At 48.4% G+C, this 507,457-nt stretch overlaps 8 protein-coding genes and 3 long non-coding RNA genes across 24 annotated transcripts; 5 read left to right on the forward strand and 6 right to left on the reverse strand.

Annotated features, from left to right (window-relative positions):
* The first annotated feature begins 5,997 nt into the window (after positions 1-5,997).
* Positions 5,998-45,018, forward strand: PCBD1 (pterin-4 alpha-carbinolamine dehydratase 1). Of its 3 annotated transcripts, XR_004040791.2 has the most exons (5): positions 5,998-6,106; positions 8,618-8,749; positions 9,283-9,363; positions 39,730-39,888; positions 40,161-45,018. XR_004040791.2 is itself a non-coding variant. In XM_030862514.3 (4 exons), the coding sequence occupies exons 1-4, from the start codon at positions 6,104-6,106 to the stop codon at positions 39,781-39,783; spliced, it is 270 nt and encodes an 89-aa protein (XP_030718374.1). In that variant the 5' UTR covers positions 5,998-6,103; the 3' UTR covers positions 39,784-45,018. The 3 variants fall into 3 exon arrangements, 2 of the variants coding, with proteins under 2 accessions (XP_030718374.1, XP_069899937.1); XM_030862514.3 differs by having other exon boundaries at positions 39,730-45,018; XM_070043836.1 differs by lacking the exons at positions 39,730-39,888; positions 40,161-45,018 and adding an exon at positions 10,135-10,704.
* SGPL1 (sphingosine-1-phosphate lyase 1) lies at positions 37,531-98,799 on the reverse strand. 4 transcript variants are annotated; one of them, XM_060286037.2, is made up of 16 exons: positions 98,738-98,799; positions 98,261-98,346; positions 90,884-90,945; positions 69,726-69,891; positions 65,342-65,409; positions 62,312-62,459; positions 59,864-59,940; positions 58,326-58,454; positions 48,916-49,004; positions 46,868-46,973; positions 45,486-45,584; positions 44,702-44,851; positions 44,061-44,299; positions 42,571-42,717; positions 41,529-41,649; positions 37,531-41,022 (listed from the first exon to the last, which is right to left on the reverse strand). In XM_060286037.2, exons 3-16 carry the CDS (start codon positions 90,908-90,910, stop codon positions 40,882-40,884), a joined length of 1,707 nt encoding a protein of 568 aa, XP_060142020.1. In that variant the 5' UTR covers positions 90,911-90,945; positions 98,261-98,346; positions 98,738-98,799; the 3' UTR covers positions 37,531-40,881. The 4 variants fall into 4 exon arrangements, with proteins under 4 accessions (XP_060142020.1, XP_030718370.1, XP_060142022.1 ...); XM_030862510.2 differs by lacking the exons at positions 98,261-98,346; positions 98,738-98,799 and adding an exon at positions 91,795-91,958; XM_060286039.1 differs by lacking the exons at positions 98,261-98,346; positions 98,738-98,799 and adding an exon at positions 91,757-91,775.
* Positions 98,800-107,661: 8,862 nt separating this feature from the next.
* On the reverse strand, positions 107,662-126,207 carry LOC115856341 (uncharacterized). Its single transcript, XR_009559263.1, has 3 exons — positions 125,836-126,207; positions 124,141-124,198; positions 107,662-107,782 (listed from the first exon to the last, which is right to left on the reverse strand). It is a non-coding gene; the product is annotated as an uncharacterized lncRNA (long non-coding RNA).
* Positions 109,744-121,679, forward strand: TBATA (thymus, brain and testes associated). The gene is made up of 10 exons (XM_060286041.1): positions 109,744-109,943; positions 111,202-111,434; positions 113,337-113,492; positions 114,378-114,457; positions 115,621-115,794; positions 117,746-117,827; positions 118,626-118,770; positions 120,360-120,412; positions 121,178-121,220; positions 121,463-121,679. The coding sequence occupies exons 1-10, from the start codon at positions 109,744-109,746 to the stop codon at positions 121,677-121,679; spliced, it is 1,383 nt and encodes a 460-aa protein (XP_060142024.1).
* An 11,421-nt stretch (positions 126,208-137,628) lies between the features above and the next one.
* On the reverse strand, positions 137,629-144,423 carry LOC132593603 (uncharacterized). The gene is made up of 3 exons (XR_009559262.1): positions 144,047-144,423; positions 142,426-142,488; positions 137,629-137,828 (listed from the first exon to the last, which is right to left on the reverse strand). It is a non-coding gene; the product is annotated as an uncharacterized lncRNA (long non-coding RNA).
* A 6,223-nt stretch (positions 144,424-150,646) lies between these two features.
* On the reverse strand, positions 150,647-297,976 carry ADAMTS14 (ADAM metallopeptidase with thrombospondin type 1 motif 14). Of its 2 annotated transcripts, XM_060286031.1 has the most exons (27): positions 297,925-297,976; positions 263,895-264,042; positions 263,716-263,817; positions 262,669-262,704; positions 260,039-260,156; positions 243,761-243,889; positions 238,926-239,368; positions 216,236-216,392; positions 210,483-210,673; positions 181,064-181,147; positions 180,229-180,376; positions 178,142-178,247; positions 176,281-176,424; positions 175,497-175,629; positions 173,999-174,112; positions 171,530-171,678; positions 169,394-169,569; positions 167,006-167,139; positions 166,519-166,642; positions 165,464-165,544; positions 161,869-162,032; positions 158,872-159,040; positions 158,291-158,423; positions 156,235-156,442; positions 153,294-153,423; positions 153,075-153,185; positions 150,647-151,399 (listed from the first exon to the last, which is right to left on the reverse strand). In XM_060286031.1, exons 4-27 carry the CDS (start codon positions 262,699-262,701, stop codon positions 150,906-150,908), a joined length of 3,873 nt encoding a protein of 1,290 aa, XP_060142014.1. In that variant the 5' UTR covers positions 262,702-262,704; positions 263,716-263,817; positions 263,895-264,042; positions 297,925-297,976; the 3' UTR covers positions 150,647-150,905. The 2 variants fall into 2 exon arrangements, with proteins under 2 accessions (XP_060142014.1, XP_030718366.1); XM_030862506.2 differs by lacking the exons at positions 243,761-243,889; positions 260,039-260,156; positions 262,669-262,704; ... (1 more) ...; positions 263,895-264,042; positions 297,925-297,976 and adding an exon at positions 241,066-241,201.
* Positions 280,201-282,812, forward strand: PRF1 (perforin 1). Its single transcript, XM_030862502.2, has 2 exons — positions 280,201-280,739; positions 281,684-282,812. The coding sequence occupies exons 1-2, from the start codon at positions 280,201-280,203 to the stop codon at positions 282,810-282,812; spliced, it is 1,668 nt and encodes a 555-aa protein (XP_030718362.1).
* Positions 297,977-303,263: 5,287 nt separating the features above from the next.
* PALD1 (phosphatase domain containing paladin 1) lies at positions 303,264-402,329 on the reverse strand. 7 transcript variants are annotated; one of them, XM_060286034.2, is made up of 21 exons: positions 401,783-402,066; positions 364,086-364,299; positions 360,975-361,077; positions 359,479-359,658; positions 358,226-358,390; positions 357,236-357,396; positions 356,963-357,038; positions 356,190-356,341; positions 355,722-355,821; positions 355,401-355,505; positions 353,383-353,478; positions 352,816-352,944; positions 352,201-352,317; positions 351,965-352,120; positions 351,470-351,652; positions 350,220-350,360; positions 349,914-349,985; positions 339,978-340,118; positions 323,247-323,402; positions 312,671-312,816; positions 303,264-304,524 (listed from the first exon to the last, which is right to left on the reverse strand). In XM_060286034.2, exons 2-20 carry the CDS (start codon positions 364,268-364,270, stop codon positions 312,691-312,693), a joined length of 2,544 nt encoding a protein of 847 aa, XP_060142017.1. In that variant the 5' UTR covers positions 364,271-364,299; positions 401,783-402,066; the 3' UTR covers positions 303,264-304,524; positions 312,671-312,690. The 7 variants fall into 7 exon arrangements, with proteins under 7 accessions (XP_060142017.1, XP_030718357.1, XP_030718356.1 ...); XM_030862497.2 differs by lacking the exon at positions 303,264-304,524 and adding an exon at positions 311,449-311,579; XM_030862496.3 differs by lacking the exons at positions 303,264-304,524; positions 312,671-312,816; positions 401,783-402,066 and adding exons at positions 319,484-321,271; positions 402,192-402,329.
* Positions 402,330-433,866: 31,537 nt separating this feature from the next.
* NODAL (nodal growth differentiation factor) lies at positions 433,867-440,645 on the forward strand. Its single transcript, XM_030862492.2, has 3 exons — positions 433,867-434,062; positions 437,951-438,648; positions 440,493-440,645. The coding sequence occupies exons 1-3, from the start codon at positions 433,867-433,869 to the stop codon at positions 440,643-440,645; spliced, it is 1,047 nt and encodes a 348-aa protein (XP_030718352.2).
* A 2,852-nt stretch (positions 440,646-443,497) lies between these two features.
* On the reverse strand, positions 443,498-467,625 carry EIF4EBP2 (eukaryotic translation initiation factor 4E binding protein 2). 2 transcript variants are annotated; one of them, XM_030862491.3, is made up of 4 exons: positions 467,153-467,625; positions 451,820-452,005; positions 450,190-450,264; positions 443,498-443,833 (listed from the first exon to the last, which is right to left on the reverse strand). In XM_030862491.3, exons 1-3 carry the CDS (start codon positions 467,295-467,297, stop codon positions 450,233-450,235), a joined length of 363 nt encoding a protein of 120 aa, XP_030718351.1. In that variant the 5' UTR covers positions 467,298-467,625; the 3' UTR covers positions 443,498-443,833; positions 450,190-450,232. The 2 variants fall into 2 exon arrangements, with proteins under 2 accessions (XP_030718351.1, XP_069899923.1); XM_070043822.1 differs by lacking the exon at positions 443,498-443,833 and having other exon boundaries at positions 443,874-450,264; positions 467,153-467,622.
* Positions 467,626-468,964: 1,339 nt separating this feature from the next.
* Positions 468,965-471,477, forward strand: LOC138842359 (uncharacterized). Its single transcript, XR_011376772.1, has 3 exons — positions 468,965-469,125; positions 469,895-469,952; positions 470,928-471,477. It is a non-coding gene; the product is annotated as an uncharacterized lncRNA (long non-coding RNA).
* The last annotated feature ends 35,980 nt before the right edge of the window (positions 471,478-507,457 follow it).

Consider the following 507,457-nt stretch of genomic DNA (forward strand, 5'->3'; position numbering starts at 1 on the left):
AAAAAAAAAAAAAAGAAGAAGAAATGTAATGGGAAAACTATCCCATGCACAATGGCTAACCCAGACTATAAAATTCCTAAGAATAAACTTAATGAGAAATGTCTAGGTCCTATATGAGAAACACAATAAAACTTTACTGAAGGACATAAAGAAGGCCTGAATAAATGGAGTGATATATCATGCTCCAGGATGGGAAGACTCAGTAATACAAAGATGTCAATTCTTCCCAAATTAAATCTATAAGTTCAGTGCATTCCCAATCAGAATCCTAAAGGGATTTTTATAGAACCTGACCAGCTGATTTTAAAGCTCATCTGAAAGAGTAAACATGCAAGAATAGCCAAGAACATTTTGAAAAAGAAGAAAAATGAGATGAGACTTGACCTACGAGATATCAAAACATGCTATAAAGCTAGAGTAATTAAAACAGGGTGGAGGGCTTCCCTGGTGGTGCAGCGGTTGAGAGTCCGCCTGCCGATGCAGGGGACATGGGTTCGTGCCCCGGTCCGGGAAGATCCCACATGCCGCGGAGTGGCTGGGCCCGTGAGCCATGGCCGCTGGGCCTGCGCGTCCGGAGCCTGTGCTCCGCAACGGGAGAGGCCACAACGGTGAGAGGCCCGCGAACGGCAAAAAAAAAAAACAAAAAAAAAAACCAGGGTGGAGTGATGGATCAAAGGAACAGAACAAACAATCCAAGAACCAAGCCACAGGGATTATGGGAATTTAGCATAATACAAAAGTAGCAGTCAGATTAGTGGGGAAAAGATGGACTAGTTAATGTATTTTTAAAATAGTATGGGATGGTTGTTTATCTGCTTGAGAAATAAAGTAATAAGTTCTTATTATTTCACATGATGCCCAAAAGTGAATTCCAGAGAGATTAATAATCTAAACACTTTTTACTGACTGTCAAAGCATTAGAAGGCAGTAGAGACAAATATTTGTTCATCTTGGGTTGAAAAATGTCCTTTCTAAGCAAGGCCCGAAACTCGGAAACCATAAAGGAAAAATCAGGAGGATTCACCTAAAAATTAAACATTTTTCTACATCACTGAGAAGAAAAGCAAGTGGGATTCAGAGAAAATAATTACATATGTTATAAGTGATGGGTTATCATCTTACGACTCAACAAGAAAAGGACAACCTTGAATGAAGAAAAATCAAAGGAGGCAGCAGGCAGGTTAATGGAGAGGAAGGAAAGCCAAGAACATGTGCAGTAGTGAACAGGATATCACTTAGGGCTTTGGGCCTGATCCCGCTGGGGACCCCTGAGAGACTGGCATGCACAGAATGGTTCCACCAAGGGGTGAGTGAGTACGTGGATATTTACTCACTGAGCCCGGCTCCCACTGGTTGAGAGGAGAGTATCAACACCTCTCACTTGCAGAACAGAGTGCCATCTTGGGCAGAGAATGTCCTCAGGTAGAGGGAGGCAGAAAGGCATCGGTGGGAAGAGAAACTGTATGCAGGTGACCTCCAGCATGCAGTTGGGAGGACACAGGTAGCAATGCCAGGCACTTGTCATCGAGTATCTCATTTAACCGTTACAAAAGCCCTACAAGGTGGCTATCACCCTCATCCCCATTTTACCGTTGGGGAAACTGAGGTTCCAAATGGTTAGGCATATTGCTCAAGATCCCATAATCAGTCAAATGGAGGAGGCTGACCTCAGCACAGACACTGCCCTAGTTCCCATGGTTGCCTCTGTGTGGTGCCCTGAGCGGGTGCAGAAGGGGATGAGAAAGGTGGCTTTTTTTTTTTTTTTTTTTTTTTTTTTGCGTTACGCGGGCCTCTCACTGTTGTGGCCTCTCCCGTTGCAGAGCACAGGCTCCGGACATGCAGGCTCAGCAGCCATGGCTCACGGGCCCAGCTGCTCCGCGGCATGTGGGATCTTCCCGGACCGGGGCACGAACCCATGTCCCCTGCATCGGCAGGCAGACTCTCAACCACTGCGCCACCAGGGAAGCCCGAGAAGGGTGGCTTTTATCTTCCTCTTTATGCCCAACCATATTATTCTCGTTCTTATTGTTGTTGTTTTTTACTATTAGCATGTTTTCTTTCTAAAAAAGTTTTTTTGTTTGTTTTTGTTTTTTACTTTTGAGATCCTTAGCCTAGGAACTGGCAACAAAATGAGTTCTACATTAATGTTAGCGCCTCCAAATTGTCATTTTAGATAGTTGAATATGGTGTATGTGTTGTTCGGTAGCCATCTCAGCTACCAAAAACCAATACACAACATGGATTTGGGAACCATCTGTTGTGAGAGTATTATGTACAGAGCAGAGTGCCAGACACTGTAGGAGATTCAGAGATGCCAATTTTCATCTTTCAGGAGCAAAGGAAAGGAAGAACAGGAAGTATTGAGGAAAGAGGCCAAATAAATGATGGTCAGGAGCTGGGTGGGTTCCTCAGGGAAGGCCCCCTGGCAGGGGTGGGTTTATGGGGAAGCAGATAAAACCTGAGCCTCATGGCCCTTCTTTTGAAGGGCCAACATGGTCACATGGTTTTGCAAAATTTGCAAAATTTAGATATTTTAAGCGCAATAGATTAAGCCCCTTGTCTTTTGTCACTCCAACTTTCCCTATGTCACACCCCTCATGTTGGGTTGTGTTAAACATTGGGCATGTTTGGGGATCATACTAAGGGCAAGTTGTATTGGGGATAGAGTTATTTTGGGTTTAGATGGATACATGAATGAATGATTCTAAGTTACATCCATGTCTAGTTATTGCTAGCTGTTCTGGTTATAAGAATTCCTTCCAGAAATATCCCCAACTCCTGCTGTGCCGAGTCATCCAGCGTTGTGTGGTGACATAGAGGTGCAGGGCCAGAAGTTGTGATGGGAATGCATCCCACAGCCCCTGGCAGAGAAGCATGTGGTTAACGGAGGAGCTGGGTGGGTTCTGCACACAAGGCTCGATGTGTACAGAAACAGCATCTAATGTGTGGGAATTTCTTCCTATCATCAGATGTGCAATATTTGTAAGCAGATGATTTCTTTTTTTTTTTTTAACTTTCAGTGTGGCTTCTGTCACCTAGCATGCTTTTCAGATTCATGCATATTGTTGCAGGGGTCAGCAGTCATTCATTTGTATTGCTGAGTAGTATTCCAGTTCATGAATGGACCACATTTGTTTATTCATTTCTCTGTTGATGGACATTTGGATTATTTCCAAATACAGCTGTTATACACATTTGCATATGGGATTTTTTTCCCCGTGGACCTGTTTTCATTTCTCTTGGGGTGGGATTGCTGATTCATAAGGTAAGTGTATGTTTAACTTCACAAGGAATTGCCAAGTTGTTTTCCAAAGGGCTGAACCGTTTTGCATGTCCACCAGCAACGCATGAGAGTTCCAGTGACCTCACATCTTCATCCACACACATGGTATTATCAGGTGGCATTTTTTCCTAGTCCTTCTAAGAGGTGTGTAGTGGGATCTCATTGTAGTACCAGTTGGCATTTCCCTAACGATCCCACAGGAAGAAGGCGTCTCTCCACATACTTTCCACATTCTTGCCCTTATCCCAGTGGTACGCTACTAGTGCTAGGTTCATGGTAGGGGGCTGGAAGTGGGCTCTCTGTGGCCCTGGGTCCTGGAGCTTTCTCAGTGTTCCTGCCCATCCCCGCCCTCCCTCGGCCCCATGGCAGCCAGACTGCCTTATATCTGTGGCTGGACTTGTGTGCAAGTTTCCTGCTTCTCCCCAGAGGTAGCCGACCTCCAGTTGTATTGGTATAGGATCCCAGGCCCAGAACTGTTTCCTGCCCCTACCCCAGGGCAGAGGGATTTTCTTTTTTCCTCTGAGTGTTTGTATGGATATATGCTTTCATATATATCCATATATATATGGAAATGAAGCCACAATGCATATTTATCTGGGTTCTGGGAGAGACAGGATTTGTTGGCCCTCTCCTAGCAATTTACAGCTTTTGCTCCTTTAAGACAAGGGTCTGGAGAGGACTTCAAGTTTGGCCCTTTTCTCACAGCAGCAGCCAATCCCCTGCTTGGCTGGGGGGGAGGGAGGGGGAAGGGGGGTTTGCTCCCATCTTTTGCCCTTCCTCCACTCTTTCTCCTGAGCTCTCAGTGGAGGTCCATAAATAAAGGCTGTTCGTGTGTGCAAACTCTCCCCGTGGTGTCTCGGGGCCCCAGCTATTCCAGACTGTATGCCAGCACACACCTGGCTTCCAACAATGTGTTAACATTGCAGCTGATTTCTTCTCACCCACTTTTATGGAGGCTGTGTGTCTTCCCCCTCCCCTCCCCGCCCCACGCCTGGCAGGCACGCCTGGCACAGGTGCATCCTGCCTCCCATGGAATTCAGACTACTTGGTTGCCCTGTGACCTCAGCTCCCCGGCCAGCTGAAGAAAAGTGATGATTGTATATTATCTCCAGGCTTTTCTCGTTGCTACTGTGGAACACTCTTTCCAGCTGTCTACACCGTAGCAGAGCCCAAATCCTCCTTTCTGTCTTTGAAAACTCTCATCTGCCCTCTACCCACCAGCGTTGCCAAGCTAATGCATAAGTCTTATTATACCAAAATATAAGATTTCTGCCAACAAACGACATCATACAAGAAGTTAGTGTACAGATGGCTGAACGGGAGGAGATATTTGCAATATCTAAAACTGACAAGCAATTAAAGTTGAGATATATAGAGTTCCGAAAACCAACTTTAAAAAAGCACTGTAAATTCTAAAAAGTAAAACTAAAAACCATAAAATATAGAAGAAAACATAGGAGAAAAATCTTTGTGACCTTGGGTTAGGCAAAGATTTCTTAGTTACAACATCAAAATACCAATTCATAAAAGAAACTTTTGATAAGTTGGATTTCATCAAAATTAAGAACATTCGCTCTTTGAAAGACATTGTGAGAAAGCAAACAAAATATTTGCAAATCATATATCTGATAAAGTGCTTGTATCCAAAATGAAGAACTCTGAAAACCCAGTAAGAAAACAAAAAACTCAATTTTTTTTTTTTAAACGGGCAGGAAATTTGAACAGGCAATTCACCAAAGACTGACCATTGGCAAATAAGCACATGAAAAGGTATTTAATATCATTAGTCATTTAGGAAACTCAAAACCACAGTGAGATACCACTGCGCACCAATTAGACTGGCTAAAATTAAAAAGACTGACATAGCAAGTATTCGTGCAGCTGGGGGGGGTGCGGTGCAAGGGAACTGGAAGTCTCATACACTGCTGGTGGGGATGTAAGATGGTCTGACCGCTTTCAGAAGCAGTTTGGCAGATTTCTAACAAGTTATAAGTATATACTTGCCATATGGCCTAGCCATTCCACTCCTAGGTATTCACGCAAGACAAGTGAAAACATATATCCATACAAACACTTGTATGCCAAAGTTCACAGCAGCTTTATTTGTAATAGTCAGAAACTGGAAACAACCCAAACGTCCAACAAATTGTAGCATATCCATTACAATATAATACTATAAAATAACGTCTACTTAGCCATAAAAAGGAAGAAACTATTGATATGTGCAACGACATGGGCAATCCTGCTGAGTGAAAGAAGGCAGATATAAAAAGAGTATAATTTGTATGATTTGCATTTACATAGCATTCTAGAAAATGCAACCTAATCTATAGTGAGGAAGCAGGTCAACAGTTGTCTTGAGTTGGGAGGACGCAACTTAAGGGTTATGGCTATGTTCTTGATCTTTATCGTAGCGATGGTTGCACAGATGCATACATGTCAAAACGCATCAAACTGTACACTTTAAACATGTGCAGTTTACTGTGTGGGTCAATTTCTCAATAAGGTGTTTTTAAAAAAGAAAAAGTAATCTTGCGCCCAGGGTCACACAGCTGGTAAGTAGCAGAGCGCGATGCAATTGGAGTCCGCGTTTGGAGCCTGGGTCCTTAATCCCCGAGCTCCCTGCAACGTCGGCACGGAGGAAAATGCTGGAAGGCAGCCCCAGCTGTTGTTAATGATTACCAGTGGGCGGCCCCTTCCCGGCTGAGCTCCAGCCCCGGGGCGGCCCAAGCGCCGCCCCGCGCGACGGCTTCCCAGTGCGCCGGGCGTCTCGCTCGTCTGCTCCGCCGCCACGAGCTGCTGCCCGCGTCCGCGCCCGGCATGGTGAGCGAGTGGGGGGAGATCACCCATAGGGGCGACCGGGTTAGGAGGGGGCGCGCGGGAGGGGCGGAGGAGAGCCAGGGGCCGCGCTGGGTCCCCGCCCAGGCCAGAGGACGGCGCCGGGAGGTATGGGGCGGGGGGTTCCTCCGAGGCCTTCGCAGAGCAGCCGCGCGCCCGGCTGGGAGAGTCGGGGTCTCTGTCCCACCCCCGCCCCCGAGTGGTGCCCCCTGGGAAACTGAAGCCGGGAGAGGGGCGGTGATAGGTCCGGGTTACAGCTAGGCGGGAGCCCCCCGCCAGAGCCCGCGCGGGCCCTCAGTGCCGCGGGTGGGGTTTAGAGACCTTTCTGGGCGGGGGTGGGGAGGGGCGGCATAGTGAGCCCAGGGCATAGTTTCCCTCGGTGGCGAGGTTCTGTCCTGTATTGGGGCGACTGAATTTGCGTGTCCCTCTGTCTGCCTGTTTACTGCCCTTCTCGCTTGCTCTTCTGCTAAGCCCTCTGTGCTGTCCCCCGACCTCAGAGCCGGCCCCTGGCTCCTAGTTTGAGGCCTCTGCCCAGCAATGGGGACCTGGCTGCTCAGGGTCACCCGCCCTCCAGGCTGAGCTTTCCCAGGAGTCTCAGGCCCTGTGCTCAGCTAGGGAGGTGAAGGTGAGCCTGCGGAGAAGCTTCTAGACCCAGGAAGCTTTACTAAACAGCAGAGTGTTGGGCCTCAAAGCGTTCGGAGCAGTCGGGACTGCAGTGCCACCTGGGAGAGCACCTTGAAGGCTACGGGTCAGATGCAGGGGAGGTGGTGGGTGAGCTGATTGTGAGGTACACTGAGGCCCAAAGCCGCAGGGCGTGGGTAATCAGTAACCCCTCTGCACACTCCCAGAGGCCCAGGCTGAGTCCAGGCCTGACCTGTGATTTACTAAGCAAACACCACCCCTGCCCCGTCTCTGATCCCAGATTTCACAGGGACTTGTCAGTTCAGCCCCAGGCTGTGAAATGTAGGGGATTCCAGAAGACTCTAAAAAGGAGCCTCCTAGGAGCCCGCTAGTACCTACGCACTCCTTTCAGAGCCAGAGAACTAAATGGTGGGTTCTGATGCCTTGGCTGCCATGTGGTCACCCGGTTGCCTGGATACACGGACCAGGCTTACCAGCCACTGAGACAGGGTCAGCTGTCTGGGGGTTGGGCGTTGATGCAGATCTCGACTGCCCTCACTGGCCTTCCAGAGCCCAGTAGAGGAGACAGAGCCAGCCAGATTGGTCCAGAGAGAAACCACACTTTCACAAGGGAGAAAACGGTTATCAGAGCCCTGAAATGTTTTTCCAGTTCTGCCCCAAACCTGAAGGCCTGTCATAAGCTTACTTGCCCCAGCAAGTCTCTTTTTAAAAATGCAGATGATATTCCCTTAATAACAATGGAGTTTATTAAAGTGTCTCCTGGCTCCTCTGGCTGATTCCTTAAGTGGAAGTTCTTGGGCCTTTATACCCATCAGGCCAGGGGAGATGAGTGCCCCAAGGCCACCTGGCTTCCAGTTTGCAGGCTGCCTCATAAAAGCTAAATTAACCTCCCTTGCATTCTCTTCCCAGACCTAACTGATTTAATTTTAACTTTCCTGCCTTGGGTAGTTCTACTTCAGGGGCCTAAATTCTGGGATCCCTTAAGCTCCTCCACCTGGATCTTCTTAGAGGCTGGAACTGACCTTTGCTTTCTTCTGTTCTCCAAGAGAGGGTTCCACTCACGGCCTGAATTAACGCCAGTTTGGGCTGCCTCGAGGGCATTTTGCACAATAGGAAAATAGGCCGAGGCAGTGGCTTTGCCATTTGCCCTTGGCCAAGTTACTTCTGCTTTGGGGACTGAGCTTTGCGGCTCCAGCTTCCCAAGCTGACAGAATAGAAAAGAAGGTGGAAAACTGAGAAACGTAGGCCTGGCAGCTGGGAACCAGAGGCTGCCTGGGAGCGTGGTGGGATACCCACTAGGAGGTAGTGCCAGTGGTTGTTGACCGCGGTGTGGCTAGGGATCGCCTGGACCATGCTTTAAGTGCTGGTTCCTTTGCCCAGCCCCAGGGATGCAGACGCATGGACCCACCTTGAGAAGGATTCCTGTGCTTTTGCTGACTGAGGGTGGGGGGTGAAGGAAGAGAGGTCATTTCCCCTCTCTAGGCCGCAGTTTCCTCTTCAATACACAGCAAGAGTGGGCTTGATTTACCTTTGCTCCCCCGTGAACAGAAGAGACATAGGTTTCTACGGAGGGGTGCCCTCTGTAAGGCTTTGGGGGCAGGGGTGGGGAAGGAGTGTTTCTCTGCCCCAGCGATTTGCATTACACCTCAGGACTCTCTGTTGCCTAAGAACCTATCAGTGCACCAGACAGAGCCCCTCCTCCCAGTCTGTTGATTTAGACCAGCTGCCCTTTGACTGCGCCACCAGAACTGCCAGTGGAGGCTGGCTAAATTTCCCCAAAGGTCCAGAGCCCTCTCTGTTGTCCTGTGAAAAAAAAACGAATGTCCTTGGTCTTCTGTGTTTTCCCTCTCCTAGGCTGGCAAAGCGCACAGGCTAAGTGCTGAGGAGAGGGACCAGCTGCTGCCAAACCTGCGGGCCGTGGGGTGGAACGAGCTGGAAGGCCGGGATGCCATCTTCAAGCAGTTCCACTTCAAAGACTTCAATCGGGTATGACGTCAGGTGGGACAGAGCGTCCTGAGACTGGGGCTGATGGGGTCACGCTCCAGAACGTGCTCCTTCCCTTAAAGTTCTGTTAGCCAGGATTGTCAGATGCTCCGCTAATCCCTTTTACTTGGAACGTGTTCTCCTTGGGGATTGGAGAGGGCGGAGATGGGTCTTGGGCTCTCCACACCTGGAACTTTTCGAAACGATCCTTAGAGAAGACAGTTCAAGTGGGAAGCGGATGCACATTTGAAGACATTTTAGTAGATAACCAAAAGATTGGCGAAGACTCAGAAGCTCTCTGGGGTTTCCACCTTGTTGGTGGTCCTGGTAACAAGACTTCCTACTGCAGAAGGACCACCTCAAACTGCAGCCTCAGAACCAGTGGCAGGGTGCTAGGCGGAATGCTGAAAGCTGGAAGGATCACCTTGTAGGGAGTGAGGCAGTCCTCCTGCATCTGGGCCTTACGCTGGCCATAAAAGGGGGCCCAGCAGTCCTCTCCTTCAGGACACTAACCTGGGTCTCACTTCATTAAACAGGCTTTTGGCTTCATGACAAGAGTGGCTCTTCAGGCTGAGAAATTGGACCACCATCCTGAATGGTTTAACGTGTACAACAAGGTGAGTGATACGTGCCTAGAACTCCACCTCATTCTGAAGGCCACTTCCTTGGACTTGCCTGTGGGCTCTCCTCACCCATAGGTCGACTGTCCGCTCCTGTTCCTTTCATCTCCTTCCTAGGATTGACATAAACACCCCTAGAAAATATTCAGTTTACTACAGATTAAAGAAAAGCAACTTGAAACACTAGTGAGACAACATGTGGGTTAAGGAGACATTAAGAAGGCAAATCCTAGAGAAGGAAAGGCTGTGGGGACCAGGCATATTCACTGTTAATAACTCTAAAGGGCTGACATTTTCTGGAGATATGGAAGAATGAAAAGGCAATAAACTTGAACTAAGAATACCCATGCACACCAAGGAGATCAGCCTGTCCGCTGAATGAATGGAAACAGTCATTAAATGCCTGTCGTGAACCAAGAGCTATGCTGGACTCTTTCTAAAGGCATTAAGGCTGGAAGTGATGTTCTGTAAATGGACCGACCGTGTTGAGGAGTTGGTTTGGGGTCTTGTCTCTGGCCTTGAGGTTGCTCTTGATATCTGGATCTTTCTTTTTTTATCCTATGCTGTGGTTACCAGTGTTTATGGAGGTGTAATAGAAGACAGTTTTGCACTGATGTTAGAGACTCGTCAGGAAGGCAGCCCCCAGGAGAGGGGTTAGTGTCTGGTTACACTTCTTGGTGTGGCTGAGCCCGGGAGCTGGTGACTCTCTCCTGCTCTTAGGTGCAGTCGGTGGAATCAGCTGGCCCCGAATCTCTGGTTTTGTTTCAGGTCCACATCACCCTGAGCACTCATGAGTGTGCGGGCCTTTCAGAACGGGACATAAACCTGGCCAGCTTCATCGAGCAAGTAGCAGTGTCCATGACGTAGACCCTGCCCTTCCTCTCTGAGTTCTTCAGGGGAAAGGGGGGGACTGAACTGGGGATCCAGAGAGGGAACTGGGGAGCCCTGAGACGTTGGTGCAGTCAGAAGGGCCAAGTTGACCCCGCTGCTTCCATTTAGGGGCAAGTCCTTGCCTTGGAAGGAGAGGCCAACATCACGGCCAAGACGAGGGACTTAGACCGTTTTTCCCCACACCACTCTCGTCCTCCTTGGGGCCCTGTGACATGTGCATTGATTTGAATAAGTTCTTCTCTTTCTTTACAACTTCCCAGCAACAGTAATGACTTTCTTTCCTGGCTGCGTCTTGTTCTCTGATTCATTTCCCAAGAAGCTGTGAGAGAAGCTGTGTTTAACATAAACAAAGTCTTATCTTAAAACCAGTAACTAAAGCCGTCCTCATCCTGTGTGACAGAAACCCATGTGCTTTTATGCCTCAAATAAAAACACTATTTCACTTGGCCTCAGGCTCTAGAATCTTCTTTTCCACAAGTCAATCCAAATCGGAGTCAACAGGCATCTCAGTCACCTACTCTGTGCAAGACAGAGTTCAGGCCACTTGGGGGAAAGGGGACCAGAGCACCCTACCTTTTAAGCTCCTTATTGCCTCAGGGAAATAACTAGAAAAATAGTTAACTATTACTAGGCAGCATGAATGAAGTTAACGCCAGATGCAAAGATAAGAAATTGAGTTAACGAACACAAAGTGATTCACAAGGGTGAATGAGAAGGCTTCATTTCAGCTCTGCCTCCAAGACCTGAGTAGGATTCTGGAGGCAGAGGTGACTGAGGGAGCATCTTGAAAAGATAAAGGTTAGCCGGACATCTATATGCATGGTGGGACCTACGACTAGATCTTCTTCCCAGCCTGCAGGATCCAACACATGGAGATCTCTCTCTTATTTATTTATTTTTTACTTGAAGCATAGTTCATTTGCCAATTTGCCATACTGTGTAAATGTCAGGTGTAGATCAAAGTGATTTGGTTACATATATGTGTATGAGTACATATGTATACACACACACATATATACAGTATAGATATCTTTTTTATACTTCTCCATTAAAGGTTATTACAAAATGTTGAAGATAGTTCACTGTGCTGTACATACATCCCTGTTGTTTATGTATTTTATATATGGTAGTGTGTATCTGTTAATCACATACTCCTAATTTATCCCTACCCCACTTTACCCTTTGGTAACGATAAGTATGTTTTCTATTACTGTAAGTGTTTCTGTTTTCTAATAAGTTCATTTGTACTATTTTTTATATTCCATATGTGATTGATATCATGATATTTGTATCTGTCTGATTTCAAGTAGCAAAATAATCTCTAAGTCCATCCATGATGCTGCAAATGGCATTATTTAATTCTTTTTTATGGCTGAGTAATATTCCATTGTGTGTGTGTGTGTGTGTGTGTGTGTGTGTGTGTGTGTGTATCACATCTTCCTTATGCATACAGCTATCAATGGACATAAAGATTCCTTACAAGTTTTGGCTATTGTAAATAGTACTGCTTAAATATTGGGGTGCATGTATATTTTCAAATTAGAGTTTTCTCCAGCTATATGGCCAGGAGTGGGATTGCTGGATCATATGGTAACTCTATGTTTAGTTTTTTACGGCACCTCCATACTCTTCTCCATAGTGCCTGCACCAGTTTATGTGCCCACCAAGAGGGTAGGAGGGTTCCTTTTTCTCCACATCCCCTCCTGCATTTATTATTTGTAGCCTTTTTGATGATGGCTGCTCTGCCTGATTGTGAGGTGGCAGCTCACTTGAGTTTTGACTTGCATTTCTCGAGTAATTAGTGATGTTGGCCATCTGTTCATGTGCCTATTGCCATGCGTATGTCTCCTTTGGAGAAGTGTCTGTTGAGGTCTTCTGCCCATTTTTAAAATTGGGTTATTTGTGGTTTTGGTATTGAGTGGTATGAGCTGTTGGTATATTTTGGAAATGAAGCCCTTGTCGGTCACCCCGTTGCAGATATTTTCTCCCAGTTCGTAGGTTGTCTTTTGGTTTTGATTATGGTTCCCTTTGCTGTGCAAAAGATGAGAAGTTTGATGAGGTCCTATTTGTGTAGTTTTGCTTTTGTTTCCATTGCCTTGGGAGGCCGACCTTAGAAAACATTTCTAGGATTTATGCTAGAGTATGTTTTACCTAAGGTTCTCTCCTAGGTGTTTGGTGGTGTCATGTCTTGCATTTAAGTTGTTAAGCCATTTTGAGTGTATGTTTGTGTGTGGAATGAGGGAGTGTTCCAACTTCACTGGTTTACGTGAGGCTGTCCAGCTTTCCCAATACCACTTGCTGAAGGGACTGTCTTTTCTCCATTGTATATTTTCGCCTCCTTTGTCAAAGACTAATCGACTGTAGGTGTGTGAGTGTATCTCTGGCTCTCTGTATTTTGTTCGCTTTATCCCTATGGCTGTGTTTGTGGAGTACTATGCTGTTTTGGTTACTGTAACTTTGTAGCGTTGTCTGAAGTCTGGGCGGGTTACGGCCGCAGCTTTGTTCTTTTTCCTCAGGAGCGCTTTGGTAATTCTCGGGCTTTTATGGTTCCATGTACATTTAGGATTATTTGTTCGAGTTCTGTGAGAAATGTCCTGGGTAGTGTGGTAGGGATCGCATGAAATCTGCAGTTTGCTTTGGGTAGTGTGGCCATTTAAATGATGCTAGTTCTTCCGCTCCAGGAGTATGGGATAGCTGTGCACTTCTCTGAATCATCTTCAGTGGCCTTTGTCAGTGTGTTGCAGTTGTCAGCATATAAGTCTCTCACCTCCTTGGTCAGGTTTATTCCTCTGTATTTTATTTTTCGATACGATTTTAAATGGGATTGTTTTGTTTACTTTCCCTTTCTGATACTTCATTGTTAGTGTGAAGAAATGTAACAGATTTCCATGTCAGTCTTGCATCGTGCTACCTTGCTGAATTTGTTTATCATTGCTCGTAGTTTTTGTGTGGAGTCTTTACGGTTTTCTGTGTATAGTATCAGGTCATCTGCATACCAAGAGAATTGTACCTCTTTCCTTCCAATTTGGATACCTTTTATATCTTTTTCTTGTCTGAGTGTTGTGGTGAGGACTTGCAATACCATGTTGAATAAAAGCAGTGAGAGTGGGCATCCTTGACTTGTTCCAGATTTTAGTGGGAAGACCGTCAGCTTGTCCTCATTGAGTATTATGTTGGCTGTGGGTTGGTCATGAATAGCTTTTATTATGTTGAGTTGTGTTCCCTCCATACCCGCTCCGGTAAGAGTTTTTAGGATGAATGTATGTGGAATTTTATGAAATGCTTTTCCTGCATCGATGGCGATGATTGTGTGGTTTTTGTCTTTTCTTTGGTTGATGTGCTGTGTTGCACTGGTTGATTTGTGTATGTTGAACCCTCCTTGTGAGCCTGGAATGAATCCAACTTGATCGTGGTGTATGAGCTATTTTTGTTTGTTTGTTTGTTTTTTTGATTGAAGTATGGTTAATTTACAATGTTGTGTTAGTTTCTGGTGTACAGCCAAGTGATTCAGTTAAACATTTATGTATCTCCATTCCTTGTCGAACTTTTTCCATTATCGTTCCTTATAAGATATTGAATAGAGTTCCCTGTGCTATACAGGAGGACCTTGTTGTTTATCTGTTTTATATATAGTAGTCTGTATCTGCTAATCCCAAACTCATAATTTATCCCTCCTCCGCCCTTTGCCCTGCAGGAACCATGAGTTTGTGTTCTATGTGTGTGAGTCTGTTTCTGGTTTGCAAATAAGTTCATCTGTGTCATATTTCACATTCCACGTATAAGTGGTACCATATGATATTTGTCTTTGTGTGATATCGTATGATCATCTCTTCTGCAAATGGCATAATTTCTTTTTTATGGCTGAGTAGTATTTCATTATGCATATATAGATATACATACACACATCTCTTTATACATATGTCTATATATATAGCACATCTTTATGAATTCATCTGTTGATGGACATGTAGATAGCTTCCATGTCTTGGCTATTGTAAATAGTGCTTCCGTGAACATTGGGGTGTATGTATCTTTTTGATTTAGAGTTTTCTCCAGCTATATGCCCAGGAGTGGTTTTGTTGGATCATATGGTAACTCTATTTTTAGTTTTTTTAAATTACTTTTTATTGGAGTATAGTTGATTTACAATGTTGTGTTAGTTTCTACTGGACAGCAAAATGCATCACTATACATATACATATATGTGTACACACACACACACACTCACTCACATCTATTTTGGATTTTGTTCCCCTTTAGGTCACCACAGTGCAATGAGTAGATTTTGCTGTGCTATACAGTAGGTTCTCATTAGTTATCTTTTATACGGAGTAGCAGTAGTGTATATATGTCAATCTCGATCTCCCGATTCATCCCACTCCCCCTTTCCCCCTTGGTATCCTTACATTTGAACTCTACCTCTTTGTCTCTGTTTCTGGTTTGCAAATACGATCATCTGTACCATCTTCCTAGATTCCACATATATTCGTCAATGTACGATATGTGTTTTTCTCTTTCTGCATTTCTTCAGTCTGTATGACAATCTCTAGGTCCATCCACATCTCTACAAATGACCCAGTTTCATTCCTTTTATGGCTGAGTAATATTCCATTGTATATATGTACCACATCTTCTTTATCCATTCTTCTGCTGATGGACATTTAGGTTGCCACCATGTCCTGGCTATTGTAAATAGTGCTGCAGTGAACATTGGGGTCCATGTGTCTTTTTGAATTATACTTTTCTCTGGGTGTGTGCCCAGTAGTGGGATTGCTGGGTCATATGGTAGTTCTATCTTTAGTTTTTTAAGGAACCCACATACTGTTCTCCACAGTGGCTGTATCAATTTACATTCCCACCAATAGTGCAAGAGGGTTCCCTTTTCTCCACACCCTTTCCTCATTTGTTTGTAGATTTTTTTGATGACGGCCATTCTGACCAATGTGAGGTGATAACTCATTGTAGTTTTGATTTGCATTTTTCTCATAATTAGTGATGAGCATGTTTTCATGTGTTTGTTGCCCATCTGTATGTCGTCTTTGGAGAAATGTCTATTTAGGTCTTCTGCCCATTTTTGCATTGGGTTGTTTGTTATTTTGATATTGAGCTGCATGAGCTGTTTTTATATTTTGGAGATTAATCCTTTGTCAGTTGCTTCATTTGCAAATATTTTCTCCCATTCTGAGGGTTGTCTTTTCATCTTGTTTATGGTTTCCTTTGCTGTGCAAATGCTTTTAAATTTAATTAGATCCCATTTGTTTACTTTTGTTTTTATCTTCATTACTCTAGGAGGTGGGTCAAAAAAGATCTTGCTGCAATTTATATCAAGGAGTGTTCTGCTGGTTTTGTTTTTTTTTTTGCGGTACGTAGGCCTCTCACTGTTGTGGCCTCTCCCGTTGCCTGTGCTCCGGACGCGCAGGCTCAGTGGCTATGGCTCACGGGCCTAGTTGCTCCACGGCATGTGGGATCTTCCCAGACCAGGCCACAAACCCGTGTCCCCGGCATCGGCAGGCGGACTCTCAACCACTGCACCACCAGGGAAGCCCCCGCCTGTTTTTTTGTTTTTTTTTTAAATTAATTAATTAATTAATTAATTTTTGGCTGTGTTGGGTCTTCGTTTCTGTGCAAGGGCTTTCTCTGGTTGCGGCAAGCAGGGGGCACGCTTCATCGTAGTGTGCAGGCCTCTCACTATCGCGGCCTCTCTTGTTGAGGAGCACAGGCCCCAGACATGCAGGCACAGTAGTTGTGGCTCATGGGCCTAGTTGCTCTGCAGCATGTGGGATCCTCCCAGACCAAGGCTCGAACCCATGTCCCCTGCATTGGCAGGCAGATGCTCAACCACTGCACCACCAGGGAAGCCCCCGCCTGTTTTTTCCTCTAAGAGTTTTATAGTGTCTGGCCTTACAGTTAGGTCTTTAATCCATTTTGAGTTTATATTTGTGTATGGTGTTAGGGAGTGTTCTAATTTCATTCTTTTACATGTAGCTGTCCAGTTTTCCCAGAACCACTTATTGAAGAGGTTGTCCTTTCTCCATTGTATATTCTTGCCTCCTTTGTTGTAGATTAATTGACCATAAGTGTGTAATTAATTGACATTAATTGATTGTTTCTGGGCTTTCTATCCTGTTCCATTGATTTGTATTACTGTTTTTGTACCATCCCATACTGTCCTGATTACTGTAGCTTTGTAGTATAGTCTGAAGTCAGTCTGAAATCAGTCAGTGTAGCCTGATTCCTCCAGCTCCTTTATTCTTTCTCAAGATTACTTTGGCTATTCGGGGTCTTTTGTATTTCCATACAAATTGTAAAATTTTTTGTTCTAGTGAAAAATGCCAGTGGTAGTTTGATAGGGATTGCATTGAATCTGTAGATTGCTTTGGGTAGTACAGTCATTTTCACAATGTTGATTCTTCCAATCCAAAAACATGGTGTATCTCTCCATCTGTTTGTGTCATCTTTGGTTTCTTTCATCAGTATTTTATAGTTTTCTGCATACAGGTCTTTCACCTCCTTAGGTAGATTTATTCCTAGGTATTTTATTCTTTCTGATGCAGTGGTTAATGGGGTTGTTTCTTGAATTTCTGATTTTTCATTGTTAGTGTATAGGAACCTAACAGATTCCCGTGTATTAATTTTGTATCCTGCAACTTTACTAATTTCATTGATTAGCTCTAATAGTTTTCTGGTAGCATCTTTAGGATTTTCTATGTTTACTATCATGCCATCTGATTGATTTGCATATGTTGTACCATCCTTCTGAGCCTGGGATGAATCCACCTTTAACTTGGTCTATGGTCTTTCTAATGTGTTGTTGGATTTGTTTTGCTAATATTCTGTTGAGAATTTTTACATGTATATTCATTAGACATATTGGCCTATAATTTTCTTTTTGCTAGTGTCTTTGTCTTTTTTTAATATCATGGTGATGGTCACTTCACCAAATGATTTTGGGAGTGTTATGTCCTCTTCAGTCTTTTGTAAGAGTTTCAGAAGGATTCGTGTAAGTTCTTTGTATGTTTGGTGTACTTTCCCAGTGAAGACATCTTGTATTGCTCTTTTGTTCACAGTAAGCTTTTTTTATTAGATATTAATTTCACTTCTGGTGGTCAGTGTGTTTAAATTATATATTTCTTACTGATTGAATTGTGGTGGACAGTAATTTTCTACGAACTTTTCCATTTCTTCTAGGTTGTGCAGTTTGTTGGGATATAATTGTTCACAGTATTGTGTTATGGTTGTTTGTATTTCTGCAGTTACCGGTTATTATATCTCCTCTTTTTTTTTTAACATCTTTATTGGAGTAAAATTGCTTTACAATGGTATGTTTCTGCATTATAAAAAAGTGAATCAGCTATACATATATATATATGTATATATCTCCCCATATCTCCTCCCTCTTGGGTCTCCCTCCCACCCTCCCTATGCCACCCCTCTAGGTGGACACAAAGCACCAAACTGATCTCCCTGTGCTATGCGGCTACTTGCCCACTAGCTATCTTTTTACATTTGGTAGTGTATGTAAGTCCATGCCACTCTCTCACTTCGTCCCAGCTAACCCTTCCCCTTCCCCGTGTCCTCAAGTCCATTCTCTATGTCTGCATCTTTATTCCTGTCCTGCCCCTAGGTTCTTCAGAACGTTTTTTTTTTTGGATTCCATATATATGTGTTAGCATACAGTATTTGTTTTTCTCTTTCTAACTTCACTCTGTATGACAGACTCTAGGTCCATCCGCCTCACTACAAATAACTCAATTTCGTTTCTTTTTATGGCTGAGTAATATTCCATTGTATATATGTGCCACATCTTCTTTATCCATTCATCTGTCAGTGGACACCTAGGTTGCTTCCATGTCCTGGCTATTGTAAATAGAGCTGCAGTGAACATTGTGGTACATGACTCTCTTTGAATTATGGTTTTCTCAGGGTATATGCCCAGTAGTGGGATTGCTGGGTCGTATGGTAGTTCTATTTGTAGTTTTTTAAGGAACCTCCATACTGTTCTCCATAGTGGCTGTATCAGTTTACATTCACACCAACAGTGCAAGAGGGTTCCCTTTTCTCCACGCCCTCTCCAGCATTTATTGTTTTTAGATTTTTTGATGCTGGCCATTCTGACTGGTGTGAGGTGATACCTCACTGTAGTTTTGATTTGCATTTCTCTAATGATTAGTGATGTTGAGCATCCTTTCATGCGTTTGTTGGCAATCTGTATATCTTCTTTGGAGAAATATCTGTTTACGTCTTCTGCCCATTTTTGGAGTGGGTTGTTTGTTTTTTTGATATTGAGCTGCATGAGCTGCTTGTAAATTTTGGAGATTTATCCTTTGTCAGTTGCTTCATTTGCAAATATTTTCTCCCATTCTGAGGGTTGTCTTTTCGTCTTGTTTATGGTTACCTTTCCTGTGCAATAGCTTTGAAGTTTCATTAGGTCCCATTTGTTTATTTTAGTTTTTATTTCCATTTCTGTAGGAGGTGGGTCAAAAAGGATCTTGCTGTGATTTATGTCATAGAATATTCTGCCTATGTATTCTGCTAAGAGTTTTATAGTGTCTGGCTTTACATTTAGGTCTTTAATCCATTTTGAGTTTATTTTTTATTTTTTTTTATATTTCAGATTCTTTTATTTTTTACAAATTAATTTTACATCTCTCACTGAACAATCATCTTAAACTTAATTTTTTTTCTTAGTCTCTTATATGCTTTATTTTTTCTATTTTTTTTTAACATCTTTATTGGGGTATAATTGCTTTACAATGGTGTGTTAGTTTCTGCTTTATAACAAAGTGAATCAGTTATACATATACATATGTTCCCATATCTCTTCCCTCTTGCGTCTCCCTCCCTCCCACCCTCCCTATCCCACCCCTCCAGGCTGTCACAAAGCACCGAGCCAATATCCCTGTGCCATGCGGCTGCTTCCCACTAGCTATCTACCTTACTACGTTTGTTAGTGTGTATATGTCCATGACTCTCTCTCACCCTGTCACAGCTCACCCTTCCCCCTCCCCATAACCTCAAGTCCGTTCTCTAGGAGGTCTGCGTCTTTATTCCTGCCTTACCCCTAGGTTCTTCATGACATTTTTTTTCTTAAATTCCATATATATGTGTTAGCATACGGTATTTGTCTTTTTCTTTCTGACTTACTTCACTCTGTATAACAGACTCTAGGTCTATCCACCTCATTACAAATAGCTCAGTTTCCTTTCTTTTTATGGCTGAGTAATATTCCATTGTATATATGTGCCACATCTTCTTTATCCGTTCATCCGATGATGCGCACTTAGGTTGTTTCCATCTCCGGGCTATTGTAAATAGAGCTGCAATGAACATTTTGGTACACGACTCTTTTTGAATTTCGGTTTTCTCAGGGTATATGCCCAGTAGTGGGATTGCTGGGTCATATGGTAGTTCTATTTGTAGCTTTTTAAGGGACCTCCATACTGTTCTCCATAGTGGCTGAACCAATTCACATTCCCACCAGCAGTGCAAGAGTGTTCCCTTTTCTCCACACCCTCTCCAGCATTTATTGTTTCTAGATTTTTTGATGATAGCCATTCTGACTGGCGTGAGATGATATCTCATTGTAGTTTTGATTTGCATTTCTCTAATGATTAATGATGTTGAGCATTCTTTCATGTGTTTGTTGGCAGTCTGTATATCTTCTTTGGAGAAATGTCTATTTAGGTCTTCTGCCCATTTTTGGATTGGGTTGTTTGTTTTTTTGTTATTGAGCTGCATGAGCTGCTTGTAAATTTTGGAGATTAATCCTTTGTCAGTTGCTTCATTTGCAAATATTTTCTCCCATTCTGAGGGTTGTCTTTTCGTCTTGTTTATGGTTACCTTTCCTGTGCAATAGCTTTGAAGTTTCATTAGGTCCCATTTGTTTATTTTAGTTTTTATTTCCATTTCTGTAGGAGGTGGGTCAAAAAGGATCTTGCTGTGATTTATGTCATAGAATATTCTGCCTATGTATTCTGCTAAGAGTTTTATAGTGTCTGGCTTTACATTTAGGTCTTTAATCCATTTTGAGTTTATTTTTATTTTTTATTTTTTTTCATATTTCAGATTCTTTTATTTTTTACAAATTAATTTTACATCTCTCACTGAACAATCATCTTAAACTTAATTTTTTTTCTTAGTCTCTTATATGCTTTATTTTTTTTTATTTTTTTTAACATCTTTATTGGGGTATAATTGCTTTACAATGGTGTGTTAGTTTCTGCTTTATAACAAAGTGAATCAGTTATACATATACATATGTTCCCATATCTCTTCCCTCTTGCGTCTCCCTCCCTCCCACCCTCCCTATCCCACCCCTCCAGGCTGTCACAAAGCACCGAGCCAATATCCCTGTGCCATGCGGCTGCTTCCCACTAGCTATCTACCTTACTACGTTTGTTAGTGTGTATATGTCCATGACTCTCTCTCACCCTGTCGCAGCTCACCCTTCCCCCTCCCCATAACCTCAAGTCCGTTCTCTAGGAGGTCTGCGTCTTTATTCCTGCCTTACCCCTAGGTTCTTCATGACATTTTTTTTCTTAAATTCCATATATATGTGTTAGCATACGGTATTTGTCTTTTTCTTTCTGACTTACTTCACTCTGTATAACAGACTCTAGGTCTATCCACCTCATTACAAATAGCTCAGTTTCCTTTCTTTTTATGGCTGAGTAATATTCCATTGTATATATGTGCCACATCTTCTTTATCCGTTCATCCGATGATGCGCACTTAGGTTGTTTCCATCTCCGGGCTATTGTAAATAGAGCTGCAATGAACATTTTGGTACACGACTCTTTTTGAATTTCGGTTTTCTCAGGGTATATGCCCAGTAGTGGGATTGCTGGGTCATATGGTAGTTCTATTTGTAGCTTTTTAAGGGACCTCCATACTGTTCTCCATAGTGGCTGAACCAATTCACATTCCCACCAGCAGTGCAAGAGTGTTCCCTTTTCTCCACACCCTCTCCAGCATTTATTGTTTCTAGATTTTTTGATGATGGCCATTCTGACTGGCGTGAGATGATATCTCATTGTAGTTTTGATTTGCATTTCTCTAATGATTAATGATGTTGAGCATTCTTTCATGTGTTTGTTGGCAGTCTGTATATCTTCTTTGGAGAAATGTCTATTTAGGTCTTCTGCCCATTTTTGGATTGAGTTGTTTGTTTTTTTGTTATTGAGCTGCATAAGCTGCTTGTAAATTTTGGAGATTAATCCTTTGTCAGTTGCTTCATTTGCAAATATTTTCTCCCATTCTGAGGGTTGTCTTTTGGTCTTGTTTATGGTTTCCTTTGCTGTGCAAAAGCTTTGAAGTTTCATTAGGTCCCATTTGTTTATTTTTGGGTTTATTTCCATTACTCTAGGAGGTGGGTCAGAAAGGATCTTGCTGTGATTTATGTCATAGAGTGTTCTGCCTATGTTTTCCTCTAAGAGTTTGATAGTGTCTGGCCTTATATTTAGGTCTTTAATCCATTTTGAGCTTATTTTTGTGTATGGTGTTAGGGAGTGATCTAATCTCATACTTTTACATGTACCTGTCCAGTTTTCCCAGCACCACTTATTGAAGAGGCTGTCCTTTCTCCACTGTACATTCCTGCCACCTTTATCAAAGATAAGATGTCCATATGTGCATGGGTTTATCTCTGGGCTTTCTATCCTGTTCCATTGATCTGTCTTTCTGTTTTTGTGCCAGTACCATACTGTCTTGATTACTGTAGCTTTGTAGTATAGTCTGAAGTCAGGGAGCCTGATTCCTCCAGTTCCTTTTTTCGTTCTCAAGATTGCTTTGGCTATTTGGGATCTTTTGTGTTTCCATACAAATTGCAAAATTTTTTGTTCTAGTTCTGTGAAAAATGCCAGTGGTAGTTTGATAGGGATTGCATTGAATCTATAGATTGCTTTGGGTAGTAGAGTCATTTTCACAATGTTGATTCTTCCAATCCAAGAACATGGTATATCTCTCCATCTATTTGTATCATATTTAATTTCTTTCATCAGTGTCTTATAATTTTCTGCATACAGGTCTTTTGTCTCCTTAGGTAGGTTTATTCCTAGATATTTTATTCTTTTTGTTGCAATGGTAAATGGGAGTGTTTTCTTGATTTCACTTTCAGATTTTTCATCATTAGTATATAGGAATGCCAGAGATTTCTGTGCATTAATTTTGTATCCTGCCACTTTACCAAATTCATTGATTAGCTCTAGTAGTTTTCTGGTAGCATCTTTAGGATTCTCTATGTATAGGATCATGTCATCTGCAAACAGTGACAGCTTTACTTCTTCTTTTCCGATTTGGATTCCTTTTATTTCCTTTTCTTCTCTGATTGCTGTGGCTAAAACTTCCAAAACTATGTTGAATAAGAGTGGTGAGAGTGGGCAACCTTGTCTTGTTCCTGATCTTAGTGGAAATGTTTTCAGTTTTTCACCATTGAGGATGATGTTCGCTGTGGGCTTGTCATATATGGCCTTTATTATGTTGAGGAAAGTTCCCTCTATGCCTACTTTCTGCAGGGTTTTTATCATAAATGGGTGTTGAATTTTGTCAAAAGCTTTCTCTGCATCTATTGAGATGATCATATGGTTTTTCTCCTTCAATTTGTTAATATGGTGTATCACATTGATTGATTTGAGTATATTGAAGAATCCTTGCATTCCTGGGATAAACCCCACTTGATTATGGTGTATGATCCTTTTAATGTGCTGTTGGATTCTGTTTGCTAGTATTTTGTTGAGGATTTTTGCATCTATGTTCATCAGTGATATTGGCCTGTAGTTTTCTTTCTTTGTGACATCCTTGTCTGGTTTTGGTATCAAGGTGATGGTGGCCTCGTAGAAGGAGTTTGGGAGTGTTCATCCCTCTGCTATATTTTGGAAGAGTTTGAGAAGGATAGGTTTTAGCTCTTCTCTAAATGTTTGATAGAATTCTCCTGTGAAGCCATCTGGTCCCGGGCTTTTCTTTGTTGGAAGATTTTTAATCACAGTTTCAATTTCAGTGCTTGTGATTGGTCTGTTCATATTTTCTATTTCTTCCTGGTTCAGTCTCAGAAGGTTGTGCATTTCTAAGAATTTGTCCATTTCTTCCAGGTTGTCCATTTTATTGGCATAGAGTTGCTTGTAGTAATCTCTCATGATCTCTTTTATTTCTGCAGTGTCAGTTGTTACCTCTCCTTTTTCATTTCTAATTCTATTGATTTGAGTCTTCTCCCTTTTTTTCTTGATGAGTCTGGCTAGTGGTTTATCTATTTTGTTTATCTTCTCAAAGAACCAGCTTTTAGTTTTATTGATCTTTGCTATTGTTTCCTTCATTTCTTTTTCATTTATTTCTGATCTGATTTTTATGATTTCTTTCCTTCTGCCAGCTTTGGGGTTTTTTTGTTCTTCTTTCTCTAATTGCTTTAGGTGCAAGGTTAGGTTGCTTATTCGAGATGTTTCCTGCTTCTTAAGGTGGGCTTGTATTGCTATAAACTTCCCCCTTAGAACTGCTTTTGCTGCATCCCACAAGTTTTGGGTCGTTGTGTCTCCATTGTCATTTGTTTCTAGGTATTTTTTGATTTCCTCTTTGATTTCTTCAGTGATCACTTCATTATTAAGTAGTGTATTGTTTAGCCTCCATGTGTTTGTATTTTTTACAGATCTTTTCCTGTAATTGATATCTAGTCTCATGGCGTTGTGGTCAGAAAAGATACTTGATACAATTTCAATTTTCTTAAATTTACCAAGGCTTGATTTGTGACCCAAGATGTGATCTATCCTGGAGAATGTTCCATGAGCACTTGAGAAAAATGTGTATTCTGTTGTTTTTGGATGGAGTGTCCTATAAATATCAATTAAGTCCATCTTATTTAATGTATCATTTAAAGCTTGTGTTTCCTTATTTATTTTCATTTTGGATGATCTGTCCATGGGTGAAAGTGGGGTGTTAAAGTCCCCTACTATGAATGTGTTACTGTCGATTTCCCCTTTTATGGCTGTTAGCATTTGCCTTATGTATTGAGGTGCTCCTATGTTGGGTGCATAAATATTTACAAGTGTTATATCTTCTTCTTGGATTGATCCCTTGATCATTATGTAGTGTCCTTCTTTATCTCTTTTAATAGTCCTTATTTTAAAGTCTATTTTGTCTGATATGAGAATTGCTACTCCAGCTTTCTTTTGGTTTCCATTTGCATGGAATATCTTTTTCCATCCCCTTACTTTCAGTCTGTATGTGTCTCTAGGTCTGAAGTGGGTCTCTTGTAGACAGCATATATAAGGGTCTTGTTTTTGTATCCATTCAGCTAATCTGTGTCTTTTGGTGGGAGCATTTAGTCCATTTACATTTAAGGTAATTATCGATATGTATGTTCCTATTCCCATTTTCTAAATTGTTTTGTATTCGTTATTATAGGTCTTTTCCTTCTCTTGTGTTTCTTGCCTAGAGAAGATCCTTTAGCATTTGTTGTAAAGCTGGTTTGGTGGTGCTGAACTCTCTCAGCTTTTGCTTGTCTGTAAAGGTTTTAATTTCTCCATCAAATCTGAATGAGATCCTTGCTGGGTAGAGTAATCTTGGTTGCAGGTTTTTCTCCTTCAACACTTTCAATATGTCCTGCCACTCCCTTCTGGCTTGCAGAGTTTCTGCTGAAAGATCAGCTGTTAACCTTATGGGGATTCCCTTATGTGTTATTTGTTGTTTTTCCCTTGCTGCTTTTAATATGCTTTCTTTGTATTTAATTTTTGACAGTTTGATTAATATGTGTCTTGGCGTATTTCTCCTTGGATTTATCCTGTATGGGACTCTCTGTGCTTCCTGGACTTGATTAACTATTTCCTTTCCCATATTAGGGAAGTTTTCAACTATAATCTCTTCAAATATTTTCTCAGTCCCTTTCTTTTTCTCTTCTTCTTCTGGAACCCCTATAATTCGAATGTTGGTGCGTTTAATGTTGTCCCAGAGGTCTCTGAGACTGTCCTCAGTTCTTTTCATTCTTTTTTCTTTATTCTGCTCTGCAGTAGTTATTTCCACTATTTTATCTTCCAGGTCACTTATCCGTTCTTCTGCCTCAGTTATTCTGCTATTGATCCCATCTAGAGTACTTTTAATTTCATTTATTGTGTTGTTCATCGTTGCTTGTTTCATCTTTAGTTCTTCTAGGTCCTTGTTAACTGATTCTTGCATTTTGTCCATTCTATTGTCCATTCTATCTCCAAGATTTCGGATCAACCTTACTATCATTATTCTGAATTCTTTTTCAGGTAGACTGCCTATTTCCTCTTCATTTGTTAGGTCTGGTGCATTTTTATCTTGCTCCTTTGTCTGCTGTGTGTTTTTCTGTCTTCTCATTTTGCTTATCTTACTGTGTTTGGGGTCTCCTTTTTGCAGGCTGCAGGTTCCTAGTTCCTGCTATTTTTGATGTCTGTCTCCAGTGGCTAAGGTTGGTTCAGTGGGTTGTGTAGGCTTTCTGGTGGAGGGGACTAGTGCCTGTGTTGTGGTGGATGAGGCTGGATCTTGTCTCTCTAGTGGGCAGGTTCACGTCTGGTGGTGTGTTTTGGGGTGTCTGTGGCCTTATTATGATTTTAGGCAGCCTCTCTGCTAATGGGTGGGGTTGTGTTCCTGTATTGCTAGTTGTTTGGCATAGGTTGTCCAGCACTGTGGCTTGCTGGTCGTTGAGTGAAGCTGGGTGCTGGTGTTAAGATGGAGGTCTCTGGGAGATTTTTGCCGTTTGATATTATGTGGAACTGGGAGGTCTCTTGTTGACCAGTGTCCTGAAGTTGGCTCTCCTACCTCAGTGGCAGAGCCCTGACTCCTGGCTGGAGCACCAAGAGCTTTTCATCCACACGGCTCAGAATAAAAGGGAGAAAAAGTAGAGGGAATTAGTAGAAGTATGAGGAAAGAAAGAAGGAAAGGAGGGAAGGAAGGAAGGAAGGAAGAAAGAAGCAAAGAAGGAAAGAAGGCAAGAAGGAAAGAAAGGAGGGAGGGAGGGAGGGAGGAAGGAAGGAAGGAGGAAAAGAAGGAAAAAAGACAGAAAGAAAGAAGATACAGTAAAAATAAAATAAATATAATAAAGTTATTGAATTTAAAAATTCTTATTTAGAAAAAAAAAAGAAGGGACGGATAGAACCTTAGGACAAATGTTGGAAGCAAAGCTATACAGACAAAATCTTACACAGAAGCATACACATACACCCTCACTAAAAGAGGTAAATGGGGAAAAATCATAAATCTTGCTGTCAGAGACCACCTCCTCAATTTGGGATGATTCGTTGTCTAAAGGAGGGAAGGAAGGAAGGAAAGAAAGAAAGAACGAAAGTAAAGTATAATAACGTTATTAAAATTAAAATTGATTATTAAAAAAATTTTTTAAAAAAACCATGGACAGATAGAACCCTAGGACAAATGGTGGAAGCAAGAATATACAGACAAGATCTCACACAGAAGCATACACATACACATTCACAAAAAGAGGAAAAGGGGAAAAAATCGTAGATCTTGCTCCTAAAGTCCACTTCCTTAATTTGGGATGATTGGTTGTCTATTCAGGTATTCCACAGATGCAGGCACATCAAGTTGATTGTGGAGCTTTTAATCCGCTGCTTCTGAGGCTGCTGGGAGAGATTTCCCTTTCTCCTCTTTGTTCTCACAGCTCCCAGGGGCTCAGCTTTGGATTTGGCCCTGCCACTGCGTGTAGGTCGCTGGAGGGCGTCTGTTTTTTGCTCAGACAGGGCGGGGTTAAAAGAGCCGCTGATTCGGGGGCTCTGGCGCTGATTCGGGGGCTCTGGCGCACTCAGGCCGGCGGGGAGGGAGGGGCACGGAGTGCGGGGCGGGCCTGCGGCGGCAAAGGCCGGCGTGACTTTGCACCAGCCTGAGGCGCGCCGTGCGTTCTCCGGGGGAAGTTGTCCCTGGATCCCGGGACCTTGGCAGTGGCGGGCTGCACAGGCTCTGCGGAAGAGGGGTGTGGAGAGTGACCTGTGCTCGCACACAGGCCCCTCGGTGGCGGCAGCAGCAGCCTTATCGTCTCCCGCCCGTCTCTGGGGTCCGCGCTTTTAGCCGCGGCTCGCGCCCGTCTCGGGTCCACGCTTTTAGCCGCGGCTCGCGCCCGTCTCTGGGGTCCACGCTTTTAGCCGCGGCTCGCGCCCGTCTCTGGGGTTCGCGCTTTTAGCCGCGGCTCGCGCCCGTCTCCGGAGTTCCCTCAAGCAGCGTTCTTAAACCCCTCTCCTCACGCACCAGGAAACAAAGAGGGAAGAAAAAGTCTCTTGCCTCTTCGGCAGGTGCAGACTTTTCCCCGGACTCCCTCCCGGCTAGCCGTGGTGCACTAACCCCTTCAGGCTATGTTCAAGCCGCCAACCCCAGTCCTCTCCCTGCGCTCCGTCCGAAACCGAAACCCGAGCCTCAGAGCCTCAGCTCGCAGCCCCGCCCGCCCCGGCGGGTGAGCAGACAAGCCTCTCGGGCTGGTGAGTGCCGGTCGGCACCGATCCTCTGTGCGGGAATCTCCCCGCTTTGCCCTCCGCACCCGTTGCTGTGCTCTCCTCCGCGGCTCCGAAGCTCCCCCCTCCGCCCCCCCGCAGTCTCCGCCCGCGAAGGGGCTTCCTAGTGTGTGGAAACTTTTCCTCCTTCACAGCTCCCTCCCACTGGTGCAGGTGCCGTCCCTATTCTTTTGTCTCTGTTTTTCCTTTTTTTCTTTTGCCCTACCCAGGTACGTGGGGAGTTTCTTGCCTTTTGGGAGGTCTGAGGTCTTCTGCCAGCGTTCAGTAGGTGTTCTGTAGGAGTTGTTCCACGTGTAGATGTATTTCTGGTGTATCTGTGGGGAGGAAGGTGACCTCCACGTCTTACTCTTCTGCCATCTTCAAGGTCCCCCCTTGAGTTTATTTTTTTGTATGGTGTTAGGGAGTGTTCTAATTTCATTCTTTTATATGTAGCAGTCCAGTTTTCCCAGCATCACTTAATGATGAGGCTCTCTTTTCTCCATTGTATATTCTTGCCTCCTTTATCAAAGATAAGGTTGACCATATATGTGTGGGTTTATCTCTGGGCTTTCTATCCTGTTCCATTAATTGGTATTTCTGTTTTTGTGCCAGTACCATACTGTCTTGCTTACTGTAGCTTTGTAGTAGAGTCTGAAGTCGGTGAGCCTGATTCCTCCAGCTCTGTTATTTCATTCTCAGGATTGCTTTGGCTATTCGGGGTCTTTATGTTTCCATACAACTTGTGAAAGTTTTTGTTCTAGTTCTGTGAAAAATGCTGCTGGTAGTTTGATAGGGATTGCATTGAATCTGTAGATTGCTTTGGGTAGTAGAGTCATTTTCACAATGGTGATACTTCCAGTCCAAGAACATGGTATGTCTCTCCATCTGTTTCTATCATCTTTAATTTCTTTCATCAGTGTGTTATAGTTTTCTGCATACAGGTCTTTTGTCTCCTTAGGTTTATTCCTAGGTATTTTATCCTTTTTGTTGCAATGGTAAATGGGAGTGTTTCCTTAATTTCTCTTTCAGATTTTTCATCATTAGTGTATAGGAATGCAAGAGATTTCTGTGCATTAATTTTATATCCTGCAACTTTACAACTTCATTGATTAGTTCTAGTAGTTTTCTGGTAGCATCTTTAGGATTCTCTGTGTATAGTATCATGTCATCTGCAAACAGTGACAGCTTTACTTCTTCTTTTCCGATTTGGATTCTTTTTATTTCTTTTTCTTCTCTGCTTATTGTGGCTAAAACTTCCAAAACTATGTTGAATAGCAGCAGTGGGAGTGGACAGCCTTGTCTTGTTCCTGATCTTAGTGGAAATGAATTCAGTTTTTCACCATTGAGAATGATGTTGGCCGTGGGTTTGTCATATATGGCCTTTATTATGTTGAGGCAAGTTATCTCTTTGCCTACTTTCTGGAGGGTTTTTTTCATAAATGGGTGTTGAATTTTGTTGAAAGCTTTCTCTGCATCTATTGAGATGATCATATGGTTTTTCTCCTTCAATTTGTTAATATGGTGTATCACATTGATTGATTTGAGTATATTGAAGAATCCTTGCATCTCTGGGATAAATCCCACTTGATCATGGTGTATGATCCTTTTAATGTGTTGTTGGATTCTGTGTGCTAGTATTTTGTTGCCAATTTTTGCATCTCTGTTCATCAGTGATATTGGTCTGTAATTTTCTTTTTTTGTAGTATTTTTGTCTGGTTTGGTATCAGGGTGATGGTGGCCTCATAGAATGAGTTTGGGAATGTTCCTTCCTCTACAGTTTTTTGGAAGTTTGAGAAGGATGGGTGTTAGCTCTTCCCTAAATGTTTGATAGAATTCATCTGTGAAGCCATCTGGTCCTGGACTTTTCTTTGTTGGAAGATTTTTTTTTAATTAATTTATTTATGGCTGCATTGGGTCTTCGTTGCTGTGCGCAGGCTTCTCATTGAGGTGGCTTCTGTTGCGGAGCACGGGCTCTAGGCACGCGGGCTTCAGTAGCTGTGGCTCGAAGGCTCTAGGGCACAGGCTTAGTAGTTGTGGCACACGGAGTTAGTTGCTCCGTGTCATGTGGGATCTTCCCGGTCCAGGGCTCAAACCCATGTCTTCCGCATTGGCAGGCAGATTCTTAACCACTGCGCCACCAGGGAAGCCCTGTTAGAAGATTTTTAATCACAGTCTCAATTTCAGTGCTTGTGATTGGTCTGTTTATATTTTCTTTCTTCCTGGTTCAGTTCGGAAGGTTGCACTTTTCTAAGAATTTGTCCATTTCTTCCAGGTTGTCCATTTTATTGGCATATAGTTGCTTGTAGTAATCTCTCCTGATCCTTTGTATTTTTTCAGTGTCAGTTGTTACTTCTCCTTTTTCATTTCTAATTCTGTTGATTTGAGTCTTCTCCCTTTTTTTCTTGATGAGTCTGGCTAATGGTTTATCAATTGTATCTTCTCAAAGAACCAGCTTTTAGTTTTAATGATCTTTACTATTGTTTCCCTCATTTCTTTTTCATTTATTTCTGATCTGATCTTTATGATTTCTTTCCTTCTGCTGACTTTGGGTTTGTTTGTTCTTCTTTCTCTAGTTCCTTTATGTGTAAGTTTAGATTATTTGAGATTTTTCTTGTTTCTTGAGGTAGGCTTGTATAGGTATAAACTTTCCTCTTAGAACTGCTTTGCTGCATCCCATAGGTTTTGGATCATCGTGTTTTCATTGTCATTTGTCTCTAGGTATTTTTTGATTTCCTCTTTGATTTCTTCAGTGATCTCCTGGTTATTTAGTAACATATTGTTTAGCCTCCATGTGTTTATGTTTTTTACGTTTTTGCCCTGTAATTGATTTCTAATCTCATAGCATTGTGGTCAGAAAAGATGCTTGATACGATTTCAGTTTTCTTAAATTTACTGAGGCTTGATTTGTGACCCAAGATGTGATCTATCCTGGAGAATGTTCTGTGCATGCTTGAGAAGAAAGTGTAATCTGTTGTTTTTGGATGGAATGTCCTATAAATATCAATTAAGTCCATCTTGTTTAATGTATCGTTTAAAGCTTGTGTTTCCTTATTTATTTTCATTTTGGATGATCTGTCCATTGGTGAAAGTGGGGAGTTAAAGTCCCCTACTATGATTGTTTTACTGTTGATTTCCCCTTTTATGGCTGTTAGCATTTGCCTTATGTATTGAGGTGCTCCTATGTTGGGTGCATAAATATTTACAAGTGTTATATCTTCTTGGATAGATCCCTTGATCATTATGTAGTGTCCTTCTTTGTCTCTTGTAATAGTCTTTATTTTAAAGTCTATTTTGTCTGATATGAGAATTGCTACTCCAGCTTTCTTTTGATTTCCATTTGCATGGAATATCTTTTCCATCTCCTCACTTTCAGTCTGTATGTGTCCCTAGGTCTGAAGTTGGGTCTCTTCTAGACAGCATATATATGGGTCTTGTTTTTGTATCCATTCAGTCAGTCTGTGTCTTTTGGTTGGAGCATTTAATCCATTTACATCTAAGGCAGTTATTGATATGTTCCTATTACCATTTTCTTAATTGTTTTGGGTTTGTTATCGTAGGTCTTTTCCTTCTCTTGTGTTTCCTGCCTAGAGGAGTTCCTTTAGCATTTGTTGTAAAGCTGGTTTGGTGGTGCTGAATTCTCTTAGCTTTTGCTTGTCTGTAAAGCTTTTAATTTCTCTGTCGAATCTGAATGAGATCCGTGCTGGATAGCATAATCTTGGTTGTAGGTTTTTCCCTTTCATCACTTTAAATATGTCCTGCCTCTCCCTTCTGGCTTGCAGAGTTTCTGCTGAAAGATCAGCTGTTAACCTTATGGGGATGCCCTTGTATGTTATTTGTTGTTTTTCCCTTGCTGTTTTTAATATTTTTTTCTTTGTATTTAATTTTTGTTAGTTTGATTAATATGTATCTTGGCGTGTTTCTCCTTGGATTTATCCTGTATGGGACTCTCTGTGCTTCCTGGACTTGATTGACTATTCCCTTTCCCATATTAGGGACGTTTTCAACTATAATTGCTTCAAATATTTTCTCAGTCCCTTTCTTTTTCTCTTATTCTTCTGAGATCCCTGTAATTCGAATGTTGGTGTGTTCAGTTTTGTCCTAGAGGTCTCTAAGACTGGCCTCAATTCTTTTCATTCTTTTTTCTTTATTCTGCTCTGCAGTAGTTATTTCCACCATTTTATCTTCCAGGTCACTTATCCGTTCTTCTGCCTCAGTTATTGCTATTGATTCCTTCTAGAGAATTTTTAATTTCATTTATTGTGTTGTTCATCAGTGTTTGTTTGCTCTTTAGTTCTTCTAGGTCCTTGTTAAACATTTCTTGTATTGTCTTCATTCTATTTCCAAGATTTTGGATCATCTTTACTATCATTACTCAGAGTTCTTATTCAGGTACACTGCCTATTTCCTCTTCGTTTGTTTGGTCCGGTGGGTTTTTAGTTTGCTTCTTCATCTGCTGTGTGTTTCTCTGTCTTCTCATTTTGCTTAACTTACTGTGTTTGGGGTTTCCTTTTCACAGGCTGCAGGTTCATAGTTCTCGTTGTTTTTGGTGTCTGCCCCCAGTGCCTAAGGTTGGTTCAGTGGGTTGTGTAGGCTTCCTGGTGGAGAGGACTAGTTCCTGTGTTCTGGTGGATGAGGCTGGATCTTGTCTTTCTGGTGGGCAGGACCATGTCAGTGGTGTGTTTTGGGGTGTCTGTGACCTTATTATGATTTTAGGCAGCCTCTCTTGTAATGGGTGGGGTTGTGTTCCTGTCTCGCTAGTTGTTTGGCATAGGCTGTCCAACACTGTAGCTTGCTGGTTGTTGAGTGGAGCTGGGTCTTAGCGTTGAGATGGAGATCTCTGGGAGAGCTTTTGCTGTTTGATGTTATGTGGAGCCGGGAGGGCTCTGGTGGACCAATATCCTGAACTCGGCTCTCCCACCTCAGAGGCACAGGCCTGACACCCGGCTGGAGCACCAAGACCCTGTCAGCCACACGGCTGGTTTCAGTTCTGGTTAGAATTTGACAATCATGATGATGTTCAGTGATTTTTTTTTTGGCTGTGTTGGGTCTTGGTTGCTGTGCATGGGCTTTCTCCGGTTGCGGCAAGCAGGGGCTACTCTTCGTTGTGATGCAGTGGCTTCTCTTGTTGCGGAGCACAGGCTCTAGGTGCATAGGCTTCAGTAGTTGTGGCACGTGAGCTCTAGAGCGCAGGCTCAGTGGTTGTGGCACACGGGCTTAGTTGCTCTGCGGCATGTGGGATCTTGCCGGGCCAGGGCTTGAACCCGTGTCCCCTGCATTGGCAGGTGGATTCTTAACCACTGCGCCACCAGGGAAGCCCCTCGGTGATTTTTTTTTGTTTAGTTTCCAAAACTCCTGAATCAATTTCCAGGTTCTCTGCATTCAGTCAACACTGATGCCCAGAGAGAGACCATCTCCTTTCAGTGGATGAGCATTCTTTTATTCGTAACCTATTTCCTGTTTCCTAAAAGAGAAATTTCCATTTCACCCTAGCCCTTGTGCATCACAGTGCACTGACTGGTGATAACAGCACGTGCAGCAAAGGAGACAAAACAATTCAGAAGTTTGTTTCTCCTTCTCTTCCATTTCTTATTTTTTTAACTCAGGTCCTCTTTCTTTTCTTCTTGGTGTTCCTGGCCAGAGGTTTGTCCATTATGTTTTACTCTTTCAAAAAACCAACTCTTGCTCTTGGTTTTTTTGAATTTTTACATTTTTCTTCATCTCTATTTTATTTTCTCTCTGATCTTTATTATTACATTTCTTATGTTACCTTTAGGTTTTGTGTATTCTTTTTCTGATTTTCTTAGGTGGTAGGTTAGGTTGTTTATTTGAGATTTTTCTTATTTTTTAGGAAGACTGGTATGGCTCTATACTTCCCTCTTAGGACTGCTTTTGCTTCGTCCCAGAGATTTGGTATGGTTAGATTTTCATTGTTGTTCGTCTCATGGTTTTTAAAAATTTCCTCTTTTATGTCATTGTTCACCCATTGGTTTTTTAGTAGCATGTTGTATGGTCTCCATATAAGTCTTTTCTTTTCCTTTCTCTCTCTGGTTGATTTCTAGTTTCATGCCATTGTGGTTAGAAAAGATACTTCAAATTTCTATCTTAAATTTGTTTAGGCTTGTTTTGTGAGACAGTATGTGGCCTGTTCTAGAAAATGTTCTATGTGCACTTGAATGTGTATTCTAGTTTTTTGGATGTAATATGCTGAAAATATCTATTAAGTTTAACTGTTCTACTGTGTCATTTAGGATCTCTTTTCCCTTATCAATTTTCTATCTAGAAGATCTCTTTATTAATGTCAGTGGGCTGTTAAAATCTCCCACTATTATTATATTCCCATCAGTTTCTCCCTTTATGTCTCTTAACATTTGTTTTATGTATTTAAGTGCTCCTATAATAGGTGCATATATGTTAATGAGTGTAATATCCTCTTCTTGTATTGATACCTTTATTATATAGTGTTTTTCTTTGTTTCTTTATGGCCTTGGCTTTAAAGTCTATTTTGTCTGATATGAATATTGCTACCCCCTGCTTTATTGTCATTTCCATTTGCAAGAAATATTGTTTTTGATTACCTCACTTTCAATCTATGTGTGTCCTTCACCCTAAAGTGGGTCTGTTACAGCCAGCATATTGTAGACTCTTGTTTTATTATCCAGTCTGCCAGTCTGTGTGTTTTGATTGGAGCATTTAGTCCATTGCCATTTAAGGTAATTATGGAAAGATATTTTTTATTGCCATTTTAAATCTTGTTTTCTTATTGATTTTGTATTTCTTTCTTTTTTTTCCTTTTGTGATTTGATGGTTTTCTTTTGTATTATGCTTTTTGTTCTCTTCGTTTTTTGTGAATATGTTTTTGTTTTGTGATTACCCTGTTTTCAAGTACGTTTACCCATTACTGTATCTACTTGCTTTAGACTGGTAGCCATATAGGCTCAAGCATAGTCTAAGAAGAAAAATCTACATTGTCTTACTTTCTTCCCCCACATTTTATGACTCTGATGTCCTCTTTTACATCTCATTTATACTTTTGCTGTTCAATGTGGCTATCATCACTTTCAGAAAAATTTTTTTGATTATTTTTCCTCAATCTCTGTACTGGTTTATTTAAGTGACTTTTTTTTCCAATTGTGTGATTTTTCTCTTTCCTATAGATTCTTCTTTTCTATTTAGAGAATACCTTTCAATATTTCTTTTAGGATAGATTTTAGTATTACTGTATTCTTTTAGTTTTTTCTTCTCTGAGAAATTCTCCTTCTATTCTAAATGATAATCTTGCTGGTTAGAGTATCCTAGGTGGCAGGTTTTTCCATTTCAGGACTTTGAATATATCTTGCCACTCCCTTCTGGCCTGCAGTGTTTCTGTATTGCGGTCAGCTCATAGTCTTATGGTGGTTCACTTGTAATTAATTCCTTGTTTTTTCCTTGCTGTCCTTAGAATCCTCCGTTTATTTTTCACTTTTGCCATTCTAATTATAATGTGTCTTGGTGTAGTTCTCTTCAGGTTCATCTTGTTTTGGACCCTCTGTGCTTCCTATACCTGGATATGTTTCCTTCTTTAGGTTTGGGAAATTTTCAGCTATAATTTCTTCGAATACATTTTTGATCCCCTTTTTCTTCTTCTACTGGGATTCCTATTGTGCGTAGATCGACATGCTTTATATTATCCCATAGATCTCATATATTGCTTTTTCTTGTCTTTCTGTCTGCTGTTCTGATTGGGTGATTTCCATTACTCTATCTTCCAGATCACTTATTCATTCTTCTGCATTATTTAGTTTGCTATTTATTGCCTTTAGGTTGGCTTTCATCTTGGCAAGTGAGTTTTATAATTTTAATTGTCTCCCCTTTATAGTTTCTAGGTCCTTTTTACAGTGATTTGTATTTGTTGATAGCCTTTCTTAATTCTTTCTGTATCTTTACCACCTCCTTCTTGAACTGGGGGTCTGGTAGTCTGTAGAGGTCTGTTTCATTATTTGCTCTTTCAGGGGATTTTCTTATTTTAATTGGGAGTAGTTCCTCTGCCTTTTCATTTCACTTAAATTTCCTGACTCTATGGATTTAAGACAAAGTTATATACTGTGGTCTTGAAGGGCTGTTTTTCTGTGGGAGCATCCCTGTGTGGCCTGATATTTTTGGTGCGAGGACTTTTTAGTGTGGACGCCTGCCATGTCTGTCTTCAGGTTGTGCTGGATGTTATAGGAGGTACGATAGGTGTTGTGGTGACCAGAGCCTGCACTGGATGTTCAGCAGGGCCTCCTCTTTGCTCTGTGGTTGTCACAGCCCTCTTTGGGGTGGGTCTGCTCCCCAGTTGTTGGAGAAGAAGCCCCAGATCCATTTCTGAGCTGTGGTGTGAGGTAGGCAGGACTGGAGCACTCCCGCTGAGAGAGGAGCCACTGAGTATTCTTCCACCGGAGCTGTCCACTAGGAAATGCACTCTGTGGTGTTGCCTGTCACCTGTTGTGCGGGCTCACAAAGTACCCTGTTGTTGGCACTGCCCTCGGCCCCGAGTCAGCCATGGGAATGCAGGCAGTCTCCCCGGTGTACCTCAGGTGCTGTGCTCACAAAGCCACTAGCACAGATCCGCCAAAGTCAGGCATGGGGACCGCTGTAGTTGCACACCTGGACCCGCCGTGGGAGCTAAGGAGTCATCTCAGGCCCTGACCATGCATCTGCATGCACGGGGCCCACAAAGCCTGCAGCTACTAATGCCGGACCCGCCATAGCTACAGGAGCACCAGTAATCTGCTCAGGTGTCCCACAGGCAATGAAGGTACAAAGCTGCCTGCAGCACATAAATCCACTGAAGTCACACGCCTCAGATTTCAGCCCTGCCTGTGCACATGGGCAACCCGCCAGCACTCGCAGGCCCCCAGAGCTGTAGGGGGGGAGCCGTGCCCACTGTAAGCCCCGAGAACGAGGCTGCTATGGCGAGTCCCCCCACTCCCTTGGTGTGCACGTTAATAACGGGGCTTCTGTGACCAACCCATACTCTGTCCTGCACACACGCCTGGTTGCAGCCTGGACCACACTCCAGCCCCTTTGGGCTATCTCTGTGCAGCCAACCCGTCCTCTCCCTGGGTCTATCTGCTGAAGCCCAAGTTTCAGCACCCAGCCCCACGTGCTCCAGCAGATGGGCATCTGGGCTGCGGAGTGCAACGAGGTGGCCGGGACTGTCTGTGCTGGTCTCTCTCTGTTCTGCCTGCTGCAAGCTGGCTGGCTGCACTCTCCTCTGAGCTGCTGAAGCTCCCTGTCCCGGCTGATCTCCCAGCTGGTGAAGGGGGTTCCTGGGGTGAGGAGACCTTTCCTCTTTCACAGCTCCCTCCAAGGGGTGCAGGTCCCATCCTGATTCGTTTTTTTTTTTTTCTTTCATCCTACCCAGTTATATGGTGATCTTTCTTGAAGCTTTGGTTGTATGAGATCTTCTGCCAGCCTCCTGTAGGTATTCTGTGAGAATTGTTCCACATGTACATGTATTTTTGATGTATTTATGGGAGGAGGTGAGCTCCATGTCCTTTTATATTCTGCCATCTTGATCTCTGTCTGATACCTTTTTTAGTAACAAGTTCTCAGTAAAGCTTAATGTTGAACCAACAAGGTTCAGACAGTGGTTCCCCCATCTGCTTCACTTCTGACATAAATTCTTCTAAATGTGCTTTGACCTAATGACTGGATCAGGGGACAAGCCACTAGACATGGCAGTATGGACTGTTATGTCACCTTTCTGCCTCTGCTTACTCATGGATCAAAGACTGAAAAGTGCCAACCTGGAGGGCACTACAGTTATATGAAGCACCTTGATGTGGTACAAAGACACAAGGAACACTTTTTGGAAATAAACATGTTTATTCTAAAATTAATGCAAATAATTGAAATTATAGCGGAGGATGTTAAGGAGCTATTATGGACCAAAGAAAACACAAGAAAAAGTAAGGCAATTACAACTCCAGCTCAAGAAAAGGCTCTCAAACACATGCCTTCTGCTTACAGGCTATAGCTGGTGGCTACCAAGTTAGGCCTCTGTCCTTACTTCTGTCACTCCTGGGTCTAGCTAAAAGCAGCTTGTTGCTGTCAAGTCCCACAGAGAAGGCAAAGGGGCCCACAGCTGTGAGCATCAGGACACCACTTCTTGGGTGGACCACGCCTCCTCACCAAACATATCCTGGCCCCTTTTTCTCTAGGCTTTACCCCAAAGCAAGTAGGGGCTCAGGGAACCAAGTCCTTTGGCAGAAACCATATGGCAAAGGCGGTATTCCTTGGCTTGATTCTGGCAGTGTGAATGGGCTGACAGCCAGAATGAAAAGCTGGGTTACCTGAAGGACAGAACTTCAGAGCCTGAATAACCCTTCAGAAAGACTTCTCACTTCCTATTCATAATGGGACAAGAGGCCCAGTGGTTACGTGTGCAGATATCTGAGGAGTTCCATCAGCTCCCAAACCAGATGCAGGGCTTGAAATCAGTGTCCTTTGGTGAAATGGATCCACACTGCCCAGCTGGGTGGAGACCACCCCTGATGGCTCAATCCATCAGTAAGATGTAAGCAGGTGTGGATGAGGGAGGTGACTGAAAACTTACGAGAAGGCCCTGGCCCTGAGGAACTGAAGATGTGAGTTCCAGACCTTTAAACAGGTGTGGCCACCACTCCTGGTGGAGCTACCAGGAAGGTGCTTGGAACTGAGCAGAACTGCTGCTCGTCCATGTCTGAACTGGTTCTGGTGTCAGTGGTCACACACAACCATTTTGACACAAAGGGGCGCTTCTCACCAGCCGCTGCCACCCCAGTAGGTGTCTTCCCTGTGTGCCTAAATAGACAAACAAATATAGTCATCCACAATGATTAAAACTGGGGACATTTTATTAACTGCTTCTTAAGAGATTACTGCTGCAATTAGGAAGGGAGCCTTGAGATGGAAAAGGGGGAGGTTAAAGACTGAAAAGATCTAAAAGAGGCCAGTACCGTTTTCCAGGTATAAAACTGGTCATGTTAAAAGTGACACGGCAGTATATTCATGCGACTACTTAATTCTAACCCAGAAAAGAGTAGTTTTTGCAGAGGCCGATGTGACACCTGCTAGCAACAAGACATCATCAAGACATTCCACCCACCACTGCCAGACTGTTACTCGTGCACAGGTGTACAGAATAGAAAGCCCACAAGTGTTGGGTCAGACTAATGCTCGTGACCATAACCTAAAGTGGCAACAAGCAATGTCACAGCACAGAGGAAGGTCCTGGGAGACACCGGAAGCAACAGCATACTCTGCAGGACATGTGCTTCTCCATTTTAGCAGCTGACAAACCACAGTGGTGCCTGCCGGGTGGTCCTGGGCCCCTGGACTTCCTCTATCCAACCTGCACACACTGGAGATCCAGGGACGGTTCATGCACAGTCTCTCTCTCAGGAGGTGCCCAGCAGTTCAGCCACCAGGGGGAACGTGACTCTCACGTCCGAAGGATCTGAGCCTCTAAGAGAAACATAACCCAACCATCCTTGGAACCCACAGAAGACAGGATGAAAGACATCACACCAGCCTTGCAACGACATGGCCAGCTGGTCACAGTTAGTGTGGAGGAAGTACAGAGCTAAAGAACACTTCAGACAACCGTGCCAAGGAGCCGGCGGGAAGTCCGGGCGTCGTGGCTCTCCCAGCCGGCGTTCCCAGCGAAGAAGGCTAGAGGAGTTCAGCCTGAAGAGGCTGAATATTCAGGAGTCCCTGAGAGGGGTAGGGGACAAAGGAAAGTTCCTCCTGACTTACCCCTACCCAGGTGAAAGCCTCAAGGACCGATCCAGTTGCCCTCGGCCCGGGTCAGGAGTAGCCCGGCCCCGCTGAGGAAGAAGGCACGTGGGGTGTCAGCATGAGAGCAGGACTGCGGCTCAGCCTAGATCAGGGCCCCGCACGGGAGGCGGAGCGTGGGGAGCGGGCGCAGGGTTGGGTCCTGTCCCTGCGCCACCCTGAGCAACTAGTGTGACGAAGGAATCCCAGGCCCTGGGCCACAACTGACACTTGCCATCATGTCTTCCTATTCCAGAAAGTTTACCTCATCCTAGCCAGGGCCGAGGAGCTTGCAGTACCTGAGGCTTAACTGCTGTCGTACCTTTGGGAGCTGAATAAAGGGGGAAGAGGCAGGAAGAACACAGAATGCAGAGAGATTTTCCCTGCCTTGGGGGCTCTCTCACGCCCACCTCGGGTAAGTCGAGGCAATTTGTGAAGGTGCTTTGAGCTGTCCTTCAGGCAAGCAAACATGCTTGACGGCTTAGAGCGGCAGGGAGGGGAGGACTGCTGCCCACTCTGGTGACACATTTGAATTTGGGTGCCCATCCCAGCCCAATCCTCAGGAAAGTACAGAAAAGGGCCCAGCAGAGAGTTAAGGTGTGCCCCAACGCTGCCAGTTCAGGGAGGCAGCCCCAGAAGGCCCTAGATTCTCTGAAACCGCATTCTTTTCCTCGTCCATGGAAACAGGAACAAACCAGTGGGAGCATAATTTCCAACAACAGTCTTCAAAGATGACGACAACCAAGTATCAAGTGGGAACTGCAGGCACCACTGAGGACCAGCGACTGCTCCAGACCCTGCCGTGGTGGACTGAGCAGACCTGCTGGACCGCGCCGGCCCCGCATAGCAAGAACGATGGCTGGTCAACCTGTGTCCTCAGGAGACAACACAAGCTGCAATAGAAGGGACCCTGAGACAGCTAACCACTCACAGAGGAGGACTGGAAAAGCCTCCTGCTTAGAGCAGACCTTACCCCCACTGAAGGAAACATCGGTTATGGAACACTTCCCGTCTGACTAGCCCACCTGCCTGAGGTAACAAAGGAAACCTTTTCCTATCTCGTAAACTGTAGCCCACCTTCCCTAAGGAGTCAGGACAGGTCAGAGCTGCCACACCGTGATTAAGTGAAGCTGAAAGCAAGAGAGGTTAGAGAAGGAAATGGTTAAAACAATTCCCAGGGTAACATTTAGAACAAGGGCAAAATAATGACGTCACGGAATCCTTTAGCGTCTTCACGTTAAAAACCACAAAGGGATGGGAACAAGAATCCTGAGGGTCAGTCTGTCTCATGGTCTGCCGTGTTGTGCTCTACGGAGCAAAGACCAGATGTTGAAACCACGTGGCCCGTCCCACACCCCGAGAACCTTCTGAAGGCCAGATGCACCTCGGGGCCACGGAGGATCCCAGCTCAGCGGGGTTTTGGAGAACCATTCATCTGGCTGCCCTGAGTTACAGTGTCTGTGCTGAAAAGGCTGTCCAAGAAGACGGAGGACAATTCTGCCACCAGGTTCCTGTCGACTGTAGCCTGGGCCATGCCGTAGATCGCACCCTACAAACCCAGTCAAAGAGTGTCATTAGAGACGAGGGGTCCGGAGCAGCCCGCGCTGCGGTCGTGCACTCCTCCTCCCACATGCCCGCCTCCCCAGCCCAGGCACGATGCGAGCAGAAAGGCATAGGATGTTTTTCACAGGCATTTGCCAGCCTGCCGTTCTGCCTAAAGAACTGTCCTACAGGATTTGGTGTAGAAAATTCCGGAGGAAACAGGCTTATTGCCTTTCCTGTGTCAAAATTTTCTTTTTAAATGGACACTACCACCACCTGTCTTTGTACAGCACTTTCAAATTTACAAGGTGCTTACTATATCTAGCATACCTCGATTGAGACTAAAACAAACCCTGGGAATGGGTGAGCAGAGATCATCAGTTCTGACTAATAAGGAAAGAGGTTTGTGGATAAGGGACAGAGGCAGGAACAGACTGGAGATCATCTGATTCTTTCAAGCCCACCAACACCACCTGAACTTCCACAGGAAGAAGAAACCCCAAGTGTCCCTACCATTCCTGTGGTCTTTGCTTTCGGATTCTTCATGATTTGAGTGACGGATTCCCGGATGTCCTTTAGGAACTGTGTCGCTACTTGCTTACGGGTGTGTACCAGTGTGATGCAGAAATGAATGCTATGGGAGAAGAAAGACAAAGTGAGATGAATCCTGGAATAAGACGGGGGGAAAGTTCTGAAATCAGGCAGCCCCCAGTACAGGAATTTATTGATTGCTTCTTCATGTTGCTCGTGACAAGTGTAGTCAAAGTGCTCCCAGCTGTGGGCATCAGGGCTCTCAAATACACGGGCTGTCAAGAGGGCTTCATGCCCTCAGCGTGACCAAGAACCACCCTGACAAGATGAATACAGCTGGCTGTCCTGTCCTCCCCCTCCACTGCTGTTCCTTCAACCATGTGACAACCCACAGGACGCTTTTATCTTAGGTGGTGAACCCTCATGGGCTAGGGCCATATGGCTGGGGTCTCGACGGTCTTCAGGGCAGAGAAGAGACTGCCCCTGGAGGGAGACTGGGGTGCAGCGGGATTGTGAAGAGGAAAAAACGGAATCCAGATGGGACTGGCAGGGGCACAGACACATGACAGGATCGGGGGTGTGGAGGACACTAGGAGACCTACTCTGTTGAAGCAGAGTGTTTGTTTAAAGGCATCCTGGAAGATGAGGTTAGAAATGCCTATGGAAGGCGACAGCAGCAGGCCTGAATGACTACAGGCCCTGGATTAGAGGCCCTCCGTTACTCAGGTCATGAGAGCACCTGCGGATGGGACAGAACAGAGCCCAAAAAGAGAGCAACTGTGTGTGGGGCGGTGGGAGACGATCTCATGACCGACCGCTCGTCTCAAGGCTGCCACCTAATTTGCCAGACGTTAAAGCTAACAGTCTTGTTCTTGATGTCGAATAACTCCAAATGGCAAGAGACATCCTGAGATACTCCAGCTGCCACTAAAGTGCTGGGCTCTAGCGGCCACTCTCTATCCCCCAGGTCATCTTGCTGCCCAAGTCCTTCAGCCATGGAGCAAAGGAAAGTCTTCAAGCTCACCTGGGTGGGAACTGCAACTGGTTCAAGCTCCAGCCCTTGGCATTCATCAGGTTGAATAGTCGGTAGATGTCAAAATCATGGGAGCCCAGAGCAATGACTGACAATTGAGGATTCCCAAAAACAAAGATGCCTTTGATATTTTCCAGCCTTAAAAGGAACAGAAAGGAAATTCAGGCACGTACATTCTTCTGGTCATCTCATGTCTCCATTATAACAAATCTAACCTTTGGGGGCTTAAGTTTTCTCATAAGGTGGCTAGACTGAGATCAGTGGTTCCTAAATATTAAAAATATTTTAAGGCTCAAACCCCACTAGATCCAATGAATCAAGACTGTTGGCTCTTAACCTGTCTGCCCAACCCCCGAATTATGATATGCCCCCCAGGGGTATCTGAGGGATAAACAATGTACTTTTTTGTAAATCCTGGAAAAATAATCCATCTCTCTTTAAAAAAGTCATCCATGTAGGGCTTCCCTGGTGGTTCAGTGGTTAAGAATCCGCCTGCCAATGCAGGGGACACGGGTTCGAGCCCTGGTCCAGGAAGATCCCACATGCTGTGGAGCAGCTAAGCCCACGTGCCACAACTACTGAGCCTGCACTCTAGAGCCCACGAGCCACAACTCCTGAAGCCTGCACACCTAGAGCCCGTGCTCCACAACAAGACAAGCCACTGCAATGAGAAGCCCATGCACCACAACCAAGAGTAGCCCCCACTCACTGCAACTAAAGAAAGCCCGCATGCAGCAACAAAATAAAAAAATAAAAAGTCATCCATGTAATCCCTAAAGCAAGAAATGGTACAGCACTTCTCAGCAGACGGGTGTATCAGGACCATATGCAGGCCTTTTTCAAGTGAGCTGTGCCTACTGGCTGCTTTCATTCACCCTCAAGAGCGTGAAGAGGCCTCCCCAATCCTGGTGACACACGGAGAGCCAGGCAGGTGACACACGAAGAGGTGTGTTAGACAAAGCACACAAGCTGGTTCTAGCCTTAACCCCGGATTTCACCACCCCTTCCGCCCTCCCCCTCTCCAGTTCTTCTCTTACTCCAGCGATCCTCCAAGTGTGACTCAGACCAGCAGCATTAGTGTCCACTGGGAACTTTCAGAAACGCCAATCTTCAGACTCCCGTTCCAGACCTACTGCGTCAGAATTCTAGGAGTGGGCCCCGGCAATCTGCGTCTTAACAAGCCCTCCATGTGACTGATGAGGATTCAACCTCACGTTCTGAGAAGCACTGGCTTAACCATTAAGATGTACACCAGCACCTGGTAAGAGCTGCCAGTTGTCAGGGAGACAACACGGCCCACGGATGAAGCCCGGGTGTGGCCTCCAAGTCCCAGCACGCAAGGGAGCTTATCTCCCCAGGCCAACACCACACTCCGGGCCTGCAGACGGGCTGCAGCCACGGCACTGGGCCTAGCAGCTGCCTTGAGCCTACAGCAGACAAAGCAAGCAACACGGCGGAGCCCCCCAACCTTCCAGACATACTCTGACTTGAGGAAGCGAGTGGTTTTGATGATCTGCTTGGTAGCTTCAACGTAGCCGCTCTCACCGAAGTACATCAGGGCGGCCCAACAGGCTGCACTGATGCCACCAGGCCGTGAGCCCGCAATGGTTGGGGAAGCATAGATGCCGCCCTGCCAATCTGTGTCAACGAAGAACTGATAGTGCCTGTACTTCTTGTCAGAGTATAACACCACCGAAGAGCCCTTGGGAGCGTAGCCGTACTGAGGGGGAGAAGCAGACAGGTGAGTGTACAGTTCCATGCGGCAGACCTGCCCCAGAACTCTCTTCATGCAGATTCCCCCTGTCTGTCAGTTTCCCTCTGTTCCCACTCACATTAAGATTTCCAACTTATTTATTAAAAAGTATAAGAAACTTCAGGGGGGTTCATGGGGTTTAAATTCTCTATTTTAGGAATGAGGAATCTGAGGCCCAGGAAAAGCAACGTCTTGTCCAGTTAATCGGTTTGCTTCCTATCTCTCACGTAGCATAGAGTTTTCCTTATTTAAGACAGTACCCCAGGAAGGTATGTCAGGATGGAAGCAAAGATAAATTTATTTTATTAGTAGTAGTCAAAATAATCAGCTGTCTACTTTGATTAACATGTGGTCTCGTCCCTCACTCACCTTATGAGTATCAGCTGAAATGCTGGTCACACCTTTCACCCGGAAATCAAATGGGTGCTCCAGTGGGTATCCGGCTTTCTCCATAAAGACGATGAGGAAGCCCCCCAGACAAGCGTCCACGTGAAGAGGTATTTTGTATTTGACAGCCAGCTAGTTCCATAAACCAAAGACCATAGACAATATCAGTTATAGCTCTACAACGAAAACTTTGCAAGACACGGGTGGAATGGTGGGGTACAGGCCCAAGGCATTATGTACTGTCTTCCGTGTATTAAAACCTGGCTATTTTTGACATTTTTAATAAAGCTTGTCTTTCAAATGTAGTTAGCCTTCAAAATAATTCATCTGAATGTGGTTTCTATTTTATATTGAAATACGTGGGGCCTCAAACTCACCTGCAAAAGCCAGCAAGAAATGAGACGCACTCTGCCTTAGGCTGGGGGCGGGGAAGGAGGGGGGTGCTCTGGGGCAGCACGGTGGGCTCTGACAGGCAAGCCCTAAATGCAGATTATTTCCTGATCTGAATCAAAACGTCAGGACTGCTTCAGAATGTCCAGTTTAAACAAAGCCTTCCTCCCCGTGTTATCCCTCCCCCATAGCAGAAGCTAGTCATTTCAGAGGCTTCGGCAGAGCTGTGCAGCTTATCACAGGGCGGACGAGAGCTGTTCATCACCACTGGGCTAGAATCTAAACTCGAAATCGCTTCTTTCTGCCAAGTACTGCACCATTAGATGCTACTTTAAAATCTCAGCCTGCCTGCCTAGTCGTCCATTCTCACACATACCTTGGCCACCTCAGGGACAGGATCTATCACACCGTGAGGAAACTGGGGGGCAGAACACACGAGCATGGCAGTGTTCCTGGAGATGGCTCTTCGCATGGCCTGGGGGTTGAAAGTTGAAAGGAAAGTGAGAAGCCACATCACAATTCCTCCTCTCTTCTGCCGCCAGGAGCAATCTAGGCTACCAGCCTCGAGTTCCAGTTCCACTAGCACCCCTGCTTCACCTCTCCAACCTGGAAGAACACCACCGCCCTGCTGTGCTGGCTGGATACAAACATTTGGGGGGAACAGTCTGAGAGCACAATACAAAAACAGCAGAATCACTGTGAGGGTAAAAAAGAATATTCGGCTAAGAGGCAAAAGAGCCAAATGTGAGTCCTCGCCCCGCCTATTAGCAGTGAAGCCTTGAGGAAACTACGTAACCAGCCAGTGTGTTTCCTTGGCTGCAATAACACTAACAGCTTCTACGACCTCCCCAGGTTGTCATGAGGCTCAAATGCGATTCTGATAACACTGAAAACTACAGTTCTTCTGTGTAAATGCAAGGCATAAAAGTAATTACTAAAAATAAGCCAGACACAGAAGGACAAATACTGCATGATCTCACTTATATGAGGAATCTAAAACAAACTCATAGACGCAAAGAGCAGAACTGTGGTTGCCAGGAGCTGGAGGATGAGGGCAACAGGGAGATGTTAGTCAAGGAGTACCAAGTTCCAGTTCCGCAAGATGAGTAAGTTCTGGAGCTCTAATGTAGAGCCAGGTGACTATGCTGAACAATACTGCACTGTATAGCTGAAATCTGCTGAGAGATCTGCAGGGTGGTCTTAAGTATTCTAACCATGAAAAAAGAAAATGGTAACTACGTGAGGTGATGGAGATGTTAAATAGCTTGACTGTGGTGATTATTTCACAATGTATACATGTATCAAAACACCAAGTTGTATACCTTATACACAATTTTTACTTATCAATTAGTTAATACCTCAATTAAGGTGGGGGGAATAATGCTACTGCTAATAAATTGTACAGTTTACTTCTGAAAAAAAATTACTATTATAATGGCAATGGTACTAATTCAGGCCAATCGAAAATGACAGTGAGAGTCTTAGGGCAAGTTAGTCCTGGCTCATTTTACAGACAGAAGAGAAAGTGATGGTGCTGAAGCAAAACCCAGGTCCTTAAAGTCTCAAGTTAGTCTCATCTTCCTATTCGAGTTCATGAAGAGACTGGAGCTGCAGCGACTCACCACTGCCAGTGGCAGTTTTTGCAACTCTGGCTACTACAATCAAAGGCATTTTGAGCCTATCTGTGTGTGACACTGGAAAAAGCACTTCCTGCTTCTTGCAGCCCAAGACAGACAACAGCCCTTCAGAGGAACTCACCTGAACATCCACCTCCATCATTTTGTTCAGTGGAACCCGTTTAATCTTCATCCCAAAATAGTTGGCTGCTTTGTCAAATGCAGCATGGGCACTCTGGGGGGCTACACTAAAGGACAGGGAAGAAGAAAACAGTGAAATTCAAATCAAAACAGGGTTCAAGAGATAACATGGTTAGCAGCTAATCTAAATCACCAGGAAGAAACTTCTGATTATCTTTAGTCCAGTTTTCAAAACTGTTTATATTGTTTTATTTTTCTTTTTAAGCACAGACAAAAAGAGGTCACCTGATTTTCTAGAGAAACCTTCTCCCTCCTTCTTCCTGCTACCAAACCATTTTGGTAGCAGGAAGAACTTGGAAATAATGCCACATGGAGGGACCCCAAGCATCAATCAGGCTGACGGGGAATCTGGATCAGATCAATATGCGGTCGAATCCTCAGGTGGCTGCCTGCCCAGAGACGGGTACCTCAGTAAGGGGCAAGCTTCCTGACACAACACATGTTCAAGCACGAAACATAAGACTTCTCAGCAGGGATACTAAAGCAGCAGTCAGGCGTCAGATCAGTGCTCTTCATCTCTGGAAGACCATGATCCTATGAAAAACTACAATCCCCATTTTTCCTACATATTTGGGAGCAGCATTTCAAACAGTATTGAAAAAGGAAACCAAGTCATTTGCTTTCAGACTTCCCTCAATCACTTCTCTCTTACAATTAATCTGTTCCCTTTAAGGCAGAAAAATCGCTATCACTGAACAAGTACCAAGCATCAAAGATTCATGCATGGAGAGAGATGGCAGCCTGACCTACTCTCTTAGGCTAGGTATGAATCACAGCATGAGATCATGTACAACAAAACCCTTAGTCACTGACACTTGTGGAAAAAAATTAACCCGAAAGATGTGGTATAAACACACTGTACAAGGAGGGAAACTAGAGAAAAAAAATGCAACCAAATATCAAAATTATGTCCATGGGGTGGCAATATGGGTACATCTCAAGAAGATTTTTAAAAATTTTCCTCCCAGAACACAGCTGTCAGGCTGAAATTTTCTTAGGGAGCACCCCGAGGCAGCCTATTATATTTAAGTAACTTTTACTGAACTAAGTAGAGAGCTTTCCTTAGGCACGAGATAAACTTATAGCATCACAGAATTCAAAGATGTAGTCCTATAACTCTGTCAACTTTTAGAAAAAGGATCTCTTGCAGTATACACCATGTATAAATCTGGGTGGTTGGGAAAGGGAATGACCTTCAATATTAACTAGCAGATCCACTTAGGATTTTGCTGAATGTGAAGGATAATGGTCAAGGGCACAGGATGGGAGAGAAGAGGACTGGAATTACCAGAGGAAGACAAGAATCAGAAAACAGATTATCAGGCTGTTTCACACAGCAGTATTCCACACAGACAAACCTAACAGGGGAAAAAACCCAGCCACACATACAGTCAAACCCTCCGTATCCGTGAGTTCAGCCACCCAAGGAAGGAAAATATTCAGGGGGAAAAGAGTTCCAAAAAGCAAAACTTGTATTTGCTGCATACCAGCAACCATTTATATAGCATTTACACATTAAGTATTCTAAGTAATCTAGAGATGATTTAAAACCATATGGAGGGGCTTCCCTGGTGGCGCAGTGGTTAAGAATCCGCCTGCCAATGCAGGGGACACAGGTTTGAGCCCTGGTCCAGGAAGATCCCACATGCCGCAGAGCAACTAAGCCTGTGCGCCACAACTACTGAGCCTGCGCGCTAGAGCCCGTGCTCCGCAACAAGAGAAGCCACCACAATGAGAAGCCCGTGCACCGCAATGAAGAGTAGACCCCGGCTCACCGCAGCTAGAGAAAGCCTGCGTGCAGCAACAAAGACCCAATGCAGCCAAAAATAAATAAATTAAAAAAAAAACACAAACCACTATATGGAGGATATGCATAGGCCATATGCAAATACTATACCACTCTATATAAGGGACCTGAGTATCGAGGATTTGGTATCCATGGGGGTCCTAGAACCAATCCTCCATGGATACCAAGGGAAATGTACATACATTTCTGGAGTTTTGATCCCATTCTCGAAGGCCAGTTCCCGATAAGCTTTACAGGCCATCAGAATACTTTCTGTCCCCCCGGAGGTCACCTGTAATAAAAAAGAGAGGCCATCTGTGGAAGGGAGCTGGGATAGCTATCAGCATGCACTTCCTGCCTTGGACTTGAGGGTATCTGATGCAGAAACAGGTGAGCTCTGCATGCTGCAGAGGAAATGCTTCTGTCCACCAGAAGGAAAATTTGACTTTATTGGCTAAGCCCAGTCTTGGTTCAGGAGAAGAATAAAAACTACTAAATGATGAGAAGCTCCACACTGTGCGAACAAATGTACATCTGCCCAGATCCCATCTGCGCACAATCTGCCTACATTTCTGTTGTTCGTCCAGTTGCAGATAGCATAGGGCATTTTACCCCATCCAAAAGCATCAGGATTGCTGACTTTGATTTAAATTTTAATGCCCATTGAAGAGTGTGAAACTGTGAAGTTACAGCTCTAGTCAGCTATGCAATACATTAGAAGACCAAAAAGAGACACTCAGATATTCCAAAGTAAACTTGTGGTTTTGACAAGTTTGAAACACAGAAAAAAGCAGAAGCCTCTACTTAGAAGTTTGTTAACTTATCTGAAATTTTTAAAAAACATCCTAATGTTTTTAGAGTGAAGAAAAATGTTCTCCTGAAGCTACTAGGCCTAGCACCTCTGATACAGGTGAATTTCTTTACCAGAGTTGATACAAAAATACTCAGAGGTCATTTCATTCATCTTGTCTTCCTCACTGGACTACAAAACTCATGAAGGTGGGGACTGTTCTGTTCATGACAATATTCCTGACACCTAGCTAGTAGCTGACACCTACCAGACCCTCCGTTAACATTTCTTAACGCCTGATTTGACTCTCAGTAAACCATGACCAATACAGGTATGTCATACCCATCTGGCTATCCTTTGATAACATCTAAGAATGAAATAATTTCAAAACAAACAGGAAAAAAAAAAAAAAGCCATAGCACTGAGCTAGGTGGATATTTCCTTAGATTTATCATCTCCAAAGATTCATATAATCTTAGAAAGCTTTTCCATTTTACAGGTAAGAAAACTGAGCCCCCAAACTGAGAGACTAAGTGATTCATCCAGTGTCATCCATCTTTTGATAAAAAGTAAAACTTTCTATATTTTCATATTTAGTGTAACTTAACATGAGATGAAATGAGAGCAGGCGATGACTGAAATTTCCTAAAGTAATATCCACATATAAGACAAAAATACCACAGGATACAAAATCCCAGTGGAGGGACTTCCCTGGTGGCAGTGGTTAAGAGCCCACCTGCCAGTGCAGGGGACATGGGTTCGAGCCCTGCTCCGGGAAGATCCCACGTGCTGCAGAGCAGCTAAGCCTGTGCGCCACAACTACTGAGCCTGCACTCTAGAGCCCGTGAGCCACGACTACTGAAGCCTGTGCTCTAGAGCCCGTGAGCCACGACTACTGAAGCCTGCGCTCTAGGGCCCGTGAGCCACAACTACTGAAGCCCACGCGTCTAGAGCCCGTGCTCCGCAACGAGAAGCCACCGCAACGAGAAGCCCGCGCGCTGCAACAAAGAGTAGCCCCCGCTTGCCACAGCTAGAGAAAGCCCGCGCACAGCAACAAAGACCCAACGAAGACAAAAATAAAAATTAAAAATCCCAGTAGTCAGGAATTATATGGAAGATTAGCTGAGCAGAGTCAGTCATTTTGTAACTGAGGAAGCCTTCAGGAAACGTGACCGTCATCCACACAGTAAGTCACTGCACTCAGGCACAGGACACTTGTTTGTAGGCCTCTGCATTTCTCTGCTTACAGTTGAGGTCAGCGCTGCAAATCGTGGCATGTCCTGTGGTCCAGCATAAAACCTCAGAACATCATATGAGGAGCCAAGCCAGTTGTGAAGGAAGTCGAGAAAGGATCAAGTCCTCGGCGCACTCATCTCTCACTAAGGTCCAGTAATGACCTAAGCAGAAATATTTCCAAACCCCTAGTCACTCACTCACTTCACATGTCCTATTTTCAGTCCAATAACTAATCCAATCAACATCATTATCTGTTAGGCAAACACCAGTGTACTTTGGACTGTAAAAGCAGGAACACCTAAATTTTACTTCCAATTTTTATTTCTGATCCCTAAATTCTGTGTTCAAATATGCTGCTACTCTCCCATTTCCCTCTACCCCTGGCACCACCCCTCCAAAAATGGAAATCTAATTCTGAAGTAAGAAGACAGAGGCCTCAATAACTACTTATTACGTTAGTCAACATCTTTCAACATTTTTAAAACCTCTCCCTCTAATATATGACATCTAACTCAGCAACAAGAGAACAGAAAAATTTGGAAATTTTTCTTTCAGATACTCTTTGGACCTGATGGCATTTGCGCAAGCCAAGGCTGTTTCCCATGGCAACACTTTCTTTCAGTAAATAAAGTCACCTCTCACCCGTTCTAACTGGGGCAAATGAAGCTAATAAAAGGACAGTTTAAGGCTGAAGAAGAAAGAATGAGAAGAGCTTAATACCTTAGTTGGGAACAGGCTAAAGACTGCCCAGCCAGTTGGCCGTGTCTTCTTGTTTCCCACCTCTGAACTCTGAACTGTCTTCACCAGAGGTGGCTCATCAAGAGAGAGACAGAGAGAAAGACAGAGACGAAAGAGAGAAACAGAGAAACTCACATAATCCCAGAGGTAATTAGTTCTCTTATAAAAGTCTAAGTATCAGAAGAGACTGCGGATCTTAGACTCTGTCTTTCCTTCTCCTGACCCCTGACACAGCACTAAAAAGGGTCCTAATGGGAGAGGCATGGTTAAACTGTAGCAATGCAACCCCCCCACCCAGAGTTGGATTTCTGGATTAAGATGGAAGACTGAAACTACTTCACAGATTTTCTCTCCCCCAGTATGTGCAAGAATAAAGGAAAAAAGCATTAAAACCCTGCAGTAACAACAACCAAACAAAGAAAGAGGGAATCTAACACAATAAACTTCAAATACTGATGATGAGAAAAAGAAACAAGTTTCTAAAGCACAGCAAAGAGTAAAACCCAGTTCTTCATCCCTCCTCCAAGACATGGAAATTGTCCGGGTAAGTCAGCAAAACCCTGAGAATTCTCATTAACACCCCCAAACCTTCAGAGAAGCAAATGGAGGCGGATTCTTTATTGTCAGATGAGTGGGTGGTAGACATAGCGGCTGGGGAGAAACAAGCAGCCTGGGGAGAGAGGACACCAGGACTGACACTTTAAAAGTGAAGACTCCAGGGATACAGGATGAGCTAAAGAAATAAAGCCCAAAGAGTATTATTCTCTTCCAGCTAGGCAGAGTGAACTCTGGTAGGTAACTTTTAACAAAATCTCAGAAGAGGCCTAGATATTCTAATACAGGTGGAACAAAGCTTCACCCAAGCCTTGCCTCTCAGACAAGAAATGACCCATCATGCATCAGAACAAACAGAATGTCTAGAGACAATCACTGAAGCACGAGCCAAGATGAAAGAAATGGCATGGTAACTATGCAAACATATAAAAAGAAAAAAAGGTAGCCTGCAAAGTAAAGGCCAACTCAGAAGGAAATTCCTCCTGTTTCTCACTGTAGGACAATATCATAAGAACATGAATTCAAGAAAAAAGCTGAAAGACTGGCCACTGAAACAACAGAATGAGACCACAGACCTGAAAAAACCCCCAAAGTACCAAGTAGCATGATTCCAGAATTACTGAATACATTAGGAACAGCAAGAAACGGACTAAACACGGCTGAGAGTAAAAATATTGACTTAGAGGAAAGGTTTAAGGTAAATTTAGTGAACCCAGATAAGAAAGAGATTGAAAGCTCAGTGCTGCTCTACCTTTGCAGAACTGCGTCCACCTGGCTGGTCATAGATAACCAAAAGGCGTGCAGAGAGGAAGGACGGGCACGGGTGGAAATCTGTGAAATCATATTCTCTAAGAAAAGCGGAGAATCCTAGGAAAACTGTGGTGAAGAGAAGATTCAGGGGGAAAGAGGCTTTCAAGTATACAAAGGTCTCCCACATGGAAAAAAACAATCATGGAACTTCGATTTCCAGCAATCTACATTATATACCTTGGGCAACCGTCCTAACTAGAACAACTAAAAAAGCTTGATAAAACATTAAAAAATATTTTTACATCCACCACTGAGTTAACATAAAGGAACACACTGAACCCCCAAACAAAGCAAAATCAAGAATCCTACAAGATAAGTGAATGTCAAAGCTGGTTTTAACTTTGAAGGTTACTGCCAACTCCTAGATCTAGACCTCAAACTCCCACTTTGACAAATAAACAGGAAATAAATGTAGGGCCTGCTCAAGATAAGGAATCTAAGAGGCGATGGCTGAAAACAGAGCCTTCACCCACACTCTTAGAGGTACAAGAAATAAACCCCGCTGGTACAGAAGAGAACAGCAAGAAAAATTACTTTTCTCAACCCAGATGCTCAGGGTAAAGAAAAATAAGGATCTCTCCAGAATGTATGCCAAGACAGCTTTTATTCCAGTTTGTGGTCTGAGTTCAGACTACTTCCATAGTACAAAACTGTGAGCTGAAAATCAGACTTAAATTGGTTCCAGTGTGGCAGCACTTCACAGCAAATCCCCAGTAACTGGCAGGAGTAAATACAAAAATACAAATCTTCTCTGGAAGAACTTAACTTCAATCTAGGCCTCAAAGTTAAATTTCCAAGAAAATGAGTGACTCACAGAAAAAAAAAAAAAACACACAAATATAAGGATACAAGACAGCATAAGTGAAACCAGCAGAAAAAGACAGGTAAGACTCATGAATAATGGAATTATCAGACACAGACTATAAAATAATTATGTGTAATATATTTAAATAAACAAAGCATAAGACAAGGAAAGGGACTACAAAGAACAACCAAGCAAATTAAAAAAAGAACCAAACAGAATTCTCAAGAATGAAAAACACAGTAAATGAAATTTAAAAACCCAATGGAAGAACTAAAGAGTGGATTATACACAGCTAAAGGGGGAATTAATAAAACCCCTGCATGTATCACCCAGCTCCAACAATTCTCAACTCATAGCCCATCTTTCTTCTAACCGCAACTGCCCCAGCCATTGTTGCTATTGAGAATATCAGTCGTTCTAAAAGTTAAACCTTTACAGGTTATCTACGTCTTCTGGCTGCTTTTAAATACCAACTAGAGGTGTGTTAGCCTTTCTCACTCTATCATTCATGTCTCTTAACTTTCTATTTGTCTCTCCAGGTTTTATTCTGGTTAATTTTTAAAACTGTCTTATCCCATAAATTTGACTTAGGAACCATGTAAATATTTTACATGGCTATAAATGAACTAGGGCTCCTTGAATAAATGGCTGATTCTGGGTCTGGAGCAGGAAATGTAAAAGGTAAACCTGGAATATCTCATCAAATAAAAATATTTTGTCCAGGGCTTCCCTGGTGGCGCAGTGGTTGAGAGTCCGCCTGCCGATGCAGGGGACACGGGTTTGTGCCCCGGTCTGGGAGGATCCCACGTGCCGCGGAGCGGCTGGGCCCGTGAGCCATGGCCACTGGGCCTGCACGTCCGGAGCCTGTGCTCCGCAGCAGGAGAGGCCACAGCAAGGAGAGGCCCGTGTACCACAAAAAAAAAAAAAAATTGTCCCAAAAAAAAGAAGGAAAGAAAGGAAGTTTGCAAAGACTACTTGAATCATGCAAAAAGACCCAGGAGCCAAAATTAAGAAGTTCCCACTGGCCAAAAATGGAGTAATTTGAGTATCATTCTGAGTGACAGCTACAACAGACTGACACACACACACTATTCTATGATTCATCCACCCCACTGTTGATAAGCATTTGAATTATTTCCAGTTTTTAGCTACCATGAACAATGTTGCTATGAATATACATCTATCCTGATACACACATGTACGTTTTTCTAGAATATATCCCAAGTAGTGGCATATCAGGGTCATAAGATACAGGTACCTTCAACTTCACTGGATAAGGCCAAAGTGTTTTTGTGCTTGTTTAAACTGTGGTCTCTTAAAAAGTTCACAGAGCCTGTCATACAGAGTGAAGTCAGAAAGAGAAAAAGAAATATCATATATTAACGCATATATGTGGAATCTAGAAAAATGGTACAGATGAACCTATTTTCAGGGCAGGAATAGAGATGCATATGTAGAGAACGGACATGTAGACACAGAGGGGGATGGGGAGGGTGGGACGAATTGGGAGGTTAGGATTGATATATATACACTACCACGCGTAAAACAGACGGCTGGTGGGAACCTGCTGCATAGCACAGGGAGCTGAGCTCGGTGCTCTGTGATGACCTAGATGGGTGGGATTCGGCAGGGTGGGGGGGTGGAAGGGAGGTCCAAGAGGGAGGGGATATAGGTATACATATAGCTGATCCACTTCGTTGTACAGCAGAAACTAACACAACACTGTAAAGCAACTATACTCCATTAAAAAAAAAAGTAAACTGAGCAACTGATCTTCAGAAGAAATTATTTAAAAAAATATTTAGTGAGGCTTAAAAAAAAAAAGTTCATAAAGAGTCTAATGGCACAGAAGAATACCCACGTACTGTACGTATACTGGCATCTCCCCTCTACATCATCCCATTCAGCTAAATGCCATAAGGGAACCCACTGCTAGATTATGGCTGGTTTGTAACAGTTTTGGAACTTTTGGGGGGAAAATGAATGCCAGGAATACCAGTTTTGTTAGCTACTGAGTATTTGAACATGTTGATTTTTCATGGTGCCAACTTAAAAGTAAATGGAGAGATATACCATGTTCTTGGATTGGAAGAATCAACATTGTGAAAATGACTATACTACCCAAAGCAATCTACAGATTCAATGCAATCCCTATCAAACTACCACTGGCATTTTTCACAGAACTAGAATAAAAAATTTCACAATTTGTATGGAAACACAAAAGACCCCAAATAGCCAAAGCAATCTTGAGAAAGAAAAACGGAGCTGGAGGAATCAGGCTCCCTGACTTCAGACTATACTACAAAGCTACAGTAATCAAGACAGTATGGTACTGGCACAAAAACAGAAAGATAGATCAGTGGAACAGGATAGAAAGCCCAGAGATAAACCCACGCACATATGGTCACCTTATCTTTGATAAAGGAGGCAGGAATGTACAGTGGAGAAAGGACAGCCTCTTCAATACGTGGTGCTGGGAAAACTGGACAGGTACATGTAAAAGTATGAGATTAGATCACTCCCTAACACCATACACAAAAATAAACTCAAAATGGATTAAAGACCTAAATGTAAGGCCAGAAACTATCAAACTCTTAGAGGAAAACATAGGCAGAACACTCTATGACATAAATCACAGCAAGATCCTTTTTGACCCACCTCCTAGAGAAATGGAAATAAAAACAAAAATAAACAAATGGGCCCTAATGAAACTTCAAAGCTTTTGCACAGCAAAGGAAACCATAAACAAGACCAAAAGACAACCCTCAGAATGGGAGAAAATATTTGCAACTGAAGCAACTAACAAAGGATTAATTTCCAAAATTTACAAGCAGCTCATGCAGCTCAATAACAAAAAACAAACAACCCAATCCAAAAATGGGCAGAAGACCCAAATAGACATTTCTCCAAAGAAGATATACAGACTGCCAACAAACACATGAAAGAATGCTCAACATCATTAATCATTAGAGAAATGCAAATCAAAACTACAATGAGATATCATCTCACACCGGTCAGAATGGCCATCATCAAAAAATCTAGAAACAATAAATGCTGGAGAGGGTGTGGAGAAAAGGGAACACTCTTGCACTGCTGGTGGGAATGTGAATTGGTACAGCCACTATGGAGAACAGTATGGAGGTTCCTTAAAAAACTACAAATAAAAATAAAAAAATAAAAAAAAAAAACTACAAATAGAACTACCATATGACCCAGCAATCCCACTACTGGGCATATACCCTGAGAAAACCATAATTCAAAAAGAGTCATGTACCAAAATGTTCATTGCAGCTCTATTTACAATAGCCCGGAGATGGAAACAACCTAAGTGCGCATCATCGGATGAACGGATAAAGAAGATGTGGCACATATATACAATGGAATATTACTCAGCCATAAAAAGAAAGGAAACTGAGCTATTTGTAATGAGGTGGATAGACCTAGAGTCTGTCATACAGAGTGAAGTAAGTCAGAAAGAGAAAGACAAATACCGTATGCTAACACATATATATGGAATTTAAGAAAAAAAATGTCATGAAGAACCTAGGGGTAAGACAGGAATAAAGACACAAATCTACTAGAGAACGGACTTGAGGATATGGGGAGGGGGAAGGGTGAGCTGTGACAAAGCTAAACGTAAGGTAGATAGCTAGTGAGAAGCAGCTGCATAGCACAGGGAGATCAGCTTGGTGCTCTGTGACCGCCTGGAGGGGTGGGATAGGGAGGGTGGGAGGGAGGGAGAAGCAAGAGGGAAGAGATATGGGAACATATGTATATGTATAACTGATTCACTTTGTTATAAAGCAGAAACTAACACACCATTGTAAAGCAATTAATACCCCAATAAAGATGTTAAAAAAAAAAAGTAAAACCTAATGCTGCTTATTGGGAAAAAACAAAAAAGTATAAAATGTTCTCGTCTTGGGATGGGCCCTTCAAAATTAAATTTGCAGACTTTCTCATGATTACAAAAGTATTTGGTATGATAGGATTAGCACCCCTAGGTTACCATTACAGCACTCTGGGTTAAATCTACCTATCCTGATAAGATGAAATTTACTTTTTTCTAGAGAAGGCAAGATCAGTTTGTGGTACCAAACCTCAACAGAAGTTTATCAATCACAGTTTAGGAAAACTAACAAACATCTACTGGAAAGAACAGTTGAAAGAAGGAATCCTCATGTGCATCTTTAAATACAATGACACCCTCTTCCTTTATTCCTAAACCAACTGAGATTCAATTTATAGCAAAATAATAAACATCCAGCTCAAGCAAAACAAGTATATCAAAAAACTATGGGATGGTTTGAAAAAATTATATAGATAAGTGGGTAGGTAGGTAGGTGGGTGGAAGAAAGGGAGGGAGAGAAAGAGGAGAGAGCAGATATGACAAAATATTTATATTTAGTGAATCTAGGATGTTCTTTAAACTATTCTGACAACTTAATGTAAGTTTAAAGTTTTTCAAAATAAAAGACTGAAGAGAAAAAATATCTAGAAGATATTTACCAAAATGTTGACACTCCATGAATTACAAAATCATAACGTTTAAAAATCGCTGTTAACCTCGATCTTCCTACAATAATCATGTATTACTTGTGTAATAAAATGTTTTGAATAAACTCTTCCATTTTAAGCTAAAAAAATCAGATTATAGGATGCCACCTGCATATACTTACACATCCACAGGAATCTGGTCCCCCATTGAATAGGGAACAAGCCATCCTCACAATCTCTGCTTCTATCTTACGTAGTCCTGGGAAGATATCTGGATGCAGCGGATTACTCCATGCAAAATCTCCATAAGCCTGCAGAGAAATGCAAGCAGATGTGAAGACGATTACATTGTATAAAAAAAAAGAATCATGCAACAAACAAAAGTTTCTAGGTATCAGACACAACACTAGAAACTGGAAAAATGGTAAGATATGTTCCCCAATCTAAAGAAGATCAAAATATACTGGGGGAGACAGGCAGGCATAAAAATTATTTTACAGTGTGGTAAGAGAGGAAGTATAAATGCGGTTAAAAGCACAGACTAAAACACCAAACAGCCCCAGTTTGAAATCTTAGCTTTACCTGTCACTTCTAGCTGTGTATTCTTAGGTCAGACAACCTCTCTGAGGCTCAATTTCCTCATATGCTAAAGGGGATAATCATAGTACCTACCTGATGGGGTTCTAGCCATAAGTAAATAAGGTAACGCATGCGAAGCACTTTAACTATTTTAAGTGCGATACCAGATGTACATACGTACATGAGGGTTAGGGGCCTTAAAGAGGGAATAGCGAACATCCTGAGTGGTCTGGAGGTTATCTGTTCAGTGGAACCTTGAGACATGAATAGGAACTCATCACTCAGAACAGGAGGGAAAGGAAAACAACATAGGAGCAAGGTGTACTCAGTAAAGAGAAAAGGCAGTGGTTAGTATTCATGAGGGAAAATAACAGGAATGGCTGAAAAAAATAGGTGGGAGCTGGCTCACGAAGGGACTTGTATTTTCTGCTGCATGGGCAGCCTGACTTTTGTCCTGTAGATAATGGGAAGACACTGAAAGATTCTTAAGCGTAGAAGTAAGGTCAGGGTATTCTGTCAAGATACAGCTGAGCAAAACCTATAATATTTAGTAAGGTATGCACAGTTTCATAGTTACAATAATCAAACACAAAGACCTTAGAGACCAGCAGTCCAATGCCAATTTTATACGACAAAGTGGGGCTTAAAAAATAAATCTGATTAGAAGTGGAAGAAGCTAAAGGCAATTTTAAAGGCAACGAAAAGTGAGAATTATTTGAATTATAATTGAGACCACTGCTCATTCTCAGATCATGTGATTTGAGACTCATGCAGTACCGGAAATTATGACCCAGTGTCCATCCCTTGTCTCTTCTGATCCAACAAAATATACCTTGTCATTAATAATGTCAAATGATGGACTACCTTCCCTAGTATCTGCCTCCTACACAGGGCGTCTGTGAAGCCTGGAAACACAAGTCACATTTTACTTTTTTACAGATTGAAGATGTCTTTGATTAATATTATGCATATTCGCCTATGTCTGGGTAAAGAGACACTTTCTAAACCTCTTTAGTTTTATTTTAACAATAAACTTTCATTAAGTAATTTTTTTTTAATTACAAAAATAAGGAGGAAAAAAATGCGGTAATCTAAAGTGGCAGGGCCACACACTCCCTGCAAGTACGGGGCACTCGCTCACCTTCACAAGGAGTTCAGTGAGCTCCTTCTCCCCACTGTACACCGCTCCGGAGGCCTTCCCTTCTTGCCACAAGACATCTACAGAGAAAGGGAAGACCACTGGATCAGTAAGCACGAGCCTTTGGGAAGACAGGTTCTAATAAAGAAGAAATAGGAAGAAACTCCTCTGCGTACAAAAGAAAAAACAAGTTGGAGTGGAAACCCAAAGGTGTTCTTACATAAAATCAAGAAAAAGAACTCCAATAAAGAGCTATCACAGCAAAATAAAGATGAAAGGTCAACAATTACCATCAACAACAGTGTGAAAAAGGTATTAACAGCATCTAGGTGCAGTGAAGACAGTCCAATAATAATGTCACCATCCCCAGCTGCCTTCCAGCAGCAGAACAATTTCCCTTTATCTGTACTCCTTTTCTGTTCTCTGTATGGCTCAGCTTGACCTGTTTTGGCAGTGGCTTCCTTCTTCTCCCCCTTCCTAGCCAGTCAAAGGAAGTGTGGGAACTGCTATGAGCAGAGTTAGCAGAAAAGAGTAAGGCGAAGGTGCAGAATTTCCGTAAACTATCTATCACCAGAGCTGGAGCCAGGGAACTGAATCCCTGACTAGACAAATCGTGGTGAGATATGAACCACTGGCATCCTGTCCTCAGGGACCCCTCCTTCAGACAAGCCTGGAAACCCATACAGAATTAGCCACCTGCTTCCAGCAACCTCTGCTGCAGCACTCAGCATCAGGAACACAGCCATCACTGGGAGAAGGCTCAGAGGACAGGTTCCTGACCAGAATGTAAGGTCCGACTTTCCACTTCCTGTCTGAGGTGCCCCCCCCACCAGAGACACTCTACAATACCAACAAATCTGTTCATGTGGGTGTCTCAGGTCCTTTTAGGACAACATGGCTGTGCCCTATTGAAAATGGGTAGTGAGAATTACAGAAGCACCCTAACTGAAAACTGTTGCCATGGGCTCTACAAAGCCAAGATCTGCAGTTCCAATGAGAGCAGAAGACTGAGTAGTGAATATCCCGAAAAACCCCTCATTCTCACGTGATCTGCCAGCTTGTGGCCAGTCTGACCTTCCCTCTTTCTTTAGAGGACACTGGTCTGTGCCATGTATGTCTTCAGACCAGAGGTCACCAGCATTTCAATAGCAGGATATATGGTTTTATTTCCTGTTATTTTACTGAGGCTACAGAGGATGGCAATGGACAGTGACTTAAAAATGGAAGGGAAGGAAATATGGGGCAGCTAACCAGCCCTCATAATCATAGAAATCTTTAATACACAGGCCTCAGAGAATGCTAATCCTTGCTTTATATCATATATAAATCCTGCACTGTATCGAGTTTTGTACCATCTGATGTCAAAAATTCAACAGATTTCAATTAGAAATTTAAAAATGTAATATGGTATCCTGGACTAGATCCTAGAACAGGAAAAAGGACATTATAGAAAAACTGGTGAAACAGGAAGACAATCTGTAGTTTAGTTAATAGCACTGTACCGATGTTAATTTTTTAGTTTTGACAAATGTACCATGGTTATCTTAGATGTTAACATCAGGAGAAGCTGGGTAAGGGGTATGTGGGAAATCTCTCTATTATCTTTGCAAATTTTCTATAAATCTAAAATTATGCCAAACTAAAAAGCCTATTTTTAAAAGGTATTTGTAATATGATCTTAATTTGTAACAAACATGTTTGTGTTAATAATAGTTAACACTTATCGAGCACTTATTATAAGCCAGGTATTATATATTTACATGCATAATCTCATTTAATCTCTACAATTATCCTTTCAGATAAGTATCATCGTTATTATCCTCATTGTAGAGAGACAGAAACAGAGGCAGAGAGAAGTTAAGTAACCAACCCAAGGCCATATTTTAAGTGGCTGAACCAGATGTGAATCCAGGCTGAGTGAATCCGGGCTGTACTCTTAAACATTAAGCTACTTATTAGTTCTTTTATCCTTCCCACACGTGCTCATGCATATATGTACGTGTGTGTGCTTATTACACAAGACACTATTAACATTCTGAGATGATACATGTATATCATCTGTGTTTCTTTTGAGGATGAAATTATACTGACTTGTTATTTTCTTCTGTGCCTCTTTACAGATTTCACAATTTCTATAATGAATCTGTATTTCATTTTATTAGATACTTTCTCTTTCCAAAAAACAAATCGGTCTATTTTATTCCGGCTTAGAAAAGAAAATGGAACCAAGTTCCACCATCTCCGAGATTTGTCTGCTTTATGGGTGAAGGATGAATCTATATAAATACAGTTTTTAAAATCCGAAATTCAGCCTTTGAGACAGGGAGTGGGCCCTCCTGAATATAGAAGCACCCGGGATGAACTCTTCTTAACCTCTGCCAACATCAAATGATGACCAAATAAGCAGCCACATTAAGGAAGCAGGGAGCATATGTTTGCTGAGAATCGTACCCATAGAGCTGTATTCTTTGAGCTTCTCCAGAACTGCAGCCGGGCTCATTCCTTGAGAGGGCAGGGCTTTCACGTAATCTTTGTCCACTTTCAGGAATGACATATTCTTGCTAATATCTTCCTTGGTCTTGTTCAACTTATCTTGGATCTCCAAAGATAAGAAAGATAAAGTTAACAGGGAGCTAGAAGAATACAGCGCGGAGAGTAGAAGAACAAGTTACAACACCAAACCAACTGCTCAACGCTGGGCACTGCACAAGTGCTTCAGAATAAGGATGGTATTTTTTCTTAAAAAGGTGTGGTGACATTTTGACCATTCAGCTATTTTCTGGCCTGGGCAATAGCCTCTAAGAAGTCTGAAAAGTCAGCTTTCTCTCTGAAGGTCAAAGAGACACTCAACTCCCTACTCCACCCCCACCCTTTTCCTCTGCCACGACGACCTCACCAAGTCAGCACTTCTCTGAGGGCAGTATTTGGACCTTGTTCGACCCTTGGCAGCAGCTACAGTGTGTGCACCAAAGAAACTAAGGTAGAACCATGAACAGTAGCCAGAAAACAGGCCAAGCAGCAGTAAAACAGATTCTGGTGCTTGAGCAAAGGATGAGCTCCTTCACCAAGGCACGCCCAGAGCACACCAGGCATCTGGAGGCCCTACACAAATCCCCACACACAAGCCCGAGACATGCTGGGAAGAGCCAGGGAGGCTGCCACCTGTCTCCTCAGGTTGACAGCTTTGCACTGCTTGACTCTTAAGTGCTAGGAGGAGCTGAAGTCCTTTCTGCTACATCACTTATCAGCTATGGTTATTTCGTTTCCATCCTCATCAGACATTTTCTTTCATTCATGCACTTACTTAATAAATATTTGTTGAACTACTACTGTGGGCCAGAGATACACAGTGAACAAAACAAACTTAGGCCGGGAATGGGGTGTGTGTGTGTGTCCTGTTCTCCTGAGCTTATTTTTAGCATCACAGTCAGAAACTAAAAGTCAGGTAATGAAAAGTGCCATGGATGATTAGAACCCAAGAGGGTCTTCTCAGACGTGGCCCTCAACGGAACCACAGGGAAAGCCTCTCCTTTAAAACACGTCTGCAAAGTCTAACACGCAGACATTGGCAGGAAGCAGGGTCCACACTCCTGGGCAATGCCAGGGCATGTGATGGACATGAAGGTATTTTTTAAGTTGTAAATAAAGAATTATGCTGCATAAATGTAACCAGAACTATGAAAGCTGAGCTTCCATGCACAGATGCTGCTGCTGTAATGAAGCAGACAGAAATGATAGAGAGGCAGGTCAGAAAGCACAGCAAACACATCCTCACCCCAATTCTTGCCTCAGAACCTCCACTGCATTTTAATTTCTTCACAGCATTTATTTCCAAGTGAAATTCTTATGTATTTGTTTACTCACTCATTTTCTGTCTTTCCTTAGTACTGAAATATAGATTCTATGGAGGAAGGACTTGGCCTTGTTCACCACTGTGTCCCCAGCACCCAGAATAGTACCTGACCCTGAGCAGGTGCTCAATGAATGACAGAGGGACACACACACTCACTCAAAACAAGTAACTTTTGTCTCTGTGCCTCAAAATCTGCATCTAAAAATTGAAAGGTGATTATACAGTTTCTAAGTACCTTCCAATTCTGTTATCATATACATGTAATGGGTTCTGGAACCCCAGCGTTTATTTGTCTCAAAATCTGAAACTGAAGGAGAAAAATGTGATGAATAAAGGCAGAAAAAATACAGGGAATAATATGGGGAAAAGCTATTATCCTTTGTGATCAGTTCATCCTTTCTATCTTCCCTCTCCCCTACCCTTCATTTTCTAAGGACTAAAGTAGATTTAATTTTAGGACTTAATATGATTAGAGGTCAAATAAAAGCCCTCATGCTCCTTCTCCACCCCAGTTATTCCTTCCACTTCCCCACAGGAAATGAACCTGAAAATACAAAGTCCTGGGAGACTTAGCACAGGGGTCTGAACGGACTTCATTCAAAGGCTAAAAGATAACTGCCATCTTTCCTGGTTTGGCCAGGAAAGGGGAAAAGGAACTGAGAGCCAAAAGTGAAAGAAAGCTTGCAGCAAAGCTGAGGGGCAGGGCAGGGAAGCAAGGAAGATGAAGCCATCAAGGATCATGTGCGTTCCTTACAGCCCGCAGTGGGGCCTGCCCTATTTATGTTCACCTGTGATAAAGAATCTGCAGGAAGGGCACAGACGTGAGTGTCTTATCCTGAGCGTGGAGGAGGATCGAGAGGATCCAGTGAAGGGAATGTACTAGACTACAGACATGAACAAAGAGCAAGAGAATGGCTCTGCTCTAAGTTTCTAAACCTGGGATCAGCAAACTACAGGCCAAATCAAACTATAGGCTGAATTTGGCCTGTGCCTGTTTTTGTAAAGAGAATCTCACTGGAACACAGCCAAGCTCATTCCTCTACCCATCGTACTATCACTGCTTTCCCTCTGCAAGGGCAGGGGTGAGGAGCTGTGGCAGACATGGCAGGGCCTGCAACGTCTAAAATGCTTCATACCTAGCCCTTTACAGGAAATGTTTGCCAACCCTGATCTAAACCATGTAAGCACTCAATCCCTGACAAGTATCTAAATTCAGCCAAATGTTGCTCCAAAGCTTCATGTCACTTCTGTCAGGTTGTCGAATTTCAAATTTCTCCTGAATAGCATCTTTCTCCTTCAGTCAGATACATTGGAGAAAGGGCTGGGTCAGCCTTCTCATTCTTGGCACTTCTGCTATTTTGAGTCAGCCAGTCCTCTGCTGTGGAGGCTGACCTGTGCACTGGAGGGTGTTCAGCAGCGTCCCTGGCCCCTATCCACTAGATGCCGACAGCACCCACCTCCTCTTGTGATGTCCAAAAATGTCTCCAGACATTGTCGATGTTTCTTGGAGGTGGGGGACAAAACTCACCCAGCCCCCTTGAACTTCTAGTTTCAGTGACTATACAGGAAGAGGTCTGATGACCATGGGGGTAGGAGGCGGTAGGGAAAATCTACAGGATTCTGCTTACCTTACGACCAATAATAGGCATCTTCCGGATAAGCTTAAAACATCTCTTTTTAAACCTTGACCATAAACCTAAAAGAAACAAATGGTTCTATTATCCAAATAAATTTCCACATATTATATGACCTGACAGTCATAATGTATGAACTATTCAACATGTCCTCTGCAATCTCACCTGCCCTCAGATGGCAAAGGTAGTTTCTTTCCTTTTTTAAAAAACCTTTTAATTTTTGAATAAGTAATACATTTACATGGTTCAAAAATAAAAAAATAAACACACACACTCTCTCATCTATCCCCCAGACCCTCATCCTACCCCCAGGTTAATATTACTACTAGTTTCTAGATACTCTTCTAGAATTTCTTTATGCATATACAAGTAAGAATAGAGGTATGTTCTTATTTGTCTCTTTTACACAAAAGGTAGCATACTCCAGCACTGTACTAGACCTTGTTCTTCTACTTAGCAATATTCTCTTAAAGACCTGTGCTTCCTCATTCATTTTTATACCTGTAGAGTATTCCATTAGATGGATGTTTATTTAACCTGCCCTTTCCTGATGGAAACTTAGGTTGTTTCTAATATTTGCTATCACAAACCATGCTGAAATAGCTAACCTTGTAACACACGCCGTACGTGTACGTGACAGTATACCTACAGGATAAATTCCCAGAAAGAGAATTGCTGGGTCAAGTATATTGCAGAGCTCCTTACCTTCCCAAGGTTTCCGGATGCCCAACATTTCTCTCCCCTCCCTCAAAACAAATGCCCAACCCGTGCTTTTCTTCAGGATCTATGCTCCAGTCTCTCATCCAACACACATCCCAACAACATTTTCTGGACCTAAAAAGGCCTTCAAATATCACGGACACCAACCAGACTCCATTCTGTTGGGCAGCACACAGGACAAATGTGGAATTCTGACCCTATCAATTACAATAGTTATAAATACGTGGCATCTAAATAGACAGTCGTGCCTTTTAATGAATCCACTTCAGTGTATCTCAACTGACTGACAACAAGATTCTGAGGTTGGCAAAGAAGGCACTACCTACTATCCAAGGGCAGCTAAGGATCAAAGCATTAACTTGCTCAAGGCCACAGATCAGATCAGTGATGGGGCGGGGATTTAACTGAAGTCTTTGTTTTTCTAGTCCTAGATTCCCAGGCCCCTACACTGCTTCAGATGCACAACAGGAATTTTCAGTTAACCCAAGTGAGTTTCTAAGGAATCTACACGTAGGCTTTCTGCAAAGATACAAGGCATGAACTGAATGAACTTCACTGCTTTCCTAGGAGATCTGGGAAATCCAATTTCCTTGGCCAGAAGGTGCTTTCAACAGCCAAAGAATGTGTCTGTACCTTTTTTGGGTATTTATTATATGATGCCTTGCATCTTTACTAGTTGTTTTTGCTTAGGTTGCATCCCTAAGTGCCTAGCACTGAGGTCAACACTCTGTAAATGTCTGGGACAAAACCCACTATCTAAGACACAGACTGACTAAGACAAAGGGACTGAAACCACTGTTACTTTTTGTTTAAATTTTGGAGTATCTCCTTTCAGTCCTGAGATCTTACTGTATGTACAATGTCATACCCTCTTCTCATTTACAGCATTTTCTACATTATTAAAAATTCTTCTTAAACGTATTTTTCAGTGTTACCACAGTAGTCCATCAAATGAGCATAACTTAGTGTTGGATAGTTAAGCTGCTTGTTATTTGATTATTTCTAACAATGTTAAAGCTGTAAAGATTCAGAACCACTTCCTTATTTAACAGATGAAGTAATTAATTAATGAGGTAGAAAGAGGTCTAGAAATCAGCAAGCTGAGTCAGGTGTCCAAAAGTACATTGATGTGACCACAGGTGGAGGAGAAAAGAGTAAACGAATTTTGTGGAAGCTGTGAGATAATATGGTACAGGGTAAAAAGAACAGAATACAGACCAGAGATGGAGAAATTGAGAATGAAAAGATTATGTGGTCAAGACCTAAAAAGATAATCTCAAAAGCAAAATTTCCCAGAGGTACAGGAAAAAAAGGTAACGAGAATGTTTTAAGGTAATACAATAAGAAATGCCAGTGTAAGAACGACAATGCTTGGCTCTTTACAGTTTACAAATTCCTTTCACACCACTTATGCCACTCGATCCTCCCATCACTCTTTGAGACTGGGTAAAGCAGTATTATTATGCTCATTTTACTGTGAGGAAACAGGCCACCAGGCTTAAGGGTGTTGCCCAAGGTGCCATGGCTAGCAACCTCCTCCTACCACAGAACTCAGATTTCTGTTGATGAACTGCAGACAGTCCCACAGTTTAAGTCAACATGAGTTAGTAAGGATGGAGCAGGATTAAAGGAGAGATCACACCTTAGAGGGCTCCAGCCCTGCCCCGTCCCACCCTCCTGCCGCCTCCATTTCTTATCTACCTGTGTCTGTCCTGTGTTCCGCAATTACCCTCCCCCCTCAGAAGGGTACCCGGAATTTGAAGATCAGCAAAATTTATCACTAAACGGACCTTAGACTCCTCTAAGGCAATATACTAAAAGTGACTGGATGTTCAGTAATACGTGGAATACTTCTACATGAGCAAGGTGCTGAAGAAATCGGCAGTTCTATCAAAATTACCTCCGATCTCTGGCGGGAAGACATTTCTATCTGTGTCTAAAATTCAAGTTGGAAGTTACAAAATAAAAAATGTGTTGTTTGTGTATATGTATTAAAGCAATATGAAATTGCCAATATTCAACAACATAAACCTCAAGGTCTCTGGCCTTAGTTTGGATTTACAAATGCACCATCTTAAAAGGAAAGGTGCACAGAATGGTGGCTGCCAGAAGCCGGGGAGAGGGAGTCGTGGGAAGTTTGTGTTTAATGGGTACGGAGCTTACAATGATGAGAGAGTTCTAGAGAAGGATGGTGGCGATGGCTGCACAACAATGTGAATGTACTTAACGTCACTGAACTGTCCACTTAAAAATGGGTAAAATGATCAATTTTATGTTATGTATATTCTATCACAATAAAAAAAAGAGAAGTCCATTTACTGCTACTCCTTAGAGGCCTCTGGAATCGGACAGGACGGTGGGCAGCACTGAATCAAATGCTTCCCAGGAAAGGAATAAGCCTGAGCAGAAGAGACAGGGGTTGCGTCCGTTTCCAAACCATGGAGCAAACGAAGCACAAGGGTTAGTCTGTCTAATTTGTCAGAGTTTATGAGAAAATCTTGCACGGACTAGGAGCAGAAATTGAGGACAGGGTTTTTAAAGCTGGAGTGAGCTAAACTTCAGACAGGGCAGTCACGTCTCATTTCCATTTTAACTAAGTGCAATGTTGACTCCGCCATAACCCGGCAATGTTACTAGAACAGCTGGATGGCTGTCTGCATGGTAAAGAGAGGAAACAGAATCTGGCCTCTAAGTTGACTTTTCTGGGGGAAGAGGAAGAAAAGCAGAACCAGTATTCTGTTAAAGAGCCCCTTCAAACAGATGTTATCGGGGAAGCAAATAGTTATGGAAATTTTAAACAAAAGAGAAATGGCAAGCAACTCTCATCAATGTTATTAACTCAGATACCCTACTAAGGGTGAGGAAGGGGTGCAGGGTAGTGTACAGAGCACCCACCACCTCTCCTACCATTTACTTACAAAACACAGCCTGCAGGGGAAAAGAATTTGTAAGGAGGTACCACACAACCAGGCGGTCGGGAGGTTGGGAGGGGTGCAGGGAGTGTGGGCAGGATATGAGGAAGGATGGAGGATGTTCAAACTGATCACTAATAGACTTCTCATCTTCCACACTCCCTGAGAAGCAGCCTCCTCTTCCCATGTCAGTCTGGCTCCCAGAGTCACTACCCAGGAAGCTCAAAGTGTACTGTCCCCTTACAGCAGAGGTTCAACTCCAAGAGGACACGGACCCTGTATTACTTGTATAGATCCCTAGAGCCTGGCAGTGCCTGACACACAGCAGACATTCCAATGGTCACTGCATGAGTGCTGTTCCAATGTCACATCATCTTTATTGAAACAATGGCCTAAAATGAAAGCAATAAACTCATGCTTGGGGAACTCCAGGTGACACAATTATGTTCTAGGCAAGAAGCTGAAAGTGAAGAGAGTTTAAGCCATACTCTGTGGATCCTTACCAGGACTAATCTCTCAGGGGTTTTAATGTAAACTGCAAATCCAGAAAAAATCAATGTAACAGTTACAGTTACACAAGTCCTATTAAAATTTTACCAGTCAGAAGGCAATGTCCTTTCTATTTAAACAGATTTTAAAAATCACAACCAAACCAACCAGACAAGAAATTAGTACAGTCCCTCAGCCATCAGTTCCAAAGCTAGTGTAACTCCACTGTATCTTTACAGGGGGCACAGTATACTTACTCTCTGGCTGGAAGATAAACTCGTATACCCAGACTACCAGCAGAGTCCACACGACACTCCATGCAATTAGCTGCCAGGGCTCATACTTGCTGCAATGCCCGTTTACATAATTCTTGGCCTTTGTGGAATACACTTCCAAAATCTCGAGGTAGGGCTCAAAGGCCTTCTAGAAATACAAAAGAAAAAAGAAATATTACATTCAAAGAGAGAAAGGAAGTCTATTCTTAGTTTGCTCTTCAACTCATTTTTCAAGGGCAAGGCCACTCATGATCTGGCCCTACCCCAGCAATAATCTTATCATCCTGCTTCTGCGCTAGGAACTCCAGTGCACACTGCCCCTTAACAGACAAGTGGACTTTGACAGCGTTTTTGATCTTCTATCTGTAAAATAAAAGGTTAATTGGACTTCCCTGGTGGTGCAGTGGTTAAGAATCCACCTGCCAATGCAGGGGACACAGGTTCGAGCCCTGGTCCGGGAAGATACCACATGCCATGGAGCAACTAAGCCCATGCGCCACAACTACTGAGCCTGTGTTCTAGAGCCCGCGAGCCACAACTACTGAGCCCATGCACCACAACTACTTAGCCTGCACTCTAGAGCCCAGGAGCCACAACTACTGAGCCCGCATGCCACAACTACTGAAGCCTGCGCACCTAGAGCCCATGCTCGACAAGAGAAGCCACCGCAATGAGAAGCCCACGCACCGCAATGAAGAGTAGCCCCAGCTCACCACAACTAGAGAAAGCCCGCACACAGCAACGAAGACCCAACGCAGCCAAAAATAAATAAAATAAATAAATAAAAGGTTAAGCTAGATCATCATTTCAGCTCTAAAGTTTCTAGATGACTGCAGTATTCACTGTCCCACTCAACTAATCTTCTCAATATGTCTTTCTCTTCTCTACTTGAATCTTTCCCCACCTCTAACACAAAAGGCAGCAGACTGTTTCCGTAAAAGGCCAGATAGTAAGTATTTTAGGTGCTGCAGGCCGAAAGTCTCTGTCACAACTACTCAACTCTGCTGCTGTAGCACAAACACAGTCACAAAATAGTGGGTAAAGAAATGAACGTGGCTGTGTTCCAACAAAATTTAATTACAGATGCTAAAATTTGAATTTCATGTAATTTCACATATCACAAAATATTCTTTTTATAAAAACAATTTCAAGTTAAAATATCATTTTAGCTCATGGGCTATACAAAAACAGGCAGCAGGCCAGATCTGGCCCGTAGGCCATAGCCTGCCAATCTCTGCTCTAAGGCCCTATTTGACAAAAACTCTTATAGCCAGGAACCATATCTTATCACTATGTGTATCCCTCACAATACATAGCACAAGCAAGAAAAAATCCTCTCCCCTGAAGTTACCAGAATACCCAACTCATGAGAATTAATCTCCCCCATTAAATTCTCGTCAAACATTCATTTGTGCCTCTACACAGAGCTGATCACAATGTGCCTTGCAGTCTACTCATCTGTTTCTCATCTCCTTTACAACATGATTAGGTCCCTGAAGACTGACCGGATCCCAGTCATATTCACAAGCCACCGAGTGCCCTGTACAAAATGAGTTCATCTTCAGTCTGCCATTCACTCACTTATTCAACATTTATGAAGCTTCTCCAGTGTTTAAGGCATTCAGCTGGGGGGAACATTAAGGTATATATGCTAAGTTCTTGCCCTTACTGAGCTTACAATCTAATGAGAGAGGTTCATACATACACATGCAGACACACATGGGCACACACATATATAAACAAGTAACTGGAACTCTTCAGGATAAACACTATAAAAAGGTTGTAAATGAAGTGCTAAGAGAGACCACTAAGGAAGGCCTATCTAACTCTACCTGAGGGGAGATAAGGAAGATATGACAGAGGATAAAATCTAACAATGATCAAAAAAAATTCTCTAGGCAGAAAAATTAAAAGAAAAAAAAGTCATACCAGGAAGACAGAATAATAGCTGCAAATGCATAAAAAGAGTCTGAGAATGGCAAAAAGGTCTGTGTAGTAAGAGCACAGGCTACATGAGGGCAGAGACCATATCTGTCTTCTCCAGCACTAAATCCTCAACATATAGCATGGTGCCTGGCAAACAATCTGTACTGAATAAAAGCTTGGAGAGTGGCTTGACAGTGACCAAGTAAATGAGTGAACACATCAAGTTACAAGAGAACTGAGGCTGGGAGAAATACACTAGGTCCAGATTTTAAATGGTCTTGGGAAAAAAAACGCATAGAGATTGGAAGTATAAATTGATAGGTACTTTTTGTAAAGTGCTTTGTCAGTATCTATTAACATTTTAAATGTATATTCATTTTTACCCAGAAATTCTTTTTGATATCTATATAATTGCACCTATGTACATGTTCAAGGACTTTCACTTCAGTATTCTTTGTAACAGCAAAAGAAAAAATATAAATGACTGTCCATTGATAAATGGTTAAATAAACTATAATATATACATTTTATGTACCCATACTATGCAGTATTAAAAAGAAGACAGATTTATGGACTTCCCTGGTGACGCAGTGGTTAAGAATCCGCCTGCCAGTGCAGGGGACACGGGTTCGAACCCTGGTCTGGGAAGATCCCACATGCCGCAGAGCAACTAAGCCCGTGCGCCACAACTACTGAGCCTGCGCTCTAGAGCCCGTGAGCCACGACTACTGAAGCCCGCACACCTAGAGCCCATGCTCCACAACAAGAGAAGCCACCGCAGTGAGAAGCCTGTGCACCACAACAAAGAGTAGCCCCCGTTCGCCCCAACTAGAGAAAGCTCGTGCGCAGCAACGAAGACCCAATGCAGCCAAAAATAAAAAATATATACATAAATAAATAAATTTATATATTTTAAAAAAGACAGATTTAAATGAACCACATGGAAAAATTACCAGAACACGATGTTGAGTTAAAAAAAAAAAAGAAGAAGAAAGCAAATAGCAGAACAACAAAAACAAAATGAAAGGTATGGGTATTAATCAGGAGAGCAATTTTTTTTTTTTTTAAGATAACTTCATGGGAAAGGAATAGAAGGAGGACAGAAATTCGAGACAAAAATTTTAGTTAAGAGGACTGTTGAAATAGTCCAGGGGAGGGGCTTCCCTGGTGGTGCCGCAGTTAAGAATCCGCCTGCCAATGCAGGGGACCTGGGTTCTAGCCCTGGTCCGGGGAGATCCCACATGCCGCGGAGCAGCTAAGCCCGTGCGCCTGTGCCACAACTACTGAAGCCCGCGCACCTAGAGCTTGTGCTCCGCAACAAGAGAAGCCACTACAATAAGAAGCCCATGCACCACAACAAAGAGTAGCCCCCGCTCACCGCAACTAGACAAAGCCCGTGCACAGCAACAAAGACCCAATACAGCCAAAAATAATAAATAAATTAAATTAATTAATTAATTTTAAAAAATGTCCAGGGGAGAAATAAACTGGGTTTCACCTTAAGCAGTATGGTATCTGGGCCAAAACATGGTATGGATTTGAACAACATTTTTAGAACAGTGTTTGATAACTTATTAGATATAGAAAGTATGGAGTGGGAAAAATACAGATAATTCCAGATTTTCAAGTTTGAGAGACTGGCTTAGTGGTGACAGCATTAACCATGGCAGACTAGAAGAGGAAGGGAAGCTGAAGATGGTAGAGGAGATTCTGAGAACAAGATAATGCCGTAGGTTTATGTTCCTGTTGGATATCTACATGCAATGTTCGAGGAGCAGCATGAAAGCTCAGAAGGAGGACGGGTGCTCAACTAATGTTTGTTGAAAGCATTTATACACTTAGCAATTAGGATGCAGTATAAGGTAATTAGCATTAGACAAGTACTGGGTTCCCAGAGGGCTATCCATGGAAACACAGTTTATCTGCAACCCCCTCATAGTTCTTGGTGGCCATTCCCTAGAGCCCACTGTTGCTATCAACAATCTCAATCCTGCACAGCAGTGGCAGTGCTGGTCGAGACCAGAGAAAGACCAGAGGAGTCTACCATCATTGAAGGTATGTCATAATTTCAACTATTATAGAGAATCTTCTAGTGTTAAAGCTGTGATCAAACCAAATGGTTGAATGGTGTGTATGAATGGGATGACGGAAGAACAATCATACAGATCAGCTTTTCCTCTGGTGATTCTAGTTCCTGGTTCACCCAGAAAATAGAGGTTACCAATTGCAAAAGATGACTGTAGATATTATCACAGCACTGACTAAACAAACGAGTAACACAACTAGTATTAGGGAAAGAGCAAAGAATCAGCACATGCAAACTACTTCCATTTTTAAAAAGCCTATTACGATATGAAGGCATTCCTTGCTAACATTTACAAAATTATATTCAGCAAAAGTATATTTTCTTTGTAATTGCTATGAGAAGATAATGGGAGTCCTTGAATATATCTCCTTAAGAGGAGATATAGAGAAACACCTCTCAAGGAGATCTATTTCTATATTCTCTTACTCCAGTGACAGAATGATACTGTACTTGGAGGGGTCCTAGCAAGCTTTTTGAATGGGCAACCAGTGGGTCACAGAAATTGTATCTCCTGGCCTCATTCCAAGGTTCTTCTAGGTTACTACAAACAACCTAGGCTCAGTCCCAACAAAGAAGCACCTCACAACACTGACAACTCGCTGCACTATAGGGCTCTGTGGGGTAACGTGTGCTATCTCCTTGGAAAAAAAGGATGAGGCAGTTCCTTGGGGCCTTGCAACCAGCAGCAACCCCAGGCTGGGTTCTGATGCAATAGTCCAGCCCTGGGGAAGTATACAATCTAAATGTTGAAGAGAACTTTAGAGATCAAGCCCACATTTTCATTTTACAGAGGCCCCGAAGCAGCACGGCGTACCTCACTCAGCTCATGCAGACGGGCTTGTGTCAGAGTGGAGAGTAGGAACCCACGCCTCCTGCCAGTATTTAGTACTCTTTCAATTCTTCATTCTCAGTGTTACAGGCAGAGGATCACTAAACACATTACAATCCAGTGCTATCCCAAGAATTTTCTTTCCACAATTTATGCTCCTGGCAGAATATACCTTGGATATATGGTAACATACAACAAACCAAAATTGTACTGCTAGGTCATGACTACAGAAAAAACATCTAGACAGAGATGGCACGAGAACTTAATATAATTACAATTACTATTTCCCACCGCATCTTTCTTCTTATAGAAATATATTTTGTCTATATACACTTGCATATTTATTTATAATTACAATACTTAGGCTTCTGTCTATTTCAACTTAATCTCTACATTGTGTCTCTGGAAATACAAGAACCATAAGTGGTCATCTATGAAGGCCACTAGCTTATTGTGCAACTCCAGGCAAATTATTTCACCCACCTGTGCCTTCATTTCTTTATCTAGAAGGGACACAGAATATTCACAAAATAAAGTGTCTGTGTACATGTGTGTCTGTGGGTATGTGTGGGTGTTTGTGGCTGTTTATCTCCAATATTTGCTTAATAGAAAAGTAGTTTTGGTAAAACTTCCACAAAAAAAAGCATTCTTTCCTTCACACTTCTATAAAATTGGAAATGTATTCCCCTAGAGGAAAAAAACAAAATACTTTGCCCAATGAATGTATATAAAATGATAGTAAGAATACCATAAATCTTTTAAAAGTATAATATTAAAGGAAAAAATATCAACTTTAGTGTGAAGATTTAAAATATTAACTACTTTGAAGAAGCTACTGTCAAATAAGGATGAATAAAGTAACCAGACTTTCTCTTTTTATTCATCCCACTTCAATCTAAAGATTTAGGTTTTAGCAGATACCTAAAAGACATCAAAATAGTACTCAATAATCCTAATCATTACTAGACAAAAGGCAGCTGCTGGAATGTATGGGAGCTTGGTAGCCTACTATTCTCATACTGAACCCTCTCACCCCCCAAATCACTTCAAGGGAGCAAGACACTTTCGTGAACATGATAGTAGCAGTCTACAAATTTGGTAAATTTGGGGCCTGCCACTTTTTTTTTTAAGCATATGGTTTGGGCTTTTTTGGCTGTGTTGGGTCTTCATTGCTGCACGTGGGCTTTCTCTAGTTGTGGAGAACGGGGGGCTACTCTTTGTTGTGGTGCACGGGCTCCTCACTGTGGTGGCTTCTCTTGGTGCGGAGCACGGGCTCTAGGCACACGGGCTTCAGTAGTTGTGGCTCACGGGCTCTAGAGTGCAGACTCCATATTGTGGCACATGGGCTTAGTTGCTCCGCGGCATGTGGGATCTTCCTGGACCAGGGCTCCAACCCGTGTCCCCTGCATTGGCAGGTGGATTCTCAACCACTGCGCCACCGGGGAAGTCCCAGGGCATGTCACTTTTTAGACCAAAGAGTTTCAAACTTTTCCAATACAGTCCCACAAAAATGTATTTTACAACACAAACTAGCACGCACAGCAACAGAAAGATATAAAACCAAAACAAAGATTTCCAAAATAATACTTAACACCTTATTACTTGTAATACACTTACATTTCTTTTCTATTTCTTCCTTCTTTTTTCAAAGGCTTGGCCCACTAAATTGATTCTGCATCCCTCTAAATGGATCATGACCTTCAGTTTTAAAACCAGTGTGTTACAGTGGTTTCACTCCTGGCTTCCTTAAATTTAGAATGCGGTTCTGTAATGCAGTGAAGGGAGTTAACACTAAGGTTATTTTCCACTCAACGCAATCTCAGTGCTTTTTATACTTAGGATTTATTCTCTTAACATTTTTGTGAGGCCAGGATTATGACGTGATGGAGTGACTCAGTCCAGGAAACTCAGAATTCTCCAATCACAAGATACTTTCCTATCAGTACTAGCCACGGTTCTCCCCAATGATAATAAACTCTTTCAGTCCTTAAATCACTTCAAGAGAACAAGATTCTGTAAGCAGACTTCCCATAATGGCACTATCCACACCCCCATTCCCCCGAAAAAAACTTCTTTGAGAACTATTACTGTACTTAACCAACTGTCAATTAGGCAGTGATAATTTTCCCCCATTAAATGTCCTTAATTACCAACTTATACCAGAAGAAACATTCTAAAAATGATTATCACTGAAAGAAGACATTTCCAGACCCACACTGGATGGTGCTTCTTTCCTTAATAATAACAATCCCTTCACCATGATTTAATGGGGGCGAACCAGTAGAACGCATCAAAATCAGCCAAGGAGCTTTCTCCAGAACACTCCACCCCAGAGGTTTAGTAAGTACAGAGTGGAGCCCAGAAATATATATTTTGGAAAACTTCCCCCAGGTGATTGTGACAGACATCCTTGCTTGGTTAAGAACCCTTTCTCTACACCACAACATGGCCCCTACTCTCCCCATCACCTTCTTTGATAAAAGAATTACCCAATAATTGAGTTAACATATTACTAGACGGGGGTAAAAAGACATCCACCAAGTTTTACTGTAAGTGTTAAAGTTGGGGCCCAGCCACATCAATCCACAGATCAATGCATTACTCATGGCTAATATTTATTCTTTGGCCAGATACTAAAGAAAATCAAAATCTTCCACTCTGCAATGCTACAGAGAAAAAAAGGATTTTGTTTTCCTCTTCCTTCCACTTTCTTCACCTCTAATACGAGTGCACAATTCAACACTCAAAAGAGTTTTTCCAGAAGAGTCAGAAATCTGAGCTTTAAAGCAGGAATGGGCTGTTGAGGAAAAGAAAAACCTGTTTTACCCAGTTCATCCACGCCTGAATGTCTTCAAATCAAATGGTACTCTAGTGACTAAGACTCAGGTAAGGGAGTGAAGTTAAAATACAGAAGAAAGCCTAAAAGTTAAGTATTTATTCTTACTCTACTTCTGCTCTAAAAATGGGAAAAAAATGAACTGAATCTGATTCTCTTTCATAGTACATTCTGCAGAACTTCAAAGTGCAAAGCAAACAGGTAAGAAAACACTATTGTCTTTAGAGCCTCAAAAGGCATTAAAGTTTATCAGCAAAAACAGATCACAAGCTCAAAGGGAAAACTCCCTTGGGTCATTAAAGAAGTAAGAATTGTGCAATAAACCAAACAGTCATTCCAACCAACCAACGGTGACTGTGTGATATAGAAATGTTTAAAGGGACCGAGTCATCATTTCTTAGGAGGTAAAGAGCAAACCATATACTTCCGCCAAAATTCTACTATGTAAGTCAAAAGATCCAGTATCTGAGAAGCTCATCTCAAAAAGCGTAACTGTCCAGATTTCCCTTCCAGCCATGCCTCGAGTCAAGTATACATGCTCAGTACTAGTTCACAAGCACTTACAAAGTCTAATTGCTCTACACTTAACACTGGAGTATTTGGGCAAAGCACCCCGTCACTGAGACACAATCTTGGCCTCAGAAAGGAGAGACAGCCATGCAATGTTCTCCAGTCATTAGGAGTGAACTCACAGAAAATCCAAGCTCCTGGGTTCATAAAAGTGGGCAGCCCCGAAGACTGCCAAATGGTTGCTGAGAACTTTTTATTCATTTACTTATGGTCAGGACCATAAGTCTGTCTTCAAGTGAAGACAGATGCTGATTCTGTCAACTAACAACTCTGAGCACCTCTCTTCTGATGTCTATCAAGAAAGGCACTACAGGGAGCTTAACCTAGCAGAGAAGACTGAAATGCATAAAACTAAGCTGAACAAGCAGAGGAACAGGCTGAGGGATGTAGAGGTAAGGGCAATCATGGGTTTTCTTGGTAAATACATTCTCAGCCTGAGGGAAGTAGGGAAGATGTGGGGGAAAAGTACTCTGCAAACGTGAACATGTCATGTTGCCAAATTTGCTATGAACTCCCAGAGTCTCTTAAAGTCAGTAGCTAAATGACTTACTGTACACGTGCACAGAAGTTACCTTTCAAAGTAAAAGAGGTTCATTATCCTCTGAAGACTGGAAATGAGAACCCCCTGGAGAATAAGCAAGGTCTAGTGGAAATAATCCTACGTTCTTCACACACAAAGGAGAAGTCTTGACTTCCCTGAGCATACCACAACTGGGGAAGAAGTTGTCTAGGCTTCTCCCTTCCTGTACTTCTTTTACTAATAGGATTATCTAGCTACCTTTGTCAGAGTTAAGATAGCTAGACTTTTTTTTTCTAGAAAAGCTAGACTTTTCTAAACTAGTTATAGAAATCCCCTCCCTTCAATAGTCATGCTGATATTAGAGATGAGAAATACTGAATATATGCCCAAAAGTGTAACCTAAGTTAAGATGCAAAGCCTACTTCTCTGGAGATTTCTAACAAATAATCCTGTTCAAAAGAATAAACCAGAGACCTATCCCTGGGTCTCCGACTGATACTCAATGGATACAAACATTTTTCTAAATCTAGTCACAAAGGAGATGCTTTTTAAAACTGAAGTAAAACTCTAAATTTAAAATCAACACTTGGAAGACTTTCAGACTTTTTGGATAATCTGTTGAAAGTGCAGGAAAAAATGTGTGTTTCCAGTGGAAAATCATACATTGTCTAGGACATCCCTCTGATTCTGATTATATAGCAGTTATTTTACAAGTCTGCAAGTTGTAGATAACTGATAGCAATGCAAACTGATCTTAATCTATAAACATATAAAGTCTGCCATGTCCAGTAAAGGTTCAAATGACCTCCCTCTCCACTATGGAAGAAACTAGTTTTGCCTCCATTTGCATACTTATTTTAATATTCCTGATCTATAAATGTATCTGTTCTTTGGACTTCTCCTTTGAACACTGTAAGTAAAATAAAGTGTGTATTCATTTCCTAACTGTATGAGTGTCATGATTTTACCTTTTTTGGGAAATTATCTTTTAACAAAAGCTAAATGTTCTCAGTCCCCTAACCTCCCCCACCAAAAAATGCCTGGGAATATAAAATCTTGCAAATAATTACAAAGGGTTCAGGACATCCTGAAGGCCAGTCATATATGGGATCCATATTCCTCAGATTAATAATGCCTTCCCTAAAATGAATCATAGAAGTAGCCTTAATATGACAAACTATCCTATTATATATAAAGCTATTATATCCTATTATATATATTATCCTATTATATATATAGCAATTATATCCTATTATATATATCCTATTATATATAAAGCAAACAACATTTTTGAGAACAAAATAGAAACACTGGATATATCCATCACTTACAATTCTTCAGGAAAAGCCTCATGAGTATAATAAAAAGGAATGAAGTTCTGATCCATGCTACAACATAGATGAACCTTGAAAACATCATGCTAAGAGAAAAAAGTCAATTATAAAACACCACGTAGTATTTATATGGTTCTTTTATAGGAAATGTTCTGAATAAGGAAATCTATAGACGAAAAGTAGTTTGCTGGTTGCCTAGGAGTAGGAGACGGGGAGGAAGTGACTACTAATGAGTAAGGGGTTTCTTCTGAAAATGTTCTAAATTGTAGCGACAGCTGTACAACTCTGTGAATACACTAAAAACCACTGGATTGTATACTTTGAAGAAAAAAAAGCATTATGACTCAGCAATTCCATTTATGCTCACCAAATGTTCTCTTAGCTAAGACCAACCACCTAAGATTGTTTGGATTCAAAGACTTCCTTTAAAAAAGTCTTTCTGGAAAAAAAGTTTCCATATGGCCAAAGATAGCAGAAACTTTGCAATTCCAGAAACAGAGATTAAAGCTTTGGACTCCAAATGAAAGCAACCCTAAGTATCTTAAAAATAATGTAGAAGTTTGTAGAGTAATTATGGGTAAACTAGACAAAAAGGGTCATTATTGTCCAGAGGCATAGTTTTTAAGAATCTATAAACAAAATTACTAACTGCTAAAATGACGAAACTTTTTCAAAACACTTTTTGTGTTTTTTTCATGAACACATACTCCAGCCACTACCCAGGATATCTGAAAAGGACCGACACCTCTGAGTATTGTCCTGAACTGACACCTCATCACGACTCCTGTGAGTTCTTTGAGAGTCGTGTTAATAGTGTTTTACAGGCCACTGTGGTGTCCTAGAAAGTCTGGATAGTGTCAAAGGCTTCTACTCTAGTTTTAGCTCTCACTTAGAAACTGTGTGACCTTTGGCACTTATTGAACCTCTGTGCAACTGGATTTCGCTCATCTGCAAACAAAACTAGATGCCATTGTTATAGTTCAACAAAAAAAATCACAAGAAAAAAACAATTCACAGGGTTGTTGTGAATATTAAATGCAGCAAGGTAATGAGCAAATGACTGCAGGTAATAAACACTTCACAAATTATTTGATGAATCTGAATTCTCTGATAAACATTTTCCTTTCCTTTTCAATTAGCAGCAAGGAAAAGTGACCTTTGCAATGTTCCAGGCAAAGCCACAAAGGTAGAGCTGCGAGAGGCTTTAAGTAGTTTGATTTCCATGCCTATGCTGTATTTTACTACAGATGATGGTAATAAATGCAGGTAAATAGTGAGCTGCTCCTCAATTTTGTAAGACAGATGTTAAACCAACTCAGCTTTCCACAATCTAATTCAATCAGAAGGTTGCAAGTGTCCCCTTACCTACTAACAGAACAGGATTAAACCGGTTACCTACTTATGTTTACAGATCATAAACCTGATTTCAGTCATCCAGATAGACTATTGTTGATTGCTGCAGGCATGACTCATGCGAAAGCATCTGAAACCTTAAGCTTATCAAAAAGGGCTGGGTAATATAGTCTAATCCTAGGCTTTCTTCCACCCTGGCTGCAATACAGCTCAACAAGGAGCAAGTCCACCATGGCATTCTCATATTTGTCCTCAATTCCTCCCCATCAGAATTTGAAACAATTATCAATTTCCCTCAACTGTCTCAAAGACTCAGCACCATTAAGACTGGAACTCAAGGCAGGATTAATGTATTCCTTTTTAGCCTCATCTACCAAAATGCAGTTCAAAGGAGTGAACTCAAATGCCTCTCAGGAAAAGTCTCCAAAAAGAAGGTCTTCCCACTACTGAGCACAAGGCGTAAATATACCACAACTACTTAGGTTCCAAAGAGTTCCAAAGGATTATGTTTTCAGCCTTGGAATTAACTGCTACAAACGGTGTTTTACAAATCTAAACTCTGCTCTTAACAGAGCCCTTTTAATACTCAAAAAGAACCAAGGTTTTTTTTTCCATCAAATGGTTATTAATAGTTATAGACTAGGTAAACGAGAATGCAAAGAAAAGGGCATTTCACATTTTAGAAGTACCTACACTACTTCAGGAAAGAGTTCTTAAAGCTCCCTCCACTGTGCAGGTAACAAAATGTTAAAACTTGTTGCCCAAAGCTAAATCCAAAAGTTATATACTAAGAAAACCCTATAGGAGTATAAACTGGTACAACCACTTTAGAAACCTGTTTGGCAGTATACCTCATGACCCAACAATTGTATTTACGTTTACTAAAAGACATGTTCAAGAATGTAGCAATGTCATTCATAACAGCCAAAAACTAGAAACATAAATGTTCATCAACTACAGAATGAATAAATTTTGATATTTTATATACCATAAAACTACACAGCAATAATTCTTAAAAATATTGCTACATCAGACCATGGCTGAAACTCACAGATACAATCAACATTCAGAACAAAAGACATTCACAAAAGAAAATATATTGTATGCTTCCATTTATATAAAACTGAAAAATAAGCAAAACTACAGTGAGAAGAATGACAGCCTTTGGTGGGTATCAACTGGGAGGGATATGAGGAGCTTTCTGGGATGCTGGACATTTTTCACATCTTGATCTGGGCAGAGAGTACGTGTATCCATATACAAATATTCATTGGCCTGTACAATTAAGATTTGTGCCCTTTACTGTACACAAATTATCCCTCCAAAAAGAAAATTCCACACTTTTTTTTAAAATTTAAAAGTGCTTTGTTCACGTCGTAGGATAACAGGACATGTAAATAACAATGTGCCAGGAGAAAAGGCTAGGACGAGTGCTCTGCAGTTTCTGCCTGTACAACAGGCAAGTCATTCATTCATCAAACACTTATAGTTTGCCTATCTCATGACAAAAAGCTCATATAGCTATGTTATATTAAGTCAAAAAGCATTATTAGATAAAAATCACAACTCACTAGATAAGATGTAACAATTTTAGATCTGGATGCACCTAGTAATAAAATATCAAGTTATGTACAATAAAATCTAATAGAACTACAAGAAGAAATAATGGAAACAGTCCAAATATCCATCATCAGTGGAATGGCTAAATAAATTGTAGTAATCATATAATGAAATGCTATATAACAATGAAAATGAATGAACTAAACTATAAACTACATGCAACAACATGGATGAATCTCGCAAATACTGGGCAATATAGGAAAATCACCAAAAATACATATAAATCGTTCACTGCAATCCCTATCAAATTACCAATGGTATATTTTTCACAGAACTAGGACAAAAAATTTTAAATTTGTATGGAAACACAAAAGACCCCAAATATCCAAAACAACCTTGAGAAAGAAGAATGGAGCTGGAGGAATCACACTCCCTGACTTCAGACTATACTACAAAGCTACAGTAATCAAAACAGTATGGTGCCGGCACAAAAACAGACATACAGATCAATGGAACAGGATAGAAAGCCCAGAAATAAACCCACACACTTATGGTCAATCTACAACAAAGAAGGGAAGAATATACAACGGAGAAAAAATAGTCTCTTCAACACATGATGCTGGGAAAACTGGACAGCCACATGTAAAAAATTGAGATTAGAACATTCTTTAACACCATATATAAAAACAAACTCTAAAAGGATTAAAGACCTAAATGTAAGACCGGATACTATAAAACTCCTAGAGGAAAACATAGGCAGAACACTTTCTGACATAAATCGCAGCATTATTTTTTTTGGACCTCTCTCCTAGAGAAATGGAAATAAAAACAAAAATAAACAAATGGGACCTAATTAAACTTAAAAGCTTTTGCACAGCAAAGGAAACATAAAATGAAAAGACAGCCTATGGACTGGGAGAAAATATCTGCAAACAATGCTACCGACAAGGGATTAATTTCCAAAATACACAAACAGCTCATGCAGCTTAATATCAGAGAAAGAACCAACCCAATTAAAAAATGGCAGAAGACCTAAACAGACATTTCTCCAAAAAAGACACACAGATGGCCAACAGACACATGAAAAGATGCTCAATATCACTAATTATTAAAGAGATGAAAATCAAAACTACAATGAGGTATCAGCTCTCACCAGTCAGAATGGCCATCATTAAAAAGTCTACAAATAGGGGCTTCCCTGGTGGCACAGTGGTTGAGAGTCCGCCTGCCAATGCAGGGGACACGGGTTCGTGCCCCGGTCCGGGAAGATCCCACATGCCGCTGAGTGGCTGGGCCCGTGAGCCACGGCCGCTGAGCCTGTGCGTCCGGAGGCTGTGCTCCGCAGCGGGAGAGGCCACAACAGTGAGAGGCCCATGTACAGCAAAAGAAAAAAAAAAGTCTACAAATAATAAATGCTGGAGAGAGTGTAGAGAAAAGGGAACCCTCCTACACTACTGGTGGGAATGTAAACTGGTGCAGCCACTATGGAGAAGAGTATAGAAGTTCCTTAAAAAACTAAAAATAGAGTTACCATATGATCCTGCCATCCCACTTCTGGGCATACATCCCTAGAAAATTCTAATTCAAAAAGATACATGCACCCCAATGTTCACAGCAGCACTATTTACAACAGCCAAGACATGGAAGCAACCTAGCTATCCAGCAACAGATGAATGGATAAAGAAGATGTGGTACATATATACAATGGAATACTACTCAACCATAAAAAAGAATGCAATAATGCCATTTGCAGCAACATGGAGGCACCCAGAGATGATCACATTAAGTGAAGTAAGGAAAAGACAAATATCATATGAAATCACTTATAAGTGGAATCTAAAAAAATCATACAAATGAACTTATCTACAAAACAGAAATAGACTCACAGACATAGAGAACAAACTAACAGTTACCAAAGGGGATAGTGGAGGGGCAGGAGGGGGGATAAATTTGGAGTTTGGGATTAACATATACACACTACTATATATAAAATAAACAACAAGGCCCTACTATATAGCACTATATTTATTATCTTGTAATAACCGATAATGGACAAGAATCTGAAAAAGAATATAGATAGACACATATATATCTATATATATAACCAAATCACTTTGCTCTACACCAGAAACAAACACAACATTGTAAATTAACTATACTTCAATTTTTTTTAAAGGTTAAAAAAATACATATAAATCCATTTGTATCAAGTTGAAAACAAACAAAATTAAAATTCAGGATGTAGAACTAGGTGGTAACACAATTTTTTTTCTTAAACAGCAAGGGAATAACTATCCCCAAAATCAGGATAGTAGAGTGATATCAGTAGAGAAAAGGGAAGGAGATGTAACCAGGGTGGGGCACATGGGGTTGGTGGTGAACGCTCTATTTCTTAACCTGGGTGGTAGATATATTATTGTTTTCTTCATTGTTATTCTTTAAAATGAGGATATGTGCTTTATACACTCTTCTGTATGTACAATAAATTAAGAATGCAGGCAAGCTCTTTTCCTTCCCATTTCCTCTTCCCGCTGAATGAAACGTGAACCTGACAGCTCAAGCTCAAAGCAGTTATCCTGACCTGGAGAGGATGCACTGAGCAGTGGAACCTCCTCAAAGACCTAGGAATGGCAGTATCAGCACCAACTGTTGACTCTGGATTTCTCTTACTTTAGAAAAATTTCTTTCTACTTTTTAGAAATCTCTATTTCTGTAGATTTTTCTCTTATATTCAGCCAAACCTAATCCTGATACATTCAGTGATTTGGACAAATAAAAACTTTCTAACATTTAAAGCTGTCCAACAATGGAAAGGACTCCCTGAGAAACTATACCGCGCCCACTCCTGGCCAGGCATTGTGGAAGGAATTCCCACATGGGAAGGGAAGTGGCACTGCAAGATTTCTAAAGGCCCTTCTGGCAATTAAGATTCTAAGGCTACTACGGGAACAAACTAGCTCTGAAGCTGTGGCAACTCTGCCTCTGAACCTATCCTTCTGTTATCAGCAAGAACATTCCTTTTCTATAACGTTCCATGACCTACATTCTTCAAGACTGCTCCAACACTATCTTCTCACTTGTACATTTCAAAACTAACTTGACCTTGACTTCAGTATACTCCTCTACCGAACCTTCCTCAACTCTGTTATGTGCTTCATGGGGCTGTCCTATAAATTAAATCACCCAGGTTCCTGTAACCTCTGGTTTCCAGTTGGGTTTGACCAATGAAAAGCTCCAGTAGACCAGAGGGTGGGAAAAGAAAACACGTGAGGTGTTTATTCCCCTTGATTCCCTTGCTGCTAGGCCACTGGTTGGAAGTGGTTGCATTCCCAGAGGTTACCTTCTCTTTCCGCTAAGCTCTCTCAAGTTCCAGAAATTACTCCCTCTCTTGCTGCGTCAGGCCTAAGGGCGCTAATTGCTCTTAGCCCTGAAGTGTTTCACCAACCCCTGTTGGTGTTCCTTAACTCTGGGCAATCACACTGCTGGACTGCACCAGGAGATAACTGACAGACCCAACAAACTACTTTCAGCCTGCACTGTTCCGTCATCCCTGATGGCTCCCATCTCCCCTTACCCCCTAGCATTGTTTTTCTCTCAGTAATTGCATTCTGTATGCTTCCACATATGGACTGATTCACTACAAATCAGTTCCCTATGGAAAAGTCTTAATCCCAGGCTGATTCCCATTTCTGCCACCAATGCGTACAAACTACATGTAATACTAGATTGGGCAATGCCTAATTAAGAGGTAAATGTTACTAAAACTTCCTGACACACAGACTGCAAAGCCAAGCCAAAGACTGGGATTTGGGGTTTATCTATTTATAACTTTCCTTTCCTTTAGACCAAAAGCTGGAGAAATTATCATACTTGTTATTATATTTTGCTTTATTTACAAGAATGGAACAAGGCCAAAAACAGTGCTCATCCTACAATGGCCACTCAAATTGTCAACAAAAATTGAAATGTCCTACCAGTTCCAATGAATCCTCCCTTTCTTACAGACAAGCCTACAAGTAAGACACCAGATTCAAATAATAGAAATGAGCTTTTAGTGTCAATCTTTCAGTTTATTGGTTAAATCCCATTTGAGAGTCATAAAGAAAGCATGCCTGAAAAAGATTCAAGGGTCAAAGATAAAGCTCTAATATCTGGAAAGATGTGATTTTTGCACCTGAAAAACAAAACTGAGACAGGCTTACCGTTTTCAAATCAACAGTGCTGCAGAAATGTTGCAAAAGACAGCACTTCTTAGGACTTCTACTGTGCTTCAGAATATCATGCTGCACACTCTCCAATATATATTCCAAAGTAGCAGAGCTTGATCCATGGGCAAAACAACCCAAGTATCACTGTAACAGACCCATTAAACTCTAAGAAAAGACCTACTGCCCCATCCACATGAATGCCAGGGCTGCACAGATACTGTTACTTATGTTAAGGAACCTAGAGCAGGGTTTCTCAACCTGGGCGCTTCTGACATTTCGGGCCAGGTAATTCTAGGTTGTGAGGGACTACACTGCAGAGTAGGGCAATCAGTTGCATCTCTGACCTCTAGCACTCCTCCAGTATGACAATCAAAAGTATCTCTACACACTGCCAAACGTCCGGGGAATGGGGGTTGGGGCAAAAACTGCCCCTGGCTGAGAACCTCGACCCTAGATCAACTTTTATCACTCACACCCCACCCAGCACTACCACAGTGCATACGGTAACTCTGAGTCATCCATCTGGATAGTCTATGGGAGTAGACTTAGCTTCATAAAGTACCTTTTTTTTTTTGTTAAAGCTAGGAGTATTTGGCAACTCGCAAAGCGATACAGACCCCTAGCACTAGGAAGGAGGAGAAGATGATGAAAAGAATGGTTGCTAAAGTGGAGAAAGACTGCTAAAAAATTTCCAGACTTGAATTCCCTCTGAAAGCATCACAATTCTCAGATGAATGAATACACTCACTCACTTTATTCTCTCTGAGACGTTACGTGGAAATATCACAGTCCGTGGCATAAATGAACAAATGGAAATAGGCAGGCAAAACCCTTTAATCAAATGAGGACAAAGCACTGAGGGCTGACAGCCCAAGAACCTTTGTCTGGAATCCAAAGTTTGTCATATATGGACTCCAGTCCATCTTCAAGTTTTATTGCCATAGCATACTGTCCACAAAAGTGGCTTTCTACCCTATCAGACCCAACGTCCCCTTCTGTAACAAATACTTTGTAATGCTCTTTATTCTGAAATGAAATTCAAAGATTATAACATTATACCCATAGACATAACTTTTAAAATTTCAATATAGCGCCCCAACTGCAATGTAAGGGAAGAAAAACAAGAAGATTTGTATAATAAAACGTATGTTCCGACAAGACGAGACTGCAAGACAAAAGCATCCCCACCACTCTTCCGAAGTGTCCCCTAGAGGGCAGAGCTATCCCACTCCTGCTCCACACAAACCTGCTCTCAGCAGTCACACAGTTCAGCAACCTCCATCCCTTTCGATGAATATGACACAGAGGCAGCATCACAAATAGGTAAGAAAGAGGGCTTTGGGGCTTCCCTGGTGACGCAGTGGTTAAGAATCTGCCTGCTAATGCAGGGGACACGGGTTCGAGCCCTGGTCCGGGAAGATCCCACATGCCACGGAGCAACTAAGCCCGTGTGCCACAACTACTGAGCCTGCGCTCTACAGCCCATGAGCCACAACTACTGAGCCCACGAGCCACAACTACTCAGCCCGTGTGCCACAACTACTGAGGCCCACGCGCCTAGAGCCCGTGCTCTGCAACAAGAGAAGCCACTACAATGAGAAGCCCGCGCACTGCAACGAAGAGTAGCCCCCGCTCGCTGCAACCAGAGAAAGCCCACGCGCAGCAACGAAGACCCAACGCAGCCAAAAAAAAAAAAAAAGAGGGCTTTGAAGTCAAACCAGCTGTGGCTAAAACACAGCTCCGCCACTTCACTGCTATGGTACCCTCTAAGCCTAGTTTCTCACCTATAAAAAGAGAATGCCAGCATATTTTTCAGAGTTTTTGGGAAAATTAAATGAGCATGTAGAATATCTATTTCTGCACCCAACACATAATATGTGCTCAATAAATGTTAGCTATCAGACCTAAAGTATTATTCCTGAATCCACCTCATATTATGTCTTAGCTTATGCCATCTTACTCTCCCAGGAGAAAGTATGGATGACTGGATATTCATTTAGCAGAGATAGTCTAAAAAGGATTCAGGTACAATATAAGAAAGAAGTTGCATCATATGACTTGTAAGGTTGTTTCTAATTCTGAGATTCTACCATATGCTGCCCTACACTGAAGTTATCTTCTATTAACTGGGGTCCTTTTTTCCCAGTTAGAGGACCAAGAACATGTCTAATGCATCATACTGTACAAAGCAGCTACGGAGAAACACCTTGAACTCAGATCATGACAGTTTAGGGTCCCCCTTGAAAGCCCAGCCCTGGTCATTGGTTCTTTACCATTTAGCACAGGACAGTCAAAGAAAGAAGGACAACTTTTCCAGAGAGAGCACCTCAAGCAACATGTACAGTGTCTTCAGAGAGTGATGATTCAAGGGCCAGCTGTTATCTATATGAATTTATTCCTTACACCAAGGAGCAAAGCAACACCCCTAAACATCTAGATTTTCAAACAAGGAAGTGAAAACTAGTGGTGACAGCTAGAGAAATACTTCAAACTGATTCCAGAGTTAATATTCTGAATAAAAGCACTCACTGCTCAGGCTGTTAAAGGGAGCCCACAGGCCCAAGAAGTAATAAGCACATGGCTGGGCATGCAGTTATATCCTACTGACATACAGGAATCTTAATTTACATACACATACTGCTTCATAAAACAGAAGACAGAAGTTGCCAATTATTGCAAATCATTCTGCAAGGTGCTAACAGTGGTTATTTCTGAGTAGTGGAACTATCAGGGGTCGCTTCCTTTTGCTTATTAATAGTTTCCAATTCTTCTAACACATTGCTCTCGTAATGAGAATTCAAAATTCCACAACACAATTTATTATCTACTGACAATCCATGAAATCTGGGGCAAAAAAAACTATTTTAGGTGAACTCTTCATCTGAACCTGTGGATAAACCAAGTATTGATCTATGTCTCTAAAAATCATCTTTGTTCCCCACCTCAAACCAGAACCAATCACAACTTTGTTGCCCTCTTAATCTCTCCTGCAGACCTTACAGGTTTTGACACTACAGGACATCAGCACTGGATATTAAAAAAAACCTCACTATTAGTTTTCACCAATTTCCCAGTGACAGCTACCAACTACCAACTGTAAAGAGAGGGAAAGGAAATGTTTTAAATCAATGTGTTTTTTGCACAAAAAGATATCAGATTCAAAGAAGTAACTTATTCAAAACTAAACGCAGACACTTCTACATCGCTATTTGAAAACCACGGGCTCCTCACAGTAACAAGCCTCTATGAAAAAAATAAAAATCAATAAAGAGCCTCCATGGAATCATGAATGTCCCAAGAATAAAACGTCATTTTGGTAAACACTCATTTGGCAATTGTATTTTCCCTGCTCAGGGAAAAAACAGCACAGAAAGATCTCAAGAGAAGAGGGGAAAAAAACAGCCTTTACCAAAACAGGCATACTCCTCAGCACAGCAGAAGAAAGTAAATTCAAACCAGCTCAATTCAGCAATTAAGCAATTCACCATATACGAAGCACCATGACAGGTGTTTATCATCTCTAAACAAATAAGACAAGATATCTGCCTTCCAGGGAATCAAAACTCTAGTCTGGGAAACAAACACTTATAAACTAATATACGGCAGATCCAGACAAAATTTAATAGAAGTTTGAAAACTGTTCTGGTAGTATAAGAAAGGAGAGATTAAAATCAACTGCAAGAATTTTGAAAATGATTCTTCATATTCATTATATATATATATATATATACACACATACACTTAAATCAGTCACTTATCCATCTTAATCACTGAACCCAAAATAAAAGGTGGCAGAAACTCTCAGCTACCAAAAGCAAGCATCAGAGGTGAAATCTACACACTCATCCTTCGGACTAAAAATAAAACGTAAACGACAAGTGACTTACAACAAGGAGAATAGATGCAAAAAGGACTCACCAACATCAGAAGGTCCGTACTCGGCATCTTCCTCTTCCAGGCGTCCTTTCAGTGCCTCCCCTCTGCAAAAGGGAATCACGTTTGTTTACTTCTAACGCTTTAAACGCTCCCGTCGGCCCGCCGAGATTCGCCAGAGCTGCAGAGAAAGGGTTCTATCCCTCCTTTAAGAGCTCAGATTTCACTCCTAGCTTTCACACTCCACCCCAGCACCCCAAACCAGCGAATCAGAATCCTGCTGGCACTCTGCTTCCCTCCCACAGCTGCCCAAACGCTTCCAGAGCCACCCTCCCACAAAGCAATCCCCCCCAGGTAGCTACCGGGGGAAACGCCCAGCCTGCAGTGGACCAGGGCCTGAAGGCCCGGAGCCCCGCCCATTCAAACTAACCCGGCCAAGGAGCGGACGCTACAGGCAGTCCAGTCCCAGGGTCCAGCCTCCGGTGGACTCCCTTTAGAAACAGGTAGGCCTCGTTCTTGACTTCATCCCTCCCTCCCCACAACCCTCTCCTCGCCTGCGAAGGACCAGCAAACCTGCCCACCCCAAGACCACTCCTACCCCGCCAGCGAGTGGAGTTTCGGACCCCGCTCCTTCTCGGCCCTGGCGCCCTCCCCCACCCACTCGCGAACCCTGCACTCACTCAGACCTCAGGTGGTCGGCGCCCCTTCCCTCAGCCCGAACCCGAGCCCGCCCCAAGCTGCTAGCCCCTCGGTCCGGCCTGGCCCTTCCTCCTCTCCTCACCCCTCCGCAACAGGACCCCTCCTCAACAGGACCCCCCGCAGTCCAGACACTCCTCCCTCTCCCCGGCCAGGACCCGCCTCCCATTCAGTCCCGACTCTCCCCTATCCCAAGCCGAAGCCCTCCTCCCCAGCCCGGACCCTCCTCCTTCCTCCGGGTTCGCCGCGGCCCCGTCCACCTCCTCAGCCGGGAGCAGCTTCTGCGCTCCTTCCCTCGGACACTGTCTCGCCGGCCCTGCTCCTCTTCACCGCGAAACCGACTCGCGGGCCGCTGGGCGAAAGCTCCCCAGGCGGCGTCTACTGCTACCGCTGCTGCCGCCGCCGCCGCCGCCGAGATTAGAGATCCGGCCGCCGGTGGCCCCGCCCCTCCCCGCCCCGTCCGGAAACGGCTCCCACGGTGCCCGCCCCCTTCCCCAGCCCTGGCGTGCGCGGCTCCGCCGCCGGTCACGCGCACGCCCCGGCCTGGGCGGCAGGCCCACTGTCCCCTCCGGGCCCCACGGCGCGTGCGCGCCGCCTGCTGGCCTGGCGGGGGCGGCGCCTGGGCCTTCCGAGAAGGTGGAAGGCGCCCGCCCCAGAGGGTACCCAGCTTCTTCAGTCTCCGATTTTAAAAACCAACTTGCTGGTCACTTTTGACCACTTGGAGCCCCTGAGAGAGTCAGCCTGCAGAGCACTGTGCAAACTGATCCATAACAACGACTCAAGATGGGTCTCCAGAGAGGCCTTTGCGATTTTGAGTGACTCAGAGATTTGCTCCTTGTCTCCTTCCTGGAGACTTCCATCGAGGTCAACGATGCCTGAAGAAAAGCGACAGGAAAACGCCCTTATTGGAAATATTATCCCCATCCTCCCCTCTCCCCACAAAAATGGATAACAGTGACTATAGTTGTTGGGCAAAAATGCTACCAATACTACTTTATTTTCGTGAGCAATGATGGGAGTCATCTGATATTCAAGTGAGAGCACCCACCAGGATCACAGAGGTCACCCTTCATTTCCAGAAGAACTAACTCTTAAGTCAGTTTCATGACTTGCCCATGTTGTCGTGGCACTAATTCAGCAGAAGCAGAAGACAGTGTAGTTACTTGTAACTGATCGGTGATCTGCATACAGTATTTTTTTCCAACAAATTATTTAAATGACACCTACATGGCATCTTGAAATCTTAATAAAAATGACACTTATGAGTGTACCCAATTCCATCCCTTTGCAAAATGTCATGACACTAATTTGGGGTGTCATCACTACCATCGTTACCCTCATCTAGTGCTCTTAGGATGGAAGTCCTTGTTATCACATGTGCCCTTCTCTGCACAGCCCCTTTAGCACTTCCCAGCCAGAATGGTCAAGACTATGAAAGAGTCAAACAGGTTATCTCTGGGCTTCATTGCCCTCAGCCCTACCCATCAGAAGTCCCAGACATGTCTACTATCCAGAGCTCCTGAACCAGGCACTAACACCCCCATACCCTTAGTCCTCTTGCTGTTCCCCAGCAGACATGCATCCTCAGTGTTGAAGGGTCAGAAAATGTCCTGGGCTTCCTGCCAATGCCTACTCATCAAGAGTAAATTTGGGATTCCAGCTATGTCCTCCCCAGCCCTCATCCCCAACCCCTCTGCTTTACTTCTTCTCAGATCCTAGGATCTGCTCTCCCTAGCCTCCTCAACTGCCACCTCTCATCCTTTAATCTAGAATTTCTGTGGAGCTGACTGAAGGGCAAGGTCCACGTCTGACTGCTCCCTAAACCTGTTACAACTTCTCTGCTCCTCACACTGCACAGTAGGGGGTGTGTTCATCCTTCCCAGATGAATAAATTCAACCATATTGTCTAACCTTTATTGTTATGGACTGAAGGTTTCCCCCTCCCAAATTCATAGGTTGAAGCCCTAACCCCCAATGTGATGGCAGGGCCTCTGGAAGGCAGTTAGGTTTCAATGAGGTAATGAGGGTGGAGCCCTGTAATAGGATTCATGTCCTTGCAAGAAGACCAGGCAGAGCATGCTCCCTCTCTCTCTCCCCCTCCCTCCCTCTCTCTCTCCTCTCTCCTCTCTCTCCTCTCTCTCTCTCTCTCTTTCTCTCCCTCTCTCTCTCTCTCTCTCTCTCCTCTCTCTGTCTCTCTCTCCTGTCTCTCTCCTCTCTCTCTCTCTCTCCTCTCTCTCTCTCTCCCTCTCCTCTCTCTCTTCTCTCTCTCTTCTCTCTCTCTCTCTTGCTCTCTCTCTCCTCTCTCTTCTCTCTCTCTCTCCCCTCTCTCTCTCTCTCTCCCCTCTCTCTCTCTCTCTCTCCTCTCTCTCTCTCTTCTCTCTCTCTCTCTCTCTCTCTCTCTTCTCTCCTCTCTCCTCTCTCCTCTCTCCTCTCTCTCTCTCTCTCCATACACAAAGAAGAGGTCATGCAGGCACACAGTGAAATGGTAGCCATTTGCAAGCCAGGAAGAGGACCTCACCAAAACCCAAATTTGCCAGCACCTTGACCTTGGACTTCCCAGCCTGCAGAACTGTGATAAATAAATGTCTATGGCCACTCAGTATGTGGTATTATGCTATAGTAGCCTAAGCTAAGATACTTACTTTGCCAAGACCTATGCTAAGGCAACTTTACATCCAAGGCCATATTTATGTCCTAACTTGCCCAGATCAGGTGACTCTCATCATCTCTCAACTTGTCAACAAGGACATTAAGGCCCAGAGAAGGTAAATGGTCATCCCAAAGACACACAGGAGAATGGAGTAGCGTTTGGATGGGAAGTGAAGTCTTCAGATTTTGTAGGAAGGACCTAAGATATGTTTGTTAATGAATTGGAATCAAAGAACGTTAGAGCTAGAGGGGCCTTCAACTATTTGCAGTTCAACCCCATAATACATGCATGAAGAAACAAAGGCGGGGAAAGGAACATGACTCCTGGCAGTTCCTGGCGGAGCCCAAGGGCCCTGGATGAGGGTGTGTGCGGGGAGGGGGACAGGGGCCGAGACTTCTGGCACACTGTTGCTGTCCCCACACTCCCTCTGACTGCAGCTTAACATCAGGGATGACAAGAGAAGCATCAAGTAGAAAACGACCAGAGGTAAAAGATGCATGAGCATTAAGAAAGAAAACTTCAGCCTTCACAGGGGGAATCACAAAATGGAGCAAAGTCCCCATTGACTATCGGACTCACATGTCCTAGCGCTCTATTGGTGAGCCCTTGGGAGAAAGCAAGAGAGCAGAGAGCAAAGGGGATATAAATGAGAGAGAATTACAGTTCAGAGAGAAAAGAGATGTGCCAAAGCAGGAGTGATGGCCAAGGAGGGGACAAACGTCCACCTCTTTCCCCTCTCCCCCCAGATGCTTGCACAGTAGGGGCTTCAGAAGTTCTACAAAGGAGGGGCTCAGAGGGCTGGTGGGAGGCAGAGGTGGGGTGCTGGGGCTCCTATACTCGCAGCGTGGTCTCCCAGTGAGCGGCCCTGGCATCACCTGGGAGATGATTAGAAATGCAGTTTCCTGGAGCCCCACTCCAGACCTACCAAATCTCGATCTACATTTTAACAAGATCCGCAGGTGAGATATATGTGCAATAAAACTTGAGAAGCAATTCCCTCAACACCCTGCTTGCAGAGAAAGCACGGTGTTCTTTTTAAGATTGTGCATTTGTTTGGGACGGTTTAAAGGAGGTTGATGAAATGTATGAGGGTGAAGAGGAGAACAAATGCTCCCCAAATTGGTCTTTAGCACCATCATGGTGCCTTCCAGGATAAAAAAAAAAAAGATTGGGAGGGATTAGAAAGGCCTATGGGGGACGAGGGAGAACTGAAATACCTGCTGATGACAGAGGGCTGGGGATGGCAGGGGGCAGAATGTGGAGGAAGACAGTCTGGACTTTTTTCCCCATGTGGCTTCTTTGAAAGTAATCCACGCTGGCAAATCTGGTTCTGCTTACAATGGCAGCTAGCCATGGCCAAGTCAGTGACACCCCTCCCTCTAGACACAAGCACACAGTCCCTGCTCTAAAAAGCATGAACATGCTATCATGCCTCCATTCCTGACCCTGACGCCGCCACCCCCAACCCACCCAACTGGGACTTTCTATGGAAGCTCAGCTTAGGACAGGGCTGCGGGAAGATCTCAGGGCAGCTGCAGCTTCTAAACCACCCCTGGGAAGGAATGGCCCACAGGAAAGCCCCCTGCAGGACATCTGGTCATGGAGCCTAAAACGCCCTGCCCAAGGAGGGACAGGAAACCACCCAACAGCAGCAGGCTGGGATGATCATGACAGAACCGGCCACTGGGGAAAAGGGTGCTAAGAGCCGCCCAGGGCAGGGAGCATGTGCCCAGAGGTTGCCACACTGGGATAAAGAGCAAGGTGCGGTGGATCACTGAGCTACATGTCCCAGGTGCCAATTCAGCCAAAAGTCAGAGTGGCCAGGCCAGATCCTGAGAAACAAGTTACTTCCCAAGGAAGCCCACCTTTCCTGAGGAAGCCCCCTGTTGCTAACCAGGCTACACAATCACTCCTAGCAAAGCATCAAAACCAGAGAGTGACTGCTTATCAAAAACCAAATAAATACAAACTTCCTTGGGCAGAAGGAAACCAGCTGGGCCTGCGATGACAGAACATCTTTGAAGGCAGACGAGCCTCTACCCAGAGATCACTGTGTGGGCTCAGGTGAGTGGGTTTAACTGAGCCTGGGCTTCCTTGGTTGAAAAACAAAGGTTAATAGCATCTACCCTGGGACTGTGAGGGCGGGTGGGCATGTGTACCCAGCACAGGGCCCGATCCACAGTAGGCACTCAAGAACTATTAGTGTAACCTCCTCCACCATCTGCATGATGGAGTTCAGGTAAGATGCCAATCTAGGCTCTGTGACCAGCTAAAGCAAGCCCAGCTCTCTCTCATCTCATTGCTCTAGGTCTGGCTCAATCCCCATCAGGACCTGATCCTGACAGTTGATTAGCCTTTCCAACGTGCCCCTTGCCCCATTGAGTGCACCCTAGGCCTTTTCAAGGCTTACCCAAGAGCTACAGATCTATCATATTCCTGCAGATTTTTGGTGTTTGTAGATCAGTAAGACCCAAACCAACTAAACCCAACACCCCTTGTTTATGGGAGTTACAAAATATACGTCGTAAACAGGGGTGAGTACCTACCTACATAGCAATATAGTGTCCTAACTTTAAAACTGAAAGCCATCAGAAAAAAATCCTACGTGAAGTTAGCAGATGCGTGAACTTATGATGGATACGTATGCATTGAAGAGAAGATAATATTTAATATTGTTGTCATTTTTTTCCTTTATATTTGCCATTTTGAAATAAGGCTAAATTAGTATTTTTATACAACTACACACAATTGTTCTGAATGGGAAAGCTACAAATGCAGTCCAGTACAGAGGTGTTGTCTTGTTGACTCTAGTGCTATGTGAGCAGCATTACCATGGGTGATGTGATTTTCCAAAATGATGGATTAAGAGTTGATAAAGTTCCAAACAAAATGAAGGATAACCTACCTGCAACTTTCAACAGGGTAGATGTGCTCCGGGAAGAGTGTACGATAAAACCATGTTTTTAAAGAAATCCACTTTTTCTTGTATGAAAGTGAAACTGAGGTCTTGGCGCATGTGACTATGAACTGGTTTTTCTCCTACATGATTGTTCTGGCAGGATGTTAAAAAAAAAAAATCTGTAGGACTCAGGACAGTTCTTCATTGTGAGGGACTGCCTTCGCAATGTCTGCATTATAAGACATCTAGCATCCATCACCATTACCAAATGACAGCAGAACGACCCCCATCACTGTGACAACCAAAACTTTTTAAAATTTTGGGATTCCCCCTAGGGAGCCAAACTGTCCCACTGAGGACTGAAAACAGGAATGCACGCTAACACAAGCCTCATGTTAATATCTACAGCTGAATATCTGTCAAGTTAGGAGGGACTCAAGCGTCATCCGGCCCATCCTTCCCTTCTAGCAGGCACATCAGAACCTCCAAGGAGCTTTTCCAAATCCCCATGTCAGGGCTTTCCTACATTCCCTGGTGAATGAAGGGTGGGGCCCAAACATCTGTATTTTGAACATCCCCAGATAAAAGTTGCTAAATTCTATCCATTCTCATCAATTTCTATGCCTTGGTCCCACAGCTAGTGGAAACTGAACCTAGAATTCTGCTCTAGAAGCCCAGGCCCATAAAACATGATGATACTTATAGGTTCTCGTGCTGGCTTTGAGATTCACATGCTGTGTGGCTTTGGATTCACCCTTTACCCTCTCTGGGTCTCAATTTCCTGAGCTCAGAATTGGATAGAGAGGGGAAGCTGCTCTCCAACTCTTTCAGTTTAGAATTCTCTATGCCCTACTTGGCTTGCACTTCCCAGAAGCCTCTGTTTAGAAACTCTACCTCTCTGTGCTCAGGGTCCCAGGAGGGGCCCTTGATCACAGAGTTATTTGGTTGGAGAGGGTGTCTTCCCTGGTCCTGCGCTGAGGATGCGTGGTGTGGCCAGAATGCCCTGGGAGGCCAGTGCCTTCTCCCTCTCCCTCCCCTTCAGTGTTGACACAGATGGGATGCAATGAAGAGTAATATAAGTCCTGTGTAAACAGAGGACCAGGGGGCCAATTAGTAACCTTGACCCATGGTTACTCCTTGCCTGGCCCTGCAGAACCGGTTTCCAGGACTGACTCACTCAGAGGAGCTGGGCTTCGGGCAGCTGGGCGGGCAGCAGCTATATCCGGAGCTCAGGGTCAGGGTAGAAGGAGAGGGCGTCCATCTCTGCAAGCAGATGGAAAAGATTTTATGTCTTACAAAAGTAAAGAAATTTTCCCCAGTTTTTGTTTTGTTTTGTTTTTGTTTTTTTTAAACTAAGGGCAGTTGTTCTCCATGCTCCATGCTCGGGGGAATGGACCGAGGCGGAGGGATCAAGGACAGCGTGAGCTGAGAGGGCAGGCTGAGCAGCAGTTAACCAGGCAGAGAGATGCAGGAAGAGTGTTCCAGCTGAGGAAACTGTATATGCCGAGGCCCAGAGGTGGGCTCAGGAAGGCCAGCGAGCCTGGCAAGAGTTAGGGGGAGGGGAGGGAGAGGCAGGTCAGTAGGGACAGATGTGTGGTGCAGGTGTACAAATGCACATGCCTTCAGGGGCCCAAGCAGGTAATGGGAGAGTTACCATTTGGGAATGTAGACCTCAGGCTCGTTCATTCATCCATTCAACTATTTAATGTTAGGTTGCAGCATCCTGGGTGGGGGAATGAATCACTGAGCAAAACAAAGATCTCTGCGTCATGCAACTTACATTCTAGTGGAAGGAGACAGACAAATAAACAGAATAACTAACTATATGGCAAGTTGGAAGGTGCCAAGGGCTATGGAAAAAGACGCAAAGCCCAGTATGGGAAATAGAAAGTGTGGGGCATAGAGCAGGATGTCATGGGTGCCACAGTTTTAAGTAGAATGGCAGGCAAACGCAACATGTGATGACTCTTCATCCTTAGTTAGCAACAGGAAACAGCAAGCCAGCATAATTTCTGGACAAAAAGAGCACAAAAATATTGTAGGACCATGTTGTGTTCTTGTTGCAATTTGCATAATCTGTCTTGTGACCATGATGTAACTTGCTGAATCAACCCCTCTTTGTTAATTCCATCTTTCTCTCCCAAGAGAGAGAAAAGAAATTCATAGTTGCATAGTGATTGTCAAGTGATCTAAAAGGTCATAAAGAAGAATATGACTAAGGAACTCCCAGAACTTTGGGCAACTTACTCAATTGTTTTGAAGTTTTGTTTTTTCATCAGAATATACTATATGTACAGACCAGTCCACAAATCAAAGAGTAGAGCTTGATGAATACTCATGGCGTGAACATCAGTGTTCAGCACCCCTATCATGAAACAGAGTATGGCCAATTCAATTGTTTTTAAACAAATGCAACTGAGAACTAGATGGAGATGGTAAGTGTCCTGAGACCTCAGGGCCCTGTAGGATATAGTATTTCTAACTTTATCGAAAGAGCAGTAAGCAACCATTGAGGTCCTTTTAATCAAGGAGCTGACCGTATCACATTTGTTTTTTAAAACAATTCCTCCGCATAGTATAGAGAATGGCCGGAAGTCCAAATGGCAGACTAGGTACAGGCTTTTGCTTTCATCTCAGCAAAGAGTGAAGACAGTTGGCTCTAGGATAGAACAAGGGCGTGAGCTTAGAAGATGGACTCTTGGAAAGTGAGATAAACAGAGTAAAAGGAGCTTCCCAGAACTACAGTCCACCCTGTGCCCTGACCAGCAGCCTGCCATGTATGACCAAGCTAGCAGCCCCAGGGGAAAAGTCACATTCATAGCTCAAGACAAACTAACCCATGTCTAGTGGGCTATATCTTTAACCTGTTAGAGCAGGATTGAGGTACCTCTCCCTTAACCACGGGATTCTTTCTGACCTGATCATTTCCCACAAAACAGAGTTGGTTGTAGCAGTAACCAATAGAGTGGTTACATTCATGCTGAGGCTACTTCTATCTACCCTAGTGTTGCGGGCTGAATTATGTCCCCCAACAATTCATATGTTGAAGTCCTAACTCTCAGTACAGTACCTCAGAATGGGACATTCTTTGGAAGAGGGGTCATTGCAGATGTAATTAGTCAAGATGAGGTCACACTAGAGTGAGGTGGGCCCCTAATCCAATATAACTGGTGTCCTTTAAAAAGGGCAGATGTAGACACGTACATGCACACAGAGAGAATGCCACGCGGAGATAAAGGCAGAGATGGGAACTATGCTTTTACAAGTCAAAGAACACCAAGGACTGCTAGCAAACCACCAGACTGGGGCAGAGGCATCGGGCAGGTTCTGTCTCACGGCCCTTAGAAGGAACCGGTCCTGCGACACCCTGATCTCAGATTTCTAGTCTTCAGAACAGTGAGACAATAAACGTCTGCTGTTCAAGCTACCCTGTTTATGGTCCTCTGTTACAGCAGTCCTAGCAAATTAATACACCTAGATTCTCAAACTAGCCCCACACTTCGATAGGTTGACAAAGGAGGAATGGGAAGGGCAGGGTGACACGACCACTCCTAGTTGCCTTACATTCCCTCTGAGCGTCCAACTGTTGGAGCAGCGACTGGGGTCGGGAAGCCTCCAGAAGCCCTGGGGTCCACCGCTGACTGGCTACATGGTGGGCAAAAGCAGCCTGAAGCTCGTCCTTGTGGATGTGCTTGAGGGGCCTGCTACACTCAGTTTTGGGGTGCAAAGAAACACCTGCCGCTTAGGGACAGGTATTGCAGGGGGCACTGCAAAGGAATCCACCCATTCAGACATTTCAAATACCCACTCTTACTATCCACTTCTCATGTAATTCATGTACTCCAAATGTTTAAACCATTTCCACTGGCTGCCCAGTCAAACATCTAACTCAACACTGCCTTGTTATTGCATCATCTTAGACTCAATTAAAAACTCGTTTTGGTCAAATATCCTTACCAGTCCCTCCAATATACAAATCATTTCAGTCCTTTAAAGCAAGTCGTTTATCGCTATAGGCCTGCTTCTGATCCTGGCTACATCCCCCCCGGGGAAGTCTTACAAAGTCTCTGGTTGACAGCAAAAGGTCCTGAGGGGATTGCTCAATGTTGTCTCTGGAAACAACCTCACAGCTATAAAAACAAGTCAAAACCAAGCCTTAGTGGCAGAGAATCAGTTACAGAAAATACATGAACCAGGGTCAGCAGAGATTGCCCGGGCCACACCCCAGGCTGTTTGGAAAGCACTTACCTGATGTCTTCCATAAATGACAATCCGTAGCAATAACCATCTACCAATGGATGTACGGATCTGCCTGTGAACTAGATCATATCTGGAGAGGATGCCCTCCAAGGGAAGGTACCACACAAGGCCCAGTTAATTGAATGTTCTTCTTGAACTTGGTCCACAAGGCCCCTTATGATCAGCCCCTGCCTCTCTCTACCTTCATCTCCCCCATCTCTACCTCACCCTCAGACTTTATACCCCAGGCATCGTTAGAGTAGCTATGTAATTAATCATCCAGTCTGGGACACTTTTGAGACTGAGGACGTAACTAATAAGTTTTCTGGGACTGCAGGCATAATAACCTGGGCTGTGTCGCGCCATCTGGGATTTCTGGTTTCCCTAGTCATGTGGAATTACTTAGAGTCGCATAACGTGCCATGGGCTCTTACAGAGTTGTCATCACAAAGAGGGCCGAGGCCTGATTTATGTGACCATAAGAATGAATCAAGAATATTGACTGGAAGCTTCACGGAGATATATTTTAGTTCAGTATTAAGAAGAACTTTCTAGCCAACAGGACTACACAGAAAATGAACAGGCAACCTTGGGCAGTAGAGAGCTCCCTGTCACTAGAGCTGTTTTGTTGACAAATACTAGCATACAGTGGGTAGGACTTCTGAGGCGAGGACTCAGGCATGTAAGGGGTGAATACGAAGAATAACTACCTTAGACTCTGTTTCATCTATTCATTCATTCAATGAATATTTATTGGGCATGAGGCATTGCACCAGGAGTTTGATGAATTAGTACAAAACAAATATACCCATGTAACCACCATGCAGAACAAGGCCCTATGCTTGGTGATAAACAAGATAGATGTGGCCTCTAACCTCTTGGAGCTGACCGGCTTGCAGAAGAGATACATGAGATTGTAAGAATTATTGGGTATTCAAAGAGAGTATGAGGGGAGAACTTGGGATGGGAGTCAAAGAAGGGACATGTAAGTCGAAAAGGGATGAATGTAGGAAACTTGTCTGGTTCCATGATCTTGGATCTTTCTGGAGAGCTCAGACTTATTCTCTCTTCTCTGATGCCTGCTCTTCCACGTTGGGTAACCTTCCTGAGTGCTGACTTAGACCAGTCTATAGCTGCCAGCTCCAGAGCTGTGAGTCCTGTTCAGATGACACGTTACCAGGTAACTGACCATTCTAGGGGAGACAGGAGAGGTGGAGGAGCCATGTGGGGTCGTTAGTCACGCCTCTTTCTTTCCTCCTTTATTCTCTAAAAGATCATCAGAAGGCTAGTCACACAGACTTCAGGACAACAGAGGCACAGGCAATGCCATGGCAGGTAAACCCCAAGAGTCTGGCAGAGACTCAACTTTCAGAGCAGCCAGCTCTCATCAAAGCACCCAGTGATACTGGCCACAATCCAAAATCTCATGTATGAAGCAGAAGAGACAACAGGTGAGATAAAGGGCATGTGATCACAGGATTTTCTCCTGTACATTGATGGGAAATAATACCAGGATAATACAGCATATAAATAAGTAATAGGGATGTATGGTACAACATGATAAATATAATACACGCTGCTGAATGTTATATATGAAAATTGTTAAGAAAGTAAATCCTAAGGGTTCTCATCACAAGGAAAAAATATGTTTTTTCTATTTCTTGTATTTTGTATCTATATGAGATGATGGATGTTCACTAAACTTATTGTGATAATCATTTCATGATGTATGTATATCAAATCATTATGTTGTACACCTTAAACTTGTACTGTGCTGTATGTCAATCATATCTCAAAAAAACTGGTAGGAAAAATAATCAGTTAAAAAAAGACAAAATCCCATCAAAAATTTTTGTAGATGCAGATAAATTATTCTAAAATTTGTATGGAAAGGCAAAGGAACTAGAAGAGTAAGGACAACCTTAAAAAATAAAGCTGGAAATCTGCAATATTGTGAATTAGCATAAGAAATATGTATCCATTTAGTCTTCGTCTTCATTCCTAGCTCCTAAAACCCTTGGAATTTCCTAAGTGATGAGACAGCTAAAGGTGTCTTTTGTTATTCATAACTGGCTCTTTCAGTCACACACCTGACTTTCTGTTACTGAGGTAATATTTGGTTGCCAGGGGAACCTTTCAGCCCTAACCCCCTGACCTGGGGCTGGTGGTGGACTCAATCGCCAATGGTCAATGATTTAATCAATCACCCTTACCTACTGAAGCCTCCATAAAACCCCAGAAGGATGGTGTTTGAAGAGCTTCCAGGTTGGTGAGAGGTCCACATGTTGGGAGTGGCACACCCCAGTTCCAAAGGGACAGATGCTCCTGTACACGGGATCTTGCCCTAGGTACCTCTCCATCTGGCTGTTCATCTGTATCCTTTATAATAACCCTTTACAATAAACTGTAAACATAGGTAAATATTTACCTGAGCTTTGTGAGCCATTGTAGCAAACTTTCAAACCTGAGGAGGGGATCGTGAGAACCCTAATTTAACACTGGTCAGTCAGAAATACAGATGACACAAAGCGAGAGAGAGGCATAGACATATATACACTACCAAACGTAAGGTAGATAGCTAGTGCGAAGCAGCCGCCTAGCACAGGGATATCAGCTCGGTGCTTTGTGACCGCCTGGAGGGGTGGGATAGGGAGGGTGGGAGGAAGGGAGACGGAAGAGGGAAGAGGTGTGGGAACATATGTATATGAATAACTGATTCACTCTATAAAGCAGAAACTAACACACCATTGTAAAGCAATTATACCCCAATAAAGATGTAAAAAAAAAAAAAATACAGATGACAACTTGGACTTGCGACTGGTGTTGTTACCAACAAGGGCTCATGTGCCTGCGGCCACAGAAAGCCAAATTCTGACAGCAGGTGTTGGCAGCAAAGTAAGGGTTTTATTGCATCACGCCCAGCAAGGGAGTGGGAGACAGGTCTCATGTCCACTCCATTTGGTCTTTGAGTGAGGGATGTTTTGAAGGGTAAGAACGAAGAGGCTGGGATTAATCATCATCAGGTGACATTTCTGTGACATTCAGGTTCCGGGGCTCAGGATGTCAGTGGTTTTGGATTCTCTGGCCAGGTGGTCCATGGTTCAAGGGCCTGTTATCTCACCTTGCCCTGGAGAAACAATCTGGGTTTGTTCGTTAATGATGATATCTATAGTAGCAACCTGAGTACATTAACGATGTTATCATGTTATCAACAACAGCAATTTTAGTCATCTGACCCTGGTCGATGAGTGTTCAGTTAGCACAGGATTGAGGTCAGAGGGAACAAGAAAGGGAATAAAGTTTTGGATTGAGAGATTAATCATCAACTCAGTAAGGGAACTTAGTTTTAGCGGGACACTCAGTTTCAGTGTCTGAAATGGGGGCAGCCTGTGGGACTGGGCCCTTAACCTGTGGGGTCTGATGCTGTCTTCAGGCAGACAATGTCAGAATTAAGTTAAACTTGTAGGACACCCAGTTGGTTCCTGCTGAAATGGGGAAATGCTCAGTGTGGGACAAACCCCATACATCTGGTGTCAGAAGTATTGAGAATGGAGGAAAAAAACAGTTTTCTCCAATGAAGTTTTATACCGCTAGATATCAAGATGTATTTAAAACTACAGTTACTAAGAGAGTGTAGTATTGGCAGAATGCTAGACCCATAGTGCGCTTGAAAAGAACGAGTCCAGAGACAGACCCACACGTATATGGACACTTGAATTTTGATAAAGGTGATACCAGAGAGAAGCAAGTCAAAGACAGTGTTTTTAAAAATGGTGCTGGTCAAAGAGAGATTTGTAGGGGAAAAAATATGGCTCTTGACGCCTATCTTACACCTTACACAAAAACCAATTCCAGGCTGATCATAGCTCTAAATGTGAAAAGTAAGATAGTAAACTTTCTAGAAAATAATATGAAAAATATCTTCATAACTTTGGGTAGGCAAAGATCTCTTAAGCAGGACACAAACACCATTCATCACTAAGGACAAAATTCATCAACTGGGCTAAGTTAAAATTAGAAATTTCTCTCCATCAAAAGACTGCATTTTGGGGCTTCCCTGGTGGCGCAGTGGTTGAGAGTCCGCCTGCCGATGCAGGGGACGCGGGTTCGTGCCCCGGTCCGGGAGGATCCCGCATGCCGCGGAGCGGCTGGGCCCGTGAGCCATGGCCGCTGAGCCTGCGCGTCCGGAGCCTGTGCTCCGCAACGGAAGAGGCCACGACAGTGAGAGGCCCGCGTACCGCAAAACAAAAAAAAGGATTAGCACAGTGCCTGGCACATAAGAAGTATTCCATAAAATTTTATAGTGCTTCTCTTATAACTGACGCATCCCAGCAGGAGGACTGTACTTCAAACCATTTACAGGCAGACAGAATCTCTCTCCTCTTTTTGATGCTCCGTAAAGAGCAGTCAGAAGGGTCTCCTCTCAATTCTCTCATAAACCTTATAAACCAGCGTTGAGGGCATTCCATACGGTACCCCCTTCAATCCCAAAGCGGCAAGGTACACGGAGGCCCGGTGTTCAGTTTTAAACAACACAGTGGGAGGGGTAAGAGGTACAAGGGGAGGATGAGTGGGTTTTATTCTCGGCTGAGTCAGGTCACATTGTGGGAAATCCCCCAGGTGAGCTGAAAGCAGCACAGCGGGGCTGGCAGGAGGGGAGAAAGCTCTCTCTCCTTTCAAATCCAGTCTTATTTGTCATAGTAGCCATCAGGATTCCCAGAAGCATGCAAGAGCGGGGCTTTCAGAATGGTTTCAAAGGGGTCACCTCATTCCTGCAGAGACAAGCCCAGGAGAGCCAGAGCCTGAAGGGAGAACATTCTGACCCGTGTGGATGGAAAAGCACTGGAGGCGAGGCCAAGCTCAGAGGGCCCCCCTGAATGGGGCACTGCAGTGCTTTGTGTCCCCACCCCTCAGTGGGGAGGGGCAGAACTTTTGAAGAACTTGGGTTTGCCTCTAGCTATCCTCCTTCCTGCTCTTCCTCCCCAGCAGAGGACACAGAGTCTAGAAGCCTCGGGCCACTGATATGAAGCCAGGGGTGCCGAGAAGGAAGACCCTCGACTAGGCCCACCCCCACCCGTTCGGAGGCCCAGCAGCCTCACTCCTAGGACGGCACCAAGCATCGTCTGCAAACCCTTGCATTGTTTACAGACTCTGTGGACACCCCTCACAGCCTCTGATCTCACGTCAGCCCTGTGCACAAAGGATTATCCTGGTCCCCTGTTTCAGCGGTCCAAGTTGAGCCTCAAAGACACAAAGTAAACTACCCATGGCAGTTCTCAGGCTCAGGACTCATCCCATCCCCCTCCATCTCCCCTCCACCAAGATACCAATTACAGATCATCTATACTTCAATTAAAAAAAAAAAGATACCAATCACAGTGATGATTATTACCACTTTTGAGTATCTCTTGTGCACCAGGCATATGACTAGGTGCTTCGCTTCTATTAGTTTGTTTGTCCTTCAGAACAACCTGAGAAGTAGGTGAGGGTACCCCATTGTATTGGCTCAGAGAAGGTAATAACATAAGTTATCATACTTGGTGTCAAGCACTATTCTAAACACCTTCCTGTGCATTACGTCATGCAATCTCAAAGCTCCCGCGAGAATAAGTGCAAGTATCATCTCCGTTTCAGAGACAGAGGAACTGAGGCTCGGAGACATCAGGCGAATTGTCTGAGGCCTCATAGCTAGGAAGTAGAGCTGGAATCGGAACCAAGTATTCTTACCACTGTTCCACACCTCTGGCAGTACAGACAACTTACTCAAGGTGGCACGTCTAGGGAGTGTCAGACTCCCACGGAAACCCCTGCCGGACTGAAAGCCCAGGGTCCTCCCACCCAGCTAACCTGCCTAGAGTAGGGCTGCAGGGACGCTTTGGATCCTGTTGGCGGCCTCCTCCTCTCCATCTAAGAGACAGCTCTCTGCCAATCAATCCCCAGAAATAGGACGCATGGAGACAGACCCCCTCCGTGGTGGCAGACAGCCCGGTCAGGCTGACAGAGCTGGCACCCAGCCCAACCGAACTCTTTTGCCAGGTTTTCTCTCTCTGCCTGATGCTCGCTGGCTGAAACCAGCCCCTGATTCTCATTTTCTCCCTTGGTCCCCATTGAAAGCGCTGAATGGGAGATAGAAAGGGAGCTTGGAGGGAGGGCAAGCAGGTCCTCGAGCGAGCCTTCCTGACCCTCCAGGAAGGGTAAGAGGAGCTGGATGGGGGTGAGGAGAGGGGTGCCGGGCTTCTGGAGTTGTGGGGCAGAGGTAACCTAGCAACCACTGGCTCATGCAGTCACAAAGCGACAGGCTTACCCACAGAACTGACGAGCCTTTCCATTGACGTGTCCTTTTGCTCTTTCCTGCTGGGGCAGCAAGGGCTACTCACCCACATGCTATAGCGGCCACTTTTCTCCGTGAGTCCAGGGATCTCCACAGGGCAGGAAATGGGCACTCCAGACAGCCCAGGGCCTGGGGGAGGACCCAGAGGGGCCAAGAGGGGAAAAGGGAAGTTCTGTCTCTGCATTGGTGTCATCAGGCCTCTTGTGCCTGGCCAGCTGGGGGCCCAGGGAGAGAGGGAAGGAAGGTCAGGGTCAGATTCAGTGGGGCCCCGGCCTGGCTTGCTCTGGAAAAGGCAGGCCTGGCCCGCTAGAGGCTCTGTTGACCTCTTCACAGCAGCTGTGGGCTATGACCCATTACTGGCTTATAAAATCAATTTAATAGTTTGCATCTAACACTGACAAAATGAAAACAAAAAATAGGATGAAACTATCAGTATGCATCATATATAACAAGGGTAAGAACTGCTTCAGTTTCACACACACACACAAATGCATGCACACTTGTGTGCGTGAATTGGGTTATGATGTAAAAATGAGTTTCTTACTATGGTCACAGTCAAAAGTATTTAAAAGTCTCTGCTCTATCGAGTCTTTTTCCTGTAGGCAGGTGGGTATGGGGCATCCCAATGCCCTGTCCTCAACCCTGCAGCATCTAAGTGCTCTCGAGCCTAGCCCCCATCATTAAGGATGTCCAAACTGCCTTCGAAGGAAGCCGTGCCAACTGGTTTTCTCTGTAGGCAAAGACCAGGAGACTTTGAGTCAGGATGCCTGGCTCCTTGCTGTTTGATCTCCAAGTCTCTCCTCTTACCCGATCTCAGGCAGTGCTGTCTGCTCCCCTCCACCCTAACCTGATGGAAGCCTGGCCCTGGGCGATCTCTGGGGTCCCTTGCAGATTCTATGACTCAGATGGTTAATTCTCAGAATGCACTGATTTCCTGCTTCAACCCCATCCTTGGCACCTGCAACCCCAGCACTATATGTACAGATCCATAGATTTAGATTAATCACAATTCTTGGCTTTAACACCTATTATCTTTCATTCATGTCATCACCAGTAAATGCACTTCTCAAACCAAGAACTAGAATACCACCATCAACACATCATATTTGCTCCTCTCCTCCCCGCCTCTTCCCACCTGCCCCCAGAAATAGCCTCTATCTGAATTTTGTGTTTAGCGTTCATTGCTTTTTTTTCTTGTTTTATCATGTTTATGATAATTTTCCTTGCTTCTTGTTTCTTTCTTTCTTTCTTTCTTTTTAAATTTTGGTTGTGCCGGCTCTTTGTTGCAGCAGGCAGGCTCCTTAGTTTTAGCTCTCCGGCTCCTTAGTTGCAGCACGTGTACTCTTTAGTTGAGGCCAGTGGGCTCCTTAGTTGCGGTTCACTGGCTCCTTAGTTTTGGCATGCATTCTCTTAGTTGCGGCATGTATGTGGGATCTAGTTCCCTGAACAGGGGTCGAACCTGCGTCCCCTGCATTGGAAGGTGGATTCTTAACCACTGCGCCACCAGGGAAGTCCTCTAATTTTGCTTGCTTTTGAACTTTATCTTTATTATTATTTATTTATTTATTATTTTTTTGCGGTACGCGGGCCTCTCACTGCCACGGCCTCTCCCGCTGCGGAGCGCAGGCTCAGCGGCCATGGCTCATGGGCCCAGCCACTCCGCAGCATGGAGGATCACTCCAGGATCCTCCCGGACCGGGGCACGAACCTGTGTCCCCTGCATCGGCAGGCGGACTCTCAACCACTGTGCCACCAGGGAAGCCCTGAACTTTATCTTTAAAAAGCATCTCAGGCCATATGGTCTCCTGCAAACTTGCTTTCCTGGACTTAGCATCACATTTGTAAGATTCATCTATGTTGCTGCGTGTAGCTGTGGTTCGTTCATTGTCGTTGCAATATAACGTTCAATCGTCTGAATGGACCACAGCATATTTATCTATTCTTCTGCCACTGGACATTTAGATTGTCACCAGGTTCTTGCTAATTTGAACAATGTTGGTTTGAATATTCTTACACATAGCCCCCTTTGCACGTCTGCAAGAGTTTCTCTGGGGTATATTTCTGGGAGAGGAACTGCTGGGTGATACGGCATGCAAATGTTCAATTTTATAAGATATTGCCAATTTTTTCCCCTAGAGTCTGTTCCGGTTTACACTCCTACTACCAGTCAACGAGAGTTCCTGTTATCCATCTTCAACACTAGTATTAAATTCGCCGGTCCTTACTCTGTTAGAGGCCCTACAATGGCTACGGAAGTGAGGACCCAATTGGCGGAGCACCCACTGACGAGGTAAGGTCCCAAATGCCTTCCCTGCTGACCAAGGAGGTGGAGGGGGCCGGGGTGGTCGGAAGACAAAGGAACTCAGCAAACTGAGGGTCCAAGTGGAGATCACCTTCCACTGCCATCAGCCAGGCCCCCAGTGGGTTCTCAGGCCTGAGTTAGCAAATCACAAGCAGGGCCCCTCCTGGGTAGGGACAGAGTCACAGGCAGGGGGCAGGAGCACAGAAATTCCAGGGGTTTTCAGGGGCTGACTTCTTCTGTTAGTTGGGGGTAGGGGAGGCCAGCTAACAGCGACTTTCAGAGAAGGTTTGCTTTATTTCTTTAAGTCCCAGACCCCTTAGAGGCGAATGGAGGACGGAAGAGGAAACTCAGGGGCCTGGTCAGCGAGATCCGCAGAGATTCCTGGGGCAAAACGCCTTGCTTAGCATATCCAGAGTCCATCTATACACCTCCAGAGGGATTCCCTTCAGCCAGGACCACCGGAAGGGAAAGCAGACAGTGAGCAGGCAGGTGGTCCCACCAGGCCCCTGGCGGACAGCAGCCCACCTTTGGATCCTCGCTGGACCTACTCCATCGCCTCCTCCGGGGGCAGAAGCACAGCGTCCTCAGGAGCGGGAAGGGGTGTGGGTGGAAGACAGAGAACCTGAGACGCTTGTCTCCAGCGAAGCGAAGCAAGAGCTTGAGGCTTCCCTGCAGCGACGCAGCCCTGACAGCCGCCCTGTCACCTCTGCATCTCCCGGGAGGGGCCCCCACGGGACAAGGACTCACTGGCCTAGTCTGGCCTTGGCGCCAGCTTTGGCCCCTGGACGCTGAGTCTGGGCCAAAACTGCCCCCGAGGGCAAGGGGGGAGGGTGACAGCCTATAGCTGGCTTCTCTTGGGCTGCCAGCAGTTTGGCTTGGGGAGAGGCCCATGCTAGGGTCAGCCCCCTGGCCCTGGAGGTGTATATAATGTACCTTTGCTCCAGTCCAGGTATTTGGATGAGTAGGTGGGTCTATGGCTTCTCTTTCTGGCTTTAGAAATGGTTTCTGAGAGAAAACTGGGGTCCTGGCTCCCTGCTCAGGCATCTTAGGAAGACAGAAGGGTCCCTGGGGCCGGATGGCATGGCTGGGAAAGGAGCCTGGGGGAGGCTCAGCTTTGGTGTCACGGGGGTGGCGGTGAAATCCCGGAAACCAGACTTCAGAGCATCTCAGGAATGGATTCTAATAAGCTCGGGTGGGCACCGCTGCCGGGGGGCTCCATTTGCTTCTCCCTGATCCTCTCCTTCAGGCCAAGGACTGAGCCAAAACCCGAGAAGTCAGGGTGCTGGCCAAGGAGCCACGCGGACGGCGGGCCACAGAAAGAACTGAGGATCCCAGGGATTGTGGATTTCAGGCTGATCCGAGAGGAACTGAGGACCTCCAAGCCCCAAACGCCCGGTGCCCACCGCTTCGGCCACCTCAGCCATCACTCCTTCTTCTCCCGGCACCACCCCCATCCCCAGCACGTGACCCACATCCAAGGTAGGGCTGGGGCCGGCCAGAGCCTGGCCGGAGGTGGGGACAGGGGAGGACGTGCTGGAAAGGGAGGACCTGAGGCAGGGGCAGGGTGCGGGGGTCCAAGGGCAGACTGCCTAGCCCCACAGGATTTACGTCATTGCCAATTCTCCCATTTTACAAATCAGAGAAAGGGATGAACGTTCTGCTGCAGAGCTGCACTCTCTGGTCTAACTCAGGCCATTTCAGCCACTCAGCTATCCATCCACCAAATATCTAATGAGTGTGAACTATGGGTCAAGCAGTGTTTTAGGTCCTGGGGTTATGAGAGTGAGCGAGACAGACAGTGCCTGCCCTCACGGAGCCAACTCTTTGGTGGGAAAGAATAGGAAATAGATAAGGTGTCAGATGTGGTAAGTGCCAAGGCTATACAAGGAGGCCTGACCAACAGCATGACATTTGAGCAAAGGATAAAGGAAGACAGGGCATGACCCGTGTGGATCTCAGGGGGAAGAGTGTCCCAGGCAGAGGGAACAGCAAGGACAGAGGCCCTGAGGCAAGAGCATCCTGGCTCTGTTGGAGAAACAGCAAGGAAGTCAGTGTGGCTGGAGCAGAGTCAGGAGGGGAGAGAAAGGAGATGCATCAAAGAGGCAGCTGGGCCCACAACGCGTGGGCCTTGGAGCTCACCATGGTCACCCTTAAGCCATCTCGGTGAGTCAGGTGGGAGCCACTGGAAGGTTGAGAGCAAAGAGGTAGCAGAAGGGATCTACTGGCTTTTGAATGGATGGTGGCTTGGACCGGGGAGATAGCAGTGGAGGAGTTAGTGTCCCCGCTCTAGAGATATACAGAAGGTAAGGCCAACGGGATTTGCTGGTAGATTCAAAACAGAGTACGAGACGGGAGAGGAGGCAGCCCGATTCCCAGGTGTTTGGCCTGAGTAACTGGAAAACTGGAGTTGCACTGGCTGAGACAGGGAAGCCCACAGAAGGGGCCAGTGGAGGGTGGGGAGGGTCAGGGGTTCGGTCTGGGGCGTGGGAGATGCACCATGGGCGATGCCTCTTAGAAGTCCGAGAGGAGGTATCGAGTAGGCAGTCAGGTCCATTTGGGGCAGAGGTGCCAACGTGAGAGCCGCTCAGATGGGGGTGGTATTTATGGGATCATCAGGGGACCATGTAGATGCAGGGGAGGAGAACCTGGCATGAGCCTGGGGACCCCAAGGCTAAGGGGTTGAGGAGATGAAGAGGAAGCAGTAGCCGAGGGGCTGGTGAGCCAGGAGGACCCAGGAGAGTGAGGGGTTCTGGCACCAAAGGAAAGTGTTCGGGAAGACAGAGTGAGCACCCACGGTAAGTCCTGACCAGGCTGTTCCCCAAAGCTGAACTAATGATGCTATAGCATCACACAAACCTTAGACTGGAGGGTCCTCACGTGTAACTGTCTCTTACCGCCTCCAGGCTGCCACGCACTCAGCCCTGGAAGCCTGACAGATGGCATGACGTTTTATCCAGAGGGTCTCGCTCCCTGTGATTTGAGCCCAGGCCCCTCTCGTCACAAACTGTGGCTTAATGCCCCCGTCCCCACATCCTCTTCTTTAAGCTGCCTGCCTCTGTGCTCACACCTGCACTTCACTGCCCTGTCGTAGAACACCGAAAGGACCCCAGGACTAGGGTCTCAGGAAGCCCGGGTTCCTGTCTTACCTCTGCCTGACTCACTGCGTGATCCCGAGCACATCCTTTCGCTGCCATTCTAGGTGTCCCCAGGGGTAAGGTCGCAGTGGTTACAAAGGCCCTCCCAGCTCTCGCCATCTCTGGGCTTGTGGTTACTGGAGGAAGTGGGCCAAGTGCAGCCCCTGCTCACCAGCCTCCTCCCAGCCCCCCGGAGTTCTTGGGGTCCACTCAGGCCCCCCTTCTCACAGCCTCTAACCCTTCACAGATCTCACCGGGAAGCCTGTCTGTGTTGTCAGGGACGAGTTCTCTCTGGCCGCCTCACGTCAAGCCACACTCTTACCCCGCTCTCTGATCGGGATGCCCACCATCTCGGTCCCCATTGGAGACCCGCAGTCCAATCGGGATCCCTGGCTTGCTTCTGGTGGGTACTTGGGCCACAGCCCCTCTACCTTGGGGTTATACGTGTGCCTGGCTTGGGTGGGTGCCTGAGAAGGAAAGGGCCATTGCTCTTAGGTCAGTGGGGTCTGGTGGGGAACCCCAGTGTTTTCCTTATTTCCTCAGGCAGCTGCATTTGCATTACTCCCCAGCCCCAGGTCCTCAGAAATGCACCCCTGCTTGGCTTTGATGTGTCTGAGGAGTCATAACAAGCAGATGTGGGCAACAGTCATGTGACTTACAGCTCTAGCCAGGAACAGGATTGGAAATACTGTATTTCATAACTTGTGTGCTCAGGCACCAGCCAATCAGAACAGCCGGCCATAGACAGTGCGTTGGGGGGCGGAGGGGGAGGGCAGCATTTCAGAGGCCTCTGCGCTGCCACGCCTTTCCCTTTCCCTTAAGGGCGGGGAGGACCCTGGGGAAGGGGCAGAGGGGCTTGGAAGGCTTGCTGCAGTGCTCGTCACCAACCTCGCCAGGAGTCACTCAGTATTTTAGTAACTGCCACAGCATGTCGACTGAATCTCTGTCCTGGCTTTGGGCTCCTAAAAGAGGCAAAGCTAGACTAAATCACAAACATCTTGGTACATGTAGCCAAATGTTCTCCAGCATCTCCCAGTAAAGCCACAGGCTAGGACACCAGTATCAGTAGCCACCATACCCACCAACCCACCAGTGGTGTGATTCCTACTCCTTCCCTCAAGGGCACCACCTCCCCGGTGAAGCTACCCTTCCCGTTAAGATGCAGGGCAGGAAGACGGGGAGGAGAGGAGGCTCTTCCACCTACAGTCCTCCCCACACCCAGTGTACAGGGAGGGCAAGGAGGAGAGCCCCAGGTACCAGTTGGCCGGATCTCGTCCCCTCCTTCCAGAGGCCTGGAAGAAGGAGTTGAAAGACCTGGCTTCCCGGGTGGCCATCTTCACCGAGGAGAACGCGCTGAAGAGCAAGGAGGTGGGTGCAGAACAAAGCAGCTGCCTGAGAAGAGACGAAATGGACTCACTCCTCTGTAACTAAATCCCTCCCACGTGGCTTCCAGCAGATCAGTGTAGCGCGAGCCTTCCTGAGAGGCGCTACTGTTGGCACGGGGGAAGGGGCCCATGAATTCAACCCAAGGGAGAGGGTCCCAGTGAGGGTTCAGAGGACAGAACGTACCAGGTGGAGAAATCCAAGAAGGGCTCATAGTTTAGAAGCGGATGGAGAGAGACGTGCCTAGTGGAAGCACACAGCATAAAGGCTCACAAGCTGGAAAATGCAGGGCCTCTTTAGAGACCAGAGGGCTGAGGAACAGGGCACAAGTGGGCAGCAGTGAGGGAGAAGGTGGGAGAAGGGCTGACTTTGGACGTAGGCAAGATCAGCTTGTTTCTCATTTCTGAACTTCGTTTCGTGTCTAATCTGAGAAGGGGTGGAAAATCCCTGAAGCATTACAGACAGAATGGGGGTGGCCTCCTGGGTGCTATTTGCTGATAAACCAATAAGGACAAGCGGGAGGCAGCTTGAAGGTGGTTGAAATTGGTCCTAGGACAGGCCCGGAACTTTGTGGCCGAGTCTGGTCCCGCCCTTGTCTTGCGCAACAGAGTTCCCGTCCCTGCTCTGCAGCTAACTCACTGTGACACTCAGGGCAACTCAGCTAAGCTGTCTGGGTCTCAGTTTTCTTATCTTTAAAATGGGGAGAAGGATACTACCAGTCTTAACTGGAGTTCCAGGGCAGGAGGTCCTAGGCCTTGTGCCCACAGGCCTGGCTCAGGAAGGTTTCCCAGGGCAAAGAAAGGATGGCAAGCTGTGGGGGACAGTATCCTACACCAAGGCAGGATACTGTTTTCAAATCTCTGATGGGCTGGGGGGAGGGGCATGGGGAGGGCCTACCCAAGAAGAAGTACAAGGACCACCCGAGAACCATGGCGGGGAGCCAACATTCAATGAAATTCCAGCAGGAAGAGCAATAGCTATAATGGAAGGGCCACCCCACTGGCAAGAGGGGTCTAGGACAGGGTCGGGTTGGCCTGGGTGATATCCTGGGTCCCCGGCCTCCTCCTCTTCTTTTCCCCCTTGTCCCCTCTGCTTTCTCCTCTTTCTCCCTCTCTGCCAAGAGTCTCTGGCTGCTTTTTTCCCAGCAGAAGGAGGAGCCTCAGCGGGAGAATGGGGCAAAGTACTCAGCAGAGACTGGTAGGCTCATCCCTGCTTCCTCCCGGGCCACGGCCCGCCGCCACTCCCGCCAGGGCGTACGAAACCACTCTCCGAGCACAGGTGGAGGAGACCAGACCTTCATCCTACAGGATCAGGAGTTGCTGGTGAGGTGCTGGGAAGGTTGGGGGCTGTGGACCCTACAGAGGCCCTAGTCTGAGGGCAGAGAACATGGTGGTACCTGCTCCCAGGCTCACAGGGATCCAACTAGGACCCTTGCAAACTGCTTTCAAGCCTGGCTTCTCCCAGGGAGCCTTGCACCTGAGACCACAAGGTTCAAAAACCCCAGACCTGGGAGTCAGGAGCCTGGATTCCAATCCCCAGCTGCCTCTAGCTTTCTGTCTGAGCCTTTCCCTCTCTAAGTCCTTTTCCCTCTCGGGACCTTAGTTCCATGATTTAGCCAAACTGGGAGCACGGACACGTTGTCACACGGTCTGGTCCAGCTGTGGCACCTGACGTGTTAGCGAAGGGAGCCACGGCGGTGGAATGAGAAGCCTGGAGGTGGAGGCCCTGCCTGGCGTGTCCTCACCACGCCCAGCCTGCTGCCCCCCCGCAGCCTGCAAGGCTGGTCGCAGCCACCTCCCCACACCCTGGAGCCGTCTGGTCTGTGCTGCAGCGAAGCATAAAGCCCCCTCCTCCGTGTTCGAGTGTCCCATGGGGGCCTGAGAGGCACGCAGGAGTCGTGCTGGCGGGCGAGGCAGTGAGCGTCTCTGTTCAAAGGCGCACCCGTTCTCCAGGAGAGGCCAGACTATGACAGCATCCTGACACCTGCCCTGTGACCAGTGCTTTAAAGCACGCAGTCGCCTTGGAGCCCTAAGACAGTTCAGGGAACAGAGAGAGCAGACAGGACCCCATTCCACAGACGGGGAGGCTGAGACCCTGCCGGGTGACAGCCCACGGCGCAGGTCCCCGGAGAGGGCGCAGCATAGCAGGGGCTAGAACACAGTGCTCTCTCCACCATAGGGCGGCCTCACCTTCCCTGGAAGTAGGTTCTCGGGTCCTGTGGGGAGGGGGCACAGGGCAGGTAAGTTGGATGCGGAGAATGGAGAGGGACCCCGGGCAGATGGGGGCGGGGGTCACCTCAGGGGGCAGGTACCCGGGGGTGAGGGTGGGCAGCCTAGCAGTCGCAGGCCTGGGGAGAGGCCCGGCCCAGTTCCCGCTCTGCTAGGGATGAGGCAGACCTGCTGGGCACTGACAGCACACCTCGGGTCCTGGGGAGACTGACCACCAAGCGCTGAGGGAACCCCACTTTCCTAGGACCCCGGGGGCTCCGCCTCCCCCCGTGGGCCCCAGCTCCACACAGGCACAGCCGCCAGCAGCAGCCTGGCCCAGGAAGCCCCCATCACCCTTCCAAGACAGAGCTGGATCTCTTGCCGCTGATCCCTGACTGGAGGACGCCGCAGGGAAAGGGCCCTGAAGTAGCCAAGATGCTAGAGGCTGAGAAGGCGGCTGGGAGTGAAGAGCACAGGGCTCTGGGCGGGAAGGAGCCCCCGGCCGAGCAGGGCACAGAACCAGCTGACTTCGACCCTCAGGCCGCCCACAGGGATCACCCCACCTCTTTGCTAACATCTCCAATCTCTGAACTTGGGAACTTCAGGGAGGGGAGGCCCATGGGGTCCCTGAAATCCCCACACCAAGGACCCAAGCATTTGGGAGTTGGTGCATCTCTGAGGAGCTGACGGGCCAGCCCTGACCTTGCCTTCCCCGTGAGGGACTTTGAGGTACAACCAGCCCAAGTAGGGCTCAGGGACGAGGGGTCCAGGTGCCTGATTCTGAGGCTTTGTTCTGCCACAACAGCTCTGCGAGGTGTCCTCCTCTCTCGAGGCCTCAGACGCCTCATCTGCCCAGTAGGGAGGTTAAGAATCTTCCTCCAGGGCTGTAGGCAGAGAAAGCTTTCTACAAAGTGTAAAGTCCCGTGCGGAGGGGAGGCAGGGACCATCGTGGGGACCCGTCTAGCCAAGCAAGGGCTCTGGGAGACCACCTTGCGGGGGAGGCAGCTGTGCAGCCAGCTACATGCTGTCCAGCCACGCCGACCCAGGCCTGTCGTCCTGCCCACAGATCCTGGAGCTGCTTTCTCAAATCCTGCAAACAGACTCCTTGAATACTATCCGGTTCTGGCTACTCTACGCGCCCCCCAAGGGTGAGGACACAGTCCCGGGCCTAGAACCTCGTCTGAGTGGAGACCGCTGAGGGCTGTGTCCACTGTTTCTGCAGGACTCAGGTGTCACTCGGTTCCCACCCCAGGGCCTTACACGGGGGCCTCTCCTCCTTTTTGGAGCCCCAAACTAATCTCTTCCAGCTAGACAACGTCACTGCTCCCTCCTCCACATTCCTCAGCAGGGTTTCCACGACCCTGCTCCTTAGAGGGGACCCCCTCCTCCACACTGACCGCAGGCCTCGGCCCCTGGGAGGGAGACACTCAAAGACCATACTTAGCAGACACGGCCTTTAATCCACCACTGTGGGAAATGCACACGCACAGAGATGCAAATACACGTACATAAGAGCACACACACGTGCACATGGACACGTAAACGGACGTACACATACTCACTGGGGCGGTAGGTGGAGGGTGTATCTAAGTGGGCGGGTGAGGAGTGATGAGAGCCAGAGAGCTGATTGGACGGGAGAGTGGAGGGGGGGGGAGGGCGGGTCCCCAGCCGGCTTCCCAGGGGGCCAGGGGCCGAGGTGGCAGGTGAACCAAGAACCAGGGACACTCGAGAGAGGTGTGGAAGGCCGAGGCACGCTGCACACACAGGGGCCAGAGAAGTGTGGCCTTCCCCACGGGCCCCCGAGGACAGAATGTGAGATGGTTAGAGAGCCGTCTGGACCCACTGGGCAGAAGAGCTGGAGGGCCCGCTCCCTGACGTTCCCACCTAGTGGCAGGATGGGGGCTGAGGTCTTGCCCCTGAGGATTCTCCCCCGCTTGTGCTTACAGAGAAAGACAGGGCACTAGGCCTCCTGCAGACAGCAGTGGCTCAGCTCCTTCCCCAGGCCCTAGTCTCCATCCCATCAGAGAAACTCCTGAACCAGCTCCAGGAAATTCAAGAACCACTTCAAGAGAGGCAACAGCTACCCTACAGGTGGGCTTCGCACCCCTCAGCTGCCCCTCTCCTCCGTAACATTCAGCCACCTGTCCTCCCAGGTGAGGCCAGTGGAGGCCAGAGGAGGGAGCCCGGCGCTGGCCAGAGCCTGGGCTGCCTAAGCCTGTCCTGGAGGAAGAGGCCCATGCTCTCCCCCGGACCTCCCCCTGTTCTACCTATGCGGCTTGAAAGCTTACTCTACCAGACCAGACTCCAGGGGCCAGCCGTGGGGATGCTAAGGGGGTGACCTGTGTCACTTATAGCAAGACAGGGCCAGGTAAGCCACATCTAGCTCTCCAGGAGCTCTTGGTCTTTGGGAAGACACAACAAGCAGAGAAGGAACGGTGACACAAGGCAGGCAGAAGTACCTTTATGCGGGTATTAAGTCCTCTGCATGGCTGGAGAGAAGGATTAATGATGAGCTGGGGAAAGGGAAGATGAGGGAAGTCCGCACACAGCAGGGGAGTGGGGCCTGAGTGTCAGCCATGGGACCAGCAATCCTGAGTGCCCACTATGTTTGCCTGACACCGCTGGGTGTTTCACACGTTTCTAGTCCATACAGCCACCCACGGAGGCAGTATTACCTCCATTTTACAGATGAGAAAACTGAGGCTCAGGAACAGTTGAATGACAGCCCCAAATCACGCAGCTGGGCAGCAGAAAAGCTGGGGTTCAGACTTAGGCTTATCTGACTTCCAAGCCCAGCAGCGCTCAGACCCACCAGGGAGCTTATTGAAAAGGCAGATGAGATTGTCACACAGCAGGGTGGGGGTGAACGCGGAGATGTGTATTTCCAACAGTCCCCTAAGTATGTCTGATAGCGCCTGGGGACACTGCTGGGATGGATAGGATTTGAACAAGCAAATGAGAGGGTGGGGAAAGTCAGGAGTGGAAGTCAGAAATGGGAAGCGTTAGGGAATGTTAAATTTGGGAGTGGCTGGAGCGCGGGTGGGTGGATTGGTGAGAAGGGGGTGGCATGCTGTGCTGGCTTGGATGTGCTGAAGGTGTGGGTGCTTGCTCTGGCCCTGGACTTGGTTTTCTTTTCCACTTTGAGACCAGGGGTGGCACAGTGGTAAGGCAGCTTCACTGTGACCTTAGGCAAGCCACCTCCCATCTGTGAGCCTCTGTTTCACCTTCTCAAAACACCCTCTCCTGGAATCATAGGGAGGAAAAATTACATCGGGTGCATCAAAAGGCTTGCTGAGTGCAAAGCCAATACAAGATATGAATGTTATCCATGCTCATCAGTAATTCATCAGGGAAGCAGGGTTTCTGTCTTCTCCACTCCCACAGGAAGGCTTCCCGTCTGCAGGGAAGCAGTAAGCCAGGGGAGGGCAGGTGCAGTGGCCTCCCTACGGCTCCTTACAGAAGGGCCTTGGTTCCCTGTGGCCACAGCGGGCGATGGAGTCACAGTTGTTGGGGTCCTGCTTGGGGTGGGGCCATCCCTGCACAGACACCTGCTGGCTCTCAGGAGGGGTGGGTCTTGCCTCTCCCTGGGGCACCTTCCCCACCTCCCTGCCCACCCTGCCACTCGGCTGGCTGCACGGCTCCAGCCTGACCTTCCCAGCCTCTCCTTGTGTTGGTTTTAGCCAATCCCTGAAGAAGACAAAGACGCCACCTCTATCAAAAAGCGAAAAACCAGGTAAGACCAGGTAAGCAGGTCACTGGGGGCTCAGAGAGGCCCACCATGGCTAGATTCCTCAGGGGATACAAGGACCCCCTGGAGATGGAGCCCTGCCCAAAGAAGCGGCTCATTTCATCCATCCATCCATCCATCCACTCATTCGTTCAGCAGATCCTTAATCAGTACCTAAGCGCTAGCTTCTGGGATCACTGGGGGAGAATCTGGAGACGAGTTCCTGCTGCCGTGGAGCTTCATCCTAGGGAAGGAGTGCAGACCACAAAGACACCTGAGGCAGATGGGTGCCCTACGGAAAATGACAGGGCGATGGCAGAATCAGGAGGACTGGCAGGGTGGGGAGAGGGCCCCTTGAGCCGAAAGGCAGGAAGGATCCAGCCCTCTCTGGGTCAAGGGAGAGCCCGCGAGCAGGGCTTCCACCTGCCAGGTGTGTTGGTGAACGAGCAGGCAGGCCAGGGTGGCCGGAGCCTTGTGGGTTGGGGACAGTGGTAAGACATGAGATAGATGGACAGAGCCGGCCTGTGGGAAAGGCCAGGCATGTGGTCTCATAAAGAGAGCATGGGGTTCACTGGAGGGTTACCAGCAGGGTGTGGTGGGACCCCTCTGGCTGCTGTGTAGAGAATGGACTGTGGGGTCCCAGAGGGGATGAGGGAGACCAGGGAGGAGGGGGTACCTTAGACCAGAGCGGGGGTGGGGGGGAGGGGAAGGAAGGTTGGAGGGGAGAGGAGAGGACAGGTATTCTCGATGTACACTGTTCTCCCCCACTAGACTGTAAAGGGTCCTGTGTGCCGGGCAGCGTGTCTGACACAGAGTAGGTACTGCTCAGACATCTGTGACCTGGATGTAGAAGAGGTCGGTGAGGCTGGGGGAAGGGAGCCAACCCCTCCCAGGTTGCCAGGAGAGCCCAAGCAGAAGCCTGGCCTGACCCAGGCACACACATATCCACCAGGGCCTGGTGGGGAGAAGGGGTCTCTCCAGATCTCCTGGGCAGCTCCCAGGTAGGGACCTGGCCCCTCACGCTCTCCTGCCTGCTGTGTTCCACGCCCCCCCCAGAGAACCCTGGGAAAGCACAACTTCTTCGCGTGCACTCCAGCCAGAACCCAGAAGAGAAGGCGGCAAAGCCAAAGGTAGAGTGTTGAGGAGTTCGCACCACTTTGCCCACCTTGCTCAAGAAGAGCCCCTGAGTTCAAAGATTCGGCCTGCACCTCCTCAACAGCAGTACCGGTTTTCCTATCACATGGAGCCTATTAAAATACTGTCTTCCCCTTAAGAGGACAGTTCCGCTCTCCTACCAGGAGGTCTGTGCTTGGGTAGTTTGCTCCAGGAGGGGGGATGAGCTGTACCAAACCATCCCGACTCCCTTGGAGAAAGCCTCCCCACGTGGGGCTTCCCTGGTTCTGTTAGGTTCCAGAGAACTGAAGGGCAGGTGGTAGATGGGGCTCTGCTCATCCTTGAGCCAAGTCTCCCAGGGTTCTGGGTAGATAAGAGCAGAGGGTGGGAACTCACAGGCCGCTTTCCAACACTGACCCATACCAATTATCGAGCCCCTACCAGGCACTGAGGCAGATACTAGCTAACTCATATAGAACACTATATGAATTGTTGTACATATTTTATATACGGTACTATGTTTGATGTTCCCCAAAGCTCTATGAGGTAGAGAATCACTCCCATTCTATAGATGAATAAACTGAGTGAGGCTGAGAAAGGTGAATTAGCTTGTCCAAGGCCACACAGTAAGTGACAACCAGGATCCAAATGCAACATGTCTGGATCTAGAATCCCTGCTCCCATCTGCTGTATTCTGCTGCCTTACGAACAGCAACCCTCACCAAAAGTTGTGGTCACATTCCTGAAGAGCATATGGTTAGGAAAATGGCGGCTGGCAAGACCAAGAAGGAAAGGGACATTATATAAATGTGACCCAGATGCAACTGGGGTGTCTCTATCCTTTAAGATATAGAGAAGACGGCTTTGACCCTCTGGGAAGTCCAATGTCTTCCTTGAGATTTCTGCAAATTGCTTGGGATGGGGTGGGGAGGTCGGCATTGAGTATTTACAATTTCATCATCACCTATGGCTCTGAGCTCCTACTTCTACTGACTTAGTTCAGTCCACGGATTGTGGCTCCACTCTCTACTTCCAGCACTGCCCCCATTCCCCCACGTCAGTTCATATGACCCCTTTCACACAAAACTTGTGCACGGAAGGCTTCAATCAAGATCAGGGGCTGGGGCTTCCCTGGTGGCGCAGTGGTTGAGAGTCCGCCTGCTGATGCAGGGGACACGGGTTCGTGCCCTGGTCCGGGAAGATCCCACATGCCGCGGAGCAACTAAGCTCGTGTGCCACAACTACTGAGCCTGTGCTCTAGAGCCCGTGAGCCACAACTACTGAGCCCACGTGCTGCAGCTACTGAAGCCCACGCGCCTAGAGCCCATGCTCCGCAACAAGAGAAGCCACTGCAATGAGAAGCCCGCGCACCGCAACGAAGAGTAGCCCCCACTCGCCGCAACTAGAGAAAGCCCGTGCACAGCAACGAAGACCCAACACAGCCAAAAATAAATAAATAAATAAAATTTATAAAAACAAAAACAACAACCATGCCCTGGGAATTCCCTGGCTGTCCAGTGGTTAGGGCTCCACGCTTCCACTGCAGGGGCACAGGTTAGATCCCTGGTCAGGGAACTAGGACCCCGCATGCCGCGTGGTGCGGTCAAAAAACCCAAAAAACCAAACCAAAACAAAAACCTATGCCCCTTGCCATCTCACTGAATTTCCCCTGCCCTGTCCTCAACCCTGCCACCAGTTTGCCCCCAGAAAGCCCACACTATTTTAATTTTTTCCTTGTAAAATATACATAACACAAAATTAACCATTTAAACCACTTTGAAATGTACACATCAGTGTCATTAACTACATGAACATTGTTTGCAACTATTACCACCACGCACCTCCAGAACTCTCTTCATTTTGCAAAGCTGAAACTCTGAAAACCATTCATAATTTCCCATTCCCCCCCTTCCCAGTCCCTGGCATTCCACTTTCTGTCTCTGAATCTGACAACTCTAGGTCCACCATATTAGTGGAATCATACAGTCGTACACATTATCCTTCTGTATCTGGCTTACGTCGCTTAGCGTGATGTCCTCAAGGCTCATCCATGTTGTAGCATGGCTCAGAATATCCTCGCACATTTACTTTTTTAATCGATGCAGCAGTTCAGCTCCTCCAGCCTCTGTTCCCAAACCCTCCAGCTCCACCTTGCCGTCTAACCTCATTTAGGGGCTGAGCTGAACAGGAGGACTGTTCATGGAATAGGGTCCTTGCCCCTGGGCAGCTGTGGTTACAAGAGTATATCGCTACTCCATTATGAATAACTTTTTGAAATCCAGACAGTGAAAAATTCTAAAAGCTATCTGTTTCCAAAATATACCATACTTCTTGGCACAAAAGCCCTGGGTCCTTAGGTAATCCTTCTACCCCTCCTCTAATTTTTCAGGAAAAATTGTCATGAGATTAATATCTGCCCCTGCAGATTCTCATACTTTCTTACTCCCTGGAGCGTACCTCTCTTTTAAGTTCCTTAGCCCATCCTTCAAATCTATTTATTTTGCTTTCTCCATCTCGTGTTTCCTTTTGCAACTCGCTGCAAAATGCTTGTGTCACTGCCTGGCTTTTGCACCCATTGTCACTGCATTGAAAGACAAGATGTTTCAGGCCTGGCTTCTTACCTGTGTATTTTGCGGGTAGATTGTGAACAGATGAGATCTTTCTCAGCAGCTCTGCAGTCTGTTAGGAGAAAGATAAGGGGACTGAGTTGAATCATGTGCACATAGAAACACTGTGGAAATAAACATGTGCTATGCAAATGGGAATGGGAAACTACCATATTGCAAAAACACAGATGGCTAACCTATGGTTGCATGGGATGATCTGACCTCATTCAATGCTCACAGCCACCCGTAAAGTAGGTCTTATAGGTGGAAAACCCAAGGCTCAGAGCAGAAGCAACATCAAAATTTACACAGCCCATAAGCAGTGGATTCAAACTCAAGGCTGTGGGCTCCTCTGTCAGTGCCCTTTACTTTCTGCCAGCTGCCATCTTGCAGGATCACCCCAAGTCCCACTTGTCTCCAGACAGAGAAGTGGACCCTTCTCTCACTTCCAGCCACTTCACCCTCTCTTCCTTCTGCTTCCTCTTCTTCCGTCCCTTAGGTATGGAGTTCGGCAGGGTTTGCTGTGACTCCTTGGCCCTCTTTGAAGTCCTCCAACAGGCCTGCATCCTTTCTCCATGTTTTAAGGGAGTCACTGCTGAACCCCAGGGGGACAGCCAGCTGGGAGAATTGGAAGGTTCCAGACATCTCACAAAGCACTGGCCAGAGTCATCACTGGCCTTCCTGGAAATGCAAGTGGTGTCTGGCCTGCCTTCCTCGTCACCTGCACAGGGCCATCTTGACCTCAGGGCCATCTTGACCTCAGATCCTGTGCAGGTTGGAGGCCAGGCTGGTTACTGGGCTGTGGCCTGTAAGCTCTGCTTGGCTTTGCAGAGTTTCTGTGCCCTGCTTAGCAGCACTCCCTGTCTGGGCCCCCTTTTGGGCAACAAGGTGACTTCTGCTGGGTGTCAGGACCCCATGACTACTCCTGAGTCACTTCTAAATTTTCCTTGGCTCAGGCCCTGGAATTTCTCTTCTCACTCCCCTCTGTTTCTCTGCCTGCCTGAAGCATGAGGACAGATTTTCCCTTCCAACCTTCTCTCCTATGGCTCTAGGTCCTCCTTGGGATCCAGTCTCCTTAGTCACTGTGAAAGCCATTGTTGGGTTTGCCCAGATGCCCCCCACCCCCTTCCAGGTGGGCCTGAAACTTAGCTCCGTCCAACCAGAGTGCCCCATTCCTGGGCACAGTGACTGGTTCAAGGATTGGATAAGCACGTGACCCAAACCAGGCCAACCAGAGTCCACCCTTGGGATTGTTTTGTTGGCTGGGAAGGAATGTTGGCTTTTGAGATGATGCCATCATCGGTCATCATTGCTCCAAGAGACAAAGCTGTGGATTCAGTCACACCTGATGGTCCTGATTCTTCCCCATTATATGAGACAATAAAATTATTTCTTAATCGAAGTGTTGATTTTTATGCACTTTTAACATAAACCTGACTATTTTAACCATTGTTAAGCATATAGTTCAGTGATATTAAATACATGCATATTGTTGGGGTACCATCACCACCATCCATCCATAGAACCCTTTTCACCTTGCAGAACTGAAACTCTATACCCATCAAACCATAACTCCCCATTCCCTCCTGCCCCCAGCCCCTGGCAACCACCCTTCTACTTTCTGTCTCTATGGATCTGACTGTTCTAGGTACGTCATATAAGTAGAATCATACAATATTTGTCATTTTGTGACTAGCTTACTTCACTTACCATAGAGTCCTCAAGATTCACCCATGTTGTAGCACGTGCCAGAATTTTCTTCCTTTTTTAGGCTGAATAATATTCCCTTGTATGTATATCCTCCATTTTGTTTATCCGTTCATCCATCGGGGAACATTTGGGCTGTTTTGCTTTTTGGCTATTGTGGATAATGCTGCTAGGAAATTGAGTGTACAGAAGAAGTTGATTTTTATGTTACATGTGACCAAAGGGATCCTGGATAATCTAAGGTCACACAGCTAGTAAGCAGAGGCCCCAGAACTAGCATACAGGCTCATCAGACTCCAGAGCCACTGACAAGAGCCCTTGGTTCCCAAACTTGAACCATTCTCATACCCCCGTCATGAACATGTTACAACTGTTCACCACCTGTACTATATTCCTTCATATTTCTTTAAATTTACCTTTTTACTTTTTTTCACTTAACTATAGTTTTGACCTCAGCGATAATATCCCTGGCATCATGGTTTGGAGGTGTTATTTATAAAAGTTTCTCATACACACAAAAATAAATAGAAATAGAAATGTTTAAAATGATAATGTTCCTCCGTGTGCCCCTTAAGTTCCACTTGTACCACCAGAGTACACTTTCCACACCTCGGGAAACGTTGACTAGAACAGATAGCAGTTGGAAGATGAGAGAACCACGCTTGGGAACCGTGGCTAAAGGACACACGCGGGGGTCAGCTTCTCCATGCCCAGTTTGCTGGCTCAACAGTCACCCCACTGACCGCCCTCCACTTGATGGGTGAGATGAGAATAGGCTGGAGACCCCTTTTCAGCAAAGGCAGGGGAAGGTGGTACCCTCCCTCCTGGAGCCTTAGGAGCTCACTGTTGGGACATCCCTCAGACGCTCCCAAGCCCCCTTCCCAGCCCATGGCAAACCCTCATTGTAGCACCCATGACATGGCGTCCAACTTCAGGTTGGACAAGGACAGTAACAGAGATCCCACCACCTTTCCTGACTGCTCACACCTTAGTTCTGTCCCCAGAGCCACAGAGATCAGGTCTTTCCTTCTTCCTCTGGCTTTCTAATTTTGCCCTTGTCAGAACTCTTTTAGGTCTCAAACCACGCCTCCTTTCAAATATTTATACCTTAAAAAAAAATTATTTTTGGTCTGATTGCATTAGCTAATACTTCCAGAGAATAATGTTAATTAATAACTATGATAGTGGGCATTTTAATAGTATTTAATGGGAATGCCTTTCATTTTTCACCATTGAGCATGAGTTGACTTTGTTTACATATCAAATATATATAAACTGAAATATTCACATATTCGTAAAGTTAGGTCAAGAAGTATCCTTCAGCTCTTACGTGTTTAATCCACGCTGGAACCTTATGAGGTAGATACTATCGTTAAAGACAATTTTACAGATAAGGAGCTGGAAAAAAAGAAGGAACTTGCTCAAGGTCGTATAAGCAATAGGAAACCGATTCAGGATTCAAATCTTGCAGCTTGAATGGGCAGAGCCCATCCTCTTAACCCCATTCTAACTCCCCATAATAACTCCACATGGTAGATATTAGCACAATTTTATAGACGAGAATTCAGAAGAGAGGTTAAGTGATTCGTCCAAGGTCAAACAGCTGACAAGTACATCCTTCTCACAGGTCAACAGGGTCGTCTTAGAGTTTATATCTACTGCACATTGGCTTAATTTCTTCTGCGTGCTGTGTGATTTATTTCCCTCAAATCTGTCTTCCATTTCACTGTCTTGTGTTTCTATCATGTCAGCTATACCCTTGATATTATTCTACTACATTCATTAATTCTGTAGTGGTATTATTTTTGTCCTTGTTTCTTTTCTTAGTCCTTTTCAACTCATTCTATTGCCTTGTCTGAACTTCAATCTCTTGTTTCAGAGTTCAAGTTGTCTTTAATTTCTTGAGAATGCAAAACAGTTTTGTTTTTTTAAAATTTATTTGTTTTACTTGTTTATTTTTGGCTGCATCAGGTCTTTGCTGCTGTGCGCGGGCTTACTCTAGTTGTGGTACGCGGGCTTTCGTTGCAGTGGCTTCTCTTGTTGCAGAGCACGGGTTCTAGGCGCCCGGGCTTCAGGAGTTGTGGCTCCTGGGCTCTGGAACGCAAGCTCAGTAGTTGTGGCGCATGGGCTTAGTTGCTCCGTGGCATGTGGGATCTTCCTGGAGCAGGGCTCGAACCCGTGTCCCCTGCATTGGCAGGCGGATTCTTAACCCCTGTGCCACCAGGGAAGCCCCCAAACAGTTCTTATCTAATATTTTCTTCTGTTCCTGGGTATATCTTCTTCCAGAAATGTGCATGTCATCTTTCTTTGCCATGTTCTCCTTCCTCTGTCCCACTCCGTCCTCTTCTCCTGTGGAGTTTTTGCACAGGTACCCTGTCAGTTTCTTCTGGTTTCGCTTACGTTGGATCTGGAGTACGTCTTTCCAAGCCCCTTATTTGCACAGATGGTGACTTCTTGATTCTCCTCTTTGTTTACCTGGGCCCTGTGTGCACCCTCCTCTCTGAACATTAGCTTGAGGTCTGACTGTCATTGGTTTATATTCTTCCTGTTTCCCTCTTCAGCTTTCTGGGACAGAGGGGTTGGAGAAAACTGGGTCCTGGGAAGCCAGCAAACCAACTGCGTCTCTGTTCTCTTCATCTGTAACTATTAAAAAATAAACTTTTAACTTTAAAACTGTGTTAGGTTTACAGAAAAACTGTGAAAAAACAGAGTATCCATATATCCTACATCCAGCTTCTCCCACTCTTTTTTCTTTTTAATGTAACAGCTTCACTGAGATCTAATTCACACACTGTGAAGTCCACCTATTTCAAGTGTACAATTCAATAGTGTTTAGTATTCACAGAGTTGTGCAACACAATCAATTCCAGAACATTTTCGTTACTCCAAAAAGAAACTCCAATACACATTGGCAGTCACTCTATTTCCCTAAAAGCTCCCCCTTCCCTATGCGGCCACTAAACTATTTTCTCTCTCCATGGATTTGCCTATTCTGGCCTTTTCATATAAATGGAATCATTTAATATGTGATTTTGTGACTGGCCTCTTTCACTCAGCATAACATTTCCAAGGATCATCCATGTTGTCGCATGCGTCAGTACTTCATTCCTTTATGGCTGAATAATATTGCATTGTACGGATATACCACATTTTGTCTATCCATTTACCAGTTGATGGACATTTGGGTGGTTTCTATCTTTTGGCAATTGTGAATAGCACTGCTATGAACATTCATGGACAAGCTTTTTGTGTACATATGTTTTCAATTATTTGGGGTCTCTACCTAGGAGTAGAATTGCTGGGTCCTATGATAACTGTGTTAAACTTTTTGAGGAATGGCCAGGCTGTTTTCCAAAGCAACTGCAACATTTTATATTCCTACCAGCAGTGTATAAGGATTTGAATTTCTCAACATCCTGTCAATACTTGTTATTGTCTTCTTTTTTTAATTATAAGACTTTTAGTTTAATTTTATTTTTGTTTTTAACATCTTTATTGGAGTATAATTACTTTACAATGGTGTGTTAGTTTCTGCTTTATAACAAAGTGAATCAATTATACATATACATATGTTCCCATATCTCTTCCCTCTTGCGTCTCCCTCCCTCCCACCCTCCCTATCCCACCCCTCTAGGTGGTCACACACCAGCGAGCTGATATCCCTGTGCCATGCGGCTGCTTCCCACTAGATGTCTATTTTACATTGGGTAGTGTACATATGTCCACGCCACTCTCTCACTTTGTCACAGCTTACCCTTCCCCCTCCCCATCCTCAAGTCCATTTTCTAGTAGGTCTGTGTGTTTATTCCCGTCTTGCCCCTAGGTTCTTCATGACATTTTTTTTTTCTTAGATGCCACATATATGTGTTAGCATACGGTATTTGTTTTTCTCTTTCTGACTTACTTCACTTTGTATGACAGACACTAGGTCCATCCACCTCACTACAAATAACTCAATTCCGTTTCTTTTTATGGCTGAGTTATATTCCATTGTATATATGTGACACTTCTTTATCCATTCATCTGTTGATGGACACTTAGGTTGCTTCCATGTCCTGGCTATTGTAAATAGAGCTGCAATGAACATTTGAATTATGGTTTTCTCAGGGTATATGCCCAGTAGGGGGATTGCTGGGTCGTATGGTAGTTCTATTTGTAGTTTTTAAGGAACCTCCATACTGTTCTCCATAGTGGCTGTATCAATTTACATTCCCACCAAGAGTACAAGAGTGTTCCCTTTTCTCCACACCCTCTCCAGCATTTATTGTTTCTAGATTTTTTGATGATGGCCATTCTGACCGGTGTGAGATATCTCACTGTAGTTTTGATTTGCATTTCTCTAATGATTAATGATGTTGAGCATTCTTTCATGTGTTTGTTGGCAATCTGTATATCTTTTTTGGAGAAATGTCTATTTAGGTCTTCTGCCCATTTTTGGATGGGTTGTTTGTTTTTTTGAAACTGAGCTGCATGAGCTGCTTGTAAATTTTGGAGATTAATCCTTTGTCAGTTGCTTCATTTGCAAATTTTTTTTCCCATTCAGAGGGTTGTCTTTTGGTCTTGTTTATGGCTTCCTTTGCTGTGCAAAAGCTTTTAAGTTTCAAGAGGTCCCATTTGTTTAATTTTGTTTTTATTTCCATTTCTCTAGGAGGTGGGTCAAAAAGGATCTTGCTGTGATTTATGTCATAGAGTGTTCTGCCTATGTTTTCTTCTAAGAGTTTGATAGTGTCTGGCCTTACATTTAGGTCTTTAATCCATTTTGAGTTTATTTTTGTGTATGGTATTAGGAAGTGTTCTAATTTCATACTTTTACATGTACCTGTCCAGTTTTCCCAGCACCACTTATTGAAGAGGCTGTCTTTTCTCCACTGTATATTCTTGCCTCCTTTATCAAAGATAAGGTGACCATATGTGCATGGGTTTATCTCTGGGCTTTCTATCCTGTTCCATTGATCTATATTTCTGTGTTTGTGCCACTACCATACTGTCTTGATTACTGTAGCTTTGTAGTATAGTCTGAAGTCAGGGAGCCTGATTCCACCTTAAGAAACAGGAAACATCTCAAATAAACAACCTAACCTTGCACCTAAAGCAATTAGAGAAAGAAGAACAAAAAAGTTAGCAGAAGGAAAGGAATCATAAAGATCAGATCAGAAGTAAATGAAAAAGAAATGAAGGAAACAACAGCAAAGATCAGTAAAACTAAAAGCTGGTTCTTTGAGGAGATAAACAAAATTGATAAACCATTAGCCAGACTCATCAAGAAAAAAAGGGAGAAGACTCAAATCAATAGAATTAGAAATGAAAAAGGAGACGTAACAACTGACACTGCAGAAACACAAAGGATCATGAGAGATTACTACAAACAACTCTATGCCAATAAAATGGACAACCTGGAAGAAATGGACAAATTCTTAGAAATGCACAACCTTCTGAGACTGAACCAGGAAGAAATAGAAAATATGAACAGACCAATCACAAGCACTGAAATTGAAACTGTGATTAAAAATCTTCCAACAAACAAAAGCCCAGGACCAGATGGCTTCACATGCGAATTCTATCAAACATTTAGAGAAGAGCTAACACCTATCCTTCTCAAACTCTTCCAAAATATAGCAGAGGGAGGAACACTCCCAAACTCATTCTACGAGGCCACCATCACCCTGATACCAAAACCAGACAAAGATGTCACAAAGAAAGAAAAGTACAGGCCAATATCACTGATGAACATAGATGCAAAAATCCTCAACAAAGTACTAGCAAACAGAATCCAACAGCACATACATCATGATCAAGTGGAATTTATCCCAGGGATGCAAGGAGTCTTCAATATATGCAAATCAATCAATGTGATACACCATATTAACAAACTGAAGGAGAAAAACCATATGATCATCTCAATCGATGCAGAGAAAGCTTTCGACAAAATTCAACACCCATTTATGATAAAAACCCTGCAGAAAGTAGGCATAGAGGGAACTTTCCTCAACATAATAAAGGTCATATATGATAAACCTACAGCCAACATCATCCTCAGTGGTGAAAAACTGAAACCATTTCCACTAAGATCAGGAAAAAGACAAGGTTGCCCACTCTCACCACTATTATTCAACATAGTTTTGGAAGTTTTAGCCACAGCAATCAGAGAAAAAAAAAGAAATAAAAGGAATCCAAACTGGAAAAGAAGTAAAGCTGTCACTGTTTGCAGATGACATGATACTATACATAGAGAATCCTAAAGATGCTACCAGAAAACTACTAGAGCTAATCAATGAATTTGGTAAAGTAGCGGGATACAAAATTAATGCACAGAAATCTCTTGCATTCCTATATACTAATGATGAAAAATCTGAAAGTGAAATTAAGAAAACACTCCCATTTACCATTGCAACGAAAGTAAAAAAATACCTAGGAATAAATCTACCTAGGAAGACAAAAGACCTGTATGCAGAAAATTATAAGACACTGATGAAAAAAATTAAAGATGATACAATAGATGGAGTGATATACCTTGTTCTTGAATTGGAAGAATCAACATTGTGAAAATGACTCTACTACCCAAAGCATTCTACAGATATAATACAATCCCTATCAAACTACCACTGGCATTTTTCACAGAACTAGAACAAAACATTTCACAATTTGTATTGTCTTTTTAATTATTGCCATCCTAGTGGGAGTGAAGTGGTATCACATTGTGCTTTTCATCTGCATTTCCCTGAAGGCTCGTGAAGTTGAGCATCTTTTCATGTGCTCATTGGCTATTTGTGTATCTGCTTTGAAGAAATGTCTATTCAGATGTAATTTTGTTTTTAAAAACAAAACTCCTGGGCCTCCCTGGTGGCGCAGTGATTGAGAGTCCGCCTGCCGATGCAGGGGACACGGGTTCGTGCCCCAGTCTGGGAGGATCCCACATGAGCCATGGCCTCTGAGCCTGTGCGTTCGGAGCCTGTGCTCTGCAATGGGAGAGGCCACAACAGTGAGAGGCCCGCATACCGCAAACAAACAAACAAACAAACAAACAAAACTCCTGTTTTGTATATGAGGATTCTCCATCCTGTCTGGAACTTTCCTAGTTCTACAGGGGACGCCCTGAAAGGAAAGCCCACCAGCCACTCTGGTTCGCGGGTCTCAGTTATTTTTGCTTTTGCTATAGCCCAGCACTTTGTTAATTCCGTCCTGCTAAGCCTTTGTTTGCCATCAGAGATTATTAACATCGGGTAATCAGCGCTTGCATACTTTCTTCCCAGCAGCTGGGAGAGGGTAAAAGTTCACGCTAGCAGTTCTTCTGTCTCCACCTGAGTCCCTTTCCAGCAAACTGGGGGGCACCCATGACGTTTTAGATTTTTCTTTGCCCAACTTCTCTCATCGTACTACTTTTAATGATCAAAGCCTGTGTCCGTTCCTGGAGCCTTCATTCAGTCTGGCCTAAATTGTTGCCTCCCTAACGTGAATCTTCACGAAGCATGTGGTTTTGGTTGAGACCCTTCCCAAGTTTCTATGTGAGTAACCCATTCCTTGCAATTTTTTTTTCCTTTGGGCCATTTCAGTATGCAAAAGGAAATAAAAATAGCAACAGAGATGCCATAATAGTAATTGTGTTTCAATTTTTGCTGACTTGGCTGTGAAGGAATAAAAACCTGGACAAGATTAAAGGCATGAGGATCAACTCGCACTGAAAAAGCAGCCCTGCCGTCATCAGGCGGGGACAGACACAGACAAAGCCAGATGCAAAGTTAACAGAAAATGCAGCTCTTCCCTAGGTCATGCCACAGCTGTAAAATGCCATAATCACGCCCACCCTGCGTGACTGTTGCTTTCTTGCCAGTGAGACCCCCAGAGCTCTGTTGCTATTTTCCTGTATTCCTGGGGATACCCAATTGCCCCATGACAGCACCCAGCCCCTGGTTAATCGCCACTTCTCATCCTGCCTCAGGAACAGTCACCAATCCAGGACTGACCCCTGCTTCCCTGGGACTCTTCCAGAACCCTTCGGGGGGAACCCAACCCTTAGAAAAGACACTCCCTGCTGGCTCTCTTTAGTCCAGCGGCATTCCACACTCCCTCACTGACCCAGGTCAGTCAGTTTTGATTTTGTCCGACCACAGCCTTGTCCTCTGGGTCTGTGGCTGCTTGGAGTGTAAGAGTGGGTATTAGATTAGTGTCGCCCCGCTGTTGTTCCCATTCAGCTCAGCTTTTGTTTGCCGCCAGCAATAATTAACCCAGCGTAGTGACTGATTAGGTTCCTTCCTCCTGCCAGCGGGAAAGGAGAAAAATAGTACCTATTAGTGGCTCTCCCGGATCTGTTCACCACTTCTAGGATAGGGGTGGGTTCCAAACCCGGCTGCCCACACAGGAAGGTGCACAACCGTCCAGCCCCAACCAGGGACAGCATTTGGGTGAAGGGCCCACCATCAGTGTGCACACGCCAGGGCCTCTCCATGGAGCCAGGGAGCAACCTTCACGGCACTTGATCCTGCCCTCAACGAGCCGTCTGTCCCCACACAGTCCTTCCTCTCGTTGGGCCCCCGTTCACCCCTCAGCTCACTAAGGCCCCTTCTTCCTACCTGGACAGTCTATGATCTAAGTTCAAATGACAGAAATAAGTGGGGTTCCCAGTAATAAAAATCACTATCACTCCCCTCAGTCACGCCCCAAACCAGGTCCCCTGGCTCCTAGGCCTCTCCTTCTAGAGCAGCTAGGCATGTCCCCTCCAGACCTGTCTAGCCTAGGTAAAGTAAGGGCCCTCCGCCCTTTAAGGTAACTGGACCTGGAGCTGCACACCCTGGACTAGGAGAGCGAGGCAAATGGGGAGGAGAGGAAGGCTCCAAGACAAGATGCTCCCGTGGGAGGGTCCAGCCCAGCCCACCTTTGCCCAGCTCAGCAGACCAGATTTAAAACCAGGATCTAGGGTTCCTCTTGAAACACCAGAAGCTGTGGAAACCCAGGGTCCTTGATACACTAGTATGAGCTCTCATTCACCATAGTCCACACCCTCATTTACAAGACTTGCCTCGTGTCTGAGAGCCCCACCCTGGACACACACACTGCCCCTTTGTGGCTACTCTAGCTTGCTCAGGTCCGCCCCTTAGCTCTCTAGCTCCCCATCCCCTAACTCGCTGCATCCACGTAACAGTGGCCTCAAGGCCCTGAGACAATGGGACAAGCTCTTGGCTGCAACAATTGCCCAAGGAGCATTTCATTAAATCACTGAGCCCTAGAGAAGGGAAGCTTTTTTTTTTTTTAATTTATTTATGGGTCTTCGTTGCTGTGCGGGTTTTCTCTAGTTGTGGTGAGTGGGGGCTACTCTTTGTTGCGGTGTGCGGGCTTCTCATTGCAGTGGCTTCTCTTGTTGCGGAGCACAGGCTCTAGGCGCGCGGGCTTCAGTAGTTGTGGCACGTGGCCTCAGTAGTTGTGGCTCTAGAGAGCAGGCTCAGTAGTTGTGGAACACAGGCTTAGTTGCTCCGTGGCATGTGGGATCTTCCCGGATCACGGCTCGAACCCGTGTCCCCTGTGTTAGCAGGCAGATCCTTAACCACTGAGCCACCAGGGAAGTCCCGGGGAAGGTTTTGTCCATAGTCACGGATCAGGAAAAGTTCTGAGTGAAGTGTATTCTACTGCATTCTAAATTACAGAAAATTCCCAGAGGGACTCCAATTCCATTCACTGCAGTAGGTGTTGACTGACCCCCTGTTGCGTCCTGACCACATTCCAGCTCTGTAGTTACTCACTGAGTGGAAGGATAGGCTTGGTGGCTTTAGAGCCAGCTCAACTGCTCATCGTGTGGCCTTCTGCAAGTACCTCGTGACTCTGAGTCTTGGCTTCTGATTCATATGAGAACTGTTCCCAGCTAGAGCATTAGATTAATCAGTAAGTGGATTTCGATACTAGGAGCCCCAGCCCTTCTCTTTTTGCAAAGACTGTCACTTACTGGATAACTGAGGCTGTCCTGCATACAGAATTACAGGTGTGTGTTTTGTCAATTGCACTATCTCCCCTCAACTGCCTATATAGAGATTGTCTGTACCCTTTGCTAGCTGTGTGACTTTAGGCAAGTGACTCAACCTCTATGAGTCTCAGTTTCTTCATCTGTGAAATGGGAATGATAATAGCACCAACTTCATAGCGTTGCTGTAAAGATTTAGTGAGATATTAGCTGGCATGTCACAGTGCCTGGTATATAGTATGTGTTCAATAAATGTTAGCAATGTATTTCCCTACACTCAAGCACTCATTTCCAGAAATTAATCTCGAATGAAAGCCACATTACTAATACCACACCTACTTCCTTGATAACACTTTATACAAGGGACAGGCTAACACAAAGGGATCTCATGGCCACTGTCCCAATCTTCATGACTGCCCTGCGGAAGGCTCAGTCCAGAGATGGCTTTTCCTGTCTTCTACATGATGGGTAAAGTGATACACTAATGGTCAGACACGAAGACGGCTGAACTAGAATCTGGGTCTCCTACCCCCCAGACCAGTATTCTGCCTCCTACGTCTTGCTGACCACTTGGCAAGAGGATCAGCTGAGATGGTGATTTTTTTTTTAGAAGTATTTTATTATTATTATTAATTTTTGGAAGGGGGGGCTACGTTGTTTTGTCGCTGCGCGCAGGCATTCTCTAGTTGCGGCGAACGGGGGCTACTCTTCGTTGTGGTGCACAGGCTTCTCACTGCAGTGGCTTCTCATGTTGAGGAGCACAGGCTCTGGGCGCACGGGCTTCAGTCGTTGTGGCACGCGGGCTCAGTAGTTGTGGCGCACGGGCTTAGTTGCTCTGCAGCATGTGGGATCTTCCCAGACCAGGGATCAAACCCGTGTCCCCTGAATTGGCAGGTGGATTCTTAACCACTGCGCCACCAGGGAAGTCCCTGAGACAGTGATTGAGAAGGCTCTTTGAATGTCCTACGCTCTTGGGGACAACATTATGAATGTCAATTCTCACCATGCAGACAGCAAATTCAAAAAGTTCTGATAATATCATCTGTTTGGATGCCCAAGACTTCTTCCGTAAGATTTTTGAGAGAAGATGATGAAAACCAAAATTTTTAATATTTGGGCTATGGTGCTTTTACGCCATTGGAGAGACTAAAATGTAAACGTCCTTTCTGGAAGGCACTGGGAAATACACATCAGGTGCCTTCAAGATGTGGCTTTGGTACACCTTTCACTCCAGTAAACTTCTGGAAAGTTAACTTCAGAAGTTAACTGGAAATGTCTTCTGAGAAAAATGAGGTAAACATGAAAAGATCAACCTTGTATCACTGTTTACAATAACAAAATTTAGAAACAACCTAAATTTATGGTACTAGGGGATTTGGTTAAATAAATGATCATTTGCCATACAATGGGGTACTACGTGTCATTAAAAGTAGATATGTAGCTTGACATATTTCAGGATGGAAAGCTGTCATTCTTATATTGTTGCAGGCGCAGTAGGGAGGGGAGAAGTTACTGATGGTACACAAAGTAACATCCTGTGTGTGTGTGTGTGTGTGTGTGTGTGTACAAACACCCTCCCTTACACATGCACTTCATAAATGCACATATCTGAATATGTCTGCTAAGTAGAAACACGAACTTTCTTTTCTCTCATCAGGTTTATAGATTTTTTTCAATAATGAGCCTATATGCCTTGTGCAATTTTTTCAAGGAGAAAAAGATCTGGGGTGCAGGCCTTGGGGATTTCTCCTCAGTGGAAGCTGGGTCCCTCCCCAGCCGTGATCCCACCCTTAAACCTCCACCTCCACCCATACCTCCCCCTTCCCCCAAGCCCTCAGGCACCTGAAGTGATGCAGGGAGCAGGTGTTCCTCGGAGTTCCAGGTCAACAGGCTCTGTGTCTTCCCCTCTTCCTCTGCCTGCTTGGTCATCTCAGGTGGACAGCCTGGAGGTCCACCAGGAGGTGGTTTCCAGCAAGAAAGGGACCAGAGGCCAGGCTGCCCCACGGAGGCTGGCTGTTTCCGGGAACGTGACAAGGCTCTGACTGCTCCCCTAGAAGACTGGGAAGCTGAGTTTCTTGCCCTCCTTGAGATCTAGCCTTCTCCCTCCCCCTCCCCCTCCCATCTCCCTCCTCGTCTCTGCAAGAGCCCCAGGGCCAACAGCTGAGTCCCAACAGAAGTCACAGGCTGGAGCCCCAGGGAGGCCATCTGGGCACAGAGGACAGTCATAGTGAGGGCCTCCCAGGCCACATGGGCAAGAGAGTGAGGGTAATCTATGCAGATGATGGAGTTTAAGAAACGCTGCCCCCACATATGGCACCTTGGCATGCTGAATAGTTTAATCTGAAGGTGTCTGAGGAAACAACGGAAGCAGGAAGGTCACTCTGCCCTTCCCCCGTCCTTCTCCTCTGAAGCAGGTCATAAACCCTCAAGGGAGAGGTGCCCTTATACGCAGAGGAAAGGAGCCTCCAGCTCTGAAGACAAAGGGTCAGCGAGAAGAATCCTAACACACAGGCCTCACTACGGTCCCCAGTTTCCTACCCTCACCTCACAGTCCTGAACCTGTCACCCTCGCACAACTACCCCCCATCATCACCCCCGGCACAGAAACACTAAGGCCTGTTTCTTCAGGTCTTCATGTTCTTATGAAGGTTCCCATGACACATAAAACTTCTATCAAGCAAATCTGCGTGCTCTTCTCCTATAAATCTGTCTTTATCGGTTTAATTTTCAGACCCAGACAGGGACCCTAAGAGTGTTGAGGAGAACGTTTCCCACCCCGACACAGACCTGTCCCTACCGCTCCAAGGGCAAGGGGACTCCGAGATCCAGGAGCCTTCCTAAGGTGACAGCTGTGGTGGCCCCTTGCAAGAAGGTGGCCATGGCCAGAGAAAGCTTGGCAGACCACGACAGGGCTCTGAGAGCGAGTGGGGGCTGACAGACCCGGAGCATCTGGTCACCCCATCAGGGCTCTGCTAAGCGTGGGGCAGGCGTGGACACAGCCGTGCAGTTGCATGGGCCCTGAGAACCGCCTCCGGGATAGAGACAGGCGGCCTGACACCTGGACCCTGCTCTCCATCATTCCTGTGCAACCTTTCCAAGCTAAAAGAAGTGAGGGATGTTTCCAACATTGCAATGGAAGGAGGCCTGGCCCTCGGTGCTAGTCCTAAGGCGGCTTGCTGTTGTTACTAATATTCACAATAATGACGATGAAGCTAGCACTCAGCAAGCACTTGCTGTGTATCAGGCATCGGGCAGGATCTCACTTAGTCCTCACCGACCTGTGATACGGGTACGGGTATCGTCTCTGGGAGGTTCGTCACCTAGCCACATGGTGCGTAAGGGGCACAGCCAAGACTCAGGTCCCAAGTCTGTCCTACTCCAGGTTCTTAATCACTAAGACCATCACAAACACTCATTCATTCATTCACTCAAAACACAGTGTTTTAGTTTCTCCCCTATACCAGGCATTTTCGTCTCAAGGGCTTCTCTGCCGCCTCCCCCTGGCCAGGTGGACACACTGTATGGAGACAAGGCTGGAGGCCCCCAGACCTTGGATCTGGTCCGTCTCCCTCAGGTGCAGCCCCAGTCTGAGACAGCACTGGGGCCAGGGTCAGGAGTGGCCGGCGACATCACGCGGCCCCCTGCCTGCCTGCTAGCCGGGAGATGCACTGCCACCCTTGGAAGAGATGGGAGCCACAGAAGAAGGTGACCTCACACAAGTTCCTGCCCTCTCGCTAGAGTCCTCAGATATAAACGAAGGGGCTGGACCAGGTGATTCTGAAGTCCTTCGAGAGCCCCTGGCCAAAAGTTCTAAGCTGCTTCACCTCTCTGGGCAGGTTGGTGTCTTTTTTCCTAAGATTCTGCAAGTGTAAGGTTTTTATATTTTAGCAACTGATTTTAAAATCTTATGTTTTAACACAACATTGTAAAACAACTATACTCCAATTAAAAAAAAAAAAAGACATACACACAAATCTTATTTTCCAATATTTTTGTATGTGAGGAAAAAAAAAGGACTGACCCAGCCAACAGGACATTATTAGCCTCCACTCAGTTATAAGAGCCTACCACCTCTGGTAATGAGAGGCACCGTGCTATCTTTAAATGTTATTATTTTTCATTATATATAAAAAAAAATCCATGCTCATTGCAAATGTTTGGAAAATAGAGAAAATTGGGAAAAGTAAAAAATAGAGTCAAGACCCCAAAGAAAACTACTAGTATTTTTTTAACATATTTTCTCATTCTCCAAGATACGATGGTAAATAAAAGAGCAAGGTGCATTAAAATGTGTTTTAAAATCTTATGCTTCAGTTATTCCTGGAATCCCAATATCAAGTATTTCTAGGATTCTATGATTCAAAAATTCTAAGATTTCCTTATTCTAAGACTCTCTGGATGCAGGAAGGGAGACCAAAGTCCTCTTTTCATGCCCTTGTGAGCTACCATTTGGGTAGAAGGGAGAGAGAATGGGTTATTCCATCCTCACAGCTCCCTAGGACTTGGACAGGCTGTGTAAGCGTCTCATCCACGCCCATGCCAGCCCTCCAAGGACGCCCCTGCCCATCCTCTGCACCCTTCCCCGCGACTCACTGAGGCTGGGCTCTGGTGTTTGCCTCTGAAGGTGTTTGGTGGGTGCTGGCAGCCCTGGAGCCTCAGCCGCCATGGCCTTGGTGGGGCCTGACCCATGAGGTGCGGGCCCAGGAGGAACACACTCTTTCCCTCTCCCTTTACGGTGGGGGCCAGAGACACCTCCAGGTGGGTGCTGCCCCACCAGAACCAAAGGTTCCAGGCCTAGAATAGGCTGGTGGGGCAGGGGCTCCCAGCACACGGTGAGGACTCACCCAGGAGCTCGGCATTTGGGCTTCCCCGACGTGGGGTCCGAGTGGTGGTGGTGGAGGGGACTCTGCCGGCTGCGACCCACCTCCCCACGGAATAACAACATCCTCTGCGGACAGGTGGGGTGGTAGAACCGGGGCTAGGGACTGTGGGTGTGCGATGGGTGCCTTCTCTCTGCCCTTCTCCCTCCAGGCAACAGCCAGTGCTGGTCTCTTCATTCCTGCCCAGCTCCCCCGGGCACCTCCGGGCAGAGCCTGCGGGGAACTCTGGCAGTGGCTGGCCAGCTCCCCCACTCCCGTCACCAGCCAGGCCCTGTCGCCTCCCTGCTCCCAGTGTGTCTCTCCTGCCCCTGCCACTCCAGCCTCTTCCTCACTCTGGGTTTGAGACCCACTTGAGAAAAGGAGCCACCTAGCGCTGCCATAGCCCACTGTGTGACCCTGAGAACGTACGTACTTCCTCCCTGGGCCCATCTCCCCATTCTGTAAAGTTGAGGGTCCAGAAGATTTTCAGGCTCCTTCCAAGTCCAGACAGGCTCTGACTCCACGGGAGAGAAGTGGGGTGCGCTTGCAGATGGGCACTACCCCAACTATCCCAACACAAATACGTGCCATGTCAACAAAGTCGCTAAAGCAGAGGCGATTTCTCTACTGAAACCCACACGTCAGCGTGGGGTTCCTGCCCCCTGAGGTCCTCAAGCGGCTAGAATCTCTGCCCAGAGTTTGGGGCCCTCCTCAGTATTTCTGTGACTTCCCGCAGTGAGTGTGTGCGTGGGAGGGACTGCCTGCTGAGCTCCGATTTCCAGGGCTGTGCTCACCCCTTTATCTTCACCCATGCATCAGTTCATTTCTCTCAATTTCCACCGAAATAAACAAAAATCCTGATTCATGCAAAGCCCTTAATTTGGACATTCCCAAAGGACTGAGGGGACAGCCACGCCAGAACAATTAAGTATTAGACGTATTAGGCAAATTGCATCCTAAAAAGCCCCCAGCCGCTCCCACCTGCCCCCGCTGCCATCTCTGTCTCTGTGGCTCCCCCCACCCCGTCTCCACAACCATTTTCTCTCCGCATTAAGGGTGCTCTCCGTGGTTACAAGGGGCCCCTTACGCAGCCTCACTTTCCTCAGCGCCCCCAGCAGCGCAGACCCACTCAATCGGCGATACAAATTCTGCCGCTCACTTAGAAGGCAAGAGTGGCTCCAGTCATTTGCTTTCAGTGACATTTTTTTGTCAGTGGGGATTGCTCTATCAAAGCCTCCTGAGATTTCTTTAGTGAGCTCCCCTAGTTACGTTTAGAACAGGATGAGACTTTCATACATTTGAATCCCAAAGATTTTTTTCTTTCCTACAGCACAACGCTGAGATAAAGTGCAGTCCTGCAATTCGGGCCTCAGGGAAGCGTGAGATTTATTACCCCGCAACCTGGTGGAAGCCTCAGTGCCAGCCTGGCAGTGCCCGGTGTGGGTGGGAAGGTCAAGGAGCCACAGGAGGAACACCCTTCCCCAGGACAGCGAGGTGGGACCCGCGCACCCTGGAGCCCCAGCCCTCCCGAACCGGGGTGCAAGGCTGCCCCCCAACATCCCTCTTCTCCCCCCCAGCCCCCCCCCCAGCAAAGGGTGCCCCGGGAACCTGGGGAGCTAGCTGGAGGGGCTGCAGGCGGGAGGCACCCCCTCTCCTCACCGCTTACCCAGCAAATGCCCCTCGCCTGTCTCAGCCTGGCGCGGGGACTTAGGGCTAAGTCCCTTCGCTCACCGGCCTCCTAGGGGCAGGGCCCAGACGCTCTGGGGCTGAACCCCCATTGGGGCTCACCTTCCAGCTCTGGATGCCTCCCTTGGACAGGTCCCTTTATTCTCAGTGCATCAGTGGCCACATCTGTAAGGTGGAATAATGAAACACAGAACGAGATTATTCAGTGAAAGCACCTTGCAAACTGGCCCAATGCCAGTGTCAGACCCAAGTACAGTATATATTAGCAAAAAATATCATCCCAGCCTCCTGGTTCAGGGCTCCTGCCCAGTATTTAGTCCCCTGTGGCTCTGTGACCCTCCATCCCCCTGCCCATGGCATTCCAGGTGAGAAATCCTTGAACCCTCCAGGTTCCCATAGACTGAAGATTTCTGGGGCTCCTGCAAACATAGAGACTTGGGGGCCCACTGCCTGTGGCCCCAGCTCTGCCCCTCATACCAACCCAGATGCAGAATTTGGTTCCTGCACAAACCGTCAGGAGGAATCCAGTCCTCATGAGCATCTGGGATTTCTGGAGATTTTGCAGGAGTTGTGTGGGTCCCAGGGAAGAGCTCCGCTGTTAGCCCCTGGCATTCAACCACCATTCCCCCCTTCCCCCATCTCTCTCCGCCCACTGCCACCTCCCACTCAGCTCTCACGGAGGCCCCTTGCTCACAAACTGTCGCCCCCAGGCTTCGGCAGTCTTTGTACTAGGGGACCCTTGCTTGAACCAGCATCCCCCCAAGGGGCGTCACCAAGGGCTCACCCAACTGCCCAGAGGTGGATGAACGCCTCCAGCTCCCTTTGCCTGGGATGGGTGCCTACCCAGCATCCCTGCGTGGCTGAAAGACTCTCTCAGCTGCGCCCTCCTCCTATCCTCTCAGCCTCCACAGTGTGGCCTGGCCTGCGCCCACCGCCAGCCCTCTCTGGGGGACGTGGCCACCTCCGCTCAGAGTCTCCCTGGCTGCACACGGACTTCCTGAACTTCAGTAGCCCGGAGCAGGACAGAATGCTGGAGATGTTCCTGTCCCCTCAGCCATCCCCAGACCCCCTGCATCGGCTGTATGGGACCCTTACCACCACTCTCCCCTCGATAGGCTGTAGGAATAGCTGGGGGAGGGAGGGTAGGATGGAAATGGCAGCTAACACGTACGTAGCACTTGGTATGTGCACACACTCTCCTAAGGGCTTTACACGTACCACGAACACGTATGCAACGCATGCAAAAATAAACCACTTAATCCTCACACTAATCCTGTGAAATATGTATTATTTCCATTTTATAGATGAAGAAACTGAGGCTCAGAGAGGTTAAGTAACTCGCCAAAGATCACACAACAGTGAGTGATGGAGTCAGAACTGGAAGCCAGGCAATCTGGTCTCTGCTCTTTTCCACAGGAGGCTTCTGAGCCCCCATCGTCTCCCTCACCAGGGCCTATGCTCCCCCCAACCCACATGGTAACACCTGGAGCTTAGATGGAACAGAGGGTGGAAAACCACTGGCCTAAGAGGAGATGTGAGATCTGTCAGGAACATATTGCATGAGCACAGGCAAATCTTAACTCCTGGCCTGGACGCTGCTACCACCGGTTTGGTTTGGGCAGAGTCATTTGGTCTCTCTGGGCCTTAGTTTCCCCATTTGCACAAGGGGGTCATTCTCCTGCTGCTAATCTTGTATGAACTGAAGGCCTAAGTGTCCTCTTACCGACCAGCCAGTGATAGGCTCCTCCTAGGAGACACGACCTCCAGCTGCAAGGCCCGGCGGGCTGCTCACCCCCTCTCCTGGCTTCCAGCTGCCGCTTGGTTTCCAGGGCGCGGCCCCCAGGAAGAATCTAGGGAGCCCTGTGGGACTTTGAAGGGAGGCAGGGAACCCACCACCTCTGTGCATCCCTGTTTATCCTGCAAATGCTGCAGTTATTAAGGGCAAGTCCCGCCGTCATGGGCTTACGGTCTAGGGGGCAGACAGGCCTTATTCAGTCACCGCGGAGATCAACTCACAAATGCACCAAATTCTCTGAAGCAGAGGTTGGAGAAACATCCTCTGAGGAAGACCGGCAGGGCCTCGGCAGCTGCGGGAAGGATTCTGGCCTTCTCCCTAAGGGCAATGGAAGCCACTGGATGGCTTTTGGCAGGGCCCCTGTGAGGCAGAACTGAACCACCCTCCCCCCCATCAGATCTCTTTAATGTTATTATTCATCATCAGATTTTCAGGAACAATAGTAATTCCTCACTTGCTAAGCACTTTCATAGACACTTTCTCCTTTGCTCTAAACCAACCTTGTGAATCGTTCCATATTCCCATTTTGCAAATAAGGGAGCTGAGGCTGGAAGGGAGGCGGTGGCCGGGCAGGCTGCACGTGGGTCCAAGAGCTGGTGTGGAGCCAGGCCCCCTGCCTCCCTGAGCTTGTCCCAGGGGGACTCTGATCTTGGCGGGCACCCAGCTGCCTCCACCTCTCCAGGAGCGATGAGGCACCGCCAGCCCTGGTGGCCACCCCCTCCCAGGGAGTCCTGGCAGCAGGAACAGGGCCTTCGCCCAGCAGCGGAGGATTTGCCGAGGCGCCTCTGGCTGTCCGTGCACGTTTCTTCCAGCAGCACGCAGCCAGGAGTCCCGGAGGCCTCTGCTGAGGCCTTTTGGGAGGCAGGGGGTGGAGAGAGAAAGATACAAATAAGAAAAGCATGCCTCTCCTCCAGCAGCCTACAGCCTAGGGAGGCAGAGACACTGCACTCAGCAGCTCAAGGAGTGATCAGCAATTCTGATAGGGAAAAAGTATGCCCATTTTACAGATGACAGTCTAAGGATCAGAGAGGTAAAATAACTTCCAATTCCACCCAGCTGGTAAATGGTGATGCTGGGAGTCAAAAGAATCCCTGTCCAACTGGGGGAGGGGAGCAGTTTTCCCCAGGAAAACAGTGCAGCGTTTTCACAGAGAGCTTGGGTGACAGAGGTCTCCCATTACCCTGGTTATGTGATTAAAAAAAATTTTTTTTTAACTGAGATATAATTTTCACACAGGAAAATGTGTGTGAAAATGTGTGTAACCACCACCAGAATCAAGGTACAGAGCATCTCCAGCTCTCCACAAAGTTCCCTCATGCCCACTCCAGTCTCCTTCCTACCCCCAGCCCTGGCAACTAGTCACCTGTTTTCTGTCCTCAGGGTTTTATCTTTTCCAAAATCTCCTGTGAAGGGACTCACCTGGTGTGTAGTCTCTTGGGGCCTGGCTCCTTCACTTCGCAGAACGCTGTGAGTATCTGTGCGTGTTGATGCATGCATGCACACGTGAGTGGCTCACGCCTTTTTATTGTTGAGTAGTATTCCGTCCGTTGTATGGATACGCCAGTTTATTCATCCATTCACTATTTGCTATACGTTTGGGTTGTTTCCAGTTGAAGGCTATTTTGAATAAAGTTGTTAATGGACATTCGCATACAGGTCGCTTTGTGGACAAAAGTTTTCATTTCCCTTGTGTGAGTACATAGGGCAGTCGTTGCTGAGTTGTAGGTAAGTGTATTGTTCAACTTTATAAGAAGCAGTCCACATGTTTTCCTAAGCGGCTCTACCACTTTGCATTCCCACCCAAATGTATGAGAGTTCCAGTTGCCCAGCATCCTCCCAATACTTGATGTGGTCAATCTTGTTACTTTTAGCTGTTCTAATGGGTAGGAAGTAGGATCTTTGTGGTTTTAATGGGCCTTTCCCTAATAACCAATGACGCTGAGCATCTTTTCCTGTATCTATTTGTCACTGTATATCTTTAGTAAAGTGTCCAAATCTTTTGTCCATTCTTTGGGGGGGTTAAGAACTCTTTATATATTCTGGATACAAGTCCAATATCAGATATACGATGTGAAAATATCTTCTCCCAGCTTGTGGGGTTTCGTTTTTTTCTGTTTTTTGCCTTCTCATTTTTTCACCACTGTCTTTTGAAGAGTAGGAGTTTTTAGTCTTGACAAAGTCCAATTTGTCAAGCTCTTCTTTTATGGTTTATACTTTTAGTGTCATCTTTGTCTAACCCAAGGTCACAAAGATTTTTTAAAATGTTTTTCCTCGGTAAGTGTTATGGTTTTAGTTCTTACCTTTAAGTCGATTATCCATTTTGACTGAGTCAATTTTCACACATGATATGAGGTGAAGGTTGAGATTTATTTTTTTCCACACGGAGCTTCCATTTTTCCAGCATCATTTATTGAGAAGACTACCCTGTCCTGATTGACCTACCTTGGCACTTTGTTGAGAACTAACCACGGTTGTGTGAGTCTATTTCTGGACTTTCTATTCTGTTCCATTGTTCTGTGAGTCTATTCTTACACCAAAGCCTTACTGTCTTGGTTACTATAGCTTCACAGTAAGCCTAGAAATCAGGTAGTGTAAATCCTCCCACTTCGTTCTTTTTCAGAATTGTTTTGGATATTCTAGATCTGCCATAAAAATTTTATCATCAGTTTGCCAATTTCTAAAAAACACGCAGTCTGCTGGAATTTTGAGTGGAAAAACATTAAATTTATAGATCATTTTGGGGAGAATTTGATATCTTAACAATATTGAGGCTTCTTTTAGATATTCTCATGTTTCTCTCAGCAAGGCATTATAGTTTTTCATGTACAGGTATTTTATGTCCTGATGCACTGTGAACAGGTATTGCTTTCGTAATTTGCACTCTCAAACTTGGTTGGAGCCCCCGGGGATGCTGTCGAGGCTCTCCTGTCCTGCCCCAGATATTCCTCGTGTGCATCCGGAGGAGGCCTGTGGAGAAGAGGGGATGAGCAGGTGTAGACTCCCCTGCGCACAGGGCTCCCTATGATTCTAAATTGTCACCCTAACCTTTAAAAATCTGTTAAAATTTCAGTTGCATTTTCTGCTTCTCTGTTGACCACTTTCTTCCATGCTCTTCCATGTTCTGCCAGAGGTGGAAGAGTGCATGGGCCCTCTCTCTTCTAGGGACTTGTCACCCTCTGAAATTTAATCCACCTGGGGCTAAGAGGTATGACTCTGTGGATTATTAGCTTCTTCTCATCGTTAGGGTAGGACTGATATCTTTTTGTAGCGTTCTGCATCCTAAGCAGGGTGTAGGTAACTTCTGGTCAGGGCCGTGGCCTGGGCTTCCAAGACCACAGTCCCCTCAGGGATGGGAGGGCCACCGGGAGACTGGAAAAGGGGAAGGATTCCACAGGTGGAGCCCTGGGGGCTTAGAGGAGCCCAAACCCCTGACTCTGGCCCACTCCTGTGGCATGGTCGGATGAGCTCTCCTTTTTTTTTTTTTTTTAAATCTATGATCTTGTTGTTTGCAATACTCTAGAACTGACAACAGCAGATAAACCTGGTTTTCTCATACCAAAAAAAACTGTGTAGCCTTGTTAGTTATAATACTTTACATTGTGGGAAAGAAGATAAAAACCCTCTTCCTTAGCTGCTTCCCAATCCTCCGCACTTCATCAGGGCCACCCCGCAGCTGAGGTTTCCCTGAGTCACAGCTCATTACTTACTATGACAATTCAGGCAGCAAGAGGCAGAACTACCAAAAGAAATGCTGCAAGTGTCTGTGGTGGTGGTTGCTGTTTGTACGTCTGGTTTTGTGCCCCCAAGAACGTTATCTCCCTGTTGCTGGACGCCTCATCAAAACCAAAGGTGTTTCCATTATGATCACCCCGCCATCGGCATGAGTGGCACAGACAGCCAAGCGTTATCCTATTTAACAGCATTCCTTGTCCTGCTGATGGCAGCCGATCGGAGGTCAGTACCTGGACCACCCTGTGAAGGACTCTTAGGGGAGAATGCACTGATGGATCGGCGATGTCTGCCGCGGGCAAGAGATGGGGAAGCATCGGCGTGCGCTTCCATGTGCTATCCCTGCCCCGTGAAATGTGCCAGGACTGCTGTCAGAGCTGGGGTGCTGGGGCTCTTGGAGGGCCCCACTCCACCCATACTACCCACCGTGGCAAGGACTGCACTGCACCAAGGGCATGTGCCCACCCAGGGTCCATGATCTCCCTCCTTGCAGGCTACACTCTGAGTACAATGGCCCCCAGAATGCCCCGCCCAAACAGTCCCAAATCTAGGGCCTGTGGTAGCATCTCCCTAGGTCAGTCCCCCTAAGGTGTGACTGGGTCACCATGTAGGCACCCCTAGGCCCAAGTGGTAGCTGTTTAGAAGGGGCAGTTTCCAAGGGGAAGCTGTTTGCACAGGGATGTAAATGGAGCTTGGACTTGAGGCCTAGACACACACAGGTGTGTGAGGTCCCTGGACAGGGGTCTCCTCTTGCCCTGGGCCCCACAAATGTCAGGGAGGGGCCTGTGATACACTTGTTGAAAGGGTGTGGTAAGGATTAATGATGTCTGTCATGGGCAAGGGGTAGTTTGAATTATACAGCACCTTGCATGTCGGCCCTCCCTGCCCAGTAAGAGGCATCACGTTCCTTCCACCTCCTGTCTGGCACCCTCATCCTGCACGGACTTTTCCAGGGAAAGAGCGCTCACCACCTTCCAAGGGAGACACCCCCTGTGTGTTTGAAAGTTCATTAGAACGTCCTTCTCTATGCCGACCCCCAGATTACCTCCCAGGTGCTTCCACCCTTTGGACCAAGTTCTGGACGGTGACTTGCCCGAGGCCACACAGCTACTTGTAAGTAGGACCCCCAGGCCCATTCTTGCCTCTCCACCTGAGGTGATGTTTAGAGGAGCCCCAGAGCAAGCGGGGCCACGGCGGGGAGGCTGGGGGCCGTCTTCTCGTGGCTCTGTCCCCTCCCTGTCCACCCCCAGCCCCAATCATCTTACCAGCCCAGCACATTAGAGCTCTGGCTTTGCTGGCCCTTTCAACTAAAACAGAGAGAAAAAGAAAAACACAGCACAACGTTCTGGGGTCCAAAACAAACACCAAGGACAATGTTAATAAATACATAAAATTGTAAGGATCTGGATCTCAAAGGTACTTAACACAGGCAGGCTGGGTCGCGCAGGAATGGTTCAGTGTGTGCCCCAGCCTTGCCGGGAGGGGGCAGGCAGCGGGTGGAGAGGGCACCTGGGGAGCCCCTCTAGGGCCTCCACTCTCCGGGGGTTGCCGCCCGGGGCCCACTGCTCCTATTCCTCTAGCCTGGCTCAGAGTGGCCCCCTTGCCCTGGAACAGAACTAGCCAGCACCTCTACGGCCTGCTGAGGAGTCTGGGAGACGCTCTGCATGACTTAGAGTGAGGATCCCTGGGAGAGGTCCCGGGAACCGGGTGGCTTCCTGAGGGCCAGAAGGCCCAGGGAAGTTACCTGCCCTTGGAGGTAACATGGGTGCAGCTGAGGCTCCACAGTGCTGTCTCCTCCCCACCTGCACGAGGGGCACTTGGGGCCCTTGTCATCTCCAGGACCCGGCTATGAGTGGACTCCGGTCCTCAGCCCTGGAGCCTGGTCACCCCCGCACCCGCACCCAGTACCACGAATGGACCTCCAGTCCAGCTTAAGCCAGGCGGGAGAAGAAGACGCCTGACTCCAGCAGGAGCGGCCTCTGGTAGAGGGCAAAGATTGGCAGGGCTCAGCCTGAGAACTCACGTCTCCTCTGTGCCCCACAAAGTCACCTTCCAGCCCGTGCTCTCCTCACACACCGGAGTGACGACCACAGTTGCCGTTCCTGGTCCAGCCAGGGGGCCTAGCACCAGCTGGGGACCCCCTGGATGATGAGGACACATGTTCCCGAGTGTCCAGAGCCCCCTTCTCAGGGGGGCCTGGGGTGAGGTTAACAGGCCCACCTGTAAACTGGAGGCACCAGAAGTAATAGGAAATGCCATCTTCAGGGGCAGAGGTGGCCACCAACATGGCCCTCCAGCCAGCAAGTGCAAGGTGGACTCTGCCCTTTGGCCTTGGCCAGAGGAGCTGTCTGGAGCTCTCGCTATGAAGAGCTGGGTCTGAGATGAACTGGCCTCCCGCCCACCCTAGCCCTGCAGCTGGAGCCTCACGACCACATTCGGCCCCAGCCACTTCCTCTTGGACCACCCTGTGAGGGTTCCCCCGACCTTCCCCGGCCGGGCTTTGCCCCTCTTGGCAGAGGAGCCCGGTACTCGGGGTCTCCACAGGGGTCCCCACAATTTCTGGCAAAGGGAGGCAGTGTGAGGCCCGGTGTGTGTGTGTGTGTGTGTGTGTGTGTGTGTGTGTGTGTGTGTGTGTGTGTGTGTGTGTGTGTGTGTGTGTGTGTGTGTGTGTGTGTGTGTGTGTGTGTGTGTGTGTGTGTGTGTGTGTGTGTGTGTGTGTGTGTGTGTGTGTGTGTGTGCGCGTGCGCGCGTTGGGGGGACTTAGCTGGCCCTCAGTCCTGGCAGGAGAGACAGCCAGGAGCCCCTGAGAGGTTCCATTCGGTCACCTGGGCTGCTTGCTGAGGTATCTCCGGTTAGGGCTTTCCCTGATCTGTTTCTTCCTCATAGACCCACTTCATGGGGTGAAAAGTGTCACAGCCCCAAACTAGAACAATAAGAAGGCAAATAATTTAAAAGGCAGTCCGTGCTTGCCCTGGCCCCGCTGTGTGTCCTCTGAGCCGGGATGTCTGGGGCAGCACAGAGAGTGTAAACTTGACCGGAGGGATGGGCAAGGCGAGGCTCATGTCACCGGGGAGGTGGTGGGAAGGCTGGTGCCTGGATGCTTCGGGTCTTCCCTGAGCTGCCCCTTATCTTCAGAGACTGGTGTAGGGGCCCCAGCCCAGCCCCAGGGCAGTCCCCGGGGGGCACTAGGAGAAGTGCCCCAGAACACTGTAGGGTTCCGTTTCTGGGCAGCAAAGTGGCGCTGGCTCACTGGGGAGCTTGTGCCCAGAGGTCCTGGGAGCTGTGTGGCTCGGCCATGCTGATGGCCGTCTGATCCCGCTGGTCCCACAGTGGGCTCCACAGCCTCTGGAGGGGCCTTGGGTCCTCGGAAGGGGCTCCCAGGAGTGGAGAAGGGTGGTGGTGAGGCCAGGCTGGGGTCCGGGCTCGCATCAGGGCCCGAGGCCTTCGTGGTACAGGACTCACAGCACAACCGGTGGTAGCCGGGGATGGAGCAGTAGCGACCAAGCACTTCCATCTGGCAGAAGATGGACCTGTCCTCCACACAGGGCTCCGCTGCACACACAGCACAAGGACCGACGCTGGAGGACGCCCATCAGCCAGGTTACAACTCCCACTCGGCCCTCCACCTCCCGCCCTCACCACCTCCCAATCAACCCAAAGGAATCCGAGCCACCCTGGCCAGGGCCAGGCAGATGCCCGGGTTACTCACACTGTGACGAGCAGCTTAAACGTCCTGCCCCTGGTGAGCACGCACTTGCAACAGTAAGCCCCCCACCAACAAATTTGGAATCAAGCAGATCTAGGTTCCGATCAAGGCTCTATCACTAAAAAGCTGCAAGGCTTCGGGCAAGTCATTTAAACTGTCCAACACTCAGTTTCTTCTGTGAAATGGGGATAATGCTGACATTTACCAATGAATAATTATATTATTATTGTAAGTAGCATTTGTAAAGTTCCTGGCATAGAGGGGTGCTCATTATATTAGTTTTGTTTGCTTTTGTTCAAATGTCATCTAAAAATGTTTTTGCATTTCTGTGATAACTTCAGGTAGGTCTCTCCAGACGATGTGAAGGCAGGAGCTTTGCCTTCTATTAATTTTTCCAGGGAAAGAGAAAAGGAGGGGGACAGGGAAGAGGAGAGGAGGGGGAGAGAAAGAGAAAAGAGAAAAGGTAGGGTGCTGGCTTAGGGGAACAGGAGAGAGACTAGAGAAAATGGAAAGCCAGTGGCCTCTAGATGGCGCTAGAATTCTAGGGTCAGAATCAGAGCTCCCCTTTGCTCCCAGAGGAAAAGGAAAGGAAACCCAAGCACTTGAACAGCCTGAGCCTCAGCACAGGAGCAGAGCAGCAGCAAGGCTGGAGCCAGAAGTTCCTCTGAGGACATTTAATCAGACCCCTCTATTTTCCAGATGAGGTTGCTGAGCTCAGAGAGTTTCACGAATTTGTACAAGGTCACACAGCCAACTGATCCTCTACCTAGGAGTTTGGGTCTGGGATCTTTCTGCTACTCATCTTGTCAGACCCTGGTCCTTGGGAAGGTAAGAAAGGGAAACAGAGAAGGAACCTAGGAAGGAAGCACAGAACATAGAGCCTGGTATATAGTAGGTGCTTAGTTAATATTTATTAATGGATGGATGGGTGGATGGATGGAAAGATGAGAGGGTGAGCTGCTGGGCTCCTGATCATGAAGCAGAGAGAAATGGCTGCTACTATATTTGTTGTTGGCTGACTGCTAAGCAGGAATGCATGCATTATCTCATTTAATTCTCTCAACAGCCCTATAAAGAGAGCTCAGAACTACAACTGCTCATCCAAAAAGCAGATATGGTTCATAATTCAGAACTTCTGAGGTTAGAAGAGTAATATTCAGTGTATTTACATTAAGGTCCCCAGTGGAGACTGGAGGTCACCTTGCAACCAAATACGGCAATGTTTCCGTAGCAAAAGAATAACTAATCTCTCGTTAGTTCAGTTCAGATTTTGCTTCCCAGTGAGTCTGCACCAAATTTAGGGGGACGCTTGCAGCTTTCGATATTTTGGAACTGCAGATAAGGAGTCATGGACCACTATAAGCATCACCCCCACCTCACAGCTGAGGAATCCAAGGCTCCAAGAGGCTAAGGTCACGTGGACAGACGGGAAGCCGGGTCCACTCCACTGCACGGCCCATGCCCACGATGCCGTGAACACTGGAAGAATGGGGAGGGGGTGGGGTCCAGAGATACACTTACTTGATGAGATCTTGTTGATGGGATCTAGGGGCCCCGACTGTGGCACCCACTCCCCGTCTGGGGTCACAAGTTCCCGGACGTCAGCCCCCACTGTGGAATTCTGGAGATTTTCTGTGAGGGGGAAAAGCAGCTCTAGTATTGGGGCTGGGAAGCCAGCCAAGCTGGGCCTCAGGTCTAGGCCAGAGGAGCTGGGCTGGACCCCCATCCTACCCGGCTCACCTCCGCAGGCGGGCAGACTGCAGACCTGGACCGTGTCCGGCTTGTCCCCCTCACACTGCCCCAGACTGCTGGCGTTGGCCCGGCACACCACCTGCCGCAGCTGGACGCCCTCTCCGCAAGTGACGGAGCACTGCCGTGGGGAGATGGGGGCGGGGGGTGTGGAGAGACAGTGGAAGGAGGCGGTGAGCTCTGCAGTCCAGCCAGTGCCCAGGACAGAAAGGGGACAGAGAAGGGTGCCAAGTCTCTGCTGGACCAGAGGGACATGCAAGGACTGCTCTCAACAGCCTCTCCAGGACAGCACAGCAACTGTCAAATACTCCTGTACCAGGTGGGAAAGAGCCACTGCCCTGATCTTGGAACCCCCTGAACCTTCCCACCATCTGGAGGGGGCCTGTGGGACCCCATTCCGGCACTACTGCTTGTGTTCACTCTGTCTGGCCTGTGCCTGTGTCCTTAAATATTTTGTGTATCACCCTGCCGCCATCCACTAGCCCAAGGGACCTGAGGCAGGTCCACGCACTTGATGATACCTTGTTAAGGGGATGTAGGAACCCAGACTGTAACAACGGCTAAGCTGAGAGAGCTGGGTGATGGGGTCACCATGGACCCCTCTAGCTCTGACATTCAATGACTTTGTTTCCAGCACTCAGCTCGTAGAGACATGCTCAAAAGTGTCTTCTTCTCTAAGAGGAAAAGGTGTGGGTACAAGGAACAGAAGGCCATTTGAAAGGGCTGCCACACACATCACGCCCTGGAACCCACATACTCTGATAAAGGGGTGCAGTGGCTTCAGGAAAAGCAAGGGTGCCCCACGTGATCAGGTCACTGGGTTTGTAGGCACTGAGCACAGCCTCTCCTAGCGGGATGGGAAGGACTTGCAAAGGTCCACTTCTCATGCCAGGGCAGGTGATGAGCAAGGGAGACACAAGGGTCACATGCCACACAGAACAGTGGGACAAAGACGGCTCATCTTCCCAGGAGGAATAATTACAAACAGCAATAGCTCTGGAATGCTCTGCCCATCTTACAGGGGCAACTATCTTCCACCAGCTGTCACCTCTCTGTTTTACGTAAGGGGCCCTTTATGGATCAGCGGTCTTTCTGGTTTATATTCAAACAAATAAAGCTATATATTATGGAGAAGAATATAAAATCTGCACAGGTTGTGTGGGGATTTTTAGTTCTTTAAAATACTCTGTATTATGCAATATTTCAAGCCTACAGGAAGGTATGAGGAAGCTGGTCGTGAACGCCTGTTCAAACACCCCCACTAGCGACTTTAGTAGATCAGTATTCTGGCGCATTTTCAAATACCGTGTTGTGCCTTTTTAAACTTTAAGTAGCTGGTATCCCCATTGGTAGGCCTACTTTCTTCATACTTCAGTGCTTTTTCTCACCTATTTTTCTGAGGGTTATCTATATTGATGAATACAGTTCAAGCTTATTCATTTTTCTTGCTGTATAGTATTTTATTACATGAATAGACCATGGGGGTTTTTTGGGGGGGGTCCAATTTCCTATGGATAGATATTTAGAATATTTCCTGATATTCTGTTATTACAATAAACATCATTGTGCTTATTTCCATGATCGAATGAGGTTTTAAAAATTGTAATCAAATATACAGATCATAAAATTTACATCATAACCATTTTTAAGTGTACAGTTCAGTGGCACTAAGTACTTTCACATTACTGTGTAACCATCCATCTCTAGAACGGTTTCTTCTTCCCAAACTGAAACTCTGTGCCCATTAAACATTAACTTCCCATTCCCCTCTCCCCTGGTCCCTGGCAACCACACTTCTACTTTCTCTCTCTATGAGTTTGACTGCTCTAGGTGTCTCGCATAAGTGGAATCATACTGTATTTGTCATTTTGTGTCTGGCTTATTTCACTCTACATAATGTCTTCAAGGTTCATATCAAACGCGTTTTTAAGAAAAAACCCCAAACTTGAAAAAACTTCCCTGTGGCCCCTGGACTATTCCACAACCTTCTTACTGTTTGCCTTTTTCTTCCCTGGCCTCCCAGCAATGAACTTGCTACAGAGCTGCCAGAGTGATCTTTAAACCTGAAACCAGAGCTGGTGACATACACGTTAAAACCTTTCAAGTTTCCCACTGCTCTTGGAATAACTCTAACTCCTCATAAAGCCCTGCAGGATTTGACCCCCTGCCCACTCTCCAAAGATGTCGTGTAAGCCCTGCCCCTCTCATTAAGCTCTAGTCCCAATGTCCTTTAGGTTTCTGGAACATGGCAAGGTTGTTCTTGTCTCAGGGTCTTCATATGGCTCACATCTCAGGTCTCAGCTCGAATGTCACCTCCTCAGAGAGGCCCTCCCTGATATGTTACCCTGTTTACTTCTGCTCAGCTCCAACTGCAACCTGTAAATGCTTTTGTTATTGGTACTTGTCTCTTATGTCTCCCTCACTAGACTGTAAGCACCATGAGGACAAGAATCAGGTCTGTCTGGTTGGTAGTGGGTTCCAGGCATTCTTAGTACAGTGTGCCTGGAACGTACTTGGCACCTTAGTTTCCCGACCAGGGATTGAACCCGTGCGCCCTGCAGTGGAAGTGCCGAGTCTTAACCACTGGACATCCAGGGGAGTCCCAGTAAATATTTCTTAATACAAGAGTGTCTTACAATTTGCTCATCTGTAACACAGGGATATTAGCCCAGGCCTCCTAACTCTGTGAAGGTCAAAGCTGATAGTGAATGGATATAAAGGCCAAGCCCAAAACCATGGCCCAGCATACCGTTGGACTTAGTTTTGAGAAAAATCAGATCAGATGTGTGGAGAGGGATTCAGCCAGAAACACTCGGCCTGCAGGGAGCGCCAGATCTCTCTGCAGCTCCTCCACCCAGACCCTCCTCTTCCTTGACTTTGCAAGGAAGGCGCCTGTCGGCCCAGCCCCTCCCACGCCCTGAGGACAGCTCACCTGGGACCAGGCTCCCGTCCGCCACTGGGCTGGACAGGGCACGCGGTGGCAGGGCCGGCGGGCCTCGGGCCGGTCCCCGGGGCAGGCCTTGGCCGGCATGGCCTTGTGGGTACCGTTGGGGAGGGGCAGCAGGCACTGCACTCCCCGAGTCTGCACCCCCAGCTTCCCACAACTCCGGCTGCAGGTGCCCCACTCCTCCGTCATCCACCTGGAGACAGACAGGGAGAAAGGTGGAGGAAAGGCAGGACTATGGGACACTTCCTCCCAAGGCCACTCCCACTCCCTGAACCACCAAAGGCAGGAGCCACAGAGATGGTTTGGGCTTCAGAATGCTTGGGGGCCAAGCCAGCCACCCACGTGGCTCTGCAGCTGTCAGGCGTGTGGCCTTAGGGAGGTCACGTATTCTCTCCTCTGTTTCCTCATCTGAAAAATGGGTATAATGCATATTTAAATCCTGACACCCTGCAGGTCCTTGGACAAGCTATTAACCCGTCTAAGCCTCAGTTACCCCATCTTTACATCAGGATTCTTTCAACACTTCATGAATATTTGCGTGTCTAGCATGTGCAGGCACTGTCCTAGGTGCTGACATTCAGCCGGGCACAAACAGATGAAAATCACAGCTTGCAGAGTAGAAGCCCCTACCATGGGGCTCTTGGGACAATTAAAGGACCTGTATATGTAAAGCACATGGCAGAGTGCATGGCATGCAGTAGGCATGTCATAAGTGCAGGCACTATTATCATCACCGTCAGTGCCTGCAGAGCTTTGGTGCTGATCAGCTAAGCCGCTAGTCTCCAAGCGTCTTTTAGCCATAGAGCAACTTCCAGCAGCATCTTAAGCAGGCGCCCACTGGAAGAGTTAGACAAAAGCAAAACTGCTCTGGTGGGGTGGAGGGAGGGGCAGCCCCCAACTCCCACTCCCCTCTGTTTCCTGAGGCATCATTTAGTAAACGACGGCTTTAGCCAACCCCTTCCCTTAACAAACAAAACAAAAAGCCCCGAAACTTCATTTGACATTTTACAGATAAGGAGACAAGCCGGGGTGGGGTGACCTGCTAGGGGTCATGGAAGAGTTAGCCCCGCGTGCTCTGTGATCACAGATGTTTGTGGGCAAAGTGGCCTGAATAAAAAGTAATACATAAAAAAGAACCATGGAGAGCCAGGGGGCTGGGGATCGTGGCCTGGGCCGGGCACAGGGAGGCCATGGCAGCCTCTAGCACCGGTCAGCAGCTCCCGCCCTGGCTCTGAGGTCCCTCTACCCTGTGGGAGCAGAGCTGCTGTGGATCAGCAAGGCCGAGTTGGAACCCCCCAACCCTGGGAGGACTCCTGGGAGGCAGGAGGATGGACTCAGCTCTTCATGGTTTCCTACTGGCCAGCCACCCTCGGCCCTACCTGGGGGCCACTAGAGAAGCCTGCTGGGGCTGAGGACGAGCTGGGCAACAGGCCCAGAGACCAGACATCGATCCTCCACAGATTATAGCTCTCTCCTCTCCCCAAAGCCACCTCCAAGTAACCCCAAGAACATGACCTTGGGCTCAAAAAGAGCCTGTGTCCTCAGGCCAGGGAATCCCAATCAGGGCTAGACCACAGCTGGGCGCTGAAAGGCCAGACCGCATCCCTGGGCCCCACATGACTGGGCAGGGAGGAACTGGTAGACAGCGTCCTGGCCTAGGGCCTGGAAACACTGAAATCTTCTTCACCTGCATGGACCCCCTGGATCACTGAGGGAAAGCTGTGTCCCCAGATCGGGCCTCAGCTTCCGCATCTGTAAAATAATCCTGGGAGGAGCAGAACAAAGGCAGCATCTTCCTCCTTCTGGGAGTGAAAGTTAATGCAGAAATCCCAGAGGGGATGGACGGGCAAGGAAGGCCGCGCGGGCCATGGGCAGAGGCTGGCGTGTGGGTGCTCTCTGCTCAAGAAGTCCCGGCTGCGGGGGCTACGTGCCTCCACCCTCCAGCGCTGGCGGAAGCAGGCTCACCCGCCCCTCGTCCTGACGTCAGGGCAGAGAGAGGGTCTGCTGTCAGCCTCTTGTCCCTCCCCCAGAAAGCACTCACGCAGGCTGGGCACACGGGTGCTGGTTGCAGCGCCGGCGGATGGGCTTGGGCCTCTTCCTGTGGTCGCACAGGTGCCGCTGGACCATGTGGTGGTCTCGTCGGCGCCGGCAGCCGTACTTGGTGAACTGGATCCCTGAAGGGAGGACAGCCTGCCGTGGGGGTCAGTCTCACCAGGTCCCCACTGTCCTGCCCAGAGCCTCAGGGACAGTGAGCTCTGGAGAGACTGCAGCCAATCCCCCCTCCCTCTGCGCCTTTGCATCTTGCCATCCCCAAGTCACTTTCTGAAGAAGCCTTCCTTGACCAGCCCATCTCAGGTGTCACTGGTATAGCACAGGTGGGGACGTGGGCTGCTGTCTCTGCGCGCAGCTGGTGAGCCCTTACAGGGCAGAGGACCTGCCCCGGATACTGCTCTAGCACCCCCAGCCCAGCCCCAAGGCCCTGCCCAGGCACCCTGCCACACCCCAGAGATCTTCAAGGAGAAACTGAGGCACGAGCCGGGGACAGGCCAAGTGGAGACGATGTCAGGCCCCCGACCCCTCCCGCTCCTCCCACAAGGCGTCTGCAGTCAGGCAAGCGAGTACCTCCTCCGCAGGCCTTGGTGCAGGGTGCCCAGTTCTTGAGTGCCCACTCGTAGGTGTCCGTCTCCTCCAGGAGCACGTTGTTGCTCCCGATAAGGGGCAGCAGGTCCTCGTGGATGACGTACTTGTAGGCCAGGCTGCTGCGGGGGCCACCCTCAGCTGGGGGGAGCACCTGAAGGGAGACAGACGAGGTGGCAAAGGACTGGAGAGCAGGGAAGCAAGGCCAGCATAGGGAGACCGGGGAGGAGGGGTCAAAGGGGAGGATGTGGGGTTAGAAGCAGAACCAGTGAGAGCCAGGAGGGGGCAGCACTGAGCACGCACTGGCGAGGCCTTTCAGACCTGTAGCCACATGGCAAAACTGAGGCTAATACAACCAACTCACGCAGCTCAATATCAAAAAAACAAACAACCCAATCCAAAAACGGGCAGAAGACCTAAATAGACATTTCTCCAAAGAAGATATACAGACTGCCAACAAACACATGAAAGAATGCTCAACATCGTTAATCATTAGAGAAACGCAAACCAAAACTACAATGAGATATCATCTCACACCGGTCAGAATAGCCATCATCATATATACACTACCAAACGTAAAATAGATAGCTAGTGGGAAGCAGCCGCATAGCACAGGGAGATCAGCTGGTGCTTTGTGACCACCTAGAGGGGTGGGATAGGGAGGGTGGGAGGGAGGGAGATTCAAGAGGGAAGAGATATGGGAACATATGTATATGTATAACTGATTCACTTTGTTATAAAGCAGAAACTAACACAGCATTATAAAGCAATTATATTCCAATAAAGACGTTAAAAAATAAAAATAACAACAGCAAAATAATATAAACTCCAAAACAGAAAAAAAAAAAATCTACAAACAATAAATGCTGGAGAGGGTGTGGAGAAAAGGGAACACTCTTGCACTCTTGGTGGGAATGTAAATTGATAGAGCCACTATGGAGAGCAGTATGGAGATTCCTTAAAAAACTAAAAATAGAACTACCATATGACCCAGCAATCCCACTACTGGGCATATACCCTGAGAAAACCATAATTCAAAAAGAGTCATGTAACAAAATGTTCATTGCAGCTCTATTTACAACAGCCAGGAGATGGAAACAACCTAAGTGTCCATCATCGGGTGAATGGATAAAGAAGATGTGGCACATATATACAATGGAATATTACTCAGCCATAAAAAGAAATGAAATTGAGTTATTTGTAGTGAGGTGGATGGACCTACAGACTGTCATACAGAGTGAAGTGTAAGTCAGAAAGAGAAAAACAAATACTGTATGCTAACACATATATATGGAATCTAAAAAACAAAATGGTCAGAAGAACCTAGGGGCAAGACGGGAATAAAGATGCAGACCTACTAGAGAACGGACTTGAGGATATGGGGAGGGGGAAGGGTAAGCTGTGACAAAGTGAGAGAGTGGCATGGACATATATACACTACCAAATGTATAATAGATAGCTAGTGGGAAGCAGCCACATAGCACAGGGAGATCAGCTGGTGCTTTGTGACCACCTAGAGGGGTGGGATAGGGAGGGTGGGAGGGAGGGAGATGCAAGAGGGAAGAGATGTGGGGACATATGTATATGTATAACTGATTCACTCTGTTATAAAGCAGAAACTGACACACCATTGTAAAGCAATTATACTCTAATAAAGATGTTTTTAAAAAAAAAAAAACAACTCAAGCTAAGCAGCTACTGTGTGCCAGGCCTGAGAACAGCCTGTGTGCCCATCGGTGATTCTCCTTCCCACACACCTAAGTTCCAATGAAGGCAGGAACCATGTCTGCTGGTCTGTCCTGCTCACCAGAGCACCCATACTGCCTGACTCTAGAAGATGGTCTACAATAGAGACTCTTATCACATATAGGATTGCCAATATTTTCTCCCAGTCTGTTCAGGTTATCTTCTCACTTTCTTCAAAACGTCTTTTTTGATGTACAAAAGCTTTCAATTTCCATGAAGACCAATTTCTCTCTTTTTTGTTGTTGTTGCTCATGCTTTTGGGATCATATCTAAGAATCCAAGATCATGAGATTTATCCCTCTCTTTTCTCCAAGAGTTCTATGGTTTTAGCTCTTGTACTTGGGGCTTTGATCTATCTTGAGCTGATTTTGGTATACGGTGTGAGGCAGGGGTTCAACTTCATTCTTCTGCATGTGCATATCCAGTTGTCCCAGCACCATTAGTTGAAGAGATTCTTCTTTCCCCACTGAATGGTCTTAGTACTCTCGTTGAAAATTAATCAGCCATGGGTGTACGGGTGGACAACAAATATAGGGTGAGTAGGAAGCACACGCTGGATTGAATTAGTATGCTGACATCAATAGGCTTCAGACCCTGCCCTCTAGGACCTCCCTGACTAATGAGGGTAGCACCAGGAACAAAGCCTGTAGAAGGCCTCCCTGCCACCAGCCGGTGCCAATAGAGCCCCTCCCGGTCTGGTCTCCTGAGTTAACAATCCCTGCTCCATAAGCCCTGGCTCATGGTCTAGGAAGAGGGGGTGTGGGCAGAGGTGGGCCTCAGCTGGGACAGTGGCCCCATCCCCCTCTCAGGAGGCTGGCAGTGCCAGACAGCACTCCTGGGCCACAGGCCACTGGACTCCTGGACTCACTTGCTGGCAAAGCCATAATGCAACTGGATACTGGATGATGGCAGAACCATGGGGGAACCAACCCAGGTTCCTCCAGTTCCTCCTGGGCCCTATTTCTGACCCCGTGTTAAGGAGAACAGACTCCCTGTGTGGGGCATCTCTGATCAGACAGTGAGACAACCATTTCTTTTTTCCTCCTCACTTGCCATCCTCCCAGCCTCGAAGCACAGAGGGCATCTTGGCCTTGCCCAGCCTCCTGAAGACGCCAGAACAGGAGGATTTCCACCAGGCCTGCGTTGGCTCAGCAGCAGAGACGGTGAGCTAGGGATTGGGCTGGGGCAGCAAGCGGGGGGCGGGGGCAGGGGCCACCATGCAGGGTGGGGACTCACCAGGACGGCAATGGCTTCCGGCAGGGGCCCACTGGTCTTGAGGCTCTCCTTGGCGTCCTCCACCGCGTACTCCCACTCCAGGCCCATTGCAGTGAAGGTCCGGCTCGTGGGTTCCTTGCCCTTGGGGTTGAGGATGAAGCTGCCTGTGACCTGGTTCTTCACCGCTGGCCATGGGGAGAGGGTCACACAGATTTCTATTCCCCTCCACAGGAGCACCAGCCACACCTCAGGGGTTTCAAGGCCGTCCCAGTGGGCCCCTAGGGGCTCCCTGCCCACCTGTCACTCCTTCCCACCTGAGCCTTTCTCCAGTCCGATGGATCATCCCACTGCCTCCACATAGCACCCCTGCCTCTGGACCCTGGTACACACCATTCCTCTCACTTTGTCTCCCCTTCTTCCTGCCCGACTAATCTCCACCCACATTTAAGGCTCAGCACAATTCTCCCCTCCTCCAGGAAGCCTTCTTTGATTGTCCAGTCCTCAGGGATTTGCCCTCCCTACAACTTCGACAGCAGAGCATAGAGGCTAAGAGTACAGGCTCTGGAGCCAGATTGATCTGGGAAAGTTACTTAGCCTCCCTGTGCTGCCTCTGTTTTACCATCTGTAAAATGGGAATGGTAATTCTACCTAGCTCATAGGGCTGCTGTCCCATGGGGATAATCGCAGTATCCCTTGCCCACCTACCCTGCCATGGGGCTCTTGGGACAATCAAAGGAGTTCATATATATAAAGAACTAGGCAGAGTGCATGGCATGCAGTTGGCACTTAATAAATGGTAGGCACTATTACTGTCATCAAATCAGCCCCTGACTTTTAGCACTGTTGCAATTACAGATATCCTGTCTCTCCCATAGCCTGTCAGTGTACCTCCGCCATCTCAGTGTCCTTGGCCCAGCACAGCGCCTGGCACAGAGCCAGAGTATAAAAAATATCTGTTCATTTTTCCCCCTTAAAGTCCCAGTCAGCGAGTAACTCACAACTTGTAACTGAAAGGCGCTGGGTGACTGGCGGGCGGAAGGTGTGTAGCTGCAGACACCCCAGCAAAGGCCCCCGAGTTACAGCCTCATCCACCCTGGAGGCATCAGGGGTCAGAGAATGGCTGCACCGTGGGACCCGAGCCCCCAGCCAGGTGGGGCTGGCAAAGGCTCTGGAGCCCCGGGGTGTCCCCACCTGGTGTAATTATAAGAGCTAAGGATCCAGGGATGAACCACATGCTGTTTACTCTGCTCCCGCCTCAGTGGGGTCCTCACACGCATCCTGAGGTTGGTGCTGTTATTAATCCAGATGGGGAATCAGAGGCCCTGAGAGGGGCAAGGGTTTGTCCTGGACACACAGAGGCTGGTAGCCCAGCTCTCCGGAGGGCCAGCCTCCCTGCTGAGTGGGAAGAGAGACGCCCCCTCCTTTCCCGCAACCTGATCTCTGCCAGCCCCCAGAATCACCAGACCCTCCAGGCTAGAGCTGAGCATCTCCTCAGGCCCTTGTCTGCCTCTGCAGCTCACGACCACTGCTGTCCCCGGTCCCTGGATGTACCCCCCGCCTTCCTGGGGGTGGTGGGCTGGAATCTCCACCACCTCCTACCAGCTCTGAGCCCAGGTCCTACCACTGACCCACTCGGTACCTCCAGCAACTCTTTTAACTTCTCGGAGCCTCAATTTCCTCAACTGCAAAAATGGGATAACAAGAGGGTTATCATGAGGCTCCGACGAGATAACGAATGAAAAGCGCCAGCTCCAAGCCCCCCACACGGTGGGTATTAACAGCACGGCTTGTCTTCCCTTCACTTCCTTTCAGAGTCCGTGACCCCGAATTCCAGGAGCGCCTCACACATTTGGACCAGGGCCTCGGCCTTCACTGCCAAGGCTGCCACCTGTCCCGGGCTTCTCCAGAGAGTACATACCCTGTTAGCACGCGTGTGCACACACACGGGCACGCACACACTCACTCCCACATACACACTCTGCACGTTTACACCAGGGCCGCTGCGGATCTCACACACGTGTAATCACACAACCTGTGCTGACGACAGGTCTCAGTGCTGCTTCCCTCTCCCCCAGGCTCCCGGAGAGCTCTAACCCTCACCCCATAAACACACAGCAAGTGTGCCTGCCCACAGCCTGCCACAGGTGCTAGGAGCCTCTGCCCCGACCTCCAGGGAAGCCCATCTGCTGCCTACAAGCGCATCTAGCTCCTTGGAAGGGCTGGACATCTGAGCGGGGTTGGGGGGCCGTGGGTGGAAGGGGCTGGCCAGGGGCCCAAGGGGCTGCTGACATTATGGAATCATCTGTAGGGGTGCAGTAGGAGGAGTGTCTGTAAGCAACCATCCTCTTCCAGGGGTAAATGACCTTCTCCCCTTGTCCCTGTGCAGGCGTAATACTCCACAGCCAGACAGGCAAGCGGGCAGGGAGGCGGCCAAGCCAAAGCCCTCCCGTCTCACACGCCCTGTGCAGAGGTGCAGTTGGCAGGGGCACGGGGTAGAAGATGGCAGACCCAGGCCCAGACTGGCTCACCCCGCAAGTGAATGAGGGCACGCAGAGGGCCCACAGCCACTTTGCGCGTCAGTTTCCCCTTGTGCCTTATGCCTGCTTGGACTACACTCAGGTGCCCTCCAGAGCAGGTTAGGAATTTTTACAGCTGTGCTAATGCAGATGTATTCTCCAGGGAGTGCAAGTTCTCCAGGAGACTTTAAAAATGTCTTGTATTATTTTAATAATAACCTAAAAATATGAAAAGTTAGCACTTTTGTAATATACAAGCTTGCCCAGAGACGTTAGGTTCTGGGTTCGTGTTTATGACGAGCTGGTGACAAGCAGGGTGACTTGGTGGGCACAGTGGGTAAGAGCGGCCTCTGTGACATGCTGAGGCCCAGTGACATCACAGCCCACATGCCCTCAGTAAGGAGCCTGAGCACAGACGAGTGTGGGGGAACCCAGCCACAGCCCAACGTGCGGGCAGCGGCCTTCTGCCCACCTGCTCGCCAGAAGCCTCCGCCAAACCATGCTTGCATGTTTTAAATTGAGATTAATTCACATACCAAACCATTCTGCCTTTCAAGGTATGCAATTCAGTGACTGCAATCATCACCACTGTCTAACGCCGGAACATTTTCATCACCCCCCAAAGAAATCTGCCCATGGGGGCTGTGGGCTGAGGGGGAATCTTCACTGGATCTCGTTTCATACCTTCTGATATTTGAACCATGGAGCAGGTTCCCATTTCAACATGAATAAATATCAATCAATCAATAAAAAAGGGTTCTCTCAGGCTTCCCTGGTGGCGCAGAGGTTGAGAGTCCGCCTGCCGATGCAGGGGACACGGGTTCGTGCCCCGGTCTGGGAAGATCCCACATGCCGCAGAGCGGCTGGGCCCGTGAGCCATGGCTGCTGAGCCTGCGCATCCGGAGTCTGTGCTCCGCAACAGGAGAGGCCACGACAGTGAGAGGCCCGCATACCAAAAAAAAAAAGGGTTCTCTCCCATTATTCGAACTCATGAAATGCCCTCTGCATTAGAATCCTCTCCTCTGCCCTCCCAGCTCCCCCCACACCCGAGGGCAGGTCCCAGGGCCTGGCTGCCCATCTCCTGGCACCCTGGCACTCACCAATGTGGTGGGGGACCTTCTCCAGCTCCTCAACCTGGATGTGCCTGGCACCTGCTGGGATCTGCACCAGCTTGAGAGCTCCTGCCACAGAGGAAGATCCAGAAAAACCATGAGCATCCTGAGCTGGTAGCCCCACTGCCAGCATCCCCCATCACCCCCTCTCCTCACAGATACCCAGGAACCTCAGTTTCTTTGTCTGTAAAATAGGAATGGGCCCTTCTCCATAAGGTGCTGAGAGGATCGCAGTTCATATCGCTTAAGATGCTCTATAAATACTACTGGGCTCTGTGTGTGTGTTAGTTCCTATTATCTGCCACTTTCTTGACCCTCCTTTTCTCTCCTGACTTTCCCTCCCCTCTTTCTTCTCACACTTTAAGCCACTGTAGGAATCTTGATGAAATAGGCCATGAAGATCCAGCATGGGGGGCCCCCGTGATCCTCCCAATCCAAGGCCTGAAAACTAACCTTTCTCAGAGCAATCAACTTTCCCCCAACGAGGAGAGGCATGGCAAAGGTGAATCCCCAAGGGGAAATGAATCTAGTTCATACTAAAGTGTAAAGGACTAATATCTGGCCCTTTTCAACAGCAAGTGTGGCCAGATTGGAGGTGGGGAGGGAAGTCAAGGAACTCTAAGGCACCAGGAGTTCAAAGCAGGAAGCACTTCAGTTTAAAAAAAAAAAAAAAGTGAGAGAGAAGAGCAAAAAGGAAATTACCAGTCCAGCCTGGGCCTCATCTACAGATCTGTCTGGACCCTCATTCCCACCAACAGCCCCAGGCCAAAGAGATGGCTGAGTTCCTAGGACAACACAGTGCCAAGCAGGAAATGCTTCTGAGCTCCCGAGCCCAAGTGCAGGCGCAGCACGCCTGGAAAATGAGGAACCACAGCCGGGGGCAGCTGTGGTCTGAGACAGGCTCCAGGGCGCCCCCCCGCACCAGAACTGTGGCCCAGCTCAAGGAGGGAGGGCCCACCTAAGGGATGGTTCGGGCTCTAGGGACGCTAGCTGGGCCAGAACCCCAGCCCCTCCTGGTCGTCCCCCAGCCCTAACCTGCTCACCTGCCTGCTTGGAGGCCTTGCCCAGAGTCCCCTTCACAGTCCTGCAGTGGGAGTTGTCGCCGCCGCAGACCCCACACTTGTCATCTGCCTTCATGGACCCCACCTCCTTGTCACAGCCGACGGGCTGAAGCCAGAGACGGGGTCAGCGGGAAGAGGCTTCCATGCCCCACCACCACCCCCAGGTCAGCAGCCCCTGGCCCCCTCCTCAGTCCCCAGGCCCTGACAGGAGAGGACCCTGGACCAAGAGCCATTCTTGGAGTCACCGTGTGACATGGGCAAGGTCTTAAACCTGGCCACGCCTCTCCCATCGAATGGGGTTGGGCAGTAACCCTTTTCCAGCATCCCAAGGTCATGTTGAGGACCAAGGGGTGTCATGGGTGAGGAAGGGGAGGCAATGCCTGTGTTCCCAGGGAGCAGAAGGAGGCAGTGCAGCCCTCCAGTCTCCCGGGGCAGGGAGAGGGTGGGCAGCCAGGAGGGGGGCACCTACCACACACTCGCCGCGGGCACAGATGCTGTACGGGTCCCGGTAGCTGCAGCGAGTCCCGTCGTGGACCACCTGGTTCATGAAGACCACGTCCCCTGTGTCCTCTGACTGGCAGATCAGCTCACACTTCTGGGCGTCTGTGGGGAAAGGGACCACACTGAGCCAGCTGGGCTCGGAGAAGGTGGGTTGGCCTAGACCGACATTAACACGTGGCCCGAACAGGAAGCTCCAGGGGCCAGCTCTGGGCAACGGGGGGAGAACTAGGTGTGGAGCTGGGCTTCAAATCCGTGCTGTGTCACTTACGAGCCATGTGACCTTGGGCAAATTATCTGACCTCTCTGAGCCTCAGTTCCTTATTTATTACGCCTGATCAGTAAAATGCCACATCACGTCGTTAAGAAACATCAAGTGATAAAACAATAATAATAACAATAATAATAAGCCCATACTTAATGAAAGCTTACTATGTGCCAGACTTCTAAAACCTTTGTACATTCTCACTGTACAACTTTAAATGCTTTTTGTGAATTAACTTAAGTTAAGCCTCTCAATACCCCCAAGGAAGTAGCATTACAGAGGAGGAAACCAAGGACCAGAGAGGCTAAGGAATTTGCTCAAGGCCGTACAGCCACCCAGTAAGTGGCAGAGCCAGGATTCTAACCCAGGCAGTCTGGCTTGAGTCCTGCTCTGACCTCTACATACACATCACCGTCACACATGTGATGGTGAACCTTACCATGCTCGTGAACATGAGAAGGCTGCATGAAAGTAAGGCAGAACAGTGGTCTGTGCTTGGGTTTACAAAACGGAGCGGCAGTGAGGGAAGGAGGGAGATCCTTTCTAGTTCTAACAATCAAATCAAGGCTATTAACGTCCTACAAGAGTAGGTTCCGGAGAACATATAAACACTTGCTGTGTTTCTTAGGAAAAGGGAGGTTGGGGCTTAGCTAACTTCCTGGAATTTGACTAAAAGTCCTGGGAAAACCCGAAGTCCAGCTGTCCCATTGGCCTTGCAGCCCTTCTCCACCCCTGTGGCAGCAGCTTGTGTGGGTCTGCATGGATGTGCAAGGCTTCCAAAGCAAAATTGGTAAGGAACCATCTGGCTCCAGGGTCCTCATCCCCGGGCTCCCGGGATACCTGGCGGCGTCTTGCCCCAGCACTCAGGACTCAAGTCCGGAGCCACAACATCCAATACTACTTCGGATTTCATGCAGAGCGGGAGTCATATTCCTGGTGGGGCCTGGGCCAGGGGCTAAGGGGTGGGGGGCTGCATCCCTCCCGAAGACAGGCAGGACCCTGACCAGTGCACCCCAGGCAGGTGGGTTTCTGGGCAGCCCTGGAAGCCGGCCGACAGTGGCACGGGAGTGGTGAGCTCCCCAGGCTAGGAGGAGTCTAAGCAGGGAGAAGACACTCCCTACAAGCATGTTCTGGAGGGGTCTGTGCACTGGCGGGCAATACACAGGCCTCCAAGGTCCCTTCCAACTTGAAGGCTGTCATTCTCAACGTGAGCTGAAGACGGAGGGTCTTGCCACTGATACTCTGGAACCAGGGCTACGAAGAGGCGGCCCTGGGCTCAGGAACGGCCATTCTGATCGGCGCCGTCTGATGCCGAGGGCTACGTGGTAGGGGGTAAGCATCAGGCTACGGAAGGACCATGGAGAGGCCGGCAGGGGAAAGTAGACTGAGAGGACCGTTAAAGGCCCTTCCAGCCTGAAGGCATGAATCCAGCCCTTCACTGGGTTCTCTCTGCCGCTGCGAGAGCCATCCCCGGAAATGCTCCAAAACAGACAGGCACTGGCTTGGCCCCAGAATTCAGACCCTCCGCTTGAGTCCTGAGACCTGTGTCCAGGGTAGCCTGTAGGGGGTCAGTAGGAGGATCCCACAGACTCCCATCGGCCTGACTTTCAAATCATTTTCCTTAACTACTGAAACAGTAGCACCATCAGTAAAACCTAAAAACGTGGTATGTAATAGGACAAACTTCTCAGGAGCAGAGCAAGGGGCACCCGCACCTGTACTGGGCCTTCTGCACAGGTAAGGACATGTCCGAAAGGCACCAACCCCGACAGCCAGCACTGCTGCCAGCCGGTGCCTCTGGGCCAAGTAACCCTTGCTCAAGACATTGTCCTTGCATCTGACAGAACACGGTCAGCATAAGCGTACAAATCAAGGATGGCTGTGATGAGGATTGGGGCTCCCCCAACGTGCACAGCGCAAAGGCCTGCACAAAGGCGCGTGGCAAACTTGCCGACTGCAATATCCCTTTTGGTGCCACCGCTGTCCCTCCACCTTCACTGGTGGGCCAGGCCTGGGAAGCCCTGCCTGGGAAGACATGGACCCAGCAGATGCCCAAGGCCACGGGGTGGGCGTGGGGAGCAGGACTCCACTCACCGTCGTCCGGCTCGTAGGGGATCCAGCTGTGCTTGGCATTCTGGTGGACGTAATAGGAGTTGCGCTTGGCGCACTGCTGGGCCCGGAAGTCCTCGTAGGGCCCCGGACACTCCTCGCCGTTGCAGACCTGGTACTGGAACGTGGGCCCCGAGCACAGGCGGCCTCCATAGGCTGGGCTGGGGCGAGCGCAGAGAGACCGTGCTGGCTGGAAAGGCTCGGGGTGGGGGCAGGCTTCCCACATGGTGACCTGGGGTAGCCCAGCCTTTTAGAGTAGCATAAAAAGGGGCTCCACTAACTTACAAACTAGAGAGGAACCCCCACTGTGAGGACTGCTGAGCTCAGAGCCTTGTGGTCCCTTCAGGCATATGCCACCTATTGTGTGTGTGTGTGTGTGTGTGTGTGTGTGTGTGTGTGTGATGGGGGAGAGGAGAGAATGAGCAAAAGAAAGGGGGCAAAGGATGGGGGGAGGGAGAGGGAGGAAGACAGGAGGGAATGACTAACCCCCTCCAGCCGGGCTAGAAGAGAAATCAATCTGATTCATCTTCGTTTATTCTTTCAGCCGTCACACAGCTCCTGACACATGGCAGGCCCTCAATAAATGACTCAGCTGCTCCTACTTGCATCCACTTCCATTTAATATCATAATAAACTGCGGAGTGGTAAAAAGAGACTCGGATGTGCAGTAAGAAGACCTGGCTAAATCTAACCCCGAGTCTTGCTGTCTTAACTTCTGCTTTAAAGGAGGGACCATAACACTTCTTATTTTACCTACCTCCTGGTGTGTCTGTGAAGAATACATTTTAAAAAGGTATTTAAATCTGTACTCTCTTCCCCATGAAATTAAAAGGATCCGGTAAGATTATGGATACAAAGTACCCAAGTGAACAAGGTTACTGGAACTCTGCTCAGAGATGCTGGAAGGATTACATGGGTTTATGCATGGACGTGCTTAGCACCCCGCCTGGCACAGAGAAAGTGCTCCATGCACTGGGGTAATTATAACAGCAGCTGTCCTTTACTAATCTGTGCTGGGCATGGGCATGGTGCTGAGAGTGCATAGATTATACTTCATTTAAGCCTCATAAAATAAAAATAGTTATTATCGTAGACGAGTTCAATAAATGGGGATAACTCTCTCTCGTGACTGGGAGGTGGTCCATCCAGAGTGGGCATCACCGTGCCTTTCTTTAACCTGGCTCTCCTACCCCCAACAGGTCGAAGGCTGTTCATCTCGTCTCATATTTGTAAAGGGTCAGTACACAGGAATAGGCTGCTCCAGGGGGCACAGAGCGTCCCATCCCTGGAGGTACACAGCAGAGTATGAAGGACCACTCCTGAGGATGCTGGAGGGAGGGTGACCACCCCCGAGCCTCTGTGATCCTAGGACCCTGCCATTCTGAGGTCCCCATCGCATCACTCAGCACTGTGAGGGCTGGGACCGGCCCTGCCCCACAGAGGTTCAGAATCACTGAACGTGGAGACAGCTGAGCCACACGGCCGGCCCCAGCCGGCCCCCATCTCTCACGAAGCTGTTCTAAGCAGGCTGCTTCAGCTTGGGAGACGGAGGCCATCAAAAGCTGGTGCTCAGAGGTTCCAAAACCATGGGAGGGGGTCCCCATAGAGGGGATAAATGCGAGAAAGAGATTATTCCCCCAGAATGCTGACATACGGGTAGGGGGTAGTGAGGGGGGGGACTTGATGTTCGAAAGAGATAAGTTAAGAAAAATTGAAGGAAGTTTTGCTTCAGGTAGTAGGAAACAGACTTGGGGAATTTATCCTCCCAAGACATGGCTAGTGAACATTTAGACCAGTGTTTTCTCAACGTTTAGCTGGAGGATGAGGGTCACAGGAGGGCTCGTTAAACTGGCCAAGCCTTGGGCCCACCCAGATTCTTCGCAGACGAGAATCTGAGAATCACTGGTTCGGACCCATTCTCAGATGTCAGTCAGACACAAAGGGAGATGTCAGACCCAGGTGGAAGTGGTTTGGCGCCCCCAACAATTCTGGGCCGTCATCCACTGGAATACGTACACAGCCACCTGCAGGGGACCTTCTTTCTTGTGCCCTGCCCCCCAGCGACTCCCTCTCCAATCCCCTCGGGCCCCTGCCCTGCCCACCTCAGCCCAGTGCACTCACGGGGGATTGTCACAGCTCCGGCTACGGGATCGAACCCCGCCCCCACACGACCGTGAACATGACCCGAACTTAGTCCAGGAGCTCCAGCCTCCATCCTGGCCGTAAGTCTGTTCCGGCGACTTCCAGATGCAGTGACCTTTGAAGCACCACTGGGATGGAGCAGAGGGTGCGAGGTCACCCCAGGGCCACCGCTGCCTAGCCTGCCATAGGAAGTGCCCAGCCGGGCACACGGAACAGCTGGCAGGCACCACAGGTGAGCCCAGAAAAAGGAACGTTAAGAGCCCAAGCCTCAGGGTCACCCAGAATCCCAGCCCTACCATGCGCTGAGGGACCCTCAACAAAGGGCTCCCCTTTCTGACCCTATTCCTCGACTGTACCATGGGGATAACAGCACCTGCCCACAGGGCTGCTGTGAGCATTCAATGAGATAACACCTGGCACACACAGCCCTCCAGAAACGGCAGATGGTATTATTCATGGTGACGACAGCTGTGCAATTATTTGGTTTACCACCCCCAGAGAAACAAAGGGCTGATAAGGGAGAGAAGACACAATCTTCCCACACCATCTAGAGTTGATCTTGGCTCTGTACCTTGAAATCACCATCCAGGGACCCCAGGCAGGTATGTTCATGGGAAGGAAGCCAGCCACCCGGGAGGTCCATCCACGCAGTGGAGGGAGCATAGGCCTCAAGTCCAAGAGGCCTGGGTTTGAATCCCAGCTCGGCCACTACTAGCTATGTGTGGTTTTGGCATAGCTTCACCTTGCTGAGCCTCAGTGTACTTGCCTGTTAAATGGGACTGTTCTACGAACTGAAGGCAGCAACACTCACAAAGCCCTCAGCACAAGGCCAGGCACAAAGGAGGGCTCAACCAAAGTCAACCCCCTTCCCTTTTCCTGTAGGGCCATAGGTAAGAAATACAGCAAAGCTCTCTGGGTCTTTTTCAAGAGATAACTCTGTAGTTCTCAGTTTTGGAGTCAGTTGGGGAACATTTAAGAACTCTGGATGCCTCAGCTTCACCCCAGACTGAGTCAGGCTCTCTAGAGGTAGGGATTTTTAAAAGAAGTGGTAATTTTTAAAAGAAGCACTATACAGTTGACCATTGAACAACTCAGGGGTTAGGGGTGCCTGCCCTCTGCAGTTGAAAATCTACATATAACTTATAGTCGGTCCTCCATATCCATGGTCTGCACCCACAGATTCACCCAACCACCGATTGGTCGTATTGTGGTATTTACTGTTGAAAAGAAACAAATCCGCAGATATAAGCAGATATATAAGCAGACCCGTGCAGTCCTAACCTGTGTTATTCAAGGGTCAACTGAAATTTACAGGCCATAAACTTCACTCATTTCAAGTGTACAATTCAATGACTTTTCATAAACTTACAGCATTTGGCAACCATCACCACAATACAATTTTGGAACATTTCCACCATCGTAAGAGATATCTTGTGCCCGTTTGCAGTCACTCCCTGTTCTGGGGTGTGGGGGATTTTAAAGCTCCCCAGATGGTTCTAATACGCAGACAAAACCGAGAGCCGTTGATTAACTCTTATGTGAAATTGTGATAGGAGAGGGCCTGGAAACTCGAACACACCTGGAGCAGGTAGACCGAGGCTCCAGGATAATAGCCCTCCAGGTTTGGAGCCCACAGGGCCTGTACAAGGCCATGGGAAGCCCCACACATCTGTGAAGGGACAGACCATTTATAGATGAGAATGGGAAGATAAGGGCAGAGGGTGAAGGGCAGAGGACAGGCTGCTGGGGGCAGCACCGCGCTTCTTCCCAGCCCTCTCATTTGCTTTGACACGACTCACAACTTCATAACAACCTGAGGAGCGGGAAGGATGCTTGGTCAGGGCTCAGCAGGGGTCAGAGAATGGACCAAGGTCACCACACAGAAATGGGGTGGGGGGGAACAGGGCCAGCGATAGAGCAGAGGTGGGTTTCAGACCTCAGTTCAGGGCTCTCAGATCCGGGGTCCTCCTGACACTCACACACACAAGAGGGTGCAAACACACCCCAGGAAGTACACGAAAGGGCAGGTTTCGGGGGGAGGGGTAAGAAACAGCATGGTGGGCGGGGGGAGGAGGCAGAACACCTGGAATCTTCCCTTCACCCCTTCTCAGCCAGTCACCCTCTGCCTGACCTCCACAAGTTCCCTAACCTGCCTGGGCTGCATTCTCCTCAGATGGCAGTAAGCATTCCTGCCGATGGGCTGGGAGACAAGGCCAGACTCTGCTGCTGTAGAAGCCAAGGACTGTGGTGCCAGGGAGGAGAGGGCGTGTGTGTGAGTTCCTGCGAGGACTCTCTGCCCATCTGCCCGCACGCGAGGCTGGCTCCTGTCCTCAGCCCTCCCCCAGCCCCCGCCACGCATTCATATCCACACTCAGCAGCAAGGTGGGTCTCCCGTGGGGCCTGCGCCCCAGGAAGGCGCTCCTGCTGCAGCCCCCGGTCCGCAGGTACCTTGCCTGGCGCACACTCCGTCCCGTCCAGCGGGGGCCCCTTCTTGGTCTTGCAGAAGTAAGGGTTGTCAGGATGGCTGCACCACAGCTGCTTGCAGGCCTCGAAGGTCCTGAACTGCACGGCAGGTTCAGGGTCACTGGGCCGGACTAGCTCCCCAGCTCTGACACGTTGTCCGGGGGCAAAGGACAGTGACAGAGCGAGGGGAGGGTGTGGTGGGCATTGGGGCCAGAACACTGCGAGGGGGGCAGGAGGGGCCCGTCTAGCCAGAGCCCCGCGCGCACACAAGCTCGACCCCACCACAAGAGCCACTGGCCTCAGTGACCCCTCCTCTCTCCAACAGGGCACCGAAGAGAAGGCACCAGCCACAGCCCACACGCCTCTGGTCTCCCTCCCCAGGCCTCCCTCCCTGCCTTTGCAGAGGCCACTCTGTGACTGAGCAGGGACCAGGGTTTGAGGTTCTGGGGAGGCTGGGTCCACTGATACCCCCTGAGCTCTGTGCATGTGGAGGGCTTTGAGAGGGCTGCCAGTCTAGCCCAGACCCTGCAGCACCCAGACAAGGTCAGGACTCCCACCTCCCTCTAATCTCACCCAGCCACACCAGAGGTTGGCACCCTTCTGCTTCACACTGTCCAGGAAAGCCCCAATTTCCTTTTCTCTCCTATCATCCCCTGCTGGCCAGACTAGTGTCCTACAAACACAGCATCTGGGCACTGAAATCCCATATCCCAGCTGTTTCTCCACTCCCAAAGCAGAGACCAGCTGTTCCAGTGTGGCCTGGGCAGTGGGCAAGGTGGCCACACACAGGGCCTTCTGGTCCTGCAGAGCTGAGGAGGGGGCTGCATTCCTGGATGGGGGCGGTTTGAGGTACTCGAGGCATCAAGGCCTGACCCCTCAGAGAGCCCCCTGCCCTGGGATGTCCGCGTCTCTGAGGCTCCGCCTGGGCCCTGGTTAGCAGCTGTTCAATTCTCTCCTAGGTGGCTCCAGGCTCTCCCCTGCCCTGTCCTGCAGAGTAGGGACAGGGCTCTGCTCCCTTGTATCTATCTCCTCAAGTAGGGGATGGGGTGGGGGAGGGGTAGGGAAGCATGCAATTGACCCCCTGGAGAGAGGTTATATGGGGCACGCGAGGACTTTACCAGTGTGGGAAGTCTGCCCAAAACATCCTCCAAGCGCCCAAAGAGCAGAGGGTGGCAAGCATTTCTCCACCAGGCCAGAGCCCAGCACCTGATCTGACACATGGGCCACCTGACGGATAAACTCCCCCGGTGACCAGCCCAACCAGGAGCCCAGCGGTGGCCCATCCTCTCTGTTCTACTCTGTTCCCATCTTTCCAGGCATTCTCCAGCCACCACACACGCTGGCCCCCCACCCCTGCGTGGGGCGGGGATATGGCAGAAAGTGGCAGGGCCTGGGCCCTGGTCACCCTGCCTGGGCTGAGGTGCTCCTGCAGCCCAGGAGGACCTGACCTGGCATCCAGCTGGCAGAGGCCGTGGGAACTCACCGCTGAGCAGGTGTGGTACCCAGTGCCGAAGTCAAAGCGGCATTGCTCGTCCATTGAGTAGTCAACGCCGGGCAGCTCCGGGGGCCGGGGCCAGGCAGGTGCAAAGGGATCATCAAGGAGGCAGTCATAGGAGCTGCCGGCAGAGGCAGGGAGGTGAGCAGGGTGGGGACAGGAATTCCCAAGCTCTCCCTCGCAGAGGAGGGGGTGTTAACCAAGCAAGGAAGGCCTGCAGGAATCTGCCCCCGCTGCCCTGTGCCAGGAGCTGTGTTGTCCAGGGAGGACAGGCTGCCCTCCCCTCGCTTCCACCCACGACCATGTCTGGGAGCTCCAGGGCAAGGGGACCCAGGACTGCGGTTAGGCACTCAGCTTGTGGTTTTCTTACAGGGCCTGTTTTGCCCGCATTACAGAGACACATCATGGCCCAGATGAAGGGTTGGCTCGTGGACAATTTGAGGGCTCACTGCACTGAGAGAAGAAGACAAGTCAGCCCGCCGTGCAGGACGTACACTGGGCACTGGCCGGCTGCTGCGTGAGGTTAGAGACAGTATATCTGCCGGCACCCATCCCGCCCAAATCCACTCTGCGCCCATTCTCGGCCTTGAGCTCCTGAGTCCAATGCTTGTCCTGGGCCTCCACGTCCCCGGAGCCCCAGGAGCTGACCAGCAAACCCAGAATTGAGCATGTGTCAGGAGTAGGATGGTGTTAGGAGGGGAGATGACTTGGGGGAGATGGAGTGGCAGGCCGCTTGCTCCCCATCCGGGCCCAGAGGGTGGAGGTGACCTACGGGAGGTAGCGGCTGAGTTCCAGCTTGCTGCAGTGGGACCAGTGGAAGCGGTGGAAGGCAGCCTGCACCAGGGGCGCCATGACGCTGCCCAGGCTGGTCTCATCTGCGCAGCCGTTCCCCTGACCATCGTGCTCCATGCCGAGCCTAGAGGGTGGGGGAGGACAGAGGGGAGCCCTCAGTCATGCCCAGGGAGCCCGCCCCTGGGGAGATGAGCAGGCGGGCCTGAGACCCTGCCCTGACCAGGCTTCAGACTGTGACTTTTGGCCTCAGTTTCCCCACCATGCAGTGGAGAGGGCCACCCCTCTGGATGGAAGCTGAGACCCCACCTGGCCCCCCAATGGGGCTGGACTCATTCTGCCCTCCTGACCCCTCCACAAACCCTACCCACGTCCTCACAGTTTCCGAGGTCAGCTCCAGCTCCACTCTGGCCCCAGGACACCTTTCCTGGCCGCCCTCCCTGTGGGCTGCCCTCCCACAGCAGGGAACGCCTGTACCACCATTAACAACTCACACGCCATGCACTGTCTTCCCTCCAGACCCAAGGTCTCACGTGCAAGGACCAGTTTCATTCTGTTCAGTTCGACCTCCCTTACTGCGCCCTCCCTGGGTGCCAGCCTCCTTAGCTTCTCCTAGACCCCGCGGTACCCAGCACAGAGCTTTGTGTGTGGTACCTACCTGCTGTGATGATAGTTTAAATGTAAAAGTTTGCTCTTTCTAGTTAGTATTTAACACCAAAGCCCAAAGGTTCTAAATTCTTAAACACTCCCAGGAGTCTGCATTTGGCCTTGACCACTAGACAGACACATGGGCCTCTAAGCTTGACCTTGTCTCTCCATAGGGAGGGGCTCTGTGAGTGAAGAGTGGACACACCCTGCCCCCCCACATACAGGAAGACAAACTCCTGGCTCCAGGATATGTGGAAGCATTGGCTGCCAGGGCAGGAAGGGACCTCAGAGGTTCCCCTGGTGTCAGCCTCCGTGTTGCAGATGAGGAAACGGAGGCCCCAGAGAGGAGGTGCTACCCACCCAGTGAGGGGCAGGGCGGGGATGAAATCACAGGGGCAGGCAGATGCAGAGAGGGGCATGGCCAACCACAGATGGCAGGCTCGCCCTCGGGACTGGCCCACTGCTCTCATTCCCAGGTCCTTCCAGCTGCAGAAAACAGCCCTCACTCTGTGTGTGGGCTGGGGGCGGGCAAGCTGGGGGCGGGTCCCGTAGCTCTGCCCTTGTGGACAGACAAGGCTAGGAGACGTGACTGTGACAGGTATATGTCACCACCAGACACTGGATGGTGGATTATTTGTTTTCTCCCAGCACGTAGCTTCTTGCGTGCATTTCTGTCCCGTTCTCCACTGCAGCCCTATTTCTAGAACAGGGCCTGGCACACCTCAGGCGCTCAAGAAATACTGGTTGAATGAATGAATGAACATGCTCTAAACCAAATCCGGGCCCGAGGATCACACAAGCCCGCCACCCGCTTGGCCCGAGGCCTGGGTCTAAGTGCCCCTGTTTATGATGGACTCAGGCCAGGGCTCCATCGCGGAGCACTGGGAGGGCCTTGAGGTGTGGCTGAGATGGAGGGATAGAGGCCACCCAGAGAGCAGAGCACTGCCTATAAGGCGACACTGCTACTGGCCTGCCAGAGGCAGGGCCACATCTGGTCTCCCAAGGCCCTGGATTTGGGGCTGGGCCCAAGGCAGGGCCAGAATTGCTGTCTGGGCCCCAGGGCTCCATCCCCGTCGGGGCAGCTCCTCTGGCATCTCCCTGGACACTAGGAAGGGAGTCCCAACTGGGGCGAAGCCTCCCACACCCGCAGACCTCCGCAGAGCTCAAGGCACCGCTCGCCCCTCAGTGCCACTTACACGTGGCCGGTCTCGTGGGCCACCACGAAGGCCGAGGAGAAGCCGTCTTCGTGGTTAAGGGCACAGCTTCTCAGGGGGTGGCACATGCCAGTAACAGGTGCGTACCCTGCCAGGGAGAGGGAGAGAGGGCAGAGAGAGAGGTCACGTGCAGGTGAGGTAGGACTCGACGAGGTCTGTGCCGAGCCAGCCACCGCAGGGGCGTCCAGACCTGGTCACCACCGGAGGGTCCCTGGAGGAAGAAGGATCCTTCCAACGCGCCCCCCGTGTGTACGCACCCGCAGTACAGCTCCTGGGCCAAGCTGCCCCCACGTCCTAAGGCTTGCCGCCCTCCCTCCTGGCCTGCAGCTCTCTGTGCCTGTCGGCCCCAAGCCTGCATACAGCCGACTTCCGAGCTGCATCCCTCCAGACAGTCAGGCCGCTGGTGAGTCAACAAACAAGCTCCAAATGTGTCTACGCGGGGTAGCAGGTGGCACCGTGTTAGAGACTACGGGGAACACAGGCACGAGCCCGCATCCCCCCAGCACACCCACACACCGGAGGGGCAGACGGCTTAGCAGGGAGACTAGGGGTCACGAGGTCAGCCTAGGTGTGGGCCTGTAGGGCCGGAGTTCAAGGAGCACAGAGGGGTGTGTGGGGTGGCTAGGGGGAAGGTCTCTGACCGAAGGGGTTGAGCGGGACCAGGGAATGACTTACGGGGGCCTAGAGCTGGGCCTGGAGGACAGGCGAGAGACTCTGGCGAGGTGGGGGGCGGGCAGGGGGAGGGGAGGACACGGGCAAGGGGCAGACACAGCTGCGCAGGCCTCAGGAGCCGCGGGCAGTGCAGGGGGCCGGCACGTGGCACTGAGTAAGCAGCTTTGTGTGCGAGGCCCGTGATCTACGGGGGCTGCTTCCCCGCCTCCCCAGGGCCCGTAATCAGCTGGGAGGGCAGCCTGGGCTGAGGAAGACATCTGAGGAGGGGGAGATGGTAGAGAGCGCTCCCTGCCTCGGGCCTTCAGCCAACCATGACCAGATAGCTATTCCCTGTCTTCGGAATTGCTGAAATCCTCTCTTATTTGAGATGGTTTTGGGGGTGTAACAAGAAGCTGTGGTGAGAAGGCTTCTTGGGTCCCGATTGTCCTGGAGGTCTGGATGTACTCTACAGGGCATGCAAGTACACACGTGTATGTGTGTCTCTTTGCACATGTGTCTGTGTGTCTGTACATGTGTGTCTGTGCATGAGTGTGCATGTGTCTGTACACGCAAGTGTCTGCGTGTAGGTGTGTAAATCTGTTTGTGTGCGTACAAGCCTGCCTTTGGGGCTTCAGGGATTCAGACAAGCAGCCCTTTTGGTAGAGGCTGCCTCTCTTCTAGCATCAAACCAGAAAACACTACAAAGCCCTCAACCTGGAGCCTGGAGATACAGTCTGAGTCTCAGCTTTGTCTCCTCTCTGCTGTGAGGCCTAGGCAAGCCTCGTTGCCACTCTGTGCCTTGGTTTCCCCATACAGAAACCTGGGGGTGATCAAAGCTTCCTATGTCTGCAGAGCGCTTTCAGCCATCCTCTGTCACAGACATGGGATGCATCCCTCAGCCCTTTTAGCAGCCCGGGAATGGAGGAAGGCAAATACTACTATTTCTCCCATTCCACAGTTGGGAGAATCTCAGGAGATGAATGAGTTTGGATCACTAGGCTGGAGAGGCATGGATCTGCGGGTAGAGCAGGGCCATCCTTTCTGAAGTCCACACCAGCCCCGCCCTAGGTGCCCCACGGCCTGCAGTGAGGACAGAAGGATACAATGTGGGCAGAAGCATCTTGAAGATCACTGAGGTCTTCGAGCAGCCAGGCTCCAGGATGGTGATCACAGGGCCTAGGGCCTGACTCACAGCGACCTGCAGGCTCAACCAAGGCAGCAGGGACCAGGGCGGGGCCCCTTCACTTCCCCTGGCCCCCGAGAAACCATTCCAAAGCTCGCCTACCTGTCCGGCCAGGTCCTGTCTCCAAAGTCCCAAGGATCTTTTTGTTGCCAGAAGACCTGGCCCCAGAGACAGCCTTGGCCTCTGCCCTGCAGCTGCACATACTTGGCCACGGCAAATACAGTACCTTGCGTACCTGAGGGCCCAAAGTCCTGCCGGGTGAGGAAGACGACGTGGTCGTGGTGCTCTGCGTGGCCGGGGTCCTGGCGCTGCTGAGACTGTGCCCAGCGACACACCTGCTCCAGGCTGCGAGAAGGGTTCCCACGCTCGATCAGGCTCAGGGACTGGGGGGCCAGAGAGCAGAGTGCCGGTCAGAGCCCACGGACTGCAGCAGGCACCCTGCCCTGTGCTCCCAGCAGCAGGGGACACGGAGGCCCGCAAAACGGCAGGGCCTGCCCCAAGGTCACTGCTGTCCCGGCTCCGGCTGCCACTGGCACACAGCCCCGTTCCGTTTTAGGGAACGTTCCTGTGCCAAGCCCTGTGCTGGGGCACCTGTCTGCTGAGAACTCACATTATTGCTAATTCCTCAAGTAACCCACAGGCAGATGCTGTACTGAGCATCTCCTCTATGCAGTCACTGTCATTATCTCCACAACAGCCCCTAGAGGAGAGTTCTGTTTTTACTCCCGTATGGGGGAAAACAAGCAACAGAGCCCAGAACCCCCGGCCACAACCCTAGCAGGACTTGTCTCGGTCACTGGCCCCCCCTCTAAGCCCCACTTTCCCCACCGATTCATGGAGCAGGACCTCCAGCTGTAGGGGTTGAGGACTGTCCATTTACCCGACTGGAGGGAATTCATAAGTCCCCGCTTACCAACCCCAGATGCCTCCGCTAATGGTTTGGGGGTTCTAATTTTGGAAACAAAACGTTTCCTAGATGCTGTTATCCCTCCCCGATACCTTAGCTGGTCTGATGCTCTGGCCCCCCACCCCTTCTCCCTCAAACACTGCCTGTTGACACAGGGGTTTACCTGTCGGTAGCCAACCATGATCAAGCGGACAAGGGCGATGTTTATGTGGACCCCCAGGGACTCATCGTGGTAAATCTCATCCACCTTCAAGAAGAGATGAGCGTGTGGTGTTAGGGGAAGCAAGAGGTCATTGAAGGCCCACCGCATGCCAGGCATCTGACACGCTACCCTACTTCACCCTTACCATGGCTTTATCTGCAGGCTTTCCTATCCTCAGACGAAGAAACTGAGGCAGAGGGAGGCAAGATGACCTGCCCAAGGACACACAGCTAACAAGATGCACAACTGGGTTTCAAATCCTGGCCCACCAAATTCCAACACTGAGCTCTTTCCACGAAGCCAAAGCATGAGGGGACCTGGTCTCAAACCCAACAACTCAGATGGAATCTTGTCTTTTTATATCTCTGAAGAGTCCTTCCAGAAATGTCACCCAGCTCAGGTCACTCATCCTCACAGCCCTGTGTACCTTTCCAAGCGCCTCTGGAATCATCCGTGGGCTCTGCAGTGCCTGGGCCCCCCTCCAGGGCAAACCCAGGAGGAAAGGGCTCTAGGGCCTTGGACCAGCAGCATCCCCTGGGGCTCGTTAAAAATGCAGAGTCTTGGGCCCACCTCCTGAGTCAGAGTCTGAGTTAGAACAAGATCCCCAGTGATACTCAGGCACGGTCAAGTTTGAGGACAGGAGCAGTGCATTGGATTATTCCCTTCTCCCACAGGCTCAGGGACCTTTGGGGCGGACATGGCACAGTTCATCGATGAATGCAGCCCCCAGCCACTCCCCTGTTCAGGAAGTCCCAGAACTGTGTCCATAACAGATGGACACCACCCCCAAGGACAGGCAGTTCACCCACTCCTGAAGATGCCTATCTCCTGAGTGGTCCCACTGGACAAGTCCATCTTTTTTGTTTTAAATAACTTTTATTCCTGGATATAAGATATTTCACTCTAAAAACTCTGAAAAATACCCCAAAAAAGTAAAAGAAAAAAGTCAGAGGCGATCAAGATGGCAGAATAGTAAGACGTGAAGCTCACCTCCTCCCACAAATACATCAAAAATACATCTACATGTGGAATGATTCTCATAGAATATCTACTGAACGCGGCAGAAGAGCTCAGAGTTCTGAAAGGGCCAGAAAATCTCCATGCAACTGGGTAGGACAAAAGAAAAAAGGAAAAAAAAAAAAATGGAATCAGAACAGGACCTGTGCCCCTGGGAGGGAGCTGTCAAAGAGGAAATGTTCCTGCACCTGGGGAGTCCCCTCACTGGTGGGGAGATCAGCAGGGACAGAGGGGGGCTTCGGAGCCTCGGAGGAGAACTCAGCGACAGGTCTGCAGCAGCTAGAATGGAAAGAAACCTGCACAGATGGTCAGGGCCATCGCTCTGCATTCCCCAGCCTGAGACACGTGGCCACCAGTGTGGACGGGGGCTGGGTGTGGAAGCTTGGGCTTCAGAGATCAGACCGGGGAGAGGACTGGGGTGGGCTGCGTGGGAACACCCTGAGGGGCTGGAGTCTGGTGCGACCACAACTGTGGGTGTACACAGAGGAAGCCTGGGCCGCCTTAGAGGCCAAGCGCCACTGTGTGGGCGGTGTGTGCGGGCAAGGGGAGGACCTGCTATTCCAGCGTTTTTCCCTGTGTGACCTCTCAGGCAGCAGGACACTGCCCACACGGGCTCCAGGAGCGGTGGCGAGCTGCCTCTGCTCCCATGGCATGCTCCAAGTGTGCGCATGAGCTGCCACCACTGCCAATAACCCCACGACCAGGCACCAGCCGCTGCATCGGCACACCCGTATCAAGGGGATAACAGCCAGCACACGCTGAGGAAAGACGCAACATGCATCCACACGAAAAACAGCCCTCGCACCAAAAATATTAAACCCACACAAGCTACACAGGGACACTCCCACATATAAATAGCCCTCCGAGACCACAGTAGATAATTGTTTCTCCTAAACTCACAGAATTAAGAGAAATATAAGTAAAATGAAGAAGCAGAGGAACCACTCCCAGTTGAAAGACCAAGGGAATTCCCCTGAAAGAACAAACAATGAAACAGACCTCTTCACTGTAATAGACACCGATTTCAAAAAGGAGATAATGGAAATACTGAAGGAATTAAGAAAGGCTATCGACAGAAATGCAGAGTACTGTAAAAAGGAACTAGAAACTATAAAGGGGAACCAGGAAAAATTAGAAAACTCATTTGCCGAGACAAAAAGGCAACTAAAGGCAATGAATAGCAGAATAAATTATGCAGAAGAATGAATAAGTGCCGTGGAAGATAGAACAATGGAAATCACCCAATCAGGAGAGCAGACAGAAAGTCAAATGAAAAACAAATGAAAGCAATATAAGATATTATATGGGATAATATATTATAGGATAATATAAAGTGTGCTAATGGGATGATATAAAGTGTGCCTATGGGATAACATAAGGGAATAATATAAAGTGTGCCAATCTATGCATATGGGATATGCAATAATATCCTATGGGATAATATAATATCCTATGGGATATTATAAAGTGTGCCAATCTATGCATAATAGGGATTCCAGAAGGGAAAGAAAGACAAAAGGGGATCGAAAATGTATTTGAAGAAATTATGGCTGCAAACTTCCCAAACGTAAAGAAGTAAACAGATATCCAGGTACAGGAAGCACAGAGGGTCCCAAACAAGATAAAGCCAAACACACGTACACCAAGATGTATTATAATAAAAATGACAAAAGTTAAAGAGAGGGTTCTAAAGGCAGCAAGAGAAAAACAGAGTTAATTACAAGGGAACCCCCATAAGGGTATCAGCTGATTTCTCTACAGAAACATTGCAGGTCAGAAAAGAGTGGCATGATATTTTCAAAGTCCTGAAAGGGAAAAATCTGCAACCTAGGATACTCTACCCAGCAAGATTATCACTTAGAATAGAAGGAGAGTTAAAGTATTTCTCAGACAAGCAAAAACTAAAAGAATACAGAAATACAAAACCTACTCTGAAGGAAATGCTGAAAGGTCATCTCTAAATAGAAAAGAAGTAAGAATATATAGGAAAGAGAAAATCACAATTGGAAAGCAAATCACTTAAATAAGCCAGTCCACAGATTAAAAAAAGATCAAAGAATTTCTGTGAAAGTGATGATAACCACAGTGAACAGCAAAAGGATGAACGCAAAGATGTAAAAGGGCATCAAAATCATAAAAAGTAGGGGAGGAGAGTAAGCAAATGTAGATTTTTTTTCATTTCCTAGAATGTGTTTGAGTCTATATGATTACCAGTCTAAGGCAAGTAGAAACAGGATGGGGTTAACATACTTGAAAAGCAGGGTAACCACAAATCAAAAATATACAAGAGATTCACAAAAACCAAAAAGAAGAGAACATAAGCATAACACAAAAGAAAATCATCAAACAACAAAAGGAAATAGAAAAAGAAAGGGACAGAGAAGAAATATAAAATCAACAGGAAAACAAGGCTAAAATGGCAATAAATACATATCTATTAATAAGTACCTTAAATGTCAATGGACTAAATGCTCCAATCGAAAGACACAGAGTGGCAGATTGGATAAAATAAATAAATAAATAAACAACAGCCTACAATATGTTACCTACAAAAGACCCACTTTAGGGCAAAGGACACACACAGATTGAAAGTGAGGGGATGGAAAAGGTTATTTCATGCAAACAGAAATGAAAAGAAAGTGGGGGGGTCACAGTACTCATATCAGACAAAATAGACTTTAAAACACAGGCCATAAAGAAAGGTAAAGAAGGACACTATATAATGATAAAAGGATCAATACAAGAAGAGGATTTTACACTTGTCAACATTAATGCACCTAATGTAGGAGCACCCAAATAAATAAAACAAATACTTATAGACATAAAGGGGGAAACTGACAAGAATACAATAATAGTAGGAGACTTTAACACCACACTCACATCAATGGACAGATCTTCTAGACAATCAATAATGCAACAGAGATCCTAAATGATACAACAGAACAGTTAAGACTTAACTGATATTTTCAGGACATTACATCCAAAATAACCAGAATACACATTCTTTTCAAGTGCACATGGAACATTCTCTAGGATTGACCATATACTAGGTCATAAAACAAGCCTCAACAAATTTAAGAATATAGAAATTATCTCAAGCATCTTTTCTGACCACAACAGCATGAAACTAGAAATCAACCACAAAAAAAGAAATGAGAAAAAAAAATTACATGGAAACTAAACAACATGCTACTAAAAAACCAATGGGCCAATGATGAAATCAAAGAGGAAATTAAAAAACACCTTGAGACAAATGACAATGAAAACACAACCATACAAAATCTATGGGATGCTGCAAAAGCAGTTCTTAGAGGGAAGTTCATAGCAACACAGGCCTTCCTCAAAAAACAAGAAAAATCTCAAACAACCTAACCTACCACTTAAAAGAATTAGAATGAGGGCTTCCCTGGTGGCGCAGTAGTTAAGAATCCACCTGCCAATGCAGGGGACACGGGTTCGAGTCCTGGTCTGGGAAGATCCCACATGCCACGGAGCAAATAAGCCCGGACACCACAACTACTAAGCCTGCACTCTAGAGCCCATAAGCCACAACTACTGAAGCCTGCACACCTAGAGTCCATGCTCCACAGCAAGAGAAGTCACCGTAATGAGAAAACTGCGCACCGCAACAAAGAGTTTTCCCCCCCGCTCGCTGCAACTAGAGAAAGCCCATGCACAGCAACAAAGACCCAACTCAGCCAAAAATAAATAAATTTATTTAAAAAAAAAAAAAGAAATAGAAAGAGAAGAACAAACAAAACCTAAAGTCAGCAGAAGGAAGGAAATAATAAAGATCAGAGGGGAAATAAATAAAATAGATTTAAAAACCAATAGAGGGACTTCCCTGGTGGCACAGTGGTTAAGACTCCACGCTCCCAATGCAGGGGGCCCAGGTTTGATCCCTGGTCAGGAAACTAGATCCCACGTGCATGCCGCAACTAAGGAGCCCACGAGCCGCAACTAAGGAGCCTGAAAGCCACAACTAAGGAACCCACCTGCTGCAACTAAGACCCAGCACAACCAAATAAATAAATTAATTAAATTTTTTTAAAAAAATAGAAAAAAATCAATAAAGCCAAGAGCTGGTTCTTTGAAAGGGTAAAGAAGACTGGCAAACCTCTGGTCAGGTTCACCAAGAAGAAAAGAGAGAGAACCCAAATAAATAAAATAAGAAATGAAAAAGGAGACATAACAATGAATACCACAGAAATACAAAAAACCCTAAGGGAATACTACAAAAATTTATATGCCAACAAATTTGACAACCTAGAAGAAATGGACAAGGATCTAGAAACATACAGCTCACCAAAACTGAATCAAGAAGAAACAGATAATTTGAACAGACCAATCACTAGAGCTGAAATAGAATCTGTAATTAAAAAATTCCCTACAGGGCTTCCCTGGTGGCGCAGTGGTTGAGAGTCTGCCTGCCGATGCAGGGGACACGGGTTTGTGCCCCAGTCCGGGAAGATCCCACATGCCGCGGAGCGGCTGGGCCCATGAGCCATAGCCGCTGAGCCTGCACGTCCAGAGCCTGTGCTCTGCAATGGGAGAGGCCACAACAGTGAGAGGCCCGCGTACCACAAAAAAAAAAAATTCCCTACAAATAGAAGTCCAGGACTAGATGGCTTCATAGGCGAATTCTACCAAACATACAAAAAAGAATTTATACTGATCCTTCTCAAACTCTTCCAAAAAATTGAAGAGGAGGGAACACACCCAAAGACATTCTATGAAGCCACCATCACCCTGATACCAAAACCACACAAAGACACCACCAAAAAAGAAAATCACAGGCCAATATCGTTGGTGAATACAGATGCAAAAAGTCTCAACAAAATATCAGCAAACCGAATCCAACAACACATAAAAATAATCACACACCACGACCAAGTGTGATTCATCCCAAGTTCACAAGGATGTTTCAACATATGTAAATCAGTCAATGTGATACGTCACATAAACAAAAGAAAAGATAAAAACCACATGATCATCTCAATAGATGCAGAAAAAGCATTTGACAAAATTCAACATCCATTTATGATAAAAATTCTTACCAAAGTGGCTACAGAGGGAACATATCTCAACATAATAAAAGCTATTTACGACAAACCCACAGCCAATATAATACTCAATGGTGACAAGACGATAGCCTTCCCACTAAAATCTGGAACAAGACAAGGATGCCCACTCTCACCTCTTCTGTTCAACATAGTATTGGAAATCCTAGCCACAGCAATCAGACAAGAAAAAGAAATAAAAGGTATCCAAATTGGAAGGGAAGAGGTAAAATTGTCATTATAGACAGATGATGTAATTCTATATTGAGACAACCCTAAAGACTCCACACAAAAACTACTAGAACTGATAAATGAATTCAGCAAGGTAGCAGGATACAAGATTAACATACAGAAATTGGTTCCATTTCTTTACACTAACAATGAAATATCAGAAAAGGAATGTAAAAAAACAATACCTTTCAAAATCACAACTCCCAAAATAAAATACTTAGGAATAAACCTGACCAAGGAGGTGAAAGACTTATATGCTGACAACTATAAATCATTAATAAAGGAAACTGAAGATGATTCAAAGAAATGGAAAGACATCCATGCTCTTGTATAGGAAGAATTAATATTGTTAAAATGGCCATACTAGCCAAAGCAATCTACAGATTTTTAATGCAATTCCTATCAAATTACACATGACATTTTTCACAGAACTAGAACAAATAATCTTAAAACTTATATGGAGCCATAAAAGACTCAAAATTGCCAAAGCAATCCTGAAGAAAGAGAACAAAGCAGAAGGCATAACCCTCCCAGACTCCAGACAATACTGCAAAGCTACAGTAATCAAAACAGCATGGTATTGGCACAAAAACAGACATATGGATCAGTGGAACAGAACAGAGAACCCAGAAATAAACCCACACACCTATGGTCAATTAATCTTCAACAAAGGAGGCAAGAATATATACAATGGGAAAAAGAGTCTCTTCAGCAAATGGAGTTGGGAAAGCTGGACAGCTGCATGTAAATCAATGAAGTTAGAACACACCCCCACACCATACACAAAAATAAACTCAAAATGGCTTAAAGATTTAAACATAAGACATGATGCCATAAAACTCCTAGAAGAGATCCTAGGCAAAACATTCTCTAACATAAATCATAGCAATGTTTTTCTTAGGTCAGTCTCCCCAGGCAATACAAATAAAAACAAAAATAAACAAATGGGACCTAGTCAAACTTACAAGCTTTTGCACAGCAAAGGAAACCATAAAAAAAACGAAAAGACAACCTACAGAATGGGAGAAAATATTTGCAAACAATATGACCGACAGGGCTTAATTTCCAAAATATACAAACAGTTCATATAACTCAACAACAACAAAACAAACAACGCAATAGAAATATGGGCAGAAGACCTAAATAGACATTTCTCCAAAGTAGAAATACAAATAGCCAATAGGCACATGAAAACATGCTCAACATAGCTAATTATTAGAGAAATGCAATTCAAAACTACAATGAGGTACCACTTCACACCAGTCAGAATGGCCATCATTAAAAAGTCTAGAAACAATAAATGTTGGAGGTGTGGAGAAAAGGGAACCCTCCTACACTGTTGGTGGGAATGTAAGTTGGTGCAGCCACTGTGGAAAACAGTATGGAGGTTCCTCAGAAAACTAAAAATAGAATTACATATGATCCAGCAATCTCACTCCTTGGCATATTTCCAGACAAAACTCTAATCCAAAAAGATACATGCACCCCATGTTCACAGAGGCACTATTCACAATAGCCAAGATGTGGAAACAACTAAGTGTCCATTGACACGTGAATGGATAAAGAAGATGTGGTACGTATATACAAGGGAATACTACTCAGCTATAAAAAAGAACAAAATAACGCCATTTGCAGCAACATGAATGCAACTAGAGATTACCATACTAAGTGAGGTATGTCAGAAAGAGAAAGACAAATACCATATGATATCACTTACATATGGAATCTAAAATACGACACAAATGAACCTATCTACAAAACAGAAACAGACTCACAGATACAGAGAACAGACTTGTAGTTGCCAAGGGGGAGGGGGTTGGGGGAGGGATGAACTGGGAGGTTGGTGTTAGCAGATGTAAGCTATTATATATGGAATGGATAAACAACAAGGTCCTACTGTATAGCACAGAGAACTATACTGAGTATCCTATGATAAACCATAATGGGAAAGAATATTAAAAATGAATGTGTATATGTATAACTAAATCACTTTGCTGAGCAGCAGAAATTGACACAACATTGTAAATCAACTATACTTCAATGAAAAAAAAAAGCTCCCAAGTTATGAAAAGAAAAAAAAGTTGTCTCCTATTATATATTAGCCAGATATATGATAACTATGGTTAACACAGCTTCCTGCCGTGTGCGTGTGTGTGTGTGATCTTACAAAATTGGAATCATGCTGAATATACTGTTTGTGTTTTTCTTATTTCCTGAAACATCATTCTGTGAATTTAAAAGCATTACCTCTAATGTCTACAGGTGATGGGCCATCACTTACGTAACTACTCCCCTAGGAGAAGTGACTTGTCCAGGAGGAGAAATGACGTGGTCAGCAAGTCAGTGTCAGCACACAGCAGTGTAGCTGCCAGGAGCCAGAGTCCTGGGTTCAAACCCCAGCACTGCCTCTTAGGAGCTGGGTGGCTTGGGGCACATCAGGTAACTCCTCAGAACTCTGTTTCTGTAGACTGGGGATCATAATGGCTGTCGTGGGGCTGGCACGTGGAAGCTCATGCCAACTCAACATCTGGGGATTATGAGTGAGCCCCACAGGCAGAGAGGCCCACGGGCACGGTCAGTGATGGAGGCAGAAGTGGAACCAGCCTCTGACTCCTGCCCACATGGCTTCCCGGGAGCGGGGTTGGAGATTCATGCATGACCCTGTTCTCACCATTTCACCTCTCCACGCCCTTCAGCTCATAAGCAAAGGAACCAGCCTACAACCCACAAAGGGACTGCTGTCTACGCGATGGAGAGGGACAGTGTGGCCAACCCTACCTATGAGAGTCCCATGGGGAGGGGAAGGCCAGCTGGGGGACCAGAGGTCTGCTCCTGTGCTGACGCACCCCTCCTGGGACACAAGAACAGAGCCCCAGCCTACTCTCCCACACCTGGCAGCTGCCCCAACCCGTGAGCGTGCAGACTCCAGAGCAGCCAGCACCAGACTTCCCCCAAGGGCCTGCCTGGCACCCATGTCTGACCCCAACTGAGACCAGAGACCAGTGCCTGCTGGGGGACAGCAGGCCCCACGAACCCCATCACACATAACAGTGGAAAGTCCGATGGGTGGGAGCACCTCCCTCCACCCTCCTCCCCTCTCCTGCAGGAGCAAAGACATCATGGGAGCAAAGTGGCCAAATGCATAAATAGATGATGTCCTTCTCCACCCGCCTGCCCCGACTCATCCTAGGAGAACACGCACACGTTTTCTCCCTCACAGAATTCCAACCTGAGTACTCTTTGCTGACCCACTGAAACCACACTCGATCTGCTGTAGGATGACTCAAATAAGCCCAACATCTCAGCCCCTCCGACACCAGTACATGGCCTTCCTTCTACACAAGGGTGTGGCCAGTGTCTCAGACCTCCCTGATGGTGCCCCGTAAGAGTGCAGACCAAGGACGGGGTCACAAGCAATGCATGCTCCACACAGCCACATCTGTACACCTCGTATACGTGTGTAAACCCACCAGTGACCCCAGGGCAGGCGAAGGAAGCGGTCACTGGGTACATGGGCGGGGCATCTGTGGGGCCTCTGGCCATCTAGAGTACCCAGGCCATTGCCTTCCTGCCCTCTTCTGTCTCCAAAGTGGACCAGGCAGATTGCTGCCAGAATCCTGCCACATTACTCATTTCTGTCCCACACTCCGCCAGCCAAACCCACTCTTCAAGGGCTGCAGTGACCCCTACCCTACACTGCATCTCCAGGCCAGGATGTTAGGAGGTCCTCACAGAACTGGAAAGGGGGCTGCTGCTCTCTGAGCAGGAGGAAGAATCAGAGCCTGAGTGTCCAGTACAGTAGGGGGTTGAGTGGGGCCTCCTGACACCAACTCCCACTCCCAGGTAACTGGCCCAGATGCAAATACTGAGCAATTAATACTAAAAATTAATTTTGCCTCTTCTACAGAAATAAAAAAGAAGTCAAATACACACTTCTTGCACAGTAATTTACCTTGAAATCAACCTTCATGGTTAGGGAAAAAAAGCACAAAACTCTTTTGATAATCAATGCTACACAATTATTCACTTTCACCATTAAATAACACATTTAATCAGCTAAATAGATAGATCCCTACAAAGACAGAAAGACAACCTTTTTATCTCCCACATGAGACACCACAGGCTTCTGAAATAATCTGGACACCACAGGCTTCCGGTCACTGGTGTATCAATCTCTGTGGCGCAGACCCCCCGTGCCCCACCCCAGGGGTCAGGGGAGAGGAAGAGGGTGCTTGTGGGAAAGAGGGTCAGGCAGGTCTTACTGGAGGAGCCAGAACGATCCTGGACTGAGAAGGTCATTGACCCTTTGGAGTTGGGGAGAGGCTCGATGCAGGAGAGAAGAACGCGGGAACCATGTGGAGCCACCAAGACAGCCCCAAGGTCACTGGCAATCAGGGTAACTGAGGCCAATCCCCACGTGACGGGGAGTTTCTTCCCAGCCCGTGCCCGCACACCTCCAGCAACAGGGCACTCTCGGCCATTAGAAAGCTCTCTGTGCCATGAGCCCCATTCGGCCTTCCTGTCCACCTCCCCCACTGGCCTCAAGTCTCCCTCTTGAAGTTTCACTGAGCGCATCGGCTCCATTCCTGGAGACAGATAGTCACCACTGACTCCCAGGGACTCCTCTCTAAGCTCACATCAGTCAAAGAGAACGTCTTACAGGCAGCAAGACAGAAGACAGATCACTCACCAAGGAAGGACCATTGCGTTAGGAGTAGGTTTTCAACAGCAACAAGGGAGACCCTGAAGTAACACCATCAAAGCACCATGACAAAGAAACCATCAACCTAGAATCCTGGACCCAGCAAACCATCTTTTAAGAACCATAATGAAATAAAGACATTATCGAGTGAAAGAAACCTGCGACTGGCACACGGACCCACTAAAGGATCTGCAGGTAAGGACGATGGAAGGCAGCCTAAATACGAGAATGCATGAATAGTTTTGAGCCTGTGATAGGAGCACAGGATAGGTTCCGCAATGAGATAGTCTGGTCTCTTCTTATATTAAATAAGGATAATGAAAATGAAGCAGTTAAATTTTCTCCCATATTCCGCCCCTCCAAAAGTAGGGTTGGCCCTGCCACTCCAGGGGTCTGGTCTGTCTCTGGGGCCCTGGCTCATCTGTACACACCCTTATTAGCCCTTGAGTGGGGACCTCAGTGGCTTTGATTCAGCTGGAGCTACGCTGACACTGTGCACAGGCCAAGGAGGGGGCTGGACAGGGCTGCCGTGTCCAGCAGAACCACAGAGGCCGTGGGCACGTGGGTTCCACCCACAGCCCTGAACTGGTGCCCCAGCAAGGAGATGAGGCTGCCTGAGAGACCCAGGACCCCAGTCCTTTGGAATAAACACAGAGCTGCTCCCTGACAGGCTCCAGCCTGGCTGTGCACTCAAGGCCTGGCTCTGTCAGCCTCTGCCCGCCACGGCTGTCTCCCAAATGCCAGAGGTGAGGCCAGCTCGCCAGCTCAGGGGAGATCAAGAATCGCTTCCCGTGGTTGTGGGAAAAAGCACGATTGCTGCAAGACACACCCACGGGGCAGGAAAGAACACTGTGTCTGGTCTCCCTGCTCCCCCAACCTCAGTCAAGTTCAAGACCAAGACCCCCCCGACCCAGGTTAGAGTTCCACATAACATATTGGCCTGGGATGGCTCTTGCCTGTGTATCAGAAAAACAAGCACAGGTCAGGACTCCCTCTGGCCAAGGGGAGACGAAACAGCAGAAGCGAGAGGATGGCTAGAGAGCACTAAGGTTGGAGGGTGACTGCTAGTCACTGAACACCTACAATGTACCAGGCACTGTGCTGAGGGCTTTGATGCAACCTCACGCAGTCTTATGGAGGGAGGACCTATTCCTGTTTCATATGTGAGAAATCCGAGGCTCAGAGAGGTTAAGTAACTTGCCCGAGGCTACCCAGCTGCAAAGTGGGAGGGCTGGGATTTGAACTCAGATCTCTATGAGTCTTAGCCAGTACACACAGCTGCTCTCCAGACCAGCTTCTGTGGCAGGCTGGCTGGGGTGGGCTTTCTCTGGCCTAGAAGAGAAGATGAGGAGAGTGGGATTCCATGTCCAGTGAACAGCAACTCGGCCAGGCAGGGATTGCTATAAGAACCCCTTCCCTCTTCTCCTGTAACCCTGTGTGGCCAGGCCTCCCGGGGGCCTTGTGGTCAAGCCCAGGGAGCAGGAAGAGGGGAAGGGGGGTCTACTGAGGTGGGAGCTCTGAATCTGTTCTCCTGCCCGAAGGGGGGATCAGAATCTCTGGGCACCTGCAGCAGCAATGCCCAGGCTTCAGCCCACGGCTGGCGGGGGAGAGCTAGGCCCCGGGGAGCCCATGCGAGGGCAGCTGGCAGCCTTCCCTTCTGAACCAAGGCAAGATGGGCTTCTCCTTGCTTCCAGCAGAGAATGGTCCCCCACCAACCCCAAGTTCCCTTACTCCCTAGGGAATGTTGCTTCTGTGGGGCTATGGAGCAGACTGTCCACCTACTGCTTGGCAGCCGGGTTCAGCAGGGCTCCACAGGGAGGGGCAGTGCGGAGGAAGCCAGGCCCTGGGGTCTTCAGCCCGCCCCTCACTCAAACAGGAGAGGGTACTTACTGCCACCTAAGCATCACCTCCCAGCATCACCTCACAGAATCCTCCCAGCAACCTGCTCGCAAGGAAGTCATTGCCCTTCTTTCCTTTTTAATCAATATACTTTCCATTTTAGCTTTAGATTTTCAGAAAAGCAGCAAGGATAGTACAGAGTTCCCTGTTATTAATATCTGCCCTTACCATGGTACATTTGTCACAATGCATGAACCAATACGGACACATTAGTACTTACTAAAGGCCATATTTTTTCAGATTTCCCTAATGTAAGGGTGTTGTCCCATTTTTTGGCTATGAGATCGCATCTGGGTCAGCACATTACATTTAGTTATCCTATCTCCTTCGACTGCTCCAGGCTGTTTATCCTCTCCGGTGGCCCTCAGACCTCCCTGCGTGTTGATGACCTAAACAGTTTCGAGGAATACTGGTTAAGTATTTTGCAGGCCGTCCTTCAGTTTGGGTATGTCTGATGTTTTCCTCATGGTTAGACTGAGGTTATGGGTTTAGGGAGGAAACACACAGACGTGAGCGCCCTCATCACATCATGTCAAGAGTGCGTGCTATGGGACTTCCCTGGCGGTCCCGTGGTTAAGACTCTGCGCTTCCACTGCAGGGGGTGCGGGTTCGACCCCTGGTCAGGAAACTAAGATTCCGCATGCCACGCGGCGTGGCCAAAAAAAACCAAAAGGAGTGCGTGCTACCAACATAACATCATTGGTGATGCTGACCTTGATCACCTGCAAGAGAGGCTGCTTGCCAGGTTCCTCCGCTGTAAAGTGACTACCTCCCCCCGCCACCTGGCCCTGGCTTCCATGCTCTGCTCTTTGAAGGATGTCACTATGCACAGTCCCCCCCTTCAGGAGTGGGGAGTTAAAGTCTACCTCCTTGAGGGCAAAGGACCTACGTCATTTATTTGAAATTCTTCTGCAGAGATTTGTTTCTTCTTCCCCATTTATTTATGTATTCGGTCATTCATTTATCAGTATGGACTCGTGGATATTTATTTTATACTCTGGGTTATAATCCAATCCCTCATTATTTATTTTATTGCTCAAATTGTCCCAGCTTTAGCTCTTTCAGTTGGCTCCTGTCCTTCTAACACACTCCCATCGTTTTTGGCTTGGGGGTCTTGGGGGAGCACTTCCTTACTTTCTGACATTACAAGACGCTCATCTTGGGTAAGTCCCTGCCCCAGCTCTACAGTCAGCCACTCCTCTAAGGAGCTCCAAGGGGCATGGTATGTTATCTCTGTTTTCATGGCCAGAAAAGCTGGCCCAAAGTGATGGAAGCGCTCGTCTAGGGACAGCAACCACAGCTGGCGTTCAAGCGCAGCCTCCACTCATGTGCCTTCCCTGGCCACTGAGTGCCTCTGAACCTGAACAGAATGCGGCAGCATTGCTTGAAGGTCGGGGAATGGCTACAATGACTTCTCTGGCCCTTTCTCAATACTGGGCTCTGGGGCCAGTCCTACTGTCCCCAATCCCTGACCCTTCTAGCAACACGGCACATGGCGACTCTGCAGATCAGGCGCTCCAGTGCACCCTCCAAGGCACCCGTGAGGCCAGGACGCTCTTCCTTCCCCTTGTTTACGATTGCAGGAGGCCAGGTGGCAGTTCAGGTGTGTTGCCACTGCCTGTGCAAGCAAGATCCTCTTGTTATTCCTGGTGGCTTCACAGGATACCGCAATCCCTCAACATTTCAGGCAATGAACCGTTTAGGGACTATCTGAGGAAGGAATGTGAATCATGGGTGTCCCAAAACCTCCACTGCCACCTTCAGGAAGGACCAAGAAGGCACCGCATGGAAGCCTGCAGAATGGGTGTCCGTGGATTGGATGACGTCCCAGAGGAAGAGAGGGGCGTTCCTGCGTCATCACCCAGGCTCCTGATAGCCCAGGGGACAACACTGTGTGGAAAAGCACAGATTTTGATGACTCTATGCTGAAAGTGATTTGGACAAGTAATACTCTGTGAGGAAGTTATGGGAATACCTTAGTTCCCCGCTTGGTCACATCTGTGTACATACAAGAGTAATATATGATCAAAATCTAAGCCTAAACAAGGCTAAAGAGCTCTTCCAATAAGTACAAATACACATGCTAAGTGATAAGAAAACATCATATCAGAACTTAATCACTAGCATTTTTTCTCTTTCTCGAGTCGATGAAATCACGGAGCATCTGACGATTGATGGGGTCTTAGATTTCATGAAATGTAGTAAATATGTGTTCACACACATCTGAACTCATCTGTGTGTGCACATGTGCACGTATCCATGTCACACGGATAGATGCGGGCATATGTATATGCACGTGTGTAAACACATGTACTGTAAACACGCCTGCACGCACGCGTGCGGATGTATGTCAGCAATATACTGCTGCCTACAGCCTGGGGTCCCTGCTCTCCCCAGGCCCTCGGGCGCTGACCCACGCAGGAGCCAGAGCTGGGCCCTGCTGTGCCCTGGGCTGGGACACCGAGGCCTCACCAGGGAGCCATGCTGACTTATATGCCACGTTGGCAGGCCCTGCCTTTGAGGCCACCAGTGAGCTCTTGAATATGAGGCTGCTTTCTGGGTGGTGTGAGGAGGGTGCTGAATCTCCAGGTTCCTTTCTCAGCTGCCACAGGCTCACCTACTCCATCCCCTCCCCGCGAGTTCAGTTACGGGCTGGTGTGGGCTACAGGCCGGCACTTTAAGCGGCCTCTAACCGGCACACCTCTTCAGGTGCGGCTGTCCCTGGGGCTCCCAGAGCCTGCAGGCTGGCCCGTGCCGTCCTCCTGGGCCCGGCCACTCAGCCCACCTCACACCCGGGCTGTTCGTGCAGCCTGGTTCCAGAGTGCTCAGGGCCAGGCCTCGCAGCCCAACAGAGTCCCTTTCATGAGTCCACAATACTCAGCATTTATCCCCCGCGACCTATTTCCAAAATGCAGGAGCAGTTACAGCCCAGGTCAGCCTGCTTGTGTGTGAAGACAGGCAGTGAGCAGGCCTGGAAAGACCCGTGCTCCGCGCGTGATCTCGCCCTGCGCCGACCCTCCTCTGAGCCTGTGGAGGCCTGGGGACAGCAGGGGAGGCAGCGGTCAAGCGTTTGGCACAGGGCCTGGTACACGGCCTGTGCTCAACCAAGAGCAACGGCTATAGTTAGTTTAAAGCTTATACCTCCCACTTCGGCGGCTGAGGAGCGGCCCATGAGATCACCCTAGAAGCAGTCAGGAGTCTGACCTCCACACCTGCGAGGGAGAAACCAGATACAACAGCCCTTGGTGAGCCGTCAGGCTCTCTTCAGCCCCGAAGGGTGTTGCTTGTTATCACCGCTCTCCTGCCAGGAATGCCTGCCGGGAATCCCAGCACCGGGCCTGTTCTCTTCCCGGTGGGCTCGCCTGCGTGGGGCAACAGGAGTGTATACCTTTTTTTTTTTGTTTGGCCCGTGCCACGTGGCTTATGGGATCTTAGTGCCCCGACCAGGGATTGAATCTGGGCCCTTGGCAGTGAAAGCACTGAGTCCTAACCACCGGACTGCCAGGGAACTCAGGAGCTTACACCTTAGGGCGGGGGTCACACGTGGTCACGAGGGATACTTTGACACTGACGATTCTCTCTCTTGGGGGCGTCCTGTGCCCTGGAAGGTGTTTGGCAGCATCCCTGAGCCCCTCCCATTAGACGCCAGAAGCACCCCAGCCCCTCCAGCTGTGACAACCAAGATATATCTCCAAACCTTCCCAAGTGTCCCCTGGGGAGCAAAATTGCCCCCGGTTAAGAAAAACTACCTTAAAGTAAATGAATTTTTGCTTTCCCTTTTTGGGGAGTGGCCTCTGAGTGTCATGAAGACAGTGGAAAGTTTTTAGGGGAGAGTCAAAAAAAGAGAAAGGACCAAAAGGAGAGGGGGGAGGGGGACCTGCATCCTTCCAGTGAGCAGGGAGGCTGACCTGCTCACATATCCCCGAAAGGAAGAGGTCTGGCAAAGCAACACTCTGTCAGCAGGAAAGCAGTTTTCATGGTGTTCCAAACCAGCTGTTATGATGAATATCTAACACGTTTAGTGACAACAGAAAGCCACGCTCCCAGGCTGAGGCCACCAAGGTCCAGGTCTGACAGCCAAACCTCCTGGATCTAGAAGGGGGGCCAAGCTTTTCCTAGCAGGCCATCTAAGAGGTGCTCAACACCTTCGTAGTGTCAGCCGAGTGGGGCAGGTAAGGAGCAGGGTGGGCAAAGGGTCCACCACCCAGACAGGTGGGATGCCAAGAGGCGTCCGGCTGCAGGCTGGCTTGGTGAGGACCAATGAAAGGGCCTCTTTGCTCTTCTCACCTCCCTCTGCCCTGGCTCCAGGCCTGAGGAGGATCCCCATATCCTCACATCAAAGGGATTCTTCATCCCAGAGAAGATTCGGTGCGTCACCCCAGGCAAGGAGGGGGCTCCTGCCGGCAGCAGCAGGCCTGGCCACAGCCAGGAGCCAAGAGCAGGAAACGTGCCCCAGGGTGAAACGTCAGGATCCTGACTCTGCTATGGAGACGATCTCAGGAAGAGGCTCCTTCTGCAAAGGGGCAACGTTCTTCCCACCTCCTGGGCCGGGAGTCCGGCGACCCTCCTTCTCCCTCTTCAAGTTCTGCCACAGCAGTAGTGGAAGGAAGGTGCAAACTTTAGAATCAGACAGGTATGAGTTCGAATCCCAGCTCTGCCACTTGTTAGCTGTGTAGATTCTGAGCAAGCCTTAGCTTCTCAGAGCCGCAGAACGTTGCCTGCATAAGGCAGCAGTGAGGATTCAAGAAGCCTGCCTGTAAAGTCCTCAGCTCTGTGCCTGATATGCGGTAGGTACTGGAATGACAGGATAGCTCAGAGTTCCCACATCCTGGGTCTTTCTGCTGCCCCATCAAAGCCTCAGCTGGCCTCTGGCATCCATCCTCTCCTGCCCTCATCCACCTGGGTACCACCATCAGGCAATGTTCTTCATGCATTCTCACCACTCAAGAGCCCACGTTACTGCCTGATGGACCATCCTACCACAGCTATACTACCGAGAGTTCTCTGCAGGCCTCTGTCACCTCCCTTGCACACCAGGGCTGTGCAGCCCGGCTGCCACCACGCTTGGCCTGTATGCTCTTCACCTTGCCAGACCCCTCCCCGCCAAGATTAGCTCAGGACCAACCTCCTCCAGAAAGCTCTCCTCTCTCCCTGAGTCCATAGGGATACCACCTCCTTCAGCACTGCCCTCAAAGGTCCCCTAGAACAGGAGTCTGTCTGTCATACTAGGTACACAACAGGCACTCACTAAATGCTGAAAATTGCCCCTTATGTTTCAAATGTTTCCCTTGGCCAAAGCAATCCTGAGAAAGAAAAAGGGAGCTGGAGGAATCAGACTGTACTACAAAGCTACAGTCATCAAAACAGTATGGTACTGCCGCAAAAACAGAAATATAGCTCAATGGAACAGGATAGGAAACCCAGAAATAAACACACACACCTAAGGTCAATTAATCTGTGACAAAGGAGGCAAGAATATACAATGGAGAAAAGACAGACTCTTCAATAAGTGGTGCTGGGAAAACTGGACTGCTACATATAAAAGAATGAAATTAGAACATTCTCTGGGTTTCCCTGGTGGTGCAGTAGTTTGGAGTCCACCTGCCAGTGCAGGGGACACAGGTTCGATCCCTGGTCCAGGAGGATCCCACATGCCGCAGAGCAGCTGAGCCCGTGCACCACAGCTGCTGGGCCTGCGCTCTGGAGCCCACAAGCCACAACTATTGAAGCCCATGCTCCTGGAGCCCATGCTCCACAACAGGAGAGGCCACCACAATGAGAAGCCCGTGCACCATGACAAGGAGTGGTCCCACTCACCACAAGTGGAGGTGGCCCGCGCGCAGCAATGAGGACCCAACACAGCCAAAAATAAATAAATTAATTAATTAAATTTTTTAAAAAAAGAACATTCTCTAACACCATACACAAAAATAAACTCAAAATGGATCAAAGACCTAAATGTAAGGCCAGACATTATAAAACTCTTAGAGGAAAACATAGGCAGAACACTCTTTGACATAAATTACAGCAATATATTTTTTGATCCACCTCCTAGAGTAATGAAAATAAAAATAAACAAATGGGACCTAATTTAACTTAAAATCTTTTGCACAGCAAGGAAACCACAGACTAAACAAAAAGACAACCCACAGAATGGGAGAAAATATTTGCAAACAAAGTGACCGACAAGGGATTAATCTTCAAAATACACTAACAGCTCATGCAGCTCTATGCCAGAAAAAAACAAACAACCCAATCAAAACACGGGCAGAAGATCCAGATAGACATTCCTTGGGCATTCCCTGGTGGTTCAGTGGTTAGGACTCCGAACTTCCACTGCAGGGGCTACAGGTTCAATCCCTGGTCGGGGAACCAAGGTCTTGCAAGCCGTGCAGTGTGGCCAAAAAAATAAAAAATAAGTAAACAGACATTTCTCCAAAGAAGACATACAGATGGCCAAAAAGCACATGAAAAGATGCTCAACATCACTAATTATCAGAGAAATGCAAATCAAAACTACAACGAGGTATCACCTCACATAGGTCAGAATGGCTATCATCAAAAAGTCTACAAACAATAAATGCTGGAGAGGGTGTGGAGAAAAGGGAACCCTCTTATACTGTTGGTGGGAATATAAAGTGGTACAACTACTATGGAGAACAGTATGGAGGTTCCTTAAGAAACTAAAAACAGAACTACCATATGACCCAGCAATCGCACTCCTGGGCATATGTCTGAAGAAAACCATAATTCAAAAAGATACATGCACCCCAATGTTCATTGCAGCACTATGTACAATAGCCAGGTCATGGAAGCCACCTAGATGCCCATCGACAGATGAATAGATACAGAAGATGTGGTACATATATACAATGAAATATTACTCAACCATAAAAAAGAATGAAAAAATGCTATTTGCAGCAACATGGATGGACCCAGAGATTATCATACTAAGTGAAGTCAGACAGAGAAAGACAAATATCATATGATATCACTCATGTGGAATCTAGTTTTAAAAAATGATGTATATGAACTTATTTATAAAATAGAAACAGACCCACAGATTTCAAAAACAAACTTATGGTTACCAAAGGGGAAACGTGGAGGGGAGGGATAAATTAGGAGCTTGGGATTAACACACACACACTACTATATATAAAATAGATAACCAACAAGGACCTACTGTATAGCATAGGGAACTCTACTCAATACTCTATAATAACCTATATGGGAAAAGAGTCTGAAAAAGAATGAATATATGTATATGTATAACTGATTCACTTTGCTGTACACCTGGAACTAACGCAACATTGTAAATCAACTATACTCCAATAAAAAAAATGTTTTAATGGTTCCCTTGCCCTGAGATTTGAAGAAGCCTTAAGGAAAGAGACCCACTACAGATGGGTAAAGCAAGGAACGGCTTGGAAAGCCAAGTCCATCCAGGGCCCAGCAGCATGTGAGGGACTGCTGAGGAGGAGTCCTTGCCCACCATCTGGAGCTGCATGAATATTTATAGCACATGCCCAGGTTAATGCAAAAGTAAAGTGAGAGGCAAGGTGCCCCTGAGAGCTACAGTGACTGGGGCCTGATGGCCTGATCAGATCATTCCGAGCTCCACTAAGGGCTTTGTCGCCTCCTCCCTGCGTTAGCACAATGAGACCATCCATCCTGGGAACCAGATCTCTCTCTGATCCCACCAGGCCAGCCCTGGCCCCGGAAACCGGGATCAGAAACGGTCACAGGCAGGCAGGTGCTGCGAGGGAAGAGCAAAGGGACACCCTTTTTACCGGTTTCATGAAATCCCTAAGGGAATTAGCGCTTCAAGCATCCCAGCCAAATACAAGTTCCCACACGATGGACAGGATGTGCTGCTGGTCCCCTGGGAGCGAGAGGTTGTGGGCAGCCCCTCCACTCACTGCCACAGGAGGAACTCTGGCTAGCTGTCCACTGCACCTGGGAAAGTCCGAACCCCAAACCCTCACTTTCCCCCTGGGGCAGCCGCAGGTTTGCAAGGCAGCAGCTCCTTAGGCGTGGCCCATCTCAGTGCTGTGAGCCTCTCTTCCCCGGAGGAACAAGCCCTCGAGGGAAGCTCTGTCTCAGCTGCACACCTCTGTTCCCACACCCACAAGGGAGAGGCAGCAGTGAGCAAGGAACCAGCCTCAAACAGCCCTCCAGAACCTCTGAGAGAAGACATTTACTCTCCTCCTCGCCTACTCTCTGGTAGGTTGTGAGAAGGAAGGTAGAACCAAGACTATGGAAACAGGCCTCCAAAGCAGGCCCTCCTGGCACGGCCTTCAGTGCTGTGTGTCCCGTAGGGGCCTCGCCAAGGGCACACAGTGGCGCAGAGCCCACAACATGTGGGTTTCCACCCTAAGCGGGGACCTCAGGGACTGGCACGGGGCCCTGGTCCCTCCAGGACACACACACATACAATCACTCACTTCCTGGGGTCACTCCCAGGGTCCCACTCCTGGCCTGTGTGGGGACCCACTCAGAACTGTAGAGTTGGTATAAATATTATTTTAAGCTGAAGGCATTTGAGATTCAACAGATGCAGAAAGAAACCATCTCAGAAATTCCCACCTCTGACAAAGCAGCAACTTCTGGGGAAATGAGCTACTATAAATCCCCTCCCCAGGGGAATTTCATGGTCATTAAAAAAAAAAAAAGGCAGAAAGCCCACTTGCACCTGCATAAACATATATTATCACAAACTTTCTTATTTCCCAGTTGTTCTCCTAAAGCCCATTTATCTTTCCTAAAGAAACCTATTTGCCCTTCCCATAGAGCCTCTTCTCCCCTCTCCTCCATTTATTAAGTTAAGCATATAAGCCCCAAATTCTAACCACCCTTTTGTGAGTTACTCATCACTGAGCACTTGCACGGACAAGCACATTGCATACGTAAACAAACTTTCTTTTTCTCTTGCTAATCTGTCTTTTGTCAGTTTAAATTGCATGTCTCCAGGTACTAAACCTAAGAGGGTAGAGGAAAAGTTGATTCTTCCCTGACATCTGGGTCACCAGCCATGGACAACACCACCTGGCTGAGGCTACAGACCTCTGCAGAGGCCGTGGGGAGAGGGTGGCTCTGAAGTCGACAGATTGTCACTCAGATCTCAGCCCCGTACCCGACCAGTTGGGCGACCAAAATGTTACAGCCAGCTCTCTGCGCCTCGGTTTCTGTGTAAGAACATCAGGGATACTCAGACCTCTCACCGGGTTATTGGGAGACTTGAGTAAACGAGGTCACGTTTATAAAGAGCCTGGTTCCCGGCGGTTGCTCAAAAATGATTCTAATGACTTCAAGAATTATGTAATTTGCAATTGTTTTTTTAATGTATTTTTAATGAATAAATGAAGGCTTTCACTATGGTGTGTTATTTATTTATTTTTAGTTTTAATTTATTTTTTTTTGGCCGTGCTGTGCAGCATGCAGGATCTTAGTTCCTGGACCAGGGATCGAACCTGGGCCCCCTGCAGTGGAAGTGTGGAGTCCTAACCACTGGACCGCCAGGGAAGTCCCCAATTTGCAATTGTTTGTGGACATACAACAGTTTACGTGCCCTGAGGGAAGGGAGTACATACATTTTCCACTCTTTCTGAGCCCTCCACTGTGGAAGCTATTCTCTCTGCATGCTTCACCGCTTGGTGTCTAGGAACAGACACTGCTCCACCTGACCGCATTCACAGCAGTAGATTCCACCTGGGGGCCCAAGCCAACGCTCCAATCACAGCAATTAGTCCAGGATGACCATGTGACCCAACCCAGGCTAATCCTCCCTAGGAGGGCAGAAAGGATCCCTTTGCCTTTGGGTCCTAAGAGCAGGAAGTGTGGGAATCTGGGGTTGCCAGTGGTCCTGTTTCCTGCCATGGAGAGAAAGCCTGGCTCCTGTTGGCTTATATCACCAAGCAGACAAGCAGGGAGGAAAGGAGAGAGCATCCTAATGGACCTGAGGCCCGAGTCCCTGGAGCTGTCCTGTCCCATAAATCCCTTCTTTGGCTTAAGCTAGTGTGAGCTGGGTCTCTGTCACTTATGACCATAAGAGCCCAGATCACACCCACCCCCATCTTGCCAAATGCCTAGCATAGGGGAGGCCCACTGAGGCAGCGTAGCACCTGGCTCTGAACAAATGAATGAATGACAGCCCAGACTGGGGTTCAGGCCAGCTGGGGAGTGGGGCTCCAGCAAGTCTGTTCTACCCTTCCAGAACCTGCTGCCATGCTCACACTTCAGTCCAACCAAGAGAAGCTGAGCAACGCAATCCTTAATGCAGGGGCCCAGACGGGAAGCTTTCTCTGAGAGATGCGAGAGAGAATGGAGCATGTGGCCCAAGAAAAGAGAGCTCTATGGTCTTCCTCAGACTACCCACTCTCAAGCACTCCTAACTCTAGGCCTTCTCTCCATACCCTACTCCCCAACCAGAATCCAGAAAGGGAGGGGCGTTGGCAGGTCAGCTCTTGGGGAGGTATGGGGGGGAAGGTCCCACCATTTAGTTGCTTAGTCCTCTCACACAGCCAGAATCCAGGGTGTGCCCTTGTGTCCTGAGGGAATCTGCCACTCCTCTAGCTCCAGGAGGGAGGATGCAGCCCATAAGTCCCATGCATCACCAGACTCCCTGCCATCCATGGAAAGGGCTCTCTACCTGCAACCCAGTCCAGGCCGCAAATTCAGGGAATAAAAATGTGTACTTCCGTGAAAGCTATGCACCGTCCACAGCACACCTATTGGCCTTATCTGAATCTGATGCTACAGAAGCTGCTTTGCAACTGAGAGCAGTGTTAGGGAACTGATAGCAATGCAAAACTCTTGTCTACAGACATGTAAATTCTGTCTTCCCTTCCGCCCTGTGAAAAAGCCAATTTTGGCTCTATTTGCACGTTTTCGTTTCAAAATTCCTGATCTATAAATGTCTCTGTTCTTTGGGTTCTCTTTTGAATGGCTTGTAACATCTGTCTGGTTCCCTCACTGATCAGTGAGTAGAGTAAAATCTTTAACACAACGCCTGCTTTTATTTCTGTGTGAAGAGTCATGATTTTACCTTTTTCTGAGAATTTTCTTTTAGCAAACTCTGGGGCTGTGAATAGAGCCCAGCTCACATTCCTGGGGTCTTCAGGATTCAGGACCGAGGGTCCCAGCACCGAGCGCTTCCTAAGGTCTCCCCTGCCCCCTTCCCGTTCTCCCTCCTGTTCTCCACCTGCTGGCTCCAGGGGCCAGCCTGGCTCTGCCATTAATGGGATTAGGACTCAGCTGTGTGGTCTTAGGTTGGGCTAGCAATTTATAGAGTCTGGGTGGGCGGTCAAGTGCTCCAGTGAGGTGGGTGTGTTCATAGGCAGAGTCACCCTCCCCCCCTCCCTCTCTTTCTCAAATGGCTGCACATGGTAGCTTTTGCTCTTTGAGTGGCAAACCACATGCTACTTCAGGGATAAAAGAATTAGTAACCAAACAAAGAGGTGGCAAGGGGTAGACTTTCTGGCCCCCCTCCCCTCCCTGGGGCTCCTGTAGTTGGAGCTGATTTCTACCCCTGCCCTTTTCTTAACGCTGGCACTGTAGACAGAAATCTGCTGTTTTCTCCTTTTCCCATGCTGGCTCCCTGCTTCTCCCATAGACACCATTCACTTCCACATTTACCGGTCACCTATCAGGTGTTGTACTAGACACCTATGCTGTGTGCTGTTGGGTTTCAAAACAGCCTAGGTCAAAGTTCTCACCCTCAAGGACCCTACCTTCAGAGACTTTGACAAAGAACCACATATACACACACACAAAGACAACAGAGCTATAAGAACGCAGAACACACTGCTTGAGTACTCTCTATGTGCCAGGTGTGTGCTAAATACTTTACACATATTCAACCCAAGAGCAGACGCTATTTTGAAAAACGGAGGCTCTCAGGGATTAAATGGTATAACAGACACAGAATGGGGTGTCTCGTGAGCTCAGAACAATTTCTCCAGTGGCCATGCCTATGTCCAGTCCCTCTCCTCCTTTGAAAAACTGTATCTCCTTCTCCAGCATATAGTGATTGGTCCAAAGTGTGGTCATGTGACCCAAACTTAGACCAATCAGAGCCCAGCCCCAGGAACTTTTGCCTGGGAACTTGAGGGGAAACTTCTTTTGTCTCTGGCCAGGGAGCTATGGCAATAAGAGTCAGCTTCACTGAAAAGATGCTCAATGTCACTAATTATTAGAGAAATGTAAATCAAAACTACCACGAGGCACCACCTTACACTGGTCAGAATGGCCACGATTAAAAAGTCTACAGGGCTTTTCTGGTGGCACAGTGGTTAGGAATCTACCTGCCAATGCAGGGGACATGGGTTCAATCTCTGGCCCGGGAAGACCCCACATGCTGCAGAGCAGCTAGGCCTGTGCGCCACAACTACTGAGCCTGCGCTCTAAAGCCCGTGAGCCACAACTATTGAAGCCTGTGCACCTAGAGCCCATGCTCCGCAACAGGAGGAGCCACCGAAATGAGAAGCCCGTGCACCGCAACGAAGAGTAGCCCCCGCTCGCCACAACTAGAGAAAGCCTGAGTGCAGCAACGAAGACCCAACGCAGCCAAAAATAAATAAAATAAAATAAATAAAAATTTTTTAAAAGTCTACAAAACTATAAATGCTGGAGAGGGTGTGGAGAAAAGGGAACCCTCCTACACTGTTTGTGAGAATGTAAGTTGGTACAGCCACTGTGGAAAACTGTATGGAGGTTCCTCAGAAAACTAAAAATAGTGCTACCATATGATCTGGCAATCCCTCTCCTGAGCATATATCCAGACAAAACTCTAATTCAAAAAGATACAGGTACCCCTATGTTTATACCAGCACTATTCACAACAGCCAAGACATGGAAACAACCTAAATGTCCATGGATCAATGAATGGATAAAGAAGATGTGGTACATATATACAATGGAATACTACTCAGCCATAAAAAAGAATGAAATAATGCCATTTGCAGCAACATGGATACAATTAGAGATGATCATATTAAGTGAAGTAAGTCAGAAAGAGAAAGACAAATACCATATGATATCACCTCTATGTGGAATGTAAAATTTGGCACAAATGAACCTATCTATCAAACAGAAACAGAATCACGGACATAGAGAACAGACTGGTGGTTGCCAAGGGCCAGGGGGCTGGGGGAGGGATAGAGTGGGAGGTTGGGGTGAGCAGATGTAAGCTTTTATATATAGAATGGATAAACAACAAGGTCCTACTGTCTAGCACAGAGAACTATATTCAATATCCTATGATAAATCACAATGGAAAAGAATATTTAAAAAAGAATGTACATATATGTATAACTGAATCACTTTGCTGTACAGCAGAAATTAACACAACATTGTAAATCAACTATACTTTAATACAAAAATTTTTAAAAAAAAAAGAAGAGCTTCATGATGCTAATAGCCAGAATCTGTCTTGTAGAGATGTTGGTCAAAGAGAATTAGGATGTCACACAGAGAGAAGGGAACCTAAAAACAGAGTCCATGTAAGCCTCTACTACCGATTACACTTACAACCAGCTCCATCCTGTCCCTTCCACAACCTGGCCCATCTCTTTTAGCCCTGTTTTTCTTAACCTAGTTTGAATTCGTTTTCCATCACTTACAAGCTACACATTCCGAAGAATACAGGTCCCTTGCCTAAGGTCACACAGCTTACAAGGGTCTGGTTGCATGCCCTCCTAAGAGCCACCTTGCCTCCCGTGTGGCTGGATTATGGACCCCAGACAGCACAGGCAGCATCACACTATTTTATTTTCCTACAAATGTTGCCAGGGGGATTGGCATGACCATGGAGTTGACACTTCTGTTCATCAGCTGTTTAGTTCCCAGAAATGTGTTACCACGTCCCTCATGAAAGCCATATTATTATCACCAACTACTTACTGGGAGCTTATGCCATGCGAGGTACCATGCTATGTGCTATGCGCCTCATTTAATCTCCCCAAACCCTTGCATAGTAAGTATTGGTAGTGCTGGGGGGTTTTTGTTTTATTTGGTTTTTTTGGTTTTTTGCTTTTGTTTTTAACGTGGACCATTTTTAAAGTCTTTATTGAGTTTGTTACAATATTGCTTCTGTTTTACGTTTTGGTTTTTTGGCCACGAGTCATGTGGGATCTTAGCTCCCCGACCAGGGATCGAACCCACACCACCTGCGCTGGAAAGTGAAGTCCCAACCACTGGACCACCAGGGAAGTCCCCAGGTAATGCTGTTTTAAAAGTGGGGAGGGACTTCCCTGGTGGTCCAGTGGTAAAGAATCCACCTTCCAATGCAGGGGACGCAGGTTCGACCCCTGGTCGGGGAACTAAGATCCCACATGCCGCAGGGCAACTAAGCCCATGCGCATCAACTAGAGAGCCCGCGTGCCGCAACTACAGAGCCCATGCGCTCTAGAGCCCACGTGCCACAACTAGACAGAAGTCCGCGCGCCACAATGAAAGAACCCACATGCCGCAAGTAAGACCTGAAGCACCCAAAAAAGGGACACTCGAGAGGGTTGGTGTTTTGGGGTTTTGACTTGCTCCCAAGGTCAAAAGACAGGAAGGGGCAGAGCCAGACTGGTTGATTTCAAAGCCCACGCTCTTGGCCAATCCACTAATGTTCCTCCCCACGCAGTACTGTGATCATTGTGATTGGCTGCACGTCCGTCTGTCACAGCCTCCAAGAACCTTGCATGTTGGACTGAGTGTAAGTTGATCCTATCGCAGCCCTGGCCCGCCTGCAGTCACCTTTTGGTCTGCGCGAGAATGCAGCCAGCCAACTTTCTTACAGGCCTCAGGTCAGAGGACCCTAACCTTCAGGCCAGTGGAGGCCCATGCAGGGGCTGGAAACTTTGGCTTTCTAAAGAGGCCCCACCTGGTACAAATGAACTTATTTACAAAACAGAAATTGAGTCACGTGTAGAAAACAAACTTATGGTTACCAGGGGGGAAGGGGGAGAGAGGGATAAATTGGGAGAATGGGATTGACACATACACCCTACTATATACAAAATAGATAACTAATAAGGACCAGTAGGTCCTTATTAGCACAGGGAACTCTACTCAATACTCTGTGATGGCCTATGTGGGAAAAGAATCTAAAAAAGACTGGATATTTGTACACGTATAACTGATTCACTTTGCTGTACACCTGAAACTAACACAGCACTGTAAATCACCTATACTCCAATAAAAATTTTTTTAAATAAAATAAAAAATAAAGAGGTCCCACCATGTATATATATCTTCCTTCTCAGCTCTTATGTTCCGGATGAATGTTTATGATGAGCCGTCGAGCTGGGTCTCCTGCAGACTCCAAGCTGAAGGCCCCGCCCTGTCGTCTCCTGTTGATGGGGTGCTTGCCTCCTCCTGCCTGAACTCCACAGCACCCTAGTATTCTGAGCTGGGGCCTGACCCCCACGTCACCCCTCCACCTGGCTTCATAAAGGAGGGCCTAAGGTCCTGCCCCGTCTCTCCAGCATCCGGCCGAGGCCTGAGCAGTTTCCACCATAGGTCCCACTGTGCCTAGACCGGTCGCCATCCTCCCAGAGCCACAGCCGCAGGCGCCTCTGACAAAGGCCTCTTGCCGGAAGAGAAACAGTGCAAGCCCACCCCTGACGCTTTCACCCTCCTTTCCCCTGGCCTCCCTCGTCTCTGCCCCTTTAGGTCAGAGGTGCCCAACTGTAGCCCACAGGCCAAATGTGGTGTGTAAATAGGTTTTATTCCGCATTCACAGTGGGTTTCTTTATTTTAGCATTTTAAAAAATTGGGTGTTCCACTTGGATATCTCAATTTAAATTTTCCATATAAAAAGTTTTTTTAAAAAAACAAAACTGTCTGCATTTCTAACTTTTCTTTAAAAAACTGGCCTTTCTGTGACAAGAGCCCTGCATCTCAGCATGAGAGCCTCCAGTGGCAGCTGAGCAGTGACCACCTGCTTTGGACAGTGCATGGCCTCTCTGCTTCACAGTCTCAAAATCTGCCCATGACCCTCATTTTCTCTGCCCGTCTGATCTCTGCGAACACCCAAGGCCCACCCTGGCGGCCTGGGATCCCCCCTAGCAGACGGACAGCTCACTAGCCAGTCTCCCCAGCCTGGGATTGGGCATTTTCTCCAGATGATGAATCTCAGGGAAGTCCCTTCAACTCTAAGGCAAGTGAGGCCCCCGGCCGTGCCTGACCCAGGCTCTGAATGTGTCCAAGCCCAGAAGCCACTGGCCATGGGCTCTGGTTTGCCTGTAGGCACCTCAGCACAGGCATGCACAGCTGAGACCAGGCTGAGGCCTGGGATGGACGTCATGCCTGCTCAGGCCCATCTCACCACGGAAATCGCTGTCCAGCTGGACTAGGGAGCAGGCAGTGACTTCCCCGAGTCTACCCAGAAAACACCAGGCCCAGGAGAAACTGTCCATCAGACCAGCGCCGGGGGCCCCCACCCCAGTCCCTGCCCCCAGCCCCGGGACTCGGGGACACTCACGATGTTCATGAGGGTGAGGACGTAGTTCTGCACGTGCTCCTTCCCGTGGAAGCGCACCACCGAGTCGTCCACCGCCAGCAGCACCTCCATGCTGTAACTGCCCGGCTTGGCATGTCGCCGCTTCCGCTCTGCTTCTCCCAGCCGGTCCCCCACCAGGCCCAGCAGGTTGGGAAGGTCACCCAGGCCAAAAGCTGGAACCGGGACGGGAAGAAACCGAGGTCAAACCCACATAAGGGACTGTCACCATGACGCCGCCCCCGTCAAGCGTGCCCCTTTCCCTGCCTCTGAAAGCCAAGGCAGCATGAGGGTCTGTGCCATACCAGGTAACTGGTGGGCATGAGCCCTTTCCCTGGCACAAGGACACGGCGAGTCTCTGAGGCAATGAAGAGCAGAGAGGCGAGAACTGGCCCGGGTTCCAGTCCCTACTCGGTCCCATCTCCCTGTGCATCCTAGCCCAAGCGCCGCTGCTGCTCCAGGCTTCCCTCCCCCGCTGTGACATGGGGAGGGATAATCCTTGATCTCTTGCCCCACAAGCTTGCTGTAAAAATCAAAGGTGGCGCTGGGTGTAAACATCTTAATAAAGGAAAAAAATTGTGATGTTACCGTGGCCTATGCGGGGCATTTTAGGGACCCCTGGAGTATGCCCTGTGCCCCTCAAATCCCTCCCAATCACCGCCAGCAACTCCAAATTTCACCATCACAGCTTTGGCCTTTTGGATGAAAGCAAAATATTTACTTCTTTAACCAGCATTTATTAACTTGTATGATATGATTTAAACTTGTATGATTAACTTGTATGACAAGGGCTATAATAGGACTGACTAGGGCAGGCTTCCACACCGAGACCCACACCAGGACTGGGGAGCTGGGGAAGGCTTCTGGAGAAGGGCGTATCGGAACTGGCTGGCGGAGAGCAGGAGACAACCCGCTGGAGTGCGGGGAACACAGGGCCCCGAGCAGGGGGAGCTGCGCCTGCAGCATCTATTGTGAGTATAAGGAGACCCCGCCCACTGACCCTCAGGAATGAATCAACGGACACCCGAGTTCTGCCTCTAAGCCTCCATGCACATGGGTACTTCAGGGACTGAAATCAGATCACAGGGCAACAGGGAACCACAGGGCTCCATGTCACTGTTTCTGTTTTCCCTTTGGTTAGTAGTGCTATCGTGCAAAGGAAGGAAAGCACTAGATTTAAGAGTTGGGAAAATGGGGACTTCCCTGGTGGTCCAGTGGGTAAGACTCTGCGCTCCCAGTACAGGGGGCCCGGGTTCAATCCCTGGTTGGGGAACTAGATCCTACATGCATGCCACAACTAAGAGTCTGCATGCCACAACTAAGAGTCCGCATGCCGGGATTCCCTGGTGGCGCAGTGGTTAAGAATCCGCCTGCCAATGCAGGGGGCATGGGTTTGAGCCCTGGCCCGGGAAGATCCCACATGCCACAGAGAAACTAAGCCCGTGTGTCACAACTACTGAAGCCCACATGCCTAGAGCCCGTACTCCGCAACAAGAGAAGCCACCGCAATGAGAAGCCCGCGCACTGCAACGAAGAGTAGCCCCTGCTCGCTGCAACTAGAGAAAGCCCGCGTGCAGCAACAAAGACCCAAACGCAGCCAAAAATAAATAAATAAATAAATTTATGGGGAAAAAAAAAGAGTTGGGAAAATGTATGGCCACTGGCCTAGTGGAGAAACCAGAAATGGGCAGCCGGCCCTCTGAACAATGCAAGGCACAGCCTGGTGAGCAGGGCTCAGGCTGGTGTCCACCCTCCCTGCCCCTGAAGCCAACGCCTCTCTCTCTGCAGGTGACACTGCACCAAAGCTCCTGGTGGCCCTGCTGTCTGAGTCCAACAGTGAGTGCAGCAGCCCAGAGACAAATTCCTGGGAGGGGAGAAGACCCCCAGGAGGGGAGAAGGAGGGGCAAGGGCTCTATCCACGGAGTGAGTACAATCATAACAGCCACTTCCAACACATGAGCAGTGCCCGGAGGTTGCAGCAGTGCAAGTGAAACAGGGAACTTGACCCCTCACAGCTCTCCCTGCCAGGCCTGTCAAAGGGAGGCTCAGAGAGGTTGCCTGACTCATCTCAGGTCGTACAGCAAGTTCACGGCAAAAGGCCAGAATGTAAACCCAGACCTGCCACTTCCCATTATCACACCCTAACCAGCACCCAGGTTTCTCTCTCAACAAAAACAGTAACGGGCATTGGGGAGGGCCTGCTGACATCAGCTATAGACCTTGGAGATGTTCCAGTCACACCCTCTTTCATGGGCCAGATATAGGGAATCCTCAAAGCGAGGAGAGGTGAGGGCAGCAGGTCACTGGGAACGTTCACTGAGCCCACCCAAGAAGCCCCATGAGAATGGAAAGTGCTGCAGCTGCTTTGAAAACCAGTTTGGCAGCTCCCCCAAAAGTTAAACACAGTGTAGCCATAGGACCTAGCAATCCACTCTTAGGTATATATGCAAAAGAACTGAAAACATATGTTCACACGAAACCTTGTACAAGAATGTTCATAGCAGCATTATCATAATAGCGAAAAAATGGAAACAACCCAAATGTCCACCAACAGAAGAACAGATAAACAAAATGTGGTCTCTCCACAGGATGGACTATTACCCTGCCATAAAAAGGAGTAAAGTACTGATACATGCTCCAGCACGGATGAACCCTACATGCTAAGTGAAAGAAGGCCAGTCACAAAGGCCACAGACTGTATGATTCCACATACAGGGGATGTCCAGAAGAGACAAATCTCTAGAGAGAGAAGGTCGATTGGTGGTTGCCAGGGGGTTGAGGAGAGGAGAACGGGAGTGACAGCTAATTCATGGGTATCAAGTTTTTTATGGGAGTGATAGAAGTGTTCTAGAATTAGATAATGGTGATGGTCCCACAAAATTGTGAAGAGATATATACAGACTGCCAACAAACACATGGAAGAATGCTCAACATCATTAATCATTAGAGAAATGCAAATCAAAACTACAATGAGATATCATCTCACACCAGTCAGAATGGCCATCATCAAAAAAATCTAGAAACAATAAATGTTGGAGAGGGTGTGGAGAAAAGGGAACACTCTTGCACTGCTGTTGGGAATGTGAATTGGTTCAGCCACTATGGAGAACAGTATGGAGGTTCCTTAAAAAACTACAAATAGAACTACCATATGACCCAGCAATCCCACTACTGGGCATATACCCTGAGAAAACCAAAATTCAAAGAGTCATGTACCAAAATGTTCATTGTAGCTCTATTTACAATAGCCCGGAGATGGAAACAACCTAAGTGCCCATCATCGGATGAATGGATAAAGAAGATGTGGCACATATATACAATGGAATATTACTCAGCCATAAAAAGAAACGAAATTGAGCTATTTGTAATGAGGTGGATAGACCTAGAGTCTGTCATACAGAGTGAAGTAAGTCAGAAAGAAAAAGACAAATACCGTATGCTAACACATATATATGGAATTTAAGAAAAAAAAATGTCATGAAGAACCTAGGGGTAAGGCAGGAATAAAGACGCAGACCTACTGGAGAACGGACTTGAGGATATGGGGAGGAGGAAGGGTGAGCTGCGACAGGGCGAGAGAGAGTCATGGACATATACACACTAACAAACTTAGTAGGGTAGATAGCTAGTGGGAAGCAGCCGCATGGCACAGGGATATTGGCTCAGTGCTTTGTGACAGCCTGTAGGGGTTGGATAGGGAGGGTGGGAGGGAGGGAGATGCAAGAGGGAAGACATATGGGAACATATGTATATGTATAACTGATTCACTTTGTTATAAAGCAGAAACTAACACACCATTGTAAAGCAGTTATACCCCAATAAAGATGTTAAAAAAAACAAAACAAAACAACAACAAAAACCCAAACTGAATTGTATATGTTAAAATGGATTTTCTCTCGATTAAAAAAAGCAGCAGCAGCCTTAAGCCCCAGCCTGGCCAGGGGACGAGCTGCCCTGGCGTCTGGCAGCCCCGGCCCCCAGCCGAGGAGCCAGAACTCTGGCAACAGGCACGTATGTCCTGTTGGCATCCAGGTCCCAGGGACCTGGACAGTGGGAAGGCGGCTACAAAGCAGGACTGAGGAAAGGACAGCATTAGGAGCATAGGAACGTCCAGGGCACAGCCTCCAAGGTCAAACCTCTCATCTTAACTGAGATGTTAAATGGAGACAGCCGCACCCAGAAACACTTCACAAACTGGGCTCAGATGCAAAGCTGGCCTTAAATTAACAGTGAGTGAGTCACAGGCTTTCAAGGAAGTCCCCTATCACCCTTGTCTTTCTAAGGAAGGACCCACATGGGCCAAGGGCACGACACCACCCACAGGCCCACAGGAGGTTCAGCCGGGCAGCCTGATGAAAGGGAGTCAAAGCAGCATTCGGGGCCTGAACCCCACCCTGAGCTCAGCGGTCTCAGCCTCCCAGCCAGTGACCGAGGTGGTGGACTGTGTGGTCGGTTCCAGGCTCACAGCCCTGGAGTAGGACTTCCCCAAGGTCTCTCCCCATAAGGGAGGATTTACGGTCTTTTGATTCAGAACTGGCCTCAGATAAAATTGGAGCCCGAGGGAGACTTGTCATTCCTCCCAGCCATGGTGGTGGGAACGGTCACCACCTGCTCCTGAGACCCTCCCCAGCCCCCCGGAGGCTCCGCCCAGTCCCTCAGCTCCCCCCCCACCCCGCCGCCGCCAGGCCTCCACCATCGCAACGTAAGTGCAGCATCACTGCGAGCAACAGGGGGACAGCAGCTGGGGCTTCAGCGGAGGCATTATATGTGGGGACAACTGGTTTCCAGGCATTCCTTCACACTGGGCCCAACCCTGCCAGGGCCCAGGCAGGAGGGTGTGGTCACTCATGGCCAGATTCCACCCAGGGTCTCATGTCTTAGTGGCCAAAGGGGCTTCGAGACAAAGCTCAGTCCGACTATGAAGTCGGCACGGCCCCAGGACCAGCACAGGCTGCATCCACTCCTTCATTCACTTAACCACGCGTCCTGAGTAGGCGTGCAGGCCGGGGTGCAGGCTCTGGTGCTGGTCACTGGGGTGCAGAGACGCCCCTCGCAGGGCTCTCACCCTAACATGGCAGCAGTTACCTCAATAACAAGACCGTGATAAGAGCAACCATTCATCAAACACCTACTAGGTGCTAAGCTCCATGCGGGGATTTCTGTACACACTATAATACACACAGCCTTAGAGGTAACAACGATCGCCCCCACTTTACAGATTAGAAAAAGAGGCTCAGAGATGTTAAGTAACTTGTTGGGGTCACACAGTAGACAGTGGTGGAGGTAGGATTTTTAAATGGTCTGTTGGACACAGAGCTGACCCTGGTGGTCTGACCCCAGGCAGTCTCCCTACAAGTGCCCTAAGAACCTCCTTCCCGTGGTTCCCAGGGGCTGAGATGATTTTCGGGGGGGGAAGAGCTAACTGCAGCCATTCCACCTTCTGCCTTGGCAGAGAAACAGCCTTGCAACGCAGCACTGAGCCCCTCAGAGACACTGGAGTCCCAAGGACTACAGTTCAGGGGACTCAAGTACCCTTCTGGGCCCCAACTCCAGCCTGTTATGGTAGCCCCTAAAACCCAGTGGCATTTCTCTGCTAGTGCAGTAGGTCTACATGGCCCAGTCCCATTACACAGCGAGAAGACTGAGGCCAGGAGTTGAGAAGTTCAGGCCAGAAGTTACCTAAAAACACCCCTGAGGTGTGGACGGAGGTAGAGCTGGGGGCCCCGCCCACAGCCTACCTTCATTGTGAAGGTCCCCGAGAGGCTCTGTCCACGCCTGCTGGATGACTTCCCGGCGGTACACCACGTGCATCCTCCCGCTGGCCTCCGTCTCCTGCTGCCCCCGCTCCAGGGGCTCAATGAAGTAGTCAGTGCTGTCTGTGCGGATGAGGCCCGCCTGAACCAGGGGCACGGCGAGCAGAAGGAAAGAGGGGGAGAGAGAAGAGATGTGAACACACGACAGAACGGGTGAGCGTGTGCGACTGCAAACGAGTGCGACTAAACGAGTACAGACTCTTCCTCTAGGGGCTTGGGGGGCCCTGGGATGCCAGCAGAGACATGGGAGGGGGTGTCAGGGGGCCAAGCAAGGGCTCCCATGCCCATTGCAAGCAGAGCAGATCCACTTCCACTGTGTTGTACACTCACGGGGTTCCACGTAACATTTCATTTAAACAAAGGGTTCCAGTGCTTAAAATGGCAGGTCACTGTCACAGGGACTAGGTACACACACCAAAGCACCCCAAAGTGCTATCACTATCCCGCGGATTTGCCTGTATCTACAGACAGACAAGAAGGGAAAGTCCTATCAGTAAAGGTTAATTATCCCTACCTAAGGTGGGCACTGGACCCCAACTCCAGGACAAAGTGCGGTTATTTCAGATTTAAAGCATGTGCGCATACACACCAGGGAGGGCAGCTCATGTCTGCTGACGATAAATGAGCCAGGACAGTGCCCCAGGAGTGTGCGCTCTGTTTTTACTCTAATTTTTCGCCTGCATCAAAACAGACCCTTAAAAAAAAAAAAAACCAAGTGTTGGCCTTGGAAATGAAAACATAAAAATATAACCTTGGCCAAGCCCAGCCAACATGTTATTAGGTCCCAATGAAGGCAATATTCACAGGGGCCAATGAAACATATAACTGGATGTGTGTGAAGAGACGTGGTACAGGTCCCCTACCTACCACCCACGCATCAGCTCTATAAAGCAGTAAGAGACACCCATCATGGTGCCTGGAAAACAGGAGGCAATCCTTTAAAAATATATACTTGTTGAATTCCTTCACTCATTCAACAAATACCTATGGAGTGCCTACGACATACCAGCCCTGCGCCAGACACTGGGAACGCAGCTGTGAACACAAAGCAGGGAAGGAAGGAGCCATTTTTATAAACCTTCCCCTTTGCATAGGAGCTGCCTCTTTGTAAAGCAGCCGCTACTGTGCGCAACAAAATTCCACCAACTGTCCCACCTCAGCCTGTTCTGAGCTGGCTTCTTAGGGAACCCCCTTCAAGGCTTCCTGAGCACACAACAGCGAACTCCCAGCAGCAGCCCATCTTCTTCCTGTCCCTTCCTGCTATGTCTCTCCATCAAACTGCAAACACCATGTTGGATCAAATCCAGGATGGCCTTCTGCTCCAATCAGGAGGCCAAAAAACGTTCTAGGGAAAATAGCCAGCCTTACCCGAATAAGTTTGGGGCTTCCCAAGGTAACCATTTGATCAGGTGACACTCAATTGTCTGCAAAAGTTCTAGTCTGCTTACTAAAATGACAACGTCAAACTCTATATTAAGCACACGTCCTTTCATTTAAAGCACTTTCCCTTTTTTTTACTTTTGCACCTGCCATGTGCCCAGGGCAGGGAGAAACAGATAAATAAGGCCCAGCCTTTGGCTGTGAGTTGCTCATTGTCTGGACGGAGGGGCCCACAGAGGAGCAGAGGGTATCCAAATTGTTGGGCTTGGCGCACTGGCGGATATACCTGAGGGACAGGTATCCATCAGGCTCTCGGTTGTAAGGGGCAGAAATTCAACTTGAACCCCTGTGGACCAAAGGGGAGCGTGTTGGCCCCTGGCCAAACCATGGCAGGTGCAGGCACTGGAAGTGAGGGGCCCAGTGCCCACGGCTCCCTCTCCACCCTCCTCATGGGCCGCTCTGCATCAGCTTCATTCTCCCGGACAAGGCTATGTTCTTAGAGGCACAGCTCTGCTCTGACACCACAGACAAGCAGGCTTTCCTTGCATAGTCTCATCTGGAACAGCCCAAAGGAGACTGTGGTTGGTCCAGCCTGAGTCACATGGTCACCCTGGGACTGGCAGTCTCCGCTCAACCTCCACGGCCAGCGGCAGGGTAATCAGTGCATCGGAAGAAGGGAGAAACCGACAGGGTAGCAAAAGAAACCTACGTGAGCTGGAAAGGGCACAGCAGGTAGGGGACCCAGGCACAGGTGTGGAAGCAGGAAGGGCAGTGTGGGGCTGGGGAGGCATTCAGGCTCGTGGGCAGAGACTGAGCCAAACCTGCATAAGTGATGGGCCTCTTACCTGCATAAGTGAGAGGCCCAAGTCGAAGGTCCTCTGCCACTGCGGACCCGCAGAGCCTGCCGAAGGAAGCTGTCTTCCAGGGTACATAGGGCTGCAGGATGGGAGGGCCCAGGGCATTCCCCCCAAAGCTACTGCAGCTCGGCTGCCAAGAGAGACTCTCTGCCAAGCCCCACGCCCATCCATCCCATCCCAACTTCTGTACCCCCGTCTGATACCCAAGGGCACTGTTGCCACCCCTCCAAAGCCCCCCTGGACCAAGCAAAGCAAGAGACCCTCACAGCACAAGTCAGACAACCTGTGCTTCATCCAGGCCAAACTCACACAGACCCAGGCTCACTGAGGGCTATAGTTGCTCTGTTTCTCTCTGCCCATCACAGCTCTGCAAACAGCCCGGCAGAGGAGAATTCTCCAGACCAGGGGGCAGGAGACTCCATCCAGCTACCGCCCCCCGCCCCCGACACTGGGTCACTTGATCACAGCCTCCCCTGTTCTGGGACTTGGCTAACCCACTACACAGGAGGATTCTTCAGAATCTGGCATTCCCTGCCACATCACCCACTGGGTCCCTGTGGCCGCCAGACCTCAGTGCCTCATATGAGGGACGCAGGTTCCAGAATGATGCACACAGCACAGGGCTGGGCTGCAAGGTACTACCTTCCAGCCCACGCCTCCCTTTCAAGATGGCCATGCCTGCCCCAGTCTGAGGCTTCAATACCCTGACAACATCCCCAGTCAGGGGACCTCTGACATTTGCTTGGATGCCTCCAGTGACAGGGAGCTCCCCCTCTCAAGATATAACCTATTCTGGGTGGGGACACTCGTAATGGCTTACTGAGTTGAAACACACTTCTCTACATTCTGCCCTTTATGAACAGTCTTACTGCCACTGCTATTAATAACAGTACCTGCCACTTATATTTACACACCTTAATTCATCTTTACGACAACCCCATGAGATAGGCACTAATATTAGGCTCATCTCGGGCTGCCCTGGTGGCGCAGTGGTTGAGCGTCCGCCTGCCGATGCAGGGGACACGGGTTCATGCCCCGGTCCGGGAAGATCCCACATGCCACGGAGCGGCTGGGCCCGTGAGCCATGGCCACTGGGCCTGCGCGTCCGGAGCCTGTGCTCCGCAACGGGAGAGGCCACAACAGTGAGAGGCCCGCGTACCGCAAAAAAAAAAAAAAAAAAATTAGACTCATCTCATGGATGAGGAAACAGAGGTTCAGAATGGTTAAGTAACTTGCCCAGAGTCACCCAGCAAGTAAGGGACAGCACTAGAACAACAGCCCAGCTCTGTGTGGCTGTTTGACCTAGGCTCTATTACCTCAGGCCGCTCGGGCCCTGCTCCTGGCCTGGGGGCCCACTTGGAGCATTCTTTCGTAGTCCCGACTGCAAGTCCCTGGGCCTCTGGTCTGGCCTTGCAGAGCAAGCAGGATATTCATTTCCCACCTCTGGACGAAAACATTCGATGGAAGCCAGTCCACCTGCCACCTCTGACGTGAGGATGAGGAGAAATTTCAGCACACAGCCTTAGGGGGTGCAGACCCCTCCCGCCGCCTGGTGACCACCCTCCACGCACACACCAGCTCTCCTCTACCAGCCATGGAAGCCCCGGGATTCCTGGGACTGGACTAGCCCCCGTACCCTCAGCCCTCTCCCCAGGGAAGAGTTAAAGGAACCCCTATTTTTCCACCCAGTGAACTGTTTAGGGCAAAGACCCAAGCCCTGTCATATGCAAGGGCTAGGAAGTAAGTTTCAAACCTCTTTGTAACTGCAGATCCCACCAGCCCCACTTCCACCCCACCCCCTCACTGACATCCAGATCAGAACCTCCCTAGTGATCACCCTCATCTATTTAGGGCATCATGTCCAGGCCTTGGCAGTTCTGGGCCACGTCTGGGCTCCCTCTTGGCCTCCGAGACCCTCCTCCTGGAGAAGGGATGGCAAGGCAGGCCCGGCCACCAGATCAGGAGGCGGCCTGGGCCAGTTCCTCCCCGCGGCCCTCCGTTTCCCCGTCTGCACCAGGAGAGGTTTGGCCCGCGCTCCCCTCCAGCGCTGCCCTGGCCAGGAAACCAGGCACCGCTCAGGGCAGACAGCCTGGCAACGGGAACCTTCTGGCTCTCTGCCTCCTCACCAAATTACTCCCGTCTCTCAATTTATGAGATGTTTATATTTCCGACAAGTGGTGGCTAATTTTAAGCACTAAAATCAAATCAAATTTCTGTATAAGAAATCAAGAAAGGGGGAGAAACTAAGTTCTGGTGGAATGGAAAATAAATGTCAGCTGTATCTGTTTTCACCCATAAGTTATTCTTCTGGAAACAGCAGATAAGTAGGAAATATATTCCAGAAAGATCCTTCGTGCAATAAAAATGACAACAAATAGCTGTTTATATCCAATTGAGCCACATACTCTATAGGCCTTCGGGCAATTTCTCCAAATGGAAACCCACCAGAGGGCAAGCCTGGCCGCTCAGCCCTGCTCTAGACCCGTTAATACGACTGCTCCTGAGGACTCTTTCCTGGAAGCTGTGTGGCTGAGGGAGGGGCCTGCTTGAATTTTCCAACACGGCTGTGACACTGTTCTGGTTGCAAAGGTGACAGCTTCTTCTGCGTCTTCATCCAGGGGCCCTCAGGCCGTGCTAGCTAAGGTCTTCCAGTCCAGCTTCCCCTCAGGAAAAAACCCCAAACCCAGAGTGTAATTCCAGAGCACCTGAAGGAGACGGGTGATGACAGCGTAGGTGACTTGCTGCCATAGAAATCACCTGTGTCCTGCCATGGGTCATAACTGAAGAGCTCAGCTGGTTACCAGCAGCTGTCTATCATCAGGGTGAGGTCCCAAATATTTCAGCAGATAACTGAAGTCATACTATTTTGAAATTCGTATGTATGTGGGAATGTGTATATATAAACATGTTTATTCTAAAACTGCATGTACTTGCACGTAAACTGGGAGGCACAGGTAAAACGAGCCAACAAACAGATCTCCAGGGAGGCCAGAGATCGAGATCCCAAAGGACACCTTGGACAGTGCACAAGTCCAGACTTGGACAAGGACAGGGGTCCATCTGTGCCAGCCCGGGTCTGGGAAAGGGGAATCCCGAGCCCCCCTGCTGCCCCCTCAGATTGGCCAACCTTTGTCAAATGCCCAGAAGGAGGGCCCATTTCGAGATGGCGGCTGCAGTGGAGCCAGCTGAGGTGTGGGCCAGGTCTCCCCTTCCTCCTCCTTCCAAGGCCGGCCTATGTGGGGCTCCCCAGCAGGGAAAGAAGCAGAGCAGGCCACCCCCAACCCTACCATCCTGCCACCTCCCAAGGAGAGTGCATTCTCGGGCCTGAACTTGTTCTGGAAATTCTATTACGAGGGTTTGACTGCCAGCTGTGCTGTCTCAGGTTCTAGGCTTCCAGCAAATTCAGATTGAAACTGTTCCACTGGAGGAAACAAAAGTAAACCCAGCAAGTGGAGGCTGGGTGATGCACACCCTGGGAATGGCATGAGAATCAGAAGTGGCTTCCACTAGGCTCGCCCCCAACAGAGCCACCTACTTCTATCCCCAGCCACTGCCAGCCAGGCTGCCTCCGAGATCACATCACCTGTTACAACCTCAGAAACCTTGACTGCGGGTGTCTCCTTCTCTCCCCGCACCATCCTGCTCACCTAACTCTAGCACGCTGGCTCCAGCTACAATTAAACTTCATCAAGACCTCCAACACATGGCCCCACCACTCCACCACTGTCAATCCCCCCTCCAAGTCCTCACTTCTCCTCTCACCACCTTGGACTTCTCGATCCAGACACATAATAGTTCTTGTGCAAACACCCATAACTCTCTCCTGCCTTTCCCTCCATCCTGCTCTCCCAGAGAAGCCTCTGCCCTGGTTCAACCCAAGCCGCCACCCACTCCACGTCTGCACACTGATGGAGAAAATGCACACGGTGCCCACTGGTCTCCCTTGGAATCAGTGTCCAGAGCTCTCACGTGAGCACGATGCAGGCAGGGGACTCTGCAGCACTGCCCTGTTACACCTGTGTTCCCGTTTTCCCATTGGCTTGGACATCTAACACTGGTCCCGCCCCCACCCTCTCCTGTTTTCAAGGAGAAAACAGACACCGTCAGGCAGGGCTCTCCCACCACCACATGAGCTCCCATAGCCATGCCCTGTGCTCAGGACCACCCCCTTCTCACCGCCTCAAGACTTAACTCCTGCAATTAGCATCCCTCTTTCTGGCATCACCAGGCCCTCCCTCTCTCCTGATTCAGTCTCGTTGACATGTATTGATAAGCGCACTTGAGGATCTCCCATATGTGAAATTCCCTCCCAGCTCTGTCCAGCTACTGCCAGGGTCTCTGCTTCCCTCCACAGCAGAAAGAGTTGTCCACACTCACCGCCTGCACCTCCATGCCTCGCCTCTATCCACACCACAGGGGCTTCTAGAACCACCACTTCCTCGAAACTGCTCTCATCACAGTCACCTGTGACCTCATGTGGCCAGAGCCAGAAATCACTTCTTTGTCCCGGTCTCACTCAGCTCCTCCAGCCACACACACACACATGCTCCCTGGGGATTTCTCCTGATCCTATGGGGATTATGTATTTGCAGGTAACTCCAAAATTACATCCTCAGCTCTGACCCCTCCCGAAATTCCATGTAAGACCGTACAACAGTCTCCCTGATAGAGATCCTGGGCTTCCGCTGGGCACCACAAACTTTAAAGCAGACCTACTCCTCCTCCCCATGCCTCCCCCATCTCAGCAAATGACACTATCTTTTCCCCAGTTACTCAAGCCAAAAACCAAGGGGAGGGGTGGGCCCAGGGATTAGGATTTTTTCAAGTCCTTCCACCTCCCCAGTGGTTCTGTTAAGTCAATTCAACTGAAAGACACACCCAACATAACCTGCAGGGACCAGACCCTCTGTGGGATCATCCTGGGCCATTGCCTCTGATTCACGAGGAACGTGAGGTGGCCAGTGCCACCCTACACGCCCCCATAGCCTGAGACCATCGTTCCCTCTCTCAGTAGGTCTTTACGAAGCATCTACTGCGTGCTGGGCTTGGGGGTGGGGGTGGGGTGCAAAAAGATATGAAACCAGCCTCTGCTCTCCTAGTGAGGGACTTGCGTCTAATATAGGTAAAGAACCCTTACCGCTCACTAAGAAGAAGACAACCCAATTTAAAAATGGGGAAAGAACCTAAGTAAACATTTCTCCAGGGAAGATATACAAATGGCCAATAAGCACATGCAAAGGTGCTCAACATCATTAGTCATTAGGGAAATGCAAATCAAAACCACAATGAGATACCCCTCATACCCACAAGGATGGCTAGAATCAAAAAGTCAGACACTAACAAGTGTTGACAGGGATGTGGAGAAATTGGAACCCTCATACATTGCTGGTGGGAATGTAAAACGATGCAGCTACTTAGGAAAACAGTCTGGCAGTTCCACAAAATATTAAACAGAGTTTCCATATGAGCCAGCAATTCCACTTGGTATAAACTCAAGAGAAATGAAAACATAAGTCTACATAAAAACCTTTACACAAATGTTCACTGCAGCATTACTTACAGCAGCCAAGAAGTGGAAACAACCCAAATGCCCATCAGCAGATGAATGGATAAACAAAACGTGGTGTATCCTATAATGGAATGTTACTTAGCCATAAAAAAGTAAGAAATGCTGAAAAATACTACAACATAGGTGAATCTTGAAAACATTATGCTAAGTGAAAGAAGCCGGTCACAAAAGGCCACATATTATACAATTCCATTCATTTGAAACTCTAGAATAGGGCAATCTATAGAGACAGAAGATAGATTAGTGGTTGCCGCGGGCTGGAGTAATGGATCCCAGCTGGGGGTGGCGAGAGGGGGTGGAGAGTGGGGGCGGCGATAGCTAAAGGACACAGAGCTTCTTTCTGAGATAGTGAAAATGTTCTAAAATTGAACATGGTGATAATTACACAATTCTGGGTATATAATAAAAATCCACTGAATCGTACACTCTAAATGGGTGACTTACATGGTACGTGAATCTCAATAAAGCCATTAGATGACACACACAGGGAGATAAGCACGGAGATGACACATATGCACAGGAACAAGGGACACACGTGCACCCAGATGACACACAAAGGGATGACACACACACAGACGACACACAGGCACTCAGACGACACACATGCATGAGGTGCACAGGCGGCCCGCTACCATGGAAGCGTGAGTCAGCACGGCTGGGATGAAAGCCTGCGGACGCTGAGATTCCACATAATTCAAACCTGATGTGGAAGCCCCAAGCCACAGGAGCTCTGCTGGAGGCTGGGCTGCCAAGGCCTGGGCCCAAGCCAAGGGGAGTCTGAAAGCTGATTCACGCCGAGCTGCAGCCTTGGGGACAGGCAGGAGGAAGGAGCCCTCGGAGGATGGAGCCGAAAACCGCCAGGTTTGTCCTCAAAGGGCAACGCACACCCCACACTGGCGGGCGCAGCAGAAATCCCAGAAGACCCTGAGGCTCAGATGAAGCACGGGAAGATGACAGCCTCCACCAGCTGGAGGCAGTTACCCTGGATGAATGCTTGCTGTCTCCGCCCACTTCCCAGGGTCATGACCTCTGCAGGCCTCACACCCTGGGAGGTGCTGGGTGAAAGGCTACTGGGGCCTTGGTGGGCCCAGCCCGTTTGTAGCAAAGATCCTTCTCCCCTGCATCCTTAAGGGAAAAAGTCCTTACCAAGAAAAGACTGATTCACAGGAATTGTAAATGTGAGACAGAACATGGGCAAACCAAAGGCTGGTGGAAATGCACCACCTGGGTGTGAACTTGTAGGCAATTTCCTTCTCTTTAAACATTTAGGTGTTTTCTAACTTTTCTATGATTCCCCTATCTGAAAAGGAAACCTGATTCCGCACAGCATGTCTGCCTGCTACAATGAGCAAGAAAAAATTGTATAACAATGACTTTAAAACAAAGTTTAAAAGAAGGAAACAAACCCAATGTAACCCTCCTTTTCTGTCATCCAACCTCCCTGCAAAGTGATGCAGCAGCTACACTTGGGAGTGAAACACCTGGGGCTCTGTTCCAGCCTGGACCCTTCCCAGCTGGGTGACACTCTCCAAGCCTCAGTTCCATGCCTGAAACGAAATGAAATGATGTAATGAAGGGGACATGCCCCCTGCTGAGGCCTGGCCCACAGCAGGTGTGTGGCCTTTTCCTTTCTTTCCTTCTTCGGACTGGCTCCCCTGGTCCCCCAACTTTTCCGTCAAACACAAAGTAGACTTTTCCAGGAGGCTACAGCAGTGGGTCTTACCCCTAGATGTCCATTAGGGTCACCTGGGGAATCTGCAGACCTACTGACGCCCAGGCCACACCCCAGACAAATGAATCACATCTAGGGAGATGGGGCAGTGGTGGGGCGGTGGGTGGGTGGGGGAGCGGCAAGCATCAGCAGTGTCTCAAAGCTGCCCAGGTGATTCTCACGTGCACCCAGGGCTAGGAACCCCTGGTCTCAATTCTAGAAGCTCCCAAATGGTGTAATGGCACTAAATGGAACGTTTAAGTGATCATTCATGTTTCACAAACAGCAGTATCAGCATCAGGTGTCCGACCAGAATCAGTCGGTCATAATACAGGAAGTGGGCAAGAAAGACAGACAGGGGACAAGAGGACACTGAGTATACACCCGGACCAAGGGGGGGCGGGGAAGGGGAGTCCAGACAGGCCGGGTGACTGCACCCCTCTTACACTGTGTGCATCTCCCCGGGCTGAGCACGACCAAGGATCACCTGGACGACACGTGAGTTGTGCCTTAGGTGCTATCTTAGAACCTAGCCACCGCCTGCCCTTAAGGTGCCACTTCACTGCGAGTGAAGCGTAATTCGCCAAAGTTGCCCTGAGCTGGGTGGGTCCGCGAGGTGGGGAGGGAGGCTGTGATCTACTGGGCGGCCAGTGGCCAGTCAATGTTGTCACAGCCCTCCCAGCTGGGAGCCCACAGTGCAGAGAGTGAGGACATTAACAGCGACATCTCTACGTTGCTCCTGCTGCTGCAGGCGGCGACCGAGTCTGTCCTCTGGCTCTGCGGGGAACAGAGCTGCTTAGATCTTCCTGCAGCTCTGCTTCAGGCTTGGCAAATGTTCTTACAGGAAGGGTGCTTGCTTTTTATGACACCCCTCCCTGCCCAGTGGCAGGGGTCCTGGCCCAGCGGCAGGGCGGGGCCTCACATGCAGGTGCTCAGAGAGTCCCCCTGTGCCGCAAGCCCCCACCCTGGAGCCCAGCCAGAGTCAAGGGCAGACCTTGCCAGGCTGGCAGCCACCATTAATTTCCATTCCCTACGCCCAGGAGCCAAGTGGCTCTGAGGCTTCCCCCCTCAGTCACCACCACGGACGGCCCACCAAGCTTGGGCTGGGAGCTCCACCTGGCTCCCTGCTTGGCCCAAAGTCCTGGCAGCAGCGGAGGCTTCAAGACAAGGAGACAGGAAGCAGCCCTCAAACGCCAGGAGGCGGTGTAGCTGCCAGGCCCTGAGCTGGGGAACGGTTCCCCGCCTCTAGGCCTGAACCCTACAGCTCAGAAGCAAGCCAGAGGACAGCGGGGTGGCTCCAGGAAAGGGTGCGGCCGGTCCTACCTGCAGTGGAGGGCTGGCCCCCAGCAGGTCACTTGTCCCAGCCAGGGCTCCCCTCTGATCCATCCTGACATCAGCCTGCCCCCAGAGGGCCCTGCAGAGGCAGGTGAGCACAGGAGAATGGAAAGATGAGTGGACCTAGACGCCTGAACTCCTGTGCCGGGCCCAGGTCTAACCCCACACGGGGGTCCTGACAACATATACCCCTCCAGGCATCGCCGCCCTCCTCTGCACAGTGGGGACAAGCGGACAGAACCACATTAGCTGGAAAGCCACACCTGTGCACGCGGGCCTCCACGCCTGTGCCCTGCGGAGAGCTCTGCGGGATGCCCTTCCAGCCCAGCTCACATGTCACCCCATCACCGCCCCCTCCTCCACGTCCCCAGTGGTTCTGGCGGGTGCTCTATCCCGCCCACATATGTCTGTCTGTCCCTCTTCCAGATGCGAGCTTCTCCACAAGAGGACAAGTACTGATCCACAACACAGGACCAACTTCGGAACAAGGCACCTTCGGCCAACATCCTCAGGTCCAATCCTCCAGAATGAACCCCCTTGGGCATACCACCCTTAGTGAGAGTCCTCTCCCACAAAACACGCTGTGGCTTAGGGGACAGCCTCGGGACTGTGAATTATGAGGTGAGAAAATATAAGCACTCAACAAGGCCTCTTTGGGCTGGAGGAGCTAATTCAGAGTGTGGGCTCCTGCCAACCTCAAGGGGCGGAAATTAACTTCTGCTGTGGGGCGGGGTGGCCTGGGGGGACGAATGTTTTCTGGACAGATCAAAGGTATAAATATTTGGCTGGCTTAAAAGCAAAAACTGACAAAGGGCTTCAAGCAAAGCGTGGGGAACAGGGTTTGCATTCAGACCGACCAGGTCCTAACAAACACTCCCACATTCAGAGGTTTCTCTAAAAGGGCCTGATCTACTGCCCCCTCAGCCATGTTATGGCAAGAAGAAGAAAAGGAGAGTGCAGGGTTTTAATGTTCCATGTCAAGTGATGTGTGCATAACGGCAACCCACTGCCCTGCAAAATTCTGAAAATGGATAAAACAGCGGCAATGGCGACTTGGAGCTGAGATGCACCAGAAGGTTTCGTTTGAGCTTCAAATCCTGCTCACTGGGAGGCTGGCATTTGTTTTCTCTGAACAGGTTTCCCAGTCTTCAGGAGGACAACGACACGCAGAAGTTGAGCTGTCCACCCTTGCAGGGGGAGCCTCGCAAACACCTCCACTCGGCACCCAGGCCCAAGGACTCCCAGGACGCCCCCCACGAGGCAACTGATGGACCAATCCCTTCAGTGTTTGCGCTCTGAAGTCGTTGCCATGGCCACCGAGGCCCTGGCCGTTACAGGGTTTAGGACCTCCAGGAACGATTCCCGTCTACTGACTCAGGAGAAGCTGTGTGGGATTGTGGGGGGAGCACGGAACTGGGAGTCAGGGACCTGGACCCCATCGGCCCTGACTGTCGCCCACTGCGTGACCCTGGGTGAGTCTTTTCCCTTCCCTGAGCCTCAGCTTCCTTGTCTGGAAAAGTGAGAAGGGGACCGAGAGGCCCCCAAAGCCTCTTCCGGTCATAGCTGAGTTAGGGTGAACTTTGGCAGTGACGCTGAGCTGAGATTCACTGCCGGAGGTGTTCATAACAGGAGGGTTATTTGTGCTGATACAGAGCTCCCTGGAGCCGCCAGGGATGAGGCAGTCTACAAATATTACTGCTACTGTTCTTCTTATTGTTGTTCTTGTTGTTTCTAAGGCTTTATAGGCAGGAAAAGGCCCACATGCTGAAAACAGAAGGCCGGGCCTGGCGGATGATTTGGGAACTTTCCACTGCAGGGTCCGGGGAATGCGGAAATTCCCCAGGTCCTCACCAAAAGCCCAGCCCTGGGCCTGGACCGCACTGAGGCTGGAAGGCAGGTGGAAGGCAAGCACAGCCCCCACCCCACTCACCAGCCCACGGAGCAGCCCAGAGGCCACCCTCCCTCCAGCCAGCCCGAAGATACCAGGGAAGTAAAATAAAACCAGCCCCTAGACCAGCCCTCCCTGGAATGGGAGGCCGGCTCTGCACGGAAGGAGCGGCAGTGAGGTGATGTCTGGCTTCTATTCCATATCATAAATAAGTTATTAACCCAGAGCAGACAGCAAGGCACAGCCGTGGGGAAACTCGGGAAGTGAAACTGCAAGATCAGACCGCCTCGAAGACTGGAAAGCCACCCAGGATCCAGACCCTGGGCCACTCAGACAGAGGACCTGCTGGGATGGGGCCTTCTGGGAAGCAAGAGCACTAGAATGGGCGTCCAGGGGTCTGGAAACAAACCCACTGTGGAACCTGCCTCAGTTTCTATGTTTATTCCAAGAGATCAACAATAATAACAGCAAATGCTACCATTCATTGTTCTGGACACTGTGGCAGCACTTGTAAGTGCCTGATTTCTAATCAACAAAACTACAAGGTAGGAACACCCACTTTACAGATACAGAAACTGAGGCTCAGAGAGGTCGAGCCACTTGCCTAGGGTCAGTATGGGAGAACGATTGCAAAGATGGCTGCAACAATGCCTCCTGTCTCTGCTCCCATGCCTCTTCGAAATGAGGTAGGGTCCATTCCTCCACTCTTGGAAAATCTAGTCTGGCCTTGTGGCTTGCTTTGACCAACAGAATGCACAGAAGCAACATTATGCAACTTCCAAGACTAGAAGATCTTCCTTACGAGATCTTGCAGCTTCCACTTTTACCCTCTTGGAATGCTACCCTGAGACTGCCGTGAAAGAAGCTGGTCTTACCTACTGGAGGGTGTGAGGCCACAGACAGGAGAACTGAGGCTGCCTAGCCAACAGCCAGCACCAATGCCGGATGTGTGAATGAGGTCAGCCTGGACCTTCCAGCCTCACCAACTGTCCAGGCAGCAACCGGCAGAGGAATCACCCAGCCAACCAACAGAATTGTGGAAAGAATATGCCGTTGTTTTAAGTTCAGCAGTTTTAGGCTGGTCTGTTTCACAGCTGTGGATAACTGATACAGTCACTCAGTTTCCCCACACTGCCTATCTCCCCAGGAAAACCTGTGCTCCCGCCTCCTGGGATTTGGCTGGGGTCAAGTCACCGCATGCTGACTGCTGCCCATGCCTGCAGCCCCCAGACCACAGCCCCACAAGCAGGAAGTGACCACGGGGGACATACTCTATGAAGTGTAAGAAGGGCTGTAGGCCACTTTCTACCTAAAGACCCACAGTCACCCTGATGTGGCAGGTCAGAAGCTCCCTTTTTCTCTAAAAAGACAATTTCTTGTTTTCATTATAGAAACATAAATTCTACAAAGGACTGAGGGCTTCTCAGGGAACTGTGTTACCTGAATAGCAAACGTGATGAAGCAGGTTGCACCCTCGCAGAGGATGCGAGCTCTGGAGACAGAAACTCGCCAGTAAAGGGCACACTGAGGGCAGGAAAGCAAACAGTCTCGCCTCACCCACTGGCTCAGGCCCACGGGGCATGGGTGCCTGGAGCACACACTGGGACACGCACTCGGGGGCAGCGTGCACAGCTGACCTGCTGGGCTTGCCGGGCGTGCAGGAGGCCAAGTGGCACTGCGAGTGCCATGTGTCATCCATCGCTGGCCTAGGAGCAGACAGCCAGCCACAGAGAGGAGGACAGGCCCGCTGTCCCTCCCCATCTGACAGAGGTGAGAAGATGCCAACGTGAGCTTTATGCCGCCTCTGAAAGGGAGCCCGCCACGTTCCCTCTCCCGGTCCGTCAGCTCACTCAACATCCACTGAGGGCCTGCCCTGTGGCAGGTGCCGGGGTCATAGAGACACACAGGTGACTAAGCTCAGACCCTGCCCTTGAGAGCCCAATGGGAATGTTCCAGGGGAAGAATGTAGGCGGGAGTGAGAAGCAAGTTGCAGCCGGAGAAAAAAATGAACAAGCCTGGAGGAGGCTGGGAGGGATGGGCTCTGCCTGCCCAGCTAAAGGCCCAGAGACCCCTCTGGGGTTGTAAAGCAGAAAACTGGGGTACTCTTGACTTCCTCTCCTCTTCTCTCCTGCTCCCATCCCCTCAGACCCGGCAGACTCAACCAATAAATCCACACCATTTAATAGCGACGGCTGAAGCATATCGGGTACTGTGCTAATAAAGCCCTTTGCACACATGACAGCTCTTATGAAGTGACTAATATTATCCCCACTTTGCAGATGAGGAAACTGAAGCACAGAGAGGCTTAGTAATTGCCCAAGGCCACACAGCATAAAAAAGCCAAGGCTGGGATTTCAACCCAGGCAGTCTGGTTGCAGGGGTCATGCTCTCATCCCCTGCACTGCTCACTGGCAAGCTGAGGCCTCCAGCTAAGAGCCCTGCTGCATTGGGCCCACACACTGTCTTAAAAAATAGAACACTTTGCTTAAAAATCCATATTTCTGATTTCTCTCTTAAAGTTCTCAAATGTGATACCAGATCGGCACTCCCTGTAAACAGGAATTTGCCGCTCTCCCACCTCTCCCCTAGTACCTGGCCCTCTTCCCTTGCGCTAATCCCTGCTCCTAGAGGCAGCTGAAGTCCCGACCTCCTGTGTACCGCGAACCCAGCCCTGTGCTAGGCATGCAGAGAAATGCAAACATTTAAGACAGTTCCTGACTTCTGGAAACTGGGTGGCCAAGATGGGGGATGCCTCAAGCAGAGGGAAGGGAAGGCACCCTGGGAGGTGTGAACAGCATGAGCAAAGGCATGGGCTCCAAAGTGAGGTGCAAACACACCAGGCTGGCTGGGGAGGGGGAGGGTCTGCAGGGCAGGATCCACCATCGGGGCTGGAGAGGCAGGTGGAGCAAGGCGACGAGCTCTGCACCGATGCGGGGCCAGACATCCCCCGCCCCTCCCAGGGTTGTTGGCACAGATGTGTAGGGGCAGGCAGCCCGCAGGCCACGATGTGTGGGGACAGGCCTGCCGGGCAGTTGGGTGAGGGCACCTCTGAAACTCCAGGCCTCACACTCCACAACCCAGGGCAGGCACAGACAGCAAGGCAGAGCTGGGTGCTTGCCAAGGAGCTGCCAGGAAAGCCCACTCACTCCCTAGACGTCATGGAGCAACCTCGGGGCAAGGACAGATATTGGCACAAAGACACCGAGGAGCCCCAGGCAAATCTGCTACAGTAGGACTGCGCCAGCATGCAGCTGGAAAGATTAGCATCTTCCCCAAATACTAAAGCGACTCCTGCTTACAAACCCATGGCTCCCTATGGCCACAGGGGCAAATCTAAGTCCACAGTGAGGCAGAGTTTCTCCAAACTACATTTTCATCGCCCCCCTTTCCAGTGGAGAGCAGCTGAGATGACTCACCATTTCCTGAATCCTGCAAAGACGTAGGATTTCCTTCCCTGCGAATGCCTAAAATTCCTAGCTCTTGGCTTTAAAAGCTCCTATTGATGCTTTTATACCCAGGCCAAATGTCCCCTCCGCTGGGAAGCCTTCCCTGAGCACCTCTCCTTCTCAGTACTCACCTCTAGGCCACCTACCAAGTGCATTACACTTCCCTGCATTCCTACACAACACTGACGTTTAGTGTGATCAGTCTTGTTTCATGCTGTCTACTGTGCATATCGGCCTTCTTTAAACCATGGGTTCTGGAGCACAGGGAGAGAGGGGTGAGTTTCAACCCTGCATCCCCAGGAGCCAGTCAAGGGCCTGGCTGGGGGAAGGTGCCTACAGATTGTTAACAGAATGCTCCACTTGGCACCTCTCAGTACCCTCCTGCCCTGGAAGGCATGTGGGGTTATTACAGACCAGTCGTAATACACTCCCGCGCACTGAGCAAGCACCATTCTGCAGAGAAAGCTGCCACAGCAGAGGGGAGGCAGGGCCTGGCCAACCCGGGAACCAGAGGTGGCCTCGGGCTCACATCAGAGAGCACTGATAATCTACGTACTGTTGCAGTACGAGGGACTCCAACAATACTTTTAGTACTTCTCACCATTAATGATAGCTGTAATTACTGTAGTAATTACTATAAAAAAGTAATAAATATTACTATTAATAATCCCCATTTTTAAGGCCCCACCATATACCAGGCCCTTCACTTTTTTACATTTTCTTATTTAATCCTCTGAACAGCCCTATAGACGATTGTTCTCCTCTCCTCCTTACAGATGAGGAATCCCAAGCACAGAGAGATTTAGAAACTTATTCAAGGTCACACAGCTGGTCTGTACTAGAGTAGAGAGACTCCACAATTTCTGCCACCCTAGACTGTTTCCTAATTATGACTAAAAATGCCTGTCACGGGGCTTTCTATGGGCCAGGCCCTACGGGTAACAGCTTTACTGAAACATAATTCATGTACCGTACAATTCACCCATTTAAAGTGCAGAATGTCTGTATATGTATATGTATAACTGATTCACTTTGCTGTACACCTGAAACACAACATTGTAAATCAACTCTACTCCAATAAAAAAATTTCTTTTTAAATTAAAAAAAAAAGAAAGTGCAGAATGTAATGGCTTTTCGTCTCTGCATAAAGCTGTACAACCACCACTGCAATCATCTTTAGGACGTTTCCTCACCCCACAGAGGAACCCCGGGCCATTTCAACTGTCAGTCCCAACACACACGCCCTCCACCTGGCATCTTAATACCATTTTAAAGACAAAAGGACTGAGGCTCAGAGAACTGCTGGGACTTGCACACCATTGGGCAGAGGATAGGAAGCAGAGCTGGGAAACAGCCTCCCCTGCCCTCTCCCCATACCGCCTGCCAGGGGTCTACTCTGTAACCCGTTAAAAATGCACGTTCTGCAGAGGGTGGAAAACAGAACCAGATGGTGACAAATCTTACACGTGCGGCTGCTTCCACGCCAGGCCCCTGACTCACAGAGGCACTGAGGGCAAAGAGGGGGGGACGTGACGCCTCCCAGCCCCCGTGACCCCAGTGCAGGGGCAGCGAGGCCCAGGAGCCCCGGAGACAGAGGTAGAAGCGGGGCAAGTGGCCTTCAGGAGGCTGGCAGCCTGGGCTCCTGATGGTATGCAGGGGTCCCACTCTGCTGATCTCATTCCTGCACCCCACAACCCCTCCAGGACCCACAAAGTAGTGGCCCCCCCACCCAGGCCTCTATGTGCCTCTCAGGACTTCAGAACCACAACTGCTAGCAGAGAGTCTGTTCTGCACCTGGCCCCAGCCAGGGGACCTCAGATGACCCAGGCCCTCCCTGCCCACAGGACCTGAGGTTTCGGGTCACAGGAGCATTGGGGGGACTGCCACGTTGATTGGCCAGGATCCCCAAGCGAGGCTCTGAAGAGTAGACCAGCAGGCTGCCACTGCTGCCTGGGCGCATTCCCAATCTGGGACCCCAGTGTCTGGCAGCTGCCCCCAACCCCAGAGGAAACACTCTGCAGGTACGACTGGGCCTCCCCACATCGCCTATTTCCTTCCCCCAAACACCCACAAGCCTGCTCTGGGTCAGCAGTTCTCTCTGCTGGCCAAGGGCCTGGCACTTTCTTTCACGTTTATAATGTCTGAACCATTTTGAGCCAATGCCACCTCCTCCAGGAGCCCTCCCTGATCCCCTAACCAAAACAAACGGGTCCTCCTGCTGCTGACTCACACAGGATTGTAATCTGTCTGCTTTTATGTCTGGTTTCCCATTATCCTCCAGACTCATCTGGGGCAGGGGTCCTGGCTTCCTCATTCCTGGTCCCCCGCCTCCGACCCCCTCCCCGACCATGACGCACCAGGCCTTCCAGCAGAGCAGGTGGGAAGTGAGATAAAGTGCCCATTCCTCAGTGTCAGGCATGAATTAACCGCCGTGCACAGAACCCGCCCAGTGTCTGTCCCGGTGCCCGTGGTGACTGACTCTGTGGGACGGCAGGAGACGTGGAAGAGATAATGGTCACTGCTCCCACTGCAGGTTCCAGCTGGAAAGGAGGATCGAGTCATCAGTTTAGACACAGCACTTCTCACCAGAGCAGCTAAAGTCCAAACGGCTGCAAGTCTGTCCACACAGAGGAGGGTTTGTTCCGACCGTCTTCCAACTGGAAGGTCTGCTAAGCCATGAGGGCCAAGCTCAGGGTTGGTGTCTTTCCTCTCTGCACCTGCAGCCCCGCCCAGGCCTGGCAGGAGCAGACCCAGGACCCGCCAGGAAGGGGCAGTCGACTACACGTTTACAGTGGCCTGGCTTCAAACTCCTCCAGCAAGGCCTGCCCTGTGTCACAAGGTACCAATGCCAGAGCTAGAAGGTGCTCTGAGCTCATCCATTACAGGCTCCATGATACACCCAGGAGGCAAGGGAGGCCCAGAGAAGGAGGGCAGCTTGCCCAGGGTCACACAGTCATGGCTCCCAACTCCCAGCCCAGACTCTTCTCAGATAACAGGCTGCTGCTTCCCTGCCCTGGGCCCCCTCTCCTATCCTGCCCTTCCTTCAAGGTCAGACCAAGGCCCACCTGCCCAGTGTCTTCTAGGATCACCTCCCCGGCCCCGTCCAGCATGGTGCTCCCTCACTGGCAAGTTCTTTTCTCTGCCCAGAACGCCCTACCCACCCTCTGGCCCCAACAAACTTCTATTCATCCTTCAAGACCCAGTTCAAATACTATCTTCTCTAAGACAAAGATAATAATCACTCCCATTTACCAAATAGCCCTCCCTGCTGTGCTACAGAAAACCAAAAAGTTACTGTTGAAACTATTTGTGGGGTACCCCCTGCTTAGCACCCAAGTTCCTTGAGGACAGAGACCTGAAGACCTGACTCTCTGCAAAGCAGGGTTACAACAATATCTGTGTACGCACCTCATACAACTGAAAGGCTTTATAAACTATAAAGTCCTGTGCCAATAGAAGCTATATGTATTGATATTATCTTCACACCTCCTCCCCATGACTCAGTTTCCCCACTTACACGATGGCTGAAGTTAATGAATGCACATGACAGTATGTGTGCTGTGCCCGGGCTGTGGCCATGGCTCATGACTGTTGCTGTTATTATTCGTGTCACCTTCACTTTCTCACATCTCCGTGTGGACCCTGCCCATGGCCAGTGCTCAGTACGTATTTTTTTGGACAGAATGACTTCAGCATTTGAGACATGGAAGAAGATGGGGTTAAAACCCAGAGTTCACGTAAAGATGCAGGGTGAAATCTTATCATCAGAAGGGCTGCACTGTGGCCTTTGAATCCAAAGGTGGCTCAGCTGGGTGACAGTGAACAGCCCTTGCTCTCACGGGACACAGGGCCATTTTCTGGAGTGGGCTGGAGGTGAGGAAATCGCTGCCCTGGACAGGGAGCCTCTGTGCTGGGCTGTGGTCCCTGTCAGGGACCAGGTCAGGGAGACCCCTGAGAACTGGCCTTAGGGACTGGACTCTGGAGCCCAGGGCACAAGCAGGGGCCCAGCCCAGGAGGTCCAGTTCTGCCTCTCACCAAATGCAGGGACCAGGCAAGCCACTCCCGGAGCCTCAGTCCCACCGCAGAACAGGCTTCCAGGAGCTCATCCATGGAGCCTCCGAGACCTGACCCAGCTTCTGCAAATGTCACATAGAATCGAGTTCTGTCTGCCAGGGAGGCGTGAGTGCAGCCCCTCCTTGGACAAATGAGAAGAGTAAAGCCCAGAGAGGGGAAGTGACTTGCCCGGGTCACAGAGCCAATGAGAACGTTTCCTCAGAAGCCCCCAAAAGTCAGCAACGTCAGCTGAGCATCCAGTGACCACCTGTCGATGTCTGCTGAGCTGGTTCAATGATAAGAAGGTTTCCAGGGTGCAAAGGGTGTGGGCAGTTACATATTAATGGCGATGATCATCCACTCACGCCTCTGTTTAGGTCCCCGTGGACACTGACGGAGGTTGTCAAGGAATGTCACTGAACAGCTTACGGCCCATTCGGCTGATGACTTCAGGTCACCACGTCATTCAGCCCAAGCCACTGACGCGCACTGGTGCCTTCTATCTCTCCATCTGCACAGACACGGCATCTCTACGCGATTCCTCACGTCACTTTGGATTTTCAACCAAAACTTGTGGCCACAGCATAGCGCTAGCCACAGGCTGAGGAGAGTCCCAGGACCGCTGAGCCAGGGCGGGATGGCAGCCAAGGCTCACCCTGGCACCAGGACAAGATCTCAGCCTTCTCCAGCTATCCTTACAATCTGCGTTCCTCAACGTCCGCTCCACAGAACCCTCGCATTCCAGGTGATTCTGGTGCACACTCAACTCTGAAAACCAACCACTGCCTAGACCATGCCTCTCAATGGGGGCTCTAGTGCCTCCGATGGGGCAAAAATTGGTTATCTGGGAGGCAGAAAATTTACTCTTTTCATATATAAAGCACAGATATTCAGTATAGCTGTGGTATTAAGGTTTCATTGGGGAGCAATTGGGGAAAAAAATGTCTAAAAGGCTCCTCAGGGGATGATAATGAAAAAAAGATTGAGAAACCCTGGTCTAGAGAAAGGCGGCCATGACATTCAGCAGGAAGATACCTCGTAAGGATGGGAAGATGGTAAGAAGTGTTCCCAGCCCTGCCAGTAAGGGAAGACTCCCCCCCTTACCATCCCCGCATCTGACGCATCCCTCTCTTAAAGCTCAAAGGCAGACGGGCAAGCAGGTCCTTTCCTGGACATATCGGCTCGTGCCTGGCAAAGCAGAGACCATGAAAACAGTGCCCATCAAGGCCCTGGAGCTGCCACGCAGGCTCACAAGGGTCTGATACACAGCAGACGGGGCAGCAAGGGGAATGGATCCAGCCTGAGTTGAGCACAAGAAGGAGAGAAGCCACCTGTGGCTTTCTGGTTTGCAACATGGAACCAACCAGCAGGGGGTTCCCTGTGCCTGGGAGGAGGGAGCAGGTCCTGAGAAAGGGAACTCACATCAGAGAGCCACGGAAGAGCAGGCTGGCTTCGGGACCAGAGACAGTGGGGCACGAGGAAGGACACAGCAGTAAAAATAATAACGGCGGGCTTCCCTGGTGGCGCAGTGGTTGAGAGTCCGCCTGCCGATGCAGGGAACGTGGGTTCGTGCCCCGGTCTGAGAAGATCCCACATGCCGCACAGCGGCTGGGCCCGTGAGCCATGGCCGCTGAGCCTGCGCGTCCGGAGCCTGTGCTCCGCAGCGGGAGAGGCCACAACAGTGAGAGGCCCGCATACCGCACAAAAAAAATAAATTAATAATAATAACAGCAGCTGATACCGACAGCCCTGACCATGTGCCAAGCAGGTGTCAACCGCTGGCCGTGCTGCCTGGTGAGGTAGGTCATATTTTCATCACCGCACATCAGCTCCAAGAGGGCAGGGTACTGTGTCTGTCTCAGGCACTGCCGTATTCCCAGCTCCCGACTGGCACGGGGAGCGCGCACGGTAAATACGTTCAGAATGAATAAATCCCACTTCATGGCTAAGGGAAAGGACCACAGGAGGGCAAGTAACTTATCCAAAGTGACAGGGCCAGTGAGCGGCACAGCCAGGACCCAACCCCAGCAGAGCCGGCCCGCCTCACGCCTGCGTGTGTCTGCTCTCAGACCCCTGACAGGTGAGCTGTGGTCCCGTGTGTCCGTAGATGGTGAGGGGATGAACAGGATAAGGTACCATCCTATCTCGGCCACTTTACAGCTGGCACAGTATGAACCTGGTGGCCAAAGGGGCACGCGGGGCTCTCTCTGGAACACGGCGCAGCCCCTGACTTGGCCCAGACTGCAGGCTGTGCCCACAGGAATCCCGAACGCACGGGAGCCAAGGAGAAAACCATGTCGGTCTGGCTCGGTGAGGGGGACGGAGAGGAAAGGGGGAGGGTGGGGGGTGCTGCTTGATGAAAGCCTTGTCCCTTACCAATCCGTCGCAGTTGCTGATGGCGACAGCTGCCCCTGGCATGCCCGTGACACCCCCGGTGTAGACACACTCCCTCTGCAAGGGCTGACGGAACAGCTCCCGAAAATCCTCCTGCCACTCCACCGAGGCTCCGGGCACCACCAGCCGCCGGTTGGGCCGCAGGTGTAAGTGCAGTTCCTCCCCAGAAACAGTGACGTTGAAGTAGAGGGAGGAGCGCCCCCCGCTGCCAGGCTGCAAGGTCACTCCTTTGGGGCGCAGTGGGCTTCGAGCCACCCGCAGGTGACCGGAGTGTGACCGTGGTGCGGGTGGTCTGTCCACCTCTGTACTCCCTGAGGAGGCTGCTGGTGGCCCAGATACCACGTGGGAGAGGAAGCGTCCCTGAGAATCTGTGCTGCAGGGCACCGTCACACCATAGTCACTGAGCTTTCTTGAGAAGCTCAACTCTGTTGGAAATAAAGAAAGAGTTACTTCAGTGCCGTCTGGGCAGAGCTAAGCGGGAGAAGCTGGAAATCCCATGGGGGCAGGAAGGGCTCTGCAACCTTGACCGTCACCTTGGAGGAACCCCTTAGCCCAATTTCATCTATTTCTCATCCAGTGCTTCCAGAGCCCTTGGATCTCTGCACTTGGATGATCGGTGTTCAAGTTCGTGAACTGCTAGACACACGTTGCTCCCCACAGCCCCCAGGCCCTTGCTACAGCTGGCGGAGGGAAACAAATGATGCCAGAGTCCTGTCACTCTAGCAACAAACCTTCCAACCTTGGGCACTACAGAGGAAATTCCCCGAAAGCCCCCAGGGCAAAGAGGGATGGCTGGATGTGCCCAAACTCCCCAGTGCCCTGAAGTCACCAGCCCACCCCGGGGTAGGTAGGGCCCTCGTCGCCAAGCTCCCGGAACACAGCTGGCAAAACAAACACACCTAGAAACTCAGGGCCTCCTGGGCACGTGTCAAGGAGAAAAGAGGAGCTGGAGAGGGAAGGGAGGGAATGCAGGTTCCACATTTTTCCAGGTTTAGAAAGAAAACTTTTTTAAGCAGCAGTGGCTGCCGAGATTTTCACATGGCCCAGCCCCAAGCTGGGTAAATATAGATCTTCAAAAATAAAAGTAGACACAGGGGTGACCTGCCCACTCGGACTGAATTAAGCGTGAGGTCATGGCCCCATGCTCCAGGCCGCATGCCAGCAGCCCGTCCTCACACAGCTCTCGCTAAGCCGAGCCAGGCAGGGCAGGAATGACAGCTCCCTGGCTTCTAGGCCTAGTGATTCATGGATAGGACTTAGGGAGGAATTTTCATTTCCACACAGCTCTATCTCGTGTCCCCAGCCCCCTTCACGGCACTGATAAAACCTAGAAAATGATGTGCCCTGAAAATCCCTCCTGCCCAAGGCAGTTATTGGAGGGCGGGGAGGGAGACGACGAACTTTCCTCTGGTTTTACCCTTTGCAGCAGAGCACCCCCAAGACTTCAGCTAGGGGGATCCTGTTTGGTACGTGAACAGAGCTCAGAGACAAGCAGGCACCCTGCCTGGAACTGACCAGAGCCCCCACCCCATGCTCAGAGCCACCAGGAGGGCACCTCACACTGCAAAGTGAGGGTGGAGTGTGTCTGATCTGCGTGTGAGAGGCTGTCTGCACAGCACAGAGTGTGAGAATGCTGGGGGAGAGGGATGTATGTGTGTTTCTGTGCAGCAGTGTGAGTGCCCGGTGTTCACTGGGGTGTGGGGCAACCACCTGCCAGCCTGATTCTGTGTGTGTGACAGACACTTGCACATACGTACACACATATGTGCACACATGCATACAAGCTGGAGACAGAGAAGACACTGAGAGAAAGACACACAGGAGCGAGAGACAGAGAGTGAGAGAGAAACACAGAGACCAAGAGACAGATACACAACCCCTAAGAAAAGGCTCCTATCCTCAAGTGCTCTCCTGGAGTCTCTCCCTAGTCTTGTGCCAGAAAGGAAGAGAAATCCCCGGACAGCGTCGGTGGCACTGGGGTAAGAAAAGAGAGCTCAGACCCAGCGTGTGCACAGCCTCCCACCCGCTCGAAAGCTGCCGGGCTCCTCGGGCACCCTCGGGCCACCCTGACCCGCGTGCACCCCGGACCCCGCGCGCCCCTGCGCGCCCTACCCGCACGCACCTGGGGTCCTGCTGCCCGCGTTGGCGCAGAGCGCACAGTGCAAGAGCAGCAGGCAGGACAGCCGCGCGCGGAGAGGAGCCATGTGGCCGCGCGGGCACGCGGGCCGGGAGGGCGCCGAGCCCCGAGCTCCGGGCTGCGAGCGAGACTGGGGCGCGCTCGGGGCTCCGGCCGGCCTCCGCCTCCTCCGCTGCCTCCCGCCTCGCAGCCTCCAGCCGCCCGATCCCGGCCCCCCGCGCGGCGCCGCCGTCTGGACCGCTGGCTCCGGGAGCCCGAGGTTGCCGGCGGGAGAGCGGAGCGGCCGACGCGCCAGCGCCCCCACTGCCAACTGCTGGCGGGTCAATCCGCCAGCGCCTTGACGCTCCGGGACGCTGCGGGAGCCGGGCAAGTGGACCGCGGGGCGGGCCGGGGGTGGGCACACTGGCGGGGCGGGGCCGGGCGCGGGTCGGAGCTGGGGGCTCAGAGCGCCCGTGGGCGGGGCGCAGGGCTCGGATCGGAAGTGCCACGCGGAGCCCGAGCTGGGGCTTCGGGCTCCCTGGGCGAGTGTCCCCTCAGGCTCATGGGCTCCCCGGGAGTGATGGCCCTTACTTTCCTAGGCTCCTCCGCCCCACCACCCTTTACTTGACTGCAGGGCCCAGTTTCCAGAGCTCCTGGGCCGATGGGATGTCTCGCCTCTGGATGGCGAGATGGTGAGCACTCCCCCCAAGAGAGTGTCTCCTTTCTCTCCTAATGGTCTTGATGTCCCCAGTAATCTTCCGCCCCTTGAATCTACCCATTTTGCAGACTACAGCTCCCTGGGCCCCCAAGTGCAGTGACTGATCTGTGTCTTAGTCAAGAGCAGGGCTGAGCAAGGTGAGCCGAGAGCCCTGGCGTTACAGTCAGCCAGACCTGATTGAAATCCTAGCTCTGAGCCTCGGTTTCCTCGTCTGCGAAATGGGTGTTAATTATAGCACATAGTAAGGTTCAATAAACAACCATTCTCTGCTTCCACACCTGGCACCAATGTATCCACCACACAGCCTAAGGTGGGAAAAACTGAGTCTAAGAGATAAGAGTGGCTGCTGGTTTTGCAATGCTGCTGAGACCCGTTCAGTAGTCAGGCAAACAGGCCAACTCCTCCTTTCCTTTCCTGCTTTACTCTGTGAATGTGTTCCTAACAATTTTCGAATGCACTGTAAATCCAGAGGTGGGAATTGGAGAAAGGAGTTTTGTTATTTTTGGTTTGTTTTGTTTTTAAGAACTGCAGAGTAAAGAACCTTTCTGTAAAGTGTATAAAGACCCCTAATCTTTCTTTTGAGTTCAGACATTTTGTTGTAGGGCTTTCTTAAAGGGTGGCCAAATTGTGGATGCAAATTCTCTGACCAGACTTCTCTTGGGAATCCCTGGGTCCCCTGAAAGAGAACTTGGGTTCCTGCCCTCTTCTCTCCATGTGAGGTTTCCCAGTCCACACCCTCCCTGGGCTCTGAATATGGTCCCACTTTGTGGGCAGAGAGCTGGAATCTTCATCCTCACGGCTCCAGGACCTGACTCAGGCCTCCTGGAAAGCAGCACTTGTGGAATGAATGAAATGACATCAGGGTTTTGGAGGGCCAGTACATTTATGAAGGAGGTTCAGAGAGCTGAAGTGACATGTCCCAGGACACACAGCTCATTTGCAGCAGAGCTGGCATCAGGACCCAGAATCTAGTGCTGAGTAGGAGAGAGAGACAAGGGTAGGGGTCAGAAGGCTGTTGTAGGCTAGACTGCCAGTACAGACCAAGTGACCAAGGGCAAGTCATTTCCCCCTTTGGGCTGCAGTACCTCATCTGTCAAAGGGGAAATGGTGAGGATCACAGGAGTCACAGACGTAAACTTTAAAGTCCTGTGGAAATGCAGAGTGTGTTCTATTCCAAGCAACATCAGAGCATCCAGTTATTTGAAATGGCACCAGCAAACAGATCTACATTAAGTTTGGGAAGAACAGAGTTCTCTTTCTGGTTCTTTAAGATCCGTGAAGTCAAGGGCCAGACTGTGGTTTTGTGTGTGAGGGCTGATGAAGCAAGAGCGTGAGGTGTCCACGTGTCAGTGGGAACTTGCAGGAGAGGCAGTGAACCGTCTCCATTCTGGCCCTCCGCAAACCCGTCAGATGAGCTCAGGATTAAATGGCCTGCCTCCCTTCTCAGGGGCTCAGTTTTCCCAGCTGCAGAGTGGGGGCCCTGTGGCGACAGAAGGGAAAAGTCGTGGCATGTGATTGCTAATTTTCTCCCTCTGCAGGGCCATCCCAGGGGAACTTGCAGTGCTCTCCCTGGACTCCACCCCATACTTCCTGCCTTAGACTTGGTAAGTCAAGAGGGAGAGACTACAGCTGGGACCCCAGCAGCCTGACTCATGAACTGTGGGCTGAGGCCTTCCCTGGAGCCAGTCTCGGCAAGCAGAGAGCAAAACCTTTCCCTGGCTCTCTACCCCAACCCCCTTCCCTGGGGCTACAATGGTTGCTTTTGTTGGCAAATATTGTATGTCCAAGCTCTTTTCTACTGAGGAAGCCTTTGTTAGGAAGAGGGGACATGGGAGCAGAGCTCAGAGCCTGGGCCAGAAGGTGGAGGAAATGGCTGCGTGGCCGGCCCTGCTTCTGGAGATGATCGGAGCCAAAGCAAAGAAATCTCCTGGCATCTGCTGGAACCCTCCAAGGACGGCAGGTTCTGGGTTCCCAGTCTCTCACCTGAGATTCTGCTTGGATGTTTCTCTTGCTCACAGCCCTCCGACACTTGTCCAACACTCCTCCCGTCCAAAGCCCTGGCAGGAGATGGGGAGATGCAAACAGCTTGCACTGCACACAGTCGGCAACCACCTGGAAGACATGACAGGTGCAAGAGAAAGCCTGACAACCAGGAGAGACGGGGACGGAGAAGTGCGCACCGGATGCGGATGCGGGAGGAGGGTCACCCGTGAGCGCCCCCTGACGAGGAAGACAGCCCCAACCACTGGCACATTCTCCTTTGAGCACAGACAAAACCCTAGAGACTGGGGCTGGAGGTGCCCTGAGACAGTCTCCAAGCCAGTGCCCCAACCCCATTTTACAGGTTCTGTCTAGAGAGGGACGGGGCTCGCCTCTGGTCACACAGCTAGTTTACAGTGAGACTAAACCCAGGTACCTGCTCTCTCACCTGCAGGAGCACAGCCTCTCTCCCAGGTACCAGCTCTTCCCCTCCCCTGCTCCACCTTCCAAGAGGAGGAAGAGGGGGTTTGAGGTTGAGACAGCAAAATCTCCCCACCTCAGGGGGCGCCACAGACGCCCCTAAGGAAGCAAGAGCCTCAGCCTGAGACAGGTCTGCACAGCAAGAAGCCCGGAAGTCCCTGGCAGGATGTGGATGGGGGACACGGCACACTAGTGGCATAGGCTTGTCACAGCTTGGGGGCCCAGCAGGTGGCTGTCATTTGTTGAGTGCCAGCTGCTGTGCTTTACATGTTACCCCGAAACACACACAGAGCAGCCCTTTCTTGTGTCTCCTGGTGGGACCAGTGGCCCTCTGAGCTCTGACGTACTCAGGTGAGGAGAAAGGGAATTCCCGCCTAGCTCAGTGACAGCCACACCATCCACCCAGTTAGGAAGCCAGACAGCCAGGCCACCCTAGTCACCAGCTCACCTCCAAGCCCTATGTGCTCAACTCCAAAGGACCCCCAAATACAGCTACTTCCAGCTCAAATGCGTCCCCTGCCCCACCAGGTCACCAGCGTCCCTTCAATGGCCACTGCCATAAGTTTGTCCTAACAGACCCTCTCCCCAGCTCTGGCCCCTGACACCTCTTCTCCAACTGCATCCGAGGACATATTTGAATCACACCTTAGATCATGTATCTGCCTTTGCTATAAAACCTCCAAAGGCTCTGTTACTCTTGGGACAAAGACCAGACTCCCTAACACAGCCTATGAGGCTCTGCACAGGGTGGTCCTGCTGTCCTTCCTGCCTCCGTGTCCCCCCACTCACAGCCCTCCAGGCTAGCTCCTTGTATGCACCATGCTCATCTTGCCTCAGGGCCTTTGCACAGGCTGTCCACTCTGCCCTGAATGCTCTATCCTGCCTCTTTGCCCAGTCAATCCCTGCTCACCCTTTGGACAGCCTTCTAGTCGTCACTACCTGAAGCCTGTCTGGCCCGCCCAACCAGGGACACCATCTCTGTCCATCTCCTTCACAGTACTTCTCACTGTTGAGTTTCACCTGATTTTGTGTGATTCACAGATTAACATCTGCTTCCCCCCCTGGACCACAAGTTCCACAGGGAGCAGGGACCTTGTCTGGATTTTTTTCCAAATTGTATCCCCAGTGCCTGTCCTGTGTTTGGCACCTAGTGGGCCCTCAATAAATATTAGTTAAATTAATAATCAAATGAATGGAAGCTGGAGAAGGAAAAGTTCATGGAAAATTTGGGGAGTTAACCATTTATAAAAACTGCCTAGCATAGCTAGATCTATAGAGATACTAATTAGGTGACTGGCTGCCACGGCTTGGGGAGGAAAGGAATAGGGAGTGAGTGCTAATGGCTGTGGGGCTTCGATCTAAATTCAGATAGTAGTGATGACTGCATATATTTAGTATATATGTGACTATACTAAAGACACTGTGACTATACTAGAAACACTGAATTGTACACTTTGGAAGAATGAATTTTATGGTATGTGAATTACATCTCAATAAAGCTGTTAAAAAAAAGAAAAAAATGGGTACAACCATTATGGAGAACAGTATGGAGCTTCCTTAAAAAACTAAAAATAGAATTACCATATGACCCAGCAATCCTACTACTGGGCATATACCCTGAGAAAACCATAATTCAAAAAGACACATGCACCCCAATGTTCACTGCAGCACTATTTACAATAGCCAGGAACTGGAAGCAACCTAAGTGTCCATTGACAGATGAATGGATAAAGAAGATGTGGTACATATATACAATGGAATATTACTCAGCCATAAATCAGAACGAAATAATGTCATCTGCAGCAAAATGGATGGACCTAGACATCGTCATACTGAGTGAAGTAAGTCAGACAGAGAAAGACAAATATCATATGATATTGCTTATGTGGAATCTAAAAAAATGATACAAATGAACTTATTTACAAAACAGAAATAGAGTCACAGATGTAGAAAACAAACTTATGGTTACCAAGGGGGAAAGGGTGGAGAGGAGGGATAAACTGGGAGACTGGGATTGACATATACACACTACTATATATAGATAGATAAGGATAGATAACTAATAAGGACCTACTGTATAGCACAGGGAACTCTTCTGAATACTCTGTAATGACCAGAAAAGAGTGGATATATGTATATGCATAACTATTCACTTTGCTGGACAGCAGAAACTAACAAAACATTGTAAATCAACTACACTCCAATAAAAATTTAAAAAAAGAAAGAAGGAAGGAAGGGAGGGAGGGAGTGAGGAAGAAAGAAAGGAAGAAAGGAAGAAAGAAAATTTGGGGAGTTAAGCATTTATCAGAATAATCGTTCCAGGGGAAAACCTGAGATATATACTTGCAAGTTCTGATTCCACCATCAACAAGAAGGTCACCAGCCTCCACAGTCAGGCAGAGATGGGGGAGAAGAGTCGCCTTTGTGTCCCCCCCAACCCTTGAAGAGATACTGAAAATAACAAAGCAATCATCCTAGCAGCCACCTATGACCAGGCACTTTGCATATCTGCATCAGTTCCCACAACAGCCCTAGGCATGAGTATCCTCATCCTCCTTCCAGGCTCTGCAAGGTTGGGCGATTGCCCCAGGCAGTACTTGCAGCTACTTAATATCAGGCATATTCACTCCCAAGTTGGATTCCAGCCCACAAGCTTCTGAGTACACGTGGTGCCTGCATGAGATTCCCCCACCCTCATCCCCTTAGAGGTCACCTAGTTCATTTTGTCTTCCTTTTTATTTTCAAAAAACCTTTTTGTTGTGAAAACTATAACATACAGACAAGTGCCATGTGCTCATTTTATAAAGGGCTAAACTGAGGCCCAGAGAGCAGAGGTGACCTTTTCAAGGCCACACAGTGAGATCACTCAGGAGCAAAATAATACCCCAAGACTCCCGGTTCCTGGTCAGGTGATCTTAGAGCATCACCACTCTAGGCTCCTCCCACCCAGGACCAGGCCCCCCTGGCCGTTCATCATTGGTTCCCACCTCAGCCCAAAGTGAAGATGAAGAAAAGTTTGGATCTCTTCTTCCTGATACCTGAGAGCCACTGTCCTGCCAAGAAGTTCTAGGCCAGTGGTTCTCAAATCAGGGTTTCCCGGAGCAACAGAATATCGGCATCCCTTCAGTGTCTGTCGTCAATGCAGATTCTCAGGCCCCACCCCAGGCCTGCTTAATCAGGAACTCAGAGGAGGGGCCCAGTAATCTGTATTTTAACAAGTCCTCCAGGGCATTCTGATGCATGTTCCTATTTAAGAATCATTATTGTAAGCATAGCCTTGAAAATAGGGGCAAAAGTGGGACTGAGAACAAACTCACTGAGGATTTGTGACCTGTTCCTTATTGATGGCTGCCCCCCCCACCTCCCATCCCATCTCCAAAACCCGAGCTTGAGTTTATGTGAACTCTGAGTCCTTGGCAGAGCTCCGGGACATACAGAGGAACCAGGCCCTTCTCCACATCACCCTTCTCCATTTTTCCCCCAGCATTCCCTCTGCACATTTTTTGGCAAATGTCTAATGACCGTATCTAGGAGACCCGGATGGGCTAAGTTAACCACAGTGATTTGTCATGCATTACAGAACAGCTGATACCCCCGAGACCAGCTGAACCGTGAGATCAGTTAGAAACAATGCTGTCGTGCCCTGTGTGTAGACCTTCTGTGGTTGTGGTTACTGTGTGTTGAGGGTTCAGGGAGAGGAGGTCTCCCTGTCCTTGTGAGGAAGGATGCCAGAAAGGCCAGCTGTCCTTCAGGAACTCTCCTTCTGCCATTTCCTCTCCCCAAACTGTCGGTCTACAATTACAATACCAGCATCCCTCTAGCCAAAGTCCAGTGCAGCCCCTGACACTGGCCCTTTGGGGTTCAGGAGAGGTAGTGAAACCGAGCAGGACCCTGTGTCCCCTGTTTCTTGTTTGTAGGGAATAGGCTTCAGCCTCCATGACCTTCCCTGAGTTCCAAAGGGCAGGTTCAACGGGTTGCTAATCAGGGAAGTGAGGGGATGCAGAGACAAGGAAGGAGCAATCAAGAAACAATAGTGCAGGGCTTCCCTGGTGGCACGGCGTTAAGAATCTGCCTGCCAATGCAGGGGACACGAGTTTAAGCCCAGGTCCGGGAAGATCCCACATGCTGCAGAGCAACTAAGCCCATGCACCACAACTACTGAGCCTGTGCTCTAGAGCCCACGAGCCACAACTACTGAGCCCACGTGCCACAACTACTGAAGCCCACATGCCTAGAGCCCGTGCTCTGCAACAAGAGAAGCCACCGCAATGAGAAGCCCAGGCACCGCAAGGAACAGTAGCCCCCACTCGCCGCAACTAGAGAAAGCCCGCGCACTGCAACAAAGACCCAATGCAGCCAAAAAATAAAATTAATTAATTTAAAAATATATATTTATTAAAGAAAGGAACAATAGTGCAGTCTTGTGGCAGGGTCCTGGTTCCACCTCAAAGGATACACATAACAATATCTTTGAGCTCTTCTGCAGAACTAAAACCCCCAACAAATGGAAGGTGTTAAGTACAGTACTTGATGAAGCATTCGTCATTCCAGAGAGGTCACAGTTTGATTACCTCGAGAACCACAGAAGCTCATCAGGAGACCACCTGAGTTCAGATTAAAGGAGCACAGGCCCTGCACACACCCTGATCCTTCGCAGCGACCCCACCTTTGAACCAGTGCTATAAAACTCCGCACCAAATCCCCCAGGTTGGGACACACAGATTTTGAGGGCATGAGCCCGCTGTGTCCCCCTTTGCCTGTCAAAGCAATAAACCTATTCTTTTCTACTTCACCCAAAACTCTGTCTCTGAGATTTGATTTGGCACCAGTGCACAGAGGCCAAGTTTTCGGCATCACCAGGCAGAAAGCAGAGACCACTCGCATTTCCTGGAGCCCCTTGGGTATGACAGAAGGACTCGGAGAGATTTGGCAAGGACCCATTTCTCACAAGCCTTTCTTCCAATCCTGGTGTCCCCTCAGATGCCATGGTGGCACCCTGCAGCAGAGAAGAGCCAGGCCTCCATTCTGTTCCTTTCTCCAGATCAGTTGAGTTACATGTAACAACAACAAAATTAAATATAGCTTAATTTATTACCCCATGTAATATGGAATACTGGAGCAGGCCCATTCCGGCCTGGTTAATTTGGCAACCCGGAAGAATCATCCGACACCCCAGCTCCTTCCTCTTTCCACTCTGCCATGTCTGGTGGTTAGTCTCATCCTCAGGCTTGTCCCTTCTGAGTCACAAGATGGCTGCATTAGTGCCAGGCAACATGTGTTCACCAGATGCGAAGATCACCAGAGGCAATGGAAGAGGGAGTTCTTTCTTGTCCCCACTTTAAAAAAATTTTACTATGCAAATTTTCAAACATACACAAAAGATGATAGAATAGTATGAAGACCCGCCTCTCCCCACTTTCACCCATAACCCAGCTTCAATCATTAGCAGCCCCTGGCCAATCATGTTTTCTTTACTTCCTCCCCTCCACACCCTGGGTTATTTGAAAGCAAATCTCAGGCATTATCTCCCATTTAGTATCAGTAGTTAATAGATAAAGACTCTCTCTTCTTTAAAAACAAAACAACATCAACAACAAAAACCATAATGTCTCTGTCACACCTAACAACACACGTAACCACAATTCCTTCAGATCATCTTATATCCCATCATTGTTAAAACTGCCCCAACTGGCACGACTTTTTTTGTTTTGTTTAGTTTTGTTTTTAAGACTTGGTTTGCTCGAATCAGGGTCCAAACAAAGTCCACACATTGCATTTGGCTGTTGTGTCACAGAAGAGTCTTTTCATCTAAACCAGGGGTGGGCAAACTACACCTAGGGCCAAATCCCGCCACCGCCCTGTAAACACTCCCACCCACATCCACTTGTTTACATGTTCTTTGGCTCATTTCTTGCTACAAAGAGAGTGGAGTAGTTTCTCCAGAGCCAGCATGGCCCGCAAAGACTGAAATATTTATTACTTGGTCTTTCCAGAGAAGGTTTGCTGACCCCTAATCTAAACAATTTCCTCTTCTTTTTTTCCTCTCCATTTTTTGATTGAAGAAACCAGGACATTTGTCCTACAGAATTCTGCATTTTCTCGTGCCCCTTTTGACGAACAAGGTAAAGGCTTCCAGAGGCCTCCTTGCAGCAGTTTGCCCTCAGAGTCCAGAACTGCCCTCAGCCCATTCCTCAGCCAGTCCCCAACAAGGGCCAAGGCCCTCCTATGCAGCCATAGCTGCTCTGAAGAAGATGAACAAATCATGTTTCTATGAAAAAGGAGGGAGGGCAGTGAATGGTTACTATGTGGGAAGCCCAGATTGATTCCAACTTTCCAAAATGAGCCAACTCAGCAAAATGCCACAGCTGGTCCTGTCTCCCCCTGCGGCTCTAATGGTCAGGGTGGCCTCCTCACTCCCAGGACACAGATTCTCCCTGCTCTGGCTTCCAACTCGTGGCCAACATCTAACAAACTCCTGGCATGCCCCTGTCGCAGCTCTGTGCTGGACACCGGGAGTCAGAGGTGACCGTGGCAGACCAGTCTGTGTGTTCTGCACTCACCGTCTAGTTGAAACAGGAGGGAAGGGGGCAGGGCACAACCTTTAAAAGAATGAAAGAATGACATAGCCCGAGGACACGACATAAACTGATTAGAACCAAGTAGGTCGGGTTCCCCTGGTGGCACAGTGGTTAAGAATCCGCCTGCCAGTGCAGGGGACATGGGTTTGATCCCTGGTCTGCGAAGATCCCACATGCCACGGAGCAACTAAGCCCACGCGCCACAACTACTGAGCCTGCGTTCTAGAGCCCCCAAGCCACAACATAGTTGCAGCCTGTGTGCTGCAACTACTGAAGCCCGTGTGCCTAGAGCCCATGCCCTGCAACAAGAGAAGCCACAGCAATGAGAAGCCCGCGCACCGCAACGAAGAGTAACCCCTGCTCGACGCAACGAAAGAAAGCTCGTGTGCAGCAATGAAGACCGAACGCAGCCAAAAATAAATAAATAAATTTATTTAAAAAAAAAAAAAAGAACCAAATAGGTCCAAGATGGCAGATGAGTCGACTTCCACTAGATCTTGAGCCTCAGTATACGCTCACTGTAACACATCAGCAAGTAAATGACACACCCACAGGCGCCGTGACAGTCCCAAGGCCGGCCATAAAGGTCAAAAAGTGGGTGGTGGCCCAATTTCTGGAAATCTCCACCCCTTCCCCAAAATAGCTGGAATACTCCCCCCACTCATTAGCCTATGAAATTACCCACCCCTATAAACACTGACAACCCCATACCCTGGTGCCACTCTCGCCTTCTGAGATGGCCCACACTCTGTCCATGGAGTGTGTATCTCCCTAAATAAACCTTCCTTCACTTTACTATGGCTCGTTCTTGAACTCTTTCCTGCGCAAAGCCAAGGACCCACGCTTGGTGGCTGTCCCAGGGACTCGTCTGAGACCTGGGACGTGACCATCCTCTTGAGCCTCACTCTATTTCCTGCAACATAGTGAGGGTCACAGACAAGGGGGCTCTGTTGGGGGGGTGACCTGCTGGGAGGGGTGTAGGCACAGGTGCTTGAGGGCACAGAGCAGGGACTCCAAACCTATAGGTGAACCGATGGAAGATGCTTCCTGGAGGACATGCCCTGTGGCTGGTGGAGAGAAGTGGGCAGGGATCCGACCCTGAGGTGCCTGAAAGGCCATGTCCAGGGCTCTGGCCCATCCAGAGGGCTCCAGCAGCCACCAGAAGCTTCTATGAGTGGGCAGGAGCAGTGTTAGGATTTGGAAAGCTAGTGAGATGTAAAAACTGCTCTCAAATTCCTCACTCACGCTGTGGTACTGGGCACTTGAGGATTTAGAGCCTGAAGGGGTGAAAATGTTAAGATATAGTGGGAGGGGGTGCTTATCACAGGATTGTCTGTCTTTCTGAAATATAGCAGATATACATATATTAAGATGTAGATCTTTGTGTTATAGTTTATATTTAAATATATAATTTATATAATACATACTATAAAATGTATATTATATATAATGTATATAAATAAATGTATAATATATTATATATTATGATATATAAATGTATAACATATTTAATATATAATACAATACATACTTTAGTAACTATATAATATGTCATATAATTATGTATCGATATAAACTATAATATAAAGATATATACCTTTGGGACTCCTCTGGTTGCCCAGTGGTAAAGAATCCACCTTCCAATGCAGGGGACACGGGTTCGATCCCTGGTCAGGGAACTAAGATCTCACATGCCATGGGGCAACTGAGCCCGCATGCCACAACCACTGAGCTCCCGCACCTCAACTAGAGAGCCCACGTGCCGCAAACTACAGAGCCCGCATGCCGCAAACTACAGAGCCCACGCACTCTGGAACCCGCGTGCCACAACTAGAGAAGAGAAAAACCCACATGCAGCAATGAAAGATCCCGCATGCCTCAATGAAGATCCCACGTACCACAACTAAGACACAACGCAGCCAATAAATAAACAAATAATAAATCTTCCAGAAAAAGATATCTGCCTTATATATATATTTGATATACTTCAGAAGGACAGAGAATACTACTTTGTTTCTATATATTGTCAACACGGTGGAGTAGCAGTCTGGTGGTGAAATTGAGTCTCTGAAATGCAATTCAGGTGGTGGTGACTTCTCTTTACTCAAGGCCAACTTTGCTCCAATAGGTTGCCCTGGGCTGTGCCCCTCTCTGAGCCTCAGTTTTCTAAATCTGGATAATGAGACTACAAATATCTGCCTCCCATCAAGAACAGACACTAACCGCACCAGCCATGTCTGAAAGCTCTTTAAGAACCAGCACAGAGAAGGCATAATATTATTGGCACTTCTGCTTCCTTCTTAGCCCCTAAAACTGAAAGCCCTGAGTGACTCAGAAGACCCTGCCCTCTGCACCACTCAAAGGGCAGAGTGGTTGGAGGTGAATCTACGTTCACTCATTTCCAGGATGACCTGCCCCTTTTCAAACTGAGGGCAACCCAGGTGCTCACGCTTTGCCTGTGAAATTCTTGCCTTCCAGCGCACAGAGCTTTCATAAGCCCTAGCTTCAAGTCATCGCGAGTCAAAAACTGTCATGTGTGCAACCTCCAAAAGAGGGAGAGGCTGTCACCTGCCATCCAGCCATGGAGAAGGCTGCAGACGTTTATTGAGCATCAACTATGTACTGGGCACGATGGAAAGCACTGCAGAGACCCCAGCTCTGACCCCAGTCAGCCCCTCCAGCTCTGCTCTCCATTTACAAACTTTGAGCTAAATTCAGATGACCTGAATGCATACCTGCTTGTGATTCAAGTGGGAAGATGATGTTTCGTGTCATGTCTAGCGTTTGCTCAGCAAGAAAAAAAACTTGGTTGGGAAGTGAGGAGGCCAGGCTCTGGTCAGAACTCTGCTGCTGACTGACTGGGTAGTTCTGGGCAGTCCCTGCTGCCCTCTGCACCAGGAGTGGGTAGATGAGATCATCTCTGTGGTGCCTCTAAGCCCCGACCATCCATGACTCAGCCCCCAGGGTTTTGCACCCCTCAGCCCGGGTGCCTCTGCCCCACGCCTCCATCCAGCAGGCCAATACCCTTCCTTCAAATCCTTTGTCAGTGGTCACCTCCTCCATGAAACGCTCCGAGACATAGAACTACTCCCACTCTCCCAGCCAGCAAATCATCCAATCACACCCTCTTCTGCTCCACGTCTATACCTTGGACAAGTCCGTAGGACTTCCTGTGCTGAAATCATCCATCTGTTTAATAACTGTGAACTAAAGATCTCATTCCACCTTTACTTACTGCCTAGCATATAGTCTGGAACACAGTAAATGCTTTGTAAATGTTGGATGAATCAACGAATGAATGCATCAATTAATCATTTGTGGTTTCTTAAGTCTGCTGCAGTGTTAGGAGATCCCTGTTGTGGTCTGGAGAAAGACACGTATTTCCTGTTGAAGCATTTCTTATCAACTTCTTAAGGACAGGGGCCATTCTTGGCTCAGGTTTTGTCTCACCAGAGCTTGGCACCCAGTAGGTGCTCAATGGATGTGTGTTTCATGGACCAGCATCAAGGTCCCCTCCCCTCAGCCCTCCATACTGGGTGAGCCACTCTCTCCAGGGGGCTCAATGATTCCTCTAAGAGTTTGAACTCATTGCCATGAAGGGCGTGTGGATTAGGGATTAGATTAGGATAGAAAACGTCTACGCTGGCACCAGTGTGGGGAGCTGCAGGTCAGGCTCCCATTGGCAGGGAGCTAATCGCAAAGAAAAGCCCGCCAGCTCCTACAGCGTGCCCAAGATGACCATCACCACCATAGTTTACCAACCCGGGCTTAAGTAAAAAGTCACCAAGGGGGCTTCCCTGGTGGCGCGGTGGTTGGGAGTCCGCCTGCCGATGCAGGGGACACGGGTTCGTGCCCCGGTCCGGGAAGATCCCACATGCCGCGGAGCGGCTGGGCCCGTGAGCCACGGCCGCTGGGCCTGCGCGTCCAGAGCCTGTGCTCCGCAACAGGAGAGGCCACAACAGTGAGAGGCCCGCGTACCGCAAAAAAAAAAAAAAAAAGTCACCAAGGAGAGAACCTCTCCTACCTCCTGTTACTAAATAATAGTGATAATGGTACATCTGTGGAGCGAAGTGCAGGTACCACAGACTGCTGTTAGGGCTGGTCTAGGCCAGCTCAGCCTTCGGCCAGGGGCGGGGGCAGGGAGGGTTGGATGTCCTAAGTGTGACCCAGCCAAGGATAACGTCTCCTTCCCTTAGGACCCAATGTCAAGTTCAAATTGATTTTACCATCTTGATTCATTTAACCCCCGTGGGTTAGGGATTGTCCCCATTTACAGATGAGACAAACTGAGGTCCAGAGAAGTTAGTAACCAGCCCAAGTAAGCAGCAGAGTTGGGACTTGGAGTCGGCTCATAGACTCCAAAATCCACGCTCTCCAAGCTCCTGGAGGGTCTGCAAGCACAGCATTTGTCACCAAATTGTTAGCTTCCTAATGGTTCCTCACAGCACGTGGCTCCCCATGGTGCCTGGAGCTGGGCTGGATCCACAGCCAGCTCTCAGGAGACCGCAGGGTACTGATCAAGTTCTGTGCCTGACTGAGTTCTGTGCACTGATCAAGCTCTTGATAGAAACAGTCCCCGCAGGCCCAGCTGGAAGGTGAGAAAGGCTATCAGGCTCCAGGGATACTCAGGCCTTGGGAACTCAGTGAGGCTGGATACACACCATCTCACCCAACAGCTGATGGCAACACCCCCAGTGGTCACCATTAGTCACCCAACCGCCACCAGCACTTCTGTTCTTTTTATAACTCCGAGCAGCTGAGGCCAGCTGAGCCCTGCAGCCAGCCGTGCACATTCACGCTCCACAGGCCTCCAGATCAATTAGCCAAGTCAGCCTTGGAAACTGGGAGGCTTGTGTGGGTGGGAAGCAGGGCAGAAATCCCTCCCAGGGCCCCTGACTCAGTCCCCGAATGGTTACTTAGGGTCAGTGGAGCTGAGCCTCGGGCAGAGCGGTAGAGAGCCGCAGAACACAAGGTCATGGAGAGAGCAAAGTGCAGGGAGAATTGAGGTACACAGTGAAGACCCAAATGTGAAATAGGCTAAGACTGCACAGTACGAGCTGCAGAACCAGGGCTCCTGAGCCGTGTGCTTCCCTGGGTCCGCTCCAGCTGGCCCAGGGGAAGCTTCCTCCTACTCGGAAGCAAGCGACCTCCACTGAGTGATCAAAGTAGGTCCACATACCCCTGCAGCCCCATGGCCCGGAGAGCAGCTGAGAGATGAGCCCCCTCTGGAGGCAGCCACACCCGGTGACCTAACTGCCTTACGGGGGGGAGCCCTCCCTCAGTCCCGAGGGAGCGGCTTTTGGAAGGTGCACCGCTGTCAAGGGGCAAATGGCCCAGAAAGCAGGTGGATTTAGCCGTCACCGGAAGAAATGTCCACAGCTGCGGTCCATCCTGCGCTCTGGGTTTCAAGCAGCACTGCAACAGCCTGGGCTCAGATTGGATCCACTCAGCGCTGTCTGTCAGCCTCGGGGACGCCTGGTCCTTCCTCCTCCTCCTGGCTGCAGCAGTGCAAACAGCAGCCGAAGTGACAGGCGGGCAGCGCACTTCCCTCCTCCCTCGAGCCCCACAGCCTCATTACCAGGAAGGACAGTGGGGAACATTTATGCCCCAAAAACCCCTTGGGTGAGAGCCTTTGCTACCACGTCTGTGGGGTATATCCCCCCCCCACAGCTGCCTCTGTCGGGCTCTTATCCTCTCCTCTTCCAGAAAGATACGTCTCCATCAGCACCCATCCTTGCGAAGACCCTGAGATGTCACCCCCCTTGTACGCCAATCCCCAGTTCCCTGACAGAAGACACGAAACTCCCGGGCCAGAGATCAAGGACCTTTTGGCTCACAGCATTCTTAGCTGCATGAGCTTCACATTCCCTCGCCCCCAAGTTCCACCAAGTTGGAGGCGGGCCTGGGTGGATGCCATGCCCTCGGTGGGTTTGGGTCACAGCTGAGGAGCCCTGAGTTTAGGAAATTCCAATCTTATAAGGGGCTACTAGCAAGCCTGCCCAATCATTGCCCTGGGGGCACAGCAAAAAAAATCTGCCCTCTGCCCTGGGGAGAGATAAGATCTTCACCTTGCAGGGCCATTTGTTATGCAAAAATCCTCAAAGAGATAGTTCTGTACAGAAAGCCATAGACATCTCCCAAAAGCTACTGTGGGGGCAATGCAAGCCTGTAAGCTAAGCAGGAGAGGCTACCCGCCTCCATAAACACAAGGGCGAGCTCTGAGCCACATCCTTTTCTGCCCTTGGCTGAGCTCTGCCTTGGACTAGAGCATCTAGAAGCAGAATCCAAGACAACACAGGGGAGGGCTGGTGGTAGAGCCAGGTAACTGGAGTCCAGGAGAGGGAAGGAGGCTGGGGACAGGGTGGGGACTTCCAGGACCACATCAAACTGATAAGGAGGTCCCCCCGGGGTGCAGCCTCTGACTCAGATGTGACTGCCCACAGAGGACCCCTACCCTTGGGATTCCTTCCTGCTTGATCCATGTTACTTCCCCGACCCTAACAAGACAGAAAGTCCCAGTGGAACCCAGATCTCATCCAGATGGTAGGAACCTGAGGGCTCTACAAATTCAGCCCAGAGGTTAAAGCTCTGGGCTCTGGAACCAGACTAGCCCAGGTTCAAGCCCAGTACACCAGGTTCAAGTCCACGTCCAAGCCTAACCAACCACCTGAGTGACCTGGTCCAAGTCACTTCACCACTCAAGTGTCTCACTTTCCTTCTCCGTAAAATGAAAAGAAAATGGTACCCACTCATGAGGAATCTTGCAAAGATTAACCCGATAACCCATGGGAAAGGCTAAGCTGTCACAACGTAGCAATGCTGTGAATGATGACAACTAGTATGCCAACAATTTCTCTGGTGGGAAAACTGAAGGCAGAAAGTGTAGGTGAATTGGCCAAAGTCACACTGCAGGAGAACACAAGCTCTAATATTCCAACCCAGCTCCCCAACATCCTGCCCTGTGCACCCACACCAACAGGGGGTGCCCTATCGACCAACTCTACCTCCTTCTTTCCATCGTCTCTCCAACCTCAGCAGCCTGATACCCCCAACTCGGGCAGTAGATACTGTGGCAGGGGGATTCCGTGCACTGCTCCTGGTTTGCAGGATCCCAAAGGGCTTAAGGAGAATAAGCACTGCTGGCTCGCCACTTACCAGCTCTGTGATTTACAGAATGTTTCTTAAACAACCGCCCCACCAAGTCTCAGTTTCCCCATCTGTATAGTGGGAAAATCACAGAGCTGGTTTATCAGACTGTTACTGTATACAAAGTACTTAGCAGAGTGCCTGGCACATCGTAAGAACTCGACAAATGTCAGCTGTTATTCTGACTGCATTTAGTATTCTTGCTCTAAATGAGGATGACAAAATACTCAGACACACAGGTCTGGGGGCTTTGGTATATTCTGTGCTCTGTAAATGAGAAATTACCAAATAAGACTGTGCATGGATGTGAAAGCCCTTTTAAACTATACTAAGCTGTGCAGGTGAGAGAGGCAATGATTAAATGGCCCAGAAACGTGCTTCCATCAGAAAGGCCTGGAAGCAGAGCAAGTACATAGAGCTGCAGCAGGGTAAGGACATGGCGACCACAGGCTGGGCTCAGTTTTCTAAGCTCCCTACACTAGAATGAGAACAGGGGTGAAGATGACCACAATGCCAGCAGCCGCCTGTCAGGGGTCCCCACTAGGTCCTTTCATATCCACAACGATCCTGTGTGCTTCGCTGGCCAAGTGGGTATCAATACTCCTGTTTATAGATGTGAAAACAGAGGCTCTGGCCCATGGTCACAGAGCCAGCACTGGAACCCATTCAACAGAACACCCAAGGTCCCAAAGATGTAGGGACCACAGTGGGGCCAGAGCCGGGTGGGTCTACAGCATCTAGAGGTCCCCTGTCCTATTTCTCACAGATCAGATTAAGCATTGGCTGGGTGCGTGACAAGGGTGAGCAACTCATCCTGGTTTGCCCAGGACTTTTCCAGTTGTAGCATTCAAAGTCCCTGTCCGGCAAACTGCGATGGTTGGTCATGAAATCGAGCAGGCCCTGAGGGCACCTTCCTGGGTCAGACCTCCCATGTCCCCCGCTTCTTGCTTATATTTTGAAAAGTTTTAGCCTCCTAGGAATTCCCCGAGTTCCAAAGAGCAAACGTAATCAGTTAATAATTAGAGGAAAACAAAGGAAAGCAGTGAAACAAAACAAAATAATAATAGCTTAGCCATAAAACAAAGTCAAGGACACTCAGCTCCTCCTCAAGGGCTATAGATAATATCCTAACACATATCCTTGAGTTGTTTTGCAGGAACTAAGACCCGCCCCCCCACCAGGTAGAAGAAGTTAACTGCGTGATGACCACCAGAACATAGACCCCAGACAGGTTGGAACGAGAAAATTGATGATTGAGATTCCTGAAATACCACCCTGTTATCTCACCACCAACCAATCAGAGAATGTCCACAAGCTGATCACACACCCTGCAACCCTCACCCCTAATGTGCCTGTAGAAACCCTTGCCTGAAAGCCATCAGGTAGTTGGGTCTTTTGAGCATTAGCTGCCCATTCTCCTTGCTTGGCACTCTGCAACAAACACTGTACTTTCCTTCACCACAACCCAGGGTCAGCAGATTGGTTTTGCTTCATGTCAGGCGAGCAGACCCAAGTCCAGTTCAGTTAACAGTGACCAAGAGCCACTGGCTTCAGAATGGGGCCTATTCCCTTCCAGAGAGCCCCTGAGTACCCTCAGAGAAGCCATTCTCAGCTCCTGCTTCACACCCCACACTCACTCCACTGTTGCCAAGGAGACCTGCCCGTGCTGGAGGTGGAGGTGCTAGAAAGAGGGCAGGTGTGGCTGAGTCAGCGGTGTGTGGAGAGGCTGAGGAGGGAAGGAGGTGAGAAGCTGCAGAGACCTTATACTTATATACTTATATGCTCTTATACTTCCTTCTCGGGCTCAGCTCCACGTGAGCTGATGCTCCTGTCTCCATAGCTCCTCCCAGGCATCCTCCTCCTACTGCGGCCCATTTGCCCTGCTTGTGGCCGGCGGGGGACCCATGGATGTGACCAGCCTACGGCACTTGGGATCCTTCCTGGAGGACACATAGCACTTTCTGTGGCCCAACGGCACTTGCACCCTCTGACACGATGCCTGCAGTGGGGCTCTCTCCAGCACCTGCCCTTGGCCCCCACCAACTGGCCCACCTACAGCTCCAGCTCCCAGTGTTACCTGGCCAGGGCCAAATCCAGCTCTCCCGCACTCCCGAGGAAGTTGGCCAGTGTTCCAGAACCAGTACAGCTTCAGCACAAACTTGGTGGAGTGTTGCTTCTTGCAGGGGTGAGGCCTGCTGGGTGGGGGAAAGGTCAAGGAGAATGTAATGCTGGGAAGGAGGAAGAAGAAGCAATGTTCTATTTGCAATGAGAAGCATAGAGACGGAGACAGGGGGATGAGCAGAGGACACTCAGGATGCCTCACGGGAGCCTTCCCGGGATAGGATGGATCCAGCAGTGCTAGTTTACTAACAGGGGGGTCAGTGATGTGGTTGGTGATACTGATGGAGAATTAGGCTGAGAGAGCATTTACTATGTTATTTAAATGATTTTTCTGTACTTTCCAAACTTTCAACGTGAGTAAGTATTGCTTTCATAATCGGGGGCAATATTAAACAAAATCAGACCTATAGGCTCATCCACATCCATTACCTATGTGGCTTCCACAAGGTTCTTCCTGGCTCCTTGGAGGGACAGTGAAAGAGCCCCTGTGACCTGTGCCAGTGCCTGTGCCATGGCTCGGCGGCCACCAACCAGGACTTTGGTCCCAGCAGAAGGGGCTGGCCCGCCTGGGGGTCATGAACTTCCTGGTGACAGGTCTGTGGGGAGACTGGACCACTGCCACGGACACGTACCTGAAGGTCTTTTTTGGCGGCCAGGAGTTGAGGACCGGCATGGTGTGGTACAACGATCACCCCAGGTGGACGACACGCCCTGCCCACGGGGTGGGGGGACCTGAGGGTGCAGGACTCTGGCTGGGACGATGACTACCTTGGCTCTTGTGACCCCAAGCTTACTGCACGGAAGTCGGAGGTCAAAGACACCTGTTCCCTCAGTGAAGGGACCCTGGAGTTCGTGTGCAAGGTGACTGGCGCCCCACGCCTGAGAGGAGCCGGATGCCTGCGCTACAGCCCTCAGGAAGTCTTGGGGGAGCTCTCAGGAACTGCAGTGGGGCTTGCGGGGAAGGCTCATCCCACCCAAAGGCTGGGCCTGCTTCCTTCCCCAAGAGCAACCGAGACATCTGCGTTCCCAGGAAGCTGAAATGCAAGGGACATAGCTCTGCTGAGGCCCTTCGTCCAGGGAAATAAAGGGATAGGAGGTGGCTGACGGGGCAGATCAAGGGCTACTGGGAGGAGGTAGGATGGGGATGGGATCTCCCCTGCTTTTTATTCCACCAGGTGCTCTGTAAAGGTGTCTTCCCCAGATGCCCTGGCTGGGCAATGAATTCACGAATCCTTATACAACCCGTAACTGGTCCCGCCAATGCTATGCTGGGCACTGAGAACCACGGGGTTTATTCTTAGAGCTGCTGGGCTCTGAGAAGGAGGACAGCCTGCTGCTAATTACCTGGATCCTGTGATGTGGGCTTTGGGTGGCTCTCAGCCCCGGCCTGTCCTGCTCAGAGCCCCTTGCTGTCCAGGGAGCGAAGGGGCTGCAATGAACTTGACTTTGCTCTAACCCCAAATCTCCTGAGACCACTTAGGGGCCTTCCTTCCATCCTACCCATCCTGCACTGGGAACCAAACAGAGCTGTCCTGGCCTCGCTGTCACCCACCTCAGTCCTGATAACCCTCTCCGGGTGGGTCTACTCATGGAAAAGTTCCGGGTCCCTCTGAGATTAGTAAGCTGCTCTGGGGTTCCAAGGAACAACAAAAATGCCTGTCGTGAGTGTATTTCTCTCTTGGTGGAAACTGAAGGAAGAGGTGTACCAGCCACTGGAATATGACATTCAACAAAAACCTTCCTATAATCCTCAAGAGGGCCTTATGCCACAGCAAAGAACGCTTTCAGCGGGACCCTGGATCTGAAGCCCGTGGGGTCTGCTGGCGGCCCACCTCCACAGAGGCTCCTGACTCGCTATCCCCAGATGTCCTCCGCTTGCTGACATGTTGCATGTTACCCACCCTGGGTGGGACAGGAGACAATCACACTCCCCACTCCACCCCCAGAGGCCAGGCCCTGAAGACTCTTGTGGGACCCAGTCACAGGGAAGACAATTCTGTCCCTCACCGCCCACCTCAGACCCACAGGCCTGACCCCAAGGTCCCTCAGGATCTGGTCTATTCTCTTCCTCTTCTCCAAAGGCCCATTTTAAAGTGGATTTTTTGTTTTTTGTTTTTTTTGCGGTACGCAGGCCTCTCACTGTGGTGGCCTCTCCCGTTGCGGAGCACAGGCTCTGGACGCGCAGGCTCAGCAGCCATGGCTCATGGGCCCAGCCGCTCCGCGGCATGTGGGATCTTCCCGGACCGGGGCACAAACCCATGTCCCCTGCATCGGCAGGCGGACTCTCAACCACTGCATCACCAGGGAAGCCCAAAAGTGGTTTTTATTTTTAACCAAAGCTCCATCTTTAACCCAAAGATAAATTCTATCTTTTAGCTCTTCCCCAAACCAAATGAAGACAAACAAAAAAATCTGCTGGTACACACCAGATCAGAACAGCTATCATCCAAAAGTCTACAAATAATAAATGCTGGAGGGGGTGTGGGGAAAAGGGAACCCTCCTACACTGTTGGTGGGAATGTAAATTGGTGCAGCCACTATGGAAAACAGTACAGACATTGTTTAAAAAGCTAAAAATGGAGTTACCATATGATCCTGCAACCCCACTCCTGGGTCCATATCCTGAAAAGATGGAAACTGTAATTCAAAAAGATACGTGTACCTCAATGTTCATTGCAGCACTATTTACGACAGCCAAGACATGGAAGCAACCTAAATGTCCATTGACAGAGGAATGGATAAAGAAGATGCGGTACCTATAGGCAATGGAATATTACTCAGCCATAAAAAAGAATATAATAATGCAGTTTGCAGCAACGTGGATGGACCTAGAGATTATCGTACTAAGTGAAGTCAGACAGAGAAACACAAACATCATATGATATCACTTATATGTGGAATCTAAAAAAAAATGATACAAATGAACTTATTTACAGAACAGAAATGGACTCACACGCACATAGAAAATAAAAACTTATGGTTACCAAAGGGGAAAGGGGTAAGGGGGGAAGATAAATTAGGAGTTTGGGATTAACACATACACACCACCATATATAAAATAGATAAACAATAAGGACCTCCTGTATAGCACAGGGAACTAAGTTCAATATCTTATAATAACCCATAATGTAAAAGAATCTGAAAAAAATATATATGTATAACTAAATCACCTTGCTGTGCACCTGAAACACTGTAAATCAACTATTCTTCAATTTTTAAAATCTGCTGGTCAACCTAAAATAGCATTTTCTCCACTTGTTGACAATAAACTTTCAAATATAGTAGGGTCTACTCTCAGAACTCCATTTGCATTGAGAAGCACAGCCTCTCCGAAAGATAGAATCTCCATATGAACTGGTCTCAGAACTGAGATGACTCAGCTCCTGTCTCCCCCAGTGCACACCCTCCAGCAGCTGCTTGCCCCTCCCCAGGGGTGGGAGCTCACTACCTCTGAAGGATGCTCATTTCATAACAGGATGATTCTGTTAAGGATGACTCATTAACAGTTGTTTTCTCACCTTCAGCTCAAGCCTGACCCTCCTCCCTCATGGTCTAGTCTTTTCTCCGGGCACTCAGACACGCTCCTCCCTCAGCATCGCTGGACAGCAGTAAGGACCCCTGAGGTTTGCTCACCGGCCTTTCTTCACACACAGCGTGTTTCCGGTCCCTAGAGCACTTGACCGGCTCTAGCTCCTTGGGCCTCGCAACAGCCTCGCGACAGTAGGCAGGGCTAGTCTGGGCACGGATGGAGAGGCGGACACTCAGGACACTTTCCCATCGCCTCCAGTTCCTGCATAAACAAGTGCACCAACCTGGAAGCCAGGCCTCCCCACTCCTCGGTCAGTGCCACGTTCGTCATGTTGGATCACACTCCCAGGAAGCTCTGGGGTCGGATGGTCTGTGTCAGTCCCAGCTCTGCTTCCCGCTGGCTGAGGGACCGCTCAGCCTCACTTTCCTCATCTGCAAAATGAGAAGCAGGACAAGAAAATGCGGGGTAAGAGGGCGAGAGATTGTTCAGGCAAGGATTGCTCTCCTCCTTGGCCCTTTACCCCCTGTGCAGGACTGGCTGCCGGCAACATTGCAAAGAAGCCATCTGGTGGTTAAGTGCAGGAGTTCTGGACTGAGCCCACCTGGGTTCAAACCCCAGCTCTGCTGCCTACTACGTGACCTTGCGTAAGGATTAAATGAGATAATGCACATTAAGTGCTTAACACAGTGTCTGCCCCAATAGATGCTCAAAACAATACTTTTAAATTTGAACTTTAATCCTCCAGTATCCACAGTACGCACCCTCCCCTCACTGCCAGCTCCTTTGCTCGCATGATTCTATACCTCCACATGCCTAGCTCCTACTTGGCTCCCTTCCCAAGTTGGATGTTTATCCCTTAGTTGATAGGGAGGCACGGAAGGTGGTTGGACAGGGAATGAACCTGTTCTACAGGAGAGGATCTGAGCACATGAGGGTCTGTGCAACAGGCCATGGGTGACATGAGGAGGCCTGACCCTACCAGCTGCAGGTCTAGGAAAGGGTACGCAAACCCAAGAGGTTGGATGAATATACACAGCTGTTGATGGATTGACGGAAGGGGCTGGAGGGACGAGGAGCAAATAAAGATGATCCCACTGGTTCTTGTCTTGGTAACTGGGAGCAGGTGGGAATCACCCCCTGAAATGAGGAAGAGAAGTTCCGAAGGGAAAGGGAAGAGTTTCTTGGAACAAAGGTTTGAGGTTTCTGGAACTCAGCCCATGGAACCCACCCCAGATCCCTGGGCTGGGGAGAAATCCGAGTATCATCAGCCTCTGGGGTGGCAATGGAAGCCACAGGAGAGGATAAGTTGACTCCAAGGCCAGTGCATGCAGACAGAATAGAAGCTTGATGGTGGAAATAAAACATTCCTGGTAACTGGAGGTCTTGCCCCTTCAGAATGACCTTCATAAGGTTCTTATGTGTGGCATAGATAGAGGTATATCAGTGAAATAAAACTGAGGACCCAGAAATAAATGCATGCCTTTTTGGCCACGCTCTGCGGCACGCAGGATCTTAGTTCCCTGATCTGGGATTGAACCCACACCCTCGTCAATGAAAGCCCGGAGTCCTAACCACAGGACTGCCAGGGAATTCCCTAAACACATGCTTTTATAGCCAATTGATTTTCAACAAGTGTACCAAGACCATTCAGTGGGGAAAAATTAGTCTTTTCAACAAATGGTCTGGGAATACATACTTGCTATACATACAGGGAAAAATAATGAAGTGGGACCTTCACTTCACATCATATATAAAATTAAAATGGATCAAAGGATGTGAACTAAACTTACTGTGGTAATCATTTCACAACATAGGTAAGTCAAATCATGCGGTACCTACACCTTAAACTTACAAGATATGTCAATTATTTCTCAATAAAGTTGAAAGGAAAAAGTAATAGCAAGCAGGAGTTCTATTTATTCCACCATTACAACTTCACTCAGACTGTACTCTGTATGCTTTAGGAGTAGATTTTCCATATCCATACTAATGTCTTCTCATGATAATGTTTATCATTGATAGCAGTTGTGTTTTTCTTTCTAATATTGGAGATTTTCTTAGGATATTTTTAAAAAATTAATTTATCACCTGAAAAAAAAGTGGATCAAAGACCTAAACCTAAAATCTAATATTACAAAACTCGTAGAAGAAAATTTAGGTATAAATCCTCATGGATTAGGCAATCCTGCCTTGTGTTAGGCTATTGTTTCTTAGATTTGACACCAAAAACATAAGCAACAAAAGAAAAAAATAAATAAACTGAAATTTATCAAAATTAAAAACTTTTGTGCTTCAAAGAACAATATCAAGAAAGTGAAAAAGGGCTTCCCTGGTGGCGCAGTGGTTGAGAGTCCGCCTGCCAATGCAGGGGACACGGGTTCGTGCCCCACTCTGGGAAGATCCCACATGCCGCAGAGCGGCTGGGCCCGTGAGCCATGGCCTCTGGGCCTGTGCGTCTGGAGCCTGTGCTCCGCAACGGGAGAGGCCACAACAGTGAGAGGCCCGCATACCGCAAAAAAAAAAAAAAGAAAGTGAAAAAGACAACCCACAGAGCAGGGGTAAATTTTTGCAAATCATATATCTGAAAAGGGTCTAATATCCAGAATATATAAAAGAAATTTACAACTGAACAGTAAGACAAATAACTCAATTTTTAAATGGGCAAAGTACCTGAATAGACATTATTCCACAGAAGATATACAAAATGACCAATAAACACATGAAAAGATGTTCAACATCATTAGTTCTTAGGGAAATGCAAATCAGAACCACAACGAGATGCCACTTCCCACGTGCAGATGGCAATTTCTCAAAAAGTTAAACCTAGAGTCACCACGTGACCCAGCAATTCCACTCCTAGGTATATACCTCAAAGAAATGAAAATGTATGTCCGCACAAAAACTTGTGTATGAATACTCATAGCCCCGTTGTGCATGATAGTCAGAAAGTGGAAACAACCCATCACCTGATAATTGGTAAACAAAATGTGGTATAACTATACAATGGAATATTATTCAGAGATGAAAAGAATAGAGTACTGATAAATGCTACAACATGGATAAATTTTGAAAGCCTTATGCTAAGTGAAGGCATCCAGACACACAAGGTCACATATATATATCATATGATTCCATGTATATGAAATTTCCAGAATAGGCAAACCCACAGAGAGAGAAAGTGGATTAGTTGCTAGATATGGGCTTCTTTTGGGGGTAAGGAAAATGTTCTAGAACTGATAGTGGTAATGGTTGCACTACACTATGCATGTACTTAATGCCACTGAATTTTACACTTTAAAAGGGTGACTTTTATGGTACACAAATCTTAATTTTAAAAAGGAAAAGCATTTATTTTTAGGTATGGGCTTATTCTCATTTTTTATTTCTTTCCATGTTAGTTTCGGTAAGCTATGGTTTTAAGAAAATATTGATTTTACCTAAATTGTCAAAATTATTGGCATGAAATTGTCCATAATATCTTATGATCTTTTTAATGTTTGTAGGCTCTGTACTGATATCATCTTTTTCATTCCTGATCTTTTTTTTTTTTCCCTGATCTTTTTAATTTGTGCCTTCTCTCTCTTTTTCTATATGTCTTGCTAAAGGTTAATAAATTTTATTTGTCATTTAAAAAAAACAACTATGGCTATTGATTTTTCTTTATGGTATATCTGCTTTCTGTTTCATTAATTTCTTCTCTTTATTATTTCCTTCCTACACTTTTCGGATTTAATCTGTTGCCCTTTTTTGCATCTTGAGATAGATACTTTAATTATTGATAGTAAATCTTTCTCCTTTTCTAATATATGCATTTATGACTATAAATTTCCCTCGAAGCTTGACTTTTGTCACATCCCACATATTTTAGCATTTTGTATTTTTATTATCATCCAGTTCAAAGTATTTTCTAATTTACTCTTTGTCTTAGGGTCATATTGAAAGATATTGGCTGATTTCCAAACATCTTGGGATTTTCTTTTGTTCTTGTTCTTGATTTCTAGCTAAATCCATTAGACAACAGAGCATTCTCTGTAAACTTTCAATCCATTGAAGTTGATTCCACTTTTGAGACTTATTTTATGGCCCAATAGATAAACAATTTAGAGAAATGTTCAATGTGCCCTTAAAAGAAGATGCTCTTTTACATACAGGCTGGATCTTCTCTTCCATACCTATCATTTTCTCTCATATCTTTTCTCCCCCCATTCTCCAGTTTATTTTTATTTCTTTTTCCTTCTTTTCATCTTCTATTTCCCTTATGATATTATTTGTGTTATTTATTCACTCTGGTATTCACTCTAGTTTTCATTTCTGAGATGGTTTTTCTTTTTAGAAAAGAAAAATAGTTTCTCCTTACTAAATTCTATGTGAACTCTTTTCAATTCTTCCTTTTGTCCAATTATCTCATTTATGAATTTTTTTTTTTTTTTTTTTTTTTTTTTTGCGGTACGTGGGCCTCTCACTGTTGTGGCCTCTCCCATTGCGGAGCACAGGCTCCGGACGCGCAGGCTCAGCGGCCATGGCTCACGGGCCCAGCCGCTCCGCGGCATGTGGGATCTTCCCGGATCGGGGCACGAACCCGTGTCCCCTGCATCAGCAGGCGGACTCTCAACCACTGCGCCACCAGGGAAGGCCCTCATTTATGAATTTTTATGACCCTGTGTTATGCTTTAATTTCATACCTTCAGTCATTTTTCAAAAAAATTCTTTTAGCTCATTTTGAAATATTAAAGTAAAAATGTCATTTGTTTTGTAGGCATGCCTTTCCAGAGAACCTCATTGTCTGAGGACCTGTTTATGCTCATTAGTCCCTTTTCTTATTAGAACACTGAGTGGGGCTGGCTTCCTTCCCTCAACTCTTTTCTGTTGCCCGTGTTTAAGTGAGGTAGGTTTCCCTGTACTCCTGAATAGGAAGAATGGGCAGATTTCTTGGCCAAGATTCATGGCTCTAGGGCTCCCCCTTCTGTTGTACTGGAAAATGGCTTTAAGATGTGGCTTCGGAGGAGCTTGAGAACTGCTTCCTGTTACACTCCCCTACTTTCATCTGGATCTTCTCTTTACTTGGTTCCTCACTGTCCTGTTTGGTTTGGATTCCACTCCCAGCCATTTCTCCTCAGTGTAGGGCTTTGTCCTAAAACGGATATTTGGCTGGCAACTTTCAACGTTTCATGGGGAGATTTCATGTGCTACTGGGAGGATTAATTTACATCATAATTTTAAAGCACTTCTCAAGGTGCCTGGCAGATAGTGTTAAATATGGGATATTTATAATAATTATAATCATTAATACCTACCCATTTTTCCTACATACTAGTCCTACTCATAAACACAAGCTATTTCCTTGATGTGGGTCTCTCTCTTTCCTGCCTCCATGCCATTGCTCCTGCTATCCTGCCCCCTGAAAACCATGTCTGCCACCTACCAATGCGCCATGTCTGCCACCTACCAATCCGTCAAGAGCGTCTGAGTCCTGTGACATCAGTGGGTTAACTGAACCTAAAACCACTACTCTGGACCACTGAAGCTCCTCATTTCTAAGCCACATATCCCAAACCCCCTTTAAAATCTTATGCCAATGACCTACCTTTTATTTAGATCTTTCACTCTGTGCTAAGCCCTGTACATACATTACCTTTTAATCTCCACAGCAATACTTTGAGTTACAGGCATAGTGGGATAGGTACAATTATTGGCCTTATTTTACATATGAGGACACTGAGGCTTAAAGAGATTAGATACTTATCCAAGGTTGATTGTTAGTTGGGATACAGCAGTGATTTTGACCAGGCAGTCTGGCTCCCAAGACTATAAACTCAGCCACGGTGCTAAAACTTCTCCGGACTGTAGTCCCCATTAAAGACAGAATCCTATCTTGTGTGGCTCTGTAATCATCAGCACCTAGCATATAGTAGGTGGTCAGTAAAGACTTCATGGGTGAGTTACAACAGATGAATGTGCACAGTACTTTGTGCTGGTCAAATGCATAAGGCTTCAGGGTTTTAAGACAAAACTTTTCTAGCTGAAAGGCACATGGAAAAGTCTCCTACACTGCTCTATTTCTTCCAAAGAGCCATTAGTCAGACTCTTACTCAGAGCTTCTTTTTTTTTTTTTTTTTCCATTCAGCTTTAAGCTCAGTGAGACGTTTAAATTTTCACAAGCCTTGGCCACTAGTAACCCATTACAAAACTCCCAGACATGGCCAAGCATGGCCCTCAAGACATTCACAAAACCCACATCAATTTTCTAAACTCTATAATCTGAGGCCACCACTCTCACAGAGAAATCCCAGACCTACTGTTCTTTAATAGAAATATCAGAAAATCGGGAGCTCACTGATCAGTTAGAAATCCAATTTTTCCAGACGTTGGAATTTCACTTGGATGTGGACTTACTAGGCAGCTGTATGTGAACTGGGCTTCTGAGAAAGACCCAGCCTTGAGCCATAAAACCTGGGTTTGGTCCCTGCTCTGTCACTTGTTGGCTGTGTAATGCTGGGCAAGTACTTCTTGCTGGGTCTCAGTCTTTCATTAAATAAAATAATTAGGAATAACAACATTCTGCTTATGTCACAACATTGTTAGGGGTACATTCAATAACGTATGTGACAGTCTTTGTAAACTGTAAAGTCCATGCTATACAAAATCAAAAGAGTGAGCCATGGGAGCCAACTGGGAAGGCTGGGCTGCCATGTTTAAACAGCCATGAAGGGACCATTGAAGCAAATGAGTGACCCAAGAAGGCACCTAGTGAAAAGTGAAGAACGGAGCAGAGAAAGAAGAGGAGACGAAAGACTGCAAAGTCTGAAAGAGATATACAGAAAGGACAGGAGAGAGGGAGGAGCCTGATGTCTTTGTAGTTCCAGCACTCTGAAAGATTCCCACAGTGATATATCCTTACAGCAACCCTCATTATCTCTATTGATAAAAAAAAAAAGGAGGAGATTCTACTTCTACTACTCATTTCTATGATATACACATTAGCATTCTAGATTCCTGTTTTATTAATAGAGACTTCTCAGTAGATATTAATGTGGTGGGGTGAACCTCAAAGCAAGGGTGTTACAAATGCCCTCTCAGTGCTGTCCAAGTTGGGTTGATTTCACATGAAAATGTCAGCATCCACCATGCTTAGATCTCTTTGTTAAAACAGGAAAAACTTTCCATTAATTTAATGGTGTATGAATTCGCTGGTGGTTGCTATACTTATCAGAGGCTTTTGAATCTTTTGGAATAAAATAGAAAAAATAGAATAAAATAGTCTAGCACATAGTAGGTGCTATTTTATTTGAATAATAGGAATATTTGAATAAATATGAATAAAACATTTATTGAATGAATAATATTTGTGAGATCAAATACTATAGAATAATTATCCTTAAAATCTCCCCTGCTGCAAAACACCTAGAAAGGTCAAATTAAATATAGTGACATGTATCAGAAAACATAGATGAGATTTAAAATAAGTAAGAGAAATCCCAAGGAGCCAAAACCAAAGAAGTAATAACTAGGGAGGAAAGCAGGCAGACCAGCCATGGATGCCCTGAGGGCATGTGCCTATCCAGGAAAACCAGAGCCCAAGTTATAATGACCAGAGGAGTAAAAGGCAATCATGTCTTAAGGACGGGGGTGGGGTAGGGGAAATGAAGCTGAGATCATCCCACATAAAACCTAAATAACTGCTCAAAGGGTTAATAATGTCAATGAAAGGGGAGACTAGAAAGAGAAAGTATTTATTGGGAAAGGCAGTCAAGAAAGATATTTGTTTGTCTCACTCTCAAATCTGAGTGGAAGGACAAAATCTCTCCTAAAACATCATAACCACAGACCTACCCCTCCCCCTTCATTTGAGGTCCAAATTTACACCACATGTATGGGTTAGTATGCCAAGCCAAAAAATTAATACAAATAGATGGGTTGGTAAAACTGGGAGGTGCCTCATAAAACCAAAGCAAACCTACTTTGGAGGAATTTCTCAACCCAGGCTTTGTGGGATTCCCACAAATAAAGGCAATCAAGCATGAGCTCACAATCTGAACTTACAAGCAAAACGCTCAAGGATGCAAGCCACTAAGAGGGGGGAGTGAGCTGATATAACAACATAAAGGATTTGATACACCAAGGGTTACAGGTATTGGCATGACTAGACATAAAACTTTAAATGAGTATGTTTGAATGTTTCTAAACTTTTTTAAAGGAAAAGAAAACATAATCACAAAAGTTGGAACAGAATGAAACAGAGAGTTTATAAGTAAATAATAAATCATTGAAAGTAAAAATGAACTAGACAAAAATCTGGAAGTTTGACCACATACTCCGTAGATAAGGCTAAGGAAAACAGGTCCACTCATGCATTGCTGTAGGAGTGAAAACTGATGCCAGCCCTATGGAGGGTATATATATGTATATATGTACATATGTATGTATATATATATTCTATATGTATATGTGTAACATATGTATATATATATATATGTATATGTGTATGCATGTGTGCATGTATACATGTAGTTTATAACAAAATTGAACATATATAAGGTTCTGACCCAGCAATTCAACCTCTGGAAATTTATACACAGATACACCTGCACATATCCAAAATAAGATATGTACAAGGTTATTCACTGCAGCATTGTTTGTAAGAGAAAAAGACTGTAAAGAACTCAAATGTCCATCAATTGGAGGCTGGTCAAATAAGTTATCGTTCATCCATATAATAAAATACTATGCAAGTGTTTAAAAATAAAAGAATGAGGAAACTATGTGCTGATATGTAAATATCTCCAAACTATACTATTTAATAACAAAATCAAAGTACAAAGCAAGACGTATAACATGCTTCCTTTTGTGTGAGAAAGGGAGAAGATAAGAAAACATTTCTACTAGTATTTGCTTGTATCAGTGTGAAAAAATTCTGAGAAGACACCAAAGAAACTAAAAATAAGAAAAAAGAAAAGGAAAAAAGTGGCACCTGTGGAAGTAAGTTAGAGCGGGGGCAGGTGGGTAAAGGAGCAGGAAGGAGTTTAATCACTATATATCTTTTTATATTGTTTTGATTTTTGAATCTTGGTAAATGTATTACCTAATTTAAAAACTCAATGGATGGATTAAATAGCACATTAGACAAAGCTAAAGCAAGAATCAGTGAACTGAAACAAAGAACTAGAGAAAAATAATGAGAACACAGTACAGAGAGACAAAAAGTAGACAAGAAAGAGTATAACAGACCAGGAAGAGAGAGTGAGAAGGCCTACTATATTGCTAATTGCAAAAGTCAAAAATAGAGAGAATGGGGGCTTCCCTGGTGGCACAGTGGTTGAGAGTCCGCCTGCCGATGCAAGGGACACGGGTTCCGTGTCTAAAATAGCAATAGTAAAAAAAAGTTGGGATAGCTCTATTAATATGAGACAAAATTGATACTGTGGCTAAAAACATTACTTGGAATTAAAAGGGTCACTACACAAACAGTTCAATTCACCAAGAAGGCAAAATGATACTACACTTGTTTCATAAAACAGCCTCAAAACCTAAAGCAAAAGTTGACAGAACTCTAGCTGCAGGGAGAAATCTACAGATGTTGAATGTCTTCACAGTGGGAGATTTTAATGATTCTCTCAGTAATTAATATATCGACAAACCATAGATTTGAACATAGAACCCTGCAACCAAAAATTAGCAAACAGATATTCTTCTCAAATACATAGGAACGTTTACAAAAACTTAACATTTAGTAGACCACAGAGAAAATTTCAACAACCATCAAAGAATGGCTGTCATATAGGCAACATGTTCTGACTACAATGCAACTATGTTAGAAATCAATAACCGAAAGATAGTATTTAAAACTCCATTTTCGGACTTCCCTGGTGGTGCAGTGGTTAAGAATCCGCCTGCCAATGCAGGGGACACGGGTTTGAGCCCTGGTCTGGGATGATCCCACATGCCGTAGAGCAAATAAGCCCGTGCGCTACAACTACTGAAGCCTGTGTGCCAGGAGCCCATGCTCTGCAACAAGAGAAGCCACCACAATGAGAAGCCCGCGCACTGCAACGAAGAGTAGCCCCTGCTCACTGCAACTAGAAAGCCCGCGTGCAGCAACAAAGACCCAACACAGCCAAAAATTAAATAAATAAATAAAACTCCATTTTCTTCAAAATGTAAAAAGCACACTTAAAAAAATAACTCAAGGGCTTCCCTGGTGGCGCAGTGGTTGAGAGTCTGCCTGCCGATGCAGGGGATGCGGGTTCATGCCCCGGTCCGGGAAGATCCCACATGCCGCGGAGCAGCTGGGCCCGTGAGCCATGGCCGCTGAGCCTGCGCGTCCGGAGCCTGTGCTCCGCAACGGGAGAGGCCACAACAGTGAGAGGCCCGCGTACCGCAAAAAAAAAATAAATAAAATAACTCACAGGTCAAAGCAAAATCATAAGGAAATTTAGAAAATATGAAGAAACTAGGCAATAATGAAAATACTTCATACCAAAACTTTAGAGATGCAGTTAGAAAGATTGTTAGAGAAATGGAGAAGCTTAAATGCTTACATTAAAAAAGAAGAAAGTCTAATCCAGTAATTCCCCATCTGTGTATTTGTCCAAAGAAAACAAAAACACTAACTTGAAAAGGTATCTGCACCCCCATGTTCATTGCAGCATTATTTACAAGAGCCAAGATGCAGAAACAACCTAAGTGTCCATTGATGGATGAATGGATAAAGAAAATTAAGAAAATTATAGATAGATGATAGATATACAAACATATATATATATTTATAATTATTATTCAGCCATAAAGAAGAAGGAAATCTTGCCATTTGCAACAGCATGGATGGACCTTAAGGATGTTATGGTAAGTGAAATAAGTCAGACAGAGAAAGACAAATACCATATGATCTTATTTATATATGGACTCTTCTCGTTAAAAGCCAAACTCATAAATACAGAGAACAAATTGGCAGGGGTTGGGGGTCAGTGAGATGGGTGAAGGAGGCCAAAGGGTACAGACTTCCAGCCACAAATAAGTCCTGGGGATGTAATCTACAGCATGGTGACTACAGCTAATCATACTGTATTGCATATTTGAAAGCTGTTAAGAGAAGAGATCTTTGAAGTTCTCACCACAAGTAAAAGAAAAGATTTTGTAACTAAGTAAGGCGATGGATGTTAACTAGACTTTTTGTAGTAATAATTTCACAATATATACAAACATCAAATTGTTATGTTGTACACCAGAAACTAATAATAATGTTATACATCAGTTCAAAAAAGAAGAGTGAAAGTTAATGAACTAAGGATTCATCTCAAGACATTAGAAAAAGAACAATAGAAGAAACCCAAAGAATACAGGAAAAAGGAAGGAAATAAAAATATAAGAATGAAATGAACAAAATGGAAAATAATGATACAATGTAGAGGATGAATAAAGCCAAGAGCAGATTCTTTGAGAAAAGTAACAAAACTACATAAAAATCGTTAACAAGAATGATCTGGAAAAAAGAGAAAAACCATAATAAAAATTATAATCTAAAAAAGGGGTATCACTACCGATTAAGAAAAAAAAACTTTTAAGAGAAAGAGAGAGACTGTTGTAAATAACTTCATGACCACAAGTGTGAAATTTTACAGACAAGAAGGTTTCCTAGAAAAATGTAACTTGCCAAAACCGATACCAGAAAAACAGCTGGAGAACCTGAACAGAGCTATTGAAGGCATGGGCCCTGCAGTTACAAATCTACCCAATTACAAAAACTGAGCCTTCTACAAACTCTGCCACAGCATGGAGAAAGTGGAAAAACTCTTCAACTTATTTCATGTGACTGAAGGTGATAACTCGAGAATAACTATGGATAACTCATTTGAGGGGCGAGGAAGAATCCCAAAGTTTCACAAATCTGTAAAGAAAAGGGAACAAAGAATGATCACAGGACGAAGGGAACAACGCCTGGGACTGCATTTTGGATCTCTAAAATATGCACAGTAAGTACAATCTAAACACAGGATTTGTTAAAGGACCTCCTTCCTTTCATTACAGTTCGTGTTTGCAGTAGGCATAGTTTATATAAGTAGATGTCCTCAGGATCAGTGTCTTTCTCATGCATTCTGTGTAGAGTATCCATGGAGCTTTTCTGTCAAGAGTAAACATTTTGTAACCTCAAAAAAATATATATCAAAACTATATCCACGTGCATAAGAATGAAGGTGGACCCCTTTCCATACACAATATAAACGCCAAGTAGATCACAGGCCTAAATGTAAGAGCTACCTATAAGACTCTTAGAAGAAAATATAGGGTTTTTCATGACCTTGGGTTAAGCAAAGACTTTTAGATAGGACACTAAAAGTATAACCAACAAAAGAAAAAAAATAGATAAATTGGGCTTCATCAAAATTAACATCATTCATGCTTCGAAGGACACCATCAAGTGAGTGAAAAAACAACTCAGAGAATAGGAGAAAACATTTGCAAATCATATACCTGATAAGGGTCTAGAATCTGAAATAAAGAACTATTATAAATCAATAAGAAGAAGACAAATAACCCAATTCAAAAATGGGCAAGGGATTCAAATAGACATTGCTCCAAAAAAGATATACAAGTGACCAATAAGCAAATGAAAAGATGCTCAACATCATTAGCCACTGGGGAATCACATCAAAACCACAATGAGACAACACTTCACACACATAAGAATGGCTATAATCAAAAAGTCAGATAATAACAAGGATGCGGAGAACTTGGAACTCTCATACACTGCTGGTGGCAATGTAAAACGATGCAGCCACGTAGGAAAACAGTTCCTAAAGAGTTACTGTAGACCCGCCAATTCCACTCCTACATATAGATCCAAGAGAAATGAAAACATATGTACACACAAAGAATCTGTACACAAATGTTCATAGCAGCATTATTCACAATAGCCAGAAAGTGAAAACAACCAAAATGTCCATCAACTGATAAATGGATAAACAAATGTGGTACGTCCATACAATGGAATATTATTCAGCCATAGAAGGAATACGGCATTGATACATACTACAGCTTGGATGAACCTTGACAAGATTATGTTACGTGGAATAAGCCAGATACAAAAAGTCACACCTTGTATGATTCAATTAACAGGAAAATCCATAGAGACAGAAAGTAGATTGGCGTCGGGGGAAGGAGCAGTGACTGCTAACGGGTACACGGTTTCTTTGCGGGAGTGATGAAAACGTTCTAAAATTGATTGTGGTGACGGTTGCACAACTCTGCGAATATACTAAAACCCACTGAACTGTACACTTTAAATGGGTGAATTGTATGGTATGTGAATTATATTTCAACAAAGTTGTTAATAATAAACCCTACAGATGGTGTCTGAAAATTGCATCTTACGTCTCTGTGGAAAAACTGTGATTAAAACACATTTCAAGTGCTAAGTTTCAGTCGGAGAGGACAGCTGTCATCAGCTACACAGGCCAAAACCAGTAGTTGTAAACTTCAACGTCATCACTGCTCTTTCATGGACCGCCCCCCACCAGCATCTCTTGGACATTCGCCACTTCATACGCCGAGTGAAAACTACTAAATGCACGTTTCAGCATTAGGATCCTTAGAAAAGCCCTAAGTCCTCCCTTTGGTTTTAGAGATGAGGAAACGAACCTAGAAAGGGGTGAAAACTCTACTGCCAAGAGTCACAAAGCAAGTTTGCATCGAAGTTGGGATTACAACCTGTCTCCCCTACCTCACCTTTCTCTTCCTACAGATTTTCTGCAGGGTTCCACGCCTCTCAAACTGGTCTTCTGAGCACGGTCAAAACCAAACTCCTCACAGCCTGGATATCTGACTTAGGCCGCGGGCGGGAGCTAGAAGGGGGTCAGGAGGCCGCAAATTCTAGGACAGGGAGGGGGACATTGTGGGGAGGAGATGGGGCTGGGTTTCGAGAAGACAGTTTAAACCCCAGTTCCCGTAAGAGCAGGGGACACAGTGGGGGACATAAACTCAAGGGATGAGCCATCCCATGGTGTCACATGTGGTCTGAGGCCTGTGGCTACTTTTTCCTGTCGCTAACACAGTTAGAGGGTGAACTCACAAGAACAGTTCCCCACTTACCCAGCTATCTCCACCTCAGACCAGTATGACTTTGCCCCCCCAGAAGTTGTCCTGTGAGTCACTCAACCCATGGAAACCTCATGTAAGACAAAGGTTGGAGAAGGCCCCACGCCTCTGGCCTCACCCAAGTCTCTCTTCCTCGCAGTGTCGCACAGCTGCCCGCCCACCTGCACTATGGGGTCAATCACAGACCAGGGCTAGGGAGGAGGCTGGAGACCAGCACGGCCACTGGTTCCCCTCACAAAGTGAGGAACAGGAGACCCTGTCCTGAGGTCTGCGTTTGGGGCCCAGAACCTGGCCTGGGCTGGGGTGCACGTGTGGGCAGGAAGTGGGCAAGCAGATGTGAACAACATTTATTTTCTCCCCACTGCCCCGGGAGGAGGGAATGGTCACGTGCTTTAACACTCACAGAGGGCCAGGCACTGTTCTGAGCACTTCACACGTAGAAACTCCCCAGTTCTTCACAACCCATGGGGTTGAGATGAGGAAACTGAGGCACAGAGCGGCTAAAGAAGCTGATCAGGCCACACGGTTAGCGCGCACCCGAGCTGGCCCAAGTCCAGGCGGACTGGCTCCCGAGCTCCTACTCTGTGCTGCCTCTGACGGCCCACACATGCGATGCTGCGGGGAGAAGCAGGGAAGCTGTCCCTGCTGGCCCGTCAGCAGCACCAGAGCTGAATCTCGAAGCTCTCAGCCCGCTGTGTTCTCGCTCCACCCACTACACCTCACCTGTTGGCCCCGGGGTTCCCATGCCCCAGGCGGCTCTGCTTCACAGAGGAGCCTCTGGCCCTCTCGGCTTGCTTCCTGAGGGCTGTCAGCAGGCCGGATGAGAAGGTGAGGGCAGGGTGGATGCTGGTGGGCGAGGCAGAGCAAAGGGGACCCATGACTAGAGCTGGGGGGCGGGGCAGGAAGCAGAAGTGATGTGAACTGTGGCCTGCGTGATGAGCTGTGATGAGCTGTGAACTGTGGCCTGGGGGGCTGCACCACCATTTCAGGAGCCTCCCGTGGGGAGAGAGGGTGTCTCTCTCGTAGGAGCATCTCAACACAGGACTCCAGGTAGGGAGGAAGCAGGGCGTCAGGGAGGCTGGGAGCCGCTGAGTGGGGACAGAGGGGCACAAGAGTAGGGCTGCTCTGTCTGGGGAAGAGGCTGATGGAGGAGGAAATGCTGTAGCCCATGAGGCAAAAGACTTGGGTCCAGACTGTGCCGTGTCACTAACTTGCTGGGCAGCCTCATGCCCACCCTGGGCTTCAGTTTTCTCTTATACAAAATGAAGAGGTTGGAGTACACAGTCTTTAAGGCCCCTTCAAAGGCTGACAGTTAAAACTAAGAAAGCTGGAAACGGGCTCCCCGGGAAACAACATGACGAGGGTCAGGATGGAGACTGAGTTCTTTAGACTAAGGTTATGAACTATGCTGGCTGCCTAAGCAAGATGATCGGAGGGCCTTCAGCAGACTCCCCTTCTCCTAGTTACCTCCCTGGGGCCTGCCATTTTGCCTAGAATTCCACCGTTCAAGCCACTCCTTTAGGTAAGGCACGGAAGGTTCCAGCTGGGATACAGGGGAAGTTCCTGCTCTCCGTAATCCCCCGGGCCTCAGACAAGCCGCTGTCCGTCCCTGGCAGGTGCCAGAGTGGAGAGGCCTCTGAGGAGCTCAGTCTGGACGGGGTAGAGAGAGGAGATTCCAGATCATAAGCAGGCCCAGCGAAGCTTCAGAGCCGCCTCAAAGTGAGGAAGAACCTTTCAGCTAAGCACTGTCCGAGAGTCGGCAGCAGGCAGCTTGCAGACGCGGCCAGAATCCCGAGGAGCGTGGCAGGGAATGCCAAAGAGGAGACGAGCGAACTGAACGGCCCCTCCCCACACAGGATCTAGGGGCACAGGCGCATAGGCCGCTTTTATTCTAGAATTCAGGCTGATGTTCCTCCGTGAGCTCAGAGAGAGGGCCCCAAAGGGGAAATGGGGAGAATGAGGGTGATGCACGACCTCATTTCTTTTCCAATTCTGTTAAGGGCTTAATGGGGGTGGGGGGAGATAATGAGAGAGGTGAGGTGGGAAAAGAAAGCATGGCTTGTTCTTGGGTCCACAATGATGCCTCTCCAGAATCCAGGCTTCCCTAGCGTTCCCAGATTCCCCAGATCCCTCCCCAAATCTTCTATGGTTACTCTCCGTCCCCTCCTCTGCACGCAGAGCCCCCTCTCCACCAGCAGGAGCTGTGGTCCTGGGGACAAAACCATCCATCTGGATTCCCATTTGGCCTAAATAGTGAAATCCTAGCAAGGGTCTCCTCCTGGCTGTGTGACCTTGGGCAAGTCCACTCCCCTCTTTCGGTCCATCTGTACAATGTAGGGGGTGGACCAGGTTTGTAAAGGCCATGCCAGCTCTGACATCCAATGACTTAGGAGATATCTCATTCCCTCCCCATCCCATAAGGCCTGATAAGCTCCAGTTGGAGGGGTCGGCCCTCCTCCATGCCCCTGCCCACAGCTTCTGCCCTCTGTCTCCACAGCTCCATGGCCTCCCAAGCGCTCCTCCCCAGCGTCCTCCTCCTGCTTCTGCCCGCACCCACCCCTGCCCCCTGCTACACGGCCGCACGCTCTGAGTGCCGGCGCAACCTCAAGTTCGTGCCCGGCTCCTGGCTGGCAGGGGAGGGCGTGGATGTGACCAGCCTCCGGCGCTCAGGCTCCTTCCCGGTGGACACACAGCGCTTCCTGCGGTCCGACGGCACCTGCACCCTCTGCCGCAACGCCCTGCAGCAGGGCGCCGTCCAGCGACTGCCCCTGGCGCTCACCGACTGGCGCGCCCAGGGCTCGGGCTGCAACCGCAAAGTGGTCAAGGGTGAGGGTCGCTCCACCGAGGAGGTGGCTGGGGCGGCGGCCAACACCATCCGTAACGACTGGCGGGTGGGGCTGGACGTGACTCCCAAGCCCAGCATCAACGCGCGCGTGACCGTGGCGGGCTCGCACTCCAAGGAAGCCAACTTCGCGGCCCAGAAGACTCACCAGGACCAGTACCGCTTCAGCCTGGACTCAGTGGAGTGTCGCTTCTACAGGTGAGCGCCGGGGTTGGGGGAGTGGAGGGTGGACGGGACTTGGAAAAGGCGTGGGAAACTCGGGGTGGTCTGGGAGCCCTGGAATGGCAGCGTGGGGAGCTGGAGGCCACTTCCGCCAGGAGGAGATGGCAGTCTTGGTTCCCACGTACCCCCTTCCCTGAGGCCCTGATCTGGAAGAACCCAGGGAGAGAACAGGTGGAGGGCAAGCCAGCAAGGCTATGCTCAGAGCCCCAGGTGGTGCCGGTCTGGTCTACTGAGCACCCAAGCGCCACTTCCCCGGGCAGTGCTAGCTTCCTGCGGGCAGGAGGCCTGGCTGGGGCCCTCCTATCCCTGGGCCTCTTTCATCCGTTCAAGCGCTCTTCACTTCTGCCTTGCCAAGCTCCGTGCTAAGAACTCGGGCTACAGGTTGAACAAGAGCAGCCATGCCCTGAGCCCTCAGGGACCTACTCACCCGAAGAAACGCATGGGACCCAGAGTCACCCACCCTGACTTCTCTCACGGGAGGCCGTGTTTCCCACACAGTGAGACAGGGCGCTCCTGCCTGCGCGGCCAGAGTTGTCAGGAGCCCAGGTATACAAGGCCCAACCCAGGGGACAGACAGACAAAGGCCACAGGACTAGGTTCCAAAGCCAGAGAGAAACCATCGGTGTCTCACCATCGCTTGTAAAATTAGAAAAGAAAAAGAAAAAGAAGAGAAAAAACTTTTTTTGAAAAAGAGAGACAAAAATACCTACACGAAGTCCCTAGGTCACCAAGGGGCAACGGGCGGGGGGGGGGGTTTCCCTGCTGGCTTGGCGGTTCAGAGCTTGAGCTTTGGAGCCAGGCCGCCTGGGTCCAAGTTCTAGTTCCGCCATTTAATGGGAGCTTGGGCAATCTCACAGGAGTTATCCAGGGGAAAACACTACCCACCACTGGGTCCACCTGATGTTTTTCTCTCCCCTCAGTTTCCACCTGGTGCACGCTCCCCCACTGCACCCTGAGTTCAAGAGGGCCCTCAAGACCCTGCCCCCCCACTTCAACATCTCCACCGAGCCTGACTACCGGAGGCTCATCTCCAGCTATGGTACCCACTTCATCCGGTCCATGGAGCTGGGCGGCCGCATCTCGGCCCTCACCGCCCTGCGCACCTGCGAGCTGGCCCTGGAAGGGCTCACGGCCCAGGAGGTTGAGGACTGCCTGGCCGTCGAGGCCGAGGTCAGCATAAAAAGCCACACCAGTGCCTCGTCGGCATTCAAGAAGTGTGAGGAGAAGAAGAAACAGCACAAGATGGGGGCCTCCTTCCACCAGGCCTACCGGGAACGCTGCTCTGAGGTCGTTGGCGGCCACCACACGTCCATGCATGACCTGCTGTTCGGGAACCAGGCCGGGCCCGAGCAGTTCTCAGCCTGGGTGGCCTCGTTGCAGGACAGCCCCGGCCTGGTGGACTACACGCTAGAGCCGCTCCACATGCTCCTGGACAGCCAGGACCCGCAGCGGGAGGCGCTCAGGCAGGCTGTGAGCAAGTACGTGACGGACAGGGCACGCTGGAGGGACTGCAGCCGCCCGTGCCCCCCGGGGCAGCGCAAGAACCCTAAGGACCCGTGCCAGTGCCTGTGCCATGGCTCGGCGGCCATCAACCAGGACTGCTGTCCCAGGAAGAGGGGCCTAGCCCACCTGGAGGTCATGAACTTCGTGGCGACGGGTCTGTGGGGAGACTTGACCACTGCCACGGACGCCTACCTGAAGGTCTTCTTCGGCGGCCAGGAGCTGAGGACCGACACGGTGCAGAACAATAACCACCCCAGGTGGATGACACGGCTGGACTTCGGGGATGTGGTTCTGACCACAGGGGGCCCCCTGAGGGTGCAGGTCTGGGATGCAGACTATGGCTGGGACGACGACCTTCTCGGTACCTGTGACCAGACTCCAAAGTCTGGCTCACACGAGGTGAAGTGCTGTCTGAAGCATGGTCACCTGAGATTCTCCTACCACGCTAAGTGCTTGCCCCACCTGGCAGGGGGGACATGCCTGGAGTATGCGCCCCAAGGGCTTCTGGGGGAGCCTCCAGGAAACCGGAGTGGGCCAGTGTGGTGAGAGCAGTGGGCCCTGAGAGGACCAGTGTGCCCAACTGGAGGGGTCTCACGAAGGGACCCAGAGGACCTATCTCCATATCCCCATTAGATAGTTGGAAAACTGAGGCTTTTTTTTTTTCAGTGCGGTGGCTGAATTTACAGGCCAGCCCTGAGTCGCCCTGTCCAAACTACCTTAGCTCTTCGATATTCTCAAGCCCCAGAAATGAGCTGGAGTTGGGCCACTGCTACACAGGTCCCAGCTCAGGTCAGGAGCCGGGCAGAAGGCCAGGAGGCTGTTCCCACCAGGCTGCCTGGTGTCATTTGTACCATTCCCTTACAGCCCCTCTTCTAGCGTGGTGAATTCTTCATCATATTAGATCTAACCCCTTTGGCCCCCGCTGCTCTGTTTGCTCTGTTTCCTTTGCCCACCAAGCTTTGCCTCTCAGACAAATCCAGAGCTCTTTTGACCTGTCTCATTGTGTATACAGCCTGCCAGAGGACCAATAAATGTGATGTGACGGTGAGCGTGATGGTGTTGCTTGTGGCAGAGGAGAGGGATGGAGACCAAACACAGCCTTGGAGATAAACTTCTACATTAGCAACCCTACCCAACAGAACGGGTGGTTGACCCCAGGGGTAGGCAAATAATGTAAATAAACTATTTTTCCACTTTGGCTGGAAATGGGGGGACCCAAAATATTTTACTTTCCTCATAACTCTCTGATTTGAGTAACAGCAGCATAAACAGTGATCAATGCCAATGGGCATTCAGCTCTGAGCCGAGAAACAAGAGGGAATGGTGAGGATTCTGGTGAACCAAAGGGCACGTCTTATCCAGGGAGGGGGTGGGGGGATGGACAGCTCTGCACCAGCCAAACATTCCCAGGCAGGAATGTGAGCCCAGTGCTGCCAGGTTTTCTAATTTCTTAAAGTAACCAGAAATCCCAGCGTGACTTACAAGTGTTAGCAATTCATTTCACTTTGTAAAAATAAACCTATATGGGCAAGCACAGTACAAACCAAAGAGGACATGTATGCAGGCCATGACTGATCCGGAGCAACCAGTTTGGAAACTCTAATTTCAGCAGAACCCATCTGGCAGACTAACAGCTCTCCCCGTCCCACGGTTCGAGGAGAGAAGGCAGTGGTTTCAACCAGGTAGCGTCTGAGGGCCTCCTGGGCTTGGCATGCAGGAATCCCCAGAGCCTCAGGCTGTGATATAAAATGAACTGGTCCTTGTTTCATGTGCCTGGGACACAGGCCTCAGAACACAGGCCCATGGGGTGGCTGGCAAGATTCAGGGTAGCCTCCTAGACCTGGTAGGATTCGGCTGTGAAGGGCCGTTGTCAGTGGGGTTCAGAGTTGCTGACACAGCCCTCCTGACTCTCTTTGAAGCTCCCTACAAATTAAGCCCTTTGAGGTCCGCGTGGACCCATAGGCTCAAAAGCCCAGCGGTGACATTGCACTGACCCTGAATCCCCAAGTTGGGCGGGGGGATTGCCAAGCTCTGGAAGCCTGGTTGAAACCACCATTCTTACACCTCTCCCTTCACAGCCACATGCACAAACAAGAGCACAAGAGAAACCATGCAGCTTCATGCTGCCTGCTGCACTCGTTGAAAATAAACACGGGTACGGGCCGTACCCTCAAGGGAAGCAGGGCCAGGGCAGGCCTGGCTCCGGAAACAACTCTGACAAGAGATGGCAGCTTGTTCTAGTCCCCACGTGGTCAGCGACCTCCAGCAAGTCTCCCTGAGCCTTGGTTTCCCCAAAAGGACAATCCGTGTTTTACTCCCTTCCCAGGACTGTTTGGAAGGGGGCCATGAGCCTTTCTAGAAGGTCAGTGCTACAGAAGCAGTCCTGGAAGTTCATCTGGTAACTCTCCTGGTTTTGCATTTAAGGAAACTGAGGCTCAGAAGAAGGGATTTGACCGTGGTTGCCGAGGTTAGTGGCCGAGCCAGGTCTCCGTGAGTCGTGGGCACTCCACTCTGAGCACAGCTCTGGAGAGACCAGTGGGACCCCGACAGGAGGGCCCTTGGGGGAGATGGGTGGTATTACCGAGGAAAAGGAATGGCTGATGTTGAGGGGCAGCTATGGAGCTCTCAGCCCTAATGAGGTATTTTCATTGACATTTCGCTGACATTTCGCCACACTTGGGGCCCCTTGTTCGTTCGGGATGTTCCCTGCTGTGCCTGGTGTCTTCCATCTGCCCTCAGGTCTCATCCGCACCCTGCCCCACCCAGCTCTGGCCCGGAGGCTGGCCGATCTGAGCCCGCCTGTCAGTGAGCAGGATATGGGAGGAAGGGAGAAGGGGAGAGCACAGTGACAGGCCAGGGACTCCCCTCAGTGCCTCTCAGTGAGGTGGCCTTGGGTTGACTGTGTCCCTGTATCACTGCTCCTCTCTGGGAAGTCTCTGCATGTCTCTCTCTTTCTGGGCTCCAGCCACTGCTCCCTCCTCTCATCCCTTCAGACCTAGGGATGGTAACCGCTTCACCACTGCTAATCCCGAGCGATTGTGCTCCCCCTTCTGCTTCCCTACAGCCCCCACACCTTTGTAAACAGGCTCTTTATAAAAATAAATAAATAAAACCCCTCCTCAAATTACCATAATTTGAATATGCCGTTTAGGCTGTGGTCTAAGTGTTCATGTCTCCCCACAATTCATGTATTGAAGTAGTAATCCTCAGGGTGATTGTGTTAGGAGGTGATTAGGTCATGAGGGGGGTGCCCTCATCATGTAGGTTACTGCCCTTAGAAAAGAGGCCCCAGAGAGATCCCTGGTCCCTTCCCCTATGTGAGGACACAGTGAGAAAATGCCTTCTATGAACCAGAAAGCAGGCCCACTGAATCTGCCAGCACCTTGGTCTTGGACTTCCAGCCTCTAGAACTATAAGAAATAAATTTCTGTTGTTTAAAAACCATGCAGTTTGGGGCTTCCCTGGTGGCGCAGCGGTTGAGAGTTCGCCTGCCGATGCAGGGGACACGGGTTCGTGCCCCGGTCCGGGAAGATCCCACATGCCGCGGAGCGGCTGGGCGTGTGAGCCATGGCCACTGAGCCTGTGCGTCCAGAGCCTGTGCTCCGCGATGGGAGAGGCCACAGCAGTGAGAGGCCCGCGTACCGCAAAAAAAAAAACAAGACAAAAAAGAACCACCCAGTTTGGAGTATTTTGTTATAGCAGCCTGAACAGATTAGGACAGCTTCCTATAGGGGTGCTGATGACACGGCACCAGTGAGTCTGCTGAGAAGCAGAGCCACCTCCCCTCAGAAGCTGAAAATGCCCTATTCTTGCTTCTCCAACCTCCCCTGCAACTAGGAAATGACATGTGACTGGACCTGCCAGTCAGATGCAGCTGCCCAGGCATGGGGTCCCTTCAGAAGCTGAGGCTGAGACCAGATTAGAGTACTGGTAATTATGTTGGAAGCGACCCCAGGAAGCTCACTAGGGGAGAGGGGAAGTAGGCCAGGGGAGGGAGGGTGACCCATAAAAGGGGCTTTATCCAGCAAGTCACCATATGGGCAACCAGAGCCAATGAAGAGTTATCCCAGCTGGGATGGAGGGAGCTGGGCGTCCATACAGCACTTCCCATGCGTCACTGGTTAGGGCTGAATTATTTTTCTACTTATTTCATCCAGACTTGGCTTCTATTTCTGGCAACTAATAACGCTGGTGATGACACCATTCCATCTTTCCCCTTGCTGCTTCAACACCCCCATCCCCTTTCCCAACCATCCTCCCACCCCACCCTGGCGGGCCCTGTCCTTAGAGCCACCATTCAATTGCCCCCAGCACTTCCCTGGGGGCATTTGAGCACAGAATGGAGCATGGAGGGTATGGAGCACAGAAGGGCAGGGACCTTTCGTGGGTTCCATCATTCACCGATGGTTACTGATCACCTTCTGTCAACCAGGTCCTGGCGCCAGTGAACAAGCCATGCAGAGCATCTGTCTTCTTGTGGCCTGTGTCTGACGGGAAGATGATGTGGGCCCGGAGGAGATTCAGGGAGCAGGGCGGCACTCAGGCTGCGGGCTGGGCTGGATTGCTTGTTTTTTCCTCTCTCTCTCTCCCCGCCCAAGTGATCTCTTCCAAGACTTCGGGCTGGGGTTGACAACAGCCCGGTTTTTGTTTTTTAAGCAGTTGCCACAGCTCCTTCATCTCCCTTCAAACACACTTCGTGGTCTCCGAGGTGTGGCCCCCAGCTGCTGTGGCAGCGGCGTCAGTGTCTCTGACATGTGTGAGCGTTGGAGGATCTGCTGGAGGACAGCAGTCTGGGGGGGTAGAGAGCCTGGGGGGAGGGGCAGGGGGCCCCTTGCAGCTTTGATAGGCTGTGAGTCCTCTCTGCAGTGATCTTCGTTCCCCCACATCTGTCACCAAGGCCAGCCAGTTCAGCCTCTTCTGCTCATAACCACAGCCTCTCTGGCCCAGGCCATCAACATCTCTTGGTTGGACGAGTCTTCCTGTGGCCTCCTCACTGATCACTAGGCTCCTGTCTCCCCCTCACTGTCCCTCCAACTCACAGCCACAGTGGTGCTGGCACCCTCCCCGCACCCCCTCAGCCCCCTCCATGCTGGCCCCCCATCTCTGCCTGAGGGTCCCACGGGGAGGCCAGAAGTACTGGGGAACAGTGTCCATGCCCGACCCAGCCCAGAAGAGCCCTCAACCGATGGCTAATGGGAAGTGTTGTATAAATAGCCCAGCTCCCTCTGCCTGGGCGCTGGGGGGTAATGCTGAGGGGCATATTCTGCAGTGGCTCCCAGAGTTTCCCAACAGGGTTAAGCTCCAGTACCCACAATGGTGACCTGCTTGACCCCAAGTGCTCTCTTGGCTGTCTCCCTTCCCTGTCTCAATTCCCCACTTCCCTACTGGTATTATCTGGAATCACCTCCCACACAAACTACCTGTTTGCAAAAGCCTGTCTTAAGGTCTGTCTCTGGGGAAACCAGCTAAGATGCACATCTGACCACAACATTGCCTCGCTTGAAACTCTTCATTGGTTCCTTGTGGCTCTTGGGATACGGTCCAAAGCCCCTAGTGTGATTCACACGCTGACCTCACTCTCAACTCTGCCTTTCCCGCCCCCTACCCCGCCCACCGCCCAAGCCCTGCCTCACTGAGCATGTTCATTCCTCTGTTGGCCACGCTCTCTCTAGCTCTTCACATGTGCTGCCTCCTCTTTCTGGAAGTTTTCTCCTCTACCCGGACTAAGTCCTCCTCAGCTTTCAGGCTTCAGCTTCAAAGGTGGCTTCCTCTGGGAAGTCTTCCCTGGCTTGCAGGTCTAGGTCATGGCCCCCCGTACCCTGCTCCCATAGTCCTCATTATTTCCCCATCACAGTGCTGTGAGGCCAAGGGCCATTTCTATCTTATTCACAGTTGAATCAACTAGTCCAGCACCTAACATAAGTTTGATCCTTGAAAAATATTGGATGGGTGATTAGATGGATAAATGAATGAATGAATAAAACCTACCAAAGAATCTTCCAACCTCTGCTTGAACTCTCCCAGAGATAGAGAACTCATTACCTCCACAGGTAGCTGTTCTACACAGAAGGAAGAAGGTTCTAACCATGAACCATCATGTGACACAGAAACCGACCTCTTTATAACGTCCAGCCCTGGTCGTGGATCGGGGATTCTGTGTCTAGATCTCTGGTCCCGTCTCTGACTTGGTTGGACTGAAGCACCACCAAGCTGATTCCAGCCCCGGCAACGGCTATCCCTCACTCCTCTTTGTGTGAAGGAGCCACAGAAGGGCCACACATTGCCTGGGTCAAGATGGACATGGGACTGGGTCAGCCACCCTCCTCTCTGTTACTGACAGTAGAAGCAAGAATCTCTCATGGGACGGAGACCTTCAAGATGGTGGAGGAGTGAGACATGGAGATCGCCTTCCTCCCCACAAGTACATCAGAAATACATGTACATGTGGAACAACTACAGAACACGTACTGAACGCTGGCAGAAGACCTCAGACCTCCCAAAAGGCAAGAAACTCCCCACGTACCTGGGTAGGGCAAAAGAAAAAAGAGAACAAAGAATAGGGACAGGACATGCACCTCTGGAAGGGAGCCGTGAAGGAGGAAAGGTTTCCACATACGAGGAACCCCCTTCGCGGGTGGAGACTGCGGGTGGCGGGTGGCGGGTTAAGTTTCGGAGCCACGGAGGAGAGCGCAGCCACAGGGGTGCAGAGGGCAAAGCGGAGAGATTCCCGCACAGAGGATCGGTGCCGACCGGCACTCACCAGCCCGAGAGGCTTGTCTGCTCACCCGCCGGGGCGGGCGGGGCTGAGAGCTGAGGCTCGGGCTTCGGAGGTCGGATCCCAGGGCGAGGACTGGCGTTGGCTGCGTGAACACAGCCTGAAGGGGGCTCGTGCGCCCCAGCTAGCCAGGAGGGACTCCGGGAAAAAGTCTGCACCTGCGTAAGAGGCAAGAGACCATTGTTCCGGGTTGCACGAGGAGAAGGGATTCAAAGCACCACCTAATGGAGCTTCAGAGACGGGCGCGAGCCGCAGCTATCAGCGCGGACCCCAGAAACGGGCAGGAGACGCTAAGGCTGCTGCTGCTGCCACCAAGAAGCCTGTGTGCAACTACAGGTCACGATCCACACCTCTCCTCCCAGGAGCCTGTGCAGCCGGCCACTGCCAGGGTCCAGTGATCCAGGGACAACTTCCACGGGAGAACACACGGCACACCTCAGGCTGGTGCAACGTCATGCTGGCCTCTGCCACCGCAGGCTCGGCCCGCACTCCGCACCCCTCCCTCCCCCCCGCCTGAGTGAGCCAGAGCCCCCGAATCACCTGCTCCTTTAACCCCGCCCTGTCTGGGCGGGAACAGACGCCCTCAGGCGACTTACACGCAGAGGCAGGGTCACATCCAAAGCTGAACCCCAGGAGCTGTGCAAACAAAGAAGAGAAAGGGGAATTGCTCCCAGCAGCCTTGGGAGCAGCGGATTGAATCTCCACAATCAACTTTATGAACGCTGCATCTGTGGAATACCTGAATAGACAACAAATCATCCCAAAATTGAGGAGGTGGATTTTGGGAGCAACGATATATAAATATTTTTTCCTTTTTCTCTTTTTTTATTTTTTTTATTTATTTATTTTTTTTGCGGTACGCGGACCTCTCACTGTTGTGGCCTCTCCGTTGTGCAGCACAGGCTCTGGACGCGCAGGCTCAGCGGCCATGGCCCACGGGCCCAGCTGCTCCACGGCATGTGGGATCCTCCCGGACAGGGGCACGAGCCCGTGTCCCCTGCATCGGCAGGCGGACTCTCAACCACTGCGCCACCAGGGAAGCCCCTTTTTCTCTTTTTGTGAGTGTGTATGTGTATGCTTCTTTATGTGATTTTATCTGTATAGCTTTCCTTTGGCCATTTGTCCTAGGGTTCTGTCCGTCCGTTTTCTTTTTCTTGATGTTTTGCTTTTTGGGTTTTTTTAGTATAGTTTTTAGTGCTTGTTATCATTGGTGGATTTGGTTTTTGGTTTGGATGCTCCCTTCATTTTTCTTTTTTTTTATTACTTTTTCATTTTTTTAATAATTGTTTTTTATTTTTTATTTTAATAACTTTATTTTATTTTATTTGTTTATTTATCATATTTCTCCCTTTTCTTCTGAGCCGTGTGGCTGACACAGTCTTGGTGCTCCAGCCGGGTGTCAGGCCTGTGCCTCTGAGGTGGGAGAGCCGAGTTCAGAACACTGGTCCATCAGAGACCTCCCGGCACCATGTAATATTAAACAGCGAGAGCTCTGCCAGAGATCTCCATCTCAACGCAAACACCCAGCTCCACTCAACAACCAGCAAATTCCAGTGCTGGACATCCTATGCCACACAACTAGCAAGACAGGGACACAACCTCACCCATTAGCAGAGAGGCTGCCTAAAATCATAATAAGGTCACAGACACCCCAAAACACACCACCAGACATGAACCTGCCACCAGAAAGACAAGATCCAGCCTCATCCTCCAGAACACAGGCACTAGTCCCCTCCACCAGGAAGCCTACACCACCCACTGAACCAACCTTAGCCACTGGGGACAGACACCAAAAACAACGGGAACTACGAACCTGCAGCCTGCGAAAAGGAGACCCCAAACACAGTAAGTTAAGCAAAATCAGAAGACAGAGAAACACACAGCAGATGAAGGAGCAAGGCAAAAACCCACCAGACCAAACAAATGAAGAGGAAATAGGCAGTCTACTCGAAAAAGAATTCAGAGTAATGATAGAAAAGATGATCCAAATCTTGGAAATAGAATGGAGAAAATACAAGAAGCATTAAACAAGGACCTAGAAGAACTAAAGAGCAAATAAACAATGACAAACAACACAATAAATGAAATTAAAAATTCTCTAGAAAGAATCAATAGCAGAATAACTGAGGCAGAAGAACGGATAAGTGACCTGGAAGATAAAATAGTGGAAATAACTACTGCAGAGCAGAATAAAGAAAAAAGAATGAAAAGAATTGAGGACAGTCTCAGAGACCTCAGGGACAACATTAAACACACCAACATTCAATTATAGGGGTCCCAGAAGAAGAAGACAAAAAGAAAGGGACTGAGAAAATATTTGAAGAGATTATAGCTGAAAACTTCCCTAATATGGGAAAGGAAATAGTTAATCAAGTCCAGGAAGCACAGAGAGTCCCATACAGGATAAATCCAAGGAGAAACACGCCAAGACACATAGTAATCAAACTAACAAAAATTAAATACAAAGAAAAAGTATTAAAAGCAGCAAGGGAAAACAAACAAATAACATAGAAGGGAAACCCCATAAGGTTAACAGCTGATCTTTCAGCAGATACTCTGCAAGCCAGAAGGGAGAGGCAGGACATATTTAAAGTGATGAAAGGGAAAAACCTACAATGAAGATTATGCTATCCAGCACGGATCTCATTCAGATTCGATGGAGAAATTAAAACCTTTACAGACAAGCAAAAGCTAAGAGAATTCAGCACCACCAAACCAGCTTTACAATAAATGCTAAAGGGACTTCTCTAGGCAGGAAACACAAGAGAAGGAAGAGACCTACAAAAACAAACCCAAAACAATTAAGAAAATGGTAATAGGAGCATACATATCAATAATTACCTTAAATGTAAATGGATTAAATACTCCAACCAAATGACACAGACTGGCTGAATGGATACAAAAACAAGATCCATATATATGCTGTCTACAAGAGACCCACTTCAGACCTAGGGACACACACAGACTAAAAGTGAGGGGATGGAAAAAGATATTCCATGCAAATGGAAATCAAAAGAAAGCTGGAGTAGCAATTCTCATATCAGACAAAATAGACTTTAAAATGAAGACTATTACAAGAGGCAAAGAAGGATACTACATACGGATCAAGGGATGAATCCAAGAACATATAACAATTGTAAATATTTACGCACCCAACATAGGAGCACCTCAATACATACGGCAAATGGTAACAGCCACAAAAGGGGAAATTGACAGTAACCCAAGCATAGTAGGGGACTTTAACACCCCACTTTCACCAATGCACAGATCATCAAGATGAAAATAAACAGGGAAACACAAGCATTAACTGACACATTAAACAAGATGGACTTAATTGATATTTATAGGACATTCCATCTGAAAACAACAGAATACACTTTCTTCTCAAGTGCTCATGGAACATTCTCCAGGATAGATCACATGTTGGGTCACAAATCAAGCCTTGGTAAATTTAAGGAAATGAAATCGTATCAAGTATCTTTTCCGACCACAATGCTATGAGACTAGATATCAATTACAGGAAAAAATCTGTAAAAAATACAAATACATGGAGGTTAAACAATACAATACTTAATAACCAAGAGACCACTGAAGAAATCAAAGAGGAAATCAAAAAATACCTAGAAACAAATGACAACGAAAACATGATGAACCAAAACCTATGGGATGCAGCAAAAGCAGTTCTAAGAAGGAAGTTTATAGTAATACAATCCTACCTCAAGAAACAAGAAAAATCTCAAATAAACAACCTAACCTTACACCTAAACCAATTAGAGAAAGAAGGACAAAAAAGCTCCAAAGTTAGCAGAAGGAAAGAAATCATAAAGATCAGATCAGAAATAAATAAAAAGAAATGAAGGAAACAGTAGCAAAGATCAATAAAACTAAAAGCTGGTTCTTTGAGAAGACATAAAAATTGATAAGCCATTAGCGAGACTCATCAAGAAAAAAATGGAGAAGACTCAAATCAACAGAATTAGAAATATAAAAGAGAAGTAACAACTCACACTGCAGAAATACAAAGGATCATGAGAGATTACTACAAGCAACTATATGCCAATAAAATGGACCACCTGGAAGAAATGGACACATTCTCAGAGAAGCACAACCTTCTGAGACTGAAGCAGGAAGAAATAGAAAATATAAACAGACCAATTACAAGCACTGAAATTGAGACTGTGATTAAAAATCTCCCAACAGACAAAACCCCAGGACCAGATGGCTTCACAAGCAAATTCTATCAAACATTTAGAGAAGACCTAACAGCTATCATTCTCAAACCTTCCAAAATATAGCAGAGGGAGGACCACTCCCAAACTCATTCTACAAGGCCACCATCACCCTGATACCAAAACCAGACAAAGATGTCACAAAAAAAGAAAACTACAGGCCAATATCACTGATGAAAATACATGCAAAAATCCTCAACAAAATACTAGCAAACAGAATCCAACAGCACATTAAAAGGATCATACACCATGATCAAGTAGGATTTATCCCAGGAATGCAAGGATTCTTCAATATATACAAGTCAGTCAATGTGATACACCATATTAATAAATTGAAGGGTAAAAACCATATGATCATCTCAGTAGTTGCAGAAAAAGCTTTCGACAAGATTCAACATCCATTTATGACAAAAACCCTCCAGAAAGTAGGCATAGAGGGAACTTCCCTCAACATGATAAAGGCCATATATGACAATCCCACAGCCAACATTGTTCTCAGTGGTGAAAAACTGAAACCACTTCCACTAAGATCAGGAACAAGACAAGTTTGCCCACTCTCACCACTCTTATTCAACATAGTTTTGGAAATTTTAGCCACAGCAATCAGAGAAGAAAAATAAATAAAAGGAATCCAAATCGGAAAAGAAGAAGTAAAGCTGTCACTGTTTGCAGATGACATGATACTATACATACAGAATCCTAAAGAGGCTACCAGAAAACTACTAGAGCTAATCAATGAATCTGGTAAAGTAGCAGGATACAAAATTAATGCACAGAAATCTCTTGCATTCCTATACACTAATGATGAAAAATCTGAAAGAGAAATTAAGGAAACAGTCCCATATACCACTGCAAGAAAAAGAATAAAATACCTAGGAATAAACCTACCTAAGGAGACAGAAGGCCTATATGCAGAAAAGTATGACACTGATGAAAGAAATTAAAGATGATACAAACAGATGGAGAAATATACCACGTTCTTGGATTGGAAGAATCAATATTGTGAAAAGGACTCTACTACCCAAAGCAATCTACAGATTCATGAAGTCCCTATCAAAGTACCAATGGCATTTTTCACAGAACTAGAACAAAAAATTTCACAATTTGTATGGAAACAGAAAAGACCCCGAATAGCCAAAGCAATCTTGAGAAAGAAAGATGGAGCTGGAGAAATCAGGCTCCTGGACTTCAGACTATACTAAAAATCTACAGTAATTAAGACAGTATGGTACTGGTACAAAAACAGAAATATAGATCAATGGAGAAGGATAGATGGCCCAGAGATAAACCCATGCACATATGGCACCTTATCTTTGATAAAGGAGGCAAGAATATACAATGGAGAAAAGACAGCCTCTTCAATAAGTGGTGCTGGGAAAACTGGACAGCTACATGTAAAAGAATGAAATTAGAACACTCCCTAACACCATACACAAAAATAAACCCAAAATGGATTAAAGACCTAAATGTAAGGCCAGACACTATAAAACCCTTAGAGGAAAACATAGGCAGAACACTCTATGACATAAATCACAGCAAGATTCTTTTGACCACCTTTAGAGAAATGGAAATAAAAACAAAAATAAACAAGTGGGACCTAATGAAACTTAAAAGCTTTTGCACAGCAAAGGAAACCATAAACGAGATGAAAAGACAACCCTCATAATAGGAGAAAGTATTTTCAAATGGAGCAACTGACAAAGGATTAATCTCCAAAATATACAAGTAGCTCATGCAGCTCAACATCAAAAAAACAAACAACCCAATCCAAAAATGGGCAGAAGACCTAAATAGACATTTCTCCAAAGAAGATATACAGATTGCCAACAAACACATGAAAGAATGCTCAACATCATTAATCATTAGAGAAATGCAAATCAAAACTACAATGAGATATCACCTCACACCAGTCAGAATGGCCATCATCAAAAAATCTACAAACAATAAATGCTGGAGAGGGTGTGGAGAAAAGGGAACCCTCTTGCACTGTTGGTGGGAATGTAAATTGATACAGCCACTATGGAGAACAGTATGGAGGTTCCTTAAAAAACTAAAAATAGAACTACCATACGACCCAGCAATCCCACTACTGGGCATATACCCTAAGAAAACCATAATTCAAAAAGAGTCATGTACCCCAATGTTCACTGCAGCTCTATTTACAATAGCCAGGACATGGAAGCAACCTAGGTGTCCACAGACAGATGAATGGATAAAGAAGATGTGGCACATATATACAATGGAATATTACTCAGCCATAAAAAGAAACGAAATTGAGTTATTTGTAGTGAGGTGGATAGACCTAGAGTGTGTCATACAGAGTGAAGTAAATCAGAAAGAGAAAAACAAATACCGCATGCTAACACCTATATATGGAATCTAAAAAAAATTTTTAAATGGTTATGAAGAACCTAGGGGCAGGACAGGAATAAAGACGCAGATGTAGAGAATGGACTTGAGGACACGGGGAGGGGGAAGGGTAAGCTGGGACGAAGTGTGAGAGTGCCATGGACATACATACACTACCAAATGTAAAATAGATAGTGGGAAGCAGCCGCATAGCACAGGGAGATCAGCTCGGTGCTTTGTGACCACCTAGAGGGGTGGGATAGGGAGGGTGGGAGGGAGACGCAGGAGGGAGGAGATATGGGGATGTATGTATATGTATAGCTAATTCATTTTGCTATAAAGCAGAAACTAACACACCATTGTAAAGCAATTATACTCCAATAAAGATGTTTTTAAAAAAAATACTGGGCTTCCCTGGTGGCGCAGTGGTTGAGAGTCCGCCTGCCGATGCAGGGGACGCGGGTTCGTGCCCTGGTCTGGGAGGATTGGGCCCATGGGCCATGGCTGCTGGGTCTTCACTTCCGGAGCCTGTGCCCCGCAACGGGAGAGGCCACAGCAGTGAGAGGCACGCGTACCGCAAAAAAAAAAAAAAAATACAATGGGAAAGTAGAATGAACATATGATGTATCTAAAGCTGTATATTCAAACTCAGATAACAACAAACTACTGAGCTTTATACGGGGATTCAATTTGCAAAATACCATTAGAACACTTTGACTTGAGGGTCAAACAGTTTCAGTATAATTGAAATCTTCTCAATATGCATTTATGCATAATAATGGATTTCTAAATCCCAAGTATTTCTTACTGTGAAGACTTTAAGTATGTAAATTATAGTCTAATATAATTTAGCAGTTCAATCAAATGAATAAATAATTGATAAATTAACATGTTCAGTTTTCAGGGTTCCAGTGGAATGTCTGTAACTCTTAGTTTTCAAACTGCCTGATTCTTTCTCCCCGACAGTTCCAAATTATTCTGCTGTTGTTCTTTAGTTTGAAGATCTATTTGACCAATTTAAGTAGTATAATTTCAGTTTAAGTGTATACATCTAAAATTATAAACCAGAAACCAAAGATAATTTCTTATAAGAGTTGTTGAAATGTGTTTGTAGCCTGTGCTATGACCACAGCAGAAACTCAATCAAAATCTGTTTGCTATGGGCTTCCCTGGTGCCGCAGTGGTTGAGAATCTGCCTGCCAATGCAGGGGACACGGGTTCAAGCCCTGGTCTGGGAAGATCCCACATGCCGCGGAGCAACCCGTGAGCCACAACTACTGAGCCTGCGCGCCTGGAGCTTGTGCTCCGCAACAGTAGAGGCCGTGACAGTAAGAGGCCCGCGCCACGATGAAGAGTGGGCCCTGCTCGCCGCAACTAGAGAAAGCCCACACACAGAAACGAAGACCCAACACATTCAAAAATAAATAAATAAATAATTTTTTTAAAAAAATCTGTTTGCTAGGGCTTCCCTGGTGGCACAGTGGTTAAGAATCCGCCTGCCAATGCAGGGGACACGGGTTTGAGCCCTGGTCCGGGAAGATTCCCACATGCCGTGGAGTAACTAAGCCTGTGTGCCACAACTACTGAGCCCATGTGCCACAACTACTGAAGTCTGAGAGCCTAGAGCCCATGCTCCGCAACAAGAGAAGCCACGTCAATGAGAAGCCCGTGCACCACAATGAAGAGTAGACCCCACTCGCTGCAACTAGAGAAAGCCCGCGCACAGCAACGAAGACCCAACACAGCCATAAATTAATTAATTAATTAATAAAAATCTGTTTGCTAAATAAATGAATAAATAAATGAGTAAATCTGAAAGCCCTCTTGTTTCACAATGGGCTCAGTCACCAACTGAATCAGTTCCAGCTGGGGCAGCTCTTTCTCTGGGCACAGCTGGTATCCACTTGGCCTAGGCAAGTTGTGACCCCAAAAGGGCCAGGCCTACCACCCTAATCTGCTCATGGGGCTCCCCCCACCACCACCACCACCTGCCAGACAAGGTCCTTTCCAGCCAAGACTTCCACAGCCCAGGCGGCCAAACACCAGGCAGGGGCAGACTGGGCATCTGCCTGGCTTTTATCTTTTAGGGAGGGGGTGATGGGGTGGCAGGTTGGTCTGGTACAGCTAAGACCAGGGTCACTGGTGAGATTCTCATGGGGTGGTTAGGGTTACTGCCACACGGAAAGAGACCAACCTCCGTCACAGATAGGACTCTCAAGAGCAGCTAAGGACTGACGGCCAACCCAGGCAGCAGATGAAATGACCATGGCCACACGCTCACCCCAGACTAGCCACAGAGACTTACCACATGAACCTTGACTTTGATCCAAGACTGAGCTCAAACCCCAACCAGTTCTCTTTAGTACATCACAATCACATAAAACTCCCTGCAGACCCCGGGCTGTAAAAGGAGGAGCTAGAACAATGACGTCTGCATGCTCTTTCAGCTGAGAGGGACTGGGCCCTGATTCCTCAAGCCGGCTGGTCCCTGACACTCAGTGGATGGACACGGCCGAAGGATCCGACAGCCCTGTCACCCCGAATCTGCTGGGTGGGCAAACCCCAGAAGCACCACCCTCCCAATGCTGGAAGACGTCCTGCTCCATGAGCCCTTCTCTTCCCAAAAGCCAGATACGCAACGCCGGCTGGCCAGAACTAGAACAGCTGCTATTGCTTTACAGGCTATAACGGCAATTTGTTTACTCTGGGGCTCAACTGCACATCTGGGCTCACAGTTAGTCTCCACAACAGCTGGTTCCCTGCTTCTTCTGAAAAGGGCCATGACGTCAACCTGCTGGCAGGACACTGACTTTTCCCCTGGGAAACCCAAACACCCCATGAGATCAACCAGCATGAAAGGAAAACATCTTTGTCTCCATCTCCTTTTTTTTAAACATCTTTATTGGAGTATAATTGCTTTATAATGTGTTAGTTTCTTCTGTATAACAAAGTGAATCAGCTATATGTATATATATATCCCCATATCCCCTCCCTCTTGCATCTCCCTCCCACCCTCCCTATCCCACCCCTCTAGGTGGTCACAAAGCACCGAGCTCATCTCCCTGTGCTATGCGGCTGCTTCCACTAGCTATCTATTTTACACCTGGTAGTGTATGTATGTCCATGCCACTCTCTCACTTCGTCCCAGCTTCCCCTTGCCCCTCCACATGTCCTCAAGTCCATTCTCTACATCTGCATCTTTATTGCTCTCCTGCCCCTAGGTTCTTCAGAACCATTATTATTTTGTTTTAGATTCCATATATATATGTGTTAGCGTACAGTATTTGTTTTTCTCTTTCTGACATACTTCACTCTGTATGACACACTCTAGGTCCACCAACCTCACTACAAATAACTCAATTTCATTTCATTTTATGGCTGAGTAATACTCCATTGCATACATGCATACCTTTTTTTCGAAGTTTTGAATTTTATTTTACTTATTTTTTTATACAGCAGGTTCTTATTAGTTATCCCTTTTATACATATTAGTGTGTATATGTCAATCCCAATCTCCCAGTTCCTCACACCACCACCCGCCCCCCACCACTTTCCCCTCTTGGTGTCCATGGCATTGTTCTCTACATCTGTGTCTCAATTTCTGCTCTGCAAACAGGTCCATCTGTACCATTTTTCTAGGTTCCACATATATGCGTTAATATACAATATTTGTTTTTCTCTTTCTGACTTACTTCACTCTGTATGACAGTCTCTAGATTCATCCATGTCTCTACAAATGACCCAATTTCGTTCCTTTTTATGGCTGAGTAATATTCCATTGTATATATGTACCACATCTTCTTCATCCATTTGTCTGCCTATGGGCATTTAGGTTGCTTCCATGACCTGGCTATTGTAAATAGAGGCACAATGAACATTGTGGTACATGACTCTTTTTGAATTATGGTTTTCTCTGGGTATATGCCCAGTACTGGGATTGCTGGGTCATATGGTAGTTCTATTTTTAGTTTTTTAAGGAACCTCCATACTGTTCTCCATAGTGGCTGTATCAATTTACATTCCCACCAACAGTGCAAGAGGGTTCCCTTTTCTCCACACCCTCTCCAGCATTTATTGTTTGTAGATTTTTTGATGATGGCCATTCTGACCGGTGTGAGGTGATACCTCATTGTAGTTTTCATTTGCATTTCTCTAAAGATCAGTGATGTTCAGCATCCTTTCACGTGTTTCTTGGCAATCTGTATATCTTCTTTGGAGAAATATCTATTTACGTCTTCTGCCCATTTTTGGAGTGTGTTGTTTGTTTGTTTCATATTGAGCTGCATGAGCTACTAGTATATTTTATACGTTAAGCCTTTGTCAGTTGCTTCGTTTGCAAACATTTCCTCCCATTCTGAGGGCTGTGTTTTTGTCTCATTTACGGTTTCCTTCGCTGTGCAAAAGCTTTTAAGTTTCATTAAGTTCCCTTTGTTTACTTTTGTTTCTATTTCCATTTCTCTAGGAGGTGGGTCAAAAAAGCTCTTGCTGTGATTTATGTCATAGAGTGTTCTGCCTACGTTTTCCTCTAAGAGTTTTATAGTGTCTGGCCTTACATTTAGGTCTTTAATCCATTTTGAGCTTATTTTTGGGTATGGTGTTAGGGAGTGTTCTAACTTCATTCTTTTCCATGTAGCTGTCCAGTTTTCCCAGCACTACTTATGGAAGAGGCTGTCTTTTCTCCATTGTATATTCTTGCCTCCTTTATCAGGTGACCTCCTTTATAAGGTGACCATATGTGCATGGGCTTATCTCTGGGCTTTCTATCCTGTTCTGTTTCTATCCTGTTCCACTGATCTATATTTCTGTTTTTGTGCCAGTACCATATTGCCTTGATTACTGTAGCTTTTTAGCACAGTACAGATTACTTTAGTCTGAAGTCAGGGACCCTGATTCCTCCAGTTCTGTTTTTCTTTCTCTAGATTGCTTTGGCTATTCGGGGTCTTTTCTGTTTCCATACAGATTGTGAAATTTCTTGTTCTAGTTCTGTGAAAAATGCCATTGGTAGTTTGATAGGGATTGCATGAATCTGTACACTGCTTTGGGTATTATACTCCTTTTCACAATGTTGATTCTTCCAATCCAAGAACGTGGTATATTTCTCCATCTGTTTGTATCATCTTTAATTTCTTTCATCAGTGTCTTATACTTTTCTGCAAATAGGCCTTTTGTCTCCTTAGGTAGGTTTATTCCTAGGTATTTTATTCTTTTTCTTGCAGTGGTATATGGGACTGTTTCCTTAATTTCTCTTTCAGATTTTTCATCATTAGTGTATAGGAATGCAAGAGATTTCTGTGCATTAATTTTGTATCCTGCTACTTTACCAGATTCATTGATTAGCTCTAGTAGTTTTCTGGTAGCCTCTTTAGGATTCTCTATGTATAGTATCATGTCATCTGCAAACAGTGACAGCTTTACTTCTTCTTTTCCAATTTGGATTCCTTTTATTTATTTTTCTTCTCTGATTGCTGTGGCTAAAACTTCCAAAACTATGTTGAATAACAGCGGTGAGAGTGGGTAACCTTGTCTTGTGCCTGATCTTAGTGGAAATGGTTTCAGTTTTTCACCATTGAGAACGATGTTGGTTGTGGGTTTGTCATATACGGCCTTTATTATGTTGAGGTAAGTTCCCTCTATGCCTACTTTCTGGAGGGTTTTTGTCAAAAGTGGGTGTTGAATCTTGTCGAAAGCTTTTTCTGCATCTATTGAGATGATCATATGGTTTTTACCCTTCAATTTATTAATACAGTGTATCACATTGACTGACTTGTATATATTGAAGAATCTTTGCATTCCTGGGATAATCCCCACTTGATCATGGTGTATGATCCTTTTAATGTGCTGTTGGATTCTGTTTGCTAGTATTTTGTTGAGGATTTTTGCATGTATTTTCATCAGTGATATTGGCCTGTAGTTTTCTTTCTTTGTGACATCTTTGTCTGGTTTTGGTATCAGGGTGATGGTGGCCTCGTAGAATGAGTTTGGGAGTGGTCCTCCCTCTGCTATATTTTGGAAGAGTTTGAGAATGATAGGTGTTAGGTCTTCTCTAAATGTTTGATAGAATTTGCCTGTGAAGCCATCTGGTCCTGGGCTTTTGTTTTTTGGAAGATTTTTAAAACAGTCTCAATTTCAATGCTTGTGATTGGTCTGCTTATATTTTCTATTTCTTCCTGCTTAAGTCTCGGAAGGTTACGCTTCTCTGAGAATGTGTCCATTTCTTCCAGGTTGTCCATTTTATTGGTACATATTTGCTTGTAGTAATCTCTCATGATCCTCTGTATTTCTGCAGTGTCAGTTGTTACATCTCCTTTTTCATTTCTAATTCTGTTGATTTGAGTCTTCTCCATTTTTTTCTTGATGAGTCTCGCTAAATGTTTATCAATTTTGTTTATCTTCTCAAAGAACCAGCTTTTAGTTTTATTGATCTTTGCTATTGTTTCCTTCATTTCTTTTTATTTATTTCTGATCTGATCTTTATGATTTCTTTCCTTCTGCTAACTTTGGGGCTTTTTTGTCCTTCTTTCTCTAATTGGTTTAGGTGTAAGGTTAGGTTGTTTATTTGAGATTTTTCTTGTTTCTTGAGGTAGGATTGTATTGCTATAAACTTCCTTCTTAGAACTGCTTTTGCTGCATCCCGTAGGTTTTGGTTTGTCGTATTTTCGTTGTCATTTGTTTCTAGGTATTTTTTGATTTCCTCTTTGATTTCTTCAGTGGTCTCTTGGTTATTAAGTATTGTATTGTTTAACCTCCATGTATTTGTATTTTTTACAGATTTTTTCCTGTAATTGATATCTAGTCTCATAGCATTGTGGTCGGAAAAGATACTTGATACGATTTCATTTCCTTAAATTTACCAAGGCTTGATTTGTGACCCAACATGTGATCTATCCTGGAGAATGTTCCATGAGCACTTGAGAAGAAAGTGTATTCTGTTGTTTTCAGATGGAATGTCCTATAAATATCAATTAAGTCCATCTTGTTTAATGTGTCAGTTAATGCTTGTGTTTCCCTGTTTATTTTCATCTTGATGATCTGTGCATTGGTGAAAGAGGGGTGTTAAAGTCCCCTACTATGCTTGTGTTACTGTCGATTTCCCCTTTTGTGGCTGTTACCATTTGCCGTATGTATTGAGGTGCTCCTATGTTGGGTGCATAAATATTTACAATTGTTATATGTTCTTGGATTCATCCCTTGATCCGTATGTAGTATCCTTCTTTGCCTCTTGTAATAGTCTTCATTTTAAAGTCTATTTTGTCTGATATGAGAATTGCTACTCCAGCTTTCTTTTGATTTCCATTTGCATGGAATATCTTTTTCCATCCCCTCACTTTTAGTCTGTGTGTGTCCCTAGGTCTGAAGTGGGTCTCTTGTAGACAGCATATATATGGATCTTGTTTTTGTATCCATTCAGCCAGTCTGTGTCATTTGGTTGGAGTATTTAATCCATTTACATTTAAGGTAATTATTGATATGTATGCTCCTATTACCATTTTCTTAATTGTTTTGGGTTTGTTTTTGTAGGTCTCTTCCTTCTCTTGTGTTTCCTGCCTAGAGAAGTCCCTTTAGCATTTATTGTAAAGCTGGTTTGGTGGTGCTGAATTCTCTTAGCTTTTGCTTGTCTGTAAAGGTTTTAATTTCTTCATCGAATCTGAATGAGATCCGTGCTGGATAGCATAATCTTCATTGTAGGTTTTTCCCTTTCATCACTTTAAATATGTCCTGCCTCTCCCTTCTGGCTTGCAGAGTATCTGCTGAAAGATCAGCTGTTAACCTTATGGGGTTTCCCTTCTATGTTATTTGTTTGTTTTCCCTTGCTGCTTTTAATACTTTTTCTTTGTATTTAATTTTTGTTAGTTTGATTACTATGTGTCTTGGCGTGTTTCTCCTTGGATTTATCCTGTATGGGACTCTCTGTGCTTCCTGGACTTGATTAACTATTTCCTTTCCCATATTAGGGAAGTTTTCAGCTATAATCTCTTCAAATATTTTCTCAGTCCCTTTCTTTTTGTCTTCTTCTTCTGGGACCCCTATAATTGAATGTTGGTGTGTTTAATGTTGTCCCTGAGGTCTCTGAGACTGTCCTCAATTCTTTTCATTCTTTTTTCTTTATTCTGCTCTGCAGTAGTTATTTCCACTGTTTTATCTTCCAGGTCACTTATCCGTTCTTCTGCCTCAGTTATTCTGCTATTGATTCTTTCTAGAGAATTTTTAATTTCATTTATTGTGTTGTTTGTCATTGTTTATTTGCTCTTTAGTTCTTCTAGGTCCTTGTTTAATGCTTCTTGTATTTTCTCCATTCTATTTCCAAGATTTGGATCATCTTTTCTATCATTACTCTGAATTCTTTTTCGAGTAGACTGCCTATTTCCTCTTCATTTGTTTGCCTTGCTCCTTCATCTGCTGCGTATTTCTCTGTCTTCTCATTTGGCTTAATTTACTGTGTTTGGGGTCTCCTTTTCGCAGGCTGCAGGTTCATAATTCCCATAGTTTATGGTGTCTGTCCCCAGTGGGTAACATTGGTTCAGTGGTTTGTGTAGGCTTCCTGGTGGAGGGGACTGGTGCTTGTGTTGTGGTGGATGAGGCTGGATCTTGTCTTTCTGGTAGGCAGGAATGCGTCCAGTGGTGTGTTTCGGGGTGTCTGTGAACTTAGTATGATTTTAGGCAGCCTGTCTGCTAATGGGTGGGGTTGTGTTTCTGTCTTGCTAGTTGTTTGGCACGGGGTGTCCAGCTCTGGAGCTTTCTGGCTGTTGAGTGGAGCTGGGCCTTAGCGTTGAGACAGAGATCTCTGGGACAGCTCTTGTTGATTGATATTACGTGGGGCCGGGAGGTCACTGGTGGACCAGTGTCCTGAACTGGGCTCTCCCACCTCTGAGGCTCAGGCCTGACACCTGGCTGGAGTACCAAGACCCTGTCAGCCACACAGTTTAGAAGAAAAGGAAGAAAAAATAAAATAAAATGAAATAAAGTTATTAAAATAAAAATTTAAAATATATTATTAAAATAAAAAAATTTAAAAATAAAAAAAAAGAGCAACCAAACCAATAAACAAATCCACCAGTGATAACAAGCACTAAAAACTATACTACGATAAACATAAAAATCAGAAACTAGGGTTTCCCTGGTGGTGCAGTGGTTGAGAGTCTGCCTGCCGATGCAGGGGATACGGGTTCGTGCCCTGGTCCGGGAAGATCCCACATGCCGCGGAGCGGCTGGTCCGGTGAGCCATGGCCGCTGAGCCTGCGCGGCCAGAGCCTGTGCTCTGCAACGGGAGAGGCTGCAACAGTGAGAGGCCTGCATACCACACACACACACACAAAAATCAGAAACTAGTCCGTCGCAGACAGCGAACTCCAAGTCTACAGTTGCTTCCAAAGTCTACCACCTCAGTTTTGGGATGATTTGTTGTCTATTCAGGTATTCCACAGACGCAGGGTACATCAAGTTGATTGTGGAGATTTAATCCACTGCTCCTGAGGCTGCTGGAAGAAGTTTCCCTTTCTCTTCTTTGTTTGCACAGCTCCCAGGTCCCAGCTTTGGATTTGGCCCCGCCTCTGCACGCAGGTTGCCCTCCGGTGTCTGTTCTTCGCTCAGACAGGAGGGGTTGAAGGAGCAGCTGATTAGGGGGCTCTGGCTCACTCAGGCCAGGGGGCGGGAGGGGTTCGGAATGCGGGGCCAGCCTGTGGTGCGAGAGGCCAGTGTGACATTGCAACAGCCTGAGGCACGCCGTGTGTTCTCCCGGGGAAGTTGTCCCTGGATCACAGGACCCTGTCAGTGGCGGGCTGCACAGGCTCCCAGGAGGGAAGGTGTGGATAGTGACCTGTGCTTACACACAGGCTTCTTGGCTGAAGCAGCAGCCTTAGCGTTTCATGCCCATCTCTTGTGTCTGCACTGATAGCTGCGGCTCGCGCCTGTCTCTGAAGCTCTTTTAGGCGGTGCTCTGCCTTCTGTGGGCAGACAGGGAAGGAATCACCTCTCCTCGTGCACCCTAAAACCTCTCCTCGTGCACCTCTTAGGCAGGTGCAGACTTTTTCCCAGACTCCCTCCCGGCTAGCTGGGGCGCACTAGCCCCCTTCAGGCTGTGTTCACGTGGCCAACCCCAGGCCCCTCCCTGGGATCTGACCTCCGAAGCCCGAGCCTCAGCTCCCAGCCCCGCCCCCGCCCCCCCCCCCCCCGGCGGGTGAGCAGACAAGCCTCTCGGGCTGGTGAGTGCTGGTCGGCACCGATCCTCTGTGCAGGAAGCTCTCCACTCTGCCCTCTGCACCACTGTTGCTGTGCTCTCCTCCGCGGCTCCGAAGCTCCCCCCTCCGCCCCCCCGCAGTCTCCGCCCGCGAAGGGCCTTCCTAGTGTGTGGAAACCTTTCCTCCTTCACAGCTCCCTCCCACTGGTGCAGGTCCCATCCCTATTCTTTTGTCTCTGTTTTTTCTTTTTTCTTTTGCCCTACCCAGGTACGTGGGGAGTTTCTTGCCTTTTGGGAGGTCTGAGGTCTTCTGCCAGCGTTCACTAGGTGTTCTGTAGTTGTTGTTCCACATGTACACGTATTTCTGATATATCTGTGGGGAGGAAGGCGATCTCCATGCCTCACTCCTCCGCCATCTTGAAGGTCCCCCCATCTCCCTGTCCTTTTTATTCACAGGAGTCATCGCCTGGAGGGCTGGGACCTTCACCCAAGGTCCTGCCTCCACTGGGAGGCAGTCAGTGAGGACGTCATTCCCACCTCCACCAGATCCCTGTCTCTCGGGAATGTGGGGCTTCATGAGACTTCATTTCATAAGGCATTTTTCCAAGTTGCAGTAATTCAGAGACCTCACTGCCTCTCCTTTGTCTCTTCACTCCCCTTACTTTTCTCTCACTAACATCACAAGTGAAATACTAAGAAATAACATTTCTTGAGTGCTTACTGCAGTGTTTGGAAGGCTTTACATGCGTCGTCCCAGCAGCCCTATGTGGGGGATGTACTCATCCCTGCTTTAGAAATGAGGTCTCCCAAAAAGTCGAGGAGCTTGTTTCTCCAGCCGTCCCACGGGGTGACCCCTGAGGTGTCCAGAGTGTATTTTGCACCTTCTCCCCTAGTGTCTTGTCTGCATAGTCTCCCCAGCCATCTCAACACAAAGCCCTCAAGTGGCTGAAGAGGACCCGCTTTAGGGGGGTGTTCTCAGGAAGAGCAATCTCCTGTCATCTGCCACTCGCCTTTTTTTTAATTTGATAAAAACATACAGAGCATAATATTTATCATTTTAACCATTTGAAAGTATACAGCTCAGTAATATTAAATACATTCACAGTGTTGTGTAAGCATCACCCCTAACTACACCTGAATCTTTTTCATCTTCTCCAACAAAAACTCTGCACCCATTAACAATAAACACCCCCCACCCAGCCTCTGGTAACCTCTATTCTATTTTCTGTCTCTGAATTTGCCTACTCTAGGTAGGAGAGTGGAATCGTAACAGTATTTGTCCTATGTGTCTCGCTTCTTTCACTCCACATAATGTTTTCACGGTCCATTCATGTTGTCGGATGTGTCAGGACTTTATTCATTCTATGGCTGAATAATATTCCACTGTATGGATATATCACTTTGTTTATCCATTCGTCCATAGATGGACACTTGCATTGTTTCTACCTTTTGACTATGGTAAATAATGCTGCTATGAACATCGGGGCACACGTTTCTGCTTGAGTCCCTGCTTGCACTTCTTTTAGATAAACACCGAGGAGTGGAATTTCTGGGTCATACGGTAGTTCTATGTATAACCTCTTGAGAAACCACTAAATTGTTTCCTGCAGCCTGCCACTGGCTTCTAGGCTAGCCTCTGCCTTGACCTTCCTGTGCCTATCTTCCTACCTGTCAAATCAGGACTTAAACAAGATGCAGCCCAGCTCTCCAGAACTGGAGAGACCAACCTCACACTTATGACAGGGCCATGGCGACTCCAAGCCCTCTAGGCCCCAAGGAACTAGCCCTGCCCACCACTCCGCCCTCCCCCTAGAGCTCCCCGCTACAGCAGTGGCCCTGGGGTGGGGTGGGGGGCAGTGAAGAAAGCCAAATAGGTGGGCACCGTCACTAGGCCTCAGGATTCTCTTGCCTGGAACTGTCCCATTCTGTCTTGATCATCACGGCCTCCATGCCCCTAGCAAGACCTGGCACGTAGCAGGTGCTCCAGAAACACTGTTGAATGAATGAATGTTGGCATGCATTTCTCCCTGCCTCACAGGACGATGAGCTTGTTGGGTGAGGGGGAGACAAGGAGACTGGGGACGGTGGGAGAGCAAGCACTGGAGCTGGGAAGAAGAGCCAAGGCTAGGCTGCAGGGAAGGCCTCAGCTCCTGCCTCCCCACTGCCCCCCACGGCCCTGCCCCCACCCAGAAAGGCCAACTCTTCCCCCTTTCACCTTGAAACAGTTTGAGACCCAGTGTGGGGAGCCACTATTTGGGAGGAAGGGACTTCCAACCAGAGCCAACCAAGGTGGCCCTGCCCTCAGGCACAGGTGCACAAACTCATGATAGATGCCAAAAGGAGGATGAGATCTCAAGGTTTCTAGTTTGTTTTTACCTTTATCACCCATTTCTTAAGTGCCTACTGTGAGACATGCCCTGTGTAAATATGCATGATTTCATTTACTTTTCCTAAGAGCCCTACTTTGTAAGTGAGGAAACTGAGGCTAAGAAAGGTTTGATGACTAGTCCAAAGTCTCCCAGTTACTCAGTGCTGGGAAAGGTAAGATTCGAACCAGGGGTTCTGCTGCCAATGGCCCCGGGTATGTCCTGCTCCTGCCTCCAGTCCACACCCCACCCCACCTGTCTTCCCTGGGCATCCACCCCTCAGCTACTGCAGAACTGGGGCGGTGCCCAGGCGCCCTCAGTCACTCTTCCTGTCCTGGCCAGGCCACAGGGCTCTCACTAGGGCTCCCTCCCCTCTGGTTCCTCGCTCCTCCACTCTGGTCCACCTTGCACTGGAGGCTCCTAGCCCACCCTGGCTGTCCCGCTCTGTCCTCCTCAACATTGGGAAATGACTCCTGCAGGTTGTACATCGTTCTCCAGGGACTAGAATGAGGGGTGCACTTGGTTCCCCTCCCTGGGACACTCACTGAGCCCAGCTCCCATGCCCACCCTCTGGACCAGAAGAGGGTGGGGAAGGCTGGCTGGGAATTCCAGGGAGCCTGAAGGGAAAGTAGAGGGTACACATTTACTGGGCATCCCTGACACATTTACTGGTGTCAGGCAGCACGCTTCTCTGTCACTCTAACCCCCTCAGCTGCCAGGCAAGGACCCCACAGGCAGGACAGGAGGGGCACTGGCTCAAGGCCATGCAGACTGGCCCCGAAGGACCCACTCCTTAGCAGCCGCTCCCTTCCGTCCCCAAGGGCCCTCTCCTCTCTCAGGAGGCCGGCTGCTAGGGGAGCAGCCCGTTGCTGGAGGCAGCTCAGGGGAGGGGCCCGGGGACAGGACTCCAGCCTGGTCAGAACCCCTCCCTGCCCCTTAAAGAGCAAACTGGGAAGAGGAGAGACAGAAAGCCTGTGTTTAAGCTGGAGCCGGCAGCCTAAACATAAACATCTGTTTCTCATTTCAAAAACAAAACAGAAGTATGGCTTGCTGAACCAGTTCACAGGGTAAATGACATGGCAGGGGATTCTATAACTTTGTGAAGAACCCAAACTGCTTTCAAGTCCTTTGGAAACCATTAAGACCACGCAAATGTGCTTATTAAGCAAACCGTGCAAATTAGCTTATAAACCATGAGCAATCCCTCATGCTTCTGATCTGGTATGTAAGCAGGAGCTGCAGGCGCCGCCACTGGGCCCAGAAGGTGCCTTACTCCTGGTTTTCATCTATAGTGTATCTGAAAATAATACTAGGGCTTTCCTTGAAAAGGTTCAGTGATGTAGACGTTCTGGTCAATTCTTCCATAATTATGTCCCCCAACTGTTTCCAAAAAGCAGTTGTTTGTTTATTGTTTTGTTGTATCAACAAACTGAGCAAAAGGGCCTTTATTGGTACCATCTGGAGTGAAGTGCATTCCCACAGCCCTCCCAGACCAGATGTGTGCAGTGGGCTATGCCCTTGTTTGCTACGTGACCTAGAGCAAATGGGTTCCCCTCCGAGTCCTCTGTTCCTCACATCGCCTGGACACACTAACACCTCAGAGTTTAAGATCACACATGGGCTCCTCTGTGGTAAAGGACCGGATGCGGAAGCACCTACAAACACATCAGGTGTAACGGCATCGGGAAGGGGCCCCACTTAATGGGTTGATGCCTGTCTTGCCCCAGATCCCGTAGACAGCTGGGGAATCCTGCCTGCACTGCAGGATGGGGTCTGGGGCGGGAGAGCATTGTCAGCTCCTTTTAGAGATGTAGAAACTGGGGCTGGGAGAGTTGCAGCAATTTGTCAGGCACATGTTAGATGCTCAGAAGTACTTGTCACTCAAGAAACACTCAAGGAGATGTTACTGTGTGCAGAACCACAAAGACACGCCAGCCACAGCCTGTTGTGCTGGTCTGCTGCTCTCACCTCCCCACCCAGAGACCCACTCCCTGCTGGGGCCAATGCCCCTCCTCAGCAAACCTTCCCTGGCAAACCTCTTTACAGAGCTGCGATCCTCCTGTCCTCAGGCAAGGAGAGGGTGGGTCTAGCCAGAGAGGATGCCAGCCAGTGCCCTGATGGGGGAAGCCAAGGCAGGAAGGACAAGGGCCTGTCTCCTGCATTGGCAGGAGAGAGGGACGCAGGGATCCGGGCAACCCAAAGGGAGTGGGGGTCATCTCACACGGCCACAGCTCCCCTCCACCCAGTGCCTTCATGGTCCCCACAGCCCTGCACCCCCAGGGCTCCCACAGACGCCCACCACGCAGTGCTTCCTTTCCATGGGAGTTGGGGACAGCAGGCTGCTTTGGCCACTCAGAGCCTGGATTCTTCAGATTCTCGCCCAAAACCCTCGTGAGGAAACTTAAGCCAATGGACAATGGTATAACCTCCCCATGTGACCAAAGTTCATGCCCAGTTACTGGCAGCCACCCTAGTGGAAATGGCACCCAGGGATCCAACAGAACCCACGCGCAGCCACCTCCACAGGGGGCACCTTTCAAGAGAGCTCTCCACAGAGAGTTCTCACACAGGACACAGCTCTAAGCACAAGCTTCTCCGTGGAGAGCAAGGCTCCCAAGGGCTGGTCCACACTAACATTTTCAGTCGAGAGCAAAGTGAGCAAAATAAGGACCGTGTAGCATGTTAAAGCTATTTCACCTAACTGGAAAGCCTGTCACTTTTATCCCCCAGAGAATTTGTCCTTCTTGTTTGGAGGGGTTAAAAATATCCTTTTATGATACGATAGCATTGTAAGGGGGGTTCATTTCTTTTTAATGGGCCAACTTCGCAAAAATCTGCATCCTAATATTCTTTTAAAAATTCTGCTTGTGGGCTTCCCTGGTGGTGCAGTGGTTGGGAGTCCACCTGCCGACGCAGGGGACACGGATTCGTGCCCCGGTCCGGGAGGATCCCACATGCCGCGGAGCGGCTGGGCCCGTGAGCCACGGCCGCTGAGCCTACGCGTCCGGAGCCTGTGCTCCGCAGTGGGAGAGGCCACAGCAGTGAGAGGCCCGCGTACCACCAAAAAAAAAAAAAAAAAGAAATTCTGTCTGTCTGCACAATCAAGAATTTGGGGAACCACTGGAGAGAACACGTAAAGGAGCCCTCACCCGCTTTGGGGGGGGGTCACAGTTTTTCTATTTGTTTTGAGAGCCTGATGCAAACACTGGATGCTCTCCTGAGCAGAGTATATAAACACAATTTCACACACAACTTCAAGCGTCTGAAGCCCATGGCACCCTCAGTGAAGAAGAAGGAAGACGGGCACCACGAGCTAGTGCCTGGGCAGGCACCCACCCACACAGCCTTAGGAAACGCGGTTTGTGTGGGTCTCCAGGCTCTGGGTTAGTGACTGGTACCAATCCGGATGCTCGGATGGATCTGAGGAGGAAGGGAAAAGAAAAGAGCGCTGGGCAGGAAGTCAGCACACGGAGTCTGCCCTTGGCTCCCTGCACGACCTTGGATGTCACTGCCCTTCCAGCCTCAGATCCCTCCTTTGCTTAGTGCAGAGGTGTACGAGCTCCCTTCGGGTATCATATGCCCGTAGTGAATGAATTTCCAGCAGTGCATGCCATATTCCAGTAGTATGGAAATACTCACTAAAGGCTCATTCATTCATTCTTGCCAAAAATATTTACTGTACCTGCTAGTTTCGAGATCCTGGGACATTCAGAAATGCATAAAGCACAGTCCCCAGCACCCAGTAGCCTCCAGTCTACAGAGAAGGCACTGGGTCACCAGCATGGGTTTGAGGGCAGCTTGACGATCTGAATCCCAGATCCCTTAGGGATACAATGTGAGCCTTGAGTAAATTGTGAAACTTCTCTTGGTCTTGTAAAAGAGAGATCATAATCCCAGCCTCATCTGACTTGCAAGGCTTTGGTGAAATAATGAACGCAACGCCCCACACAATGTACGAAAACCACCCACAGGCACTCAAGAAATCAAACTCTCCTTCCCCTCTCCTGGGAAACACCAAATGCCTTGTGAATTATCAAGTCATCAAACATTTACTGACTGCATTCTGTGTGCCAGGCCACCACAGACCCTGAGATGCAAAGACTGATCACTGGTAGCCCTTCCTTTAAGGAATTACAAGTTAGTGGAGGTCTAGAGAAGTCGATGGACAACAGTGTGAAAGTGTTTTTGAGAAGTGGACCCCGGAGTATGGGGCTGTTCTTCATACAATACTTCCAACCTTCCTGTAGTTTTGAAATTTTCATAATGAAATGCTGGAGGACATGTGGGCACAGCATCTTGAGAAGTCAGAACCCTTTCTCTAAGTATCTTCAGGACACTTAGATCGCAGTGGTGAGGAGACCTGAATCAAGCTGAACTTGAAGCACAGGAGCAGTGGGCTAGGAAGAGAGGGAAGGCATGCCAGGCAGAGGGAGGAACAGAGGGAAATTCTGGAGGTGTCACTGGATCAAGGTACCTGGGCTTCCTCCTTTGTAAAATAAGAACAGGCCTACCTCGTCGGGCTGTCGTGGAACTACTGGAGGTGATGGCATCCGTGCAGCGCCTGGGAGAAGGCTGTGCTGGTTATCCCGTCTGTCCCTCTCTCCGTTCCCCATCTCCAGAGGTGGACCCACCCCGTGGACCATGTTGCTGGCACCTCCTGCAATCAAAGGGAGGCACTGACGGGAGATCAGAGGACAAGACGAGGGAGGAGTCAAGGCATTTGCTCCTCCTCCCTCAGCCCCAGGCTCAGTGATGCTGCTCTGGCCACAGTTACCCCCTTCTCAACTCAGTTTCTGCTGGATGGTCCCCAGAGTCCCCTGAAGATACCTGTGGCAGGCTCAGGTAACACTGTGCTGTCCCCTTGCCCCCTCAAATCTAGGGGAGGTTACTGCTTCCCCCTGTAACTAGTTCCTGAGTGCCTCTCACCATTCCAAGCTGGTTCCCTTAACCCTGCCCACACCTCTGCAAATGGTCCTTTCATTAAATTGTCTTTGAACTTGGAGCTAAGGCTGCCATCCATTCTTTGCCAGGATCCTAACTGCTACAGGGCCTAGTGCATAGTATGAGCTATTTTCATATACAAATTATGATTAAGCATATGCTCTAGTTTCCCCTTCCCAACCCACAGCCCTCAAAATGTCATTAAAAGTATTTATTTTTTAAATTCTATGCCAGAGCTAGAAAAACAAGAGGTCAGAAATTGTGAGGAATCCCTGAAAGACAGAGACTGATGGAACTGGATGGACAGGGGAAATGACAGCCCACAAGCCACGCAGCTGAAAGCCTCTGAGAGAGGAGGGACCAGCTTTAAGGAAGCTTTCAGCTCACAGATGCCAAGCCAGGAGGCAGGAGGAAGCCTGGACCCCTATCAGGACAAGGCTGGAGAATTCCAGCAGAAGCAGCTGGAGAATTTGGCTCTCCCCGTGCCCCCCTCAGCAGCACAGGTCAAGTCTGGGTAGCAGTGGAGTCTGCCAGGTAGTAGCAGCGAGTGGGGCACTCGGGGCAGCATCCTAGGGCTGCTATCCACCTAGCGGCGAGGGGGCACCCTCATCCAGAAGGGCAGCCACCGGCACACGCTGTCGCCAGCAGGTCCCATCCCTTCCCAGGAGTCACCAGTCCAGGCTATGTGCAATAGTCACAAGCCTTACCAACAGGATAACCTGAAATCTCACGACAAAGTTGAGCGCACAACCAAATTCACCAACCACTGAGGAGAACCAACAACATGAAAAACAACACCAAATTCAGTAAAGAGAAGAACTAAACTAACATCCACGGAAACAGAACTGAATAAGCCCTCAAATAATTAATATCTTCAAAGAGATGAGCCTTCTAACACTTTTAGGCTTGCCCTAAAAAATATTGAATTGGAAATCTTATCAATTAAAAATGTGACCTGGGAGGGTGGTGGTAGGAAATACATCCACTACACACCAATTAGAATGGCTAAAGTCAAAAAAGATCGACAATTCCAAGGCTGGTAAGAATGTGGAGGGACTAGAACTCCCGTAAGCTGCTGGTGGGGATGAAACCATCTGGAAAATAGTTGGGCAGTTTCTTAAAATTTTAAACACACACATACCACACCGTGCAGCCATTCTCCTCCTAGGTATTTATCCAAAAGAAATGAAAACATATGTCCATACGAAGACTTGTACATGTTCATAACAGTTTTGTTTGGAATAGCCAAAACTTGGAAACAACCCAAATATCCAGTAACAATTTGGATTAACCAACAGAGGGTACAGCCGTACGATGGAATACCACTCAGCAATACAAAGGAATGACCAACTGATGTACGTTAAACATGGATGACCTGGAAATAAATATGCTGAGTGAAAGAAGCCAGAAAATAAAGAGTACACACTGATGGTTCCATTTATATAAAACCCTAGAAAATGCAAACGAATCTAGGATGACAAAAAGCAGATCAAAGTGTCCCTGCGGAGAGGGATGGGGGAGGGAAGGTCAGGAAGGAGCAATTATAAAGCGATATAAGCAAACTTTCAGAGATGATGGATATGGTCATTATCTTGATTACGATAATTTCACAGGTGTATACCTATGTCAAAACTTAACAAATTATACACTTCAAATATGTACAGTTTATTGTATATCAATTATACCTCAATAAAGTTGTTTTTAAAAAACTTTTTGGAACTGTAAAAAAAAAGAAAAGTTTGTATTGGAAAAGGAGAGTTAAAATGAACAATATTTTCCTCATCTATTTTTGTGCATGTTAGTTTTTACAGGGTACCTCTGAGTGAAAGAGTAAGAGATATAATTAGTAGTCACTTGACAAATCTTAACAAACATTTGGGGGCATATTTTCCAGAAAGTGAGAGAGTTAATGACTCCAATATCCAGGTAATACATCCTTTTGCAATTCCAGTGTTTTCCAATTCTCAAAGCTTATAACAAAATTACACGAGTACCCATTTGACTGACAGCTAATAGAAAAAAAATTTTTTAATGCTTTGATGAGAGATCATGATGTGATTTTTGGCATATTACTCAGAAGAGGTTCATAGAATCAAACAGCAGTACTATAGCAAAAAGTCACCTCTACTAGTTTATGTGATCACAGATTCTCAATGTTTACATTTATAAGAACAAAAATAGGTTATCTGAAGATAACAAACAGAAAAACTTGCAAATGTGACCAAGGAAAACATGTAAGATATTCATTAAGATGGAGAAAGAAGACAGGCACAGATGCACAGGAACCTTCTACATACTTAAGAGAATATTACAAGGTTTTCCCTGGAGTCCCAGTGGTTAGGACTCCGCCTTTCCAATGCAGTGGGTGTGTGGGTTTGATCCCTGGTCGGGGAACTAAGATCCTGCATGCCGCTGGGTGCGGCCAAAAGAAAAGAGAGAATATTACATATGATTTTACATTAATAAATTTGAAAATCTTGACAGATGCCCATGTGTTATCCTGGGAAAACGTTGGTATTTTACCAAAATTGACCCAAGGAAAACTAAAAGTCCAGAAAAGAGTAATAAAGATTTAAAAAATTAAAAATCCACTCGAGAGTTTTTAAACTTAGGATGGAAAGTCAGAGATGGTTGTTGGAAGATAAATGGATGCTAGAGGCAATGGCAATCACATGTCTACTGTACGGACCCATGTACACACAGGGACCTAACATATGACAAGGGTTGCAGTTCAAGAAGTAGAGGAACTTGGCTACTCGATAAATAACACAGGCCAACTGGATCCGCATTTGGAAAAAAATAAATTATATTCTCTACCACATGTCATTCACAAACATTTATTCCAGGTGAATTAAAGAAAGAAACATAAAGGACAATACTGTACAAGCAATCAAAAAAAACCAGGAAGTAGATAAGTAACCTTGGGTAGAGAAGGTCTGCTGACACAAGACACAAAATATAAAAGGCAAAAATCTGACAAAATAAACTCCAAAACAATTACGGATAAACTGGAAGAAAGAACTGGCTGTACATCTATCTACCTACAAATGAAACAGACTGTATTAAAATTTTTACACCTATTAGTTTAAAAGAGACAACCCAGTAGAAAAATAAGCAAACATATAAGAGAGCAAATCCAAATGGCCAATAAACCTATAAAAAGATGTTTCATCTCATTAGTAATTGGGAAAATCATATTAAAATAAAAACAAAAGACTCTTTCCTAATCAGATGGGCAAAAATTAAAAGACTGGTGACTTCAAATGTTGGAGTGGGAATGGGGAAATGTGTGTTTTCATAAACTATTGATGTTTTAATTCAGGGTGAGGTGGGCAGATGGTAGGAAAAGAAAGAATATACTAAGGGGAGGCGCAAAATGAAACTCAAAAGCCCCCATCATAGATAATCTACCAGAGTCATGCATAGGAAACACGTACTTCTTGTGGGTGTTGAGGGGAACCTCTTGAAAGAACACAGGGGTTTGAAAAGCGTTGAGTGTAAGAACCACAAGACCTTGTAGGAGGGTTTTCAAAGTAATCATGCTTTCCCCTCACCCCGCTCCCAACCCACCCCAGCAAAGGCACACTTCCAGAAGGACTGACATCTCTCTCCCCATCACTGAAAATGTCAGAGGATTCCAGTACCCAGAGCTGGCACCGACATCCACCTTTGAAATGAGCACGGGCTTGGAGTCAGACACTCTCTTGGCACATAGATCAATGGAACAGAATAGACAGCCCAGAAATAAACCCATGCACTTATGGTCAATTAATCTTTGACAACGGAGGCAAGAATATACAACGGAGAAAAGACAGTCTCTTCAGTAACAGTATGGAGGGTCCTCAAAAAACTAGAAAGAGAACTGTCATATGATCCAGCAATTCCACTCCGGTATATCCAGAAAAAACAAAAACACTAATTCAAAAAATGCACCCCAATGTTCACAGCAGCACTATTTACAATAGCCAAGACATGGAAGCAACCCATTGCCCATCAGCAGACACACAGATAAAGAAGATGTGGTATTATATATGTGTGTGTATACACACACACACACACACAAATATTACTCAGCCTTAAAAAAAGAATGAAATTCTGCCATTTGCAGAAACAAGAATGGACCTAGAGAATATCATGCTTTGTGAAATAAGTCAGAGAAAGACAAATACTATAGGATATCACTTATATGTGGACTCTGAAAAATACAACCAACCAGTGAATACAACCAAAAAGAAGCGGACTCACAGATACAGAGAACAAGTTATTGGTTACCAGTGGGGAGAGGGAAGGGGGGATGGGTAATACAGGGGTAGGGAAGTGAAAGGTACAAACTATTAGGTGTAAAATAAGCTACAAGGATATACTGTACAACATGGAGAATATAGCTAATATTTTATAAGAACTATAAATGGAGTACTACCTTTAAAAATTGTGAATCACTATATTACATACCTGTAACATATACTGTACAGCAACTATACTTCAATAAAAAATAAGTAAATAAAATTAAACACATATGAGATTCTATTGTGAGCCACAAAAGTAGCGAGAAGTTTTTAAAAAGTGGACTAGGCGGCGCTGGCCAGGCATGATAAACAGTGAGCTCATTAATTGCTATTTGAGACTATCCAGTAGGACATTTCTGGAGGACAAACTGAAAACCTTTATAACGGTTTACTTAGGAAATATTCCCTTTATTTAGGAAATAATCAGAGGTTGGCACTGCCATTCGCAGATTTAAGGGTGTCCACCCAGATAACTCCAAGCGCCTCAGCCCTGCCTTCCCCACCCCACCCCATCCACAGAGAAGGTGGGCAACGATTTCCTTCCACACGGGCCCCAGTCCACAGGCCCCGCAGCCCCACACTCGAGATGGAAGGGCAGGGCGGTGCGAGAGAGAGAAAGACAACTGAGTCTGGCTGGAACTGTAACATATGAAGCTGGAAACCGGGCTGATGGTGTCCCTACGCAGTGCCAGAGAAGGCCGCCTTAACCAGCAAGAGGGACAAGGAAGCTGCCCAGAGAGGCCAAGGAGAGGGTGAGGGTGTGTCATTCAGGTCCTCAGAGTGGCAGACACCACGATGGGATCAGATGTGCAAGAGATTTGTGGAAACCCGTGAAGGATAAAGGAGGAGGTGGCAGAAGGCAGGAAGACCACGATGCGAGTCTGACGCCCGTGAAAGGAGAGAGGGAGCGAGAGCCCTACGCTGCAGGGTGGGTCTGGGGAACCCCCAGCCAGACCAATGGGGAGGCCCCGGGCAAGGCTGCCACGGGTAGAAACAGCGTGGCTAGTGGCTCGAGAGCCCTGCCGGCCTCAGTCATCGTCTGGGAGAGCCCGAGCGGGGAAAGGGCTGGAGACAGAGCGCGGCCTTGGTGTGTGTTGGATCGAAGCTGCAGTGGCTGGAGTTGTGCCATCTGCTCTTGCAGCGGGTTCTCCTGAGGGGGGATTGGAGCGGCGCACCCCCGGTGATGCTGCAGAGGGCATCCAGGGCTCGCTGGACAGTATTCCAGTTTCCAGTCCTGGTCGTCCCAAGACCCTGCCGCACCTCCATCAGGGTCCCAGGAGATCCTTCTACTGATCATAGTTTTACAATCCCCTCATCCCTGGCAGAGAAGTGCTGAACCACCGCACATACGGACACACGTGCACACTGGTGTATACACCACTGCACTCACATCCAGAAGCCACACAGAGCATGCCTGGACTCTGCTGTGCTGGGAAATAACCCCAGGAGGCCTCCCCGCCAAGGCTGGGGAGGTCACCAACCCTATGCGGTCGGAGCTCTGGGTTCCATTCTCACCACCCCCAGCTGACCTTGGAACTACAACCCAGAGGGTCTGATTCCCCTAATCCTGGAAGAGCTTAGAGAGAAGGCTCAGGTCAGCACTCTCTCTGCCTCACTCTCCCTACTGCCTCTTTACACGCCAATTTCTCAACACAAGTGTGTTCAAGCCTTCAGGGGCCTAAAGGGACCAAGGGGAGCCTGCAGGGATAAGAAAAGGAAATAGAGGTGGAGGACCACCCTCCTTCATAGCCCTTGAAATTCCATTTTGTTCCATTTCGCTGGATATAACAGTCCTTCACACTTTAGCGTGAATTAGTCTGTTATGTTGCCTTCTTCAAGAAGGGGCTCAGCACGTCAGCCGTGGGCATCCAGAGTGAGATGGTCAAACATAGTTGGGGATGTGAAGGAAGAAGAGAGACATCCAGGAAAATCCACCTTCTCTGAGAATCAGGTGCACTACGGGCAGGTGCTCTTGGCTCTCCCTGCCCTCCCACCCTTACTCTGAAGTAGCAGGGACCCCAGCTTGCATCAGTTCTGTAACACCTGACCCACGCTGAAGACATAGGCAGCCAAGCGCACTTCACATTTAGCCACTTTTAATGCTCAAAAGCTCTGTACAAAAAAAAAAAAAAAAAAATCACAAATGAATCCTCACAACACCCCTGTGAGGTAGGTAGGCAAGTATTATTCTCCCATTTTACAGATAGGGAAACTGAGGCAGAGAGGTGATGTGACCAGCCAGTAGTCCCAGCACAGCTGAAAGTCAGGGCCAACCGTGAGAATGCAAAGGATCCCTCCCAGTTCAGCCCTGATCTCTGACCCCTCATCTAGACCTTGTCTGCAACAAAATGAACACTTTTTACTACATGCAAAAATAAAACCAAAAACAACAACAAATCTGGAAAGGTAGTGAACAGACATACAGTAGATTTGCAAAAGAATTCAGCCAAAATGGTCATAAATTTTCCAACACTAGGTAGATGTGAACAACTCTGGCCTCTTCCCCCTTTTCAAAACACCATGACCGGTGACACATCACCTGTTCTCTGCACAAGTGCCGGTGTCCAACCAAGAGAGACCTCCCTGGCCCCAACGAGCCAGGCCAGGAGGACAGCGTCCACACCACTCAGCCCCTGTGCTTCGGGGGACACCAGCCCCAAGAGGGAGAGCCGCAGACTCAGCTCAACACCGCCTGCCTCTCCGAGCAACCCTCCCACTGTCTGCACAGAGCTGGTCCCGGCAGCTGCTAACTCAGCAGCACTTGGCCCCTTCTGCCCCCACTGGAAGGATGCTCAGCAATGATGGCCTGGAATCCACGTGCCCCCTCACGCCATCCTTGGCCCACTCTCACATGCCCCACTGCTCACTCAGGGCCACCCGGCAGTCTCCGGGGCTCCTGCCACAGCAGGTCGGGGCACAGGCCACTCTGGATGGCGGGGCAGGGAGGCAGTGCTTCCCTAGACCTCCCGCCCATGGTTCCAGAGAAATGGAGCTGGCCTCTTCCACAGGGCTGCATGCACCTTCTGGAAGCTCCTTCTTCCCCCGAGAGGGACTCCATTTCATTTTCAGCTCCCTGGAAACCTCCAAAGTCCTGCCAGCCCAGAGGAGGGGAGAGGGCAAAGGAAGGAGAGGCAGAGGCCCCTGCGGGACACACCGGGCATGTGGTTGTCCTTCAAGTCTCCAGGTTGAGACAAGGCATGAGAGGCAAGAAAACTGGGTAAAGCTGCCTTTAAGCTAACAAATCAGCCCGCACACAGTCCACTCCCCAGGGAGCCCGGGGCCCCCAGGGCGGTGCTCAGGCAGCGAAACGGGAGAAGCTGCGTGGGAGAGCCACGAGAGAGGGCAAGAGGGAAGCCAACACTGGCCAGGGCCGCTCCGCCAGGGCCCGTCAGAGCCGCTCGGGGGAGAGGGGAGGGCGAAGCGGCGAGGGGCTTCGCTTGGCAACTTGGGGAGTGAGCTCCTTGCAGACGTGATGCCACACCGGCCTTCCTGCAGACCCTCCCCGCGCCTGCCATTCACAAAGTATCACTGTGCACCAACTGTCCTATAAAAGCTCTTTCAGAAAAGGGGTCCCCACCCATGCCGGTCTCTCTGCTAAGCTGAGGAATCATTTCTCAGGGCCGCTGTCAGTGAGCAGCACCAGCACCCCCAGCCTGCGAGGGTAGGAGGTGGCCCCGTGGGAGGCGACGGTAGCAGGGGCAGGGGGAGCGCGTCCTACAGGAAGTCCCATTCCTACAGGACGTCCCCTGCAGAGGAGGGCTCAGGGCTGTGGCTCTGCTCCTGCCACCGGCAGCGCAGCCTCGAGAAGGGCTGGTCCTCCACGCTCTCAAGCTCGGGGAAGCCCAGCTGGTTGAGGATCTCGTAGATGCCGGCCTTTGCTGCCACCTGGGGAGGACAGCAGAGATGGGGGCAGAGCTCCAGGGAAGGGGGGTAATCATTCAGGTCCCCCATCCCCCTCTGTCACACCATCCTCCCCTCACTGGGCTCCACAGATACAGGCGAGTCTGGGGCCCAGCGCTGCCTCCCCCCAGCTCAGTGACCTGCACAAGTTTGCGTCTCGATTACTATTAACTGCTCTGTGCTTCCACTCCCTTATAATAGGACTGCACAGTGTGGAGGGCGGCACTGCACAGAAAGCGCCCGGCAGGTAGTGAACAAGCGGAGAGCAGCACGGGAGGCCAAGCACGCCCCACGCCTGCGTAGCCCCGACGCTCCCGTGGGGACCTCGGGAGCAGAGGCCAGCTGCTCCCGGTATTACAGCCAGGCCCTCAGGGCGCGCTGGGGAAGGCAGTGTGGGTGCAGCAGCCAGCAGGGGCCCTTTGGCCGTGAGTTCCAGCTGTGGAGCAGGCAGGCCCACCAAGGGCCTCAGCTCAGGCGGGTTAACTGGGGCCTCCCTGGACACTCTCCACACAGCCCTATGACCCAGACCCTGGCACTAGACTCAAACCACTCAACGACCAGCCTCCTTCTCTCCCCACCGCCCCGGGGGATGGAGAGGATGCAGGCTCCACTCCAAACAGAGGCCCCTGCCCTCTGTTCATCCCGAGGCTGGAACCCACGCTAGGGGCTGGACCAGCAGTTCTCGCCCTCCTTGATGTCCCCAAACACCCACTACCCAGGTTCAGCCAGCGAGCTCCCCAGCCCCTGGTCCCCCTGATTTCAGCTCTCTGAGCAGAACCCAAGCAGAAGTGTCCTAGGTCCCCCACCACCTTCACCTCCACCTCCAAGAGGAAGCTGAGCCCAAGGCCTGCTCAAGAGGGTAGCCCCAAGGTGGCCTTGGTGTGACCCATGCCCTATCAGGACCACCCGGAAGGCTCACCTTCAGCAGAAACGCCCGGCAGCCACCACTCCCGCCACCAGGCCCCGTGGTGGCCTCCCTGCCTCTGTTCCCTCACAGCTCTGACCCCACGTGCACACAGACCTAAGCCCCCCTACCCTTCCTATACCCAGCACAGCCTCCCATCCTCCTGCACACCTGCCCCACGGGAGCTAATTCCAGCCCTGAGTCCAGATTAGAACTGCCAGGACAGTCTGGTGAGGTCAGTAGGGGCCAGTGTCCCGGCGGAGAGGTAATTACAGGCCCCTCTGCCAAGGAGGGAAGGAGGCCTTTCTCCTGCCCTAGAGGTGCCGAGGCAGCGGCTCTTCCTCTAAAAGCAGCCGAGCTGGGGGAAGAAACAGGAAGAGGCAAGCAGAGAGGGAGGGTGGAGGCGGCAAGAGAGGGCAGCGTCTCAGGCCAGACATGGTGGGCTTTGGCGCCAAACAACCTGCTCTAACGCTGACCGTGAACACGGCACCTAACCTCTCTGCGCTCAGTCTCCTCCTCTGTAGAATGGGAGCATACAGTCGCCACGTAAGGCAGACCCGCTCACACGAGCTCTGGCAGACGGCACTGTATGCATCTCACGGAATCCCCACCACAGCCTCCTGAGGTGGTGCTGACGTTGTAACGCCGAGGACAGCAGCTCAGAGGGGCTAACTAACTTGTCCGAGGCCACGGTTGCAAGGCAGCAGGGGCCGAGCCACAGCGGGAAGCCAGAAGGGCACAACAGTGGGCAGGCGTGTAGCACCCAGGTGACGCTGGCCTGGGGGACGCAGGCAGGGAGCAGGGGCTCAGCCCAGCACCCGCCCTGCTGTGTCCCCAGGCGCCTCGTCTCCTCCCTCCCCCGCCTCACCCATCCACTCACTGCCTGCTGAGCGCGGAGGCCGTGCTGGGAACCCAGAGCTGAACGAGACACGATCTCAGGCACAGGGAAGCGTCCTGTACAGTGAGATGAGAACTCTGCCCGCTCAACCCTGCCCGCCTGTCCCTGGGCCCGGGGAAGACGCACAGGGCGGTCCCGGCCCCCGCCCCCGCCCTCACCTCCCGCATCCAGGTGCTGAAGGGCCTCTGCCAGGAGCCGGCCTTCTCCAGGTGGAGGTACGCGTTGAAGAGCACCAGGCAGACGTAGCGTTCCAGGTACTGCAGGCTCCGCAGCTGCAGCCTCCGGGCCTCCCGCTCTGACTTGGCCGCTTTCGCCTAGAGGACGGACGGCACGGGGCGGGAGTCAGAGTGGGTGCTCACCCCCAGCCGGGGACACTCCACACACGCTCTACACACATACACCCGACTCACACACTCACAGACTCTCACAATCGTACACAGCCCCCCCCCACACACACATATACACACTCACACACCACATGCCCTCGGTCACACACACCCCACACACAACACAGTCACATACACACACACACTGCATACACACACTCCACACTCACACACAAACCATACACACACACACCGACATACTTACACACATACAGACACACTCCCACACAACACACACACTCTCCAAGGCTGGGGACAGACACAGAAAGACCACAGAAGCAGGGTCAGCAACAGGGACGGGAGCTCAGGGAGGGACAGGCTGGGATGGAGGGTGGGGCATCGGTCTTTTGAACGGCAATCCTGAGCACCTTCTAGGAGAACAGGCCATGCTAGGGAGGGAAGGAACAGCCGAGTGACTAAAGGTAGCTTCCCAGAGAGCACAGGATGCAGCTGGGCCTTGAGGGCCTGCGTGGACTCGGATAAAGACAGTGAACACCAGACGGGGCGGCCAGAGGTGAGGATGGTGCCCAGCAGGTAGGGGGACCGGGAAGGGGCTGGCCTGGCTGGAACAAGGGTGTGAAGGGACAAGACGGGAACTGGGTTGGCCCCCAACTGTGGAAGCCACCCTGGCGCCAAGAAGTCTACCCTCTAAGCCAGCTTCCCAACCCTGGCGTGCAGATGCCTGGGCCCCACCCCAGACCAATCAGACGGGAACCTCCAGGGGGTGGGCCTGGGCACAGGGACAGTGAAAAGTCCCCGGGGCCATTCTAGGGAGCCAGGGTTGAGCTCTGTGGCTTTCGCACCGGGGAGCCACTGAAGCTTTGAGAATAGGAGGGACCTGTTAACGGAAGACTCGCGGGAGACTAACGCTCAGAAGGAAGAGGCCTTACATGGGGTCCCCTCCAGGTCCTCCTCCGTGTCGGGCCCAGTGGGAAGGCGGGGGGACAAGGCCCAGGACACACAGAGCCAGCTCTCCCCCTGCCGGGTGGCTGCCACCATATCTGAGCGTGCTCCTCCAACCCACCGCAGAGGGACCGTCACCCTAGCGGGGAGCCCGGGGGACTGAACGCCACACCTCACCTTGCACTTGCACCCTCCCCCTGCTCACCCACACCACCCCCACCCTGGCCTCCAGCCAGAGCCCACGGCAGCTCTCTCTGCTCCAAGAAGAGGATGTGGCATAGCGGCCATACCTTCAGGCAGCGGGAACACCCAGGGGAGGGACAGCCAGCCCCCGGGCCTCTGGGAACCAGGAAGGGCAGCCTCCCAACAACTGGGCCACAGCTGGAAGCCCTCCCACGTAGGCACACGTCAGCCTACACGAGTCTCCTCCAGGCCGCTTCAGGAAGGCTCCTGGGTAGGCCCCCGCCCCAGACACGACACGACCCACAGCCCTAAGAACCGCGAGCTGGAGCGGGCTTGCTTGTGGGACCTGGAGTCCCGCACCTCCCACTTCTGCCTCGGGTGACTCAGCCTCTGAGGCCTCTGTCGTCTTTGCCCCCAGGGTCGTGGGAGTGGGCGGTTGGCCCACCACCCCGTCCAGAAGGAGCTCTGGAACCTTGGGGACAGCGAACAGGGCCCAGCTGGGGCAAGGGGACCACAGCCAGCACCCTGACTCCCTGGGAGACAAGACTGGGCTCTGGTCCCAGCTCTGCCATTTAAACTCTCAGCCCCACGTTGCTGGAGGTCACATCGCTCAGTAAAGTATGGCATGAGGAAGCACCTATAAACCCTGGGGGGCCACACGGGTCCAGCCATTCACAGAACGGGGGCCACAGCCATGGCACAAAGGTGGGGCACACACAGGCCCTGCCCGCAGACACTCGTGGTCTGGGGGAGACAGGGGACAACTGCCAAGCACCCAGTGCAGCCGGACCACGGGATCGAGGCAAGGCAGGTAGTGGACGAGGGAGGGCCTCCAAGACGAGGATTTGAGGTGCCCTGAGAGGGGGAGGAAAGGGTCAAAGAGTGAGGCAGAGGGGGAGGGGCTTGTAGCAGCAGGGGGCCCAGAGCCAGGCAAGCCCTGACCCTACAGACAAAGGGGCCAGCGAGGGCTTCTAGATGTGAGGGTAGGAATGGCCCCAAGGCCACGGGTGCGGGAAGTTGACTGGGGCCGGTAGGGGCAGGACGTCTACTGTTTTAAGGATGGCTCAACCAACCAACTGCTCAAAGAAAAGCAGTTTTGCTTAGAAATTAGGCAGTGGACCAAAAAAAAAAAAAGAAGATTTTACCTAAATACAAACTGCGGCCAATACAGCATGACTCTGCCTGTCTCTAAGGGTGACTATTTCATGCCGCGCGGCGCTGGGCATTCACCACCCGATCCCTTACGCTGCTCCCCAGTCTCCATCCAAAGGCTGGGAGCCTAGTTAAACACATTTTCTTAGAAAGAAGGAAAGGAATTCACCCACAGTGCCACCAGGCAGAGTCATTTTAAACTACTTTCAAGAGCTCAGAAGTAACTTCCTGTTGGGTGTGAAGAGGCCTCAGCTCGGGACTTGGCCCCGGGCGCAGAGCCGCGGCGGCTCTATCCTCTTGGTGCCCCTGCTCCAGAGGGGACAGAAGCCTGCTGCCCCCAGAGATTCCAGCAAGGATTCTGAGGAACACCTTGGGTGGAGAGGTCAAGTGATTCCTTCCGAGACCCTACTGGCAAGGTAGGGTGGAATTATCTCTAAATTCAGACTACTGGGTCAAGGTGACGCCGGACACCCACCGGAAGGTTCCGTGGGCGCTTCCTGCCCGACCGCAGTCTATGATTTGAGACAATGACCCATCTTCCTAGCAAAGCCCTGGTTTCCTTAAAGTCACCCCAGGTTGGCACTGTCTGGGGAAGAGGACAGGCCAGCCACCTCCAGTAGATAAAAATAGTGGAGCTGTTTTTAGATGGCCTGGCAGGCCAGGCTGTCATTAGCTGTGGTGGAGCGGACAGGGCTTCCTCGTCCACTGGGGGCTAAGCGCTAAAACAGACGGGGCCCAGGGAAAGTGGCCAGGGCCCTGGGTTCGTCAGGCCTCTCAAGCCTCCAGTCTGCCCAGCATCAACGCGGGCCCCGAGGTGCGCTGCTCCTTGCTGGGCCACGTGGGAGAGGCCCGTGGAGGCAGGGCTGGAAAGCCTCCCCGGGTGTGCCCAGGCCCCCTGCATGCAGGTGCCAGGCTGAGCACAACGCACGCAGATCTGATGAGGAGATTCTAATATGCCCTCCAGCAAACCCATGAAGCAAGAGGGACACTTCATGGTGCAGATGGGGCTCAGCAAGGTCACAGAGCTCCAAGCTGGGACATGAACTCCAAAACCCCAGCTCTCCTAACACCCTAGGCCTTTCCACCACAGTCAAGTCCAAGTGCTCCCTGCCTCACTCTTGCTTCCGTACCTTTACCCTCTCTCTTCCTCCTGCCTGGAATGCCTTCCCCTCCGCCGGGGCTGGCCGCGTTCAGCTGTCCCTCCAGGCCCTGGACAAGCCACTGCCTCCCGAGGCTCTGAAGCATCCAGCCCCACCGCGCGCTTCCCAGCCTCCTCTGCTCTGCACCAGTTCACTAACTACTGCATTACGTTCCATCGCGAAGGCTTCTAATTGCTTCTCCAAGGCATGACTGGCCTCCTCAAGACAGCGATACGCCGGGGCGGCAGGCACCAGATTACAGCCAGGTTTCCATCTCCGCCTCCCTCCTGCTGCCCTGAGCGTCTGACTAGGACCCAGCGTGCAGAGGGTGCTCAGCTGGTCAACGGGCACTCACTCCCTGGGTCATGTCGCCCTTTCAGTGTCATACTCTCAGTGTCATCTAGGACTGAGCTTCCAGATTCCCTGGGGACCCCCACGTGTGCACCTGTGCCGGGGGCTCCGGACTCAGACGTGTAACCACTGCTCAAGAGCTCCACGTGGACAAGGTTCGGGCTCCTCAAATTCCACAGCACACTCCACACGGGCCTCGGGACCGCTCCCCAAACCTGCCCTGCCCACAAGCTCGCCATCTCACAGGCGACTCCTGCTGCTAAGGCCCAAACCGACATCCCTCCTCCACTTCTCCCTTTCTCAGCCCCACATCCAGCCAATCAGGGAATCCTGTCAACTCTATGTCAACACACCCCCAGAAGCTGCCCCCTCTCACGCCCCAGTCAAGCCACCTCATCTCAGTGACGGCATCTGACTGGCCTCCCTGCCACCGCCCTCAACCCCGCCCCTGCTGTCTATTCCCCGTGCGGCACCAGAGTGACCCTGCAGTCATTACTGGAACCTCCCTGCTGCCCTCTCCCCACCCGCTCCCCAGGAACAAGCATGGCCTGGCGACCACCGCCCTCCAGCTGAGGCGGGGTCCAGACTGGGCGGGCGGCCCAAAGCCCTCAAAGATGGTCAGTTTCTAAGGGGCAGGGCCCCAGAGCTCAGACCCCACCCTTCTTCTCAAAATTGAACGCCACCCCTCTCCTTGGGGGCTTTGCATGAGTCCCTGTAGACTCCATCCTCAGGCCTGCGTGGGCTTGAAGGGCCTCACGCCCAAGGATGCTTTCCACGCCTAGTCTCCAGAAGGGAGAAAGAGGCCCTTGCCCCAGAGGCGGGTAACTGATTTTCCAAAGATGTCATATTTTGATCAGCACTTTCAAAGCATGAAGGGGCTAAACCTGGCACCATGTGCTCCTCTGATGTTCGTTCAACAAACACCAGCCACCCTTAGACCAGGTTCTGGGATTCAGTGCTGACCAGACACGGTCCTGGCCTCAGGATCCCACTGTCCCTACACATAACCAAGGTAGTCAGCCTGGTGTCCCGGCCACTGTACACCCCACTCCCACCTCGCCGGTACCCAGGCAGGTGCTCACCGCCACCCCTCAAGGCAGGTGGGGCAGCAGTAGTGACCCCGGGTGACAGATGGAAAAGCAGAGGCCCAGGCAGGTCAAAGTGATTTGCCCAAGGTTGTGCCAGAAGTTACTAGCAGAGCCTGGGCTAGAACCAGGGTTTCCGACCCCCTCCCAGGGCTCTTCTGGTTGCTGGAGAAGAGCGCCCTCTCCTGGAGACCAACGATGTGGACAAAGAACCAAAAGATACAGAGGTGGTAGAGGGGGCGGCCTTCCTATTTAATCACACAATGACTTACGCAACTGTCCGCTTTCCATCCGCTCACAGGCAGACATCTGTGAAGCCCTACTTGTGCCAGGCAGGGTCTGAGTCAGGGTTTCAGGGATGAGCCCTTGTACGTGGAACAGAGATGAGCAGCAGAAAGAGGCGCCTTTAGTGACAACCACGAACTTGACAATGACAGCAATGAGCACAGAGGCAGGGTCTCAGGAGACGGAGAGGGTGCGGGGGGGAGGGGGGAGGCAGGGAGACGGTGGGGTTGAGATCTGAACCCCTCCCAAACCACTGAAAATCCCAAGCCTGATGGCGCACATTCAGAAACCACGCCCGGCACCCTGTCAGCGTTCCCCTGACGGATGCCGTTGCACAAACCAGCACAGTCCCCCGGAGGGTGGAAGTGGTTCCAGCTCAGCCGTCTGATGGGAACGAAGGGAAAGCAAGGGAGGTCTCAACTACTGAGAACATGAGCCTACTCACACACTCACACACTCCCACACTCACACTTACACACACAGACCCACACCCACACACTCCATCTGAATGAAAGCTGCTCACCAATCCACTGGTTCTATTTTGGCCTGGTGTGAAAGAGCCTTGGGAAGCAACCCTTTCCTTCCATCATATTTTACGCGACAGCTCACAGCATTCCAGGGTTGCTCTAATTGCAGGGCCTGAGACACTTTACCTACCAGGATGAGGTCTCCAGGGAACAACTTTGGCCATGCCGGAGTCTTGGAGAGACAGAGAGAGACCGACTTGGGGCTCAGGGCCAGAGCTCTCTCTCTACATTTCTCTTAAGAAATACTCTTCGGGACTTCCCTGGTGGTGCAGTGGTTAAGAATCTACCTCCCAATGCAGGGGACACGTGTTCAATCCCTGCACCGGGAAGATCCCACATGCCGCAGAGCAACTAAGCCCGTGCGCCACAACTACTGAGCCTGTGCTCTAGAGCCCGTGAGCCACAACTACTGAGACTGCGTGCCACAACTACTGAAGCCCGCGCACCTAGAGCCCGTGCTCCACAACAAGAGAAGCCACCACGGTGAGAAGCCCGCGCACTGCAATGAAGAGTAGCCCCCACTCGCTGCAACTAGAGAAAGCCCGCACAGCAACGAAGACCCAATGCAGCCAAAAATAAATAAATAAATAAATTTATTTTAAAAGAAGAAATAATCTTCGCCCTTGCGGTGCTGAGCTGGATCTCTCTGACCTCTTAGCAACTCTGCACCAACCCAAGGCAGTGCAACCAGGAAGGGCTGGTGGCTTCCTTGCCAGCCCTTTTTTTTCTGCCACAAGAGAACTGTCCCCTGGGTCATGGCCATCACAGTGAAGGAAAGGAATGCAGGCCAAGGAGTTAGGAGACTGGTGCTAACCCTGCCTCCAGCTGGTCACAAAACTTCATTAGGCCTCAGTGTCTTCCTCAGGAAAATGGGTCTAATAAAACACACCCTCACCTCCTCACCAGCTGCTCTGAGGATCAGAGGAAAGAGAGGGAAGTTCTTAGAAAACTCAAAAAGCGCGGCTCAAAGTTAAAGCATCACAGTCTATAAAATAAATCTCGATTTGAGACCAAAGGACGTTTTACTTCTCTCCGTGTGGTACCTTCACCTCAGATTTTCCTCAAACTCCTCCGAAGGGACAGACGGGAGACACATCAGACTGTCTCAAACACAGAACTAACACAGAATTAATGTCACTAGCCAAGGCTAAGGGAAAATGCCCTTGGCATTAATGATTCTAACAGGACTTCCTTCAGGAGCCCTGACCTTGGTTTCTGTCACAAATATTTTCCCTTTCCAGGCCCAGCAAGAAACACACTCATTCACCCGATGGTGTCACCCCTGTGGGCCCCCTGGATTCTCCTCAGTCGGGGGCCCAGTCTTCTCACCTCTATTCCAAACTCATGGAGTGGCTTAGTTCAAAGGATTTTCTCTTTCTTTTTTCCTATTGAGGCATTTTTAAAAATACCCTGAGCACTGTGGCCCCCTCACACACATGGGGTGATCAGGCCCTGAGCCAAACTCACTGCCTCTATAGGAATGGAGGAGGCATCACGGGCTGCAGCCCCCAGAGGCCAGGCAGCCTGAGACAGGCCTCGGCAAAGAGAGGCGTCCAGACTGCTACACCGGGGAAGGTCTGTCTCCACGGAAAATGTGTGTGCAGGTTTGGCCCATGCCCTTCTACAGCCAAGACCCAAGTGTGGGATGTCTTCTTGTCCGCTGGGCTCCTCCCCTTACTTAGGCGGGGAATACAAGGACAAGGACCATGGCTTCCAGGCCTTATGCTTTCCCCCAGTGGGGCTGCAGATGGGCAAGGGAGGTGAAACTGCCCCCTCTTCCTTGGGAGGCAGTGTGGCACAGTGGGGAGGGTCTGATCTGGGAGTCGGGGGCTGGAGTCGTGCTCTCCTCCTGCCATCATCTACCAGTTGTGTGCCCTCGGACAAGCCCAGGGCCTCCCTTCCTCAAATGGAGGTAACGTTACAAGCTGACTTGGTCAGGCACAGGCACACAGGGAGGACCGAGCCAGACTGTGGATGTGAAAATGTATACAGTCAGCCTGGCGTGGACACCTCCCAGGCTGGTTCTGAGCCTGGCGTGGACACCACCCAGGCCCCATGTGTCCTTGGCTCCCTGGCCTCCAGTGACTCCCAGCCTCCCGTCATGAGCCCCTCCATCTGCCCTCTCCCGGCCCACCCCACCCAGTCACCCCCAGGCCCTCACCACAGACTCCAGTGCCATCCGAGTCTGGAGGAACATTAGGGCTTACTGAGTACCTCCACTCGGCTATAGAGAAGTGTCTCCCAAACCTCCCCTGGGGACGGGTAAATCCAAGGGCCTGCCTTCCTGCCCTCACTGCATCTCGGGGACGGCTCTTTCTGGAAGTACAGCAGTTAATTAACGCAGAGGGAACGAGAGAGCCGGTGTATCAGCATTTTGCAAACCCCCAAGGAAATAAGGAATCCAGGGGATGACCACCAGCAGCCGCCAGGTCACAGCAGAGGCCACAGGACCTTCCAGGCCCCCGCGGCAGCACACGGCACCACCCGTGACTATGCCGGCCAAACACCAAGCCAAGTCCGATCAAGCCTCTGCTCTACCCATTTACAGGAAGCACGGGAACTGCAACACAGGCTCAACTAAACCCACAGGTGCAATCGGCAAGATCCAGACTGTGGGACGCCCGGGAAGATAACCTGGTTACCTCGTCACGTTCACTTCAGGGGAGGAAAGGAGGAGAAATGTTCTAGATTCATTGAGACGTAAGGGCCTCATGAGCCAAATGCCACCCGTGGATCTTGTTTGGGTCCTGCTCCAACTGCAGAAATACATCGTGAGATCAGTAAGAAAATCTAACACTGACTAGGTATTGGAGGATGAGAAATCACTGTCCTTTTAGGTGTGATAATGGCGTTATGATGGTCTTTTTTTTTTTTTTTTTTTGGCCATGCCGCAGCTTGCGGGATCTTAGTTGCCCAACCAGGGATCGAACCCGTGACCCCTGCAGTGGAAGCACAGCGTCCTAACCCCTGGACCACCACGGAAGTCCCTATGATGGTCTTTTTTTAAAAGATCCCTTCTTTGATGGATATGCTGAAATATTTATAGAGGAAGTAATATGAGGTCTGGGACTTGTTTCAAAATAATCCGGTTGGGGTAGTGGGTGGCACTGGTAGGGCTTCAGATGAAATAAGACTGGCCCTGATTCCTGAAGCTGGGAGGTGGGCACACAAGGGTCTGTGAAAATTATTCTCCCTACTTTGAATTGTTCTGTTCGAAATTTTCCAAAATAATTTGAAAAAATAAGTTCCTGTTTTTCAACTCAGTCAATAATCCTACTTCTAAGAATCAGCCTCAGAAACAAGCCACATGGATGGCAGAGCAGCATGTGCTGTGAGGCTCACGGTACCATCACCTGCCCAGAGAACAACAGGAAGTGATCTCATGGGCCACCTCCACAGGAAGAGCAGGCGATGCCGCAGTACATCCACTCAACCAGGTATCATGCCGACATTACACAGGACGATGTAGAGGCTCTTCAACAGACAGGCTGAAGTGTCCACGAGCTCAAACCATGTATTAATGAGCCTCTCCTCATTCTACTAGGATCTAAGCTCAGTGAAGCTTCACTCACGGCTCCATCCCCAGACACAGGACAGGCGCTCAGCAAGCATGTGCTGACGGAGCACATGTTTAAGTGGAAGAACGTCGTCCAGGTGAATGAGCAGGCCAGCTTGTGTACACAGCGCGATCACCCCGTGAGAGGAAGTGAGCGCACAGGCACAAAGACCAGAAAGAGAAGGCAAAACTGAAACCGTCCCTGGGAGGCTGGGTAATGGGCTAATATCACTTCCAAAACCACAAACAAGCTACAAAGAGTCCTCACCGCTGTTGTGTGACTTCGCCGTGCAGACGGAGACTTACACACACCCTGAGCCCTCCTTTCTGCTCCACGACAGAGCAGCAACCCCCACATTCTCCCGCTCTTCTCCACCAAGGGCCCTGAAATAGGTTTACAGCTGGCAGAAGTCACTCGCCAGTTTCCAGGAGCCGTTTTCTTAATTGCTTGTGATTAAGGTGTACGCTGACTGCTGGACCTGGCGGGGCCAGGGAAGGGAAATGCAGTGTTTGGGGGATCTGGGGTGCAGGGCAGGAAGCTGAGGAGTGCATGCTGCTGACAGTCTCAGAACCCCAAGGCTGTGGGATCCTGGGAGGAAAGCTTCTGATGGGCAGAATGTGGACAGGACCTGGAATGTTCCCAGGCAAATGGAGCCCATGTAGGCGATACACCCCCAACCTGAGTCTGGGCTGAGGTCCATTTCCATTCAGAGGTCCTGGGTGTCCAACCAGGCAAACGAGAGTCACTGCACATGCAGCACCTGGCCTGCTCTGAGCAGACAACTGCAGGCTCCACCGGAGAGCAGCCAGGGGCTTCCGGCTTGAAACCAGAGGGCAGGGGTCTAAATAAACAGCCAGGTACCAGGGGTGAGACATGGCTGCCAATTTCCAGAGGAGTCAGTCCATCAGAGGGAAAGGGTAGAGGAAGCAGCTGCCTCTGGAGCCTCAGCAAGCCCACCACAGCCCACCAGGGCAACGTGGACTGAGACCTGGGGTCAAGGGCATCGTGGTCAGGGGAGGGGCTCGGGGCTGGGAGTGAGGATCTTTGCCCCTCATCCCTGATCTGCCATCAACTCACGTGGGGCCCTGGGCAGTCCGCTCTCCTGCTCATCTGTAAACAGAGAGGTCACATGCTCTCTAAGTCCCCTTGGCACTAAAATCTGAGAGTCTGTTCAGGGGGTTTGCAGCTAGGAAGAACATCACAGGACACTGTGCCCTACAATGATGCTTGGGACCGCCCATTTTCGAACATTTACTGTGTCCTTCCCACACACAGCGCTGCGAGGAAGCACCATTAATCCAGCCTGTAGGCGCGGGGACAAAGGTAGTCAGAGAGGATGAAGATGGCCCTGTAGGAACCCAGCGCCTTCCAGCGCCCACATCCTCGTTCCTTCCACCAGTCAACCCAGGACAATCTAACCTGCTTCCTTCCCATCCACACGGGGATTGACGGTCATAATTAAGTCCATTCCAGGGTCCACACACACACACCTAGCTGGCCAGATGCCCCTTCAAATCTGGAGGCAGCTGGGACAGCTCAGATCACCCTGACCTCAGGCAGGACAGGGGCTCTGGGTCCAGTCAGGCCTGGGCGAGTGTAGGGTGACCCTGAAGGAGGCATTCTGCCTTTCTGACTAAAGTAAACAGTGGCCTCGTCGCAATTCCCAAATCTAGGTCTATGACCAGTCTCACAACTCCACAGGAATTCAGAAATATAAAACTTTTCAAGGACTGTCCTCTATTCTGAGAACACCCACCTACTTTTCTGGTACTAAAATAACCTTTCTTTTCTAAAATGCCAACCATGTTAGATGGTAGTTGGGTTTTTTTAATTTTTGCTTCTTTACTTCCTTCCTTCCTTTAAAATGAACACATTTAACAAGGCTACGTATTGGCAACGCTTGAAAGATCCTTCCCTTTGTTAACACTGGTCTGTGAAACCTGGGCTAGGAATACGGTCTTTGGATTCTTTCTTTGTTCTCTAACAGCACCTCCAGGCTGGAAGGCGTCTATGATTAGACGACCTCTGAGATTAGTGTCCTTATAAGAAGAAATACCAGAGAGCCCCCTCCCTCCCTTCCCTTCTCTCCGTACACACAAAACACACACACACACACACACACACACACACACAGAGGCCATGTGAGGACACACTGAGAAGGTGGCTGTATATAAGCCAGGATGAGAGCCCTCACTAGAAACTCAATCAGCCAGAACCTTGATCTTGGACTTGCCAGCCTCCAGAACTGTGAGAAAATAAAGTTCTGTTGGTTAAGCCACGCAGTCTGTGGTGGTCTGGTATGCCAGCCCAAGCTGACTAACACACTTGTGATACCCTCTCTCCCTCCCTAGGTTTCTGTCTCCCCGTGACAGGGTAACACTGTATGAGGCCAATATTACCCTGATGCCAAACCAAACACATCATAAGAAAAGAACTCTACAGATCAATAGCTTTTATGAATTTGATGCAAAAATCCTCCACAAACCAAACGTAGCAACATGTAAAGAAGATCGTACACCAAGACCAAGTAGGATTTATCCCAGGGATGCAAACTTGGTTTAATTTCCAAAAATCAATTCCAACAATATACTATACCAATAGAATAAAGGGCAAAAACCAGAGAACCATCTCAATGGATAGAGAAAAAGCATTTGACAATATTTAACATCTCTTCATTAAAAAACATAATAAACCAAGAATGGAAGAGAACTTCCTCAAAGGATATCTGTGACAAACCCACAGCTGATATCACACTTAACGGTGAGAGACTGAAAGCTTTCCTCTTAAGATCAGGAACAAGACAAAGATGTCTGCTCTTGCCACTTCTAGTCGACATTGTACAGGAAGACTTTGCCAGGGCAATCAGACAAGAAAATCAAATAAAAGACATGCATATTGGAAAGACAAAAATAAAATATCTCTACTTGCAGATGACATGACCTTGTATACAGAAAATTCTAAGGAATTCACTAAAAAAGTAAAAGTATTAGAACTAATAAACGAGTTCTACAAGGTTGCAAGATAGAAGACCCACATACAAATATCAGTTGTATTTCTATACAGCAGCAATGAACAAACTAAAAAAATAAAACTAAGAAATCAATTCCATTTGTAATAGCATAAAAATAACAAAATACTTAGGAATAAATTTAATAAGACAAGTACAAAACTTACACTCCAGAAACTACAAAACATCATGTAAGAAATTAAAGAAGACCAATATAAATGGAAACATACCTCATTTCTTCATGGATCAGAAGAGTGACTATTGTTAAGATGGCAATCCCTGGGACCTCCCTGGTGGCAGAGTGGTTAAGAACCCTCCTGCCAATGCAGGGGACATGGGTTCGAGCCCTGGTCCGGGAAGATCCCACATGCCGCGGAGCAACTAAGCCCATGCGCCACAACTACTGAGCCTGAGCTCTAGAGCCCACAAGCCACAACTACTGAAGACCGCATGCCACAACTACTGAAGCCCGCATGCCTAGAGCCCGTGCTCCACAACAAGAGAAGCCACTGCAATGAGAAGCCCGCGCACCACAGCGAGGAGTGGCCCCCGCTCGCCGCAACTAGAGCAAGCACCTGCGCAGCAACGAAGACCCAATGCAGCCAAAAATAAATTAAATTTTTTTTAAAAAATGGCAATCCCCAAACTGATTCCCTGCCTATTCATAGCTGACTCTGACAGCAAGAGCGCCCCGCACACTCTCCCCTCCCTCTTGGATCTGCTTGACCCCCACTCAGGGACCTTAGGGACCCCCATCCACTCCACTCTCTGCCAGGGCACCCAGACACAACCTCCTAGAGGGGCAGAGAGATGCACAGTCTCCCATGCAGGGAGCGAGGACTCCAGGCCCCATTTCACCCACAAAAGTTCTCAGTGACCAGCTAAGAAGCCACAGAATCATCTGGGCTACAGCTATAATGGATGGCTAAAATCAAAAAGGACAACCACCAGGGACTTCCCTGGCGGTCCAGTGGTTAGGACTCTGCACTTTCACTGCCGAGGGTGTGGGTTCAATCCCTGGTCAGGGACCTAAGATCCAACAAGCCACGCAGCCTGGCCAAAAAAATAAACAACATTTTTTAAAAAGGACAATCACCAGTGTTAGCGAGGATGTGGAGAAATTGGAATCTTCACACACTGCTGATGGGAATATAAAATGGCGCGGCCACTTTGGAAAACAGTCTGGCAGTTCCCCAAAAGATTAAACCTAAAGTTATAATGTGACCCAGCAATTCCACTCCTGTGTATACTGAAAACACGTACACACAAATACTTATACATGAATGCTCATAGCAGCTCTATATTCATAATAGCGAGAAAACGGAAACAACCCAATGTCTGTCAACTGAGGAAGAGATAAGCAAAATGTGACATATCCACACAACAGAATAGTATTCAGTCATAAAAAGGAGTGAAATACTGATACACGCTACAAAGTGGATAAACCTCAAAAATACTGTGCTAAGTGAAAGAAGCCCGTCACAAAGGTCCAAATATTGTATAATTCCATTTATATGAAACGTCCAGAATAGGCGAATCCCCAGAGACCGGAAGTAGGTCGGCGGTTGCCCAGGGCTTGGAGAGGGGAGATGGGGAACGACTACTAGTGGGTACAAGAGGTTTCTTTTTGGGATGATGAAAATGTTCTAAAGTTGATGTGGTAACGATGGTTACACAACTCTGTGAATATACTAAAAACCATTGCCTTGCACACTTTAAATAAGTGACTTGTGTGGTGTGTGAGTTACATCTCAATAAAGCTGCTATAAAAGGGGCGAGCAAGAGGGCCAGACACTCCAGCGGCAGAACCCGCAGTGCGGGCCCCGCCCAGGGGCACCAGCATCATGTAGGAGCTTGCTAGACGCCCAGACCTACAGAATCAAAAGCTGGGGGGTGGGCCCAGCAATATGCATTTTAACAAGTCCTCCAGGTGATCCTGAACCTCACTAAAGTTGGGGACCCCTGCTTAGAGTACGTGGTACTTAACCCTGACTGTACTTTGGAATCACCTAAGTTACTTTAAGGAAAACTCCATGCCCCGGCCCCCATAACAGACCAACTAAATCAGACTCTCTGCGGATGGAGCTCAGGCATGGGCCTGTTTTAAAGGTCCGAGGTGAATCGACTGTGCAGCCAGGGTGAGAAGAACTGGATTAGAGGGTGTCTCAGGCCCCCCTCCTCTTCAGCTCTTTTGAGAGTTTGACCCCAGCTCGCTGGTGCCACCTGGTGGCCACATTGGGGAATGACTTTACATCTTGCTTCTGCCCCGGACCCTTATCCCTCCATCATCAACACCAGGAAGCCCAGGAACGGGGCTCAGGGATTCCCCTCCTCCCACTGCAGAGGTTAGCACCATCCTAGCCTTTGGAACGGAGATGAGGGGGCTGGCCTGGGGGGGAGGGGGCGAGTGTCCTCCGCTGGCTCTGCTTCCATTAAAACACCCCACACCCCAAAGGCAGCCAGAGCATCTACAGCTGAACATAGCCCCAACCACACCACCCTTCCCTCCCGCTGCCAGCAGAGTACAGCTAACTCACCCACCCAGCCTCATCTCTGACAACTTCCAACACAACTGTGTTCGCGGGCACCGAAGCACCTTCACTGCTTCTGAACTCGCTTCGCACCTTTCAGCCTCCTGGCCTTCGCCCAGGCGCTCCCTCTCGCCTGAAGTGCCTTCGCCTGGCTCTCATTACCTCGGGATTGTTCACGGCCAGCTCTGTGGGACCTCTCCTCTCTTCCCAAGGCTCACGTCCCCATGATGCTCCCTGCTGCACCCTCGGTGTGCCCCACAGTGTTCCAAGGCTGCAGAGCTCAGAGGAGGGAAGAGCCTATCACCTTTGGCGGGGGCGGTCCCTAAATCGCCTAAAGGCAGTGAAGAGCTAGCAGGGCCGGAAGGAAGGGGCTGTGGAGAAGGGGACTCTGACAGAGTGTGGTCAGTGTGGGGAGAGGGCCTATGGGTGCTCTGAAGCAGGGCTAGGCATCCTTTTTCAACTACTTGGGTCTCCAGCTACAGAGAGAAATGGAAGCGTCAGTTCTCCGCCCTCTCAGGGTGTCCTGAAAGGAGGAGCTCAGGCTCTCAGTTCACTGCTGCCACCTGGTGGCAGAATACGAGACCACCATGAGTGACACCCACAGGCAACTCCAAAGGGGATATACAATGGAGCTGCTGGCCCTGGGGAAAATGAGCCCATCTTCCAAAGCTCAGCAAAGTCCATTTTCTGAAACTCCTTAACCCCTTTCCCCGCCCCAAATTTGGCGGCCCTTCCAAGTGACCTCTAACCTTGGGCACAGCCTGACCCCAGATGGCCTGTCTCTAGCCCAACACCCTTTTTCCCAACCATGGTCTGATCGATGACCCTAAGCAAAGGTTGGCCTGGATCAGCCATTCACATGTGCCAGATGCAGGCTGCGCGTGGGGCTGGCTTGGAGTTGCCTCTTCCCTGCAGGGGCCACAGGCAGAAGCTGACCTTGGGGACTGCTGCCCACAGCAGAGAGCACAAGGTCGGCACCCAGAGGGGTGCTCCCTCACTTCAGGCTCAGTCTCCTCGGCTCCCCCCACAGCTGCTCCCTCCCACTCCAGCACCCTCTTCTTCTCCAGCAGCCAAGCAAGTTCACTGGGCCAGAGAAGAACAAGAACAGGTCAGCGTGCTCCACACAGAGGCCAGAGGCCACAGAGTCTGATGCCCAGAGCAGCCCGGCGGGTTACATGGCCGCACCAGCTGGGCCCCATGTGACAGAGCACGGGGAACCACAGCCGACTGCAGGGCACATTTTTTCTAGATAGGCTAAAACTCTGAATGTTTATATGAAATCTGGACTTCTTTAGAAAACTTTCGGTTTGTATTATTGAATGCCCGGTCCCTCAGGCAGCATCAGCTGTGAAAACACTGAACGGCTTCCCCGTCGGATATTAAACGGCCACTCTCCAGGACCCATCTACCAACCTGCCTCTTGCCCAGGGTCCCCAGGGCCCCCAGGGCCCAGAAGCCGGAGAGTGAATGCCTGGCACCACAGGGATCTAGGACAGGGTGCGCCTCTGACCGGTCACATCCTTGACGGGTCCCAGAGCCGCAGCAGCTGCTAAATACCCTGAACCTCACCCCCGCACACACCCCACCGAGCGCTCTAGAGCGCAGCCGGGACGAGCCGGGGCTGGCCGTACTTCCATGTCAGGGATCACCTCCGCTTCCAGAAGGTAAAGAAGCAACCGAGAGCCCCTGCGGGTCCCGTGGGGCCCCCAGCCCTCACACCCACGGTGGCTGCCTCCTGGGCTGTGCACGTGGGGATGGCACCCGGGCCAGGGCCGAGGCTCACCTGGCGGTAGGTGCAGATGATGATCTCCCGCAGGTGGTAGTGCATGGGCGTCATGGTCTCACTGACCGTGTCCAGGGCCGCGTCCACCTCCTTCTTCACGCGGTGCCCATCAGGCAGCAGCTGCACCACCTTCATCACCACCTGGGACCAGAGGAGGGGAATGAGCAGAGAGAAGACCAAGGTGGGGGGGGGCCCTCTAGCCCCGGCAACAGGTTCACCCACACCAAGGGCCGCACTGGCCTCAAGGCCCAGGCCCTGACCACTCCTTGCTTCTCAGATGGGGGCAGGGAACAAGGGCATTCCTCCGTATTTCTGAGGCCAGAGCTCCAGAGGTGCTTATTTTTTAAGCAGCAGGAAGCTTGCTTCAAACGAAGCCTTATCCAGGACTCTAACCCATAAAACAGATAGCTGTCATGTAACTGGGGCTGGCGGGGCGAGGCGGGGATACAGGACAGGCCTAAGCTGGGCCCTCGCTGGCTCTCCCTCCACCCGGCAGCAGCCCCCAGACACCTCGGAAACACCCAGCTCTGGGGAACCCAGTGTGGACACCGCTCATCTGAAGTAAGCCCCCCTTTACTTGGGGAAACTGAGGCCCGTTAAGATCACTCCGCAGGGCAGGGCTTCTCCCCACAGTCACCCTCCCGACCACACCCCTGCGGACCCCCCTCTGGATGTGCCTACCCTGCAACCCCTGCGCCAGCACCAACCCAAGCCTCCAGCACCTCCCACCCCCACTGCAGCAGCCCCTCCTTCTCCTCGCTGGTAGCCAGAGAGGCCATAGGAAAGTGTAAGTGTGAGCACGTCCTGTTTGTGTAATTCCTGGGCTTCAGTCTCTTCCTGGCTCCCTGGCACTCAACATAAAAACCGAAAGCTTCCCCACGTCTACAAGGTCCCCCAGTGCCTGACCCCACCTGCCTCCCAGCCTCCCTCATAACCCACCCCCCCAGGGCTCCAACGCCTTCCTGGAGCCCCCTCAGTCACCCCAACAGCCCGCTCGGTCCTTTCACAGCCCCGAAGTCGACCTCCACCTACTCATCCAACCCACCCATCTGTGTCCCCACTTGTTCACATCTGCTCCCCACCAGACAAGAAGCTCCCTAATCCCCGAGAGCAATAGCTTTTCCACCTAGGAGGTGCCCCGCAGACGATGCTAAAAGAAGAAGAGACCAAAACCCTACCCAACTCAGCTCTTCTCTCAATCTGACCCATCTCCACAACTGGGCCCTAGCGGGATCGTGGCAGGCAGGGTGCTCCCTCACCCCTGCGTTTCTCAGAAGGAACTGGCCCAGGGCCGGCACACCGGCAGGGGTGGAGCTACAGCCCAGTGGGAAAAGAGGATCCATCACCTGGGAGGACCCTCGGCTAATCCGGCTCAGGCCACACCCGGATCCCAAGCTCTGGGTCGGACATCTCATTTGAGAGGAGTGTGACCACAGGTAGGTCCCCAGGATGGCCCAGGGGCAGTTCCCCAGGCAGAGGGCTACAGCTTTTTCAAATGCAACAAACCAAACTCCTAGCCTCTCCCCCTAAATTGCTCCTCCCCTTGAATTCTTCATCTCCTTCGCTGTCACCAGCACCAGCCAGAAACCTGAGGTCATCCTGGGTGTCCTCCCTCTTTGCCTCACAACCAGTGGCCCCCAAGACCAGCCAATAGTGACTGGACTCTTGTTCACCAGGCGGCCCCCGCCTCACTCAGGCCCCAGGCTCTCCTCTCCACACCCTCCTCCACACACTGGCCTCCAGAATGAGAATCTGATCACGACCTCCCCTACTTCTCTGCTGGCCCCAAGGTTAAGGTCAAACACACAGTGTGGTCTTCCAGGGTCCTCACAGTCAGGGCCCCCACCTCAGCCCTGCCTCCTTCCATTCTGGCCAACTGCAGCCTTCCACAGGTCCTGCCCCTTCCAGACTCCCTCCTTTGCACGTCTGATCCCCTCTGCACACTATCCCTCCCCCCAGCCCCAGGAGACTCACTCATCTTTCTAAAATGCACTCAAATGTCACCTCCTCCACGAAGCCCTCTTGGGCTCCCCCAGCTGCACCTTTGGCGCTCAGAACCAATGTCTATTTCAGCACTCTTCACAGTCTATTGAATGTTCCCCACTGGACTGTGGGCTCCACAGGCCTGAAATAATTACAAAGGAAGCTGGTCTAGACATGAGCATGTCTTGGGGTGGCTAAGGATGGGGATACAGGGGCATCCTTGGGTCACATGATGTAACTTTAGAACACAGATTCAGAGGTCAACTACCTGGCTTGTGCCCTGACCCCATCACCTCTCTGACGTGGTTCTGGGGTGATGAGCTTGGTTCCCAGCACCTCAGTTTCCTCATCTATCAACTGGGAGTAGTAAGGGCACCTAACCCTTGGGAGCTGTGAAGGGTGAAGAAGGGAGCACACACAGAGCTCCTGGCACAGGACTGGGTGTGAGTAGAGAGAGTTCTAACTATCACATCTGAGGGACCGACGTGTAGACTTGGAAATAAACCCTCGTGTATACAGTCAAATGATTTTTGCAAAACCATTCGATGGGGAAGGGACATTCTTTTCAACAAATGGTGCTGGGAAAACTGGATATCCACATGCAAAAGAATGAACTTGGACCCTTACCTTATACCATATACAAAAATTAATTCAGACAGAAAGATAGACAAGAACAAAAGGCAGAGGGCTGCATACCAGATGAAGGAACAAGATAAAACCCCAGAAAAACAACTAAATGAAGTGGAGATAGGCAACCTTCCAGAAAAAGTATTCAGAATAATGATAGTGAAGATGATCCAGGACCTCGGAAAAAGAACGGAGGCAAAGATCAAGAAGATGCAAGAAATGTTTAACAAAGACCTAGAAGAATTAAAGAACAAACAAACAGAGATGAAAATACAATAACTGAAATGAAAAATACACTAGAAGGAATCAATAGCAGAATAACTGAGGCAGAAGAACGGACAAGGGACCTGGAAGACAGAATGGTGGAATTCACTGCCGTGGAACAGAATAAAGAAAAAAGAATCAAAAGAAATGAAGACAGCCTAAGAGACCTCTAAGACATTAAACACAACAATATTCGCATTATAGGGGTCCCAGGAAGAGAAGAGAGAGAGAAAGGACCTGAGAAAATATTTGAAGAGATTATAGTCAAAAACGTGCCTAACATGGGAAAGGAAATAGCCACCCAAATCCACAAAGCACAGAGAGTCCCAGGCAGGATAAGGAGAAACACACCGAGAAACACGCGGAGACACACAGTAGTAATCAAACTGACAAAAATTAAAGATAAAGAAAAATTATTGAAAGGAGCAAGGGAAAAAGACAAATAACATACAAGGGAACTCCCATAAGGTTAACAGCTGATTTCTCAGCAGAAACTCTACAAGCCAGAAGGGAGTGGCATGACACATTTAAAGTGATGAAAGGGAAGAACCTACAAACAAGATTACTCTACCCGGCAAGGATCTCATTCAGATTCAATGGAGAAATCAAAAACTTTACAGATAAGCAAAAGCTAAGAGAATTCAGCACCACCAAACCAGCTCTACAACAAATGCTAAAGGAACTTCTCTAAGTGGGAAACACGGAGAAGAAAAGGACCTACAAAAACAAACCCAATGGGCTTCCCTGGTGGCGCAGTGGTTGAGAGTCCGCCTGCCGATGCAGGGGACGCGGGTTCATGCCCCGGTCTGGGAGGATCCCACATGCCGCGGAGAGGCTGGGCCCGTGAGCCACGGCCGCTGAGCCTGCGCATCCGGAGCCTGTGCCCCACAACAGGAGAGGCCACAGAGGTGAGAGGCCCACGTACCACAAAAAAAAAAAAAACAAACCCAAAACAATTAAGAAAATGGTAATAGGAACATACATATCGATAATTACCTTAAACGTGAATGGATTAAATGTCCAACCAAAAGCCACAGGCTCACTGAATGGATACAAAAACATGACCCATATATATACTGTCTACAAGAGACCCACTTCAGACCTAGGGACACATACACACTGAAAGTGAGAGGATGGAAAAAGATATTCCATGCAAATGGAAATCAAAAGAGAGCTGGAGTAGCAATACTCATATCAGATAAAAGACTTTAAAAAAAATAACGTTACAAGAGGCAAGGAAGGACACTACATAATGATCAAGGGATCAATCCAAGAAGAAGATATAACAATTATAAATATATATGCACCCAACATAGGAGCACCTCAATACATAAGGCAACTGTTAACAGCTCTAAAAGAGGAAATCGACAGTAACACAATAATAGTGGGGGACTTTAACACCTCACTTACACCAATGGACAGATCATCCAAACAGAAAATTAATAAGGAAACACAAGCTTTAAATGACACAACAGACCAGATAGATTTAATTGATATTTATAGGACATTCCATCCAAAAACAGATTACACTTTCTTCTCAAGGGCACATGGAACATTCTCCAAGATAGATCACATCTTGGGTCACAAATCAAGCCTCAGTAAATTTAAGAAAATTGAAATCATATCAAGCATCTTTTCTGACCACAATGCTATGAGATTAGAAATCAATTACAGGGAAAAAAACATAAAAAACACAAACACATAGAGGCTAAACAATACATTACTAAATAGGATCACTGAAGAAATCAAACAGGAAATCAAAAAACACCTAGAGACAAATTACAACGAAAACATGATGATCCAAAACCTACGGGACCTATGGGATGCAGCAAAAGCACTTCTAAGAGGGAAAAAGAAACAAGAAAAATCTCAAATAAACAATCTAACCTTACACCTAAAGGAACTAGAGAAAGAAGAACAAATAAAACTCAAAGTTAGTAGAAGGAAAGAAATCATAAAGATCAGAACAGAAATAAATGAAATAGAAACAAAGAAAACAATAGCAAAGATCAATAAAACTAAAAGCTGGTTCTTTGAGAAGATAAACAAAATTGATAAACCATTAGCCAGACTCATCAAGAAAAGGAGGGAGAGGACTCAAATCAATAAAATTAGAAATGAAATAGGAGAAGTTAAAACAGACACCAGAGAAATACAAAGCATCCTAAGAGACTACTACAAGCGACTCTATGCCAACAAAATGGACAACCTGGAAGAAATGGGCAAATTCTTAGAAAAGCACAACGTTCTGAGACTGAACCAGGAAGAGACAGAAAATATGAACAGGCCAATCACAAACACTGAAATTGAAACTGTGATTAAAAATCTTCCAACAAACAAGAGCCCAGGACCAGATAGCTTCACAGGCGAATTCTGTCAAACATTTAGAGAAGCGCTAACACCCGTCCTTCTCAAACTCTTTCAAAAAACTGCAGAGGAAGGAACACTCCCAAACTCATTCTATGAGGCCACCATCACCCTGATACCAAAACCAGACAAAGATAATACAAAAAAATTACAGACCAATATCACTGATGAATATAGACGCAAAAATCCTCAACAAAATACTAGCAAACAGAATCCAACAACATATTAAAAGGATCATACACCATGATCAAGTGGGATTTATCCCAGGGATGCAAGGACTCTTCAATATACACAAATCAATGTGATACACCATATTAACAAACTGAAGAATAAAAACCATATGATCATCTCAGTAGATGCAGAAAAAGCTTTTGACAAAATTCAACACTCATTTACGATAAAAGCTCTCCAGAAAGTGGGCATAGAGGGAACCTACCTCAACATAATAAAGGCCATATACGACAAACCCACAGCAAACATCATTCTCAATGGTGAAAACCTGAAAGCATCTCCTCTAAGATCAGGAACAAGACAAGGATGTCCATTCTCGCCGCTATTACTCAACATAGTTTTAGAAATCCTAGCCATGGCAATCAGAGAAGAAAAAGAAACAAAAGGAATACAAGTGGAAAAGAAGAAGTAAAACTGTCACTGTTTGCAGATGACATGATACTATACATAGAGAATCCTAAAGATGCCACCAGAAAACTACTAGACCCAATCAATGAATTTGGTAAGGTTGCAGGATACAAAATTAACACACAGAAATCTCGTGCATTCCTGTACACTAATGATGAAAAATCTGAAAGAGAAATTAAAGAAACACTCTCATATACCGTTGCAGCAAAAGGAAAAGAATACCTAGAAGTAAACCTACCTAAGGAAACAAAAGACCTGTATGCAGAAAACTATAAGACACTGATGAAAGAAATTAAAGATGATACAAATAGAGGGAGAGATATACCATGTTTCTGGATTGGAAGAGTCAATATTGTGAAAATGACTATACTACCCAAAGCAATCTATAGATTCAATGCAATCCCTGTCAAATTACCAATGGCATTTGTTTACAGAACTAGAACAAAAAATCTTAAAATCTGTATGGAGACACAAAAGACCCCAAATAGCCAAAGCAGTCTTGAGGGAAAAAAACGGAGCTGGAGGAATCAGACTCCCTGACTTCAGACTATACTACAAAGCTACACTAATCAAGACAATAATGGTATGGCACAAAAACAGAACTATAGATCAATGGAATGGGATAGAAAGCCCAGAGATAAATCCATGCACCTATGATCAACTAATCTATGACAAAGGAGGCAAGGATGTACCATGGAGAAAAGACAGTCTCTTCAATAACTGGTGCTGGGAAAACTGGACAGCTACATGTAAAAGAATGAAATTAGAACACTCCCTAATACCATACACAAAAATAAACTCAAAATGGACCTAAATGTTAAGACTGAACACTATAAAAGTCTTAGAGGAAAACACAGTAAGAACACTCTGTGACATAAATCACAGCAAGATCTTTTTTGATCCACCTCCTAGAGTAACGGAAATAAAAACAAAAATAAACAAATGGGACCTAATGAAACTTAAAAGCTTTTGCAAAGCAACGGAAACTGCAAACAAGATGAAAAGACAACCCTCAGAATGGGAGAAAATATTTGCAAATGAATCAACAGACAAAGGATTAATCTCCAAAATATATAAATAGCTCACGCAGCTCAATATTAAGAAAACAAACAACCCAATCCAAAAATGGGCAGAAGACCTAAATAGACATTTCTCCAAAGAAGACATACAGGTGGCCAAGAAGCACATGAAAAGCTGCTCAACATCACTAATTATTAGAGAAATGCAAATCAAAACTACAATGAGGTATCACCTCACACCAGTTAGAATGGGCAACATCAGAAAATCTACAAACAATAAATGCTGGAGAGGGTGTGAACAAAAGGGAACCCTCTTGCACTGTTGGTGGGAATGTAAATTGATACCGCCGCTATGGAGAACAGTATGGAGGTTCCTTAAAAAACTAAAAATAGAATTAACATATGACCTAGCAATCCCACCACTGGGCATATACCCAGAGAAAACCATAATTCAAAAAGACACATGGGGGCTTCCCTGGTGGCGCAGTGGTTGAGAGTCCGCCTGCTGATGCAGGGGACATGGGTTCGTGCCCTGGTCCAGGAAGATCCCACATGCCATGGAGCGGCTGGGCCCATGAGCCATGGCCGCTGATCCTGCGTGTCCAGAGCCTGTGCTCCACAACAGGAGAGGCCCACATACTGCAAATAAAAAAAAAAAAAGAAAAAGACACATGCACCCCAATGTTCACTGCAGCACTATTTACAATAGCCAGGTCATGGAAGCAACCTAAATGCCCACCGACAGACAAATGGATAAAGAAGATGTGGTACATATATTCAATGGAATATTACTCAGCCATAGAAAGGACCGAAATTGGGTCATTTGTAGAGACGTGGATGGATCTAGAGACTGTCATACAGAGTGAAGTAAGTCAGAAAGAGAAAAACAAATATTGTAATATTAACACATATATGTGGAACCTAGAAAAATGGCACAGATGAACCGGTTTGCAGGGCAGACATAGAGACACAGATGGAGAGAACAAACGTATGGACACACCAAGGGGGGAAAGTGGTGGCGGTGGGGTGGTGGTGTGATTAATTGGGAGATTGGGATTGACATATATACACTAATATGTATAAAATGGATAACTAATAAGAACCTGCTATATAAAAAAATTAAACTAAAAAAATAAAATTAATTCAAAATGGATCAAAGACCTCAATGTAAGAGCTAAAACCATAAAATTCTTACAAGAAAAGCTTCATAACATTGCATTTAGCAATGACTTCTTGGATATGACACCAAAAGCACAGGAAACAAGAAAAACAGACAAATTGATTTTCATCAAAATTAAAAATTTTTGCATGAAAGGACACTATCAATAGAGTAAAAAGGCAACCCACCGAACTACCACATATCTAACAAGGGATTGATATCCAGAATATATAAAGAGTTCCTACAACTCAACAATAACAAAACAACCCAAATCAAAAATGGGCAAAGAATTCAGATAGGAATTTCTCCAAGAAAGATACAAAAATGGCCATAAAACAAATGAAACAATGTTCAACATCACTAGTCGGTGGGGAAATTCAAATCAACACCACACCAGGTCACTTCATACCTACTAGGAAGGCTATTATCAAAAAAAAAAAAAAAAAAAAAAAAAACAGAAAACAACAAGTGTTGGCAAGAATGTGGAGGAACTGGAACCCTTGTGCTTTGCTGGCAGGAATGTATATCGTGCAGCTGCTGTGGAAAACAATATGGCAGTTCCTCAAAATTTAAACAGTGAATTACCAGTTGATCCAGTGATTCCACTTCTGGAATTGAAAGCAAAGACTCAAACAGATATGTGTACACCCATGTTCACAGCAGCGTGATTCACAGTAGCCCAAAGGTGAAGACAACGTAAGTGCCCACGGACAGATGAATGGATAAACAAAATGTGGTCGATACTTACAACGGAATGCTACTCAGCCTTTTAAAAATGCAAATTGTGACACATGCTACACCACGGATGAAACTGGATGCTATGATGCTAAGTGCAATAAGCCAGTCACAAAAGGACAAATACTGTATGATTCTCCTCACATGAGGTATGTAAAATAGTCAAATTCATAGAGATAGAAAGTGGAATGGTGGCTGCCAGGGGGTGGGCGAGGGGAGATGGGCAGTTAGTGTTTAATGGATAGGGTCAATTTGGCCTAAGGAAAAAGTTCTGGAGATGGTGGTGATGGTTGCACAATAATGTGAATGTACTTAATGCCACAGAGCTGTACACTGAAAAATGGTTAAAATGGTAAATTTTGTGTTATGTACGTTTTACCACAATAAGAAATTAAAAAGAAAAGAATCAGTGAATCAGCCAGAAGAAGGAAGAGAGAAGTGGTCCAGGGCAAGGGAAAAGCACATGCAAAGGCCCAGAAGCTGAAAGCACTTGGTGAGTTTGAGGAGCTGCATGGAGGCCAGGGTGTCAGGACAGTAGGGAGGGCAGGGAAGGGGCACTGGCCAGGCCGGCCAGGTAGGCAGGAGCCGACCACAACACCGACACCGGGCAGCCACGTGCCAACTCTGAGTTCCACTTGCCCCATGTGTAAGACGGGGACACTGCCACCTACTTACAGGGTGTCAGGGAACATGACATGAGGCACATGAGGTGCAATACATGGATGGCTAAATGTGAGACGTTAGCACTGTCCATCCAGTGCCCTGAATTGAAATGGGGGTGGGGTGGGGTGGTCCGGGGCCCGGCACCAGGGTCACCAACCGCAGCTGGGTCCCAGGTGCCCGTGAGGTGGTCGTCAGTGTTACCCAGACAAGATGGTGGCCAGGAGCCCAGCAGCAGGGCCAGGAGGAGTGGAGGGGATCCGCCCCCTCTTCTCCAAACACCATCTGCCAGGGCCCAGAGCCAAGCTACCCTGTGCCCTGTTTGCTCATCTGTGAAATGGGGACAGGGAAGGACTGATACGATGAGGTAGAATAAGGTAATGGCCTTAGGAGGAGCTTTGAAGATCTCCCCCCAACCTGCCAGCAAGACTCACCCCTCCCCTCCCCCAGGTGTCCCCTGGGGACCCCACGGGGCGTGCTCACCTCAAACTCGCCCTTGGTGAACTTGGCATCGGGCACGCTCACGAGCTCCTCCTCGCCCACCTCGGGGAAGCCCTAAGGGAGGACAGCTGCTGGGACCGGAAGCATGGCTACCAGACCGCACCCTCCCCCAGCTCTGCCCACAGCTGGAGCCCGTGCCAGGGGTCTGCCAGCCCACGCACCGTCTGCCCAGGGCTGATGAGAGGGGGCTCTGGGACCACACCTTCCTGCCACAGCCAGGGTCCCCAGGGACCAAATGCCCACCCTGCCTGGGCAGAGCCCTGTCCTCACACAGGAGGCCACACATACTCGGATGTGCCAGAAGGCAAGCACGGCCACCACCATGGCGGTCGTGGTCCGGCCCTGGCCGCTGAGGCAGCTGAACACGAAGCCGGAACCCGGGTCCTTGGCGAGGGCAGCCTGCAGGGTCCCCAGCAGCCGGTCAAAATCCTGCACAGGGAGACCGAGGTCTGAGTCAGTGGGTACTCCCAGCTGCACAGACTCCCAAGATGGCCCATCCCTCCAAATGGCAACCCTGGCAGCTGTCCTGGGAGTGTTTGCCCGGAGCCTGGCTGTGTCAGGCTCACAACCTTGTATGCACATACACTCAGCTCACTGCAGTACACACAAGACCACGTGCACGTAAACAGCCACACTCCCATGTAACCAGGCACTGGACGTATGAGCAGACACGGGCACACACCTGAGGTTCCTGGTGCCCACCATCTGCCAGGTAGAACAAGCACACTCCTATGTGCTGCGCCCCCGGGCTGCACGTGGACCCCCCCCCCCACCGCCCTACTGCCCACCTGAGGTGGACCCAACCCAGATCCCAGTTTGAGGGCAGTCCCAACCTCAGCCAATCACTGCAGCGTGAGACCACCAGAGGGCAACAAACTACGGGCAGCCAGACCCACAGAGCAAAGTGAGGGGGCCATACAAGCCCCGTCACCACCCGTCTCACAGACAGACACAGGCGCATCACCCAAAGAACTGACACATCACACAGGCACACAGTGACCCCCACACAACACAGGCCAGGCACACACACCACACAAACCTTAAAGACCCACAGACCGTACAGACATTCACAGGCATAAACCTACAGATACCACATGCACACAGAACTCCCTCAGTCACACACAGCATTCCCCAGCACCCTCCTCCACAAACCCCCTACACACACACCACACAGCTCCCCACCAGACACGCTCTCCATGCGTCCCCCAGCAAAGACAAGTGGCACAGCACAGCCTCCATAGACACAGACACACCACACACACTCTCCACAACCACACCCACTCTGAACACACACAGACATGCTCACCCACCCCACACGTACCTACAACACATAATACACACACAAACAGGCACGCGCGCGCACGCAAACACGAAGCTCGGCAGGCATGTGAATAAACCACCTAGGCCGACCTGAAACCCTGCAGAACAAGCTCTTAGTCCCTCTGGGGAGCTGTGCCCACAGCCAAGGCCCAGGCCCGAGGGAGGCGGGGGGGGCATCCTCTTCCTCCCCAGAGGCCTCAGCCACGCAGCCCCCTCACCTCCTCGCGGGGGGCACAGAAGTCTGGCATGGGGACGCGGTGGTAGGTAAGGCCGGGGCAGGTCCCGCGGTGCTGGCTGAAGACCTCCTGCGTCGTGAGGCATGTCTGGAACCTGCGGGTCCGCGGGCCCTGGGTGCCTGCGGGAGGCATGCTCAGGTGGGCCTTCAGCTGGGTCTCCAGGTTCTAGGGGAGGGTGGGACGGAGGGCTCAGGCCACGCGGCAGCCCCCAGGCCAGCCCTGAAAGACCAGCACCTCTGCAGCCAGGATAGTCCTGGCTTCCGGGCCCATCCCTCCCCCTTCTCAAGCCTCAAGGTTTATAACCAGACCCGGGGCTGCAAGGGAGTCCTGAGTCAGCCACTCCCTGAGACCGCTCCTCTCGGGGCCTCAGTTTCTTCATCTGTACAAAAGGAGCACAGAAGCTTCTGAAGACCCTTTCAGGCCAAGTCCCCAGAAGGCCTCCAAGGCAGGGGTGCGTACAAGGCAGGAGGGCCTCACCTCCACCTGGCTAGGGGCCGTGGGGGGCCCAGGCCACCGCAGGCTGTGGGTGCGCCCGTCACACTCCAGCACAGCCTCCTCTCTCAGGTTGACCCACACGACCTGCTGCAGCTTCCTCTTAGTGTCGGTCAAGTAGGCCAAGATACTCCCCAGGGCCTGGGGGGACAGATGGCCGTCAGTGAAAGAGCTCAAACCCCCTTCTCCTCACCCCACACGTGGGCCCCCTGGCTGGTCACCTTGGCACTGGGCTGGGCCGTGCCATAGATGGGCAAACGGGGCACCCGCCGAAAGTTGGCCACGTCCATCTCTCTGACGGTGCTGAGTGCGTCCGGGGAGACGAGGTCATCTGCCCCCTGTTGGGAGAGAAGCAAGCCTGGGACCCTCAGCGGCCGACTGAGGTTCAGAACCTGGCCCCAGGTGGGCATGGGGAGCGGGGGGTGAGACCAGCACTTGACAGTTCAGAAAGCACTTTTGCACACTTGGAGCCTCATAACCACCCTGGCAAGGGCAAGTGCAATGGTGCCCACTCTCCAGATTAGGAAGCTGAGGCTCAAAGATGAGAGGCTGGTGGCAAAGATACCAGAACCAGGCCTCCTGACTCCCAGCCCAGAGCGCTTGGCGTTGAGAATGAGGAGTGGGTACTGGAACGTAGCTAGAGCTGCAAATGCTTCTTAGGGCCTGAGAATGGCCCCATTTTGTTCACAGGAGAATCCCATCACCGCACGGGCCATCCACCCTTTGCTTCCTGTGAGGCCAATGCTTAGCCCAACCCCACAGGAACCAAGGCTGTAATCAACCCCGGGGCCAGCCCACACCCACGCCCACTTCCCCAGCCAGCCAGGCACACTCACCAGGGAGCCGGTGGTGATGAGGTCCCCAGGGGCCACAGGCCCCGCTGAGCTTAGTGTCACAGGCAGGCGGTACAGTTCGGGACGGGCACACAGCCAGCGGCTGAAACTGAGGGCAAAAGCCAACGGGTACTGCAGCCCGAGGCAGGGAGAGACGGGAGTTCAGGGTCACATGGCCATCCCAAACTCTCCCTGCCTGCCCTCTGGTCGGGGGACCCCAAGAGATACCCATCACGGCCCAGGGCAGGGATGAGGGGCTGGAGAGAGGGGACCAGGATATCCGAAGCGAGATCCCTCCAGGCCCCGATGCCCTGGCTAAGGGTACAGAGATGGGCCCACAGGAAAGAGACGTGGGGCCTCCCTTTGCCTGACCTGCTCGGGGACCATCCCTCTATCTGGGTCTCTCCTTGCCTCCCCCAAACCCACCTTCCTCTGGAACCAACACACATGTCCCCACTCCCCTCCCCGGCTCCACAGGGGTCCCCATCAACCCCATGCCAGTCACTGGGTGGGGAGTCTGGAGGGGCCCCAGGAGAAAGGGGGATGGGTCCGCTCATCCCCCTACCCCACCTGCTCATGGAGATAGTAGTTAAACAGGACCAGGTAGAAGTATCGCTCCAGGCTCCGCAGCGCCCTCTGCCGGACACCGCGCTGGCTGCCGCTTTCCTGAGAGGAAGGGACCAGGAAGGAGGGCGGGCAGTAAAGATGGGGCTGCTAAGCCACCCATCCCCATCCGCAGAAGGCAGGAGTTAAGCCTCAGAAACTCCCATTAGACAATCTACCCCCACCCTTCATAACCCTGTTTCGCCAGGTTGGAAGTTCTTCCAACCCTATCCCATTTGCTGTGGTTTATCCATGGTGCAGGAAGAGCTACTGGTGACCCCAGGAGGCACTACAGCTCTCGGTGAGGCTCTGTGCCCAGAGACAGGCTGGGCCTCGCCGCTTTGCTCCAATGCCACCCACCATGCAGGGTCGCCCACAATCCGTGTTGAAGCAGCAAGTGTATAAACACCCTTCCCTGAACCAGAGGCCCTCACTTAAGAGCTGCGACCCTCCCCACCCCAGCGTCCTCTGGGCAGGGGACTGTCACAGAAAATTCCAAATTCCCTCTCTTCACCTTCGGATCTCAGGCTTCTCCTGCTGAGTCAGCACCACCTTCTGGAGGGCAAGTGACATTCGTACAGGCCCGAAAAAAAGGTCATGCCCTTGGATGAAATTTAACCCCATCTTTGGGAATCCAGGCCAGAGGTCAGCAAACTTTTATTTCTATAAAAGGCCAGACAGTAAATTTTCTAGGCTTGTGGGCTACACGATCTGCCTTGCAACAGCTGGACTCTGCCACGGCAACATAAGAGAGCCAGAGACGGTACATAAATGGATGGGCAAGACCTCGTTCCAACAAAACTTATTTATCAAAACAGGTGGTGGGTTGGATTTGGCCCGTGGGCCATCGTCTGTCAACCCCTAATCTAGACCTTATAAGGGGAAAAATCCTAAATACACAAAAGCCTCATCTTCACGAAGTAGTTCCATGCGAAGTACTTACTTTGACCCCACTGCGCAACTAGAGGGGGCCTGAGGATCACAGCAGGTGACGGCCAGGAGGAACACCTGCTCTGCCAGGCGCCCTTCTGAGGCCTTATGACCTGAGCTCACCTAATCCTCACAACAACCCTATGGGGTAGTTATTGTGAGTGGCCTCGTTTTACGAGTGGGGAAACTGAGGCACAGAGCAGTGAAGCAGGTTGCCCAGGTCCACACGCCTCTAGGTGGCAGAGCCAGGAACAGAAAGAACTCAGGCAATCGGGCCAGAGCTCTGCTCCTGACCTATCGGGCCAATGATGGCTGAGCCTCGCGATGGCTTTGGTTCCACAGCCATAAACCTCAACAACGATAAGCAGGTATGACATGGAAGAGACGGGGTTACATGAAATAAGCAGGACATAGACGTGCCCTAGGCAACCTACAAAAGAACATCAGAGATATGAAAACTGAAGGAAGGCAGCCAAAATGCTCACGGCAGCTGGGCTTGGATGACAGGCAGTTTTATTCCTTCTCTAATTTCTCAATCTTCTGTGATATAATATTGCTTTTAAAACACTTTTTTAAGCGTTAAAGAAGAAAAAGACTCTGCGGGCTTTAGATTCTTTCCATGCGCTGTGTGCGAACAAGCCAACCTCCTCTCCCCAGAGCACAGGGACAGGCCCGCTGAGACAGCCCAGAGCCCGTCACTCTTGCAGAATCAGCGGCTGGACCAAACCTTGGCCTTCCCAAAGAACAGCGAGGGTTTTTATTTGCAGGGGGAGCCGGGAGCAGCCTGGGAAGTATCTGGAGCCAGAGGCCCCCAGCACCTTGCCAGCAGCCCCTTCCTCCATCCTGTTTATTCTGCAGCAAGGGGTCCTGGTCAGGGAAAGTAAACTTCCTCTCTTCCTGCAGGCCCAGCTCCCCATCTCCCCTTCCTCTGAAAACTGCTCTGCTCATGGGAGAAGCAGCAATTAGGAAAAGCCAGTCTGAAGGGGGCCAGTCAACAGGCCCAAGCAAACAAGGCTGCCGGGCTCAGGCAAAAGCAGCGGCTCTCAGTGCCTCACCTGAGCCGGGGTCTCCGGCGGGCTGCCTTCCAGCTCCCTCCGGTGTTCCAAGACTACTTCCTTCAGGTCGTGCAACTCTGCACAGGCGGTGATGGCTCTGTCCACCTGGTGCCAGAGACCAGGGCAGGGAAGAGGGGACGGCAGCAGGGATGGAGCAGGGCCATGGAAAGATGGCAAGAGGTAGAAGAGAAGAGAGGGGGAAAGAGAATGACTGGCCGGGAAGGGAAGGAGCGGGCAGGGGAGGAAGACGCCCCCCAGTGAGGGGAGCGAGTGCCCCTCCACGGCCCCGCCCCCAACTCCTTGCCCAGCCCCCTCGCTCACCTCCTCCACCATCCTCCTCCCCTGGGGCACCACGTGGAGAAAGCTCTGGACCACCTGGAGCTGCTCCATGGGCAGTGGCTTGGTCTTCGTAGGGGCAGCCCTGACAGGGAGGGGCAGTACCCTCATCAGCGCTCCCACAGGCCTGGAGGACGCCCCGCTGTCGACACCCTCCCATTCACCTGGCCGATGAGAGGCACCGGACTACATGCTCCAAGTTTTCCTTCCAAATCAGTTGGGGAGACAAGAGGCGTTTGTTCCACTGGGGAAACTGGGGCCCAGAAAGGCCAAGGGACTTTCTCCAGGTCAGCCAGTGAAGTCTGCAGCAAACTGGGAAGTGAACCCCAGCTGCCCAACTTCCAGCTGTAGCTCTGGGCTTCTGATGTGTCCCCGGCAACGTGGGGCAGCCCTGCCCTCCCCTCTCCTTATCCCCACAGTCCCCTGGGGCACTGGGTCCCACGAGCCACTCACTCCGGCCTCAAGGCAGTCCCACTGTGGTGAAGCAGGATGAGGGTGCCCAGAACCATGCCCAGGTTGGTCCTGCCCACGCCCGTCTGGCAGCTGAAGAGGAGAGCAGGGGGAGGGCCGTGGGCCTCTCGGAGCAGCAGCAGGCTGGGGGTCTCCTGGGGAGGGGCCACGGAGAGCAGGTAACAGTGGGACCAGAAGGCCCGCGGCTGAGGACCAAATTGGGGCTGGGGGATCGTGACATGGGCCGCCCAGCCCCACGGCCCGATCTGCTCCACCTGCCCCAGGAGCACAGGCCCTGCCTCCTTCCCAGGGCCCTGGAGCTAAGAACTACTCAGAGGGGACAGGGCCACAGTTACTCTGCTGTGAGAGGCAAATTATATAAGGTGACCTCCCAAGGGGGTTGGGACAGAAACACCGGTACTCAGGAGATATCAGCTGAAGCCTGGAAGGTAAGAATTTTTAGTTCCGATATAGAAATGAGGAACTTGAGGCCTAGAAGTTAGGAGATCTGTCCAGGATCACACAGCAAGTTAGCAGCCAAGCCACAGCCAGAGTCCAGTCCTCCAGACGGTCAGTGCTGGGCTCTGTCATTAGAGAATGTACAAATACACACCCACACCAGACACACACACAGCCCACACACTCACGCCCTCAGCCTTCCTCCAGAAGCCACACCCACCAGGGCATCTCCATGGAGACGGGGCCTTGACACAGACCCACTCTCCAAGCACCTGCCCACCCTCCATGCTCCCAGCACCCCTCTTGCCCCCACTTACCCGGAGGATACTGATAAAGGCATCAAACTGGGCTTCCAGGGGAGCTCCTTGCTCTGGCAGGGGCAGACGGTGGTACCTGCCGGGTGAGGGGGAGCGGCCCATCAGGCAGGCCACACACGCCGGACATCCCCTCACCCCCATATTCCCATGGGAGACACAGGCGTGGGGAACTCAGCCCAACCTGCAGATGGTGAGACTGAGGCCGCAGCTGGAGAGCAGGCCCAGAGAGCACCCACACCCGGCACACTGGGGGCCTGTGCAGGTCCTCGGTACCTGTAGGTGGGCCGCAGGAAGAGGGGCCGCTTGTACACCTCCTGGGTCACGTGCACATCGTCCTCGCCCTTGACGGCCACGGCGTGGGGCTCCCCCCGCAGGTCTTCGGTGTTGTGGTACACGTAGTACTTGTTCTCGCTCAGCTGGGCGAAGTCGTGGATCTAGAGGAGGTAGGGGGTCAGAGGGCCATGATGGACATTCCTGGCTGAGCTCTGGAGTGCCTAGGCCACACCGAGGCCATGGACAAGCTGCTTTCCCTCCAGGGAGAACTACACACCAGAGGTCCTCTCTGTGCCCTGGGAGCCCTGACGGGACCAGGGTGGCCGCTGGCCCGAGGGCAGCCACCCATGCCTGAGTTGACATGGCCCACACTGGGGCCAGGCTGGAAGGGCTTGGCCCGGTGGGCAGCAGGAATTGGCTAAACCGCCAGACTGAAGGACAGGAGGAAGCTCGGTCAGCTGGGAGCTAGAGGGGAGAAAGCCTGAGCTGCGGCCTCCGTTCCTGCCCGGGATGTCCCAGGGAGGTAGGGGACGCCATGACCCCCACACACTCTTTACACACCTCTGGGTGCCTCAACAGCCTCAGAGACCCTGACAAACCTCCCAGCTGTGAAGGAGGAGGACAGAGGAACCTCAGAAAGAGGCGCATGGAGAGAAGTGACCCAGCCCAGGCCTCACAGCTCACAGGAGGCTGAACTTGTCCTGGGGCTTTCAGTCTAGTGCTCTTTCCCCTCCACCAGACCCTTTTCTAAATAATGGTGCTGAGTTTGGAGGAGAAAAGCAGGGTGGGAAAGGGGCAGAGGCAAGCAGAGCCGAGAAGAGAAGTCCTTCCCCAGGCTGCCCGGGACCAGCGTTGCAGCAGCCATTCACACCCAAGCAGGGCAGAAAAGTGAGCGAGTGTGTACCAGTGAGAGCAAAGCGGGGCTGGGCTCAACCCAGCTGTCCAAGGCCTACCGGGGGGCGGCCTCCCACCCACACCGCTGGCCCTCACCTCCTTCCGGATGGCCAGCTCCAAGCGCTCCACCTGGACCCCGGGTCCGAGGCCCTGGAGGTTCTCGTGAAGACTCTGCTTGTCTCGAGGCGTGTAGGGCACAAAGTCCTCATCAGCACGCAGAAACAGCACGGGCTCCTCCCGCACACAGAAGATGACGCACTCCTGCCGGGAACCCAAGAAGGAGGGAAGCGTCACCGCTCCCCCACCTCGGGGCCTCCAAGCTAGCCGCTCCCCCTCATCCCGGGCCCATCACCCCACTCTGCCCCTGCAACCTGAATCCTACCCCAGAAGCAAAGCTCAGTCCCAAGGCCACCGGCTCCTGACCTCCCTCCTCTCAGGGCCAAGAGCCCTTGATCTGAATCTTGTGGTGTTAACTCCTGCCCTGGATTAACGTTATCAGTGAATACATCTTTCTCCCTTTGTGGACTACAGGCTCCTTGCGGGCAGAATCATGTCCTTGTCATTTTCGTGTCCCCACAATTCCTAGCGCAGAGCCCTAGGTAAATCAAGCGCTTGATAAACATCAGCTGAAGAAGTGAATGCCCACCACCACCATGTAATCATGCATTCACTGAGCACCGTACAGACAGAGGGAGATGTGTGGGCAGGCCCCGCCCTGCAGAACTTGCTGGGAAGGTGGGATCCGTGCTCAGCTAACACCCCCTCCCCACTCTGGTTCACTAAGGACTCTCCATCTTAACCCAGGTCAAATCACACTCGGCTGCCCGCCATAAGCCTGCAATCACAGTGGACACTCATCCTCTGTCCTGGAGACACTCAAAACCCCACCTCCACATCAGGCAGGAGAGAGGAGGCATGTAAAGCAGGCGCGTGGAGTCCAGGGGTCTAGGTTTGTGTCTTGGGACACCACTCAGGGGCTGTGTCACTTATCCTCTCTGGGCCTCAGTTTCCTCCTCTGTAAAATGGGTGAATAACTGCCTCATAGGATTGACATGAGGACGTAAGTGTTAGCTGTGATCATCATCCTGTACGGTGTATAAGGGGCTTCTGACCTTGGGGCTCCCATGTCCACACAGGACAGTGCAATAAACATTCACCCAGAATTTCCCAGTCACGCTGACCACAGTGACCATAATGGCACTGCAGGCCTGGCAGGGCCTGGTCCTGGTCACCAGTCACCCTCCTTATGATACGGCCAGGCCCCTCCAGAGCCTCTGAAGTTGCCCCTCCTGGAACCCGTTTCCCCAGATTTGGGGGCTAGCCCCTGCATGGGAAATGGCCATGCTTACCCTGTGTCCGTCCTTCTGGAGTTTCTGAAGAACCCGCCTGAATCCTGAGAGGCTGGGCTGCCCCATGCCGAACACGGTGAGCCCGCCCCGCACCTGCCGGAAGTTGGGGGCCCCACAGCTCTGCAAAGTGCCCAGCACGTCCATCTTCTCTGCAACATCCCGCACCAGGAAGTAGCGGCCCTGGCAGGGGGAGAGCCACAGGGGGTCACTCAGATGACTCTGGGACGTCTTCTACAAACAGGGCTCTGTCCCAGGCCCCAGGGGATGGGGAGCAGGGAGAGGGGGTGGGGGACATGGTTCTCAAGTTGTCTGCTGACTCGTGGAAAAAATAGACAAAATACGTGACTATCCGTGATGCCAGGAGGAGTGTCGTACAGTGTGGGAAAAGGAAAGGCAACTCCTCCTGAGGGGGAATCCAAAAAGGCTTCATGCAGGAAGTGGCAACTGAGCCTGGCCTTGAAGAAGGAGAGCAGGGAGAGGTACTCCAGGGACATGAAACAGAAGACCAAAGCTGCCTCTAGGATGGGCCTGCAGCTCCCCGGGCACACAGCAAACATCTCTCATACCCAGAGGAAGCTCATGGAAAAGGGGCTCGAGTAGGGAGTCACAGCTGGGGCACCAAGAATCAACCAGGAGAGAACTGCTAGCCACTTCCTAGAGGCCTGCGGCTCTGGGAATGGGCAGGTTTCTCCCCTCCCCAGCTGGGGAGGCAGTGACTACAGAGAAAAGAGGAAAACACTACTCAGGGATCAGGTGAAAGCAGGAGGAACCAGAAGACACATTCCTGGGCAAAAAGGAACCATGAGGTCATCTCATCCACCTGTTCACCCATCTACCCGTCCACTGCCACCTCCTACCCGGACCCTTTTTCAACAAATACAGTTTAATCATCATGATTATCATTCATTCATTCATTCATTCATTCATTCACTATTTATTGAGCACCTACATTATACCCAAGCACTGTTCTAGGGCCTGGGGCTACAGCAGTGAACAAGACACATGAAAAGTCATCTGCCCTTGTAGACTTTACTTTCCAGGGGATATTTAAGGCAAAAAAAAAAAAAGATACAAAGACAGATAGATAGATGTACATGTACATCTACATCTCTCTACATTCCAGAGCAGTTCTGAAACTTCAAAAGAGAATGGGATGGAGAGCCTGCAGGGAGCCGACTGGGGTCCCAGGTCCCTCAGGCCCCCTTCTCTGTTCTCCCTGGTGCTCTGAGAGAGAGGTGTGGGCAGGCTGGGGGCCAGGCAGGGGACAGATGGGGACAGAAGAGCAGGGGGCTCCACAGGGCAGGAGGAACAGGGCCCAGGAAACCAGGGGGTGAGAGGAAGTGGGATCAGGACCCCAGAGGGTGGGGTGAGGCAGTGAAGCAGAGAAGGGGGACAGTGTGGAAAGCAGGAGGAGATTAGGGAGGGAGCCTGTGAGGAAGGAGGGCAAGAGGGTAGGAGAGGCTGCAAGGGGGAGAGAGGGACAGGCCCAACCTCACCTGCACCAGGTAGTGCTCTGGGGTGGCATCTGAGAGCCGGCCCAGCGTGTAATGGGCTTTGAGCAGCTCGTCGTGGATCTGGAACTCCTCCTTGCAGTTGTACCTGCCAGGGGCAGAATGGAGACTGAGTCAGGCAACCTCCGCGGCCAGTATCCGCTCCACCCTCACCAGGCCTACGGCAGGGCCACCCCGTCCCACCCACGCATTTATGATAGAGGCTGCCCACTGTCCCCCAATAGCCACTCTCTCCTTCTTCCTCAGCAATAGTACCCTGGAATTGTGACTGGGACATCCAGCTGAAGACTACATGTCCCAGCCTCCCTTGCAGCTAGTGTGATCATGTGATTCAGTTTGGGCCAATGGGATGTGAGGAGAAGTGATGTGCGCAACTTCTGGGCCGTCCCCTTAAAGAGAAGATGTGTGCCCTCTACCCTTCCCTCCTTCTCCCTGTCTAGCATCCAGAAATGATGGCAGGAAGCAGATGCTGATGATGGTGGGGCAACAAGAGAAGAGGAGCCTGACTGATCATGGAGCAGCCACGTCAGCCTGGAGCACCTCCTGGACTTTTGTGTAGACAGAAGCTTCTGTCTTGTTTAAGGCCTCCTTAAACAAGGCTTAACAAGGACCATCCCAGATGGTCCCTCCATCAGATTGTCTCTGAGAACAACCCCACACTGACAACCCCCTAGCACAGTGCAGTGGTTCAGGACCCAGGCTTTGGGGCCACGTGGCCTGGGTATGACTCCAACTCCACCGCTCAGTAACTCCATGGCTTTGGGATTACTTGCTCTATAGCTCCGTTTCCAGTAATTGCAACCTCCTAAGGGCTGCTGTGAGAAGACAATGCGCTAAAGAAGTAAGTGCTTAGCCCAGTGCCTCGAAGACTGTGATCACTTAGTAATCTAACTACAATTACTAGCAGTAGTTCTGCCTCCACACAGGGCCATTTCAAACAAAACCCACAGCCTTCTGTAGATGCTAAACCAGGCGGAGCGCTGTGCACTCAAGACCCAACAAGGTTCTGTGCTGATTATAACAATGAATAAGACACAGCCTCCCAGAGCTCATGATCTGGGGTCTGAGCCTCTTTACAAAAGGAAAGGCAGGGTGGGGGAATGACTGGGGTGGGGAGCACTAGACAGGAGTCCAGAGACCTGGGCTCCCTCGGCCAGCTCTGCCTCCATCACACGGGACCCGTGGCAAGCAAACCCTTCTGCCTCCCGAGACTCAGTTTCTGTGTCAGGATCAGTTTTCACATCTGATCTAATAGCTATCAGATCAGGGGTGAGCAAACCTTTCCTATAAAGGACCAGACAGTAAATACTTTAGGCTTTGTGGGCCACGCAGTCAGCTGCAACTACTCAACTCTGCCGTTGCAGCCTTAAGCATCTGCTGACAATATGCAAATGGGCGGGAGTGGCAGTGTCCCAAGGAACACTTATTGAACTCTTATTTACCGAAACAGGAGATGGGCCTGAAGGATATGGTTTGCCAGCGGCTGTACTGGATGATCTTCTAAGGTCCCTTGAACCTCAAACAAGCTACAACCCAAGGATCACTGGGTCACGGCTGGCTCCAGGGAGCACACAGTCTCACTACAGAGGAGTTTTGCAGCAGACCGGTGACTGTCCTGAGCCACACCACGCTTAAATATTTTGAATGTCATCCCCACATATCCTGATAAGGAAACTGAGGCCCCGAGAGGGAAAAGTATCTGCCCACGGTCACAGAGCAGGACAGAGACAGAGCCAGGCCCAGGACACGAGGTTCCAACACTGTGCTCAAGACCCGAACCTAGTTTTGTCATCTGCTAGTCAAAAGACTATATATCAAGTCCCTTTTTTCTTTTTTTAATAAATTTATTTTCTTTTTTTTTATTGCTGGCTGTGTTGGGTCTTCATTGCTTCGTGCAGACTTTCTCTCCTTGTGGCGAGCGGGGGGCTGCTCTTCGTTGTGGTCCGCGGGCTTCTCACTGCGGTGGCTTCTCTTGTTGTGGAGCACAAGCTCCAGGCACGCGGGCTTCAGTAGTTGTGGCACATGGGCTTCAGTACTTGTGGCTCGTGGGCTCTAGAGCGCAGGCTCAGTAGCTGTGGCGCACGGGCTTAGTTGCTCCGCGGCATGTGGGATCTTCCCGGACCAGGACTCGAACCCATGTCCCCTGCATTGGCAGGCAGATTCTTAACCACTGAGCCACCAGGAAAGCCCTCAAGTCCCTTTTATTTAACATCTCTTTTCCTCCCCTTATCATGAGCACAGTAACGTATTATGACTACAATTTTCCTGTCAGGCCCCAAAGGCAACAGGCCGGATTTATCATTCCCACTCCTCAGGTTTCCTTATACAGAAGGCCCCATCTGCGAACTCTCTGCCAAACATCTCTTTGTGGAACACATTTAATTCTTAGCTCATCATGTCCCACTTCCTCCATCCTGGAGGGGTCCAGAGACAGGGAAGCTCGGTGGGCAGATATGATGTAAGACAAGGCTTCCTGACTCACCAGGAGACGCATCCAATGCCCCTTCTGTCTCCCTGGCCTCAGGCTCCCAGCACCCACTCCTTCCCTGGGCCCACATGACGCATGCAGTGTGTCCAGGTCTCTCAAAATATGGGGCCAGAACAAACCCTCAGCCCCCTCTGGGAATGTCCTTGAAGGGCCTAATTAGGAGAGTTGACCAACAGCTTCCAGCTTTTTCAGCCCAAGGCCCTTTAATGGCCCGGTGTTAACCTCAGTTTCGAACCATAATTACAGGTTGTGGGGGGTGAAAAAAATCGACATTTTATGCATCTAAGAATATAAACTTCCTTTGAAAACATCAGCCAAAAATTACTCTCAAAAGGGTGTCCCCCCTCCCCCAGCCACTCTTCCCTCTCCACACTACCCGGCACTGTGACATGGCAAGTAATATGGGCTAAGAGACCCGCGACAGACGCTGGCTCTGCCACCCACTTCCTGTGTGACTCCAGACAAACTGCTTAACCTCTCTGGGCCTCAGTATCTTCATCTACGAAAGCAGTTTGGAGACTCTGAAGTGCTGTATGCCACCACCCCTCCAGGCAGCTCCCCCCAGACATGTCTTCCGGGGACACGGTCACACTCGTCCTGCCACTCACGTGATCACGACGGGGGCCACCTTGTTGGGGATGATGGACTTGGCCTTACTGTTGTGCAAGCCCGTGGTCTGGAAGGAGTGGACAGTGAGTGAGTGCCGACCATCCATCGTGCCACCGTTCTGGAGGCCCTCAAAGGGGGCGCTGGCTGAGACTGTCTGCTGGGCTGTGCTGGCCGTTGTACCCATAGTCTGCCGGCAGCCTCAGGACCCAAGACCTGTGGGGTAAGAGGTCAAGGAGGGGGTAGGAAAAGCCACAGCAGGAAGGGACCCAGCCCACCCGCCATCCCTACCCTGTGAACAGATACACAGTCTGAGGCCCATGAGAGGGCCAGCTCACCCTGCAGCTGGAGACACAGGGTGAGTTTGCTGCCTCCAAGCCGGTGCCCAGCAAAGCACACGTTCGCGGAGCACCTACTGTGTGCCTGGCCCCCTGCTGCTGCCTTGGGGGAGTTATGGACATGGAGAGTCAAGAAGATGTAGCCCCCTGACCCCTTACAGCTTATACTCCCCTAGTGAAGATAAGACAGTTAGGAAGGGGTTAACCATCCCCATCAGGGCAGGACCTAGGGCTCCAAGTAACTGAGTCAGGCCACGTGGAGGCCACGCCCTCTAGACTGGGAGAGGGAGGAGGCCTTCACCAGAGGGAGAACCAGAACCAGAACCAGAACCAGAGGCAGAGGGAAGTCTGGAGACAGATTTGAAGGATTTGGATGGGAACAGGACGCAGGAGGATATTCTAGCCGTGAATGTCACAAAACGAGGCCAGGGAAGTCCAGATTGGGTGAGTTCTCAGAAGATCAAGGGTTCAACAAAAGCACCAGGCCCCTGAACTCTCCATCAATAACCTCAACACCATCAACATCGCAACAGCCGAAGCTTTTGCCCAACATCCGGCATGCCAGGCATCCTCGTGGACCCCCAATTCCCCTCACAGGGCTCTCTCCTAGGGAAATGTTGATAGTTAAGGATGCACATAACTGAGTGGACTACAAGGGTGTTTTGTTGATCGCAATGTTACTTATAGTAACAAAACACTGGAAACAGCCTGCAACGGGATCTGCTGAATAAATTACGGGGTATCTCTAAGGTGGAATGTTAAACAGCCTTAAAAATACCTTATTGACTGCTGTGGAAAGATATCTAGGAACCAGGAATGGAAGGAGCAGGCTGCAAAGCAAGTACAGGCTATAATCTAATTTTAATGCATGAACATGTAGCAGGAGAAAAATCCAGGAGGAGGCACATGAAGATGCTAACCGAGTCAACACCTGGTGATGAGATCATAGACAATTTTTATTTTCTCCTTTTTCCTTATCTGCGTTTTCTGATTTTTCTCCTCTGAACACTGGGTAATAACATCTATTTAAAACAAATAAAAAGAATGGCTGGGGAAGCAGGCCAGGAGAGCTGCTAAGAGCTGGTAGAGGGTGTGGGGAGGACTGGCTCAGGCGTCCAAGAACCAGGCCCGCTGGGAAGGGAAGGGGCTGGGAATTCCACACAGACCCAAGAGAGGGGGCGACAGACATGGGAGACAGAGGCTCAAAGAACTTTCTGAGAGCCCAGCAGCAGCTGGCCCCATGTGGCGCTGACGGACCAGGATCTGGAGGGGGAGGGAGAGACCTGCCCGGCCAGCCCGCACCCCCGACCCGCACCCTGAGATACTTCCCCTCTGAGAACACAGAGGCCATAAGCAGTCTTTAGAACCTGACGACTCCCCTCCGCTCCCCAAGCTGCCCTCAGCCTGGCATGGGCTGTCCCCCCTCAGGCAGCGGGGACTACCTGTCCCCCACCATCCATGCTCCGCCCATGCCCTCTCATAAGCAGCAGCGGCACCTCAGGCAGTGGATGGTGGGGTCAGGGGTCAGCATGAAACCGGAGCAGCAGGTCAGTCTGAAGGCTGAGCTCACTGCGCCCTCTCCCCTCCCAGATCCCGAGTCAGAGCTCCTGGTCCCAAGGTGGGTGCTCCCAGGGCCTCCCCCCGCTGTGCCCTCAGGCTCTGCCTTCCCAGAGCCACCTAGACAGAATGGCTACTCATTCCATCCCTCCCAGCACGCCAAACCACCCCCTCTCCCTCTGCAGTCTGGAAAGGGTTCCCCACCTCTCTCCGGCCCAGCCGTGTCACCCTTGACAACTCCCAGCAGCTGTGTGACAGCTCTGCTAACACGCTAACCGAATGTTTTTGTAAGAGCCTCATCATGACTCTCCATACCCAGTCCAATCTCTCACTTTCTTTTTTTTTCTTCTTGGTAGAAGGTGGAAGGAATGAGGCTCTGTTTCCAAACAGAAACAGAGGCGCTCAGAGCGGGTGAGGGGCTCCACAGTGGACCCCCAGCTGACCATCAGCAGAGCCAGAACCTTCTCTCCGCTTCGCCTGCCACAGCAGGCCCCCAACATGGCCCACCAACTTTCCCTAGACCCCTCTTCAGCAGCCTGGGCCAAGGAGGCATGGGTGGGAACAGCCTCCTCCAAGAACAGGACTCGGGAGGCTGTCCCAAAGGAGGGAGTGACGGACAGGACATGGGAAGGGCCTGCAGGAGGCAACAGCCGGCTACAGCTGCCAGGCCAAGGCCAGGCCCTGCTCCCACGGGGCTGGGCCAGGCCTGGCACCTCCATCTCGCCTGCCCCTCGCCTCCCCCAAAGCTCCAGCTCCTGCCTTCTTCCTCTCTTGAGGGCTCCACAGGCGGTGACAGGCCCCAGCCGGTCCCTATAAGGACAGCCTGGAGACAATACAGATGTGCACAGCTGCTGGCTTGGGGGAAAGACCGTATCGTCTGAAAGTTGACCTGTCTCCAAAATGTCTAGAGGAGGGGGAAACCCTGGGATTCCCAGGCTTCTCACTCTGCAACTCTCCCCCTGAAGCCTCTCCACCCCACCTAGAGTGAGCCTCGCCAGCAAAGGACCCTTCATCCTGTTAGCCACATGCTGTGGGGCCTTGGCCACCTTACTTCTCCCGTCTGGGCTTAGCAGCCCCAGCCACAGAGTGACGGCGAAGGATGGAACAGTCGGAAGGCCCCTTCCACATGGATCTGGCTCCTAAGATTGGCAGTCCTAGTGGTGATACCACTGCTGTCCACTGCCAGGGCCAGGGGTCAGCAAGGGCACACATGTAGGTGGGATCCCTAGTGCTCAAACCTCCACTGGGGGGAGAATCGGGGTAGACTAGGATGAGGCTAGATAGTAAGATGGGGGGGGAGGTGTCTATGAGCCTGGATGGTTTTGCAAACAATTAGGCCTTATTTTCCTAACTTCTAACTAAAAGCTATCATCTCCTTAACCACAAGTGAAGGCCACTCCTGCTGTGTCGCAAAGCCCAGGACATACTCACCACTAAGCTCAGAGACGTGTTCACATCACACAGCAGCCGTGCAGGTATCTGGAAACGTGGCTTGCGCTCATCGCTCCCTTCACACCACTGTAATTATCAGACCTGGGTCCCCTGCCCCCCAGGTCTCGGGTGACAGGACCGGCCAACGCTGGGCAACTCTGCGCCTCGTGGTCTTGATCCCCCAGAGCGGGACCCAGATTCTCACAACCGCCTTTCACTCAACAAGCGTGGAGAATGTGACGATCCCAGCGAGAAGTCTAGCCTCACCTTACGAAGCCAGCTGGAAAGAAGCTGCCGTGCCATTTGCAAAACGGGGTTCTCCACACTTGGGACCATCGAACCAATCGCAAATGCCTGCATGTCCATCATGCTGGCCACATGCCCTCAAAGGCACACCCCAGATGAACGTCCCCATCAAAGCCAAGCGACAGCAGCCTTGACGCTGGTGTGTCTTTAAAAAAATAAAATTTAACCTTAACTCACTTAATGGATTATCTTGTTAACGCAAGAGTATCTAAGGACACGTATTACTACATCACAAGTTTGTGTTTTAGTATTTTGATAGCACTCTCAATAAAATTTACTCCCTCTGTAATCCCAACTATTTAATTTGTGCATTTAAAAACATCATTCCGAGAAGGGATCTGGGAGCTTCTGCCATTCTGCTACAGGGGCTCTTGGCAAATAAAAAAGGGAACCAAAGCCCCACCAAATACAGGCCCCTTCCAAGTCTCTCCTTTGCCTCTGTTTGTTAACATTTCAAAGCACCTACTAAGTGCCAGGCACCATGCTGGGTGCTTTACAACATATGGTGCCCCCTACACACAACCCTATAAGGTTCAGGCCTCACTGTGTCCATTTCAGGTGAGGACGGCTGGCCTTTGCTAAGTGGCAGCATAAGCTTGCCTCCCTGCCTCTTCACAGCTGACCCTGACAGCAAGAACACCCCACACACTCTTCTCTCCCTCTTGGACCTGCTTGACCGCCACTCAGGGACCTTAGGGACCCCCATCCACTCCATTCTCTGCCAGGGCACCCAGACACGACCTCCTAGAGGGGAAGAGAGACGCACAGTCTCCCATGCAGGGAGCGAGGACTGCAGACTCCATTTCACCCACAAAAGGCCTCAGTGACCAGCTAAGAAGCCACAGAATCATCTGGGCTGCAGTTACAACAGCATGTGAGAAAGTTCCACACATGGACGTGCCACCCTCCTGCCTCTGGGCAATCACACAGCAGTCAGTCCCAAGAGAAAAGCAACCACCCTATGGAATCTTTCACAGAGAGGTGACCTCATTTCTCCAAGAAGAACCAAACTTCAGGAGCTGGAATCTTAGCTCTAAGTCATCAACTAACTGCCCGATGCTACAGCACAAACGTCCAGCTTGCCGGAGCAGCGAGCCTCTCGTCAACGGCTGTATTCAAGCCAAGGGGATGCTGCAGACAACCATTCTGGGTCCTAGAGTGGGGATGACAGACAAGAGGTTCAACAGCTGACTCCTAAGGCCCTGGACCTAAACATCGCAGGAGCCCAAGTCCATTTCTTTTCACATGATTCTTGGTAGAAGTGAGTGATGATTCCATCACCATGCTGGTGTCAGTTTCCCCATCTCTGATCCAAAGCTCACAGTCCCCCCTCTCCCACGTCTTCTGTCCTGGTCATGGAACAGCAGCCATGGCCTCCAGCTTGTCAAACCCTATGGACTTGGAAACGATGAATGGTGGCTTTTCCAAAGCAGAGTCTGGCTCCTCCAACTGAAGCAGAAAGCTGGACATCTGCTCCTGACCCAGCCACCACCCTGCCCCATCCCCTTCTCCAGCCATTCCTGCCTGCCAGACCCTCTTGCAAAATCCCAAGTCCTGCCTTAGGGAATGCTGTGATCACAGGAACTTCCACAAGTGGCCGTCACCAAGGCCCCCAAAAGCAGAGATTCGAAGCTGGCTACACCCCTGGAGGTCACCTAGTCCAACCTTCTCTTTCTACAGATGAGGAAACTGAGGTCCAGAGAGGGAAAGTGATGAGCTCCAAGTCATAAGGGAAGAGGTCATAAGGACGAAACTGGGACGCAGAGCTCCTGCCTCCCAACTCCAGGCCCCCTGGCTGGGCCATGCTGACTCTGGCCTGAGGCAAGGGGAAGCTTTTGCTGAGAGCGCAGGAGGATTGATTTGAGCAGACATTGTACCGCTGGCCAAATCAGTGGGTGTTGGTCAAGTATGTGATTCCTATGCCTACCTTGGGTGAGCAGGAAGGGGAGGGTCTAAACAGAATGCCTGAGATAGCCAGTGACCCTGAGTGCTGACCCAGAGGGACGCCAGGAGGGCCAGTGGGTGGACCTCTGATTGCAGAGCATTTGACGTATATTATCTCATTTAATCCCAACCAAAAAAAGAGATGCCAACTCTTACAACTCAATATTAAGTTAACCAAAAATCCAATTTACAATGGCAAAAGATTTAAAGGTACATACGGATGCCAAATAAGCATATAAAAGCTGTTCAGCATCTTATGTCATCAGCAAAATGCACTAGAATGACAATTTTGTTTTTCTCTTTCTGGCTGCACCGCACAGCATATGGGATCTTAGTTCCCTGACCAGGGATTGAACCTGTACCCCCTGCAGTAGAAGCACGGAGTCTTAATCACTAGACTGCCAGGAAAGTCCCATAGAATGACAAATTTTAAAAGACCAACAACATCAAGTGTTGGTAAGGTTGTGGAGGAACTGGAGACCCGGTGCTTACGTGTAACATCACACAGCCACTTTGGAAGACAGCTTTGTAGTTTCTTACAAATTTAAACATACAATTACCATATGACTCAGCAATTCTACTCTCAGGCAACTAACTACCCAAGAGAAATGAAACCATGTCCAGAAAAAGGCTTGTACACAGCAGCATTATTCACTGTAGCCCCAAACTGAAATCAACTCACATGTCCATCAACTGGTGAACAGATGAAAACAATGTGAAAAACGTGCACATTTATACAATGAAATACTACTCGGCAATAAAAAAGGAACAAGTTACTGATATACACATGACATGGGATGAACCTCAGAAACATCACAGTAAGAGAAACAAGCAGGCCCCGGACACGTCAAACTGTATGGCTCCATTTGTATGACATCTGAGAAAAGGCAAAACTACAGGGGCAGAAAACAGATCAATGGCTGTCAGGGACAGGGAGTGGACCGCACAGGGGCTCGAGGGCACCTTTAGGGGACAGAATTGCTCTATGTATTGAATGTGGTGATTACACAACTACATACATTTGCCAGTGGTGAACCATACACTTAAAATGGGTGAATTCTGGGCTTCCCTGGTGGCGCAGTGTTTGAGAGTCCCCCTGCCGATGCAGAGGACACGGGTTCGCGCCCCGATCCGGGAGGATCCCACATGTCGCAGAGCGGCTGGGCCCATGAGCCATGGCCGCTGAGTCCGTGCGTCCGGAGCTTGTGCTCCGCAACGTGAGAGGCCACAACAATGAGAGGCCCGCGTACCGCAAAAAAAAAAAAAAAAAAAAAAAAAAGGGTGAATTCTGTCGTATGAAGTTGGCCTAAATAAATCTGTTAGAAACAAAAGGAGCTCGCCCCCCTCATCACACCTTCCTCCTTAGCTCCACAACTCACCCACTGTGCAACCTCAGCCAAGCTACCTCTCTGGACTTCAGTTGCCACATCAATGAAATGGGGACAACAGGAGTACCTCCCCTGAGGGCTTGCTATGAAGGTTCAACAACACAGTTGACCCTTCAACAACACGGGGGTTAGGGGCGTTGACCCTCCGGGGAGTCTAAGATCCGTACCCGCAGTTCCGTGTACCTGGATCCAACCAACCACAGATCATGCAGTAGCTATCTATTGAAAAACAATCACGTATAAGTGGACCCGCACAGTTCAAACCTGTGTTGTTCAAGGGTCCACTGTGTAACTATAAAAGTCCTCAGAACAGGGCCTGATCAGTGAGTCCTCCTTAAAAATCAGCTGTTATCATGCACTGCAGAGGTGGGGGCAGGGATCAATCAGACTCTGGAGCTGGGCTGTGCGATACAGTAACCACCACTGCACTGGCTGCTGAGCCCGTGCAACGTGGCTGATCCACACTGGGGTGTGCTGCAAGTGTAAAACACACACTGGATTCAAAGACGCAGCACAAAACAAAGTGAAATATCTCATTAACAATTTATTATGTTGATTATATGTCAAAATGATCATATTTTGATATACTGGGATTAAATAATACATGTTACTAAAATTAAGTTCACCTATTTCTTTTTTACTTTTTTATGTGGCCAGTTAAAATGACACGTGGTGAAACTAACACAACATTGCAAACCAACTATACTTCAATTAAAAAAACACGTGGCTCACTTTATACAGGCATCCCCCATTTTTTGAAAGTTTGCTTTATGCCACTTTGCTTTTATGAAAGACCTACATTAGTAACTGTTTCTGCTCACCAAGAGAAATCTGAAGAGGATTTTGCTTTTACCACAAAAAAAAATGGGGGGAAAGAAAACTAGTGTTGAGCGTTTGTTTTGCAGGAGCCGTTACAGGGGCCACGCACCCCTCGCCAAGCTCCTTCCCAGGAACCACTCTCAACATCTCAGCAGCAAGCCCAGAGGTTTGAACTGCGTCGGTGAGCATCTGTGCTTTATCCAACTTATTTTGTGCATTGTTAGCCAGTGCACTTGTCCTAAGGTAACTGTTTCTCCGCTGGATGCCATTTCAGCCAACAAAGCTTCCACGGGAACGCTCTACCTTCGGATAGCGGGGAAACCTGTACTCCTGTCAGACAGTGATGCTGAGTGTCAAGTCCTCCGTGGTCCTTGAGGGCCGCCCTCGGCAGCTCAGGGTCCTCAGAGCTGAGCCCAATGCCTGCTGCAGGCAAGAACTTAAAACCCTCTGTTTGAGGAGTGAGGAAACCCCAGGAAGGCAGTGGCAGCATTTCCATTTAACAGATAGAAAGTGAGAACTCCCCAACACCCTCACACCTAGCTGGAGGATCCAGTGGTTTCATGGACTCTGGGGCCGAAATCTGGCTGATCCCGATCTTCTCATCTCTACCACGTATCAGTCCTGTGGCACATGCTTAACTTCTCTGAGTCTCGGTTTCCCCAACTATAAACTGGGGACCATAAATCTACCTCCCTAATTGGATCGTACAGGAATGAAACAAGTGAATGTGTGTTTAAGGCAACACCCACCCAGCCCAAGCACAGCGAGGGCGCGACTCACCAGCAGCCCTTCATATCCCCCCAGGCCCCACTCTGCCTGCACTCTCTCCCCACCTTCTCCACATCCCCCCCCTGCAACCACTGACTGGTACCAGATCTAAACCTCCCAGACACTCCCAGGCCAGGGCCAGGGCCGTGCCCAGACACTGCCTATAAAAGGAATGGTCTGAGGGAATAAGTGGGCTCAGCAATCCCCTGGCTCTCATCCCGGGCAAACAACAGGGCCGAGTGGGGCTGGGCCGCAGCAGCTGTCCTACTGTAGTAACACAGAATTCCAAGTCCCTCCGTTTCACTCTGCCCGGTGAGCCACCTAGGAAGATTTCCGTCTGCTTCTGGTCTTAATCAAGAACCAATAGAGCCTAGCTCTGCTCTGGGGCCTTGGGCAAGTCCTCTGCCTGCTCTGAAAGCCCACCCACAGATGAACGGGTTCGCACCCCTAGTCGGTCCAACTGCTCTGCCACCACTGGTCACTGGCCCCTGCCTAGAGTGACTGCAGCAGCCTCCAGGAGTCTCTCTCCTTCCCTCCGGAAGGATGGATGACCCCTGCAATCCATCCTCCATGCAGCAGCCAGAAGCATCTCTGAAGTCCTAAATCACATCGTTGGCCCTGCTTAGCTGTTTCCTCTTCTGCAAAGTGGGAGCCATAAACCCTGTGTCGCCTCCCTCGAGGGCTGTTGTCAGTTGCAGAGACGGAAAAACCACAAAGACACAAAAAGCCCCACCAGACTGTAGGAATGGAAGGATTATCACGGGAACACGGACGATCACGGGCAGAGGGCGCTCGGGTGGAGGTCATGTCATTTCCTTCCATCACACTGTAACATGCAAGCCCCTCAGCCCGGCGGACAGGCCCCCATCCCTCCCTTTGCTATGATGCCCCAGTCACTGGCCACGTCCTCCTCCTCCTTCCAACGCCCCAGACCCTCTCCTACTCATGAAAGCTTCTTACCCACTACCCCTCCCCCTGGAGCACTCTGCAGCTTGCTCACGTGGCTGCCCCTTCCCCTAGTCTTGGCTCAAACGGCCTTCCCCAGAAGCCTCTCTGAGGTCCTGGCGATGCAGTCTGTCCACACACACCCCTCAATTCTTCTCCAGCTTATGACCTCCTTTTATTTTTCAGCTGCCTCATTGATGGGATTATGTCTGTAGCAGCAGCCTCCCCGACTCCCCAAGAGCAGGACAGCGCCTAATTTGTCCACGCCATGGCCCCAGCACCAGAACAGTGACCGGGTCCCAGTAGATGCTCAGGAAATATTTCTGAGATGAACAGATGACAACCTGGGGGCATCTGCAGCTTTCAGGACTCACAGAAGAGCAAGCACCCGGCATCAAGGAGCAGGTCTCAGTGCACACGAGAGGGTGGGGGGAAGATGCTCCCACCCCACACTTTCCCACCTGGACTGCCCTCCTCCCCCACATTCTACCCGCCCTTGGAAGTTAAAGCCCAGCTCCTCCAGGAAGCTCTCCCTGACTGACTACACACCCACCCCCATCCCTCAACTCCCACAGCACATTGTAAGCATCACAAAATGGGACATTCCATTCCCTTCCACTGCATGCTGTTCCCAGCAGGGGCCATGCTGTGTCCTTCCTGGCTCTGTCCCACTGAGGGAGCCAGACACACAATTGCTGATGGAACAAATCAGCTCCATCACTTCACCTTCCCACCCTGCCCGGCTCCTTTTTGATGGGACCAAGGATGGCACCCAACAACAAGCAGGTACAAAAGGGGGAAGATGTTTAAACATAATGGTACTCATTCCTGACTGGGGGACTGAGTACGGTATTTATTTTCTTTTTTGCTTATCCATCACTTCTAAATTTCCTACAACGAACATGATTATTTTGGGAATGTTTTTAAGTGCGGTTATGTGTAATAGTTTCAAAGCTGGACAAAGATCACAGCTCTTCACCCAGTGCATCCCCCACCTTACCCTCCCCCAAGTCCCCCTGTGCTCCCTCGGCTCAGTGCCTTGGCCACCCTCTGCCTGTGGTCATCCATGTTCCCATGATAATCATTCCATTCCTGCAGCCTGGTGGAGCTTTTTGTGTCTTTGTGGTTTCTCTGTCTTTGCTGCTGACAACCACCTTCAAGGGGGGCGAGACAGGGTTTACGGCTCCCACTTTGCAGAGAGGAAACAGCTAAGCAGGGTCAGTGACGTGAATTTCCCCAGGCTACCTGGCTTAGTAGAAGCAGAGTTCTGGTTTCTGCGCGTAGCCCCTCACCTCATGTCTCTGGTGGTCACCCAGACCAATCCCTTTGCAACCGCTGCCCCTTAGCCTCCTTCTTTTTAAAATTAGGACAAGATCCATTTTTTAAAAATAAAGCTGTCTGGGGTCTGAGATTGCAGGAGACCTTCACGAGCTACATTATATGTTTCTGAAGTGTTTTTAGATTTTCTAAACCAAAAAAAAAAAAAGGTTAAAAATTAAAAACAGAAGGTGGATGAATGTTTGGAAATAGTGCCATATGCTCATCAGGTGGGCTGCCTCCGTGAGCTGGGCCTTGTGTTCCGGGCTTCAGCCTGCAAACCAGGGGGAGCCTCTGGAGGTGGGACGAAGGTGGGCAGAGTGACTGGGCGGCCAGCCGAGGAGCTGTGGAGAGTGGGGGCCAGTGTGGGGCAGCAGCAGAGCCAGGGGATCACCCTGCAGATGGACCCCTGGGCTGGGAGAAGCTGCAGGTGGCGCAGCAGGCCCCGCCCTCAGTGAAGGGGCAACAAGCCTCCCTCTCAGCTCACCTGACAGGCGGAGGGCAGAGAGGGGGCTCCTGCCTGCTCCGCGGCCAGCAAAGACCCTGGAACTTGTTACCAGGTGCTCCAGTGGGGCTGGGGGTTCCTGGAATTCAGGACCCTCGGGAAATAAAAGGGCCCTTTCCAGCACCCCTAGTTACCTGCTTCCAGGCCTGGGGAACCCCCCCATCTCTGGAGCTCCCCATGGTGGATCAGCTGTGCCTGATAGGAAGCTCTGCTTATATGGGATCTTGGACTGGGGACAGCACTTTCTCAGCACACCCCGACCCTCTGAGAAGAGGGAGGCCCACCTCCCTCATTCTGACCATGCCACGGGGCTGGCTCCAGCCCCCTGAAAGCCTTTCTCCCTCAGGCTCAGCCCCTGCTTCCCTTCCTGGCCTGAGGCGTGTGGCTTTCTGGTCCCAAGGCAGGACTGGCCTCCTCCTGAGCAATCTCCCTGGGTGAGACTCTGCTGCCCCCGAACCGCTGGCCCAGTTTCTCAGCCTGGGAACATCCTCAGGTTTGATCAAAATGCCCACAATGCCTTCATCCCCTCCCTCCCTCCGTCTCCACTAAACGAACCAGAGGAGGGACAGGGCAGCTAGCTGAGCACATGGCTGCCCACGGCCAGGACCACACTCCTTATCTCCCTTGCAGCTACCTGGGGCCAGGTGACTAATTCTAGCCGATGGGACATAAGGGGCAGTACGTGCCCTTGGCAAATTCCAGATCCTTCCTCATGAGCCCCCTTTGCCCCCTTCCTCCATCCCGCTGCCTGGAACATCGGCGCGATGGCTGACGGTTCAGAGCCGTCTTGAACTGCCAGCATGTGAAGCCACACCCCGGGAATCTGTGGAGCCGAACCACCACACCAGGCCTGGACCGCGAGACTCTGGGCTCGGACAGGACAGAGGAATGAACTTCCATCTCGTGTAAACCACTGTTATTTGGCTCTTCCTATTATTCACAGGCAAATCTAATCCTGACTAATGCACTCCGTCATATTTAGGGTTGGCCCTCAATGACCATACACCGCAAGGCACAACTTCCTTCTTTCCCCTTTCACGGCAGAACACTGGGTTCCCTGCTGGTCATGCTCGAGCAGCTCGATGCCAGGATCCAGTGAGCCCAGCCCTTGCTGGGGCCACGGCAGCTCACGAATACAGAAGACGCTACCCCTGGCCGCCAGGGCCCACGGGTGCGGCTGAGGAGACGCCCACGCGTCACAGGATCATCAACTGACGGGCCGTGTGGTGCGGGAGCTTTCCCCGAGTCAGCTGTATAAATCTAGAAGGTTCCAAGCTGCTAAATGTTTGTTCTCCAGTGTAGGTAGACCCTTGGGCTCCATTCCTCCAAAAAGGTAGAGAGAAATCGCAGGAGTCTCCCCATCTGGAGTCTCTCTGTGTCCCTCTCGGGGGCCTTTCTGAGCAGGGGAACTCCCTAGAAAACAAGAAGGCATTATCTGGTTCGGAGGGACCCTGCCTGTAGGTTCTTTCAAGGATGAGCAGGAGGGGAGTGGAGAAACCCCCAGGGAGGCACCAATCAACTCTGGGCAGGACATTCATCCTGTGCCTGAAAGAGCCTAAAGCCCGTGTCCATCTCAGATTGGGAGTAGGCGGAGGGCCCTGGGGAGAGCAGGGTTCAAAGTATATGGACATGCTCACGTGCTCAGTGAGGGTGCTCAAAGAAGCTGGGCATTTGGGCATTTTCAAGGTCAGCAGAAACCTAGCGCCTCCTGACACCACGCCCAGGACCCTGACCCTGCTGACACTCTCCTGGCTGCTTCCAGGGACTGGGCCCCAAAAGGCCAGTGGGAACTTGCACTTGAACCCCAATTCTGACCTCCAGCAACGCCACAGGGACCCAAAGTATCATTTTAAGGAGCTGGGAAGAACCATGACCCAATTCTGGGATTTGTCCCCATCCCTCCCACCCCTGCGGCCTCCAGTCCAGACTCCCTTGCCTGGCCTTCAAGACCCCCGTTCCCACCCTCATCATCCCCCTATTTACCCAGCACACCTCTGACATTCCAGGCAAAGCCAGGTCGCAGCTGCCCTACGGTGTGGAGTAGGAAAAGCCCCAGGAGATGTTTCCCTCCACACAGGCTCTCTGAGAGGCCTCAAGTTCAACACAGCCCTCTCTGGGCCACACTTGATATTTCCACCTGGAAAGTGAGGGAGCTGGACAAGATGGGTAGGACAACATTTGAGCAGCTCAATCCTTCGCACAAAATCAATCCTTCATGGAAGTCCAATGTGTAAAACAGCCAGAAGCAGAGCTGCTGTGCTGCCAGCTCAGGAAGGGGGTTGCTGGGCTTCTTGCCCCCAGACCCACCGTGGGGCCCTTTCCTAGGGGAGCAGCTCCAGAGCTGCCGGCCAGAAACGCTCAAGGCCCTTTACTGCTTGGATCTCCCGGGACACATCCGGCCCTTCCCTGCCTCCATGTCTCTGCCCTCCTGGTCCAACAACCAGGAACACCATCCCCACCCTCACCCCATCCATCAACGTCCAGTGGAAATGTCCCCGTCCCCTCCAAACCTTCCAAAACGCAGCCTGTACCCCGCACAACCCTGACCTTGCGCCCACTGGCCCAGTGTTTGGAAAGTACATGCCTCATCTCCCCACTCTGGATCTGATGCTCCTTCGGGGCCTCCACAGGGTTGAACCCACAATAGTTGTATGTTCCTAATGTCATTTTACTAAACAAATTTCACATCCACTATCTCATTTCAGCTTCAGAACGACCCGATGAGAAAGGCAGACGTGCAAGCTATTATGCCATTTAGCAGATGGAAAAACTGAGGCATGGAGAGTTTATTACATGTCATAACAACACAGCCAGGCATCTGGTTCGCAGCCTGGGCCCCTTGTACTGCATCATCCACGCGTCCATCTACTCTTCCATTTTTCCCGTAGCCACCCTCACGTTCCCAAAAGACACCGGGAAGCTTAACCCAGGGACCCAGCAGAAGGCAGGGAACAAGCCGAACCCAGGGAAGAGTGCCCCTTCCAGGGCCACAGCCTCTCACACACCCCTGGCAGCCAGATGCCTGGGGTGGGTAACAATGGAGCTAAAAATAGGGCAGGAGGCTGAGTGGCCAGCTGCAGGAAACATCTGCCTCAGCTGCAGAACAAACGCAGAGGAAGTCACCATGCTCCAGGGCTCCCCTGCCCCGGGGCCAGGGGAGAGCTGGGGGAGGAGGTTAGAGAGGAAGGGGGCATCACACTTTCAGTCTGTACCCAGGGTAGGGGCTCAGACCAGCCCACTGCCAGCCCTGGGCCTCATCCCCCAACACCCAACACACGCGCGCGCACACACACACACACACACACTCGCAAACACAAGACGGGGTCTAAATTCCCCTTAGGCACCAACGTGTATCTTAGAGTCATAGCCACCTCTGAGACCCTAGTCTGTCCCTCTCATTCTATAGAAGAGGAAACTAAGGTATAGAGTAGGCCAGAGACCTGCCCAGTCACAGAGACAGTGGCCAGCAGGGCCAGGACCGGGGGCCTCCTACCCCTCTCCCTGCACCTCCCTGCTGTTCTGCTTCACTTTACTGAGCAGGGAAGACCCTGACCAGGAAAAGCTCTCTTGCTCCAGAGAACGAAGCACAAGGTCAAAGTGTTCTCAGGACAGTAAGAAGACACCATTGCCTTTCTCACCATGAGGAGCAAAGGCCACGGTGGGTGAAACTGCTAGAGGCTCAGCAGGAGGCCCAGCAGTGGCCCGGAACTGGGCTGGTCATCACTTGCGGTGACAAAATACACCAGTGTCACTTAAGAATGTCCTTGATGGAGCAGTGAAACCGATTAATTTCACTGACTCTCAGCCCTTGAGTACATGTCTCTTCAATATTCTGTGTGCTGACCTGGGAAGAGCACGTGGGCTAGTTGCTGGCATACGACAGATGTCTGCAGGACAAGCCCTTGGGACCTGCTCTGCGCTGTCTGCAGAACCAGCCTCTTTGTCCGTGCAGCACCACTTTCATGTGAAAGAATGGCTGACAAACGATGGTTATTCACAATTGGATATTTGCTAGACGTTTTCTCAAAAATGAACAAAGTGAGCCTGTCCCTTCAAGGAAAACAACTGAGAGCATTTATTGTCAGTGATAAAGTTTGAACTTTTAAGGAAAAATTAGAATTCTCGAAAACTTGCATCAGCCACCAGGAATTTAAAAGCTTCGTAAAACACAAAGGTTTTGCAATGATATGGTTAACACATGTAATTTTTGGATATGATGAAATCAACTGTGCCATATCTGGAACATCCGAACAACTCAGTGAACCAATATTTTCCCAATGACTGACATATGGTGTTACAAAATCACACCTGGTCAAAGAGCCATTCATAGGAGAAGAGAGTCCAATGAATTTTAATGTAACAAAATATGAAAAGTTCATTAATATGTTTTCAGAGTCTACATTCCCTTTAAGAAACTGTCACTTGTTGAACTTTTATGTAGTATCAAAGGAAAGTATCCACAGACTAACAAAATACTCCTCCCTTTTCCAAAAACCTACCTGTGTGAAGCTGGATTTTCTTCCTATACTTCAATTGAAACAACATATCACAACAGATTGAACGCAGGAACAGATATGAGAATCTAGCTGTCTTCTATTAAACCAGACATTAAAGAGATTTGCAAAATGGCAAAACAATGCTACTCTTCCTACCGTATTTAAAACATAGTTATTTTTCAGGAAAAAATTTATTTATTTTAACATATAATGGGTTTGCTATCATTATTTTTTAAATGAATGTATAAATATATGCTTTTAAATATACTGTTTTAATTTCTAATATTGTAAATATCAAGTTATAAATATATCACCCACATAAACAAGAGCTCTTTGGGGTCTTCAATTTTTAAGAGTGTAAAGGAAGGAGTATTGAGACTAAAAAGTTGGCAAATAGCCGTGATTTAACCCCCACCATAAGCCCTTGGTTATTGTGTCCTAGCATTATTCCCATTTTGCAGCTACAGACACTGAGGCACAGAGGGTCTCTGTAATCTGCTCAAGGGTACCCTGGTGGCTCAAAGCCTCTGAGTGCACGCTCTAAACCTCTAAGCTGTCCCTCACCTAACATCATGCTCCCAAGGTAAGTACAGAAGGATGAACAATGACACACTACAATGGGAACCAGAGAAGCAAAAGAACATAAGTAAATATTTATATAATCTTGGGGCATAACAGAACTTTCTATGCAAATGCTAGAGGAAACATAAAGTTGTATATCAATAGACCAGACTACATTAAAAAATGGTCAGCTTTTAACCAACACAGAAAAACCACAAACTTATAAGGCAAATGACAAATTGGATAAAAATATTTTCAACAGGGCTTCCCTGGTGGCGCAGTGGTTGAGTCCGCCTGCCAATGCAGGGGACATGGGTTCGTGCCCCGGTCTGGGAAGATCCCACATGCCACGGAGCAGCTAGGCCCGTAAGCCATGGCCGCTGAGCCTTCGCGTCCGGAGCCTGTGCTCCGCAACGGGAGAGGCCACAACAGTGAGAGGCCCGCGTAACGCAAAAAAAAAAAAAAAAAAAAAAAAAAAATTCAACCTATTTTTATTATTTATCATATTTAATATAGAGGGGGTTTTTTAAATGAGAAAACAAGTATGTCTTAAAAGTAAAGCATACCAGGGACTTCCCTGGCAGTCCAGTGGTTAAGACTCCGAGCTTCCAATGCAGGGGGCGCGGGTTCGATCCCTGGTCAGGGAACTAAGATCTCGCATGCCGCGCAGCGTGGACAAAAACTTTAAAAAGAAATTTTTTTAAAGTAAAGCATACCAAAAAAACAAAACCAAAAACTCAACAAAGAAGAAATACAAATGACCATGACTGTGAGAAAAGATATTCACCTAATTTAAAAATTGGGAACAAGGAGCTGCCACGTGTTGCCTTTCATGGCATCATAAGCACAGCAGGATGAAAACAACAGGTCTCTGCATGGGTGCCAGGGATGCGCTCCCTCCTAAGCATCTGGCAGGATGTAAATTGGCACAGCTCCCTGGAGGACAATCTGGCAATACTCCTAAAATATCTTAACAATTTACAACACTTTGATCCAGCAATTCATCAGCTGAGTCAAAGGAAATAATCAAAGATACGGCCACGAAGGTGTTGGGTACAGCTTTGTTTATATTAGTCAAAGACTGGAAACATCTTTCACATCAACAGTGCTCAAAGTTGAACGTATCATGGACATCATCACATCGTCATTAAAATGGACAGAGCATCAGATGACCGTCCCTAACAGAATGTGGAGCCAAAGACGCCAACATAAGCAAGCACTATATGATAGCATTTATCTAAAACTCAAAATCAGGCCAAAGTAGTGTATGGTGTTGGAAATCAGGCACAAAGTCACGTCTGGAGCAGGAAGGAGGTAGGGACAGTGATGGGGTACAGGGTCGGGGTGCTGGAGGAATTCTGTTTCTTGACTTGGTGAGGCTCCGAAGGCTGTGCTCACTTCGTACAATCATCGAGCTGTATACTTGTGATGTGTGTTAAATTTCAACTTAAAAGTTTCCAAAAAAAGTTTCCTTCAAAAGAAGCAAGGAGCAGTTTATTTACTGACATAGGAAAATATCTATTGTATGTTGAGTTTGAAAAAAAAAAAAAGACACTAAACAGTAATTTACAGCTTCATCCCATTGAAAAGGAGAGAGGGTTCCTGTACACAAGCACAAACACTCACACACAATCACACACACACACCACAAAAAATGTCTGGAAGGACAAATCTCAAAACATTAATGATAAACTGTGATTATCACTGAGAAGTGGGATCACAGATGATTTTTCTAATCTTCCTGCATATCTTTATTTACTCTGATTTTCCTATATAAATATATACTATTTATAGAAAAAAGAAGGGGGAAAAAGGAACGACACAGTATGCACACTACACTGATGCCAGGGACCAGGGTTCTACATCAACTTTACAGCCCAAGGAGACCCTGATCCCACAGGAAAAGAGCAGAGGAGTGGAGATGTTCCTGAGTTGCCACTGAGGAAAAGCTAAATACCTTCCGGGGGAATAAACCAGGACACTGGGGTCAGAGAGGCCTGGGTAGGCTCCCAGCACCATCCCCCCACCAGAGACCCAGGTCAGTTCCTGAGCTTCTATGAGCCTCAGGGTCCCTGCAGTGAAGTGAGGATTCAATGAGGTCAAGGATGTCCTGGGCTGACCAGCTCAGTTCTTGAGGCAGATCTGACACACAGGCTGCCCCAGGTTCCACAGAAGAAGAAAAGGAGGCCCAGGGAGGCTGAATGACCTCCTCACCTTACCCTACAGGCCCGCGACCCCAGGGGACACCCACAGAGGCCCCACAATTGCAGTGTGGTCCAGAGGCCTGACCTCGAGAAGTGCCCTGCCCTCCCTGGGCCCCAGTGCCCCCAGAATAAAAGGTGTCAGCTGGGCATTGAACTTGACCTCGGGAAGCCTCCCTTGGACCCCACACCCATGATTCCCATGAAACCCGCATGTGGAAGGCTGTGGCAGGAAAGGTGGCCAGCTTATCCAGACAGGAAGTGACCTCGCCGGATGAACGACAGGCCAACATTCCATGGGGAGCCCCACCTGCTGGTGACCTTCAGGGTCATGGGAGCCAGGAGTGGGTGGGCACACAGTGGCCAAGGAGGAAACAGGATTTACTGCAGAAGGCCAGGCACATGGCAGACCCCCAGGCAGGGAAGTGACTTCATTTCACACTCTGTCCTCCTCGCTTCCGCCCCTGGCATGGCAGGGAGTTAACCCTGAAGGGGCCAAGCTTCACCAGCCCTGGCGAAGTCTACACAGGCCAGGGCCTGAGAATCCAGGCTTTCTCCTCTCCCTCGTCCAATGATCCCCAATCCACAGATGAGGAAACTGAGGCTTAGAAAGGCTGACAACACGGCAGGAACTCCAGGACTTTTCCCATTACCCTGAGCTGCAGAGAGGAGGTAGATGCTAATTCAGGGTTGGGAACTCCAAGAAGGCTTCCTGGAAGAGGAGGCCACTGAACTTTTCCTGGAAGAGGAGGCCACTGAGCTGGGCCTTGTACGATGAGCAACATTTGACAGACAAGAAAGTCATTCTGGGGGCTTCCCTAGTGGCACAGTGGTTAAGAATCTGCCTGCCAATGCAGGGGACACGGGTTCGAGCCCTGGTCCAGGAAGATCCCACATGCCGCGAAGCAACCAAGCCCATGCGCCACAACTACTGAGCCTGCGCTCTAGAGCCCACGTGCTACAACCACTGAAGCCCATGCACCCTAGAGTCCGTGCTCTGCAACAAGAGAAGCCACTGCAATGAGAAGCCCGAGCACCACAACGAAGAGTAGCCCCCGCTCACCGCAACAAGAGAAAGCCCGTGCGCAGCAACAAAGACCCAACACAGCCAATAAATAAATAAATAAAGTAAATTAAATAAATTTAAAAAAAAAAGAAAGAAAGTCATTCTGAACAGAGCGAACAGCATAGAGAGAGAGAGATGCTTGGTACTGTGCAAAGCCTCCTAGGAAGTATTATTATTATGGCATTGTGAGGCTAGAATACAGGATGGGGTAAGGTTGGTTTAAGCCCCAAGTGCCTTGGGGACCATGTCAGAGAGTTAGGATGTTGCTCTGTGGGGTGAGATGTGCTGTCCAGGCCGGGGCAATTGGAGAGAGTCATGACAACACCCTGTGTCAACCTAAGATGGCTGCATGGAGGAGGCAGCCTGTGGGAAGCCAACTCAGAAAGGGCTAAATATTGCTCTGGGACTGCTGGGGCCCAGAGCTCAGCAGGCCTCACCCCACAATGACATTACCCCCAACTAAACTTGGTTTCTCTGCAAAAGAGAAGGGAAAGGAATTAAGAGTACCAACAGTCCAGTGTGCCAAGGTCTCTGCCAGATGCCAAACTGATAAAATAGAAGGGGACTAAGTACCCAGCTGCCTAGGTCCAAGCCCAAGCTCCACCACCACCAGCTGTGTGACCTTGACAGAAACACTTAACCTCTCTGTGTTTCAACAGAAATAAAGACAAAAACCCTGCCCACCTTTGAGGGCTGTGAGGATTAACTGACATGATAATCCTTGTATATGCCCACTTGAGCACCCACAGCCAGTATTCAATGAATAGTCACTACATTATTTCTCCATTCTGACCCACACTGAGGCTGAATTAATTAGCTTAGATCACACGGCAAAGAAACAGCGGAGCCAAGATTCAAACTGGGGCCTCTGTGGCCCCAGGGCCCAGGCTTACCCCAGCCCATCAGGCAAAACAAAGCCTGAAACCCTAAAACCTAAAACTCGCCAGCCACGGCTCCCCAGGCCTCAGGGCGGTTTCTGACAGGCAAAGCGCTCCACCACCTCAAACCTCCAGTGGCCAAGGGGAGAGCAGGGAGAAATCTCCAGGGCACAGGAGGGAAAGAAAAATATTTCTAACTTCTCCCTCTTCCTGTTTATCTATCCTCTCAATCCCAAAACTCCTGGTAGTTATTTGTTCAGAGAAAGTTCTGCCAAGAGTGACATCCTGCTGCTGCCTGCCCTGCCAGCCTGTGCTGGTGGGGGTGGGGGTGGGGGCACTGAGGCCCACATCCCTGCAGACCCCTGCCCGGCCCAAGGAGGCTGCTTCACAAAGGGGCTTTCAACAGAAACCACGGCCCAGGAAGGGGGACCTGGGCCAGGGAGGAGGAGCCACTGCCCTTGTCTCCTCGGAGCCAGCTGGCACCCATCGGCTCCACACTCAGCTCCAATCAGCTGATGAGAAGAATTCGAGGAAATGACTCTCAGCCTGAGCGGGGCACTGCCCTGGGTGGCAGTGGCGACTCGGATCACAGGCTGTGCAGGCAGGCAGACCCAGCATCCAATCCTGGCTGACCAATGACTTGCTGTGTGACCTTGGCCAAGTTACTGAGCCTAGTACCCTTATCGGTAAAATGAGGGTAATGTTAGTACCTACTTCATAAGGAGGTGGTGAGGATTACATGACACAACATAGGGGAAGGGCTGGCACCTAGGAGATGTGACTAAATGTTATTTATTTCCCACTCCCACATACAAGTTGATCCCCTCACTCAATCCTGTAGATTTGAGGTTCCTTTAAAATGTACTCCAAAGAACAATTACAGCCTTCAAAAGCAATGAAATTCTGACACATGCTACGACCTGGATGAACCTTGAAGACATTATGCTAAGTGTTTACATAAGCCAGACACAAAAGGACAATCACAATGATTCCACTTATATGAGGTACCTAGAGTAGTCAAATTCACGGAGACAGAAAGAAGAAGGGGGATTACCAGGGGCTGGGGGTGATGGGGAGTTAGCATTTGATAAGCACAAAGTTTCCGTTTGGGAAAATTTTAAAGTTCTGGAGCTGGATGGTGGTGATGGTTGCACAACAATGTGAATGTACTTAATGCCACTTAGTTGTACAATTTAAAATGGTTGGGCTTCCCTGGCGGCGCAGTGGTTGAGAGTCTGCCTGCCGATGCAGGGGACACGGGTTCGTGCTCCGGTCCGGGAAGATCCCACATGCCGCGGAGCGGCTGGGCCCGTAAGCCATGGCCGCTGAGCCTGCGCGTCCGGAGCTTGTGCTCCGCAACGGAAGAGGCCACAACAGTGAGAGGCCCACGTACCGCAAAAAAAAAAAAAATGGTTAAAAGGGTAAATTGTGTGGTATGTATATTTTACCTCAATAAGCACAGGGAGCTCAGCTCAGTGCTCTGTGATGACCTAGATAGGGGGAGGGAGGGAGATCCAAGAGGGAGGAGATATAGGTATACATATAGTTCATTCACTTCATTGTACAGCAGAAACTAACACAACACTGTAAAGCAATTTTACTCCAATAAAAAAAAAAAACGCCCATATTCCTTTCTGTCCCCACCCTTGGAGAGTTCAGGGTGGAGAGGTGGGACAGGTATGTAAATAGCTAAAGGCACCACCTCCCGAGGAGCTGGTGCCACAGAACTGAGTGGAGGGAGCTGAGGAAAGAGACACGAGGCTGCCTCTGCGGCCTGGGAGGGCCTGCTAGAGAAGGTGGTCCCAGCCAGGCGTGCGCCAGCCCCAGACAAAGCCGCTCGGTGAGGCTCTTTCGGGTACGAGGACGGGTCTGACCCTCCACAAGGCTGGGGTGAAAAGAAGCAGGCCAGGGATGGAAAAGTGTTGGTAAGAGCAGGGTGAGAGGGCTTGGGGGTGGGGTAGACAGGCTGATTTCACCCATGAGTCATCATGTGACCTTGAGCAAGTACTTCCCCTTCTGGGTTCCATCCCAGCACCCAGCAAGCACCCCTGGATCTACATCCTAGAGAAGTGAGTGTTTGTGTCCACAGGCAAGAGTGTTCAGCGGCTTTTCTCATAATACCCCCAAAACTGGAAACTAGGCAAAAGTCCATCTATAGGGGGAAAAAAAAAATATATATATATATATATATATAGTGATATATCCACACAATGGAATACTACACAGCAATGAAAAAGACAGGCTGTAGCATCACATATGAATCACAGAGTTCATGTTGAGAGGAAGAAGCCAGAAGAAGCCAGATAAAAATAGCTCATACCATATGGTTCCAATCACATCCAATCAAGAACAGGCAAGACTCATCCTTGAAAGGCACTCAGCAGCACAGCCACTTGAGAGGATGGGAGAGTCTGGTAACTGACTGGGAAAGGACCCCAGGGAATCTCTCAGCCCACTGATAATGTTCTATATCTTGACCTGGGTATGGGTTACACAGGTGATATACCTGTAACAATTCATCAAACCACGCCCTGGTTTACTGTCTGAAAATTCTACCTCAATTTACAAAATAAAATACAAACAGCTAATAACTCATACTCTGTCCTCCTCTGAGGGCTGCAGTGAGGCGACACTGCGAAGCTAGATGTGGAAAGGTTATGGAAGGTGTTGGGTGGTGGGTAAGAACACAGGCTGGGAGTCACAAGGACCAGGGCTCAAGTCCTCATGCTCCCTCTGACTGGATATGATCTTTTCTTCTGTGATTTTTTTTGTTGCTGTTGGCCACATTTTTTATTACGAAATTTGTACTTAATGCCACAAGTCAAACAAGGATGTATAAAGAAAAAGTTTATGCCTGTTCCATCCCCCTCCAAGCCCACCTGTTAAGCTTCCTTCTACAACAAGCTTTTTCTCCTTAGCAAGACAACACAAACAGCCCCTCCCAGTTAATTACATATAACTCCAACCCTGTTAAATGGTGGTGTGTCATTTCATTGTATCACTACTCATTCAACAAAGAGCTACTAAGTATTAACCATGTCAACCAGATAGGAACCTGGGAGCAGACGTTCCCACAACAGAGAGGAAGAGAGGGAGGGAGTCAACAAACAAATACAATAGTGGGGCTTCCCTGGTGGTGCAGTGGTTAAGAATCCGCCTGCCAATGCAGGGGACACGGGTTTAAGCCCTGGTCCGGGAAGATCCCACATGCCACGGAGCAACTAAGCCCGTGCACCACAACTACTAAGCCTGCGCTCTAGAGCCCGTGAGCTCCAACTACTGAGCCCACGTGCCACAACTACTGAAGCCCGCCTGCCTAGAGCCCGTGCTCCACAACGAGAAGCCACAGCAATGAGAAACCCGTGCACCGCAACGAAGAGTAGCCCCTGCTCGTCACAACTAGAGAAAGCCCACACGCAGCAACAAAGACCCAAGGCAGCCAAAAATAAAATAAATAAAATAAATAAATTTATTTTTAAAAAAAGAAATACAACAGTGACACATTGCATACACTCTGATGAGGGCCCCAAGGGCTGAGATGCTGAGATAGAAAATGAGGAAGGCAGGAAAAGGACATACAGATCTTCAACTTATGACGGGGTTACCTCCTAATAAACCCATCATAAATTGAACATATCACAAGTCAAAAATGCATTTAACACACCTCACCTACTGAACAACTTAGCTAGCCCACCTTAAACATTCTCAGAACACTTACATTAGCCTACGGTTGGGCAAAATCATCTAGCACGAAGCCTATTTTATAACACAGTGTTGAATCCCTCGTGTAATTTATTGAATACTATACCAAAAGTGAAAAGAACGGTTGTATGGGTGCAGAATGGTTATATGTGTATCGGTTGTTTACCCTCGTGACCACGTTGCTGACAGAGCTGTGGCTACTGCTGCCCAGCATCACGGGAGAGGAGCGCACCGCACATCACTAGCCCAAGAAACGATCCAAATGCAAAATTCCAAGTACGGTTCCTACTGACTGCATGTCTCTTTCACGCCATCTTAAAATCAAAAAGTCATAAGTCGAACCACTGTAAGTTGGGGACCGTCTATATTGTAGATATGATGGTCACGGAAGGCCTACGCTGACATCTAAAGAACAGGAAGGTTTGGGCCACGTGAAAAGCAGGCCAGGAAGAGGAACACAGCCCGTGCCAGGGTCCTGCGTGGGGAGAATGCAGAAGTGAAAGGAGACAGTGTGGTCTCTGGGGCACGGCCACTCAATCCCTGTGCACAAAGCCTTACGTCCTGATAGTCTGACTTCTTTAGGACAGGCCCCCAAAATTTGGACTGCTTAGATGAAAAGGCACGTGCGTTTTAAAAACTAGAGTAACTAAGTGCCATGTTACTTTTCCAAACGGTTGTAGCACATCCTACAGCAACCAGAACTGCTTAAGACACATCCTCATTGGTTCAAGAAGTTATGGATCCTTTCCATTTTTGCCCACATGAAAGCTCTCAGTTTCCACACAAAAGCTCTCCACACCCAATTCACAGAATGGGGTAAATGACAGCTCTTCCTCCTCAGGATGCGGCGAGGTTTAACTGAGAAACAAATCCATCTAAGCTGCTGAGCCCAGCGCCTAGCACAGAGTGAGCGCTCAACAAACGGGGCAGGCTGTCCCATCACCTGCATGAACGCCAACTCCGTAGTTACCATTTTAACAAAGGGAGCTTCCTAAGGGGAGCTGGGAAGCCTCACACCCACGAGGGTTAGCATGGCTGTCCCTAGACACAGGGCCATAGGGAGAAGGAGGTGGAACTATGGCTCAGCAAAAGGGCACTGGGAGTCAAGAGACTAGGTTCAAGTGAACCTTTCTGAGACTCAGCTTCCTCATCTATAAAATGGCCCAATTCACTCCCTCTTGATGCAGCCCTTCTACAAACGTTTCTGGGGCATCTACTACGTGCAGGGCATTGTTCTAGGAGCTAACAGTACAGAATAAAACTTCCTGCCTCATACATGCTAGCTGGAGACACAGAAATAAACTAGATAAATTAGTAAAATATATGGTATATCAGGAGGTGATAACTGATAAGAAAGAAAAGGGTTATGGAGACGAGGCATGGAATTGTAGGGTATCCAAGGGAGGCTTCACATTTGAGTAAAGACCTGAAGGAAGTTACATGGCAAGCTATGTGGCTCTGGGGAGGAAAAGCATCCCTGGTCAAGGGACCAGTTGTGCAAATGCCCTGAGGTGGGGTGTTCCCAATGTTTTGCAGGAGCCGTGAGGCAGCCGGTTTGGCTGGAGCAGGGTGAGAGCGAGCGGGTGGGTACTAGATGGAGGCCACAGTAAGGACACTGGCCTTCTCTGTAGGTAAATGTGGAACTACTAGGGGGGGCTTGGGCAGAGAAGTGCCCTGGGCTGACTTTCACATTCCAACAAGGTCACCCTGCTGCTGTGCTAGAAGAGGCTGTCGGGGGCCGAGCACGAAAGCCAACAGCCTGTTAGGAGTCTTCCGCAACCGCGCAAGTGATGCTAGCGGCTTGGGCCCGCAGCATGGCTCGTCCTGGACCCATTTTGAAGGTAAGCCAAGAGGACCTGCTGACGCGTTTCTGAGGTGTGAGAGACACAGAGGAACTACAGATGACTTCAGGTTTGGCCTGAACAACTAAGGGACGGGGCTGCCACTCACTGAGATGGGACAAAGGGGGAAGCATGTGCAGTGAGGGCTGAGCAGACAGACAGGGCAGCCATGGTCTCCATTCCATGCAAGCTCAGAAGGAAGCAGCAGGCCCTGGAGACCTGAAAAGAAAGAGGAGCCAGTCCTGAGGCCTGTGCGGCTCCCTCTGGAAAGCAATACGAAAGCCAGAGAGGGGAAGGTGGCATCGGAGGTCTGACCTGCCACACGTCTGACCCACTACAGGCCTTGCTGCCCACAGAGCCCGGGCCACGGCCACGGCTGGCTGCTCACGGGCCCACATCACAGGTGGAGAAACTGAGGGCACTGAGTTCTACAGTGAGCACCTCTCATTTAGAAGCCAGAAAGGGCCAGGGCGATTTAAGGCTGGGAGGCAGACAGCTCCCACCTACCACCCCAAACAGGGACAATGGGGCTGAAGCCCAGTGTCCTCACCACCCAGGAAGCCCACAGGATCCCAAGAGGTGACGAGGACTCTGGGTTGCCCAGAGCTGAGAATATGACTCGATCCAGACTCCAAGGATGTCTGCTTCGGGATCCGTGAGCTCTCCCCTGTCCCCCTCACCACTGGGATTTAATTCACATAACCATGAAGTTCACCCTTATAAAATACACAATTCGGTGGCATTTAATACATTCACATTGTTGTACAACCATCACTATTACCTAATTCCAGAATATCAAATCCAAACAGTTAACCATGGAATTATCATATGACCCAGCAATTCCATTCCTAGGTACATACCCAAGAGAACTGAAAACAGGTACATGAATGTTCTAGTCACAACAGCCAAAAGGTAGGAACAATCCAAATGTCCGTCAAATGATAAATGGATAAACAAAACGTGGTATATTCACACAGTGGATTATTATTCAGCCACAAAAAGAAATGAAGCACCGATACACACTACAATGTAGTCGAACTTTGCTAACATTACACCAAGTGAAAGAAGCCCAGACACAAAAAGTCACGTATCGTATGATTCCATTTCTATGAAATACCCAAAAGAGGTAAATCCACAGAGACAAGAGCGTAGATTAGTGGTGCCAGGGGCTGGGGAGAGGGGGAATCAGGAGTGACGGCTTTATAGATACAGAGTTTCCTTTGGGGTGATGCGTATGTTTTGGATACTGAACGTTACTAATCATCAAGGAAATGCAGATCAAAAGCACAATGAGATATCACCTCACACCTGTCAGGATGGCTATTATCAAAAAAACAAAAGACAAGTGTTGGCAAGGATGTGGAGAAATTGGAACCCTTGCACGCTGTTGGGGGGAACGTAGTATGGTGCAGCCACTGTGGAAAACTGCACACAGGTTCCTAAAAATTAAAAATAGAACTTCCAGATGATCCAGCAATCCCACTTCTGGGTATTTATCCAAAAGAACTGAAATCAGGATCTCAAAAGAGGTATTAGCGTACCCACGTTCACTACAGCATGAGACACAACAGCCAAGAGGGGGAAGCAACCCAAACGTCCATCGATGGATGAATGGTACATACACACGATGGAATATTATTCAGTCTTTAAAAAGAAGGAAATTTTGCAGTATGCGAGCACATGGACAAACCTTGAGGACATTACGCTAAGTGAAATAAGCCAGTCACAGAAAGACAAATACCGCGTGCTTCCACTTACATGAGGGATCTAAAGTAGTCAAATTCATAAATGGAATGGTGGTTGCCAGGGGCTGGGCGAAGGGAGAAATGGGGAGTTCCTAATCAACAGGCACAAAGTTTCGGTTAAGCAAGGTGAATCAGCTCTAGAGATCTGCTGTACAGCATTGTCCTTATAGTCAAAAGTAAGATATTATGGGCTTCCCTGGTGGCGCAGTGGTTGAGAGTCCGCCTGCCGATGCAGGGGACACGGGTTCATGCCCTGGTCTGGGAAGATCCCACGTGCCGCGGAGCGGCTGGGCCCGTGAGCCATGGCCGCTGAGCCTGCGCGTCGGAGCCTGTGCTCCGCAACGGGAGAGGCCACAACAGTGTGAGGCCCGCGTACCGCAAAAAAAAAAAAAAATTTGTTAAGAGGGTAGTTCTCATGTTAAGTGTTCTTACCACAATAAAATAAAAATTTTTTCCATGTTTTGGAATTAGGTAGACGTGATGGTTGCCCAATTTTGTGAGTGTGCTAAATACCACTGAATTGCACACTTTGAAACAGTTAATTTTATGTTATATGAATTTCACCTCAATTTTAAAAAGTCTCCAATAAAAATGTTCAAAAATAAAAAATAATAATAAAAAAATTTTTTAAAATAATGAGAGCATGCCCTGGGACATCCAAATGACCATCTCACAAGCAAGTGCTGCTGTGCAATTTGGGGCTCCGGCCTGCTCCTGTGTTTATGATTCAGTTCCTTCTTTGTGAAGGCCAAATGACATCACTGCGCACAACACAAACAAAGGTTGTGCTTCAAAGAAGAGAAGGGGGTGGGGTGGAGAACTGAGCCACCCTGTAGCCCATGGCAGCCTGGATGTGCCCAGTTCAAAGGCCCAATCTCTTAGCAGTCAGGACTGTGTTCATGTTGAGAGCATCCACGTGAATAGAGCAAAGCCCATCTCTGTGCCAAATTCCGGATTCCCACGAGAAGTGGGCTTAACAGCCACTATATGTAGATTTCAATAACGCCATGATTACACCCGTATCTTTGATCAAATGAGCCAGCTTTCCAGGTTATCAAGTGTACTATTAAAACAGCCATTTGGGGATTACTCATTGGCAGTTCAGGCTCAAAGGTGGGTATAGTCGGCCAGCCACATCTTTGGGTTCTGTAATCCTCGGATTCAACCAACCTCAGATTGAAAAAATTTGGGAAAAAAAAAAAATTCCAGAAAGTTCCAAAAAGCAAAACTTGAATTTGCTGTGTGCTGGCAACTATTTACATAGCATTTACATTGTATTTACAACGATCAACATAACATTTACATTATACTAGGTATTATAAGTAATCTAGAGATGATTTAAAAGATAGGGGAGGATGTGTATAGGTTATATGCAAATACTGTGCCGTTTTTTATACAAGGGACTTGAGCATCTTGACTTTGGAATCCGTGAGGGTCCTGAAACCAATTCCCCCACCCAGGATGCTGCCGAGGGACAACTGTAATCAGAATCACCCCAAACCAGCCAGCCAGCCCAGCAGGCACAAGTGACAGAAGCAGGGGAAACAGAAGGGGCCAGCTCTCTGCTATCAACCCAACGACGGCAATTTCATTTCAGTTCACGTCCTTCCAATTAAATTAACATTGCTCATTTGAAATGGGCCGGCTTTCTGGTTTTATTAGTTTTTTTCTGGCTTTATTTCATGTTTGCTTTATACTTATGTAAAAACTATGTAAGTCTGAGGCACTTACACCTAGTTTTATATTTGTACATTTAAGTTATATTCTAATAAGAAAATTTAAATCAACAGGTGAGGCTTTTTCTTTCCTTGAAAAGGGAGTCCAGACATACTTATGATTCCATTCATATGAAATGTCCAGAACAAGCAAATCTATAGAGACAGAAAGCAGACTTGTGGGGTGGGGACTGATGACTAATGAGTACAGGGTATTTTTCTGGTTTAATGAAAATGTTGTAAAATTAGACTATAGGGGCAGATGTACAACTCTTTGAATACACTAAAAGCTATTGAACTGTACACTTTACATCACTGAACTGTATGGCTTGTGAGTTAAATCTCAATAAAGCTATTTTTAAAAGCGGGGGATGGGTCGACCTATTACCCAGGTTTGAGCTGCACTGCGCTGGAAAAATCACAGGGAAATCAACAAACCCACCTATTCACCGCTTCCCTTTCAGGCCTACTCTACTCTTCCTCCCCCTACACTGTGGCCAAGGGCTCAGGAGACAGAGGCTAAGATGAAACCCTAAGTCACAAGCCAAGCCCACCCTGGGTGAGCAGGTGGCTGCCCTCAGACACCACAACACAGGATTCCTATCTCTTGGAATCCACTTCATACAACAGCATTAAGGCACTATTTGAATTATTAAATTCGGAAAAACTTAAAAACAATGAAAACAACCAATGTCAGTAAGTATGCAGGGAATGTGATTCAGTATACATCAGAGGCAGCCTCAAGGAAAGAAGCATGACAATAAAGATTCAGCACCTCAGTGACCCAGCTGGCTGGGGATGGCGTAGAGCCAGGAGCCAGCACATCTGAGCACAGGCAGTCCCCATCCAGGGGAGGCAGCCAACATCCCCACCCTTCACCCACACTCACCTGGCACAGCCTGCCCGCAGGACAGGGTCCCTATCCAAGCACGCTGCTTGCCTCCAGCCTCAGCAAGGGTCAAGTCCGCGGCAAGAAGAAGGGAGGCCTCAAGGGCCCATCTTCTGTCGACCCAGCAAATCTCCCTCTCCTTGGGCCTATTCCTTCCAGCGGCACTTTACAGAGACAGGAAGAGGAAGCCCCTGCCGGCAGCTGCTGGGTGGGAGGCGCTGCTGAAGCCAGCAGGAGTGCACGTCCACCCCTGACAGACGGACCCCTTTTGTCCCAATGCCTCCCTCCCTCCACAAACCTCTTGGAACTGACCACCTCCAGGAAGCCGCCTTCTGTCTCCCCAAAGGTTCACTGAGCCCCAGCTCGGAGCCGGAGGAGGGGGAGGGAGTGGACACCTGTTCATCTGGCCCAGGCCCCCACCTCTGGGCCCTCAGCTCAGGGCTGGCTCCCAGGGAACACGGAGAACTCAGACGGCTGTGCTGGGAACACCCCCAAGACCAAGGGCTAAGTGAAGAAGCGGGCCCCAGAACCGTGGCCCAAGTGCCATCCCATCTATATCCCCAAATCGAAACTATACAAACTCACACAGAGGCACAGAAAAGAAGACGGTGGGATATTCACAAATTGCTGAGAGGGATGCCTCGGGGGAAGAGAGTCAGTCAGGAGGGGGAAGTGGCTTTCAGATTTTACTTTCTCTCTCTCTCTCTGAAGCTACTACCTGAATCCTTCATAAAGATAACTACTTAATTTTCTTTTAACTGAAAACATTTTCAAAAGCAGGGTAGACATCCATCAACTGGAAACTCGGTAAACAAGCTATGCTCCCCGCACACATTGGGATGAAAAAGGAAGGCACTCCTGGAACACAGGACAACGTGGACGAGACTCGAGAACATTACGCTTAGTTGAATAGGCAGAAATAAAATATACCTATTATCTGCCTGAGTCTACTTATGTGAAAATCTAGAAAAAAGCAAAACCAGAGTGACAGGAGATAAGCGGCCTGGGACCAGGCGTGGGAGTGGCTACTGACGGCAGGGGAGCCCCAGGAAAGCTTCTGGGTGATGGAAGCGTTCACACACTCGACTGGAGTGGGGCTGCACGCCCATGACCTTCACCGACACTCAGCCAGCTGCCCCCTAGGCTGGGTGACTGTTATGGTATGTGTACCTCAATAAAACTTCCTTTCTAAGTGAGGTAGAAGGAATAGAGTCAGTGCTTAATGAGAAAGGGGTCTTCCTTTGGGGTGATGAAAATGTTTTGGAACTTGATGGAAGTGGTGGTCCCACAACACTGCGAATGTACTCAATGCCACTCGACTGTGTACTTCAACATGGTCAATTTTACGTCAAGTGACTTTCACCTCAATTTTTTTTTTTTAATTTTAAATAGACGTAAAAATTTATTACGCCCATTTTGCAGATGAGAAAACTGGGCTCAGAGGAAGCAGTCAACTGCTGGTCCTGGGCTTATCCACCGATGCCTCAGACCCAGTTCAGAGCATCTACACCCAGCAGAAGAGAGAGACCTGCTCTGCACTTCCCCGGAAGGCTCTGCGGCACCGGGGCCGATCTCCAGAGAGGCCCTTGGCTCTGGGGCATTTGAAAACCAGAGCTTCCCGACAGGCCTCGGAGCAAGCCAGCACAGCACCTGCAGGAGACTCCCAAAGTCTGCGAGCTCCACCAACAGACGGGGCTGCCACGGGGGCAGGGAGTGAGCACCACCAAGCGGGTGGTCTAACGAAGGCTAAAGCAAGGATGGGGGTAGGGAGGGTTCCGATCAGATCCAGGGTGGATGAGGTCTTCTAGGTCCTGCCAGTCAGGGCCCTGGGGAGTTGAGGGGTCGGCACCAACGTCAGGGACCCAGGAGAAGGACTCAGTAACTAGAGGGCAGCAGTCAAAGTGGACACGTCCACCAGCCACTTTGTGACGGGCAGGAGAGGGGTGAACTCCTTTCTGGGGTCTGCAGTTCCAAGAAAAGGAAAAGGAAAAGGGGAGAAGTTCCCCTCTGTGCTTTCTAAACAGAATCTTCAAAAATGCCCAGTGTCCCGGTCCTCCACTCTGGGGAGGGCCAGGACAGAAGACACACCGCCTGCAGATAGGCAGAGCCTGGGGCTCAGCAGGATGCAGAGTCCGGCAAAGCCCAAGGTCACCTGAGGGCACTCACTTCTCTCCTCCCCCACCCCCCCGACATGCCCCCGACCCAGCCTCTTGGCAGTGGGGCTGTTTCTCATGGGCGAGGGAGCGAAGCCAAGCCGTGCACCCACAGCTGTCCCAGCACCACACCCTCCCTCCTCCTGGAATTTCTGAAAGCCCAGCTCCCTGGGAGCCCGCAGGGTCAGGAGCGGCACACCCAGTTCCAAGATGCTTTCTACTGCCTGCCATGGGCATGGAGGTAACCCCAGATGCCCCATGTCTCTCCCTCATCAGTGTGCCCCAGCTCCAGCCCAAGCAGGGGCATCCTTCAGAGATAAAGCCAGTCCACATGTCAGTTACAGGAAATAAAACACCTTCTAATTCTACTATTAGACATTCACTCCTTAGGAGAGGTTTCAAAGGCTTCAGTTCATTCCTGAGGAAGGGGACCTGTTAACCTATAGGCATCTCAGCTAAGAGCAAAAACAGGCATGTTGATGCTGGGGTGAGAGCAGTCTGGAGTCCCCAGCTCAATAATGAGGGGTCCCAGGAAGGGCTGGCAGGCATTTATAAGAGGGTGGGAAGGTCCCCTGGAGAATGGGGGGACAGTGAATGTGATTCTTTAAAGGAAAGGGGGAGGTCAGAATTCCGGGGGACCTCTAGCTTATGTCCTAAGAGGCACACCAGGGCTACCTCTGAGCCCAGTGTGGGAGGGACAGCAGGTCGCAGAAAGGTCTCTCCTGACAGGCCAGGAGTGCTGAGCGTGGGTCCCACCCCAGGTCCGTGGATCTTCTCACGTTCCCTAAACACGCCAAGCTGTCACATCTCTGCATGGGCTGCTCATTCTGCTTGGGAAGCCTTTCTCATCCTTGCAAACTCTTGGCCATCCTTCAAAGCCCACCTGAAGCACGACCCCATCCCCAGGCAAGCCCTTCCCTCCCTCTGGCTCCAATCACAGCTGGCACAGGCCCTGGGAAGGTACCAGTGGGAGAAGGTAGACATGTGCCTCTCTCATCTGGCAGCGACTGAGTCTCACTCACCTTTGGTCCCCTGCACCTCATACTGAACCTGGGGGCAGGAAAGCCCAGGAATTGGAACCACGAAGCCATCCTGTTGCCTTTCCACCATGAGGCACTGTGCAAACAGCCTGGCCTCTGGGGCCTCACAGGTCTCTCCCTCTGCTGAGATTAACTGGAACCATGGTAATAGAAGCACCTAATGTTTACTGAGCACCTACTATGAGCCACACACTACCCCAAGGGCTCTCCATGTGCCACCTCCTTTCACCCTTGTGACATTCTCATAAGGGAGTTACTATTATTAATCCTGCTACACAAGGGAATCAGGCACAGAGAGGTTAAGTGAATTGTCTGGTGCCATACAGCTAGCAAGAGAGGAAGCCGAAATTCAGACCATAGTGGTCTGGTTCCGGGCCCGGTATTCTTTTTTTTTGCGGTATGCGGGCCTCTCACTGTTGTGGCCTCTCCCGTTGCGGAGCACAGGCTCCAGACGCGCAGGCTCAGCGGCCATGGCTCACGGGCCCAGCCGCTCCGCGGCATGTGGGATCTTCCCGGACCGGGGCACGAACCCGTGTCCCCTGCATCGGCAGGCGGACTCTCAACCACTGCGCCACCAGGGAAGCCTCCGGTATTCTTAATCGCTACAGGTCTGTTGAGGGGTAGGAAGATGGGTCACTTGTCAGGACAAGCTCTAAGTGTAAGAGGAACTCAGAGATTTTAAAGACTAGTTCTCCCCGGACCTTCTCTTTCCCCAGGTCCCAGCCAAACACCTAGGAAGAACAGCAGGGCCTCCTCCCAGATCCGGCCTGCTGCTCCCAAGCTCATCCCGGTGCTGAGCACCAGTTCCAGGAAACACAAAAGGCCCATCTGCAAGCCCCCTGGCCCAGGCTGGGAAGATGCACGGCTGCCCGCTGGGAGGCAGAGCCATAATTTGGGGCTATTCTTAGCAAACCACTGGCTCCCCTCCCAGAGGCCCAGCAGGAGGCAGACCCAAGCTTCATACATCCTGCTTGCAGGCGTGCAGAGGTCCCACAGGGCTAAGGAGCGACTGGTGGGCAGGAGGTGAGGACAAAGCCCTCCATGTTTCAAACCAGAGGTGCCTGGCCTGCTAGCCTTCCTTCCCAGGGCCAGGCACCTGGCTGCTGAAGCAGCTCTGGAGAGTCCTGGCCACAGGGGAAGGCTGGTCACCAAGGCTCCACTGACAGTGCTCGCTCTGTGCCAGACCCTGGGCCACACACTTTCCACTGATCATCTCACATTTAACCCTCACCACACCCCAAGGGCAAGGGGTTACTGGCACCATTTTAAAGACGAGACGTTTCACTTTAAAGATGAGTTAGTTAAAAAGACATTAAGTAACTTGCCCAGGTAACAGGGTGAGTTAGTGTCGAGCTGTATCTCCCAATCTCCAGGTTGAGCCATAGCCAGATTGGGGGCAGGAGGGCCTTCCCTGTCCAAGGGTTAGGGGGAGGGGCAGTCCATACCAGAAAGCAAAGGTCTCATCAAAGACCCAACTGCATATCTACTCTTTCTCTTTCCCAGGGGTTGTCCCTTCCCTGCCAAAAACTCTCAGGCTTGGGCTCAGAAGGAGAGTCCCCAGCCAGGTACCTCCCCTACCCTGACCACACGACCTCACTTCAGGAAGCTCTGGAGACCCAGGGGAGATGAGCCTCAAAGTTCAAGAAGTCCCTGATGGTGTTTAAGGCATGCACCCAGCCCTGTAACTTAGGGAGGAGGGAGGTCAAAGAACTCTCAGGGTGAAACAGAAGATACTGAGCCCTTTGGGGTCTTCAAACTCCAAAGCGGGAGTCCAGAAATGAAGCCACACCACACAGCACCTGTACCACCTCCACCCCAAACAGGTCAGCTTTCAGGCACTGCTGCCACGCAGAGTCACAGGGATAACTGAGCACCACTTGCCTCGGACTATATCTTGGTACCTACCTCCGACTGTGTTCTGCCCTCTGCTGTCGGAAGATTCAGCAGGTGTAAGTGTCTGTGTGTGTCCCAGGTGCCCAGAGCCAACTCCATGTCTGCCCAGGATTCAAGGCACGTCCATGTGGCTCCATGTCTCGCGTTGGTGAATGTCAGCTCACATCCCTGTCTGTGCTTCCGTGAGCCCACCCATATGTCTGTCCACTTCCATCAGCCAAATCTCCATGATAGCGTAGGTCCATCTATAGAGTATCTGCGGCCTGTGCGTGGTCCACACTTGTGTGTTCACACTGTCTGCCCCTGCACGTGCGTGTGCCTTGGGTTGCTTGCTCACCTCCACTGCCTTCGTGTCCGTCTGTATCCAGTTCCTCACTGCCCTTGCCCACACAGTTATAAACCTGAGCACGCACGCACATCTCTCCTCATGCCAGCATTCCCCACCTGTGCCCAGGTGACCCTGTGTGTGCCACCTGTTTGGAGGCAGGTGGGTGTGTTCACCCAAGTACTCACAGTGCCGGCCAAGGGCTAAAGGGTGAGTTCAGCAACACCCACCCCCAGAACAGCTCCCAAGGCCACAGGCACGAGCACACTGCCACCTCTGCAAAGTGTTCCAGAAAACAGAAACTTGCCAGGGATGATGCGGGAGAGGACAGAGCCCTAGACAAAGCAGAACCTCAGAAGTGAGGTCAGGATGCCCCAGGTACCACTCACCTCAAACCAGCCCTGCCAGGCCTGCCCACCTCCAACACCCCAACTCCAACCCCCGATGGCCAGCGAGGGGAAGATTGTCTGTCTGCACTCACAGGAAACAGTGTCTGGCTCAGGGCCTCCAGCCTGACAAACTCATCCCCAGCCCCCAGCGATAGAGGCTCTTCCGAAAGGAAGAGAGGACTTCCTCCTGTAAGGCTGGATCTAGACCCTAAACCTCAACAGCCCCAAGGAGGCTGGGAGAGTCCTATGGTTAGCCTGACCCCAGAAACCAAATGTGCTTCTTCAGAAATCCACCAGCAGAAAAACAAAAAACACCTGGGAGTGGGGCTGGGGCACGCTCCAGCTGCGCCCTGTCCATGGAAGTGGTGAGAGGGCCTAACCACTAGCACGGTAATCACAAAGGGTGGGTATGGAGACAGAACATTTTAAACATATTTGCACGGCTGCCTGAGAACTGCATCCCAGCTCCCCTAGCAACTGCAGACCGTATCACTCACTCAGCAATTAATCATGTGTATGCTCTTGGTATTTCCACTAGTATTACTATTAGTCCGGGACTGGGATTGAAACCCTGCCTTAGTGAACTTTCTTTGTGTTTATGTCTTGTCTCCCCCCGTGGGGCTGAGCCACCTAAGGGGAGAACCCTCCAACACCTTGCACCACTCCTACCCTCCCTGGCTTTTAAGAAATGCTCAGTCACGGGTCCAGGTTGCTCTGCAGGAAGCCAAGGAGTCGGTGCCTGGAATTCTGGTCGAGAGAGTAGGGAAGCTGAGAAGCTTCCCTAAGTCAGGGAGCTTTCCTTCCATTTCTGACTCCCCAAGAGATAAGAACAGGTTCCAACCACCCTGGCCACTTTCGAAAGTCCAGGGCAACAGTCTCCCGCACACTGCACTCTGCTTTCTGACAGGCCTCTTGCCCCTTCAGGAAAAACCACTGAAGATGAAAAGGGGGCTCCCCTCGGAGACCCAGGCCTACAGAAGAAAAGGACCAGATGAGGCCCAGCATCAAAGCTTGCACCCACTGGGTTCTCTGGACTCTTCCCGGTGCCATGGGCCTCAAGCCCCTAAAGACGAGCCCAGGGACCCCAGGTGTGGATCATGAAGCGTCCTGCCTCGCCGCAGCTGCACAGGAAGCCCAGCACTTGGGCCTTGCCCCAGGCCTAGCCATTACGAGTGGAGGTGTCGCCAGCTCACATCTACCCCAGTCCGAGGGAAACCTCCTCGAGGAAGTCGGTAGCCCAGAGCCGGACAAACAAAACGACTCAGTAACTCCTCACTGTTTAATATGTGAGGTTCCGCTTCTCTCCCAGGCAATGATCCCGCGCGGGTTTGGGTGGGGGCCCAGGACCTCTCTTCTCCGCGGAGCCCAGGGAGGCGTGCGAGCTGGGGGATGGGGAGTGGGTGCTCGGAGAAGCCCCGGCCCGGGAGTGCCCAGAGAACTCCTGAATCGGTCCTCCCTCGCCAGCCCGGGTCCGGACGCATCGGTACCTGTCAGCCCGCGACTCCGGGGCATCCGCGCTCCTGCGGCTGGCGCGCTGCGCCCGAACGGCGGGCGCCGAGTCAGGCAGCGGCGGGTCGCGCCCGGCGCGGGCTCCGGCTGGCTCCTCCCAACTTCCCCAGCCCATCCGTGGGCAGAGGCAGCTCCGGAGGCTGGCAGGGCGGGCGCGACGAGGCGAGGCCACGAGAGAAGGAGCCCCGCTCGCCGGCGAAGAGAGCTGCCCGCCCCAGCCCGAGCGCGCCGCGCCGCTCCGCTCTGCTCCGCGTGCCCCACGACCCCCAAGCCGAGGGGCGGATCCGGCCAGGCCGCCAATCACCGAGCCCGCCGCCGCCCTGCCAGCCCGAGCCCCGGCCCCAGCCGCCAAGGGGGCGGGGGTCTCGGATTTAAAGACACACTCACCAAGCAGCGTCCCGATTGGCATTCCAGAGCCGCGGCAGCCTGGCGGGGAGGGAACGGCTGGCCCCACCTTTCCCGGCCCCGCTTCCTCCCTTCGCCCATCCACCCTCCGCCTGCGAGGAAAAGTTTGGGACAGGGGAGACGGCCTGGGAAGCCAGCTTCTCTTCCCTTGTCGTTAGTTCGTCTAGTTCTGGAAGAAGCCCAAAGCCTACATCCAGCCTCCCTGGCAGGAGAAAGAAGCAAAAGCTCTCGGCGCCACACCCCCTCCCAGACTCCAGCTCCCCGGGAAATCGGCTGGCCCTCGCCGCTCTCTGCTTTTTAAAGCCAGGCCAAGCCTCGGCGGGACCGAGACAAGCAGCTGGGCACCGGAAGAGTCCTCGCTGTGCTGTGCAACCTGAGATAGGCGATTGCCCTCTCTGGACCTCAGCCACCACAGGAGTCAACGGTTGAGCCCTTAAAAAGCAGACTGTCCGGGCTTCCCTGGTGGCACAGTGGTTGAGAGTCCGCCTGCCGACGCAGAGGACGCGGGTTCGTGCCCCAGTCCGGGAAGATCCCACATGCCGTGGAGCGGCTGGGCCCGTGAGCCATGGCCGCTGAGCCTGCGCGTCCGGAGCCTGTGCTCCGCAACGGGAGAGGCCTGTTACAACAGTGAGAGGCCCGCGTACCGCAAAAAAAAAAAAGCAGACTGTCCACTCAATCGTGGGCTTCTCCCAAGCCCTAGACACCCTCAGTCCCCAGAGGCGAAAAGGGAAGAATGAGGCAGAAACTTTGGAAGGGGAGGGGTCCCTCTGCCCCCACCCCATGGCTCCCTACAGTGATACGTACAATCCCCACCCCCAAGGGGCCCTATCCCCGCCTCCCACTGATCCCACTGACCGGGCACGGTAGCCCAACCAGGCGCACCCCGATGCCCCAGCAGCCCATGCCAGCCCTCCGCTGGCGCGTGCCCCCAAACTCACCCAAGTGCATTCGCTCTCTCGCCACTGTTTCCTCTGGGGGAGCTGGGCTTTGCTGTGGTTGGTGAGTCACTTCTTCCTTCACTCTGCTCCACACTGGGGAAATCGGTCTTCCTCACCTGTCACTACCGGCCTCACCCACAATCAGGGCTGCAGCAGGAGTCGGTGAAGTCCGAGTCTCCCCAGGATGAAGGCAGCGCAGGCCTCGCCTCTCTCCAAAGTCAGGCCAGAGGCGCTGGGCTAGGAGCGGGGCAGGCAGGCCCTGCAGTCCATGGGAGCCCTAAGGACAAATAAAGACAAGCGGAATGGCTGTTGTCTGTGGTGCTCTTACCAAGTCTCCAGCACCCAGGTCTCAAGTGCTTCACTGGATGATTCTATGAGATAACTACTTTTATTATCCCTCTTTTAGTGGATGAGGAAACTGAGGCCCAGGGAACACTCGCCCTCAGCTCCAGGCCTCCTCCTGTAACAACCAAGATGTGCGAGGAGGAGAGGAGCGGAGAAGACCCAGGAGTGGCCTTGGGAAGCAGACCTGACCTTCAGAGACCAGTAGAGCTAGGCTCAAGTTGGCTCGTAGTTTACTGCCTGTGTGGTCTCTGACATAACCTGCCTGATATTCAAGTGCCTCAGCCAGAATATGGCCTGTCCTCCTTCAAAGAGGTGTTGACAAGCCAGGAAGCTGGGGCATGGGATGCCTTGGCGGGGCATGTGGCACATGGTAGGCACCATCTTTGGGTACTGCTCCCTTCCTTCCTCCTCTTTGTACAACCTCATAAACCACTCCACCCCGTGTCAGATTCCCCAGCTGAAGCCCCTGCCATACTGAGGATACTGAGAATGCATCCTCGTTATCCTGCATTACCCAGGATAATGCCCCCTTGCAGCCAGGACTAAGGTGGGGGTACGTATGTGCACTGAGACTGTGCTCGAGCACACACATATACACATATACAAACATGCACACATACACACATGCACACACACACTACTCTTCCTCCCTGGGATCTGTGGCTAGCTGCCTCTCTAGACTGAGCTCCTGGAGGACAAAAGTCCGTGTCTGACCTGTCTTTTGGTCCCCAGCACAGTGTCTGGTACATTGGTCATTCATTCATTCATTCATGTTCACCATGCACACAGTAGGTGTTCTTGTTGAATCAAGCAGAAAAGCCCAGGGCAGAGATGTCCCCAGAAGAACCAGAATCACTGCCCTTCTGGCTCCAACAGACAGCCTCGGGGCTCAGCTGGTAGACCCCAGAAGTAGAGGGTTGGGGGTTTAGAGGTATCTCAGAGACAGGGTACAGATGGCATCCAGATCACAGCGTCAGGCCTCACCAGCCCGCCCCCAGCCCCTGAAGTTCTGCCAAGTCCTTGCTCAGAGCAGCAAATGCTGGGGGTTCCCCCCACCACAAGAAAACCTGCAGGACCAGATCCTGCCCCCCACCGGACCCAGCGGCCTGGAAGGGGGAAGGGGACTGAATGTTGAGGAAGAGACGAAGGAAGGGACACAGCAGCCCTAGGTATACCCCAAAGAAGGCACTCTGCCCTCTCTCTCCAACCCCAGGCAGAACGGAAGAATCAATTGGGCCAACTCTCTCAGCGCAAACTGCCGCAGAAGCTCCCCAAGAAGTCTGTAAGCTCAGAGCAGAAGCCCAAAAGCCACTGAGAAAGGATCAGCGGTCCCCGAACAGGATCTCAGAAACTAGAGGGCTCAGGACCCACCCCTACTGACCCAGCACCTCCACCAGAACTACCGCCACCACCCCACATCCCAGTTGCACAAGCACCCGAGACGCCACCTTATCATCTAGAGAATGCCAGGGCCCCGCGGGTGGCCCTGCAGTACAACTGTGTGCTCGTGTGTGAACACGTGTAAGTACACATATGTGCTTGTGTTGCTCATGTATGTTTGCAGAGGTGAATGAGAGTGTGCATGTTTGTGCGAGTGTCTAGTGGGTGTGAGTGTGGATGTAGGAGTGAGCATGTGTGTGTATGTGGGCATGTGTAGCACACACACAAACTAACCCACCAACCACCGTCCAAAATCAGGCGAGCCGCTACTGCAAAGGGTAGTGAACCACCCCATTACTCACGCTTCCAAGAGAATTGCCAGTGGCCATCCACAGCCCCCTCTGCCCAGGCAAGCAAGTCCCAAGTTCAATCCCTGCGAAGAACCATAAGCTGTGTGAATCCCCGGTTCCCTCGTGGGAACGCTCAGGCCAAGAATTATTTCCTGACAGGTGGAAACGACTCGCCGGAAGGCAGAGGAGCTGGGCTCAAACCAGCAAAGATGAGACTTGACAAAAGATGGGAAACAGGCTCCACTGCTCTTCTCTGCTCCTCGTTGCACGCCAAGCCCACCACAGGCTGGGGGACACTGAGCCCGGGGAATAGACATCAGGGCAGGAAGCCGATCTGGCGCTGCTTCCCGTGGCCACGTTATTGCCAAGACTGGGACCCACGTGGGCCCTCCATGGTGGGTGTCTTGGAGCCTGCAGTCTTCCCTGTGAGCCAGGTGGTCTCTGAGGCCCAACACAGACCCGTCCCCACCTGCCCCAGCTGCCTCAGGGTCCTGTTCTGGCTGTCTGCCCCTCCAGGCCCACCACCCCACCACCAGGACCCAGCAGCCCTCGCTTGTCAGGCCTTGCTGTGTGCAGCCCAGGGCTGAAAGACACGGGCTCTGAGTAGGGCCAACTTGCCCTGGATCTAACCTCAGCAATTTTACCACTATGTGACCCTTACCCTAAAAGTCACCACATTTCTCCAAGTCTTTTTTTCCTCATTCGTAAAATGGTATGAAGAGCAGTTTATGCCTCCAGGAAATGTCTGGAGGATTAAAGGAGTGCCTGGCACTTGGCCAGAGCTCACTGACCGAAGCTATCGTTATTGTTACTATTATTGCCACCTGAGCTCACACCCTCACCCAGCCCTGAACCTGCCGGGGCAGAGGGGTTCTTCGAGGCTGAGTTCAGTTCAGGCTCTACCGCCTCTAGGCAGTCTGCCCTGCTCAAAGGATCTCTGTCTGCCCTCGACTCCTTCCCCCTCACCGCTGTGCAGGGCCCTAGTACTTGAGCACTCCTGCCTGGCACAGAATACATGTTCAATAACTGACGTTATAATTATCAGCTGGATCATTAATTTCATTGGTTGGCCCTCCTTTGGGTCTAGGTCCAAGGATAGCATCTCCCACCTCCCAAATTCACACACTAGGTTCAAACTTTTTTGACGAAACTCAAAGTAAAAAATACATTTTAGGAACTTCCCTGGTGGTGCAGGGGATAAGACTCCATGCTTCCTAATGCCGAGGGCCCGGGTTCGATCCCTGGTCAGAGAACTAGATCCCACATGCATGCCACAACTAAGGCTTTGCATGCCACAACTAAGGAGCTCGCAAGCTGCAACTAAGGAACACGCCTGCTGCGACAAAGACCCCACACAACCAAATAAATAAATAAATAAAATTTTTAGTCATTTTATTTATTTATGTATTTATTTTTTGGCTGAGTTGGGTCTTCATTGCTGTGTGTGGGATTTTTCTCTAGTTGCGGCGTGCATGGGCTTCTCGTTGTGGTGGCTTCTCATGTTGTGGAGCACAGTCTCTAGGCGCTTGGGCTTCAGTAGTTGCAGCGCATGGGCTCAGTGGTTGTGGCTCGCAGGCTCTAGAGCACAGGCTCAGTAGTGGCGCGTGGGCTTAGCTGCTCCGCGGCATGTGGGATCTTCTCAGACCAGGGATCAAACCCATGTCTCCTGTGTTGGCAGGCAGATTCTTAACCACTGCGCCACCAGGGAAGTCCCATAACTAAATATTTTAAAAAAAAGAAATATATTTTAGGGTATATATCTGGAAAAATTAAAATTCTAATTCAAAAAGATACATACACCCCAATGTGCACAACAGCACTATTTACAATAGCCAAGACGTGGAAACCACCAAAGTGCCTATTAACAGACATTTGGCTTAAGAAGATGTGGTATATTTATACAATGGAATGTTACTCAGCCATAAAAAAAGAAATATTGCCACTTGCAGCAACATGAATGGACCTCGAGAATATTATACTTAGTGAAGTCAGACAGAGAAAGACAAATACTGTATGATATCTCTTATATGTGGAATCTGAAATAGGATTCAAATGAATCTATATAAGAAACAGAATCACAGACATAGAAAACAAACTTACGGTTACCAAAGGGGGAGGGAGGGAGAGACAAATCAAGAACATGGGTTTAACAGATTCAAACTACTATACATAAAATAGATAAGCAATAAGGATTTACTGCATAGCACAGAGAACTATATTCAACATCTTATAACCTATAATGGAATAGAATCTGCAAACTATATATTAGCTGAATCACTTGGCTGTATTAACACAATATTATCACGGCCTGAAACTAACACAATATTGTAAATCAACTATATTATATATATATATATATATATATATTTTACTTTGGGACAGCCAGCTACACAGAGACATAAATATACAAAAAAAAAAAATGCTTAGCCTTACTGCATGTGATGCACTCTGATACTTTCTAATCTGTCCTATCCTACTTCTTTCTTTTTTTTAATAAATTTATTTTTATATTTTTTAAATTTTTATTCTTTTGGCTGTGTTGGGTCTTCGTTGCTGCACGTGGGCTTTCTCTAGTTGCAGTGCCTACTTTTTGTTGTGGTGTGCGGGCTTCTCATCATGGTGGCTTCTCTTGTTGTGGAGCACGGGCTCTAGGCGCACAGGCTCAGTAGTTGTGGCACATGGGCTTAGTTGCTCCACGGCATGTGGAATCTTCCTGGACCAGGGCTCGAACCCACGTCCCCTGCATTGGCGGGCGGATTCTTAACCACTGCACCACCAGGGAAGCCCCTATCCTATTTCTTTCTGTTTTTACTGATTGCAGTGCACAGAACTGATTTTACCTGTGACCTGCAGTTTGAAAATGCCTTGAAGAACAATGAAGTCCCCGAGGGCAAGGGGACGTCCCACCTACCCGTCCCCCAGCACTTCTCAATGCCTGACTGAAGAGTGCCCAGGACATGTGGGAGGAGGGTGATTCTATCTCCAGAACATTCCTCAAGTACTACAAGGAGAGCCCTCCATCAGAAGAAGAAGAGAGAAAAGGGAGAAGGAATCCTGGTTCATTCAGTCAACAGATATTTCATTCATTCATTGTCAGTCAGTCAATCAACAAACATTTACAGAGCCCCTTCTATCTTCCAAGCCCTGTTCTAGGCCTTGAGCAGTGAATGAGGCAGACAAGTTCCCTCATGGGGCAATGTCCCTTTATGGGGCTGACATTTTATAGGGTGGGGCAAAAGATACAATAAACAAGTAAATAATAACAGAGGCAACATCATTCCTGAGTGATTCATGCAATGAAGAAAATAATAGAATGGTAAAGAAAAGTGGGGATACTTTAGAAACAGTGGAGGTCTCTGAGCCTCAGGTAACTCAAGACACTTACCTCACTTACCTGAGCTGGTGGTTGTGGGACTTAAATGGGGTGATGACTTCAAAGTATGTAGCGCAGAGTGGCCTTTACCGTCATCGCTATTCGATGGATAAGCGTGACTGAAGGCAGGTCGCGATAAAGTTCCGCAAAGTGTAAGGTTGTACTGGGGTTCAGAGGATGATGAGGGGACACGCTGATTACAGCACAAGCCCAGGATCCACGCACGTATTGGCTTCTTCCTCTGCACAGCTCACCTGGCATGTCTCTCCCCATTTCCCAAGCCACAGCTCCCTACTCCCACCCCACCCTACAATTCAGCCCAGCCCAGTTTGACCAGTCCTCTCCAAGAGCTGGGCCACTGAAGAGTTAAATTCCTTCTGGTGGGTGTCCTGAGCTGCACAGGGACAGATACCAGCAGCCTTCACCACCCCACCTGCGCCTCTGTGGACTCCCGCTGATCAGACGACACCTGCCCGGGAACGTGGGTGCTGACTCCCAGCACGATAGCAAGAGGGTGGAGATCTGGAGCCCAGCCCCAGGAAATGCTGAAGGGTCTGGGTCTGTTCAGTTAGAGCAGAGAAGGCTCAGAGTCAGGACACTGTCTTCTGGTCCCCACAGGGCTGTCGGGAAGTGAATGAGGATCCCTGTCTCAGGTGAGCTGCTCAAGCATCTGAGCTCCAAGCAGCAACGTTAAGTACCTACTGTGTGCCTGACCCAGGTCTCAGGGTGCAGACCCCACCCTGCCCTAGATGCTCCCAGACCTGTGAGGCAGGCAGAGCAGTAAATTTTCAGAGAGACGTGTTTCCTGCAGGGTGGAGGGGGGACCAGGGCGCTGGGAGGGCAGTGACGAGGACACCAACACCACCTCCCAGGTCAGCTCAGAGTGGAAATGGATGTCCTGTGAGGGCCCTACCAGCTCAGGGATGTACATCGATTTGTTTCGGCTTTGGCATCAGACAGACCTGAGTTTGAATTCAGTTTCTGCCACTTCTTAGCTACATGACCTCAGGCAAGTTTCTGAGCTTCTCTGAGCCTCTGTTTCCGCATCTATAAAATGAGGATTAGCACCTCCCTGCCAGTCCAGTGATTGAGACTCTGCGCTTCCACCGCAAGGGACGTGGGTTCGATTCCTAGTCTGGGAACTAAGATCCCACATGCCACACAGCCTGGCCAAAAAAATAAGTTAAATTAAATTTTTAAAAAGTGCTTATAAAATGAGGACAGTCACACATACTTTGACAGGATTTTGAGATTAAATGAACTAAAAATTTAAAGCCCTTAAGAAACAGCTGTCCAAGAAGATGCTCAATAACATAATAGTAGTTGTGGCCGCTAGCATCATCAGAAGATCCCCTCCTAGGGGGTCCCTGTCTGCCCTCACCTCCTCCCTCCTCTCCCTCCCCTCTCATAATGTGCAGAGAATCCCCTGCCCCCACTGCTATGAGAAAGGAGCTCCAAGTGGCCTTCTGCTGGGTCTCACTGAAGAACCCCAGGCCCTGGACATTGAAAATAATGAGGCGGGGTGGGATGGGGGGTGTTGAGAGGGGGTCTGCCAAGCCCTGCGGCAGGAAGACCATCCATCCCTGAATAAACAGGCTGTCACCCCTTCCCTCCCACTATCCTTCCCCCTTAAATAACCCAGATCTGTTGCCCAGTTGTATCTAAGCAACACTACTCAGGCGCCCAAGGATGTCTCACTCTGACAGCGCCATTTATGAAGATGCTGCAAGGGAAAAGGGGGTGGGCTGGGGATCAAGGGAGCTACAGAGGCCTGACAGCTCCTTCCCAAAGCCTTCAGATGGCGAGTTCCTGGTCCCCAGGAACAGAGCTCCTGGGCTGACCCCTCACCAGAGGGGTGGGCAGCGAGGAGTGCTTGCTTACCAACAACATTCCAGCAGAGGCCAAGACCTCCCAGACTTACAGGGAAGATCCCAGACTCCCCGAAGCTTGGGACACACAGGAGCCAACGAAGTGCCTTGGAAAGATCACTGGCACAGGCTCAGCCTCCTGAGCTCTAGTCTCGGTGCCAAAACTCACTGGCTGTGTTATCCCAGCCAGGTCACCCACCTCTCTGAGCCTCAAAGAACCTTAGTGCCAGAAGAGGGATAGGAAAAAAAAGGAAGAGGGATAGGAAAGGGGCGGTCTCACACTTTTTGACAGTATCTATCCACATGACAAATGCCGACTCTTCGCCTCAGCAATTCCATTTCTAGGAAGTTAGCCTAGAGGTGTGCCTGCACACGGACAGATTGACAACTGTGCAACGTTATTCCTCGTTTGCAATGGTGAAAGATTGGAAACAGCCGAAAAGTCTGTGGACAGAGAGATGATTGGCTAGATAAACTCTGGAACATCTAGAAACTGGAAATGCCATACAGCTATTTTAAAACACGAGGCAGATGTATGTGGGCTGATGGAAAATGATCTCTAGAGCTGGGAGCAAACTCCAGGAGTGGACATGGACAGAGACGGTCAGGGCAGTGTAGTCTGTGACAGTGGGCACTGGAGCCAGCCTTGGCATCTGTCTCTAGGGGAATAGATAAGTCACATGGATTCCAACCACAGAATCCCATCCAACAGGTACACCCAACAGTCCAGGTGCACGTGCAAAGTTGTGGAGCGAGCTTGAAAACACACTATCCTGTGATAAACTAATAGAGCTGGATTAGCCATACAACACCATTGATGTAAAGTAACAACACTCATACACAGAAAAATAACCATAGTTTTTAAAAATGAGGATATGTGCGTTATGCAAGAACACTGATCAAACACACTACCATGGGTGCCTATGAGAAAAAGGAATGCGATGAAGGGGAAATGAAACAAAGAGAACAATGCAAGAGAAAGGCCTCACATACATTGATGATGATGGAGGAAAATTATTTACTCAACTGCAGCTGAGGTAAAAAAGAAGGAGGGAAGGTGGGAGGGAGGAGAGGAAATTCCAGGACAGTCTCTAATATTCTAGCACTTTAGGAGCTGTATAGATATAGTCCCTCAATATCCACTGGGGGATTGGTTCCAGGACACCCATGGATACCAAAATCTGCAGATGCTCAAGTCCCTTATATAATAGTACAGCTGTATCAGCTGTACGTACAGTGGGTATCAGCTGATGTGGAAACTGGATGTGGAAGGTTGCTTATATATACATACATGCACAGAATACAGTTGACCCTTGAATAACACAGGTTTGAACTGCAGGGGGCGACTTATACGCAATTTTTTTTACTACAATACTACAAGATTCACGGTTGGTTGAATCTGGGGATGCAGAAATGGGAGATACCACCAGGGGCCAGCTATAAATTAAATTACACGCAGATTTTTGACTGCACGGAGGTGGGCACCCCTAACCCCCGCGATGTTCAAGGGTAAACTGTACATTAAATGTCTCTGAAAAACAGGGAAGAAACCAGTGATTTTAGTTGCCTCCAGGAAATGAAGTTATGCAGTGACTGCATACCTTCTTGTGCATTTGAATTTTGTTCCATGTGGATGTGTTATCTACTTTTAAATAATAATAATCAACTAATAGGCTTGTATACACACGGTCAGTCTCTGGAAGGCTACAGAAGATGCTGGGAAGAGGGCTTAGCCCTCAGAGGATAAATGAGGCCTGGGGAGGGGAAGCAGGAAGCTTGGGGAGGGGAATTGGGCTTGCCCTCCACTCACCATCCTTTTGTACAGTTGGCTTTTTTTACCTTATGCATCTATGATATATTCGAATAACTGTCTTTTTTTTTTTTTTTTCCGCCATGCCACGAGGCATGTGGGATCTTAGTTGCCCGACCAGGGACTGAACCCTGGCCCTTGGCAGTGAGAGCGAAGAGTCCTCAGCACTGGACTGCCAGGGAATTTCCTAATAACTGTCATTTTTAATTTTTATTTTGAACATTTTATATATGCACAAAAGTAGAGAATAGCATAATCGACGCTATATACCCACTATCAGATATGACAATTATCAAGATTTTGCCACTCTTGCTTCATCTACTGTTATCTTTTTTTTCTCTTTTGGTTTTCTTTCTGGAGTATTTTAAAGCAACCCGCAGACATTACATAATTTCACCCCAACCTCCATCAGAATGTGATGGATGCAGTAAACACATCTTAAAGAAATGAAGTCTAAGAGGCCAGACAGAGCACCCTGGCAGACCTAGAGGGATTCCCTGTATGAAATCTCTGAGGGGTAGTGGTCCCTGCCTCTGCTTGACTGTTCCCAGAGACGAGGAACTCACTCCTGGCCCAGTCTCCTTCTTTGTCCTAATGGCCTAGAGCTAGGCTTCTCAGAAGGGACAGACACCACCCCCCATTCCCTTTGTTGTCTTGGAGGCACCCAGCCATGGGCAGAAGCAGCTCAAAGCCACAGAGAAACAGCCCAGCTCATTAGAGTCCCTTCCTTTCCAAAACAAACTCAGAAGCATAATGGCACGCCAGGCACGTTCACGTAAACTGCAGGCCACTAAAGACCTGCTGGCTGGGAAGGCCTCTCCCGGCGCCTCCCCTCCCCAGGCCGTCTGAGACAGGCATTCACTGTCCTGGCAGTCAGGGGTAAACCTGGGGCCGGGACTGGACAACTGTTCCCAGCTGGCCTATGTGTGCATTTGAATCACCAGCAGGAGGGATTCGACCACAGATTCCCAGGCTCCACTCCAGCCCTCCTAAGCCAGAATCTCCAGGGCTGGAGCCTGGGAAAGCCCCCTGGGTGGTTCTAAGGCAATAGTCAAGTATCTGGTGTTTGGGAACCACTGGTCCAAGTGACTCCAAGGCCCTCTTCTGCAAAGGGCCAATGCGACTCTTAGCAGCCTGCTTCTGTACCAAGATTCTGGCCTGCCCCCAGCCCAGCCCAGGGTGTAGTGTTCCCACCTGCGGCTGGCAGGGGACCAGGTGATGCCAACTCCTCTTAAGAGTGTGCTGGCCAAGGCTCAGAAGGGCACAGACAGCCCCCCAAATCCAGGGTGCTTTCTGAGGCCAGAGGCACAGATTCAGAGATGGCATCTCGTCCCCTCCCCTGCAAGGTCTTCCCTCCTACAGGAGAAGGGAGACACTGAGTGTCTACTCTGTGCCACAGTTCACATGCATTAACTCACTGAAGCCTCACCCCTGCCCCATGAGGCAGGAGCCGTCTTATCCTCCTTAGCAGATGAGGAAAATGAGGCTCATGGAGATGCACTAACCCACCCCAGGGCACACAGCTGGTAAGGGGCCAAGCTGGGATTCACACCAGGCAGCCTGACTTCAAAGATCTGCTTTTCTACCCACAACAAAAGCTCAGCCTGCCCCTGTGCTCCAGCGACCGAGCAAGACATCTGTCATCTAAAGTGTGGTCAGCGAGACTATGCTCTGCATAACCAGGCCTGGGTCAGGGTATGTGTCCCTCCACAGTGCGTGTCAGTTATGTTCTCTGGAAAGGCAAAGTTAGCAGTGCAGTTGGTTTATTGGGGGAAATGCCAGTGAAAGACAAGGGGCGAGGAGGTAGGAATGAGTGGGGAGAGCCTTCACACCATGTTGCAGGTCTGACACCTGTGCAAGGATGGGGAAGGAAGGAGGGTTGAGAGGAAGAGCCCCAGGCCCAGGGCAGCCCTGAGAACAACTCAGCCAGGCCAAGCGGAAAACCCGAAGAAAGACTGCCCACTAGAGGAGTCCTGCGTCTGGCAGATGTGGCCCAGCTCTAGTACCCGCGCTGGGCTCAGCCACTGGCCAGGAGCCCAGAGAGGCGGTGGCCTCCGTGTGAACGCAGCAGTGGATCCCAAAGGGGGGGCGGCTGAGAGCAGTCAGCTAACTGCATCCCGCAACAAGTTCTCTGCAAGGGAGCTCAGAATAGCACACCTCAAGGCTGCCACCCCTGGCATGATCCATTGGTTTGAGTGTCCCTCCACCACTAGGCAGGGAAGTATGTACTGTTCACTGCTGTGCTCCAGCCGAGGGCACAGCATATACTAGGAGCTTAATAAATGCCTGTATAATTGGCCAGGCCAAACCTCCAAATGCTGCAGGACAGCCGCTTCCACCGTAAGAGGTGGTCTCGGGCAGAGGAAACAAGGAAGAAATTCAAGTCCTGAGTACCTACATACACCAAGCTCGGACTCAAGGCCTGCTTTTGGATTACAAAGGGCTTTCTCCAAATTACTGTGCTGGCTATCTTCAGCCAACCTGAGAAGCAGGTGCCACTCCCACATCCCAGAGCACTGAGGCTTGGAGTGGTGATGTCACTCCTCTGCGGAAGGCTCTCCTGACGCCAAAGCCTGCTGTGCCCTGCTCACTGTAGCAGGTCCACAAGAAGCCCTGGGCATGGACCCCTCCTAGGGCAAAAGCAGGGAAAGGGGGTTCACATTTAGGCCCTGGGGAAAAGAAGCTTCCTTAACCTTGCCTGGTACCCCTCATCCCACCTTTTTTCCATCAAGACAGTCAGGCAACCCCTCTAACTGAGCAGAAAACCAGGAGGTCATGGGCTTGATAAAGGCCACGACCAGACGGATTGTTTGGACAGAGCCCCTGACCAGGCTTCTGGAGATTCAAGCCCTAATCTAGATCCTGCCTCACCATGTCTACACTGGGCAATTAAAGGAACCTCTCTGGGCCTCAGTCTCCCCATCTGTAAAATGAGATAAATAACTCTTGCCTTGCACATAAACACAGGTACTCTTCTCAGACCCCATCTATGGTGGATAGGTGGACAGACTGCCCATTTGGCGGTAAGTGACAAACTTCAGACAAGTCTGGTGCACTGTCAGAACGAACCCCATGGTTCTCCTTCCATGGAACCTCAGGGCCGAGGGGCTCTTTGCGGGAATTTAACCCAACTCCCCACCTCACCCAAGAATGCTCCCCACTGTAGTCCGATCCTTTACTGGGTGCTTTGTAAGTGCCAGGGACTGTGTTAGACTTCAGATCCATAATCCCATTCCTCAGTTTTGAAAAGCATATTCTGCTACTATCCTCACTTTTTGAATGAAGAAACCGAGGCACAGAGAGGTTGAGGAACTTGCCCCACGTCCCTCAGCCACCTCTGACCTCAGAGCCCTTGAGTGCAGCCAAAGTGCCACCTGACTTTAATCCCCCCGGGATGGGAGCTCACCCCCTAGGGAGACTTCTCTGCAGAACTGTCTTCCTCCTCCTAACATGAATCTGACCTCCACTTCCCAGCCACTCTCCTCAGTCCCCAGCTGGTCCTGTCCCCACCACCCTGGGACCACCAGCGCACAGGTACATACTTCTTCCTTTCAAATATTTGAGAAATACCGTCTCCTACCCTGCCTGCAGACTTCTCCAGCTAAACAACCCCTGGGCTTTCAAAGCCCCGTGGGAGCTTCCAAGACCCGTGAGAACTTCCAAGACCGGAAAAGGCCTTAACTGTTATTCCACCTCCAGGTCCCCCAGGGAGCTCTTTCCCAAGGGGGTCGAGAAGAGAATGAAACCCTTCTCTCTCACCACTCAGCACCTCCCCACCCCCAGGGATCTGGTCTCCCGGCTCTGACTTCACACCTATCTGACACGCGACATTCAGAAACCTGCAGACAAGTCTCCTGCAGCCTGCACGCACCTCCCAGCCTGTCGCCGCCCCCCTTCAAATCTCTAGCTGCTGCTGGCAGTGAAGCAGTGAAGCGGTTAAAAATGCTCACTATTCTGTAGGGAGAGAGAGGGAGAGGCCAGGACGGGGCTGGGGCAGGCAGCCAGAGGCCGGTGGGAAGGAAACAAAGAGCCCGGAGCAGGGGATCAGGACAGCCCAGGACAGGGTCTTGGAGGGGAGCGGGCTAAGTCTCCCTGCTCAGGGGCCCCAGTTTCTGCCACAAATCCCTGCCTTCCTTCACTAGTTTGTTCCACATTCTCTTACTTCCTCTCACAGCTTCCCCCTGGTCACTCAGGGACAGCAACCTCCTACCCCCGCCTCCAAAAACCACTATTCAAAAAGTTAGTGTTTAATGGCTATGGCATTTCATTTGGAGAAGATGACAAAGTCCTAGAGATGGATGGTGGCGATGGCTGCACAACAACGTGAATGCACCTAATGCCACTGAACTATATACTTAAAAGTGGTTAAAATGGTCAATTCTTTGTTATGTATATTTTACCACAATAATAAAAAAAAAAAAAAAACCTGACCTAAATGGGAGGGAAATCCAAAAAGGAGGGGTTGTATGTATGTGTGTGGCTGATTCATTTTGCTGTGCAGTAGACACTAACACAACATTGTAAAGCAACTATGCTCCAATAAAAATTAATTTTAAAAAACACCCCACAGAAGGGAGAAAATAATTGCCCCTCCCCCCGACACAAAAGACCTCACCAAGAAGTCCTAAGTGGCCAAAGTGCCAGCCCTGAGTAGGAAGACCACTGTCTGGGAGGTGGAGACCTCACACCAGCCCCACGGAGCGGTCCTGGGAGTCCCAAAGCCGCCTCTCCCCGCCAGCCTCCCCAGTGGCAGCCCTGGAGCAAAGGGCACCTGCCAGGCCAGTGAAGGCCTGGAGACCCCCAGTCCCAACCCCAGGTCAGAGCTAGAAGGTACTAGAGGCACCGAGAGGCAGTGCCTGGCCCAAGGTCACAGAGCAAGTTAACCACAAGGCCCACTGAGCAGACCCGACCCTGAGCTGTCCACAGAAGGGAAATGCAGGCCAGTTGGGGTCTGGCAGTTTAAAACAGAATACCTAGGCTATTTCTCCCAGCTGCTTCCCATCCTGCCTGGGGACCGGCTAAGGTGAGGAGCCTCTCAAGTTTCTCATTTCCCCGCAGGTTCTACACTCGGCCTTTGCAGTCCTGGCACATGGAGCCTTCACTCCCCTGGGTGGCAGCATGTCATGGAGGGGTCAGGCTTTAGAATCAGACAGGCCTGCCTGAGTCCTGATTCCGTCTCTATAAATATGCTTCTTAGACTAGGCCCCCCATCTGTAAAATGGGCACAATAATGCCTAATTGGTGGTATTCTTTGAGGATTAGCACAAATGATGTAATACCTGTGAAGGGCCTGAAATGTAGTAGGTGCTCAAAAAGTTTCTTTTCTTTCCTCTTCCCTCCTAGGGACCCAGGGCCTTCTGCTTAGCACAAGTGGTGCAAAAATGGTCAGCAGCATCCCCCCTCACCCACTGATTGCCTGGGTAACCTGGGGGCAAGTCCATTCCCTTCTCTGGGCCTGTTTCTCCACCTGCAGAATGAAAGGGTAGAGCTTGCTGATCCTTCACTGGTGTATATAACGTACCTAAAAGTGCATGTATGATATCTTTCCGGGCATGCTATCTACAAGAATGTTCCTAGCAGCATTATTCAGAATAGCCCAAAATATGTAAACAACTCAAAGGGCCATCAAGAGAAGAATGGATGAACAAACTGTGGTACAGAGGACTTCGCTGGTGGCGCAGTGGTTAAGAATCTGCCTGCCAATGCAGGGGACATGGGTTCAATCCCTGGTCCGGGAAGATCCCACATGCCGCGGAGCAACTAAGCCCGCGAGCCACAACTACTGAGTCCGCGTGCCACAACTACTGAAGTCCGCATGCCTAGAGCCCGTGCTCCGCAACAAGAGAAGCCACTGCAATGAGAAGCCCGCTCACCGCAACTAGAGAAAGCCCGCACACAGCAACGAAGACCCAATACAGCCAAAAATAAATAAATAAAAATAAATAAATCTATTAAAAAATTATTACAAAAAAACAAAAACAAATTGTGGTGCAGTGTCTTAATGAAATACTTCCTAGCAACTCAAATGAATGAACTACCAATTCACCAACATCATGGACAAAAAGAGCTAGATCCAAATGAAAATTTAGTGTAAGATTCCATCATTTAGACAAACTCCTAGGACAGGTAAAACTAGCCTATGAGGATTGAGGGCAGAAGGGTAGTCACCTCTGTGTGAGGGGGGACATTGACTGGGAGGGGGCCTGACGGAACCTTCTGGGGCACTGGGGATGTTCTATATCTTGATCTGGATATGTTACATAGACGAATACAGCTGTGAAAATTCATCAGATTATGACTTTAAAATCAGTGCACTTTATGCATTATTTTCATCATCCCCTTTGCCCACTAAGTTCCAGCCTAACTTCTTTCAGTTCCTCAAACTTGCCAGGTGTGGTCCCTCCTCGGGGTGTTTGCACTTGCTGATCCCTCTTCCTAAGATGCTCTTCCTCCAGCTCTTCCTTCCTTCCACTTAGGTCTTTGCTTACCTGCCACCTCCTCGGAGAGGCCTTCCCTGCTGCCTCCACCTGAAACAGTCCCTCATTCTCTCACTATTCCATCACCCTAATTCTCTACACAGCACCCATCACTATCTGATACTTTCTTTGTTCTGGCTGTTTGTTTGTTTATTTTCTTTCTCCCCCTACTAGGATGTCAGTTCCCTGAGAGCAGGAAGGTGTCTAGCTGGGTTCAAATCTTGGCTCCACCTAGAACAATGGCTGGCACACAGTAGGTACTAAATAAATATTTGTGGGATGAGCAGGCCATTTCTAGAGAAGGTCAGATTATGTCTCAAAATTTTACTCTTCAAAGTGGTGAGAGGGGATTCATTTTTTGTCCTTTCATTCACCCCAAAAACAAACAAGACAGGCCTACGAGGTGCCAGGCCCAATCTGAACTCACCAGGGCTTCTGAGGGAACGCCCAGAGTAAGTGGCTGGCTCAGCCTCCCAGTTCCCAGGGTAGGGAGAATGGTGGGCTCTGGGTGTGGCCAAGGCTGCCCATGCCAGCTAAATGTCTGGGCAGCAGGAGGGCCTGTGCCTTGGCAGGAAACCACCCCTTCTAAAGAGACAGAGAGCTCAGCAAAAGCCAGCCACTGTCCCTGTCTGCAGGCCTGGTCAGTTGCTGCCATGGCAACTGTCCTGCCAAGCCACTGGCACTGAATGCAGGAGACACAGTGCCAGGAAGGCAATTGGGCATCTGCTGGCCTCCCTTGTCCTGGCAAAGGAGGCACCTTGGCCTGCCTGAGCCCACAGCTGAGAGAGGTACGTGTTGTTCCTGCGTTTTTCCGTGTGTGTGTGTGTGTGTGTGTGTGTGTGTGTGCCATGCACAAGCACGGACAGTCTCTCCCACATCTGGAATGGGGATTCCCATAGCGGGTAAAGAATTGTTCAGTAGTAAAAGCTGTCATTCACTGAGTATTTACTACACCCAGGTACCATGTTAGATACTTGCGTATTTCCTCATTCTAGTCTCACAACAACCCTATGAGACAGGAACTATTCCCACTTTTACAGAGGAGGAAAATGAGGCACACAGTGGTTATGTAACTTGCCCAGAGTCTCACAACGAGTAAGCAGTAGAGTGAGGATTAGAACCCAAGCAATCAGGCACCAAAGCCTTAATGAGAAGGAGCAGAGCCTCTCCACGGGACTGAGTCATTTGGTTTTCCCACTGGTCATTCAGTTTTCTGAGCTCTGCACAGGCACCAAGGAAAACGAAACAGGTGTGATCTGGCCTCCGGCTTCAAGTTGCCTCTAGTCCCCTGCAGGAGATGCCGGTACACGTAACCACGATGCGGAGCCCCAAGTCTCAAAGAGTAGAGCGGAGCACAGAGGGCTCTGTGGGGCAGGAAGACGTGAGAGGGGAGCCTGACTCCTGCACCTGCTGCTTGGATCTCCAACTGGGGGCTGTGGGGTCACAGTGGGAGCTGTCCTGGAATCAGAGGACCGATGAAGTTCTGCCCTGGGAGGCCACCTGCTGGACAGATGGCAGCAGGAGAGCCCGGGCAGCCGGGCACTCCTCTCCTTCACAACAGGTGTTTCCCGGGTGCTCTCCGTGTGCCTAGCACCGTGCTCAGTGCAGGGGTGCAGAGCAACACAGACAGTAAACCCAACAGGCTTTGTGGCACTTACAGTCTGCTGGGGGTGGGGGGCAAACATGAACCAACAGCCCCCGAGCAAAGATGTAACCACAGCTGACAATACGTGCTCTGAGGGACTGTGAGGGGGTCCCCTTCCAACAGCGTGCTGGGGGAAGGTCTCTCCAAGGAGGTTATATGTAAGCAAAGACTTGAAGGCTAGTAGGTGTTTGCCAGGCAGAGTGGGAGAAAGGGCATTTGGGCAGAGGGGACGGCAAGGGCAAAGGCCCTGAGGTGGGAACAAGCTCACCAGATTCCAGGAACTGAAAGAAGGTGGAAGCCTGCTGCAGGTGGAGGGCAGTGAGGCATGAGGCACAGGTCCCGGGCTTCCGGAGCTTGCATTTGATCCCGAGGGAAGGGGAGCTCTGAGGGTTTCAACGAGGGAAGTGCTGCAATCCCACCCACGGCTGCCGCTCCTGGGAGGAATGGATTGTGGGGACCAGCCAGGGGGCCAGTGCAGAGCAAACGGTGGCTGGGACCAGGGTGATGACAGAGGAGATGGAGAGGGACAGATGGATTCTAGAGAATGATTTTAAAAGCAGGATCGGTGGGGCTAGCGTTGGATTGGATGTTGGGATGTTGGGGAGAGGAGGGAATCAGAGTGTCTGGCTTGAGTAGAGGTAGGGACTTGAGTGAAGTGGGAGCACTGCGTGAGGAGCACATGAAGAGCTCAGTCCTGGATGGGAAGGGAGCTGGAGAAGCCCATGAGGGAGCCCAAGGGAGATGCACAGGTGGGTGGTAGATGTGGGTCCTGGACTCAGACATAGAGAAAGGCAGGGCACCATCTGCATCGGGTGGGGTTTAAGCCTTAGGAGGGCAAGACCCTCCAGAAGATGGATGTAGAGGGAGGGGAGGGAGCCATCAGTGCCGAGTGGGTGGGGGGCACTAGAGAACGGGAAGGAGGCCAAGAGGACAGAGGACTGAGCAGACGTGGCCAGGGGGTGGGGTGGGAGGGAACCTTAGTGGCATCAAAGTCAAGGGGTAGGAGAGTGTTTCAACTGTGTCAAAAGCTGCCTTGAGGTCAGGCAGGACTAAAGCAATTTGGCAACATGAGTGTCCCACAACCCAAGCCAGGGCAGTGTCCATGGTGGGTGGGGGGGAGACGCTCTCAGAAGTGAAGAGTGACCAGGAGGCAGGGAGTGTGGGAAGGCAGCACCATCGATGACAATTCGAGAAGATGAGCAGCTGGAAGGGGACTGGGGTGTGTGGCTGTAAAGACGGGCTGTCTTTACAGGGCATGGTGGGAGTGCTCTGATGGGAACTGGTCCGGAGCATGGGGGGTGGGAGAGCACGGAGGACACAGGCAGGGCTGCAGGACCCCGCAGCTTTCCAGAGCCTCTTTCTTCTGCTGCCCTTCCACTTTCACCCTGGCTTCTGTAGTCACCCCTGTAAGAACCACCCCTTTCTCTGATGAGGGAAACTGAGCCCCAGAGCGGGGCCCAAGGTTACACTAGGGCTCTGCCCAAGTGGCTCCTTAGGGGGGCGGGGAGCCGGGTGGTTGGCAGGCTGTTTGGAGTCATGGGAAGCCAAGAATGGTGCAGAGGTCATGTGGGCCCCAGACGGGTGTGCACGCCCTTCCCTCCCTGCCAGGCCTGCATTGCCCGGCTCCGGCAATCCCCCACCCTGGGCAGTGTGGCAGGGGACAGCAGACGAGGCCAGGTACCCAGGAAAGATCACTTGTTATGGGGCCTGAGCCTCATACTGTTGGAACAGGAGGTTTGAAGGAAAGAACACAAAAATACAAATACAAATTAGAGCTGGGGACCTTGGAGGGGCGTGAAACTTACCCTTCATTAGCCTCAAGGTAACTAACTCCACCTGTGGCTGCCCTCGCCTGAAGGAACTGACATCAGCTCTCAGCACCCACCGTGCAGAGCTGCGAGCACTAAATGAGATAACCGTGCAAAGGGTCGCGGGTGAGCTCTGACAAACTGTGACAGTGGCTATTGCGGACTGGGCTCCCCTGGGGGTAGGGGTGGGGGGCTCTGCCCTCTGTAAGTCCAGGGGCAGAAGCGCTGGGGAGCACAAAAAGTGGTGGTCACCCACCCCACCTATCCCACCTGCACCCCAGAGCCAGCCTGGCACCAAGTCGGGGCTCTGCAGATGGCCCTGCGCCATAACATCCTCCTGAGGCCCCAGCTTACAGAGTAGGCCCAGGGTGGGGACAGGATAGACGGGAGGGGAACACATCCAGCTGACCCAGATCCCTGACCACTACGTCCAGGTCGGGTGCTCACTCCAGAGGGTCCCTCTTTCTCGGGGCTCCAGTCCGGGACCAAGGGGCAAGACCCCCAGGGCGGGGGAGCTGCCCGAGGTGCAGCACCAAGTCGTGGGCACAGCGACACATGGGCAAGACCTGCAGCGCTCACACCCACCGGGGCCTGGGGAGGAGACGCCCCGCCGCCGCTGCGCTGGGGACCCACGACGGGGCTCCAGGCCACTTACCGCCGCCTCCAGTTTCTTCTGGCGCCACAGCCAACTCTGCTCCTTCTGCGTGCTGGCGGCCGAGTCGCCCGGGTCGCCCTCCGAGCGCTTTCCCAAGAAGGCGGGCGCAGCGGCCTGACACGGCTGGCGGGACTGGGCACCGCCCTGCATACATCCCTTTAGGACTCCTCTCCACAAACAAGAGAGCAAAGCCAGAGGCAGGCATGCACGCTGAAGGGCACAGCTTCCATGAGTGTTCCTTTCCTTTGCCTCCGTCACCTCCCGCTGACAACAATCAACCTGCCTGGGAAAAGCAAGCTCTATAAGAAACGTACTTTTTCATCCCCCTTAATTAGCACCTATTGTACACATGGCACTCAGTGCAGGGGTGCAGAGGAGACTTCTGTCCCCTAAAAGCTCATAGTCTAAGAGGAGGTGGGTAATAGGTGGCATGATATAAGGGTCCTGAGAGAGGGCTGATTGGACTGCAGAAATCTCAGCTGGCTTCCTGGAGGAGGTGGTCTCTTAAAATAAGCAACATTTATTCTTAGATAGTGGTGAAGGGTGCTTATTGGCCTGGAAAGATGTTCAGGTTACATGAAAGAAGCAGTTTACAGAACAGTTCACACAGTATGATTGTTCTAAGTAAAAGATGCAAGTGCACATAAATGCCCCGGGGGAAGGGGGATAGGAAGGACATACTCCAAAATGCTAACCACGGTTACATATGGATTGCAGAATTAGAGGGGATTTTTCTTTTCCTCTATGTACAGTTATGCAGTAAATTTTCTACAGTGAATATACATTAATTCTGTACACAGAAAAGCACAATACAAGGAACTAAGTGGAAAAATTTTGTTAACATTTCATCAACTGGTTGGGATGAACAGAGGAGGAAGAAGCTGCAAAGCCCACATGTGCAGGACCTGAATGCTAGGAAACACCTCCACTCACTGGTCTCAGATCTCCACCAAGTCCAGGATAGCCAAGTTGGGGACAGAGCTGGGGACAATCCCAGATGCAGAAACTGAGTCTCAACGAGGCCATGTGGCTTGGCCAAGGTCACATGCTGGTCTGGGTTGAGCTGAGAGGAGGCCCTAGATGTCCTCGCCCCCTTCCCTCCCGCATGCCAATCTAACTGATACTAATTCAGACCAATACCTTCTCCTCCTCCCCACCCTGCTCTTTGCGAATTTCCTTGACTGGACTCCCCAGCAGGGCAGCACCCTCTTACCAGTGGGGGAGGAACACGGTTCTTAGGGGTGTAGTCCACAGGGAGGATGGAAAAGGGGAGCTGAGGGCTGGGGTGGGAGTGGGGAAGGCAAGAATGAAGAGAGCCAGGAGTAGGCTGGGAAGGGGGCTGGGGCGGGGTCTCCCGGGGAGGGAAGCCAGTGTGGCCAAGACTGGAGCTGAGGAAGCACAGCCTCCTGCAAGCTTCAAAACCCTGATCCTCTGGCTCTGAAACAGCAGAGGAGATAGTCAGAATGATTAGGGTCGAAACAGACTTGGACTCCAATCCAGCTTAGCTGTTTAGCACCAGCTTGACCCTGGGCAAGTGTTTAAGCAATCCAGCCCTCAGTTTTCTCATCGGTAAAACGGGAATCATTGTACCTATAGAATACAGTGTGAAAGGAGCTCCTTAGAACTGTGCATAAGGCATGTGTCCAAAGCGCTCAGCACTATGCCCGGCACAAAGGTAACACCTGGCTTTCAACATGTTTTTCCATCTATGAAATGGACACGGGTTTGGCTCAGCCCTCCCCTCACCCCCAATTCCCAGGTGTCTGGAGGTTCTGCCAGTAGCCATAGAATGAAAGGCTCTGAGGGTGAATGGTGGGTGAGAATGGATTCAAACTGCTTCCACTGAGTTATCTGCTCCATGAAAACTCTTCCTGCCCCATTGGGTCTCTGGTTAATCATATTAGCTCTCCAGGGCTTCCCTGCATACCCAGCCAGGTATGTGCATCTCCCTTCAAGCTGCCTTTGAAGTCTGGGGTTCTTTGATGTGAATGGGGGATGCACCAGCCTGGGATCCCTCTAGCCCTGAGGTCAATGACTAACAGGGCACAGGGCTTGCGCTGGGGTGGGGGTGGGAGAGTTGGAAATACAAGTCCCGCGAGTGACTTACCCCACGTGCAGGCTTTGGAGTCAGACTGCCTGGCCCCAAATCCCAGCCCTGCTATCAATTAACTGCATGACCTTCGGCAAGTTGCCCAGCCTCTCCGAGCCTCAGACTCCTCACCTGTAGAAAGAAGCCAGCAGAAGCATCTACCTTGTGTGCCTGTGGAAAGACAGAAGAGAGGGAAGAAAAGAGAAAGAGATGATGCTGTGTTTTCCATCTTACCTGACAAGGCTGTCTAGAAGGGCAGGGATTCCTGGGTCCCATTCCAGGCCTACTGAGCCCATAGACCTATGAGACTTTGGTGTCCTTAAAGTTTAGTGCATTCTTAAGCTGTAGTAGAAGTACAGAAGAATATACTATTTATTAGAATATACTTAATATTTAGTTGAATATACTTAATATTCTATTAAGTATAGTTCTATTTCAGAAGTATAAATGCTACAAACTTACAAAGAACACAAAGTTTATCTAAATTTCTTTTGTTAAATGGTAAGAAATTTGGGAAAATAAAAAATATATAAATAATAAATAAATTTCTTTTGTTTATTTAGTTATATGAATTTTTGACAGTAATTCTTATATTTTAAAAGTTTATTGTATTTATGTTCATTTTTACAGCTTTAGTAAAGTATAACTGACACACAACAGCTGCAAAGAAAGTGTGCATTTTGGTAAGCTTTGACACATGTATACAACTGCCACTACAATCAAGATAATGAACATAGGGCTTCCCTGGTGGTGCAGTGGTTGAGAGTCCGCCTGCCGATGCAGGGGACGCGGGTTCGTGCCCCGGTCCGGGAGGATCCCACGTGCCGCGGAGCGGCTGGGCCCGTGAGCCATGGCCACTGAGCCTGCGCGTCCGGAGCCTGTGCTCCGCAACGGGAGAGGCCACAACAGTGAGAGGCCCGCGTACTGGAAAAAAAAAAAAAAAAGATAATGAACATATTTATCACCCCCCAAATTCTCCTGCTGAATCCTCCCTCTCCCCTCTCCTCCCAGACAACCACTGATCCACATTCTGCAACTGATCTGCTTGTCTGCAAACATTAGTTTGCATTTTCTAGAATTTTATATGATTGGAATCATAGAGTATATACTGTCTTTTGTCTGCTTGTTTACCTCAGCATCATTATTTAAGATTCATCCTTGTTATATTTATCAATAGTACATTCCTTTTTATTGTCAGGTAGTACTCCAATGTACAGATATATGCCATTATTTGTTTATACAATCATCCACTGTTTTGAATTTTGCATAATGAAATTTTAATTTTAATGTTTTTTAAAAATAGCAAATGTTTACTAAAACAAAAAATTTTAATTAAAAATGTATTATTAAAAATTCACAAAACTAGGGACTTCCCTGGGGGCGCAGTGGTTAAGAATCCGCCTGCCAATGCAGGGGACACGGGTTCAAGCCCTTGTCCAGAAAGATCCCACATGTCATGGAGCAACTAAGCCCATGCGCCACAACTACTGAGCCTGCACTCTAGAGCCCATGAGCCACAACTACTGAAGCCTATGTGCCTAGAGCCCATGCTCCACAACAAAAGAAGCCACCGCAGTGAGAAGATTGCGCACCGCAATGAAGAGTAGCCCCTGCTGGCCGCAACTAGAGAAAGACAGCACACAGCAATGAAATCCCAACGCAGCCAAAAAATAATTAATTAATTATTTATTTAAAATTCACAAAACTAAATAGGTGTAAAAGGAATTTAAAAAATTAAACTATCAAAGGATGGTTTTTGTAAGTTTCTATCATTTATATTTTTGAGGCTATTAGAGCTTAAAAGAGCACTAAAAATAGTACACTATGACTTTTGGGACTCCCTTTACTTTTAATAAGTGCTCCAGGGGATTATTGTGGTCAAGCAGTTTGGGGAGACACTGAGCTAATAAGTGCACATAAACCTCTTAGCATAGTCAGTGCCTGGTCCACTGTAAGCGCTCCCCAAGCACTCCTTACCCCCACAGGAAGCACTCCCCTAAGGGTTTGTTCTTAGTAGTGATTCTTTTCCTTGCCCTCCACACACACACACACACACACACACACAGCACGCATGTGTGCACGCATGTACACAGGCACAGAGCTTTCTCCCAGTCCCAGACTCAGCTGGGTCATCAAACTCCCCCTCAACTCCAGGACTGGTGACTCTCTGTGGAAGGGAAATGGTGGGGGTGTGGGAAGGCGAAGGCAGGGGTGGCAGGCTGCGCTGCGGGAATCTCTGAGAAGCTTCTGGGTGGGAAGAGAGGGACCCTCCTGGTGGTCTCTCTGTTTGTTTCCCAGGGCAGGCTGAGCCTTCACCTCCTGACCCTGTGGGAGGCACAAGTCGAGCCTCGGCTCCACCCAGGAGGGGCTGGGACGAGAGTCTGGCCATGGGAGCTGGAGGGAGCAAGAGATTTAGAGTCAGACAGGCCTGGCCCTTACCAGTTCTACCGTCTCGGGCCAGTCGCTCTCTGGGAGGGAGAGACCAGCCCTGCTCAGGTCCCTCAGCTCCTGCAAGGATCAGGGGAGAGGATGGAGGCGAGAGGGCAGCATGAGCGATGCACGCAGAAGGTGCAATAACGTGAATCTTGTTCACGAGGAGCCACAAGGGCCAGGAAGGCATTTCCTTGCTGGTGTCGAGACATCCGCAAGCCAAAGCAGGTGTACCGAGCGCTTACTGGCACCTACTATGTATCCCACATGTGCGCAGGAGAGTGAAGAACTTGAAACCGGAGGAAGCTGGTGACCTGCGGGGCTCATACCCTTTTGGTGGCCACTGGAGGAGAAGGGACTCCCCTATCCCCGCCTTCTTACCTCTGTGCCCCCCAGTCCAGGGACTGGGTTAAATGTATTCCTTCAACATATACGTACTGAGTCCTAGAATTGAGAACTGTGCTAAGCAATGGGGGTTCAGTGGTGAACTGAACAGACAGGAGTCTGGCTGACAGCCCAGTGCTGGGGAAGGGGAACAGACAAAAAATAAACAAACAGTACCAAAGTAAACAACTTAATTTCCAACCAGGGAAGTGCTGTGGAGGAAATGAACAGGGTGACCTGATGGAGGGCAGGAGGTCCATTTAGGCAGGGGAAAGGCCCCTGGTGTAAGGGAGGTAATAAACGACCATGTGGGGACATGGCAATATCCAGTCTGGCTTCCAGAGTCAGAATGACTGAGTATCCATCGCAGCCTTACCGTTTGCAAGCATTCCATCCTGGACAAGGGGCTTAACTCCACAGAGCCTCAGTTTTCACACCTGTAAAATGGAAGTAAATATCCAGTCTGCTTCATGGGAGTGATAGGAAGGGTAACTTAGGTAATTCAAGCACATTATGGTAAGTACTTATTAATAACTGACTTTCTAAATTTTATTTTTATTTATTTATTTTTAACTGGGTTGGGTCTGCGCACAGGCTTTCTTTAGTTGAGGTGAGTGGGGGCTACTCTTCGTTGTGGTGCACGGGCTTCTCACTGCAGTGGCTTCTCTGCACGGCCTCTAGGCGCACGGGCTTCAGTAGTTGTGGCTCGTGGGCTTAGTTGCTTCACGGCATGTGGGATCTTCCCAGACCAGGGCTGGAACCTGTGTCCCCTGAATTGGCAGGCAGATTCTTAACCACTGCATCACCAAGGAAGCCCAATAAGTGACTTGAACTATTTATTTATTTAGGCTGTGCTGGGTCTTAGTTGCAGCACATGGGATCTTCTTTTTAGTTGTGGCATGAGGACTCTTAGCTGTGGCATGCATGCGGGATCTAGTTCTCTGACCAGGGATCGATCCCAGGTCCCCTGCATCAGGAGCGCAGAGTCTTACCCACTGGACCACCAGGGAACTCCCATGGTAAGTTCTTATTAAATAATAGATTATTTCTATTTCATCCAGCCTGGGCCAGGTACCCACAATCCATGGGTTAGTTGGAGAAGGACAACGGGGTGGGCTAATCTCGAGCCTGCACTTCCAAACTGATTCCGGAGTGTCTTACTCTCATCCAATATACAGCAAGTGTCTCAAACTCATTTGTCTTTAGGGCCAGGCACATGGGTGCAGTAAGTTAAGGAGTGGTGGGGACTGTGCCGCTCCTTAGAGAACAGACCCTGCCTAAAGGAAGCAGATCCTATTCGGCTTAAGGGAATGCTCGCTTTGTTAAAATGAGGGCCTAGCCCTTTCCATTTCTTAAATGATGAAAACAAACTATTTTCTGCAAAATCTTATGAACTTTCAGTATTGGTGATTTAAATAAAAACCTTTCAAAACGCTGTTGGGAGCAGACAAAGCACTGTGGATCAGTCAAGGTGGTCTGCAGGCAGATTTGCAAGCTCTACCTACCAAGGCCAGGCCCTTTGCTGAACACTGCGGAATACAGAGCCAGCCAGCAACAGGCTCCTGGTGGAAAACTCCTAGGGGCTCCAGGGACCAGAGCCTGAAGGGGGAAGGAGACCACGTGGAAGAGGAGACCCTTGAGCTGGATTCTGTGGGATAAATAGGTGTATTTTGTGTGAATGAAGAGGAGGTAAAAATCATTCTGGGCAGAGCCAGAACAGCTCTGAACTTTGCAGCAGGTGGGTGTTTCCATGGGGCCAGAGTGCTTTTGGGGTACAAGGGGATTGTAGTGGAAGGCTGAGGTCTCTATCTCCAGATCACAGAGAGAGCCACGTGTGCCCGGTAGAGGCACCTAGATGGGCCCTCCAAGACCAGCAGTGAGGGGTACAGGAAGGGCACCAAGTACTGGAGGTGGAAGCCAGAAGCCTGTGCTTAGTCCCGCCTCTGCCATTTGCGGGACTGCATCAAGCTGAGGAATCAGAGCAAGCAATGGTCAGCTAGGAAGCGGGGGCTGGGGCTTCGGAGACAGGAGTCGTCCGCACTTCCAGGGAGCTCACAGTCTGACGGCAGTTACTCATGAGGGCTGGGACAACTGCTCCTCGGCACTCTGCTTAGAAGAGGACTCTGCCAAATTGCTAGGGAGCTAGTGACAGGTTTGTAGAGGAAGCGGCAGTGTTTAAGCTGTGTCTTGATAGGTGAGAAGGAGTTTTCCAGGGAGATTAAGAGGAAACAGCAGGAGGCTGCATGGAGAAGCAGCATGTGAAAGGCAGCGGTGTGCTGGGAACCTGTTCAGGAATATGGACCTCATTCAATCACCTGACAAATCCTTACTGAGTTCCTGTGTGCCAGGAGCTGTGCCAGGCATGGGAGGAGCATGATAAAGCAGACGCCCTCCACCTTCAAAATAATGATGCTATTTAATTCCTCTGTTCCTCAGTTTCCCCATCTCTAAAATGCCTTTCATACCTTACAGAGCTTCAGGGAGGGATGAACAGGATTACATAGGCTTCTATAGGCTAACATATATGCGAAGACAGCCAGTGTCACACTGGCATATAGGAAATGCTCATTAAATATGTGCGGAACTGAAATGCCTTCCTGCCCTGACTTCCTGAGAATCTAGCACTTGCCGGTAACCTGCCTTAGACTCCTAGATAAGCAGGTTTGTTCGATGAATGAATAAACAAATGACCAAGCACTACTTTACACACATTTACTGCTTACAGCATTCTTGTCAAGTAGATACTATTCTTTTTTTTTTTTTTTTTTTGCGGTACGCGGGCCTCTCACTGTTGTGGCCTCTCCCGTTGCGGAGCACAGGCTCCGGACGCGCAGGCTCAGCGGCCATGGCTCACGGGCCCAGCCGCTCCACGCCATGTGGGATCTTCCCGGACCGGGGCACGAACCCGTGTCCCCTGCATCGGCAGGCGGACTCTCAACCACTGCGCCACCAGGGAAGCCCGATACTATTCTTTATCTCCATTTTACAGCTGAGGGAGCAAATGCTTCAAGATGGTAAGTGATCTAATATGCCCAGGTATCGACAGAGAAGGATCCAGAGTCTGCCTTCCGGCAGCCTGACCTCAGAGCCCCAGCACTTAACCCTGCATATCGCTGCTCACGTGGAGGACGGGTCCAGATCGGCCCAATGGAAAGCATTCGAGAACTTCGAGGGACTTTGCTCCCCACTCGCCAGCCAGCTGGGTTGGCCCTGAAAGGTTATCTCCCAGGTCAGGTAATCCCACGGTCAGTCTGTCTGGGGCAGGGGAAGCGAGAAGGTGTCATTCCCCTCCTGGGAAGAGGCACTTCTGGTCCTTCTTGCAGGAAACAGATCCTGTATGAACAAGTACCTTTTAAAAATGAGAAGAATGACTGTTAGCCTCTGTCCTGAAAAGTGCCGCAGCTGGAGAAAGTTCAGTGATGAATGGGCTTTGACAGAGTCCCTCTTGCTGGTCAGAGAGCAGGTCCCCACAGGGCTTTGGGCCAATACACATCAGAAATGAGTTGTGTCTGCTGCTCCCGGACCCTGGGAAAAGCAAGACTTTGAGAGTTGTTTTTTTTTAAGTCTTAGGACAAGGCCCATGTCGACCCTCTCATCTATGGGGAAGCCACAAGGCTATAGGCATGGGTTTGGGTAACAAGCAGTATCCTTCACATCCTGGCTGTTTTCACTTGTAAATGTGTGGCCTTGAGCAAGTTACCAGGTTCCCTCTGAGCCTCTGTTTTCTCATCCCCGAAGCGGGGATGATAATAAAATCAATGCAGTGATTACCAGAATGCCTACTGCATTAGGTGCTCAATAAGCGTTATTATGTCATTTTAATTGCAATATTTACTGAGCTCCTACTATATGCCACATAGTACGAAGGACACAGAATGAATAAAGCTGAATTTCAAGAAGCTTCTGGTCCAGCACGGAAAGGAGATCATCTGTTTTGTTCCTTCCCCAATCCTGGTGGATAAGACTACTACGTTCTGAATGCCCCTGTTTAAACAGGGACCCCCTGGATTCTAGGACCTGTAGGTTTGGGGGAAGGCTGACCCCTATACCTCTGTCTGACCACAATCTCTCATTGTTTTTTACTTATATATTCATAACCTGGGTGAGGGCACCTTCTGCCTCTGGGGAGGGGTCTGATGCAGAGGGCCGGGACTGACAAGCCCCAGGCTGCAAGCCCCCAGGCTAGGGAAGTTGAATGACAACCACGGAGCACCCATAATAATCTGTATGCTTAAGGCTTTACAAAAACAGCAGGTTTTAAGCGCTTACAAAGCATTTTAGCATTTGTTTTATTTAATCTTCATGGAAGGAAGTATCTCCAGTCATGGTTTACAGATGAGGAAACTGAACGCAGAGAGGTGGGTTCCAAACTGCAACTAGACCCTAGCTCACCCAGGTTCTCAAAGTTGTCTAATAAGAATCACAGGGGTACTGGTTAAATATGTAGATTACCAAGGTCTCTCTCCAAATTCGAATGCTAAAGGCCTGGATTGGTACTCAGGAATCAGTAGTTTAACATACACCCCAGGTGATACTTATCTTCAGGCAAGTCCAGACACAGTACCATTCATTGATTAATTTACTCAGCTAAGATACTTTGGGTCCCAACCATGATATGTACTGGAGGGAGAGCACGATGAACAAGACAGTCCCCAGCTTTAGAAGGAACTAACAGTCGTCTGGCTGAGCATATTGTCCCGGTCCCGTGGTCAGCACAGGTCTACAACCCACATCTCTCCTAGGCAAGGCCCCTTCCTGCTGGCTGGGCCGGCTTCCACCTGGACACGGGTTTGGAGCTCCTAGCTGAGCCTGCTGGGCCTCCTTCCACTAACACCTGCTCAGGGCTGAGCGTGTGGTTCTCTGGAGCTGGAGGCATCCTGTGGAAGAAGCCTAGGTGTGCGGGGCACGTAGTGTTTAGGTAAATGCTGGCCAGCTGCTAATGTGCACGTCAGGGCTAGGAAAGGACCAGGGGGCGAGGGCGGGGGCATAAAGAGCCCTCCAGTGTTGCAGAAAATAGCTGGGGCCTGAACAAGGGGCAGAGATTTACATTTCTTTAAAGGTAATTTCAGCTTCAACCTGACTTTGCACCTGAAGAGAGCCCAGACAAGGACCACTCTTGTGTAGGTGAGGAAAGCAGGGCCCACAGAGAGGAAAGTGAGAGGTCCTGAGCTGAAACCCAGGTCTCCAGGGTAACTGCCAGGGGAGGCAGGGACTGCAGGACATGGATGACACAGGCAACACCTTTTTCCTGAAACCCCTGGGGTGATGTGAACCTGTGAAGGAAGACCCTGATACCACCACAGGCGCTCCACTCACCCCGTTAGCTATGCCCTCGGCTCCAGCTTCTGAGCACTTTCTTTTCCAGTGGAGAAGTCTGTCATTCATCCTGGCCACTCCTGTCCTCTGTTTTCTCCAGGAGAGAGCTTCAATATTTGAAGCAGGTCCCCATAGACCTTTGTCTGGCACTCATCTTTTTTGTTCCAGCAATTCCCAGTACCCAGTATTTTTTCAGAGGCTAGCTCTCCAGACAGGCCCTGCCGTATAAGGCAGGGGTTGCTCCCAGAGGCCATCTGTACAGTGTCCTGGAAGGCTGGACGGTGCCAGGCTGGGCTGAAGCCTCCCAGGCCAGTGTGGAGCTGCACCCTGCCCGAGAGCCTCCAGGAGACACAGCTTTCATTCTCTATCTGTTCCTGGTTGAGCCAGACATCTATTTGGAACCTGGAGGAAGAGGAAAGGGCAGGGACCCCAGGTGGGGGAGAGTAAGGAAGCCATCCTTCTGACCTGGGAGTTTGCCTGCGACAAGCCAGCTGTGTCTTGGAAAAAAAGCCTGGAGTAGCAGAGTGCCAGGGTGTCCAGACTGGGCAAACTAGACGGTCCCTGGACCTAACAGCTCCTCCAGTTTTTCAGGTCTCCTCCCTACCAGGCTCAGGTCTCACTCGCCCCCAGCAGGTGGTCCCTCTGGGGGCCACCCCCGGTGACGGGGGCTGGGCTGGGGGGTGTTATCCGACCTGAAAGCTTCCCCTAGGGAGGAAGGGCAGGGGCGGGGCGCCCGCGAAGGCCCAGGATATAAGGGACGGAGGCTGGCCTTGGGCCCCGCCACCCCACCATGCACGCCCACAGCCTGCTGTTGTTCCTCCTGCAAGTCTGGTGGGCTCTCCTCCAGGCGGGCGCCACGATGGTAGCCCCGGTGCCCCTTCGAACGTGGGGGCAGCCCTCGTCGCCATCCCCTCTTGCTTATATGCTGAGCCTGTACCGCGAGCCGCTGCTCCGGGCGGACATCATACGTAGCCTGCAGGCGCAAGGTAGGCTGCCTCGCCCCGCCCCGCCCCGCTCGTCTGGACCCCCGGCGCGCCTTGGGCGCTCCCGCGCGGGACTCCAGGAGAGGGCTGGAGGGGCAGGGGCTGCGGCACCATGCCGGAGACGTGCCACTGAAAACGTATCCGCACGCTTGAAGGGCACGTTCAGGGGCTGGGGCTGACGGTGTCTCGGCGTCTGCCTTGGCTCGGGAGACAGGGTTGGTGGCACCCGGGGTGTGTCCCGGACTGAGACCTCTGCGTTCCGGTCTTGTTTAGGGTGGGTAAAGCGCGGGACTATAGGGTGGAATACTGATTGTGCCACTGCTTATCTGTGCCGTCTTAAACTACTGTAGTCTCCGGGCGCCTCGGTTTGCACATCTGTAGCATAGGGATAATAGTGCCTCCCTTATTGGACTGGCGAGGGCTACGGACAACGCACATAGAACGCTTAGCACAAAACCAGGCATGGTAATGTATGGTCGTTATTATTGCTACAATTATTTTGTCTTGTCAAAAAAAATTTTTTTTTCCCTTTTCGCGAGTGAGGGTGAAGGCGTTCCGGGGTCTGGCGTTGGGAGTGTCTCTGGCTGAGACTGAGGTTCGAAATAGGGTGTCAAGCATGTGACATCAGGGATTAGGTTTCAGAAATTATGGATTAGAGATGAAATGCCCCGAAGTCGAGAACTGCGGCAGGCTTGGGTCATCCAGCCCAGGCTGGGTAGGTGTCAGTGTCCCGGACGACACCGGGCTCGGGGCCTAGATTTGGAGCGGGCGAGGTCACTCCCATGGTGACCTTGAGAGTATCAGCCGCGAGGATGGGGCAGCGTGCGTTCTGGGCACTGGGCGCAGGTAGATGTTGAGAAGAGGGAGCCCTTCCCGCGGGGCTCCTCTACTCCGGGCAATCCACATCCCAGCGCCCGGGGTGGCCCCTGCCTGCCTGCACCTCTCTCTGCCTGCCGGGGCCAGACGGCCCTCCCCGGAGTTCGGGCGAAATCCACATCCGATAATCTGATTTGACGGCCACCCGCCGGCCCCCTGTGATCTGGGGGTGGGGGCTCCTAGCTCCCTGGCCAGCCGCGCCTGGGGTCAGACGGCCAGTGACCGTCTCCGGAAGGGTCATATGGGGACTAGTCAGACTAGGGACACACGGGGGGCGGAGCAATTTGAAAATTACTGGAGTGCTCTGCCCTGCCAGAAAGTTGGGGTTGGGGGGTAGGTGGATGTGCAAAGAGTGGGGGGCGCACTTTTGCAATTCACTCCCTCCTTCCAGAGAGTTCTGGAAGGTTTGTGGTGATTTGACAGTCTGGGAAACTGGGTCTGGTCCCTCAAACCCTGCTTCCCAATTCCCCATGTGTCCCCGGCACATCAGCTGACTTTTCTAGTCTCCTCCCCGTTTGTAAAAATTAAGTGCCCGGCTTTCTTTCTACCTCATTTGTGTGAGCGTGGTATCTTTCCATCTCAGGTTTATTTGTAAGCTGCACAGGATAAGGGGAAATGGGTGTTGGAATCTAACCAAATCAGGTGTGCATCCGTGTCTTGTGTCTTTCACTGTTTAACCATCTTCACCTTGGACCTTAGTTTCTTCATCTGCAAAATGGTGATAAAGGTGGGAAGGATTTAAGGAGACAAGGCTTATAAAACACTTGGCATGAGGGAAGCAGTTAATGGTAATCACCCTCATAATTTATAATAATGTAGGGTGGGAACTCGGTGTCACACTCACCCTCTTTTTCTACAGAGTCTGTGACTCTAACTCAACACCCTGTTTGAGGGGAAAGGAACCCAAGATCATGAGCCCTTCCTTCTTTAGAATTGGAAGTGGGTCGAGATTTCACTGGGGCCCGTGTGGCCAAGTCTGCATTCAGTCTGTGGATGGGTTTCAGGGTGTCCATGAACCCCTTTCTTATAACCACCCCCAAATCACATTTATTGTGTTAGTAGGAAATGCAGTTTTTCTGGGGAGAGCATTCTTGGCTTTTATCAGGCATTGGTGACCCTCAAAGAGTAGACCTCCCCATTATTCTAAGATGAACCAGAGCCAGATCTAAGAAAACCTTTTAGCACTGTGTCCTGGGGAGCCCTTGGCTGCAGGTAGGCTAGTGGGGTCTCAGACTCTTCCAGCAGGAAGGAGTATCCTCCTCCCCGCCCCTGCACCCACACTGCCATCCCAGCAGCAGATAACTTTGTTCCCCTGTCCAGGTCCCTCACTGCCTGGACATCTGCATTTCTAACTTGGACTTGGGTAATAATAAGAGGCAGTTGATGATGGCCGTTTATTGCACTTTGGTGGTTGTGCTGGCCAAAGCACTTTACACACATTATCTCAGTAAATCGCAACACCCCTGTGAGGTGGATACTGTTACCATCTCCCTTTTACCCAGAGGGAAACTGAGGCCCAGAGAAAGCTGGCTGCCCAGTGTGGCAGCAAGTGGCAGAACTTGATCCATCACCAGAGACACCGGGTCCCTCCTCTTAAACACTGAGCTGGAATGCCTTTAAAAAGCCATTTGTGGATACTTGAGATAGTGTGTTTTAAGTCCTGGTGTAGGCGGAGCTGTAGCAGAGTTGCTACACGTCACGGGGCGGTGCTGCGAAGGGTAGTGGGTGGTGTCAGCCTCCTCCCCACACCTCTGGGGAGTTGCTAGTCAGGGGCCGGTTATTGCCTCCTGCAGGTGCTAATGAGAAGGGAAGTGGAAATTAAGTGAAAAAGAACATCTAGGGATGGGCTGGGAGAAGCTTCAGGATGCTGAAGCTGGGAATTACCCCCTTCTAATGCAAGCTGGACTTCCCAGAGAAATCCACTGACTATCTGACCAAAGATGTTCTGTGAGACAAAGAACCAAAGGGTTACTGTTTTTATTTCTAATGAATAACCTCTGCCTTTTATTTAGCAATAGACCTTGAAACATCTTCATTTCCCTGGGTCCTCATGACAATGCAGGGAAGGGTAGGGCATTACTATTGCCACTGCAAAGATGAAACTGGGCTTGAAAAAAGTTAAAGATCACTTTTAGCTGACCTGAAACATCCACCAATATGTGCTATTCCCAGACATCAGACCACATTAGTCCAGAACTAAAATGAATGGAATGTGCTTCCCCATTCCTTTTCATTCAGGATGGGTTTAATTGTCTTGGGTGTGTGCTTGCTGTGTCTGCCCTGGTGTGTGGATGACCTGGAGTGGGAAAGGGTGAGCGCCCTGCAGGTAGGTAGGAGAGACTACTGGGTGGAAAAGTGCAAGGTCAGCGCACAGTCAAGCTTAGGATGTCTTTAGAAACCTATTTGTAAGGTTGCCAAGAACTCTTGAAGTGTCTGCCTCTGTCTTTAGGAATTGGTGGGGGAAAGGGTGACCAGTCTTTGGCTTCCGTTGCCTATGCCTCCCTGGGAGCTCCAACCCTTATGATCTGTGAATCGACCTCATTGTGCTGTAAAACAGGCCACCCTTTCCAATGAGAAGACAAAGCCTGGCAAACGGGCCACAGGGTGGGTGGAAGTCCAGGATTTCTGTCAGAAAGCTCAGGGCTTGTCCTTAGATTGCATGTGTGAGGGGAGAAGGGAGAAGGAGATGCACTCATCCAATTTTTACCAATTGTTCTCTGGAGTGTCTTGAGGGGGGAGCAGCAGAACAGTGATTTGGAGGTTGGACTTTGCAGTTGGGCTTATTCTTGGCTTTGCCACCTTCCAAGAATGACACCTCACGCAGGTAATTTAACTTCTCTGAGCCTCAATTTTCCTCATCTCTAAAATGGGTTCAATAACATGCCCAGCTCATAGGGTTAGGGTGACGATTCATATAAGGTAAGGGCTCAGTCATGAGCTATGGTGGTTGTTACACCAACTGAGGCTGCAGGAGGCCCCCACTCACCTGCTTCCTTCTGTTTTTTTCTCACCCAGATGTGGAGGTGGACGGGCAGAACTGGACCTTTGCTTTCGACTTCTCCTTCCTGGGCCAAGAAGAGGATCTGGCATGGGCCGAGCTCCGGCTGCAGCTGTCCAGCCCTGTGGCCCTTACTCCTGATGTCCCACTCTCAATTGAGATTTTCCACCAGCCAAAGCTGAATGAGGATAAGGACCCACCCAACTGCCCAGAACGTCTTCGAATGGACCTGTTCACTGTCACTCTGTCCCAGGTTACCTTTTCCTCAGGCAGCATGGTCCTAGAGGTGACCAGGCCACTCTCCAAGTGGCTGAAGCACCCTGGGGAGCTGAGGGAGCAGATGTCCAGTTTGGCTGGAGAGTGCTGGCGGTGGCCCCCCACATCACCTGTCACCAATGTGCTCCTCATGCTCTATTCCAACCTCTCCCTGGAGCGGAAGCGGCTGGGTGGCTCCACCCTATTGTGGGAAGCTGAGAGCTCCTGGCGGGTCCAGGAGGGACAGCTCTCCCGGGAGAGGGCCAGGAGGCACCGTCGATATCACTTGCAGGACAGAAACCAACTGTGTCGGAAGGTCAAGTTCCAGGTGGACTTCAACCTGATCGGATGGGGCTCCTGGATCATCTACCCCAAGCAGTACAATGCCTATCGCTGTGAGGGCGAGTGTCCTAACCCCGTGGGGGAAGAGTTCCATCCAACCAACCACGCATACATCCAGGTGTGATGCCAAGGCCTGGGGAGGGGAGGTGGTAAGCTGTGGGGGAGAATTGTCCTTACTACCAGATCAGGACACTGGCTTTGCTGTTAGGTTAGTGTGTTCATTCATGCACAGTTATTTGAGCACCTACAATGTGCCGGGTTCTGTGACAGGTGTTAAGGATATAGAGATGACCAATGATAACACCCTCAGAGAGCCTACATGGAGTCATGCCTTGTCAGGTGACCCTGAACACACTGCTTTCCTGGTACTTTTTCCTTCTGTCATAAAATTAGGGGTGGAAAAAAAATAAATAAATAAAATAAATTTAAAAAAATTAGGGGTGGAGTGTGTAGACTGGAGGGTCTCAGTTCCTCCCACTGCCCTGACATTCTAGGAAAGGAAGTTCAGAATTTGGAGTTTGGGAATAGACAGGCCTGGGTTTGAATCCTACTCATTAGCTATGTGATATTGATCAAGTTGCTTACTCTCTCTGAGCCTCAGTCTCCTCATCTGTAAAATGGGGATAGCAATGCCTTACTTCTAGGGTTACATGAGATGATATGCATACCACATGTGTAGTATCAATAGTTAGCAGGTAACAGGTATAATGTTGTCTTACCATTACTAGAAGTCTGTAACTCATTAATGCAATGGGGGCCGCGTTTATGAGGCCAAGGTAGAGATATTACTGTTCCAGCCACTGTACTTCTGCTGCCTAAAAACAGGAGTTGGACACTCATTTTGCAGAAGTAATAAAGCCAGAGGCTACCACCAGGTGCCACTAATCAGCCTATGGTCTAGAAGGTGGTGGAGGGAGAGGAATGGAAGGAAAATGAGGTGGAGAAAGCAGAGAAGAGAGCTTATATATGGTGGTCCTGACCTGCTCTCAAAGGTCACATGGGATCAAAGTGTTTTTATTTTCACTCTATGAGGCCTAGACTGAGAATCTCTTGGACCTGTAGTACATCCTCCATGCCAAGCCTCAGGCAGGGTCCAGAGGCTCTGGGGAGAATGTGAGCTGAGCTCGTGAGAGGGAGGCAGTGGTGGGGGCTGGTATCCTAGAGGAACTGTCCTGGGCACAGGCCCTCCTGAGTCTCTCCCAGGCCCCACTTCTGTCCACCAGCCTACCTGCAGCACGATCAGAGGGAACCAGAGACCCAGATAGTCCCAGTCACCAAATCTAACACTGACCCGAAAAGCCACCACTGGACCACAGGGACAGGGCCCAGTTCCAGAATGCCAAGGGCTTGTTACCTTTTCTCCCGTTGACTCTGTTTGCCCTTCTCTGGGAAACAAAGCAAATCCCACAAGAATTTCCGCATGACTCTCTTCTTCATATTTCTGGAATTAAACCAGGAGTTTCTTAGAAGATTTTTAAAGTTGGTATTCACTCTAGACTAGAACAATAGGAGAACATATGTTACCTACTGCTCTACCCAGATACAGCTTTTAGAATCTTCTGTTTAAAGGCTGTTTAAAAAAATTTATTTTAGGGCTTCCCTGGTGGCGTAGTGGTTGAGAGTCTGCCTGCCGATGCAGGAGACACGGGTTAGTGCCCTGGTCTGGGAGGATCCCACATGCCGCGGAGCGGCTGGGCCCGTGAGCCATGGCCGCTGAGCCTGCGCGTCCGGAGCCTTGCTCCGCAACGGGAGAGGCCGCAGCGGTGAGAGGCCCGTGTACCTTTAGATATTAGAGTTGATGATGTATTGGCATTCTGATTCCTTTATGAAAAGAATTTTCTATTTTTGCCCCCAGAAACTGATTTTAACTCTCTGTAACTTTTTCACCCTTTACCCAGAAATGACACCATTCTGACCTCACCACTGGGATGTGAATTGACACCCCTGTCCTCCCTTTCACAGAGTCTGCTGAAACGGTACCAACCCCACCGAGTCCCTTCCACCTGCTGTGCCCCAGTGAAGACCAAGCCCTTGAGTATGCTGTACGTGGACAATGGCCGAGTCCTTCTAGACCATCATAAAGACATGATTGTGGAAGAATGTGGGTGCCTTTGAGGAGCTCCTGCAGGTGTGTTGGATTTGCCTGTACCCTGGAAGGTTGGGAAGCTCCTAGAAGACAAGATAACCATCTAATCCAATGAGGAGAAACAAAGAGGGGGAAAAGTCCCTCTGTCCACCAGACCTAAGGAGGAAGGGCTGCCACCCTGTCCTTGAAGGCTCTGTGGGGTCTGGTTGAGCACAGAGGAGAGGGAGGAGGAAGCCTGTGAAGCAGGCTTGCTGGGTTTTCTCTTTGCTGAACAGACAGTAGCACGTGAAAGCACTAGTGCAAGAGTCCTTTAGCTGACTTTTTTCAACCCATGATCCCCCGGAAATTGTATGCAAGAGCTGGAGCATATGTGCATTTATTTTTGAGGTGGGACAAGGTTGTATTTAACTTTTGTGTATTCTCAAAAGTGGCCTTTGACATACACTCACCCACACCCTTGCCGCCTGAAGATTAAGTATCACTATGTAAAATTAAAAAAGTCCACTGGCTTTGGTTGCCTCAGGCTGGGTCAGGGAGCCCCCGCAGAGTGGATCTCTGCTAATGAGTTGTACATACAATAAAGCCATTGTATAGTTCTCCTAGGCCAGCTGGTGCCTTTGAAGGGTGAGGCAGGAACTCGTCCAAGAGAACTGGCCACGTTGGACTACAGAAGCTGGAGCCCTGGGGCGTCCCCAAGTCAGTCTGCTTTGGCGGGCACAATCCATCCAAGTCTAAAGCTCTCTCGACAGTTCACCTCAGTCTGTCAATGCGTGCTATTAATGAGGCCCCTGGGCTTCCTATCCATAGTGGTGAAGACACTGCCCTGGGTGGCAGACTTGCGTTATGGTCGCAGCTCAGCCACTGAGAAGCTGTGTGACCTCCGGTGAGTAATTCACTGCTCAACCTCATCTTGTGAAATTAAAGCAGGCGGATCCTAGTGCCTTTCTGTGATTCTTCTTTTCTCTCGCCAGCTGGCCTCATTGAGCACTGCCAAAACAGGGGCTGTACTTTTTTTGTTTGGCAAGGCGAGGGGACCATTTTATTGGGAATGTCAGTCCACAGTAAACTTACCCTGCTTTCCTAAGAAGCCCATAGACTAATGCTCCAACCTTAGGAAAAATGATTCCAATCTATGGGAATACTTGTTTAGAGGGGACTCAAACTTGACTTGGTTGAGTCAAGGTAGTAATCCTGGCCCAGGAAGGGGTTGGCTAGGCTAGAGCCAGGCCTGGGCCTGAGAAACCTCAATGCCCCGATTCAGCAACAAAACTGATCCAGTTGCTCATTCCCTGGAGCGGAAATAACCTGCCCTCCCCACAATTCAGAATCGCAATAGGATTCTGCATTTGACTCTACTTAGAAAACAGTAGAGCTGGGGAGGCCTTGTGAGGTCAATTTTTGTACCATCCTCTTTCCTAAATGAGACCCCAGTGAGGCCTAGCGGCCTGATGCTACAGCTAGGAGTGGCAGGGCCAAGAGCTGAGCTCTGCTCTCTGGAGCCCCAGGGGCACCATCCTTCATACCATCTAGGGGTCTTTGCGCTCTTAGCTTTGGGTCAAGGCCTTAGCCTTTGGAACCAGACATTTGAAACCCCACTTCCACTACCAAACTTAAGTTCTTGGGAGTAAAAATCCTATCCCAGGGCTTTAGAGCACCCTCTGTACTAAATGGGTGCCCAACTGTTCTTCTATGGCTGGGGCCAGGAAAGCGAAAGGTCAAGCTATTTGTGGCTATAGCTTGTGGGAGTGTTTACAGTTAGCAGCTCTACCAACTCACAGAACAAACCCCACTGATGACAGGACACCACCTCATATCAAGCAGAAGACGCAGGCACAAAGGAGTGAAAGGACGTTTTGCTGACCCCTGCTAAAAGCTCACTGTGCAGTGTGTCAGCGGCAGGGGCCTTCTGCTGCCTGGCCAGAGGTATTTGGGGCTGAGCCTACAACACAGCTCCGTGCTCTGGAACCTACCTGCTAGTGCAGGTTTTGTTAAGTCTGAGGAAATGCTGCCTGCGGGAACTGAGTCCTGCCCTACCCTGAGGGCCAGGAAGGGGCTTTCAGTCAGAGGTATTTTAACTTGCTCTGAAGGCAAAGGTCTCCTTCCGCTGTTCCTGTAGCAGTGCCAAGTCAGTAGCCGATTGGGGGAAACTGGATGCATTACTCTCCTTGGCTGGGGAAGTGGGCGAGCCTGGTACAGGGAGGAGTAGAGAAAAGATAAAAGCAGAAACTGGGAAGCGGCTGTGACTCTCACACAGCAACACAGTCGGGTTAATCTCCATCATGTAGTCTCCCCTTTTACTAGCAGTAAAAGCCTTATCCCTCTATCCTAAATTGCCTTTCAAGTCGATACCCTATTTGCCTTTGGGGCAAAGTAAAGGATATATGAAATGGCTTTCAAGATTATCTTCCCTTGAAGAGATTATTTCATCCTTCTAGGGGTCACACAAGCCTGCTCCACTCCCAAACTTGCACATTCTGGGGAAGAGCAGACCCAGTTGACCCACCTCTATTGGTCACACCAACTGAGCTGTAATTGAGCTCTTGACATACCAGCCACTGGGCTAAGTGCTTGCCATGATCCCACCTGAGCCCACAGTCACCCAGGTAAGACCTACTTCTTAACTTAACCCTATTTTAGAGAAGGACACCAAAGGTTACAGAGACTGGGAATCCTGTCGGAGAGAATGTGACTGCTACGAAGTGGTACAGAAGGAATTCAAGCCTGTCTCACTCCAAAGCCTGTGCTCTAAACCTCTACGCTGTTTTGTTCTGTGGACCTGTTTACATGGTCCACAGGATTCTTGAAAGGACAGGATTCTTGCTCTCAGTACTAATATGTGAGCCTCACTGGACTAATAATAGCAAGGAATGTGATGCTCACGCAGCAGAGTCTAGTTTATTTTCAGACATCAGATATGATGGATTTCTAACAAGTGCTCCTGAGAGGCAGAGGCAGCCCTCGTCAGGAAAGCTGTTGTCTGGGCTTCCTCCAGGCTGGTACCTAAAGAAGGGCCTTCTTGGGTGCATCCAGCCCCAGCATGTACGTGTTCACTTCCAAGCTCCTTAGGGAAGGGACACATCACCTCCTGGCACATACAGGGCCAGATGGACAAAGTGCTCCGTAAATGTTGAGAGGAACTGACACATGAAGTGGCCAACTGCCTTTGCCCATCTTCCTCACCAGGCAAGATGCCCAAAATGTGTCAACAGGATTTCACCTGAAATTTAAAAAAAAAAAAAAAATTAAAAACACCAAGGTGATACTCAAGATCTTTATTGATTCAAGTGTAACAGCAACCGTTGGTGAGAATTTAACTTTCCCCCTAATTTCCAAACACTTGCTGGTTTGGAAGGACAGTTAGAAAAACAAGAAACAAAAACCTGATCACGGAGTCACACAGGACTGCCTCAGGACTGCGTGGTGCCCTCTGTTCTCCATCCACGACAGTGAAATGGACAGGCCGGGTAAGGGGATACCCACATTAAGGGAGACGAAGGGAAGACCAAGGAAAGTACTGGCAGTCTCTGTTTTTCCATTCAGAATGGATGGAACTGGGCCACTGGTGGCACAACGACAGGGAAGAACATTTTTTTTTTAATATATAAAAAACATTTTAAAGATGCTTAAAATGGACATCCGAAAAACGTGAGTGTCCTCTGGGCTCTCCAAGACACCCTCTTTAAGGTTCGCCCCTGGGTAGCAGAGGGTCTCCTCACCCAGGTGGCAAGAGATGGGCTCCATCTCCAGGCGAAGGAAAGGCACTGGCTCACAGTCCTCAGTGATTGGAACACACACCAGGAGCAGGATGCCTCACCACACAGCTTGCCCCTCATCTCTCGTGTTACTCCCCCACTCTCCTGGTTTCAAGTAAAAATGACCCTTGGCCTGGGCTTGGGTTTTTTGTTTTGTTTTAAAGATCAAGATGGAGACGAAGGGGGTACATTGGGGCAAGAACGGATATTCTGTGCTAGATTCATGCAATCTCAGGTGTTCAGGAATTTGGGGTTTAAGCACCAGCAAGAGCTCCCTTTGGAAATTTCAACGTGGCCAAATGATTATCAAGCACTGCAGCATCTCTCTGCCAGCCTCCCACTCTTAGAAAGGTGGCAGAGAGAGAGTTTAAATACCCCAGGAATGTGTTTCATCTCAGTACTATTTTCCATTGGGGATCCAGACAGTATGGTCTGCCAGGGCTGCAGGCAGAGGAAGCAAAGAGAAACCACAGATCATCTGAACAGGGACTTGAAATACTTCTCCTAAATCTAAGCTTTGCCAAAAGGTGTCAACTTCCAGGACCAGCCCAGAGAAAGAAATGTAAATGACAGAGGGTGGGAAAGGTGACAGTAATGACTGTATCAACCATCCTTAGTCTTCAATCAGACATGTCCGTGAGCAAGCCTCAGGGAAACGCCAATACTCAACTGGAAAAACATGACTAGAACAGGAAACGCCCCTGGGGTATAAGCATTCTAAAGAATTGTGACCCGACTGCCTCAAGATCTGATGTCATCTTTTAACAAAAGCTGGGAGAGAGGTAAAGCGGTGGGGATAGTAATGGGTGGTAACTACGCCCCCTTTCAAAGTCCAGACAGAAATTGCCCTCCCAAGGAAACAACGCTTCTTTTTTGTTTTTTTTGACAACGCTTCTTTAAAACAAATACTACCCCCTCCTAGATATCATGGGCAGCTAAGAGATTGGGTTTCGCAGATTAATAAATAGCTCCCCTTATCATGTAGTCCAGAAACATGATAAGGGGAAGTTTTGACCCAGAGAGAAAAGCACCGGGCCTCCCTTCTGGAGGGGAACGTAAAGGGCTGAGGGCCCAGGCTTCAAGCAGCCAAGATACATGATACCCCTAAGGTCTGACAGACCCAGAGAGCTGGTAACCCAAACAGCAAAAATAGAAGACCACCTATTTTGACTCCACCTCAAAATCAGACGGAAAAAAATTCACTTGAAGGTGCTTTGAAGATGAGTTCGTTAATTCTGGAAGAAGTACCTTTTTCTTTTTTTTTTTTTATAGCTGCCTCAGCAGCAATGCTTTTTTATTCAAGCATACTCTAAAGCAAGCAGGGCTATAGATAAAATGCTGGGAAGAGTTGGAGCATAAATCCAAACAAGAATTTGCATCCTTAAGATGTCTGAAATCTCTAAAAACTTGGCACAGGTGCCAGAAACACATAGCAGACATTCACTAAACACGTGTTGAACTGACAAGCTTCATCTAAGTTTTTCTTCAGGGTGAAGACAGCACTGGTTCTCTTTAAGAACCCGTTTCCATCAGGAAGCCCAGGATGAGGTGGGCACGCAGAGTTAACCTGCAGTGGATTTAAAGAACAATAAAGCACAGACAGACATTTCTAATTCCCAGATGTTCCCTACTTATTGAGAAGTGGCTTCCTGAGTGACAGACCTGGCTCAAGTCTGCTTCAGCTGGTGTAGTTTGTGACAGCAGGTGCCAAGCATCGACTCTGGTGGGGACCTGGCTTCCGGATGCGCTCAGCTATGTCACCCTGAATCAGAACGGTTAGCTTTCCTCAGCCCAGTAACCCAAAATGTAATTCAAGTTTGCTCCCTTTGCTTAACAGCCCTGACTCCAATTAAGTCCATTTGAGTGGCTCAAATAGAAGGATCCAATTCCCTTTGTCAATTCCTGGCTAAAGGAGATACCGAGCAAGCAGTATTGAGTCTTAGATACCAAGCCAAGGACTTACAAAGAAGCAACCTTGGGCTGCTGGCAGTATACGCCAGGCAAATGTATAGATACATTCTCCTGGGAATTGCCATTTCTTGCCTCCCCTCTTAAAACTGGCAGTAGCCGTGGGGAGAGAATCCGTTTTTCATCTGTTTGTCGATGCACATCTTAAGAGAACTGTTTTCAGTAACAACACCTCTCTCAGTATATCATCTACTTTAAACCTACCCCCTCTTGTTGACCTGGTTTCATTCTCTATTGGGGGCGAGGTGGTTTTAAAGTACACCCAAAATTCTTTGATACCGCTCCATGCAGTAGGTGGGGTGTAACTCCCCTCCCCTTGAGTGTAGGCTGGCTTAGTGGCTTGCTTCTAAGGAACGGAATAGGAAGGCGTGATGACGTGTGCTTTCGGAGACTGTCATAAAAGGCACTGCAGATTCCTCCTTGCCCTCTTTCTCTGGGATCACTTGCTCAGGGGGAGCCAGCTGCCATGCTGTGAGGACACTCATGCTGCCCTAAAAAGAGATCCACACAGAAAGACACTGAGGCATTTTGCCAACAGCCACAAAGAAAGCTCAGAAGTGGATTCTCAAGCCCCAGGTGACTGCAGACCCCACTAACATCTTGACTGCAACTTCCTATGACCCTGTGCCAGACCCATCATGTGAAGCTGCTTCCCAGGTCCCAACCACAGAAACTGACAGATAATGTTTGCTCTTTTAAGATGTTAAGTTTTGGGGTAATGTGTTAAACAGCAATAGATAACTAACGCAGATGGAAGGACAAAACTCTTGGCTTGGAAGCTAGAAGCCAGCTTCTCTACACTGTGGTCTTGAGAACACAATAGCTATTTCAACAGAATATGAGGAAGTGGTGAACTTAATGCACCACACTACGAAGGAGGTAGAATCATGACAATGCATGTCTCCTGCTGGAATTTGGACAAGGTCATTTCTCACCGACATGGATTGTCCCCAGAAGTACAGAAACATGGTTTTCTCCTAAGAAGAAAAGTACAAATAATCAATAAGATTTTAAGAACCGCCTAAATCAAATGCTACCCTAAGGGGGTTCCCTTTCCAGGAAAAAGCCCAGAGAGATTATTCATTTAGGGCTTCAACTGTGAGATTCCTTCCAAACATACAGGAGTAAACCACCTACTGGATTCTGGCTTGCCCTGAAAATGATTCTATGAGGCATGGCACAAAGGTGTCATCTGTTGGAAGTTCATCTATTGCCTTGTGAAATTATCTTTGAAATGCCGATTTATGGAGGCCAAAGTATCTCTAGTAGCAGTGGCCTCCAGGAAGGAATTGCACCAAGCAGTATGGAGGTCGTTACAGAGATGGCTAAAGGATTGGGAAGCTGCTATATTATACAGCTGACACTCCCAAGAAGTACTAGAAATATGGCCTCTGATTAGGGGGCCACATGCAGCAATTCCTCAAGTGAGCAAACAAGGGGAACATGGCATCTTAAGACTACTCAAGCTGGCATGTTTTAAATTCACTCCCCGTCTTTCAGTGAGGAAGCCGAGTTTTCATGTGCAGCAGTAAAGAGCAAACAAGGGCACGTGCTTCTGCTGACAGCCCGACTACTCGCTGTAGTGGAGTCAGATTCCAGAGGATGCCCAGGCCGGGCCCTGAGGAGGATGAAAGCGTCACTCCCAAAGAATCAAGCTCCCAGGGGACAATGAGGTCCTGAGCAAGCTTCTCATGCAAATTACCAATGCACCTTAAGTTGTTCCAAGAGTATGTAAAGTGAAATTTGGAGTTTAATTAAAATCAAAACAGAGATACATTAAAAAGCAAACAAAAAATACTTTTCCATTCATCAATTTTTGAGACTGAAAGCATCTCCAAAACTGGAGATCCAGCTTATTCCTGAGAGACATCAACCATCACAAAAGGTTTCACTTTTTGAACTCTTCACATTTTGTAGCAGAAAACAGAACAAAGTTCCTCAGACACCCTTCCTTCTTTCTGTCTAAAATGTATTCGCAAACAGGGTCTCTTCATAGTTCAAAAGAAAAACAGCTTTCTATCTTAGCCAAGTGGCCTGTTACTCTCACCCTGGGATCTGATCTCTTAATAAGAGGGTTCAGGGCACCAAATCCAACCAGAAATTCCCAGGACACCAGTGGCTATTTTACTTGTCTTTCTATGAGGAGAGTCACTCTCCCAGGATTACTGGGCCAGTCAATAGTCAGGACAACGGGATGGGGGATGAAGCAGCAAAGGGTAAGGGAAAAGAATGAGGTTCCATGAACAACCCAGGGAAGGCAGAAGGGTCCAGTTTCACAATCCACCCACTTACAAACTCCAAACATGCACACCCAAAACTAGAGCGAGAAGGAAAGAGCTCGTAAGGGACGAGGGAAGACGAGGGATGGTGACGTGGAACAGCAGACTCGCCTACGGACAATCCTCACCCTCCTAACACTGGAAGATGTGTAATTAAAAAGTTGCTGTTCAAAATTGTACTGAAAACATATCTAAAAATAGGTCTGTACTCATCTTAAAAATAAAAGGTCACTCCTCAGTTAAGAGGAGTGACAGATATTATCAGATACCGACACTTGAGGTATCCCGGATGTACATTTGAAAAATGGCCTGGCAGAGATAAGGGAGGGAAGGAAGGAAGGAGGGAGGGAGGGAGTGAAAGACGGGGAAATTCAGAGTACCATGGGAAAGATAGAAAAGCGGAAGGAACGCATTTTTAAGCCCATGCTTATCTATCTCAGCAGCCAAACAAAGCAGGTCCACAGAGGAAAGAAGTTCAGCTCTTTTCTAAGAGCGTTTCTGAAAGTCAACTTCAAACTCAAAAATCACAGACAACAAGTAGCACAATGCTCACTGGACTGAAAAACAAGGACTACTGAGCCTGGGTACTCAAACAGTTCAATGTCTTCCGAGGTCATTCCTGGGTATCATCCTGTAGAGGACTATTGGGTTGGCCAAAAAGTTCGATCTGGTTTTTCTGTAACATCTTATGGAAAAACCAGAACGAACTTTTTGGTCAACCCAATACATCGGGCCTTATCCAAAGAGCCTCCGGGACCTGCTCTGGGAGCAGGAGAAATCACGTGGATAGCTCAGAGTACAAAAGGATTGCAAGCAACAAGATGCAAGCAGGGAGGGGTGGGAAAAGGGGAGGAAAAAGAACAACTGGTGACCGAAGACCCCCTTCCGATGTAGAGTTAAGAAATGTTTGCACAATTGTGATAAGTAAACAAATGGGAAGATGAACTATAATACTAAAGACAGAAGACATTCCTCCCAGAGGAAGGAGGGGAAGTGGACCTCAAAACAGTGCCCCAGGGTAATGCTACCAGAGATGTACAAACAGCGTTCGGTCCCCAAGGACAAACACCTCAAGGTAAAAGAGAAAGCAGCTCTCTTCCTGTTTACTATTTCCATCCAAGGGTTTTCAAGACCCCAAACTCAGACTTTTGCAGCACTGAAACATGAGCAAGACAGGGAGGAGAGACAGAGGGTAAGAACAGGAATGATGTTCCTCCATATCACTTCCCCAGACCTCCATATCACTTCCCCAGACTTCCCAGCCAGCCAATTATTGGTAGGTTGATATTTGATTTGGGATTAAAAAAAAATGGGGGGAAGGGGGAACCAGAGGTTAACTGTTTTCGTCTGTGGGCTGCTTAGTTCTACAGAAATATGCGAAGGGCCTTCAATCTAACTGTCTAACTGGGAAGGGGAACAGGAAATAGGGAGAAGAAATAGTCAGATGCAGCTCATCTTTGCATCCTTTGGCACCCGGAGAAGGAGCAGGGGAGCAGGAGACTGCAGCAGGGATTGCTGGGACTGCCTCTTCTGTCTCTGCATTGTTGATCATATTGGCCAAATCAGGTACACACATGTCTCAGTGTTGCCGCTTTTCTTCTGATCCTCGCAGGACAGTCAGATGTCCATCTCAAACTGAGCATCATCTCCTGGTTAGAATGAAGAACAGGAAAAGTTAAGCATGAAGAGGTAAAGAAAAACAGTCTTAACTATAATTCCCTTTGCACAAAGGTCAAAAAGGAATTCAAACTGTCCCATTCCCTGCAGCCTTGAAACAACTATTCTGCTTTGCTTTGGCTAGTCTTTTTAATCTGGGGGAAAAACAAGAATGGCAGTCAAATCACCCACAGGGAGGAGCAATTGGGGGAAAGGATACAAGTGAAAACTTTCTGAGTGTCCCTTTGTCCAGAGGTTGACCAAACGGGAGCTCCTGGGGAGCACCTGGCCATCTATCAAGTCAGCACATTCTTCTGGAGGCTCTGAACTTTGGCCTTGCTCTGAATCGACACTTTGTCCATTAAAAACTCATTTGGAATTTGAGGAGGCAGAATGCTGGCTCGTGTAAAAGGGTCATGGAGTGCAATCCAAGGTGTACTTCAGGAGCTGGCCATTTCCACAGACACAGAGAGGACTTATTAATAAACGTGTGTGTGTGAGTATGGGGGAGTATTTACTGAAATATTATAGGCAGTCCTGGAAAACGGGGTGAAAAACCATACTGCTTTTCCCTACACCAGGGGTCCCCAACCCCCCAGCCACGGACTGGTACTGTGGGCAAGAAGCTTCATCTCTATTTACAGCCGCTCCCCATTGCTCGCATTACCGCCTGAGCTCTGCCTCCTGTCAGATCAGCTGCAGCATTAGATTCTCACAGGAGTGTGAACCCTACTGTGAACTGCGCACGCGAGGGATCTAGGTTGCGCGCTCCTTATTAGAATCTAATGCCTGAAGATCTGAGGTGGAGCTGAGGCAGTGATGCTAGCTCTGGGGAGCGGCTGCAAATACAGATTATCATTAGCAGAGAGGTCTGACTGCACAGAGACCATAATAAATCAACTGCTTGCAGACTCATATCAAAACCCTATCAGTGAGGGGCAAGTGAAAACGAGCTCAGGGCTCCCACTGATTCTGCATTATGATTGAGTTGTATAATTATTTCATTACATATTACAGTGTAATAATAATAGAAATAAAGCACACAATAAATGTAATGCACTTGAATCATCCCAAAACCATCCCAGTCCATGGAAAAATCGTCTTCCACAAAACTGGTCCCTGGTGCCAAAAAGGTTGGGGACCGCTGCTCTACACCACAAAAATGACGTTCTTCTTGTAAGAAGCAAGGTCTGTTTCTTGAGGGTGATGGAAATGGGAGCTATTAAATTGTTTTGTTTCTCTGTGTGTGTGTTACCCTTAGTCCAACAAAGCCCAGGTTCAAGGAGTCCTCTTTGGGATTTACCATTCCCTGATTTTGGATTCTTCCTCACCCCCCAACCCCCACCTATATTAGATCCGGTTATGGTTTAGAACTCAGGGTTTTCAGAACAATTCAATAAGCCTTGGTGAGGGGAGTGTGGGGAACCTTAGAGACATATGACTGAATATTAGTTATAAGTGAAGCATCAACATTTTTTCAACCCACAGCAGACTGACATTTGAATCCCAGGGCTACCCTCTTGGTCCCTAATACCAGCATTCTCTTACCAACTGCATGCTTCCTGTCATGATTGTTCAAGTTGTTCAAATTGTTTACTTCTATTTTGGAGTCTTCAATTAAGGTGCCGGGGCTGGTGACTCCTGGGATATTGGGCAGGTGGCAGGGCGGGGTCTGAGCCATGGGAGAGTTGCGACGATCCAACAGAAACTTTCGATCATAAATGATTCGAGTTCCTGGAAAACAGCGTTTAAAGAAGACAGAAGTTTTGTATCCTGTTTCAAATACAATTTTAGGACAAGGAAAGTAGAAATTTACCTTCACTTTCCTTGCTTTGAAAAATAAGAACTTAGTAACAATTCAAAAAGGCAGGACTTCCCTGGTGGCGCACTGGTTAAGAATCTGCCTGCCAATGCAGGGGACACAGGTTCGATCCCAGGTCCAGGAAGATCCCACATGCCGCGGAGCAACTAAGCCTGTGCACCACAACTACTGAGCCTGCGAGCCACAACTGCTGAGCCTATGTGCTGCAACTACTGAAGCCCGCTTACTCTAGGACCCATGTGCCGCAACTACTGAGCCCACGTGCCACTACTGAAGCCCGCACACCTAGAGCCCGTGCTCTGCAACAAGAGAAGCCACTGCAAATGAGAAGCGCACGCACCACAACGAAGAGTAGCCCCTGCTCGCCACAACTAGAGTAAAGCCCGCATGCAGCAACGAAGACCCAATGCAGCCAAAGAAAACAAACAAACAAACAAAAAGGTAGCTGAAATTATGAGGAATGAATCATTCTGGAAAGCAGAAAACTTAGTTCAATTTTCGAAAAATGAATAATTTGAACTATTTTGGATGGAAATTTTTCTAATACAGATTTTAAAACTTTTTACCACCTTAAACTGAAAACCAACCCTTTCTTGATGAATCCGGTTGATTATTATGAAACTCATTTATTATACTATGTTGTGACATAGGAAGTCTCAGGGCCTATTCAGTTGGTGCTCTGTATTTTCCTTATACTGAATAGGATTCAGATAGCCAGGTTGTGCTTATGGCCCTCCCCACCATGGTTTCCTTGTCTCCTCCCTCACTGTTTGGCTAAGAACCATCTTTTGTCCATGTCTTAGTTTGGTTGCCCTAACCAAATACCACATTTTGGGTGTGTTACACAGAAATGTATTTCCTTACAGTTCTTTCTCATTGTGTCCTGCCACGGGGGAGAGGGGAGCAAGCTCTCTGGTGTCTCTTTTGGGACACTAATCCTATTGTGAGAGCCCCACCCTCAGGACTTCATCTAAACCGAATTACCTCCCAAGGCCCTATCTCTAAATATCATCACATTGTGGGGGTCAGTGCTTCAATATATGAATGGGGGGGGAGCACAATTCAGTCTACAGTACACCCTTTACACCCATTCTAACTTGATACATCTAATCTGTTGGGTTTGGAAACTGGTGATCTGCTTATTTTAACACTATGTAAAATACGAGCAAGTAGGCTGGGAAGGCGCCTGATGGTTTTCCAATGAACAAAGGGAAGGAGCTTTAGTGGATGGATTTTGTTGTGTCACCTCCACTTTTGTCCATGGCTAGGTTTCAGAAGGGTGAGATTTCACCGTGAGATGTTCTTACTAATATTCACGTTGCAAGTCGGAACAAGATTATTCTCACTTCTGTAGTACAATAAGCTTGGAAACTGAGGTGAGGTGGTGAAAAAAAAGCACAGGATAAAAGCAAGCTTTCTATTTCTAAATTATATATTAACAACAACATAAACATTAAAGAATTATAATTGAACCAAGTAGGAAATAAGTAGTAGAAATTCTACCTAAATGTGTCAGATATAAGAGAAACTTTGAAGAATTCCTGTGACTTTGCAGGGGCAATAAAATACATTTTTTAACTTCTTTGGGATATAATTCATGTACAATTCATTCAAAGTGTATAATTCAATAGTTTTTAGTATATTCATAGAATTGTGCAATCATCACCACAATCTTTTTTTTTTTTTTTTTGGCTGTGCCATGAGGCTTTCAGGATCTTAGTTCCCCGACCAGGAATTGAACCTGGGCCACAGCAGTGAAAGCGCCGGGTCCTAACCACTGGACCCCCAGGGAATTCCCATCACAAACTATTTTAGAACACTGTCATCATCCCCAAGATAACCCATATACATTTAGCAGTCCCTCCCCACGTTTTGCCAACCTCTCCAGCCTAGGCAACCACTGATCTGTTTTCTGTCTCTATAGATTTGCCTATTCTAGACATTTCATAAAATACAATCAAGCAATATGTGTCCGTTTATGACTGCTTCTTTCACTTGCAGGTTTTTAAGATTCATTCACGTTTAGCATTTATCAGTACAGTTGACCCTTGAACAATGCAAGTTTGAACTGTTTTTCAACAGGAAGTATTGCAGTACTATATGGTCAGTGTTGGTTGAATCCATGGAGGAAGAGAGCCAACTACAGGTTACACTTGGATTAACCCCCACGTTGTTCAAGGATCAACTGCACTTAATTTCTTTGTATTGCCAAATAATATTCCATTGTATGTATAAATCACATTTTATCAATTAACCAGCTGATGGACATCTGGGTTGTTTCCACTTTGAATAATGCTGCTATAAACATTCACGTAGGGAGTTCCCTGGGGGCGCAGCGGTTAAGAATCCTGCCAATGCAGGGGACACGGGTTCGAGCCTTGGTCGGGAAAGACCCCACACGCCGTGGAGCAATTAAGCCCGTGCGCCACAACTACTGAGCCACGCACGTAGAGCCCGTGCTCCACAACGAGAAGCCACCGCAATGAGAAGCCCGTGCACCGCAACGAAGAGTAGCCCCCGCTCGACGCAACTAGAGAAAGCCCGCGCGCAGCAATGAAGACCCAATGCAGCCAAAAATTAATTAATTAAAAAAAAAAATCAATTGGCCGTAATTGTGAGGGTTTATTTCTGGACTTCCACTGATCTATGTGTATCCTTATGGCAGTAATACACGGTCTTGATTTGTAACAACTTCTGAAATCAGGAAGTGTGAGTCTTCTAACTTTTTCTTTTTCAAGATTGCTTGGGCTATTTTAGGTCTCTTAAAGATCCATATATGAATTTTACAGTCAGCCTGTCAACTTCGGCAAAGAAGCCAGCTGGGATTTTGATGGGGATTGTGCTGAATATACAGATAAATTTGGGGAGTAGTGCCATCTTAACAACATTAAATCTTCTGATTCATGAACATGGATTGTCTATTTATATAGGTCCTCTTTCTTTCAACAATGTTATGTAGTTTCCACAGTATATGTTTTGTGCTTTTTTTGTTAAATTTATACCTATGTATTTTATCATTTTTATGCTATTTTAAATGGAATTATTTTATTTCATTTTTGGATTGTTTATTGAAAGTATACAGAAACACAATTGGTTTTTGTATACTAATCTTGTTTCTTTCAGCCTTACTAATAAACTCACTTGTTTTAATAGTTTAGTGGATTTTTAAGGTACATTTGGTTTCAAATGCACACAAAATAAACAATTCAGAAGAGAAGACACCCTGAAGAACTAGGATCTTAACTGATGCTGTTAATGTTCTTAAATATGGCCAGGGAAAATATGGGTACAAAACCACGGTATTTTAAGTGTTTGAATTTTAGATCACTGCAAGCTGAAAAAATTAACTGTAGCAGATACAGAGCAAAAAAAAGGGAATTAACATGTGACTAAGGATTCTGTGGTGTAACTGAAAAGCATTTGACATTCAAAAACCAAAACTATTAAAAGAAAAACATTAAGACCTGACTATGAATAAAATGCCAGGGGAAAAAACCCTTTATATTTCCTTTTTTAGATATTGTGTTTACTGTGAAATTATATGAATTCCAAGACAATTAAAAACCTAATATTCAGGGTCTCTTATACATGTGCATAGACACATTTTCTGAAGCAAGAACTTCCAATAATTCAAATTTCGACTGCCGGCCACATTTATGTCAGCCCAATTCAACATCAACCAATGCATCCACAACTAACTAGAGAAAAGTTAACCATAAATTCCTAAAGAAGGTTAAAAAAATCCATAGCTTGCATATAACACAATATTAAAATGGAGCATGATTTTAATAAATTGATGGAGTGTTAAAAAAAGAATCTATCTGACATTGACAGTGGAAACTTTTTCTGTCCAGTGAGTGTTCCATTTCCTTTTCTATGAAAATCATCATACTCCTTGGTTTTATATTGAAAAGTTACAAAATTCATAGTATCGTATATGCTATTTATTGACTTTCAATGTTTACAATCAAACCATAATAAATGTGAATTATCATAGTTAAGGAAGAGTATGTAAATATTACAGACCTTGATATTGTAAAAAATAATGGAAAGGCAGACCTACCAGGGAAGTAGAGGCAGGACAGGTAGATAGTATAATCTCATATGGTGGAGAGTTAAAACTAACAGATTGAAACACAAGAGGTTTAACTACAGTATTTACAGTTTTAAAGGTAACTACCCAGAAGAACCCAAAACAATAAAACAATCTACAAAAATTGGTAAATGGAGAGAGGAGGGAAAATGAGAGGATAGAAAGTAATGAAAGTGTCCTATATGCCTCATTTTCATAATAGGGAGTCAACAGTATCATCCAATGTTAAGAAATCAAGAAATTGTGGTATACGTATATTATTTACAGTAACAGTGGTGTAACCAATAAAATCACTATAAACAGAAACTGTTAAAAGCAGTAGTCTCTTAGCATTTCTGCATTTTATGTGCTTCTGTTCAATTTTTCTTTTTCTATTTTGTTTTTAACACTTGCATATATTACTTTAGTCTTCATGTTTGGATTTCAAAACAAATAGGAATCTTTAGATCTAGGTCAACATTAGATATCTATAAACATTCTTCATCCCTTGGTGACCACTTTTTCGGATAAATCTAATACCCTGACCCAGCATTTTCTAAATGCTACATTCCTAGGAAAACATGAGAGTAAAACTGAGTCCCTTTGATGGAGAACAGAGAGGAGGAAAAAAAAGGCTCTATCTTTTGATCTAAAAACTAGTGGTTTTCAAATGGCAAGGAACAAGAGGGTGAATGAAGAAGGCCCAAAATTATGCTTGTGAAGATGGTTAGTACACAAACAAGGTCATTCAAGCCTAAGGGCCTCTTTCAAGACCAAGTAGCTTAGTTTAAATGATAATTAATGCATATATTAAGCTATATACACCCAAGAAACTGTATAACCTGAAATAAAACCACCTAGACAAAGTCCACTGTAACATGGTTAACTGACAGGGTAGTAGTTACTTTACTTTTGCAGGGTCCTGACCATAAAACTGTTTTTAACTAAGGCTGCTTCCAAAATTAGAATTAAGCATCCACTCATGCAAATAGACACTTCAGAAAAAGAAACAATAAGTAACTTGCCCAAATTGAAAAGCTTGAATAGCTGGTGACAAAACCCTCCAAGAAGGCTGAGATGAACCTACACCCTCCTAACAATATCCTAGGCAAGAAGGGAGAGTGTAGGGTCAAATAGGGCTTCCCGCAGGGGACTTCAGCCATCAAAGAGGAAAATCTTTCTCAGAAAAGCGTTAGTGGTCTTCCCACTTACAATCCTTAGGCCAGAACTGGGTCAGATGCCCGCCAGCCCAGACACTGGGGAAGCCACAGAGTAGTCAGGGTGCATCTTCTGGGACTTGGCACACTACCACTTTAAAAAAATGAGGGAATGTGGGGTAGCACGGAAAAAGTGAACGGCTGTTGGGCTGGAAACCAATAGAGTCAGTCACGTCACGTCTGTATTTAATATTTACCTAAATTTAAATCCTCATCTTCCACAGTAGGAAACTGTTAATATCTAAAACTGAGAAATAGCATTAAATCATGTTATTCAGAAATCCAGAGGTAAACGCTAGAAGAAATGGCTGAAAGAGTTTAAAATGGTTTCTCTGGGGAGTGGAACTGGAGATGAGATGGGGCATGAGAATGTTGCTTTTTGTTATTAGCCTAATACTATATGACTTTTAAACTTTACTTTCATGGTTACAAAAAATAAATGTAAAAGAAAAATAAAAGGGTGATTGCATGAATACTGAAGGCATTTTGCTAAGTCAAACAAGTCAGTCACAAAAGACAAATATTTTATGACCCCACGAGTATGAGGGACCTGGACTAGTCAAATTCATAGAGACAGAACATAGAACGATGGTTGCCAGTGGCTGGAGGTGGGCAGGTAATGGGGAGTTATTGTTTAATGGGTATGAAGTTTCAGTTTGGGAAGATGAAAGAAGTCCTAGAGATGGATGGTGGTGATGGTTGCACAACAATGTGAATGTACTTAATCATGGAACATGATTAAAATTATCATGGTTAAAATGGTCAATTTTATGTTATGTATATTTTCCAATAAGAAATATATATGATTTCAGACTTCTAGCCTCCAGAAATGTAACAGAATAAATTTGTTGCTTAAAGAACCCCCCACCATCAAATTTTTTTTTAAGACCAAGAGAAAGTGTTAAAAAAAAAAAGCAAACCCCATTATAAGGTATCGGGGAAAAAAATGACTCAAAAATAATTTGCAAATATACATACATACATAACAGACTGACACTAAAGCCATGAGGAAGAAGGTATCCTTCAAATCTAGAAATGAAAACAACAACATCAACAACAAAACACTTGGCAAGTAACCTCAGTATTCCATTAGAAATTCCTGACATTCTCCATCTATGCCTCATGTAAGGGCCCACCAAGAGATCAGAAACAGATACAAGATGAACAAGCAGCAAGTGTTTCCAATACACTCAGAAAGGTAGTCTGCCGCTTTCCCTCTTTCCTCCCAAGCCCATCTCCCCCAATAATAAGGGAAAATAAGAAGTGAAAATACAGAAAGGACTTACAAATACAGTGGTTTTCTTTGCTTTTTATTATTCCAGCTTAAGAGGGTGATTAACAAGGCCTGTGTTTGATTGACTGTGTTAGAGAACATTCTTCAATGAACTACAGTTTTAAACATCTGTTCTTCATGGAGGCTCTGGATGAAAGGACAGACTCCTAAAAGCTCTATGCCAGATAACCCAGAGGAGGCTAAAAGCTGCCTAACCCAGTATCCTCCAGGGAAGTTGATGGTGGCCAAACCACATTTACTGTGTACAACCAGCAAATCCCTAAAATGCTAATAAAACCATGAGAGGGACAATTTTTACATCAAAAAAAGGCACAATTGGAGCCAGAGTGTATTATAACTTAGTATGGCTAAATAATTATGGCAAACGGAAGACTTCCAAGGTTTGTGAAAAGCCAATCCTTATGGTCCTTTGATTAACTCCAATAAAGATTTCCAAGATATTAATGTCAAAGGATGGCTCCCTGCTCAATCACGTAGGACACTGCCATAGCAGAACACAAACCTAGGCTGAAAGGGAAGTTGATAATGACCATCTTCCTATGCGGAAGGTCCAGCGCTTAGAAGAGGCTTTAGACAGCATCTGGCAGAAGGCTGTCATTTTACAGATGGAGAAACTAGCATCCAAAGAAAGATCACACAGTGACACAGGAGCCAGGAGACCGACACAAATAAGCAAGGTACTCTAAGCAAATCGGGCTCTCTTGAGTCTTGGTTGCAAAATGATCTGAAACAAATGACCTTTTTAGTTAGTACCAGGTCCAAAGTGGTATACAAACCACAAACTAATCTCAAATAAATGCCGACTGATTTTAAGTCTATCAAAATGAAGTACATCAAATATGTCCACGTCTGTTTGGGCTTGAACATTCATCTTGAAATAAATTTTCTCAAGAAATGCCTGGCTCTGATTCCAGGAAAATGCTGGTTGGATCTGCCAGACTGTTGACTGCATCCTGGATCAATTCTTTGGATTAGATTTCACAGACGTTGTGGTTCAGCCTCTGTAATGCTAATAATTAATGAAGGTTCGCTCACTGCTTTGGTATGGGGAAAGCACTCAGATTCAAGCCTGGCTTTCATTCCCACTTCTTGTTTTCCTCCCAAGTTCACTCCTCTTGAGCACTTAAAAAATAAAAATAAAAACAATGCATATATACATATCAATGTCTTCTACTTTTACTCATAGTGAGGAACTCATCAATAAAGTTCATAAGAGGCAAAGAAGCCTACTGGAGATCACTGGTCTAGGTCACTTTTTTTCAGTGCTGCTTCTTCATAATGGTTCTAGGAATTTATCAGACCAGAGAGTGGTTTCATTTCAATGTAAAAGCAGCCCGGCTCTAACATAAACATTCTCTGGTAATGAGATGAGCACCTTTCTCAAGCTCAAAGGATTAATTATGACATCTTAAAATGAACCACAAGCCTCTCAAACTTTCTGATAGGTACCTCTTAGAACCTAGAGAGCAATGGTCTATCTTCACCAGTGCTCACTTCTGCTATAAACAGCAGGCCATTTCTAAAAAAATTAAAATTGAATGAGGTATTACACTGATACTAAAACCAGACAAAGATACCACAAGAAAAATACAGACTAATATCCCTTATGAATATAGATGCAAAAATTCTCAACCATTAGCAAACTGAATTCAGCAACATAGATAAAAAGGATTATATTCCATGACCAAATGGCACTTATCCCATGAATGCAAGGCTGGTTCAACATCTAAAAATAATTAACATAATACATCATACCAATAGAATAAAAAACAAAAATCACATGATCATCCCAATAGATGCAACATATATATATATACATACACACACACACACACACACACACACACGCACGCACGCATTTGACAAAACCCAACACCCTTTCATAATAAAAACATTCAACAGACTAGGAATAAAAGGGAACCTCCTGAATCTGATAAAGAGTATCTACGAAAAACCACAGCTACCATCTTACCTAACGATGAAAGACTGGAGGTTTTCCCCTAATATTGAGAACAAGTCAAGGGAATCTGTTGTCACTCTCTTGCCATTTTTGCTCAACACTGTACTAAAGGTTCCAGTTCTAGCCAGGGCAATTAGGCAAGAAAAACAAAACAAAATGGGGCACCTAGATTGGTAAGAAAGAAGTAAAACTATCTCTATGCACAGGCAACTGTGATCTTGTATATAGATAATCCCAAGGAATCTATAAGAATTGAATTGTATTTTTCAGTTAATTGATCCTTGCTTGTTAAGGATTTTACTTTTAAAAACTACTCAATGAAATGAACAGCTTCAGTTTGTCGGGGCATTTGTCCTAAGGATCTGAAAGATCATTTATTCAGATATAAACACTCATAAATTTCTGAGCTTCTGGCTTCAAACTGTAGCCTGAGTATCAGGTGAAGAGGTCCTTTAAAAATGAGCCACACATCAGATAGATAGCTGCTGGGTGTTATAACACAGGTTTTAAGGGATCTTTGCAAAACAAAGTTCTGTGATAGACAAATTTGAAAATGGTAGCCGAGGCCTTACCTATTCAATAAGTTGAATGACAGCAAGTTTCAACTGACTTTTGTTTTATTATAAATAGATAAGCAAAAATCTTTTTTTTTAAAAAAAACTTTTGTTTATTTATTTTTGGCTGCATTGTGTCTTCATTGCTGCGCAAGGGCTTTCTCTAGCTGCAGCGAGCAGGGGCTACTCTTCGTCACAGTGTGCGGGCTTCTCATTGTGGTGGCTTCTCTTGTTGCGGAGCACGGGCTCTAGGCACGTGGGCTCAGTAGTTGTGGCTCATGGGCTCTAGAGCACAGGTTCAGTAGTTGTGGCACATGGGCTTAGCTGCTCCGCAGCATGTGGGATCTTCCTGGATCAGGGCTCGAACCCATGTCTCCTGCAATGGCAGGCGGATTCTTAACCACTGTGCCACCTGGGAAGTCCCGCACATTAATCTGTTCATCGAAACACTTGGGAGCCAAGAAAAAGATCTATCCTTCACCAACAAACTACTGTCCTGCTCAGGCTCTCTTCCTCTCCAACCAGATGAACTAGCTTTCCCACATTAACTTTACCTTGTCTGATCTGCAAATCTTTTTTTTTTCTCATCACAGCCTTTACTTTACTGCTGATTGGCAGTGAAGCATCTCCTACAACGTTATTTACTACTGTAGCTATTTGAGTTCCAAAAATTATTTTGGCTGATTCCATACAAAAATAAAAAACCTTACATTCCTTAGTCATTAGTTATGAGATGTCCACACACCAAAATATTTTTTTGTCCATACAAATCCATGAAGCCTGAATATTATTCAAGACAATATCGAAAAATTGAAAGGACTTGACCTGCAAATCTTTACACTGTCTCCAAACCATGCAAGACCCCTCCCACAAAATCATCTTTAAGACTCCAGTCCTCACAAGGTCTTTGCACCAGGGAACAACCCTGGTAGTGCCAATTTACAGACTCATCACGTTCCACCCTTCCCGGTTCACACACAGGCCTCCGGAGAGCAGAAGGGAGTGGTGCACTATCAGCCTGGACGAGCTCGAGCTCTGTCTTCCCTCGTCAGGCTGTGACTGACGTGGAGCAGGCAGAGGCACTCCCCTCCACACATCACGCTGCTATATGCCTTGCGGCTGAGGGCTGCTGCCTTCCCAGGCTCAGAATTCAGTCCCTCATCAGCAAACATGCACCCAACACAAAACTGAGCTACATCTTCTAGTACATGCTTTGGCAGCTGACGAATATGAGACTACAGCCAAATCTGCTCCGGAATGACAACACATGTTAATTTTTGTTACTCTGAGATAAGTAAATGCCATCTTCCTCTAACACAAGGCAAAGTGACTGGACAACTTTCAACATGTTTTTCACACACTTCTCACATGTAATCATGAAGTCCTTTGGTTAATAACTGAAACGAGAGAGCCAAATAAGTACTCTTGCTGGTTCAGAAGTTTTGGCCTAGAATAAACTCAGCCCAAGGTCATTGAATTAGAAATTTTATAACAGTGAGAAACTGGCCTTCCTTCCCCATATCTACACAGAGCTCTATTCATTTCTCCCAAGAAAAGAATCAGATTAACACTCAGGACTCCCCCCAAATACTCTTACTTTATTATGGCTCACTCCAAGTGGATTCTTTTCCCTTCTTCCTGTCTTCTCCTTTATCCCCAGACCCTTCCAATGGCCTTCAGTGAACCAATCAATCACAGCAACTCTCCAGCTGGCAGAGAGGAAGCACAGAGTATGAACAAGATTTCAGACCATCATAGTTAGTTCCCCTCTGGTGCTCTTGTTATGGCAACAGCATACTTTTCCACAGCTGATGAGGATGTTATGCAGGAAAAGAAAGGCAAAAAGAAAGGCTCAAAGAGGTCTCTGTGTTTCTGCTCACTCCCCAGAGCACAACCCTCCCACAGGGAGACAGTTCAGAACTTAAAAAAAATAAGATAACAAAAAGAATCGCATTAGCTAGCATTCCAGAGGTAGAAGAGTCTTTTTAAATGTTTGTAAACCTCCTTTCCTAGGAAAATACACATCTTAAGACAAGAGAGGAAAAAACTGGACTAGGTATCAGGACACTAAATTTGCGACTACCCACTGACATTTATTAGCTGTATGACACTAACAAGTTACTTAATTTCTCTCAGTTACAGAATGAAAGCATTAGGTTCCTTCTTAATGTCACAAAAGTGAAGGAGACTTCAGTAACTTTACCTTTCATTGAGGCCAGAAGCAGCTTCTCAAAGTTAGAAACGAACGTCATTCATCCCCATTCCTCCACAGGCAGATAAAACAAAATAAAATCCAAGGGCATTTTGAATTTACTCAAAAATTTTACTCTTCCTTAATAATGAGAAAATGTACACTTCTAAAAATACGAGAAATACAGCAAGTATGTTTTCACCCAACTCTCATTTTCCAAACCACAGGAATGCAATTTTGAGAAACCTTTTCAAGGGTAAGCTGTATCCTCTGTGGGGAGAGATGGTAAGTTCACTGTGCTGTGAATGTCCTTGCCCAGTCTGATCATTTAGGACATTCAGCACATCAACTGTTATCCTGGAATGCTCTGACATGTGTATGACACTCCAGAAAGTTTCCAGAAGTTTGAGACAGAAAACTCTAATCCCCTTCCTTCCTACTAAATAGATTTTTCAATACAAGCCTTCTATCGCTTTTCTAAATGTTTTCAAGTCTGAAATATATAAGTTAGCACTTGACTCTTTAAAAGTTTTTGTTTTAGAACTAAAAAGCTTTTCCACCCCTAACCCCCACCAAGATTTTAAGACCACTGAGAGCAAAGACTGCATTTCCTACTTTTGTCTGTAGTCCCCTTTTCTGCAAAGCACTTCGCTAGACCCACAAAACTCACTTAAGGTACCTAACCGGATTAATTCAGGTGCCTAGAGGTGACCAAATAACAACCCTGGTTCAGGGAAGGAAAATTACATGAGAGGAGAGAGGGAAATGTAACAAAATAGATGAACAAACCATCAGAAAATTGGAAATTTTCCAAAGCGGGGGGAAAACTAAATCAGTAAGTACTGAACATCTAGGCAGCACTGAGTTAATTGCTATAAAATAGTGATTAAATCCAATCACAACAGTGCTATATCTTATAAACACATTATGTAAGTCTTTGTGTTAAAAATTTAAAGATGACAATGTGCTCTACCAATAAATATTGGCTCAATATAAGAGATGAGCTAAGATGACAAGTATTTAAAACAGAAATTAAAAACTGTAGAAACCGGGACTTCCCTGGTGGCACAGTGGTTAAGAATCTGCCTGCCGATGCAGGGGACACGGGTTCGTGCCCTGGTCCAGCAAGATCCCACATGCCGCGGAGCGGCTAGGCCCGTGAGCCATGGCTGCCGAGCCTGCTCGTCCAGAGCCTGTGCTCCACAACGGGAGAGGCCGCAACAGTGAGAGGCCCGTGTACCGCAAAAAAAAGAATCCGCCTGTCAATGCAGGGGACACGGGCTCGAGCCCTGATCCAGGAAGATCCCACATGCTGCGGAGCAACTAAGCCCGTGCGCCACAACTACTGAGTCTGTGCTCTAGAGCCCGCACGCCACAACTACTGAAGCCCGTGTGCCTAGAGCCTGTGCTCCGCAGCAAGAGAAGCCACCGCAATGAGAAGCCCGTGCACCGCAACGAAGAGTAGCCCCTGCTCACCGCAACTAGAGAAAGCCTTCCCGCAGCAGCAAAGACCCAACACAGCCAATAAATATATTAATTTAAAAAAAGAAGTGTAGAATCTGGAGACAGGGTCAGTGATATTTGAGAAAGAAGCAGTGTCTATGTACACAGAGAGGCAGGATAAATGAATCAGTATTTCTGGCAGAATCTTTCCAAGCACTGTAGGAACTAATCCAGACTATGAGACAGGCTTCTATCTTTTTTTTTTTTTTGTGGTACGCGGGCCTCTCACTGTTGTGGCCTCTCCCGTTGCGGAGCACAGGCTCCGGACGCGCAGGCTCAGCGGCCATGGCTCACGGGCCCAGCCGCTCTGTGGCATGTGGGATCTTCCCGGACCAGGGCACGAACCCGTGTCCCCTGCATCGGCAGGCGGACTCTCAACCACTTTGCCACCAGGGAAGCCCCAGGCTTCTATCTTTAAAGTACGCCTAAAGACTATACCCTTACTTTAAAAGCATTGTAGCTTGGCTGTCTGAAATATGCCAAAAAGGGTGTCCCTGTGGCTCTTCCTTCAGGGGAATAATGATTAATATACAGCTAAAAGTTTAGTTCCTTCCTCAAAGAAATAATATCTGAGTGCAGTTGCTACTATGACATAAGTTCTGAACTGCTGGAAGCACAGGCATTACGGAATTCACAAAGAATTCTGGAAGAAGTTATAAATCTCTGTCCATCACCTTGGAAAACAGTATCCATTTCCTAAAAGCTGTCAGTTCAAGTTCAAGACAACCCTATCTGGAGCAGATTCTGATCTGCCAAAATCTTTCACGATTAAAAGGCCAGAAGATTTCAGCATGTTCAGGGTCTGGCCTTTAACAGATCAGGTGAGGAGGGAGGTTTCTCCAATGAGGTAAGCCACCTCACTAGAAACTCCACTCCTCTGCAAAGTTATAACGTCCTTAAGCCCAGTTCTCTACACTTATTGATGAACTTCTCCTGCCTGGGTCATTTAAAAGTCTTCCAAGGCAGCCACCCCACCCCTAGAGTGGCCTGGCTGGATTCCTCTGTAGAGCTCTCTCCTAGATTTTTATCCCCTGTTGGCAACGTCTTCTTACTCTACCGCCTTGCTATTGTGCAACCGATTAAAGGATCGCCCAGGCCTAACTGCAGGGGATTGGTTGTAGTACAACTGGTGAGCCCAGCCCACAAGAACGAAGCTAGCAATCTTGCAGACTGCAGGGGCTGCCAGCAAAGTCCCAACCCTCTAGCCAGAGGCCGTCACCAAAAGGCAAAGTTACGAAGTTAAAAATGAAGCACCATTCCCTTCATAATGTCCTTCAAGATCGCAGTCCAGTCTCCTCCCTCTGGAGAAAAGCCCAGTGAGGGGAAAGACAACCTTTGAGCTCCCTTTTCCCGTGACCAATTAATTCAACGCTCTTCACCTCTACCCCAGTGTTCTTCCTTGTAAACAGTTTCTGGTCGTACTTTGAAAAGCAGTGTTCAGAAACCCCGCTCTGCATTGCCCCTTCCCCAGGATCAAGCAAGCCCCCCAGCAAGGGTGCCCTGCTTGACAACGCCCTCTTCGATCTACCTCCAAAGGCGGCGCCGCCAAAACTCTACCCTCAAGGCTGCCAGCGCTCTACCCTCAACACTATTACTTGAGCACTATTTTATCACTCCTCCTCCAGCCTGGGGACTCCCCCCACCCGCGGGGCCTGGTCCAGCAAAGTAAACAATGCTGTCAAAGCAGGATAACACTGGGCGAGGCTTCCAAACTCCGCATTCCAGCCTTCTCCTGGTGTTCTAAAAGCAGCTAAACAAGTCATCGCAGCGTCCCAGGAGCGACTTACTCTCCCCAACTTCCTTTCTACAAAGGCCCGGGAGACGGCTCCAAAATCAAGCGTCAATGTGCACAACTACACAATATGTAAGAGGCAGAGGTAATGCGGAGTGAGTGCAGGGCCAAGTGTAGACGAATTTGCCCCGGAGCAGGAGGAGAGGGGGCAGAAAACTGGGCAGAGTGCGTAAACCTGCCACGAGGCGGGAACAAGGGCTTTTTTTCGCTACAGGAGAGCCACTTCCCAGAGTGGGCACGCACTGAATCGAGCTGCAGGCGAGAGAGAACGCGAAGTTAAGGTTCCCGAAAGCTGTCTCACGGGGGCTTTGGTGGGGCTGCGGCGGAGCCGGGGTGGCCGGAGCGGCCAGCGTGGACACGCCCTGAGTTAAAGGATCGTGGCGGGAAACTGAGGGGACACCGCGGAGGCTGGCGCGGACGCGCTCGGGAGCCGGCTCCAGGCTCGGGTGAGGGCCGCGCGGGCGGCCGGCGCTCACCTCCCGGCGTGGTGGAGAAGAGCGTCCCCCCGGGCGTGGTGCAATAGTCATGAGGTAGCTGCGCGGCGTCGCTGATGGGCACGGTGCGGGTGGGGATGGCGCGGCTCTGGCTGGGCTGGTGGCCGTTGCCGGCGGACGAGGACATGGCTCTGGACGCGGGCTCTCGGGCTTTGTCCGGCGGGTGGGCAGGCGGGCGGGCGGGCGGCGGCGGCGGCTGGGGGCCCGGGCTGCTTCGGCTGCTCCGGCGGGCGGAAGGGCGGGCGGAGCTCGGCGCGCTCCGCTCGCTCCTCGCTCGCTTCCTCTCGTTCCCTTGTCCCGCTCCGCTCCCGCCGCCGCCCTCTCAGCCGCCGCCGCCGCCGCCGCCCGTTCCTCCGGCCTCCGCCAGCAGCCTCAGCAGCAGCAGTAGCAGCAGCAGCAGCAGCGGCAGCAGCGGCAGCAGCGGCGACGACGACGACGACCGGAAGCGGGCGAAGGCGGGAGCCAGAGAGAGCTCGGGCTAGCTGGTCTGCCGGATGTGACGTTACGAGGGGCGGGTGCTGTGCGACGAGGCGGGGCTGCTGATGGGCCGGGGCTTAAGCCCTGAGGGCTGGGCGCGAGTCGGGCAGAACCTACGCCAAGTGTTTGTCAGCAGCGCGTCGGTGGGCACGGAAAACTTGCGTGTTTTTTGTTTGTTTTTTGCGGTACGCGGGCCTCTCACTGCTGTGGCCTCTCGCGTTGCAGAGCACAGGCTCAGCGGCCATGGCTCACGGGCCCAGCCGCTCCGTGGCATGTGGGATCTTCCCGGAATGAGGCACGAACCCGTGTCCCTTGCATCGGCAGGCGGACTCTCAACCACTGCGCGGCCAGGGAAGCCCGCGTGTTTTTTTTTTTTTTAATTGTCAATCAACACTACTTTCCTTGAGCCGACTTCTGTTTCCTAAACCATCTAAACAAAAGTGTTATTTTACTTTTAATTGCTCAATATTAAAATAAGCAATGCATGCATTTATTAAAAAACACAGCAGAAAGGTTTACGATGTCACCTTTCCCAGTTTCCCAATTCCCCTTTCGAGGGTGAACCACTGGGACGAGCTTATTGTGTATTCTTCCACAGACAGTCCTTATATACAGACATAATGCAACATATAAACATTAAGAAAATAAATTAATAGCTGCCCATGTCACATGAGTGAGTATTGTGTTAGAGATAAAAGAAACTGAAGCACAGGGGAAGGTTAAGACCACGAGGTACCTGGAAAATTCAAATCTGTAACACTTTCTTTCCTCTAGGGATCCTCAAACTTTTTGATGTTAAAATTTACATTCTTGAAAAATTATTGAGGATCCCAAAGAGCTTTTGTTTGTGTGGATTATATCTTGATAATTACTCTATTAGAAACTAAAACAATCTTTAAATGTTTACCAATTCATAAAATAATGTCATCCCATGTAAACATAATATTTTATTTTTAAAGTTATATTTTCCAAAAAAATTAGTGAAAACAGTGGGGTTTTTTTACATTTTGGCAAACATTTTAATGTATCCGTAATAGGAAACAGCTGCAATCTCACATCTGTGTCTTTTTTTAAAGATTTTTTATATATTTAATTATTTATTTTTGGCTGTGTTGGGTCTTCGTTGCTGGTTGTGCTGAGCGTGGCCTACTCTTCATTGTGGTGCACAGGCTTCCCATTGTGGTGGCTTTTCTTGTTGCAGAGCATGGGCTCTAGGTGCGCGGGTTTCAGTAGTTGCAGCATGCGGGCTCAGTAGTTGTGGCTCGCGGGCTCTAGAGAGCAGGCTCAGTAGTTGTGGCGCATGGACTTAGCTGCTCTGTGGCATGTGGAATCTTCCTGGCTCAGGGCTCGAACCCGTGTCCCCTCAATTGGCAGGCGAATTCTTAACCACTGTGCAACCGGGGAAACCCTCACATCTGTTTCTGCGTTCAATCTGTTGTGTTGATTCAAGTATAAGAAGAAAACTCAGATTCACACAGGTATGTAGTTGAAAAAATAGGAAACTCACAAGTCCCTGGAAGGGGTCTCAGTGACCCCCAGGTATCTCCAGACCACGCTTTGAGAATTGTTGCTCTAGTCAACATTGCCTCTGTCCACATCATTCCCAAAATGGAATTGAAAAGAAAATCATGGGTACCACAAACATAGCTATCATCGTTCCTATTTGACGAATGAGGAAATTGAGACTAATACCCAGTGTTCAGCCCAGGTAAAACAGCTATTACTTCTTAACAAAAATACAGACAAAAGAACTTATACAGCAAAGCAAATATTGTGGTTGGTGGTCAGGTTGGACCAGGGCATGAGGTGGAAGGGATTTTATGGTGAATGTCCAGGAATCTAGGAAAAGCCCCCTGCCTACCCTGCAGTCTGGAGGTTCCCAGAGTTGGAGAGGACTGAGCTCAATCTTGAAAGATCCTAAAGCTTTGCATATGTCAAGAGAAGGCACTTCCTAGAGGAAGGAAAAGGTGAAATGCTAGTTTACATCTGTGTAGAGCTTACAACGTACACTGATTACAACATGTACCCCTCCTTGATCTCTTTTTTGGTAACAGATTTTGGGACATTCAGGGAGAACAGGGAGATATTTCTGGCCAGAGCAAAGTGTGAAGGAGGTAGGAAAAGTTGGACATAGATGTTGGGTTGTAGTATAGAATGAGAAGAAGTAAACGAAGTTGACACCAGGGTACAGTTTTGAAGTTTCAGGGATGGGGAGTATCAACTGTTTCTTTTTATTCATTTTGATAGGTAGCCTGGAGTAGAGAAAGGAGCTCTCCCGTTAACATGCTGTGTGACCCCAGGCAAGGTACTTACACTCTCTGATCCTCATTTGTAATATGGAGATAATGATGCTACCTCACCGAGTAGTCCCGTGAGTTAAGTGTATAAACTGTTTGGCAAATAATTGCCTTCTAGCGAAGTCATATTGAAATTAATGGTGATATGGGACTTCCCTGGCAGTCCAGCAGTTATGGCTCACTCTTCCACTGCAGGGGGCATGGGTTCAAACCCTGGTCAGAAAACGAAGATCCGCACTACATGTGGCCAAAAAAAAAAAAGATTGTTTAGGATTTTCTTCTTGGGACCTCTGGTGTCTTCCTTTCCCAGTTAGAAGGTGTCAGGGAGTTCCCTGGTGGTCCGGTGGTTAGGAGTCGGTGCTTTCACTGCCTGGGTTGGATCCCTGGTCTGGGAACTGGGATCCCGCAAGCCTGGAGGCAAGGCCAAAAAAAAAAGGTGTCATAGTCACATGTTCTGTTTTCAAAAGTACCACAAAATTGCTTCAGTGTTCTTTTGAAATTAATGTGTGTGTGCGTGCATGTGCGCGTGAATGCATTTGGTTGTGTATGTACATGCATTTGTGTATGTACATGGTATGGATTTCATCACCTCTAGAAAACCCTAAAAAAACTCACTCAGCTAATTTTTCACACCCTTTCTAAAAACTTGCTCCATTTTTGGATAACAGCTTTATTGAGATTAAAATAATCTACCATAAAATCCAACTTTTTAAGGTATACTATTCAGTGGGTTTTAGTAGTACATGCACAAAGTTGTGCGACTATCACCACTGTCTAATTCCGGAACATTTTATCACTCAAAAAAAGACACCCAGTATGTATTAGCAGTCACCCACTGTTTATTCTCAAACTCCTCAGCCCAGGCAACAATTAATCTACTTTCTATTTGTATAGACTTCCCTATTTGGGATATTTCATATAAATTAAATCATATAACATGTGGTCTTTTGTGACTGGTTTCTTCCACTTACTATGTTTTCAAGATTCAACCGGGGCTTCCCTGATGGCTCAGTGGTTAGGAATCCGCCTGCCATTGCACGGGACACAGGGTCAAGCCCTGGTCCGGGAAGATCCCCCACGTCACAGAGCAACCAGGCCCATACACCACAACTACTGAGCCTGCGCTCTACAGCCCGCGAGCCACAACTACTGAGCCCACGTGCCATAACTACTGAAGCCCACCTGCCTGGAGCCTGTGCTCCGCAACAAGAGAAGCCACCGCAATGAGGAGCCCGCTCACCGCAAAGAAGAGTAGCCCCCGCTCGCCACAACTAGAGAAAGCCCTCTCACAGCAACGAAGACCCAACGCAGCCAAAAATTAAATAAGTAAAATTTAAAAAAAGGAAGAAAAAAAAAGATTCAACTGTATGTAGCATGTATATAGTACTTGGATCATTTTATGGCTGAATAATATTCCACATTTTGTTTATCCATTTATCAGTTGATGGAAATTTAGGGTGTTTCCGCTTTTTGGCTATTATGAATAATGCTGCTATGAACATTTGTGTACAAGTTCTTGTGTGAATGTGTTTTCAGTTCTCTTGGGTATATACCTAGGATGGAATTGCTGGGTTGTGTTGTAACTCCGGGTTCAATCATTTGGGGAACTGCCAGTCTGTTTTTTGGAGTGGCTGCACCATTTTACATTCCTGCCAGCAGTGTATAAGGGTTCCAATTTCTCCACATCCTTGCCAATACTTGTTATAATCTGTCTTTTTGATTGTAGCCAACCTAGTGGGTATGAAGTGTTATCTCATTGTGGCTTTCATCTGCATTTCCCTGATGGCTAATGACATTGAGCATCTTTTCATGTGCCTATTGACTATTACAAAGTATATTTTCTTTGGAGGAATGTCTATTCAAATCATTTGATCATTTTTTAGTTAGGTTGTCTTTTTATTGAGTTTTAAATGTTCTTCGTACATTCTGAAAACTGGAGCCTCATCAGATACATGATTTGCAAATAACTTATCCCACTCTATGGGTTGTCTTTTCACTTTCTTGATGGCATCCTTTGAAGCACAGAAGTTTTTACTTTCAGTGAAGTCCAATTTATTTTTTTCCTTTGATTGCTTATGCACTTGGTGTCATATCAAAGAAACTGTTGGCTTAATCAAATGTCACAAAAATTTGTGCCTATGTTTCTTTCTAAGAGTTCTATAGTTTTGGCTCTTATTTAGGTCTTTGCTCCATTTTGAGTAAATTTTTGTATATGGTATGAGGTAGGGGTCCAAGTTCACTCTTTTGCATGTGGTTATCCAGTTGACCTGGCACCATTTGTTGAAAAGGTTATTCTTTCCCCTTTGAATTGTCTTGGCAAAAACTTCCTTCCTAAGCTGACATTCTCTGGGGAAATGTACTCCCAGATGAAGAACTCAAGGAAGTGGGAGCATTGTAGATTAGCAAAGCACCTTTTAGATTCAGCTGAGCGATAGCAACCACAGCAACCAACGTCCAAGAGTGACTACAATACCCCACTCTTCTAAGCACTTTATGTGCACCACTGCTTTGTATTTTTCTGACAGCAACCCTGTGCAGTAGTCTCCATTATTATATCCGTTTTACTGAAGCTCAAAAAAGTTGAATAACTTGATGCATTAGTTATGTATTGCTGCATAACAAATTACTGCCCCAAAACCTGTGGCTTAAAACAACAAATGTTTGTTAACTCTTAGGTTTTGAGGGTCAGGAAAGCCACCCTCTCATGAGGTTGCAGTGAAGATGGTTTCCTGGTCTGTAATTACCTGAAGGCTGGCTTGACTGGGACCAGAGGATTTGCTTCCTAGCTCTTTCACATAGCTGAGGGCAGGTGGTCTTAGTCCTCAGCACATGGACCTCTCCATAATGTTGCTTGTGTCTCTCCATGTCATGGCAGCTGGCTTCTCCCAGAGTGATTGAACCAAGAGAGGGAACAAGGAGTAAGCTACAGTGAATCTTATGACCTAGGCTTGGAATGTAACTTCTGCTACATTCTAATCATTAGAATTAAGTCACTAAGTACTGCCAACATTTTTTGGGAGGGGAATTAGGCTCCACCTTTTGAAGGACAGCATATCAGATAATTTGTGGACATGTTTTAAAACCACCACACTTGCCCAAAGTCAAGAAGGTTGTAAGTGTTTTAGCAGGAGAAGCCCAGTGTGCAAGCACTCATAAACCCTGGCTTGCACCACACTCGTTAACGTCCCACTGGCCAAAGCAAGTCACATGGCCAAGCCCAGAATCAACGTGGCAGAGGACAAGAGCCTACATACCAGGAGTTATAGTTCATTGGGGGACACCAGTATAAGTCTACCACAATGCAGTATCTTTTATCTCCCTCAGATATTAGACTCTTTGAAGTTCTAACATCTTTGAAGATATCTAATATCTTCAAAGTTCAAAACTTTGAAGTTTTGCAACCTGCATTGTCTCTATTTCTTTGGGTTTACTTTCTCTACCTGCTTTTAAGGCCCTGTTTTTCAGGTTAGAAGCGTTCCTCACATGCCTGATGAATTTTGGCTGTCCTTCCATAGTCAGCCTCTAGTGAGGGGCTAAAATACTTAGAGGAGGCTCTGCGTGAGAGGAGCGGGTGGGAGGGCTTGTCTCAGGATGAGGTTCTCTGTGAGATCATCAGATCCAGACCAGCCATTTCACTGGGGGACCCCCAAATGTCAGTGTCTACAGATGTTTTGTCTTTGCTGATCAATATTCCCCAAGAAGCGTCCTCCATTCTCCTGCCTGGGGAGTAGAAGTCTGTGTGCCGGGTTCTGAGACCCAGGCTGGGGCAGGGCAAGGAGTGGGGGTCTTCATCCAGAACGCAGACTTTCACTGACTCCATTGCTTTCAGTATACCTTCCCCAGGCCACACCTGGGGGGTGTCTCCAGGGACCCAGGTGTCCCCAGATACCTGCTGCATCTATTGTTCAGCCTCGTTAGAAGGTGACCCTCCCATCACCTGCAGGCGTTGGGGAGGAAGGTGACACTCCCATCATCTTAGCTGGGCAGGATGGTGGAGCAGATTTGGGAGGATTCCAGCTGCTCCTTTGAAAGATTTTGAACTAGTTTTTTTTTTATCTCTTCAGCCCTACTTTGCACCTCTGACTACAGAGGTACCTGGAGCCTCTGATTCATCAGCCCTCCTGGAGTGCTGTGCTATGAACTGGACTTTTTCTTTTTTTTAAAATTGAAGTATAGTTGATGCATAATATATGTTACAGATGTACAGCATACTGATTCACAATTTTAAAGGTTATTTTCCATTTATAGTTATTATAAAATATTAGCTATCTTCCCTGTGCTGTATAATATATCTCCTTCCTTGTAGTAGCTTATATATTTTCTACATAGTAGTTTGTACCTCTTAACCCCTATCCCTATCTTGTCCCTCCCCGCTTCTTTCTCCCCACTGGTAACCACTAGTTTGTTCTCTATGTATGTGAGCCTGTTTCTTTTTTAATTAATTAATTAATTATATTTATTTTTGGCTGCATGGGGTCTTCATTGCTGCGCGCGGGCTTTCTCTAGTTGTGGCGAGTAGGGACTACTCTTCGTTGCGGTGCGCGGGCTTCTCATTGCGGTGGCTTCTCTCGTTGCAGAGCACGGACTCTAGAGCACAGGCTTCAGCAGTTGTGGTGCCCGGGCTTAGTTGCTCCGCAGCATGTGGGATTTCCCAGACCAGGGCTCGAACCTGTGTCCCCTGCATTGGCAGGCGGATCCTTAACCACTGCACCACCAGGGAAGTCCCTGTTTGTTTTTTGTTATATTCACTAGTTTGCCGTATTTTTTAGATTCCACGTGTAAGTGATATCATATTGTATTTGTCTTTCTCCATCTGATTTATTTCATCTCCAAGTCCACCTGTGTTGCTGCAAATGGCAAAATTTCATTCTTTTTTATGGCTGAGTAGTATTCCATTGTGTGGTGTGTGTGTGTGTGTGTGTATACACATCTGGTGATTATACATATATCACATTTTCTTTATCCATTCATCTGTTGATGGAGACTTAGGTTGCTTCCATACCCTGGCAATTGTAAATTAGTGCTGGTATAAATATTGGGGTGCATGTGTCTTTTCAAATTAGTGTTTTTGGGGTTTTCAGATATATACCCAGGAATAGAATTGCTGGGTCATATGGCGAACTGGCCTTTTTCTTGTTAGCTGTTCCACCTTCACTTTTCCCACTCTGCTAAGTCACTTACCACTTCCCCCTCTGCTTTCCAGCTTCCAAAATGTTGTTGCCTTTATTCTTCCACTGCTATATCCTTTCCTGACTTCTTAGTCCTTATGGGTTTATACTTTTTTAAAAAAATTCCTCTGCTCTTACTTTAGCGGGGGGTCTAATGGGAAAGAAGAGCTAAACACATATGTTTATTAATCTACCTGGTTTCCTTTAAAGAGCACAGCACAAATGTTTAAATAGTATATCCATCAGGAGTCAGTTGCAGTAACAGAAAAGGTTGATTCAGAGAAGTAGGTGCTTGAAACACACTGGATAAACTAGAAGAATGGGCTCAAGGCTAGTCCTCCAGGAATGATTGTCAGAACCCTGCAGAACTGATCCTGCAAGAGAGCTGCAACCTGGTTGAGAGTCAGGGACCTGTGAAATAATAAACAACTGCCAGGCCCATCTTAGCCACATTCAGAGATCAGGCTGCTGCTGCCGCACTTTCAGCTTCAAAGCCACACGGTCTGCTAGACCGATATCCGCTAAGTGGAGGCCCAGAGCAACACTGCCTCTCTCCCTTCTACACTCAGGTAAGCACTCAAGTCTTGTGTGAAGGTGTCTGATTTTTTTTTTTTTTTTTTGCCGCACCACGCGGCATGTAGGATCTTAGTTCCCCAACCAGGGATCAAACCCATGCCCCCTGCATTGGGAGCATGGCGTCTTAACCACTGGACTGCCAGGGAAGTCCCTGAAGGCATCTGACTGGTGTAACCCCAACCTCCGAAATGCATCTGGGGGGTTTTGCTGCAAGGGAACATAAAAAATACTGTTTTTCAGCCTTCCAGCCTCTGCAGTGTAAGAAGGCAGACCAAAAGGAAGTTAGATCAGGTGTCAAGGGCATTAATCTATGTATCCACCAGAAAAGGTAAGTCAATGTGTACACTCATTTTGTAACTGGACAATGAAGGATCCATTCGCATTGTTTTTCTCACCTTACCTAATTTCCTTCCTCTTAGCCTTTGGGATTAACTCTAAAAGCTTCGCCTCCTTGCCCTTGCTCAGGGGTTAGCAAACTTTTTCAATAAAAGATTGGAGAGTAAATATTTTAGGTGTTACAGGCCGTATGGTATCTGTCACAAGTTTTCAACTTTTATTGTTGTAGTGAGAAAACAGCCTGAGACAACATGTAAACAAATGAGCATGGATCCAGTTAAGAATTTATTTATAAAAGCAAGTGGCCAGCTGGATTTGGCCTGTGGGCCATAGTTTGCAGACCCTGTCTTTGCTTTTTTTTTTTTTTTTCTTTTGGCCATGCTGCATGGCTTGTGAGATCTTAGTTCCCCGGCCAGGGACTGAACCTGGGCCCCCGCAGTGAAAGCGCCGAGTCCTAACCACTGTACCGCCAGGGAGCTCCCCTTTCTTTGTTTATATTGTCCATTAACTCAACAGATCCTTAATGAGCACCTACTGAGTGTCAGGTACTTTCTAGGGGAGGAGATATAGCAGTAAACAGGACAGAGGGCCCCCAGCTCAGGGGAGTGACCATTCTGCCTGCGGTGATGCTCTCCTCCCCACCTCCCCTTCCCTGCCTAACCCAGACTCCTATTTAATACTCTGTGTGGGTTGACCTGCCTTGACTTTCCTCCTTCCGGCCAGAGCTGATTCCCTCCCCCAGAGCTCCCATAGTGCCCTGTGTACACTGAGGTCACTTGTACCAACCTTGTGCGTGAATGTTGCCTGCTTATGCATCTGGTTCCCTGCAAGACCGTGAACTCTTCAAAGGCGAGAACTGGGCCCCTCCTCACCTTGCATCGTCTGGGGCCTGGCTCAGAACCACCCTGTGGTCCGTGGTGTTGAATTGACTTTCGGGAGTCTTTGTGGAAGCTGAGATACAAACATTAGACACAGTTGCGGGCAGTTCTGCAGTGGCCCTATTCAGGTGAGCATTTGTGTTTATCAACTGGGTTATGGTGTAATTTATGTGCACCTCTTTCAAGTGTGCATGTTGACGAATTTTGACAAATGTTTCCATCTTTGTAAATACCACCACAATCAAGATCTAGAACATTCCCTCACACCCCAAAATTCCCTTGTCCCTCTTTGTAGTCGTCACCTCACACCCCAAGCCCCAGCCTTAGATAATCACTGATCTACTGCCTATCACTACAGCTTACCTTTGCCTGTTCTAAAACTTTATATAAATGGAAGCACACTGTGTATACTGTTTTATATACAGCACAATGTGTTGCTATATCAGCAATCCATTCCTTCTTATGGCTGAGTGGTATTTCATTTATGGATATACCACAGTCTGTTGATCAGATGAGAATTTCAAGGAAAAAGATATCTCTGCTCCCTCTCCCAGAACCTACCGTAGGGAACTAGGAGGGTCTTGTCTGGCCTCAAATGTACAGGCTGTGTATTAGCTCTTGTAATATTGTGATTTATATCAGGAAATACGTATTTGTTCTCAGTCCCTGTTCCTAGCACTGAGTTCCTAAGACCCTTGGCATTTCCTAAGTGAAGAGAGTGATCAAGGTGTCTTTTGTGATGTTGAGGTGACTCTTGAAATGCCCTTAGGTCACCTAAGAAGGAGGGCTGGTCACCAGTGGAACCAACCAAGTAATTGGAGAGCTGGAACTTTCAGTTCCACCCCTCTGACCTCTGGGGAGGAAAAAGGGACAGGAGATTGAGTTCAGTCACCAATGGCCAATGATCTAATCAATCATGCCTATGTAGTGAAGCTTCCATAAAAACACAAAAAGACTGGGGATGGGCGAAGGGGGGAGGTTCAAAGAACTTCCAGGTTGATGAACATGGGGAGATCTGAGGAGAGTGCTACGCCCAGAAAAAGCGGGAAGCTCCACACCCTTTCCCCATACCTTGCCCTAAGCATCTTTCCTATCTGGCTGTTCTGAGTTACATCCTTTAATAGTAAACCAGTAAGTAGTCTAGTAAGTAGAATGTTTCTCTGAGTTCTAGAGTGAGCCGCTCTAGCAAATTAATCAAACCTGAGGGGGGCAGTAATTGGAATCACCTGTTTATAGCCACTCGGTCAGAAGCACAGGCGACAACCTGAACTTGAGATTGGCATCTGAAGTTGGAGGGGAGCAGTCCTGTAGGACTGAGCCCTTAACCTGTGGCATCTGACACTATCTCCAGGTATTTAGTGTCAGAATTATAGGGCAGCCAGCTGGTCTTGGAGAATTGCTTGGTACTGAGGAAAAAAATGCACATGTTGGAATTGGGAGCAGAATCTTATCTCTGAGTGAGATTATCTAGATAGTTGGTGATTTGAAAGCTGCTGATGCAATTGTGACCCCTGGACCCATACCCGATGTGCTGCCAGGATTGAACATGCAATATATACCACATTTGGGCAGCCCTTTCTAGTTTATTAGTTTATTTTAATGTTTTAGTGTTTTATTTTAATGTTTTAATGTTTATTAGTTTTTTGTTTTTAATGTTTATTAGTATAACTTGAGTTTCAAAAAATGGAAGTGGCCTGGGTGTCCCCAACCCAGGGATGCTCCTTCTGTAACTTATTATTCCAGTGTTTAGCCAGCAGGGCCTCCCCAAACTCATTCCTTCTGACTCCCCTGTACGTAACTGCTACCTCTGTTCTCTCTGGTTCTGTCTTTCCCAGGGGCAGAGGGGGGCTCTTTCTGCCCTCTGTAATGAGGCTACCCACTCTCCATCTGTATCATCATAGGGATAATAGCTCCTGATCTTTAGATAACACTTTTCCACTTTAACAAGCACTGTCAGACCATTATCTCACTTAAGCTGAGCCACAGCCCTGTGATGGAGGCAGCCTGCTTATTATTTTCATTATTATTATCAATATCATTATTCTTACACTTCACAGATAAAGCAACTGAGACTCAAAGAGGTTATGACTTCTTAAGCTTCTGGCTGGCCATCCTATGTGTTTCCTCTTGTGCCCACTGGCTTCCTGCATCATAAAGAGGGCAAGGTGCCCCTTGGGGACCCATTCTTTATTGTCACATCTGCTGAACTCATGCACGGATGAGCAGCAGCCATTTCTTGAGCTCCTGACACATAAAAGGCAGAATGTGTTCAGAAGGTAATAATAATCATCGATGACTTTTATAGACAGCGAGCCTGAATCAAGGGCTATTCTAGGCCTTGTAGAGATCTTATCTCAAATACTCCCAACTTCCATACAAGATGGGTATTATTATGCCTGTTTTACAGATAAGGATGCAGCCTCAGAGAGGCTAACTTGCCCGAGGTCCCCTGACGTGTCTCTGGAAATTCTCTACCCTCTCACTGCGTTGGGAACCGTCCACTGCGCACAGGCTGTGACCTCACACGTGCTTTGGTTTAAAAGCTGGCTCTCCCACCTGCTTGCTGTGTGACCATGAGCCTGAACGTGTTCTCTCATGTGAATAAAAGGAGGAGTCCCTCATTCACAGAGTGCTCTTCTGAGGATTAAGTGTCAGGCCCAGCCAAGGTCTGGCAGATGGGAATGATGATTAGGTACCAATCTGGGTCCTAGAAGATGCCAGGGCCCCTGAGGGTAGAGGGCAGCATGTCTGACTGAAGCAGAGGCCATGCTTCAGTCTTGGTATTTCCGCCTTGTCAGGTGACACCAACAAAAGTTGTAGGAACTTCCCTGAGGTCCAGTGGTTAGGACTCCATGCTTCACTGCAGAGGGTAGGGGTTCAATCCTTGGTCGGGGAACTAAGATCCTGCAAGCCTCGCATGGTGCGGTGTTGCAAAAAAAATAAAAGTCTGTAGTTGCCGACTTCAGAAAATGAGGTACAGTTTGTTCCAAGTTACTTAGGTATCATAAGTCCTCTGCTGAAGCCTGTTTATTGTCTGCCTGTTTACTACAAGTCAGCACCTGCAGTTCCTGTCTTTCTCTCTCCATCTCAGTATTTAGTAGAAGATTCTTCATGGGTATAACGTTTCCTCTGTCACCCCTTGCCTGCAGGGTGAAAGTGGGCAGTTCACTTAATGCCATACCATATCCAGTGGCATGTGCTGGTTTAGATAGCTTGAGCTCCAACCAGAGACAGCACTTTTTATTTATTTTTTAATGAGAGCACTTTTAAAACTGTCATCCACAATGAATGGTGTGCCACGCCCTGTGCCAGCCACAGCCCAAAGGCAAGGCACACAGCGTACAGAGCCTGGCAGCCCAGATTGGGTGCTTGCCACGTTGAGTCAAGAGGCGCTTTTGCCCCGGGAGCTTCCGCGCGCTCTTAGGTGAAGCCCAGGGTTTTCACTGGGAATCCTTTAGTGGTGACTGGGTGGTGCTGTCGAGTTCAGGGTGGAAGACTTGACTCGATTAGGGGATCTGATTCTCCACGAAGGCTCTGGACAAGCTACCTGGCTTCCATATCTCCATTAACTAATTCATTCAGAAATATCTGCTGAGCTGCTGGTATGGCCATGGCTCTGGGTTCAGGGGTGAACAAGGGCAAACCTCAAGGAGCGTCCATGGGATGCATTCAGCTCCTTGCATCCAGGTCTTCTGGCTGGATTTAGATGGGGTCATTCATCTTTCCGGACTGAGTTAGGCTCAGAAGCCCTGGAGTAGCAATGGCTGTCAGTGTATACTGTCTTGTACCACCACCTTCTACCCATGACATCCCACACCTCTTGGGATCCTGAATAAGGCCCTCCATGATCTGGCTTCATCTCCCTCTCCCTTTCTGTGCTCTGTTCCTCAAATGGACCATGCTCACTCCCATAACAGGGCCTTTGCCCATGCTGTTCCCTTTGGTTGTTCTCTGTGATGTACAGACTTTAAGGTGACCCCCCATGACCCCTAACTCCTGGTGTTCACACCCTTGAGTGAGGGTGGGACCTGTGACTTGCTTGTAACCAATAGAATATGGCAAAGGTGACAGAATGTCGCTTTTGTGATTGTGTTGTGTAAGACTCCATCTCGCTAGAGCCTCTGAACCTTCCCTAGTCAGGCCTCCATGTGAGAACACAGCCCTGCCTCATACCTTGATTACAGCCTTGCAGAGGACCCAGGTAAGCTATGCTAGGACTCCTGACCCAAAGAAACTGTGAGATAGCAAAGGTATTCTTCTTTTTTTTTGGCTGTACCATGCAGCTTGCAGGATCTTAATTCCCCAACCAGGGATTGAAACTGGTCCCTTGGCAGTGAGAGTGCTGAGTCCTAACCATTGGGGCTCCAGGGAATTCCCACAAAGGTATTCTTTTAAGTTGCTAAGTTTGTTGTTTAAAAAAGAAAAAGCTGCGTAAATGTGTTACTATTTTCTATATGCAGCGTAGAAAACCAACCTATTCTCTAACATTCACCTAGCTTACTCCTACTCATCCCTTACCATTCCCATCCCACCGAGATGAGTTTTCTCATCAGCCAAGATGCCAAGGCCTGATCTCCTTGTTAGAGGCTCTCGTGCCATTGTGTGCCTCACCTCCACATGACTTATACATTTATAACTGTGTGATTATTTAATTAAAACTGCCCCCCCTCCACCACCACCCCCAGATTGTAAGTGCCATGAAAGCACCTTGTCATGGTCTCTTCATTTCCCCAGGGACTAGCACAGTGCCTGGCACATGTAGGTGTTCAGTAAGTATGTGTTGAATAAATAAATGATTTATAGGACATTCAGGGTCAAAAGGAGTGAAGGGATAGGCAGGGGCTGGACTGTTCAATGGTTAGAGGCTAAAATGACTTGGGTGGAAAGTGGATATTGTAGTCCTAAAAACTCACTTTTATTGTGACCTAGCTGGACAACTGAAGCTACAGGTGTATTTGGGGGCATCCTTGGTGGGAATGATCTGTGTCCATACAACAGTCACACGAGCCACCCCATGGCTTGGCATGAGGGTGTTTCTCTTGGAAGCTCCAGACTCCTTCCTCCTTCCAGAAGAACATCTTGTATTTTGACCATCAGGCAATTCTCTTAACAATGTCCTTCCTATGAGTCAGAGAAGGGAAGACACAGGCGGAGAAGGGGAGGGTGTGGTTAGGTGGAGGGAGCTCCAGCTTGGCCGTTTCAGTGAGGCCCACGAAACGTCAAATAGCTTGCTCCAGAAATAGACAGAAAGGTGAGTACGTGGCATGCTGGTCACTGAATTATATTCCCTCCAAATTCATTTACTGAAGGCTTAACCCGCGTGTGATCACATGTGGAGATGGGCCTATAAGGAGGCAATTAAGGTTAAAAGAGCTCACAAGAGTTGTGTCCTAATCCTGTAGGGCTGGTGCCTTGATAAAAAGAGGAAGAGATGCCAGAGCTCTGTCTCCACCATGTGAGGATACAGGGAGAACGTAGCCATCTGCTAGTCAGGGAGAGAGATCTCACCAGAAACCAAATAGACTGGTCCCTTTACCTTGAACTTCCCAGCCTCTAGAACTGTGAGAAAATAAATTCATGTTGTTTAAGCCACCCAGCATATGGTGTTTTGTTATGGCTGCCTGAGCCAATTAAGACATGGGGTTATCTAGAAGGCTGTATCTTATGCTATAAAAATAAGGTTGAGGGGCTCCAGAGTTCAGGTCAGTGTTTTCCTGTCTCTCCAAATGGACTTTCTGTGCCTCCCCTGATGTTTTGGCGTCAGACATTACATATGCCCAAGTTTACCCTCTCTAGGGCTTAAGGCCCTTCGCAGTTGATTGAGGCCATGTTTTCCTCCTTTCCTTCCATCCAAGCTTTTAGAAGGAGTTGTCTGCCCTTGCCGATCGCGCTTCCGTTTCCAGGCATCCACTCTTCGGCCACTTCAGTTGAGCCTCCATCCTGCCATTGCACAGAAGCTGCTTCCATGCCACATCCAGTGGGTACTTTTGGTCCTCATTTGACTGTTCTCTTTTTCTTAACTCTCTCCTCCCTTGCATTTCAGGGTTTCTCGTCGCCCCTTCCTGGCATCACCATTTTGGTCTTCATCTACTATCTGCCACCTACTGCCCTTCATGTAAATGTTGATGTTCCCCAGGTTTTGCCCTTGGTCCTCTTGCCTTTTCGCCCCACATCGCCCTAAGGTGAGCTCGCCCCCTCCTGCTGCTTCAGCTTCTGCCGATGGCTCCCATATCTTGTAGCTTCAGCCCACAATTCCTTGCTGAGCTCCCATCTCAGATTTTAACTGCCACATGGATGTCCTTCAAGCACATCTAACTGTACATCCTCTAAATCAGGGGTCCCCAACCCCCGGTCCGAGGCCTGTTAGGAACCGGGCCGCACAGCAGGAGGTGAGCGGCGGGCAAGTGAGGGAAGCTTCATCTGCTGCTCCCCATCGCTCGCATTACCGCCTGAACCATCCCCCTCACCCCTTCCATGGAAAAATCTGTCTTCCACGAAACCAGTCCCTGGTACCAAAAAGGTTGGGGACCGCTGCTCTAAATCGAGCCTGCTGCTCCCCCTCTGCTCCAAATCCTCTCCCACCTCCTGCATGCCCTTTCTTGGGACATGGCACCATCAGCCTCGGCTCACTCCAGCCAGAGACTAAAGGTCAACCTCGATTTGTCTTTTGCTCACCCCTCATATCTAATCAGTCACAGTGACCTATGTTTTCTGACGTAAGTATTTACGTGCATCCACCTGTTTCTCTCTTTTCTGCCTTAGTCCCATATGGACGGCCTGAAAGATTCTGATGTATCTGTTGTCTCTGTATGGCACTTTTTTTTTTTTTAACCAGGCAACGAGAAAAGGGTATTGGATGCATGGAGGAAGCGGTCTTATGCTTTTTTTACGCTGCAATAGAGATGTGGGTTGATGTCTGGAATTGTAGGATTTGGTGGATTGTTAATGAACTCTTGTGTCACTGGAGGCATTCAAGGTGAGGTTTGGGGAGCCCTTGTGCAGGATACTGTAGTGGGGTCTACTGCTTTCGGTATGAGGTAGGGCTGGACCAGACGTGGCACTCTGGTTGACCACATCTAGCTCGCAGATGTATTTTATTTGGCTCACATATGGTTCAAAACCACCTAATGAATTTTCCACATTAAAAACCTAGAGATTTCCACATAAAAAGTGGATTTCTAGCTTTTCTTGAAAAATCAAATTTAATAATTCTTGGCCCAGAGCAGATCATCAAGACTGGATGCTGATTTACCGCTGCCCCATCTGGTGGACCACCTTCCAGTCTCCACCTGCCTACTTCACTCACTCATGCTACTGCCTGGACCCCAGAAACATCTGAGTTTGCTCTACCTGAACCTGATATTCTCAAGTTTTCATGTAGCCTATGATTTTACATTATTGTATGTAGGCAATGGAGGAAATTCCCTTGGAACTTCCTCTAGGTTCTCCCCTCTCACCGATCCTAGTAAATCCACCTTCCCTAGTCTCCTCAGTAGGAAGCATTACTAAACCCATCTGCTTTTCGCCTCTTTTCTCACTTCCCTTTCTCATTCACCCCAATCACCATCCTGTTTCTAATTCTCCTCCGGCTCAGCCTTTAGCTATGAGGTCCACTGCATTCCAATAGCGTGTCTCTTCAAAGCCCAGGCTTCTCAGGCATTTCAGTAAAGACTCTGTGTGCCTGTGTCTTGCCGTTGCTCTGGAAGTTACAAGAACTTTAGAATAAGACATCAGAAGACAGATGAGTGGGATGTTCTTATATAAGATTCTGAAGGTCCCCTAACAAGTGCAGATGAGCTAAAGACAGTCCAGGGAGATGGTGGACCAGTTAAGAATGCATTCAGCTGCAGGTAATAAAAAACTCTCCTCTGGGGCTTCCCTGGTGGCGCAGTGGTTGAGAGTCCACCTGCCGATGCAGGGGACACGGGTTCGTGCCCCGGTCCGGGAAGATTCCACATGCCGCGGAGCGGCTGGGCCCGTGAGCCATGGCCGATGAGCCTGCGCGTCTGGAGCCTGTGCTCCGCAACGGGAGAGGACACAACAGTGAGAGGCCCACGTACCGCAAAAAAACAAACCAAAAAACCCCCCAAAAAACCTCTCCTCAAAAGCCTGAATGAAAGCCACGTAATAAGATGCCCAGAGCTCTGAGGTTGCTGGAGTTGATTCAGGGTCCCTCTGTCATGGTCAGAAGATGGCACCCAAGGCTGCAGCTATTACATTTACATTCAAGGCAGGAAGAAAGTTGTCTCATTGTATCAGGAAAGTAAACACTTGCCCAAATACCCCCAGCTGACTTCTGTTTTTATTTCATTAGTGTTATGAGTGGAATTGTGTCCTCCCAAGAAAATATATGTTGGAGTCCTAACTCCCAGTACCTCAGAATGTGACCTCATTTGATGATTGTATCTTTTTTTTTTTTTTTTTTTTGGCCGCACTGCATTGGTATGTGGGATCTTCGTTCACCGACCGGGGATCAAACCTGAGCCCTCAGCAGTGAAAGCGCAGAGTCCTAACCACTGGACTGCCAGGGAATTCCCTGAAGATTGTATCTTTAAAGAGGCAAGCAAGTTAAAATGAGGTCATTAGGGTGGGTTCTAATCCAATAGGGTGTCCCTGTAAAAAGGGGAAACTTGGACACAGAGGGAAGGCACAAAGTGAAGGCAATGTAAAGATACATTGGGAGAAGATGGCCATCTACAGGCCAAGGAGAGAGACGGAAGTAGATCCTTCCCTCCCGGCCCTCAGAAGGAACCACATTTCCTTCTGGAAATCAGACAACTTGATTTCAGACTTGTAGTCTCCAGAACTGTGAGACAATAAACTTCCGTTGTTTAAGCCACCCAGTCCATGGTACCTTGTTATGGCAGCTCTAGGAAACTGATACTGTTGGCCAGGCCATGACACAAGGTTTCCCCTAGTTTCAAGAGAGGCACAGAAAGCGAGTGTGTAGTTGGCACATTGCTGCCCCAAACAAAAGTGGATTCTATTGATGAGAAAAAAGAAGGGCGTGGATGTTGGAATAGCAACCGATAGCATCAAACAACATCCTGGGGAGTCAGAGGCAAGAAAAGCTGATCTACAAGAAAGTATGAAGAGAATGGATGAATTAATGATTCCCTGGCCTGCTGATAAATGAATGGCTGATCAATAAACACTTCCTAAGCAGGTAGGGTCTGCAGCCCTGTGCCATGTAGAGGATACTTCCACAGTCAGTCTCAACCCTTCATAATTAGACTCTGGACACAAAATCTTTAAATCATATTTTCCTGGACCCCAGTAGTTTGAGCATGAAAAACAAGATTTATTTCTTTGGCTTAATCTCTACCTGTTAAAATGTAGGAAACCCTACCCCAAATCCCTCCCTTGGGCAGAGATCACTAATCGTTCCCCAGTGTCCATTTTCCCCTTCTTTTTAGCAATAAAATTCACAAGCTTTAGCTGGGCACATGAACACTCAGACATGGACTACATTTTCCAGCCTCCCTTGTAGTTAGGTGTGACCAGGACCAAGTCCTGGCCACGGGATGCAAAAGAGAGTGCTACGGAACTGACTGAAACTGAGTCCCCCTAAAACTGAGTCCCCTTCCCGAGTTTATGATTAATCTCTCTATCCAAAACTTGATTCCCTTGCTTGTCTCCTCTGAACTCAATCCCTTTCTTGTCCCCTCTAACCTCAATCCTGTGCTAACTGAACACCCATTAACCAGAGTCAGATGACTAAGATTGCTGCTGCCGATAACATCGTTAATGTACTAAAATTGCTGTTGTAGAAATCATTGACGTATAAACTCAGGCTGTTTCTCCAAGGCAAGATGAGCTCACAGACCCCTGAGCCATGGACCACCTGGCCAAGAACTGTAAACCAGAGACATCCTGATTCCCGAAACCATGATTAAGAAATGTCACAAGGTGATTAATCCCAGCCCCTTTGTTCTTCCCCCTTAAAACATCCCTAACTCAAAGACCAAGCTGGAGTGGATCTGAGACTTGTCTCCCACTCCCTTGCTGGGCATCCTGCAAATAAACACTTACTTTGCTGCAAATACCTGCTGTCAGAGTTTGGCTTTCTGCGGCTGTGGCACATGAGCCCTCCTTAAATTTTGTATCTTGGGAACCTTTGGTACCTTTGCTTAGTCTCAGCCCTGCCAGGAGTCATAGCATTTTCATTAAAAAACTTAAATATATGCTTGTTCCGTCCTAATTGCTAGGAATTCACTGCTAGGAATTCTTCCTATGGCAATAAACGAGCAGGGCTCTAAACCATGTGTACAAAGTGATCATATATGTAAATATGAGACTGGAAGGGCATGCATCCAAATGATAACAGAGGTTATCTCTCTTTGAGAGATACGGTTATAGGTGATTTTTTTCCATTGTATTTTGTGTATGTGTGTGAGTGTTTTGCAAATTTTCTGCACTCGGCAAGTAATATTTTTGTAGTTAGGGGGAAAAAAACATTATTTAAAATATTTTTAAACTGTCCCTCTTTTCTGGGTGACCCATCGTGCTTGGGCTAAGCATGTTGCTGTACTCTTCCCTTCTGGGCAGCACTTTCCCATGAGGCTCTCTGATCCCTTATGCCAATAGCCCCACAGAGACTCAGCCCACAAAGCTCTCAGGCAGACAGGCCCAGACATATCTGAATCCACAGACAGGTTGGGACAAGCCTGCTGGGGGTGCTGTCTTCTCTGAGGGCACTGTGGGAGGGGATATGAGAATTAAGTAGGGGTGTAGGCCTTAAAGGCCCCTCCCCAACTTCTACCTCCTCCCCCAACTCATTCCCAGGGGTAGCTTGGGGAATTGACACCCTTGTGATGGAGTCTGGTGGACAGGGTTTGAATCCCTGACTCTGCCAGGTACAAGCCATGTGACTCTGGGCAAGTCATTTCATCTCTGTCCTCAATTTTCACATCCTTAAAATGGAGATAACACTGGAAGTTACTGCACAGTGGTCTTTTCTGGAGCCAGTAAGAAGATGCATGTGAAGTGTGGCTCCCAGTCTGGCACGAGGTGACCCAACAGAGGCAGGTGTTGACATTGTTATTGACACCCCGGTGGATGTGTCTCCCACGTCTCAAACACAGCATTGGACATGCTGAACTCTTTTTTTTTTTTTTTTTTGCGGTACGTGGGCCTCTCACTGTTGTGGCCTCTCCCGTTGCGGAGCACAGGCTCTGGACGCGCAGGCTCAGCGGCCATGGCTCACGGGCCCAGCCGCTCCGCGGCATGTGGGATCTTCCTGGACCGGGGCACGAACCCACATCCCCTGCATCGGCAGGTGGATTCTTAACCACTGCGCCATCAGGGAAGTCCCTGTGTGTTCTTTTAGTGTCTGTCTCTAATACCAAATTAAACACTCCAGGAAAGCAGGGACCGTGTTTCTTTTGCTAAATACTGTATCCACAACACCTAGTACAGTACTTGGGGCAAAGTGTACATGAAATACAATATTTGTTAGAAGAATTAGTTAAATATCAGAATAAAACATCTCTATATGTTAGTTGTTATTATATGTGCTATATAAACTTGCAGAAGGGACTTCCCTGGTGGTCCAGTGATTAAGACTCCGTGCTCCCAGTGCAGGGGGCCTGGGTTCAATCCCTGGTCAGGGAACTAGATCCTGCATGCCACAACTAAGAACCCACATGCCACAACTAAAAAGAGCCTGCATGCTGCATCGAAGATCCCGTATGCCCATGCAACAGCTAAGACCTTGAGCAGCCAAATAACTAAATAAATATTAAAATATTTTTAAATAATTAAAAAAATATAGCCCCTTAGGAACATTAAAACAAACAAACAAACAAACAAACTTGCAGTAAATGGTATAGGAATTTGGATCAGTGAGAATTTATTCTGGGCTAGTTTGACCTGATAAATCACCTTGGAAGAGCAGTAAACATCCATCTATCTATCCATCTACCCATATAGCAATCCACCCATCAATCCATTTATTCACTCATCCATCCACCCACTTGCCCAACTGTCCATCCATCATTTCACCTAATGTTCACGGAACATTTATGCACATTGACTCAAAACGTTGAAAGGTGGGGATCTAATGTAAAACATCGTGATTTTAGTTGATAATACTGTATTGTAAAATTAAAACTTGTTAAGAGAATTGAACTTAAATGTTCTCACACATAAAAAAGAAGAGAATAAATATGTGAGGTAATGGATGTGTTAATTAACTAGATGGGGGAAACCTTTCACAATGTATATCTATACCAAGTCACTACGATGTATGCTTTAAATATCTTACAATTTTATATATCATATATAATTCTATAAAGCTGAAATTTAAGAAATGCTGAAGGAGGGAAGGGGTAAATTTGGAGCTTAGGATTAACAGATACACCCTACTATATATAAAATAGATAAACAACAAGGACCTACTGTATAGCACAGGGAACTACATTCGACATCTATAACACACATACATATATATTACCTATAATGGAAAAGAATCTGAAAAAGAATATATATATGTATAACTGAATCACTTTACTGTACACCTGAAACTAACACAACATTGTAAATCAACTATATTTCAGTTTATTTATTCATTTATTTATTTTTAAAAATTTTATTGGGGCATAGTATTTTATATATAGCAGTGTGTATATGTCAATCCCAATCTTCCAATTTATCCCTACCCACACCCCCTCACTCCCTAGTAACCATAAGTTTGTTTTCTATATCTGTAGTTCTATTTCCATACTTCAATTTAAAAAAATGCTGAGAGAACCAAGCCATCACCTAGTACAGTGGCTCATAAGCATTTTTGACATTGATTTACAGTTTAAAAATCCCACACTTATATCATGACTCAGTACGTTCATACATATGTATAAGATGGAAACAAAAGTTTTGTTAAATAATACCCTTACCACATGTGAATCTCCCTGTTGTATTCTATTCTATTCTATTCATAAGAAATGTTGGTATTACCCACTGTGGTTGGCAGTTTCTGAAAAGGCTCGCAATGTTCCCAACCCCCTGATATTCATACGCTATGTAATCCCCTCCCTTTGAGTGTGGGCTGGACCAAATGACCTGCATCTAATGAACAGAAAACAGCAAACATGATGAGATGTCACTTCCAGGATTAGGTTAAGAAAGACTGCGACTTCTGTCTTGCTAGCACTCTCTCTTGCTGACACTCCCTCTTGCCCTCTTACTGGCTTGCTTAGATAAAGCAAGCTGCTATGTTGAGGGATGTGCTATGGAAAGGCCACATAGCAAAGAACAGAGGGAGGTTCTTGCCAACAACTTCTGAGGATTTGAGGTCTTAGTCCAACAGGATTAAGAGGATTCTGGGGCTTCCCCGGTGGTCTAGTGGGTAGGCCTCTGTGCTCCCAATGCAGGGAACCCGGGTTCAATCCCTGGTCGGGGAACTAGATCCTGCATGCCGCAACAAAGATCCTTCGTACCGCAACTAAGACCCAGCGCAGCGAAAATTAACTAATTAATTAATTAATTTTAAAAAAGAGGATTCTTCCCAGTCAAGCCTCCAGAGACAGTGAGAGACAGTGAGAGAATCAGAGCCCAGGGACCCAGCTAAGCCATGCCCAGATTCTTTTTTTTTTTTTTTTTTTTTTATGCCCAGATTCTTGACCCATAGAAACCACGATACGATAAACGTTGTTTTAGCCACTAAATTTTGGGTAATTTGTTATGCATCAATAGATAACTAATACAGATACTAAATTGGCTTCTCAACCTGCTGATGAGTATTGACCTATAAATTTGAAAACACTGATTTAGTTCTAGATGCAAGTACTGTGCTGGGCATCAAAGAGAGATTCGAGGAGGAATAAGTCCCAGTCATTGCCTTTAAAGAGCTTTTAGTGTTTTTCGAGCATCTGAAAATTTAATAGGATGCATGTATTTCTGGGGCAGAGTTCAAAGACAGTAGAAGTAAATGAGAGGTTCACCCAGGCTGAGATAGTCCATTGTGATGAGCACAGAGATATCCTGGTTGGGGGGTCCTTATAGGGGAAAACACTGTCTTCACAGGAGGATCCAAAGGGATTTCTGTACCCAGAAAGGCTTGGAAGAGAGAGGATGTGCCCACGAAAAACTCTGCTCAGGGGAAGGATCAAAGCAGCCATATCTTATTTCCACTGTGGTTAGAGTCTGAGGATTACTCAGGAGGCTGGGAGTAGGGGAGGGGGGAGGATGACAAGGGCCATTGTAAGGAGTAAATGAGTAAATATGTGTAAAATGCTTAGAATGGTGCCTGATGCATACTAAGTGCTCTGTGTTGTTATTCCTGTTGTTTTGTTATAGCTGTCTGGTCCTGCCCCTAGCAGTGTTCATCAACAACTGGCAAATTACCAGAGCCAATGGTTTTCCTCAGTTCCTCCCCTCCTCACCTCCCTGCAGCACCTGGCTCTGCTGCCCAATCTCCATGGAGGCTCTCCAGACCCACACATTTTGGCAGCCCACTCTGCCCTCTCTGGCCGGCTGACTTCTCTTCTCTCACCCTCAGCGTCCACCTTCAGATGTTCCTCTAGTCTTCATCCTCAGACCTTGCCACTTCTCACTGTGCCCACCCCTCCCTGCTCTCTGAGGATCCTCCTCTCGCATGCTTTCAACCAGGGCTCTGACCTATGAAACTGTAGCCTTGACCTCCAGCCCTCTGGGTCTCCTGACCCCTACTTCCAAGACTTTGTTGGACGGCCCCAAACGGACATCCCCTTAACATCCTTCCCAACATCCCCTAAATCCTCCTCCTCTTTATTCACCCTAGACCAGCAAGTCCTCCTGGTACCTTTTTCTCTTTTTTTTTGGCTGCACTACGGGGCATGCAGGATCTTAGTTCCCCAACCAGGGATCGAAACTGTGCCCCCTGAAGTGGAAGTGCGGAGTCCTAACCACTGGACCGCCAGGTAAGTCCCCCTCCTGGTACTTTAATCCTGTGCAGGGCACAGCCTAGTCCCCCACACCTGACACCTCTCCCAAACACTTTCCTCCTTCATCCCTACATCACTTTCCAAGTGCTGCAGAGTCTATCTCAGAAGCATCTCTGAATCTGTTCTTTTTTTGTCCCCTTTACAACTTCCCTAAATTTGGCCCCGTCTTCCTCACACAGACCACCAAAAGGGCTTTTTCGTGGGTCCTTCCATGGTTTTGAGAATGAAAATATTGACTGCCATATCAGTAAACAAAGGATGTTGCAGCCATGAAGCCATTACAATACAGCCGCCCCGAGGGAACTCAGGATGGAGACAAAGGGGCTGCCCACTGCCAAGCCCATCTAGCAGTCAGCTGCTGCAGCCACCCCGACGGTTCACAGAAGGAAACTCAGGATGAGAAAACACAGGCTACCAGCCCCAGATAGCTGCTGTAGTGCTTATCAAAGGAATGATTTCAGTGAGCCCAGGCTCTTGCACCTTTCCATACATAGGAAAGTGCTAAATTCCTTAACTTGAGATATCTGGTTTTCTTTTATTAACAGTAATCTTTAATGTTCTGACTACCTGGTTTTATTGCAAAAACTTCCATATGTTCTGGCTTCCCTGCTTCCTCTTCAGAGCAGTCTCTCAGCATTATTTGAGATGCTGTCTCCTGGGTTTGAAGTCTTAAGAATGTCCACCGAATAAAACATAACTCTCAACTTTTAGGTACTGCATTTTTTTCAGTCGACAGTGCAGTGTTTATACGTGCCGGATATGGAGTTAGGCTACCTGAAATTGAATCCTAATTCTACCACTTAGTAGCTGCATGACCTTTGACAAGCTCTTTAACTTCTCCATGGCTTGGTTTCCTCATCTTTAAAATGGGGCTACTAACAGATGTGGGGGGTGTGTGTGTGTGTGTATGTGCGTGTGTGTGTGTAAGTATGTAAGTATGTATGTATGTATGTAAAGACTGAATAGATAAAATAGGGTGCTTGGTGGAAAAAGTGACATTTTAGGTATAAACCATCATTGTTATTGTTATCATTATTGTTTCAAATAATCCCATGCTCTGTTCCTTCCTCCCATAATGCTTCCATAATCACACCACTCCCTTGCTCAAAGGCTTTCAGAGCTCTTCCATTATCTACTGTGGGAGACTGATGCAGTTATGGTCCCAATATGTTTACTCCTCCCTGTAATCACACCCTTGGTGCCCTTGGTGTCCGTATTGACTCCAGGCTTGGCCATGTTTTGGTTAATCGGATAATAGAAAATCTGTGCCACTAGCAGAGGCTTAAAAAGTGCTTTTGCTGTGTGTTTGCTTTTTAGCCTGGGCTGGCCCCCTGGGAGATAAGAGACCATGTGGAGCAGAGGCCCCTCAACCCACAGCCTGCCTACTGCCAGACACAGGAGTGAAGCTGTCCTAGACCAGCCAGCCTCAGCCAGGTGCCAGCTGACTGCAGAGACCAGCCAAGCCAGTTCAGATGGAACTGCCCAGCTGACCTACAGAATTGAGAGGAATAATACACATTTGTGGTTGTAAGCCACTAACTCTCAGGGAGGTTTGTTGCAAAGCAGGAGCTAACTGAAACACCCAGTAAATCGAAATCAAGTACCCCCTCATCATTCTGGCAGCAAAGGCTCTCACGGACAGCTCAGTGCATCCTTTCCTACTATTGCCACTGCTTCCTTACCCCCCACCCCAAGCCTCAGGAATGCTCTCTGTGCTCCCTGACTTCTAAGCCTTTGTTCAAGCTGGGTCCTCATCCGGGAATTGTCTTCTCTCCTCTTCTCCTTTCCCACTCTCACCCCCTTCTTGCTCCTCTCTGCCTATTGAAATGCAGCCCATCCTTTAAGATTTATTCAAGTTATCATTTTTTTCCTGCAGTTGGTGGGCACACTGGGAGCAGCCTGTCCTTGAAACTCTTTACTTGGTACCTGCTGAACTCAAATTTCTCTTTGTTTCAGTACAACAGTCTTTCCCAAGGAGCTGATTCTTAGAGCTCCAGGAGCACTGATGTGAGAGTTACTGACTTTTCAAATCTTGTTCAATCATTTTGAATTAACCAAGGCGCTGGTATGCTTTACAATCTCCCTAACACTTGCTAGACTCCTTTTATAACAAAGAGAACATCCCCAGAAGCAGGCCTTTAGCAGGCAACAATAATTTGCTATAATTTAATAACGTTGATTCATTTTAATTATATTTTTTAATGTTTTCCACTTTTATTGAGATATAATTGACTTAGTGTTTATTTTTAAGGTTACTTTCTATCTATGGCAAATGTTACTGGTTTCCATTTGCAGTAATGATACAAAGTTTCCTTTTAAAATAAACATTTAAAAAAATTGAAGTATAGTTGATTTACAATGTTGTGCTAGTTTCAGGTGTACAGCAAAATGATTCATATATATATATTCTTTTTCAGATCCTTTTCCATTATAGGTTATTATAAGATATTGAATATAGTTCCTGTTCTATACAGTAGGTCCTTGCTGTTTATCTATTTTATTTTATTTTCATTAATTTTTATTGGAGTATAGTTGCTTTAGTTGTGTTAGTTTCTGCCATACAGCAAAGTGAATCAGTTATACATATACATATATATACTCTTTCTTAGATTCCCTTCTCATTTAGGTCACCACAGAGCATTGGGTAGAGTTCCCTGTGCTATACAGTAGGTCCTTATTCGTTATCTATTTTATATATAGTAGTGTGTATATGTCAATCCCAATCTCCTAATTCATCCCACCCCCCACTTTCCCCTCTTGGTAACCGTAAGTTTGTTTCCTACATCTGTGACTCTATTTCTGCTTTGCAAATAAGTTCATCTGTACCATTTTTCTAGATTCCATATATAAGCGATATTATATGGTATTTGTCTTTCTCTCTCTGACTTACTTCACTCTGTATGACAGTCTCTAGGTCCATCCATGTTGCTGCAAATGGCATTATTTCATTCCTTTTTATGGCTGAGTAATATTCCACTGTATATATGTACCACATCTTCTTTATCCATTCATCTGTTGAAGGATATTTAGGTTGCTTCCATGTCCTGGCTTTTGTAAATAGTGCTGCAAAGAACATCAGGGTGCATGCATCCTTTCAAATTATGGTTTTTTCCAGAAGTATGCCCAGCAGTGGGATTGCTGGATCATATGGTAGCTCTATCTATTTTATATATAACAGTGTGTATCTGTTAATCCCAAACTCCTAATTTATCCCTCCCTCCCCCCCTTCCCCTTTGGTAACCATAATTTGTTTTCTAGGTCTGTGAGTCTATTTCCATTTTGTAAATAAGTTAATTTGTATCATTCGTTTAGATTCCACATATAAATGATATCATATGATATTTGTCTTTCTCTGTCTGACTTACTTCACTTAGTATGGTAATCTCTAGGTCCATCCATGTTGCTGCAAATGGCAGTATTTCATTCTTTTTATGGCTGAGTAGTATTCCATATGTATATACCACATCTTCTTTATCCGTTCATCTGTCAATGGACATTTAGGTTGCTTCCATGTCATGGCTATAAAATAAACATTCTTAAGTTAAAAAGTGAGTCAATTTAAAGGAAAAAGGAAGTAAGCTGTATCTTCCCCCCCCCCCAAAAAAAAGTCCTGATTTGTAGTGTGTGCTGGTTTCCATGCTGTAAATTCTCTCACCATGCCTGTTTCCAATAACCTACAGGATGCCACTAAATGCAGAGTTGGAAAAAGATGTGCAGGACTTATATGGACACCCTGAGTCCATATAAGTGACTCAAGCTCACTGCTGGGTGGGGCTCAGATATAGCAAATATCCAGAAAGTGGTATGGCAATGGCTGAAGCTTGAGAAACACTTTATTATAGTTACTTTTTATATGAATCTTATTCCCCATGGCAAACTGCAAGCATCTTGAAGGAACTGACTGTTTCTTGATCATCTTTGCAAACCCTGTAGTATCTAGAGGGGGGCTCCAGGCTGAACTTTCTGGAAGAGGGGCTGGGGTGAACTGCTCTTCTGTTTAGGGTGGCAGTAACTTGGAGTGCCCTTGAGCTCCTGGCTATTGGTAACTTAGCTCCAGGCAGAGGTGTGGCCCCAGGTGGAGGACTCAGGGAGGCAAAGAATGATACATGGGGTCTGGCTCATCCATGTCCCTGAGACTTCATGTTTTATTTCTACCTAAATATACTTTCCCCTCAAGGGGTGTATGATAAGGGTAAATACGAGGAGAACAGAATAGAAAAGGAGAGATTGAAGGCCCTGTGTTAGTTTTGTAACAGAGTACCACAAACTGGGTAGCTTAGCAACAGTAGTTTACTATCGCACAGCTCTGGAGGCTCGAAGTCTGAAACTAGGTGTTAGCAGGGTTGACAAATTAAGGTGAGAGCCGTGAGGGAAGGATCTGTCCCAGCTCTCAACCCTTGGCTTGTAGATGGCCCTCTTCTCCCTGTGCCCCTTCACATTGTCTTTCCTTTATGTGTGTCTGTCTGTGACCAAATTTACCCCTTTTACAAGTATATCAGTCATATTGGATTAGGGTCTACGCTGTTGCCCTCATTTTAATTTGATTATCTCTATAAGGTCACAATCTGAGGCACTGGGGTTAAGATTCCAACATATCTTTTTGGGAGGACACACTTCAAACCACAGCAGGCCTGGAGATTGATTCTAGTAATTCTCTGATAGGAAGCGTTCCCCATCAGGGCTCTCAGTCATAGGAATTGAGCTGCGGGCTCTGTCCACAAGATGTGTCCCTTCCATAGGTGCCCTGAGAATTTATCCTGCTCAGTGGAGGGATAGACCTTCCAGGAAACAGCCAGATAAAAATTCTGTCGTCACACAAAATTGCTTCCTATCTGGCAGGCAGCTTGCAAGACAATCAGGCTTAACGGGGGCTGTGTTCGAGCCCTGAGTAACATCTAAGTCTCTCTCTGTTCACAGGTAGAGATGTTTGGTTCCAACCACGTGACCATGTTTGGACCAGGTCCCTACGGGACCCAGTTCTCTAAAGATGCTCTGGATCCCTTCAGAGAAGGCTGTTTGGGGCCAGCTGAACTTCTTTCCAGGGAAGGCTTAGTGGGGTTTCCCCTCGCACAGGCCTGTATTCCTGACCTCATTTGCTATTCTGAAACTGAAGGTAGTAATGGATAGCTTATGAGTGAGGGCTAAAATTTTGCCAATTAATTGCATTGCATGAAGTCTGTAAACATTGTGATTGAAAATCTTAGCACTGTCAATAAATACTTACTAAGTACCCACTATGTGGTAGATATTGTGGGAATATTTTTGAGTACTGCAGTAGATTGCAAAACTAGCCCCAATTCTCTATCCATCCCTGTATCCGTGTTCCTTTCAATGTGACTTTGCTGCTCCTGCCATCAGGAGATGGAGTCTATTTCCCCACCCTTGAATCTGGGCGTTGTTGTGACATGGTTTAGTCAATACAACTGTGGAAGTGACACAGTGCCAGTTTTGAGCCTAGGCCTTGAGAAACCTGCATCATTCCAGTCTCGCTCTTGGAAACCTGCAACTCCATGTGAACCAGCCTGGGCTAGACTGCTGGTGCATGAGTAACATGTGGCCCAGTTACCTCAGTTGACAGCCACCCCCAAGAAGTAGAGCCTCTGGCTGCCTAGCAACTACCCCAGAAGCATGAGAGGGTCCAGCTGAGACCAGAAGAACTGCCCAGCTGAGCCAAACCTAAAATCCTGACCCACAAAATCACGAACTAAATAAATATTTTTTAAAGCCATTTCTAAGTTTTGGGGTATTCTACTATGCAGGAAAAAAAAAAAAAAAGTACTGACTGATACAAGCACTTACCACAGGCCAAGCTCTGGCTCTGGTCTATTTGAAATCAGGCAGGGTCTTGGGAGCAAAGACCTGTGCAGATGTGCCATATTAATGGGTGTGTTGCAGAAAGTGCTCTGGAGAGCACACACACCAGGAATAGAAGAGGTGGCATTTGAGCTGGGGAGGAGTCATGTCCATGTGGAGTAGGCGGGCCCAGGATGAAATTCCTGAGAGAGGAGACTGAGTGAGGTGAGGCATGAACATGGGAAATCCTAGGCTGGGGCCATCAGTGGTATTTATTGAGTGCTTACCTTGTGCATGGAAGCACTACACACGCTATGCCAGGTCTGCATAAGGCCTAGCAGGGGAGAGAAGACATCCATATTGCTGTAGCAGAAACTAGTTGAGGCACCCCCATTATGTTAACCCTTATTCAGCCCTTGTTCTTTCTGCCCGTTCAACCGGTCTCCTATAGATCCCCCCTCACTTTCTTGCTTAATTGCACTCTGAAAATGACTGCCCTCTAGCTAAAGTTGTACTATGTACCTGATGTGTACTCCTCTAAGACAACACTGCCTAACACTCCTTTCCTCTGTGAGCATTCTTCATCCCATAAAGAAGGTCACATAACGATAACCTCAATGACCACCAGAAACCGCTCTGGAACCACCTGACGCCAGCCCTGATGATCTCAGTGTCTCCAGGAGGAAAGAAGTATGCAAGACTACATCAGTCCCAATCCTTATCTACAGCCCTATCTTCCACTCTGAAACTATAAGACGTCTTCCTATTTCCCAGGAACGGGGCCACAGCTTTGAGGGTGTTAGCCTGCTGTGGCCCCTTTTGCCTGGCAAAGTAACAAAACTACTCTTTTCTACTCCTCCAAAGCTCTGTCTCTGTATTTCTGTTCGGCACTGGTTTCGGCAACAATGTGTAGAAGTTGGCCAGAAACGTCAGGCTGGTTTTAAATGAAACAGAAGTAGCAGAGTCTGCTTTGTCCAGAGCAGTGAGGACCTTGGCTTGGGCAGAATGCGACTTGATTGATTTGTTATTTATACCTGGTACCTGGTATGCGTGTGGCAGGGATGGGGTGATGATGAGGTTGGGGAGAGGCCTTCATAATCTTCCCGGGAAGGCACGAGGAGGCACAAAACATGGCTGCTTGCCGCCCACATCCCCCCACCCCCACCCCCTGTCCACCGTGAGTGGTAATCTCTTAAGGGCAGAGTCTGTCCTATTCACTTTGGTACACCCCATGACACAGGGCCTTGCATACACTAGGCATTCAGGGGTATTGTTTGTTTGTTTGTTTTTTGCCTTGGGCATGGTCTTTATTCACTTGGACACTGTACAAATATAACAATTTCCTTTTGTTGCAAAAAGTATAAAGATAATCTTTATATAGGAATCCATTTGTTACTGCAAATCTTTCTAAATCTCTGCAGATGGCTCTAAATGAGGATAAATGAATACACAAGAGGGGTGCTGGAGATTGGTTCAAGATGGCAGAGGAGAAGGACGTGCTCTCACTACCTCTTGCAAGAGCACCAGAATCACAACCAACTGCTGAACAATCATTGACAGGAAGACACCGGAACTCACCAAAAAAGATACCCCACATCCAAAGACAAAGGAGAAGCCACAATGAGGTGGTAGGAGGGGCGCAATCACAATAAAATCAAATCCCATAAGTGCTGGGTGGGTGACTGGAGAACACCTATACCACAGAAGTCCAACCACTGGAGTGAAGCTTCTGAGCCCCACATCAGGCTTCCCAACCTGGGGGTCTGGCAATGGGAGGAGGAATTCCTAGAGAATCAGACTTTGAAGGCTAGTGGGATTTGATTGCAGGACTTTGACAGGACTGGGGGAAATAGAGACTCCACTCTTGGAGGACACACACAAAGTAGTGTGCACATTGGGACCCAGGGGAAGGAGCAGTGACCCCATAGGAGACTGAACCAGACCTACCGGCTAGTGTTGGAGGGTCTCCTGCAGAGGCGGGGGTGGCTGTGTCTCATTGTGAGGACAAGGACACTGGCAGCAGAAGTTCTGGGAAGTACTCCTTGGCGTGAGCCCTCCCAGAGTCCGCCATTAGCCCCACCAAAGAGCCTGGGTAGGCTCCAGGGTTGGGTCACCTCAGGCCAAACAACCAACAGGGAGGGAACCCAGCCCCACCCAACAGCAGAGAAGCGGATTAAATTTTTACTGGGCTCTGTCCACCAGAGCCATAGCCAGCTCTACCCACCACCAGTCCCTCCTATCAGGAAACTTGCACAAGCCTCTTAGATAGCCTCATCCACCAGAGGGCAGACAGCAGAAGCAAGAAGAACTACAATCCTGTAGCCTGTGGAACAAAAACCACATTCACAGAAAGACAGACAAGAGGAAAAGGCAGAGGGCTATGTACCAGATGAAGGAACAAGATAAAACCCCAGAAAAACAATTAAATGAAGTGGAGATAGGCAAGCTTCCAGAGAAGGAATTCAGAATAATAATAGTGAAGATGATCCAGGACCTCGGAAAAAGAATGGAGGCAAAGATCAAGATGATGCAAGAAATGTTTAACAAAGACCTAGAAGAATTAAAGAACAAACAAACAGAGATGAACAATACAATAACTGAAATGAAAAATACCGAAGAAGGAATCAATAGCAGAATAACTGAGGCAGAAGAACAGATAAGTGACCTGGAAGACAGAATGGTGGAATTCACTGCTGCGGAACAGAATAAAGAAAAAAGAATGAAAAGAAATGAAGACAGCCTAAGAGACCTCTGGGACAACATTAAATGCAACAACATTCGCATTATAAGGGTCCCAGAAGGAGAAGAGAGAGAGGACCTGACAAAAAATTTGAAGAGATTATAGTCAAAAACTTCCCTAACATGGGAAAGGAAATAGCCACCCAAGTCCAGGATGCGTAGAGAGTCCAATACAGGATAAACCCAAGGAGAAACATGCCGAGACACATAGTAATCAAATTGGCAAAAATTAAAGATAAAAATTATTGAAAGGAGCAAAGGAAAAAAGACAAATAACATACAAGGGAACTCCCATAAGGTTAACAGCTGATTTCTCAGCAGAAACTCTACAAGCCAGAAGGGAGTGGCTTGATATACTGAAAGTGATGAAAGGGAAGAACCTACAACCAAGATTACTCTACCCAGCATGGATCTCATTCAGATTCGATGGAGAAATCAAAAGCTTTACAGACAAGCAAAAGCTAAGAGAATTCAGCACCACCAAACCAGCTATACAACAAATGCTACAGGAACTTCTCTAAGTGGGAAACACAGAAAAGAAAAGAACCTATAAAAACAAACCCAAAACAATTAAGAAAATGGTAATAGGAACATACATATCGATAATTACCTTAAACATGGATGGATTCAATGCTCCAACCAAAAAACACAGGTTCGCTGAATGGATACAAAAACAAGACCCATATATATGCTGTCTACAAGAGACCCACTTCAGACCTAGGGACACATACATACTGAAAGTGAGGGGATGGAAAAAAATATTCCATGCAAATGGAAATCAAAAGAAAGCTGGAGTAGCAATACTCATATCAGATAAAATAGACTTTAAAATAAAGAATGTTACAAGAGACAAGGAAGGACACTACATAATGATCAAGGGATCAATCCAAGAAGAAGATATAACAATTATAAATATATATGCACCCAACATAGGAGCACCTCAATACATAAGGCAACTGTTAACAGCTCTAAAAGAGGAAATTGACAGTAACACAATAATAGTGGGGGACTTTAACACCTCACTTACATCAACGGACAGATCATCAAAACAGAAAATTAATAAGGAAACACAAGCTTTAAATGACACAATAGACCAGATAGATTTAATTGATATTCATAGGACATTCCATCCCAAAACAGCAGATTACACTTTCTTCTCAAGGGTACACAGAACATTCTCCAGGATACATCACATCTTGGGTCACAAATCAAGCCTCAGTAAATTTAAGAAAATTGAAATCATATCAAGCATCTTTTCTGACCACCACGCTATGAGATTAGAAATCAATTACAGGGAAAAAAACGTTAAAAACACAAACACATGGAGGCTAAACAATATGTTACTAAATAACCAAGAGATCACTGAAGAAATCAGAGGAAATCGAAAAATACCTAGAGGCAAATGACAATGAAAACACGACGATCCAAAACCTATGGGATGCAGCAAAAGCAGTTCTAAGAGGGGAGTTTATAGCAATACAAGCCTACCTCAAGAAACAAGAAAAATCTCAAATAAACAATCTAACCTTACACCTAAAGGAACTAGAGAAAGGAGAACAAACAAAACCCAAAGTTAGCAGAAGGAAAGAAATCATAAATATCAGAGCAGAAATAAATGAAATAGAAACAAAGAAAACAATAGCAAAGATCAATAAAACTAAAAGCTGGGTCTTTGAGAAGATAAACAAAATTGATAAACCATTAGTCAGACTCATCAAGAAAAAGAGGGAGAGTACTCAAATCAATAAAATTAGAAATGAAAAAGGAGAAGTTACAACAGACACTGCAGAAATACAAAGCATCCTAAGAGACTACTACAAGCAACTCTATGCCAATAAAATGGACAATCTGGAAGAAATGGACAAATTCTTAGAGAGGTATAACCTTCTGAGACTGAACCAAGAAGAAATAGAAAATAGGAACAGACCAATCACAAGTAATGAAATTGAAACTGTGATTAAAAATCTTCCAACAGGGCTTCCCTGGTGGCGCAGTAGTTGAGAGTCCGCCTGCTGATGCAGGGGACACGGGTTTATGCTCCGGTTTGGGAAGATCCCACATGCCGCGGAGCGGCTGGGCCCGTGAGCCATGGCCGCTGAGCCTGCGCGTCCGGATCCTGTGCTCTGCAATGGGAGAGGCCACAACGGTGAGAGGTCTGCATACTGCAAAAAAAAAAAAAAATCTTCCAACAAACAAAAGTCCAGGACCAGGGCTTCCCTGGTGGCGCAGTGGTTGAGAGTCTGCCTGCCGATGCAGGGGACACGGGTTCGTGCCCTGGTCCGGGAAGATCCCACATGCCGTGGAGCAGCTGGGCCCGTGAGCCGTGGCCGCTGGGCCTGCGCGTCCAGAGCCTGTGCTCCACGACGGGAGAGGCCACAACAGTGAGAGGCCCACGTACTGCAAAAAAAAAAAAAAAAAAAAAAGTCCAGGACCAGATGGCTTCACAGGTGAATTCTATCAAACATTTAGAGAAGAGCTAACACCCATCCTTCTCAAACTCTTCCAAAATATTGCAGAGGAAGGAACACTCCGAAACCCATTCTATGAGGCGACCATCACCCTGATACCAAAACCAAAGATACTACAAAAAAAGAAAATTACAGACCGATATCACTGATGAACATAGATGCAAAACTCCTCAAGAAGATACTAGCAAACAGAATCCAACAACACATTAAAAGGATCACACACCATGATCAAGTGGGATTTATCCCAGGATTCTTCAATATACGCAAATCAATCAATGTGATACAGCATATTAACAAATTGAAGAATAAAAACCATATGATCATCTCAATAGATGCAGAAAAACCTTCTGACAAAATTCAACACCGATTTATGATAAAAACTCTCCAGAAAGTGGGCATAGAGGGAACCTACCTCAACATAATAAAGGCCATATATGACAAACACACAGCAAACATCATTCTCAAAGGTGAAAAACTGAAAGCATTTCCACTAAGATCAGGAAAAGACAAGGATGTCCACTCTCACCACAATTATTCAACATAGTTTTGGAAGTCCTAGCCATGGCAATCAGAGAAGAAAAAGAAATAAAAGGAATACAAATTGGAAAAGAAGAAGTAAAACTGTCACTGTTTGCAGATGACATGATACTATACATAGAGAATCCTAAAGATGCCACCAGAAAACTACTAGAGCTAATCAATGAATTTAGTAAAGTTGCAGGATACAAAATTAATGCAGAGAAATCTCTTGCGTTCCTATACACTAATGATGAAAAATCTGAAAGAGAAATTAAGGAAATACTCCCATTTACCCCTGCAACAAAAAGAATAAAATACCTAGGAATAAACCTACCTAGGGAAACAAAAGACCCGTATGCAGAAAACTATAAGACACTGATGAAAGAAATTAAAGATGATACAAACAGTTGGAGAGATACACCATGTTCTTGGATTGGAAGAATCAGTATTATGAAAATGACTATACTACCCAAAGCAATCTACAGGTTCACTGTAATCCCTATCAAATTACCAATAACATTTTTAAAAGAACTAGAACAAAAAATCTTAAAATTTGTATGGAGACACAAAAGACCCCGAATAGCCAAAGCAGTCTTGAGGGAAAAAAACGGAGCTGGAAGAATCAGACTCCCTGACTTCAGATTATATTACAAAGCTACAGTAATCAAGACAATATGGCTTCTGGGAAGATGGCGGAAGAGTAAGATGCGGAGATCACCTTCCTCCCCACAGATACACCAGAAATACATCTACACGTGGAACAACTCCTACGGAGCACCTACTGAACGCTGGCAGAAGACCTCAGACCTCCCAAAAGGCAAGGAACCCCCCACGTACCTGGTTAGGGCAAAAGAAAAAACTAAACAGAGACAAAAGGATAGGGACGGGTCCTGCACCAGCGGGAGAGAGCTGTGAAGGAGGAAAAGTGTCCACACACTAGGAAGACCCTTCGCGGGTGGAGACTTCGGGAGGCGGAGTGGGGGAGCTTGGGAGCCGCGGAGGAGAGCACAGCAACAGGGGTGCGGAGGGCAAAGCGGACAGATTCCAGCGCAGAGGATCGGGCCAACCGGAACTCGCCAGCCGAGAGGCTTGTCTGCTCGCCCGCCGGGGCGGGCGGGACTGGGAGCTGAGGCTCCGGCTTTTGTCGGAGCGCCGGGAGAGGACTGAGGTTGGCGGCGTGAACACAGCCTGCAGGGCGTTAGTGCACCGCAGCTAGCCGGGAGAGAGTCCGGGGAAAAGTCTGGACCTGCCGAAGAGGCAAGAGACTTTTACGTCCCTCTTTGTTTCCTGGTGCACGAGGAGAGGGGATTAAGAACGCTTCTTGAGAGAGCTCCAGGGACGGGCGCTAGCCGCGGCTAGAAGTGCGGAGCCCAGAGACATACATGAGACGCTAGGGCCGCTGCTGCCGCCACCAGGAGGCCTGTGTGCGAACACAGGTCACTAGCCACACGCCCTTCCGGGGAGCCTGTGCAGCCCGCCACTGCCGGGGTCCCGGGATCCAGGGACAACTCCCGCGGGAGAACGCACGGCGCGCATCAGGCTGCAACCCCTGCCGCCGCAGGCCCGCCCCACATTCCGTGACCCTCCCTACCCCCCCGGCCTGAGTGAGCCAGAGCCTCCGAAACAGCGGCTCCTTTAACCCCGTCCTGTCTGAGCAAAGAACAGACGCTCTCCGGCGACCTACACGCACAGACGGGGCCAAATCCAAAGCTGAGCCCCTGGGAACTGTGAGAACAAAGAAGAGAAAGGGAAATCTCTCCCAGCAGCCTCAGAAGCAGCGGATTAAAGCTCCACAATCAACTTGATATACCCTGCATCTGTGGAATACCTGAATAGACAAGGAATCATCCCAAATTAAGGAGCCCTGTGGATGAAAGGCTCTTGGGGCTGCAGCCAGGAGTCAGTGCTGTGCCTCTGAGGTGGGAGAACCAACTTCAGGACACTGGTCCACAAGAGGCCTCCCAGCTGCACATAATATCAAACAGCAAAAATCTCCGAGAGATCTCCATCTCAACGCCAGCACCCAGCTTCACTCAACGACCAGCAAGCTACAGTGCTGGACATCCTATGCCAAACAACTAGCAAGACAGGAACACAACCCCACCCATTAGCAGAGAGGCTGCCCAAAATCATAATAAGTCTACAGACACCCCAAAACACATCACCAGACGTGGACCTGCCCACCAGAAAGGCAAGATCCAGCCTCATCCACCAGAACACAGGCCCTACTCCCCTCCACCAGGAAGCCTACACAACCCACTGAACCAACCTTAGCCACTGGGGACAGACACAAAAAACAACAGGAACTACGAACCTTCAGCCTGCAAAAAAGGAGACCCCAAACACAGTAAGATAAGCAAAATGAAAAGACAGAAAAACACACCGCAGATGAAGGAGCAAGATTAAAACCCACCAGACCTAACAAATGAAGAGGAAATAGGCAGTCTACCTGAAAAAGAATTCAGAATAATGATAGTAAGGTTGATCTGAAATCTTGGAGATAGAATGGACAATAGAATGGACAAAATGCAAGAATCAGTTAACAAGGACCTAGAAGAACTAAAGATGAAACAAGCAATGATGAACAACACAATAAATGAAATTAAAAGTACTCTAGATGGGATCAATAGCAGAATAACTGAGGCAGAAGAACGGATAAGTGACCTGGAAGATAAAATAGTGGAAATAACTAATGCAGAGCAGAATAAAGAAAAAAGAATGAAAAGAACTGAGGACAGTCTCAGAGACCTCTGGGACAACATTAAACGCACCAACATTCGAATTATAGGGGTTCCAGAAGAAGAAGAGAAAAAGAAAGGGACTGAGAAAATATTTGAAGAGATTATAGTTGAAAACTTCCCTAATATGGGAAAGGAAATAGTTAATCAAGTCCAGGAAGCACAGAGAGTCCCATACAGGATAAATCCAAGGAGAAATACGCCAAGACACATATTAATCAAACTGTCAAAAATTAAATACAAAGAAAACATATTAAAAGCAGCAAGGGAAAAACAACAAATAACACATAAGGGAATCCCCATAAGGTTAACAGCTGATCTCTCAGCAGAAACCCTACAAGCCAGAAGGGAGTGGCAGGACATACTGAAAGTGATGAAGGAGAAAAACCTGCAGCCAAGACTACTCTACCCAGCAAGGATCTCATTCAGATTTGATGGAGAAATTAAAACCTTTACAGACAAGCAAAAGCTGAGAGAGTTCAGCACCACCAAACCAGCTTTACAACAAATGCTAAAGGATCTTCTCTAGGCAAGAAACACAAGAGAAGGAAAAGACCTATAATAACGAACCCAAAACAATTTAGAAAATGGGAATAGGAACACACATATCGATAATTACCTTAAATGTAAATGGACTAAATGCTCCCACCAAAAGACACAGATTAGCTGAATGGATACAAAAACAAGACCCTTATATATGCTGTCTACAAGAGACCCACTTCAGACCTAGAGACACATACAGACTGAAAGTAAGGGGATGGAAAAAGATATTCCATGCAAATGCAAACCAAAAGAAAGCTGGAGTAGCAATTCTCATATCAGACAAAATAGACTTTAAAATAAAGACTATTACAAGGGACAAAGAAGGACACTACATAATGATCAAGGGATCGATCCAAGAAGAAGATATAACAATTGTAAATATTTATGCACCCAACATAGGAGCACCTCAATACATAAGGCAAATACTAACAGCCATAAAAGGGGAAATCGACAGTAACACATTCATAGTAGGGGACTTTAACACCCCACTTTCACCCATGGACAGATCATCCAAAATGAAAATAAATAAGGAAACACAAGCTTTAAATGATACATTATACAAGATGGACTTAATTGATATTTATAGGACACTCCATCCAAAAACAACAGAATACACATTTTTCTCAAGTGCCCATGGAACATTCTCCAGGATAGATCATATCTTAGGTCACAAATCAAGCCTTGGTAAATTTAAGAAAATTGAAATTGTATCAAGTATCTTTTCTGACCACAACGCCATGAGACTAGATATCAATTACAGGAAAAGATCTGTAAAAAATACAAACACATGGAGGCTAAACAATACACTACTTAATAATGAAGTGATCACTGAAG

The sequence above is a fragment of the Globicephala melas genome, chromosome 16 (genome assembly GCF_963455315.2).
Source record: "Globicephala melas chromosome 16, mGloMel1.2, whole genome shotgun sequence".
Lineage (NCBI taxonomy): Eukaryota > Metazoa > Chordata > Mammalia > Artiodactyla > Delphinidae > Globicephala > Globicephala melas.

What these genes read in the sequence shown, in the direction of transcription:
- NODAL (XM_030862492.2), top strand. Translation starts at nt 433,867, where the DNA reads ATGCACGCCCACAGCCTGCTGTTGTTCCTCCTGCAAGTCTGGTGGGCT. An exon ending in ACGTAGCCTGCAGGCGCAAG is followed by an intron (nt 434,063 to 437,950) that starts GTAGGCTGCCTC and finishes TTTCTCACCCAG; the next exon opens with ATGTGGAGGTGGACGGGCAG. An exon ending in CCAACCACGCATACATCCAG is followed by an intron (nt 438,649 to 440,492) that starts GTGTGATGCCAA and finishes TCCCTTTCACAG; the next exon opens with AGTCTGCTGAAACGGTACCA.
- ADAMTS14 (XM_060286031.1), bottom strand. Translation starts at nt 262,701, where the DNA reads ATGGACCCAGGAGTGGGGTTGCAGGATCATATG. An exon ending in TCAGCAACTGCGACGGATTG is followed by an intron (nt 216,393 to 238,925) that starts GTAAGGGACAAG and finishes CCCCTGGTTCAG; the next exon opens with GCGGGCCTCATCCGCACAGA. An exon ending in CCCCTACGAGCCGGACGACG is followed by an intron (nt 167,140 to 169,393) that starts GTGAGTGGAGTC and finishes CTTTCCCCACAG; the next exon opens with ACGCCCAGAAGTGTGAGCTG.
- PCBD1 (XM_070043836.1), top strand. An exon ending in ACTTCAAAGACTTCAATCGG is followed by an intron (nt 8,750 to 9,282) that starts GTATGACGTCAG and finishes TTCATTAAACAG; the next exon opens with GCTTTTGGCTTCATGACAAG. An exon ending in GGTTTAACGTGTACAACAAG is followed by an intron (nt 9,364 to 10,134) that starts GTGAGTGATACG and finishes GTTTTGTTTCAG; the next exon opens with GTCCACATCACCCTGAGCAC.
- TBATA (XM_060286041.1), top strand. Translation starts at nt 109,744, where the DNA reads ATGCAAATGTTCAATTTTATAAGATATTGCCAATTTTTTCCCCTAGAG. An exon ending in GGATCCCTGGCTTGCTTCTG is followed by an intron (nt 113,493 to 114,377) that starts GTGGGTACTTGG and finishes CCCTCCTTCCAG; the next exon opens with AGGCCTGGAAGAAGGAGTTG. An exon ending in GGCAGCGTGTCTGACACAGA is followed by an intron (nt 121,221 to 121,462) that starts GTAGGTACTGCT and finishes CGCCCCCCCCAG; the next exon opens with AGAACCCTGGGAAAGCACAA.
- EIF4EBP2 (XM_030862491.3), bottom strand. Translation starts at nt 467,297, where the DNA reads ATGTCCTCGTCCGCCGGCAACGGCCACCAGCCCAGCCAGAGCCGCGCC. An exon ending in CTTCTCCACCACGCCGGGAG is followed by an intron (nt 452,006 to 467,152) that starts GTGAGCGCCGGC and finishes GCTGTTTTCCAG; the next exon opens with GAACTCGAATCATTTATGAT. An exon ending in TGACAGGAAGCATGCAGTTG is followed by an intron (nt 450,265 to 451,819) that starts GTAAGAGAATGC and finishes CATTCTAACCAG; the next exon opens with GAGATGATGCTCAGTTTGAG.
- PALD1 (XM_030862496.3), bottom strand. Translation starts at nt 364,270, where the DNA reads ATGGGTACAACGGCCAGCACAGCCCAGCAGACAGTCTCAGCCAGCGCC. An exon ending in CGGCCCCTAGCCAGGTGGAG is followed by an intron (nt 351,653 to 351,964) that starts GTGAGGCCCTCC and finishes ACCCTCCCCTAG; the next exon opens with AACCTGGAGACCCAGCTGAA. An exon ending in TCAGCACCTGGATGCGGGAG is followed by an intron (nt 321,272 to 323,246) that starts GTGAGGGCGGGG and finishes TGTCCTCCCCAG; the next exon opens with GTGGCAGCAAAGGCCGGCAT.
- PRF1 (XM_030862502.2), top strand. Translation starts at nt 280,201, where the DNA reads ATGGCCTCCCAAGCGCTCCTCCCCAGCGTCCTCCTCCTGCTTCTGCCC. An exon ending in GTGGAGTGTCGCTTCTACAG is followed by an intron (nt 280,740 to 281,683) that starts GTGAGCGCCGGG and finishes CTCTCCCCTCAG; the next exon opens with TTTCCACCTGGTGCACGCTC.
- SGPL1 (XM_060286037.2), bottom strand. Translation starts at nt 90,910, where the DNA reads ATGCCGAGTACGGACCTTCTGATGTTG. An exon ending in GGGATCAAAACTCCAGAAAT is followed by an intron (nt 46,974 to 48,915) that starts GTATGTACATTT and finishes CCTGTCCTTTAG; the next exon opens with TGTAGCCCCCCAGAGTGCCC. An exon ending in CTGTCCCTGAGGTGGCCAAG is followed by an intron (nt 44,852 to 45,485) that starts GTATGTGTGAGA and finishes TTATGGAACTAG; the next exon opens with CTGGCTGTCAAATACAAAAT.